Raw genomic sequence first — 576716 nt, forward strand, 5'->3', positions numbered from 1 at the left:
AAACATTTAAGCTATGAGGTTTATCTTAGCTTTTTAAGTGAAATATCAATTAAGTTGTGTACCCACCCTTGTTTATAGCTGCCCTAAGGGTGTGATAAACAAAGATTCTAGCAAACTAAGTTTAAAATTGTTTAAGTGATTTAAAAAAACAGTAAACATTTTATCATGTCAACACATTAGGTATTGACTTTCTATAACATACTGGTATATTTTAATAAAGATCCTTCTAAAATCATATGAAGTAACTCAAGCCAATTCTAACCATTAAACTTTTAACTTGGTACATGTTATTTTCTCTTTTAAGTAAAAAGGTACAACCTGCACATGAAGAACCAACTGCTCATATGGTAAGATTTAAAACTAAACATTTTTCTTTTTTATTTATGGGTGTGTGATGACTCCTAAAGTCACTCATATCTTAAATTTTTTTTTCTTTTTTTACAAGCGTCTTATATTTTAACACTTGACCTGCCATAGTGAGAACACTTTACTGGCTCCTGCTTTGTTTAATTAAGATCCTGCTATTCAGAATTTTAAGACTAATCCCCATTGATAAAAGCCAGTGCTCTCTGGCAGATTGATGTAACTCACCTGCCCATGTTTGGTAAACAAAATATTTTTTTTCTCATTTGGTACTTTTTCTAAATTTATGTGGGCTACAGCTCAAACAAGAAAAACTATAACCCTTAAGCTCAATTAATAAAAAAAGAAGGGGAATGCACCCCCCCAGTATTCAGTTGGCTAAAGTGTCAATGAAGTAACTATACTAAACCTTCTTAATATTTACAGAAATTCGAATTGTCCATTTATTATATCTCATTGACAAAGCCACCCAATTTATAGAGACACATAGTCATAGAGACACATTTTTTTTCTTTTTTCTTTTTTCAATGCTGGAATGTTTGTTTTCCTTTTATTATGGTGGATGACATTACTGCTCTTGGAAAATCCACAGAGTCCCTGTTGGCAAGTCCTTACTATTAAAGGACACCATGCCAGTATATACTCCAGCTAACCTCACCAGCCTACCCAATTCTCTTTCTGCTAACCTACCACCTCTAACTTCAATTCCTCTTTATACAGAATCCATAGGTTCTGACTTCATCCTTACATGTTTATTGACCTCTCACTTTTCTCCCAATGTTCCTCGATGTTCAAGGAACCTCACCTTGACTTCTAATGTGTATGCACCTTCTCTGTTTGTGTTTTGGTGCAACACCACCCTATATTTTCATATCAATTCTTCTCTACCTGGTCCTTGCCTCCTAGTTTCTCTTGTTCCATAGCTGACGATCTACGAAGAAGAAGAATTTCATCAGCTGGCGATGGCTACCCACCGGAGGACCAGACGTGCAGTTTTTCTCCCTCTGATTGTTGGAATCGGATTAACCGCTTCCCTCGGAATTGCTGCTGGACTTTGGGACAATCTCTCTATGCTGCTGGACGCATTGAAAATCAACTTTGACAGTCCATTTGACTTCACCTTGGACAGCTTGGAGCCTCTCCAGAGACAGATGAACTCCCTTGCCAAGGTGGTACTCCAGAACTGCCATGGTTTGGACTTGATTTATGCTAAATAGTGTGATCTTTGTCTAGAAAAATGTTGTTTCTTTTGTAAATGAAATTAGATTTGTAAAACCGAAATGTTAATATCTTGCACAAACTTAGCTGTGATATTAAGAATTCCTTTTCCTCTTTTGGTACTAACTCCTGGTTCTCTTCTCCTTTAACTGCTTGGCTTCTGCCTCTCCTAGGCCCTTTGCTAGCTATGGTAGCTCTATCGCTGATTATTCCTTGCCTCATTCAATTCCTCAAGAAACACATACATGACATAATTAATGTTACAGTACAGAGAGTCTCAGTTCACCCTTACACTTGTATTCCTTTATAGGAAAGAAATGCGCTAACTGACATTGATCCATAAACACTGTTCATTAATTAAAGAAATTAGGAGGAGATGTTGGTAACATGTGTAAGCCTGATAGAGCTTAGGGAGAACTACTCCCATCTTTGGATGGAGGTCTGAGAAGATAACCTCTTGGTAAGTCTCTCTCAACCGAGGTGAGCATAAGGGGGGAAATTCAGACTTGGTTCTTTCTTTCTTGACTCTCAGGCCCACAGATACCCCAGTACTTCCCTCCATTAACCATAGGCCACATGGCCGCAGATTCACTTATTCAAAGTCACCTTCTGATCACAGAAGAACACACATTATCACACATTTCATCACACACCTCAGACCCCAGACAAGAGAAATTCCAAACTATATGGCTTTTGATATTCATCTTCTTTCTGTCTCACCCTAAGGGTTTAATCCCTATGCTTCTCTCAAATACCTTTGGATAATTAAGTTGCTTGTGTCATGGAAAATAACTGTCTTGTATCTCATCAATTCCTGTCATACCAGCCCCCTACCTTAGGGGCATGCTGACTGTTAAGAAACCTGTAATTTCTGTCATAGTTCAACAATAATTACCTCCATTGCTTTTCTATTTAACTCATGTCAATTTTGCTAATAAACGGACTCTAGGATTCTGGGACTCTAAGGACTCAGATTCTAGATTCACGCTAAGAGTCCCCTGGTGTCTTTTACTACGTGTCACCCCTGTCGTGAGCGAGAAAGAACCAGCCCGTTACCTTTCCCCTGGAGGCCACCCTGCCGGAGAAGGAGAGAGACACCCCGAAAGGGCACCAAGGTAAAAAACCTGGGGTTTGGTAGAGGGTGGATACTCAGCTTCCTGTGGTGGTGGGGGGAGGGGTAGTGGGTGGCTGGGATGGGACACAGTCTTTTGGTTGTGGGAATGGTGTTTATGTACACTCCTATTAATTTGTAGTCATATAAATCTCTATTTAGTTAATATGAGAGGGGAAAATTGATTGTATGTCTCAAACTTTTTAAAGCACAGACTGAGACTTTTTAATATGTAGGCTGAGTCTTTGATATGTTGACTCTCTCAAAAGCCTAGACCATGGAGAACAGAAGCAACCGGTGGCACAGCTATATACAAATAATGTCAAATATTTTAATGTCAAATAAATAAAGGTGATGTTGGGTATTATACAACAAATCCTAGCAAAGGGACTTTTCAAAGTTAACCCAATTACCAAATAATGTGATGATAACAATAACTACCTATTGTCTTCTTCAACCCTAAGACAGCAAGAACCTCACATTTCCACTATAAAGCCTATATTTCCCCCAGTCCTGGAACCTTAGGGTGGGGCACACTTTCCTGCATGCTTCTCTTAATTCATACCAAATAATATTGCATCCATCGATCCCAACCTAATCAATGCAATGAGTACCACCTCAGCATGCTTCACTTCAGGACTGTGTCCATAGACTTCAGGTGTGGAATGACAACCCTTCAGCTTCATTACTCTGGTGAAACCTTTTTTCATAGCATTTTCTAATTCCATTCCAGGCAGTTCACTTCCTAACAAAGTCCCAAAACCTATATATAGACCAGTCCTGTGAGATAGAGCATATGTTCACACATATCCATAAACTAGAGCAAAATATATACCTGAAAGCAAAAGTACACAATAGTCTGCAGTAAGTACCCCCCAACACTTCACCTGCACCATTAAAGCTTTTAGATCCATGACTGTTCAACAGTTTGTTTGGCTTTGTATGTTAACTCTCTTTTCAGCCACCAGGTTCCAGATGCCAGCATGATGCCGACCAGACTTCCCTGGACAGATGATCCCACCAGTGTGTCCTGGAGCTCCCCTTCCCCAGAGCCCTACCTTACTAGGGAAAGAGATAGGTAGCCTGGGAGTATAGGTTTACCTGTCAATGCCCATGTTCAGTGGGGAAGCAATTACAGAAACCAGACCTTCCACCTTCTGCATCCCACAATGACCTTGGGTCCATACTCCCAAAGGGGTAAAGAATAGGAAAGCTATCAGGGGAGGGGATGGGATACAGAGATCTGGTGGTGGGAATTGTCTGGAGTTGTATCCCTCTTGTCCCATGGTTTTGTTAATGTCTCCTTTTTAAAATAAATAAAAAAGAAAAATGAAAAAAAAAAGAAAGCTAGAAAGAAAGAAAAAAAAAAGAAAAGAAAGGAGAAATGGCTACCAGGAGCAGTGGTTTCCGAGCCAGCATTGAGCCCCAATAATAATACTGGCAACAATCACACACACACACACACACACACACACACACACACACACACACACACACACACCAGTAAAATAGAATTGAGACTCCATATTAAATAAATAGATTTATTTTTGTGTGATTTTAATAAAATTCTTAAGATTATTCAATGGAACAAAAAGATAATAATACAAGTAAAAAATGGGCAACAGTTTTGATCAAACATTCTCCAAATAATATATAGTATAAATGAAGAAGCACATAACATCATTAGACATTAAAGAAATGCAAGTCAAAGCTTTACTATGATAATTGTTTCACATTTATTAAAAGGTCTTGAATCAAGAAGACCAATGGCACAAATTGCTAAACATGTGTTCAACACTCTCTTTAAGAATGAGACAATTTTTAGCAACTTTGGAAAATATTATAGCTGCAGAGTTCCTCAGAAATTCAAACATGAGGCAACCATAGAATATACCCAAGAGAATTGGAAGCATATGCTCACAAAAATAAAATTTTTTCATATGAATGCATATTATATTATTTATAACCACCGAGAAGTTAAAATCACTAGAATGGGCAAAGAAATATGTGGAATCTCTACATAACAACATATACTCAGTACAAAAAGGAATTAAGAGCAGTCATGCTTTTCTTCATGATGAAGGTAGATTCTAAGAATTGCATCATCATGTAATTTCATCATTGTGCAAACGTCACAGAATCGAAGTTCACTAACCTAGATCTTCAACCTAATACATGTGTAGTGTATATGGTATAACCAGTTGGAGTCACTGTTGTATGTGAAACATTGTTGGCCAACCACTGAATACATGGTTGTGCTGATTTATACTACAATATGGATGAAACTTCAAGACATTATACCAAGTGAAAGAAGGCCAGAAATGACATATTATTTATACGAAATGTCAAGAATGGCTAAAGACAAAAAGTAAAATTGGTGTCACTGGAGTGATATTGGAATTTAGAATGACTGATGTAAAAGAATTTTGGGACTGGTGAACAGTATTCTTTATATTGGTGAGTTTTATGGTATGTGGATTATAATTCAATTCTGTTTATTTGTTTTACAGTTTTAATGAGATACAACTGACGTGACATTATATAAGTTTCAGGTATACACCATAGTGATTTTATACTCTTGTATTTTTTGCCTTTTTTATTTAATCATTATATTGGGGGAGTTAGTGGTTTATAATACTGTTGTTCACAAATGGGTACAATTTGTCATTTCCCTGTGATACGTGTCTGCAAAATATTTTTATCTCTTACTTATGCTATATGTCCTTTTTCACCAGCATGCGCCAGGGCCCTCATACTGCCTTTTATTTCTTCCCTTTCTCTCCTTCCCCAGAGATTACGAGAGCTTTTAAAAATTACTCTTAGCAAGCATCACACTTCCAGACCTCAAAATATGTTATAGGGCTATTGTAATAAAAACTGCCTGGCACTGGAAAAAAGAAACCTCACAGACCAGAGAAATAGAATTGAGAGTTCAGAAATAAGCCCCACATCTATGAACATCTAATTTTTGACAAGCGGTTGGCATAGCATTAAATGTAGTAAGGGGAGTCTCTTTAACAAATGGTATTGGGAAAATTGGATTGGAACATGCAGAAGAATGAAACTGGACCACTATATCTCACCAGGGACAAAGTAAATTCTAAATGAATCGAAGGTTCAGATATCAGATGAGAAACCATCAAATATTTAGAGGAAAACATTGACAGAACTCTTTTTGTTTTTGATGTAAGCTTTTGAAGCATCTTTAATAACTCAGAACCAATCACAAGGAAAACAGAAACCAAAAATAAAGCAATGGGATTACATCAAGCAGGAAAGCTTCTGCACAGCAAAAAGTACCATGATTAAAACAGAGAGAGAGATTATTCTTGGAGTAGGAGAAGATTTTTGCATGCCACACATCAAACAAATAACCAAAGTACTATAGAACTTACCAAATTCAGCAAAAATAAGAAAAAACAAGCCCATCAAAAATTGGGGACAGGATATGAACCAAATATTCACCAAATAAGAGATGCAAAAGACCAACAAATATATGAAAACATGTTCCAAGTCATTGATTGTCAGAGAAATGCAAATAAAAACAACAGTGAGGTACCACCTCACTCCTGTGAGAATGTCATATATCAGAAAGAATAAATGCTGGAGAGGTTCTGGGAACAAAGGAACCCTCCTGCACTAATGGTAGGAATGTAAATTGGTCCAACCCCTGTGGAGATCAGTCTGAAGATCAGTGAGAAGGCTAGAAGTAGACCTACACTATGACCCAGCAACTCCTTTCCTTAGGATATTTCCAGAGGTAACAAACAAACCCATCCAAAGAGATCTATGTATACATATATTCATAGAAGCACAGTTTGCAATGCCTAATCTTGGAAACAACCAAGATGTCCAGTGATAGATGAGTGGCTAGGAAAATGGTGGTATAGATACATAATGGAATTCTACTCAGCTATAAAAAATGAAGTCATCTCCTTTGTTTCGTCTTGGATGGAACTTGAAGGTATTATGTAAGTGGGAAAAGTCAAAAAGAGAACAAATACCAGATAATCTTACATATAAGGGGAACTTAAGAAACAAACCTGAAAGGGAAGACACAAAGTTTCAAGAGAAAATAATGGAAAGTGGGGCCAGGGGATGGTGAACTTGGTTGAGCACACATGTTACAGTGTGCAAGGACCTGGATTCAAGCCTCTGGTCCCCACCCGCAGGGGGAAAGCTTCACGAGTGGTGAAACAGGGCTGCAGGTGTCTTGCTGTCTTTCTCCCTCTTTGCCATTCCCTTCCCTCTCAATTTCTGGCTGTCTCTATCCAATAAATAATTAAAGATAATTAAAAAAAAGAAAATGTTGATAAGTGAGGAAATTAGAATCTCTGGATATACATGTTGGGGGCTTGTTGATGTTGAGCTTTGCTGTAGGAATATCTCACTGGGTCATTTCACTAGGAAACCAGTGATGTCAATATTGTTGGATTCTTAGCAAGGTATATAATGTATGCTGATTTCCTTAGTTTTAGTATAATATTCTTTTTTCTGTTCCAAGATTGTACACCATGTTTATTAACCTTAAGCACTTCTTGACTATAACAATTTAGATACGTTTTTAAGAAATTTTCTATATATGATCAAATTGTCTGTTGGTTCAATATTGATAATGTCTTAAAGCTAAACCAATGGTACGAGTCAAGTGCTGTTAAACCCAGTAGAGCACATATGCTACAATGCACAAGGATCCAGGTTAAAACCCATCGTTCCCACCTGCAGAGAGCAAGCTTCATGAGCAGTGAATCAGTGCTGCAGGTGTCTCTCTTTCCTCTTTCTTTATCTCCCCTCTCCTTCTCAATTTATCTCTGTCTCTATCCAATAAATAAATAAAATATTAAAAAACAAACAAGAATGTTCTGGGTACCTTTAAAGACTGTATGAATTACACAGAAATATTACTTCATAAACATGGCTAATTATCAGAAATGTTAGGAAAGATTCTGAAACAAAAATTCCTGAACTCCACCCAGTCCCAGTAAGTAAATGGATATTGAGTTAGTGTTTCCACATATGAATTTTGGAGAGACACAGTCCATAACAGATATCATAACTAAGCATAACACAGTATTCTAGGTGGGATTCTGGAACATGAAAATAACCCAGGAATCAAGTTTGATTTGTTTATTTAAACTAATTTACCTGGTAACTTATAAAGCTACTCATTCATCACGGGCTGATATACAGACATTTGAGAATCCTCAGCCTGAAATATGGCTTATTCTATAAATTTTTATATAAAAACAGAGTAATCAGAAGAAACATGTCTTTTACTTATATTGATGTCATATACTTGCTGGATAAAAAATGAGTGTACATAAATCTTTCAGCATCTATAAATGGAACTTCCATCAATGTCTTCACAGTGGGGCATCTGTGCACATAACAAAGAAATAACCGAGTCTTCAAGCTAATACTAAATAGATTGACGAATTCAAATCTATGTTGTGATCTACATTCAGAGTTAAATAAGTTTCTCCTGTCATTCAACAGTGGTATGAAAAGGTAGATAAAGCTGTGGGAAAATTTAAGTGATGAGTAGCATGACATAGGATGGGGCCAAGAAAATAGAATACTGTTCAGAATCAACTTAATGCTAGACAATAAATACCCATTGTGGTGTCTACCTTCCCTATTCATCCAGACAAAATAACTATATGTCAAACAGCGTTAGCAAGTGTAAGCATGTAAGACAAGCCCATTTAAATCACAGGCCTCAGGTAACCTGTCATTTAGTCCATCACATTTATTTCCTTTTGGGTGGTAATGTGAACTTATTTTAGGGGATGTTGTAATTGGAGCACTAAAGTAAGTTCCCAAAATACCTAGTCAAAAATCCCAATTCATTTCCTGACATAATACTGAGTATTTTGTCTTCTGTTCCTTGTTTTGATTCTTTTTAAATCAGTTTCTGTTTTCACATAAGCCATTCGGTGTCCAGTTATTGCTACACAATTTTAAGAAGTTACCAATACTGAAATGTCTATGATTGCTGCCTAGGACATATTTTTCTGGTATCAATAATCTCTGAAATCAGATCAGTAAGTAGAATACTAATCTGTATGAATTTAAAACTGGTCAAATTATGGAAAAATATAAAAACTCTATTTCCCATATTTGGGCACGATTGTCTATTAATTGTTGCATTAGCTGTGGTCATTGTGTTGACCAGTTACATGATTTTATTATAATTTATTTATATGTACTAGTCTATACCAAGACAAATTATCTTTCCTAGGTATTTTTGCATGTTCCTTTCTAAGAGGGTTGGATAAATGAGAGGCAAGAGAACACTGAAGAATGTTAGAAACCAAAAAGAACTATTTCTACCCCTCCTCTGCTTACTGTAATATGCTTAACAGTGACTGATTCCCCTGTATAGGCTTACATCTGTCTGCTTGTATTCAATCCTTCTCTCTGGCCCTGTTTATTTATTTTTTGTACTAATTTTTACTGGGGAATTAATGTTTTACATTCAACAGTAAGTACAATAATTTGTACATGCATAACAAGGCCCTGTTTTAACCACTAATTTTAACTCCTACAGTATTCCAGACAATGGATATTTTGTCACTTTTTCACAAGAGCAAGAGCACTATTTCCTATCATTCCTAATCTTTCAGTTGCCTTCATTTCTCTTGTTTGGTTCCTTAGTGTACCTATCTTCTAACTAATAAGTACAGTTTCTAAATTTTCTCTGAAAGACCCAAAGTAGTTCCTTTTTTCCTGGGTGGACCATAAATTATATTGTCATATATCTTGAATATTGGATGATGTTGAAAAACAATGAAACATTCTTGACAAATAATCCCTGGATCCAAGAGATATTTGTCCCTGTAGGAGGCCTATCTTTTTAAATTTTATTTTGTTTATTTATTTATTTATTATTTATTTATTTTAAAAAAGAGACCTTAACAAAACCATAGGATAGGAGGGGTACAACTCCACACAATTCCCACCACCACCAGATCTCCATATCCCATCCCCTCCCCTGATAGCTTTCCCATTCTCTATCCCTCTGGGAGCATGGACCCAGGGTCATTGTGGGTTGCAGAAGTTGGAAGGTCTGGCTTCTGTAATTGCTTCCCTGCTGAACATGAGCGTTGACTGGTCGATCCATACTCCTAGTCTAGGAGGCCTATCTTGCTATGCATGCCATCCAGGTTTTGAGTCCTAGCACCATGTGAGAAAATATGGCACCAATAGAAGCTCACCATCACCATACAAATAAAAGTGAGTTCTGACACTAAAACTATAGTGCCATCTGCAGGAAAATTAAAGAAGCATTAAACAAACAAACAAACAAAAAAAACAGTATAGCCACAGGCCCTTTGGAATATAACTAAAATATGCCTACTAGCTATCTACAAAATGGAGTACCCCCCAACTATTCATCTGCACTATTCCAGCCTTTAGGCTTGTGATTGTTCAGCAATTTGTTTGTCTTCGTATGTTAACTCTTTTTTCAGCCACCAGGTCCCAGATACTAGCATGATACCAACCAGACTTCCCTGGACAGACAACTCCACCAGTGTGTCCTAGAGCTCCACTTCCCCAGAGCTACCCTACTAGGAAAAGAGAGAGGCAGCCTGGGAGTATGGATCTACCTGTCAATACCCATGTTCAGTGGGGAAGCAATTACAGAAACCAGACCTTCCACCTTCTGCATCCCACAATGACCTTGGGTCCATACTCCCAGAAGGTTAAAGAATAGGAAAGCTATCAGGGGAAAGGATGGGATACAGAGATCTGGTGGTGGGAATTGTGTGGAGTTGTACCCCTCTTATCCTATGGTTTTGTCAATGTTTCCTTTTTATAAATAGAAAAAAAACAGTATAAGAAAATGTAAAAAAAACAGCAACAAAGAAATAGCATTGATTTTTATACATTAATTTTGTAACCTAGCACTTTCCTATATTGCCTTATTGCTTCTAATAATTTTATTTGACACTTTAGGGACTATGTTGTCATGCCATCTGACAGTAGTGATTATTTTTCTTTTTTTCTTTTTTTATTTGGATAATTTTATTTCTGTTTCTTGCCTAATTGATATGGACAGGGCTTCCAGAAACATTTTAAGTACAGTGTTGCCTATGGATTTGGTGTACATAGCCTTTACTAAGTTGAGATGTGTTTCTCCTAGTCCCAACTTTTTGTAATTAATTTTTTATTGAGGGGGGTAATGCTTTACAGTGCAATCATTAACATATGCATACAATTTCATTACGTACTAGGCCCCCAAAGTTTTCTTCCTATCCTCCCTCCCACTCCCTCTCCAGAGTCCTTCGGTTTGGTCCAGTATGCCATGTCCAATCTATGTTTCACTTTGTGCTCGCCCCCCATCCCTACTTGACTAAGTGCCGCTAATAAGCGAGATCATTTGGAATTCGTCCTTCTCTTTTTAGCTTATCTCACTCAATATGATGTCCTCAAGTTTCATTCAAGAGGATGCAAAGGAGACAACCTCATTATTTTTAACAGCTGAGTAATATATATCACAATTCTTTTGGCCGCTCATCTGATATTGGACATCTGGGTTGCTTCCAGGTTCTGGCAATTATAAACTGTGCTGCTATGAACATATGTATACACAGATCTTTTCTGATAGGTGTTTCTGTCTCCTTTGGACAAATCCCCAGGACAGGAATTGATGGGTAGTAGGATAGGTCCATTCCTAATGTCCTAATAAATGTACAAATTGCTTTCCACAATTGTTGGACCATTTTGCACTATCACCAGCAGTGAAGAAGTGTCCGTTTTTTTTCTTCCACATCCTCTCCAGCATTTGTCATTTCTATCCTTTCTGCTGTATGATATTCTCACAGGTGTAAAGTTATCTCCAATTTTTAGTCTTCTTTTTTCTACATGAACAAATGTCAAATCTTATTGCAAACTTTGATTGCATGTATTGAAACAATCATGTGATTTTTGGATTTTCTTTTGCTAACATGTTGAATTATATTAATTTATTAACATATGTTGAATTTACTGAGTGTGCCTAGCATGAATCTGACTTGGTCATAATGAACAATCTTTTTATTGCAATGCTATATCTTACTTATGAAAATTTTGTTGCTGACCCACAATGACCCTGGGTCCATGCTCCCAGAGGGATAGAGAATGGGAAAGCTATCAGGGGAGGGGGTGGGAAATGGAGATTGGGTGGTGGGAATTGTATGGAATTGTACCCCTCCTACCCTATGGTTTTGTTAATTAATCCTTTCTTAAATAAAAAAAAAGAAAATTTTGTTGCTGATCTTATCATTTATGTACATAAGGCATATTGGTCTGTTTTTTTTTTTTTTTTTTTTTGGATAAGGATAATTTTGGCCACATAGAAACCATTTTAGAGTATTCCCTTAGCTGCTGCTGCTTCTCCTTCTCCTTCTCCTCCTCCTCCTCCTCCACCTCCTCCTTCTTCTCCTTCTCCTCTTCCTCCTCCTCCTCCTCCTAGTCCTCCTCCTTCTCCTAGTCCTCCTCCTCTTCCTCCTCCTCCTCCCCCTTCTCCTTCTTCTTTCTTCTTCTTCTTTTGAAACACACGAACTATAGGACATCTTTGAAGATTTGGTGAAACTAACTACTAAGACTATCTAATCCTGAACTTTTGTTTTTGGGGAGAATTGAGAGTATACTTTAAATTTCTTTGCTTTTATCTGGTATGTTTGATGTTTCTGTTTCTTCCTGCTTCAGTGTTTGGAGCCTGTATGATTCTAAAAATCTGTTAATTTCTTCTATGTTATCCATCCTAATGATACAATTTTTCTTAGTACTGACTTAAGGTGTTTTGTATTTCTGAGGTACCTGCTGTAATTTCTCTTCTTTCATTCCTCATCCTATTTATTTGGTCTACTTATTTTTTTCTTACTGAACTGGGTAAAAGTTCATCAATTTTGTTTACTCATTTAAAGAATAAACTCTTTACTTCAGGTGTGGAATGACAACCCTTCATCTTCATTACTCTGGTGAGACCTTTCCTTTCATAGTATTCTCTAATTCTATTCTAGGTGGTTCACTTCCTAACAAAGTCCCAAAACCTAGATATAGACCAGTCTCATGAGATAAAGCATATGTTCACACGTATCCATAAACTAGAGCAAAATATATACCTGAAAGCAAAAGTACACAATGGTCTGCAGTGAGTACCCCCCAACACTTCATCTGCACTATTCCAGCCTTTAGATCCATGATTGTTCAACAGTTTGTTTGGCTTTGTATGTTAACTCTCTTTTCAGCCACCAGGTTCCAGATGCCAGCATGATGCCGACCAGACTTCCCTCGACAAACGACTTCACCAGTGTGTCCTGGAGCTCCACTACCACAGAGACCCAGCCTACTAGGGAAAGAGAGAGGCAGCCTCAGACATGGATCGAACAGTCAATGCCCATGTTCAGCGGGGAAGCAATTCCAGAAGCCAGACCTTCCACCTTCTGCATCCCACAATGACCTTGGGTCCATACTCCCAGAGGGATAAAGAATAGGAAAGCTATCAGGGGAGGGCATGGGATACAGAGATATGTCCTATGGTTTTTTTAATGGCTCCTTTTTAGAAAAAAAAAAAAAGAATAAACTCTTAATTTTGGTCCATACTTCCAGAAGGAAAAACAATAGGGAAGTTTCCAATGGAGGGGATGGGACACAGACTCTGGTGGTAGTAACTGAATGGAATTACACTCCTATTATAATTATAGGCCTTACAACCTTGTAAATCAATATTAAATAATAATAAAAACAAAACATTAAAAATAAACTCTTAGTTTCATTGATCTTTTGTACTGTTTTTCTTGTTTGCTTTCAATGTCAGTTACTTCTGCTTGAATTTCTTTCCCTCTTTCTACTAACTTTGAATTTCTTTTTGAAGTTCCTTCAGATTTGAGATTACTGTTTTTATAGGTAATCCTTAGTGACTGAATTCCATTCCTGATAAACAAAATTGCTAATAAAAAAGGAAATATCCTTCACTGGTATTCCAGACATGGCATTTTTCTTTTTCCTTAAATTATGTTTATTTATTTGTTGGATAGAGATAGCCAGAAATCAAGAGGGAACAGGGAGATAGAGAGACGTAGATAGATAGATAGATAGATAGATAGATAGATAGATAGATAGATACCTGCAACACAGCCTCACCACTTGTGAAACTTCCCCCTGCAGGTGGGGACCTGGGCTTGAACTGGGTCCTTAAGCACAATAACATGTATACTCACCCAGGTGCACCACCACCCAGTCCCCTAGGCATAGGGCTTTTCAATCATCTTTAGTTTATTATTAACTTTGCATCATTGATGACTTTTTAAATACTTTTTAAAATGTCTACATAGACATTATTTCATTATGAACTTTATATTGGCTCACTGCAGACTATCCTGTACTTTTGCTTTCAGGTATATATTTTGCCCGAATTTATGGATACATGTGAACGTATGCTCTATCTCATGGGACCTGGTCTATATCTAGGTTTTGGGACTTTGTTAGGTAGTGAACCACCTGAAATTGAATTGGAGAATTCTAAGAAAAGAAAGGTCTTACCCAACTAATAAGGATAAAGGGTTGACATTCCATGCCTGAAGTTTCTGGACAGAGTCTGAAGTGAAGCATGCTGAGGTGGTACTCCTTGCAATTGATTAGGTTGGGACTGGTGAATGAAATATTGTCTGCTTAGATTTAGATACCCTCCTTACCTACTTCCTATTACACTTCCCTCACTCACTACAAAGCTAACCTTATCGAAGCAAGGACTGCAAAAGCTGAATAAGGGCAAGAGACTGGCATACTTTAAGGATGACTCTTTAGTCACTGTCAGGCCACCTCATCAGCTGGGGCCCTAGTCAGGGAGTCCTGAGATTCCCAAACAGACCTGATGGGTGTAGACCTCGAAAAAATCCTTCACTTTATTGTTACCAGTCATCTCTATCAGGAACAACAAAACAGACACCTTTGTGAGTCCCCATAGGACCTTGCCTTCAATGTGGATCAACAACAGTAGAGAATGTTCCATCCTCTGAAGGGAGACTGGACAACAGTCTTTTATCTGAGGAAGATGGGTCCTGCTATTGTGGCAGCTTGGAACGTTCCTACTCATGACCACAGAATGTGAGCTTAGATCTACAGGGATGCAGAGGTCACATAAGCTCCTAAGCTGAATATGGGCCCCACATCAGATCACACTGATGGAGTTTACAGTCAATATTTATACCCCTTTCCCGTATTTGGGAGCTACTCTCTTCCCTGCTCCAGCTTTCTGGTCCTTTGTCCAGTCATGACATCATCTCCCCAGACAAAAACTTGGATCCACCTGTATATCAGATTTCAGGCTCAGGGAAAAAAAAAAAAAAACAACAACTAGTATAGCTACAGGTTCTTTGGAATATAACTAAAATATGCCTACTAGCTATCTACAAAATGGAGATTCCCCCCAACTCTTCATCCGCTCTATTCCAGCCTTTAGGTAAATGATTAATCAACAATTTGTTTTGTTTGGCTTTATATGTTAACTCTCTTTTTAGCCACCATATTCCAGATGCTAGAGTGATGCCAACTGGACTTCCCTGGACAGACAACCCCATCAATGTGTCCTGGAGCTCCAATTCCCCAGAATCCTGCCACAGTAGGGAAAGAGAGAGGCAGGCTGGGTGTATGGATCGACCTGTCAACGCCCATGTTCAACGGGGGAGCAATTACAGAGGCCAGACCTTCCACCTTCTGCATCCCACATGATCTTGGGTCCATACTCCCAGAGGGATAAAGAATAGGAAAGCTATCAAGGGAGGGCATGGGATACAGAGTTCTGGTGGTGGGAACTGTGTGGAGTAGTACCCCTCTTATCCTATGGCTTTGTCAGTGTTTACTTTTTATAAATAAATTTGAACAAAAAGAAAAACAGAGAAAAATGTCTGCTTAACAGTATAATGTATACTGTACTGTAATGAAAATGAGAGGAAATAAATTACATTGTTGGGTGCACAATATATACAAATCCACAGAAGAAAAATGCTGGTGTTGTGTATACAGACTGAATACAGGAATGGCTGAGAGAGATTATGTGAGATAAGACCATGACCAAAGTCTTCATGCATCTATCTTCACACTACCAATTTATCAAGAGCTGCTGACAACTCCTAGCTATTACTAAACAATTAGTTCACTAGGTGAGGCTTAGCTATATTTGACCTCTTTTATTTTCTGGCATAGGCCTGTATTGCTTGAAACTTCTCTTTTAGTATTGTTGTTGCTATGTGCCATTGATTCGGATACTTCATATCTTGATTTTCATTTGTATTCAGGAATTTTCAAAATTCCCCTTTAATTTCAAACTGGACTCAATAGTTATTTAATAGCCTATTGTTAAGTATCCATGTTTGAGTTCCTCCAACCTTGTCATTGTAGTTGATTTCTAGTTTGATTTCTTTGTGATCTGAAAAGATATTTGATATGATTTCAGATTTCCTGAAATTGTTGATATTTGTTTTGTGTCACAGTGTATGGTCTACCTTTGAGAATGTTTCATGTGTACTAAAAGATAAGTTGTTTTTTTCTCTTTTAAGAAAATAATTTATTTTTAATCTTTTTATTTTATATTATTAGTATGTTCCAAGATTGTAAGTTCATAATATATAGTTCCACACCATATGTACCACCAAAGTACCATATCCCCACCAAAAAATAATGTGTTTTCATATTTGGGGGATAAGGGGCTGAAAAGCCAGTAAAGTCTAACCTTTGTACCTCTTCTTTCAGGACTCTTGTTTCATGACTGATTTTCTGTGTGACAGATCTTTCCACTGGGAGAATGGAATGTTAAAATCCCGTGTTATCATGTATCTGGAAATTTGTCTCTTTAGCACTTTTAATAGATGCTTTATATACATATTTAATGATTAATTTGTTTTTTTAAATATTTGATTCATTTTTTTACTTATTGGGTAGACACAGAAATCAAGAGGGAGGGAGTCGGGCAGTAGTGCAGCAGGTTAAGTGCAGGTGGTGCAAACCGATGTAAGGATCCCCATTGAGCCCCTGCTCCCCACCTACAGGGGAGTTGATTCAAGTGGTGAAATAGGTCTGCAGGTGTCTATCTTTCTCTCCCCTCTCTGTCTCCCCCTTCTGTCTCCATTTCTCTCTATCCTAAAAGAAAGGAAGAAAGAAAGAGAAAGAAAGAGAGAAAGAAAGGAAGAAAGGAAGGAAGGAAGGAAGGAAGAAAGAAAGAAAGAAAGAAAGAAAGAAAGAAAGAAAGAAAGAAAGAAAGAAAGGAGAAGTAGGAGATAGAGAAGGAGAAAGATAGGGCCACACTTGCAGCACTGTTTCACCACTTGTGAAGCTTCCCCTTGCAGTGGAGACTGGGTGCTTAAACCTGGGTCTTTGCACATTATAACATATACACTCAACCAGGTGCACCACCACCTGATGCTTTATGTATATCTTAGTGTTTTTCCTTTGCTTTATAATGCTTTCTATAAAATTTCTTTGTTTGGGGTTAATGGTTTACAGTGGACAATAAAATACAGTAGTTTGTACATGCATAACATTTCCCAATCTTCACAACAATTCAACCTCCACTAGGTCCTCCTTTGCCATCGTGTTGCAGGACCCCCACTCCAGAGTCTGTTACTTTAGAGCAATACACCAACTCCAGTCCAAGTTCTGCTTAGTGTTTTCCCTTCTGTTCTTATATTTCAACTTCTATGAGTAAGATCATCCATACAATGCTTATATATATTTTTCCCTTTATTATATAAATGTTAGTAATTGATAAATTATCTTGATTGATTAATACCTTAGTCACTATTTAATGTCCATCACTGTCTTTTATTAGTTTTTTTATTTTGCATACAAAATTTATTTGATATTTTAAAGAACATGGCAGATAATATTCCTTTTCTTTATAGTATCACTATTAACATACTTTATCTCAGACTTATTTTGCTTTAGAAACTTCTGAAGAGCTGAATATTAGCAGCCTAGGAAGCCCCATTCCTCACCTCTAGTTCTTCACATCTTTGAGGTAACTTGAGGGCATGTTGGTAACACTGATGCCAATAAATTACATATGATTGAGCTTGTCAGAAAAAATATATATATATTTACCTCCTCCCAACAGGAAGCAGGATGACATGACCTATTCTTTATGTGAAGTTGTTGCTTCAGCAAATCGTTTATCAAACACAGAATTTAGTGGCATTTACATTGTAGTTAAATTCCAAATTTCGCAATGGATGAACTCAGAAATTAACCGATTAGTTCCTTATGCTACAGATGAAAGAGAGAGAGAGAGATGCTAGCAAGGAATCTCATAGCTTTTATTCATTTGTGGTGTCTGTATAATGTACTCAGTTCCTTCATTAAAATGGGTTGGAAAAGCTATCTGGTGGAGAGCAGTAGTTTCTGACAATGATGGTGCTATAAGAAGAAAATAAAAGCAGCAAACAGAAGGCAGTGTCCTTTATGCATGGATTCAAGTGATTACTGCACTCCTGCCAGCTTTATAGTCCAACCATATTCAACTGGGAGAGCAGATGGTGGGATCTGGGGCAGCTTAATAAGGAGCCCTTCAGAGGGATCTGTGGTCCACTTCAGTTCTTTTTGGATTCCCAACATTGTTATTCTTGTAAGTAAGGTATTTATAGGGGATTCAAGGTATAAGAATCAACTTTCTGGCCATTGCAGGAAAATGGCACAAACAGCTGATTCTTTCATGGTATACCACAGAGATGCTGTGTTTTTTTCCAATTGTACTTTCCATGGCTTATAGACATAGATAGCCTCTCCACTTCTTCTTCCACTGATGCTCAGCCACTTCCCAACAGCAAGAAGCCTCTCTTGGAAGATGGGAGCAATAAGTCCATCTTCAGTAGATCCAGTATTGAGAAGATAGTTGCCTCCCAGACTTACCATCTGGACCAATTCTGAAATGATTTCCGATTCACTTGCAATTTCAGACATGACCATGTTGCCGTGATAGCCCCAGGACAACCGGTCTACTCTGGTGCACATCTCCCACTTGTGATCTGGTAAGTGCTCTGGCTTGAATTTGTCTTTGCAGTTGTAGTATCCTCCATGGTGACAGGAGCAGTTCTGACCCCATCGGTCATTTACTACTACCACATCTTTGACTGGGCTGTCACTGTAGAGCCAAGAAAGAAACTCTGTGGAGTTCCAGTATGTATAAGGGAATTCCCATTCTCCATCAGACCAAATGAAGTCAGGTTTGTACCTGTTGACGAGGTCATATAGCTCTGGCAATGTTTTTGCATGAACAAAAAGTTGTGTTTTGCAGTTATTTTTCTTATAAAGTAGGTAGAGTGGATGGAACCACTCTAAGAGTGAGTGATAGAGTCCATAATGTATGTTCCTCTTGTGGATGGCTGTTCCCAACTCACCAACCAAATCACGATGGGCACCAAGATCCTTAGAGTTCCAGTTCCAAGATGCCAGGATAGCGTGGGGGTGCCTCTTCTCAGGTGCATACTCTCTGGGTTGGAGAGAACGTGACTGGAACCAGCCTGGGCTGCTACTCACTTAGCGATGTGAGGGAGATGATTCATGAACAGAGCTTATGGTGGAGAGGCAATTCAATTCTTTATTGATCAGAGAGCCAAGGCTTTTAAAAAGCAGACCCAGAAGTGGCAAGTCAGAAATGGAAATGGCTTGACGTGGTTTGGAAAGGGGTGGAGAAAGGCAAAAGGGGCCTGGGAAATGTACGAACTTCCTTAGCAACTGTTGTGAGGGTTTTGGGTTTTAACTGGTAGGATTAATAATACTACCCTTCAGGCAGGGAGGGTCTTGAGGGCAGAAAGAAGATAGATCAAAGGAATGGAATGAGTGGAGATCTTTCAGGCAAAACAATGATTATGTAGATAATAAGGGAGTAGGCCATAGTATCAGGAATGCAGGGTGCTTTGTGAGGCAGGGAGTCTGATAAGATGAGAGGATGGATGTCCCCTCAAGTCAAGCCCTGCCAAGCTCAACCATAACCTCACAATTTCCCAACACTAAGACATGGGACTCGGCCAGTTTGTGAAGCCTTCATGATGCTTTGCCTAGAAGAGCTTGGCCCACTGGTTGTGGTGGAAGAACTTGGCCATTAGTGGCTGAGTCAACACTTAGGGCTGCGAAAAGAGTCCACCACCGCTACACCCCAGACAGGCAGAGTCTGGACTCCAGGCTGCAGTGAGGTAGAGAAGTAGCAGCCCCAGCAGCTGCCAGGATCCCAACGCCCAGGACCTCATCACTCCATAAAACACTGGCCTTTTATTAGTTTTTAATGTTAAATTGTACTACTGGTTCTTATAGAGCTATCCCTGCCTCCTTTTGAACCACATTCATCTGTTTGTTTTCTAATATTTTGTGTTGAAGCTGTGTTTGTTATTGAGGCCCAAATGTTTTGCTATAGATTATTGTACTGTGTTTCCTAATTCTTCCTGTTACACCCTGCCTTTTGACTGGTGAGTTCAAGACAATAGTCATGAAATTATGGGATTAAAAGATCTTCCATTATTCTGTGTGGATTCTGGGTGTTCTTATAATTTGTCTCTGTTCCTCTACTCTTCTCTGTCTTCTTTGTAGTTGAATATATAATTTTGTTTTCTTATTGGAAACCATTTGTCTCTTCTTGTTTGGCTTTTATGAGTATTTTTACTTTGATTTCGAGCTTGACTTCTTGGGCATGGAGTTCATTTTAAGTTGATGCTATGTAGAACTCAAATTCATTTTAATAATACCAATCATTACTTTCCTTCTCTTGATCATTTTGTCTTTTCTGGGTATCTTGCTAGGCGTTATTTTCCTCTTATATCAATCTCTTTAGTGTTTATTGCAGTACTGGTTTAGTGGTGATAAATTCCTTTAACTGTTGTTGATCTAAGAATCTCCTTATTTTTCCATCAATTTGAATGATAGGACAGATAAGATATCTCACCTGCAGGGCGGAGGGAAGATAGAATAATGGTTATGCAAACAGACTCTTATACCTGAGGCTCCAAAGTCCCAGGTTCAATCCCTGCACCACCATAAGCCAGAGCTGAACAGTGCTCAGAACCCCAAAGGATATTGCCCTCAATGTGGATCAACAATAGTAAAGAATGTTCCATCCTCCCAAGGGAGGCTGACAACATACTCTATGTTGCACCTGAGGAAGATGGGTCCTGAAATTGGGGCAGCTTAGAACATTCCTACTCATGACCACAGAATGTGAGCTCAGTGTTTGTTTTTTATAAATAATTTTAAAAAACAATATTTATATACTTTTATATACTTTTCCCATATTTGGGAGATACTTTCTTCCCTGATCCATTTTTCTAGTCCTGTTGCCAACTCAGATACTATCTCCCCAGACAGCGCCTTTGGCCCATCTGCATGTTAGCTGTCAGGCTCTGAAAAAAATTTGTAAAGTTATGAGCCCCATACCTAAATTATACCCACCAGTTTTTTCCATAATGGAGACCCCAGATCTCATCAGCTATAACTTACCTTCAGATTCCTGATTATTAAATGATTTGTTCTGCTTTATATTTTAATGCTTTTTTAGTCACCAAGTTGTAGATTCTGCCATGATGCCAACCTAACTTCACTGGACAGATGAACTCACCAATGTGCCCTAGAACTCCACCTCTCCAGAGCCCTGCCCCACTAGGGAAAGACAGAAACAGGCTCGGAGTATGGATCAATTTGCCAATGCCCCTGCCCAGTGTAGAAGCAATTACATAAGCCAGCACTTGCACCTTCTGTACCCCATAATGATCCTGGGTCTATGCTCATAGAGGGATAAAGAACACGAAAGCTTCCAATGGAGGGAATGGGATATGAAACTTTGCTGGTGGGAACTCTACCACTCTTATCTTATGGTCTTGTTGATCAGTATTAAATTAATTTTTTTTAAAAAAAATTTGTCCTGGAGGGACCACTGATCCCTGCACAGATGAAGGAAGCTGGTGGCAGACATCTACTACTTGCTTCTCAAACATTCAAGGGAGTTCAGGTGTAAGACAGGAATTTTCTCGAATCTACCCTCTCCTTGGAAGTGGAATTTTTGAGATGACAACTATGGCCCAGTGTTTGTGTTTTCAGTGTGATGTATCCTGAAGCTTTGTAACTCTAAGATCTTTTGCCTACAGCAAGGATCTTGCACTTGGCAGGAGCTAAGACCTTAACTACAAAAAAAAAAAAAATAAAGTTGTAGATATTCTGAGAAGATCTAACCAGGAAGTCTTGATACAGGTACTTGCCATTGGGATACCCTCCTCCTCAAAACCCTGGTGACTGCAACTGGTTTTTGATCTTCCTAGCCAGTGCAACATCCTGAATGCTACTATATTGAAATGTTTTTGTGACAGTAATGACCTTGCAACTTAACAGGGCGACAAACTCTGCCCAGGAAAAGTTAAGTATTTTTCTGTGTAGGCCTGCTTAACACGTTTATGACCTGGAACTGGCAACCCCCCCCACCCTTGGAAGATCTTTGGCAATCATAGTAGGTCCTGGCAGAAACACTGTCTCTAAACACAGCTGCACTAGTTATCCTGTTAGCAGTTCAAACTCTATGTCTGAGTAGGGCTGTGATAGATCTCCTTCCTATTCCCAAGACAGAATTATCTAACAAGCAAGAAAGGAATGAAAAATCATTAGGAAGGGAGGCTAATTTGCACGTCTACCTTTCTTGATTACACCTCCTTTTGACACCCTACCTGCATTTCCTGGCTGTTGAAATATAGAGGCACACCTGGATGGCATATTCTGTATTAGACTGGCTGAATAATCTGACAACACCTGTTTTTTTCACTATATGACCCTGCAAAAAAAAAAAAAACTTGCAAAACTGCACGTAGTTGGATTAGACAGCAGATATAAAAGGAGAAGAAATGTACAATGTGGGCTGGGGTGTGAGTTGAGAAATATTACCTCATTCGCCCTTTGGTCAATGAGTCATTTTTACATAATTTTATAAGTCTGAGGTTTTGTCTCACTGACGGCAACGTGTGGTAAATGTTTGGAGTCTATTTCAGTTCTGCTCCCCACACACCTCCTCTCCCTAAAATGCTGTTCTTGTTTACAATAGTAGCAAAAAATTTTAGTATTTAGGAATAAGCTCAATGAAGGAGGTAAAAGATTTGTGCACTGAAAACTATGACTTACTGCTAGTAAAGGAGATAGAATAGGGCACAAAGAACTGGAAAGGCATTCTGGGCACATATATTGGAAGAATTAACATAGATAAAATTATCATCCTACCCAGAGTAATATGCATATTAAGTTCAATCTTTATCAAAGTCCTATTGAGTCTATGGCCAGTTTTCATGCTTGAAAGGGATTTTACTAAGCCTCTATATTGAGCTCTGAATTGCTTCACTAATATATATTTTGGAATAGGTATTCTTGCATTTATATAAGCAGGAGTTTGTTCTGTGAATATTGTGTACTTGTATATATAGCACATTCCCTAGAATTGGTATTTTCTTCTATTATTTCTTTGAGCTTTCTTTTTTCTTCTCTTTCTCTTTCTGTCTCTGTCTCTCGTGCTTCTGATATACCAATTATTATTTTTTTCCTAATAGAATCTGATAGAGGTCATAGACTTTTCATTTATTTTTCATCTTATTTTTCTCTCTTCTCACACATGACTCAGTCGTACACTGTTGCCATTGAACTCAATGATTTTTTTCCACCATTCCATCTAGTCTGTTTAAATAGCATTCTTAGGTAGTCTTGATTTCATTTATTGAGCTCTTCACATTCTGAATGATGTTATTTTATTTAAAGCTTAAATTTCTATGTACCTGTTACACTTTTATAAACTTTTTTCATTTTAGACAAGAGAGTTTCTTTTAGCATTTATTATAGGAAAGTTCTAGTGTTGGACTAATTCTATTGTTGATTTTTTATTTCCAAAATACTAATTTTTATTAGTTTTAAATTCAGAACAGAGTTTTTGTATATCTCTCTGAACTTGTCTGAGTTTCTTTTTTTCCCCTACCTCTTACAAATATTTGGGATCAACTTGAATGTCCGACAACAGATAACTGGACAAAGAAGGTAGGGAATATATTGATACATTCAGTGGAATACCACTCTGTGATATAAAAAGATTTTATCATTTGTAACAACATGGATAGAACTGGAGGTGACTATGTTAAATGAAATATGAAAAGAGGCAAAGTTTCTTCATTATAGCAATTTTTAACTTAATAGCTGATACAGATCTATAACCTTCCATCTCCTTGAGTTTGGATTCTGAAGAGATTTTTCTTGCCTTGTGAGGTTACAGTCTTTTCAAGTCTCAAGTAGACATATGTTATATTTGGAGGAGATTATTTTGCCATTTTAAGTTTTTCTGCTATTATTTGTGAGTTAGTAACAATGATTTGAACTTCTTGTGTTTTTCAGCAAGTGGTTTATTTATTTAAAAAAATTATTTATTTTATTTTAATGAGAAATACAAAGAAAAGGACAGAAAGACCAGAGTACTGCTCAGTTCTGGCTTATGGTGGTGCTGGCTTTATTATTTTTATTATTATTATTATTTGCCTCCAGGGTTATTACTGGGGCTCAGTGCCTGCACCATGAATCCACTGCTCCTGGAAGCCATTCCCCTCCCCCTTTTGTTGCCCTTGTTGTTGTAGCCTTGTTGTGGTCATTATTGTTGTTGATGTCGTTCGTTGTTGGACAGGATAGAGAGAAACAGAGAGAGGAGGGGAAGACAGAGAGGGGGAGAGAAAGATAGACACCTGCAGACCTGCTCCACGGCTTGTGAAGTGACTCCCCTGCAGGTGGGGAGCCTGGGCTCCAAACGGGATCCTTATACCTATCCTTGCGCTTTGCACCACGTGCGCTTAACCCGCTGTGCTACCCCCTGACCCCCAGCTTTATTAATTTTTTAGTGACCTCAACTGACTTCCATTAAGACTGAATTTTGCATTTGTAATTGCTGTGTCATCAGGATTCCAAGAAGTGTGGAATGGTCTAGTCACCATGGAAAACTTATTGGCAAGTAGTCTGTGTTTGTGACACAGTCAACTTCCTCTTTTCTGAGGATGGAGATCTAAGAAGAGGCACTCTGTCCAATGCATTGTACTTCAGAAGGTCAGTGCTAGCCCTCAGGAATGAGGGAGGGGACTGCAGTATAGCTTGAGTATTGAAACAAATCCTTTATCAAATATGTGAATTACAAATAGTCTCAGTCAATAGCTTATTTTCGCTCTTTTAAAATTATCTTTCAACCTTAATTTGTGATAAACTTTCATTCTGATGAAGTCTGACTTATTAATTTTTTAAAACTTTTTATAGTTCATGTTTTTGAAATAGTATATAAGAAATATTTTCCTAATGTATGACTGCAAGAGTTTTCTCCGATATTTTCTTTAAAAAAAAACACCTAAATATTTATATAATTTGTTTTGTTTGTGTGAGGGAATTGTTTCCCCCATTGGATTTTTTTTGTTTGTTTTTTATTTCTTTATTGGGGTATTAATGTTTTACAGTCAACAGTAAATACAATAGTTTGTACATGCATAACATTTCTCAGTTTTCCACATAACTATACAACCCCTGCTAGGTCCTTTGCCATCATATTCCAGGATCCAAACCTTCTCTCCTACCCACCCCAGAGTCTTTTACTTAGGTACAATACACTAATCTCTGATATTTTCTTCCACAGGCTTATAAAGCTTTACCTTTTTTAAAACAATAATCGAATATCTGTGAATGTTGTGAATTAAGGTTAACTTTTGCACGTTGCTCCAGCACAATTTGTTGAAACGAGTGTCATTCTCTATTGAACTGTGCTTAATATATATCAAAATCATACACACACACACACACACACACACACACACACACACACACACACACACACGTAGGTTTGTGTGCTTATGGACTTCTTATATTGTTAATTAATCTATTTGTTCATTTTCTTACTACTACCATTATATTGATTGTACCATAAAATGTCTTGAGAACAGGTATTGTTAGATTTCCAACTTTGTTACCCTTAAAGGCTTTTCTTTTTTATTTTGACAATTTAGGTCAATTTCATTCTTTCATTCAATTTCATCAACTTGCTAAATTGCTCAGAAAAGATTATGGGTATCTTATTTTTCATACCATTGGATTTACAGATCAATTAGGAATTCTTTCCATTTCTCTTGCTTGTGTTAATAAATATAAATATTTTTTAAAAGATGTATATGTATTGGTATTTCTTTTTTTCCTTTTTTCTATCTGAATTGTTCCATTTTGATTTCTCAGTAGTAACACTTGAGAATGTGTTTCTACTGCAGCCTTGACAACAGAGTATGTTGTCAAATTTTTGAAATTTTGCCAATCTGATAGTTGAGAAATTACTTCTCAGGAATTTAGATATTTGTTGCAGGTTTGTTCCCCAAGAAACAGACTCTTCAGACTCTTACTTGAGAGAAGTGGAATTAATCACAGGGAAAAGTTAAGCTACAATGCATATGAAAAAAAAGGCTCCAGCAGATCCCAGAGCTTAGAATAACTTTAAACTATGTCCTAATTTGATATAGTCAAGCCTGTCACTTACTGGACCATCGCTGAATGCAGGCCCCCTCAGGAAGGGACTCTAATATTGGATAAAGCAATGTTCTTTCTTTTTAAATTTTTCTTAGGAGATTACATCAGTGTGCTCAGCACCCCTTGTCACACCAAGTTTTAAAAAATATTGTATTAATTAATTAATTAATTAATTATTATAGGACAGAAACTATTTTTTAAAATCCCCACCTGTATGGAGAAAGCTTCACAAGTGGTATAACAAAACTGCAGGTGTCTCCCTTTCTATCTTCTTTCTATCTTCCCCCTCCCCTTTCAATTTCTTTCTGTTTCTACCCAGTAACAAACAAATAAAAATATTTTTGAAAGAAAACAAACTCAAAGAAGGAGGAAATAGAGAGGTAGGGAAAGAGAGAGAGGGGGGTGCTGAAAAACTGCTTCACCACTTGGGAAGCTTTTCCTCTGTAGGTGGGACTGGAGGCTTGAACCCAGGTCCTAGCACACTGTAATATGTGTGTGCTCAAACAGGTGTGCCACTGCCCAGTCCCTGAAGTAATTTTCTTAAACAGAAGGAAATTCCTGGAGAGGAAATCAGCTGAAAGTTTTCAACTATCAGCATTCCCAACAGCTGAAGAAATGGCTACTCCAGTCCTCGAACTGGAAATATGGTTTGATCTGGATGGTTTACTACAAATATATTATAACACTTCTCGTTATGATTTTTGAAGCTGCCTGATAGGTTCATAATAAGACTCTATTTACATGTATTTGAAACATTCTGCAACCAAAAAATTTGATCTTCTATATTAAACAAATTGAGACTTTTTCACATGGTGAGTGGGTAAATTACATTTCTTCTTTGTGAACGTTTTTAATGGAAATAGAGTGAAATTGAAAGGGGAAAAAGAAATAGGGAGGAAAAAATGGACACTAGCATCCCTGCTTCACTTTTTGTGAAGCTTCTACCCTGCAGGTGTGGGCTAGAGGCTTGAAGCCCATTCCTTAAGTTTAGTTATATGTGCCCTTATCAAGGTATGTCACCAACTGACCCCCTTCTGTGAGATTTTCATAGATAAATCTTTGTCTTTATTTCAATGGAATTGTCATTTTTCTCAGGTTTTAGAAGTTATTTAAAAATAAGTTATCACTCTTTTTGGTGATATACATTGAAAACATTACATCCAATTTTAGATTAATCTTTTAATTTGGCATAGGAAATTCACTTACATGTAACTTATCTTTTTCAGTCAAAAGTATTCTTTACTTTATTGCTCACTGATTGTCAGTCAGAATTTGGGAAGATTTCCTTAATATTAGATGATAGCAAAATATTCCTCTGTTTTTGCTTGCATGTGTGTTGTAAGTAATAACAACAATTTTGTTTCATTTTGAAAAATGAGCTACACTCATAACACTTATTAAGAAATATTTCTTCTTGGAAGAATTCCTAGAAAAATATACCCTTCCAAACTGAATCAGGAATAACTACAAAACCTAAATGGACCAACCACAGACAAAGACATGGAAACAGTTATTAAGAACTTTCTCAACAATAAAAGTTCAGGATCAGATGGCTTTACAAATGAATTCTACAAAAATTTCAGGAGACAGTTAATACCTATACTTCTAAACGTCTTCCACAAGATCAAAGGAATATTCCCTTCTACCTTCTATGAAGCCAACATCAATCTGATACCAAAAGCAGATAGGGACACAACAAAAAAGTAGAACTACAGACCAATATCTATGATGAACATAGATGCCGAAATATTAAACAAGATCCTGGCCAACCAGATACAGCAGTATATCAAAAAGATTGTTCATCATAACCAAGGGGGATTTATCCCAGGAATGCAAGGATGGTTCAACATATGTAAGTCAATCAATGTCATTCACCACATCAATAAAAGAAAAACCAAACACCACATGATTATCTCAATAAATGCAAAGAAAGCCTTTGACAAAATCCAACACCCATTCATGCTCAAAACACTTCAAAAATTGGAATAGATGGGGAATTCCTCAAGACAGTGGAGTCCATATATAGTAAACCTACAGTCAACATCATACTCAATGGACAGAAGCTGAAAGCATTCCCCCTCAGATCAGGGACTAGACAGAGCTGTCCACTATCACCATTACTCTTCAACATAGTATTGGAAATTCACGCCATAGCAATCAGGCAAGAGAAATAAATTAAAGGAATACAGATTGGAAGGGAAGAAGTCAAGCTCTCACTATTTGCAGCTGATATGATAGTATACATAGAAAAACCTAAAGAATCCAGCAGAAAACTACTGGAAGTTATTAAGCAATATAGCAAGGTGTCAGACTATAAAATCAATGTACAGAAATCAGTGGAATTTCTTTATGCAAACACTAAATATGAAGAAGAAAAAGACATCCAGAAATCACTCCCATTCACTGTTGCAGCAAAATCAATAAAATACCTAGGAATAATGCTGGCCAAAGAACTGAAAGACTTGTATACTGAAAAACTATGAGTCACTATTTAAGGAAAAAGAAAATGATACTAAGAAATGGAAAGAGATCCCATGTTCATGGATTAGAAGAATAAATATCATCAAAATGAATATTCTCCCCAGAGCAATATACAAATTTAATGCAATACCCATGAAAGTTCCACCAAGTTTCTTTAAGAGAATATAACATAAACTGCAGTCTGGAACCAGAAAACACCTAGAATTGCCAAAACAATCTTGAGGAAAAGAAACAGAAATGTAGGCATCACACTCCCAGATCTCAAACTATATTATAAGGCCATCATCATTAAAACAGCCTGGTACTGCAACAAAAATAGGCACACAGACTAGTGGAACAGAATTGAAAGCCCAGAACTAAACCCCCATACCTATGGACATTCAGTCTTTGATAAGGGGGCCTAAAGTATTATATGGAGGAAGGAGGCTTTCTTCAATAAATGACGCTGGGAAAACTGGGTTGAAACATGCAGAAGAATGAAACTGAACCACCTTATCTCACCAGAAACAAAAATCAACCCCAAATGGATCAAGGACATGGATATTAAACCAGAAAATATCAAATACTTAGAGGAAAACATTGGTGGAACATTTTCCCACCTAAACCTCAAGGACACCTTTGATGATACAAACACAGTTGCAAAGAAGACTAAAGCAGAAACAAATCAATGTGACTATATCAAATTGAAAAGCTTCTGCACAGCCAAAGAAACTATGACACAAACAAGGAGACCCCTCACTGAATGGGAGAAGATCTTCACATGTCATACATCAGACAAGAGACTAATCACCAAAATATACTAAGAGCTCAGCAAACTTAGCAACAAAAAAGCAAATGACCCCATCCAAAAATGGGCACAGGAAATGAACATAACATTGACTACAGAAGAGTTACAAAAGGCTAACAAACACATGAAATATTGCTTCAGGTCTCTGATTATCAGAGAAATACAAATAAAGACAACATTGATATACCACCTCACCCCTGTGAGAATGGTATACATCAAAAAGGACAGCAGCAACAAATGCTGGAGAGGCTGTGGGAACAGAGGAACCCTTTTGTGTGGGGCTATGTGTAAGCTTGATAGAGCTTAGGGAGAACTCCCCCCATCCCTGGATGGAGGTCTGGTAAACACACCCCCTTGTAAGTCTCCCTTGCCGAGGTGAGCCAAGGGGAGAAACCATGTCTCTCTGACTTAGTTCTTTCCTTCCAGACTCGCAAGTCCACAGAAACCTCACTGCCTCTCTCCACTAACTGCAGGCCACATGGGTGCCTGCCTTAAGGTTCACTCAAAGTTCACATAGTCACGCAGAGTTCCCATAACCACCTCACTTTTGATCACTAGTGAAAGTATACTCCATCAAACACCTCCCTGACAACAGTTAGTGAGGCACCAAACCTTATTTCTTTATAGCCTTTTGATATACTAAGCTTGTTTATCCTCTCTCTATCTCACCATGCTGACTTAACCCCTATGCCTCTCTCAGATGTCTTTAGATAATTAACCTTCTTGCATCATGAAGAATAATTGTCTGGACCTTTATGTATCTCATCAATTACTGTCATACTTGCCCCCTACCATAGGGGCAAGCTGACGTTTAAGAAACCTGTAATTCCTGACATGTTTGAAAATTGTTCTTTGTTTGGTTTTCTATTTAAACTCTTGCCCAAATGATAATAAATGAGATTTGAGAACACATCATTTCTCCCTGGTGTCGTCCTTTGAGCAAGCAAGAGAGAGCTGGTCAGATTTGCCTTCCTGCTGGGTGTCACCCCGCGTGAATGCCGACACTTCTGCACTGCTGGTGGGGATATAAATTGGTCCAGCCTCTGTGGAGAGCAGTCTGGAGAACTCTCAGAAGGCTAGACATGGACCTTCCATATGATCCAGTAATTCCTCTCTTGAGGATATACCCCAAGGACTCCATAACACCGAACCAAGAAGTGCTCTTCATAGTGGCACAATTCGTAACAGCTAAAACCTGGAAGCAATCCAGGTGCCCAAAAACAGATGAGTGGCTGAGAAAGCTGTGGTATATATACACAATGGAATACTACACACCTGTTAAGAAGAATGAACCCACCTTCTCTGACCCATCTTGGACAGAGTTAAAAGGAATTATGTTAAGTGAGCTAAGTGAGAAAGGTAAAGATGAATATGGGGTGATCCCACTCATTAGCAGAAGTTGAGAGAAGAACAGAATGGGAAAGTAAAAGTAGGATTTGACTAAGTCTAAAGTAGGGCACCAAAGTAAAATCCCTGAGGTGAGGGTGAGGGTGTATATTCAGCTTTCTGGGGCAGTGGTGGGGTTGCGGTGGGTGGGTTGGATGGGACACAGTCTTCTGGTGGTGGGAATGGTGTGTATGTACACTCCTATTAATTTGTAGTCGTATAAATCACTATTTAATTAATATGAGAGGGGAAAAATTGTATGTCTCAAACTTTTTAAAGCACAGACTGAGTTTTTTTTTAATACATAGACTGAGTCTTTGATATGTTGACTCTCTCAAAAGCCTGGACTAGGGAGAACAGAAGCAATTAGTGGCACAGGTATATACAAGATGTTGGGTATTATACAACAAATCCTAACAAAAGGATTTTTCAAAGTTAACCCAATTACCAAATAATGTGATTATAACAATAACAATCTATTGTCTTCTTGAACCCTAAGACAGTAGGAACCTCACATTTCCACTATAGAGCCTATATTTTCCCCAGTCCTGGAACTTTAGGGTGGGGCGCACTTTCCTGCATGCTTTTCTTAATTCACCAAATAATATTGCATCCCCCGAACACAACCTAATCAATGTAATGAGTGCCACCTCAGCATGCTTCACCTCAGACTGTGTCTAGAGACTTCATGTGTGGAATAACAACCCTTCAGTTTCATTAATCGAGTGACGCTTTTCCTTTCATAGTATTCTCTAGCTACATTCCAGGCGGTTCACTTCCTAACAAAGTCCCAAAAAACTAGATATAGGCTAGGTCCCTTGAGATAGAGCATATGTGCACACGTGTCCATAAACTAGGGCAAAATAAATACCTGAAAAGCAAAAGTACACAATAGTCTGCAGTGAGTACCCCCCCCCCCAACACTTTGTCTGCACTATTCCAGCCTTCAGGTCCATGATGGTTCGGCAGTTTGTTTGACTTTGTATGTTAGCTCTCTTTTCAGCAACCAGGTTCCGGATGCCAGCATGATGCCAACCAGCCTTCCCTGTACAAATGACCCCACCAATGTGTCCTGGAGCCCCGCTTCCCCAGAGACCCACCCTACTAGGGAAAGAGAGGGGCAGACTGGGAGTATGGATTGACTAATCAATGCCCATGTTCAGCAGTGAAGCAATTACAGAAGCCAGACCTTCCACTTTCTGCATCCCACAATGACCTTGGGTTCATACTCCCAGAGGGATAAAGAATGGAAAAGCTATCCAGGAGGAGATGGGATATGGAGACCGGGTGGTGGGAATTGTGTGGAGTTGTACCCCTTTTATCCTATGGTTTTGCTAATGACTTCTTTTTTAAATAAATAAAAAAAGGAAAGATATACCATGCTCATGGGTTGGAAGGTTTAACATTGTCAAAATGACCATCATTCCCAGATCCATATACACATTTAACACCATCTTCATCAAAACACTAATGAACTTATATAAAGAAGTAAAACAAAATCTTCAAAAATTTATTTGAAACAAACAATAAATTCCCAGGATTGCCAAAGCAATCTTAAGAAAAAATAACATGACCAGAGGCATTATACCACCTGGCCTCATGTTATAGTACAGAGCTATGGCAATCAAAACTGCCTGGTACTGGACCCAGAGGAAACACACAAACCAGTGGAAACATACAAACCAGTGGAAATCCAGATCCAGAAATAATACTCCATATCTACAGGCAGTTAATTTTTGACCAGGAGGCCCAAACCTTTAAATGGCAAAAGGAGAATCTCTTTAACAAATGGTATTAGAGAGTTGGATTGAAACATGCTAGCAGATGAAATTAAGCCATCACTTATTACTTTGCACAAAAGTCAATTCCAAGTAGAGAAAGGATTTGCATATTAGGCCAGAAAATATCAAATGCATAGAAGAAAACTTTGGCAGAACACTTCATGAGGATTCAAATCCAACAGCAATGAAACAAAAGTGAAAATAAACCAATGGGACTTCAGCAAACTGAAAAACTTCTGCACAGCAAAGTATACCACCACCCAAACAGAAAGATACCTAATGGTTTGGAAAATTATCTTTTACACAACATACATCAGACGAAGAACTAATAAATTAAATACATAAAGATCCCAATAAACTAAGCACCAAAAAGACAAGCTAATCCATTATAAAATGGAGCCAGGTCATGGACAGAAAATTCACTGAGGATACAAGAGGTCCAGAGGTCCAACAGATATATGAGAAAGTGTTCAAAGTCACTGATCATCAGATAAATGCAAATAAAACAACAATGAAATATCACTTTACACTTGTGAGAATGTCATACATCTGAAAAGACAGACATGATAAAAGTCAATGTGGTACAGGTTGCATTGATTTGGTTGAGGTCAGCAACATTTGTTCCTGCTGTGATTTTTTTGTATGACATTCTCACAAGGATGAGGAAGTAACTAGTTCATTGTTGCCTTTATTTGCATTTTTCTGATAACCAGTGACATGGAGCAATTTTTCATATGTCTGTTGGTCTGCTGTATCTATTCTATGAATATTATGTTCATATCCTCTCCCCACTTTTGGACTGAGTCATTTGTTTTTTTGCTGCTAAGTTTGGGAGCTCTTTATATATTTTGGCTATTAGTCTTTTTTCTGATGTATGGTATGTAAAGATCTCCCATTCTGTGAGGGGGTCTCTTCGTTTGAGTGATGATTTCTTTTGCTGTGAAGAAGCTTTTCAATTTATTATAGTTCCAATGATTTGTTTTTTTATTTAGTTTCCCTTGTAACTGTGGCTCCAAAGTCGCCATCTTGGCTCCGCCCCTATCTTTCCATTTCTTTATATCTCTTTCTATTTCCTTGAAGATTCATAGTTTCAGTGTATAAGTCCTTTACTTCCTTTGTTAACTTGACTCCCAAATATTTTAATGTTTTTGCTGCTATGGTAAAGGGGATTGATTTCTGTACCTTCTTTGCTTCTGATTTGGTGTTTGCATAAAAGAATGCCACTGATTTGTGTGTATAGATTTTGTAGCCTGCCATTTCATATATTTGTCAATGATATATAGCAGTTTTCTACTGGAATTTTTAGGGTCTTGCATATATACAATCATGACATCTGCAGATAGGGATACTTTAACTTCTCTTCTAATCTGTATCCCTTGTATTCCTTTTTCTTATCTGATTTCTATGGCTAGGACTTCCAAGGCAATGTTGAATAGTAGTGGTGATAATGGGCAGCCCTGCCTTGTACCTGACTGGGGAGGAAATGCCTTTAATTTTTCACCATTTAGTATAATGTTGACTGTTGATTTACTGTATATAGACTCAACTAGTTTGAGGCATTTCCCATCTAGTCCCCACTTTTTAATAATATTAAATTATAAGATAAAAGGTTTAAATTCCACACAATTCCATGCCATCCCTCCCCTGTGGAAACTGCATAGTTCTCCCAAAGTCATATATTTGCTCATTTTTATTCATTTCTATGGCCTTTCCTTCAATTCCTTTCTAAGTCATATCTACACTTATTACTACTTCTGATTGTCGTTTCTTTTCCCTCTTCCATCTCAAATAAGCAAAACAGTTCCTGACTTCCTTTGACGTTTTCTCTTCCTTTGACGTTTCTCTTCCTGGTGACAAATGTTCCAAATTCTGATAATTGAGATCAGAGCCCTAAGGTAATCTTATCCTAACATTTTCCCCTCTGTGAGTATAGAACAAAATTTTATTTGTAGTGCATAAGGTGAGAGTTCTGGCTTCTGTAATAGCTTCTCCACCAGAAATGGACATAGGTAGATTGATCCATATCCTCAGCCTGTTCCTGCCTTTCCCTAATAGAGTAGGGCTCTAAGGAGGTGAGGTCCTGGGACATTATAAGTATTAATCTTCCTTGGTTGATTAATCTCCTTTCATTTTGTAAATTCTATTTTTAATTAGAGAAAAGGAAGATCAGAGAAAAAAATATTTTTGTTTCTGTGGATATTCAAGAAGTGACTTCCTCTCAAAATATTGATTATTTAGTAGTGACGTGTTTTGGAGAATCATATTTTAGCCTTTGAGTACTATATATGGTCACTCAGTCTAACATCAAGTCAGATAAATTAGGAAAAGGAAAGCATAGTTATAGTCTATTCACACTCATGAATATGTAACAAAATTTCAGATAAAATATTAATGAGTAGTTTTCTGCTGGATTCTTTAGGTTTTACTACGTATACTATCATATCATCTGCAAATAGTGAGAGCTTGACTTCTTCCCTTCCAATCTGTATTCCTTTGATTCCTTTCTCTTGCCTGATTGCTATGGCAAAAACTTCCAATACTATGTTGAAGAGTAAAGGTGACAGTGGACAGCCCTGTCTAGTCCCCGATCTGAGGGGGAATGCTTTCAGCTTCTGTCCATTGAGTATGATGTTGGCTGTAGGTTTGCTATATATAGACTCCACTATCTTGAGGAATTTCCCATCTATTCCCATTTTTTGTAGAGTTTTGAGCATGAATGGGTGTGGGATTTTGTCAAAGGCTTTCTCTGCATCTATTGAGATAATCATATGTTTTTTGGCTTTGCTTTTATTGATGTGGTAAATGACATTGATTGACTTACGGATGTTGAACCATCCTTGCATTCCTGGGATGAATCCCACTTGGTCGTGATGAACAATCTTTTTCATATGTTGCTGTATCCGGTTGGCCAAGATCTTGTTTAATATTTTGGCATCAATGTTCATCAGAGATATTGGTCTGTAGTTTTGCTTTTTTGTTCTGTCCCTATCAGCTTTTGGTATCAGGGTGATGTTGGCTTCATAGAAGGTGGAAGGGAGTATTCCTGTTTCTTCAATCTTATGGAACAGCTTAAGAAGTATGGGTACTAACTGTTTCCTGGATCAAAGACCTAGATGTCAGACCAGAAACAATCAAATACTTAGAGGAAAACATTGGTAAAACACTTTACCACCTATACCTCAAGGACATCTTTGATGAATCAAATCCAATTGCAAGGAAGACTAAAGCAGAAACAAACCAATGGGACTACATCAAATTGAAAAGCTTCTGCACATCCAAAGAAACTATTAACAAACAAAGAGACCCCTCACAGAATGGGAGAAGATCGAAGATCGTCACATGCCATACATCAGACAAGAAACTAATAACCAAATTATATAGAGAGCTCAGCAAACTTGGCAACAAAAAAGCAAATGACCCCATCCAAAAATGGGCAGAGGATATGAACAAAACATTCACTACAGAGGAGATCCAAAAGGCTAACAAACATATGAAAAACTGCTCTAGGTCACTGATTGTCAGAGAAATGCAAATTAAGACAACACTAAGATACCACCTCACTCCTGTAAGAATGGCATACATCAAAAAGGACAACAGGAACAAATGCTGGAGAGGTTGTGGGGACAGACGAACCCTTTTACATTGCTGGTGGAAATGTAAATTGGTACAGCTTCTGTGGAGAGCAGTCTGGAAAACTCTCAGAAGGCTAGACATGGACCTTCCATATGATCCAGTAATTCCTCTCCTGGGGTTATACCCCAAGGACTCCATAACACTCAACCAAAAAGAGGTGTGTATTCCTATGTTCATAGCAGCACAATTCATAATAGCTAAAACCTGGAAGCAACCCAGGTGCCCAACACCAGATGAGTGGTTGAGAAAGCTGTGGTATATATACACAATGGAGTACTATGCAGCTATCAAGAACAATGAACCCACCTTCTCTGACCCATCTTGGACAGAGCTAGAAGGAATTATGTTAAGTGAGCTAAGTCAGAAAGATAAAGATGAGTATAGGATGATCCCACTCATCAACAGAAGTTGAGTAAGAAGATCTGAAAGGGAAACTAAAAGCAGGACCTGACCAAATTGTAAGTAGGGCACCAAAGTAAAAACCCTGTGGTGAGGGGTAGACATGCAGCTTCCTGGGCCAGTGGGGGGTGGGAGTGGGTGGGAGGGATGGGTCACAGTCTTTTGGTGGTGGGAATGGTGTTTATGTACACTCCTAGCAAAACGTAGACATATAAATCACTAGTTAATTAATATGAGAGAGGGAAAATTAATTGTTTGTCTCGAAGTTTTTCAAAACACAAACTGAATCTTTTTAATGTATAGGCTGTGTATTTGATATGCGGACTCTCTCAAAAGCCTAGACCAAGTAGATCAGAAGCATCTAATAGCACAGCTATATACAAGATACTGGGTACTGTACAGCAAACCATAACAAAAGGACTTTCCAAAGTTAACCCAATTACCAAATAATGTGATGATAACATTAACTATCAATTGTCTTTTTGAACCCTAAGACAGCAGAAACCTCACATCTCCACTATAGAGCCTCTACTTCCCCCAGTCCTGGAACCCTTGGATAGGGCCCACTTTCCCGTATGCCTCTCCCAATCCATATCAAATAATATTGCATCCGCCGATCACAACCTAACCAAAGCAACGATTGCCACCTCAACATGCTTGACCTCAGACTGTGTCCAGAGACTTCACGTGTGGAATGACAACCCTTCAGCTTCATTACTCCGGTGAGACCTTTCCTTTTATAGTACACTCTAATTTCATCTCACTTTCTAACAAAGTCCCAAAACCTAGATATACACCAGTTTCAGGTGTGAGAGAGCATATGTTCACACGTATCCATAAACTACTGCAAAATATATACCTGAAAGCAGAAGTACACTAGAGTTTGCAGTGAGTACCTCCCTAACACTTCCTCTCCACTATTCCAAGCATTGGGTCTATGATTGCTCAACAATTTGTTTGGCTTCGTATGTTAACTCTCTTTTCAGTCACCAGGTTCCAGATGCCATTAGGATGCTGGCCAGACTTCCCTGGATTGAAGACCCCACCAATGTGTCCTGTAGCTCAGCTTCCCCAGGGACACACCTTACTAGGGAAAGAGAGAGGCAGACTGGGAGTATGGACCGACCAGTCAACGCCCATGTTCAGCGGGGAAGCAATAACAGAAGCCAGACCTTCTACCTTCTGCAACCCACAATGACCCTGGGTCCATGCTTCCAGAGGGATAGAGAATGGGAAAGCTGTCAGGGGAGGGGGTGGGAAATGGAGATTGGGTGGTGGGAATCGTGTGGAGTTGTACCCCTCCTACCCTATGGTTTTGTTAATTAATCCTTTCTTAAATATAAATAAATAAATAAATAAAAATTAAAAATTTAAAAAATATTAAGGAGGCTAATCGGTCAGTTTATTTCACTGCTTGTTGCCTTATCCCAGAAAAATAAGGTTGATTTAAGATTCTCCTTTGTTTGACAGATCAAAGGGGAAAAAGTTACAATAATTGAATTAAAAGAAAAGTCATGGGGTAAACTGCAACTTGTAGTAAATTATTCATTGAGAAACCACTTCCTTATCCTGACAAAGCATCATATACCAATAACATGAAGAGACAGAAATCATAGTATCATACCAGAACATGCAACACCAGAGGAAAACAAACCTGAAGTCCCAATAATGTAAATCCTTCCATCCATCAGCTATTTTCCTAAGTCACTACCAAACACCTACAAAATTAACTCTAGACTATCATATAACCAAAGCCCATGCATTGTGCCTTAACCAATTTATCAGATAAAGTTAACTCTTAAAGTTCAAGAAAAGACATTAAGGGGGTGTCAGGCAGTAGTGCAGTGGGTTAAACAGCCATGACACCATCTCCCCAGCCAATAACTGGGATCCACCTGCATATAAGATGACAGGCTCAGAAAAAAAAAAAGCTTTTATAGTCATGGGCTCATTGGAATATAACTAAAATATATATAAAATAGCCTAATAGCTATCTACAAAATGGGGTACCCCCAACTCTTCATCTGCACTTCATTCCAGCCTTCAGGTTCATGATTGGTCAACAGTTTGTTTGGCTTTGTATGTTAACTCTCTTTTCAGCCACCAGGTTCCAGATGCTAGCATGATGCTGGCCAGACTTCCCTGGACAGATAACCCCACCAATGTGTCCTGGAGCTCCACTTCTCCAGAGCCCCACCCTACTAGGGAAAGAGAGTGGCAGGCTTGGAGTATGGATCGACCTGTCAATACCCAGGTTCAGCGGGCAAGCAATTATAGAATTCAGACCTTCAACCTTCTGTATTCCACAATGACCTTGAGTCCATACTCCCAGAGGGTTAAAGAATAGGAAAGCTATCAGGGGAGGGGATGGGATACAGAGATCTGGTGGTGGAAATTTTGTGGAGTTTCACCCCTCTTACCTTATGGTTTAGTCAATGTTTCCTTTTTATAAAGAAAGAAAGAAAGAAAGAAAGAAAGAAAGAAAGAAAGAAAGAAAGAAAGAGAGAAAATACATTAGGGGTTCCTTTCTATTTTGGTTGTTTTAAATAAAATTGCTACGAGAAATCATATACAGGTTTTTTTGTGAACAAAAACTATTGCTGAATCAGATGGTTAATGTTCTTATTTTCCTTCTTTTTTATTGAGGGGGTTAATTCTTTACAGAATTTATATGCATATGTTAATGACTGCATTAACATATGCATACAAATTCATTATGTACCAGTCCCCCCAGAGTTTTCTACCTCTCCACCCTCTCCCTTCCTAACCAGAGTCCTTTGCTTTGGTGCAATCACTATGTCCAGTTCATATTTCAATTTGTGCTCCCCCTCCCTGTCCCTATACTATTTATTCCCACAAATAGGTGAAATCATGTGTACTTATCCTTCTCTTTTTTTTATCTCGCTCAACATGATGTCCTCGAATTTCATCCAAGAGGATGCAAAGGAGAGAACTACATGGTTTTAACAGCTGAGTAGTATTCCATCATGCATATATACCCCAGTTGTTATTTTTTTTTAATTTTTTAAATTTATTTAAGAAAGGTAACATTAACGAAACCATAGAATAAGAGGGGTACAATTCTGCACAATTTCCATAACCCAGTCTCCACATCCCAACCCCTCCCCTGATAGCCTTCCCATTCTCTATCTCTCTGGGAGTATGGATCCAGGGTCATTGTGGGTTGCAGAGGGTGGAAGGTCTGGCTTCTGTAATTGCTTCCCCGCTGAACATGGGCATTGACTGGTCCATCCATACTCCCAGTCTGCGTCTCTCTTTCCCTAGTAGGGTGGGGCTCTGAGGAAGTGGCACTCCAGTACACATTGATGGGGACATCTGTCCAGGGAAGTCTGGTCAGCATCCAGAACCTGGTGGCTGAAAAGAGAGTTAACATACAAAGCCAAACAAATTGTTGAACAATCATGGACCTAAAGACTGGAATAGTGCAGATGAAGTGTTGGTGGGTATTCCCTGCATGCTCTTGTGTACTTCTGCTTTCAGGTATATATTTTTCCCCTAGTTTATGGGCATGGGTGAACCTATGCTCTATCTCAGGGAACCTGGACTATATCTAGGTTTGGGGACTTTATTGGGGAGTGGGCCATTAAACATTTTTATATAAAGGCAACACTCAAAAGTTTTCATATGAATTATATTACATGTTGAGGGGAATAACTTTTTTAAAAGATAGAGTCAGCAAAAGAAATTGAAAAATACCATAACCTTCAGTGCTGTGGGGCTAGGGCTTGAACCTGAGTTGCACACATAGCAAAGCAGAGCACTGACTATTCAAGTTATCTAAGTTGTTTACATTACATAATGTTATATAAATACAGAAAATAAGGTAATTTTTTGAATTCATTTGATATGGCCAATATGAATTCAGGTGGTTTATTTTTGTTGCTTAAATTTTCTAGATTCCTACTATTTTTAAAAAATATTTATTTATTCCCTTTTGCTGCCTTTGTTGTTTTACTGTTGTAGTTGCTATTGTTGTCTTTGTTGTTGGATAGGACAGAGAAAAATGGAGAGAGAAGGGGAAGACAGAGGGGGAGAGAAAGATAGACACCTACAGACCTGCTTCACCGCCTGTGAAGCGACTCCCTTGTAGGTGGGGAGTTAGGGACTAGAACCGGGATCCTTATGCCTGTCTTTGGCGTTTTGCGCCACGTGTGCTTAACCCGCTGTGCTACCACCCGACTCCCGATTCTTACTATTTTTGAAAAAGAACTGCTAAAAGAGCTTTTCGTTTGTTCATCTGTAGAGCTGTTCATTTGTTCACTTAACATTATCTATGTAAAGGAAAAATGGCAGGTGTAGATCTTCACCTGTCAAAATGTATTTCTCTTATCACCCCTAGTTGCATTTTGTCCTTTTTTAAAAATATTTATTTTATTTACTTATTCCCTTTTGTTGCCCTTGTTGTTTTATTGTTGTAGTTATTACTGTTGTCGTTGTTGGATAGGACAGAGAGAAATGGAGAGAGGAGGGGAAGACAGAGAGGAGGAGAGAAAGATAGATACCTGCAGACCTGCTTCACCGCCTGTGAAGGGACTCCCCTGCAGGTGGGGAGCCGGGGTTCGAACCGGGATCCTTATGCCGGTCCTTGTGCTTTGTGCCACCTGCGCTTAACCCGCTGCACTATAGCCCGACTCCCGCATTTTGTCCTTTTTTCTTTCTTTCCTTCATCTTGTCCCTTTCCGTCTTTTCCCAGACTCCTTTGTTTTGGTGAAATAAGCCACACTCAGTCCAAGATACATCTTATTGTCTCTCTTACTATCTTTTATTCTTAAGTTTCACCTTTAAATGAGATCATTCAGTATTGGTCTTTCTCTTTCTGGCATGTTCCACTTAATATGAAGCCTTCAAGTTCTGATCACAAAGATAATCTCATAATTTTAACAGCTGCATAGTATTCCATTGTGTATATGTACCACAACTTTCTTTTTAAAAATTTTTTATGCATTTTAATTTATTTATTAGATAAAGACAGAAAGAAATTAAGAGTGGAGGGGGAGATACAGAGGAAGAGAAATGCAGAGACAAGTGCAGCCCTGCTTCACCAATCATGAAGCTTTCCCCCCAAATGGGGCCAGGAGCTTGAACCCTGTTCCTTGAGCACTATAATGTGAGTGCTCAACCAAGCGCTCCACCTCCTGGCCCCCATATTCTTGATTAACAACTAAGGTTTCACATTTTATATACAGCAACAATTATTTATTATTTTCTTTTTAAAATATTTATTCATTCCTTTTATAGTACACTCTAATTTCATCTCAGGTAGTTCACTTTCTAACAAAGTCCCATAACCTAGATATACACCAGTTTCTGTGAGAGAGAGCTTATGTGCACACGTATCCATAAACTACTGCAAAATATATTCCTGAAAGCAGTAGTACACTAGAGTTTGCAGTGAGTACCTCCCTAACACTTCCTCTCCACTATTCCAAGCTTGGGATCCATGATTGCTCAACAAATTGTTTGGCTTTGTATGTTAACTCTCTTTTCAATCACGAGGTTCCAGATGCCACCAGGATGCTGGCCAGACTTCCCTGGATTGAAGACCCCACCAATGTGTCCTGGAGCTCAGCTTCCCCAGGGACACACCTTACTAGGGAAAGAGAGAGGCAGACTGGGAGTATGGACCAACCAGTCAACGCCCATGTTCAGCGGGGAAGCAATTACAGAAGCCAGACCTTCTACCTTCTGCAACCCTCAACCACCCTGGGTCCATGCTCCCAGAGGGCTAGAGAATGGGAAAGCTATCATGGGAGGGGGTGGGTTATGGAGATTGGGTGGTGGGAATTGTGTGGAGTTGTACCCCTCCTACCTTATGTTTTTGTTCATTAATCCTTTCTTAAATAAAAAATTAAAAAAATATATTTATTCATTTATTCCCTTTTGTTGCCCTTGTTGTTTGATTGTTGTAGTTATTGCTATTGTTATTGATGTCATTGTTGTTGGATAGGACAGAGAGAAATGGAAAGAGTAGGGGAAGACAGAGATGGGGAGAGAAAGATACATAACTGAAACCTGCTTCACCACTTGTGAAGCAAATCCCCTGCAAGTGGTGAGCAGGAGGCTAGAACCAGGACACTTATGCCATCCTTGCGCTTGGTGCCATGTGTGCTTAATCCACTGCGCTACTGCTGACTCCCTTTATTTATTATTATTAATTAATTAATTAATTTATGAAAGGAGACATTAACAAAACCGTAGGATAGGAGGGGTACAACTCTACACAATTCCCACCACCCAGTCTCCATATCCCATCCCATCCCCTGATAGCTTTCCCATTCTCTATCCCTCTGGGAGTATGGATGCAGGGTCATTGTGGGTCGCAGAAGGTGGAAGGTCTGGCTTCTGTAATTGCTTCACTGCTGAACATGGGTGTTGACTGCTCAATCCATACTCCCAGTCTGCCTCTCTCTTTCCTAGTAGGGTGGGTTTCTGGGGAAGCGGAGCTCCAGGAAGCACTGGTGGGGTCCTTTGTCCAGGGAAGGCTGGTTGGCGTCATGTTGGCATCTGGAACCTGATGGCTGTAAAGAGAGTTAACATACAAAGCCAAACAAAGTGTTGAACAGTCATGGACCTATAGGCTGGAATAGTGCAGATGAAGTGTTGGGGATGGTACTTTCTGCATACTTTTGTGTAATTCTGCTTTCAGGTATATATTTTTCCCTGGTTTATGGACACTTGTGAACATATGCTCTCTCACAGAACCTGGTCTATATCTAGGTTTGGGGACTTTATTGGAGAGTGGACCATCTGGAATGGAATTAGAGAATACTATGAAAGGAAAGGTCTCACCTGAGTGATGAAGCTGAAGCCTTGTCATTCCACACCTGAAGTCTCTGGACACAGTCTGAAGTGAAGCGTGCGGGGTGGCACTTGTTGCGTTGATTAGGTTGAGATCTGCGGATGCAATATTACTTGATATGGATTGAGAAAAGCATGCAGGAAAGTGGATCCCACCCTAAGGTTCCAGGACTGGGGGAAATATAGGCTCTATAGTGGAGACGTGAGGTTCCTACTGTCTTAGGGTTCAAGAAGACAATGGATAGTTATTGTATCATCACATTATTTGGTAATTGGGTTAGCCTTGAAAAGTCCCTTTGTTAGGGTTTGCTGTATAATACCCAGCATCTTGTATCTAGTGGTGTCACCGGTTGCTTCTGTTCTCCCTGGTCTAGGCTTTTGAGAGAGTCAACATTTCAAAGACTCAGCCTATGTATTAAAAGGACTCAGTCTGTTTCGGGCTGTGACACGGAGGAGAGAGTATATCCGGAGCAGAGAGGGAACACAATTCTTTATTCACACGGGCTCCTCAGAGTTGGGTGAGAGCACAGCAGTTCGGGCCATGTGGAAAAATGGCCACCTCCCGCTATGTGCAGCACCCTTCTCTGCGTCCATTCACCAAGGTGAAAAGCAGGAGTGATGAGTTGGGACAGGATTGGTTGGGAAAGGCACTCCGAGAATATCATATTAACTCTAGTGGGAACTGGCAATAACCTGAGGGGACAACATAGTGGCAGAGACTGCATCTGCAGAATTCCCCAGCATCTCCCCCTTTCCTTTTATCTAATGGCCACAGTATAGGAAATTTAGAATGGAGCAGGCTTAAATGTTTTTAAGGAATGCTATGCTCAGGTGGGAAGATGTAGGATGTTTTTGTGGGGGAGGGAAGACTTACATGGCCGCCAACCTTGTGTGATTTATGTGTCCCCCCTGTGCTGAACCCCTCTGGAGAGAGAGAGAGAGACTTACCTGGAGGGACTCATCTCATAGGTTAAGCTCTGCCAGGCTCCACCATCTCCTTAATTTTTCTACATCTTTCCCTATCTTTCCATCTAGTCATCGCATTAAGATGGGTCAATGTCTGTAAAAGACTCCATCTGTGACAGAGGAATAGTAGTGTAGGGGTGAGCATAAACCATTTGGGCATAAACCTGAATGCTATAACAAAACAGGAAAGGACAAGTAGGCGAGCAGTAAGAGCTAGTATGATGCCAAGGGAAGGCTGTTGGGCAAGGGGACATTTCCTGTCTCTGGGGGCGTCTCCTGCATCTGGGGCCATCTCCTGCCTCTTGGTCCCCCCTGGAGGGGGAGGGGATGTGCGCACAGGATGGGGCTGGAGAGAGGGCGCATCCAGGAACCTGAAACCTTGCCCCGAACCCCACCCACGCAATGCACTCCCCACACCTTCCCTCTCGCGGGTCTCTGCCCTCTCGTGCGCCCAACGTGGGACCTAACCCGCCCATCCCCCAGATAAGTAAAGCCGTTTGGCTACCTATCCACTATGGGCTGCCTTTATACTTATGAAGAGGTTTCCCAAAGTGTCTACTCTTTCTTCATGAGACAGTTTCTCTGTCTCTGGAACATTTTGCTCTGGGCCACACTTTGGTTCTCTGACCAGGAACTTTGGTTCCCATGACCGTGATTGTAGAGCTTGGGAGATGCACGGAGATTTCTCCTGGGACTTTCTGGACTTCCTCTCCCATGTTTCCCATAAAGAAGGACTACTCTAACTTGAAGAGCATTCTCCAGTACCCTGGCAGTCCCCAAGAATGGAGACACATGATTATTTCTACCCTCCTGATTCAATTCTTTCTTTGATGGGAAGATATTTTCAAAAATGGGTGCCTTCAGCAATCTCACAGGAACCGGTTAAAAGCACCCTAAATGGAATTTTGAGGAGCTTTTTGGACTAGGACTCCCTCTGGGGGATTCATGATACAACATAGTGGAATCTAATAATCTGGTTCAAGTTGCATTTCGTAAGGAAGTGATTTAAATGACTGAATTTTTGTATGACCCATTTTTCTGTGAGTATTCTGAAATTTAATTGACTTAAAAAAATGTTGGACGCAGCCATGATTTCTAGAGACATCCAGAAACAATCCAAAAAATTGTTTTTTTCTCTTGATTTTTTACATCTTGGAAACGTTTAATCCTGAAAACTGTATGAGTATAGGCAGAGTAGAAAGTGCGATGGTTATGCTAATGATTCTCATGCCTGAGGCTTCTAACCATGGTTCTTCTGTTTACCTTTCCACATTTTATTGAGTTTAAACTGTTTAAACAACCTTAAAAATAATACTATAAAGGACTTCCAAGATTATAAAGGTACTTAAACCAATTATAATGGAGTTATCAGTTATAGCAAACTTCTAATCTGCTACAAGTTTTGCTTCACAAGTAAGTGAATTACAGCTGTCAAGTCTTCACATGAAAAAGCATCTGCTCAAATGGAACCCCTGGAAATCCATTTGCTCCCCTGTCCTCTGACAGCACCCACAAGATGGCATGACTACAACACACCCCCCAAAACCAATGATGTGACCTGGCATGACCTGAAGAAACTGATTCACAGACTCCAAAGCTCACTCTCTACAGAAAAGCAGAATTCCAGTGGCTGACCTTCCCCATGGAGGTAGACGTGCAGCGTTTAATCCCCTGGCATTTCTTCCGTGGACATCTGCTTTGGACTGACACTTCTATTGGACTTACTGGCACCCCTCTTGGACACTTTACACAACTTTACAGCAACTTCCCTTTACGCTGCTGGGTTTCTCAAAGACTGACTGCAGCAGCCCATGGACTTTGCAGCCAGAGCCTTGGGACTCTATAGGCAACGTACCCTCACCTGCAGGCCTTGTCCCCAGAGGTAGGAAACCCCCCCTCCTTACTCAGTCATGCCCAGAGAGGCAGGAAATGCCCTTTGAGACAATAGATGCCCCCAGAGGCAAGAAACGCCCTTTCATCTGCTAGACCCTGCCCCTTGAGGCAGGAAACGCCCCTCAGGCCTCCCCTTGGCATCACACTGGTTCTTGCTGCTCTCTTACTTGTTCATCCATGTCTTGTGCCAGTTCTTTTGAAAATGCCTGTACGATATAGGTCTGTTCACCCCACACTCCTGATACTATGGCCACTAGTTAAAAAGGAAGGGGGAAATGCTGGTCTGCTTCTAAGTTCTGCTTCTAAGACCCCTTCTGTTGCATTGCTTGTTGCTGTGGTCTATTTACACAATCATTGTTTTGCCTGCATTGGTTTAATCCCCACTGGTTCACGCTCTTTTTCCTTCTCCACACCCCTTATCCTACGTACATCCTCTTCCAACCTGACACTTCCACCTCAGGAGACATATAAGGACAGGATTGTGATTAGAGATAGATTGAACTGCATCCCCGCTCATCAATAAAGATTGAACTGCATTCCCCGCTCAGCCATGAGTCCCTGGTCATCTCTCTCCCACCCACGAAGCTAGCCTGGCATATGGCACCTGAAACAGGGACTGGCAAGTCTGTGTTTTAAAAAGTTCTAGACATATGATCAATTTTCCCCTCTCATATTAATTGAATAGTGATTTATGTGACTACACTTTAATAGAAGTGTACATAAACACCATTCCCACCACCAAAAGACTGTGTACCACAACTTTCTTAGCCATCGACCAGTCACTAAGCATATGGGTTGCTTCCATGTTTGGACTATAGCAGTACATAAAAAAGTTATACACCATGCACAAGTGAGATTTATCCTAGGGATGCAAGACTGGTCAATATACATATGTCAATAAATGTGATTCACTACATCAGCAAAAGGAAACCCAAAAACCACATGATTATCTTAACAGATGCAGAGAATGTCTTCAACAAGTTCCAACATCCCTTCATGATGAAAACATTAAAAATAATGGGAATAGATGGAAAATCCCTCAAACTACTATAATCGATACACAACAGTCCAATAGTCAACATGATACTCAATGGAGAGAAATTGAAAAATTTCCTTTTCAGTCAGGTACAAGAGAGGGCTGCCCATTGTCTCCACTACTATTCAACATAGTCTTAGAAGTCCTAGCCACAGCAGCTAGACAAAAAGAAAAAGATTAAAGGGATACAGAATTGAAGAGAAGTGAACTGCCAACTGTTTGCACACGATATGACAATACACATATAAAATCCAAAGGAATCCAGTAGGAAACTCCTGGAAATTATCAAGCAATATAATAAGCTGGCAGGCTACAAAATCAACATATAAAAAAATCAGTGGCATTTCTTTATGCAAACACCAAGCCAAAGGAAGAAACCCAGAAATTGATTCCATTCACTAGAGCAGCAAAAACCATCAAATATCTAGGGATAAACCTAACAAAGGAAGTGAAAGACCTAAATACCTACTTGATGGCTTTAAATGCTCCTGGTACGTTAAGTATTAGAAGGCCTATCTGGAGACCAGATACATGTCAGAGCTAAGACCAGATGCTGGTTCCAGTGCAAATCAATGTATTTAAGATTTTCTTCCTAAGAATTTTAAACTGTTCTTGCTCTATTATCTCTCTCTCTCTCTCTCACTCTCTCTCTCCTACTTTCTTTTTAGAAAACAAATTATTTAGAACTGTTTAAATAATCTAAGCCCAAAATCAGAATTCAGTTCCTTTTTCTTTTAATCAATCACTACTCATTTCTTGCTTATGGTGATGACAGTAACCAAACCTGGAATGACTTAGGCATGATATTCTTTTGCATAAGCATTATTCCTGCTCAGTTACATTTTTTGTTTTGCTCAGTAATTCAGAAAAAAATTTCAAAATCTCATATCATGAGTAAAAATGTATGAATTTTTCTCCACAATTTTAATAATTTTGCTTGTATATTGAGTCACTCTCATTACATTCATACAACTTAGGATCAATATTTTTTTTCTGAATCAACTGATATTTTTATTATTTTGAAGTAACTTTTTATCTGGAATAGTTCCTGTCTTTATTTTAAACAGAAGGAGATAGATGATAGATAGATAGATAGATAGATGATAGATAGCAAGAATCTAAGTGTACTTAGATAAAATTATCCATTTTCCACATCTGATTCTCTATATTTTGAAATGGTTTCTCATGCTCCCCTCTCTCCCAGGTGATATCTGACTACCTTGACTTATTTTTAGCAAAAATCTTGTTAGATAAACTTAGCCAGATACACCTTTATAGTTTTTAGTAATTTGTTATCTCCTGATTTCCCACCTGTTTCGCTGCTACTCTGCTATATTCTCACATGGAATCTTGAATCAACCTCTCTCTCCCCTACTACAAGATAACATTTATTTTAAAGTCTTTTTTTTTTTTTTTTTTTACCAGAGCACGGTTCAGTTCTGGCTTATGGTTGTGCAGGAGATTGAACCCAGGTTTCTGGAGTCTGAGGCATGAGAATCTGTTTGCATAACCATTATGTTAGCTACCCACCACCCTTATAAAACCACATTACTATAGTTCTGGTACCTATCACTTCATCTTTAAGAAGTCCCAGTTAGATTTTTTTCTATAACTGTGGATGTACTCGTATAGCTATATATACAAGCATATATTTTTCTATGTGTTTTGCTTTTAAGTGATTTTTTTTCATTTTTATTCATGTTTTCCTACTTGTGCTAGACAATGACATCACTTTCTAATCCCTCATGCAGTTAACCATTTAACACACAAGTCACTAGTATTGCAGTAATGAGAGAATACTGCCAGGGAAGCCATACACCCCAGTTTAACTTAACACTTTGTTTTCCAGCATCTTCTTTGTTTTGGGAACCTGAGGACAGCTTAATATTTGTTGTTAGTGCTGTCATGAATTTGAAACATCTGTTCTTAACTTGGATAATACACTGTGCTGAGCTCATCATGTGCTGAGCTTTTTAAAATAATGAAATACTTATGTCCAGAATCCAGCACAACTAAATCCAGATTTCTGAGGCTGAGATTCAGTTAAGTTTGAGAATTGCATATTTAGAGGAAGAATATTTTTTCCTTCTTGTAGATTCTTTTGCAAAGTGATATAAGTCAGAATAAAAGGAGAAAGAAAGTTTGATTTTTAAGTAATGGAACCTCAAAGATATGAGAACAAAAGAAAATGATCAAAATAGGTACTTTCTTATACCTTTTATACAAAGAAACAATACATGAGTGACAAAGATTGGGCTATGGATAATTATTGAGGAAGTAACAAGACTTGTTCGTATTGTCTTCATGGCTCCAGATTCCCTATTTCTGTTGACAAAATCTTTTTTTTTTCCTGGTAAACAGAGGGTGCTTTTCACATGTGACATTTAATTACTACTTGCAAGGGAGTAAAAGGAGCAGCAGTCCATCCTTCTTGTATTGGCTGCTTTTTGAGATACTTTAGTTTAAAATAATCACTATAGGTTGTGGGGACAGAGGAACCCTTCTACACTGCTGGTGGGAATGTAAATTGGTTTAACCTCTGTGGCGAGCAGTCTGGAGAACTCTCACAAAGCTAGACAAGGACCTTCCATATGACCCAATAATTCCTCTCCTGGGGATATACCCCAATGACTCCATAACACCCAACCAAAAAGATATGTGCACACCTATGTTAATAGCAGCATAATAGATAAAACCTGGACGCAACCCAGGTGCCCAACAACAAATGAGTGGCTGAAAAGCTGTGGTATATATACACATTGGAATACTATGCAGCTATTAATAACAGTGAACCCACTTTCTCTGGCCCATCTTGGATGGAGCTAGAAGGAATTATGTTAAGTGAACTAAGTCAAAAATATAAAGATGAGTAGGAGATAATCCCACACATAAACAGAAGCTGAGAAAGAAGAACAGAAAGGGAAACTAAAAGAAGGAATTGACTGAATTTGGAGTAGGGCACCAAAGTAAAAACCCTGGGGTGAGGGTGAGCATGGATGCTCGGCTTTCTGGGGTGGGGGGTGGGGTGGGATGGGACACAGTCTTTTGGTGGTGGGTAAGGTGTTTATGTACAGTCCTATTAGTTTGTAGTCAAATAAATCACTATTTAATTAATATGGGAGAGGAACAATTGATTGTATGTCTCAAACATTTTAAAGCACAGACTGAGTCTTTTTAATACATAGGATGAGTCTTTGATATGTTGACTCTCTTAAAAGCCTAGACTAGGGAGAATAGAAGAAACAAGTGGCACAGCTATATACAAATAATGTCAAAGGATGTAAATTATGGGGATTTTGGGTATGATACAGCAAACCCTAAGAAAGGGATTTTTCAAAGTTAACCCAATTGCCAAAAAATGTGATTGTAGCAATAACTACCTATTGTCTTCATTTAAAATTTTTTTTTTATTTAAGAAAGGATTAATTAACAAAACCATAGGGTAGGAGGGGTACAACTCCACACAATTCGCACCACCCAATCTCCATAACCCACCCCCTCCCATGATAGCTTTCCCATTCTCTATCTCTCTGGGAGCATGGACCCAGGGTCATTGAGGGTTGCAAAAGGTAGAAGGTCTGGCTTCTGTAATTGCTTCCCCGCTGAACATGGGCGTTGACTGGTTGGTTCATACTCCCAGTCTGCCTCTCTCTTTCCCTAGTAGGGTGGGTCTCTGGGGAGCTCCAGGACACATTGGTGGGGTCTTCAGTCCAGGGAAGCCTGGCCAGCATCCTGATGGCATCTGGAACCTGATGATTGAAAACAGAGTTAACATACGAAGCCAAACAAATTGTTGAGCAATCATGGACCCAAAGCTTGGAATAGTGGAGAGGAAGTGTTAGGGAGGTACTCACTGCAAACTCTAGTGTACTTCTGCTTTCAGGTATATATTTTGCAGTAGTTTATGGATACGTGTGCACATAAGCTCTCTCTCACAGAAACTGGTGTATATCTAGGTTATGGGACTTTGTTAGAAAGTGAACCACCTGCGATGAAATTAGAGTGTACTATAAAAGGAAAGTTCTCACCCGAGTAATGAAGCTGAAGGGTTGTCATTCCACACGTGAAGTCTCTGGACACCGTCTGAGGTCAAGCATGTTGAGGTGGCAATCGTTGCATTGGTTAGGTTGTGATTGGCGGATGCAATATTATTTGGTATGGATTGGGAGAGGCATATGGGAAAGTGAGCCCTATCCAAGGGTTCCAGGACTGGGGGAAGTAGGGGCTCTATAGTGGAGATGTGAGGTTCCTGCTGTCGTAGGGTTCAAAAAGACAATCGATAATTAACGTTATCATCACATTATTTGGTAATTGGGTTAACTATTGTCTTCTTAACTTTAAGACAGCAGGAACCTCCCACTTCCTCTATGGAGCCTATATTTCCCCCTGTCCTGGAATCTCTAGGGTGAGGCTCACTTTCTATTCTCTTAAAGAAGCTTGGTGGGACTTTGATGGGTATTGAATTAAATTTGTATATGTCTCCGGGGAGAATAATCATTTTGATGATATTTATTCTTCCAATCCATGAGCATGGGATATCTTTCCATTTCTTGGTATCAGTTTCTATTTCCTTGAGTAGCGACTCATAGTTTTCAGTATACAAGTCTTTCACTTCTCCCAACCAAGTACTAACCAGGCCTGACCCTGCTTAGCTTCCGAGATCAGACGAGATAGGGCATGTTCAGGGTGGTATGGCCATAGACAAGTCTTTCACTTCTTTAGTCAACTTCATTCCTAGGTATTTGATTGATTTTTTTTTCTTTGTGCCATGTGTGCCTAACCGGCTGCACTACTGCCCAACTCCCAATATTTTATTTTATTTTATTTTATTTTTTATTTATTTATTTATTTTTTATTTAAGAAAGGATTAATTAACAAAACCATAGGGTAGGAGGGGTACAACTCCACACAATTCCCACCGCCCAATCTCCATATCCCACCCCCTCCCTCGATAGCTTTCCCATTCTCTATCCCTCTGGGAGCATGGACCCAGGGTCATTGTGGGTTGCAGAAGGTAGAAGGTCTGGCTTCTGTAATTGCTTCCCCGCTGAACATGGGCGTTGACTGGTCGGTCCATACTCCCAGTCTGCCTCTCTCTTTCCCTAGTAGGGTGGGTCTCTGGGGAAGCTGAGCTCCAGGACATATTGGTGGGGTCTTCAATCCAGGGAAGTCTGGCCGGCATCCTGATGACACCTGGAACCTGGTGACTGAAAAGCCTAGGTATTTGATTGATTTAGCTGAAACAGTAAATAGGAGTGATAAAGAATCCAGCAGAAAACTACTGGAAGTTATTAGGCAATATAGCAAGGTGTTAGGCTACAAAATCAGTGTACAAAAATCAGTGGCATTTCTTTATGCAAACACTAAATCTTAAGATGAAGAAGACATCCAGAAATCACTCCCACTTACTGTTTCAGCAAAATCAATCAAATACCTAGGAATAAAGTTGACCAACGAAGTGAAAGATGTGTATACTGAAAACTATGAGTCTCTACTCAAGGAAATAGAAACTGATACCAAGAAATGGAAAGATATCCCATGCTCATGGATTGGAAGAATAAATATCATCAAAATGAATACTCTCCCCAGAGCCATATACAAATTTAATGCAATACCTATTAAAATTCCACCAAGCTTCTTTAAGAGAATAGAACAAACACTACAATCATTTATCTGGAACCCGAAAACACCTAGAATTGCCAAAACCATCTTGAGGAAAAGAAACAGAAATGGAGGCATCACACTCCCAGATCTCAAACTATATTATAAAGCCATTATGATCAAAACAGTATGGTACTGGAGCAAAAACAGGCACACAGACCAGTGGAACAGAATTGAAAGCCAATAAATAAATCCCAACACCTATGGACATCTAATCTTTGATAAGGGGGCCCAAAGGATTAAATGGAAGAAGGAGGCTCTCTTCAATTAGTGGTGAGGGGAAAATTGGGTTGTAAAATGCAGAAGAATGAAATCGAACCACTTTATCTCACCAGAAACAAAAATCAACTCCAAATGGATCAAAGACATGAATGTTAGACCAGATACAATCAAATACTTAGAGGAAAACATTGGTAAAACACTTTCCCACCTACACATCAAGGATATATTCGATGATATAAAAACAATTGCAAGAAAGACTAAAGCAGAAACAAACCAATGGGACTACATCAAATTGAAAAGCTTCTGCACATCCAAAGAAACTATTAAACAAACAAAGAGACCCCTCACAGAATGGGAGAACATCTTCACATGCCATACATCAGACAAGAAACTATCACCAAAATATACAAAGAGCTCAGCAAACTTAGCACCAGAAAAGCAAACGACCCCATCCAAAAATGGGCAGAGGATATTAACAAAACATTCACTACAGAGGAGATCCAAAAGGCTAACAAACATATGAAAAACTGCTCTAGGTCACTGATTGTCAGAGAAATGCAAATTAAAACAACATTGAGATACCACCTCACTCCTGTAAGAATGGCATACATCAAAACGGACAGCAGCAATGAATGCTGGAGAGGCTGTGGGGACAGAAAACCCTTTTACATTGCTGGTGGGAATGTAAATTGGTCCAGCCTCTATGGAGAGCAGTCTGGAGAACTCTCAGAAGGCTAGACATGGACCTTCCATATGATCCAGTAATTCCTCTCCTGGGGTTATACCCCAAGGACTCCATAACACCCAACCAAAAAGAGGTGTGTACTCCTATGTTCATAGCAGCACAATTCATAATAGCTAAAACCTGGAAGCAACCCAGGTGCCCAACACCAGATGAGTGGCTGAGAAAGCTGTGGTATATATACACAATGGAATACTATGCAGCTATCAAGAACAATGAACCCACCTTCTCTGACCCATCTTGGACAGAGCTAGAAGGAATTATGTTAAGTGAGATAAGTCAGAAAGATAAAGATGAGTATAGGATGATCCCACTCATCAACAGAAGTTGAGAAATAATATCTGAAAGGGAAATTAAAAGCAGGATCTGACTAAATTGAAAGTAGGGCACCAAAGTAAAAACCCTGTGGTGAGGGGTAGACATGCAGCTTCCTGGTCCGGTGGGGGTTGGGGGGTGGTTGGGTAGGATGGGACACAGTCTTTTGGTGGTGGGAATGGTGTTTATGTACATTCCTAGTTAAGTGTAGTCATGTAAATAACTAGTTAATTAATATGAAAAGGGAAAAAATAATTGTATGTCTCAAAGTTTTTAAAACACAGACTGAGATTTCTTAATATATAGGCTGTGTAATTGATATGCAGACTCTCTCAAAAGCCTAGACCAAGTAGATCAGAAGCAACCAATGGCACAGCTACACACAAGATACTGGGTACTATAGAGCAAACCCTAACAAAAGGACTTTTCAAAGTTAACCCAATTACCAAATTATGTGATGATAACATTAACTATCAATTTTCTTTTTGAACCCCAATACAGCAGGAACCTCACATCTCCAATATAGAGCCTACATTTCCCCCAGTCCTGGAACCTTAGGATAGGGCCCACTTTCCCGCATGCCTCTCCCAATCCATATCAAATAATATTGCATCTGCCAATCACAACCTAATCAACGCAACGATTGCCACCTCAACATGCTTCACTTCAGACTGTGTCCAGAGACTTCACGTGTGGAATGACAACCCTTCAGCTTCATGACTCAGGTGAGACCTTTCCTTTCATAGTATTCTCTAATTCCATCCCAGATGGATCACTTTCTAACATAATCCCAAAACCTAGATATAGACCAGTTTCTGTGAGAGTGAGCATATGTTCACACATATCCATAAACTACTGCAAAATATATACCAGGTGGTTCACTTTCTAACAACATCCCAAAACCTAGATATAGACCAGGTTCTGAGAGAGATAGCATATGTTCACACATACCCATAAACTAGTGCAAAATATATACCTGAAAGCAGAAGTATATTAGTGTTTTCAGTGAGTACCCCCCATCACTTTCTCTCCACTATTCCAACCTTTGGGTCCATGATTGCTCAACAATTTGTTTGGCTTTGTATGTTATCTCTCTTTTCAGCCACCAGGTTCCAGATGCCATCAGGATGCTGGCCAGGCTTCCCTGGACTGAAGACCCCACTAATGTGTCCTGGAGCTCCCCAGAGACCCACCCTACTAGGGAAAGAGAGAGGCAGACTGGGAGTATGGACTGACCAGTCAACGTCCATGTTCAGCGGGGAAGTAATTACAGAAGCTAGACCTTCCACCTTCTGCAACCCACAATGACCCTGGGTCCATGCTCCCAGAGGGATAGAGAGTGGGAAAGCTATCAGGGGAGGGGATGGGATATGGAGATTGGGTGGTGGGAATTGTGTGGAGTTGTACCCCTCCTACCCTACGATTTTGTTAATTTATCCTTTCTTAAATAAAAAATAAATTTAAATTAAAAAATAGGTAGCAAGACCATAGCTTCTCACTAAACCACTGAAGTGTGGAGCTACTCTAGTTGTTCATTCTTAAGCACTTGCCTTCTAATGTTCACCCCAATCTTCTTAGTGACCCATAGCAATTATTTTTACTTTTATCAGTATTTGACTTTTTTTAAAGCAATAAATGCAATCAATACTGTGGGGATTAATATAAATTTTTTTTCCTTTGGAGTTTTTAAATAGTTTCACTGAGATATAATCTACATGTGTGAAGATGATCATAAAAGTAAAGATTAGATATGCAGGTGGGTCCAAGTTATTGTCTGGGGAGATAGTGTCATAGTTGGATAAATGATTAGAAAGCTGGATCAGGGAAGACAGTAACTCCCAAATATGGGAAAAGTATAAGAATAGCATTAACTGTAACCCCCCTCGATTTGATCTGGGCCCTATATACAGCACAGGGGCCTATGTGACCTCTGCATCCCTGTAGGTCTGAGTTCGCATTCTGTGGTTACGACTAGGAACATTCCAGGCTGCACTGCATATCAGATGGCAGGCTCAGTCCAAAACTAGTAAAGTCATGGGCCCCTTGGAAAATACCTAAAACAGACCTACTATCTTTTTCCAAAACAAAGACCCCAAATCTTCATCTGCCTTTAGGTTCACGATCAGTCAACAGTCTGTTCTGCTTTATATCTTAACTCTTTTTCAGCCACCAGGTTCCTGAAGATAACATGATGCCAACATGACTTCCCTGGGCAGACGACCCACCAATGTGTCCTAGAACCCCACTTCCCCAGAGCCCTGCCCCACTAGGGAAAGAGAGAGATGGGCTAGGAGTATGGATCGACCTGCCAATGCCCATGTTCAGCGGGGAAGCAATTACAGAAGCCAGACCTTGAACTTACTGCATCCCACAATCACCTTGGGCCCATACTCCCAGAAAGTTAAAGAATAGGAAAGCTATCAGGGGAGGGGTTGGAATACGGAGTTCTGGTGGTGGGAATTGTGTGGCATTATACCCCTCTTACCTATGGTTTTGTCAATGTTTTTTTTTTTTATAAATTAAAAAAAAAGAAACACTTTTTACTTTAGTTTGGTAAAACATCTCATTTCTCCACTAATAGTCAATAAGTGAAACTAGAAAGTAACATGAAAGAGGGCCCGGGGTTGGTGAACTCAATTCAGAGTACATGTGATAGTGCACAAGTACCTGGCTCAAGGCCCTGGGCCCTCCCTGCAGAGGGGAAATTTCATGAGTGAGAAAGCTGTACTGCAAGTGCCTCTTTTCCTCTCCATCTACCCTTTCCACCTCAGTTTCTCTGTCTCCATCCAACAAATCATTAAATACATAAATTTGAAAAAAAAGAGAGAATAGCATATCACTTATGATTTATTTGCCACCAAGGTGCCTGCATCCCACCATTTCTGTCAGGTTTTTTTTTTGTTTTTTTTTTTTTTTTTACAGAAGGTGAGAGGCAAAGAGAGAAAGAAAAAAGAAAGCAAAGTGTATAAAACAAACAAACAAAATAAGACACAAAGAGAGAGGTAGAGTAAGACATGGAGAAGAAGAAACATGTGAGGCACTGTTCTACTGCTCATGAAACTCGCCTTTCTTACAAAATTTCAAAAAAAAAAAAAAAAAACAAACATTGAGGGGCTGGGCATGGTGTATCTGCTTGAGTGTTCACATACACAAGAACCCAGGTCCAAACCACCAGTCCTCACCTACAGAAAGGAAAGTTTCACTAGCAGTGAAACAGTGTTGCAGGTATCCCTCTACCTCCCCTTCCCCCCTCAATTTCTCTCTGTCTTATCAAATAGAAAATAATAAATAAGTTAATTTGCAAAAGCACATGGAGGTTCCATTTCACACATGTAGTAGCCTAGATTAACAAAACAAGAAATGATAAGTGAACTTGGTATGACTGTTGGTGCGAATATAAACAGGTGTAACTAGTTTGGAAGATTATATATGGAGTCCTTAAAAAATAAAAACAGTAATGCCTTATGATCCAGTAGTATTATTCTTAGGCATTTATCCAAAGTATACAAAAGCATTAATTCATAGTAGCTTACACATTCATAACTGCATTATTCACATTAGCCAAAGAGTGGAAGCAAAATAAATACCCACTGACAAATGAGTAGATGAAAAATTTATGGGATTTGTACACCATTCAATTCAATTTAAAACAATGAAATGGCGTCTTTTGGAAGAAAATGGATTTCACTAATAGTTCAGGCAAAACGATATGGCAATATCTTTTTTTAAAAAATTGGGGGATTAATTACAGTAAACAGTAAACACAGCTGTTAGTACATGTGTAAAATTTATCAGTTTTCTTTAAAACACTTTCACCCCCAGCCTAAGTCTTCCTCCACCATCTTGCATCAGGACCTGACCCCACCCCATCTACCAGTGCCCTTTACTTCGGAGCAATACACCAAACAACTGCTTTGTGTTTCCCTTTCTGTTCTTATTTCTCAACTCCTGTCAGTGAGATCATCTCATATTCATCCTCTTCTGGTTTTCTTCAAGCTTCATTCAAGGTGAGGTGAAGAAGGTGAATTCACCATTTTTTTCTTTTGCCTCCAGGGTTATTGCTGGGGCTCAGTGCTTGTACCATGAATCCACTGCTCCTGGAGGTCACATTTCCCCCTTTGTTGCCCTTGTTTTTTTTTTTAATTGTTGTTGTAGTTATTATTATTGTTGTTATTGATGTCATTGTTGTTGGATAGGACAGAGAGGAAGGGGAGACAGAGAGGAGGAAAGAAAGATAGACACATACAGACTGCTTCACCGCTTGTGAAACGACCCCCCTGCAGGTGGGGAGCCAGGGGCTCAAACCGGGACCCTTACTCAGGTGTTTGCATTTTGCTCCAAGTGCATTTAACTTGATGGCTACCACCTGACCCTAAAATCATCATTTTTAATAGCTGAGTAGTATTCCATTGTGTATATAGAAGACAACTTACTCAGTCACTCATTTGTTGTTTGACACCTGGGTTGCTTCCAGGTGTTGGCTATTACAAATTGGGCTGCTATGAACATAGGTATACACAGATCTTTTTAGATGGGTGTGTTTCGTTCCTTGGGTTATATCCCTAGGAGCCTACTGAAAGTTCTACAGACTGCTCTCTACAGGGTTGGACCAATTTACTTTCCCACCAGCAGTGCAGGAGGGTTCCTTCATCCCCACAGTCTCTCCATCATTTATTGCTGCTGCCGTTTTTGATGTATGATATTCTCACATGGGTGAGGTGGTATCTCGTTGTCTTTCTTTGCATTTCTCTGACAGTCAGTGACCTGGAGCAATTTTTTCTTTAGTTATTTCTTTATTGGGAGATTAATGATTTATAGTAGACAGTAAAATACAATAGTTTAAATGTTCGTAACATTTCTTAGTTTTCCACATAACAGTTCCACATCCACTAGGTCCTCCTCTGTCATCATGTTCCAGGACCTGAACCCTCTTCCCCAACCCAGAGTCTTTTACTTTGGTGCAATACACCAACCCCAGTCCAGGTTTTTCTTAGTGTTTTCTGATTTTTCTTTTCAACTTTGTCTGTGAGTAAGATAATCCCATATCTATCCTTTTGTTTTTCACTTATCTCACTTAACATGCATCTTCAAGCTCCATCCAAGATGGGGTCAAGAAGGTGAATTCACCATTTTTAATAGCTGAATAGTACTCCATTGTGTATATATACCACAACTTATTCAGCCACACATCTGTTGCTGGACACCTGAGTTGCTTCCAGGTTTTGGCTATTACAAATTGTGTTGCTATGAACATAGGTATACACAAATCTTTTTTTTTTTTGGATAGGTCTGCTTGGTTCCTTAGGATATATCCCAAGAGAGGACATACTAGTGTTAGGGTACTTTCATTTTTAGCCTTCTAAGAGTTCTTCAGATTTCTCTCCACAAGGGTTTGACCAATTGACATTCCCACCAGCAGTGTAGGAGGGTTCCTTCGTCCCCACAACCTCTCCAGCATTTGTTATTGCTATCCTTTCTGATGGATGATATTCTTACAGGAATGAAGTGGTGTCTCATTGTTGTCTTGGTAATCTGTTTTAAAAAATGCATTGCTATGCAACATATAAACACGTTGTTTGAAATATAGTATGTGAAAGGGGATAAAGTGAGTCATTCAAGCATAGTGATTATTTTTTATTTTATTTATAAAAAGGAAACAGACAAAACCATTGGACAAGAGGGGTATAATGCTACACAATTCCCAACACCAGATCTCCATATACTATCCCTTCCCCTAATAGCTTTTCTATTCTTTAACCCTCTGGGAATATGGAACTGAGGTCACTGTGGGAGGTAGAAGGTTGAAGGTCTGGCTTCTGTAATTGCTTCCCCACAGAACATGGGTGTTGACAGGTCAATCCATACTTCCAGCCTGCCTCTCTCTTTCCCTTGTAGGGTGGGACTATGGATAAGTGGAGCTCCAGGACACATTGGTGGGTTTGTCTGTCCAGGGAATTCTGGTTGGCATCCTGTTAGCATCTGGAACGTGGTAGCTTGTAGGATGATGTGAAAGCATGGTAGAGCATTGGGGAACTCCCCCATCCTTAAGAGGGAGGTCTGAAAAGACATCCCACCTGTCAGTCTCTCCCATTCAGGGATATAGCTTGGAGGGAAAAGCTTTCCTGACTCAGTTCCCCCTTGTCAGTATCCCAGGCTTCACAAAGACCCGCACCCTCTAACACTTAACCCATTCCCCTGCTACAGACCAAATGGTTGCCTGCTTAAAAATTCAATTAAAGTTCACTATAAGTTAACCATCTTTGATCACATACAAACTATACTCCATCACCCTATCTTGTCAGTAACATAACAATAAGACCCCCACACATTATTTCCTCGTTCTTTGATCACTATGTCTTACATCAATATTCTGCTTTTCTCTGCTTTATCTCACTCTGCTGGTTTAACCACCATGTTTTTCTTAATACCTTTAGTTAATTAACATATTTGCCACATGGTAACTAATCATCCTGACCTTAAAGTATGCCAGTCTCTTGCCCTTATTCAGTTTTGCAGTCCTTGCTTTGCTAAGGTTAGCTTTGGAGTGAGAGATCTATAATAGGAAGTAGGTGAGGAGGGTATCTAAGTCTAATTAGATACTATTTCATTAGGAACTTCATAATGAATCACTGCAAACTATTGTATACTTTTGCTTTCAGGTATATATTTTGCCCAAATTTATAGATATATGTGAACATATGCCCTATCTCATGGGACCAGATCTGTATCTAGGTTTTAGGACAATGTTAGGAAGTGAACCACCCGGAAAGGAATTATAGAATAATATGAAAGGAAAGGTCTCACTCTAGCAATTAGGGTGAAGGGTTCACATTCCATACTTGACGTGTCTGGACAGAGTCTGAAGTGAAGTATGCTGATGTGGTACTCATTGAGTTGATTAGGTTGGGATCAGCAGATGCAATATCATTTGTTATGAATTGAGGGAAGTATGCAGGAAAGTGAGCCCCACCGGATGGATCAGAAAACATAACCCAACCATATGCTGCTTGAAAGAATCCCATCTGTCACAACAAGATAAACACAGACTTAAAGTGAAAGGATGGAAAACTATCATACAGGCTAACGGACCACAAAAAAGGGCAGGAACAGCCATTCTCATCTCACACACGATAGATTTTAAATTAAATAAAGTAATAAGAGATAGGCAAGGACATTACATAATGATTAGAGGATCAATCAGCCAAGAAGACTTAACAATTATTAACATCTATGCACCCAACGAGGGACCATCTAAATACATCAAGAACTTACTGAAAGAATTTCAAAAATACATCAATAGTAATACAATAATAGTGGGAGACTTCAATACCCCACTCTCACACTTAGACAGATCAACAAAGCAGAGAACCAACAAAGATACAAGAGAATTGAATGAAGAGATTGACAGACTAGGCCTCTTGGACATTTTCAGAGTCCTTCACCCCAAAAAACTGGAATACACCTTCTTTTCAAATACACATAACACATACTCAAAGATAGACCACATGTTATGCCACAAAGACAGCATCAATAAATTCAAGAGCATCGAAATCATCCCAAGTTTCTTCTCAGAACACAGTGGAGTAAAACTAACATTTAACAACAAACAGAAAATTATTAAAAGTCACAGAATTCGGAAACTAAACAACATACTCCTTAAGAATCACTGTGTCAGAGATTCACTCAAGCAGGAAATTCAAATGTTCCTGGAAACCAATGAAAATGAAGACACAACCTATCAAAATATTTGGGACACAGCTAAAGCAGTACTGAGAGGGAAACTTATAGCCATACAATCACATATTAAACAACAAGAAAAAGCTCAAATGAACAACCTTACTGCACACCACTAGGACTTAGAGGAAGAGGAACAAAGGAACCCTAAAGCAACCAGAAGGACAGAAATAACTAAAATTAGAGCAGAAATAAACAACATCGAAAATAAAAGAACCATACAAAAGATCAGTGAAGCCAAATGTTGGTTCTTTGAAAGATTAAACAAAATTGACAAACCCCAAGCCAGACTCACCAAACAAAAAAGAGAGAAGACTCAAATTAATAGAATTGTAAACGATGGAGGAGATATCACAACTGACACCACAGAAATCCAGAGAATCCTCCGAAACTTCTATAAAGAACTATACGCCACCAAGCTAGAGAATCTGGAAGAAATGGAACAATTCCTAGAAGCATATGCCCTTCCAAAACTGAACCAAGAAGAACTACAAAACCCACATGCACCAATCACAGACAAAGAAATTGAAACCGTTATTAAGAATCTCCCCAACAACAAAAGTCCTGGACCAGATGGCTTCACAAACGAATTCTACAAAACTTTCAGGAAACAGTTAGTACCCATACTTCTTAAGCTTTTCCATAAGATTGAAGAAACAGAAATACTCCCTTCCACCTTCTATGAAGCCAACATCACCCTGATACCAAAAGCTGATAGGGACAGAACAAAAAAGGAAAACTACAGACCAATATCTCTGATGAACATTGATGCCAAAATATTAACAAGATCTTGGCCAAGAGGATACAGCAACATATCAAAGATTGTTCATCACGACCAAGTGGGATTCATCCCAGGAATGCAAGGCTGGTGCAACATAAGTAAGTCAATCAATGTCATTCACCCCATCAATAAAAGCAAAGCCAAAAACCACATGATTATCTCAATAGATGCAGAGAAAGCCTTTGACAAAATCCAACACCCATTCATGATCAAAACTCTACAAAAAATGGGAATAGATGGGAAATTCCTCAAGATAGTGGAGTATATATATATAGCAAAACTACAGTCAACATCATACTCAATGGACAGAAGCTAAAAGCATTGCTGCTCAGATTGGGGACTAGACAGGGCTGTCCAATGTCACCGTTACTCTTCAACATAGTATTAGATGTTCTTGCCATAGCAATCAGGCAAGAGAAAGAAATCAAAGGAATACAGATTGGAAGGGAAGAAGTCAAGCTCTCACTATTTGCAGATGATATGATAGTATACATAGAAAAACCTAAAGAATCCAGCAGAAAACTACTGGAGGTTATTGGGTAATATAGCAAGGTGTCAGACTACAAAGTCAATGTACAAAAATCAGTGGCATTTCTTTATACAAACATAAAATCTGAAGAAGAAGAAGACATCCAGATATCACTCCCATTTACTGTTTTAGCAAAATCAATCAAATACCTAGCAATAAGTTGACCAACGAAGTGAAAGATGTGTATACTGAAAACTATGAGTCTCTACTCAAGGAAATAGAAACTGATACCAAGAAATGGAAAGATATCCCATGCTCATGGATTCGAAGAATAAATATCATCAAAATGAATACTCTCCCCAGAGCCATATTCAAATTTAATGCAATACCTATTAAAATTCCACCAAGCTTCTTTAAGAGAATAGAACAAACACTACAGTCATTTATCTGGAACCAGAAAACACCTAGAATTGCCAAAACCATTTTAAGGAAAAGAAACAGAAATGGAGGCATTATACTCCCAGACCTTAAACAATATTATAAAGCCATGATCATCAAAACAGCATGGTACTGGAACAAAAACAGGCACACAGACCAGTGGAACAGTATTGAAAGCCAGAAATAAATCCCCACACCTATGGACGTCTAATCTTTGATAAGGGGGCTCAAAGGACTAAATGGAAGAAGGAGGCTCTCTTCAATAAGTGGTGCCGGGAAAACTGGGTTGTAAAATGCAAAAGAATGAAATTGAACTACTTTATCTCACCAGAAACAAAAATAAACTCCAAATGGATCAAAGACATGGATGTTAGACCAGATACAATCAAAAACTTAGAGGAAAACATTGGTAAAACGCTTTCCCACCTACACGTCAAGGGTATATTCGATGATATAAAAACAATTGCAAGAAAGACTAAAGCAGAAACAAACCAATGGGACTACATCAAATTGAAAAGCTTCTGCACATCCAAAGAAACTATTAAACAAACAAAGAGACCCATCACAGAATGGGAGAAGATCTTCACTACCATACATCAGACAAGAAACTAATCACCAAAATATATAAAGAGCTCAGAAAACTTAGCACCAAAAAAGCAAATGACCCCTTCCAAAAATGGGTAGAGGATATGAACAAAACATTCACTACAGAGGAAATCGAATAGTCTACCAAACATATGAAAAACTGCTCTAGGTCATTGATTGTCAAAGAAATGCAAATTAAGGCAACATTAAGATACCATCTCACTCATGTAAGAATGGCATACATCAAAAAGGACAGCAGCAACAAATGCTGGAGAGGCTCTGGGGACAGAGGAACCCTTTTACATTGTTGGTGGGAATGTAAATGGGTCCAGCCTCTGTGGAGAGCAGTCTGGAAAACTCTCAGAAGGCTAGACATGGACCTTCCATATGATCCAGTAATTCCTCTTCTGGGGTTATACCCCAAGGACTCCATAACACCCAACCAAAGAGAGGTGTGTACTCCTATGTTCATAGCAGCACAATTCATAATAGCTAAAACCTGGAAGCAACCCAGGTGCCCAACACCAGATGAGTGGCTGAGAAAGCTGTGGTATATATACACAATGGAATACTATACAGCTATCAAGAACAATGAACCCACCTTCTCTGACCCATCTTGGACAGAGCTAGAAGGAATTATGTTAAGTGAGCTAAGTCAGGAAGATAAAGATGAGTATGGAATGATCCCACTCATCAACAGAAGTTGAGTAAGAAGATCTGAAAGGGAAACTAAAAGCAGGACCTGACCAAATTGTAAGTAGGGCACCAAAGTAAAAACCCTATGGTGAGGGGTAGACATGCAGCCTCCTGCGCCAGTGGGGGGTGGGAGTCGGCGGGAAGGATGGGTCACAGTCTTTTATTGGTGGGAATGGTGTTTATGTACAACCCTAGTAAAATGTAGTCATATAAATCACTAGTTAAATAATATGAGAGGGGGAAAATTAATTGTATGTCTTGAAGTTTTTCAAAACACAAACTGAATCTTTGACTATATAGGCTGTGTAATTGATATGCAGACTCTCTCAAAAGCCTAGACCAAGTAGATCAGAAGCAATAATAGCACAGCTGTATACAAGATACTGGGTACTGTACAGCAAACCCAAACAAAAGGACTTTTCAAAGTTAACCGAATTACCAATTAATGTGAAGATAACATTAACTATCGATTGTTTTTTTGAACTCTAAGACAGCAGGAACCTCACATCTCCACTATAGAGACTCTATTTCCCCAGTCCTTGAACCATTGTATTGGGCCCACTTTCCTGTATGCCTCTCCCAATCCATATCAAATAATATTGTATCTGCTGATCACAACCTAACCAACACAACGATTGCCACCTCAACATGCTTCACTTCAGACTGTGTCCAGAGACTTCACGTGTGGAATGACAACCCTTCAGCTTCATTACTCAGGTGAGACCTTTCCTTTCATAGTATACTCTAATTCCATCCCAGGTGGTTCACTTTCTAACAAAGTACCAAAACCTGGATATACTCCAGTTTCTGTGAGAGAGAGCATATGTTCACATGTATCCTTAAACTACTACAAAATATATGCCTGAAAGCAGAAGTACACTAGAGTATGCGGTGAGTATCCCCCTAACACTTCCTCTCCACTATTCCAAGCTTTGGGTCCATGATTGCTCAACAATTTGTTTGGCTTTGTATGTTAACTCTCTTTTCAGTCACCAGGTTCCAGATGTCATCAGGATGCCGGCCAGGCTTCCCTGGACCTAAGACCCCACCAATGTGTCCTGGAGCTCTGCTTCCCCAGAGACCTACCCTAATAGGAAAAGAGAGATGCAGACTGGGAGTATGGACCAACCAGTCAACGCCCATGTTCAGCGGGGAAGCAATTACAGAAGCCAGAGCTTCTACCTTCTGCAACCCACAATGACCCTGGGTCCATGCTCACAGAGGGCTAGAGAATGGGAAAGCTATCAGGGGAGGGGGTGGGATATGGAGATTGGGTGGTGGGAAATGTGTGGAATTGTGCCCCTCCTACCCTATGGTTTTGTTAATTAATCCTTTCTTAAATAAAAAAGAAACAAAAAAAGAAAGGAAAGAGTTATTTATTATTTAATTAGCTATGCGGGGGTTGGGCGAGAATGGGTAGGGGCAGTAGAAAAAGTGAAAACAAGTTATTTTAGCAGTGAATAAGACACCCAGTCCCCTAGCAATGGAAAATACACTAAGAGTTAATTCTGGTCCACCTGAAGGAGAGGGGGAAAGGGGTACGCATTTATCTTGTATTGATAATAAAATAGAACAGAGTAAAAAACCTGTCCTGTCTTCAGCTTGGATGGCTCTAGATTGCCTCAGGCCCCCTGAGCAGAGGCAGCTGATTGGCTACTTAGAAAGGAAAAAGGCCAAACATTTCAGAAGGGAATAGAATTAGAATGAGTGACACTCCCTGGTCGGATAGTAATCTTGGTAAAGAAAGAAGCTCAGCAGGGGAGCCTGCTAGGAGCAGATCTCTGGTCCCCAGTGACCTGTTATGGGGGGGGGTGCACTTAGGGAATAATAATTTAAAAGAAAAAAATTTTTTCCCTTTCTTTTTACTCTGTTTTCTAACCCAAATTGAGTTATAGTCACCTCGTTGGTGTTACCGTTAGGACCCCTTATTGACTGGCCTACTAGAGGCAAAAAATCCTACCTTTTCCAGTAGATGTGGTTGGAGCCCAAGCCACTAGCAGCTTCTCATTCTGCCATCTTCCAGAATCCCTGGCTTGCTACTTATAACAAGTATGCAAATTCTCCTTAAAACAATACAATGAAGATGTCACAACATATTAGTCCAGGAGCAGCTTTTTTTTTTTTTTCTTCCAGGTTTTGGAAAATCATCTCTCCTGCTTTTTCCTTTTCTGAGCCTTTTTTAGATTCTATCTGCCTCTGTTAAATTCTATCACAAAGAAAGATATTCCATTTGGGCAGTTTCTGCATAAGAAGCTTGTAACTAATTTATGAATTGAACACCTAAGTAAGCTTTTAGCCTTTTTAGCTTATAAAATCAAACTAATTTCTATGACCTGAATTTTTTAATCCCTAAAAATTCATCTGTTGAAGTCGTAGGACTTGACAAACTGTGTCTTTGTGAAGTACATAGGTCATGAGAACAGAGCCCCCAATAAGTAGTATTAATGAGTTTATGAAAGAGTCTTCAGAGAGTTCCCTCACATCTCCCACTATGTAAGGACATGTGAAGAAGTTGGTAGTCTACAAACTGAAAGACCTTTACTATGAAATGAGCATACTGATTCATGACTTTGAACTTCTTAGCTTCCGGAACTGTGAGAAATTATTTTATGTTATGAATGACACAGTATATGGCATTGACTCATAGAATAAATCCTCTGCTGAAACAATTATTGTATTTTCTTTGAGGTTAGAGCCTCATTGACATGATCATTAGTATTATAATCATTGTGCCTCAAACATCTCTTTTATTTAAGCATAAGCAAGTCATTTCTGAAAGAGTTGTCGTCGTAACCATGAATCTCATGGTAGTATTGTTTGTTTAACCCATGTCTCTCTTTCCAGTCTCTTTAGGGAAGAGATCACATGATAGGGATTCACAATTACTTGTGAATTATGTATGTGATTTATAAATTGCGAATTATATGCAAAAAAATGTATCTGTTTGTGGGGCTGTGTGTAAGCTTGGTAAGCTTAGGACAAACTCCCCCCAACCTGGGATGGAGGTCTGGGAAAGACACTCCCTTGTTATCCTCTCTCACCGAGATGAGCAACGGGGAAAAACTGTCTCTCAGACTCAGTTCTCCCTTTTCAGACTCTCAAGCCCACAGAGATATCACTGCCTCTCCCCACTAACTGCAGGCCACATGGCTGTCTGCCTTAAGGTTCATTAAAAGTTCACATAGTCACTCAGAGTTCACACAACCACCTCACTTTTGATCACTTAGAGAAAGCATACTCCATCAAACACCTCCCTGACATCAGTCAGTGAAACTCCAAACTTTATTTCCTTATATCTATGAAGCTTGTTTATCTTCTCTCTATCTTACCCTGCTGGCCTAACCCCTACGCTTCTCTCAAATGCCTTTAGATAATTAACCTGCTTGCATCATGGAGAATCATTGTCTTGACCTTTATGTATCTCATCAATTCCTGTCATACCAGCCCCCTACCGTAGGGGCAAGCTGACCTTTAAGAAACCTGTAATTTCTGACATATTTGAAAAATGTTCTTAGTCTGAATTCCTATTTAAACCCATGTCCATATGCCAATAAATGAGAGTGTTCCAAATCTCCCCAGTGTCTCTTGCCTATATTGCAGTGTCTCTTGAATGAACGAGGAAGAACCGGTCGTTTGCCTTCCTTGCTGGTAATCACCCCACGGGAGTGCCAGCATGGGTTTGCTTTTTTCTTCCTTTGCCACCAGGTTCATTGATGAGACTTGGTGCCTGCATGATTAATACACTATTCCCCATAACCAATTTTGATTCCTTTCTCCTCTCCTCTCCTCTCCTCTCCTCTCCTCTCCTCTCCTCTCCTCTCCTCTCCTCTCCTCTCCTCTCCTCTCCCCTCCCCTCCCCTCCCCTCCCCTCCCCTCCCCTCCTCTCCTCTCCTCTCTTTTTCTCTACTTCACTTCACTTTTCTTTTTTCCCCTTTCTTTTTTTGATAGGACAGAGAAAAATTGAGAGGGAAGGGGAAGATAGAGAGGGAGAGAGAAAGAGAGACTGACAGCACTGTGAAGCTTCTCCCCTGAAGGTGGGTCTGAGAGTTTGAACCTGGGTCCTTATTCATAATATGTGTGATCAATTGGGTATGCCACTACCTGGTCCCATTAGGGCATTCTTATTAAATTTAGTGGTAGTGATGTGTGAATTTTAAAAGGTTACTCCTCTTGCCCCTTTTATCTACTTATTTAACTCATTTTGAAAAGATGCACTTTAATATGGGCTAAATTTTGCTGAGGGAGTGCTAATTTTGCCCACAGGACACTAAGGAGTCATATATGGTATCTTGCATACATCACAGGCTTGGGAAATAAACAGCTCTACCTCTACTCTTTCCAGGAATATAACTTAGGTGAAGACTTTTAATTTCTTTGTTCCTCAATTTCTACAATACTAAATTAGAGGGTTTTTTTCCCCATCACCAGGGTTTCACTGGTCTAGGGTAACTTTTTTTAAAATTTTTATCTATAAAAAGGAAACACTAAGGGAGTCGGGCGGTAGTGCAGCGGGTTGAGTGCACGTGGCGCAAATCTCAAGGACCACGGTAAGGGTCCCGGTTCAAGCCCCCAGCTCCCCACCAGCAGGGGAATCACTTCACAAGCAGTGAAGCAGGTCTGCAGGTGTCTATCTTTCTCTCCTCCTCTCTGTCTTCCCCTCCTCTCTCCATTTCTCTCTGTCCTATCCAACAGTGACAACAAGGATAAGTACAACAATAAAACAACAAGGGAAATAAAAGGGAATAAAAAAATAAAAAAGGAAACACTGACAAAACCATAGGATAAGAGGGGTACAACTACACACAATTCCTACCACCAGAACTCGTATCCTAACCTCTCCCATGATAGCTTTCTTTTTCTTTTTTTATTCCCTTTTGTTGCCCTTGTTTTTTTTTTTTTTTATTGTTGTAGTTATTAATGTCATCGTTGTTGGATAGGACAGAGAGAAATGGAGAGAGGAGGGGAAGACAGGGAGGGGAGAGGAAGACAGACACCTGCAGACCTGCTTCACCACCTGTGAAGCGACTCCCCTGCAGGTGGGGAGCTGGGGGCTCAAACTGGGATCCATAAGCCAGTCTTCATGCTTTGCACCACCTGCGCTTAACCCGCTGTGCTACCGCCTGACTTCTGGTGTGAAGTAGTTTTTATATTTACTTATTTATTATTGAGAGAGAGAAAGAGAGAAAGTAAATTATTATCACACATGTGGTGCCATCAATTATATTCAGGACCTCATAGTTGAGAGTCTATAGCTTACCCATTGATGTTTTTTTTAATATTTTCTTTAATTATTGGACAGTGACAGCCAGAAATTAGGAGGGAAGGAGGCGATAGAGAGGGAGAGAGAAAGAGAGACACCTGCAGACCCATTTACCACTTGGGAAGCTTTCTCCAGGTGGTGGTGGGACACTTGGTCCTTGCTGCATTGTAACATGTTCGCTCAATCAGGTGCATTACCACCTGGACCCTCCCATTGATTCACCTCAGGTTGCTTGGTATGAAGTCTTGAGACAGCAATGGGGGGGAGAGAAGAGAGAGAGGCAGAGAGAGAGAGAGAGAGAAAGAGAGATAGATAGATAGAGAGAGAGAGAGAGAGGAGCTTCCTGCCTGTAGGCAGGGACCAGGGGCTTGAACTTAGGTTCTTCTGCATGGTAGTATGTGCTCACTATGTGCACCACTGCGTGGCTCCTTTTGATTTATTTATAATTTATTCTTTTTTCTTTATTGAGGGGATTAATGGTCAATAATAAAATATAATAATTTGTACAGGTGTAACATGTCTAAGCTTTCTACATAACATTATAACCCCTTACCGAAGTCCTCTTCTGACATCATGCACAAGGACCTGGATACTCCCTCCCGCACACCCCAGAGTCCTTTACTTAGGTGCATTACACCAAATTCACTCCAAGTTCTGCTTTGTGTTTTTCTCTTCTCATATTTCAACTTATATGAGTAGGATCATTTTATACTCATCCCTTCTCTTTCTGACTTATCTCACTAACATGATTCCTTTAAGTTCCATCCAAGATGAGGTAATGAAAGTGAATCTGCCATTTTTAATAGCTGAGAAGTATTCCATTATGTATACAGACCACAAGTCACTCACCCACTCATCTGTTGTTGGATATCTAGGTAGCTTCCCGGTGTTGGCTATTACAAATTGTGCTGCTATGAAAATAGGTATACACAAATCTTTTTGGATAGGTGTGTTTGGTTCCTTAGGTTATATCCCCAGGAGAGGAGTTGCAGTGTCACAGGGTAGATCCAATTCTAGTCTTCTAAGCATTCTCCAGACTGTTTTTCCCAGGGGTTGGACCAATTTACTTTCTCACTGGCAGTGCAGGAGTGATTTTTTGCCCCCACAACCTCTCCTTGCTATATATTTTGAGCTTCAGTTTAACCAAAACTTTTCGAATGAACTGAGAAACCTAAAGAATCTTCGTGAATGATTGAATTGAGCACATCTTTAATAAGAAGAAAAACTATGGACAAAACATACTTCTTCCACTTTTGTTTGCTTTTAATTTGACTGAAATGACTGCTACTCAGGTTGCTTGTTGTTAGTTGTGGGTTTTTTTAAAATTTATTTATACTATAGAATGAGAGAAAGAGAGAAGGTAAAATAGAGCATAGCATCGAAACTTCTTTCCATGTAATGAGAGCCAGGCTCAAACCTGGGTCACACAAAGCTACACACTATCCAAGTGAACTATTGGGTTGTTGGAAAAGTCATGACATATTTTTTCTGGGTTTAAAGCAAAAATGCATTGTGACATTTCCAACAACCCAATATTTTGCCAGCCTGCTTGTTGCTATTTAAATAGATGGTGAGTGGTCTATAGAAACAGTAGAATGGTTATGCGAAAGACTTTCATGCCTGTGGCACCAAAGTCTCAGGTTTAATCCCCAGAACCACCATAAGCCAGAGCTGAGCAGTGCACTTATCCCTTTCTGTGTCTTTCTTTTTGCAACTCTCTCATTAAAATAAGTAAAATATTTAAATAGGTGGTGAGCTAGGTAGTGCATTTTTTTTCAACTCAATAACATCCTATTTATTATGGATGCTGTACTATCCTTCTAAGATCCCACATTCAGGACTAAAGTATTTATTCTTTGGGTTATGAAATAACTGGACTTACAGGCTCTTTAAACCCTTTTTGAGGTGCTTCCACTGCAGAGTGGCATGACATAAGTCGTATAAACACTTGGGGGGGGGGGGCAGCAAAGGGGTAAAGATCTGAGACTATCAATTTAACTTGGGACACTTTTGAAAAGGACACGCTAGGTTCAAAGCTCCTTGTGGGGGTCAGCTAAATGTAGTAATGTTTTGCTGTTCACACTTCCAACAGTTTTTTCCCCTCGTATTATACTCATTGTGTAAATGCAGAATAAGTTAGAAAGAATTATACTTTAGAGTCATATTTTTCTTTATAATTTTTTTTAGAAAAAGGCTAACTAACTGATAGAAATTGAGGTGAAGTGGTTTATTTTATCCTTTAAAGCTGCATTGGGAGTAAGTTGTCACAGTAACCACATTATAGATCATCTTCATGATCTCACCTTTTGGCTGGTCCTATTTTGCTCCCTTTCCTTGTGCATATGGATCACAAGATAATTTTCCATTTTAATATCCTGAACACTTATTTTCATCTCAAAATTTACATCCCATGATGGTCAGCCTACCTCGTAGAGTTGCATACATTCCTAAGTGTCCTATAGATCACTTAATATGAGAAAATAACCATGAAGTCACTCCCTTTTGTTGGCATTGCTGATAAAAAAAAATACCTCATTTTAATATAGACAACTCTACGGTGATTTCACCGTTTTCAGCCCATCTTGGATGGAGCTTGAAGAAATCATGTTAAGTGAAATTAGTCAGAAACTGAAGGATGAATATGGATGACCTCACTCTCAGGCAGAAGTTGAAAAACAAGATCAGAAGAGAAAACACAAGTAGAACCTGAACTGGAGTTGGTGTAGTGCACCAAAGTAAAAGACTCTGGGATGGGGCGGGGGAGAGTACAGGTCCAAAAAGGATGACAGAGGACCTAGTGGGGATTGTATTGTTATGTGGAAAACTGAGAAATGTTATTCATATACAAACTATTCTATTTAATGTCAAATGTAAAACATTAAAATAAATAAAGAAAATATAGACAACTCTCTGGATGATGCTACCATGTGTCTGAAGAGATTATACATGGGGAAATACAATAGAAAGTTTCTGCAGTAAGAAGAAACTGTCACTTGATAGCTAGGAACATCTCCCCACCACCTCTCTATTTAGATTCCAGTGATAGTCTAATGTTGTGGATTGAGACATTTTGATCTTTCCCTGCCTACCTTCTTCCCTTTCAGTGGTAGTAACGACCTGAATATTGTGCAGTCAGAAGTTTCAGCCCCTCTCTGTGGCTTTGCTATTGAGAAAGGTAGTAACCCCTAACTTCAGTAGCAGAAAATATTTTTAGTCTTGATCAACAGTTACGCTGCTTTTCAAGTGAAAGTGTAGACTTTACTATTGACCCATTACTAGGAATCAATCTAGACATGGTTGAAAGTATGGAGGCATTCTTGCTTCCTTCCCACCTCCACTGTCACCCCTCACCCCCGCCCATACCCTGGCCCAAGTCTTGCTAGTACTATCTAGGATTACCTAGTATCAAGAAGATGTAAGTGTTGAAAAGGCATGTTGTGCCTAACTCTAGGTATTGAGAACAGAGTGGCTTATTATGGTGGACCTAATGATTATAGAAGTATCCCACATTATTTAGGATAGAAGCAAAGAAGCAAATTAATGTGATCATGCCACACTGCATGAATGAAGAACAGGGAGTTAGTTGTAAGGTCCATTTTGGAGACATGGAAAGATACAGTGCCACACATACTGATGTTTGATCCACTGATGCTGAGTGTGGAATGGTAACTACTGGAGACAAAAAATCATCAAGACAGAAATGGTTCTCTTGGTCCTTGGGGGGAAGTTAGAATCTCATAGGATTAAGATAGTGGTGATACCTGTAGCAAAGAGAACATGTGAGCTACCCCAGAACCTTGTTCAGGTAAGAAAAGTAGGATAACTTAGGAGTGCAATTATTCTGTTCATAAAGATTAAGTGATGCTATTGTTAATATTTTCAGTGCTCACAGTTTATTTTTGTCATATATTTTTAAAATTTAAGAATATTTAACTTAATAGGGAATACAACTTATATTCTGATTTTAAAAGTGTATTCACAAATCATTTTATGATTGATTGAGAGAGACAGTGAAGCACTGCTATACCATTTCTGGGGTTCCACCTATTTCATCTCTGTTGCTCCCACATAGACTGCCAAGATATTGAAACTATGGCCTCATGCTTGTAAGTCAAGTGATCTACTATGGAGTCAGTCACCTCCCTTTCCTCTCCCTGCTCACACCTTTAAAAAAATATTTTATTTGGGGGTTAAGGGTGTAAAGGAGAGCTGTTCAAAATTGGTACAATTTCTCATCTGCCTGTTATAGGTGTCTGTAGAACACTCTCACCCGCAACTTAGGTCTTTTTCTATCCTCATGCACCAGAACCCCAAGGCTCTCTTCACCCCTTCTCTTCCCCTGGTGCAGTGCACCCCCTCAGTCCTCTAATTGTCTTTGTCTAGAGTTTTAGTCTGTCAGTCCCCGTATAATTCATCAGAAACAAGATATTTTCTGGATATTTTTATACTTGTGAACTTATTGTAGAAGGTGCAACTTTAGTTTTCAAGAAAAGTAAAGTGGAGTGGCATGTTTTCCTCTCAAAATACATAAGGGAAAAAAAAGACATAAGACACATTATGTAACATTTAATAAGTTTAATAAATTAATGGGAAATATCACAAAAACATGGAGTGGAGAAGACACAGGAACCAAAAATAAGACAACACTTTGCAACCACTCACAAAAAGTACCATATGACAAAGGAGAGTCACAGGAAATAATATAAGGCAGTTTGTTGCACATGTCTTAAACATATGTATATATATGTATATATATATGTATAATAGTACATCAAAATTATCTGTTTAACAGTAAATTCACCACATTTGCATTTATCATGTGAACTTTGTTTTTAAAACATTTATAAAATTTGTAGATTTAACATCGAACTGTAAGATTTATATCCAAATGAATGTTTGTTTATATTAAACTGCACAGAACTTACGAGTAGCACACAATTTGAGGATCATTACTGCATTGGGTATTATTAAGTACTACAACTTGATGACACAAGAACTATTAACAAATGTGCTATAAGCTATTATCATTCAACTTATGGCTAGCGCATTTGAAAATCCATGGTGTGTATTTTATTTCTGTGTAAAACATGTGCTATGAGCTTGCCCCAATAGAAAACAAATCAGATGTTTCCAATTATCTCTAATACTTACAATACTTCAAATCTTTTAAAGATCTCCTGCAGGGTTTTCTTCAGTCCTTTTAAAAATCACCTACTCTGCCCTACATTAATACAAATCCATGGATTCATGCAACATATGTGGTGTACATGCAGGACACCATCTGTATGTCCAGAACTGATGCTCCATGCATGCTTTGTTTCTTCAGACATGTTCATTTCAGTAAGAATTACATCATCTCATTCAATTTCATATAATTTTTTAACATGCAATTCAACAGAGCTAATGGGCAGGTAGACTTGACTTTCACGTTATAATTGGGCATGCTCAAGCAAGTGCCTGACATTTGGCAGTGTTGCAGATTAAGTAGAGACTGTATTAATTTCCTCAAATACAGTGCCTCCCCAACTGCCTCTGTAGCAGACTGTTGGATTTATCAATAATGTGTGTTGAGAACATACATCAGCGGTTTTAGAAACTCAGGTTCTGCTTTTGCCAATTTCAAGATATTGAGAAGCACACATAAAGGTTTTAAGTAGCTGTCAGGCATAAATAGCATCGTGAATTCTTCAGAAATATATTCACAGTTGTGTGAAATGGACACACATGGAGATACAGTTATTAGAAACACTTGTATACTCTGCACACAGCATAGAGGTAATGGTCTGACGTTAGTAATGCTTGAAAACCTTTCATGGTTTACAAACTAGTAAAATGGTACTGAATTCTTAGAGAGCAGCAGGCCTTCGAATGAAATAATGGCCAACACTTATTGTAACACGACAATATATTTTAACAAGGATTTAAACTTCTAGTACGTATTTGCAGTACAATATAGAGCTTGCCACTTTCACAAATTAGCTGCAGCCTTTCCCTGCACTAGAGAGTTTGGAAGGATCTTAAAATGAAATAATTTTTTGTTTAAAATCTAGAAGAAAACTCTGTTTACTGTTATACCCAGAGTTCAGAAATAGTTTCTTTTTAATTACTTTTTTTTTTCACATTCTAAGGGCCTAGTTCTGTAGTCCCTAATCAAGTAAAGCTTCCAAGATTTTGATTATCTATGCTCTCAACACAAGTTTTACTTAAAAATGGACTGCTAAAACAGGTCCTATAGATAGAGGTACAATAATCAAGAAAATGTTTTTTAATAAGGCTCGAAATGCTAATTTCACTTTGTGTGTAGCACACGAATTTCCAGGATCCTGAGATCAGAGCCCAATTCATGTTGAATCCTGTATTGGGAAATAACTCTGGGACCTCATTTTCCCAGTTAAGTCATGGAATTAGGTATTTACTAAGGACCAGAATGAAAACACTAATTCCAGTTTTCTTGTCATTATAATCAGAATTTGAACATTGTCTTTAAGAAGTGAAAAGCTTTTGGTGTATATATCTCGTATCATCCTTCCACTTCTGTAGTCCTGGTTAACCAGCTGCTATGTTAAAATACCACTATGTTTCGGGACAGACATTGTAGCAAAATACCAACACAACATTCTGACAATGTCAAAGTTTGCCCCTGTATGTGACAACAAGGTTAAGTTCTGCTTTTGACTCACTAACAGGTGTGATAAGAGTTTGATAAGAGTTTCAGAAGGCAGAACTTTGTTTATGTGTGTTTATACTGCGTTTATGTGTGCAAATGAACAGAGCAAGAATTTAAAGTGTATATTTACTGTTAACCTGGAAAAAGACCCAATTAAATTAGTAAAATTTGGTGTGGTTGAAATATAACCACTCTTATGTGCATCATTCTGGTCTCCTGCAAATGCCACCTGAGATAAATATCAATATTTCCTTATGCACAAAAAAGAGAAAGGAGGAGGAAGGAAAATTTTTTTTTTAAAAAATCAACATTTTCATGCATTTAGGAATCAAAATAAGTTATAATCTATTATAAACAGTAAATATAGAACTCTAAATCTCACTAGTATATGCATGACTGTAAAATACAGAGTTGCAAAGCTATATATAAAACACTTTTTTGTAGATAGCGGTATTTACAGAAGTTATGACCGAGAGAATATTGTTAAACATTTTCCTACATTTTTAGCATGATTGTAGGAAAAGGCTGTGCTGCTTTTTCTTACACACTACTTATTCTTTCACTAACCACATTGGCAGGATTAACTGGCAGCTCCAAATTCTCAACTTGCATCTCTATACCAGGTTCATTGTCATTTGCTTTCTTAATCATGGGTTCATTAGTATGCCTGTAAATGTTAACATTAAGCTCCCTCCCTGACAAGGCAGTGGCAGCAACTCTTGGAATCTGTCTGACGGGTACCTTTTTTTCTTGTTTGTAATTACAACGCAAATAGTTGGAGAAAGCCCTTCGGTAAATTTTATTGAAAAGAGTGTAAACCAGAGGATTGATACCTGAACAAACATAGCCAATCCAAACAAACACATTCAGAAGCTTTCCCATGAGCTTTTGATTACAGCTCTTCTCACAAAGAACGGACAGAATATTGGTGATAAAAAATGGGCACCACATGATCAGAAACGCAAAGAAAACAATGCCAAGGACTTTTGATGCTTTCCGCTCATTGTTTATCGCTTGCATGGTGCCCCTAGGACGTTTTTCTTTCTTCTTCCTTCGGCGTGGGTTCACATCTTGATTGGGGTTCGCAGAGTCGTCTTCCTCGGTGGTATTCCTCCAAAAGCACTTCAGGAAATTCCAGCCCATTTTTGACAAGTTCTCTGTGTGGCTGCGCAGTAACACCATAGCTTGTCGGTGAAGAGTGTAAATCGTCAGAAAGTAGGTAAAAACCATGATTGTCAGCGGTATGAAGAAAGCTACAAAGGACCCAATCAGAACGAAATTTGGTTCATTCAGCCCACAGACGGTGCCATTGATGAACACTTTATTTTCGTCTTTCATCCCAAGCACTGGGATTGGAATTGCAACACCTAAGTGACCAAAAAAAGTAAAACATTATTATAGCATACTGAAGGATTGAACCATTTTTTTACGGTGGCACACATTCAATTGCATTTTACTGAAGAAAAATTAAAGCTGTTGAATTTTGCTGAAAGCTATTCACAGCATTGATATAGTCATATAAATGAGCAGGAAATGTAGCTTTGCTTTGCTTTGCTTTGCTTTGCTTTGCTTTGCTTTTCATGTTAGGCCAAAATATCTGTAGAATCCAAAGGATTACCATCATTGAGATAAACTGGTAGATGTGTTGATTACATCTGTTCTGTTTTATTTCTAGTTTCTAGAGCTGTCCTGGTTCATAGATGACACTCAATAAATATTGTTAATGAATCGATCAATCTACATATCTACTCAATGACAATAAAAGCATCAATTCAAGTTTTAGCAGGTTACCTTCCAGAGTTAAAAACATATGTATACCACCTATAAGAGCAATTACAGCATAGCAAGATTAGTTGTGATAGAGATCTGTTTAGGGAAACCAACACTTCACCCCCTGAACCTTGCAAGTAGCTAGGAAGAGGGACCAAAAGCACCAGTATGCCTGCATCCTGTACCAACATCCCCCTCTACCTGACTGCTAAGGCCATAAAATGCAAATGTTGCAGATGTAAGCAGACAAAAGGCTGAAGATAAAGATAAAAGGCTGAAGATAAAAGTCTGGGGTACATCACCTCAGGCTCCCTATATCTGGGAAGCCACTATTGAATTTAGAAGACCAGAAACTCTAGATACTCCTGCACTACATTCCTTCTTTCTTCTACACAGTTATTTTCCTCTTTTCTATCCTTTCTTGGTCTCAATAAATGCTAATCTCCCTAAAACATGACTATTTCTTTTGCAGTTCTTCCATGTGGATGCCAGTCTAGAATCCTGCCAATGGAGCTTAGATGGGACCTCTGTGTCCTTTGCCCTGTTCCTACTCACTCCCCTGCAACAATTGGGCTGAATGTAAGAAGTGATTTTAGCTGACAGATACATTTTCACTCCTTTTTATGGAGGAGTTGGGGGGGGAAGGAAAATTTATATGTGCGTCCTCTGGATATATAGTCTGAGATGTCTGTCTCATTGGAGATGGAGAGGACAGTATGGCAGGGGTTGGGTGGTGACACACCTGGTTGAGCACACATATAACAAAGCAGAAGGACCTGGGTTCAAGTCCCCAGTCCCCACCTGCAGAGAGAAAGCTTCACAAGTGGTGAAGCAGTGCTGCAGGTGCCTCTCTAGCTCTCCCTCTCTATCTCCCCCTTCCTCTCAATTTCTGGCTGTCTCTATCAAATAAATATGGGATAGTAAAAATTAAAAAGAGAAAGAGAGCAAGAGTGAGAATGAAAGACAGGACAGTATAGCTCTCAGTTGGCTACAGGGATTAAATCTTCTTACTACGTAAAAATAATGTACAGCAACAAAGTGAAAGCATTTTTTCTTAGAATTTTAATAAGGCTCTGGGAATAAGGAACATTGTTTCATGGACAAGAGACAGTGATACGTAGAATTGGGAGAGATCTGCTTCTCCTATTGGGAATTTTTATTTTTAAATAACACTGAAAATCTATATGTCAGGAAAATATTTTCTTAGTAAATGAGTAGAAAGCAGCAACAAGAAGGTGTGAGAACTTTTAAATTAGAAGAAGAAGATGAAGAAGGAGAAGGAGAAGAAGAAGAAGAAGAAGAAGAAGAAGAAGAAGAAGAAGAAGAAGAAGAAGAAGAAGAAGAGGAAGAAAGAGGAGAAGGAGAAGAAGGAGGAGAAGGAGAAGGAGGAGAAGAAGAAGAATGATGAGAAGAAGGAGAAGGAGGAGAAGGAGAAGGAGAAGGAGAAGGAGGAGAAGGAGAAGAAGGAGAAGGAGAAGGAGAAGGAGAAGGAGAAGGAGAAGAAGAAGAAGAAGAAGAAGAAGAAGAAGAAGAAGAAGAAGAAGAAGAAGAAGAAGAAGAAGAAGAAGAAGAAGAAGCAGAAGTACCAGAGACTTGACTATGGAGTAGGAGTCTATTCAGATCATGCTCCTGATAAACTAGTAACACACACACACACACACACACACACACACACACACACACACACACACACACACACACACGAAAAATCACATGAAAACTTAACAAAATACAAATAGGATTCCCTCAGAAACTCACTAAAACTCAGCCACCAAGTTGCTGATGCTACTACAATTACATTCTGAACACCATGAGCAGAAGACTTCATCAATGTCCTGAAACCTCACCTCTCTAGAACTCTACCCTACCAGAGAAAGACAGAAGCAGCCTGGGGGAATGGATTAACCTGCCAATGCCTGTGTTCAGCAGAGTAGCAATTACAGAAACTAGACCTTCCATCTACTGAACCCCATAAAGATCTTTGGTCCATACTCCCAGAGAGATAATTATTAGGGGAAAATGACCAAAGGGCTCTGAATTCCAATTCCATCAGGACCTAGGGAGAAAAGAGGGGGAAAAATGGAAGGAAGACCCTCATAAGTAGTAGGTGTAATTTAAAAGACTAGTCAACCCATATTTGTGATCTGGGGAGAACTAATGCAGTTTCCAATGGAAGGAATGGGGACACAGAACTCTGATAGTGGGAAAGGTGTTGAATTATACCCCTGTTATGCTATCTTATAATTTTGTAAATAAATATTAAATCACTAATAATTTTTTAATTTAAAAAAGGTGTGAGGAGAAGGTGATCTTGTGTCCTTTATCAATAGATTAAGAGAGATAGCTACAAAACAGTTTGATTATATTATGATTTTATTTTTTCATGTAAACAATTAAAAAAATTTTACAACAAAGTTAAAATTTGAGTAATGGCTAACTTCTGATGATATTAAATCATTATTGTTCCATTGATGGTAAGACTGACATTGTGGTCATGAAGAAATATAATCTCATTTAATATATATATATATATATATATATCAATGAAATATAAGATTTCTTGAGTTTATTTTAAAATAATTTGGAAAATCGTGAGGCAGATAGATAGAACATCAGAAGAAAAAGGCATACATTGCAGTTAAAAATATAGAACATCTTAAAGAATAAAGGGACAAGGTGATATCCCTGAGAGAAGATCTTGTAAATAACCTAGGCTGGGTCCTTTACAAAGTCATTTTCCAGATAATTAGATTCAGGCATTGCTAAATTCAAAATATTTAAAACACATTGTGTGGGGCATTTAGAAGCAGATTACTTCAAAACTAGTTCTAAGAGTTGTAAACAAGCAAGTAATTACCCCACTTCTTCATATCCACCCATGCCCATAGACAATAATCTTAACCCATTGTGTGCATGTTTATTCCATAGCAACCAAGATGGTGGAACCAGCAGACAGTATGAAGAGACAAGAAGCCAAGACCGGTGACCAAGTATAGTACCAACCAACAACACACTTTAACCTCTGCAAATCACAAAGATTAAGCCAGACTATGTAACATATAAGTTGAAGTGGGCCGTCATGGAAAAGATGAAGTGGACTAAGAACTTTTATAAATCCAGAAGCTATGTGGCTCAAAACAGACTTACTTCCTGCCGATCCTTCCTTTCTGGAGGGTATATTAGCCCTTTAGATTTTCTACTCAAGTTCTAATTCTTTATCTTTTCCTCTCTTCACTAAATATATTTTCTACTCCTTGTAGAAGTAGAGTCAGGCCTTTTCATATTTCCCAAGATCAAGACCATGCTCTACCTTAAGTGAATACCTGTAGTGAACATGTAACCAGAGTAACTATAGTAACCATAGTGCGCCTGCACAGTGTGATAAAGACAGAGACATATGTATACATAGGATAAAATATCAACCCGAACCTGGGTTCGACGGGCCAATGGAGATGTAACTTTGAAACCAGAGGCAAGATAAGTATAAGTAAAGGCTCAGAAACCAGCTGGATGAAGCACCTTCACCGTTACTGACTGGGATGTTGCCAGTGCTGCTTAAAGGCTTAAGCACATGGAGCTAGGCTAAGTAACTGCTTCCCCAGCTTCCAGAGACCTGGTCACTCCAGCAGACGAAGGACCTCCAGTCCGGCAACACAACGGATGTTGACCTCGTTGTGAGCCTTACCTGGCAACAGCTACTAGTAAGGAGAGGCATCAGGTTGACTGCGTGTTGTGTGGATTGTGTGACCCTTCTCTGGCATCTAAAACAAGTAAAGAATTATCGCTTAACCCCGACATGCTCTCTGAGTGAGTCCTTGCTCTAATTCCTTGCTCACAACAATGCCTTTTCTAAGGAAATCATCATTTCTTGGCAAAACAAATTCTGTCTTGTGATTATTCAAACTAGCCAGTTACAGAACAAATAAATGATAGAATGAATGACATAAAACCATTGTCAATATTATAAATTTTGGAGGTAGAGGATTACATAAAATCTTTTGTTATGTGATTTGATCTAATTTTGTAATTTTTCAAAGTCTGTAACCAGAAATTAATAATATTCTGGAAAATGAAAATGAAGACAGAGATACTTTCTAAAATAGTCAATGAAACCACTATTAGATTTAAGATCATAAAAGCTTTCATGACTTTCTGAGGACTGCTAACCTTGGAAATGGTTACTTCTAAAGCAAAAGACCATGACTTCCTGACCTCTATGCTGCCTTGGTCTCCTTCTTTAGTTACATTTGAGCTGTAACACTGGAGAATTGTATTGCAGATTTTATTTCTCCATAACATAGGAACCATGTCTTCTGGTATATAACAACAGACTCTTACCCTTACTCTAAAAGAACAGAAAAATGACAGTAACTGAAGGGACAACAAAAGCCTAGAACCAATAACAGAATAATTCTCCACTGCTGACCATGCCAAGCTAAGAAAGTCTCTATTGCAGTGCAGTTTAGGGAAAGCAGCAGCCCTCACCCTGAACCTTTCAGAAAGCCAAGAGAAGGGCCCAGAGGCAGGGCCTAGAAGAGCATCATCACTCACTCACTCACTCACTCACTCACTCACTCACTCACTCACTCACTCACTCACTATCTGATTGCAAAGGCCATAAAATGCAGATAGAGGCAAATGTGAGCACTTGAAGAACAAAGACTGAGGAACATCCACTGATGGTCCTGCCCTACCTCTGAAGGGACTATAAAGCTTGGAAGACCAGGTGGCTGAGACTTTCATCTCTCTTGTCTTCCGTCTCCTTGCTCCTTTTCCCCGCCCACAGCTGGGGTCTACATGCCTACATGACTTGTACTTTCTTTTTTCAAATACCTAGGAATAAAGTTGACCAAAGAAGTGAAAGACTTGTATACTGAAAACTATGAGTCGCTACTCAAGGAAATAGAAACTGATACCAAGAAATGAAAAGATATCCCATGCTCAAGGAATGGAAAAATAAATATCATAAAAATGAATATTCTCCCAGAGCCATATACAAATTTAATGCAATACCCATCAAAGTTCCACCAACCTTCTTTAAGATAATAGAATAAACACTACAATCATTTATCTGGAACCTGAAAACACCTATAATTGCCAAAACCATCTTGAGGAAAAAAAAAAGAGAAATGGAGGCATCACACTCCCAGACCTTAAACTATATTATAAAGCCATCATCATCAAAACAGCATGGTACTGGAACAAAAACAGGCACACAGACCAGTGGAACAGAATTGAAAGCCCAGAAATAAATCCCCACATCTATGGACATCTAATCTTTGATAAGGGGACCCAAAGCATTAAATGGAAGAAGGAGGCTCTCTTCAATAAATGGTGCTGGGAAAACTGGGTTGTAACATGCCGAAGAATGAAATTGAACCACTTTATCTCACCAGAAACAAAAATCAACTCCAAATGGATCAAAGATCTGGATGTCAGACCAGAAACAATCAAATACTTAGAGGAAAACATTGGTAAAACAGTTTCCTATCTATACCTCAAGGACGTCTTTGATGAATCAAACCCAATTGCAAAGAAGACTAAAGCAGAAACAAATCAATGGGACTACATCAAATTGAAAAGCTTCTGCACATCCAAAGAAACTATTAACAAACAAAGAGACCCCTCACAGAATGGGAGAAGATCTTCACATGCCAGACATCAGACAAGAAACTAATCACCAAAATATAAAGAGCTCAGCAAACTTAGCACCAGAAAAGCAAATGACCCCATCCAAAAATGGGCAGAGGATATGAACAAAACATTCACTACAGGGGAGTCGGGCTATAGCACAGCGGGTTAAGCGCAGGTGGCGCAAAGCACACGGCATAAGGATCCCGGTTCGAGCCCCGGCTCCCCACCTGCAGGGGAGTCGCTTCACAGGTGGTGAAGCAGGTCTGCAGGTGTCTATCTTTCTCTCCTTCTCACTGTCTTCCCCTCTTCTCTCCGTTTCTCTCTGTCCTATCCAACAATGACAACAACAATAATAACTACAACAATTAAAACAACAAGGGCAACAAAGGGAATAAATAAAATAAATTTAAAAAAATTAAAAAAAAAACATTCACTACAGAGGAGATCCAAAAGGCTAACAAACATATGAAAAACTGCTCTAGGTCACTGATTGTCAGAGAAATGCAAATTAAGACAACACTAAGATACCACCTCACTCCTGTAAGAATGGCATACATCAAAAAGGACAGTAGCAACAAATGCTGGAGAGGTTGTGGGGACAGAGGAACCCTTTTACATTGCTTGTGGGAATGTAAATGGGTCCAGCCTCTGTGGAGAGCAGTCTGAAAAACTCTCAGAAGGCTAGACATGGACCTTCCATATGATCCAGTAATTCCTCTCCTGGGGTTATACCCCAAGGACTCCATAACACCCAACCAAAAAGAGATGTGTACTCCTATGTTCATAGCAGCACAATTCATAATAGATAAAACTTGGAAGCAACCCAGGTGCCCAACACCAGATGAGTGGCTGAGAAAGCTGTGGTATATATACACAATGGAGTACTATGCAGCTATCAAGAACAATGAACCCACCTTCTGTGACGCATCTTGGACAGAGCTAGAAGGAATTATGTTAAGTGAGCTAAGTCAGAAAGAAAAGGATGAGTATGGAATGATCCCACTCATCAACAGAAGTTGAGTAAGAAGATCTGAAGGGGAAACTAAAAGCAGGACCTCACCAAATTGTAAGTAGGGCACCAAGGTAAAAACCCTATGGTGAGGGGTAGACATGAAGCTTCCTGGGCCATTGGGGGGCGGGATTGGGTGGGAGGGATGGGTCACAGTCTTTTGGTGGTGGGAATGGTGTTTATGTAAACTCCTAGCAAAACGTAGTCATACAAATCACTAGTTACTTAATATGAGAGGGGGGAAATTAATTGTATGACTCAAAGTTTTTGAAAACACAGACTGAATCTTTTTAATACATAGGCTGTGTAATTGATATGCAGACTCTCTCAAAAGCCTAGACCAAGTAGATCAGAAGCAACCAATAGCACAGCTACACACAAGATACTGGGTACTGTACAGCAAACCCTAACAAAAGGACTTTTCAAAGTTAACCCAATTACCAATTAATGTGATGATAACATTAACTATCGATTGTCTTTTTGAACCCTAAGACAGCAGGAACCTCACATCTCCACTATAGAGCCTCTACTTCCCCCAGTCCTGGAACCTTTGGATAGGGCCCACTTTCCTGTATGCCTCTCCCAATCCATATCAAATAATATTGCATCTGCCGATCACAACCTAATCAACACAATGATTGCCACCTCAACATACTTAACTTCAGACTGTGTCCAGAGACTTCACGTGTGGAATGACAACCCTTCAGCTTCATTACTCGGGTGTGACCTTTCCTTTCTTAGTATACTCTAATTCCATCCCAGGTGGTTCACTTTCTAACAAAGTCCCAAAACCTAGATATAGACCAGGTTCTGAGAGAGAGAGCATACGTTCACACGTATCCATAAACTACTGCAAAATATATGCCTGAAAGCAGAAGTACACTAGAGTATGCGGTGAGTATCCCCCTAACACTTCCTCTCCACTATTCCAAGCTTTGGGTCCATGATTGCTCAACAATTTGTTTGGCTTCGTATGTTAACTCTCTTTTCAATCACCAGGTTCCAGACGTCATCAGGATGCCAGACAGGCTTCCCTGGACTGAAGACCCCACCAATGTGTCCTGGAGCTCAGCTTCCACAGAGACCCACCCTACTAGGGAAAGAGAGGCAGACTGGGAGTATGGACCAACCAGTCAACGCCCATGCTCAGCGGGGAAGCAATTACAGAAGCCAGACCTTCCACCTTCTACAACCCACAATGACCCTGGGTCCATGCTCCCAGAGGCATAGAGAGTGGGAAAGCTATCAGGGGAGGGGGTGGGATATGGATATTGGGTGGTGGGAATTGTGTGGAGTTGTACCCTCCTACCCTATGGTTTTGTTAATTAATCCTTTCTTAAATAAAAGAAAGAAAAAAGAAAAAAAACTTTATTTATAAAATGGAAACTCTGGCAAAACTATAGTATAAGAGGGGTACAACGCCACACAGTTCCCACCACCAGAACTCAGTATCCCACCCGCTCCCCTGATAGCTTTCCTATTCTTTATCACTCTGGGAGTATGGACCCAGGAACATTATGGGGTACAGAAGGTAGTAAGTCTGGCTTCTGTAATTACTTCCCCACTGAACATGGCATTGGTAGGTTGATCCATACTCCCAGCCTGTCTCTTTCTCCAGATCAAATCGATGGGATTCACTGTCTATAATATTTATACACCTTTCCCGTATTTGGGAGCTACTCTCGTCCCTGATCCAGCTTTCTAGCCCCTTTTCCAGCCATGACAGCATCTCCCCAGACAATAACTTGGGCCCACCTGCATATCAGATGTCAGGCTCAGGAAAAAACTAGTATATCCATGAGCCCCTTGGAATACACCTAAAATAGACCTACTATCTTTTTCCAAAATGAAGACCCCAAATCTTCATCTGCAATATTCTTGTCTATAGGTTCATGACCAGTCAACAATCTGTTCTGCATTATATCTTAACTCATATATTTTATTATATTTATATAATACAAAATATTATATAATATATAATAATGTCATATATTAAATAATGTATTATATTATATATTCTATAATATATATTATAGAATACTATATATTAGCTCTTTTTCAACCACCAGGTTCTTGATGCTATCATGATGTCAAATGGACTCCCCTGGGCAGATGACCCCACCAATGTGTCCTCTAGCCCCCGCTTCCCCAGATCCCTGCCCCACTAGGGAAAGAGAAAGACAGACTTGTACTTTCTTCTCCTTTTCTGTCCTTATTTTCTCCTAGTAAATGCTCATTTTCTTCCTAAAACATGACTGGCTCTTTCTTTGACTCTTCTATGTAGAAGTCAGTTTAGAAACACATGGGAGGGAACTGAGGAATGGCCCCAGTTAGCTGCTCCCTCTCTCTCAACACACTGACTGATGAAAAATGACCACCTGAGGACGATGACATTACTTGGAGATCATGGCAACTCTATCTGGCACAGGAACCAACCTATGAAGGCTGACTCAGAGAAACCATCCAATCAGAGTCTAAGGGAGAACATGAGAGGGAATTGGAAGGAAAGCCCCATAAAAGCCCATTGTCTAGAGGGGAGCTCTGCTGTTCAGACTTTGAAACTGCCCATTTCCCAAATTGTAATTACCTTAACTTAATTTTAATTAGTCTCTTTCTTTATAAGATTCCAGGTTGTATTGTTACTTTAAAAGCCTTTGTTGGTGTCTGGAAAAATGGCTCAATTGGTAGAGCATTGAACCTGAGGTTCCCATTGCCCAACAGTGATGCTTTTGTTAATTTCTTTCTCTCTCACTGCCTCACATGCAACTCTCTTTCTATCTCATATGTAATAAATATAATAAATCTTTAAAATGATAATACAATGGGGCAAGGTGATGGCACATCCTGTTGAATGCATGTGCAAAGACCTGGGTTCAAGCCCTTGATCCCCATCTGCAGGAAGGAGGCTTTCATGAGTAACGAAGCATCTCTTTCTCTCTTTCTACCTCCCCTTCCCCTCTCAATTTCTCCCTGTTCTAGCAAATGAAGAGGGAAAAGAAAGAGAAACGCATGCCAGGAGTATTGGGTTTCTTATGCAAGCACTGAGCCCTAGTTATAACCTTGGTGGCAATAAAAAAATAATAAAATAGGGGGGCGGGCAGTAGCTCAGTGGGTTAAGCACACATGATGCAAAGAACAAGGACAGGTTTAAGGATGCAGGTTTGAGCCTCTGGGTCCCCACCTGCAGGCGGGGGGGGGGGGGATCGCCTCCCAAGCGGTGAAGCAGGTTTGCAGGTGTTTATTTTTCTCTCCCCCTCTCTGTCTTCCCCTCTTCTCTCAATTTCTCTCTGTCCCATCCAACAAAAATGACAGCAATAACAACAACAATAATGACAACGATAAACTCTGAGCCCCAGTAATAACCCTGGAGGCAAAAAACAAAACAAAACAAAAATAAAACCTCAGCTTTAAAATATAATAATAATAATAAATAAAAACCTTTCCTGGTCATGTTGTGGGAGTAGAATGGATATTTTGGGACTTTTTCCCAGTTCCTTTGTTGTGGGTTTGACACAAATTCTCTTGAAAGAATTACAAAGAAGCACATGTGATAAGTATGCAATTTCCATATTAAGTTATGAGGTAGAATTCATGCAGAAGTGAAATTAGAAAGAACAGAAAGCTTAGGGACAGACTCCTGAGGGCCCTGGAAGATTTCCAAAAGGCTTCTCCGTGTGAAACCCCTCTCCTCTTAAACGTTACATGTCATACCTGGGCCGGTCTCCTATTAGCCAGCTGGAAACACCACGTGTGGTTACCTGACCCAAACTCCTCCCACAGTGCGCATCTTTCCCGCTCAAGTTCTCAAGTTCCTGCTTACATGTCCTCCTCCAGTATCCTTGTGCTCCAATTCCTATGCGTGCAAATGCAGTGCAACAAAGTGTGCCTGTTTCCAGGATCTCTCTGTATCCCTGTACTATTCCCAAGAGTCACACCAGCAGCTTTTGTTGCTTGTCAACTTGGGGCCTCTATTTTTTTTCTATATTATTTGATGTAAAATGTGTCATGACTTTTCAGACAACCTAATATTTTTACAGTTTCATGTACATTGAGTAAAGAGTGATTTTTAAAGTTGTCATTTATAGTCTATCTTATGTGCCAGACACTGTGTTGTGCACATTACTATCATGCATATGAAGTATATTATCTCAATTTGGTTAAGAACTTCATGATATCAGCAGTTTTGGGTGAGAAAGCCAAATCTTTTTCCATTATAAACTTAATTTTGGTTTTTGTTTTAGAAACCATGAATGCTTTCAACAAAACAAGAAATTCAAGTTCTTTTGTGGCAACTGAAGCATTATTAATAACTACATATACTGTGCAGATTATCTTATTGAATACTTCAGAGAATTAAAAGTATATGTTAGCAGTTCTCAAAATTTGGTTCAAGGACCTTAGTGGTTTCTGAGACTCTATTAGATTTCCAGGCTTCTCTTTTCTAATTATTTTTCTTTAAAATAGTCTTAAGAAAATAAATTTCAAGCAAAACAACATATTACAACATGCTAAAAGTAAATGCATATATGAGAATTCAACTATTTTTCCATAAAATTAAAGAGATTTTAAAACTATGAAACAATGCCTATCTCATCTTTGAATTGCTTCTGAAAGTATAAGTCTTAATAACTAAATATGCTATGTATGTTAACATTAAATAAGTTTGTTATCGTTATTTAAAATTAAATGGCTCATAAATACTTTAAATTTTCTCAGTTTTATGCAAAAATATCAATAACTATAACCTACATAACTCTTTGGAGTCTTTGATTATTTTAAAGAGTGTAAGTGTACAAGGTCCTGATACCAAAGTGCTTGAAAGCTACTAATCTATGTTAGTGAATGAAATTATTTAGGTCCTGTAAAATTAAGTTCAGCATCACACATTAAGTCGAATCTTATAATTATAGTATACTTTTGCATTATTATATTATTCAATCAAGAAAAAGTATATATTAGTATTTTAATTTTCTCAATCATTAGAAATTCAGGTTTACTATATTATTATTAAGGTTACTTAAACTCAAATGAAAAATACCTTCAATAAACTTAAAAGATCTTAACATTTCAGAAACATTAAATTCTATAATGTAGCTATACTAATTTTTGTTAAAACATATGTTGCTACTACTTCAAATGCTGCTATGAAATATAAAAAATCAGTGATAGCAAGAAGCAACTTTATATGTAATATCTCATTCATTCTCATAAAAATACAAAAACACATGCATTATAAAGTTAATTTCAGAAAAATTAAGTATGCTTAGCAACCATAATGGAACAATTTCTGATAAGCTAAAGAAAACTCTCATTTGGGAAAAAAAGAAAAAAAAAAAAAAGAAAAACAAACAAACAAAAAAACTACCTAGAAATGAACTAGCATATTAGGAAATATTAGGTATAAATAACTATGATTACAATAATATTAATCTTTTACTCAGTGTTTTCTGTGCATCACACACTAAGTCGTTTTCTTATATTTGTAATATATGTATATTATCTTTGGCAATCCAGATAAAAAAGACATTGAAAGAAATAATTATTAACTAGAGCCACTTACTATTTCTGAAATTAACTTCTATAAAATTAGATGATCTTTAGAATTTTAAGAACAACAAATAAAATATATAATTCAGATTTTGCTGAGACAAATCAGGTATTATTCCAAATTATAAATAATCAAATACATTTCATGCATTATCTCATTTAGTTCTCAAAAAAGACCTTTGAAAACCAATTATTATTAAGGTTACTTAAACTCAGAGAGGAGAAACATCTTCAATAAACATAGAATTGTAGCATTTAATAAACATGAAATTCAGCAATGTAGCTATAATTATAATATTTATTGAAAACTTGCGGCTACTAGTACCATGGCTACTACTATGACACTACTATTACTACTACTATTATTAGGTACTTCTTAGGGACCCCCCACCTGCTACACATGGATGGTTCTGAAGGGTGCTAGAAGGTCTTGGAAGACAAACCAGAAACTCAGAGCTGGCTAAACTGACCAAGCAAACCCTCCCCATGCTCCTTCTAGGTAGCCTGGAAGAGAGACTAGAAACCAGGATGTCTTGGAATTGCACGGGCATTTCCCCCTTCTATCTAGCTGAAGGCTATAATATGCAAATGTGCACACCAGAAGACAATGGATAATCAGTATAGAATGAGTATGGGGTTCAAGGGTCCGAGAAACTAGCATGCTTCAGTGAACCCCCTTTGAACTAGGAGAACTGGGAAATTTGAGGCTTCACTCACCCTTGAATCAGGCCTACACGTCTGTGCATCTGTCTTTCTCTTCCCTATATGTACTTTACTTCAACAAATTCTCATCTCCCTGAAACATGACAAATTTCCCCTGTGATTCTTCATTGTGGACATTTATCTACAACCTTATTAATGGAGCCCAAAGGAGACCCTTGACCCTTTGCTCTGAGATACCCACAACACTGCTGCTATCACTACTATCACTGTTATTCCTACTGCTACTCCTCTTCCTCCTCCTCCTCCTCCTCCTCCTAGTTCCTATCGTTACTGAGAGTTTAATGTCTACCACTCTATCTGTAAAACATTCTTTCCATGCATTATCTCATTCTAGCTTTACAAGATAAATTAATGTAACTTGGCGTGGTTATTTTACTTTAAAGAAGATAAACCAGTTCAGAGAAATTGTAAAATGCTTACCATCCCTAGTCCCTTGAATTCAAGCAACACAGATCAGTTCTCTTTAAATCATTAGATAATGACTGCATATGCCAATGATCCAGAATACTTTCAAATTTTAGCATCTTTTAAAGTGTAATGTGTATATAGGGGAGTCAATTTTGCTACCTTGAAATATTTCTTATTATTGTCACAGATCCTGACCCCAAAATCTTGGTTCTTGACTTCAAACCAGGTTCACAGTTGAATGGAGAAGGTATCCTTTTAGTTTTTAAATCTAGGCAAGGTTTTTATTGAAAGAATATTATTTGTGATTCTTGGAGTTGTGAGTTTTACTGTCTCCTGTGATTGCAAGTTCATTTGCTATCTCTGAACAGAAGCTCTGAAGAAAAGGCTTTGAATAGGAGCTTTTATTGTTTCATCCAGGAATAGGAATAAGACATGCAGATGGATAAGTAGCCTTTCAGCCATGAATATTCAAAGCTTGGCTATTTCTGTCTTCCATATTCCTAACATCAACTTTTAATCTGTAAAATTTAGGAGCAATTGTATAGTGTTTACCCAACCATTTGGGGCCGGATTCTCTGGAAAATAATAAGACAATAAATTTTTCTCTGGAGCCACCTGGCACACCAAGAGAAGGATAATGGCATCAAAGGCAAAGACTTCAAGAACATTTAGCAGAAGTAGGCCACAGGAATTTCTGAATAGAAACTTTGGAGAACAAAGTTCTCATCCTGACAATCTTCTATTTTGAGCAAGAGTTAATTAGGGTGATTCTTCTCCCTGAGTCAGAGGAACTGGCCTTAGTCACTAAATCTTAACACTAAGGAGTACATTATTGGGAAAACAAAGAAAGGGAATGATTGATTTGTGGGGCAGGAATCAGTAGAAAACGTTTGGCTGTTATTGAGTTGTTCACAAATTTGGAGTTATGAGTTGTATCTTGATAAATGAAGTCTTCTAGACTGTTCCACAAACCTCCAGCCTTTATGTGTGTTTATATGTAGTTTTTTGTGGCACAATTGTCTGAGTTTGGTCACCTGGAAATGGTTCAGTAAGCAATTTAAAATTATAGATGATCCACTGATGAGATTTACATTCTTCCTTCAGTTGCTTTTTCTCCCTATTTTCTTTGGAAACTGTTGCATAGGGAATCATTAGCTCATTGACCTTCATCTACTAAGAAAGATGGCTATAATTTCTATGTAAGGTAGTTAAATTAATAATTACTCATGGTTACACTTTCCTTTTTCACACAGTGGCTATACAATAGCTGTGTAGCTCTGTAATGCATCCTGTATTGTAGTTGAGTAGTGAGGATGGAGACAGTTAAAGGGTTTGAGGACTTCAGATGGCTGTGAGTTTTTCTGTGGTTTATTTTTATATGTATATCTCAGTACACAGATTATTTTACGCTAATGATTTTTAAGAAATAGCAAACAGAAAAAGCTCTGAAGACTCAGTAGAAACTACCTCCTATATGAGCCATTTACATTTATAGGGAAAAATCTCTATTTGTAAAAGTGTTTCTTTCATTATAAAATAAAGAGTAAGATGATGAAATATCTTTATAAATTCATCTTCAGAATAGGCAGCAACTTTAATCAGCATAAAAATCATTCTGTTATTTATGATTCCTTTACTGGTAACCTCCCATTTATGGCTTTCCCATTTCAGTCCAATATTCTTTGTCTTTAACTTAACATGGTAGGTACAAGTCATTTTGACATCTGGAAGGAAAAAAAAAAACAAAAAAAGAAAGAAAGAAGGAAGGAAAGGAGGCTGGGTGGTGGTACACTTGTTTGAATGCACATGTTACAATGCTCAAGGACATGAGTTCTAGCCCTCAAATTCTACCTTCAGTGGGAAAGCTTTGCGAGTGGTGAAGCAGTATTGCAGGTGTCTCTGTTTATCTCCCTCTTCCTTCTCAATTTCTGGATGTCTCTATCTAATAAATAAAAATAAATTTTTAAAATTTAAAAAGAACATTTGTTTAAAAAAAAGATAGAAGAAAGGAAAGAACACATCGAACTTTCTAAAGAAATGCACTTAGTCAAAGATGGATACACATGTTTGTGGTCAGTGGGAGCAGGAGAGGCGACCAGGAGTTCTCTCATAATATCTTGGAAGCTACGTAGAAGAGCACAGTACAGCCCTCAAGATGGTGGAGAGTCTCTGAGTACCTAATCCCTGACCTCAGGGGAATCAAAGAACTAAACTGCTTGCAAGGACTCACCAGGGCGGCAAAGAAGTAACCTGGCTAACCCTGGAAGTAATCCAGATGTCCAGGGGTAGATGAGTGGCTTAAAATCTTAAAATGAGTGATATATATATATGGTGGAATACTTCTCAGCTGTTAAAAATGATGAAATCATCTCCTTTGCATACTCTTGAGTGGAATTTAAGGACATCATGTTCAGTGAGATAAGCCAAAAAGAGGAGGAAAAATACAAAATGATCTCATTTATTAGTGAGACTTAGTAAATAGAGACAGGGAGGGAGAATACAAAGTGAAACATGAACTGGACAAGGTGTATTGTATCAAAGCAAAGGACTCTGGGGAAGGAGGGAGAGAGAGGAGGAAGAAAACTTTAGAGGTCTAGTCAATAAAGCTTTAGCACCCTCAAAAGGAAGGAGGAGGAGGAGGAGGGGGTGGGGGAGGAGGAGGAGGAAGAGGAGAAACTTGGCTGAGGACTGGCAATGAAGGGTTCAGAGTTCTATAGAAGGTATAAATGAAGTCTAAAAGAACACTCTTATCTAGTCAAAATGACAGAAGAATGGAGGAAACTACTCCCTCACTAATGAATTCTATAAGAGAGGAAATAATAAGTGTGGGTAAGGATGTGGAGAAAAATGAATTCTGACACTGTTGATAGTAGAGTGGGACCCGTATCAGATCAAATCGATGGGGTTTACAGTCAATATTTATACACTTTTCCCATATTTGGGAGCTACTCTCTTCCCTGATCCAGCTTTCTGGTACCTTTTCCATCCATCACATAATCTCCCCAGACAATACCCTGGGCCTACCTGCATATCAGATGTCAGGCTCAGAAAAAAAAGAGAGAGAGAGAAAGAAAGAAAGAAAACACTAGTATAGTAACAGGCCCTTTGGAATATAAAATAGGCCTACTAACTATCTACAAAACGGAGACCTCCAAATCTTCATCTGCACTATTCCAGCCTTTAGGTTCATGATTAGCCAACAATTTGTTTGGCTTTATATGTTACCTCTTCTTTCAGCCACCAGGTTCCAGATGTTACCGTGACGCCAACCAGACTTCCCTGGGCAGACGACCCCACCAATATGTCCTGGAGCCCCACTTGCCCAGAGCCCCACTCCACCAGGGAATGAGAGAGACAGGCTGGGAGTATGGATCGACCTTTCAATGCCCATGTTCAGTGGGGAAGCAATTCTAAATGCCAGACCTTCTACCTTCTGAGCCTCATTATGTTCCTTGGTCCATGTTCCCAGAGGGATAAAGAATAGGAAAGCTCTCAGGGGAACAGGTAGGATACGGAGTTCTGGTGGTGGGAATTGTGTGGAGTTGTACCCCTCTTATCCTATGGTTTTTGTCATTTTTTCCTTTTTATAAATAAAAATTATATAGAAAGAAAGAAAGAAAGAAAGAAAGAAAGAAAGAAAGAAAGAAAGAAAGAAAGAAAGAAAGAAAGAGTATGGAAATGGCACAGTGGATAAAGGACTGAACTCTCAGGCATGAGGTCTTGAATTCCATGTCTGGCATTGCATGTGCTAGAGTAAAGCTCTGGTTCTCTTACTTTCTCATGTGAATAAATAAGTAAAACCTAAAAATAAATAAATGAAGGAAAGAGAGAAGGAAGGAAGAGAATGTGGTGTAGAAGGAGGGGTGGTGGAAGGAAGGAAAGAAGGATTGAGAGTAGAGAATCCCTAAATTAAAGCAGAGATACCCTTTAATCCAGCAATATCACTCCTAGGCATACATCCAAAGAAACATGAGAAAACTAATTTGACAGGATATTGGCACCTCTATATCCTGCTAGCAATTTGAATGCCTAACAACAGACTGCTGGATAAAGAAAGTATAGGAATCAAGATTCAACGGAATATTTCTCTGCAATTAAAAAAGATCATGCTGTATCCTTAAAGATAAAATGGGCTGAAAAGTGCTAAGTGAAATAAGTAGAACTGAAAAACAGTTACCAGATGTTTTCAGTGGAATATGAATAACTAAACTGTCTCAGACTTTGTGAGAACTGTGGTGGTTATGAGGACAGGTATGGCACAGAACCTCGGTGGTGGGTGCAGTGACTTATAAACACAATGTAAATGCATGTGGGTGGAGATATATCCCTGAAATATGATAACTTTGAATATCATTGATAAGAAAAATTTGGATAAGTGAATGAATGTTAGTGAAATAAAATATGTGAAAAAAAGAAAATAGAAATACCTTAAGATCCTGCATTTTTACTCCCAAGCATTCATCTGAAAGAGTTAATTTGAAATGGACTACTTGCAATAGCTGAAATATGAAACCAACCCTAAATGCCAATTGACAGATTACTGAATCAAAAAAGCTATGGAACATATTTATTGGAATAGTACTTAGTCTTTATAAAATATAATAGTGTGCCTTCAGGGGAAAATGAAATGAACTCAAGTAATCACTTAAAGTGAAGAAAGTAGAGAAGTGAACGATGGTGGGAAAAAAGCATAATGGTTATGCAAGAGAATCTCATGCCTGAAGTTCCAAGAATTCAGGTTCAATCTCCTACATCATCACAAGGCAGAGCTGATCAGTGCTTTGGTAAAAATAAAATAAATAAAAGCAGTTTTGAAAAAAAAGGATTCTTTAAAAAGGGTGGGTGGGTGGTTGTGCAGCTGGTTGAGAGTACATGTTACAGTGTGCAAGGATCCAGTTCAAGACCCAGGTACAAGTAGTGAAGCCATGCTGCAGGTGTCTCTCTCTCTCTCTCTCTCTCTCTCTCTCTCTCTCCCTCTCTATCTTCTTGTTCCCTCTCAATTTCTGGCTGTTCTTATCCAATAAATAAATAAAGATAATTTTACAAAAAGAAGTGAAAGACAACTACTAGATGGTCTCACTCACTTGTAATATATAAACAACTAAACCAAACAAATTAGAAATAAAAATAGTAAGCAAACAGACTCAAACTGTGAAAGCTTTGGTGGTTATTGAAGAGAATGGGAAGGGGAGATATAGGGTATAGGTAGACAAGTCTTTGACACTGGAACATGGAAAAGTCTGTGGTGAGTTGTATAAACATAAATATAGATGTGAAGCTATACATCTGAAATTTGATAATATTGTAAGCTAATTTTAGATCATTAAAGCGTGTGAAAAAGAAATTGTCCATGCAGAGACATAAGTACTGAAGTTACTAGGTGAAGACTTTAAATGACCAGTTTATGTAAGTTCAGCAAATTAAAGGAAAATAAATGATGTATCCATAGAACTGAACTTTTTCCAGGGGTAAAAAGTATTAGCGAGGATAGCTTCTAGCATGATAATGTAAGAAGCTTCAAAGATCCATTCCTGTAAAACACTTATAACAATAGTAAAAGGAAAACCATTTAAAGTTTCTGATCCTGGGACCTCGTGGCAACACACCTATTTGAGCAAAACTCTGATTTAAGCCCCTAGTCCACATCTGTAGGGGAGAAGTTTCATGAGTGATGAAGCAGGGATGCAGGTGTCTCTCCCTGCCTATCTCCCCTACCCTCTCAATTTTTCTTTGTCTTATCAAAATTGAAGGGAGAAGGAAGGAAAGAAGGAAGGAAGGAAGGAAGGAAGGAAGGAAGGAAAGAAGGATGGAAAGGGGGAGGGAGGGAAGAAAAAAAAAGGAAAAGAAAGGAAAAAGAACAAGAATGAAAAACACTGACCATCAGAAGCAGTGGACTTGTCATGCAGGCACCAAGCCCCAGCAATAAAAAAATTGCAATTAAAGTAAACCATGAATAAGAAACAAAACAGAGATATAATTATCAAGAACAGAATATACATATATGCAAATGCAAATTCTGGGGTTGAAAAGTATATTGCAAATAAAAAAAACTCACTCAAGGGCCTTAATGACAGATTTGAACTGGAAGTAGAATTAGTAGATGTGAAGATAAATTGATAGAGAGTTAAGTGCATAAGATATAGTTTAAGACCAAATTTTCCAAGTATTGGGACTACTGTCCTAGCAGTCTGTTAGATCAATTTCTTTTCTCAAATATAAGTCTGATTATAGTCGGAAAAGTAAAAGAAAACTTTCCCGACATGGATCGTCTGTTAGATGAATTTCTTTTCTCAAATATAAGTCTGATTATAGTCGGAAAAGTAAAAGAAAACTTTCCCGACATGGATCGTCTGTTAGATGAATTTCTTTTCTCAAATATAAGTCTGATTATAGTCGGAAAAGTAAAAGAAAACTTTCCCGACATGGATCCCTTTCAAGAAAACACTAAAAAGGGGGTCAGGCAGTAGCGCAGCAGGCTAAGCACACCTAGCGTGAAAGACAAGGACTGGCATAAGGATGCCGATTTGATGCCCCAGCTCCCCACCTGCAGGGGGGTGTCTTCAAAAGCAGTGAAGCAGATCTGTAGGTGTTTCTCTTTCTCTCCCCTCTTTCTGTCTTCCCCTCTTGATTTCTATCTGTCCTATCCAACAAGAAGGACATCAATGGCAACAATAACGACAACAACAAGGGCAAGAAAATGGAGGCGGGGGGGGGGGACACTAAAAATATATCTGGCAAAAGGAGAGGAGATATTATTGATTATTCAAACAGTTACCCACATTGTATGGGATACAGACAGAGAAACTCATATCTCTCAGCAGCACCTACATTAGTGAACCAGGATCTTCATGACCAGGGTATGAAGAATAGGAAAGAGGAAAAGGGGTAGACAAGGATTGCATGGGGAGATAAGAAACTGTACTCAAGTGGCAACATCTTTCTTGTAAATCATTATTTCCCCCAATAAAATGATATTTAAAATTTTTTAAAAAATCTAAAGGGATTAATGGGACTGGACTCAAAAAGAAATTCCAGAAGCGCCACTCACACCTGGGAATCTTACAGAATACACGAGTACTTTCAATGTACAAATACAGGCTCAATGCCTGCATGACAAGTCCATATTTTCTCCTTATCTCTGGCAGATTTCAAGTATGCAGCGTCATTGTCAAGAAGTGAGCTCAGAAAGCAAAGCTAGTCTGTGGGCTAAAAAGAAACTATAAGATGACCTATAGCGGGTGGTCTGCAAAGAGACTCTCCTGCCTGAGGTTAAAAAATCTGTTTCACTCGCCCAACCACCATAAACCAAAGAAAAGAAGGAAAAATTGACCCACAACGCCACCTTCTGGAAAACAAGAAAAGTTTCCAGTAGTCAGTTTGGGATCTAAAGAACAAAAGAAAAACGTGAGAAGTGCAAGAGAGAGCAAGAAGATCTAGTATACCCAAGAAAGAGAAAAATCTCAGATAATAACAGCACTTAACAGAATACCCCATCTGATGGCAAGCTGTATGTATTTCAGGAAGCATTTGCTATTTCAAATGTGAAATAAGCAATGCCAAATAAGGACCACGAAGATCAAGGAAACATTCTCAGTAATTAAGTTCAAAGGCTTTTTGTTCTAGCTGATACTGAATTCAAAATAAATGTTCTGGGGCCCTGGCGTGGCGCACCTGGTGGCGCACCTGGTGTGTAAGGACCCAGGTTCTAGCCCCTGGTCTCCACAGGCAGGGGGAAAGCTTTGCGAATGGTGAAGCAGGGCTGCAGGTGTCTCTTTGTCTCTCTCCCTCTCTACCACCCCTTTCTCTATCAATTTCTGGCTGTCTCTATCCAATAAATAAATATAATAATTTTTTTAAATGTTCTGAGGAAACTCAGTAACCTACAATAAAACTCATAAAGACAATGAGGGGGGAAAAAAGGACCAGGTGGTGGTGCACCCAGTAGAGTGCACACTTTACCATGAATAAAGAACAGGGTTCAACCTCTACCCCTGTCTACATCAGTGGTGGGGCAGTGCTGGCTTTCGGTGTCTCTATTCTTTTCTCCCTCTCTCTAATTCTCTTGGTCTCTAACAGAAAGGGGGAAAAAAAGGTTTAAATATATAAAATGTAATCATGCGAGTTTTTACCAAAGAGACAGAAACAAGCAGAAATGTTTGAAATAAAGAAGTCAATAAGTAAAATTTAAGAGCACAATACAGAGCATCCATTGCAGAGTGGGACAGATGAAAGACTGAATGAATAAGTGAGCTAGATGATAGAGATTTTGTAATCAACCTGTAAAAGAAAAATAACAAGAAGGGAAAAGAGGAGGAGGAAGAGAGGAAGAAATACTATATTATCTGTAGATGTTCATATGAAAGGCAAAGACTAGAATACTTATGGTTACAGAAAGCAAGAAACAGGGAGAAAAAGTTATATAAAGAAATAATTGTGGGAGTCGGGGGGTAGCGCAGCGGGTTAAGCGCAAATGGCGGAAAGCGCAAGGACCTGTGTAAGGAATCCGGTTCAAGCCCCCGTTACCCACTTGCAGGGGAGTCGCTTCAATAGCCGAAGAGGTCTGTAGGTGTCTATCTTTCTCTACCCCCTCTACCCTCCCCTCCTCTCTTCATTTCACTCTGTCCTATCCAACAACGACGACAACAATAATAACTACAGAAATAAAACAACAAGGACAACAATAGGGAATAAATAAATAAATAAATATTTTTAAAAAGAAAGAAATAATTGTGTGATCCAGGAGGTGCTGCAGTGAGTATGAGTACTGAATCCTCAAGTATGAGGTCCTGGGTTCAGACTCTGGCAATATATATATGACAGAGTAATGTTTTGGTTCTCTCTGCTTTCTTTTTCATAAATAAATAAAAATAAATAAATCTTTGAAAACAATAACTAGGAGCTTTTAAAACTTAGGGAGAAAATTAGCCATCCAAGTTCATAAAGTTAGTAGACCACTTTATGATTTCAATATGAAAATATCTTCTATAAGACACTTTTCAATAAAACTGTGAAAAGTCAAGGATATAAAAAGAATTATGAATGCTACCTGGGAAAAGATTATTTTAACTTATAAAATATTCTCCATTAAGCTGTGGATGGATTTCACAGCAGAAATTATATAAGCCAGGAAATATTAAGATAATAAGATATTAAAATAACATTAAAACTATTGAAATGTAAAACTTGGTATATACTATCTTTCTAAAGTTATACTTCAGGTATAAAACTTTCCTAGACAAACAAAAGCTGATGAAGTTAATAAGTACTGGACCCATCTTGTGAAAAATGCTAAAAGGAGTCTGAGTTCATTAGGCAGAAATGAAAGGACAAATCAGTGTAAGAAAAGATGACATTGTTTATCACATTGGTACGGTTAAACTATACAGCAAAATAAAGAAAACTCTAGATCTATAATGGAATTATGGATTATCCACTTAACTGTAGTGTAAAAATCAAAGAAAAAAAGAGGGTAAAGTAAGTATATTTTTTTCAGGAAATGGGGGTATGTATCCTTGTGACAACAAAAGTCCTGTGAATCAAAATATTTTCAATTAGGTAATATTGAAATTTAAAAAATAAGGAAAGCTAGGAACAAACAGTATATAAATGGGTAAACAATTTCATCTAACATGCAAAAAGGGCAAAGCAAAAATGTGAAACTTAAGATGCTATCACCACTTAACTAACATTTAATACTGGTTTTCCAAGCTGGAAAAATAAGAAACAAAGAAATACGTGGTTCCAGGGTTCAAATCATGAGTTTCAGGCAGTCAAGTCCAGAGTTCTACCAAATGAACTATTTCCTCATCTGCTCTGTTTTAAAGACTCAGACAAAAAAAAAAAAAAAAGGGACAGGATATGGAGTTCCGGTGGAGGGAAATGTGTGGAATTGTACCCCTTTTATCCTATGGCCTTGTCAGTGTTTTCATTTTATAAATAAAAACTTAAAAAAATATATTTAAGCATTTGAAAAAAATAATAATAATTAAAAATTAATTTATTCTGGTATGTAGGAGAGAAAAACAATCTGCTATGGCACACACTGGCACATGAAATATGGGGAACAAAATCCAGGACCTCATGAGTGTTAATTCTGGCTTTTCCATGCCTGCACGCCACTCATGTGCTTGGAAGGTGTGTTGTGTCTTGTTTTTATCAAGATAAGCCCACATTTTTATTTTAACCTAGAGATCGAACGCTTTAGCATTTCTTGCAGAGAAATGAAAACAAATGAGTTAAAACAGACTGTGAATAAGATTGCTCATACTATGAGCCCTCGTGTGGGCTGTCCTGACTTGTATTATTCTCCTTCCTCCTTTCCCAATTGCTGTTTTATTCTTAGGAAATGACTATCCTGTGATCACACTGAAATCAGCAAGCGAGCAGGCACTTTTAAAAGTAAGGTAGGCAATCTTCCAAAATGCCATTCTAGAAAATTACTTTTTACACTCTTTGACCATTCTCTGGAAAATCCCACTTGCAGCCTTTATCATTTGGTCTGACTCAGCATTCTCCCATTCCAAATAGCCTTTCCTTGGAGGTAATTAAAGCCATTCAGCACTAAGCGCTAAGCATTGCAGTTCGCTGAGGCTGTAATAACATTTGAGATAAAACAAAACAACTGAAGAAATCATAAACTGATTTCCCTGGGCAGAAGACCTCATCAATGTGTCCTGGAACCCCACCTATCCAGAGCCTTACCCCACTAGGGAAAGATAGAGACAGGTTGAGGGTATGGCTTGACCTGTCAACACCCATATCCAGAAGCAATTACAGATGTCAGATCTTTTGCCTTCTGCATCCCATAAAGATCTCTGGTCCATACTCACAGAGGGATAAAGAATAGAGAATCTTCTAATGGAGAGGATGGGATATGGAACTCTGGTGTATTCTTTTTCTTTTCTTTTCTTTTCTTTTTGCCTCCAGGGTTATTGTTGGGGTTTAGTAGTTGCACTACAAATCCACTGCTCCTGGAGGCCATTTTTCCCATTTTGTTGCCCTTGTTTTTGTCATTATTGTTGTTGTTGTCATTGCCTTTGGATAGGGCAGAGAGAAATCTAGAGAGGAGGGGAGACAAAGAGCTGGAGAGAAAGATAGAGACCTGCAGACCTGCTTCACTGCCTGTGAAACGACCCCCCCCCCCGCAGGTGGGGAGCCGGGGGCTTGAACCAGGATCTTTACGCTGGTCCTTGCACTTTGCACCATGTGCACTTAACATGCTGTGTTACCACCTGACCCCCCTCAGACAGTATTCTTATCCAACCTCATGCTAGCTACCAAACTCAAGCAAAACTACCATAGTTGTGTGCCCCCAGGAACATGTCAGAAGTGGTTTTCCTAGCTTTCTTCTACCGTAAAATCCCTAACCATTTTGTTTCAGCGTAGGTCATGCCACCTTTTAGACACCAAGTTACAATTGCTACTGTGACTCCATCCCAACTTCTCTGGGCAGAGGACCTCATCAGTGTTGTCCTGGACCCTCACATCTCCAGAGCTCTGGTCCACTAGGAAAAGATAGAAACAGGCTGGGGGTGTGGACTGACCTATCAACACCCATGCTCAGAGGAGAAGCAATTACAGAAGCCAGAACTCCTACAGTCTGCTCCCCATAAACAACCTTGATCCATACTCCCAGTGGGGGAGAAGTGGTAGGATGAAGGTAAGAGGACTCTGAACTCCAGCTCCATCAGCACCCAGAGAGAGAGAGAGAAGGAAAAGGAGAGGGTCAAATGGTAGTAGTTATGTTGTCATGAGTGGCTTGGAGGGGAAGAGAGGATTGAATTAGAAAAAGAAGGGGCAACTGTGTATAAATGTGGACAGATAGTTGTGGAGAGGATGGTTGGCCCATGTCTACAACCTTAGGAGAAATGTGGTGGATTGCAGTGGGGAGAGTGAAGATTCAGAACTCTCATGGTGGGAATGGTGTGGCTTCAACCCCCTGTTGACATGTAATTCGGTAATATAAAAATAAATAAATCTTAAAAAGAGAAAATGAATAAAGAAACAGAAAGAGGATGGATGGTGTTGCACCTGGGTAAGAGCACATATTGTTATGCACAAAGACCCTGGATCACCCCATCCCCACCCCATCCCCACCTCTACCCACAGGGAGACTTCTTCACAAGTGGTGAAGCAGTGCCACAAGTGTTTCGTTTTCACTCTCCCTCTCTTTCAGTTTGATTTCTCTCTGTTCTGTCAAAGAAAATAAAGTTGAAGGGCTGGGGTAGATAGCATAACGGTTATGCAAAGAGACTGTCATGCCTGAGGCTCCAAAGTACCAGCTTCAGCAGCGACAGCTGAGCAGTGCTGTGGTAAACCAACAAATAAAGTTAAAAAAATTTTTTTAAAGATGCAATTAGCAACAATTGCAAGCAACGACATGAAACCTTAGTTAAGAAAAAGAAGCTGATTGGCTATGTTGTTAAATTATACTATTAAAAATATATGTACAGCTGGGGGGTTGTGCAGTGGGTAGCATATTAGACTGTGTGCATAAGCTCCCAAATTCCATCCCCAGTACTTCATACACCAGAGAGCTGCTCTAGTTATCTCTCATAAATAAATAAAAAATAAATAAATAACCCTTTTAAAAATGCGTTGGGCACAGGAACCTCCCGCTTCCTCTATAAAGCCCAAATTTCTCCCAGTCCTGGATCCTCTAGGGTGGGTCTCACTTCCTGAAAACAGGTCTGAACTTTAAGTGGCCCCCTAAGTCCCCCCCCTCCTGATGTGGATAAAAAAAATCTGTCTGTGTCTCTTCTGCGCTCACACGCCACTATTGAGAAGTGCATGTAGCCCAGGCTTAAGCTTGATTCAATAAAGGCTCTTTGCTTTTACATGTGATTCTGGCCTCCACTCTGTGCGAATGGGATCTGAAATCTGGGCATAACAGCTCCAGGACACATTGGTGGGGGTCATCTGACCAGGGAAGTTCGGTTGGCATCATGGTAGCATATGGAACCTGGTGACTGAAAAAGGAGTTAAGACATAAAGCAGAACAGATTGTTGACTGATCATGAACCTAAAGGATGGAATATTGCAGATGAAGATTTGGGGTTTCCGTTTTGGAAAAAGCTACTAGGTCTAATTTAGGTATATTCTAAGGGGCCCATGATTTTGTTAGTTTTTCCCTGAGCCTGACATCTGATATACAGGTGGATCCAAGTTATTGTTTGGGGAGATGATGTCATGGTTGGAAAAAGGGCTAGAAATCTAGACATTTTCTATTTATACATTTGGCCATTTTTTTATTTGAATTTCAGTTGTAGAATAAACACGATGATTCCAATATTTTGAAATTTATGTAAAATCAGTTTATGGTCAAATATATGGTCAATTCTGATGAATATTTTTTAAATGGAATATTTACTTTTTATGTCAGTGATTTCAATTATATTGATTACTCTCATGCACTTACTGAAAAGGCTGTGCTGCAATCTTACATCATGATTATAGACCTATATGTCCTTATTATTGTATCTTTTTTTATTTATAGTCACATACTGCTTAATAATAAAGATAGATTTTGAAGAAAGTGTTCTTGGGCAATTTCATCATTATGCAAGAGTCGTAGATTATAAATACATAAATTTAGGTGCTTTAGCCTATTAACACTCATAGGTTAGATGTTACAGCCTATTGGGACCACAGTCATATATGTGGTCTGCCTTTGACTGAAATGTCACTAAACGATGGCTGATTGTATTCATGTTGAAGCCGCATTATTGTATCCATGCAAGTTCCTTATGCCTTCCATATGAGTTAAATCTTTCATCATTATGAAGTCTCCATTCTCAAAAATAATTTTTTTCTCAAGTGTGCTTTATAGCTGACTATCTACATAGCTACATAATGTTTGTTGGCAAGTGTTTGTGTGGAGAAGCAGTTTAACCTTTACTTTCCTTACGGCTTATATTTGCTGTAATATTTATATTTATATATTTGAAAATTCATAAATTGTTTCCCAATCTGTCTTTTATGGTAGTTTTAAATACTTAGTTCCTTCACTATTATATAATTATGGAAATATATGGAACTATTTCAACCTCCCTAGTTAGTATTTTATATTTTCCACCTGTTCTGTAATCCTTTTTATATCTTGTACTTCCTCCTATTGGGTCTATTATTCTACAACATTTCTCTGTAAATTTGAAATTTAAATATTCCTTTTCTATTAGTGATGGCCTTGAATTTATAGTAAATTATACTTTGTTCACCAAAAAACATATTAAGCATCATTTCTGTATTTTATTTGGACAATAACAAAAGTTTATCTTCAATACTCTTTAGTTACATGCCATTATTTTAGTTTGATAAATATTATGAACTCCAGAAGACATTATAAATTGAAGATATTATAAATCAATATTTACTCTTACTTAACCACATATACCATTCTTACTGCTTTTAATCTCTTCCACTTTATCTCCATCTTCCACTATTTTCCTTTGATTTAAGAACACTACAAGATCTATTATGTAGGAGTCTGTTCTTGTCATATTTGATGTTTTTATTTCATTTTGACTTTTGAGACATGTTTTCAGTGAATACCTGAGTAGAATTTAGTATTCACTTTTAGTACACTAGCACAATCATTCCAACATTTGAATTTCACTGCGGATGTTGAGAAGGCATTAATCTACTATATTGTCACTCTAGTAAAATTGATTTGTTAATATTTTCTTTAAGGCTGATAAGCATGTTGTTTTGGTTCTGTTTGTTAGTTTTGTTTTCAATATTGTTATGATGAGTTTATATGCTTAATGCTTTTTATTTAATTTGTTTGAGACCTGTTGAGATCTTTGAATGTGGAGGTTATCTCTTATCAGTTCTACAAGTCATAATTTCTTCAAATATTACTTTTTATGCCATTTTTTCCTCTCCTTGTGAAATTCTCAGTTTATATGCAAGTTTTTTTTAATCTTCTTCAACCCTCTTCTCTCTTTTCTACTTTTCCAGTTTTTCTTGCTTTATTCATTAGCTTCTTCTGAGAACTAGTAATTCTCTCTAATCTCATAGGGTTTAAAGTCAAGATTTTTCTATTTGTTCCTCAAATTTTAAATGTCACTCTATACTTTTTTTGCTATTTCTTGCAGAAATATTTAAGTTCAGCTTTTAATTTCCATATGAGCACTACAGACAATTATTTATTGTCCGTGTCCAGTAATTCAACTATCCTGAGTGCCTTTGGGTTCATTTGTAGTATCTTTTATCATGTTATATATCATTCATGTTGTTTTGTCTCTTGATGTATCTGTTTATCAATGTGCTATACTTACAGGACTTGAACAGCATTGAAATAATTCAAAGCCTACAATGAGGATTTTCTTTTTCTAATACAAAATTGAAAGCATGAAGAATATGAAATCATCTCAATCCAATTTCCAGGCTAAGATTTTTCTTGATTACAGAGGTGATTTGAATTAGTCTTGAATTATGTCAGAGATCATTTAATCTTGGCCCACCCCTGCTTTTAGTGTACCAGACTTTGGGACAAATAAATCAAGCCAGCAAAGCCCAGTCAGGCTCTGTATTCCTGTTCTTGAGACAGTGAGATGAGCTTCTAAATTTATTGTCACATTTTACAAATGTAATATTGGCAAAAGTGAGTCAATAGTCATACTAATTTTTCCTGGATTTCTACCTTTTACTTTTTTCTTTTAAATAATTTTAAAAATTATCTTCATTTATTTATTGGATAGAAATAGCCAGAAATTGAGAGGAAGGGGGAGAGAGAGTGGGAGACACCTGCTACACTGCTTCACCACTCATGAAGCTTTCCGCCTGCAGGTGGGGACCTTGGGCTTGAACCTGGGTCCTTCCTTATACATTGTAACATGTGAGTTCAACCAGGTGTGCCACTACCTGCCCCCCTTTTTCTTGATTTATCACTATCTTACTAGATTCTTAATGCTTATTATTCAGTTTTTTCTTCTTTTTCCTTTTGTTGCCCTTGTTGTATTATTGTTGCTGCTATTGGTGTTGTTGCTGGACAGGACAGAGAGAAATGGAGAGAGAAGGGGAAGACAGAGACAGGAAGAGAAAGACACCTGCATATCTGCTTCACCGCTTGTGAAGCGGCCGGTTCTTTGCACTTGGTTCCATGTGCACTTAACCTGCTGCATTACTGCCCAATCCCATTTTTTCTTTATTTTTTTTATTGGGAGGTTAATGTTTTATAGTACATTTGTTGGTACATGGGTATGATTTCTAGTCTTACCATGATAGGTGTTTCTGCAAAACATTCTCACCCTCAAATTGGGTCCATTATCTTGTACCAGGACCTAAAAGCTGCTGCCGCTCCTCACTCACACCCAGTCCTTTGATTTGGTGCAATACACCAAGCCAGTTCAAGTTTTACTTTGTTTCCCCTTTCTGTTCTTTTTTCTTAAAAAGTTCTGCCCATGGGTTAGATCATTCAATATTCATCCTTGTCTTTCTGGATTAATTCACTACATATTATTCCTTCAAGCTCCATCCAAGATGTAGTGCAGAAGGTGACTTTATCAATTTTAATAGTTGAGTGGTATTCCAGTGTGTATACATACCACAACTTTCTTGGCCACTTATCTGTTGTTGGACACCTGTTGAGGTTTTTGTTAATTGTCTTTATCTTAAAAGTCATTGCAAGTTATCCATTCTGTAATTATCAGAAATTCTTGCCTATAATATTCCGATTTAATTTTTTTGCATATTTTCTTTATAAACACAAAGCTTGGTCATTTTAGATGAGCTTTAGGATTACCAGTGAACCTCTGACTGTAGGTAAATTTGCATTTGTAGATTCACTTTTTTCTAGGAGACACTTTTAGTGCTTTTTGTTCAAACAAGTGTGTACTTACCAAGAACAGAATATCTTATAAACTTATACAAATGTATTTTTTATCATTAAGTACCAACTCTGCAGATGGTATGAGAGAAGACTGTATTGACTTCATATTGAAAATTTTACCAGAATGTGTTTTTAGAAGCGGTTTGGAGAGGAGCTATTTAATGAGACAATAAATGTAAGATCCAAAAGTAAGAGGAAAAGAAAAAGGTGAAAAAAAGAAGGATTGTAAGAAAAGTTTTTCTATTTTATTTTATTTTCCTTTTGTTGCCCTTGTTTTTTTTCATTGTTGTAGTTATTATTGTTGTTGTTATTGATATCATCATTGTTGGATGGGACAGAGAGAAACTGAGAGAGGAGGGGAGGCAGAAAAGGGGAGAGAAAGACACCTGTAGACCTGCTTCAACGCCTGTGGGAAGCCAGGGTCTGCAACCGGGATACTTTCTGATCCTTGTGCTTGTACTGCCTGCACTTATCCCGCTGCGGTACTTCCCAACCCCCAAAGTTTTTGTATTTTAATTGGTTACATTTTTGTGCTTTGAATGTTAGCATTATTAAAGCAGTTATGAATCTCTCTAGTATACACAAATTAATCCTGTCTCTTCAAAATTTCTCAAATTTTTAAAGAACCTAATTTTTCTTTTTGTTTAACCATAATCAGAGAAGATATTTAAAAATATATATGAAGTAAGGTGTTTCAGGTAAAATCAACAGCATACTTATATTGCACCATTAATTCTGTTCACAGAAGACGTGAAACTGTTAATAACAAGATTAGTATAATGGGATAAATTAATTTTTCTGAAATTTAAATGCTTTATTTTCAAATTTAGATTTTCAGTTTATCTCTCTGTATAGTATACCAAATGTATGCCAGTTTTTTTCATCTTCAAATCTTTTTGAATATTTCAAAAGCTTTGTATCTGTGTTGAAGAATTCAGTGACCTACTGACCTGTAAAATAATTTAGCAGCATAGTGTAAACTTTACATTTATAAACATTTCATTTCGTTCATTATTGTTAACCTAAATATCAGATATATAGGTTAAGAATAATTCCTAAAAACACAATCCCGATTACACGCAAACGTTACCAGTCGACGTCTGTGCGTTGTTCACAGTACATAATCCGAAGGTATTGAGCATAGCCGCTGCAGTTCTTATGGCCGGGGGAGTTATTTACCTAGTGAAATTGCCCAAACGATAGCAATCTTCATGATGGCCTTAGTCCGCGAATTGAAGCGGCTATGCTCAATAGGATTACGTATTGCTACATACCGATCCAGCGAAATAGCGCAAAGGTGCATGATGGACGCCGTAGAGAATAAAACATCTAGAGATATCCAGACGGGGCACAGGTGTCTAGGAAATGGCCAGATATAATCTGAAACAGAAAAAAGAGAAAACAAGAACATTAGTCATGTTATATTGATTGTAGTGTAAAGCTTTACTCTACTTATTATTTTCTATCATAAACTAAAGCTTTTTAAAAAGTGAAATTTGCTATGCACTCTCTATAGTGATTATTGTTATGATAATGATAATGCCATAATTATGATAAATTTGCATGACATAAAATTAATTATTTTTAAAGTGTAAAATCCAGTGAGATTTAGCATGCTCACCAATTGCATAAACATCACTTTGATCTGGCTTCTAAACACTTCATTACTCCAAAAGGAAATCACTATCCATTAAATTATCACAACTTCATTTCCTCTCCCACAGACTCTGACAGTCTCTATGGGTTTATATTATTTCATATGGACACTTCAAATAAACAGGTGACTTTTAATTTTTTTATTTGTGATTAATAGTGGGTTACAAAGTAGTAAGATCTCAGTGTACAGTTCCTCACCATATCTACAACCAAAATTTTGTTCCTGCCCTCCCAGTAACTAAAGATAGCCATCATAGTTCTTTCTTTATTTTCCCTTTCCTTGCCCTTATTGTTTTTCATTGTTGTTGTGGTTATTATTGTTGTCGTTGTTATATAGGGCAGAGAGAAATGGAGAGAGGAGGGGAAGATAGAGAGGGAGAGAGAACGATAGACACCTGTAGACCTGCTTCACCATTTGTGAAGCGACTACCCTGCAGGTGGGGAGCCGGGGATCGAACTGGGATCCTTTTGCCAGTCCTTGCACTTCGCGCCACCTGCGCTTAACCCACTGCGCTACCACCCAACTCCCCCATAATAGTTCTTACAAAGTCTTAAAAATAGTTTCTTTCGGGGAGTCGGGCGGTAGCTCAGTGGGTTAAGCCCATGTCGTGTGAAGCACAAGAACCGGCGTAAGGATCCTGGTTCGAGCCTCCGGCTCCCCTCCTGCAGGGGAGTCACTTCACAGGCGGTGAAGCAGGTCTGCAGGTGTCTGTCTTTCTCTCCCCCTCTCTGTCTTCCCCTCCTCTCTCCATTTCTCTCTGACCTATCCAACAGTGACATCAATAACAACAATAATAACTACAACAACAATAAAAGAAAAAAAAAAAAACAAGGGCAGCAAAAGGGAAAATAAATATTTAAAAAATATATAGTTTCTTGCTTCTATTCTTTTTTTTTGCAAGTTCTCTAGATTCCACATGAGTGAAATCATGCAGTAGTTGTCTTTCACCTTTTTACATATTTTGTTAAACATAATCACTTCTACTTCCATTCATTATGTCCCAAAGGACATAATGATGGCAGAATAGTATTCCATGGAGTATATATCCCATAACTTCTTTATCCAGTCACTTGTCAATGGACATTTAGGGTGCTGTATTATTTTTTTAAATATTTATTTATTTATTTATTCCCTTTCGTTGCCTTTTTTATTCTTGTAATTATTATTGTTGTCATCATTGTTGGATAGGACAGAGAGAAATGGAGAGAGGAAGGGAAAACAGAGAGAAGGAGAGAAAGATAGACACCTGCAGACCTACTTCATCGCTTGTGAAGTGACTCCCCTGCAGGCTGGGAGCCAGGGGTTTAAACTGGGATCCTTATGCTGGTCCTTGTGCTTTGCGCCATGTGAAGTTAACTTACTGCACTACCGCCTGACTCCCTAGGGTGCTGGATTCTTTTGGATTTTCTATGTTTACTATTATATCATCTATGAATAGTGACAGTTTGACATCCTCGTTTCCAGTCAGTATCCCTTTAATCTCTTTTTCTTAACTGATTGCTGTGGCTAGGATTTTCAAGGCTATGTTGAAAATCAGTGAGACCCTAGGTAGCCCTGTCTTGTATGTAACCATAGAGGGCAAACTTTGAAGTTTCTCCATTCAGTATGATGTTGGCTTTTAGACTGCTGTATATAGATTCTACTAGTTAGAGGAATTTTCCATCTATCCCTGTTTTTTTTTCTGTGATTTCTCTCCTTTCATTTGTTATTCGATTAACGAGAGTTCTCTAAATCTCTCTCCCTCCCCCCCCCATTAGTCTGGACAAGGGTTTATCAAATTTTTTAACCCTTTCAAAGAACCAGCTCCTGGATTCATTAATCTTCTGTATCATTTATTTTGTTTTCAATGTCATTTATTTCTTCTCTAATTTTTGTTATTTCACTCTTTCATTTGGCTTTGAGTTTCCTTCGTTCTTCTTTTTCTAACTACTTAAGACATTCAGATTATTTGTTTGAGCTGTTTCTTATTTCTTAATATGTGCCTATATATCTATAAGTTTTCCTCTCAGTACTGCTTTAGTGATCTCCCAAATATTCTAGTAGCTCATATCCTCATGTATACTAATTTCCAGGGACATTTTAATTTTCTCGTTGATCCACTCTTATGCCTCCACATTTTGGAGCTTTCTCTAGTTTTTTTTTTTAATATTTATTTTATTTATTTATTCCCTTTTGTTGCCCTTTATTGTTGTAGTTATTATTGTTGTTGTCGTTGTTGGATAGGACAGAGAGAAATGGAGAGAGGAGGGGAAGACAGAGAGGAGGAGAGAAAGACAGACACCTGCAGACCTGCTTCACTGCCTGTGAAGCGACTCCCCTGCAGGTGGGGAGCCGGGGTTCGAACCGGGATCCTTATGCCGGTCCTTGTGCTTTGCACCACCTGCGCTTAACCTGCTGCGCTACAGCCCGACTCCCTAGTTTTTTGTTTAGTGTTGAATGTCAATTTAACTCCAGTGTGGTCAGAGAGGATGCTTAGAATGATTTTTAGCATATTTTAATTTATTAATACTGTCTTTGTGGCCTAATATGTGGTTGATATATGAGAACATTCCATGTGGATTTGAGAAGAATGTGTACTCTAATTTCTTGGGGGAGAAGAACAATAAAAATATCCAGTAGATATAATCTATCCGAGAATGGGAAAGCTATCAGGGAAGGGGGCAGGAAATGGAGATTGGGTGGTGGGAATTGTGTGGAATTGTACCCCTCCTACCCTATGGTTTTGTGAATTAATCCTTTCTTAAATAAAAAAAAATAAAATTAAAAAAAAATTCTAGTGGTAAAAAAAATTTTTTAAAAATTTTAAAAAATCTAATCTATCCATCTCTTTACTCAGTTCTCTTCTTTATTAATTTTCTATATGGTTGTTCTGTCCATTTTTGTAAGTGGAGTCTTTAATACTTCCAGTATAAGTGTATTGCTATTGATGTACTTTCTCCATTCTTTCAACAAAGACAAAGTTTTTGTACTTTGTTGCTCCTTCATTTGGTTCATAGTGATTAGTGTTATTTCCTCTTGGTTGATCGATCCCTTGAGCATTAGGTGATGTTCATTCTTGTCTTTTACTACACTGTTTGCTTTAACATCTATGTATCCATAATGAGTGCGGTTGCTTCTGACTGTGTGTGTGTGTGTGTGTGTGTGTGTGTTCCACTGGCATGTATGATGGTTTTCCATCCTTTCACTTTGAGCATATTTCTGTCCTGGTGAATCTGATGGATTTCTTATAGACAACACATAGTTGGGCTGTGTTTCCTGATCTGTATTCCTATTCTATGTCGTCTAGTGAGTGAATTTAGACCATTGATATTAAGTGAAATTAACTACTAGAAGAAGAAATTCAGAAATCTATTCTATTCATTATAGCAGCAAAAAAAATCAAATATTTGAGGATAAATCAAACAAAGTGAAAGGTGTCTATACTGAAAACTATGAGATACTTCTCAAGGATATAGAATAAGATGCAGAGAAATGAAGACATTCTACTCTCATGGATTGGGGAATTAACATTGTCAAAATGATTATTCTACCCAGGGGCATATGCATATTTAATGCAATCTTTATCAAGATGGGACACAGTCTTTTGGTGGTGGGAATGGTGTTTATGTACAGTCCTATTAAAGTGTAGTTATATAAACCACTATTTAATTAATATGAGAGGGTAAAATTGACCAAATGTCTCGAACTTTTTAAAACACAGACTGAAGCTTTTAAATACATAGGCTGAGTCTTTGATATGTTGACTCTCTCAAAAGCCTAGACCAGGGAGAACAGAAGCAACCGGTGGCACAGCTATATACAAGATGCTGGTTATTATATAGCAAACCCCAACAAAGGGACTTTTCAAAGTTAACCCAATTACCAAATAATGTGATAATAACAATAACTATCCATTGTATTCTTGAACCCTAAGATAGCAGGAACCTCACATTTCCACTATAGAGCCTATATTGCCCCCAGTCCTGGAACCTTAGGGTGGGGCGCACTTTCCTGCATGCTCCTCTCAGTCCATATCAAATAATAATTGCATCTGCTGATCGCAACCCAATCAACGCAATGAGTGCCACCCCAGCATGCTTCACTTCAGACTGTGTCCAGAGACTTCAGGTGTGGAATGACAACCTTTCACCTTCATCACTCATGCGAGACCTTTCCTTTCATAGTATTCTCTAATTCCTTTCCAGTGTTCCACTCCCCAATAAAGTCCCAAAACCTAGATATAGACCAGGTCCCCTGAGATAGAACATATGTTCACACGTGTCCATAAATCAGGGGAAAATATACACCTGAAAGCAAAAGTACACAAGAGTCTGCAGTGAGTACCCTCCCCAACACTTCATCTGCACTATTCCCGCCTTTAGGTCCATGATTGTTCAACAATTTGTTTGGCTTTGTATGTTAACCCTCTTTTCAGCCACCAGGTTCCAGATGCCAGCATGATGCTGACCAGACTTCCCTGGACAAAAGACCCCACCAATGTGTCCTGGAGCTCCGATTCCCCAGAGACCTACCCTACTAGGGAAAGAGAGAGGCAGAATGGGAGTATGAGTCGACCAGTCAACACCCATGTTCAATAGGGAAGCAATTACAGAAGCAAGACCTTCCACCTTCTGCAACCCACAATGACCCTGGGTCCATACTCCCAGAGGGATAGAGAATGGACAAGCTATCAGGGAAGGGGATGGGATATGGAGATTGGGTGGTGGGAATTGTGTGGAGTTGTACCCCTCCTATCTTACAGTTTTGTTAATATCTCCTTTCTAAAATAAAAAAAAAAAAGTTTGTTGGGGGTGGGGCTAGATATAGACTAGGTCCCATGACATAGGGCATATGTTCACATGTATCCATAATTTAGGGCAAAATATATACCTGAAAGCAAAAATGCACAATAGTCTGCAGTGAGTCAGTATGTACAAGTAGAAAGAACTATAAAAACACTATAAAGTTCCTAATGAATTAGTTTCTACTTAGACCTTGATAACCTCCTTACCTACTTCCTATTACATTTCCCTCACTCACTCCAAAGCTAACCTTATCAAAGTAAGGACTACAGAAGCTGAATAAGGGCAAGAGACTGGCATACTTTAATGATGACTCTTTAGTCACTATAAGGCCACCTCATCATCCGGTGTCCTAGTTGGGGAGTCCTGAGATTCCAAAACAGACAAGATGGGCGTAGACCTTGAATAAATCCCTCTCTCCATTGTTACTGGTCATATTTATCAGGAACAGCATAATAGACTCCTCTGTGGACCCCCATAAGACTTTGCATTCAACATGGATCAACCACAGTAGAGAATGTTCCATCCTCCAAAGTGAGGCTGGACAACATACTCTATCTTCCACCTAAAGAATATGGGTTCTGAAACTGGGGCAGCTTGGAACGTTCCTACACATGACCACAGAATGTGAGCTCAGATCTACAGGGATACAGAGGTCACATAGGCTTCTAAGCTTAATATGGGACCCAGATCAGATCAAATTGATAGGGTTTACAGTCAACAATATTTATACACCTTTCCCATATTTGGGAGCTACTCTTTCCCCTGATCCATCTTTCTGGTCCTTTTTCCAGCCATGACATCGTCTCCCCAGACAATAACTTAGGTTCACCTGCATATCAGATATCAGGCTCAAAAATTAAAATAAAATAAAAAACATAGTCATGGGATCTTTGGAATATACCTAAAATAGCTTAGCATCTATCTACAAAACGGAGACTCCCAAATCTTCATCTGCACTAATCCAGGCTTTAGGTCCATGATTAGTCAACAATTTGTTTGGCTTTATATATTAACTCTTCTTTCAGCCACCAGGTTCCAGATGCTAACATGATGCCTATCTGACTTCCTTTGGCAGATGACCCCACCAATGTGTCCTGGAGTCCTGCTTTCTCAGTGCCCCACCCCACTAGGGAAAGAGAGACAGGCTGGGAGTATGGATCAACCTGTCAATGGCCACATTCAATGGAGAAGCAATTACAGAAGCCAGACCTTCCACCTTCTGCATCCCATAATGATCCTGAATCCATACTCCCAGAGAGATAAAGAATAGGAAATCTCTCAGGGAAGGGGAGGGGATACAGAATTCTCCAGGTGGGAATTGTGTGGAGATGTACCTCCCTTATCCTATGGTTCTAGTTAGTGTTTCCTTTTTATAAAATAAAGATAGAAAGAGTCTTATTTATTTCTTGTCTGAAGACAGAAAATACGCAGGACAGCCAAAGCATTTCTGAGGTAAAAGAGCAAGAATGGAGGCTATATGCCTCCTGACCTCAAAACATAGCACTAATCAAAACAGTCTTGCACTGGAACTAAAATAGACACATAGACCAGTGGAATACAATCGAGAGTCCAGAAATCAACCCTCAGACCTACAGTCAACTACTTTTTGACAAAGGTGCCCAAACATCAAATGGAAAAAGGAGAACCTACTCAAGAAGTGGTATTGGGTAAAATGGGTTGAAACTAGCAGAAGAATTAAAGGGGAGCTCCAAATTTCAAATTTTTGTATACAAAAGTTAACTCCAAATAGATCAAAGATTTAGAAGTTAGACTAGAAGTCATCAATTACTTAGAAGAAAACACAGGCAAAACTCTCTTCTATTTAAGTTTCTGCAACATCTTCACTGATACAAATCCAATATAAGCAAAAATAGAACAGTGGACTATACCAAACTGAAAAGCTTCTGCACAGCAAAGGGAATCACTACTATGACGAAGGGACCACCCACAAAGTAAGAGAAAATATACACTTCAAGGACATCTTTGATGAAATAAACCCAATTGCAAGAAAGACTAAAGCAGAAACAAACCAATGGGACTACATCAAATTGAAAAGCTTCTACACATCCCAAAAAAACTATTAAACAAACAAAGAGACCCCTCACAGAGTGGGAGAAGATCTTCACATGCCATAAATCAGACAAGGAACTAATCACCAAAAAATATAAAGAGCCCAGCAAACTTAGCACCAAAAAAGCAAATGACCCCATCCAAAAAATGGGCAGAGAATATGAACAAAACATCCACTTCAGAGGAGATCTAGAAGGCTAACAAACATATGAAAAACTGCTCCAGGTCACTGATTGTCAGAGAAATGCAAATTAAGACAACATTGAGATACCATACATGGCATACATCAGCACAGCTATATACAAGATACTGGGTACTGTACAGCAAACCCTAACAAAAGGACTTTTCAAAGTTAACCCAATTACCAAATAATGTGATGATAACATTAACTATCAATTGTCTTTTTGAACCCTAAGACAGCAGGAACCTCACATCTCCACTATAGAGGCTCTACTTCCCCCAGTCCTGGAACCATTTGATAGGGCCCACTTTCCAATATTCCTCTCCCAATCCATATCAAATAATATTGCATCTGCCGATCACAACCTAAACAACACAACGATTGCCACCTCAACATGCTTCACTTCAGACTGTGTCCAGAGACTTCACGTGTGGAATGACAACCCTTCAGCTTCATTACTCAGGTGAGACCTTTACTTTCATAGTATACTCTAATTCCATCTCAGGTGGTTCATTTTCTAACAAAGTCCCCAAACCTAGATATATACCAGTTTCTGTGAGAGAAAGCATATGTTCACAAGTATCCGTAAACTACTGCAAAATATATACCTGAAAGCAGAAGTACACTAGAGTTTGCAGTGAGTACCCCCACCCCCAACACTTCCTCTCCACTATTCCAAGCTTTGGGTCCATGATTGCTCAACAATTTGTTTGGCTTCGTATGTCAACGCTCTTTTCAATCACCAGGTTCCAGATGTCATCAGGATGCCGGCCAGGCTTCCCTAGACTGAAGACCCCACCAATGTGTCCTGGAGCTCCCCAGAGACCCACACTACTAGGGAAAGAGAGAGGCAGACTGGGAGTATGGACCGACCAGTCAACGCCCATGTTCAGCAGGGAAGCAATTACAGAAGCCAGACCTTCTACCTTCTGCAACCCACAATGACCCTGGGTCCATGCTCCCAGAGGGATAGAGAATGGGAAAGCTATCAGGGAAGGGGGTGGGATATGGAGATTGGGTGGTGGGAATTGTGTGGAATTGTACCCCTCCTACCCTATGGTTTTGTTAATTAATACTTTCTTAAGTAAAAAAAAAAAAGAATGGCATACATCAAAAAGGACAGCAGCAACTAATGCTGGAGAGGCTGTGGGGACAGAGGAACCCTTCTGCATTGCTGGTGGAAATGTAAATTGGTCCAGCCTCTGTGGAGAGCAGTCTGGAGAACTCTCACAAGGCTAGACATGGACCTTCCATATGATCCAGTAATTCCTCTCCTGGGGTTATACCCCAAGGACTCCATAACACCCAACCAAAAAGAGGTGTGTACTCCTATGTTCATAGCAGCACAATTCATAATAGCTAAAACCTGGAAGCAACCCAGGTGCCCAACACCAGATGAGTGGCTGAGAAAGCTGTGGTATATATACACAATGGAATACTATACAGCTATCAAGAACAATGAACCCACCTTCTGTGACCCATCTTGGACAGAGCTAGAAGGAATTATGTTAAGTGAGCTAAGTCAGAAAGAAAAAGATGAGTATGGGATGATCCCACTCATCAACAGAAGTTGAGAAATAAGATCTGAAAGGGAAACTAAAAGCAGGATCTGACTAAATTGAAAGTAGGGCACCAAAGTAAAAACCCTATGGTGAGGGGGAGGGTGGACATGCGGCTTTCTGGGCCGGTGGGGGGGTGGGAGTGGGTGAGTAAGATGGGACACAGTCTTTTGGTGGTGGGAATGGTGTTTATGTACACTCTTAGTAAAGTGTTGTCATATAAATCACTAGTTAATTAATATAAGAGGGTTAAATTAATTGTATGTCTTGAAGTTTTTAAACACAGACTGAGTCTTTTTAATATATAGGCTGTGTATTTGATATGCGGACTCTCTCAAAAGCCTAGACCAAGTAGATCAGAAGCAACTAGTGACACAACAAAAAACAAGCAACAACAAACAACAGCAAATCCTAACAAAAGGACTTTTCAAAGTTAACCCAATTATCAAATAATGTGATGATAACATTAACTATCCATTGTCTTTTTGAACCCTAAGACAGCAGGAACCTCATATCTCCGCTATTGGGCCTATATTTCCCCAGTCCTGGAACCTTAGGATAGGGCCCAATTTCCCGCATGCCTCTCCCAATCCATATCAACTAATATTGCATCTGCCAATTGCAACCTAATCAATGCAACGATTGCCATCCCAACATGCTTCAGCTCAGACTGGGTCCAGAGACTTCACGTGTGGAATGACAACCCTTCAGCTTCATTACTCGGGTGAGACCTTTCCTTTCATAGTATTCTCTAATTCCATCCCAGGTGGATCACTTTCTAACATAATCCCAAAACCTAGATATAGACCAGGTTCTGTGAGAGAGAGCATATGTTCACATGTATCCATAAACTAGTGCAAAATATATACCTGAAAGCAGAAGTACAGTAGAGTACCCCCCCAACACTTCCTCTACACTATTCCAAGCTTTGGGTCCATGATTGCTCAACAATTTGTTTGGCTTTGTATGTTAACTCTCTTTTCAGCCACCAGGTTCCAGATGTCATCAGATGCCAGCCAGGCATCTTAATATATCTATTAAGATCAGTTGCTTTATATATCTATTAAGATCAATTAAATATATCTATTAAGATCAGTTGCTTTAGAATGTTAAATATATCTATTAAGATCAGTTGCTTTATCTTTTCTATTATTATTGAATAGAATGTTAAATATATCTATTAAGATCAGTTGCTTTATAGTTGCTTTATACTATTGAACATTCAAGTCCTTCATTTTCAGTTTTGTTTTCCTCTAGGGTTACTGCTGGAGCTTAGTGAGTTTATGATGACTCATGGTGACTTGACTGCTCCTAGTGTCCAGTATTTTTTTCTTTTACTTTTTTGTCTGATAGAGATAGAGAGATACAGGAAGGTGTTGGGAACATGTGTGAGCCTGATAGAGCTTAGGGAGAACCACCCCCATCTTCAGATGGAGGTCTGAGAAGATAACCTCTTGGTAAGTCTCTCTCAACCGAGGTGAGCATAAGGGGGGAAATTCAGACTTGGTTCTTTCTTTCTTGACTCTCAGGCCCACAGATACCCCAGTACTTCCCTCCATTAACCATAGGCCACATGGCTGCAGATTCACTTATTCAAAGTCACATTCTGATCACAGAAGAACACACCTTATCACACACTTCATCACACACCTCAGAGCCCAGACAAGAGAAATTCCAAACTATATGGCCTTTTGATATTCATCTTTTCTCTGTCTCACCCTACGGGTTTAACCCCTATGCTTCTCTCAAATACCTTTGGATAATTAAGTTGCTTGTGTTATGGAAAATAACTGTCTTGTATCTCATCAATTCCTGTCTTACCAACCCCCTACCTTAGGGGCATGCTGACTGTTAAGAAACCTGTAATTTCTGTCATATTGCAACAATAATTACCTCCATTGCTTTTCTATTTAACTCATGTCCACTTTGCCAATAAACGGACTCTAGGATTCTGGGACTCAAGGACTCAGATTCTAGATTCACGCTAAGAGTCCCCTGGTGTCTTTTACTTCGTGTCACCCCTGTTGTGAGCGAGAAAGAACCAGCCCGTTACCTTTCCCCTGGAGGACACCCTGCCGGAGAAGGAGAGAGACACCCCGAAAGGAAGGGAGGCAGAGAAAGAGATATATCTGCAGAACCTTTCCGCAGCTTATGAAACTTCTTTCTTGAAGTTGAGGAACAGGAACTTGAACCCTGGTCCTGAAGTATAGTAACAGGTGCACCTTACCACATGCACCACTACCTGACCCCCTTTCATTTTCTTATTCTCTGCCTAAATCTTCTATCCAATATTGAAAATTTTGTACTGATGTCTCAAATTATTATAGATTTGTCTTTTTTCACTTTTTGTTTCTGTCAATTTTATTTCCAATACTTCTTGGACACAAATGTTCATAATTCCTACAACATCTTGATAATTTGATCTTTTGTCAATATATAACATCTCCCCCATGTTATATTTTTTGTCTAAGATATATCTGGGTGTGGGGAGACCTATATAGGTACATGAAGATAGGACTTTTGCTTGCATGTTCAAGAAATATGTTCATATACAGCATAAATTCAGAGAAGTCTAGACAGAAAACAGCCTACATTCAACACAAGGTAACACACACAGAGATGAAGATGCCAACAAATAACCAAGAAAGAAAAAGGAGGAGGAGGAGGAGGAGGAGGAAATACACACAATTCTCAGTTCTCCAGTTGTGAGTTCTCAGTACGGGCTAACAGATGTAATAGCGAAGATCAAGTAGGGGAAAGATTATTTCCTCCCAAAGTAAGGGAGGAAAGGAATTCTTTTTTTTTAAACCAAACTCTGAACCCCAGAAATCTACAGAAGTGTGAGCAGAAGTAGGAACAAGTGATAGGAGATTCTACTAGCACTATATCTCAGTCCCAGAAGAGTTGTAGAAGTGAGCTCCTTTAAACTAATGCCATACTTTGTGAGAAAGTTCTGAGAATCAAAGTTGGATCTCCATCACTGCAACTTTTATAATTCATTACAGAGCTATCTCCCAAGAGTCAGAGAAAATTTAGTGTTTTTACTTACTATAACCTTAACTCTCTGCAAAAGCAAAAGCTATCACGAGTCCATCCTGACTTCTCTGGGCAGATGACTCCACCAATGTGTCGTGGAAACTCACCTCTCCAGAGCTCTACCACACTAGGGAAAGATAGAAACAGGCTGGGGGAGTGGATCGAAATGCCAAAGCACATGTTCACTGATGAAGCAATTACAGAATCCAGAACTACCATTTACCCCCCAAACAATTTTGATCCATACTCCCAGTGGGGGAAAAGTGACAAGAGGAAGAGGATAAGAGGGCTCCGAACTCCAGCTCCATCAGGACCAGCAGAAAGAAGAGGGAAAAGGGAGGTAAGAACATTTCGATACAATACTAGGGTCATGAGTGTGTTGGAGGGGAGAGTGAGGACTGGAGCTGGAAGAAAAAAGGGGCAAATATACACAAATGTAGACATGTAGTTGTAGTTAATCCATGTCTGTAACCACAGAAGAACTACTGTGGCTTGCAGTGGAGGAAATGGGGATTCAGAACTCTGGTGGTGGAAACAGTATGGAATTATACCCGTTAACAAGTACTTCTGTAAATCAATATTAAATCACTAATAAAAATTTTTAAAATGAAGTATGGCCTATATGCACAATGGAATACCACTGAGCTCTAAGAAATGATGACATCCCCTCTTTTGCTACTCCTTTGATGAATCTGATGGGTCCAAGTTAAATGACATAAGCTAAAAGGATTGAATCTGATGACTTCATTCATAGGTGGAACTTAAGAAGCAAAGAAAGAGAAATGACAAGGTGAAACTTAGATGACTTGTAGTCTATTACTGCAAAGCCATGGACTCTAAAGGAGGGAGAGGAAGGAGTTGAGAGAGTGTCAGAACCCAGTTCACAATGGTGGAGGAGGATGTCAACTGGTGGTTGGTGTGGAGTGCAGACTCCTATCATGGGGAGATGAGAAACTGTATTCATGTGGCAACAACTGTTTTGTAAATAATTATTACCCCCAGGTAAAATAATAAATAAAAATATTTTAAAAAGAAAAAGAAATGGGACTCTTTCTACATTAAAGAAGGAACGAAAGGAAGGAAGGAAGGAAGGAAGAAAGAAAAAAGAAAGAAAGAAAGAAAGAAAGAAAGAAAGAAAAAAGAAAGAAAGATAGTGAAATGCACTTGGAAGTAGTAATAGGTTTTAAAGGTGAACTAGAAAGGAAACTAAGGCAGGACCATTGATAAAATGGAGGGAAATATGTGTATACATGGATACAGACAGTTTTCAAATAAGCCCATATGGATGACCTTGGGAGAACTACTGCATTTTCCAAGGGATGGGATGGGATGGGACATAGAACTCTGGTGGTAGGAACACTATGGAATTACACACCTCTTATCTTACAATTTTGTAAATCAATATTAAATCACTAATAAAAGTTGAAAGATAGAAAAAAAAGTAATAAAAATAATAAATTGGTCCTAGGAGGTGGTTCAGCATTAGAGCAAATATCAAACCCGATAAGACTTTATTTGAACCTCAACATCACATTAAATAAAGTTAAAGGCCGCTTCTCCTAGGGAAACAACATGATTCATCAGCCAAGAGCATAAACCCAGCTGGTTCTTGCCTATATCATTAATTGTCCCATGTAAATGCCTTTATGTAACAGCTTCTCAGAATTTGTCCAAACTGTGGTGGTTATCAGAAGGGGCACAGGAATGGTGACAAGTGCTGTGAGTCACAAACACACACACACACACACACACACACACACACACACACACACACACATACAGAAACACATACTAGGGGCTGGGTGGTGGTGCACCTGATTAAGTGCACATGTTACATTGTGCAAAAACTCAGGTTCGAGGCCCCAGTCCCCACCTGTGGGGGGAAAGCTTCACAAGTGGTGAAGCAGGGTTGCAGGTGTCTCTCTGTCTCTCTCCCTCTCTGTCACCCCTTCCCTCTCCATTTCTGACTGTCTATCTAATAAATAAAGATTAAAAAATATTTTAAAGAAACACATACTATACCTCTGAAATCTTACAATTTTTAAAACCAACCTTAAATCACTAATAATGAAAATTTTATTTAAAAGGAAAATAGTGGCAAAAGCTGTATAAATAACATGAAAAATTTTGAGTTCATTTGTGCAAATGAATCAAAATAGAGCTTTATTCCTTTTTAAAGCCATTTTAAAAATTTGTAATTGATAATGGCTTACAAAATCGTAAGATTGCAAGGTATAGTGCCACAGAGAGAGGTTTATTCTTTTTTATTTATAAAAAGGAAACATTGGTGTGGGGGAGATTGCATAATGGTTATGCAAACAGACTCTTATGCCTGAGGCTCCAAAGTCCCCCACACCACCATAAGCCAGAGTTGAGCAGTGCTCTGGTGTTTCTCTCTGTCTTTCTCTCTCTCTGCATCTCTTTCAAAAGTAAAATAAATAAAATATTAAAAAAGGAAACATTGAGAAAACCATAGGAAAAGAATAGAGAGTTTTATTCTTATGAAATATTAGAGATAATAATTTTCATTCAAAAAGTAGGAATTTTGTAAATGTTGGCTAAATATAGAAAGAAACATTCCAATTTGCAGATCATAACCCACCATAAAGAATAATTGTCCATAATTCTTATAACATATTGAAATATGTAAATGTGGAGACAACTGCCAAATAGTCCCAAAGCTAGAATAAAAATAATAAACTGTATTTTTTTATTATTGTTGTAGTTATTATTGATGTCATCGTTGTTGGATAGGACAGAGAGAAATGGAGAGAGGAGGGGAAGACAGAGAGGCAGAGAGAACGATAGACACCTGCAGACCTGCTTCACTGCCGGTGAAATGACTCCCCTGCAGGTGGGGAGCCTAGGACTTGAACTGGGATCCTTACACTGGTCCTTGTGCTTTGCGCCACCTGTGCTTAACTCGCTGCACTACCGCCCTACTCCCATAAACTGTAATTAGTTTATATAAGTTTATATACATGAAAAGAGAAACATGATGAAAAAGTTTAAAATTGCACAATTCAATTAATTAAAAATGATGGTTCCAATATCAAAATGTAAAAAATACAGAACAAAAAAGAGACACAAAGAATTCCTATATCAATGAATACGGATCCAAAGTTACAAACAAATTAATAATCCATCCCAGTGGTCTAAGAAGTAGCACGAAGAGTAGAGTTTATACTCTGTGTGCCTTTAGTCCTATAGTTGCATTGCACATACCAGAACAGAATGGTGCTCTGGTCTTCCTCCCTTCTTTCCTTCCTTCCTTCCTTCCTTCCTTCCTTCCTTCCTTCCTTCCTTCCTTCCTTCCTTCCTTCCTTCCTTTCTTTCATTCATTTTCTTTCTTTTTCTCTTTCTTTCTTTCTTTCTTTCTTTCTTTCTTTCTTTCTTTCTTTCTTTCTTTCTTCCTTCCTTCCTTCCTTCCTTCCTTCCTTCCTTCCTTCATTGATTTCTTTTTCTCCCTCTTTTTCTCTTTCTTTTCTCTTTTCCACTAGGGTTATAGTTATGGCTGAGTGCTGACACTATGATTCTACCACTCTCTGTGGCCTTTCTTCTATTTTTTCTCCCCACCCCCCTTCCTTTTCATTTTATTTGATAGGACAGAGAGAAATCAAGAGAGGAGGGGAAGACAGGTAGAGAGCAAGATAGATACCTGCAGACCTGCTTCACCACTTGTCAAGCTTCCTCCCTGTAGGTGGGGTGCAGGGTCTGGAACCTGAAACCCAGCTACTTGTGCATGATAATATGTGCACTCAGTCTGGTATACCACTGCCAGGCCTCTTCTCTCACAAGTCTCCCAACCTCACCTGCAGGGGGAAAGCTTTGCGAGTGATGAAGCAGGTTTGCAGGTGTCTCTCTGTCTCTCTACCTTTCCATTCTTCATAGTTTCTGGCTGTCTCTAACCAATAAATAATAAAGATAATAAAATATTAAAAAATTTTAAAAAAGAAAATTTCACTGTGAGTTTGAAGATCTTTTCATTAGATACTGATTTCATCTATTTTAAACAGCAGGTAAAGAAATCTAATTTAATAAACACAGAGCACTCACATGACCTTGTCCTTACATTTACATACACTGTGTAATCAAAATGGGAAATTACTGTTTCATAGATAATTTATTGTTTTATTCCAAAAGGGTGTTAAAGGCTGTCAAAAGATTTTGTGGGGGGGGCAGCAAATAGCTCATTTGGATAATGTGCTACTTTCCTATATGTGTGACCCAAGTCCAAGTCTTGTCCTCACAACATTAAAAGAAGCTTTGGTTCTGTGGTTTGTTTCCCACTTTCTGTTTGCTTCTCTGTCTCTATCTAGACAAAAAGCTTTTTTAAAGCTGTTGATATGATTAAGTAGTTTTTTGTTTGTTTGACTAATTTTTTTTGGCCGTCAATGTAATCAGGTAATCTTTTTTTTAATCTTTATTCTATTGATATGGTGTGTTGTATAGCTTGATTTTCATAAATTGAACTAAGTTTATATTATGGGATAATTTTCATCATTTTGTTCTTCAATTCTTTTTATATACTGTTGGATTCAGTTTGTTAAAATTTTCTTAAGAGTATTTTCAGCTATTCCCATGTGAAATTTTGATCTGTATGTGTGTCTTTCAATGTTGATTTTTGATGTTCATGTCAGAATATTATCAGTCTCATAGAAACATCTATATGGTATTATAATACCATTAAAGAAATGTACATTATGTAATATAAACCATTATCAGTTCCTTTTTTTCTGTAATTAAGGTACCTGACTTAAATTGTGATAGGGAGATGTCAATGAAAAGTCAAGTTTGCGGTTAGAGTGTTGTGTGGAAAACAGAAATGTCATACATGTACCAACTACTGTATTTTACTGTTGACTGTAAACCATTAATCCCCCCAAAAAAAAAGAAAAAGGAAAGAGAGAAAAAAAGAAAGAAAGAGAGAAAGAAAGAAAGAAAGAAAGAAAGAGAAAGAAAGAATGAATGAATGAAGAAAAGAAAGGAAAGTCAGGTTGGGGACCAAAGAAATAACTGAGTCTCCTTTGTTTTACTGATCTTGGTTGATTTAGATAACTTTGGTGTCCATTTACATCTCCTCTTTTTCCTTTCCCCCATAATGTTCTCACTACTGTGTTTTAAATTCGCCAATGAAGAGAGTCTCCCCAAATCCTAGAATCCCATCCTTAACCCCAATATAAGCAAGACCTAAGACCCATTCAACAGATCTCTCTTTCTGCAACTTCACTGTGTAATCCCAGATGTGTTGTGTAATTTCTTGGTCTTGTACATAATTTATTTTAGGTTTTCTGAAGGTTATTGGTAAAATGAGTCTTTTAGTCATAATAAGAACCACAAGTACAGGTCCAGCTAAAACACTGGCTGTTGATAAACCAATCTGATGCAAAATACATTACAATAAAGTAACTGCTATGAAAGAAGTAATGTTAATGATGTCCCCCCCCCCCATGGTCCCCTCTTTTTTCTACCAGGATTTTTCCTGGGCTCAGTGCCTGAACAATGAATCTACTGCTCCTGGAAGTCTCTCTCTCTCTCTCTCTCTCTCTCTCTCCTTTTCTATACAGAAAGAAATAGAGAGAGTGAAGGTAGAGAGGGAAAGAGAGAGAGAGAGAGAGAAACTTAGTCTTCACAGTTTTTGAAGCTTCCCTGCTGCTGGTAGGAACCAGGGGCTTAAACGTGTAATTGGTAGCATGTGTGGTCTACTGGAGTGCCATTGTGCTGTTCCCTGATATTCTGGAAATAATAAGTATGAAGTAATAGAACCTTTGCAAAGAAATAATTTGCATATATACAGGAGGAAAGGGTCTGCTAGGAATGTCACACATTTATTTAAAATCATTTAACATATAGTACAAAGTGATTGTACCTTAATGTTTGTAGTATAACAAAATATAATGAATGGCTTCCAATGTTTGTTAATTTTATTTGTTTTTTTTCATGGGGTTCGGTGGTAATGCACATAGTAGAGTGCACATATTAGTGTGCAAGGGCCTGAAGTCAAGTACATGGTCCTCACCTGCAGGGGAGAAATCTTCAAAGGCTTTGAACTAGTACTACACATGTGTCTCTCTTTCTTTTTCCCACCCTCTTCCCTATTGAGATCTTTCTGTCTTTATCCAATACATAAATAAAATACTAAAATATATTTTTTAATTTTTATTTATAAAAAGGAAAAACTGACAGAAACCATAGGATAAGAGGGGTACAACGCCACACAATTCCTACCACCAGAACTCTGTATCCTATCCCCTCCCTTGATAACTTTTTTTTTCTTATCTTTTATTTTTGCTAATTTGTTCTCTCATTGCTGTTAGTTTATTTCCCCTTATTATTTTGACCAATATTAGCCTTTGATGGTGGTGCACAGCATTAACTGCAATTATGCGAATGTTTTCTTTAGAGATCATCTCATGTGTCTCTTTACTCTCTACTGTGGTAGTAGTGGGGTTTATTGTTTCTTTGTATGTTTTCCTTTGATTTTTTTCTTTACTACCTCTTTTTTTTCTTTCCTTCTCATTGATTTGAAAAATTTCACCTTTTGCTCCTGTATTTCCTATATTCACTTGTGCTTATTTGCGATCTATCTTGTGTAAGAAGTATGACATAGAGGGGAAGCAATTACAGAAGCCAGACCTTCTACCTTCTGCAACCCTCAATGACCCTGGGTCCATGCTCCCAGAGGGCTAGAGAATGAGAAAGCTATCATGGGAGGGGGTGGGTTATGGAGATTGGCTGGTGGGAATTGTGTGGAGTTGTACCCCTCCTACCTTATGTTTTTGTTCATTAATCCTTTCTTAAATAAAAAATTTAAATAAAAAAAGAAGTATGACATAGAAATGTTTTTGTTTCCTTAACTCTCTCTATTTTCTCTCCACTCTCTGTCTCCTCTCCTCTCTTGATTTCTCTCTGTCCTATCTAACAAAAACAAGACCAATGGCAACAAAAACAACAGCAACAACAACAACAAGGGTAACAACTAGGGCAACAAAATGAGACAAAATAGCCTCCAGCAGCAGTGGATTAGTGATGTAGGAACCGAACCCCAGCAATAACCCCAGAGGCAAAGAAAAGTAGTCATAACAAATATATATCTTATCTTAATTGTGAGTGAAGAATAATCAGAGAAGATTGGAGAATAATTAAAGGTTGGAAAACTTAGGTGATGCAGAAAGTAATATAGGCAGTGATTTCACTGAACATAATAAATGTGAATGAGGGAATTTAACAACTGAAAGGAATAAATTTATATTGAGGAATAGAAAGCTGTCTGTAGAGAAGGAGTAGTTCCTAATTTCTGATGAATTATAAAAGATGATACAAAAATCATATGGCCCTGTGAATTTCCAATAATTTTGTCTTCTACCGTTTTTTATTGCTACGCTGTCATCTAAAGATAATGCTTCCTTGTCTTTCTGATACAATTTTAGGATAATTCAGATATTCTCATTCTTCAGTTTCTCTAGTAATATTCATTAGGATAGCATCATCACTGACTGTGAGTCAAATCTTCTTTCTATCATTTTCTCATCCTGAGAGCAAGAACTTGGTTTGATCTTTACTGTAGAATCATCACTGACTCTAGTTCCATCATTTAACTTTTTAGAAACACTGGCATACTATCATCTTCCTGAGGTTACAGACTACCACAGAGCTTGGTACCACAGAGCTTTCACAGAGTTCAGTTAACAGCATGCATGTCAGTCCCTCCATGTTCCATGATGTCATAGTTACCCTGATTGTTGACATCCATCGTCCCAACCCAGACTCCAGACCACTGAGAGACAGGCCTAGCAGTCTTAGCAGTCTTGGAACAAGCAACTCTTGCCTTGTGTGACCAAGCAGTTTAGCTGCTGGTCCCACTGCATAGGTTTCTGGGACCCAGATTTCTACATCTTTGCTACTGAAGGGGCTTTCTGACTGGCTAGAGACTTAATTTGCCATTTCATTGGATAGCAGAACTTTTGGACTTCCATAGCTAGCTCAACTATAAAATCTTTTGAGCTAAACACTCTCCTGTTTTGTGTCTTCTCAAGACTGAACATCAAAACTACCAAGAATACCTGATGTGACATCATGATCAGCTCCCTCGGATTACCCTGGTCTTCTACGATTGAACCATGTTTTGGTTTGGTAACCTAGACTTCTGACTTTGGATCATCACTGTACCAGTTCTCAAGATGGAAATAGGATTTCTTGCTATACTATACTATCCTCCCCTGGATGTAATTTATGAAGGTCTCTTTTTGCCTCCTCCACCACCAACAGGCCGGCAAAAACTTCCAGATCCGTATTTCTTGAGTCTGTTTCTTACTTTTTATAAACACCGAGGATGTAGCTTTAAATGCTTGTATGCAATAATAAAGGAGATTGTGAAAGATTTCAGATTTATACAGTGGATTTTTGGGGTAGATCTTTATCTCCAGGGAGCAGCATTTAGATGAAAGTTTAAGTGATTTTTTTACTTCACATATGTAGTATTTTAAGAATAATCATAAAATTTTACATCAAAGTGACTTTACAAGGTAAAATTATACTTTTATACAATTTAAAAATTTAACTTTTATTTAACAAAGTGTTTATAAGCAACATTTATCATAATCACCTTTTGAACTGGTAAAAATTTGGAAAAAATGGGAAATTAGTATCAAGTATTCAATTCTCTGCCTGATTACTAGGGTTTAACACATGGTACTGTCCTCATTCTCTTTAAAAATGTCTGAATCTACCCAAGATGCTGGACAATGTTTTCACAGATTGTTTTGTTTGTAGTAATGTAAGTTATTTAATTACATAAACTACATAAGAAATGGAAAACAAAATTAGAATAATCAAGAAAACATAGGATTTTGGTATCTCCATTTCTACATCATATTCTTTTTCTAGGGAAGGTCAATGTGGGTGAATACTTGTTTTTTAATAATAGGGATAGAAAAGAACATAGTAAGACATAAGATATCTACAAACTTGTGGCTGCCTAACACAGCAGGAACAAGGTTTCCATTAACACATTTAGTCATTCATCTATAAGCATTTATTGCTTTGTCACATATCTATTTTTATTGTTTCATGTTCTATGAATCTATGTATGTTATAAAATATACCAATTGATTTAAGATATCAAAATCTAGAAATTATAGCTGTATTATCAATATCATACAATCTCTTTGAGTTGAAGTATAGGAAATTTCTGGATTATTTAATTTATTTTTATTGCCTGCAAGGTTATTGCTAGGAATCGTGCCCTGCCCTAAGAATCCATGGATCCTATCAGATATATGTGTATATATATATATATATATATTCTTTAATAGGACAGAGAAGTTTGTTGTTAAAATTTCGGACTCTTGCCGGCCGGGTTGGCTTCGCGGGCGGGTAACAGAGACGCGGAGACAACGGCTGGGCAGGGCAGCTGTATTTCTTTATTCAGGAACAACGATTCACAAACTAAGACAAACTAATCACCAAACAGAACTCCGCTGTCTCTTTGCGGCGGCGCAAGCACTCTCCCTTACTCTCGAACTCAGGAACCGTCTCTTACTCTGGAACTCAGGAACCCAGGAACTCTGTCTCTCTGGCACTCTCTCTTACTCTGTAACTCTGAAACTCTCGAACTCAGGAACTCAGGAACTCTATCACTCTGGCACTCTGGAACTCTCGTACTTGAGAGCCCTCTGAAACTCTGGCACTCTCGAACTCAGGAACCCTCTCCCGGGGTTCCTTTGGGGCGGGGCCAAGCGGGCCTCGAAATTAGCAGGCCTGATCCAATTCTCTTGGCGGGGGGAGGGCTAGAACAAGCCAATATAAAGCATACGACAGAAGTTGAAAGGGGAAAGGGAGATAGGGTGGGAAGGAGGGAAACATCCGAAGCCCTAACTCAACTTTTGAAGTTTGCTTCCTGCAGATGGGGAACAGGGGCTTACACCTCTGTACTTGTGAATGTTCGGGTATGCAATCAACCAGGTTTGTGATAAAAATTTACTTCATTGCCCTAGAGGTGGCACCTCTGGTTGAGCACTCATACTATTATGTACAATGACCTCCACCTGCAGAGGGAAAGTGTCACAAGTGGTGAAGCAGTGTTGCAAGTATTATCTATCTGTCTGTCTGTCTATCTATCTATCATTAATCTATCATCTGTTATCTATCTTCAGTTTATCATCTATCAATTATGATTTCTCATATACCATATATAGCTCCCTTTCCTCTCAATTTCTCTCTCTCCTGTCAAATTAAAATTTAAAAAACATTTTAATTCAAAACAGGAACTGCAGACATAAAATTGCAAAGGAGAAGGTTCTATGGTCCAGGAGGTGTCACAGTGGAAAAAGCAGTGGACTCCCTAATTTGAGGTCCTGATTTCGATCCCCAGAAGCACATGTAACAAAATGATGCCTGGCTCTTTCTCTCTCTCCTCTTATCTTTCTTATTAATAAATAAATAAAATCTTTTTTTAAAAAGGGGAGAGGTTCTGAAACCAGAAGAATTTCATCAAAAAAAGAATTACATAACAAAAGGAGATCCTGAACCCTGGTCAAGTGGGGAAAGAAAGATTAATAAAGGAGTGAAGCTGAATGTCTACCATCTGAAGAAAAGATGAATTATAAATCAAATCTTGAGAATCAGGCAGACAAGAACAACAGAAGAGGAAGTCAAAGTGTATAGAATATAAAATAAAACAAGGGAGGTAGTCCATGCAATATATACTACTATGATCACACCTTAAATAGCCTCTCATAACCCATAGATACTTCTAGTGAATCCCAAGTCCTACAGTGTCTGTTTTTCCATAATAAATGAAATATTTGGAGACACAATGAACTTCCAATATTTGTTTATGGTTTTTGTTCTGAATGTGATCTACTTCTTTCCCTTTGGAGTTACTTTTCCATAAATGAATAACTGTCCCTTGTGGCAAAGATAGTCATAAAATCTGTAGAGGATATAGTATAGGAAGAGCTTATAATCAGGATTTGGATGATCATCTGCTGACTAAAAAATGTAGATGGGAGCATTGCCTAGAGAAAGATTGTAAGGAAAGTACAGATCAAGGATTTTGAAGACTTTTAACATACTTTATTATTGTTTTCATTACTACAAGTTTCTAGTGAAAGGAATTAAAAATTCCAAGGACTAGTACCATAATATGACAGGACACAAATAGAGTTGATTATTTGTCACTTAAGATCACTTGGGGGGCAGGGGGAGGGGAGGTGAGAGAGTTGTGAGCCAAGACTACATCACTTACTAAATTTCTCTATGCAATGCAGCTGCTTAAATGCTGGAAATATAGAGTGAGGGGAGGATTTCTAGGCCATTGGTTGAGGAAACATAGAGAAGATGTCAAAGCTGAGCCAAGGAGGCAAGCCACAGATCACATATAAGCTGGAATGCGCTACAGAAAGAACATAGCTCTTACCAGATCCTGAGCTGCAGAGCTGGAGCCATATGAGTGACAACTCCTGCTTTGTAAAGCCCACCCCAACCTCCTTAAGCCAGAGGGTTAAGGGAAAAAGTTAGAGACAAAGGGGTCCTCCTACTGAGAGGACCTCATTCTAAAGATTCCTAGCTCATAAGAGAGTTACCAAAAAGAGATGTTTCTCTTTTGTGGGTTTTTTTTTGTTATATATATCCTCAGGAGAGCAGGAAATCTCTTATTGGTCAACTTCCTTGACCAATCTTCTGCCTCTTCTGGGGCAGTGGGAGTCTACCTCTCTAGCTTTCTTTTTTCTCCTCTCTCTAGATACTTAGTTTATGTTGCCTTTTGTAACTGGTTAGGAAAGGGTAGGGGGGTTGGGGGGAGACTGGGGAGGTTCTGGATAGCATACTACAAAGGGAAGACTCATCTTTAGGGGATATTTTCCCTTTTCTTCAGTTTTCTTTCCTTCTTCTATTTTTTCCCCCACTAGTTTGTTCATTTTGTGAATGCTGTTATTTTATCTCTCCCTTCTTATGACTTTGACTAAAATTAGCCTTTGTTGGTGATGCATTCTATTTACTGGGTATTAGTTTTACTCTCTATTGGAGTAGATGGCATATATATATATATATATATATATATATATATATATATATATATATAGTTTTTTTGTCTGTTTTACTTTTTTTTTTTTAAATTTTTTATTTTATTTTATTTATTCCCTTTTGTTGCCTTTGTTGTCTTATTGTTGTAGTTATTATTGTTGTTGTCGTCGTCATTGTTGGATAGGACAGAGAGAAATGGAGAGAGGAGGGGAAGACAGAGAGGAGGAGAGAGAGACAGACACCTGCAGACCTGCTTCACCGCCTGTGAAGTGACTCCCCTGCAGGTGGGGAGCCGGGGGCACGAACCGGGATCCTTATGCCGGTCCTTGTGCTTTGCGCCACCTGCGCTTAACCCGCTGAGCTACAGCCCAACTCCCGTCTGTTTTACTTTTATCTTCTCTCTTTCTTTTCTCCACTCTGATTTGAAAAATCTTAGATTTTTCCCCCTGTATTGGTTGTAATCACTTGTGCTTATTTGTAATCTATTTTGTGTAAAAAGTATGACATAGAAAGTTTTTTCTTAGATGTGTTTCTCTCCTCTCCTCTCCCGGATCATCTAGGAATACCAAGGAGACCAACTGGGACTGAAACCAGACAGGACTAGAATGACTTCAGGAATCCACCAAATCACTGGTGAGTGCAAACACATGTGGCTGGCAGACAGAGAGGAGAATAGGGAGAGATTAAGTGGCTGGTAACAGTCCAGCAGGTTGAGTCAGTTGAGACACCATCTCCAGTCTGTTTCACTGACAAGGGGACAGCTAAGGGAGGAGAGGACTCCCCTGAAACTCACCAAGTACAACTCTGAGTCTCCATTACTACTGCCCTCAGAATCTGGAGCAGCTACAGGGAGGCCCTGTGCTGACACCAGAGGACAGAGAAGTAACCAGGAAACTCAGGAGAAGATCTATACCTTGGTGGCATAGCAGTGGGGCTGTGAGAGTCTCTTTGCATAACCACTGGATTATCTCTACCACACCCTGCTTAATCTCTTGGTCAGGAGTCAGTGATTAAGCTAAGAAGCCTACTTATAGTTTAAAAGCTCAAAGGCTCCCATAGCCTACAGGAAGAAAAAACATAAAAGAGGCTTTTAAGCCACTGAGTTCCACATCAGGGATTAAAATACTATTGAAACAACTGTTAACTTCCACAACTGTGAACTCTTTAATTACCTTCCTTAGACACAAGTCAATCTAGGCAAGAGTGATCAGTAATTTGAAAAGTACTGAGAGAGGGACCTCATAATATACTATATAAAATGGTTAAACCAACATGAAGAAATATTGGAGAAATGAACCAGGACAAGAGTCTAGCTAAAAGCCCCCCAAAGATTGAAACACAAAGTAATGAGGTCAACATCCAAACACTAGTTAAGTAAATAATCACAGGAGTGAGTAAAGAGTTTGAAAGAATTGTCAACAGAAATGCAGAAACAACAAATGAGACTCTGTAAGAAAACACTAATTTTCTCAAGGTTATTAGAGGGCTGAAAGTTGAAATAGCTGAGCTAAGAACAAAACTAGCTTAACAAGCAAAAACAGTATCAGAACAGGGTAACAAAATAGATGAACTCCAGAAAACAGTAGTGCGGGAAGCCACCCCTCAGGGACCTCAGTTTTGAGGAACAGGATACTCCATCTTGTGTAAAAACTCCATTAACCATAAGCCTGCCTGACACGTACACAGGCAAGACCACCCCTCACCCACCTCCTAGATATGTTTACTTAACCTCTGCAGCTGCATTCCTTCCTGGGATAGCTCCACAATTAGCAGGACAGGTATGACCATAGATGGCAAAGAAAGAACATTGCAAGGTTAGGTGACCATAGCAACCCCACTATGGTCCCTCCCTAACCTTAGAGCCATCCTTAAATACACGTGAAAAATTTTCAATAAACGAGACTTGATCAGATTCCTGTCTTGTCTCCATTTCTCGCATCTCTTGTCCTACCCCATTCCCACTCCCCCTCCTAGGGTCTCCGTTTGATGACCCCACAGGCCGGGGCAGTGTGGCACCCAGATGTGGGGCCCGAGGCACAGGGGATCCAGTAAGAAACGCCGTTCATAAGAAAAGAGGACTGCAGTCATTTCATTAATCAAGAGGTTGCCACGAACATACCTGGTTTGAAGGAGAGACCTGGAAGGTAAGCGGATGGCGATATCATGGGACAAGAAATCAGTGCATAAGAAAAGTTTATTGAGGGTCTTAAAGACTCACTCAAGGCGCGAGGATTAAGGGTTAAGAAAATAGATCTTGCTCATTTTTTCCTTTTCCTTAGAGATGTTTGCCTTTGGCTTCCCCAAGAGAGATCTAGTGATGAAAAAAGGTGGAAAAGAGTAGAAGATGCAATAAAAGAGTACTATGACTTTTTGGGACTGGAAAAAAGTCTCTGTTACTATATTTTCTTATTTGAATCTTATAAATAAAGTAATTAGAGTCAGACCTTGACCCTGAGAGATTACAGAACTTATTAATAAGGGAGCAGTCCTTCTTTCTAAAGATCTTTCAGCTAAAGATAGGGGCTTACTTCCTACTCCTTCACAGAGAGCCATAGGAAGTATCCATAAAAACATCCCAATGACCCCCCCCAGATTTAATTTCCTTGTGAAGATTTTTCAGTTAAATCTAACACAAAACATATTTTAAAAATCCCCTATTACTGAGGAGGCCTAGATTAATTCCAACCTTGATGCTGCCCCCTCCTTCAGCTCCCTCCCCTATTTCTCAACCCACCGATAACAACAAAGATTTATTGGCAAAGATAAATTTATAAAAAGAACAAATAAAATTAGAGACTGAACACCAGGAGTTAGTCACTTAGCTTAAGGTCTTAAAACTAGCCAGCCAAAAAGATCCAGCTTTTTTCCTCTGCAGCCAGAACTCTCAGAAAGCGTTAAACCGATTCTGATTGAGATCTTATCTAGCTAGCAAGCTATTCTTTAAAGAAAGAGTGAAATCTATCAAACAAGACATTCCCTCTAACTTAAAAGCTATTGATCAGAGAACCAGGAGACACTTTTGATACAAATTTAATTATTTGTTTCTTTAAAACTCTAAAATGTACCTTAGGCCAGAAAAAGAACTTCCAAAGATTTTTCTCCGAGCGCGGAAGTAAACTAAGCCCACCTGTTCTGTCCGTGCAGCCAATCACGGCACACAGCTACTGCTCCACAGATTGGCAAAGACTTAAATCAATCATTTCTTAGCCACAAACACGCCTTGTGGGGGGGGTGGAGAGCCTGTGAGTTAGGAATCCAAAAATCAAAGCAGTTTTTCAAAGGGAAATATTTCTTTTCACCAAGAATGTCTGTTTTAAGTCTGTGTGCTAAACTTGTTTTCATTAAGGCGTGTTAACCCCTAAGTAACTAAAGTTTGTTTTAAGTTTTAAATAAGATTTAGTTAAGCTAAATGTGGTTTTAAAGATCACAACTCATAGAGTTGGCACACCTGTACCAGACTAAAATATAAGACAGTTTTGTCCTTCTGATAGATAATATCAGTATCAATTCATTAGTTAAAGATTTTCTGGGGGGGGGTTCCCAGAATATGGCAGACTGAGAAGCTGCTAGTGGCTTGAGCTCTGACCACATCTTCTGGAAACGGTAGGATTTTCTGTCTTTAGTAGGCCAGTCAATAAGGGGTCCTAGCGGTGACACCAAGGAGGTGACTATAAGTTAATTTGGGTTAAAAAAGAGTAGAAAAAAGGGTAAAATTTTTTTCATCTTTTAAATTATTAAGCACACCTCTTCCCCCTCCCCCCTCCATAACCTCCCCTGCTGAGCCTCTTTCTTTACCAAGATTCCTGTCCCAACAGGGAGTATCATTCATTCTAAGTCTATACCCTTCTGAAACGTCTGGCCTTTTTTCTTTATAAGTAGCCAACCCCCCCACCTCACCCCAAATAGCTAATTAAATATTTAAAAATATATAAATTAAAAAACTCTTTCCTTTCACCGCTCTTTAATGACTGTTCTTTTTCTTATCTTTTTCTTTCTCTCTCTCTCTTTTTTTCTCTTTTTCTCATTCTTGTCATCCTTTCTTCCTTAATCCTACAGCTTCCAAAGCCACAGGCCCCATCCCCCACACCACCAGTGTGCTTTTTTGAATTGACTGATACACATTTGGGAATTATCTTGGGGAAGAATTCTGACTCAGAGTTGGATTCTCACTGCTAGTATCTCTGCTCAACTTCCCTACCTCCTTTAGCCACCCCTAGAATATACAGTGGATAGTAGATTTGCATAACTGTCTATTTCAGCTATCCTTGTCTACTCCTGAGGTTTTGTTTTTTTTCTCTTTCTTAACAATCAGCTGCCTCTGATCACGAGGTTTCAGGTAATCTGCGACAGGTTTTTTTTTTTACCCTGCTCTATTTTATTATTAATATTATATAAAGGCATATATCTTACCACCCTTTAGGTTGATCAGAATTAACTCTTAGGGTATCTTTCATTGCTAGGGTAGTGGGCATCTTACCTATTGTGGGAGGAACTTACCTCCTTACTCCTACCTCCTCTACAGACTCTCCCCTCCCTCCTCCTCCTAGCTAATTAAAAAATTAAATTAAATTAAATGAAAATTAAAATAATTAAAAAACCTTTCCTTTCACTGCTCTTTAATTACAGTTCTTTTTCTTCTCTTTTCTCTTTTCTCTCACTTGTCTCTTTTTTCTTTTTTTTTTTCTTTTCTCTTTTTTTTATATCTTGTCATACACTTCTCCTTCCTTCTTCTTTGCCTTTCTGAATTTGTGAATTATTTTGGGGAAGAAATCTGACTCAGAGTGGACTCTATGTGTGTATCTCTGCTCTACTTCCCTTTCCCATCTTATTACCCCTAGAATATACAGTGGATAGTAGATTCGCATAACTGTGTATTCTTGCTATCCCTTCTTTATTTTCTCTTTCTTCTTCACTGGGATTTCGTTACTATTTTTTCATGGACTGAAGACATTGTTTGGCTAACTGGTAGTGATTAAACTGCTTCAATACTTGCTTCAGTTGCTACTGTAATTCCTGAGGTTGGTGAGTGCAATTGTCATAAAGGTATTTAGTACAGTGTTGCTTGTGCTCAAGATACAACAACTGAGGAAAAACAGAGCAAAAAAAGAAACACATAAATCAAAAAAATGGGTAGATCAAAAACAAATAAAACTGCTACTCCAATGAATGAAGACAAGAGCCCAGAAGAAATTACAAATCAGCCAGAAGTAACCATAGATAAGAAAAGTATACAAGCAATAATAAACGGATTAATCACAGAAGTGAAAACAACATTGGAGGAAAGGAATGGCAGTATTAGGGAAACAACAATTGAGACCCCAAAAGGAAAATACTGATTATCTTGAGCCAATCAGAGAACTGAAAGTTGAAATAGCTGTAATGAAGAAAGAAGCTGAGGCAAGGGAAAGCAGACTAACAAAAGGAGAAAACAGAATTAGTCAGACAGAGGATGAGTTAAGAAAACAAAGAAAGAGATGAAAGAGCTTAAAAAGAGATTTAAAGACACTGAAAACAACAACAGAGACATATGGGATGATCTCAAAAGAAGAAACATTCAAATAATTGGCCTGCCAGAGGAAGAAGTAGAGGAAGGGGAAGCAAACATTCTAGAGGAAATAATAGAAGAAAACTTCCAGATCTGAATAAAAGAAAGGACATCAAGATTCAAGAGGCCCAGAGTGTACCAAACAGAATCAACCCAGACCTGAAGACACCAAGACACATCATAGTCACAATGAGAAGAAGTAAGGATAAAGAAAGGATCCTAAAGGCTGCAAGAGAGAAACAAAAAGTCACATACAAGGGAAAACCCATAAGATTATCTGCAGACTTCTCCACTCAAACTCTAAAAGCCAGAAGAGAATGACAAGATACCTATCGAGCCATAAATGAAAAAGGGTTTCAACCAAGGATAATATATCCTGCTAGACTTTCATTCAAACTAGATGGAGGGATCAAAACCTTCTTAGAGAAACAACAGTTAACAGAGGCAACCATCACCAAACAGGACCTGAAAGAGGTTCTAAAAGACCTCTTATAAACAAGAACATCACTATAATACTGGCAATATATCAGAGCAAACAAAAAAATTTTTTTGAACAATGGCACTACAATAAATTAGATCCATAATATCAATAATGTCAATTGCTTAAACTCACCCATCAAAAGGCAAGAGATGGGGATGGATCAGAAAACAATCCAAACATATGCTGCTTGCAAGAATCCCATCTGTCACAACAAGATAAACACAGACTTAAAGTGAAAGGATGGAAAACTATCATACAGGCTAACAGACCACAAAAAAGGGCAGGAACAGCCATTCTCATCTCAGACACGATAGATTTTAAATTAAAAAAGTAATAAAAGGAACCCTTTTACATTGCTTGTGGGAATGTAAATGGGTCCAGCCTCTGTGGAGAGCAGTCTGAAAAACTCTCGGAAGGCTAGACATGGACCTTCCATATGATCCAGTAATTCCTCTCCTGGGGTTATACCCCAAGGACTCCATAACACCCAACCAAAAAGGTGTGTACTCCTATGTTCATAGCAGCACAATTCATAATAGCTAAAACCTGTCAGCAACCCAGGTGCCCAACAACAGATGAGTGACTGAGAAAGCTGTGGTATATATACACAATGGAATACTATACAGCTATCAAGAACAATGAACCCACCTTCTCTGACCCATCTTGGACAGAGCTAGAAGGAATTATGTTAAGTGAGCTAAGTCAGAAAGATAAAGATGAGTATGGGATGATCCCACTCATCAACAAAAGTTGAGGAAGAAGATCTGAAAGGGAAACTAGAGCAGGACCTGACCAAATTGTAAGTATGGCACCAAAGTAAAAACCCTATGGTGAGGGGTAGACATGCAGCCTCCTGCACCAGTGGGGGGTGGGAGTGGGTGGGAGGGATGGGTCACAGTCTTTTAGTGGAGGGAATGGTGTTTATGTACACTCCTAGTAAAATTTAGTCATATAAATTACTAGTTAAATAATATGAGAGGGAGAAAATTAATTGTATGTCTCGAAGTTTTTCAAAACACAAACTGAATCTTTGACTATATAGGCTGTGTAATTGATATGCAGACTCTCTCAAAAGCCTAGACCAAGTAGATCAGAAGCAATAATAGCACAGCTGTATACAAGATACTGGGTACTGTACAGCAAACCCAAACAAAAGGACTTTTCAAAGTTAACCGAATTACCAATTAATGTGATGATAACATTAACTATCGATTGTCTTTTTGAACCCTAAGACAGCAGGAACTTCACATCTCCACTATAGAGCCTCTACTTCCCCCAGTCCTGGAACCTTTGGATAGGGTCCACTTTCCCATATGCCTCTCCCAATCCATATTAAATAACATTGCATCTGCCGATCACAACCTAACCAACACGATTGTCACCTCAACATGCTTCACTTCAGACTGTGTCCAGACTTCACGTGTGGAATGACAACCCTTCAGCTTCATTACTCAGGTGAGACCTTTACTTTCATACTATGCTCTAATTTCATCTCAGGTGGTTCAATTTCTAACAAAGTCCCAAAACCTAGATATAGACCAGGTTCTGTGAGAGAGAGCATATGTTCACATGTATCCATAAACTCCTGCAAAATATATACCTGAAAGCAGAAGTACACTAGAGTTTGCAGTGAGTACCCCCCCCAACACTTCCTCTCCACTATTACAAGCTTTGGGTCCATGATTGCTCAACAATTTGTTTGGCTTCGTATGTTAACTCTCTTTTCAGTCACCAGGTTCCAGATGTCATCAGGATGCCAGCCAGGCTTCCCTAGACTATGTGTCCTGGAGCTCTGCTTCCCCAGAGACCCACCTGACTAGGGAAAGAGAGAGGCAGACTGGGAGTATGGACAGACCAGTCAACGCCCATGTTCAGCAGAGAAGCAATTACTGAAGCCAGACCTTCTACCTTCTGCAACCCACAATGACCCTGGGTCCATGCTCCCAGAGGGATAGAGAATGGGAAAGCTATCAGGGGAGGGGGTGGGATTTGGAGATTGGGTGGTGGGAATTGTGTGGAATTGTACCCCTCCTACCCTATGATTTTGTTAATTAATCCTTTCTTAAATAAAAAAGAAAAAAAAGATTTTCTGATATCTCTAGGCATGGTAAAATGTCTCTACAGTCTCTCTCTTGTGAGAATTCTAAATCTTACCAGCACCCCAATACCAACTGCCACTGTTTGTAACAAATTCCACGTTTGGTCTGGCTTTCTAATAACCCAGTCTGGGTTAAGCAGTGGTCTTACCAGGAAAAAAGGGTTAAATGTGGTATTCCTTGCCTCATAAAAATTTTTAATTTGACAGATGTGATTCAACAAAATTATTTAGTGCAAAATGGTGATCTAAAAGAAATTTTAACAGTAAAAATTTATTTTGAACATTTCAGCTATAAGGTTTATCTTATCCTTTCAATTTACCTATCCAAATCAAAGTAAAAGATAAATTAAGTTGTGTACCCACCCTTGTTCATAGCTTCCCTAGGGGTGTGATAGCTTTGTGATAAGCAAAGATCCTAACAAATAAAGTTTAACATTTCACTTAAAATTGTTTAAGTGACTCAAAAAAAAAAGTTTCCAACACAGTTCTTATGTGGTAACATAAAGATAAAAATTCATTTGCTAAGACAGCTAAAGATTTAAAGTAAAAGTCTTAAGTATTTACTGTGACAATTCTTCATCTCCAAATTGATACGCAAATTATCTATGTATTTAACTGAAAAAGTTCCAGCACAGTTTGGAGGGCCCCCAAAATGTCCTGTGAACTGTTTTGTGGATATTGGTCCACAGCAAATTTGGCATTTGTCTGACACTAGAGATTCTTTTGAGAAGCATTGTCACTAATGTGTGTTAACTCTCTATGTAATTAGAGTTTGTTAAAGTTTAAAGAAAAATTTAGTCAAACTGAATTTGGTTTAGAGATACTGGTTATGAGAATTGCCACAGGAGGTTAAAAAGATAACTTTTAAATTTATGTTCTTTAAAATTCAAACAGAGCCTCTTAAAATTAGGTATCACACACTGAGGATGTGTCTAGATCTTGACTATTATAGATAAAAGTTTTAAAATACTGTCTCAACTAAAGAAGTAAAACTGGCCTGGGTTAATAAAAGATAACACAATGGGTTATGTTAATGATTTACATGCCAGAGGCTTTTGCTCTGATAAATGAGGTTTAATTTAAATAAGATATGTAAACAATTTTTTTCCAAATAAAACGTATCAAATAAATATGGGGCGGCCTAATGTAGAGCTGTATAGATGTTTTAGCTAACCTTTTTACATTTTATTCAAAAAGTATGCCCCTGGTTTCCCTGAGAAACAACTTTAGATATTAAAACATAAGAGAGACTAGATAAAACGTTAAGAAAGTTTTATGTCTGATATAGACAAAAATGCTCTGGTTAAAACTTTTATTTTGAAACTTGGTAAAAGATTTATTTTATCTTACTCAGGGGTTAATTACTTTTGCCTTTATAGTGACTCCTTCTGATAAAGTTGTTACTGAGATAACTCCCCTACTTAGAAAGACTACAAAATTATTATCAAATAATTGGCTTTTGAGAGTACAGATTCTACATGTTAAACTTTAATTAGTTCTTTTAGAGAGTAAAAAATTATCTGGCTTGTTTAAAGACACTGTCAGAGGTTTATTCTTGATAAATTAAGGTAATACATGGTGTTTCTGGTCTGATAGGTTTGTTTTGGCAAATCCTGATTTAACAAAATTATTATTTTGAACATTTAAGCTATGAGGTTTTATTTTAGCCTTTTAAGTTGCCATATTAGAGTTCTAAAGAACAAAATCTATTAATAGTTTTATGTCTACACTTACTCATGATAGCTTTGTGATGAGTAAAGATCTTAGTAAAATAAGTTATAGTAGTGTGCTTAAACTGTCTAATCAGTTTAAAATAATGCTAAAAAACTGTTAAACATTTTATCATGTCAACACATTATGTATTGACTTTCTATAACATATTGGTATATTTTAATAAAGAGCCTTCTAAAATCATATAAAAGCCAATTCTAACCTTTAGATCATCAATTAACTTGGTACAAGTTCTCTCCCTAAGTAAATAATTATAGGTACATCTGCACTTGAAAAACTGACTGCTCATATGGTAAGATTTAAAACTAAACATTTTTATTTTTTATTTATGGGTGTATGATGGCTCCTAAAGTCACTCATATCCTAAAATTTTTCTCATTTCTTTGCAATCCTCTTAAAATTTTAATGCTTGACCTGCCATAATTAGAGCACTTTACTGGCTCCTGCATTGTTTAATTAAGATCCTGCTATTCAGACTTTTAAGTTTAATCTCCACTGATAAAAGCCAATGCTCTCTGACAGATTGATGTAACTCACCTGCCCATGTTCAGTAAACAAAAACATTTTTTTTCTCAGTTGGTATTTTTTCCAAATCTATGTGGGCTACAGCTCAAACAAGAAAAAGCTCAAAAAGCTTATGCGCCATATGCTCTCCTGTTTTGCTTCAATATACATCCAATCCATGTATTTCTGTTTCCTTTAGAACATTACTCTCCCTATACTATAACCCTTAAGCTCAATAAAAAAAATTTTAAAAAAGAAGGTGAATGCTCCCCCCAATATTCAGTTGGCTAAAGTGTCAATGAAGTAACTATACTAAACCTTCTTAATATTTACAAAAATTTGAATTGTACATTTATTATATCTCATTGGCAAAGCCACCCACTCTTCCAGTCATAGAGACATATTCTTTTTTCTCTTTTTATACACTGGATGTCCATGTTTGCTTTCCTTTTATTATGGTGGATGACATTATTGCTCTTGCAAAATCCACAGAGTCCCTGTTGACAAGTCCTTACCACAAAAGACACCATGGCAGCATATATTCTAACTAACCTTACCAGCCTATCCAAGTCTTCTCTTTTTGCTGACCTACCACTGCTGACTTCATCCTTGCATATTTATTGACCGCTCACTTTTCTCCCAATATTCCTCATGTTCAAGGAACCTCACCTAATGTATATGTACCTCCTCTGTGTTTTGGTGCAACACCACCCTATATTTTCATGTCAATTCTTCTATACCTGGTCCTTGCCTCCTAGTTTTACTTGTTCCACAGCTGACCCTCTATAAAGAAGAAAAATTTCATCACTTGGCTCTGACGACCACCAGAGGACCAGACGTGCTGTGTTTCTTCCCCTGGACATCACATCCACTGACTGCTTCCCTTAGACTTGCTGGTGGTGTGCTAGGATACTCTATATATTCCTCCTATAAATTTTCTGACAAATTACGACAAGTTATAGACTCCACCACACATAGTCTTGAGTCACTACAGAGACAGATCACATCCCTAGCAAGACCTGCTTACTGCAGAGGGGTTGAGGACCTGCTTGCCCTAAAAGAAGAATGTTGCTTCTATATGGAACACTCTGGGGTGGTCAAAGACTCTATGGCTAAGGTTAGGGAAGGGCTAGAATGTAGAAAGAAACAAAGAGAGCAAGAGCAGAACTGGTTCCAAAATTGGTTTTCCACCTCTCCCTGGCTAACAACTCTTCTACCCTCCTTGCTAGGACCCCTCATAGGCCTGTTACTCCTCCTTTTTTTCAGACCTTGGGTCCTCAAAAGACTGACCAGTTTAGTAAAACAACAAGTGGAAGCCTTTCAAGCAAAACCTATACAGGTCCACTACCACAGGCTAGACTTAGCTGACAGAGGCCTGGCCGAAAATTAAGAGCCTTCTTCTGGATAACTCCACCTAAGATAGGGACAGGGCTAAGGCTGCTCTGATACCCCATGATGGGTAAGGGGAAATCCACTTATCAGGGGCCCATTTGCCAATGGAGGGATTTAGCATGTCTGTTACTTTCACCTGCCCGGTTACCAACCTAAGATAGGAAACCTCAGCCGATTATAGCTGTTGGGGCTTCAGTGATGGGTAAGTAACCTATGTGAAAGAGACGTGCACGACATATAAGTCAGAAAGTTAAAGATGAGTATGGGATGATCCCACTCATCAACAGAAGCTGACTTAGAAGATCTGAAAGGGAATCTAAAAGCAGGACCTGATCAAATTGTAAGTAGGGCACCAAAGTAAAAACCCAGTGGTGAGGGGTAGACATGTAGCTTCCTGGGCCAGTGGGGGGTGGGAGTGGGCGGGAGGGATGGGTCACGGTCCTTTGGTGATGGGAATGGTGTTTATGTACACTCCTAGCAAAATGTAGACATATAAATCAGTAGTTAATTAATATGAGAGGGGGAAATCAATTGTATGTCTCAAAGGTTCTCAAAAGACAAACTGAATCTTTTTAATAGATAGGCTACGTATTTGATATGTGGACTCTCTCAAAAGCCTAGACCAAGTAGATTAGAAGCTTCCAATAGCACAGCTATATACAAGATACTGGGTACTGTACAGCAAACCATAACAAAGGGACTTTTCAAAGTTAACCCAATTAACAAATAATGTGATGATAATATTAACTATTGATTGTCTTTTTGAACCCTAAGACAGCAGGAACCTCACATCTTCACTATAGAGCCCCTACTTCCCCCAGTCCTGGCACCCTTGGATAGGGCTCACTTTCCCGTATGCATCTCCCAATCCATACCAAATAATATTGCATCCGCCGATCACAACCTAACCAAAGCAACGATTGCCATCTCAACATGCTTCACCTCAGAGTGTATCCAGAGACTTCACGTGTGGAATGACAACCCTTCAGCTTCATTACTTGGGTGAGACCTTTCCTTTTATAGTACACTCTAATTTCATCTCAGGTAGTTCACTTTCTAACAAAGTCCCATAACCTAGACATACAACAGTTTCTGTGAGAGAGAGCGTATGTGCACACGTATCCATAAACTACTGCAAAATATATACCTGAAAGCAAGATTACACTAGAGTTTGCAGTGAGTACCTCCCTAACACTTCCTCTCCACTATTCCAAACTTGGGATCCATGATTGCTCAACAAATTGTTTGGCTTTGTATGTTAACTCTCTTTTCAATCACCAGGTTCCAGATGCCACCAGGATGCTGGCTACCTTCCCTGGATTGAAGACCCCACCAATGTGTCCTGGAGCTCAGATTCCCCAGAGACACACCTTACTGGGGAAAGAGAGAGGCAGACTGGGAATATGGACCGACCAGTCAACGCCCATGTTCAGCGGGGAAGCAATTACAGAAGCCAGACCCTCTACCTTCTGCAACCCTCAACGACCCTGGGTCCATGCTCCCAGAGGGCTAGAGAATGGGAAGGCTATCATGGGAGAGGGTGGGTTATGGGGATTGGGTGGTGGGAATTGTGTGGAGTTGTACCCCTCCTACCTTATGCCTTTGTTCACTAATCCTTTCTTAAATAAAAAATTAAAAAAAAAAAAAAAAAAGAATCACTGTGTCAGAGATTCACTCAAGCAGGAAATTCAAATGTTCCTGGAAACAAATGAAAATGAAGATACAACCTATCAAAATATTTGGGACACAGCTAAAGCAGTACTGAGAGGGAAACTTATAGCCATACAATCACATATTAAACAACAAGAAGAAGCTCAAATGAACGACCTTACTGCACACCTCAAGGACTTAGAGGAAGAGGAACAAAGGAACCCTAAAGCAACCAGAAGGACAGAAATCACTAAAGTTAGAGCAGAAAAAAACAACATCAAAAATAAAAGAACCATACAAAAGATCAATGAAGCCAAAAGTTGGTTCTTTGAAATATTAAACAAAATTGACAAACCCCTAGCCAGACTCACCAAACAAAAAAGAGAGAAGACTCAAATTAATAGAATTGTAAACGATGGAGGAGATATCACAACTGACACCACAGAAATCCAGAGAATCCTGCGAAACTTCTATAAAGAACTATACACCACCAAGCTAGAGAATCTGGAAGAAATGGAACAACTCGTAAAAACATATACCTTTCCAAAACTGAACCAAGAAGAACCACAAAACCTCAATGTACCAATCACAGACAAAGAAATTGAAACCGTTATTAAGAATCTCCCCAACAACAAAAGTCCTGGACCAGATGGCTTCACAAATGAATTCAACAAAACTTCCAGTAAACAGTTATTACCCATACTTCTTAAGCTTTTCCATAAAATTGAAGAAACAGGAATACTCCCTTCCACCTTCTTTGAAGCCAACATCACCCTGATAACAAAAGCTGATAGGGACAAAAAAAAAGGAAAACTACAGACAAATATTTCTGATGAATATAGATGCCAAAATATTAAACAAGATCTTAGCCAACCGGATACAGCAGCACAACAAAAAGATTGTTCATCACAACCAGGTGGGATTCATTCCAGGAATGCAAGGCTGCTTCAACATCCGTAATTCAATCAATGTCATTCACCACATCAATAAAAGCAAAGCAAAAAACCACATGATTATCTCAATAGATGCAGAGAAAGCCTTTGACAAAATCCAACACCCATTCATGCTCAAAACTCTACAAAAAATGGGAATAGATGGGAAATTCCTCAAGAGAGTGGAATCTATATATAGCAAACCTACAGCCAACATCAAACTCAATGGACCTAAGCTGAAAGCAATCCCCCTCAGATCAGGGACTAGACAGGGCTGTCCACTATCACCGTTACTCTTCAACATAATATTGGAAGTTCCTGCTATAGCAATCAGGCAAGAGAAAGATATCAAAGGTATACAGATTGGAAGGGAAGAAGTCAAGCACTCACTATTTGCAGATGATATGGTAGTCTACATAGAAAAACCTAAAGAATCCAGCAGAAAACTACTGGAAGTTATTAGGCAATTCAGCAAGGTATGAGGCTACAAAATCAATGTACAAAAATCAGTGGCATTTCTTTATGCAAACACTAAATCTGAAGAAGACATCCAGAAATCACTCCCATTTACTGTTTCAGCAAAATCAATCAAATACCTAGGAATAAAGTTGACCAAAGAAGTGAAAGACATATTTACTGAAAACTATGAGTTGCTACACAAGGAAATAGAAATTGATATGAAGAAATGGAAAGATATCCCATGCTTACGGATTGGAAGAATAAATATCATCAAAATGAATATTCTCCCCAGAGCCATATACAAATTTAATGCAATACCGATCAAAGTTCCATCAAGCTTCTTTAAGAGAATAGAACAAACACTACAATCATTTATCTGGAACCAGAAAACACCTAGAATTGCCAAAACCATTTTAAGGAAAAGAAACAGAAATGGAGGCATCACACTCCCAGACCTTAAACTATATTATAAAGCCATCATCATCAAAACAGCATGTTACTGGAACAAAAATAGGCACACAGACCAGTGGAACAGAATTGAAAGCCCCGAAATAAATCCCCACACCTATAGATATCTAATCTTTGATAAGGGGGCCCAAAGGATTAAATGGAAGAAGGAGGCTCTCTTCTATAAATGGTTCTGGGAAAACTGGGTTGTAACATGCCGAAGAATGAAATTGAACCACTTTATCTCACCAGAAACAAAAATCAACTCCAAATGGATCAAAGACCTGGATGTCAGATCAGAAACAATCAAATACTTAGAGGAAAACATTGACAAAACTGTTTCCCACCTACACCTTAAGGACATCTTTGATGAATCAAACCCAACTGCAAGGAAGACTAATGCAGAAACAAAGCAATGGGACTACATCAAAATGAAAAGCTTCTGCACATCCAAAGAAACTATTAAACAAAGAGACCCCTCACAGAATGGGAGAAGATCTTCACATGCCAGACATCAGACAAGAAACTAATCACCAAAATATATAAAGAGCTCTGCAAACTTAGCACCAAAAAAGCAAATGACCCCATCCAAAAATGGGCAGATGATATGAACAAAACATTCACCTCAGAGGAGATCCAAAAGGCTAACAAACATATGAAAAACTGCTCTAGGTCACTGATTGTCAGAGAAATGCAAATTAAGACAACACTAAGATACCACCTCATTCCTGTAAGAATGGCATACATCAAAAAGGACAGCAGCAACAAATTCTGGAGAGGCTGTGGGGACAGAGGAACCCTTTTGCACTGCTGGTGGGAATGTAAATTGGTCCAGCCTCTGTGGAGAGCAGTCTGGAAAACTCTCAGATGGCTAGACATGGACCTTCCATATGATCCAGTAATTCCTCTCCTGGGGTTATACCCCAAGGACTCCATAACACCCAACCAAAAAGAGGTGTGTACTCCTATGTTCATAGCAGCACAATTCATAATAGCTAAAACCTGGAAGCAACCCAGGTGCCCAACACCAGATGAGTGGCTGAGAAAGCTGTGGTATATATACACAATGGAATACTATGCAACTATCAAGAACAATGAACCCACCTTCTCTGACCCATCTTGGACAGAGCTAGAAGGAATTATGTTAAGTGAGCTAAGTCAGAAAGAAAAAGATGAGTATGGGATGATCCCACTCATCAACAGAAGCTGAGTAAGAAGATCTGAAGGGGAAACTAAAAGCAAGACCTGACCAAATTGTAAGTAGGTCACCAAAGTAAAAACCCTGTGGTGAGGGGTAGACATGCAGGTTCCTGGGCCAGTGGCAGGTGGGAGTGAGTGAGAGGGATGGATTACAGTCTTCTGGTGGTGGGAATGGTGTTTATCTACACTCCTAGTAAAGTGTAGTCATATAAATCACTAGTTAATTAATATGAGACGGGGAAAATTAATTGTATGTCTCGAAGATTTTAAAACACAGACTGAGTCTTTTTCATATATAGGCTGTGTATTTGATATGAGGACTCTCTCAAAAGCGTAGACCAAGTAGATCAGAAGCAACCAGTAGCACAGCTATATACAAGATACTGTACAGCAAACCCTAACAAAAGGACTTTTCAAGGTTAACCCAATTATCAAATAATGTGATGATAACATTAACTATCGATTGTCTTTTTGAACCCTAAGACAGCAGGAACCTCACATCTCCACTATAGAGCCTCTACTTCCCCCAGCCCTGGAACCTTTGGATAGGGCCCACTTTCCAGTATGCCTCTCCCAATCCATATCAAATAATATCGCATCTGCCGATCGCAACCTAATCAACACAATGATTGCCACCTCAACATGCTTCACTTCAGACTGTGTCCAGAGACTTCAGGTGTGGAAGGACATCCCTCCAGCTTCATTGCTCAGGTGAGACCTTTCCTTTCATAGTATTCTCTAATTCCATCCCAGGTGGTTCACTTTCTAACAAAGTCCCAAAACCTGGATATACTCCAGGTTCTGTGAGAGAGAGCATATGTTCATACATATCCATAAACTACTGCATAATGTATACCTCAAAGCAGAAGTACACTAGAGTTTGCAGTAAGTACCCCCCTAACACTTCCTCTCCACTATTCCAACCTTTGGGTCCATGATTGCTCAACAATTTGTTTGGCTTTGTATGTTCACTCTCTTTTCAGTCACCAGGTTCCAGATGCCCTCAGGATGCAGGCCAGGATTCCCTGGACTGAAGACCCCACCAGTATGTCCTTGAGCTCCGCTTCCCCAGAGACCCACCCTACTAGGGAAAGAGAGAGGCAGACTAGGATTATGGACAGACCAATCAACGCCCATGTTCAGCGGGGAAGCAATTACAGAAGCCAGACCTTCCACCTTCTGCAACCCACAAAGACCTTGGGTCCATGCTCCCAGAGCGATAGAGAATGGGAAAGCTATCAGGGGAGGGGCTGGGATATGGAGATTGGGTGGTGGGAATTGTGCGGAGTTGTACCCCTCCTACCCTATCGATTTGTTAATTTATCCTTTCTTAAATAAAAAAAAATTAATAAATAAATAAATTTAAAACAGAGGAAAAAAATAAAATATTATGAAAAAGGCCCAAAACAACACCATAAATAACCTAGTGAAATAGTTTCTACTTAAACCCATATACCCTCCTCACCTAATTCCTATTACATGACCCTCAGTCACTCCAAAGCAAACCTTGTCAGACAAAGTAAGGACCACAAAAACTGAATGAGGACAAGAGACTGGCATATATTGAGGATAACTCTTTAGTTGCTACCAGGCCACCCCATCACCTGGGGCCTGATTCAGGGAGTACTGGGATTCCCTCACAAACACGATGGGCCTAGCCCTCTAATAGATGTCTCTCACCACTGTCACTGCTCATCTCCATCAGGAACAACGTAATGGACCCCTTTGTGGGCTCCCATAGAACCTTGCACTCAATGTGGACCAACAAGTGTAGGGCCTATTCCATTCTTCGAAGGGAGGTTGGATAACACACTTTACCTGTCACCTGAGAAGATGGGTCTTGAAATTAGTGCAGCCTAGCATGTTCCTAGCCATGATCATAGAATGCAAGCTCAGACCTAAAGGGATGTAGAAGTTACACAGGCTCCTATGCTGAATATGATCCCCAGATCAAATTGATGGGGTTTACAGTTAATAATATTTATATACTTTCCTCATATTTAGGAGGTATTCTTTTCCCTGATCCTGCTTTCTTGTCCTTATTCCAACTATGACATTGTCTCTCTGGACAATAACCTGGGTCCACCTGCATAGAAGAAAGATGTCAGACTAAGGCAAAAACTAGTAAAGTCATGGGCCCCTTGGGGTATAACAAAATAGACCTACCAAATTTTTCCAAAATGGAGAATCAAAATCTTCACCTGAAATATTCTTGCCTTTAGCTTCTTGATTAGTCAACAATTTGTTCTGCATTATATCTTAACTCTTTTTCAAGAACCAGATTACAGATGCTATCATGATGCCAGCCTGACTTCCTTGGCAGATGACCCCACCAATGTGTCCTGGAGCCCACTTCCTCGAGACCCATGCCTCACTAGGGAAAGAGAGAGACAGGCTGGGAGAATGGATAGATCTGCAAATGCCAATGTTCAGTGGGGAAGTAATTACAGAAGCCAGACCTCCCATTCTGCTGTCTATAATGACCCTGGGTTCATAATCCCAGAGAGATAAAGAATAGGAAAGATATCAATAGAGGGGATTGGATACAGAGTTTTAATTGTGGTGGGAATTGTGTGGAACTGTACCCCTCTTTATCCTATGGTCTTGTCAATATTTCCATTTTATAAATAAATAAATAAATACAAATTCCGTATATACCTGAATAAGATGTTTGCATGAATAACTAATTACTATTCTATTTTCATTATTGGTTGATAAATATTAGACACTGAACATGTAACTATTTAATGAATAAAAATATTATTCATTGTAAACTTTATATTTGCATATCACAATTTTTAAAATTTTATTGAGGAGATAAATGGTTTACAGTCAGTAGTATTTACACTTGTTGGTATGTTTGTAAAATTTCTCTGTTTTCTGCATAACTGTATAACATCCAAACCTAGGTCTTCCTCCATCATCATGCTCCAGGACCTAAAACTCCTCTCCCATGTATCATAATTTATGCAATTATTGAAATGTGTGAATATCTGCTTAATATACAATTACATAGAAGTCACCATTTGTGTCATTACAGGATTTTTATTTTCCCAGATTAATGCACTGACACTAATTAAAAAATAAGAACTAATATATATTTAACTCTCATCTTATCTATGAGAAAAGACTTCTCAAAAAATTCTGGAGAACAATTGAAATTTGGAAAATTAAGTGATGCAGTAAATAACAATATCAGCAGTGATGTCACCTAACATCATGATTGTGAATGAGGGAAGTTAAGAGCCGAAAGGAAGACATTTATATTGAGGAACAGAAAGTTTTTTGTAGAGGAGGAGTTGTTACTAATTTCTGATGAATTTTAAAAGTTTCTATAAAAATTATATGGCTCAGTGAATCTCCATGAATTTTGTGTTCTACCACTTTTTATTGCTACACTGTCATATACTCTAAAGATAAGGCGTCCTTGTCTTTCTGATACAATTTTAAGATAATTCAGATATTCTCATTCTTCAATTTCTCTTGTCCTATTCATTAGGATAGGATCATCACTGACTGTGAGTCAAATCTATCATTTTCTCATTCTGAGAGTAAGAACTTGGTTTGATCTTCACTTTAGAATCATTACTGACCTGACAACAATTAAATAAAACAAGAGACCCAACTGAAATCATAATCTACAGCTGAAATTTCTGCAGTCTCAGGTGGGTGGATGCGTGCCCTTGAAGAGAAATGGAAAAAAAGAGACGGGGCTTAAAACCTCTCAGTCTTTGATTCAGGGGGGCTTTAGCCTTCTGAATTCAAGGCAAGGACAGAACATAAAACAGAACATTTGTGACCACAAGACAGCCCAAAGCAACCACTTCCCCAACCCCATCCTACCCACCACAGATCATACAAAAACAGATAAACCAAGAGATCAAAATTGCACCACCTGCAGGCCATCATTAACCAGCACAAAAAAAAAATGTGCAAGCAGAGAAACAAAACTAAACAGCCAACTATACCGAATCAGCCAGACAGAAATGAAACAGAGGAAATCCAAGGAATTACAGATTTAGGAGACTCTAAGAGACAGACGACACAGAACTCATTATGAGGACTCTCCAAGAAATTAAGCAAGAATTAAAAGAGCATGTTACTATGGAAATAAAACAGACAAGAGAGGAACTTATAACAGAGATTACTAAGATTCTTAAAATCTTGAAAGAATTTCAGTAAGAACTCTAGGGAGTAAAGGACACCCTAAATGCAATCCTTGCCCAGGTAGAAGGCTTAGGAAGTAGATCCACACCTTCAGGAGGAATAATCTCCAATCTAGAAGATACAGCCAGCCCACTCTTTCAATTCAAAGATGAGGGAGAAGAATAGTTTAGAAAGACTGAAGAAACTCTGTGAAATTGCAGACACCATCAAAAGATGACATATAAGAGTGATAAGTATATCTGAAGAGAGGGACAAGACCAAATGCCCAGAGTCCATTTTCAGAGCAATTTTAGCTGAGAACTTCTCTCATTTAGGAAACCGTCAGAACATTCTCATTCAAGAGGCAGAATGATCACCCAGATTTATAAATACAAAAAAGATCAATGCCAAGGCATATTATTGTAAAACTACCAAAAGTCAACGACAAGGAAAAAATTTTGCTGGCTGCTAGGGAAAGGAAAGAAGTTACATACACAGACAGAGCTATAAGACTTTCATCAGATTTCTCTTTACAAACTGGAGGCAAGGAGAATGTGGAGTCACATATTTAATGTTCTAAAGGAGAGAGTATTCCAGCTGTGAACATTGTATCCTGTAAAATCATCCTTCAAATATGACGGAGAAATAAAGGTGTTCTCAAATATTCAAGAACTAAAGGAATTTGCCACAATAAAACCCACCTTACAAGAACTACTGAACCGAGTTCCACAAGAAAGGAGGAAGCAAAGAAATGCAGGTTCCAAACACCAAGTTGCAGATGCTACCATGATGTCAACATGACTCACCTGGACAGACGACTTCACCAAGGTACCCTAGAACCTCATCCCTTCAGAGTCCTGTCCCAATAGGGAAGTTAGGGACAGGCAGGGTGTATGGGTCAACCTGTCAATGCCCATGTCCATCAGAGAATCAATTACAGAAACCAGATCGCCCACCTTCTGCACCCCATAATGACCCAGGGTCCATCCTCCCAGAGAGATAAAGAATGGGAAAGCTTCCAATGGAAGGGATGGAATATGGAACTCTGGTGGTAGGAAAGGAGTGGAATTTCACCCCTCTTATCCTATAGTTCTGTCGATATTTTCCATTTTACAAATAAATTAAATTTAAAAAAGAAACACAATAGAGGCAGGACTATAGAAAAAAATTCTGAATACATATAAAAAAGAGATAGATAGCTATAGAAATAATAAACTTATAGGTGTAACCTTGGGACAACTGCGGTAGTTTCCAATGGAAGGAATGCTGGCACAAAATTTTGATGGTGAGAATGGCGTGGAATTATACCCAGGTTATCTCATAATTATGTAAAACAATAATAAATTATTAAATTAAAAAAGAATCATTACTGACCCTTGTGGCATACTATCGTCTTCCTAATACCACCACAGAGCTTGGTAATGTTTCACAGAGTTCAGTTAACAGCATGCATGTCAGTCCCTCCATGTTCCATGATGTCATAGTTACCCTGATTGTTGACATCCATCGTCCCAACCCAGACTCCAGACCACTGAGAGACAGGCCTAGCAGTCTTAGCAGTCTTGGAACAAGCAACTCTTGCCTTGTGTGACCAAGCAGTTTAGCTGCTGGTCCCACTGCATAGGTTTCTGGGACCCAGATTTCTACATCTTTGCTACTGAAGGGGCTTTCTGACTGGCTAGAGACTTAATTTGCCATTTCATTGGATAGCAGAACTTTTGGACTTCCATAGCTAGCTCAACTATAAAATCTTTTGAGCTAAACACTCTCCTGTTTTGTGTCTTCTCAAGACTGAACATCAAAACTACCAAGAATACCTGATGTGACATCATGATCAGCTCCCTCGGATTACCCTGGTCTTCTACGATTGAACCATGTTTTGGTTTGGTAACCTAGACTTCTGACTTTGGATCATCACTGTACCAGTTCTCAAGATGGAAATAGGATTTCTTGCTATACTATACTATCCTCCCCTGGATGTAATTTATGAAGGTCTCTTTTTGCCTCCTCCACCACCAACAGGCCGGCAAAAACTTCCAGATCCGTATTTCTTGAGTCTGTTTCTTACTTTTTATAAACACCGAGGATGTAGCTTTAAATGCTTGTATGCAATAATAAAGGAGATTGTGAAAGATTTCAGATTTATACAGTGGATTTTTGGGTAGATCTTTATCTCCAGGGAGCAGCATTTAGATGAAAGTTTAAGTGATTTTTTACTTCATATATGTAGTATATTAAGAATAATCATAAAATTTTACATCAAAGTGACTTTACAAGGTAAAATTATACTTTTTATACAATTTTAAAATGTAACTTTTGTTTAACAAAATGTTCACAAGCAACATTCATCTTAATTACCTTTTGAACTGGTAATAATCAGGAAGAAAATGGGAAATTAGCATCAACTATTCAATTCTCTGTCAGAGTACTAGGGTTTAGCATATGGTACTGTCCTCATTCTCTTTAAAAATGTCTGAATTTACCCAAGATGTTGGATAATGTCTTCACAGATTATGTTATGTTTGTAGTAATGTAAGTTATTTAATTACATAAGTTACATAAGAAATGAGAAAATTAGAATAATCAAAAAGCGTGGCATTTTGATATCTCCATTTCTACATCATATTCTCTTTCTAAGGGAAATCAGTGTGGGTGAGTACTTATAGCTTAACAATAGGTACAGAAAAGAATAGAGTAAGACAAGATATCTAGAAAATTGTGGTTGCATAACACAGTAGGAACAAGGTTTCCATTAACACAGTCATTCAGTATAAGCATTTATGTCTATGTCATATTTTGTCTATTTTATTGTTTCAATTTTTATGAATCTATGTATATTATAAAATATATCAATTGATTTGAAATATCAAAATCTAGAAATTGTAGCTGGATTGCCAATATCATGCAATCTCTTTGAGATATTAGAACAGACACTACAGAAATCCAAAAAATCATAAGAAGCTTCTATGAACAGCTATATGGCACTAAGCTAGATAATCTGGAAGAAATGAAAGAATTTGAAGAAATATATACCCATCCAAAACTGAACCAGAGAGCTAGGACCGGCTTAAAGATCCCAGTTCAAGCCTATGGCTCTCTACCTGCAGGGGAGTTGCTTCATAGGCAGTGAAGCAGGTCTGCAGCTGTCTCTCTTTCTGTCTCCCTCTCTGTCTTCCCCTCCTCTCTTCATTTCTCTCTGCCCTATCCAACAATGACTACAACAATAAAACAACAAGGCAACAAAAGGGAATAAATAAATAAATAAATAAATATTAAAAAAACTGAACCAGGAAGAGCTAAAGAACCTAAATGCACTAATTATAGATAAAGAAATGGAAACAGTATTTTAAAATCTTCCCAATCAGAAAAGTCCAGGACCAGATGGCTTTACAAATGAATTCAACAAAAACTTCAGTTAACAGTTAATGCATATGCTGTTAAAGCTCTTCCAAAAAATTGAAGAAACAGGAATATGTCCTTAATCCGTCTATGAAGCCAACATCACCCTGATACCAAAAGCAGATAGAGACACAACAAATAAGGAAAACTACAGACCATTATCTCTGGTCAACATAGATGCTAAAATACTGAACAAGACCCTAGCCACATGGATACAACAGTATATCAAAAAGTTTGTTCATCACAACCAAGTGGGATTTATCCCAGGAATGCAAAGCTGGTTCAGTATATGTAAGTCAATCAATGTCATTCACCACATCAATAAAAGCATAACCAAAAACCACATGATTATCTCAATAGATGCAGAAAAAGCCTTTGACAAAATCCAACACTCATTCATGTTCAAAACACTACAAAAACGGGAATAGATGGGAAATTCCTCAAGATAGTGGAGTCCATATACAGCAAACCTACATCCAGCATCATACTCAATGGAGAGAAACTAAAAGCATCCCCCCTCAGATCGGGGACTAGACAGGCTGACCATTATCACCATTACTTTTCAACCTAGTAGTGCAAGTTCTCGCTATAGCAATCAAGCAAAAGCAAGAGCAAGGAATCACAGGAATACAGATTGGAAGGGAAGAAGTCAAACTCTCACTATTTGCAGATGCTATGATAGTATAAAAAGGAAAACCTAAAGATTGGGGGTGTGGTTGTGGGGCGACACAGACTTTTGGTGGTGGAATGGTGTTGATGTACATTCTTAACTTGTAGTCTCATAAATCACTATTTAAATAATATAAGAAGGGTAAAATTGATCGAACATCTCAAACATTTTAAGGCACAGCCTATATCTCTGAGTACATGCTCCTTCAATACAAGCACTTAAGACTTCAAATTGGTAATCAGATTGAATTTTAACAATGGGCTTAAATTGTTAACACAGTTCTACTAATTACTTATTCTTTCAGATATTGACTCTCCTAAAAGTTTAGAATAGGGAGTATAGAAGCAACCGGTGGTATTACTATGTAAGGTGGCATTACTATATATGTAAGTAGCATGAAAGGACATAAATTATGGTGAGGTCATGTATGATACAGCAATTCATTAAAAATGGATTTTCAAAGTCAACTTAATTGCCAAATAATTTTGTTGTAGCATTAACTATGACATTCTTAAACCTTAAGACAGCAGGAACCTCCTACTTCCTCTATAAAGCCTATATTTCTCCCAGTCCTGGAACATCTAGGGTGGGGCTCACTTTGATGCATACTTCTCTCAATTCATTACAACTGATACTGCATCTGCTGATTACAACCCAATCCTTGCAACAAGTTTCACCTCTACATGCTTCACTTTGGACTGTGCCCAGAGACGTCATCTGTGGAAAGTCAAACTTTCAGCCTCATTACTCAGGTGAGACCTCTTTTCTCATAGGACTCCTTAATTCCATTTCAAGTGGTCCACTTCCTAACAAAGCACCAAAACTTAGATATAGAGCAGGCCCCATGAGATAGGGCATATGTACGAATGTATCCATAAATTAGGGCAAAATATATACCTTAAAGCAAAAGTGCACAATAGTGTGCAGTCAGTCAATATACACAGCAAGAAAGTAGAAATACCTAAAAAGATACCATAAAGTACCTAGTGAAATAGTTTCTACTTAGACATAGATACCCTCCTCACCCATTTCCTATTACACTTACCTCAATCACTCCAAAGTTAACCTTGTCAGACAATGTAAGGATTACAAGAGCTGAATAAATAAGTGCAAGAGACCTGCATACTTTAAAGATGACACTTCAGTCACTACCTGGCCACCCGATCACCTGAGTCCCTAGTTGGGGTGTCCCAGGATTCCCATACAGACATGATGGGCCTAGAACTCTAACAGATCACTCTCACCACTGTCACCAGACATCTCCATCATGAACAACATAATGGACCCCTTTGTGGGCCCCTATAGGACCTTGCCCTCAATGTGGATCAACAATGGTAGAGACAGTTCCATTCTCCGAAGGGAGGTTAGATAACATACTCCACCTATCACCTGAGGAGGATGATTCCTGAAAGTGGTACAACCTGGAATGTTCCTTCTAATCACAACAGAATGTGAGTACAGACCTACATGGATGCAAAGGCTACACAGGCTCCTGTGCTGAATATGAGCCCCAGATCAAACAGATAAGGTTTATAGTACACTATGTGTGTGTGTGTGTGTGTTTATATATATATACAATTTCCCCATATTTGGGAGGTGCTCTCTTCCCTGATCCAGCTTTCTAGTCCTCTTTCCAACTATCACATCATTTACCCAGACAATAACTTGGGTCCACCTGCATAATAGATGTCAGGCTCACACATAATGTAGTACAGTCATAGGCCCCTTGGAATATACCTAAAATAGACCTACTAGCTTTTTCCAAAACAGAGACCCCAAATTTTTATCTGCAATATTCCTGCCTTTAGGTTCATGATTAGTTAATAATTTGTTGTGCTTTATATCTTAACTCTTTTTCAGTCACCAGGTTCCAGATGCTGCCATGATGCCAACCTGATTTCTCTGGGTAGACGACCCCACCAATGTGTTGGAGCCCTGCTTCCTAAGACCCCTGCCCCACCAAGGAAAGAGAGAGAAGTCTGGAAGTATGGATTGACCCATCAATGCCCATGTTCAGTGGTGAAGCAATTACAGAAGCTTGACCTTCCACCTTCTTCAACACATAATAATCCTGGGTCTATACTCCCAGAGGGGTAAGGAATAGGAAAGCTTTCAAGGGAGGGGATGGGATGCAGAGTTCTGGTGGTGGGAATTCTATGGAATTGTACCCACCTTATCATATGGTCTTGTTGCTGTTTACATTTTATAAATAAAACCTATGAAAAAAGAAAAAAACAAAAGAATCCAACAGAAAGCTAAAGGAAATCATTAGAAAATATAGCAAGTTGTCAGACTACTAAATCAATGTACAAAAATCAGTGGCATTTCTTTATGCAAACACTAAATCTTAAGAAGAAGATATCCAGAAATCACTCCCATTCACAGTTGCAGAAAAATCAATAAAATATCTAGGAACAGACCTGACCAAAGAAGTGAAAGACTTGTATACTGGAAAATATGAGTTGCTATTCAAATAAATAGAAAATAATACCAAGGGGTCGGCGTTAAAGTTCAAGGATCCCAGTTCAAGATCCCAGCTCCCCACATACAGGGGGGTTACTTCACAAGTGGTGAATAAGATGTGCAGGTGTCTATCTTTCTCTCCACCCTCTGTCTTCCCTTCCTCTCTCCATTTCTCTCTGTCCTATCTGGCAACAGCGACATCAATAACAACAACAATAATAACCACAACAACAATAAAATCAACAAGGGCAAGAAAAATGAAAATAAATAAATAAAATATTTTTTAAAATGATACCAAGAAATGGAAAGATACCCTATGCTCATGGACTGGAAAAATTAATGTAATCAAAAGATATAGTCTCCATAGAGCCATATACAAATTTAAGGTAATATCCATCAAAGTCCCAACAAGTTTCTTTAAGAGAATAGAACAAAAATTATATTTATCTGGAACAAAAAAACATCTAGAATTGACAAAACAATCTTGAGAAAATGAAACAGAAATGGAGGCATCATACTCCCAGATCTCAAACTATATTATAAGGCCATCATCATTAAAACAGTCTAGTACTGAAACAAACATAGGTATATAGACCAGTGGAATAAAATTGAAATCCAAAAATAAACTCCCATACCTATAGACACCTAATCTTTGGTAAAAGGGTACAAAGTATTAAATGTAGGAAGGAGGTTCTCTTCAATAGATGGTGCTGGGAAAACTGGGTTGAAATATGCAGAAGAATGAAACTGAACCACCTTATTTCAGCAGAATCATAAGACAACTCCAAATGGATCAAGGACATGGATGTTAGACCAGAAAGTATAAAATACATAGAGGAAAACATTGGGGGAACACTTTCCTCCTAAATCTCAAGGACATCTTTGATGATACAAACACTAATTGTAAGAAAGACTGAAACAAAAACAAATAAGTGTGTCTACATCAAATTGAAAAGCTTCTGCACAGCAAAAGAAACCATCACCCAGACAAAGAGACCCCCTCACAGAATGGGAGAAGATTGTCACATGCCATACATCAGAAAAGAGTCTAATAACCAAAATATACAAAAAGCTCACCAAACTTAGCAACAAAAAAGCAAATGACTCCAGCCAAAAATGGGCAGAGGATATGAATATAATATTCACTACAGAAGAGATCCAAAAAGGCACATGAAAAATTGCTCCAGGTCATTGATTGTCAGATGAATGCAAATAAGGACAACATTGAGATATCAGCTCACCCCTGTGAGAATGTTATCCATCAAAAATGACTGCAGCAACAAATGCTGGGGAGGTTGGACAGAGGAACTTTCCTATACTGCTGGTGAGAATGTACACTGATTCAACCTTTTTGGAGAAGAGTCTCCAGAACCCTCACAAGGCTAGAGATGGATATGCCAATGACCTGGTAATTCCTCTCCTATGGATATACCCCAAGAACTCTATAACACCCAATCAAAAAGATATGTGTATACCTGTGTTCATAGCAGTACACTTCATAATAGCTAAAACCTGGAAGCAAACAAGGTGCCCCACAACAGATGAATGGCTGAGAAAGCTGTGGTATATTTAAACAATGGAATATTAAATAACTATTAAGAACAATGAACCCACCTTCTCTGATCCATTTTGAATGGAGCTAGAAGGAATTATGTTAAGTGAAATAAGTTAGAATGACAAAGACGAGTAAGGGATGATCCCACTCATAAACAGAAGTTGAGAAAGAAGAAGAGAAAGGGAAACTCAAAGCATAATCTGAGTTTGGAGTATGACACCAATGTAAAAATTTCGGGGTGGAAGTGAGAGTAGATGTTCAGCTTCACTGGGGCCAGGGGGTTGATAGATGGGGAGGAGGAGAGAAACAGACCTTTGGTGGTAGGAATGGTGTTCATGTACACTCCTATTAACTTATAGTCTCACAAATCACTATTTAATTAATATGAGGGGGAAAATGGATCTAATATCTCAAACTTTTTGATGCAAAGACCATAGCTCTGATTATACGTTCCTTCAGTCTAAGCATTTAAAACTTCAAATTGGTAATCAGACTGAGTTCTGATAGTGGGCTCAAATTGTTAATACATTTCAAGTAATGAATTGTCCTTTGAAATATTAAATCTCCTAAAAGCTTAGACCAGGGAGAAAAGAAGGAACTGGTGGTCTTATTATATAAGACAGCTATATGTAAATAGCATAAATTTAAAAATTGAAAAAGGGCATAAATTATGGTGAGGTCTTGTATGATGCAGCAAATCCTAACTATGGGATCTTCAAAGATAATCCATTTGCCAAATAATTTGGTTATAGCAATAACAGTCTATTGTCTTCTTAAATCCTTAGACAGCAGGAACCTTCCCCTTTGTCTATAAAGCCCATTTTTCTCTCTGGCCTGGAACCTCTAGGGTGGGGATCACTTTCCTGCATGCATCTCTCGATTCATACCAACTGATACTGCATCTGCTAATCCCAACCTAAGTGATGCAACCAGTACCACCTGAGCATGCTTCACTTCTGACTGTCCAGAGACATCAGGTGTAGAATGTCAACTCCTCAGCTTCATTACTTGGCTGAGACCTTTCCTAGCTCATAGGACTCCTTAATTCCAGTTTGGGACTCTACCCCTTAACAAACTTCAAAATGCAGATATAGACCAGGGCCCATGAGATAGGGCACATGTACATGTATCCATAAGTTACCTTAAACCAAATGTGCATTATAGTTTGCCATGAGACAATAAATGTAGCAAGAAAGTAGAAAAACCAGAAATGACACCATAAATTACCTAATGAAATAGTTTCTACTTAGACCTATATACCCTCCTCACCTACCTCATATTACACATCCCTCAATCACTCCAAAGCTAACCTTGTCAAAGTAAGGACTACAAAAGCTAGATAAGGGCAAGAGACTAGCATACTTTGATGACTCTTTAGTCACTGTCAGGGCACCCCATCACCTGGGACCTGAGTCAGGGAGTCCTAGGATTCCCACAGAGACATATGGACTTAGACCTCTAACAGCTCCTTCTTGCCACTGCCACTGTTCATCTCCATCAGGAACAACATAATGGACCCTTTTATTGGCCCCCATATGAACTTTCACTCAATGTGGATCAACAATGGTAGAGACACTATGTTGGGTGACATACGCATCACTCGAGGAAGATGGGTCCTGAAATTTGTGCAGCCTGGCATGTTCCTAGCTGTGAACACACAATGTGAGCTCAAACCTGCAGGGATGTAGATGTTACATAGGCTTTTGTGCTGAATATGGGCCCTATATAAAATAGACAGGGTTTACAGTTAACAATATTTATATAGTCTCCCCATATTTGGGAGGTACTATCTTCCTTGATCCAACTTTCTACCCCTTTTTCTGACCATGACACTATCTCCTCAGATAATAACCTGTGTCCACCTCTATATTAGATGTCGGGCACAGGCAAAACCTAGTAAAGTCATGGGCCCCTTGGAATATACCTAAAATAGACCTACTAGCTTTTTCCAAAATGGAGACCCCAAATCTTCATCAGCAATATTCTTGCCTTTAGGTTCATGATTAGTCAACAATTTGTTCTGCTTTATATCTTCACTTTTTTTTTCATCCACCAGGTTCCAGACATTATCATGATGCCAGCCTGACTTCCCTGTTCAGACAATCTGACCAATGTGTCTTGAAGCCACGCTTCCCCAGGACTCTATCCCACTAGGGAAAAAGAGAGGCAGGCTGAGAGTGTGGATCAATCCGCCAGTGTCCATGTTCAGCAGGGAAGCAATTACAGATGCCAGACCTCCCACATTCTGCACTCCATAATGACCCTGGATTCATATTTCCAGAGGGATAAACAATAGGAAAACTATGAAGGGAGGGGATTGGATATGGAGTTCCAATTTTGGTGGGAATTGTGTGGAATTGTACCCCTCTTATCCTATGGTCTTGTCAATATTTCCATTTTATAAATAAATAAATAAATAATAATAATTGCATATATATCCAAATAAGATGTTTGCATTAATTAACAATTACTATTCTATTTTCATTATTGTTTGGTAAATTTTAGACACTGAATTTGCAAAGTTTGAACTAATAAAAATATTTTTCACTATCAATTTATATTTGCATATCAAAAATTTAAATTAATTTATTGGGGAGATTAGTGGTTTACAGTCAATAGTAAATACAATTGTTAGTAAATACTTAAATTTTTCAGTTTTCTGCATAAAAGTCTAACCCCCAACCTAGGTCTTCCTCCACCATCATGCTCCAGGACCTAAACTCCTACCTCCACCCCAATATATCATAATTTAAGCAATTATTGAAATGCATGAATACCTGCTTAATATACAATTACATATAATTCCCAATTTGTGTCATTACAGATTTCTTATTTTCCCAGATTAATGCATTGATACTGATTACAATTTAAAAAATGAAATATATTTAGCTATCATCTTAACTATGAGAGAAAACTTCTCAGAACAGACTGGACATTCTGGTATCATGCCAATCACCCTGGAATACCCCACATTTACCAGTAAAAAAAAACAGACACGGGAGACTACAGACCCATCCAAGACCTATGAGAAGTAAAAAAGAGGGTTGTAGACATACATCCTACAGTACCCAACCCCTACACACTCTTTAGTTCCTTAGATGCTGACCAAGTATGGTACTTAGTCCTGGACCTAAAAGATGCCTTCTTTAGCCTCCCCTTAGCACCAAAGGCCCAGCCAGTATTTGCCTTTGAGTGGCAAGACCCAGAAGCAGGATTCAAAGAACAGCTGACTTGGACCCTGCTACCACAGGGATTCAAAAACTCTCCCACCATCTTTGATGAGGCACTGCTCCAGGACCTGAGTGAGTACTGACAGGCACACCCTGAAATCTCCCTTTTACAGTACGTTGACGATCTCCTGGTGGTGGCCAGAACAATGGAAGAGTGCCATAACACTACTGAAGATCTCCTTCAAGTGTTGGGAGATCTAGGATACTGAGCCTCTGCAAAGAAGGCTCAGCTGTGCCAGGAGAAAGTGACCTACCTGAGATATGTCCTCAGCAATGGGCAAAGATGGTTGTCTGAACCAAGAAAAGAGACTATACTTAAGATGACTACTCCCACGACCCAACAGGCCATAAGAGAATTCTTGGGGTCGGTGAGATTTTGCCAGCTGTAGATTCCCAGTTTTGCTGAAATAGAAAAATCCTTTTATGAGGCGACCCGAGAAGGGCAGCCTTTTAAATGGACTGAGGCTCATGAGAGTGCCTTTAAACAACTAAAGCATGCCCTGTTGTCAGCTCTGGCCTTGGGACTGCCTGATGTGACTAAATCCTTTCACCTTTTCATAGATGAAAAGCAAGGCATAACAAAAGGGGTCCTAACACAAACAGTAGGGCCCTGGACAAGGCTGGTAGCTTATTTCTCAAAAAAGTTAGACTTAGTGGCTGCCAGATGGCCACCGTGCCTCCACATCATAGCTGCTACAGCTATGTTGACAAAATATGCTCAAAAGTTGACTCTCGGTCAAAAATTGACCATACCTACTTTTCATGTTGTAGATGAAATTCTTTGACAACCTCCTGACAGGTGGATCAGCACTGCTCTTTTAACTCATTATCAAAGCTTGTTGCTAAACTCACCTGTCATTCAGTTCTCATCCAGATCATCCTTGAACCCAGCTACCTTGCTCCCTGACCCAGAATTAGACGCTCCCTTACATGACTACTCTGAGATTCTGAGCTGCACACCCAGCCTCTGGGAAGACCTGAAAGACCAGCCTTTAAAAGTAACAGAAGTGAATTGGTATACTGACTGGAGCAGCTTCATCAGAGATGGGGTAAGGCATGCTGGGGCCGCAGTAACTACTGAACATGAGACTGTGTGGGCAGCCACCCTGCCCATAGAGACTTCATCCCAAAAAGCTAAATTAATTGCCCTCACAAAATCCCTCAAACTAGGAAAGTGGAAAAGACTTAACATCTACACTGATAGTCGCTATGCCTTTGCCACAGCTCACATCCATGGGGCTATATATCGAGAAAGGAGACTGCTCACAGCTGAAGGTAAAGCTATCAAAAACCAACAAGAAATATTAGACCTATTAGAGGCTATCTAGATGCCAGATCAGGTGGCCATAATACACTGCCCTGGACACCAAAAAGGAGAAAGTACTGTGGCATGGGGCAACCACTTAGCAGGTACCACAGCCAGACAAGTAGCATTAGAAAGAACTGATAAATTAGCTCTTTGTCTGCCGAACCCTGGAGAGCCCACCCTGCCTGATAAGCCGGAATATACACCAGATGATGAGCTCCAGATAAAAAAGTTACCTCTTGCTGACAAGCACAGTAACTGGTGCGTAACAGCTGATGGTAAACTCATCTTACCCCAAGCCGTGGCCAAACACCTGCTGCAGCATATACACAGAACTACACACGCGGGGAGAAGAAAAATTGCCAAACTTTTGCAAGAAGCAAGCCTGAAAATCCACAATAAGAACCAACTGATTAAGGAAATAGTTGCAGAATGCAAAGCTTGCAGACTTGCAAATGCTAGCAACCAGCCTAGAACTTCCGGGGTGCGTGAGAAAGGAACCAGACCAGGTGCCTACTGGGAGATAGACTTCACTAAGGTAAAATCAGGAAAATACGGGTATAAATATATGTTAGTGTTTATAGATACCTTTTCAGGATGGACTGAAGCATTCTCGACCAAGAGGGAGACTGCCCTGACAGTGGTAAAGAAACTACTCGAAGAGATTTTTCCCAGGTTTGGTATGCCTCTTCAATTAAATTCAGATAATGGTCCAGCCTTTGCTTCCCAGGTAACCCAGAACTTGGTAGGTGTCTTTGGGGCAAAATGGAAATTACATTGCGCCTATAGGCCCCAAAGCTCAAGACAGGTAAAAAAGATGAATAGAACTCTAAAAGAGACCTTAACAAAATTAACTATGGAGACTGGCATAGACTGGGTAACTCTCCTTCCCTTTGCCCTTTATAGAGTAAAAAAAAAAACCCTATACTTAATTTGCCATTTCATTGGATAGCAGAACTTTTGGACTTCCATAGCTAGCTCAACTATAAAATCTTTTGAGCTAAACACTCTCCTGTTTTGTGTCTTCTCAAGACTGAACATCAAAACTACCAAGAATACCTGATGTGACATCATGATCAGCTCCCTCGGATTACCCTGGTCTTCTACGATTGAACCATGTTTTGGTTTGGTAACCTAGACTTCTGACTTTGGATCATCACTGTACCAGTTCTCAAGATGGAAATAGGATTTCTTGCTATACTATACTATCCTCCCCTGGATGTAATTTATGAAGGTCTCTTTTTGCCTCCTCCACCACCAACAGGCCGGCAAAAACTTCCAGATCCGTATTTCTTGAGTCTGTTTCTTACTTTTTATAAACACCGAGGATGTAGCTTTAAATGCTTGTATGCAATAATAAAGGAGATTGTGAAAGATTTCAGATTTATACAGTGGATTTTTGGGTAGATCTTTATCTGCAGGGGGTGACATTTAGATGAAAGTTTAAGTGATTTTTGACTTCATATATGTAGTATATTAAGAATAAACATAAAATTTAACATCAAAGTGACTTTACAAGGTAAAATTAAACTTTTTATGCAATTTAAAATGTTAACTTTTATTTAATAAAATTTTCATTAGCAATATTTATCATAATTACCTTTTGAACTGGTAATAATCAGAATAAAATGGGAAATTAGTTTCAACTATTCAATTCTCTGCCAGATTACTATGGTTTAACATATGGTACTGTCCTCATTCTCTTTAAAAATATCTTAATTTACCCAAGATGTTGGATAATGTCTTCAAAGATCATATTTTGTTTTCAGTAATGTAAGTTGTTTAATTACATAAGCTACATAAGAAGTGAGAAACAAAATTAGAATAAAAAAGAAAACATAGGATTTTGGTATCTCCATTTCTACATTATATTCTCTTTCTAGGGAAAATTGATCTGGATGCATACTTCTAGTTAAATAATAGGGACAGAAAAGAATATAGTAAGACATAAGATATCTAGAAAATTGTGGTTGCATAATATAATAGGAACAAGGTTTCCATTAACAGATTTGGTCATTCATCTATAAGCATTTATTGCTATGTCACATTTTGTCTATTTTATTGGTTCACTTTCTATAAATCCTGTATATTATAAAATATACCAATTGATTTGAGATATCAGAATCTAGAAATTGTAGCTGGATTACCAATATCATACAATCTCTTTGAGTTGAAGTAAAGGAAATTTCTGGATTATTTAATTTATCTTTATTACCTGCAAGGTTATTGCTGGGGATCAGTGCCTACACTAAGAATCCACTGATCGCAGTAGATATATTTTATTCTTTGATAGGAGAGAGAAGTTGAAAATGGAAAGGGAGATAGGAAGGAGGAAGAGAGACATCTGAAGCCCTGCTTCCCCACTTGTGAAACTTGCTTCCTGCAGATAGGGACCAGGGGCATACGCCTCTGTACTTGTGAATGGTCAGGTGTGCAATCAACCAGGTTTGTGATAAAAGTTTACTTAATAAACTGGAGTTGGCACCTGTGGTTACTCTTACTTTCATGCACAATGACCTCCGCCTGCAGGGGGAAAGTGTCACAAGTAGTGAAGCAGTGTTGCTGGTATTATCTATCTACCTATCTATGTATCTATGTATCTATCTATCTATCTATCATCAGTCTATGATCTATCTTTGATCTATCATGTATCCATATATGATCTGTCTACAAAGCTCTCATCTATCATCTCTAGCTCCCTTTCCTCTCAGTTTCTTTCTGTCCTGTCAAATTAAAGTTTTAAAAATGTTTTAATTCAAAACAGGAACTGCAGGCATAAAATTGCAAAGGAGAATGTTCTGTGGCCCAGGTGGTGTCACAAAAGATAAAGCATTAGACTCTCTAATTTGCAGTCCAGAGTTTGATCTCTGGTAGCACATGTAACAAAATGATGCCTGGTTCTTTCTCTCCTCCTATCTTTCTCGTTAATAAATAAAAATAAAAATTTAAAGGGGGGGATGTTCTGAAACCAGAAGAATTACACCAAAAAAAGAATTATATCACAAAAGATCCTTAACCCTGGTCAAGGAGGGAAAGATAGATTAATAAGGGATTGAAGCTGTATGTCTACCACCTGAGGAAAAGATGAAGTATAAATCAAATCTTGAGAATCAGGCAGGCAAGAACAAGAGAAGAGGAATCCAGTGTTTAGAATATAAAATGAAGCAAGGGAGGTAGTCCATGTAATATATATTAGTATAAGCACACCTTAAATAGCCTCTCTTAATCCATAGATACTTCTAGTGAATCCCAGGTTCTACAATGTCTGTTTTTCCAGAATAAATGAAATATTTGGCTACACTATTAACTCCCAATATTTGTTTATTGTTCTGATTGTGATCTACTTCTTTCCCTTTGGATTTACTTTTCTTGTTATTTTTTTAATATATATATTTTTAATTTTAGGGTCCCATTTAGACTGTGAATTCTTTTTCTTTTCCTCCAGGGTTACTGCTGGGGTTCATTGCCTATACTACAGATCCACTGCTACTGGAAGCCATTATTTCCCCTTTTGTTGCCCTTGTTGTTTATCATTGTTGTTACTATTATTCCAGTTATTTCTGTCATTGTTGTTGGATAGGACAGAGAAATCAAGAGAGGAGGAGAAGACAGAGAGGGAGAGAGAAAGATAGACACCTGTAAACCCACTACACTGCTAGTGAAGCAACCTCCCTGCAGATAGGGAACTTGGGGCTCAAACCAGCATCCTTATGCCAGTCCTTGCGCTTTGTGCCACATGAGCATATACCACTGTGGTAGCACCCGGCCCCTTGAATTTACTTTTCCATAGATAAGTAAATGTTCCTTGTGACAAAGATAAAGTCATAAAATCTGTAGAGGATATGGTATAAGAAGAGCTTATAACCAGGACTTGGAGGATCATCTGCTGACTGAAAAATGGAGATGGGAGCATGCCTAGAGAAAGATTGTAAGGAAAGTACAGATCAAGGATTTTGAAGACTTTTAAATTATTTTTTTTTCATTACTGCAATAAGTTTCTGGTGATAGGATCTAAAAATTCCATGGACTACTGCCATAAGTTGGCATGGCACAAATAGAGTTGGTTACTTGTCACTTAAGATCACTTCAGGAGGCAGGCATAGCCAAGATTGCAGCACCTATGGACTTTCTCTCTGCAAAGCAGCTGCTTAAATTCTGGGAATATAGAGTGAGGGGAGGATTTCTAGGCCATTGGTTGAGGAAGCATAGAGAAGATGTCAAAGCTGAGCCAAGGAGGCAAGCCACAGATCACATATAAGCTGGAATGTGCTACAGAAAGAACATAGCACTTAACCACATCCTGAGCTGCAGAGCTGGAACCATGTTAGTGACAACTCCTGCTTTGTAATGTTGTAATGCCCACCCCAACCCCCCTCATGGTAGAGGGCTAAGGGAATAATTTAGAGACAAAGGGGTCCTCCTACTGAGAAGACCTCATTCTAAAGATTTCTAGCTCAGTAGGGAGTCACCAGAAAGAGGCATTTCTCTTTTGACTTTTTTCTTTTTTACTATTTCTCTCCTCCTGAGGGCAAGAACTCTCTCTTATTGGTCAATTTTCTTGACTAATCTTCCTATTCAGGGCCAGTGGGAGTTTACTACTCTAGCTTTCTTTTTTTCTCTCTCTCTCTAGCTACTTAGTTTATTTTAATTTTTTTTTAACTGGTTAGGAAGGGAGTGGTGTGGGGGAGTGGGGAGGTTCTGGATAACACAGTATAAACTGCAGACTGGTCTTTAAGGGTTATTTTCCCTTTTCTTCAGTTTTCTTTCTTTTTTTCCTGCTAAGTTGTATATTTTGTCATTGCTGTTATTTTATCTCCTCTTCTTATTACTTTGACTAAAATTAGCTTATTTTTGGTGGTGCATCCCATTTACTGGTGACTGGTTGTCCTCCCTATTGTGGTAGTAGAGGGTTTTTTGTGTATTTTTTGTCTGTTTTGTTTTTATCTTCTCACCTCTCTTTTTTCTTTCCTCCTCTCTGATTTGAAAAAATATTAGCTTTTTCTCCTGCATTTGTTGTATTCACTTGCACTTACTTGTGATCCTTCTTTTGTAAGAAATATAATGCAGAAAGGTTTTTCTTTTTTAAAACCTCTCTCTCTTCCTTTATTATCTCTTCTTCCCCCCAAATCTCCTAAATTTATGCTTGACAGTGGATTTTTTAAATTGCATGTTCTTGGTTATCCTTTTAGTTTATTTTATCTTTGGTGGGGAGAATTTCTGTAGCTCAAAGGCTATATTTGAACTGCATTAATCATCGCTTTTGTTGCTCTTGTTCTCTTTGTTGAGGCTTATGACCTCAGTTGGAAGAGGCCCTTGGTTTAGTGGGACCTTTCCTCCCTCTACACAACTGAACATAAATACCAAGGCAAAAATTACAAAAAACACCAATAAAAAATATTGTCAAATCAAAAGCAACTGAATCAACTATAGCAATGAATTAGAACAGAAGCCCAGAAAAATTCCAAGTAAGCCAGAAGGAACTATAAATAACGAAGATATACAAACAGTAATTGACTTATTCATCACAGAAATGAGGAAAGATATTGAGGAAAAGTCTATCAGAAATATAGAAATAGCAGATGAGACCCTCAAGGAAAATACTAGCTACCTTGATATATTTAGAGAACTGAAAGCTGAAACAGCTAAGCAACTAGCAGAAGTTAATCCTGTAACTGAAATGAAGAAGGAAGCTGATGGAAGGGAAAGCAGATTAACAGATCAGAAAACAGAATTAGCCAGACAGAGGACGACTTAGAGAAAACTGAGGAGATAAAATAGCTAAAAAAGAGATGAAAACAACAACAACAACAGAAACATATGGGATGATCTCAAAAGAAGTAAAATTTGTATAATTGGCCTACCATAGGAAGAAAGAGATGAACAGAAGTAAACATACTAGAGGAAATAATAGAGGAAAACTTCCCAGCCCTAAACAACAAAAAGGACATTAAGATTCAAGAGGCCCAGAGACTCCCTAACAGAATCAGAACCATCAAGATACATCATAGTTACAATGAAAAGAAGTAAGGATAAAGAAAGGATCCTAAAGGCTGCAAGAGAAAAATAAAATTCATATACAGGGAAAAAAACCAATAAGACTATCAGCAGACTTCTCCACTCAAACTCTAAAAGGCAGAAGAGAATGGCAGGATATTTGTCGAGCCCTCAATGAAAAAAGGTCTCAACAAAGGATTATATGTCCCACTAGACTTTCATTCAGAATAGGTGGATAAAAACCTTCCTAGACAGGCAACAGTTAAAGGAGGCAACCATCACCAAGCTTTCCTGGAAAGAGGTCCTAAAAGACTTTCTATAGGGAGTTGGGCAGTAGCACAGTGGATTCAGTGTACATGGCACAAAGTGCAAGGACCAGCGTAAGGATCCCTGTTTGAGACCCCAGCTCCCCACTTGTAGAGGAGTCGCTTCACAAGCAGTGAAATAGGTCTGCAGGTGTCTATCTTTCTCTCCCCCTCTCTGTCTTTCCCTCCTCTCTCCATTTCTTTCTGTCCTATCCAACAACAATGACATCAATAACAACAACAATAATAACTACAATAATAAAATAACAAGGGCAATAAAAGGGAATAAATAAATATTAAATAATAATAATAAAATAAGAAAGGATTCCTATAAAGAAAACATCACCATAATACTTGCCATATATCAGATCCAATACAAAATTGTGGAATAATGGTACTGCAATACTTTAACTTCCTAATATCAATAAATATCAGTGGCTTAAATTCACCCATTAAAAGGTACATAATGTGAATATGTATTTAAAAAACACAACACAACAATATGCTGCTTGCAAGAATCTTACCTGACCCAACAAAACAAACACATATTTAAAGTGAAAGGATGGATAACTATCATACTGCTTAATGGACCACAAAAATAAAGAAAGAAAGAAAGAAAGAAAGAAAGAAAGAAAGAAAGAAAGAAATACAGGAACAGCTATTCTCATCTCTGATACAATAGACCTTAAATTAAACAAGGTAATAAAAGATAAGAGAGGTTATTTCATGATGATCAGAGAATCAATCAATCAAGAAAATTTAACAAATATTAAAATCTTTGCACCCAATGAGGTTCCATCCCAAATACATCAAACACTTACTGAAGGAGCTACAAAAATACATCAATAGTAGTACAATAATAGTAGGAGACTTAAACACCTCTCTCATACTTAGATCAACTAATGAAAGAGTCAACAAAGAAATGAGAATTAATTGATGAGACAGATAGGCTAGACCTTCTAGATATTTTCAGAGTTCTTCACCTGAAGAAACTAGAATACACATTCTTTTCAAATCCACACAGAACATCCTCAAGGATAGACCAAATGATAGGCCAAAAAGCATTATCAACAAATTCACTGGCATTGAAATCATCCCAAGCATCTTCTCAGACGATAGTAGAGTAAAGCTAACACTTAATAACAGTCAGAAATTTAGTAAAAGTCCAAAAATTTGGAAACTTCACAACATACTGCTTAATAACTTCTGGGTCAAAGAGAGACTCAAGCAAGAAATTCAAATATTCCTAGAAACAAATGAAAAGGGAGGCACAAACTATCAGAATATATGCACCACAGCTAAAGCAGTTCTTAGAGGGTCACTCATAGCCATGCAAGCACATATTAGAGAACAAGAAATAACTCAAGTAAACAATCTTATTTCACACCTTAAAGACATAGAAGAATAGAAACAAAGGAACCCTAAAGCAATCAGAAGTACTGAAATCACCAAAATGAAAGTGGAAATAAACATCAAAAATAAGAGAACCATAAAAAAGATCAATGAATCCAAAAACGGGTTCTTTGAAAAAACTGATCAAAACTGACAAACTCTTAGCCAGACTCACTTATAAAAAGGGGGCTGACTCAAATAAACATAATTTTAAATAATAGAGGAGATATAACAACAGACACCACCGAAATCCAGAAAAATCATGCAAAATTTCTACAAACATCTATATGGCATTAATCTAGAGAATCTGGAAGAAGTGGAAAAACTTCTAGAAACATACACCTTTCCAAAGCTGAACCAGAAAGAAATACAGCACCTAAATGCACCAGTCACAGACAAAGAAATTTAAACAGTTATCAAGAATCTTCCGACAACAACAAGAGTCCAGGACAGATGGCATTATAAATGAATTCTACAAAATCTATGGGAAACAGTAAGTAACATTACTCTCAAAGCTCTTCCAAAAGATTGAAGAAACAGGAACAGGCCCTTAATCCACCTATGAAGCCAACGTCACCCTGATACCAAAAGCAAATAGGGACACAACAGATAAGGAAAACTACAGACCAATATCTCTGATGAACATAGATGCTAAAATATTGAACAAGATCCTAGCCAACTGGATAGAGCAGTACATCAAAAAGTTGTTCAAGACCAAGCGGGTTTTATCCCAGGTATGCAAGGCTGGTTCAATATATTTAAGTCAATCGTGTCATTCACCACATCAGTAAAAGCATGACCAGAAACCACATGATTATCTCAATAGTTGCAGAGAAAGATTTTGACAAAATTCAACACCCATTCATGCTCAAAACATTACAAGAAATGTGAATAGACAGAAAATTCCTCAGGATAGTGGAGTCCATATACAGCAAACCTACAGCCAACATCATAATCAATGGAAAAAAGCTGAAAGCATTCCACCTCAGATCGGGGACTAGACAGGGCTGTCCACAATCACCATTACTCTTCAACAAAGTATTGGAAGTTCTCTCCATAGCAAGCAGGCAAGAGAAAGAAGTCAAAGGAACCCACAATGGAAAAAAAAAAGTCAAACTCTCACTTGCTGCAGATGATATGACACTATACTTAGAAAAACCTAAAGAGGGGAGTCAGGTGGTAGAGCAGCGGGTAAAACGCACATGGTGCAAAGCTCAAGGACTGGCATAAGGATCCTGGTTCCAGCCCCCAGCTCCCAAACTGCAGGGGAGTCACTTCACCTGCAGTTAATCAGATCTGCTGGTGTCTAACTTTCTCTTCCTTTCTCTGTCTTTCCCCTCCTCTCTCCATTTCTCTTTGTCCTATCTAACAATGACAACATAAATTACAACAACAATAACTTCAATAATAATAATAAATACAAGGGCAACAAAAGGGAAAATAAATACATATATATTAAAAAAGAAAAACCTAAAGAGTGGTGGGGGTGGGGGGAGACATAGACTTTTGACAGTGGGAATGGTGCTGATGTACACTCTTGTAGTCTCACAAATTACTACTTAACTGATATGGCAGAGTAAAAATGATTGGTTGCCTCAAACATTTTGATGCCTTGAGCAAAGCTCTGAGTATATCTTCTTTTAATCTAAGTACTTAAAACTGCTAATTGGTAGTCAGATTGAGCTCAAACTGTAAATACATTTCTAATAATGACTTGTTTTTTGAAATATTTTTCCCAAAAGGCTTAGACCAGGGAGAACAGAAGCAACTAGTGGCATTACTTTATAAGATACAGCTTTATCTAAGTAGCATAAAAGGTCATAGATTATGGTGAGATCTTATATGACACAGCAAATCCTAACAATAGGATTTTCAAAGTTAAGACAATTGCCAAATAATTTTGTTATGGCATGAACTATCTGTTTGCTTCTTAAACCCTAATACAGCAGGAACCTCAGGAACCTTCCCTTTTCCTATAAAGCTCATGTTTCTCCCAGTCCTGAAACCTCTAGGGTGAGGCTCAATTTCCTGTATGTTTCTACCAATTCATACCAACTGACACTTCATCTGTGGATCCCAACCTAATCAATGCAGCCAGTACTACCTCGGCATGCTTCACTTCAGACTGTGTCCAAGACATCATTCTTGGAATGTCAACTCTTCAGCTTCATTGCTCTGGTGAGACCTTTCCTAGCTAATAGGACTGCTTAATTCCATTTCTAGTGGACCACTTCTTAACAAAACCTCAAAAACCTAGATATAGACCATGGCCCATGAGATAGGACATATGTACATGTATCCATAAGTTAGGAGAAAATATGTGCCTTAAAGAAAAGTGCACAATAACTTGCAGTGAGTCAAAAAATGAAGCAAGAAAGTAGAAAGAACTAAAGACATCTTATGGTACCAAACGAAAAAGTTTCTATTTAGACCTGCATATCCTGCTCACATACTTCCTATTACACGTCCCTTAATCACTCAAAAGCTAACTGTGTCAGACTAACTAAGGACTACAAAATCTGGAAAGAGACTGGCATACTTTAACAGTGACTCTATAATCACAACCAGGCCACCCAATCACCTGGGTCCCTATTCAGGGTGCCCTGGGGTTCCCACACAGACATGATGAGCCTAGACCTCTAACAGATCCCTTTAGCCACTGTCACTGGTCATCTCCATAAGGAACAACAAAATTAGACTCCTTTATGGGCCCCAATAGGACCTTACCCTCAATGTGGATCATTGGTAGGGAATGTTCCATTCTCCAAAGGGAGGTTGGACAACACACTGTACCTATTACCCAAGAATGATGGGTCCCAAAATTAGTGCAGCCTGGAATGTTCCTATCCATGATCACAAAATGTGAGCTCAGATCTACAGGGATGCAAAGGTTACATAGGCTCCTCTGCTGAATATTTGCCCCCAGATCAATTCCATGGGGTTTATAGTTAACAATATTTATATACTTCCCCATATTTTGGAGGTATTCTCTTCCCTGATCTAGTTATCTAGTCCTTTTTTACAATTATGACACCATTTCCTCTGACAATAACCTGGGTCCACCTGTATATTAGATGTCAGGCAAAGGAAAAAACTAGTAAAATCATGGGCCCTCTGGAATATAGCTAAAACAGACCTACTAGCTTTTATCAAAACAGAGACCCCAGTCTTCATCTGCAATATACATGCCTTTAGGTCCATGATTAGTCAACAATTTGTTCTGCATTATATCTTAACTCTCATTCAGGCACCACGTTCCAGATGATACAATGATGCCAACCAGACTTCCCTGGGTAGAAGACCCCACCAATGTGTCCTGGAGCCCCATCTCCCCCAGATCCCTGCCCCCCTAGAGAAAGGGAGAGACAGGCTGGGAGTATGGATCAAACTGCCAACACCAATGTTCTGCAGAGAAGCAGATAGGAAGCTAGATCTTCCACCCTCTACACCCCAAAATGATCCTAGGTCAATACACCCAGAGAGATAAAGAAAAGGAAGATGGCTGGATATGGAGATCTGGGCCTGGACAATGTGTGGAAATGTACTCCTATTATCCTAGTCTTGTAGTGTTTCCATTTTATAAATAAATTAAAAAAGAAGAAAAAAGGAAAATAAAAACTTCAAATTGGCAATCAAATTGTTGGAGCTCCAGTGGCACAATTGGTTAGTGCGCGGTACTTATATTGTAATCAGATTGCATTTTAACAGTAGGCTGAAATTGTTAACACATTTCTAATAATGACTTGTTCTTTCAAATATCGATTCTTCTAAAAATTTAGAACAGGTAGAGTAGAAGCAGCCGGTTTGTTACTATATAAAAGGCAGCTGTATATAAATAGTATGAAAGGACATGAATTATGGTGAGGTCTTGTATGATACAGCAATTACTAAAAAATCGATTTTCAAAGTTAACCCAATTGCCAAATAATTTTGTTATAGCATTAACTATCTATTGCCTTCTTAAACCTTAAGACAGCAGGAAACTTGTGCTTATAAAGCCCATATTTCTCCCAGTTGTGTAACCTCTAAGATGGGGCTCACTTTCCTGCATACTTCTTTCAATTCATACCAATTGTTACTGCATCTTCTTCTTCTTCTTCTTCTTCTTCTTCTTCTTCTTCTTCTTCTTCTTCTTCTTCTTCTTCTTCTTCTTCTTCTTCTTCTTCCTCTTCCTCTTCTTCTTCTTCTTCTTCTTCTTCTTCTTCTTCTTCTTCTTCTTCTTCTTCTTCTTCTTCTTCTTCTTCTTCTTCTTCTTCTTCTTCTTCTTCTTCTTCTTCTTCTTCTTCTTCTTCTAGCTTTTGCCCTTCTTCCATAGCCAATCAACAGCGTCAGGTTGAGCCTGATGTAAAGTTTCGAGACCTCCTTTGAATCTGGAGAGGTGGCAGTCATTGACTATGTGGGTCATAGTCTGTCTGTAGCCACAGGGGCAGTTCGGGTGTCTCTGGCTCCCCAGCGATGGAACATAGCGGCGCACCGGCCATGGCCTGTTCTATAGCGATTGAGGAGGGCCCAATCATAACGTGCTAGGTCAAAGCCGGGTTGATGCTTGCAGGGGTCTGTGATGAGGTGTTTGTTCTTTACCTCAGCTGACTGCCAACTCTGTTTCCAAGATTCTGGAACAGAGAAGTTCAGTGTAGGCATAGGAGACCAGATTGGATGACGAGACGTCAAGCGTTGGACAGGGTGGGCGAAGATATACGCGTATATTGGCAGGTCCAGTCGAGCGTACCACCTGAGAAAGATGATTTCTGAAAGTGGTGCAACCTGGAACTACTTCTGACCACAGAATATGACCTCAGACCTACACTGATGCACAAGTTACATAGGTTCCTGTGCTGAATATGGGCCCCAGATCAAATCGATGGGGTTTACAGTTAATAATATTTATATACTTTCTCCCTATTTGGGAGCTATTCTCTTCCCTGATCCCGTTTTTCTAGTCCTTTTTCCAACTATGGAACCATCTCCCCAGACAATAACTTGGGTCCACCTGCATATTAGATGTCAGGCAAGACCTAGTAAAATCATGGGCTGCCTGGAATATAGCTAAAACAGACCTACTAGATTTTATCAAAATGTATATCCCAATCTTCATCTGCAATATTAATGCCTTTAGGTCCATCATTAGTCAATAATTCGTTATGCCTTATATCTTAACTCCTTTTTCAGCCACCAGCTCCTAGACGCTATCATGATGCCAACCTGACTTCCTTGGGCAGATGACCCCACCAATGTGTCTTGGAGCCCCACATGCCCAGTGCCCTGCCCTACTATGGAAAGACAGAACTAGGGTAAATTCATACTGGGAATGTGGATCGATCTGCCAATGCACATGTTCAGTGGAGAAGCAAATATAGAAGCCAGACCTCCCACCTTCTGCACTCTATAATGACCCTGGGTTCATACTTCCAGAGGGATAAAGAATAAGGAAGCTATTGAGGGAGGGGACTGGAGTTCTGGTCCTGGGAATTATATGGAGTTGTCCCCCTATTATCCTATGGTCTTGTCAATATTTCCATTTTATAAATAAACAAACACAAATTCCATATATATATATATATATATGAATAAAATATTTGCATGAATAAATAATTACTATTCTCATTATTGGTTGGTAAATTTTAGAAGTTCAACCTGTAAATTTTTTAAATAAAATATTATTCATGCTCAAATTTATATTTCCATATCAAATTTTTTAATTATTGTATTGGTGAGATTAATGATTTATAGTTAATTGTAAATAAAGTTGTTGATACATATGTAAAATTTCTTAGTATCTTCTTTCTAACATTTTCTCATCGTGAGAGCAAGAATTTGGTTTGATCCTTACTTTAGAATCATTACTGACCCTTGTTCCATCATTTAACTTTTTAGAAACACTGGCATATTTTCATCTTCCTAAGGTTACAGACCACCACAGAGCTTGGTAATGTTTCACAGAGTTCAGTTAACAGCATGCATGTCAGTCCCTCCATGTTCCATGATGTCACGGTTACCCTGATTGTTGACATCATCGTCCCAACCCAGACTCCAGACCACTGAGAGACAGGCCTAGCAGTTTTAGCAGTCTTAAAACAAGCAACTCTTGCCCTGTGTGACCAAGCAGCTTAGCTGCTGGTCCCACTGCATAGGTTCCTGGGACCCAGATTTCTACATCTTTGCTACTGAAGGGGCTTTCTGACTGGCTAGAGACTTAATTCGTCATTTCATTGGATAGCAGAACTTTTGGACTTCCATAGCTAGCTCAACTATAAAATCTTTTGAGCTAAACACTCTCCTGTTTTGTGTCTTCTCAAGACTGAACATCAAAACTACCAAGAATACCTGATGTGACATCATGATCAGCTCCCTCGGATTACCCTGGTCTTCTACGATTGAACCATGTTTTGGTTTGGTAACCTAGACTTCTGACTTTGGATCATCACTGTACCAGTTCTCAAGATGGAAATAGGATTTCTTGCTATACTATACTATCCTCCCCTGGATGTAATTTATGAAGGTCTCTTTTTGCCTCCTCCACCACCAACAGGCCGGCAAAAACTTCCAGATCCATATTTCTTGAGTCTGTTTCTTACTTTTTATAAACACCGAGGATGTAGCTTTAAATGCTTGTATGCAATAATAAAGGAGATTGTGAAAGAGTTCAGATTTATACAGTGGATTTTGGGGGTAGATCTTTATCTGCAGGGGGTGGCATTTAGATGAAAGTTTAAGTGATTTTTGACTTCATATATGTAGTATTTTAAGAATAATCATAAAATTTAACATCAAAGTGATTTTACAAGGTAAAATATATTTATACATTTTTAAAATTTAAATTGTATTTAACTAAATGTTCATAAGTAACATTTATCTTAATTACTTTTTGAACTCGTAATAACCAGGAGAAAATGGGAAATTAATTTCAACTATTCAATTCTCTGCCAGATTACTAGGGCTTAACATATGATACTCTCCTCATTCTCTTTAAAAATATCTGAATCTACCCAAGATGTTGGATAATGTCTTCACAGAATATGTTTTGTTTGTAGTAATGTTAGTTATTTAAATAAACTACATAAGAAATGAGAAACAAAATTAGAATAATTAAGAAAACATAGGATTTTGTTATCTCCATTTCTATATCATATTCTCTTTCTAGGGAAAATCAGTGTGGGTGAATACTTGTTTTTTAATAATAGGAACAAAAAATAATATAGTAAAACATAAGATATCTACAAAATTGTGGTTGCATAACACAGTAGGAACAAGGTTTCCATTAAAACATTTAGTCTTTCATCTATAAGCATTTATTGCTGTGTCACGTATTGTGTATTTTATTGGTTTATTTTCTATGAATCTATGTATATTATAAAATATATCAATTCATTTTAGATATCAGAATCTAGAAATTGTAGCTGGATTACTAATATCATGCAATCTCTTTGAGTTTAAGTATAGGAAATTTCTGGATTATTTGTTTTTATTGCCTGCAAGGTTATTGCTGGGTATCAGGGCCTGTACTAAGAATCCACTGATCACAGGAGATATGTTTTTCTTTCTTTCTTTTTTTATTCTTTGATAGGACAGAGGAGTTAAAATGGGAAAAGGAGATAAGAAGGGAGGAAAGGAGAAATCTGAAGCCCTGCTTCTCCACTTTTGAAGTTTGCTTCCTGAAGACGGGGACCAGGGTTTTAAACCAGTGTAGTTGTGAATAGTCAAGTGTGCAATCAATGAGGTTTGTGATAAAAATTTACTTCAGCTCCCTAGAGTTTGCAACTCGGGTTGAGCACTCATATTATCATGTACAGTGACCTCCATTTGCAGGGAGAAATCATCACAAGTGGTGAAGCAGTATCTATAATCTGTATATCTGTGTATCTATGTATCTACGTATTTATGTATCTATCTATGTATCTATCATCTATCCATCCATCATCTAGTGTAAGAGTGTGATGTAGAAGATTTTTCTTTCTTTTAAACTGTCTCTCCTACTTTATTATCTCTCCCTCCCCACAATCTCCTAATTTATACATGACAGTGGATTTTTGTAATTGTTCTTGCTTTGTTTTTTTTTTTCTGCTATTGTTGTTATTTTGTTTTTCATTTTATTTTATCTTAGGTGGGGAGAGTTTCTGTAGCTAACAGGCTTTGGTTGAACTCTAATAATCATCGCTTTTATTGCTTTTGTTGTATTTGTTGAGGTTTGTTACCTCAGTTGCAAGAGGTCCTCAGTTTAATGGGGTCTTTCCTCACTCAACACAACAACTGAAAGTAAATAAACAAGGCACAAAAATACAAACACATCAACAAAAATATATAGTCAAATAGAATGCAACTAAATTAAATAAGCAATGAATCAGGACAGAAGACCAGAAAAAAATTCCAAGTAAGCCAGAAGCAACTCTAAATAAGGAAGATGTACAAAAAATAATTGACCCAGTAATAACAGAAAGGAAGACAGCTATTGAGGAAAAGGCTATCATAAATAAATAAATAGATGAGACCCTCAATGAAAATACTATCTACATTGAGGTAATTAGAAAACTGAAAGTTGACACAGCTGATCTAAAAGGCTATCTATCAGAAGAAGCTAATCCTGTAATTGAACTGAAGAAGGACGCTGATGGAATGGAAAGGAGATTAACAGAAGCAGAAAACAGAATTAGCAAGACAGAGGTTGAGCTAAAGAAACTTAATAGTAGGTAAAAAAAAAAAGAGATTTAGAGACACTGGAAACAAAGACAGAGAAATATGAGGTGATCTCAAAAGAAGTAACATTCACATAGTTGGTCTACAAGAGGAGGAAAGAGAGAAAGGAGAAGAAAACATTCTAGAGGAAATAATAGAGGAAAACTTCGCAGCCCTAAGCAGCAAAAACCACATCAAGATTCACGAAGTCCAGAGAGTCTCAAAACAGAATTAACCCAGACCTACAGACACAAAGACACATCATAGTTAAAATGAAAATAAGTATGGTTAAGGAAAGGATCCTCAAGGCTGCAATAGAAAAGCAAAAAGTAACATACAGGGGAAAAACCAATAATTCTATCAGCAGACTTCTTCACTGAAACTCTAAAAGTCAGAAGAGAATGGCAAGATATCTATCAAACACTCAATGAAAAAGGGTTTCAACCAAGGAGAGTATATCCTGATAGACATTCATTCACAGAAGATCGAGGTATAAAATGTCAGACAACAGTTAAAATAGGCAACTATCACCAAGCCTGTCCTGAGAGCAGTTATTAAAGTCCTCCTATGAACAAGAACACCACCATAATACTTGCCATATATGACTGCAAATAAAAAATTGTTGAATAATGGCAGTGCAGTACCTTAATTGATAATGTCAATAGCTTATATTCACGCATTAAAAGAAACAAAGTAGAAGAATGGATCAGAAAACACAAGCCAACAATATGCTGCTTGCAAGTATCCTACCTGACCCAGCAAAACAAGCACATACTTAAAGTGAAAGGATGGAAAAATGATCCTACAGGCCGGGGTCACCAAAAAAAGGAAAAAAAAAGGCAGGAAGAGTTATTCTTATCTCTGACACAATAAACTTTAAATTAAATAAAGTAATAAAACATAGGCATGGCCATTACATAATGATCAGAGGATCAATCAAGCAAGAAGATTTAACAAATATTAACATCTATGTACCCAATGAGGGCCCATATAAATGCATCAAACACTGAAGGAGCTACAAAAATATATCAATAGTAATACAATAATAGTAGGAGACTTAAGCACCCCACTCTCACACTTAGAAAGATCAACTAATGAGAGAGTCAACGATGACAACAAAAAAACAAGAAAATTAATTGAAGAGACACATAGACTAGACCTCCTAGACATTTTCAGACTTCTTCACCCCAAGAAAGTAGAATACACATAGTTTTCAAATCGACACAAAACATCTTCAAGGATAGACCAAATTATCGGCCACAAATAAAATATCAACAAATTCACGAGCATTGAAATAATGCCAAGCAACTTCTCATATGACATTGGAGTAAAGCTAACATTCAACAGCATACAGAAAATTAGTAAAGGTCACAAAACTTGGAAACTCTACAACATACTTCTTAATAACTACTGGGTCAAAGAAGAACTCAAGCAAAAAATTCAAATATTCCTAGAAACAAATGAAAAGGAAGACACGAGCTATCAGAATATATGGAACACAGTTAAAGCAGAACTTAGAGGGAAACTCATAGCCATATAAGTATACACTAAAGAACAAGAAAAAACCCAAGTAAACAACCTTACTGCACATGTTAAAGACTTAGAAGAAGAGGAACAAAGGAACCTTATAGCAACCAGAAGGACTGAAATCACCTAAATGAGAGTGGAAATAAACATCAAAAATAAGAGAACCATACAAAAGATAGTGAAGCCAAATGCAGGTTCTTTGAAAAATTAAACAAAATTGATAAACCCTTAGGAAGCCTCACAATAAATAAATAAATTAATTAATTAATAGAAGACTAAAACGGAATTGTAAATGATAGTGGAGATATCACAACAGACACCACAGAAATCCAAAAAAAATCATGCAAATCTTCTACGAACAAGTATAGACCACCAAGTTAGAGAATCTCGAAGCAATGGAAAGATTTCTAGAAACATATACCCTTCCAAAACTGAACCAGAAATAGCTACTAAACCTAAATGTACCAATTACAGACAAAGAAATTGAAACAGTTTTCAAAGATCAACCCAACGACCAAAGTGCAGGATCAGATGGCTTTACAAATTCTACAAAACCTTCAGGAAACAGTTAATAACTGCACTTTTAAAGCTCTTCCAAAAGATTGAAGAAACAGGAACACTCCCTTCCACCTTTTGTAAAGCCAACATCCCCCCAGATACCAAAAGCACATAAGGACACAACAAAGAGGGGAAACCACAAACCAATATCTCTGATGAGCATACATGCTAAAATATTGAACAAGATCCTAGCTAACTGGGTACAACAGTATATCAAAAAGTTTGTTAATCATAACCAAGTGGGATTTATCCCAGGAATGCAAGGCTGGTTCAATATATGTAAGTCAATCAATGCCATTCACCACATCAATAAAAGTAAAACCCAAAACCACATGATTACCTCCATAGATGCAGAGAAAGCCTTTGACAAAATCCAACACCCATTCAAGCTCAAAATACTACAAAGAATGGGAATAGATGGAAAATTCTTCAAGATAGTGGAGTCAAATACAACAAACTCACAGACAACAGCAAACTCAATGGCCAGAAACTGAAAGCATTTCCCCTCAAATGGGGGACTAGACAGAGCTGTCCATTATCACCATTACTCTACAAAATAGTATTGGAAGTTCTCCCATAGCAAGCAAGCAAGAGCAAGGAATCAAAGAAATAGAGATTGGAAGGAAAGAATTCAAGCTCTCACTATTTGCAGATGATATGGTGGTATACATAGAAAACCCCAAAGAATTCAGCAAAAAGCTACTGGAAATCATTAGGCAATATTGCAATATTGTAACCTGTTGGGTCACAAAATAAATATACAAAGATCAGTGGCATTTCTTTACGCAAATACTAAGTCCTAAGAAAAGAATATCCAGAAATCACTCCCACTCACAGTTAGAGAAAAATCAATAAAAAAAATCTAAGAATAAATCTTACTAAAGAAGTGAAAGACTTGTATACTGAAAACTATGAGTTGATATTTAAAGAAATAAAATATGGTACGAAAAAATGGAAAAATATCACTTGCTCATGTACTAAAAGAATTAATATCATCAAAATGAATATTCTCAACACAGCCATATTCACATTTAATGGGATACCCATCAAAGTTCCATTAAGTTCCTTTAAGAAAATAATATAAAAATTACAATAATTTATCTGGAACCAGAAAACACTTAGAATCACCAAAAAAATCTTGACAAAAAGAAACAGAAATGTAGGCATCACACGCCCAGATCATAAACTATATTATAAAGCCATCATCATCAAAACAGCCTGGTACTGGAATAACCATAGGTACATAGAACCAGTGACATAGAATTGAAAGCCTAGAATGAAACCCCACACCTATAGACACCTACTTTTTGCTAAAGGTGCCCAAAATATTAAAAGGAGGAAGGAGGATCTCTTCAATAAATGGTGCTGGGATAACAGAGCTAAAACATGCAGAAGAATGTAGCTGAACCTCTTTATCTGACCAGAAACAAACTCTAAGTGGTTCAAGAACCTGAATGTTAGACCAGAAACTATCAAATACATAGAGGGAAACTTTGGTGGAACACTTTCCCTCTTAAACCTCAAGGAGATCTTTGATGATACAAACCCAATTCTAAGAAAGACTAAAACAAAAATATTAATGGGAGTTGGGCGGTGGTGCAGCTGGTTAAGCGCATGTGGTGCAAAGCACAAGGACCGGTGTAAGGATCCCGGTTCGAGCCCCTGGCTCTCCACCTGCAGGGGAGTCGCTTCACAGGCGGTGAAGCAAGTCTTCAGGTGTCTATCTTTCTCTCCCCCTCTCTGTCTTCCCCTCATCTCTCCATTTCTCTCTGTCCTATCCAACAATAAAGACATCAATAACCACAACAAGGGCAGCAAAAGGGAAAATAAATAAATACTAAAAAAAGTTTTTTAAAAAAACAAATCAATGTGTCTACATCAAATTGAAAAGCTCTGCACAGCAAAGGAAACATCCCCCAAACAAAGAGACCTCTCACAGAATGGGAGAAGACCTTCACATGTCACACATCAGAAAAGATACTAATAACCAATAAATATAAAGAGCTGACCAAACTTAGCATCAAAAAAGCAAATGACTCCATACAAAAATGGACAGAGGATATGAACAGAATATTCACTATAGAAGAGATCCAAAAGGGTAACAAACATGAAAAATTGCTCCAGGTCACTGATTGTCAGAGAAAAGCAAATAGAGACAATACTGAGATAACACCTCACTTATATGAGATTGTTATCCATCAAAAATGACAGAACAAACAAATTCTGGAAAGGTTGTGGAGACAGAGGAACCCTTCTACACTGCATTGAGAATGTACATTGAGAATGTACATTGAGTCAACCTTTGTGGAAGGCAGTCAGCAGAAACCTCACAAAACTAGAGATTAACCTCCCATATGACCCAGTAATTCCTCCTTTAGAGGTATACTCCAAAACTCCATAAAACCCAAACAAAAAGATATGTGTACACCTGTGTTCATAGCAGCACACTTCATAATAGCTAAAACCTGGAAGTAAACAAGGTGCCCCACAACAGATGAATGGCTGAGAAAGCTGTGGTATATTTAAACAATGGAATACTACACAGCTATTAAGAACAATGAACCCACCTTCTCTGACCCATATTGAATAGAGCTAGAAGGAACTATGTTAAGTGAGATAAGTCAGAATGACAGACAAGTAAGGGATGATCCCTCTCATAAACAGAAGTTGAGAAAAAAGAACAGCAAAGGAAATTCAAAGCTGAATCTTAGTTCGAAATATGGCACCAAAGTAAAAATCTCTGGGTGGAGGGTGAGAGTATATGTTCAGCTTCACTGGGGCCAGGGGGTCAATAGGTGGGGGGGTAGGGAAACCTTTGGACCTTTGGTTGTGGGAATGGTGTTAATATAGACTCCTATTAACTTATTATCACAAATCACTATTTAATTAACACGAGAGGGGAAAAATGGATCGAACAGCCATTCTCTTCTCTTACACCATAAACATTAAATTAAATAAAGTAATAGAAGATAGGGAAGGCCATTACATAATGATTAGAGGATCAATCAACCAAGAAGATTAAACAATTATTAACATCTATGCACCCAGTGAGGGCCCATCCAAATACATCAAACACCTACTAAAAGAACTACAAAAATACATCAATAGTAATACAATTATAGATACATATAGACTAGGTCTATAGATATATAGACAAGGTCCAGTGAGATAGAGCATGTGTTCACATGTATCCATAAACTAGGGAAAATGTATACTCTAAAGCAAAAGTACACAATAGTCTGCAGTGAGTACCCTCCAACACTTCATCTGCACTATCCCAGCCTTCAGGTCCATGATTGTTCAACAATTCATTTGGCTTTGTAAGTTAACTCTCTTTTCAGCCACCAGGTTCCAGATACCAGCATGATGCCAACTATACTTCCCTGGACAGAAGACTCCACCAACGTGTCCTGGAGCTCTACTTCCCTAGGACCCCACCTTACTAGGGAGATAGAGAGGCAGGCTGGGAGTATGGATCGACCAGTCAATGCCCATGTTCAGCAGAGAAGGACTTAAAAAAAGTCAGATCTTCCACCTTCTGCATCCCACAATGACCTTGGGTTCATATTCCCAGAGGGATAAAGAATAGGAAAGCTATCAGTGGAGGGGATGGGATACGGAGATCTGTCGGTAGAAATTGTGTGGAGTTGTACCTCTCTTATCCTATGTTTTTGTTAACGCCTCCTTTTTTAAATAAATAAATAAATAAGAGAAAAAAATTGTACCCCTCTGTAAATAGTACTAACCCCTTAATAAAATTATTTTTAAAAAGGAAAAAAAAAAAAGAGAGAGTGAGACGGGGCTTAAAACCTCTCAGTCTTTGACTCAGGGGGGTTTTAGCCTTCTGAATTTAAGGCAAGGACACAACATAAAACAGGGTATTTATGACCACAAGACAGCCCAAAGCAACCACTTCCCCCACCCCAACCCACCCACTACAGATCAAATGAAAACAGAGAAACCTAGAGATCACAATAGCACCACCTGCTGGCCATCAATTACCAGCACAAAAAAATGTGCAAGCAGAGAAACAAAACTAAACTGCCAACTATGCCGAATCAGCCAGACAGAAATGAAACAGAGGAAATCTAAGGAATTAAAGATTTAGGAGACTCTCAGAAACAGACAACACAGAACTCATTATGAGGATTCTCCAAGAAATTAAGAAAGAATTAGAAAAGCATGTTACTATGGAAATAAAACAGATGAGAGAGGAACTTATAACAAAGATCACTAAGATTTTTCAAATCTTGAAAGAACTTCAGTAAGAACACCAGGGAGTTAAAGACACCCTAAATGCAATCCTTGCCCAGGTAGAAGGCATAGGAAGAAGAGTCACACCTTCATGAGGAATAATCTCCAGTCTAGAAGATACAGCTGGCCCACTCTTTCAATTCAAAGATGAGGGAGAGGAATAGTTTAGAAAGACTGAAGCAACTCTGTGAAATTGCAGAGACCATCAAAAGATCACATATATAGGGCACCAAAGTAAAAACCCTGTAGTGAGAGGGAGGGTGGACATGTGGCTTCCTGGGCCAGTGGGGGTGGGTGAGTGGGATACAATCTTTTGGTAACGGGAATAGTGTTTATGTACGCACCTATTAAATTGTAGTCATATAAATCACTATTTAATTAATATGAGAGGGGGGAATATTGATTGTATGTCTAACAAAGGGACTTTTCAAAGTTAACCCAATTACCAAATAATGTTATGTTAACAATAACTATCCATTGTCTTCTTGAACCCTAAAACAACAGGAACCTCACATTTCCACTATAGAGACTAAAGTTCCCCCAGTCCTGGGACCCTAGGGTAGGGCCCACTTTCCTGTATGCTTTTCCAAATTCTTATCAAATAATATTGCATCCACTGATTGCAACCTAATCAACTCAATGAGTGCCACCCCAGCATGCTTCACTTCAAACTGTGTCCAGAGACTTCAAGTGTGAAACAACAACCCTTCAGATTCATCACTATGGTGAGACCTTTCCTTTCATAGTATTCTCTAATTCCATCCCAGGTGGTTCACTTCCTAACAAAGTCCCAAAACCTTGATATAGACCAGGTTCCTGGAGATAGAGCATATTTTCACACATATCCATAAACTAGGGCAAATATATACCTGAAAGCAGTAGTACACTAGAGTTTGCAGTGAGTACCCCCCAACACTTCATCTCCACTATTCCAACCTTTGGGACCATGATTCTTCAACAGTTTGTTTGGCTTTGTATGTTAACTCTCTTTTCAGCCACCCAGGTTCCAGATGCCATCAGGATGCCAGCCAGGCTTCCCTGGACTGAAGACCCCACCAATGTGTCCTGGAGCTCTGCTTCCCCAGAGACTCACCCTACTAGGGAAAGAGAGAGGCAAACTGGGAGTATGGATCAACCAGTCAACACCCATGTTCAGCGGGGAAGCAATTACAGAAGCCAGACCTCCCACCTTCTGCAACCCACAATGACCCTGGGTCCATGCTCCCAGAGGGATAGAGAATGGGGAAGCTATTGGGGAGGGGAGGGGATTTGGAGATTGGGTGGCGGGAATTGTGTGGAGTTGTAATCCCCCCATCCTATGATTTTGTTAATGTCTCCTTTCTTAAATAAAATAAATAAATAAATAAAAAATAAAAATAAAGAAATATTTTTTGGATGGCAGAGGACCTAGTGGGGGTTGTATTGTTGTGTGGGAAAACTGAGAAATGTTATGCATGTACAAACTGTTGTACTTACTGTGGACTGTAAAACATTAATCCCCCAATAAAGAAATTGAAAAAAAAAAGATCACATATAAGAGTAATAGGTATATCTGAAGAGGCCAAACGCCCAGAGTCAATTTTCAGAGCAATTTTAGCTGAGAACTTCTCTGATTTAGGAGACCATCAGAACATTCTCATTCGGCAGAATGATCACCCAGATTTATAAATACAAAAAAGATCAATGCCAAGGCATATTATTGTAATACTACCAAAAGTCAACGACAAGGAAAAAAATTTTTCTAGAAGCAGGAAAGAAGTTACATTCACAAGCAGAGCTATAAGACTTTCATCAGATTTCTCTTTACAAACTCTAGAGGCAAGGAGAATGTGGAATCACATATTTAATGTTCTAAAGGAGAGAGAATTCCACCCACAAATATTGTATCCTGCAAAATCATCCTTCAAATATGAGGGAGAAATAAAGGTGTTCTCAAATATTCAAGAACTAAAGGAATTTGCCACAATCAAACCCTTCTTACAAGAACTACTTAACTGAGTCCCACAAGAAAGGAGGAAGCAAAGAAATGCAGGTTCCAAACACCAAGCTGCAGATGTTACCATGATGTAAACATGACTCACCTGAACAGACAACTTCACCAATGTATCCTGGAACCCCACATCTCCAGAGCCCTGCCCAATTAGGGAACCATAGGGACAGGCTGGGGGTATGGATCAACCTGTCAATGTCCATGTCCATCACAGAAGCAATTACAGAAGCCAGATCGCCCATCTTCTGCACCTTATAATGACCCTGGGTCCATGCTTCCAAGAGAGATAAAGAATAGGAAAGCTTCTATTGAAGGGGATGGGATATGGGACTCTGGTGGTAGGAAAGGTGAGGAATTTCACCCCTCTTGTTCTATGGGTCTGTCGATATTTTCTATTTTTTATTTTACAAATAAATTAAATTTAAAAAAGAAAAGGAGAAGAGGCAGGATCATAGAAAAATTTCTAAATATATATAACAAGAGATAGATAGCAATAGAAATAATAGTCAACTTGTGTAACGTGGGAGAACTGCTATAGTTTTCAATGGACAGAATGGTGACAAATTTTTGGTGGTGAGAATGGTGTGGAATTATACCCATGTTATCTCATAGTTTTTTTTAATCAATAAGAAATCACTAATAAAATTATCAAATAAAAAATCATTACTGACCCTAGTTTCATCATTTAGCTTTTTAGAAACACTGGCATATTTTCATCTTCCTAAGGTTACAGACCACCACAGAGCTTGGTAATGTTTCACAGAGTTCAGTTAACAGCATGCATGTCAGTCCCTCCATGTTCCATGATGTCACGGTTACCCTGATTGTTGGCATCATCGTCCCAACCCAGACTCCAGACCACTGAGAGACAGGCCTAGCAGTTTTAGCAGTCTTGGAACAAGCAACCCTTGCCCTGTGTGACCAAGCAGCTTAGCTGCTGGTCCCACTGCATAGGTTCCTGGGACCCAGATTTCTACATCTTTGCTACTGAAGGGGCTTTCTGACTGGCTAGAGACTTAATTCGTCATTTCATTGGATAGCAGAACTTTTGGACTTCCATAGCTAGCTCACCTATAAAATCTTTTGAGCTAAACACTCTCCTGTTTTGTGTCTTCTCAAGACTGAACATCAAAACTACCAAGGATACCTGATGTGACATCATGATCAGCTCCCTCGGATTACCCTGGTCTTCTACGATTGAACCATGTTTTGGTTTGGTAACCTAGACTTCTGACTTTGGATCATCACTGTACCAGTTCTCAAGATGGAAATAGGATTTCTTGCTATACTATACTATCCTCCCCTGGATGTAATTTATGAAGGTCTCTTTTTGCCTCCTCCACCACCAACAGGCCGGCAAAAACTTCCAGATCCGTATTTCTTGAGTCTGTTTCTTACTTTTTATAAACACCGAGGATGTAGCTTTAAATGCTTGTATGCAATAATAAAGGAGATTGTGAAAGATTTCAGATTTATACAGTGGATTTTGGGGGTAGATCTTTATCTGCAGGGGGTGACATTTAGATGAAAGTTTAAGTGATTTTTGACTTCATATATGTAGTATATTAAGAATAATCATAAAATTTTACATCAGTGACTTTACTAGGTAAAATTATACTTTTTATACAATTTTAAAATTTAACTGGACCATGAAATTTGTCTATACATGTCTTCCTATTTTTTTTCCTTTGATTTACTCCTTTGTTTGGATCCATGAGGCCTTTTCCTCACAGTATCCTTTGTTGCAGTTCCCAAGTTTTGAGGTAAGGGGCCTGAAGGTTGTCATTATTTCTTTTATGTGATGTATAATCTTGTCAGTTAATACTACACCTGACACTTTTCCATCTCCGGATGTCTTATGTGTATTCTCTCCACACTTCTTCATTAACTGTTGAAGGTAGCTGAAGTTAAATTCAACCATGAGATTCAATGGATCTCAGGGTTCCAGCATCTGGTGAAGTTTCTGCCATAGCAGCTATTTTTATGTGAACATTACAGTATCAGTTGGAACATTTTTGTCTTTTTACCTACTATTGGCATAATGTATTGTTGCATGCTGGTTTCATAGTGAATAAGAAATACGCCTGTGACTAGCCAAAAAAAAAATGCCAAGCAAGTTAAAGGTATTCTTTAACTCATTTATTTATTATACTTTCACTCTTAAATTATTCACCATTCTGAAATGTGGCTAAGGTTTGCCTGATGCCATGAACTATTAATATTTTCAGGAACAAGAGACATTAAATCCTCCAGATAAAGTGACTTTAAGAATGTTTGAGAACGTAGATAAGGGTTGTGTGCATGTAAAAGATTTGCTTCTAATATTCTTTGAGCTTAATTTACAAAACAATTTCAATTAAATCTCAGCATTTTTAATGGGAGAACAGATAACATTGTATTTATTTTTCTAGCAGTAAAAACTCCACATTCACTTGAATTTCAATTCCAGGTACATTAAATTTGACATTATAGTTTGACATATTTGACCTTTTCAAGCTTCTACCACTGACTCACCCAGTATACTTACCGCAAAGAGCTAATTTACTTCATCTTGTCATGTGTTCCTATATTTCCATGAATGTCTAGAATGTCAAATTCTACTATTCCTAGAATGTCAAATTCTACTATTCCTCTGCCTTTCAAATCCCTATCACACTTTAGGACCCTACTTATCTTTTGGGCATGCTTTTATTTTTTAGAACTAGGCAAATTCTGTGATACAAAGTAAATATTCTACATAGCACTGAACTATTAAATGAATGAGTAGACACTAATACATTCAAATCCATAATATGTATATTTTTTCAAATAGTGAATAATTTATTGTCTATTTTTTCAGAAAGTGAAGAGTTCTTTTATTATCAGTGCTTAAAAAATGGAATATATTCTAAAGTTTAAAAAAATAGCACTTGAGAAAGAAAGCATTGTAATGACAGTAATTTCCTTTAAAAAGAAAAACTACAAATAATGTCAAAGGACATAAATTATGTAATGTTGTGTATGATACAGCAAAAGTTAACCCAATTGCCAAATAATATGATTATAGCTATAACTATGTATTTCCTTCTTAAATCCTAAGACAGCAGGAACCTCCTGCTTCCTCTATAGAGCCTATATTTCAGCCAGTCCTGAAACCTCTAGGATGGGGCTCACTTTCCTGTATGTGTCTCTCAACTCATACCAAATGATATTGCATCTGCCAATCCCAACCAAATTAATACAATGAGTACCACCTCAGCTTGCTTCATTTCAGACTGTCCAGAGATGTAAGGCATGGAATGTCAAGCCTTCAGCCTCATTACTTGGATGAGCCCTTTCCTTTCATAGGATTCTCTAATTCCATTCCATTAAAATTACTTAATCCTGATAAAATAATGTACTGATTCTTCCTTTTTTTTTAAATGAAGAAATTATATATTAAGGAAGCCACAGCCTTTCAGAAATAATGACATAATAATGACATCGGGGTCACCAGTGGAACTAGATTTCTTGCTCAGTGTGATTACTATTTTCACTCAGAATCATGTCACTCTCAATGGAACAAAAAGAAAAATTATCAATTCATTGCAAATGTTGCACTCAGTTCTCTGCTATGCTCTGACAACTCAGAATAATAACATTACTTCCACCATCTACCCTTCTCTCTATTTTTTAACAACATATTAAATTATGCAAAATTCTTTGGTGTCAGCCTGATGTTGACTATAATGAAATCTCTGCCACTCCAGAGCCTGAACAAATTTTAAATCCCTCTTATGTTTAGGCCTTTAAAAGTGGGTTTAAACATAATCATCTATAGGGTTGCAACACTTAGTAAATGCTATAAATAGTCACATATGGATGTGCTAGGGTGTAACAGAATCGGAAAGGAAGAGAAAAATCATTAAAGAGAGAGGTTTTGAATTTGTACTCCTACATTTTAAAATGAAATCGTAGCAGAAAATATTATAACCAAGATGCCTGTGAAAAAGTCCAAAATAATATATTTTAAATCAATATTAATAACACATAACTGTTGATAGGAAAATAAAAAAGCAAAACTTTATTAAAAGGAAAAAAATAGAAAAAACATTTGAAAAGCTGGCCAAACCAGCCAAAGTTGGGGCTGAATATTCATTACATGGGTGACAATATGATTATATTGTTTTAATTCTTATTTTAGAAATTCCTACCTTGAATAAACCACTTATCTGCTTCTGTAAGTCCTGCTTCTTGCTTAAACTTAGGTGGGCGCTATAGATTATTAAGTGACTGTTTGCCCTGCTTGTGCAAGTTATCTTAAAGCGGCATTCCAGAGATTACTACGTGACCCTTTTGTCTTGCTATGTGACTGTTCAACTTACTTGTGCAGGATGTGACTGTTTATATTGCTCACGCAGGTTGCTGCAAGGCGGACATTGCCCTGTTAACCAACGACCCTCATAGATAAGTAACCCATGTTAAAAGTAGTATAAATATCCCTGACTTAGAAAGCCTGGGGTCTCTCTGAGGGAGTGAAGGGTCTCTCTCCTTCCGGCTTGATTGACCTCTCAGCTGAGATCCCTTGTCTGTCTGTCTCTACCAAATTCATGTAAGCCTTTTTCTTCCCCTTGTGTGAATTTTGCTTGCAAAAATAAATTCTTTCATCCTGAATAAATTCAGTGTCTGTTTCAGTCTGTATTGGGATGGTCAGTAGCAACTTAACACACTGACCAAGTTGGAGAGAGGAATATTTCTTAATTCAATGCCCTTCTTGGGGAAGGGTTGGGGTAGGGAACAGAGATTAGTTATTCAAATAATTTCTAAAACCAAATATTCTATTAGTATCATATTATGTGTTAATATAATCTCTTCCGCTTACCTGCTGAACTCCAGGTCTTCAGTGCCAGCCATATATTAAAAAAAAAAAGCCCATTTTGTAAAGCTTGGGCATTCTGTCTTTTTAGTGCAGAATATGCAAAAAGGATTAAACTAGAACTAGATAGAGTTCTCCTTCTTAAATTAGAGTCTCTTTGTTTAAGGCAAGAGTTTTCATGGTTTACTGTCTAAAGTTTTTTCTCTACAGTAAGCTAGAATTCCTTTCTCTCCCCAACTAATAGATATAAATTAAAATCTATTTCTCTTTCTGTCTCTCTCTTAACACCAATACACAATAATAGATTAAAATCAAAGTTTCTGTCTTACCTGTGGAAATTAATTAGAATTTCTTAACAATAATTTTTCATTTTCCCTTGCTCAGTTACAAGCGCAGTACTGAAAATTGAACATTTATGAAACCAATCTAAACCAACCTCCAGATCTGTCCAGCATGTCCTATCTAAATAACAAAAGGAATACCTGACTTTTATCACCATGTGACTGGAGAGGGAGGTCTGACTCACTGGCTGAGTTGAAGGAGATATATAATAGGAAAGAACACAAAATGGGAAGGTTGTGTTTGGCAGAGTTCCTACCTTCACCTACTACCATGGTTTTGCTTGGTTTTAAACTCATCTTTGAATTAATTACTCTTTCTTTACACTAATTTTGTGTTAGACTATTATTGATGGCAGCAAACAAACTAAGCTGTAAAAAATTTTTATATTTTGGGATGGGGTTAGATAGCATAATGGTTATGGAAAGAGACTCTCATGCCTGAACCTCCAAAGTCCTAGGTTCAGCCCCCTGCACCGCCCATAAAGCAGAACTGAACAGTGCTATGGTTACAAAATAAATAAATAAATAAAATTTTAAAAAAGATGCTTCGGAAGACAAAAACAATGTATAAGTACAACAGAATTAAAAGAAAAACACTTAAAAATAAAATAAAAGTATATATTTTTTAACTTTTTAAAATATTTGTTTCCTTTTTGTTGCTTTTATTGTTTTTATTGTTGTAGTTAGTATCGTTGTTGATGTTGTCGTTGTTGGATAGGACAGAAAGAAATGGAGGGAGGAGGGGAAGACAGAGAGGGTGAGAGAAAGAGAGACACCTGCAGACCTGCTTCACTGCCTGTGAAGGGACTCCCCTGCAGGAGGGGAGCCCGGGCTCGAACCGGGATTCTTACACCGGTCCTTGAGCTTTGTGCCACGTGCACTACCGCCCGACTCCCAAAAGTCTTTATATTTTGCAGGTGTTATTTCAAGAACACGTAATTCGTTGCTTGAGGACTCTGAGGCCCTACCTTCAATCCCCTGTAACACTCATAGAGTTGAGTGATGGTTTCGTATTTCTCAATACCCCCTCCCCCAAACACTCTATATATCTGTCTTCTCATATCAAAAGAAATGCATTTTAAAATAAAAAGTAGGGAGCATGGATAGATAGCATAGTGGCTATATAAAAAGATTCTCATGCCTGAGGTTCCAAAGTCCCAGGTTCAGTCCCCATCACCACCATAAACCAGAGTTGAGCCGTGCTCTGGTCTCTCTGTTTATCTTTCACTCTGTACTTCTCTATCATTAAATAAATAAAATAAAAATAAAATGGGAGTCCGGCAGTAGCACAGCGGGTTAAGTGCACATGGCACAATGTGCAAGCCAAGGACCAGCATAAGGATCCCAGTTAGAGCCAGCGGCTCCCCACCTGCAGGGGAATTGCTTCAAAGGCAGTGAAGCAGGTCTGTAGGTGTCTTTCTCTCCTTCTCTCTGTCTTTCCCTCCTCTTTCCATTTCTCTCTGTCCTATCCAACAACTATGACATCAATAACAACAACAATAACTGCAACAACAATAAAAAAAGAAAAAGGGCAACAAAAGGGAAAATAAATAATATATATTAAAAAATCAATTAAAAAATATAAAAAATAAAATAAAAGATATATTTACCAAACAGAAATTAGCCTTTAAAATTAAAAGTATGCAAATGAGATGCCACAAAAGAAACTTAGATTAATTTAGATTAAAAATGAGGAAATTAAACAAGTGTGCGAAGTAACACGCTTATATTACAGGATTTCTAGATTTTATTTACATCATTATTGTTGAGACTATATCTTTCTACTTTTCTATTTTTATTATCCTTTTGTGATAAATGATAGCCCCTTCTGAAATATTTAAGAATGTGGAAGAAGAATTGGGTTAACAGGCATATGATCTCAGGTTTCTCATTCACCCTACTGAAAATTATTTATTTCCTTTTTGCTGAGCCAAGAAGCCTCTTCCAGATGTCAAGTAGCTTTTTTGTTTCTCAATTTGCCTTTCCTCTCACCTGAGGGATAATAGCCTGGTACAAGACCAAACAAATAGTTCTTTATCATTGTAAGTGCCTGACATTCATGCCTTTGCTGAAGGCTCTAGAGATCAGGGCTACATTTGAATACTACTGAAATGTCAGTGTACTGTAAAATCTCTTTTATTGTAATGCAAATTGATTCTCTGTAACCTACTGAGTATATCCCACACTCTCATCCCTAGCCTCCAAAGAGCAGAAGTGGTCAAGACATTGCTGCTTGTTACTCTGTAACCAATAAGCCTGTGCCATGACCAGCTTGAAAGGTAAAATACTGGGTGCTGAGGTAGAAAGTTGTTCAGGAGGCAGGGTGGTGGCGCACCTGGTTGAGCACACATGTTTTCAAGCCCCCAGTTCCCACCTGCAGGGGGAAAGCTTTTCAAATGGTGAAGCAGGGCTGCAGGTGTCTCTCTGTCTTTCTCCCTATCTCTCCCTTCCCTCTTGATTTCTGACTGCCTTTATATGATACATAAAATTAATAAAAAAATTAAAAAAAAAAAAAGAAAGAGAAGAAAGTTGTTCAGGTTTGGTAGGAATCGACATGAAACCCATCAAGGAAAAATAAACATTAACTCCTTGTCCTCCACAAGGCCTCGGTCATGTTCTTTGGCTATATTTGAGTTGTAACACTAGAAAGCTGAAACACATTTTTTTTTTTATCATTCTCCTAGTTATTGAGTTTTATTTTTATCCTTGTGGATGTTTCTTTGATGTGTACCTTTTACTGTATACCTGTCATGATACGTCTTTTTATGCTATACCAATTAACTTGACATTCACTTTATAACCATATATGAATATTGAAGACTTAAGGGAATACATTTAGCAAACTGCAAATCTTGTTTAATTTTAAGATATCATTGTTTCCAATATTATGTTGAACCAGCTTCTGTCTACATTTGAGTATATGTTACACATATGAAAAAAAGAAACTATATTAAGTTGAAATGAAAAAAAAAATTCTGCAGGCAAAGAATGAAAAGAGAGAAAACTATTGCAAGTGGTGTACTCTCACTTCCGCATTCCAGTGCCCCATGTGGAAACTTTGGCAAATTCTCTTTATAACCAATCAGCTTGTGCCATGCCTAGTTGGATAAGGATAAAAGGCTGGGTGCTGAGGCAGAAAGTTGTTCAGTCTCATTCTTGGCTACATTTGAGTTCTAACTCTCCAGAGCTGACACATGAATTTTTCATTAAAAAAAAAAAAAAGCGAGTACTGAACTATTTGCCTAGAAACTTGTAATTTTGGAAACCACTGTTAAATAACTAATACAAAAGATTTAAAACTCATCATTCATAAAAAAGGATCTAATTGTTCTATTTTTTAATAGTTTATTCATTTTTAGTGAAAGAGAAAGAGAAGGAAATAAGACAACAGCACTGCTCAGCTCTAGTTTATGGTGGTGCTGGGGCTTGAATCTGGGACCTTTGGTGCCTCAGGCATGAGCGTTTTGCATAACCATTATGCTGTCTCCCCAGCTCAGTTTTATTTTATGTTGCTACCATCTCATCCATTCATGACTCCATCTTTCCCAGGCTATTTTTTTTCTTTTTGTTTTAGAAAAAAAAGAGAGAATAAGGGAGAAGACAGAAAGAGAATGAAGTCTCTAATTTTCAGTTATTTATGAACTTGAGGATATAAAATGTATGTATACAAAAATTTCACCAGTGGGGGCCGGGCGGTAACACAGAGGGTTAAGCGCACATGGCGCAGAGCACAAGGACCAGGTAAGGATCCTGGTTGGAGCCTCTGGCCCCCCACCTTCAGGGGGGTCCATGCACAAGTGGTAAAGCAGGTCTGCAAGTGTCTTTCTCTCCCCCTCTGTCTTCCCATCCTCTGTAGATTTCTCTCTGTCCTATCCAAGAACAACTACAACAATAATAATGACTACAACAACGATAAACAGCAAGGGCAACAAAAAGGGGGGAAATAGCCTCTAGGAGCAGCAGATTCATAGTGCAGGCACTAAACTGCAGCAAATAACCCTGTAGGCAAAATAAATTTAAAAAAAAAGTAAAGCTGTGGTAAAGCTTTGGACTCTCAAGCATGAGGTCCCGAGTTGGATCTCCAGCAGCACATGTGCCAGAGTGATGTCTGTTTCTTTCTCTATTCCTTTCTCATAAATAAATAAAATCTTTTAAAAAAATCAACATATTCCTTAAATTTTGGGTCCTGTCCTATTCATCTTGAAGAGAAAAACAAAAATTCGGAACTCAGGAACTGGTAAATATTCTTATCTTGTCTCCCAGAGTTGGTGGTCCTGTTTCTTCCTCTGGCCATGTTGCTATTTCTTGAATTACGGATATTTCTTCCCTACCTTACATAACATGGGAAAGATTGATTCTTTGTTGTTGTTTCATCTCTCAGATACAACAGAGAAGCCACTAGAATGCAGTCATTCTGCCAACTTCACCCCAGAAAAGGAAGCAACTCACGTGCATCGTCTGCTATAGTTAGCTTAGTTGGATATAAGTTATTTTGTGTGCTGAAGGTTGATGTTTAATTTGAAACAGGTGCTAATATTTGTGTATTCTTAACCTTTTGTCCCAAAGAAGAAAACTAAATATCAAGTAAGGCTCATATCAGGAATTTTTGTTTTTTAATATGTCTTCCACTTTCAGTCACTATCAAGATCAGCGCAGTTAGGATTGCAGCAGTACATTACAAATATATACTCTTAATTTGAAATAAAGATGCTAAAATTAAGAAAAAATTCTTGTTACTTTGAGGAGAAATTATGTTTCTTATTAGCTAATATAACTTTTTGGTTTCCAAATACAATTTTGATCTGGAATAAGGGAATTTTGGCTCTAATGAATATGACTTACCCTAACTTTTCTGTTGAGGGACAAGGTACAACCCAGAAAATAGGAGTGGTTACAGGTGTAGCTTGGAAACGTAGAGGTGGGGCTTGGGTTTGACCAGCAAGACCCTGGTCTTGCATGCTTTCTTACTCTGCCCAGACCATCATGTAAGTGGTAACTTGATCTTTTTAACTCTCTTTCTGTTTCTCTCTCTTTCTCTTATTCCCTAGCATGTGAATGTTCTCAATTTTCCCAAATAAAGTTTAAAGTATCTGCTAATCATGCTCTCTCCTCAATTCTTTGTTGCGATAATGTGTGACAAACTTTTTAATGTTGAGGGAATGAAGGATGGCCTCCCCTTTACCCCATAACATTCTCATGTTAGGGATACTCTTAAGAACTGCTTCAAAATACTTCTGGTTTCATTCTGATCAGTGACTCTACAGAAAAAAAAATCCTATCCAAGAATCTAGAGTGGTTTGTGCTAACGTGAAATTATACACAATTGAATTTCAGTCACCAACTATTTCTTAACATGTAGTTATAGAACAAAGGTTAGAGATAAGTTGTTTTGTTGTTGAATTTATGTCTACAGGGTTGAGGATATAGTTCATAGAACACAAACTTACATGCCTGAAGTCCCAGGCTTCAAGTTTAATCTCTAGCACAATTATGTGCCCGAGTTGAGCAGTATTCTGATCCTTTCATTTTCCCTCTTTTTGTATTTTCACTCTTGTAGTAGTAATAATAATAATAATAATAATAATATTTTAAGAAAATTCTCTCAGCTATCTATTTTGTTCAGTATTTCTCAATGAGAAAAACTACACTGACAAAAATCTCATTCAACCTTGATAGTCTTGATATTCTGACTTAAAAGAAATAATGACACTGAGTCATGGAAAAAAATTTACTGAGTGTAGTTTTGGGATTGAATGTTATATATCAATAAGGGATGAACAACTTACTTTTGTGTTATTTTCAATGCAGAAAAATCAGAGTGTAAAGATTTTGTATTTTACATATCTTTTGTTAGGAACACACAAAAGTTTTCAGTTCTCAAGGAATATAGAAATTTAACAAAAGAGGAAATGAAAGAAATCAACTTTTAACTATTAATCTAGAGACAGGTTACCACATATTTCAAGCAGCATGTCAGGATTACACAGAGACTAATGAGAACAATTAAGATTCTTAGTTGTGAAACTTTCTATTAACATACAAAATACAATTTTCAAGACTGAATTACTCTCCTTTGAGATTTTCATTCCTCTCACAATATTTAAGACTGATGATTGTACATATGACTCCACTCACACTGCTGATTTTTTATGTCCAATTAGATGGCATTAGAGAGAAAATGTCTTCTGAATCACTCAAATATATATAACTAATGAATAGGTTTATTACAAATGTTCTTACTGGGACTAAATTGATTATGAGCACCACTGGCACAAAAAATGCACATGAAATGTAACCCTATTGTATGAAATAGTAATTATTTTCATTTCCTATCATTCACAAAGGTATTATACTTTTTTATAATTGATAACGATAATTCATATTACAAATAAATTGTTCCACTAGTGCCAGTAGAAAACTTAATTATAGAATCTTAAATCATAGTCTGAGGTATGACCGTGGTGGAATAGTTACTCTGGGACTTTGGAGCCTTAGGCATAAGGAGTATCCTTGCATAACCATAAAGCTGTCTACCCCACCCCCTTCATTTCCTTAATACAGCCAAATAATTCAATAAAAACAGCAACAACAAAGCTTATCAGACTGACCACAGTTGGGATTTATTTTTGGAAGAGACATAATTGACTAACAGTGGGTGTTAGTACATGGACACCAGATAGAGAAAAGGAGAGGGACAGAATGACTTGGTACTTTCCAGCTGCCATGGCTATTCAAGCAAGTCAATCTGTAGGTTTAGTAAATTAGAAAACTATAGCAGGCCTTAAGAACTTGACCGGGTAGGCAATGGCACACCCAGTTCAGTGCACATGCTACCATGTTCAAGTATCTGGGTTCAAACTCCCAGTCCCCACCTACAAGGAAGAAAACTTCACGAATGGTGGAGCAGTCCTTTTTTTTTTTTTAATTTCTATTATCTTTGGTAAGATAGAGAGAAGTTTTGAGGAAGGTAGAGATGGAGAGAGAAAGATAGACACCTGCAGACTTGCTTCATTACTTGTGAAGCATCCTCCCTGCAGGTGTGGAGTTGGGGCTTAAACCCAGGTCTCTTGTGTTCAATCAAGTCTCCTACCACCTATTCCCCTCTTTTCCTCTCTATGCCCTTTCCTTTTTCAATTTCTTTATGTCTCTATAGAAAAAGGGGGGTTGTTGAGAGCTGTGGCTTCATCATGTAGGTACTAAACTCCAGAAACAGTTCTGGTGGCAAAAATAAATAAATAAGCAAATAAATTATTAGCCCCAAGAAACTTCCTAAGGCAATCAAACAGCTGATTTGCTCAGAAGGATGCATATTTCTGTATAGAAAAGAAAGCTGGCCAACTATTAACAACAGAGTCACAAGGAAAGAATTTGGTTAGTTCTGTCTCTCCACAGGGAAAGCCTCTTGAGTGGAAACTGCCACAGGCATACAGGTAGGGAAAGTTTGTTTCTGCCCTGTTGAACAAGCAGAAAAAGACTTTCACTGGGGGTTCACAAGTTAGTGGATATAGACCGGATCTCCAGACACTATATTGTGCATCTCTCCTCTACTACCACAACATACAAAGGAGAAGTTCGACTCTATAGCCACAGCTTCACCTACTGGCTAACAATAAGCCAAGTGTACAAATAGAAGAAATACAAGCATCATCTGTAAAACTATGAGATTTCCTGTAGAAAGTGAGTCCAAAGTAAAAATTCATGAAAACATAGACATGGGAGACTTGCCAGAGAAAGTATTTATAGAATATATCATGAGGATAATTAAAGAAATAACTCAACATATAGAAATAGGTTCAATATTTAAAAAGTGAGTGAGATACAGTAATTTAAGAGGCATTTCACCAAAGAGATGGAATGTATGAATGAAAAAAAAAATCCTAGAGTTATAAACTATGAAGGACATTGTGGGTGGATTTCAGGATCAAATGGAAATAACCTTGATTATGCAAATGAGAGGGTATCAAGACTAGAGGATACAGTGTTCATAATCTCTAAAATGAAAGAAGATGGAGAAAATATTTAGGAAAAATGAAATAACTCTAAGAGAAATGTCAGAATCCATTAGAAAAATAAAGGAGCTGGGCAATGGCACACCTGTTTAAATGCACACATTACAGTGCATAAGGACCCAGGTTCAAGCCCCCCCATCCCTACCTGTGGGGGGGGGCTCATGAGGAGTGAAGTAGTGCTGCAGCTCTCTCTCCTTCTCACCCTCCCTTTTATCTCTCCTTTCCATTTTGACTTTTCTCTGTCTCTATCCAAAATAAATAAATAGATAAATAAAATATAAGAAGAAATAAAAGGGAGAATCCAAGAATAAGAGAGGATGAAGGGAGCAGATACAATACTCAATATTAATAGCTGAATTTTTTTGAAATCTAAGGAATGACCAGAACATAGATGTTTAGAAAGTGGAGAGAATCTGTAACTTCCTGAATTAAAGACAACCCTCACCAAAACACAGCATCATGAAACCATCAGAAATGAGGACACAAGAATAAAAAGCTATTGTAGACTGCTAGAGAAAAAAATTAAGTTATGTATACATGCAACATTATAAGACTCTCATCAAACTACTCAGCAGAAATCCTATAGACACATAGAGAGATTAATAAATCTGAAGTGCTAAAAGAAAATACTTGTAAGCCACAAATAATTTACCCTCCAAAGTTATGATTCAAGTATGAGGGAGGAATAAAGGTCTTCTCAGATGTCCAAAAACTAAGTGAGTTTTCCACTATTAAAGAATTATTGAATATAGATCCACAAGAAAAGAACCAAAGAAACACAAACCACCAGCAGCACTATGTAAGGGCAGGAAGAAATGGATAGATATAGCACAATCAATTGACAGTGATATGAGGCCAGTTTGAAAAATGTTCTTTTAGATAAATAAACTTCATTCAGTACCGTAAATAAATGAAATATGGAGTAAAGACTCATAAAAGGTAAAAATGAAGAAATCAGGACAGTCACTATGGAAAAGCATCCACACAAAATAACAAGTTGAAGCAAATGGGAGAAGAAGCAAAAAATAAAATACAAAGAATAGAATGACAGTAGTAAGCTTATAAGTAAGATTATAAGTAAGATTATATTAATAATCTTCCTAAATGTGAATGGCTTAAACTTGTAATCAACAACAGAGATCTGGATGAATAAAAAATAAATAAAATAAAAAATGTGCCAAGTCAATAATACAGAAAAGAGGTCAAGGAATGCTATTTTTACATCAGATAAAATAGACTTTAATAATAAAAAGATAATAAGAGGCAAAAACATATCATATAGAAGATATAAGAAGATATAGCTATCGTAATGAAAACAATGAGGGTGGGGAAGATAGCATAATGGTTATGTAAATAGACTCTAAAGCCTGAGGCTCCAAAGTGCCAGTTTCAATCTCACATATCATAAGCCAGTATTGAGCAGCATTCTGGGAAAAAAGCTAGATAATAATTCACATTTGTGAGATTGCCATATGTTAGAAACAGCAAGTGCTTGTGATAATGTGGGGGAAAGGAAACTTTCTAGACTACTGTTGGGAACGTAAATGGTTCAACTCTTGTGGAAAACAGTCTGAAGACTCCTCAGACCACTAAAAATAAACTTGCTCTATGATCTGACAATTCCTTTCAAGGAATTTACCCAAATAACACAAAAGCACCTACCCAAAGAGATCTATCCACACCTATGTTTAAAGCAGCACAATTTATAATAGCCTATACTGTGTTGGAAACAACACAGATGCTCATTGACAGTTATATGGCTAAGACAGTTCAATATATTAGAATACCACTCCACTATAGAAATGATGAAATAATCTCCCAGGTATTGAATACAACTTGAAGGAATCTTGTTAATTGAGCTAAGTTAGAAGGAGAAGGATGAATACTAGATGATCTCATTTGTAGGTAGAAGTTAAGAAACAAGGAAAGAAAAGGAAAACACAGGTTGAAACTTCTTCTGGGTGTGGTATAGTGCAGTCAAGCAAATGACTCTGGGAGAGGAGTCCAGCTGAGAGAGTAGAGAGAGTGTGGGGAACCTAGAGCACAACCGTGTAGAGATGGTGTAAGATGGTGGTGAGAGTGGTATGTACACACCTGTCATGGGGAGATAAGATATTGTATCCATGTGTTAAAAACTAACTGTCCATTATTTCTCCAATAAAGTATTTTGAAATTTTTAAATAAAAAGGAGATATCAGTATATACCATATGAATGTGCCCAAATATACAAAACAAATCAAATATTAGCTGACCTGAAGTGATGCATCATTTGCACAATAATAATAGAAGTTCTTAACACACCATGTAGAGATAGAGGCAGATCATCCATCCAGACCAAAAAAAAAAGGATTAACCTTGAATGAAGACATAAATGAGATTCTGTGTTAGTCTTTCAGAAGGAAGTGTTTGTATGGGTGGCTGAGTAACTAAGGCATCAGTAGACAGCTCAGCTCTATGGACAATAAAATCCCTAGGGAAACACCTACACTTTTCAAAGGAAATGAGAAGAGATATTTTACAGGGAGGTTTTTATGAACAGGGCAAGGGAAAGTAACACCTTTTCTATGATTAGATTAAAATGTGCATTAAAATTGTGAAAAACCATAGTCCTAGTATTTTCAAGGAACACTAGTTACAATAAAAATAGAAACAAATGCAACACTATGTGGTAGCTTGAGGGCTTGTAGGTTTGTCAGCACCAGATGATAACAATCAAGACAGGTAAGCAGCATTTTCATGGAAGGCACTGCTGGTGAAATGGCAGAGCATCAGCAGAGACCGCAATGCCTGGTGGGAGATTGTGGATGCCCAACAGACATGGCGGTACTCAACAGATGCCCAGCAAATAATGATGAATGCCCAGTGGCAGATGATAGATGCCCAGTGGGAGATGATGGTGACCAGAAGATAAAGTGAATGGTGGCTGCTAATGATGGATACATAAATATATGCTTGATAAAAACTCAGAACAGCTGCAGCGGTGCATGATGCAAATTGATTTATTCCTGATCAAGCGGGAGATTACTTCTGGGACCTTCTATAAATTCCTGTATGGAAGGCATATATATTCTTTTTAAACATTTTTAATTATCTTTATTTAGTTATTGGATAGAGACAGCCAGAGATTGTGAGGAAGGGGGATATAGGGAGAGAGACAGAGAGACACCTATAGCTCTACTTCACCACTCGCGAAGCTTTCCTTTTGCAGGTGGAGATAGGGGGCTTGAACCTGGGTCCTTGTGCATTGTAGCATATGTGCTCAACCAGGTACACCATTGCCCAGCGCCTAAGACATATATTTTATAAGAGACTAAAGTAACATAGTTATCACATAGGTAATAATTTATGATTCAATGTTATAATAAGTTAGTGAATTTAAATATCAATATCAAGATTTTCTGTTTTCTTCCCACAAGCTGTGAGACCTGTTATAGATACAACTTTTCACTGATTAGGTTAAAGCACAATCTACCTATTGGCAGATGCTAGATAAAGGGATACCTGCTTGTGAATACTAAGTATTGGTGTTCTAATCATATTAAATCAGTTATCTAGGAATATGGTGGTATCGTTACACAAATAAGATTTATAGTAATGTTTACTTGTTTTAGCCTACTAAAATGGTTATATATAAATTGTTTAGTTTTCATTTTATGACTGTATTTCCTCTAAATAAAAATAAAGGTGAATACAATAGATAATACATTTTCTTTTAAAAGGTTTTCAGTATTTTGTTAGTAATTTGAGTATTCTTATTAGCAATTTAACAGTGTTTTTATAAGCCTATAAGATTTTAAGGGTGGGGAGTCGGGCTGTAGTGCAGCGGGCTAAACGCAGGTGGCGCAAAGCACAAGGACCAGCATAAGGATCCCGGTTCGAACCCCGGCACCCCACCTGCAGGGAAGTCACTTCACAGGCGGTGAAGCAGGTCTGCAGGTGTCTATCTTTCTCTCCTCCTCTCTGTCTTCCCCTCCTCTCTCCATTTCTCTCTGTCCTATCCAACAACGACAACAACAATAATAACTACAACAATAAAACAACAAGGGCAACAAAAGGGAATAAATAAATAAAATAAATATTAAAAAAAATTAAAAAAAAGATTTTAAGGGTATAATTTCACATTCACATATCGTGTGCGTAAGTCACAACACCCTTCAGTGAAGTTCTTTACCCAATCACAACTACTATAGTTCTCATGAAATCCAAGAGACTGTTTACTACTTATTTTCAAGTGCTATAGTCATCTATATTCCCCATAAGAGCAAGACCATTTGGTAGTTTTCCTTCAGTTGTTTACTTATTTCACTTAGAATAATTACAAGGTCACTCAACCTTGTTCCAAACAATACAACTGCATCTTTTATGATTGCAGAGTAGTCTTCCATTGAAAATATATTCCATTACTTAATTTAATCATGCCATTGTGCATTTAAGATGATTCCATATTTTTGCTATAGTAAATAGTTCAGCTATGAACACAGGGGTGCATATATCCTTTGAAATTAGTACTATCATATTCCTTGGATATGTGCCTCCCTAAGAGTGGTATTGCTGGATCATTACGTATTTCCATTTGTACTTGCTTAAGTTCTCTCTGAATAGTTTTATATAGCATCTTCTCTACTTTGTATGCTTATCAACAGTGTATTAGGGTTCCATTTTCTCTTCATCTTTGGCAACACATGCCACCTCTCATTTTGCCGATGTGAGACAGTCTTACAGGTGTGAGGTGGTGGTATCTCATTGTAGTCATAATTGATAATACATTTCTTCTTCTTTTATTATTATTTTTTTAGATATGACAGTGAGAAATTGAGAGGGGAGGAAAGATAGATAGAGAGAGAAAGATAGATAGACCTGCTTCACTATTTCTGAAGTGACCCCCCTGCAGGTGGGGAGTCAGGGCCTGGAACTGTGTTTCCTACTATGTGTGCTTAACTTAGTGCACCGCCTTCCAATCCCTGATAAGACATTTCTTTAACGACCTAAAATTTTATTTTGTATATAGATGCTTAATTCTGTGGATATTATATCAGTAATGAAGTGGTAAATTTCTTTTTCCTCAGAATCCCCTGGCTATCTAGTTTTGTTGAGAACTTGCAAATGAATACTATGTTGTCTGAATGGGAACCATAGGCTCAGAAAGAGAATTTGGGTTGGTGTAGTTCCATTGTGGAAGATTCCTTCCCACTCAAAAAGTAGTCTAAGTCTTGTGAATGAGGAAAAATTTCTGAATTAAGTTGTACTTATGTATTTGTTAAACTTCTATCTTTATCTCATGTAATAAATTCCATAATGGTATGTCTATTTTCTTTTCATGCTGTATTCCCAATGCTTAACATCTAATGTATAGTAAGTGCTGAAAATTAATAAATTAGTCAATGAATGGTTCATATCCCTATGAATTTGAATAAATGGTATTGGGATTAAGGGTTAAGGAGAGTTATGTGTGGGGGCTAAGGTAGTGATTCCTTTTTTTAAAAATTTTATTATTTATTTATTTGATAGAGACAGAGAGAACTTGAGAGTGAGGGGGAAATAGGGAGAGAGACAGACACCTGCAGCACTGCTTCACCCCTCCTGAAGCTTTCCTCTTGCAGGTGGGGACTAGGGGTTTGAACCTGGGTCCTGTGTACCACATGAGTGCTGAACCAGGTGTGTCACCACCTGGCTCCTGTGATTTCCAAGACTCAATAATATGTACTGAGAAGTTGTTATTCTATAAAGTATGAGAGAGATGGATCAGACAATTGAAGAAACAAGGCACAAGACAACATAGCTCCATTTTATACAACAATTAGTTTGTACAAAGAATTGAAAGTTCAGAAACAAACCAAGGGTTTCAGATTGATCAAATAGGCACCATTAGTATGAGGGCCTTTATGTAAAGTTAAATATTGCTTAGGTATTTGACAATTTAGAAAATAAAATCAAGGGAAAGTGGATTTCAAATCAAGTTTTCTTTATGTAATATTCTAAAGAATATTCACTATACGTTAAAGCAACTAAATTTTAAACATATAATCTTAATATGTATACATATGTTTAAATTTTTAATAAATAGGGACTATATTTAGTTTAAACATTAAAATGTATTTATAGAAAAAAATTAACAAAATAAGAAATATATGAGATATAACAAATCAGACAACTGAGCCTCTACTCTGGGCACGTTGATGCAGATATATTCACAGTAGTAGCGTATGGAAACTTGTAGAAAGGAAGTTTCTGAAAAAATGAAATAGAGAATATGTTAAATTTTCAAGGGGAGAAAATGGTATCAAACAAGACATCTGATCTGAAAAGCTTGGCATACAACTAATTTAGTCCTAGAAATATAGAACAAGATAGAATTTAATTTGAACTAAAAATACTACAAAGTAGGGAATAGGTTTCATCAAATTTGGAAATGGTACAAATCCACAACCTAGAGTATGAATAATTGTAGTTGAAAATGTAAACTACAATGTTGGGGACCCTGAAAGTGGAGCACCGGGTTAAGTGCACATAGTTCTAAGCACAAGGGCCTGTGCAAGTATCTGGGTTTGAGCCCCCAGCTCCCTAACTGCACGGGGCTGGGGGGGGGGTCAACCCACAAGTGGTGAAGCAGGTGCCAATCTTTCTCTCTCCCTCACCTCTCTCAATTTCTCTCTGCCATATCCAATAAAATGGAATAACTTGGCGTCAGGAACAGTGGCTTCGTAGCCAACACAGAGCCCCAGCAATAACCCTGGAGGCAAAAAAAAAAAAAAAATTAAGAAAGATAGAAAGAAATGACCATGTTGTGAAAAAAAAATCTTGTTTGTGGGAGTTGGGCAGTAACGCAACGTGTTAAACGCACATGGCGCAAAGCTTAAGGATCGCGGTTTGAGTCCATGGCTCCCCACCTGCAGGGAAGTCACTTCACACATGGTGAAGCAGGTCTGCAGGTGTCAATCTTGTTCTCCCCCTTTCTGTCTTCCCCGCCTCTCTCCATTTCTCTCTGTCCTATCCAATAACAACAACATCAATAATAACTACAACAATAAAACAAGGGCAACAAAAGTGAATAAATAAATAAATGACTTAAATTAAAAAAAAGGAAAAGAAAATCTTGTGTGTTAAAGGAAGTGGGCAGCAATTATTATTATTATTACATAAATGTCACAATTTATTTATTATTGTTCTATACATTTCTAGTCACTGTGAAAGAGTCTAGCAATTCAAGGGTAAGAGAGGATGGAGATAGAAGTATTTGACTCTGTTCAGTGAGAAATAGGATGTGTTTGTGACATTAGTGTTATCTATTTAAAAACAACTAATTCCCCTCAGACATTTTGTCAGTTTGTGTGCAGAAATAGAGCTTAAACCATATTGTCAACTACTGTGTGTTTGTAGTGTTGTTAGAAATATTGTATTAACAAATCAATTTTGTACCATGAGCATTAAAATTCTGATGCAGTGGACCAGAGAATGTTTCTTTTGAGGGATTCCAAAGGTAACGGTAAAATGATAGGAGACTTCGAATCTGGACATAGACTAATAAAGAAGTAAATAATGGCCTTCTAAGTAAAACTGTGGTTACTGCATGATAAATATTAAGTCTTTCAAGATCTACATCGTGAATATTCAAATAAATTTTAATATTTTTTATTCCATGGCTCAGATGTACTAAAAGAGACATGTATTATCTAAGATAATGAATCTGAAAAATTCTAATTTATTTCATATCTCTCTCTTTCTACTGCCTCCAGGGTTATTTCTGGGACTCAGTGCCAGCACTACAATTCCACTAATCCTGGTCGCAATTTTTTCCTTTTTCTTTTTCTTTTTCGATAGGACAGTGAGAAATTAATAGGAGATTGGGTAAGAGCTGATCTAATTTGCCACTTGTGAATCATCCTTCCTGTAGGTGAGGAGTTGGGGGGGGGGGCTCAAATTGTGTCCTTGCAAGATTTTTCTGGATTAAGCACGTAAAAATTTAAAGTTATTGCATCAGTAGAAACTGAACATAGAGACTGGACTTTATCAAAGTTATTAATGCACGCTGACTTGTATTATAAATTTGAGGGCTGAAACACCTGCAGCCTCAGACACCAAGTTGCTGACGCTACCACGATTCCAATCTAATATCTTTGGGGGCAGACAACCTCATCAATGTGTTCTGGAACCTCGCCTCTTTACAGCTCTTCCCTACTATGGAAAGATAGAAACAGGCTGGGGGGTATGGATCGAAATGCCACAGCCCAAATCCAGTGGAAAAGTAATTACAGAAGGCAGAACTCCTACATTCTGCACCCCCAAAACAATTTTGATCCATACTTCCAGTGAAAGAAAGGAAGGAAGATAAGAGGGCTTTGAGAAGGAAGATAAGAGGGCTCTGAACTCCGATCCATCAGAACCCGCAGATAGAGGAGGAATAAGGGAGGAACATTTGGATGTAGTAATAGAGTCATGAGTGTGTTGGAGCGTAAAAGAGGACTGGACCTGGATGAAAAAGGGGGCAATTATGTACAAATATAGACAGATTTTTATAGAGATGATAGTTAACCCATGTCTCCAATCTTGGGAGAGCTGAGGTGTTTTACAATGGAGGGAGTGGGGATTCAGAACTCTGGTGGTAGGAACAGTGAAGAATTATACCAGTGTTGACATGTAATCTTGTAAATCAATATTAAATCACTATTTAAAAAATACAATTGGAAAGAGAATCAAGAGATAAAAAATCTTAGAGAACAGTTTCAGAGATCTATTCAGAGATTCAGCTCTACTAGCAAAGGAAACAAAAGTGAAAATAAATAAATAGTCTATGCCTACAACTAAAAAGCTTGAGCACAGCAAAGGAAACTTATATCAAAAAAGAAAGAAATTCTACCAAATGGGAGAAAATATTCACATGACATGCATCTTACGAAGGGATAATGCCAAAGATAAACAAACTTACAAAACCCAACAATAAAAGAATATACAACCCCATCAAAAATGGGGAGAGGTGAACAGACATCTGAAGAGACTATACAGATAGCCAACAGACATGTGAAAAAATGTTTGTCAGCACTTACTAGTGAAATGCAATTCAGGACAACACTGAGATACCATCTTGAACTTGTGAGGATTGCCTACATTAAAATAATCAGAAACAACAAATGCTATTGAGGATATGTGGAAAAGGAGAGCCTTATACACTGTTGGTGAAAACATAGACTGTGCTACTCTTTATTGAAAATAGTATGAAGATTTATCAAAGGATTAAAAAAAAGAACCAAAAAATAGATCTAACATTAGATCCTAGGTTAAATAAATTTATTAATAAAATAGAGAACTAGCTCCAGAATTTCACTCCTAAGGCACCAGAGGTCCCAGGTTCTAACTCTAGATCTTTGTACACAAATATATCATAGAGTTCAGCAGTTGAGTAGAAAAAAAAAACACACACACCCACTGACTAGAAAAGAAATATACACATCTGTGTTCATTGCAGCACTATTCACAAAGGCAAGCTACGGAAACAATGAATAAGTAGATAAGGTAGTTGTGGTATTATGGGATATGTTCAGCTGTAGGAAAAGATGAGATCTTCCTACAACACAGACAAAACTGGAGGGGGTTATGAAACAAAGCAGAAATAGAAAGACAAATACTGGGAGTTGGGTGGTAGTGCAGCCGGTTAAGCACAGGTGGCAGGAAGCACAAGGACCAGCCTAAGATCTGGTTCTATGTTGTTTTCGACGGGTTAGGTTGTTTTCGCCGGGCTGGCTTCACGGGCAGGTAACAGACGACCAGGGACTCATAGTTGAGCTGTAGGCAGTATCTCTTTATTCATGCAGGACGCAGCACAATCTAAGATGAGCTAAGCTAAACTCAAGGTAAAGTACTCTAAAACTCACAATGCTGTCTTTATATATACTTGCCAAGTAGGGTGGAAACAGGGTGTGACATAGAGAGGGTGGAGAGAAAAGTGACTGGTGACAATCAGAGTGTGACAAGGAGAGGATCAGGGTGTGACAAGGAGGGGGGATGGAGCAAAAACATATCATGAAACAGTGGGGATTGAACCAATGCCCTGGAGGGAGGTGCTTGTTAACAGCGGTTATATAAATAGAATGGTTATGTAAATAGAATAGTGTTAAGCAGGGGGGATTTAAACCAAATGAAACAGAAGGGGTCTCATGCATACCAACAGTTCTAGTCCCTGGCTCCCCACCTGCAGGAGAGTCTCTTCACAGGCAGCGAAGCAGATCTGCAGGTGTCTGTATTTCTTTCTCCCTCTTTGTCTTCCCCTCCTCTCTCCATTTCTCTCTGTCCTATCTAACAAAGATGACATCAATAACAACAACAATAATAACTACAACAACAATAAAAAACAGGGGCAACAAAAGGAAAATAAATAAATAAATAATGTTTTAAAAAACTCATTAAAAAAAGACAAATACTGTATGATCTCACGCATATTTGAAATTTGAGAAATAAAGAACAAGTATAATTGGGTGTAAAATAAATAAAACCTTATTCTATTCCTTCAGATCTGTGATTATTAAAGGGGGAAGCAGTCAGGGAGCAAAGAACAAGTAGAGGTTGGGGACATAGCATAATGATTATACAAAAAGATTCTCAAGCCTGGGGCTCTGAGGTCCCAGGTTCTGTCACCCACACCACCCTAAATTAGAGATAAGCTTTGTTAAAAAAAAAAAAGGGGGGGTGGCGGCGTAATAGCTCAGCGGGTTAAGCGTACATGGTGCAAAGCGCAAGGACCGGCACAAGGAACCCAGCTGAAGCCCACTTCGAGTCACGGGCTCCCCACCTGTTGGGGGGGAGGGTAGCTTCACAAGCAGTGAAGCAGGTCTGCAGATGTCTGTCTTTCCTTCTCTCTCTCTCTTTCTTTCTTTCTTCCTTTCTTCCTTTCTTTCTTCCTTCCTTCCTTCCTTCCTTCCTTCCTTCCTTCCTTCCTTCCTTCCTTCCTTCCTTCCTTCCTCCCTCCCTCCCTCCCTCCCTCCCTTCCTTTTTTCCCATTTCTATTGCCCTTGTTGTTATTGTTGCCTTTGATATTGTTGTATAGGACAGAGAGAAATCGATAGAAGAGGGGATACAGAGAGGGGGAGAGAAAGACACCTTCAAACCTGATTTGAAGCTTGTGAAGCTTGTGAAGCTACCCCCTCCAAGTGAGGAGACAGGGGCTAGAACCTGGATCCTCACGCCTGCCATTGCTCTTTGCCATCATGTGCGCTTAACCCGCTGCCGCCCGACCCCCCAGGTATCTATCTTTCTCTCCCCCTCTCTGTCTTCCCCTCCTCTCTCCATTTCTCTCTGTCCTGTCCAACAACAACGACAATAATAACAACAATAATAACAACACCAATGATAAACAACAAGGGCAACAAAAGGGAAAAAATAGCCTCAGGAGTGGATTCATAGTGCAGGCACTGACTCCAGGCAATAACCCTGGAGGCAAAAAAAAAAAGTATGGGTCCCAATGTTCTGTGAAGAGGTGGCACTTTGGTGTTGGACTGAGACTCAAATTTATTTTGTTATTTTATGTTATCTTTATGAGAAAATACCAGATTCCAATTTTAATCTGCAAACTATAGTTCTATGAGTGCAGGCTGGTGAAGGAGGACGTAGACTGGCAGTGTGTTTTGCAGAAAACTGAGAAATCTTACACACATACCAATAACTGTACTTACTGTAAATCGTTTATCCTGAAAATAAAAAAGAACTAAAAAAAGTTTCAGATATGTAAAAATAAAAAATAACAAAAGATAAATTCACATGAACAGAATAAATGTAACTTCTCTTTGTATTTTATTAGTTCCAATTATGTTAACTGATAAAGGCAAACTTTTATAATGTATACAAATTTGCATTAAAGAACTTGATTAGGGGCCAGGCTGTGGCACGCTTGATTAAGTGCACACCTTAGAGTGCAAAAGGACATGAATTCAAGCCCCTGGTCCTCACTTTCAGGGGGAAAGCTTCAGGAGTGATGAAGCAGAGCTGCAGGTGTCGCTCTGTCTCTTTCCCTCTTTCTATCTCCCCTCTCTTCTCAATTTCTGACTATCTCTATTTATTATCTCTATTTATTACCTTCTCAATTTTTGACTATCTATTTATTATGAAAATAGATTTAAGATTAGTAATAATTTATAATTTTTCCTAAAAGAAATATTTGTTATTATTTTATTTGTTAATGAAGGTTGTGACTTTTCCTTTCAACATTTATATAATCTCTCTTTTTTAAAGTAATCTCCTTAGTAAAACACTTGTTCAGAAAACTTGCAGTTTTCTATTAGTTGCTCATTTTTCTCTTATATTTTGAAATTTCTTTTTTTTAAAGTTTAAGTTTTTTATCTTTATTTATTTGATAGAGACAGCCAGAAATTGAGAGGGAAGGGGTGATAGGAAGAGAGACAGAGAGAGATACCTGCAGCCTTGATTCACTACTTGAAAAGCTTTCCCCTTGCAGGTGGGACCGGGCGCTTGAACCCGGGTCCTTGAGCACAGTAACATGTATGCTCAACCAGGTGTGCCACCACCTGGTTCCTGAATTTTTTAAATTCTGTATACAATTCCTGTTCTAAATATGTTATTGATGGCTGTGTTGTCTCTATGCCCTTCTTTTCCATTAATTCAGCACTGCCATTTGAAGAGTAAACATTTATAATTTTTATGTAGTTGAACTTATTCATTCTATTCTGGGTCATGGCTTTTGATGTTGAAGTAAGAACTCTTGCTCTAACCCAATATCACAGAGACATCATAATTCATATATATTCTCTGCTGTTTTCTTCTGGAAGTTTTACAGTTTTGCACTTTACATTTAATTCTATATTATATGGCTAGTCAATAGTGTTCTGCGTGTGAAATATTGAAGTTCATTTTCTGTATTCAGGTGTCCATTATTTCTAGCAACATATGTTGAGAAGACTGTTCTGTTTCCCTTGAAATACCACTGAAACATTGTCAAAATTATTTATCAGAATTGGAAGTAGATAGCATAATGGTCATGTAAAGAGATCCTCATGCCTGAGGTTCCAAAGTCCCAGGTTCAGTCCCCCACACCACTGTAAGCCAGAGCTGAACAGTACTCTGGTATAAATAAATAAATAAATAAATAATCATACTCTTTTTGGCTTTGTTTACTTTTATTTTTTTCTTTTCTTCTTTTTTTAAAATTTTTTTTATCACTCTGACTTCAACACTCCAAGCTGAATTTTTCAGATAGAAAGACAGGAACAGAACAAGAGAAGGAGAGACAAAGGGAAAGACATCACTGTTGGGCAGCCCCCCCTGCTCCATGCTGCATTGCTGATAGTATGGTCTATTTACATAATCATTGTTTTGCCTGAGACCTGCCCTGCATGCAGGGTATTGGTTAATCCCACTGGTTAGAACCTTCACAACAGCTGCTATGGAATCTTTCTACCTTCACACTGCTATGGAATCTTTCTACCTTCACACTCTTTTCTCCACCCCTCCACCCCTTCTCCTAGCCATTTCCTTTTCCTACTTGCCACTTCTGGTTAAAAATATATATAAAGGCATTGTCTCTGATCAATAAAGGCATTGTGTTCCTGGTTCCTCTCCCACGTCACTGAGTAAGAAGAAGCACTCTACCCGGGAAGAAGCACTCTACCCGGGAAGAAGCACTCTCACGGTAGCCTGGCACATCACAGCATGCAAGTTTCTTTCAATGCAGTGGGAGGCCAACTCAAATCTGGGTTGCACACAAGGCAGACCTGGTGTACTAACCATGAAACCTATTTTGCTTACCTTTGTTTCTTCTCTAAAAAAAAAATTTTTTTTCTCCATTAAGAAAAATTCTTGTTTCCATTTATTACCAGAAATATCCCACTGGATAAAACCAGGAAACAATATATCAGTAAATAGTAGGAAAAGTTATTTCATACAGAACACTACATAGACCCTTTTTGTCAGCTATGTAGTTAGAAAGACACTGTTTCTGCAACAGTTTTAGACACTCCTGCATTGCAGCTAAACAACTGGGAAGTACTGGAAGAAAGAGGGGGAAGGGTAAGTGTGAACATCTAACATAAATTGTTTTTCTAAGTTTTTGCTTACTTTCTAATCTGCCTACTTTCGTTCGTTAGTTTTTTTTTTTTTTTAGTCCTTGAGTAATTGCTTTTTGAATTTTTTCAGAGTTATTACATGAACATAGAAAAAGAAATAGTCTTTAGTGGGCTTATTTTGTTTTGTTGGCACCAGAGAATTCTTCATTAATTTTAGTGCTAAAATATTCTTTTATTTGTTGGAGGGGAGTCCCCTTAAGGTAGTTTCTGTATTTTCTGATACACTTTCATAATTAGTTGAGTATTTTCTTACTTTCACCTTGGATGAACTTGAAGGAATCATGTTAAGTGGTATAAGGCAAAATCTCTTTAGATGAATTGATTCTTATTTAACATGTTCTGCATTCCTTTTAATGATGATTTAGTATAGATGGATATTACTTGTATCTTTGGGTTCATATGAACATAGTTGGAATTTCTGGATAGTTGCAAAAGTTCCAAGTTTTAAGAACACTCTCTTCTCTCCTTACAATGTAATACCATTTCTTTCTTGGAGGATTTTGAGTACTGTGGGGAGGAAGAAGTGAAGAGGGAGGATGAATCCCTATATGTTAACATTTTTTTTGTATATGTGTATTTAAGGTAATATATTTTCCCCTCTTGCTTCTGTTTCTTTCTTTTTTCCTTCTCCTTCTCCTTCTCCTTCTCCTCCTCCTCCTTCTTCTTTTTCTTCTTCTTCTTCTTCTTCTTCTTCTTCTTCTTCTTCTTCTTCTTCTTCTTCTTCTTCTTCTTCTTCTTCTCCTCCTCCTTCTCCTTCTCCTTCTTCTTCTCCTCCTCCTCCTCCTTCTTTTTCTTTTTCTCCTTCTCGTTACTCTTCTTCTCCTTCTCCTTCTTTTTTTCTTCTTCTCCTTCTCTTCTTCTTTTTACCTTTTTAGTTGATAGAATAGAGAAATTGAGAGGGGAGAAGGAGGCAAAGAAGGAGAAAAAGGAGAGAGACACCTGCAGTACTACTTTACTGCTCATGAAGTTTCCCTCCTGCAGGTGGGACTAGGGGCTTGCATCTGGGTTCTTAAGGATAATAATGTGTGTGCCCAACCAGATACCCAATTGCCTGGCCCCCATTATGTACCTTTTTTAAAGTCACCTCTCTCTTTATTATCCCTCTGTTTTTAAATAATTCCTTCTCCAAGACTGACTGATTTCTTGAATCTTGTGTAAACTTCTAAGTTTAACTTCCCTTAAGACTGGGTTTTATAGAAAAATTTTCAGAATTTTCATACATGCAGTAGACTTCCTTTTTTGTCATGATGGTAGATCAGTTTTAATCTTTCTCTTAGATTTCCTTCTCTCTGTCACACTGGTTTTTTTATAATTAAAAAAATGTTATCTTTATTTATTGGATAGAGACTGCCAGAAAGGGGTGATAGAGAGGGAGGGTGATAGACACCTGCAGCCCTGCTTCACCACTCGTGAAGCTTTCCCCTTGCAGGTGGGGACTGGGGGTTTGAAACTGAGTCCTTGTGCACTGTAATGTATGCGCTTAACCATGTATGCCACCACCCAGCCCCCCTTTTTTATACATAAAATGATGTGTCATGCTGTTTTTTTTCTGGTATTCCTTTCTTTTACACAACCGCATATAGCAAAAGTATGATTAACCGTAATTGTAAAATCCTGTTTAAAATCCCATTTTCTACTTAAATATAGTTTGAATGTTCTCCAAGTATGAGTATGTACTCTTATTTACTCTTGCTTTCTTTTATTGTTTTGTGCAATTAGAGGGGTGGATATACTAAGAGATTAGGATTTAGGCTGACATGCTCCCCATATGTTCTAATTTTTATAGATTTATATATTTGTTTTATGACATAGAGAGAGAAAGAGAGAGCAAGAAAGAGGCCAGAATACTTTTTAACTCCCATTTATGGTAGAGCTGGGATTGAACTTGGAGCATCTAGGAGCTCAAACATGCACATTTTGTACTTTATATTAAATATTTCCCCATTCCCATACTTAAAAAATATCTATCTGTCTGTCTGTCTGTCTGTCTATCTGTGAGAGAGAACCAGAGCATCACTCTGTTATACTAAGGCTTGGTATCAAAACTGTAGCTAAATATATACAAGTTCTGAGTTCAATAACTAATTCACTACTCTAGCTGCTAGCTTAATCTTATCTAAAGCGGAAAGTGACAGAATAAGACAGGCATCATAAGAAAAAGTACGCCTTCTAAAAAGCATTCATTTTAGTAACCTTTCCTTATTTATGTAACTCTAGATATATAAAATGCTGGTAAGTAGGTAAAATACTTGTGCCTTGAGGACAATGCATGATTGAAACTTGATAAAGACAAGATAAATATATTTTCTGAGAACACTACAAAATTTCAAAGAAGATAAACTATTACCATCACAAATTTAAAACAAAATTATTAACTTTTAAAATTTATGAAAGATTATTTTCTACCTACAGTGATTTTTTAGAATTGAAGAGCTAGGTATGATTTCATAGTAATTTTCTTCCGTTTAATTACTTTATACACTATAAGGAGTATGCAATCTATTTGACCCCTTTGTGAGATAAAGCATATCAGCAATGAAACTCAAAATAGGTTTTCTAACTTTCTAAAAAAAAGGAAATACTATAGCTTTTTTATACATGATTTTGGTTGTTCTTGTATACATTAAACTAGGAACAAACTTTAGGTCAAAATGAATATGGAAGAAAATAAAAGGAAACATTTTCAATATTTATAAAGTCATTATATCAGAAAGTTTGGTACCTAAATACTTGCAAAAATGTGATCTTACACCATTTATTATTATTTCATTTGTATCCCATAATTTATAAAAGCATAATTTATAGATTTACTGAGAAGTAGTTGTTATTTAGCGCTTATTATGTGCTAAGCACTCAGTTTACCAACATTTGAAAATACTAGTTAACATACGTTCATTAGGGACTAGGAAATGGTTTTCCCAGCAGAGTGCACATATTACAATGCATGAGGATCCAGATTCAAGTCCCCAACACCACATAGGAACACCATGCACAGCACTAGCAATGGAATGGTGTTTCCCTTTTCTATCATCAGTCTGTCTGTCTGTCTATCATCTATCTCTCTCACCTTTTCTGTCTCTTTCTATCTGAGATTGAAAAGAGTAAAAAAAAAGCTGTCAGGTTCAGTGAAATCATGCAGGCATGAGTCCCCCATTGGTAATAAAAACTGCATTTATTAAAGATGTGCCCTTTTGCCTTTTTTTATGTAAGAGATTTGTACTTCTAGTGATATTTTCATTCTGTGTATTTTAAGGAATTCTTGTATAAAAGTGATGCTGAATAACAGTACCACTGATGATTTCAATATAGTATAAAAATGTCAATTTCACTTTCTGAAGACTATGCTACTAACTTAAATAAATTATATATACATTCAATTCATCCTGCCACACAATTTGTTTCTTTCCACTTTCCAAATAAAAAGAACAAAATAAGTAACACTATGAATGTTTACAGTGACACCTGGTATGAATTTGATATAATCTGAGATAGAAAAAAAAAACTAATAAAATTGTACTTACCATAAAGAATAACTATCAGAGATATCGGCATGACAAGTAGTCCCACCAACATATCAGCGATGGCTAGGGACATTAAAAAGTAATTGGTGGCATTGTGCAGTTTCTTTTCAAAGGACACTGCCATGATAACAAGAATGTTGCCACATATTGTCAAGATTATTATAATGACAATTGAAAGTGCTGGCCAATTTTGTACCCCGTCTGGGAATCTGAAGCGTCCATCATCAGAGGTGTTGAATATGTCAGTTACTATAGATGCAACTGGGTTCACAGCGATCTCACATTGCCAAACCAATAGGCCAATTAGATGCACACTGAAACATAAGAAAGAAAACAGCTATAAATCATATTGCCTATAATTAATAAATGGTTTATATAAATCAGGTGATCTCAACATTGTTATCATCATCATCATCATCATCATCATCATTTCTCCCCTCTTTCTTAAACCTCAGTATGTCTTCTTTCTATCCAAAGAATACTTTTATTGAGGATATATTATGTGTCAGGTACTATACTTAGTTTACTAAAATATATGTGTGTCAGTGTAATCTCATTTTATCTTACACAACTTAACGAGGTCTATACTGATTTATATTTAATATAAATGACGAGATTGAAGCTTCAAGAAGTAAGTAACTTTTTCAAGGAAACACAAGCAATAAATGACAGACACATGGTTCATACTCAGATCCCACTGTGTTCTAACCTGTGTTCTAAATTTTTACTTTTTGTAAGTAAAAGTTTTACTTTTGCTTTTTGTAAGCAATCTGAAACTATAGCAATGTTTGATTTACTATAATGGCCTACTTTTATAGCTGAAAAATATCAGTTCATTCCAGATATCTTCCAAGATAACAGACAATAGAATGGCAGACTTTTCAAAGTATATAGTACCCTAGCAAGAAAATTTGAAGCTGCCTTTTACTTCAAAGGTAAAATAAATAAATTGCCAATAGAACAATTTCAGACAAGATTTTGGAAAAGACACAGTGAATTTTGTCACTGTTTATATATATATATATATATATATATATATAGATAGATATAGATACATATATATCTATATATATATCTGTCTCAGTTCTAGAATGATTTTGTGTTGCACTACAGTTCCATGTATGTTCCATACGCAGCAATATGTATTTAGTACACTTAAGCAATACATATATATAGTTGCTATTTATCCCTGGTATTATATATAGATGAGAAAATTTCCTTCAACAGTATAGCATGCACTAATATTTTCCCCCATGCAAATAGCTGAAGCAAGATTCTTGTTATATGGAACACACTTTGTGCCATGTGCGCTTAACCCATGGTGGATCCCAGTTTGAGCCCCTGGCTCCCCACCTGCAGGGGAGTTCCTTCACAAGTGGTGAAGCAGGTCTATAGGTGTCTATCTTTCTCTCCCTCTCTCTGTCTTCTCCTCCTCTCTCCATTTTTTTTTGTCCTATCCAACAACAATGACATCAATAACAACAATAAAAAGGGCAACAAAAGGGAATAAATAAATAAATATAATTTTAAAATATATATTTTATGATAGCTACACACCAACTAATGTATTTCAAAAGTTGTCAAGAATCTAAGTTCTGATTTTATTTTATGAAGACACCTATTTATGCAGAAGAGAAACCTGACAATAATTTCAAATCCGTGGTAATTTTGGGCTGGCTAATAAAAATGTCCTTCTGATACTTATCTACTTTAAATTTACAGATGATAATCTCAATTAGCCCCACAAGATTTTATGCTTATATTGCATCTTCTAGCATCATTTGTGGAACCACACCTAAATTCTCTAGTATTTGTCTAAAAATGTTAGAGGAGTGCAATATGATTGCCCATATTAAGAATACACAAGAACTAGGAGTTGGGCGGTAGCACAGCGGGTTAAGCACAAATGGTGATAAGCACAACCACCAGCATAAAGATCCTGGTTAGCGTGTCCAGCTCCCCATCTGCAGAGGAGATAATTCACAAGCCGTGAAGCATGTCTGCAGGTGTCTATCTTTCTCTCCCCATCTCCCCTCCTCTCTCCATTTCTCTCTGTCCTATCCAACAACAATGACATCAGTAACAACAACAATAATAACTACAACAATAAAACAACAAGAGCAACAAAAGGGAATAAGTAAGTAAATAAATAAAAGTTAAAAGAATACACAAGAACTATTACTATTAGAACATTATTATAACTATTATTATTTGAACATTATGAATATTGTAATTTGCATCATTTAAAACTTTGGAGTGGAGAAATACATTTTGTCTATCTAATTGATCATATTTTTAAATTTTTATTTAAATGCTCATGAGACGAATACTGAATTATTGAGGATTATATGATCTAAATATATGTATTATAAATTATGAAATAAAGGAGTGATACTGGGAAAAATTCTGGGCAGGTATTTATCTCAGTGTTCTGGATTTAATTCAACTAAATCTAGTAACTTCTTATTGAGTACTATTATAGGCAAAGCATTATATTTTGTTTTAAATTTATTATTATTATTTCTTATTCAATATAGACAAGCAGAAACTGAGAGGAAATGGGGAGGTAGAGAGGGGGAGAGACACCTGCAGCACTATATCAGCACCTATAAAGCTTCCTTCCTGCAGGTGGGAACTGGGGGCTTGAACCTGGCTTGAACTATGTGCAGTCAACCAGGTGTGTCACCACCAAGCACCAAGCATTTAGTGTTTTAACTATATATTCTACAGTGTTATAATCAAGAATTGGTTGTATAATAAATAAATATTATTATTCATATTTACATGTCCAGTGAAATATATAGTATACACTATATATATAGTGTTATATATATATATAGTGTTACTATATATATATATAGTAACACTATGTATATTTTTTTCTATTGAGATAATGTTGGTTTATAAGACTGTGTTTTAGATAAACCATTTCACTTCACTTCAAATCATGTGTTGCCACAAAATACCCAGTACCAAGGTGTCAATCTCTGCCTTCTAGACTACACTGAGAATATAAATTAGTTCTCACTCTTGAAGTTTCCTTTAACTGTTACTAAGCACACAGCGGTCTCATAAATATGGGCATACAAATCTCAATTTTCCTTGAACAATGCAAAACCTTGCTCAAACCTTGTTCTCTAACTTTGACCCATTCCTTTGTAATATCAATTATTCTTCAGAAAGCTTGAAGCTTATAATGTCACTTAATCTTGTTGGCTGTTCTTACAAGTAGGAAGGCAAAAGAAAAGAACCATTTTCTTTTCTACATTTAACTATGCAGAAGGAAGCCATAAGCATCACACTTATTTTTGCATTGACAATATTACTTCATTATTGCTTGTTTGAGTATATCAGCATCTGTATTTAATTGAAGTTCAAAAATGCTATTCTCATTTCTTGTTTTTTGAATATCAAAACCTGTAATATTAAATCTGTTTGAGTATCAGTCATATGAGCAGATTGAGAGAAAAAAGTTATAAAAGTCTTTCAAAAATATTTTTGGGCAGGGGCAGGGTGGTGGTGCACCTAGTGGAGCGCACATGCTACAGTGCACAAAGACCCTGGTTTGAGCCCCAGTCTGCAGGGGGAAAACTTTGCAAGTGGTGAAGCAATGCTGCAAGTGTCTCTCTGTCCCTCTCTCTCTATCTCCCTATTACCTCAATTTCTGGCTGTCTAGATTCAATAAACATAAACAAATTGACTTACTTTAAAAATAAAACATTTTTGAGGAATCGGGTGGTAGTGCAGCGGGTTAAGCGCAGGTGGCACAAAGCACAAGGACCGGTGTAAGGATCCCGGTTAGACCCCCTGACTCCCCACCTGCAGAGGAGTCGCTTCACAAGTGTGAAGCAGGTCTTCAGGTGTCTTTCTCTTCCCCTCTTTATCTTCCCCTCCTGTCTCCATTTCTCTCTGTCCTATCCAACAGCAACGACATCAGTAACAACAACAATAATAAATAACTACAACAATAAAACAACAAGGGCAACAAAAGGGAATAAATAAATACTTAAAAAAATTAAAAAGTAAACCATTTGGGGGCAAACTACCACAAAAACACAATCTTTAAGAAATAATAAGTAATAACATCCTTACAAGAGTGATTGAACTGGTTGCATCAGGTTCACCATGATTGCGTTAGCATTAAGCAACCAAAGTTTAAATTGATAAGAGGAAGTTAGAAGACTGGATTCATAATGCCTTCTTTCCTGGGGAGAGGAAAAAATAGAAAGATAAAATTAGTTAAAAATCTATATACAAGTTGCACAACAGTCAATAAAATGAGTGTAACTATACTTATTATATGATAGTGCAAAATTAAGGAAAAGGTTAAGCAGATTACATCATATAAGCAATACAATGACAAGGTGAAAAGACGTTTCACTTATTTACCAATATGCAATTATCATGACTCTTTTTTCCCTAAAATGTCTTGTATATACTTTATATTTATGGGTTCCAACTAAATTTCTTCTTGTCAGAGTACACAGAGGTTTAAATCAATGTTGATAAAAAGAATTAGGAGTATATGCTTCTTAATTTGAAAACCACTGAAGAAAATTTTGTGATCAAATGGCAAAATTTCATGTGTAAGTAAAAATTTCCTGTCTCCTAGAAACATGGAAAATAGAACAAACTGCAACAATTTTCATAAAAATATACTCATATACCATATTTAATAATGTATTTCAAAATTTCAAAATTAAGCAATCTGAATTTGCAGACATAGCTTTATTTTTATTTTTTCATTAACCAATAATATTCTTCAGAGCAGGAACAGGTTTATACCTTAATAAATGAGTTGATCAAATTTTGTGTATTAAAAAAAATAACTATTCTATTCAGTGCCTAGCTGGTAAGCAACAGATAATATGTTGTAGTAATTTAAAACACAAATAAGATGTGAGAATGGATCTTTTAAGCTACAAGTAAGGAAACATGAAAAAGCTCAAACATCTAAAGAATTTCAGAGTAGATACTTTTGATTTCTGTAAGCTGTTTTTCAAGGAGTTACTAGTTGTATTACAAACTACCTATACAAAGCGAAGCATAATTCTGGCCAAGACTAGACTAGAATTTTGCTGAGAAATGGCTGTTTTCTTCATGGAAATAGCAACTTTACAAAGTTGGCATTGAACATATTGTATGAATTATAGTGTGTGATTAGCACAGCCAGCCTCAATTAGAATGGCGGATACACATCTTTGAGTGTAAGGGCTTCAGTGCTTAAGGATCCGAGTTCAAAGCATTGACTTGCACCTGTAGGGAGGAAGCTTCATGAGCCATGCTGCAGGTGTTTCTCTTTCTTCCTTTCTACCTACCCCCTTCCTTTTTAATTTCTCTCTGTCCTATCCAACAAATAAATAAAATAAAATGTTTAAAAAGAGAGTCTTAACTAGGAATTAAGTGGGTAGACCTCTTATCTCTATTTTGCCATTTCAATATATTTTGAAAAAGTGTCATTATTTTGTCCATTATTATCTTTTTTGAGAGAGTGTGAGAGGTAGAGCACTACTCATCTTTGCCATTTTTTTTTAGTGAGAAACAGAGAGAAAATACCAAAGTAGCACCCAGATACAGTGGTGCTGGGATTCAATCTATGTCCTCTAAGACCTCACGAGTACAAATTTCTATGTTCTTTTAAAACACACACACACACACACACACACACACACACACACACACACACACACACATTTGTTTGTTTATCATTAGACAGAGACAGCGAGAAATTGAGAGGGAAGGGAGAGATAGAGGAGGAAAAAGACAAAGAGATACCTGCAGTCCTGTTTCACAACATGTGAAACTTTCCCCCTGCGGGCAGGGATCAGGGGCTTGAACCTGGGTCCTTGTGCATTACCATGTGTGTGCTTACCAAGTGCACCACCACCTGGACCCATAGATTTTTATGGTCTAACAGGTTGAGCTATCTCCCTGATCCTCAATACCTTCTGTTTAATAATTTTGATTCTCCTTTTTTTTTTTTTTTTTGCCACACCATACATAAACATATTCTGTTCCGGAATTACAAATTGTTAGGATTGTCATGCAGGATCAGGGATATAGTTTGTATCATATTTTTGAAAATTCCAGAAGCTCGTAATGGTGATGTAGTGAATCATCTTCTCTCATAATGCAGAGACTAAATCTGACAATAAATGCTTTATCTTAAACTAAGGATAGAAAAAATAAAAGCAGTCACCTGAGATCATTATTGCCTGACTTTTAAAAACTATTCTTATTTTATTATGATAGAGACAGAGAGAAAGTAAGAGAGGGAGAGGAAGATGGAAGGACAGAAAAGCATCTGTAGCCTGTTCCACTGCTTGTGAAACTTTCCCTCCTGCAGGTGACTTTTTATAAAGAAGTATTAAAATAATTAAATAGTAATAGTAATAATCATGCAAAGACATGACTTTTATTAGTATTCACTGCTCAGAAGTTTTGGATACCTTTCAGCAGATGACTAAATCAAATGTGGATTAGTTACACATGTTCAAATTAGTCCTGGGAAAATTACATTCATATAACATAATTTACAACATTTGGGGGAAGAATTTTTTATACATTTTTCATTAGTGATTTGACAGCATTTTACAAAATTATAAAGTTCTGGGGGTATAAGCTCATACTCATATGTGGTAAGTCACCACATCCTGTGGGAGGAAATATTTGAATACAAAAATTATCTTTAAGAGTAATGAATATTGCTGAAAATTTCCCATCAATTTCAAATGTACCGTTGAGATTTTTCTTATAAAAATACATTTGTCATACTAAAGTTTACCTTTGCCAAATATAGTAAAATCAGGTAAACATTAAGATTTTAGTAGAAAGTATAAAATTATCCAGTTATGGCAATCAGTGTAAATAAATACTTCTTTTCCACTGGTCAGCATAGCATCTTCGATCAGATTAAACTTATTTAAAAAATAATTTTTGAAACTAAATGGATTCAGATTTATTTGCAATTGTAAGATTTAAATTTAATCTATAATTATGAATTTAATGGACTCAAAGCTATAAAAATTTGAGTGATTATATAATCTGTTCTTTTGCCTTTAGATAATGGTTAAATGTTGGAGAGTGGAGGAGATAGCACACAGATTTACATAACAGTTGTTTGTGCTTGAGGCTCAGAGATTCCAGTTTTAATTCTCACTACTACCAACAAAACTCAGAACTGAGCAGTGGTCTGATCAAAAGCAAAACAAATAAGTATTAGAAAAAGGTGAGAGGTTGTTCTACTTTTAATATTACACATATTACACTGAGTCATATGAAACTATATTTTTTCTAAATAAAACTTGTTTGAATAATGGCCTTTTTTCGTAGGGCTCAGTCTGGGTCAATGTCTCCCACCCTTGTGTATTCATTCTGTAACAGTGCCACATCGCATGTGCTTAATAGCAGACAGACAGTATAAACATTTTTTTTCTCTTAATCTGATTTTGCTTTTGCACAAGTTGGAAAAACAATGCCTTGCAATCTTTTTCTAGGATACTTAGAATTCAGTAGCTGCAAACTAAAATGTATTCTCACTTAAATTTACAATAGTGTCTTCTCCCCCATAAACAATTCTCATATCCACCTCATTAGATTAAGAGATCACAAACTTTTAGGTATGTACTCAGTCGTGGTTGCAGATGGTTCCAGTTGTGTTGTGAAAAGCAAAAAGTTCAATCAGTTGCCCAGATGTATTTATTGCCAAATAACGGGGTACTTGGATACATCTGGACAGCCGAATGAACTCTTAACTCCTCATTTGTTATTTCACAGCTCCAGAATCACCTATATAAATGGAATAAAAACAAACAAACAAAAACTATGTTGGAGGCCATGGATCAGTCCATTCTTGTTTGTTGTCCCATCTAAAAAGAAAGTCCTACTATTGTTTTATAACTTCTTAATACATCTAATATAGTAAAATATGCTAATAAGTATCAATGAATAAATATAAAATTAAATATGGAAAGTTTATTCAGAATTAATTGTATAATAAGTAAAACATCAGTACTCATACAGCTCAAAAATAAAAAACTAAAAGGTGGACAAAAGATCTGAATAGACAGTTTAGTAAAAGGAAGTCATACATATAGCTCACAGACATATGAAAAAATGTTTCATTCCACATATCATGAGAGAAATGCATATTTAAACCACCAGGAGATACCACCTCATGCTTGTGAAGATGGCTCACATCAGCAAATGAAGAGATGACAAGTAACGAAGAAAAATAAGCTCTGTTACATTCTTGGTAGGAATACAAACCGGTATAACACCTAAGGAATACTGTGTGGAGAATTCTCAAACAAATAAAAAATGAAAATACTTAACATATCACAAGAGGTGAAACATCTCTCCCTCTGTCCCTACTCCTTCTCTATTTCTTTGTCTCTTTCAAAAAGGAAATTCAAATAAAAAAGAAAAAACTGACAGCTGGAGAAGTGGATTCTTCATGCAAGAACCAAGACCCAGAGATAACTCTCGAGGCCATAAATAAATAAATGAATAAATAATAAAATAAAGTTTTTAGCATTATGCAAAATTAGGAAATCAGGTTTTCTTTTCTTTTTTTTCTCACATAAATAATTACTTCTGTCTCTTTTTTTCTCTCAGCATGACTCAGCTCTGGCTCTTGGTGGTGCTGGGGACTGAACCTGAGACTTCACAGCCTCAGGCATGAAAGCCTTTTTACATAACCACTATGCTATTTTCCTGGTCCTCCCCAAAATAACTTTTCTACTGGAGAAACTTTTCCACATGGTAACATCTAACTACAAGGAAATCTGGTCTTTACCGTATGCATCACCCTGTCCTTCTCATTTCTACCCCACCCCCAAACTCCTTGTCCTTGTGAATTTCTTACCTCAGGATATGTGCATTATTTTTCTCTCATTTACTTTCTTTTTAAAATTAATTAATTTAATTTATTTATAAAATAGAAAATATCAACAAAATCATAGAATAAGGGAGTGCAAAATTCCACAAATTTCCCAGGACCAGAGTTCCGTATCCCATCTTCTCCATTGGAAGCTTTCCTATTTTTTGTCTTTCTGGTAGCATGGACCCAAGGTCATTATGAGGTGCAGAAGGTGGGAGGTCTGGCTTCTGTAATTGCTTCTCCGATGGACATGGGCATTGACAGGTTGATCCATACTCCTAGCCTGTTCCTATCTTTCCCTAGTGGGGCAGGGCTCTGGAGAGGTGAGGTACTAGGGTACATTCTTGAGGTCGTCTGTCCAGGGGAGTCACATTGAAATCATGGTAGCATCTCCAATTTGGTGTTTGGAAAGTGTATTCATTTGCTTCCTCAAACAGACTATTCTAATAGTCTGTCTAATGTCAATTTTAAAGCTTTATCAGCCTAGAGAAGGGCTTGGAAAGTTTTCTGTATTATTACAATGAAAATTACCACTGAAGAATGATGTAACACTTGCCTCACATGTGATATTTCAGATCTCCTAAATTATACCAAGACATTGGTTCACAGGTGTACTTTTTTTCTGTCATTACAAGTACTAAATATTTCACATCGCAGAAATAATATTTAATTTTAAAAAGTGCATGCACTGCTGTTTATGCATCTAGCAAAAATTGCTATATGCATCAGTATGTACATTTTTAAAGTAGAAATCATAGGTAGTGTTTTTGCTTCTATTGCTTAATTAAGACAAAAATAAACATTCAATGACTATATACTATGTACCAGGCACTTTGAAGATTTATTTCACCTAGTTTAAATTCCATATCTTATTTGAGAAAAAGAAATTTTTAGGTTCAAAGACCTAGTTAAATTGTAAGGTCACAATTCTATTTCTAAGAATACTCAGCTGTTAGGAAAGATGAAGTCATCTCCTTTGCCTCATGAGTGGCTGAGAAAGCTGTGGTATATATACACTATGCATCTATCAAGAACAATGAACCCACCTTCTCTGACCCATCTTGGACAGAGCTAGAAGGAATTATGTTAAGTGAACTAAGTCAGAAAGATAAAGATGAGTATGGGATGATCCCACTCATCAGCAGAAGTTGACTAAGAAGATCTGTAAGGGAAACTAAAATCAGGACCTGATCAAATTGTAAGTAGAGCACCAAAGAAAAAACCCTGTGGTGAGGGGTAGACATGCAGCTTCCTGGGACATTGGGTGGTAGGAATGGTTGGGAGGGATGGGTCACAGTCTTTTGGTGGTGGGAATGGTGTTTATGTACACTCCTAGCAAAATGTAGACATATAAATCAGTAGTTAATCAATATGAGAGGGGGAAAATCAATTGTATGTCTCAAAGTTTTTCAAAAAACAAACTGAATCTTTTTAATATATATGCAGTGTATTTGATATGCGGACTCTCTCAAAAGCCTAGACCAAGTAGATTAGAAGCATCCAATAGCACAGCTATATACAAGATACAGGATACTGTACAGCAAACCATAACAAAGTACTTTTCAAAGTTAACACAATTAACAAATAATGTGATAATAATATTAACTATTGATTGTCTTTTTGAACCCTAAGACAGCAGGAACCTCACATCTTCACTATAGAGCCCCTACTTCCCCCAGTCCTGGAACCCTTGGATAGGGCCCACTTTCCCGTATGCATCTCCCAATCCAAACCAAATAATATTGCATCCGCCGATCACAACCTAACCAAAGCAACGATTGCCATCTCAACATGCTTCACCTCAGACTGTATCCAGAGACTTCACGTATGGAATGACAACCCTTCAGCTTCATTACTCGGGTGAGACCTTTCCTTTAATAGTACACTCTAATTTCATCTCAGGTAGTTCACTTTCTAACAAAGTCCCATAACCTAGATATACACCAGTTTCTGTGAGAGAGAGCTTATGTGCACACGTATCCATAAACTACTGCAAAATATATACCTGAAAGCAGGATTACACTAGAGTTTGCAGTGAGTACCTCCCTAACACTTCCTCTCCACTATTCCAAGCTTGGGATCCATGATTGCTCAACAAATTGTTTGGCTTCATATGTTAACTCTCTTTTCAATCACGAGGTTCCAGATGCCACCAGGATGCTGGCTAGGCTTCCCTGGATTGAAGACCCCACCAATATGTCCTGGAGCTCAGCTTCCCCAGAGACACACCCTACTAGGGAAAGAGAGAGGCAGACTGGGAGTATGGACGGACCAGTCAACGCCCATGTTCAGCGGGGAAGCAATTACAGAAGCCAGACCTTCTACCTTCTGCAACCCTCAACGACCCTGGGTCCATGCTCCCAGAGGGCTAGAGAATGGGAAAGCTACCATGGGAGGGGGTGGGTTATGGGGATTGGGTGGTGGGAATTGTGTGGAGTTGTACCCCTCCTACCTTATGTTTTTGTTTACTAATTCTTTCTTAAATAAAAAAAAAAGAAATATTCTAGACACAAGCTATCACAGTAAGTAAGGCAAAAGCTCTTATGGAGCTTAACATTCTTGTTCTGTCCCTTCATTATTCATTATTTCTATTGCTTTTTTTTTTCAAATGAAGATAGAAAATGAACCCATGACCTAGTGCATGTATAATACTGCTAAGTAGCCTGCTGTCTCATTTTTTAATTAAAAAAATATATTTGGGAAAGATAGAGAGTAGAAAATGCAGGTGTAAGCCACATAAACTGGGGTAAACTGGCTTTGTTATTGAAGAAATACATAAGATAAATATGGTGGACTTGGATTAGCATAAAGTTTTGTGATCTAAAAATAGAAAACAGGTCCAACTTTTACTTCTTACCTTTACAACCTTGGACAATTTATTTAATATTTATGTGTCTTTGATCTAGTGTGTAACCATAGGGAAATTTATCTCTTTGACAAAAGAATTCTTTTAGGTTATTATTAGGCTGTTTTTTGGCTGTTACAGGCTGACTTTTTCAGGTAGAAAAAGAGACAAAGAGTCAGAGAGAGGGAGAGAAAGAATCTGAACTATTTAATCTTCCTTAATTGTAGTAGAGACTGAGCTTGAACCTTTTGGGAGGCATACATAGCAAGCAATCATACAATATATACGTGTGTGTGTTTATATATATATAGTTTGTTTTTGTCACCAGGTTTATAGCTGGCTATAGCGTGCATGCTGATTCCACTAATCTTGGCTTTTTTTTTCATTTTTCTTTTATAAAGGATGAGAGACCAAGATAGATAGGGATAGAGAGACAGAGAGGAGAGACACAGGTAGTATGACTGTACCACTAATAAAGCCTTTCCTGTGCAGATAGGGACCTTGCATGGCTGGGGACAGCTGAGGGGATTAGGGAGACTAGAACTGATCCTTTAAGCTTGGTAATGTGTGCCATGTTCCTGATGAGCCATCACCACACCTCGGGGCTCTTTACTTTTTTAGAGATAGAAAGTATAAGAAAAGCTCTGAATATCCAGGTGAGGTTAACCTTTTGTAATAGTTATTTGCATTCAAAAGGATAATCCCCATATGTAAAGACGAATCCTCTGCAAAAGGAAGAGGATCAGATCTGTAGTAAAAACTCCTATCAAAGAAGCCAGCAATTTAAATCTGAATAACAATTACACCTTTGTTTACTGTGGCTTTCCTGGTAATATCCTATTATTGGCAGCCACTACATCTCTTCCCACCTTTCCCAACATTTTCTTTTTTAATAGCTGGAGATGCTATTTGCGGTGGTGGCTTGAGTTACTTTGGAGTTTGGGTTTTCTTCGGTTTTTCCCATGTTATATTGGTGGCAAATATGTTACTAAACATTTTCCCCTCCTGTTAACCTGTCTTTTATTACAAGGGGTGCCTTAGTTAAAAATCTAGAAGGGTGGGAAAAAAATTATTCTTCTATGTACATCACACAGATAGATGTAAAATTGCTCTGTAAGTATCTAAATGACTGACAGATATAATAATGAAGCCTGCTGACTTGATGAGTAAGTAACGTAATTAGTTGCCAAACTGTTTTAGTTAACACTGATTATTTTTCTAACAACACATTAGTAAAAAAATAATTAACGTTTTAAATTTATCTCACCTGGATTTTTTTCCTTTTAAATTATTTTCAGAAACTGGAGGAAACTCAAGTCAATTAAAATTATTTATAATATATTTGTATAAGTAGTCTTGTCTTGAAAATAAAGGACAATGCTTAATTCAGAATGACCAGACTGGGGGCCAGGCGGTGGTGCACTTGGTTAAGCACACACATTACAGTGCGCAGGGATCTAGATTCAAGCCCCTGGTCCCCACCTGCAGGGGGAAAGCTTCACGAGTGGTGATGTAGGGCTGCAGGTGTCTCTCTGTCTCTCTCCCTCTCTATCTTCCCCTATCAATTTCTCTGTCTCTATACAATAATAAATAAAACACTTTTAAAAAGAATGACCAGACTGACTGTATTTGCACTAAACTTAACTTGAAATTAGCATGGTTCCCGTGGTATTCAAATGAGGCGGTTACCCACACATTGTGAAATTCTGCATATACGGAAAGAAACAAAGTTATGGATTGGCAAAGCTCATTTGGATAGTGTTATGAGGAAGCAGGGCAAATGGTGTTGAGATCCCCTTGAACTCCACTAGTAGGGTTCTAGATGAATATTATCATAGATTTATATTATATGTAGTATATAATATATACCACAATTGTCTATTATATGTGTGTGTGTTTCTAAAAGAAAACAGGAAGACATTAAACTCATACTACTCATGCTTCCTTTATTTTGAAACACTCAAGTATACCAAGAATTCTGACCCTTAAGTCAGAATTTAATTTGGAGACATATCATAGCTGCCACCTAGTGACTGTTACAATAACTGCAGAAATTGGTCATTTATATTGGTTGTCACTATGGTGGATTCTACAGACTAAACATGCCTGCCTAGATGCAGCAGTCAATGTATGTGTTCAATTCCCAGCCTCTTTCTTTGCATTAGAAGTCGTTCAATCTGTACATGGCAACAACATTAATATGGAAAGGAGTGGGATACGTTAATTTAAAAAATAACTTATTGGATCTCAGGAGTGCTGGGTGGTGGTACACCTGGTAAAGTATGCATGTTACAATGCTCAAGGATCCTGGCTGAACCCCCACTACCCACCTGCATTCAGGGGGAAAGGTTCATATGTAGTGAGGCAGTGCTGCACCTGTTTCATTGTCTCTCTCTCCCTATCCCCCTTCCTTCCCTTTCAATTTCTCTGTCTTTATCAAACAAACAAATAAATAACCTTGATCTCCAAAATAATAACATAACTCACTTCAAATGTTATTTCATTCCAGTTTTGGTAATTACATTTTACAGATTGTCAAAATCACAAATGAGTTTCCAGAAAAGAGAAACAAAAGTGACTGGTGAGAAAAGGAGTTTTGCCATCAACCTGCCATCAATCTTATTTTTATTACATAGAAGAGAATAGAAAATAATACCATTTACTATATACCTTAATAATAGTCTTTGATAAAACATTTAGCTTGTGTGTGTGTGTGTGTGTGTGTGTGTGTGTGTGTGTGTGTGCGCGCGCATTCCAAGATGCACAACAGAATTTGCCATCAAGATTTTTGAAAGGGGGACCAGGTGGTGGCACACCTGGTTGAGTGCACATTTTACAATAAACAAGTACCCAAGTTTGTGCCCCTAATCTCACCTGCAGGGGGAAAGCTTCACGAGTGGTGAAGCAGTACTGCAGGTGTCTTTCTGTCTCTCTTCATCTCTGTCTTCCCCTTCTCTCTCAATTTCTGACTGTCTCTAGCCAATAATTAAATAAAGATAATAGAAAAAACTAAAAAAAAATTGAAAGGCATTTTCATGATGAGGCTTTATAATAAGCAGTTCTCTAAGGAGGACCTCAATAACCCTCACCCTCACATAGTCCCCTCCCCTTTGTTTCTGAAAAATGCAAATAAGAGTTATTACTCCTATTAGTACCTTGTTTTATAGGGCACTATAGATTATGCAGGTGGACCTAATCTCATTTTATTAGTCCTTCAAATCTCATTTTATTAGTCCTTCAAATGCAGGTAATTTTCTCTTTTTAAGTGAAGGCAGCTTTAGAGAACAAACATGGAAAGGACTGCATATGCAATTGTTGACTTTGAAGATGGAGGCCATGTAAAAAGAATTGTGGATAAGTTTTAGGAGCAAAAGCAGTTCCCAACTGTCAGCAATAAATATGGATGCCCGTTCTACAAACCTAAAGGCCTGAATTCCACCAACAAGATAAATGAGCATGGAAGCAGGTCCTTTACCAGAAACTCTAGAAAACAAATCTGACACGGAATGCATATTGACTTCAGCCTTGTGCGACTTTGAGCATTGAATCCAGGTAAGGCTCCTGGATTTCTGACCCAGACAACTATGAGTTAGCAAAGTGGTATTTGAGGCCACAAGGCTTTTTAGTAATTTGTTGTTACATAGCCAAAGAAAACTAATAGTCAGTATAGTTCATGTATACTATATATGGAAAATACTGCATTACTACAGTGTCAGAGACATAAGAAAATATGAAAGTATGAGGAATAGAAACTTCTGAGATATTCTGAATGAGAATGATGACACAAGGATGAAGTATATTCAAAAAATGACTGGAGGAGAATAGAAACAGAAAAGACCTGCAGAATACAGTAGGTGAAAACTTAGTCTCTTTGATAAGATGGTCACTTTCCTACCAAAGAAAATGGATTCACATCCATTTAAAGGTTTACATCTTACATCTTTTTTTTTTTTTATTTGACACTCCTCTAGTAATTTAATAGAAATGGGGAAATCTGACTTGATTTTTAAGATTTACTTATTTTATCTGACATAAATTGTTTCTCAAGGGAGAGAAAGACAGAAAATACAGAGAACCATTCCAGTACATGCCATGCCAGAAATTGAACTAGGAGATTCAGGTGTGTGAGTCTTGTGGTTTGCCAGCTAAGGCATTTCTTGAGCTAGCAGATACAAACATTTCTAATTATATATCCCGAAGGACAAAGAAGTTTGTGTAAAAATTAGAAGTTTTACATTGCCACACTCCATCTTTATATATATAAAAAAGCTATATTGGGTTTGAAAAAATACAAGTTAAGAATTGGATTAAATTTATGCTCGCAAAGGAGGAAAAAGTTTATTTGGATTGATGCAGACTAATAAATCAAGTTACCAAGTTAGTATATGTTACATTGGTTAAAAAGAAAATACAAACATTGAAACGCTCTACTTGCTTTATTAAAACAGAATCAGTTAACTCTCTTTTCAGTCACCAGATTCCAGATGTCATCAGGATTCCCTAGACTGAAGACCCCACCAATGTGTCCTGGAGCTCTGCTTCCCCAGAGACACACCCTACTAGGGAAAGAGAGAGGCAGACTGGGAGTATGGACCGACCAGTCAACGCCCATGTTCAGCAGGGAAGCAATTACAGAAGCCAGACCTTCTACCTTCTGCAACCCTCAATGACCCAGGGTCCATGCTCCCAGAGGGATAGAGAATAGGAAAGCTATCAGGGGAGGTGGTGGGATATAGAGATTGGGTGGTGGGAATTGTGTGGAGTTGTACCCCTCCTATCTTACAGTTTTGTTAATGTCTCCTTTCTTAAATTAAAAATAAAAAATATAAATATAAAATAAAATAAAAAGTTCCTGAAAAAACAAAACAAAACAAAAACAGAATCAGGTACAACAGGGAAAGTAAGTAAATGGGAAATTGGTCCCACATTGCAGTTTGAAATTCCTCTGAAACTTTAGATAACAGATATAATCAACATAAGGCAAGTCATTAAAAAAAATCTCAGAGCTATCAGATTATGAAAAGAAGATATCTGAATAGGTTATAATTGATATTGAAACTGAAACAATTTAAATCTTAAATGTGAGGAAATGCAGAGATGTAACTCCTCTTGAGATTGCCATAAAATTTTAAATATTTTCTGTGCTTTAAACTAGTCAGAGAACCAGCAAGGTTACTAAGTTTTAATATTATTTCCCTTAAGTGAAAGCTCACAGGAAACTCTTAATAAACAACTACTATGAACAAGAAATTAGTTTTTTTCCCTTTATGATTTTATATAATAGGAGAGCAATTCCTAGGCATAGAGAGAATTAATGATCAAGGTGAGAAAAGAAAGTTAAACAAGACATATGATCAACATTGTATAGTTTTGTCAATAATTAACAAATCCTGTTTCCTCTTCTTGTGCTGTACATCTTTAACAGAGCCCTAAATAATGAAAACAAATAACTTTGGATTTGAACCTAAGAAAAAATTAAAAATAAAAAGTGTATTTCATTCTATTTTATGCCTATAACTTCTTTACTGCCCATTTTTGGAAAGTTTTTTGGCTGAAGAAAACTATTTCCTTAATTTCTAATTTTATTTGCCACACCAAAATGACATAGGCAAACATTATACTAAATAATGTGATTCTCAGTATCATACATAAAACTTTCCAGTTTTCTTCGACTCATGCTTACTCGTTTCTCAGTAAATTTGAAGTGTCATTTATGTAGATACCATTAGTTGTAACTTTTTTTTCTAAATAAGAGTGGAAGGAAAAGGATAAAATGGAGGCAGGTATAGCCTAGAAGTTTGTATATTGTAAAGGATGATTGCTGACCTGATTGTTGCAGTTAAGAGGCATCAAATTTTGTCTAGTCTTTAGGGAATGAATATAACTTCTTCTTCTTCTTCTTCTTCTTCCTCTTCTCCTTCTTCTTCTTCTTCTTCTTCTTCTTCTTCTTCTTCTTCTTCTTCTTCTTCTCCTCCTCCTCCTCCTCCTCCTCCTCCTCCTCCTCCTCCTCCTCCTCCTCCTCCTCCTCTTCCTCCTCCTCCTTCTCCTCCTCCTCCTCCTCCTTCTCCTCCTCCTCCTCCTCCTTTCTTCTGTTGCTCTTATGTTACAATCTTAATTGAAGTCAGGCAGGACTAACACATATATAATCCTGCCTCATACTGTACAAAGCATTATTATTTATATGACTTTGAAGAGTTGACTCATATAGTGAAAGCATGCTACTTGGACAAAATTGTTTCATTAATGACATCCATTTGTTTCCTAAAGTGAAAATCTGATTCCTGCTGCTAAAGAAAAAGGAAAAAATTTGCTAAATCAAATCTTAAGCTATAATTAAATGGGGAATATGGCATTAAGCTTCACTGCAACTCATTATTACAATTATCATGGTACATTTATATGGCATTTAACTTTTGTAATGTGTGAGATAAATGGCCTCATATTAACCCTCCAACAGAGTACGGGGAGTCAGGGTGAGCACATAATTCTATTGTTCAATTAACCAAATGAAAAGCTTACAAAATCTCATAGGCATGATTTGTTAACTGTGGCTACTACATGCACAAAACTGATGTTTGCCAGCTAGTGAGTACTACTTAATGGAAACAGATTCAAATTAATGTTTACAATTCTGCTATTAAAAATTCTTAGTAGGGGGCCTGGCAGTACCACAGTGGGTTAAGCACACATGGCGCAAAGCACAAGGACTGGCATAAGGATCTGGGTTCCAGCAGCTGGCACCCCACTTGCATTGGGGTCGCTTCACACATGGTGTAGGTCTGCAAGTATCCCTCTCTCTGTCTTCCTCTCCTCTGTTGATTTCTCTCTGTCCTATCCAGCAACAACTACAGCAATAACAACAATAATAATAACAACAATGATAAACAACAAGGGCAACAAAAGGAAAAAATAGCTTTCAGGAGCAGCAGGTTCATAGTGCAGGCACTGAGCCCCAGCAGTAACCCTGGAGGCCCCCCCAAAAAAAATTCTTGGTCTTCAGAATACTTCACTGAATAGGGAACACAGTGATAGGAATTTTATAATGCAACATCTTAAGTAAAGTGTATGTGTTTACTACAATGAATTTGTGAAGGTAAAGGGAGACAAAATGATGAGATTGCACATGATTTTGAGGTAGAGCAATAAGACTGAGCTGCTGTTATTTTTTTTTTCTGTTTATTTTCCATGGAGATGAGAGAGAAGGAGAGAAAGACAGAAACAACTGTAGCACAGCTCTGCCACTCATGAATTTTCCCCCTGCTGGTGGAGACTGAAGGCTTTAACCCACGTCCTTATTACAGAAAAGAGTCAAAGCAGTTTTGGAGAGGAAACTATTCACAAAAAAGTTAATGCCAAAAATATCACTCATTCATTGTTCACTATGTGTCAAGTATGTGATTGCTGGCTACTGTAGTCCATCATACAAATAAAACACAGTATGGGGCTGGCAGTGGTACCTAATTGAGCACACATGTTGTCATGTACAAGGATGGAGTTTGAGCCCCCACTCCCCAGTTGTAAGAAGGATGCTTCAGAAGCAGTGAAGCAGGACTGCAGGAGTCTATCTTTTTCTCTGCCTCTCTATTTTCCCTCTGTCTTGTTGAATAAAAATAGAAAGAAAATACAAGGGAAAAAACACAGATAAAATATAGTCGAATATAGAAGAGGTTCAAAATTTTATATGAAAAAATCATAGTGAGGATCATTATTTATGGATGGACCTAAATTGTTTCATCCACAAATAAATGGATTTTTTAGTATCCTCAGAAAACTGAGAGCTTTGGTAGTAATCTGAGTGCAGTGTGTGACTGGATTCACAACTTAAAAGATGTTTTGAGTTCAAACTGTTATTCATTATTCAAATCAGAATGGAACTGGGTAACCTAAGTTATGGATATAATACATTGATTAAAAATGATAGTGTTGGGGGAGGATAGGATGGGACATGGTCTTTTGGTGGAGGGAATCGTGTTTATGTACACTCCTATTAACTTGTAGTCATATAAATCACTACTTAATTAAGATGAGTGGGGAAAAATTCAATGTCTCAAACTTTTTAATGCAGTTTAGTAAGATTTATGGATTTGATGGTCGTCAATATTTTTTGGGGGGTGAGTCTTTGCTGTTTGCAGTTGGTCCATAGCCATGCCTTCAGAAGTCTGTGGCTATCATTTTATTTTTTAATTTTTATTTATAATAAGGAACCACTGACAAAAACCATAAGATAAGATGCCTACAACACCACACAATTCCCACCACCAGAATTCTGTATCCCACCCCCTACCCTGATAGAATTGCTTTTGCTATTCTCTAATCCTCTGAGAGTATGGACCCAGGATCATTATGGGGTGCAGAAGGTGGAAGGTCTGGCTTCTGTAACTGCTTCCCCGCTGAACATGGGTGTTGGCAGATCGATCCATACTCCCGGCTTGTCTCTCTCTTTCCCTAGTGGGGCAGGGCTCTGGGGAAGCAGGCTCCAGGACACATTGGTGGGGTTATCTGCCCTGGGAAATCCAGTTGGCATCATGTTAGCATCTGGAACCTGTGGCTGAAAAAAGAGTTAACACATAGAGCCAAACAAATTGTTGACTAACCTTGAACCTAAAGGCTGGAATATTTCAGATGAATATCTGGGGGGGGGGGGTCTCTGTTTTGTAGATAGTATGTTTATTTTAGGTATATTCCAAAGGGCCCATGACTATCCTAGTTTTGTTTTTTTCCTGATCCTGACAGCTGATATGCAGGTGGATCCAATTTATTGTCTTGAGAGATGATGTCATGGCTGGAAAAATACCAGAAAGCTGCAACAGGGAAGAGAGTAGCTCCCAAATATGGGGAAGGTGTATAAACATTGTTGACTGTAAGCCCCATCAATTTTATTTGATCTGGGGCCCAATTTCAGCTTAGAAGCCTATGTGACCTCTACATCCCTGTAGATCTGAGCTCACATTTTGTGGTCATGAGTAGGAACATTCCAAGCTGCCCCAATTTCAGAACCCATCTTCCTCAGGTGGAACATTGAGCATGTTATCTAGCCTCCCTTCAGAGGATGAAACATTCTCTACTGTTGTTGATCCACATTGAGGTCAAGGTCCGATGGGGGCCCACTAAAGGGTCTATTGTGTTGTTCCTGATAGAGATGACCGGTAAAATGGAGAGAGGGATTTATTCAAAATCTAGGCCCATCATGTCTGTTTGGCAATCTCGGGACTCCCTGATTAGGGCCCCAGCTGATGGGGTGTCCTGAGAGTGACTAAAGAGTCATGGTTAAAGTATGCCAGTTTCTTGCCCTTGTTCAGCTTCTGTACCTTACTTTGTTCAGCTTCTGTACCTTACTTTCTGTAACCTTACTTTGATAAGGTTAGCTTTGGAGTGACTGAGGGAAGTATGATAGGAAGTAGGTGAGGAGGGAATCTAAGTCTAAGTAGACACTATTTCTCTATGAATTTTATGATGTCTTTCTAAGTCTTTCTATTTGCTTGCTGCAAATAGACTCACTATTTGACTCACTGCAGACTACTGTGCACTTTTGCTTTCAGGTATACATTTTGCCTTAATTTATGGATACATGTGAACATATGTCCTATTTCATGGGACCTGGTCTATCTCTAAGTTTTGGGACTTCATTAGGAAGTGAATCACCGGGAATGGAATTAGAGAATCCTATGAGAAAGGACAGGTCTCACCTGAGTAATGACATTCCAGGTCTGACATTTCTGGACACAGTCTGAAGTGACGCATACTAAGGTGGTACTCATATTAATTAGGTTGGGATCAGTAGATGCAATATCATTTGGTATGAATTGAGAGAAACATGCAGGAAAGTAAGCTCCACCCTGTCGGGAAATTGTGAGGATGTGGTTGAGCCTGGCAGGGCTTGACCTGAGGAGTATCTCTATCCTGTCAGTCTCCCTCTCTATGAGAGGTTGAGCAAGGAGAGACAGGAGTAACCCCAAAGGTTTGCTCCATCTTATAAGACTCCCTGCTTCACAAAGCACCCTGCATTCCTGATAATATGGCCATTAGATTTTTTTAAAAGGGGGAGATGTTGGGAAATTGTGAGGATGTGGTTGAGCTTGGCAGGCCTTGACTTGAGGGGACATCCATCCTCTCGTCTTATCAGACTTATTATCTACGTAATCATTGTTTTGCCTGAAAGATCCCCAGACATTCCATTCCTTTGATCTATCTTCTTTCTACCCTCAAGACCCACCCTGCCTGCAGGGTATTATTAATCCTACCAGCTAAAACCCTCGCAACAGTTGCTAAGGAAGTTCCTACCTTTCCATAGCCCTTTTGCCTTTCTCTGCCCCTTTCCTAGTCATTTCCGTTTCCGACTTACCACTTCCGGGTCTGCCCTTAAAAGCCTTGGCTCTCTGATTAATAAAGAATCAAATTGCCTAGCCACCAGGAGTCTGTTCCTGAGTCATCTCTCTCAAGTCACTGAGTGAGTAGGAGTCCAGGCTAGCTCCAGTCACATTCTCTCCAACCCAGAGAGTACGTGCCCGGGAAGAGGCACCCCCCCATGCTAGCCCGGCACCACCCTAGAGGTTCCAGAACTGGAGGAATTCTAGGCTCTATAGAGGAAGCAGGAGGTTCCTGCTGTCTTAGGGTTTAAGAAGGCAGTAGATAGTTATTACTGTAATCAAATTATTTGGCATTTGGGTTAACATTGAAAATTCCTTTTTTTAGGATTTTCTATATTATACAAAACATAACCATAATTTATGTCCTTTGACAGTATTTGTATATAGCTGTGTCTTACAGAGAAATGCCTCCACCTGCTTCTGTTTTCCCTGATCTAAGCTTTTAGGAGAGTCAACATTTCAAAGACTCAGCCTATGGTCTGTGCATTACTAAACTGCAACTGGGACATTCAAAGTACCAAGGTCTCAGGTGGCTGCTGGTGTGTGTTCATGGGCTGAGAGGGGGAACAGGTTTGAAGCCAAGAACCCAGAGTTTTGGCACTCTGGCAACAGACAGAGCCATTTTGCCTCTAAACAACAGCTGCACATGGTGCTAACTGTGGCATGGGATAACCTCTGAGCTTTGGCCTATTGCCTTACAAGTGAGAGACTTCTGAACTGGTGGTGGTGTCACACTACAGTAGCAGGGATTTGCCTGATTGCTGGAGTTCATGTGGGTGGCCTTACAAGCCGAGGCAGCTGCTTTCCTATCAAGGACTCAAGATGCAGAAGGAAACAACCAGGAGAAATTCAAGTATGAACTTCTAACTTTATTCTGAGAAGGACAAGCTCATATAGCAAGTAGAACAAAGGACATTTTTCACATGAGGTAATAGTGATAGGCTTTGAAGGTCAGAATCTTCATGGCAAAAGTTCTAAAGGAATGAAGAGAATTGATAGTGGTAAAGGGGAGTTCTAGAGTGATTAGCAGCAAGAGAGAAGCAGACAGAAAGAGGCCTTGAAGGCAGAGAGATAAGATAGAGGAGTTAGACCAAGGGTAGAGGAGGTGAAGGGAATAGGAAGAAAGGCCTTTTAGTCAAGGCAGAATGGATTATGTGTGATCAAATGTAGGTGAACTATAGTGAACTTTCAAGCAGGCAGCCATTTGGTCTGCAGCAGGGGAATGAGTTAACTGTGAGAGGTTGCAGGTCTTTGTGAAGCTTGGGAGACCAACAAGAGGAAATTGAGTCAGGAAAGTGTTTCTCTCCTAGCTCTATCTCTGAAAGAGAGAGACTGACAAGTGGGGTATTTTTCCAGACCTCCATCTCAAGGATGGGAGAGTTCCTCTAAGCTCTACCATACTTTCACAATTAACCTTACACCTGATCAGTCTTGTCTGCCCCTCAAACTAAGGCAGATATACAGAAAAGTAATTTGTGGCAGCTAGCAGCTAAAAGTGATAGGCAGCAGCTGACAGCCAAGTGATAAACAGAGTCCTGCTTCTCAGAACATAAGTGCCACCTAGTAGCAAAACTCCAGGCTTGAATTCAGACTGAACTGCTACAGATAAGCCATATATACCCATATATATGCACTACATTGAGTATGAAACAGCTCAGAGGAATAACAAGAAACATAATTCCAAGTCCCGCCCCACTACTACCTAATATCCAAACAAAGTGAATTCCAGCAATTATAATAATAGCACCACCTTTTAGCTCAACAATAAGCAGCACAATAAATGCACAAACGGTGAGAAATAGTGAAAACAAACTTCAGAACATGACAACTCAGAAAGACAGAAATGAAATTGAAGGACTCCATGAAAGTTTAGATATAAAGGGACTATCAGAGGAATACTACAGAAAATTTACTATGTAGTCTCTCCTAGAGTCTAAGCACAATATTGAGAAGTATACTCAAGAGTTGAGACAATATTTCATTAAGGAGTTAGGAAACACAGAAGAAGAATTCCCAACAGAGTTCTATAAAAACTAGATAACACGAAGAAAAAAACTTCTATTACAATACACTAAACAGTTAGGAAACATGAAATAAATGACTTTTCAAATATTCAGATGCTAAAGGAATTTGCCACCATCAAACCCCACCTTTCAGGAATTCCTGAAAAGAGTTCCATGGGAGAAAAAAGAAACAAAGGATTACATATTCCAAGTGAGGTGAATAGCTGTTGAATAGAACTAAGAGCACAATAGAAATAAGAAAGAACAACAAAATAGAAAAGGGGAGAGAATTATAGGACAGAACAGTACTATCAAGTATTAGTTGAAGATTTTAAAAAAGTCTCTTTAAGACTGGCATACTTTAACGATGACTCTTTAATCACTATCAGGTCACCCCATCAGGTGGGGCCCTAATTGGGGAATCCTGAGATTCCCAAACAGACAAGATGGGCCTAGTTCTCAAATAAATCCATCTCTCTATTGTTACCAGCCATTTCTATCAGGAACAACACTATAATAGACCCCTTTATGGGCCCCCATGGGACCTTGCCCTCAACTTGGATGAACAATGGTAGAGAATGTTCCATCCTCCTAAGGGAGGATGGACAGTATACTCTATGCTACACCAGAGGAAGATGGGTCCTGTTATTGGGGCAGCTTGGAACATTCCTACTCGTGACCACAGAATGTGAGCTCAGATCTACAGGGATGCAAAAGTCACATAGGCTCCTAAACTGAATATAGGCCCCAGATCATATGAAATCGATGGGATTTACAATCAATAATATTTATACACCTTGCCCATATTTTAGAGCTACTCTCTTCCCTCATCCAACTTTCTGGTCCTTCTTCCAGCTATGACATCATCTTCCCAGACAATAATTAGGATCCACCTGCATATTAGATTTCAGGCTCAGGCAAAAAACCCCAAAACAAACAAACAAACAAAAAACACTAGTATAGCCACAGGCCATTTGGAATATAACTAAAATATGCCTACCAGCTATCTACAAAACGGAGAACCCCCCCACCAACTCTTCATCTGCACTATTCTAGCCTTAAGGTCCATGATTGGCCAACAATTTGTTTGGCTTTGTATGGTAACTCTCTTTTCAATCACCAAGTTCCAGGTGCTAGCATGATGCCAACCAGACTTCCCTGGACAGACAAACCCACCAATGTGTTCTGAAGCTCTGCTTGCCCAAAGCACTTCCCAACTAGGGACAGAGAGAGACAGGCTGGGAGTATGGATCGACCTGTCAACGCCCATGTTCAGTGGGGAAGCAATTACAGAAGCCAGACCTTCAACCTTCTGCATCCCACAATGGCTTTGGGATCATACTCCCAGAGGGTTAAAGAACAGGAAAACTATCAGGGGATGGGATGGGATACAGAGTTCTGGTGGTGGTAATTGTGTGAAGTTGTACCCCTTTTATCTCATGGTTTTGTCAATGTTTCTTTTTTATAAATATATATTTTTAAAAAGTCTCTTTATGGTACAATATGCTAGTTTTTACACTTGTGGTTACCACAGTACAAAACAAGGAACAGAGAGTAATAGAAAGTATAAACAAAATTAGTGAGGAAATCACCATAGATACCCATCCACACAAAATGACAGATAGAAGCAAATGTGAAGAGTCAACAACCAAAAACAACCTTAAAACAAAAGCCAGAAAGTATGTAAGGAAATTATATATATCAATAATCATCCTAAATGTAAATGGCTTAAATTCACTTGTCAAAAGACTCTGAGCAGCTAAATAGATTAAAGAACACTATCTATTATATATCTCCAAAAAACACACTTTCAAAGAAAAGATAAATAGAGGCTTAATATAGGAAGACGGAACACGATTTTTCTAGCTAATAATGCAGAAAAAAGGGCAGGATCAGCAAGTCTCTTAAATAAAATACACTTTCAGATAAAGAAAGTAAGAAAAGATAGAGAGGTACACTACATAATGGTCAAAGTATCAATCGAACAAGAAGATATAACCATTATAAATATATATACTCCAAATTTAAGTGCGCTCAAATATATAAAACAAGTACTAACTGAAGTTAAGTGAGATATTGACAGTAACATATAACAGTAGTATATCTTAACATGCCACTCACAGTAAGAGACAAATTATCTGGACAAGAAATCAACAGGGAAACAGTGATTTTAAATGAAACCATTGATGAAATGTACCTAACTAATACATATAGAACTTTCCATCCCAACAGAAATAAATACAGATGTACACATAAAACATTCACATTAAATGACCATATGCTGGGGTGAAAAGGCAGCCTTAACAAATATGTAAATTTGGAGGTGGTGCAGTGACTAAAGCATTGGACTCTCAAGCATGAGTCCTGAGTTCGATCCCTGGCAGCACATGTACCTGAGTGATGTCTGGTTCTTTCTTTCTACTATCTTTCTCATGAATAAATAAATTAAATATTTAAAAAATCATAAAATGCATCTTCTCAGACCATGATGGTATGATGCTAGACACCAACGACAAAAACAAAAGAAATTCCACCAAAATCTGGAGACTAAATAGCATGCTCCTGAATAACACATATGTCATTGAAGAAATTACAAAGGAAATAAAGAATTTCCTTCATATCAATGAAAATGAAGAAATCAGCTATCACATACTATGGGATATAGCAAAAAAAGTCTTGAGAGAAAGTTTAGAGCAATACAGCCCCACATTAATAAAGAGGATAATTCACTATTAAATTATCTAGCAACCCAACTGAATCAACTTGAAATGCAGCAACAAAGAGATCCAGGTTCAGCAGGAGACAGGAAATAGTTAAAATCAGAGCATCAACAAAATAGAAAACAAGTAGACCATCTGAAAGATTAATGAAACCAAGAAATGTTTTTTTTTGAAATGATAAATAAAATAGATAAACAACTAGCTATACTCATTAAGAGAAAAAACTATGGTAAAATCACTCAGAAAAAAATGAAGATATTACAACAGACAAGTCAGAGATATAAAAGGATTGTGTGAGATTATTATAGACATCTATATGGAATAAATTCAACAGCTCAGAAGAAATGGACACATTCTAAAAGTCATACCAACTATCAGCCTTCACACAAGAGGAAGTAAAACAACTTAGGAGGCCAATCACTAGTACAGAAATTGAAACAGTAATAAAAAGCCTCCCCAGGAACAAAAGCCCAGGTTCAGATGGCTAAACTAATGAATACTATAAAACATTCAAAGAACTAACACCCATCTTCCTCAAACTCTCCCAGAAAATAAAAGAAGAGGGAGCACTCCCAAGCACATTTTATGAGGTTAATATCAGTCTGATCCCCAAGGCAGAAAAAGAATCAGCCAAAAAATAAAACTATAGACCTATATCTCTGATGAATAGTGATGCAAAAATCCTTAACAAAAATCTTGGCTAATCAAATTCAATAAGATATTAAGAGAATAATCTATCCAGACCAAGTGGGATTCATATCTGGGAAACAGAGATGGTTTAACATCTACAAGTCTATCAGTGTAATCCACCATATCAACAACAACAACAAGAAAAAAATCAAGCACTCTTATCAATTGATACAGAAAAAGCATTTGACAAGGCCCAATATCCATTTCCTCACTCCTCCAGAAATTGGGAGTGAAAGAAATTTTCTCAACATAATAAAGATAATAAATAACAAATCCATGGCTATCATCATACTCAATGGAGAAAAGGTGAAAGCGTTCCTCCTAAAATTATCTCACATTTAAAATTTTAGGTGAAAGACTGAACACTTCATTGATATCAAATATACTTCTTATTTTGTAATAAAATTTTAATGAATCCTCTTTAGTATCAATCAGAATACCATTGAAAACACATCATCACTTGTACAAGAGACATTTGGGGAAAACTTTAAGATTTCATTAACATTGAGATAATTCAAAAGAGCTAAATATAAGCATTGTATGTATCTACCTATGTCTAAAGACATTCATACTTAAATAATTGAAGAACTGCTTATTCAGCATGTCAAATAAAATGTTCCAGCTATACAGAAGTAGTATGTGTGATCCAAATAATTGTGATATTACTTCATGATGGAAATATTGAGAGGATAGATGAACATTGCAAGAGACGAATGTTAAATTGGATAAAACTTCTACCCAAAGGAAACTACATTTGTTGAGAAAATGAATTTTTTCAAGAAGCAGCGAATTGTCACATCTTAAAATTAATCACATTACTGATAATTAATATTCTGCTCAATTTGTGTGTTTCTCATAAATCATCTTGCATTGGCTTAGACTTCCAAAGTGATTAACTTGGGAGATGTCCTAAGTGAGTGAAAAATTGATCAGGATAATTTAAAATGACTAAGGTAAGTTAGGTTTATGTAAGCACAGAATAGATAAAGTAGTTAAGTGTACAAAATTTTGTTTGATGGGAAACAATGTGCCCCTTTGATTTTCATGTATATTTTTGTTTGATTCTACCTTACAGCTGTTGAATGCATCTCTAATTGTGGAATAAAAATGAAGAGGACTTGAAACACTTGTAGTCAAGCAGGTGGTAATTAAGAAGTTCTACATAAGACATAGGGATTTTATTGCCCAAAAATATCTAATTAATAGAAGTCAAGAATAAACAAACAAACAAAAGAATATAGAAGAATTTCTTCTTATGCTTTCATGAGTAAAGGAAAACTATTTTATTAATAATTTTTTATAATTTAGGTGAGTAATATGAACTTCAGGGAAAACGTGGATGAGGCAATTGAAATCTGAGACAAAGAATATAAAGTTATTCCTTACTAAATATTTCAGAAAAGAAGTTTAGAAAAACTTGATTGCTAATTGCATGTTATCCACCCCCCAAAGGGTGAAAAAAAACTTATTTTCTTCTGTTACTTACAGGAAATGATAGATGTCAATTTATTGTGGTTCATTTGATAATGTGAGTAATCAAGTCATTATGCTCTACACCGTAAACTTACATAATGCTATGGATCTCAATTAGAAATAGAAAGTAATAAACATGCCTTGTTAACATATAAAAAAAGGAACTGGAGAAACAGCATAGTGGTTTATAAAGCATTATGGCACCAGAGGTCCCAGAGGTCCTAGGTTCAATCCCCAGCACTAATATAGGCCAGAGAGGAGCTGTCCTTTGATTTAAAAATAACAGCAAATGGGGGCCGGGTGGTGGCACATCTGGTTGAGCACACATGTTAAAATGCAGAAGGACCCAGATTCTTTTTTTTTTTTATTTAAGAAAGTATTAATTAACAAAACCATAGGACCCAGATTCAAGGCCCCTCCCCCTATCCACCTCCAGGAGGAAAGCTTTGAAAGTGGTGAAGCAAGACTGTGGGTGTCTCTCTCTTCCTCTCTATCACTCCTTCCCTCTTGATTTTTGTCTGTCTCTATCCAATAAATAAATAAAGATAATTTAAAAAATAAAAATAACAGCAAACATAAAAAGGAAACCAAGTATAATTTGCTAGTACAAACTTCTCCTGATCTTCAATGTAAATGGTTAGGGAAACTGCGTAAGGCCAGAGACTGTACTTATATAATAATATTGAGAATGGTTCATCTTTCTGCTCTAGAACTTTACCTTTTCCAATATCCTGCATCTTTTTACTCTATAATTTTACTTTTGCCAATATCCTGAACTTAAAAGATATCATTTACTGGAGCAGTGCACTGGTGGCATGCACGGTAGAGCACACATGCTACCAATGCAATCATGTGTTCACAGAGTATTTTCCACCTTCTAAGCATTTTTCTTGATCATACCATTATCTGCATAGTTATTGACGGAAAATGATTAAGTGTCATGCATTAAAAATATGCAAAATAGTAATGTGTTCTCCTTATGACCTTTTTTTCCTTGATATATATATATATACACACACACACACACATTATTGAGACAGCTTCTACTCTCATAATCTCAAACATCTATTATCTCATAGCAAGGGAATATAGCTAATTGAGCACAAAATCTTTTAGTTTGTCAAATTATATTTAAATATTTTATGAATTCATCTAACTAAAGTCAGACTGTCACAAATAAGAGGCTTAAATTGGGCTCCCCCCCACCTTGGCATCATGCTAACATTTTACATATTTCTTAAATCTAGTACTAGAAGGGCTATTGCATTATTTATGTGCAAGTCATAAAAAAATTACTTTCCACTTTTGTGTTTCTTGACAGCAAGATACAATATCTCCTACCTCTGAACTCCTATTTCTCTTGCATGCCTCCTTTCATTTTCTTATATATTCTGCCTCTAGAGATGCAATTCTTTATTTGTAGAGTAGACACTCAAGAAACATTTTTTAAATAGGTCTTCTGTGAGCAAGTTATATATTCTAATACTTTATATTGGAATGACTAACATTTTTGTTGCACTAATGCACAATTCAAATATAATTTCTTGCCAGCATTTCTGTTGATGAACTTTTGTCACAACTCTTAGAACGTTTTAGGGAATACTTAACACTATTTAGCACTGAGAGTGTGCTATCATTGAAAGAAAAACTTAATGAAAAATTCATAGTATATGGAAGCCCTCAAAAATAACAGTTGAAGAAAGCAATGACAAGAGGTTTAAAGAACATATTGAAGGGGGCTGGGGGCAGTGGTGCATCCCATTAAGCGCACATAGCACTATGCTAAAGGATCCAGGTTCAAGCTTCTAGCTCCCCCACTGCAAGAGGGACATTTCACATGCTGTGAAGCAAGTCTTAGGCGTTTTTTTTCTCTCCCTCTCTGTCTCCCCCTCCTTTCTCAATTTCTCAATTTCTCTCTGTCATATCCAATAAAATGGAAAAAAAAATATCCACCAGGAGCAGTGGATTCATAGTGCCTGGCACTGAGCCCTAGTGATAACCCTGGAGATACAATAATAACAATGACAATAACAACAGCAACAACAATAATAATACATTGAGGTACTAATTCAGTTCATGATTCCATGCCACAAGCCTATAGTTAAGAAATATATATAACAAAAACCTCACCCTAAGTTCCTAAGCCTTTTAACTACATATTATATAGTAAAGCTACTTATATCATGCTTGTCATAATCCAGGAAATTTATTAAATAATTCTCAGTTTTCTAGTATTGTGTTAAAATGAAACAAGCTAAACAAAGCATGATTATTTTTATTGGTGTCAACTGATTTCTATTTTTATAATGTTCACTTCAAGCTAGCTATTAAATAGTGTACACAAAAACATCTATTTTATATCTGAATCAATAATCTGCTTTTTAGTTATTTGCTCAGTTTTATGTAAAAGAATTCTTTGACTCTTTTTTTAGATATTTCCTATAATTAAGCCAGTTAGTTACAGTTTAAAAATTGTATTCTATTTTTCATAGATGTTTGGCAAGATTTGAATGAAAATGAGAAAACAAAAACATTTCAAAGGGTATTGATGTAGTTGGAAAGCAGTCAAGCAATTAAATTCCTGTAGTGCTACATTTAATGTCTCTTCTGTATCCTTTAGAAGAAAAAAAATTGCTGTTGAAAATATCAGACTATGGCAGGAGTGTTCACATGTTAAGATATTTCATACTTGTCCTCACTTTGTAGACAAGGGAATGGATGAGCTGCATGTTTAACCAGATCTACAACTGCATTTCACAAGGGTCAAAATGTTTGATGATCATCTTAAAAGGCTGTTTTTTTTATGGTGTTGCAATTATGTGTTGACTAGAATAGTTCCTCACCCAGGAAACAGACTTTTCCTTATAGTGATAGACACAACAGATGGTTGGTTGGAAATTACACAGAAAGTTACAGTATTGGTGTTCCAATTATTTGAATAAAAATATAAAGTATATATCCAGAGCTGTCAAATTTATACCTTTTATAAATGCTGCTATTTTAAAATGAGAGATGAGTTATCTTACAAATGACAGGAAGTATTTATGGCAATAACCACAGACATAATTTTACTTGGAAAGATTTCTGTTAGATATAATAAACTTAATCTGCCATGTTACAGTTCCAATAGAACAATTAAAATAATGATTAGTACTAGTAATAGTATTCTATTAAAATTGCAATGAGTACTAGTTTATTGACTAATACCTTTGGATTGTTTTATTATAACTTTCTTAGTGTATTATAAGTTCTTTTTAAAAATTATTTCTTTCTTTATTTTAATTTTTATTTATAAAAAAGAAACATTGACAAAAACCATAGGATAAGAGGGGTACAACTCCACACAGTTCCCACCACCAGAACTCTGTATCCCATCCCCTCCTCTGATAGCTTTCCTATTCTTTATCCCTCTGGGAGTATGGACCCAGAGTCATTATGGGGTGCAGAAGGTGGAAGGTTTGGTTTCTGTAATTGCCTCCCTGATGAACATGGGTGTTGGCATGTCGATCCATACTCCCAGCCTGTCTCTCTTTTTCCCTAGTGTGGCAGGGGTCTGGGGAAGCGGGACTCCAGGACCTATTGGTAGGGTTGTCTGCCCAGGGAGTTCTGCTTGGCATTATGTTAGCATCTGAACCTAGTGGGTGAAAAAAACAGTTAACATATAGAGCCAACAAAATTGTCGACTAATCATGAACCTAAAGGCTGGAAAAATTCATATGAAGAGTTGGGGGGGGTTGTCTCTGTTTTGTAGATAGCTAGTAGTCCTATTTTAGTTGTATTCCAAATGGCCGGTGGCTATACTAGTTTTTTTTTTTTTTTTCCAATCCTGACATCAGATATGCAGGTGGATGTAAGTTATTGTCTGGGGAGATGATGTCATGGCTGGAAAAAGGACCAGCCATTTATTATAAGTTCTGTGCTCATTCTCGTTTGGGGAAAATAATGTTATCTTTGGAGCCATACAGAATTAGTTATTTAAAACCCAAGTCAAAGGCTGACCAGTAGCTTACTGTGTAGTGGGACAGTAGCACACCTGGTTGAACAAGGACCCAAGTTCAAGCCCTGTTCCCCACCTATAGGGGGAGAGCTTTAGGAATAACACAATGGACCCCTTTGTGGGCCCCATAGGACCTTGCTCTCAATGTGGATCAACAATGGTAGAGAATGTTCTATCCTTAGAAGGGAGGCTAGATAACATACTCTAACTACTACCTGAAGAAGATGGGTCCTGAAATTGGTGCAACTCTAATGTTCCTACTGATGACCACAGAATGTAAGTTCAGACCTGCAGGGATGTAGAGGTTACATTGGCTCCTACGCTGAATATGAGCTTCAGATCAAATCGATGGGGTTTACAACCAACAATACTTATATACCTTTCCCATATTTGGGAGCTACTCTCTTCCCTGATGCAGCTTTCTAGCCCTTTTCCAACCATGACATCATCTTCCCAGACAATAACTTGGGTCCACCTGCATATCAGATGTCAGGCTAAGGAAAAAACTAGTATAGTCATGGGGCCCTTGGAATATACCTAAAATAGACCTACTAGCTTTTTCTAAAACGGAGCACCCAAATCTTCATCACCAATATTCCAGCCTTTAGGTTCAAGGAATTTTTTTTAAAGTTCTTTATTGGGGAATTAATGTTTTACATTTGACAGTAAATACATTAGTTTGTACATGCATAACATTTCCCAGTTTTCCATATAACAATACAACCCCCACTAGGTCCTCTGTCACCCTTTTTGGACCTGTATTCTACCCCCACCCAAACCACCCCAGAGTCTTTTGCTTTGGTGCAATACGCCAATTCCAGTTCAGGTTCTACTAGTGTTTTCTCTTCTGATCTTGTTTTTCAACTTTCTGCCTGAGAGTGAGATCATCCCATATTCATCCTTCTGTTTCTGACTTATTTCACTGAACATGAATTTTTCAGGGTCCATCCAAGAGCGGCTGAAAACCGTAAAGCCACCATTTTTTTTTATAGCTGAGTAGTATTCCATTGTGTATATATACTACAACTTCCTCAACCACTCATCTGTTGTTGGACACCTGGGTTGCTTCCAGGTTTTGGCTATTACAAATTGAGCTGCTAAGAACATATGTGTACACAGATCTTTTTGGATAGGTGTGTTTGGTTCCTTAGGATATATCCCCAGGAAGGGAATAGCAGGATCATAGGGTAGGTCCATTTCTAGCCTTCTGAGAGTTCTCCAAACTGTTCTCCACAGAGGCTGAACCAATTTACATTCCCACCAGCAGTGCAGGAGGGTTCCTTTGATCCCACAACCTCTCCAATATTTGCTGCTATTATCTTTTCTGATATATGACAGGTTCAAGGAAATTTCTGAAAATCAATTTTGTGTAGCATGTTGTATTATACCCTATAATATTTTGCCATTTTTTATTTAAGAAAGGAGACATTAACAAAATTATAGGATGGGGGTACAACTCCACACAATTCCCGCCACCCTATCTCCATATCCCATCCCCTCCCTAATAGCTTTCCCATTCTCTATCCCTCTGGGAGCATGGACCCAGGGTCGTTGTGGGTTGCAGAAGGTGGAAGGTCTGGCTTCTGTAATTGCTTCCCCGCTGAACATGGGCGTTGACTGGTCAATCCATACTCCCAGTCTGCCTCTCTCTTTCCCTAGTAGGGTGAGTCTTTGGGGAAGCACAAAGTGAATGAGGACATGCTGTTACTTTTCAGGTAGTTTTATGTGTTAACTGCTCCACTTTATTTAATTTATTATTATTATTTTTACAAAGCTTAAGGAGAAATTTGGATGAAGCTTATTAAGCACAGGTATATTATAGGGCATCAGAGTCATGAGGGAAAGAGAATCGATGTGAAAGAAGAGGACAGATGGAGAAAAATATACAGATCTTGCCTCCAAAATAATTGCAGACTTCTATTTTGTATTTTTTTTCTGGCTAGGCAAAAAGGGAAGTCTTATTTCTTTTATTTATTTTTAAATATTTATTTTATTTGATAGAGACAGAGAGAACTTGATACAGGACAGAGAGAGAGAGAGAAGGAGAAAGAGAGATACCTATAGCATTGCATCACTGCTCATGAAGGGGACCAGGGGCTTCAACCTGGACCCTTGTTCATGAACAACTAGGTACACCACTGACTAGCTTCCTCTGGAGGTCTTGTTTCAATGAATACTGTTCATAGCCCTTTCTATAAAGTTTAATTAATGTTTATTTATTTTATGTTTTTCATTAAATTTTTATTGGTGCATTTTTTTAATTTGATAGGATAGAGAGAAATTGAGAGGGAAGAGGAGAGAGATGAATAAAGTGAGAGACGCAGCACTGCTTCACTGCTTGTGGTGTTTTGTTTATTTATTTATTTTCCCTTTTGTTGCCCTTGTTTTTTTATTGTTGTAGTTATTATTGCTTTTGTTCTTGTCATCATTGTTAGATAGGACAGAGAGAAATGGAGAGAGCAGGGGAAGACAGAGTGGGGGAGAGAAAGATAGACACCTGCAGACCTGCTTCACCGCCTGTGAAGCGACTCCCCTGCAGGTGGGGAGCCAGGGGCTCAAACCGGGATTCTTCCACGGGTCCTTGCGCTTTGCGCCATGTGTGCTTAACCCACTGTGCTACCACCGGAGTCCCTGCTTATGATGTTTTATACTTGCCGGCAGGGACTGTGGGACTTGAAACTGGGTCCTTTCCATGGTAATGTGTATGCTCAGCCAGGTGTGTCACCACCCAGTGGCATAAAATTTTATTTTAAAAGAAATATACATATTTCTCTTAATATTTGAATATTAAATTAAAATGATTTATCTCTGGGATATATATATTCCCAGAGGAGAGGACCTGATTCATGAGGCTTCGGGTTTGATCCTTAACAACACAAATGCTAGAGCAATACTGTGGTCTTCCACTCAACAGTAGTTTTAAAAAGCTTAACAATTAATAAGTATCCTTTGATGTTCTTTCGTATTTGTTGTCACTGAAATCTATATTGGGGAAATGTGAAAATGAACTCCCGTGACAACAACAATTCTGTAAATCAACATTTCTTTAGTAAAACAATATTGAAGTTAGAAAAAAATCATTTCTGTGGCTACTTTATTTCTCTGAACTTTAAAATTATAAAATAAGCAACATATTAAGTATGAATATGTCATCTAAAAATCTCAATATAGATATGCTATCATTAAGTAGTTATAAATACTTAACTGTATGGTCTCATAAAAGGTTCAGTTTTGACTTAAAATAGTACAACTCATGTAAAATACATCTAAGTATTATTGGAGTGAGAAAATGACAACTTTCAATGTACACCAATTAAATATCAATCATAGTATTTTAAAGGTATTCATTAGTTTTTCTTCCATTATTGCTTTTAACATATGCTTCATATGGTCCTGTGGTATATTGAAATTAGTTTATTATTTGACAAACTTTTTATGAGTGAAAGACTTATAAATTGGGTTTTTATAGATGGTGACATTTGGTTAAAAATAAGTCTTAATTCAAACTATACAGATATTAAAGTTGGAAACATTGCTCTTAAAAATAAGTCAATATGCCTTATCTGTTATTTTTATTGAATACATTTTTAATTTCTTCTTTTATGAAAAGTCTGATGATATAAATACATATTTGAAGCTTTGTGTTTATGAAAAGGGAATTGTGCTTAATAGTAGGAAGTATAGACAGGAGCATATTTTGACAGAAAGAAAGCTAATAAACAGGTCACAAACATGCTACAAGACATTGGGGAGGCCATTTCTTCAACATAGGTTCACATCATAGAAAGAATAATTTACTACTATGATTACCTCTTGGAGTTACATAGTGAAATATCTGAGACTTTGAAAATGTGTGCTTTTCATATTAACTTGAGAACTTTTAAAATACAGACCAGGGGAAGCATGATCAAAGAGGAGCATGAACTTCAATTCCCTTTCTTTCCTTCCTTCCTTCCTTCCTTCCTTCCTTCCTTCCTTCCTTCCTTCCTCTCTTTCTCTCTTTTTCTTTCTTTCTTTCTTTCTTTCTTTCTTTCTTTCTTTCTTTCTTTCTTTCTTTCTTTCTTTCTTTCTTTCCTTCTTTCTTTCTTTCTTTCTCTTCCTTCTTTTCTCCCATGTCTCCTTTTCTCTCTCATTCTTCTTTCTTTCTTTAATTTATTTTTATTTTATTTATTTAATTATTAGAGGCAGAGGGAAATTGAGAGGAGGAGGGGAGCTAGAGAGAGAAACAGAGACACCTGAATCCCTGTTTCACAACTTGTGAGGTTTTCTCCCTCCAGATGGGGACCAGGGTCTTGAACCATGATTCTTGTGTACTATGATATGTGCACTTAACCAGGTGCATGACCGCCTCTCCCTCTCCCTCTCCCTCTCCCTCTCCCTCTCCCTCTCCCTCTCCCTCTTCCCCCCCTCTCTTTCTCTCTTTCTTTTTGTGATATATTAGGTAACTCATCTGCAAATCATAGCTTGTGCTCCTTTTATTTTGTTTTACTTGAAATCAAGACGTTATATATCACTAGCTGATTTAGGTCAAGTCTTATTCTCAAAACAGCAGTTTCTGTCTCATGTGGGATATGAAATAAATAAGCAAAGGCACAGGCAAAGTCAAACAAATCGTTGAACTCTACAATAGGAATTAAGCTATCACAGGGGTGGGAGGAAAGGGGAGATAGAAGGAAGGGTACTCAGTGTATTTGGGGAGAGGAAGATTGGCAACTTGGTGATGGAGACTGCAGAAAAACATAACTTCAAGAGAGACGAAATGATTTATCTCAAACATATAGTCTTGTAAATCAATAGTACTTCAGTAAAAAGTAAATAAAGTAAAGCAACTAGCTTAATGATAAAATGAATATAGTATGGGTTTCACAGACTTTGGGGAAGCGTGAAATCCTGCAAATAGCACCTTGTGAGTGAAGAGGGAAAATTTTCTTCTCCTACCTTTTAGTTATATTGATTTTCCTAATATTTTGTATAAGTACCACGTGCTAACCCGATTGCGCCATTGGAGTTCCAATTTTCCTAATAATATAATGTGAGATATATTAGCAGCAGAAAAAATCTAGTTTAATTTCATATGTATGGAGGTCTCATGATAAAAGAATCAAAGGAATGAGCAACTGTCCTCAATTTCATCAGAGTATAAAATGTGAGAAAAGATAGCTATTTGGAAAAATTCCACCACCCCCCAACTAATTTGGTCATCTAGTTCTGTTTATCTTCTCCATGGTTCAAAATTTAAGTAGAAAAGTTGTTATCAACTATTTTCCATTTATAAGTTGAAGTGGAATAGTTAATGTTTTCTTAGTGTACATCAGCATAATCCAATATAAGAGTTATACATTTGGTGAGAGTATGGCATGGCAAGCACTGAGCTAAAAGAGGAGATGAAGATTCTAGTTAATATGGCATATGGCAAGCACTAATATGGCTAATATGGCATTGCAAGCAAATATGGGCTAATGACATGGCAAGCACTGATCTAAAAGAGGAGATGAAGATCCTAGTTTTGTACATTTAGGCAATCTAAATCTCTTGATAGCCCAATTTCTTCTTCTTTTTTTTTTATCATTTATTATGCATTGTATCCAAGCTATTGCATATAGTAGCACAGATATGTGTGAAGTGGCTTCTACATTTACAGAGCTTTTTTTTTTTTTTTTTTCCTTCCTGGATAATGTCTAAGTCCACATTCACATCTTAAATTCTGTAAAACTTGTATTGCTTGAAGTTGCTAGGGATCAGCCAGCACTCTGTATAGGTAAAGAAGGGGCATATAACAACTACACACTAAATAGGGAATGAGAAGAAGAAAGAACCAATCAAGCCAATGACGAAAGAGGAGCTCAGTTCATAATTGTTCATAATGTATTTCTAATCTGTGTTTTTCAACATTTCATATTTGCATCTTTTATTTTTACTTATTTGTATTGTTTTGTATCAAATTATTTTATTTAGGAAACATAAAAATTTAGGAGGACTTCCTTTATAGGTGAGAATAAAGTATTTTGATGGCCAATTAAGTAGCAAGAACATTTTATTAATTAAGTTTATAGCTCTGCTAATGAATTACATAATAAAACGAACCATCATAAGCCTAACATTTTCAAAGTGATGCGTGGGGGTAACAGAGAAACTAAATCTGAGTTGCAGAGATAAAAATTCTTGTATTTTTTGAAATGTTGTTGCCTAGCCCCAAACGCATAGCATCCCTAAAACACCTGGTACTTGACAGTTGGTAAAGCACCTTCATAATCATTACTACATTTGAGCCTCAAAAGGTAAGAATCAACAGAATTTGAAACAGGAGGTATTCAGAAAAATAGAATCCTTCCAACTACATAAGTAGCATTAAGATTCTAGTCATCTAGCAATTACAGAAGCCAGACCTTCTACCTTCTGCAACCCTCAACGACCCTGGGTCCATGCTCCCAGAGGGCTAAAGAATGGGAAAGCTAACATGGGAGGGATGGGTTATGGGGATTGGGTGGTGGGAATTGTGTGGAGTTGTACCCCTCCTACCTTATGTTTTTGTTCACTAATCCTTTCTTAAATAAAAAATTTAAAAAAAAAGATTCTAGTCATTTCACAAAATGGTCTGCATGCTATCTTCAATACTATTGCGACTTTATTTTCTCTTTTTTGTCCCATCCTCACTATCAAATGAGCACCTGTAGTTTGTGGGTTTTGCCCACTAGCTATTTTCCAGCTTGAGTTAACACAATTTAAGTAAGAATACAGTAGGGAAGGTCAATAAGATATGTGATGGACAAGTTTGAACAGTTTTATTTACTTCTGTTTTGAGTCAGTCTTTATAAGAGAGAGAGAGAGAGAGAGAGAGAGAGAGAGAGAGAGTATGCAACCAGATAAAGCATACAGTCTTTAGCTATCAGGCACACAATGTTTGGTCTACCTTTAGTATTTACTACATGTTCAGAAGAAGAATTGTTATGCCCACACATTATTCACATGGTTCGATTATTTTAATTTATGTAGGGGGTCCCAAAAGTAATTCAAATGCATGAAGGAGAGAAAAGTGGTCAAATACTTATGTTTAGAAATATATTTTTTTGATATTTATTTATTTATTTACTACTTTTTGTTGCCCTTGTTGTCTTATTGTTGTAGTTATTGTTTTTGTTGTTGTTATTGATGTCGTCATTGATGGATAGGACAGAAAGAAATGGAAAGAGGAGGGGATGACAGAGAAGGGGAGAAAAAGATAGACACCTGAAGACCTGTTTCATCGTCTGTGAAGCGACTCCCCTGCATGTGGGGAGCCAGGGGATCAAACCGTGATCCTTATGCTGGTCTTTCACCACAAGAGGGTGTTTCTGATATGGGGCTGATTGAGTGTTGAGTTTTGGTGTCATACAGCCATGATACTAAATTTTGATAAGCAACATACAGAGAGAGTCTTTTTTTTCAGTCTTCCTATCAGATTGGCAGAACACCTCAGTTCAGTGTCAGCCTATCTGTAGCAGCTTTCTAACCCTTGCTGCACGAAGTCTCAACAAAGAGATACACAACTGATTCAACTTCTGGAGATGGGGCTACAGAGAAGCAGCAGATGCATTTCTCTCCTCTCCTCTCCCTGAAAGCTGAACTAGCTGAGTTAAGATCACAACTAGCTGAACAAGCTAATATGGTATCAGGACAGGGTTACATAATAGTCGGGCTATAGAAAACAGCAGAGGGGAGAGAGAATAGAATAAATAAGGTAGAAAATAGAATTAATAAGATCAAGGACGAATTAGAGAAAACTAAGAAAAAGTAAGATATCTGAAAAGGAGATTAAAAGATACTAAAAATAACAACAGAGACCTATGAGATGACTTCAAAAGAAGTAATACATGCACTATAGGCCTATCAGAGGAAGAAAGAGAGGAAGAGGAAGAATGCATTCTTCGGGACTTAATAGCTGAGAGCCTCCCTACTCTAGACAACATAAAATACATAAAAGTTCAAGAAGCTCAGAGGGTACCAAACAGAATTAACCCAAACTTAAAGACACCAAGACATATCATATTTAAAATAAAAAGGAATAAAGATAAAGGATCTTGAAGGCTGCGAGAGTCAATGACAGAGGAAATCCCATAAAATTAATAGCAGATTTCTCCATACAAACACTAAAGGCAAGAAGAGAATGGCAAGTTATCTATTGAGGGCTCAGTGAGAAAGGCTTTCAACTAAGATTATTGCATCCTGATGGACTGTCATCCAGACTAGATGGAAGCATAATAACCTTCCCAGACACGCAACAGTTGAAGAAATCAACTATCACCAAGCCTGTCCTGCAAGAAGTTCTGAAAGGTCTCCTATAAACAATCATAACATTACCATAAATATGCCATATATCAGAAAACTACAAAAACTACACTAATGGCACTAAAATATCTTTAGTCTATAAGATCAATATGTGTGAATGTCCTGAATTTACCTATTCAAAGGCACAGAGTAGGAATGGATCAGAAAACACAACTCACCCGTATGTTATCTGATGGAATCCTACCTAACTCAACAAGAAAAACAGACTCGAAGTGAAAGGATGGAAAACTATCATACAAGCCAACGGAACACAAAAAAAGGGCAGGAATAGCTATTCTCAACCTGACACAGCGGACCTTAAAATAAATAAAATTTAAAAAGTTAGGGATGGACATTACTTAATGCTCATAGAATCAGTCAATCAAAATAACTTAATGGTTATTATCACCCAATGACAGGCCATCTAAATACAAAAATCTACTGAAAGAGCTATAGCAATATATTAACAGCAACACAGTAATAGTAGGGGACTTCCACGCCTCACTCTCTTTCTTCCTATCTCCCTCTCTCCTCTGAATTTCTTTCTGTCACTGTCAAATAAATAAAACAAAATAAAATATTTTAAAAGGCTAAAATAAAATATCATGACTAATGGAAATGGTGGACCCAGGCAGACATTGAGCCCCAGTGAAAACTCTGGTGACCAAAAAAAAAAAAAAAAAAAAGAAAAAAGAAAAAAAAAAGATTAATGATAATGTTTTGTTTTAATTTATTTAATTAATGTTTTGCATTCAACAGTAAATACAATAGTTTGTACATGAATAACACTTCTCAGTTTTCCATATAACAAAACAACCTCCACTAGGTCCTCTGTCGTACTTTTTGGATATTCTACCCACACCCAAACCACCCCAGAGTCTTTTACTTTGGTGCAATACTCCAATTCCAGTTCAGGTTCTTCCTTTTTTTTTTTTCTCTTCTGTGTTGTATGCTTTACATTGGGTTGTTCTAGCTCTCCCCCTGCCAAGAAAATTGGATCAGTCCTGCTTGTTTCGCGGGCCTGCTTGGCTCTGCCCCAAGGAACCCTGAGAGGGTTCCGGAGTTCAAGAGTTCGAGTGTGCTTGGTGCCGCCGCGGGGGAAAGAGGCAGCAGAGTTCTGTTTGGTGATTAGTTTGGTTTAGTTTATGAATTGTTGTTCTTGAATAAAGAAATACAGCTTCCCTGCCCAGCCGTTGTCTCCACGTCTCTGTTACCCGCCCGTGAAGCTAGCCCGGCCAGCTGGAGCCTCCGAATTTTAACAACAAATGGCGCCCACGTGGACCTGACCTGCGCATCTCTCAGATAAGTGAAGACACTTTGGCTACCTATGTACTATGGCCTTCACTTCTGCTTGTGAAGAGATCTCCAAAGGCCTCTGCTCTTTCTTCACGAGACTGTTTTGCTGTTTCTGGAACATTTACCTCTTGACCACTCTGTGGTTTCCACTCACTTGGGTGAACTCAAAATAGCCAGAGGAGTCAGGAAGAGCCAGCAGGCAAGAGGCGAGGCGCGGAGCTGCCTTTTCCACCTGGTGGAACAGCCAGCCAGCCAGCTGCGCCCAGACAACTCCGCGCACCACGCCCGCAGCCCTGCAGCCCCGCAGCCTGCAGGAGGTTGACGCCAGCATGCAGGAGCCCGATGGCACCACACAGGAGCCCGACGCCAACACGCTGGAGCTCGATGCCAACACACAGGAGCCCGATGCCACCACGTAGGAGCCCAATGCCAGCACGCAGGCCAGCCCACAGGAGCCGGCTCTCCACCACATGGCGCAGGGCACTGTGCGCGTGATCCCTCCACGCTGCTCGGCCACTGAGAACAGGGCAGCAGATATGGCAGGGCCATGGGGCAGGGCCGCAGCACTTGCTTACATGTTTCTCCATGTTTGTGCCAGTTTCTTTTTTTAAAAATGCCTGTACGATATAGGTTTCTGTTCACCCCACACCCTTGATACTGTAGTCATTTAGTTAAAAAGAAAAGGGGGAATTGTTGTATGCTTTACACTGGGTTGTTCTAGCTCTCCCCCTGCCAAAAAAATTGGATCAGTCCTGCTAGTTTCGTGGGCCCGCTTGGCCCCGCCCCAAGGAACCCCGAGAGGGTTCCAGAGTTCAAGAGTTCGAGTGTGCTTGGTGCCGCCGCGGGGGAAAGAGGCAGCAGAGTTCTGTCTGGTGATTAGTTTGGTTTATTTTATGAATCGTTGTTCTTGAATAAAGAAATACAGCTTCCCTGCCCAGCTGTTGTCTCCGCGTCTCTGTTACCCGCCCGTGAAGCTAGCCCGGCCAGCTGGAGCCTCCGAATTTTAACAACACTTCTGATCTTGTTTTTCAACTTCTGCCTGAGAGTGAGATCATCCCATATTCATCCTTCTGTTTCTGACTTATTTCACTTAACATGAAGTTTTCAAGGTCCATCCAAGATCGGCTGAAAACTGTAAAGCCACCATTTTTTAAAGTTGAGTAGTATTCATATATATATATATATATATATATATATATATATATATATATATATATATATCACAACTTGCTCAGCCACTAATTTGTTGTTGGACACCTGGGTTGCTTCCAGGTTTTGGCTATTACAAATTGTGCTGTTAAGAACATATGTGTGCACAGACCTTTTTGGATGGGTTTGTTGGGTTCCTTAGGATATATCTCCAGGAGAAAAGTTGCAGGATCATAGGGTAGGTAAATTTCTAGCTTTCTGAGAGTTCTCCAGACTGTTCTCCACAGAGGTTGGACCAATTTACACTCCCACCAGCAGTGCACAAGGGTTCCTTTGACCACACAACCTTTCCAGAATTTGCTGCTGTTACCTTTTCTGATGTATGACATTCTCACAGGAGTGAAGTGGTTTATCATTGTTGTCTTTATTTGCATTTCTCTGACAATCAAAGACTTGGAGCATTTTTTTATGTGTTTTTCATCCTTTTGGATCTCTTCTGTGGTGAATATTCTGTCCATGTCCTTTCCCCATATTCAGAAGGGGTTATTTATTTTCTTGTTGTTAAATTTGGCAAGCTCTTTATATATTTTGGTTATTGGCCTCTTGTCTGATGTGTGGCATGTAAAGATATTCTCCCATTCTGTGAGGGGTCTCTTGGCTTGAGTAGTGGTTTCTTTTACTGTGAATAAGATTTTAATTTGATGTTGTCCCATAGGTTTATGCTTGCCTTAGTCTTCTTTGTAATTGGATTCGTTTCATTGAAGATGTCTTTAAAATTTATGTGGAAAAGAGTTCTGCCAAATTTTTTCCTCTAAGTATCTGATAGTTTCTGGTCTCACATCCAAGTCCTTGATGCACTTGGAATTTACTTTTGTATTTAGTGAAATATAGTGGTTCAGTTTCATTCTTCTACATGTTTCAACCCATTTTTTTCCAACACCATTTGTTGAAGAGACTCTGCTTTCCCCATTTAGTTGTCTGAGCACCATTGTCAAAGATTAGATGTCCATAGGTGTGCAGGATTACTTCTGTGCTCTCAATTCTATTCCACTGGTCAGTGTGTCTATTCATGTTCTAGTACCAAGAAGTTTTGATGACAGTGGCCCTATAATATAATCAGGAAGTGTGATGCCTCCAGTTCTGTTCTTTCTTCTCAAGATTGTTTTGGCAATTCTGGGTCTTTTCTGGCTCCAGATTAACCTTTTTAGCATTTTTTCTATACTCCTAACAGTTGTGGTTGGGATCTTGATGGGGATAGCATTAAATTTGTATATTGCTCTGGGTAGTATATTCATTTTGATGATGTTAATTCTTCCAACCCATGATCATGGAAGTATCTTTCCACTTCTTTGTGTCTTTTTTCAATTTCCTTGAGCAGTGACTCACAATTTTCACTATACAAATCTTTCACTTCTTTGGTTAGGCTTATTGCTAGGTATTTTGTTGTTTTTGTTGTTATAGTAAAAGGAATTGATTTCTGCATTTCAACTTCTACTAAGTTTGTGTTTGAATAGAGGTGTGCCACTGACTTAACATTTTTTTAATATTTATTTTTCTTTTTGTTGTCCCTGTTTATCATTGTTGTTGTAGTTATTATTATTGTTGTTGTTGATGTCGTTGTTGTTAGATAGGAAAGAGAGAAATGGAGAGAGAAAGGAAAGACAGAGAGGGGGAGAGAAAGATAGACACCTGCAGACCTGCTTCACCACCTGTGAAGCGACAACCCTACAAGTGGGGAGCCGGGGTCTTCAACTGGGATCTTTCTGCTGGTCCTTGCACTTTGCACCATGTGCACTTAACCCGCTGTGGTACTGCCCAACTCCCTGCCACTGACTTTTGAAGATTAATTTTGTAACCTGACACCTTACTGTATTGCCTGATGGTTTCCAAAAGCTTATGCTGGATTCCTTAGGTTTTTCTATGTAGACTATTATGTAATCCACAAATAGAGAGAGTTTGACTTCTTCTCTTCCAGTCTATATCCCTTTAATTCCTTGCTCCTGCCTGATTGCTATGGCAATAACTTCCAACACTATGTTGAATAATAATGGTAATACCCAGTCTAGTTCCTGATCTGAGGGGAAATGCTTCCAGTTTTTCACCATTGAGTATGATGTTGGTTGTAAGTTTGCTATATTTAGACTCCACTATCTTCAAGAATTTTCCATCTATTCCTATTTTTGTAGTGTTTTCATCATAAAGGGATGATGTATTTTGTCAAAGGCTTTCTCTGCATCTATTGATATGACCATGTGGTTTTTGGTCTTGCTTTTATTGATGTGGTGGATCCGGTTGATTGATTTAAGTATATGAAACCAACCTTGCATCCCTGGGATAAACCCCACTTGGTCATGATGAACAATCTTTTTGATATACTGCTGTATCCGGTTGGCTAGAATTTTGTTCAATATTTTAGCATCTATGTTCATCAGAGATATTGGTCTGTAGTTTTCTTTTTTGGTTGTGTCCCAGTCTGCTTTTGTTATCAAAGTGATGTTGGCTTCATAGAAGCTGGAAGGGAGTATTCCAGTATCTTTAGTCTTCTGGAAGACTTTTAAAAGTAGAGGTATTAGTTCTTCTTTGAAGGTTTTGTAGAATTCATTTGTAAAACCATCTGGTCCAGGAATTTTATTTTTGGGAAGGTTGTTGATAACTGTTTCAATTTCATTAGCTGTGATGGGCCTGTTCATGTTATCTAGTTCTTCTTTACTTAGTTTTGGAAGTTCTTAGGTATCTAGGAAATCGTCCATATCTTCCAGGTTCTCTACCTTGGTGGCATATAGTTGTTCATAGAAGTCTCCCATGATACGCTGAATTTCTGCAGTGTTTGTTGTGATATTTCCTCTTTCATTTATGATCCGATTTATTTTGGTCTTCTCCCTTTTTTGTTTTGTGAGTCTGGCTAATGGTTTGTCGATTTTGTTCACTCTTTCAAAGAACCAAGGTTTACTTTCATTGATCTTTTGTATGGTTTTGTTATTTTCAATGTTATTTATTTCTGCCCTAACTTTAGTTATTTCTGTCCTTCTGGTTGCTTTAGGTTCCTTTGTTCTTCATTTTCTAGGTCTTTAAGCTCTTTATCTGTGCCTTTTCTTGTTTCCTAATGTGTGCTTGTATGGCTATGAACTTCCCTCTCGGTACTGCCTTAGCTGTGTCCCAAATACTTTGATAGTTTGTGTCTTCATTTTCATTGAACCCTAGAAATATTTTTATTTCTTCCTTTATTTCGTCTTTGACCCAGTAGTTGTTTACTAGTGTATGTGGAACATCCACATTTTGGAACTATTACTAATCTTTTGTTGATTGTTAAGTGTTAGTTTAATTCCACTGTAGTCTGAGAAGATGCTTGGGATGATTTCAATGCTCTTGTATTTGCTGATGTTGTCTTTGTGGCTTAACATATGGTCTATTCTTGAGAATGATCCATGTGGACTTGAGTAGAATGTGTATTCCAGTTTCTTGGGATGAATGACTCTGAAAATGTCCAATAGTTCTAGTTTATCTAGCTCCTCATTTAGCTCTCTCATGTCTTTATTGATTTTCTGCCTGGATGATCTGTTGAGAGAGTGGGGTGTTGAAGTCCTCTACTATTACTGCGTTGTTCTCAATATATTGCTGTAGCTCTTTCAGTGGATTTTTGATCTATTTATATGGCTTCTCATTGGGTGCATAGATATTAATAATTGTTAAGTCCTCTTGATTGACTGATCCTCTGAGCATTAAGTAGTGTCCATTACTATCTTTTTCAATTTTATTTATTTTAAAGTCTACCATGTCAGATATGAGAATAGCTGTTCCTGCCCCTTTTTGTGGGCCATTGCATAGTATGATAGTTTTCCATCCTTTCATTTTGAGTCTGTGTTTGTCTTTCTGAGTTAGGTGAGTTTCCTGTTGAAAGCATATTGTTGGATTGTGTTTTCTGATCCATCTTCCTATTCTTTGCCTTTTAATAGGTGAATTCAGGCCATTGACATTTATTGAAATCAAAGATTGAAGACATTTTAACACCATTCTTAGAGATTTTTAGTCTTCTGATATATGGCATGTTTATGGTGGTCTGACTGTTTGTAGGAGAACTTTCAGATCTTCTTTCAAGGCAGGCTTGGTGATAGTTGATTCTTTCAATTTTTGCTTGTCTGAGAAGATTTTGATGCCTCCATCTAGTCTGAATGACAGTCTAGCAGGATTCAGTAGTCTTGGTTGAAAGCCTTTCTCATTGAGTACTCGATAGATATCTTGCCATTCTCTTCTGGCCTATAGTGTTTGTGTCGAGAAGTCTGCTGCTGAACTTATGGGCTTTCCACTGTAGGTGACTCTGTTTTATTCTTGCAGCCTTCAGTATCCTTTCTTTATCCTAATTACTTTATATTCTAAATATGATGTGTCTTGGTGTCTTTAAGTTTGGGTTTATTCTGTTAGGAACCTTCTGGGCTTCTTGAACCTTTATGTCTTTGATGTTGTTTATTCTAGAGAATTTCTCAGCTATTATGTGCTTAAGAATACTTTCTTCCCTTCCCTCTCTTTCTTCCTCTGCTAAGCCAATAATGAGTATATTATTTCAGTTGAAGTCATCCCATAGGTCTCTGTTGTTGTTTTCAGAATCTCTTAATCTCTTTTTGAGATCTCTTACGTCTTCTTTAGTTGTCTCTAATTCATCCTTGATCTTGCTAATTCTGTCTTTAGCCTAATTTTTTCCATTCTCTCTCCCTTCTACTGTTTTCTGGAGTTCATCTGTTTTGTTACCCTGCTCTGATACTGTTTTAGCTTGTTCAGCTAGTTTTGTTCTTAGCTCAGCTATTTCAACTTTTAGCTCTCTAATAACCTTGAGAAAATTAGTGTTTTCTTCCAGAGTATCATTTTTTGTTTCTGCATTTCTGTTGGCAATTCTTTCAAACTCTTTACTCACTCCTGTGTTTATTTACCTAACTAGTGTTTGGATGTTGACTTCATTATTTTGTGTTTCAACCTTTGGGGGACTTTTAGCTGGACTTTTGTCCTCGTTCATTTCTCCAATATTTTTTCTTGTTGGTTTAACCATTCTATATAGTCTGTTATGAGGTCCCTCTCTCATTACTTTTCAAATTACTGATCACTCTTGCCTGGATTGAATTGTGTCTAAGTAAGGTAATTAAAGAGTTCACAGTTGTGAATATTGACAGTTGTTTCAATAGTATTATAATCCCTGAGTTGGAGCTCAGTGGCTTAAAAGCCTCTTCTGTGCTTTTTCTTCCCTGTACGATATGGGAGCCTGAGGGCTTTTAAACTATAAGTAGGCTTCTTAGCTTAATCACTGACTCCTGACCAAGAGATAAAGCAGGGTAGCTTAGAGATAATCCAGTGGTTATGCAAAAAGACTCTCACAGCCCCACCACTAGTTCACTGAGGTGTAAATTTTCTCCTGAGTTTCCAGGTTAGTTCTCTGTCCCCCGTTGTTAGCATAGTGCCTCCCCCCACACTGCTCCAGATTCTGAGGGCAGCAGCAATATAGACCCACAGTTGCACTTGGTGAGTCCCAAGGGGTTCCTCTCCTCCCTTCAGCCATGTTTTTGTTGGTGAAACAGACTGGAGGTGGTTTCTCAACTGGTAAGCTACTGGACTGTTACCAGCCACTTAATCTCTCCCTAGGTTCCTCTCTTTCCATGAACCACACGTGTTTGCACTCATGGGTGATTTGGTGGGTTCCTGAGGTCATTCTAGTCCTGTCTTGTTGCAGTCCCAGGTGGTCTCTTTTAGTATTCCTCAACCTGATAATATTTTTATGTATCAGTAATTTTCACCCCATAGGATTGAGTTCCCTAATTTTCTGTTTGAGTAAGCATAAAATAATTCTAAAATATTTCGGATGTTTGTGTTATAACTCTTTTTTTTAACTGACAAATACACAATATAGTTTCTAATAATAAAGAATACATTACTCATTATTAATGAGCCACTACCTTTCACAATCTTCCATTTTTAAAATTGTCAGATCTTGTGATCTTTTGTTTTCTTTTTTCTTTTTTTGTTGTCACCAGGATTATTGCTGCAGTTCAGTATCTTTATGAGAAATCTACCATTCCCAGTGGCCACTTCTGCTTTCCATTTTTTCTTTTTTTTTCTATAGAAACTAAGAGAAATTGAGAAAGGAATGGGAGATAGAGAGGGAGGGAGAAAGAAAGTTTCCTGCAATACTACTTCACTGTTCATGAAATTCCTCCCACCCTTGAAGGTAGGATCCAGGGGCTTGATCCTGAGTCATTACACATGCTAATGTGTGTGCACTCAACTTGGTACACCACCACCCAGGCTCTCTATGGTATTTTTAATTATAAGACATTATTTTCTCAATGAATCTAGTGTCTGGAGCCAGAAGATAGCTTACCATATAAGGGCATGTGCGTTCTTGTGCATGGGATCCATGTTGATGACTCAGCACTCTATGAGTGCACCATTACGTTGGTGGGAACTCCAGTGCTGTAGTGTCTCATTCCCAATCTTTGACTCTCTCTAAATACTTGAAATTTAAAAAATGAAAAGTCATCCTGGAAGTGGTGAAAATACGTATGCCTGAGGACATGGCACCAAAAGGAAAAGGAGGAGGAGAATCTGGTGATTACAATATAACTTTTTTTTTCTTTTTACCAGGGCACTGCTCAGCTCTGCCTTATGATGGTGTGGGGGATTGAATCTGGAACTTTGGATCCTCAGGAATGAGAATATCTTTGCATAGTCATTATGCTATCTACCCTTCCCAGTACAATATAACATTAAACTCGGTCTAGTATAATGTTTCATTATGCATTAATTAAAATGTTATTACTTCACTATGCATTAAAGTTGAATATGTTTTGTAGTTAAATAAAATCCAACCCCCAAGGAAAAGACAAAAGAGTGAATACTTCACTAAGATCTTATTTATATACAAAGGATTTCCACAGATGATTCGAGTTTGAGAGTTAGCTCATTGAAATATCTATGACTTCATGCTCTTCTTTCTATCTACATCTTTAACAGTTTTTGTCCAAATGATTTCAATATTCTCCATATAGTTATCCTTGCTTCTACACACTTATTTGCTCCAATTTGTCTCAGCAGTGCCACCATAGCTTAGTTCTTTTTAAGATGTGGCTATATTATATTTCAGCATAAGAAATCTATATTAACCACATAATAATGCCCCCAAACTCTTTAGCCTTTCACAAAATCCTTACAACCTTGCATTGCCCCTTTCACTACTGGTCCTGAAAACATAATAATCACAAATATGCACATACACACAGCACGAATCATAGTATATTTATTGAACATATCTTCTATGGCTCTACATTTTTCTTTCAAATTTTTTAAAATTTTTATTAGTGATGTCATACTGGTAACAGAATTATAAGATAATGCGGGTATAATTCCACACCATTCCTATCACAAGAGTTCTGTGTCCCTACCCACCTCCAATGGAGACTGCAAAAATTCTCTCAAGGTCACAGATGTGGGTTGACTTTATATCTATCTGTCTATACCTATATCTAACTACATATTTTGTTGCACATTTTTTCCTATGGTTCTTCCTTCACTTCCTTTCTAAGTCACATCTACACCTATTACTACTTCAGATTGTCCTTTCCAGAGAAGAAATAACATTTCTTGGTACTTTAATTAAATCAAGAAGTTCAAACACTGAATTGCAAGTAAATCTTACAATTCTTGATTTTCACACATACCCACTCAGGCCAACTGTGATCTGACTAGTTTTAGCTAAAAGTCATATAATTCCATGACAGTATTTTAGTAGTTTTCTAAGGATTTGAAAAAACAACAACAACAACACCTTTGTGTATTGCATAATCTGTTCTTAAGGTAAAAAAAAAAAATCAAGCAATCAAACAAAAACAATCAAATAAAATCCCAAAATATCATAGAACATTTGTAACAAATTTTAACATAATGTTAAAGTCCCTTTAAAATTATGTATTTACTTATCTATTTATTTAAAATAAGATGTTGGGGAAGGAACCAAAAATTAAGAATGTGTATGATACTACTGAGCATTCTCCTAAGTCTGTTTTCATTCTATATTTTTGGAAAGAAGGAGAGAGGAAAGATGGAGGAAGGGGAGGTGGTAGGTCATTATATTTTACATGGAGTTTTCTTACTGCTTTCCATAGTGCTCCCAAGTGATACTGGAATATAAACTCAAGGTGTCATGCATGAGAAGACATATAGTTTATGTGCTAAACCTTTTTCTGTTCCTATATCCTTATTCGGAGATTTGGTTTTCCATATTTCTACTTTAAAACTCTCACAAGTAATTTTTCAGCAATTACCAATACTTATGAAAGAAAAGTATTTAGATGGCAATTCAAAAACTTTTATTACTGCAGATCACAGTAAGTTCTTCCCTTCTAAATGATTTCTTTACTGGTGAATTTTCCAATATGCATACATATGGAAACTATTTGAAGCCTAAATGATCTTCTTATTTTACTTTTCAAAAGCAAGTTTTTTTTCCCCAAAAAATTGAATGGAACTTATTTCTATTTTCAGCATGGAATAAGGAGTATGGACAATCGAAGCTGATTATATAAGACTAGTACAATTTTGAATGATGAGGAGGAAACCTGCTTAGTCATTTTGCTACATTAATCAGTTTTTGTGTTCTCCTCTACATGTATTAGGTTCTCACAAAACTTATGATTGCTGGAGATGACTTTCTGAACTGACATTTATCTACTCAATATTATATATGGTTATCAAATTATCCCTTAAAACTTTTAAAAAAATACTTCAGCATTACAATAATTCTTCACATTTTTGGCAATTATTATTGCTTTTAACTCTGTTCGGCAAATTATCATATCAGGAATTAAACTGTGTCTACACTTAACAGTTTGGGAAGCTACAGCAACTGTTTCAGGGCATCACATATAATTTGATAACATTTTAAAAAATATTTGTTAATTTATTTATTCCCTTTTGTTGCCCTAGTTGTTTTATTGTTGTGGTTATTATTATTGTTGTTATTGATGTCATCGAGGTTGGAGAGGACAGAGAGAAATGAAGAGAGGAGGGAAAGACAGAGAAGGGAAGGGAAAGACAGACACCTACAGACCTGCTTCATTGCCTGTGAAGCCACTCCCCTGTAGGTGGGGAGCTGGGGGCTCCAAATGGGATCCTTAGGACAGTACTTGTGCTTTGTGCCATGTGCGCTTAACCCGCTGCGCTACCGCCCGACTCCCAATTTGATAACATTTTAAACTCTGTCCAGTATAATGCTTCACTATGCATTCACTAAAATATTAGTACATGTTATTTCACTATACTATAACATGCCTCCAAAGAACTAAGAGGAAAGACATAATAAATGCCAACTACACCTAATTCAGAACTGTCAAAGAGAGGATCTAAAATGACTTTACAATAAAATGTTAGACTAAGACTTTTCTATTAAGAAAAGAATTAGGAACTTTCAAGATAGCTCACTTTGCCTTGCATAGCATCCATGCTCAAACCCTGGCCTCCACAGCACTGGGAGGATTTTCAGTGAAGTGCTATCTGTACCCCTGTTTCTCTGACTCTGTCTCTTTCTGTTTGAGAAAGTTGACCTACAGCAATGAAGTCTCAGCAATGCTAATAACTAAACAAACAAACAAACAAACTACAACATGTCTTTTACTCTCAAATCTGAAAATACAGATTGTTTACCTCTTATGTATCACTTGGAATTCTGCTATCAGAGTAAATGCCAAAGTAGATCTTCAGATAAAAATCATAACAGAAGACCTGTAAATTTTAGAAGGCTGTACAACTATAATTGTTGAAGTTAAATGAATAAATGTAATCAGAATTTATATTGCCATACAATTCCAATTAATAAAGTCAAATTGTGCCTTTTGTCTAATATATAAGTACACATTTATGACAGGAAATATGTTCCCACCTATATAATATGTATAAAGCCTTTTTAAAATGCCCAATCACTGATGTATTAAATAATGCAGAAAATTTGCTACTGAATATGCAAACTTTTCTCACAATTATGCAGCTTGATTATTTATAACACCTCTATGTTGAGGAAAACATTAATGTATTATTTACAAAGCCCGTAGTTTGCTTATTTTTTTAAATATTTTATTTTATTTATTTATTCCCTTTTGTTGCCCTTGTTGTTTTATTGTTGTAGTTATTATTGTTGTAGTCGTTGTTGGATAGGACAGAGAGAAACGGAGAGAGGAGGGGAAGACAGAGAGGGGGAGAGAAAGATAGACACCTGCAGACCTGCTTCACCGCCTGTGAAGCGACTCCCCTGCAGGTGGGGAGCCGGGGTTCGAACCGGGATCCTTATGCCGATCCTTATGCTTTGCACCACCTGCGCTTAACCCGCTGCACTACAGCCCGACTCCCAGTTTGCTTATTTTTTTTAGACATTATTTAGGAGCAAGAAACCATGCTAGCATAGTGTCTTCTATAACTCTAGTCAAACTTGGTATAGTCTTATATACGTTGAAGTTTAGAAAAACATGATTTTCCATTTCGTTGTTAACAGAATGTGAAACAAAATCTAAGATTTATCACTTTCTTGGACCACAATTATAAATACAGTATCAGAAAGATTGGTAGTATAAAATTTAAAGACAAAAAACAACTTCTAGAACTACCACTGATTTTAGTACACATTTAAGTTTAGGCAAGATGTGCTCTCAAAACTGAGTGGGAATAGTAACTGTTTACAGCAGACTGATTTTTCTTTATTCTATTTTTATTTTTAATATTTATTTATTCCCTTTTGTTGCCCTTGTTGTTTTATTGTTTTAGTTGTTGTTGTTGTTATTGATGTCATCGTTGTTGGATAGGATAGAGAGAAATGGACAGAGGAGGGAATACAGAGAGAGAGGGGGGGAGAGAAAGATAGACACCTGAAGACCTGCTTCACCATTTGTGAAGCGACTCTCGTGCAGGTGGGGAGCTGGGGGCTCGAACCAGGATCCTTAGACCTGTATTTGCGCTTTGTGCCACCTACGCTTAACCCGCTGAGCTACCACCCAACTCCCTATTCTGTTTTTATTTTATTGTTAGATTGAGGGTGAGAAAAAGAGAGAGATAAAAAAGACATTATAGGACTGCTCCACCACTGGTAAAGATATTCTCATGTGGTAATCATGGACTCAAACCTGGGTTATCATGCTTCATAAAATTTATGCTCTACTGTGTGATTACCTCTTAGAGGGAGTGAAACAGAGCATAATAAACCACTGTATCATGCCTCTTGTCTCAGCAATTATTTGGAAATAAAGTTATTTGAGAAGCAGCTGGTGCAAGAAGAAAATTACTACCTTCACTCTTAGTGTAGCATCAGAAGTTAAATCTCCCACAAAAAAGGTAAGCTTTCTGCCCCTGGAGAGTAGAAGCTGTTCTTAACACCAGAGATAAGGATTTCAGGACTGAGAAGGTTTATAATAAGCTGTTCTATTCGACTTTCTCAGATAAGAGCATCACTTTTGAAAAAATAACAAATTGAAGATCATTTAGACTGCAAATAATTTCCATTTTTTGGCATGTTGAAAAGTTTATTGGTAAAAAAACACTTAGAAAAGAATAATTCACTGTGAAGTGTAGGAATAACAGCTTTTGAATTACAGTTTAGATTTTTTCATAAGGACTTATTAATTGTTGAAAGAGTTTCTCATGAGAGTATTAAAATAGGAATGTAGAAAATCACAATTCCAATTAAGACATGTTTAGGCTCATGAAATGGTTCAATAGGTAAAGTGCTGACTTATTACTACCCAAAATCCAAACTGGTTTGCTGTATCAATTCTTCATGATTTTGTATATGTATTGTCTAAAAGTGTAAAATTTCATGTCCTACCCTCTTTTGTGAGTCCCAGAAGTTCCTTTATGGGAGTTTCTGTATGTATACAATTACATTTATTTCCACTCATAAATATGTTGGTTTAATTATTATATTAAACAAAGATCCTAGAAGGGAAGAAGGAAAATATTTTCTGTCACCACAATAGAAACACTACGAAAAACCTATTTGAAGTGGGAATGTTGATAAAAAAAAAAAAGAGATACTTGGAGACCTCTTTTTCCATTTCTTTTTCCCTTATGCAGATTTAGGGAAAAACAAAAGCACTGCATGTAATGTATCATTATCTTAAAACTATTACTTTGAATACAGCTGTTTCTCTTAAAAAAAAAGTTCATAGTTTAACATGAGAAATTGTAGCCAGAATGTTTCAAAATCTAAGTGTTGCCATAGAAACACAGTTTCAGATGCTACATAGCAAGAACCATATGTTACTTTTTTTTTTTTCCTGACCAAGATTTTTTTGAATAGAGGTATTCTAGGAAGGTAGACTGTGAAATAGGTAGGAAGGCATATTATAAAGTTCTTTTCTAGGCTCTAATTTTCAAAGTCTGGAACTTACTTAACCAACAAACAGATTTATCTATGTGTCAAAAAGTACTCTTTCACTCATTGCCCTGAATCAATGTCTTTGGAAAAATCCAACTGCTGTCAACAGAGCTGTTCTCTCTATGGTTCACAGCTTGGGGCATCAAAGATTCATCAAACATAGCCTAAAGCAGACAGAGGCTTTTGCGTATATTATGTACTTCCTTATTAGAATATATTACTACCTAATAATTTAAATGAAAGTATAAGAGAAAGAAAATTGTAGGTATAGAATTTATGAGATTCCTTTTGGACTTTATGACTGAAAGAAATTTTCAGAGTTTAAATGTAACACTTATGGTTTCTGTTCCTTAGAGATAGTATGCCTGTCATATAAAGTTAAAATAAAAAACCCAAAAGGTAGAAAAATCCCACATTTTAACACTCATATATAGCTATTTTAAATGTATGCATATATTCACATAGATGAAATTAAATATATAATGTATAGCCACTTTTACTTAATATTAAGATTTGTCATTTAAATAAGTCATCATATTGCTATATGATGTTAACTAATCTGTAATAAATAGAGTAGGACTGAGAAATATCAAATACAAAATTATGAATTTTTTTTGTATTGTGGCCTATTTCTGGGTATCTTTCTTCTTTTCTGAATTTATTTACACAATCCTTAGTGAAGATGGAGATCCTCACAAGAAGCAGTGGCCAAATAGTTTTTAAAAAATTATCTTTATTTTTTATTTATTGTATAGACAATCAGAAATCTAGAGGGAAGAGGTGATAAAGAGGGAGTGACACAGAGACACCTGCGACACTGCTTCACCACTTGCAAAGCATTCCCCCTGCAGGTGGGGACCAGGTGGCCAGAAAGCAAGTCCTTGAGCACTGTAACATGTGCACTAACCAGGTGTTCCACCACTTGGCCCCCATTTTTTGGGGGGGCGGGTATATATAAAGGAAAAACTGAATTGTAACAGACTTAGATTACTTTTTGTTTAATTATGTAACTTTGGTTTATAAGACTGTGTTATGTTTTATTTTATTTTATATTAGTGATTTAATATTGATTTACAAAATTACAAGGTAACAGGGGTACAACTCTACACCATTCCTACTACCAGAGTTCTCTCTGTGTGTTTTAAAATATTTATTTATTTATTCCCTTTTGTTGCTCTTGTTGTTTTATTGTTGTAGTTATTATTGTTGTTATTGATGTCATTGTTGTTGGATAGTTGGGTAGGACAGAGAAAAATGGAGAGAAGAGGGGAAGACAGACCTGCTTCACCGCTTGTGAAGCGACTCCCTTGCAGGTGGAGAACTGGGGGCTATAACCAGGATCTTTACGCTACTGCCAGAGTTCTGAACCCCTAATCCCTCCATTGTAAGCTACAGCAGTTCTCCTAAGGTTGCAGGTATAGGTTAACTATTATTTCTACAACTACATATGTATATTTGTATATGCTTGTTCTTTATTTTTTTATATTTATTTATTTCCTTTTTGTTGTCCTTGTTGTTTTTATTGTTGCTGTAGTTATTATTGTTGTTTATGTTGTCGTTGTTGCATAGGAAAGAGAGAAAGGGAGAGAGGAGGGGAAGACAGAGGGGGGAGAGAAAGATAGACACCTGCACACCTGCTTCACCTCCTGTGAAGCGACTCCCCTGCCGGTGGGGACCTCGGGGCTGGAACCGGGATCTTTCTGCCTGTCCTTGTGCTTTGCGCTATGTGCGCTTAACCTGCTGGGCTACCGCCCGACTCCCTCTTTATTTATTGTTTTTCCCTCCAGTGTTATCACTAGGGCACAGTGCTGGCACTACAAATCCACTGTTCCTGGTGGCTATTTTTTCCCATTATATTGTATAGAACAGAGAGAAATTGGGAGAGGAGAGGGAGATAGGGATAAAGACAGATAACTGCTTCATTACTCCTGATGCTTTCCTCCTGCAGGTGGGGAACGAGGGCTCGAACCTAGATTCATGGAAAGTTCTTGTGCTTAGTTCTATGTGTGCTTAACCAGGCGTGCCACCACCCGGCCCCCTTTGGTTATTATTATTATTTTTAATGGTCCTTCTTCTTTTCCTTTCCAAGTCACATGTATACCTATTACTACATCTAAATGTCCCCACCTTTTTCCTCTTCTCTCTCAGGATCCTGATGGAGTTGGACTTTAGATTCCCCTATCATTTCTCCCCAACTGGGAGTATAGGTAAAACTTATTTTGGGGGTACAGACGGTGGGAGTTCTGGCCTCTGTAATTCCTTCTCCACTGGACATGGGCGTTGGCAGGTTGATCCATACCTTTATCCTGTTTCTATCTTTCCCCAGTGGGGTAGGGCTCTGGAGAAGTGAGGTTCCAGGACACATTGATGAGGTTGTCTGCCCAAGAAACTCAGCATAGAATCATAATGTTGCGGGAGAGAAGGTACCACCCAGAAATAATGGTAGTTCCAGGTGTGGCTGGAATGCTGAGGGAGAAGGTACCACCCAGAAATAAGAGTGGTTTCAGGTGTGGCTTAGAATGTGTAAGCAGGGTTTTGAGTTTAAAACTCTAAATCTGAGAGCATTAGAGCTCCTTGGCCCAATCACCATGTAAGTCAGTTAACATCTCTCTCAACCTCTCTCTCTCTCTTCTCTCTCTTTTTCTCTCTCGTATACCCTAACAGGTAATAAGCCTGAAAATCATGCCCTCTCCTCAATTCTTCATTGAGATAATGCATGGCAGACTTTGGGAATGGGGACAAGCAAATGTCAGCCTTCCCAACCCCCTCTTTCCCTATAACGTAAGTTTTGGAATGGGGGAAAGCAAGCATTGGCCTTCCCGTTCCCCCTTCCCCTATAACAATGATAACATCTGCAACTTGGTGGCTGAAAGGCAGCATGTTTTACTCACACAATTTCACCTCTTTTTGTAGTGTGTTACTGTACTATGCTCACTATCAAGGTGCCAGTCTCCTTCCCTAAGAGTTTGTTAAACTTCATTCTCGCCCTCCTTCTTCTGCTTCTGGTAATCTTACTTCTATATCAATCTCTTGGTAAAATCTTGGTTTATTTTTATTTATCCACATTTTTTTTCTATAAAATCCACTGGAGTCACAGAAACATAAAGATAAGATACAAATGATGTTTAAATTAAATTGTTAATATTTAGTGACATGAACTTGATAAAGAAAAAACTGTATTTTATTTTGATGACCTTGGGATCACTATGGTGGTTACCATTGGAGGAGTGTGGTGGCTCAAATTTGGGTCCTTGCAAACTGTAATGTTTTGCTCAATCATGCACAAGATTTTCATGAAATATGTATGTGTATCTTTGTTTTATACAGATAGATAGATAGATAGATAGATAGATAGATAGATAGATAGATAGATACAAATCATATATATGACCTTGGGAGGAGTATGGTGCTTACCTTTGGAAAAGAGTGGAGGGTCATAGAAGTTTGGTGGTATGAGTGGTGTGGAAGTATATACCTATTATCTTATAATTTTGAAAATCACTAATAAAATATATATTTAAAAACAAAACAAAAAATACAAAATAAAACAGCCTGAAAAGGGTTAGAAAAAATAGTTCACTAGCATAGTGCTTTGCTTTACCATGCGTAAGACCCAGATTTGAGTCAGGCCCTTACCACACTGGAGGAAGTTTCAGTGCTGTGATCTCTTTCACTCTGCCTCTCTGTCTTTACCTAAAACAAATAAACAATCAATAACAACAACAACAACAACAAAACAAGGAACACTGAAAAAATATCTTGAATTATACCCTGTATCTGTATATGTCTTGACTTAAGTATAAGTTAAATTTTTGTCTAAAGTGTGTATTAAATGCTAATTGCAAAAGCTGAATGATTTGAAAGTAATATTCTGACCAAGTAATCTCCTTTCATTTTTGTGTTTTAGAGCCACTCATGGAGGGTTATGTCAGAACATCTTTCTTTGTGAAATATTGTAAGCAATGGAAAAATCATTCTAGATACTATTTTTACAGTTATATAGCTGTTTTGCTGTTTATAAGCTATATACATTGCACCTGCACAATAGCATGGCATAGGATTTGGAGTAGTCACAAGATGAACATATAAGAGAATGAAATTAACATTTTGGGTACAGAGTGTAAAGTTCTAGTTTTGTTTTCACTGTCTTAGCTTTTTTAGGTTCTTCAACCCACCTATCTTAAATTTAAATTTAGCCATAAATCCATGACTTTTAAATAATTATAGACATTTGGTCTTTCAAAGGATGGCTTCCCCCATAGCATTTATGAGAGCTAAATGCTAACTTTAAAGCAAAAATATGTGGGTGAAGTATAAAAATAGATAGGTGTACACATCATTTTAAATTATGATGATTAATCCCTAATTTTATTTACTCTTGAAATGTGATCTCAAGGCATATTTTAACCTAGTGTGTAAGGATGTTGCTAAGATAATTTATTTTAATCTAGTGGCACAGAACAGGTATTTATGCTAAGAGGATATACCCATTAATAGAATTGCTAGAAGTACTCACCCATTAATAGATAAGCTCATTTTAGAAATGTAAAGTAATATCATTTACAAAGGAATATAATATCACAGGGCTTGTCACTGAGAATCTACTATGTAAAGCACTTTATTTGTTATGCTTAGAACTTTTTTCATCAGCTCTTTTATGATAATGTAGGGTATTTTCAGCTCTTGTTTATGATAATGTAGGGTATTGAACCTGGGACCTTTGGTGCCTCAGGTTTGACAGTCTTTTTGCTGAATCATTATGCTGTCTCCTGTAACGCAGTATATTGCTTTTCAATAACTGTGAAACAGAAGTTTGTATTATCCTCCTCCAGACAGGACCTCATATAGATAGTAATTTTAGTCATAGAGGAAAGAAAATCTATCATGCTAAAGAAACAAGTACATTCCATGAGTTTTGCCAAAATTATTCTAATGCCAGTAGTAAAAAATTGTGTGGATTTCTAGACATGCTTAATCATCCAGTACTTTTTTTAACTGTCAGTAAAGTTGATGATTTCTAATCAGGATACATATTCAGATTCCTCCTACTGTGGTGGCCTTGGATTGTGATAAATAGTTGGAAGAAGGTCTATGTACAATCTATAGTCAGAACACTGAGAAAAATAAATTGGGTTCAATTCAGTTCCATAATTTTCTAGAAATTAATGTTTCGATTAACTTCAGTGCCATCTAATTCCACAGTGCCAGTTCTACATTTATAACCTCAATATATAATCAATAATATATAAATAAAAACATTTAATATGCTCTCTAAAAGTTTAACATATTAATATTTTTTTCTTTCATTTAGTCACCTCAAAACAAAAATCAGTCTATATTATATAGCTGCACATGTTAAGTGGTTGTGGAAGGAGTAAGCTTTGAGTTCTTAATTGAACAGTAGTAAAAATAAATAATACCCTCTTAGCACAGGTTTTAGATTTTCCTCCTTCTACATTAATTCAACTGTTTGTGTCTGACTATGACTTGCTTTGTAACTAATTATGAAAAATGGAAACAGAAGAACTCTTTGGTCCAAAATTAATATTTAAGACTTTCTTCCAATGTTTCAGGAGAAGAAATAGAAAAAAGAACCTATTCTCTCAACTGAATAGAGTTGACAATATGTAATTATAGATATTATTTTGTGTTGTTCTCTAGGATTTTGTTGTTTAAGATTGCTTGATTCTATAAATGATAATTTTGTTTAAAGATTAGTCCACAACCTAGTATTAGTATTTGCTGCTATATGCTTAAATATATTAAGCTTATTAATCTTAACATTTCCTTTTTCCTATTTGTAGAACTTAAGATTCACTTAAAACTCGGGAAACAAATAGAAAAGCTTTTTATTATTCCATAATAAAATTTTAATTATTGTATTATCTTCACGGTATTATGAAAACATCAAAGTATAATATTTTCATAAAACATTATGAAAGCAAGTAATGACTAAAATAACTAGCAAACGGTTTTCTACAAGCTATTTTAATAATTGAGTTCATTGTATATTTTAGAATGCTTGAAATACTTGTTCAAGACCAAACTAATGGCTCTCATCTTACTTGTTCGCAATAATGTAACATATGCAGTTTTAAGAAGCCATGCGTAATGAAAGGAATGCTTTTCCTTTTTTAAAATATATTTCACCTATTTATTCTGAATGAAAGAAATACACAAGAGATGCCATGCAGTGCTTAGCTCTAGCTTATGGTGGTGCTGGGATTTGAGCCTGACACCTTAAAGCCTCAGGCATTTAAGTCTTGTTTTTTGTAAGTTTTTTTCTTACCATTTTGTTTGGGGAGCAGGGACTAGTGGTTTACAGTATGGTTGTTGATAGAGGAGTATAATGTCTTATCTCCCTGTGATGGGTGTCTGCAGATCACTCTCATTCCCCAACTAAGATCTTCCACCATCTTGCACCAGGATCCACAAATCCTCTTACTTTCACTTTTCCCCTTCCCCAGAATTCTTTTCTGCAGTACACCACATCTATTCTAAATTTTACTTTGTATTTTCCCTTTTTGTCCTTGTTTCTTAAGTCCTACCTATAAGTAAGATCATCTAGCATTTGTCCTTCTCTTTTCTATCTGATCTCACTTAACATGATTTCTTAAATCTCCATCCAAGTCGAGGCAAAATAGATGACCTCATCTTTTAAAAAAATTATTAGTTATTTAATATTGATTTACAAAATTATCAGATAACAGGTGTATAATTCCACACCTTTCCCACCACTAGAGTTCTGTGTCCACATTCCCTCCATTGAAAACTGCAGTAGTTCTCCCAAGATTATAAATATGGATTGACTACTATATATATATAATTTGCCCATTTATGAAAGTCTTTCTGCATAGCCATTATGTTGTCTTCCTACTCCCCACCCCCCACCCCCCACCCCCACCTGAAAGGAACTCTTTTCAGTATAAGGTTTGAAAACATCTTTGAGGACTCAAGTCCAACTGCAAGAAAAATAAAAATAAAACAATAGAATTACATCAAACTGAAATGCTTCTGCACGTCCAAGGAACCATGACCAAAACAGAAAGATGCTTTACAGAGTGAGATATCTTTATGTGCCATACATCAGATAAAGGCTTAATAACTAAAATATATAAAGAAGTCACTAAACATGACAAAAAAAGGTGAACAGCCCCACTAATATAATAGGGAGAGAATATAGACAAAATCCTCACCAAAGAAGAGATCAGAGAGGGTCAATAGACATGAAAAAAAAAAAACCAAAGTCACTGATCAGAGAAATGCAAATAAAGACAACAATGAAATAACACTTTAAACCTGTAAGAATGTTCTACACTATAAAGGATAGAAACAAGTGTTAACAAGGATGTGGAGAAAAAGGAATCACACAATGATGTCGAGAAATTGTGCGGATGTGGTTGAGCTTGGCAGGGCTCACAAAGCACCCTGCATTCCTGATACTATGGCCTATCTACATAATCATTGTTTTGCCTGAAAGATCCCCACCTGTTCCATTCCTTTGATCTATCTTCTTTCTACCCTCAAGACCCTCTCTGCCTCCAGGGCATTATTATTAATCTTACCAGTTGAACCCCTAGCAACAGTTGCTGGGGAGGTCCATACCATTCCCGGCCCTCTTTTGCCTTTTCTCCGCCCCTTTCCTAACCATGTGTGGTATTGTCAAGCCACTTCTGTTTCTGTCTTATCCTTTTTCCATGTCCCGACTTGGAGGAGAGCTGACGGGCAGATGGGCAGACGGAGAGGCTGACGTTGGCCGTTGCAGTTGGCACCACGTGGCTTAACCAGGTGTGCTATCATCTGACTCTGGGGTGTCCAGATGAATAAAGATTTGTATTGCTTTACCTCTACGAGCTTAGTCCCTGGAATAGTACTCAGCTATTAAAAACGGTGTAGTCGTCTCCCTTGCCTCATCTCAAATGGAATTTGAAGGAATTATGCTAACTGCGGTAAAGTGAAGAGAGAAAGATGAATACTGGATGATGTAATTTATAGGTGGAACTTAAGAAAGAAAGACAGAAATGATGTCCACAAAGTGAAATTTGGACTGGGTATGACTTATTATACTACAGCAAATGACTTAGGGAATATGGGGTGGCTGTGGAAAGAGTTTGGCTGTCTTGCTGATTGAGGATGAAAAAAGTTAAATTGGGTGAGTATGTTTTGCAAACATCTATCATGGGAAGATGAGAAATTGTACCAATGTGCAAACAATTACACTGTAAACTATTATCCATGGACTAAAAAATTAAAAAAAAAATAAATGGGAGAGAAAAGAAGAAAGAACCACCTGAAACACTGCACTGCCACCTTGCAGGATGGGATTTGTGGCTGGACTCCAAGTCCTTCCACATATAATGTGAGCTCAACCAAGTGTCCAGTCACTCATCCAATAGGTTCAATAGTCTTAAGCAGGTTCAGGGAATTTCTGTTTTATTTTATTTTATTTATTTTAATAAGTATTTTAATTTAATAATTTGTTTTTATGAGAGAGAGAGAGAGACCGAGACCATAGGATTGTTCAGCACCTCTGGTTTATGATGGTGCTGGGAACTAAACCTGGGACCTTAGAGGAATCTCTATTTTACTTTATTTATTTATTTATTGTTTCCAGGGTTATCACTTGGGCTCAGTACCAGCACTATGAATCCACTGCTCCTAGAGGCTATTTTCCCCATTTTTTGCATTTGTTGTTGCCTTTGTTGTGGTTGTTATTGTTTTTGTAGTTGTAGCTGTTGTTGGATAGGACAGAGAGAAACTGAAAAAGGAGGGGAAGACAGAAAGATAGACACCTGCAGACCTGCTTCACCGCCTGTGAAGTGACCCCCTCCAGGTGGGAAGCTGGGGGCTCGAACCCAGATCCTAATGCCAGTCTTTGTACTTCGATACTAACCTCTAGATATAAGCAAAAAAAAAAAAAAAAAGACTCCTGACCAGTCCAGGAGGTTGCAGATGAATAAATCATTGGAATATCAAACATGAGGTCATTAGTTCATTCCCTGGCATCTTCAGGGTCTCTCCTTCTCTGTCTCATTAATAAAAAAAATAAATATTTTTTAAAACTGACTACTGAACATTTACAATTCATTCTACATTAAATTGCCTAAGGCCTTTATGCTATTCATAAATTTTAAATGTTTCTACTAATACTTGATCAATTCTGCAGCATGACATTTTAACACTTACTAGATGTATAACTCTGAGCCAGTGAATTAACATTCACGAGAGTCAGATTTTCTCAACATAAAATGTGATTAATGAAGGAAGGAAGGAAGGAAGGAGGAAAGGAAGAAAGAAAGAGAAATGGAGGGGAAAAAAAGGAAAAAAGAAACATTTGTGTAGTGGAAGGTGGAGACACCTTCCCGGTGTTTTTCTCTCCCCCTTTTTAAAGATTCTCAGGTTTCAAATACATGCAGTTAGACAAGTCCATTTTGGCCCTCTATGCAAATTACTTCCCATTGTTTTCTAAGTTTAGTGGTGATGTTGAAAGTAGCAATAACTGCCTTCTTAAGCCCTAAGACAGCTAAGATCACTTCCTCTATAAAGCCGGAATTCCCCCACTCCTGGAACCTCTAGGGTGGGTCTCACTTTCCCACATGCTTCTCTCAATTCATAGCGACTGATACTGTATCTGCTGATCCCAAACTTTTCAATGCAATGAATACCACCTCAGCATGCTTCACTTTGGAATGTGTCTAGAGACGTCATCTGTGGAATATCAGCCTTCAGCCTCATTACTAAGGTGAGACCTTTAATTTCTGATAGGACTCCTTAATTCCATTTCAGGTGGTCCAATTCCTAACAAAGCCCCAAAACTTATACATAGACCAGGTCCTATGAGATAGGGCAGATGTACACATGTATCCATAAACTAGGGCAAAATATATACCTGAAAGCCAAAGTGCACAATAGTCTGCAGTGAGTCAATAAATGAAGTAAGCAAGTAGAAAGACCTAAAAAGACACCATAAAGTACATAATTAAATAGTTTCTACTTAGCCCTAGATACTCTCCTCACTTACTTCCTATTACACTTCCCTCAGTCACTCCAAAGTTAACCTTAACAAAGTAAGGACTTACAAAAGCTGAATAAGGCTAAGACACTGGCATACTTTAATGATGAGTCTTTCATCACTATCAGGCCACCCCATCATCTGGGGCCCTAGTTGGGAAGTCCTGGGATTCCCATATTCCCCATATTCCAAAGGGCCAGGACTTTATTAGTTTTTTGCCTGAGCCTGACATTTGATATGCAGGTGGTCCCAAGTTATGCCTAAAATAGACCTACTAGCTATTTCTAAAATGGAGACCCCAAATCTTCATCTGTAATATTCCAGCCTTTAGATTCATGATTAGTAAACAATTTGCTCTGCTTTATATCTTAACTCTTTTTCAGCCACCAGCTTCCAGATGCTACCATGATGCCAACTGTACTTCCCTAGGCAGATGACCCCACCAATGTGTCCTGGAGTCCCGCTTCCCCAGAGCCCTGCTCCCTAGGGAAAGAGAGAGACAGGGTATGGATCAACCTGTCAACACCTATCTTCAGAAGGGAAGCAATCATAGAAGACAGACTTTCCACCTTCACACCCCATAATGATCATGGGTCCATACTTCCAGAGGGTTAAAAAATAGGAAAGCTATCAGGAGAGGGATGGGATACAGAGTACTGGTGGTGGGAATTGTATCCCTCTTGTCCTATGGTCTTGTCAATGTGTCCATCTTATAAATAATTAATAAAAAAGAAAGTACTTGTCCTAGTTTTATAATTTAAATAATATCTAATAATTTAAACTGAAAGTTGTATCTAGGGAATAAAATGATTAACAGAGAAATTGCTGAAATATTTTGGCTATGTTCCATTAGAATTAATCACATATGTAACATATTAAGGGAGAGGAAGTCAAGTGACAAAAAGACTTGCAAGAACCTGGACTGTTTCATATATATATCCATACTAAAAAGCAGGTTTTCTTTTCTTTTCTTTTCTTTCTTTTTTTTTTTTTTTTACCAGAGCACTGCTCAACATGCAGGGGATAGAACCTGGGACTTTAGAACCTCAGACATGAAAGTCTCTTTGTATAACTATAATGTTATTTACCCCCACCCAATAGAATCTTAAGAATAGAAGACCATGAAGTGATTTCTTGGTAAGCCAACATTTTAAAATTTATTGCATGACTTGTAATACTTATTAAATAACTTTTACATATTTATTCAACTTCTAACAAGCTAATTTACTTTTTACCACTTCTGAGATATAAATAGTATTTACTTCCAAAATTCTCTCCAAATAGTAAATGATATGCCCTTCCTTTTAGGACATGTTTATTCTTATTACATGTTAGATGGTAATCATCTGTGTATCCAACTTATATTTCTTCTTGCCTATATCACATCATAAGTTTTTGTTTGAGTTGTAGTTTTTTATCCTCCACATAACAGGTGCTCAAATAAGACTTGTTGGCTCATTTATTCTTTCAACAAATACTTATTGAAGACCTGCTATATGCCAGGCATGAACAAGCATAATGTGTTAAATATATTCAGTCATTTTCTTTGAAGCCATACACAGCAATTTTTTTAGTTTGAAGGTACTACAGAAAATCCCCCAATATTTCTAATCACGATTGTTTTTAAGTTTTCTTTCCTATAATGCCATTTTCATGTTTATTTTACTTATAGCTCTCCTCATATGAACAATTCTTTTCTTTTTGTTCTTACCTTTTTTAATCTAGAACATTTTGTATTTGTTTTTGAACTAACCAATTCTCTTAACTATTTGTATTTATTTTGATATTAGACATCTATTTCAACTCTTATTTTCTTATATGAGCAAGGAGGTGCCAAATAATATTAATAACACAAATTTCTAATTATAAGGAATATAGTTACAATTTTACTAAGTATGTTTTAGGTAGAATTTTATACAAAGACTGAACAGCTTCCAAATGAAACATTTACTGTAAAGCTAGAGGAATTGTTTTTGTTTTCTTAAACTGTAGGACATATAAGGAACTTAAAATCACTGAGGTAACAATTTCTCATTGTAAGAATATTAGAAATAATAGATAAACTTAAATAATTTAGTTAAAGAAACATCTGGTTAGCTTATTACAAAATGATTTGCTGATTCACCCAAATCATCATCATCATTGAGTAAAATCACACCATGATTATTTCAGTTATCAGCTGAAAGCATCTGATGTGTCGGCAAAAGGCATTTCAATAACGGATGAGAGATCATAATAATTATGATCTTCCAAATGTGTTCTACATATTTCACTAAAAAAAGATGATGTTACTGAAAGCTTACTTGGACTATCTATGTGAATTTTTTGTAGATTTTTTTTATTTCGGCACTAGAATTATCACTGTGACTCAATTTCTCCATTCCTGATGGCCATGCCCTTCTCTCCCTCCCTCCTTACCCTTCCTCCACTCACTCTTTCCTCCTCTTCCCTTTCCTCCTCCTCCTCTTATTTTTGATAAAGACAGAGAGAAATGGAGTTGGAAAGTGGGAGATGGAGAGGGTGAGAGAAAGTGAGACACCCGCAGCATTGTTTCACTGCTCCTGAAGCTTTCTGCCCCACAGGTGATGACTTGGGGCTTGAACCCAAGTCCTTGCACACTTTATTGTTTGAACATTATGAGTAGCACCTCCACCTGGCACCTTTGTGGCCTTTTCCCTCCCCATTTTGTTGCCCTTACTGTTTCCCCTATTCTTGTACTTATTGTTATTTTTGCAATTAATGTTGTTGTTGTTGGATAGGACAGAGAAATCAAGATAGAAGGGAAGGCAGAAAGGGGGAGACAAAGATAGACACTTGCAGACTTGCTTCACCTCTTGTGAAGTGACCCCCCCTGCAGATGGAGGGGGGCTTTGTGGACTTTTAATCTAAGTAAAAGAGGAATTAAAAATATATCAAAAAAGATGGAAACAATATTCAAATTTCTGTCTTTTCTTATGGGATAAAGGTGTTGGACCTGTGAGCTTGAAAACATGCATAGCAAAGAACCTAAAATGAAGAAAGAATAAATGCATATGAAGGACATAGTTATTCTTTAAGATTTTATGTGTTTTATCATTTCGGTTGTCTTTCCATCTCTATTATGTTCACACTGCATGCTCTGGGTACTAAATAAAAATATACACAGCCCATGCAATGAGCACATCCTAGAGCCAAGTCCATTTGTAATGTAAAGTTTAAAAGGTAGTATCATTTTAGAAAAATTTGAAATGACTCATTTTGACAGTCAAACATTTGCTTGAGATGCAGCAATGCACAAAACAATTCTGTTCCTGGATGTCATGTAGTTTACATTATAGGGAAACCGTTAATAATGAAATGCAATAATAATAAGACTTTTTTCAGTGAAAATAAAATAAATGAGAGATGGAGCTAAGAAGTTAAAATCATCGTCATCATGATCATCATCTACTGATACTTGAAGTCAATGAAAATAAGTCTTTGTATGTTAACTCTCTTTTCAGCTACCAGGTTCTGCATGCCAGAAAGATGCTGACCAGACTTCCCTGGACAGACGACCCCATCAATATGTACTGGAGCTCTGCTTCCTCAGAGCCCCACCCTACTAGGGAAAGAGAGAGGCAGACTGGGAGTATTGATCAACCAGTCAACATCCATGTTCAGCGGGGAAGCAATTACAGAAGCCAGACCTTCCACCCTCTGCAACCCACAACGACCCTGGATCCATACTCCCAGAGAGATAAGGAATGGGAAGGCTACCAGGGGAGGGGATGGGATATGGAGATCGGGCTATGGGAATTGTGCAGAATTGTACCTCTCTTATTCTATGGTTTTGTTAATCTCTCCTTTCTTAAATAAAAAAAATAAAGAAAATAAGTATGCTTTGGAGTAGGGAACCAAAATAAAAATCTCTGGGTTGAGGGTGAAGGTGGATGTTTGGCTTCACTGTGGCTAGCGAGAGGATGGGATGGGACACAATCTTTTGGTGGTGGGAATGGTGTTTATGTAAACTCCTATTAACTCATAGTCATATAAATCACTATTTAATTAAGATGAGAGGGGAAAATTGATTGAATGTCTCAAACTTTTTAATGCACAGACCATAGGCTGAGTCTTTGCAATGCTGACTCTCTTAAAAGCTTAAAACAGGGAGACCAGAAGCAAACGGTAGCATTCCATTGTGTATATATACACAATGGAATACTACTCAGCTGTAAAAAATGGTGACTTCACCGTTTTCAGCCGATCTTGGATGGACCTTGAAAAAATCATGTTGAGTGAAATAAGTCAGAAACAGAAGGATGAATATGGGATGATCTCACTCTCAGGCCGAAGTTGAAAAACAAGATTAGAAAAGAAAACACAAGTCGAACCTGAAATGGAATTGGAGTATTACACCAAAGTAAAAGACTCTGGGGTGGGTGGGTGGGTGGGGAGAATACAGGTCCATGAAAAATGATGAATGAAATAGTGGGGGTTGTATTGCTAAATGGGAATCTGGGAAATGTTATGCATGTAAAAAAAAAAAAAAAAAGAAGTAGAAACGCAAAGCAGAAATTGACTGAGTTTGGAGTATGGCACCAAAGTAAGAAAGCAGAAGTATACTAGAGTTTGCAGTGAGTACCTCCCTAATACTTCCTTTCCACTTTTCCAAGCTTTGGGTCCATGATTGCTCAACAATTTGTTTGGCTTTGTATGTTAACTCTCTTTTCAGTCACCAGGTTCCAGGTGTCATCAGGATGCCGGCCAGACTTCCCTGGATTGAAGACACCACCAATGTGTCCTGGAGCTCAGCTTCCCCAGAGACCCATCCTACTAGGGAAAGAGAGAGGCAGACTGGGAGTATGGACCGACCAGTCAACGCCCATGTTCAGTGAGGAAGCAATTACAGAAGCCAGACCTTCTACCTTCTGCAACCCTCAATGACCCTGGGTCCATGCTCCCAGAGGGATAGAGAATGGGAAAGCTGTCGGGGGAGGGGGTGGGATATGGAGATTGGGCGGTGGGAAAATAAATAAATAAAATAAAATAAAATAAAATAAATAAAAATATTTAAAAAAAGAGGAAGAATAAACCTTTTTTGCATTATTCTTGAAAAAAAAAGAAGCAAACGGTAGCATTACTCTATAAGACACAGTGATATACAAATAATGTCAAAGGACATAAATTATGGTGATGTTGTGTATGATACAGAAAATCCTAACAAAAGGATTTTCAAAGTTAACCCAATTGCCAAATACTTTGATTACAGCAATAACTGTCTATTGCCTTCTTAAATCCTAAGACAGCAGGAACCTCCTGCTTCCTCTACTGAGCCTATAATTCCCCCAGTCCTGGAACCTCTAGGGTGGGGCTCACCTTCCTGCATGTTTCTCTCAATTCATACCAAATTATACTGCATCTTCTGATCCCAACCTAATTAATACAATGAGTACCATATCAGCATGCTTCACTTCAGACTGTCCAGAGATGTCAGGTGTGGAATGTCAACCCTTTAGCCTCATTACTCGGATGAGACCTTTCTTTTCATAGGAAAATCTAATTTCATTTCAGGTGGTTCACTTCCTAACAAAGTCCCAAAACCTAGAGATAGACCAGGTCCCATGAGATAGGGCATATGTTCACATGTATCCATAAATTAGGGCGAAATATATACTTTTGAAAACAAAAGTGTACAATAGTCTGCAATGAGTCAGTAATGCAGCAAGCAAGTAGAAAGACCTAAAAAGACACCGTAAAGTTCCTAATGAATTATTGTCTACTTAGACCTCGATACTCTCCTCACCTACTTCCTATTATATTTCCCTCACTAACTCCAAAGCTAACCTTATCAAAGTAAGGACTTCAAAAGCTGAATAAGGGCAAAATACTGGCATATTTTAACCATGACTCTTTAGTCACTATCAGGCCACCCCATCAGCTGGGGCCTTTGTGGAGGAGTCCTGAGATTCCCAAACAGATATGACAGGCCTAGACCTTGAATAGATCCCTCCTTCCATTGTTACTGGTCATCTCTATCAGATGACACAATAGACCCGTAGTGGGTCCCCATAGGACCTTGCCCTCAATATGGATCAACAACAGTAGAGAATGTTCCATTGTCCCAAGGGAGGCTGGACAACATAATCTATGTTCTACCTGAGGAAGATGGGTCCTAAAAATAGAGCAGCTTGGAACGTTCCTACTCATGACCACAGAATGTGAGCTCAGATCTACTGGGATGCAGAGGTCCTGAATGTGGGCCCCAGATCAGGTCAAATCAGTGGGTTTTATAGTCAACAATATTTATACACCTTTCCCATATTTGGGAGCTACTGTCTTCCCTGATCCAGCTTTCTGGTCCCTTTTCCAGGCATGACATCATCTCCCCAAGCCAATAACTTGGATCCACCTGTATATCAGATGTCAGGTTCAGAAAAAGAAAAAAACCTTTTATAGTCATGGGCTCATTGCTCATTGGAATATAACTAAAATAAGACTGCAGTGTGTCTACAAAATGGAGACTCCCTCAACTCTTCATATGAACTATTCAGCCTTTAGGTTGATGATTAGTCAACAATTTGTTTGGCTCTATATATTAACTCTTTTTTCAACCACCAGGTTCCAGATGCTAACATGATGCAAAACTTACTTCCCTGGATAGATGACCCCACCAATATGTCTTGGAACCCCACTTCCCCAGATCCCTACCCAACTAGGGAAAGAGAGAGACAGGGCAGGAGTATGGATCAACTTGCCAACACGCATGTTCAGAAGGGAAGCAATTACAGAAGCCAGACTTTCCACCTTCTGCACCCCATAATGATCCTGGGTCCATACTCCCAGAGGACTACAGAATAGCAACACTATCAGGGGATTGGATGGGATATGGAGTCCTGGTGGTTGGAATTGTGTGGAATTGTACCCCTCTTATAAAAAAAATCAACTCCTAATTTTTTGTCATGCATGCACTTAATTTTTTTTTCTTGTCATCCTTCCACAATGGTGTCCCTCAATGAAGCTATTATTCTTCAGCTTTTCCATTACATTGTCCCATGCTCACTAATTCTTTGTAGTGTAATTTCCTTGTTGTTACCCTGAGGTACCTTTTTCTGTATAGGATTCTTACTGTAACTATTTTCTTACATAGTTTCCTATCCTTTCATTATTTGCACATTTTCATTCTACTTCTGCATTTGTATTTCCTTCTTTATTTTGTGACTGCTAAATGTCTTCAGCACTCAGTGGAGCAGAAATTATCGCCATCATTTCAGAAATTCCATTTGCCCTGCCCCCACACACAGAGACTAGAACTAATGCTACCTTGTCTTGTGAGAAGTTTCCATGTGATTTACCTTTCAATTATTCACAGTTCCTTCCTGAAAATTTCTCTAGTATGATTCACTTCACTTCACATGCTTTTCATAGAGAACACATTTGCAGTTTTTCAACTACTGATCTTTGTTGTCTTCTACCTTCTCTCTGTGTATTTAGCCCATACTCAGAAGTCCAAAGCAAAATTTATATCATGATTATAAACTAAACACTATTAAGAAACTCAGCATTGAGAATGTAAGTAATTCAGAATGAACTCCAAAACATGCCAGTTTGGCAAATGAATTAATTTGAGCTTAAGGCAATCGAGATTCACATTCTCAAGACAAACTTTTACTTCCCTGTTAGCTGACTAAAATAGTTTAGGAGAAATACCTGCAATAATAAGAGAACTATTATCAAAGGTAACTGCAAAGAATACAAGCTAAAAGTGGGAGACTTATCAGAATAATGAAACAAGTAAGTGCAGTTAAACTCAAAGTTAACTTAGACCCCACTAAAATTTTAGGTGTATTTCCTCCCTAACTTGAGGCCAGATTCCACAAACCTAATACCAGTTTGGATACAGCAAATGACACTCAACACTTTAACCACAATAGTTGGATTAGGTATGGCTCACTTAATGATGACCTTTTTGGCCAATACCAGGCCACACCATCACCTGGGGCTCTAGTTAGGGGATCCTTGAATATATCCACATAGATATGATGAGCCTAGTTCTCTAATAAATCCCTCTCTCCAGCATAATTGGTCACTTCCCTCAGGAACATCATCATACACCCTCTTGTGGGCCTCTACAGGACCTTGTTCTCACTGTAGAGCAGCAATGGTAGGGACTGTCCCACTCTCCAAAGGAAACTGGTTATTGCTCTGCCACTCAGGAAAACTGATCCTGAAATGAATGTGGCCTAGAATGTTGCCTGTTGTGCCCATAGGCTGTGATCTCAGACTGACAGGGACTAGGAAGTTACATAGGATCCTATTCTAAATATGTATATATATGGACTTTGGGTCAAATCATTGGAGTAAACAGTTAGTTGTATTTATAAACTTTCTTTAAGTTAGGATCTACTCTCTGCCCTGATACAGCTTTATAGCCCTATTCTCAACTCTGACTACATCTTCCCAGACAATATTTTTAGTCTAGCTGCACATTATTAGCATTCAAGCTCAAACAAAAATTACTAAAGCCTTAAGCCCCTAGGAGCATGCCTAAATTAGACTCCTCTGTAACATCTGTATTCTCATCTACTCTATTCTTATCTTTTGATTCCTATTTAATGTTAAATTTATCATCATTATTATTATTATTAATAATATTTGCTTTGTGTCTTGCTGACTTTCAGCTACCAAGTTGCAGGTGCTTCTATAGTTCCATCCTGACTTCCCTGGGCAGATGACCTCACCAATGTGTCCAGGACCCTCACCTCTCCAGAGCCCCACCCTACCATGGAAAGATAGAAACAGGCTGGGGATATAGGTCTACCAGCCAATGCCCATGATCAGTGCAGAAGCAATTACAGTGCCAGAAGCCATTTCTCTGCTTGATAGAAGCTAAGCCTTGAAACAACAGAAGCCCTCGAGATAAGTTTCTAATTCCCGTAGGAAGGATATTTGCCGAAACCAAGTGACATACCATATAGTTATAGTGACATACCATATAGTTATAGTTTAACAGAAATAGTTGCAAGGGACCCTCCACTGCGATCTCAGCCTCCCCCTTCCCCTTATGCTCCCCCTTCCCCAAAGCCTTAAAATGCCTGTGAACACAATAAAATTTTGCAGCTTGATCAGAAACCTGCCTTGCTGTCATTCTTTCGTGTCTCTTGTCCCTGTCATTCCAGGTACTTATGTTCCTAGCCCCTGTTCACCGCCCAGCTGGCCGAGGCATTCTGGCGCCCAAACGTGGGGCGAAGAAGCCTTCTGGACCTAGGAACTCCTCTGATCAAGGGGGTAGGCCTACCCGAATTCACCAAGTCACAGCGGCCAAGGGGGTAACGCAAAGACTTGCATAGATCGCCACGGAACTACCCGACCGTGAGTCGCATCTGGAGGAGTGTCACAGCGGCTGAGGTAAGCAATCCCATGGGACATGAATTTAGCAAACAAGACTTGTTCATTAAAGGACTCAAGGAGTCCCTCAAGACATGAGGAGTAGGTTAAGAAAAAGGATTTCAAGAAGTTTTTTTTATTTTGTGAGTGATGTTTGTCCATGTTTTCCCTTAGAGGGGACTATTGATGAAAAAAGATAGGCTAGAGTAGGAAACTGTTTAAGAGATTTTTATGAGACCTTTGGTCCAGAAAAGATTCCAGTCCAGGCTTTTCTTATTGGAATTTAGTAAATGATATACTCAAAGTCTATAAGCATTGTCCTGATGTACAGTGAGTCATGAGAGAGGGAGAAAAAGTCTTACAGGGACACTCCCGGCCACCTTCTGTTTGTGAGTCTGTCTCTATTCCCATGCCTGATTCAGGATACCCGCCCCTGAGGCCGCCTGCTAAGTGCCCTCTGGTTAAGATTTACCCCTCTTTGACAACCTTAAGACCCCCCCGCAACTAGCACGGAAAACAGCTTCCCTTAGATAATTAATAGAAGAAAAATGAGAACATTTACAATTAGTTAAAGAACTGTGGGCTCTTGATTTGGCATTATCTTAAAATTATCCAGCCAAAAAGATCCAGCTTTTTTCCCTCTACTCTCATAAAGCGTTAAACCAATTCTGAGTGAGATCTTATCTGGCTAGCAAGTTATTCTTTAGAAAAAGAATGAAATCAATCAAGATGTTCTCTTTAACTTAAAAGCTATTAATCAGAGAACTAGTACACACTTTTGATAGAAATTTAATGATTTATTTCTTTAAAACTATAAAATGTACCTTAGCCTAGAAAAAGAACTTTCAAAGATTTTTCTCCGCACTTCTCAGTATGTGGTGGTAAACTAAGCCCACCTGTTCTGTCAGTGCAGCCAATCACGGCACAGAGCTACTGCTCCACAGATTGGCAAAGACTCCAGTCAATCATTCCCTAGCCACTAACGCCCCTCCTGGGGGGGGGGTAGAGAGTCTGTGAGTTATGAATCCAAAAACCAAAGTGGTTTTTCAAAAGGAAATTTTTCTTTTCACCAAAAATGTCTGTTTTAAGTCTGTCTGCTAACCTTGTTTTCATTAATGTGTGTTAACCCCTAAGTAACTAAAGTTGTTTTAAGTTTTAAATAAGATTTAGTTAAGCTAAATGTGGTTTTAAAGATCCCGACTCATAGAGTTGGCACACCTTTACCAAAGTAAAATATAGGACAGTTTTGTCCTTCTGATAGCTAATATCAGCATCAATTCATTAGTTAAAAGATTTTCTGAGATCTCTAGGTGTGGTAAAACACCTCTGCAATCTCTCTCACTCTTGTAAAAATTCTAAATATCACCAGCACCCCAATACCAACTACCACTGTTTGTTAATTTGTTAATTCTATGTTTGAACTGGCTTTCTAATAACCCAGTCAGTGTAGAGCAGTGGCCTTGCCAAGAAAAAAAGGGTTAAACATGATATTCCTGGCCTGATAAAAAATTTTTTATTCAACAGATGTGATTCAACAAAATTATTTAGTGTAAAATGATAAAAAATGTTAATAATAAAAATCTATTTTAACATTTCAGCTATAAGGTTTATTTTAGCTTTTTAAGTTACCTATCCAAATCAAAGTGAAAGATCAATTAAGTTGTGTACCCACCCTTGTTCATAGCTGCCCTAAGGGTGTGATAGCTTTGTGATAAACAAAGATCCTAACAAACAAAGTTTAACATTTTACTTAAAATTGTTTAAGACTGGCTATGATAACATCACCCCAGAATAAATGTACTATAAATCATCAATTCTCCAATAAAATGATAAAAATAGATCATTTTAAAAGAATAGATCATGAATGGAAAATATCTAGCACATTTTAGGTGTTAACATGTGTGCTCAACCAGGTGCATCACCACCCGGCTCCCCAATTTAGGTGCTAAAGAAATAGGTGCTGAATAAACAAGTACATGATAGATTTTCATTTTAATTGTGATTATATTTACTTTATAAATTTACTGTTGTGATACATCAGAATTACTGCAAATCTAAATTTAATAGTCAAAGAGTTTTATGAAATAATCTTACACATTTCATAGTCTAAATTTAATCTGTAATGCCCTTCAAATCCAAGGGCAGGAAGATTATAAAATAAACTTGTAATATGAAACTTATGATATGTACATATGATTGTACAGGGATTTTAAATTATTACTACACAGGTTTCAATATAAAGTCAAAATTTAAAAAAATCATCTTTTAATCATGATTTTCACCTTATGAATAAATAAATATTCAGTATTTCAAAAATATAATCTGTGAAAAACACATGACTTAACCATTATGTTTAGAAGAAATGACACAAGAAAAACATTTTGCTTTCTTAAATATTTAGCCTTTAAAACATTATTGCTTTCTTTCTGCTTTGATGAATTTTAACATAACAGTTTCACAGTTCTGAGACAGTTCAATACACCGATTACAAGCATCTGGTCAATCTTGTATCCCAAAAAAATTAATCCTGGTGACAGTTGCCACTATGGCCTCCTCCCTTATCTAAGCATGGAGGAGGACAAGTGAGCACCTGTCAGCTAGATTTTAGATTGAAAATATTACTTGAAAATGCATAATCCTTTATATTATGTCAGAATACATAAAACCCCCCAAACAAAGAGAAAAAAATCTTCCAATAAATGTGTCCATATTCAGGTCATGATGATGATCGTGGTGGTGGTGGCGGTGGTGGTGGTGTGTGTGTGTGTGTTCAGGGTTATTGCTGGGGCTAGGTGCCTGCACTATGAATCCACTGCTCCTGGAGGCTATTTTTTTCCTTTTGTTGTCCTTGTTGTTTATTGTTGTTGTACTTATGGTTGTTGTTATTGCTGTTGTATAGGACAGAGAGAAATGAAGAAGGGAAGGGAAGGCAGAGAGGAGGAGAAAAAGATAGACACCTGCAGACCTGCTTCACCACAGGTGAAGCGACCCCCTTGCGGGTGGGGAGCCGGGGGCTCGAACCAGGATTCGTATGCTGGTCCTTGCACTTTGCGCCACGTGCACTTAACCCGCTGCGCTACCACCTGGCCCCTGATGATGTCCTTTAAATACCAAAGTTCCCAAAGAATCTTTATATGTAATTTAAAATTACATAAAACTATTTATAATTAATCAACAATAGATGGAATTTTCTATGTTTATTTCACATAACTGTCATATTAACATAAATCAACATAAATGTGATCAAACCATCTACAGAACTACATTATGAAACAATAGAGGTCATTTTCTTTACATAATTGAAATAATGTACCAAATAACTGTTCATTTATGGGATGGTTCAAACAAAAGCAAGACCAGACAAGAGCAAGACCAAAAATCTTATAGAGCGCTATTGGTATTCACTCTTAAATATAACTGAGTTAGTTGACGTAGTATTACATAATGTAATGAGATATTGTGACTACATGGCCAAAATATTTTATCACCTTAAAGAGTATAAAGTGTGGGGCTGGGTGGCGGCTCACCTAGTTGAGTGCACATGTTATAATACACAAGGACCCAGGTTCAAGTCCCAGTCCCCACCTGCGGGAGAAGAGCTTTGCAAGTAATAAAGCAGTGTTTCAGATGTCTCTCTGTTGTCCCTTCTTCCTTTATCTCCCTCTTCCCTCTGGATTTCTGACTATCTATATCCAATAAATGAATAAAAAGATAATGAATCACCAAAATATATAAAGAGCTCAGCAAACTTAGCACCAAAAAAGCAAATGACCCCATCCAAAAATGGGCAGAGGATATGAACAAAACATTCACTTCAGAGGAGATCCAAAAGGCTAACAAACATATGAAAAACTGCTCTAGGTCACTGATTGTCAGAGAAATGCAAATAAAGACAACATTGAGATACCACCTCACTCCTGTAAGAATGGCATACATCAAAAAGGATAGTAGCAACACATGCTGGAGAGGCTGTGGGGACAGAGGAACCCTTTTGCATTACTGGTGGGAATGTAAATTGGTCCAGCCTCTGTGGAGAGCAGTCTGGAAAACTCTCACAAGGCTAGACATGGACCTTCCATATGATCCAGTAATTCCTCTCCTGGGCTTATACCCCAAGGACTCCATAACACCAACCAAAAAGAGGTGTATACTCCTATGTTCATAGCAGCACAATTCATAATAGCTAAAACCTGGAAGCAACCCAGGTGCCCAACACCAGATGAGTGGCTGAGAAAGCTGTGTTATATATACACAATGGAATACTATACAGCTATCAAGAACAATGAACCCACCTTCTCTGACCCATCTTGGACAGAGCTAGAAGGAATTATGTTAAGTGAGCTAAGTCAGAAAGATAAAGATGAGTATGGAATGATCCCACTTATCAACAGAAGTTGAGAAAGATCTGAAAGGGAAACTAAAAGCAGGATCTGACTAAATTGAAAGTAGGGCACCAAAGTAAAAACCCTGTGGTGAGGGGTAGACATGCAGCTTCCTGGGCTGGTGGGGGGTGGGGATGGGTGGCGGGATGGGACACAGTCTTTTGGTGGTGGGAATGGTGTTTATGTATACTCCTAGTAAAGTGTAGTCATATAAATCACTGGTTAATTAATACGAGAGGGGGAAAAGTAATTGTATGTTTTTAAAACACAGGCTGAGTTTTCTTAATATATAGGCTGTGTATTTGATATGCAGACTCTCTCAAAAGCCTAGACCAAGTAGATCAGAGGCAACCAGTGGCACAGCTATTTACAAGATACTGGGTACTATACAGCAAACCCTAACAAAAGGACTTTTCAAAGTTAACCCAATTACCAAATAATGTGATGATAACATTAACTATCCATTGTCTTTTTGAACCCTAAGATAGCGGGAACCTCACATCTTCACTATAGAGCCTGTATTTCTCCCAGTCCTGGAACCTTAGGATAGGGCTCACTTTCCCGCATGCCTCTCCCAATCCATATCAAATAATATTGCATCTGCCAATCACAACCTAATCAACACAACGATTGCTACCTCAACATGCTTCAGCTCAGACTGTGTCCAGAGACTTCAGGAGTGGAATGACAACCCTTCAGCTTCATTACTCGGGTGAGACCTTTTCTTTCATAGCATTCTCTAATTCCATCCCAGGTTGATCATTTTCTAACAAAGTCCCAAAACCTAGATATACACCAGGTTCTGTGAGAGAGAGCATATGTTCACAGGTATCCATAAAGTAGTACAAAATATATACCTGAAATCAGAAGTACACTAGAGTTTGCAGTGAGTACCCCCCCAACACTTTCTCTCCACTCTTCCAACCTTTGGGTCCATGATTGCTCAACAATTTGTTTGGCTTTGTATGTTAACTCTCTTTTCAGTCACCAGGTTCCAGATGTCATCAGGATGCCAGCCCGGCTTCCCTGAAACTGAAGACCCCACCAATATGTCCTAGAGCCCCACTTCCCCAGAGACCCACCCTACTAGGGAAAGAGAGAGGCAGACTGGGAGTACGGATCGACCAGTCAACTTCCATGCTCAGTGGGGAAGCAATTACAGAAGCCAGACCTTCCACCTTCTGCAACCCACAATGACCCTGGGTCCGTGCTCCCAGAGGGATAGAGAATGGGAAAGCTATCAGGGGAGGGGATGGGATATGGAGATTGGGTGGTGGGAATTGTGTGGAATTGTACCCCTCCTACCCTATGGTTTTGTTAATTAATCCTTTCTTAAATAATAATAAAAAAAAGAATCCAGGAAAGTACAGTAAAAAAAAAAATCCTTGCACAGACCTTTTCTCAATGTTTCAGCTTTTTTGGAGTTCCCTGCTACAATTAGACCTCAGTATGATTAGTAGCTTCATTTTCTTTCTCTTGTCCTATGTGGGATTCAATAGAATGGCCCTGTAAGGTGTCAAGAATCTCTAGAATTTTTGAGATGAAGATTAGATTTTGTTTCATTCTCCCATTTTGCCAGAACAATGATCTTTTCCTTTCTCTGTCTATTTCTCTCTGTTACGCTAGACATACACAACGAATAGAAGTTTGAATGGGATTTCATTCTAGACTGAAACAATTGAGCTTTTTCTTTTCTTTTTTTTAACTTTTTTAAATGTTTATTTTATTTATTTCCTTTTGTTGCTCTTGTTGTTCTTGTTATTGATGTCGTCATGTTGGACAGGACAGAGAGAAATGGAGAGAGGAGGGTAATACAGAAAGATAGAACCAGTAGACCTGCTTCATGGCCTGTGAAGTGACCCCCCCTGCAAGTGGGGAGCCTGGGGACTGGAACCGGGATCCTTCTGCAGGTCCTTGTGCTTTGTGCCATGTACACTTAACCTGCTGCACTACCGCCCGAATCCTTTTTTTTCCCCCCAAATAAGTCTAATTTTAATTTCCACCTAGAGATGTCTACAGCCTGGTTCAAGGTGACATTTTTATATATGAACAGGAAGAAAAGAAAACATATCATAATGTCAAAGTTCCCTGGCTCCAAAGTGGGTATTATTATTATTATTGCCACAAAGGTTATATGCTGGGCTTAATTCTGGCACTACAAATCCACTATGCTCAGTGGCCATTTTTTCTGCTTTTTTTTTTTTTTAATTATTATTGTTCGATAGGACCGAGCAAAATTGAGAGAGGACAGGGAGCTAGAGGGAAAGAAAGACCTACTTCCCTGCTTATGAAGTGGACACCCCTGCAGTTGGGTAGTGAGGACTTGAACCTGCGCTCTTGAGCTTGGCAATATGTGCACTTAACCGGGTGCACCACTGCCTGGCCCCACAAAACTGGGTTTTAAATATGGCAAAACAGATACACTATTCATGTGAACTATATTATCTTTGCTTTCTCTCTCTTTATATCCCTCATCTTATTCAGAAATGTTCAAAGTATAAATATTTACAAATTGAGCAAGTAGAATAATCTGATTAGCAAAAGAGAGCAGATTTTTCCAATATATATATTTTTAAATTCATGCCTTAACCACTCTATTTAACATTCATTTATTACTTCTCTGAGTTCTCACAATGCTTACCAGCTATACTACATATTTATAATTTTAATACAAAAATTTTTAGATGGTAGCACACTCAGCTAAGTGCAGGTGTTGACGATGCACAAAGACCCAGGTTCAACACATTGGTCCCCACAGGCATGGAAGAAGCTTCAGGAGTGCTGAAGCAGTGCTGCAAGTCTCTCTCTCTCTCTCTCTCTGTATCTCCTATCTCCATTTCAGTTTCTCTTTGTCTTTATTCAGTAGATGAATGAGTACATGAATACAAAGAATTTTGGATTATTTTTCTATAAGGTGTGTGTGTTTCTTATGTTATTAATAAATTTTCATGGTCTTTTAGCAAATGTATTTTTTTGAGGTTTCCTTCTTATTTATTTAACTTATTGACTTAATTACTTAGCAGAGCAGTGCACAACTCTGGCATGTGGTGTTAAGGGGGATTGAGCCTAGGACTCCAGAATCTCAAGCATGAATGTCTTTTTAAACTCTCTACCTTATTTTAAACATATTTTTATTTTTGTAATTATTGTTTTTATTGATGTCGTCATTGTTGGATAGGACAAAGAGAAATGGAGAGAGGAGGGGAAGACAGAGAGCGGGAGAGAAAGATGGACACCTGCAGACCTGTTTCACCACCTGTGAAGCGACTCCCCTGCAGGTGGGGAGCCTGGGGCTTGAAACGGGATCTTTATGCTGGTCCTTGCTTTGCGCCACCTGCGGTTAACCCGCTGTGCTACAGCCCAACTCCCTTAATCAGATTTAGAAAAAAATTGCTGTTTATAAAAAGAAAACACTGACAAAAACCATAGGATAATAGGGGTACAACTCCACACAATTCCCACTACCAGATCTCTATATCCCATCCTCTCCCCTGATAGCTTTCCTATTCTTTATCCCTCTGGGAGTATGGGCCCAGATCATTATGGGTATCCCTCTGTAATTGCTTCCCTGCTGAACATGGACATTGGCAGGCTGATCCATACTCCCAGCCAGTCTCTCTCTTTCCTTAGTGGGGCAGGGCTCTGGGGAAGCAGGGATCCAGGACATACTGGTATTTTTTTAGTGTTATCATATCAGCACATAAATTTTAGGTCTATTTGAGTATGTAAAAAAATAGAACAAGTATGCAACTTAGCATCCAAACCAGGACACTTTTGAGAGTCAAAAATATTATTGATATATACCAGAGGAGTGTAAGCTGTGACTATCTTTGGCAAACTGAAATGTATGGTCACCCAAATAATAGACAACTAGTTTAAAATTTGTCTAGTTAGACTCATTCTTTTGCTCATTTTAACTGTACAAACATGGGATACTATATTATTTAAAATTCACCTAAACACAAAAAATGGAATTGTTTTTAGAGTAGCAATCACTGAAAAATAAGGTGTTAATTCCTGTTTACTGAATATGCATGTGTTATTTGTTTTAAAGTTATCATGAGTATTTCCACAAAATATTTGTTTGTTGATAATTTTTCCTTTATTGGGGATTATTGGTTATTTTTAAAATAAATAACATTGTGAGATAAAGTCAAATGCAATTTTTTTGTTGGACTGCATTTCAATATTGATTGAAAAAATGACATTCCAATTTTATTCTTTCTGGTGAAATATGAAATCTTAATAGTCTTCTATGTGGTGTGGATGAGATGGGTTGCTATTAAGAACTATAAACAATAGGAAAACTTTGACTGTTTAGAACTACTGTGGTATTATTGCACTAAAGGAAAGGGCTTTGGGGAAGGAAGAGGGAGAAGGTGGAGAGGATGTTTTTTTTTAATTTTTTTTTATTTAAGAAAGGATTAATTAACAAAACCATAGGGTAGGAGGGGTACAACTACACACAATTCCCACCACCCAATCTCCATATCCCACCCCCTCCCCTGATAGCTTTCCCATTCTCTATCCCTCTGGGAGCATGGACCCAGGGTCATTGAGGGTTGCAGAAGGTAGAAGGTCGAGAGGATGTTTAAGGTCAAGGTAAATGATGGTGGGAAGACCTAAGTTGGGGTTAAGAGTGGTCTGAGATGAGAATTGTACCCATGTGACAACTGTATTGTAGACCATTAACCCCTTAATAAAATGATGAAAAGTAAGGGAAACAGACTTGATGGGCCTAGACCTATAATAAATACCTCTCTCCATTGTTACCGGTAATTTCTATCAGGAACAGCAAAATAGACCCCTTGTAGGCCCCCATAGGATCTTGCCCTCAACTTGGATCAACAATGGTAGAGAATGTTCCATCCTCCAAAAGGAGGATGGACAACATACTCTATGCTACACCTGAGGAAGATGGGTCGATATTGGGGCAGCATGGAATGTTCCTACTCATGACCAAAGAATGTGAGCTCAGATCTAGAGGGCTGCAGAGGTCACATAGGCTCCCAAGCTAATTATGGGCCCCAGTTCACATCAAATCGATGGGGTTTGCAGTCAACAATATTTAAACCCCTTCCCATATTAGGGAGCTACTCTCTTCCCTGATCCAGCTTTCTGGTCCTTTTCCCAGCCATGACATCATCTCCCCAGACAATAACTTGGATCCACTGGCATATTGGATTTCAGGCTCAGGGGCAAAAAGAAAAAGGAAAAACAAACAAACACCATTAGTATAGCCACAGGCCCTTTGGAATTTAACTAAAATATACCTACTAGCTATCTACAAAGTGGAGGACCCTCCCAAATCTTCATCTGCACTATTCTAGCCCTTAGGTCCATGATTGTTCAACAATTTGTTTGGCACTGTATCTTAGTCTCTTGTCAACCACCAGGTTCCAGATGCTAGCATGATGCTGACTAGACTTCTCTGGAGAGACGACTCCACCAATGTGTCCTGGAGCTCTGCTTCCCCAGAGCCCCACCCTACTAGGGAAAGAGAGAGACAGGCTGGGAGTATGGATCAACCTGTCAATGCCCATGTTCAGCGGGGAAGCAATTACAGAAGCCATACCTTCAATCTTCTGCATCCCACAATGACCTTGGGACCATACTCCCAGAGGGTTAAAGAGTTGGAAAACTATCAGGGGAGGGGATGTAATACAGAGTTCTGGTGGTGGGAATTGTGCGAAGTTGTACCCCTCTTATCCTATGGTTTTTTCAGTGTTTCCTTTTTATAAATAAAAAATAAATAAAAAAATAGATTTAAGTGTAAACACTCTATTCAAGAAGTATCAAGATAATTATGATTTTAATTACATTTTGAAGAAATTGCATAGAAATAAGTGTAAGAAACAAGTTCATGGTAAATTCAAATATAATTAAGGAATAATTATAATTGTTATGATGTTTCACTATCATACTATATAGCCACTTAATAAAGTAAACTTTTACATAGTGTTTAAGAAATGATAAAATAAATTTTGGCATAATTTTCATGATAATGAGTATAAATATTTTTATGTTGAGCTATGTAGCAATGTTTTAGGCATCTTAGACAAAATGGTTTATAATTTCAATTTGTTAATATTTCTAAATTGGAGATTTTGTGATAGAAATATTCTGTATTAGAATGCATTTTAAGCATTTGAACAATGGCAGTTATACCATCTGCTACAAATAGAAATTTTCTATTTTGACGGTAACAAAGGACAAATAAGCAATATAGATACATCCAATTGGCAAGAAAGTAAATGCAAATAAGAGAACAAGCTTCTCTTAGATAAAATGCTGTGTCTACTGAATGCTAGAACTATACTAAATAACACTCCAACAGCGTTTTTTTTTTTTCTTTTCTCCTGGGTTATTGCTGAAGCTGGGTGCCTGCACTACGAATCCACTGCTCCTGGAGGCTATTTTTCCCTTTTCGTTGCTCTTGTTGTTTATCGTTGTTGTTGTTATTATTGCTGTCGATGTTGCAGGATAGGACATAGAGAAATAGAGAGAGATGGGGAAGACAGAGAGGGGAAGAGAAAGACAGACACCTGCAGATCTGCTTCACAGCCTGTGAAGCGACACCCCTACAAGTGGGAAGCCGGGGGCCCAAACCGGGATCCTTAAGCTGGTTGGTCAGTGCGCTTTCACCACATGGCTTAACCCGCTGCGCTACCTCCGGGCACCCAACAGCCGATGCTTTTAAAAGAAGAATTCATGGTCCTTATCACAAGAATGCTTATATTAATAGACAATCTACATGATCCTACTTTTCCATCCTCAGAGTTCTATATAGAATTAAAATCCAAAAGGGAGAAAATAATTACACGGGGAACAAAGTAGCAAACTGCCCTTAGGAAAAATACTGAGAATAGACATTATGTTGACAAATTGTCACTTACCCATATGGCCTTCTAAGATATGCTTCTAGCCTGCAGTATTTTAAGAAAATATGCTTTAATAGAATCTGTTCAAGATTCTATACCATATCTTTTTTTTTTCTTCTTCAGTATAATGTGTGTGCAGATGAAAGGGGCTAGGGAGTAACTAAGTAATGTCTATCATGCATTAAAATAGTACAATTACCATCATAACTCATTCACAACGTTAGCTGGTCATCCACATTTCTGAGGTAAAATATATCTATTTTCATTTCAAACCCAGGCCAATTTCTGGAATCTGTGGACAAGAACGTATGTATGGCAACATATTTTGTACTTCCATGTCATATCACACACATATTTCATGATCAAATATCTTGTTCAATGGTTTCAGTAAACGTGACAGTAGAAAAAAAAAACATTAATTTTGGGTCCCAGGAGGTGCCATACCTGGATGAGTGCATGTACTACACAGTGCTAACTGACCTGGGTTCAATTCCTTGTTCCCCACCTGCAGTGAGTAAGCTTCATGAGTGGTGAAACAGTACTACAGATAACTCTCTCTCCCTATCTGTCCCTCCCCTCTCAATTTGTCTCTGTCACTATGCAAAAGAAACAAGTCAATTCAAAATATATTTTAGGGAGTTGGGCGTAGCGCAGCGGGTTAAGCGCACGTGGCACAAAGCTCAAGGACCGCCTAAGGATCCTGGTACCAACCCCAGCTCCCCACCTGCAGGGGAGTCGCTTCACATGCGGTGAAGCAGGTCTGCAGGTGTCTTTCTCTCACCTTGTTTTCCCCTCCTCTCTTCACTTCTCTCTGTCCTACCTAACAATAACAACATTAATAACAACAATAACTACAACTACAACAACAACAAACAAGGGCAACAAAAGGGAAAATAAATAAATATAAAAATATTTAAATATATTATAAAGAAACAAAAAGAGAAGAATATATATTAAAACAAAAACATTTATTTCAAAAATAATATTCTATACTTAGAAGTCTAATATGTCCTTGTTAATTGTCAGGGAATATGTAAATTTTCCTCTAGGTTTTTCATATCAGCTACAAGGACTTACTCATTTAGATATGTGTTATGATTATTATTTTTTTACATTACCTTACTACTTTTGAAAATGGTAAGAGAATATGGTGTAAGTTCTCTACTTCCTTTTACATGTTGACTTATTATCGGAACATGGACAGGATATGAGTTTATAAGTGTAATACTCTTTTTGGCAGGAAGCCCTAAATAGTTCCTAGGAAGACAACTTTACCATCCACAAAGTTAATACAAACCGTGAGCTCTTTCTTAAAAATAATTTTTATTTAACTTATTACATATTTATCTATCCCCAAAACTAATCTTTTTAGTCTAAATTAATTTTTCTTTTTTTGCGTCCAAGGTTTTTTCTGGGACTCGGTGCCTGTACCACAGAAACACTGCTCTTGGATGCTGTTTTTTCCTCTTTTGTTGCCTGTTTTTTCCTCTTTTGTTGTTTTATCATTGTTGTGGTTATTATTATTTGTTGTTATTGACGTTGTTGTTGTTGTTGGATAGGACAGAGAGAATTCTAGAGAGGAGGGGAAGACAGAGAGGATGAAAGAAAGAGACACCTACAGACTTGCTTCACTGCCTGTGAAGTGACCCACCCCTGTAGGTAGAGAGCCAGGGGCTTGAACCAGGATCCTTAGGCTGGTCCTTGCCCTTCGAGCCATGTGTGTTTAACCTGCTGCACTACCGCCCAATCCCCTTCTAAATGAATTTTTCAGTCTATATTTTATCAGCAACATAAGGCAGCATATGGTGATACAGCTATAGCATTGAGTTTTCTTTTTTAATATTCATTTAAAATTTAGAATTAAAAGCAATTATTTGTATTTATTTATTGGATAGAGACAGTCAGATATTGAAAGGGATGGGAGAGATAGAGACACCTGCTTCACCACTCACAAAGCTTTCCTTTTACAGGTGGGGGCCAGGGACTCAAACCTGGGTTCTTTTGCACTGGTAACATGTGCACTCAACCAGGTGTACCACCACCCAGGCCCCTAGCATTAAGTTTTCTATTGCCCTTTTGTAGTTCTTACTTTGATTTACCTTTGGAGTGACTGAGGGAAATGTAATGGGAAATAGGTGAGGAGGGTATCAAGGTCTAAGTAGACACTGTTTCGTTAGGAACTTTATGGTGGTTTTTTTTTTTTTTTTTTTTTTTAGGTATTTCTACTTGCTTGCTGCATATAATGACTACCTGCAGACTATTGTGCACTTTTGCTTTCAGGTATATATTTTGCCCTAATTTATGGATAGATATATATATCTCCTATCTCATGGACCTGATTTATATCTAGGTTAGGTTTTGGGACTTTGTTAGGAAGTGAACCACCTGAAATGGAATTAGAGAATCCTATGAAAGGAAAGGTCTCATCTGAGTAATGAGGCTGAAGCAGGTTGACATTCCATGCCTGATGTCTCCGGACACAGTTTTCTAGAGCTTTTTCTAGTTCTAGAGAATTAGTGACTGACTTCATAGATAACTTGTGATATCTATGTTAGTGGGAATTTGACTATTCAAAGATACTATAAAGGAAAGAAAGAACCAGAAATGTGTCTTGAATTTAAATCTAAATTATAGGACTATAACTGGAAAATAAATTCTGTTAGCAGTATTCCAAAGCAGACTTATGTTAAACATAGGAAATGAAGAGTCTGGAGAAGGTAGTTTGTCAAGAAGCTAGCAGGAATGAGGAACAAATAAAGCACACATGGCCCAAAGCCTGCAAGATAATTATAACCTACTTGTCATCACATCAAAAGTAGAAAAAGAAATACTTCTCTCTCCTGTCATTAATTCTTAATGAACAATTTTCTTAGGAATTTAATTGTATCTTGTAATCATCATGACAATTTCATATCACACCAGCAATACTTACCGTACTTTACAGACTAGAGCACATAGTCTATGAGGGGTTAATATAAATTTCCTATAGCTACAGAGCTAGTAATAATGGTGATAGTAACATAATAACTATGAAATTTATTGGGTACCTGCTATTAACCTGGTGAACACAGGTTACGAAGCTGCTTGACTTGTACTTACTGTCCCATTCGTCACTTTTCTTATGCAGGGTCAAAGGACCTAGGAATTATGTACCCTCCTGCATGCAGGAATAGTCCACAGCATGACTTTCCCAGATTTGGGGAGGGATTCACTTTTGCACTGCTCGATGCCCAAGTTGGTCAAGGAGAAGCCCAATGGGTCACTTGCCAGTGCTGTAGGCAGCAGAGCAAGGGTTGGTACCACATGCTCAGTGCCGAAAAAAGCAGCTTGCTGGAAGTAGTGGCTAGTAGATCTAAAACATCTCAGAGTTTACTGCTTCATTTACTTTGCATGGTTACTGTATACATGGGCCAGCTTCAGGGGGAGGAAATGTGAATTTAGACTTAGGCAAACCAGGGTTCAGAATCCCAGCTCTGTCACTAACTATCTGAACTCCTAGAAGCTCACATAAGCCTTCTTGGCTTTTTTCTTACATTAAACGGAATCAGTAACTATTTCATTGATTGCTGACAGCTGTGAGAATCAGAAGACAACTTTCTAAGTTCAGCCCATCGCCTTAAATAAGTAGATGTTCATTCAACAGCTATTGTCACAACTAAACACCTTTCACCTACCTAATGTCAAGCCACTTTCATGTTTTCAAATGACTGTGAGTAACTTGGATTTTTCCTTTTCAGTTAATAATTCTACATTTTTCTATACCATCTTCTAATTTCCCTTTACAAAATTCATGTTGCTTTATATCTGATTATTTATGCTGGCTCAAATGTTGGTTATGTCTATTTAAAACTGCCTAGATTGTCCTGGCTAGAATATGTAGATCATTATCTTTGCATTATGTGAAATTCAAAGCCATCTTCGTGCATCTGAAACAAGCTCACATTCTCTAAATGTACAAGACAGAAAACTATTTATTTGATATGTGTTATTTTTTTCTCTCTTATATTAACTAAAAATCTGCAACCACAAATACCTACTGTTAGTCATCATTACTTGTCATGTTTTGTTTCATTAAGTCATTGATAAAATTATTTTAAGTAGGTATTATGCTAAATGCCTATTGCATCTTTCAGGATAAGCATTTCTAAAATACCTCTTTTAGTTGTATGCTGAATTATTATGCTACTTTATGATGCCACCCTGAAATTCTAAGAGTAATCTTATCTCAAGTGCATATGACTGGATTAATTTTAAATCTTGATATGTAAAATACTATAATGAACTCGTGAAATATGGCTCCACTGATATAGTTAAGTAGCAAATTAAAATTAAAATATACTGTGTGTTTGCTGTGAATATTCAGTTTTAGGGGGGTAATACCAACTTTGTCCCCATGTAGTTGTACATATGTACACTCATGCTGGTAATGCAGAGCTCTAGCTGAATTTCAATGGAATCTGATGCACTTGTTAAAAATGATGAAGTCATCTCCTCTGCCTCATCTTGGGTGGAACTTGCAGGAACTTGCATCTTAAGTTAATTAATACAAAACCAGAAGGATGAATACCAGATCAACTCACCCATAGTTGAAACTTAAGAAAAAAGGACAGAAGGGGTGTTCGCATGGTAAAACTTGGACTGGGAGTGGTATCTTGCATCAAAACAAAAGTCTCTGGGAATAGAAAGGGTGAATTTGGTTGTCCTGGTGAATGGTGGTGGAAAAGGACCTAGGTTGGAGGTGACAGTATCTTGCAAACACCTATTACAGGAAAATGAGAAATTGTACCCATGTATCAGCAACTGTACTGTAATCCACTAACCTCCTAAAAAAGTGATAAAGGAGAGAGAGAAAGAGAGGGGGGTCTAGTTTATTCATATTCCCTGAAATTATTGGGTCATTCAAACTTTGTAAATATTGTAATACACATTAGCAGGTATAAAATACTTCTGTCTTTATTTTTTCCTTTACTCCCCAAATGAAAAAGTTTCATAATCAAAATTGAGCTTAGGACTTTTCTTAGACACTTGGAACAGAATGTATCAAATATTACAAATATTTCAGTAAAACAAGAATTGCAGGTGGTATTCAAATTTCCAGCTGAAGGTTTTAAAATACAAGGAGGAATAAGCCAATTAAAAATTCACATATATCCAATTTGAAATAAGAAACTCTCTTCCAACAAGTTCATATATAATCTTACCCATGACACAAAAACAACAAGTTTTGTTGCTCAATATTTTAGAATGACACAAACGGAATAAGGCAAAATGTGAATTAATTGCAATTTCCAGTGGAGGAAACACAGAACTATGGTGGTGGGAACGGTATGTAATTATACCCTTGTTATCTTATAATTTTGTAAATAAACATTAAATTGCTAATAAAAAGAAAAAATAAACATGAAAAATGAAAAATAATATAAAATAAAATCATTTTAAAGTAAAAAGAAAGTGAATTAACCCTTGTTTCTATTTTTCCAATGAAGTATCATTCTATCTGTAATCATGTTCTATTATTTTAATTAAGTCTGTGTCCTAGTAAAAATGTGTGCTTGTTTAGTATTAATTGCAATATCATTAAATGTCTTTTGTTTGTCAAAGACTAAAATTTGAAGAAAGCTTATCTAAACAGCAAGAAGATATTTAATATAAGTATTAGAAAAGTACTTTGATATAAAGTAGACATCACTTAAACACTATTGTTAACAAGAGATAAAAGTCACATAATTTAAATATTTATATCAATTTTTTAGATATACCAACCCTTAAAATATTTCTGTTGTGGACTGGGAGGTGGCACAATGGATAAAACATTGGACTTTCTAGCATGAGGTCCCAAGTTCAATTCCTGGCAGCACATGTACTAGAGTGATATCTGTTCTTTTTTCTCTCTCTCTCTCTCGTATCTTTCTCACTTTAATAAATAAAAAATATATAAAAAAGATTAAAAAATATTTCTATAGAAAAATTGACTGCTTTTCTGATAAGACCTTTAAATTACATCATAACTAGTTGATTCATAGTTGTGTTTTAAAATATTTTTCATGGATAAAACGAACATCCATAATTTAAGCTTCATTCTTCAATATTGTAAAATAAATGATTGGACACTGCACTCATTTACAAATTGTTCTAGGTAATGATGGTAGAGAAGACCTAGTGGGGGTTGTATTGTTATGTGGAAATCTGGAAAATGTTATGCATGTACAAACGATTGTATTTTACTGTTGACTGTAAAACATTAATCCCACAATAAAGAAATTAAAAAAAAATTGCTCTAGGAGTTTTACTTTCAGATTGGCACTATGATCTAATGATAAGGTACTCTATCCATGGTCAATGTAGTTTTTTTTTTTCACTATAGCTTTACATTTGATAGGGGAAAAAATAGTCTTTGGGGTGTTGCTTTTACTATAGCCTTCTTTTTATTTTTTTTAAAATTGTCTTTATTTATTGATAGAGATAGCCAGATACGGAGAGAGTAAGGGGAGATAGAGAGAGAAAGAAAGACACCGACAGTACTGTTTAACCACTCACAAGTCTCCCCCCCTTTACCCCCCGCCACAGGTGGGAACCAGAGGCTCGGAACCCAGGCCCTTGCACACTGTTACGTGTGCGCTTAACCAGGTGGCTACCACCTGGCCCCTACTATAGCCTTCTAAGAAAATGAATAGATCAACCAGAAAATATTAACAGAGTGACTCCCATGTCCAAAGTACTTGAATGTCAGGGTGTAAAGACACAAACTGCTTTTAAAAGAGATGATATCCAATACTGATATCATTAATTTCTTTAAAAAATATTCATTTGTTTATTTATTTACTTTGGAAAGAGAGAGAAAAGTTGAGAGGAAGGAGTGATAGGGAGACACCTGCATGATTGCATCACCACTCGTAAAGCTTCCCCCCTGCAGGTGGGGGCCAAGGGCTTGATCATGTCCTTGTGTACTACAATACAAAATACAAGTACTCCACTAGGTGCACCAACTCCCAGACCCTATAATTAATTTCTTACTTCACCGCTTTAAAGTTCTCTCTCTGATATAAAAGCTTCATTGATTATTCCATTCTTTATGTTTGTATAACTCTTATTGTTTAGATAATACTATTTAGCAGTCATAATATTCAGTCATTTTTATACAATTTAATCTTATCTTACCAATTATGAACACCCAACAGGTCAGAGATCTTGTCCAGTATTCATCTGAAAACATCACAATTCTTGGGACAGTACTGATTATGTTGTAGTTATACATAATTACATTCATTAGTAAGTCTAATATTCAAGAGTACATTATCAAGATACCTTAGTCCACTCATCATTGTGCACTCTATAGATAGAAATGGAAGGAAAAAAATAAATCCTGTGTACCACTGGCAATTGCTACTCTGGGTTCTTTTATTAGTCAAATGCTTACAACAAATTATGTGAAAACTTCTGAATAATTTACAGCAATCTAACAGCATCAATATTCTATGGTGGGTATTCTGATATGTTGATTGTAGTGTTAAGCTTCTTAAAAACTTTGTTATAGTGTTCTTAGTTCTAATTTACATTTAATGTATTACTAATGGGAAGAGTAAAAAGAAATGATTTTGGAATTTTTTTAATTAAAAAACTATTTTATGCTAAGACATATCATAAAGTATAATGAAGGTTGTTGTACCTTCTGCACCCCCAAAAAATTTTTGTCCATACTCCCAGAGGGATAAATGTTAGGGGAAGAGGACCAAAGGGCTCTGAACTCCAGTTCCATCAGGATCTGGAGAGAGAAGAGGGGAAAACCAAAAAAAAGACAGGGCACTTGAAAGTAGTGTATCCGTGACATAGAAAGGAAGAGAAGGTAGAACCATAGAAAAAATGGGCAAGTATTTATAAATATAAATAGATAGTTATGGAGATAATAGTCAACCCATATCTGTGATCTTGGGTGAACTACTGCAATTTCTAATGGAAGGAATGAGGATACAGAAAGGTGGGAAAGGTATGGGATTATACCCCTGTTGTCTAATAATTTTGTAACTCAACATTAAATCACTAATTAAAAAAGTATACTGAAGGCTGAATGCCTAGATCTGTATTATGCCAAATTCTTGTATCCAAATTGCTACTGATCTTCTTATGAAGGTTTTAGGGAGCTTTTCTAGTCTTTCTTCTTCCTTTAATTCATGAATGTAATTCTGCCCTAGGTAATTTCAGTCACATGTAGCAGAGGAAAAAAAAATGGGAATAATATAATTCAATGCCAGGTAATAATAACATTAAAGAATGATGTCAGAAAACAAACCATGAATTAAGAGTACAGAAACTTGTTAATTCTCTTTATCACATATATTTCATTTCTAGTACTGCCGTCTCTGGAAATCTTACATATAAATCAATTCCATACGTTTATTAATACTGAGAAGAGATTAACTTGATTCAATTTGTCTAGATCAAAGATAGAACAATAGATAGAATATCAAAGTTTTAGAGTTGTGATTTGGAAAATTTTTCACCACACAAGACCCAAACGCAGTAAAGAAACACTCTAGCATGGCAGGACTCTGTAGCCACCCAGTGGTAGTAGTAGCTCCTTACAGGTGTAATAGCAAACATCCAATGTATTTAAGTGTCTATAGGAATTCCTTTTTAGAAGAATTATGGTAAATATTTAAAACCCCTTTAATCAATATGTTGTTCAGACCATATCTATCCCAGCTTATTTTATTACTGATTATAAAGCATGGGAATCACATACCCATCAACTTTACTGTTATCAATGCTTACAAGTTTACAAGTGTCTCATAAAGTTGTTCAGCACTCCCATACATGTTTTCTTCTACCTGTCTTTCCCACATTCTAAATTCATCTCTATCTTCAGTGCTGAGTTGAAAGGTACTTTGTATACATTACAACACAAGCGAACTTACCCTTTCTCTGTTTTGCCTCAGTGAACATATAGCTTTCTCTGATGGATCTTTCTTAATGAAAGAAAAAAAAAAAGATGAAGCAGATCATTTCTCTTCCTCTTTGTCCCCCCCTCCCCTCTGAATTTCTATCTGTTCTATATAATAAAAATAGAAGAAGGAGAAGAAGAGGGAGGAGGAGGAGGAGGAGGAGAAGGAGGAGGAGGAGGAGGAGGAGGAGGAGGAGAAGGAGAAGAAGAAGAAGAAGAAGAAGAAGAAGAAGAAGAAGAAGAAGAAGAAGAAGAAGAAGAAGAAGAAGAAGAAGAAGAAAAAGAAGAAGAAAAATGGCCACCAAGAGCAGTGAATTCATAGTGCCAGCACCAAGCCCCAGATATCACCCTAGCGTCAAATAAGAAAGATAATAATAATAATAAATAGTTTTACTTTATTCATTCTTTTCCCTTTGTCCACCTTTCCTCAATGATAAGTGTTGGTGAAAATGTGAAGCCAAAGGATCTCTGGTACACTCTGTGTAGGAATGCACATTATGCAACCCTATGGAAATCAGTATGAAAAGTTCTTAAATAAAAATGTAAATATCATATGATTCAGCAATACCAGTCCATGGGATATATCCAAAGAATACAAGAAACACTAATTTAAAAAGGATATATGTGTACTCCTGTGTTCATGGTTATACTCAAAATATGGAAGAAACATAAATGTCCAGCAACAGATAAAAGGATGAATAATTTATGGGGTATATATTTAATGTAATATTACTCTGTAATTAAAATATGAAATGAAATAATTTAGAGGAAAATTAATAGAACTGTAGGTGATTTTATTAAATGGAATAAGTAAAGAGATAGAAGGCAACTACTAGATAGTTTCACTCACATGTGAAATATGGTTACCTAAAGCAAATGAACTTGCAAAAATAAAATATTAATCAAACTGCCTCTTAGATTTTGTGAGACCTGTGATGGTTGGGGTGAGGGACAGCAGGCCATGTGTGGAGAGCACAATGAGCCATACACACATGTACATGTGTTAAACTATGCCTCTGAAATCTCATAATTTTTATTATTTTATTTTATTTCTCTTTTTAATTTTTCTTTTTTAAAAATTTTATTTATTTATTAGATAGAGACAGAAAGAAATTGAAAGGGGAAGATAGAGGGGGAGAGAGACAGAGAGACACCTGCAGCCCTACTTCACCACTTGTGAAGCTTTTCACCCTGCAGCTGGGGACCAGGGGCTTGAACCCCAGTCCCTCGCACACTGTAATGTGTGTACTTAACCAGGTGCACCACCACCTGGTCTACTTCTCTTTTTAATCAGAGCACTTCTCATCTCTGATTATGGTAGTGCTAGTGATTGAACTTGAAACATTTGGTGCCTCAAGTATGAAAGCCATTTTACTTAACCATTATGCTATCTCTCTGACCCTCATAACTTTTAATCCACGGTTAAATCACTAATAATAAAAACAATTGAAATAAAAGCAGAAAGTTTTTCTATCCCTACCCTCATTTTGGGGTGGGATTATGGATTACTAGGTCCACATTTGAGCCCCCAGCCACCACATGGGAGCATCATGCAAAGATGAAGCTTCAGAAGTAATAAAGCAATACTATGGTCTCTCTCTCCCTCCTTGTCTTTCACTATTTATCTGAAAAAATAAGAGTAAGCAGGGAGTAGTAGAAACATGCAGGCATGAAACATCAACGAAGCTATGATGGCGTGAAAAAGAAGAAGGAGTAGGAGAAGGGGGGGGAGAAGGAGGAAGAAGAAAAAAGAATTAGAGATTATTGCTAGCCAGTAACATCAAGATCTGTTTGTCCACTGAAAAACTGGGTGACCCCTTAAAAGCATGAGGATTGCCAATACTCATCAAAATGAAAATTAAATTAAGACATCGAGAAACAACAACAATAATAGCGTGTTGTACTAAAACATTAGCACATCAAGTACCAAGATAAATTTTAAAGATAATTAAAATTAAAGTTCAGTAAAGACCAATTCATTTATGCTTTTATATCCGTGGGAACACAATGTGTTTTGATTAAATAATATTTTTAGATAAGTATGCATCAATTTTAAAAGGATTTTTCTTTGCAGAAATCTAGATATAAAATCTTCCAAAATAATAATGGAAGTGGGTCATTCGTCTTACTATTTCATCCAACCCAGTTCTGTCAATATGCAATGTCTTTCAAAGTAGTCAATTTTGGAGTACAATGAATGAGTTATACTATTTTAATAGTAATATAAATAATACTATTATATATATTTATTTATTTATTTTCCCCTTTGTTGCCCTTGTTTGTTTTATTGTTGTTGCAGTTATTATTATTGTTTTGATATCATTGTTGTTATGACAGAGAGAAATGAAGCGAGGAGGGGAAGACAGAGAGGGAGAGAGAAAGATAGACACCTGCAGACCTACTTCACTGCCTGTGAAGCGACTCCCCTCTAGGTGGGGAGTCGGGGACTCGAACCTGGATCCTCACGTCAACCCTTGTGCTTTGTGCCACCTGTGCTTAATCCACTGTGCCACCGCCCGACTCCTAAATAATACTATTTTGTTAAATACACACATATTTCAGAAATACCTGTCCTAGTTCTTAGAAGCAGAAACTGTAAGAAACAGAAGATGTGAAAAAAAATTTAGACTCTTCGAATTATGTGTTGATTTTTTTCCTTTATTTTGGGTTGAATATTACAACCATAAAGTTTTTTTTTCCAGGCTCTCAACTTTAAAACAACTCTGTAGTAAATTAGTCATTTATGAAGATATAAATATCTAATATGTGCTATAAAATAATTGGAAGATCAATATCTACTGTCTCATTTTTGTATTATTTTTAAATAAAAATTCTTCAAGAGAAAAATTCATAGGATTTTGATATTAACTAAGCATCTTCTATATATACTTCCTCTGACAAACATATATTGACATTCAGGTTATTACTGAGTACATATATCTTTGATGAGTTAAGAGTGCAACATTAATAAGAAAATAATAGCTTGGGCCAGGTGGTGGCACACCTGGTTAAGCACACACATTTATAGTGTGCAAGGTCCCAGGTTCAAGCCCCTGATCCCCACCTGAAGGGGGAAAGCTTCATAGGTGATGAAGCATGGCTGCAGATGTCTCTCTGTCTCTTTTCCTCTATATGTCCTCCTCCCCTCTCAATTTCTCTCTGTCGAGTAATAAAGAAAGAAAGAGAGAAAGAAAATAATAGCTTATGTTTAGCATATGCTATATGCTAGTAGTTAATTTTATAGGATTAAATAGCAATTTTTCTGTGGCAAGTCCATAGTAATAGTACATTAGGGACCTTGCATAACTATGTAAACTCTCTAAGACTCATTTACCAACTCATTATCAATGGTATTAATAGCCATTTTCATTAGGATACTTCGTATAATGTCCAGTATATTTCCTGGCACTGAGTAGATGTTTAATAAACGATCATTTATATTACCACTATATATATATATATATGATATCTCTCATTTGATGGGAAACCTTTTCACAGGTCCTTTGAATGTAGGAAAACATGATTTATTTACATGTATTGCTACATTTACATTCCAATGAAGCATCACTCTAGAAAAATTGAAAATAACAACAACAACAAAACATATGGGGAAAGATGCCATCGGAAATGGGAAGAGTATTATTAGAAAATAATACCAAAAAGTATCAAGATTGAGCTTACTTTGAACTTGATAGTCTGTCTTTTATGATGCTCAGTTCTTTTTTTTTTTTTTGGTACTATTCCCTGTTCTCATTCATTGACACTTTCAGAGAAATAATAGAACAGCTATAAAATGTTGGTGCTCATTTTACTTCTCAGCACGTATGGCTTATCAGCAATGTCACTGAGATATTGAGGTTTTTATAGGGACTTTTTTTGAAAAAAATCTTTAACCTTTATTTCTTAGCTTCCCTTTTTAGTCTGCTGAGTGGTTTGTGACAACGAGCAAATGATCTGACCAGTTTTCTCTTCTTGGTTTCATTTTACTTTTCATCAGTGAATTTGCAAAGCCTGATCATTTATAAAAATGCTTCTATAGGGACTTGGTGGTGGTGCATCTGGTTGAGAGCACATGTTACAATGCTCAAGGACCCAGGTTCGAGCCCCCAGTCCCCACTTGCAAGGGGAAAGCTTTGCAAGTGGTGAAGCGGGTTGGAGGTGTCTCTCTGTCTCTTCCCCCTCTCTCTCCCCCTTCTTCTCAACTTCTAGCTGTCTCTATCCAATAAATAAATAAAGGTAATAAAAATTTTTAAAAAATGCTTCTATACCCCTCTTATCCTATGGTTTGTCAGTGTTTCCTTATTATAAATTAAAAAATGCTTCTATAAAGCTTTTATATATAAATAACATATACTTATTTGCAGAGCCCTAACCTTTCAAATGTATTTTTTCCATGCTTTGTCCATTACTTCTAATCATTCTGCCTCCCAGCAGAACAGTTTTTCCTTGAAATATGCAAATGTGCAACTTTATAGCATTCCTTACGTCTGATTCTGTGCTCATCTGGAACAACAACTCACTAGATATACTCATCTCCTTTTAATTTTCACAACACAGAAGAATTTATTGTTTTAATGTCATGTCTTATGTAGAAAACTCTATCATTGCTAATGTCTGCCCATATGCCTTTCACTTCTCCAGACTTCACCATCCAGAAAAGCTTTACATCTTCAAGTACTACCCTAATTCTACTTTTTTTAAAATAGAGCCTATCCTAGCATATATTCCCAGCCTGTGGCATAGTTATTCATTGGTATTTTAAACTACCATGACACCAACCTGACTTCCCTCACCACAGACCTCGCCAGTATGTCCTGGAACCCCACCACCCCAGAGCACTACCCCACTAGGGAAAGAAAGAGACAGGTTGGGGGTATGAATCGACCTGTCAATGCCCATGTCCAGTGGAGAGGCAATTACAGAAGTCAGACCTCCCACCTTCTGCACCCCATAAAGATCTTTGGTCCATACAGGCTGAGGGTGTGGGTTGACCTGTCAATTCCCATGTCCAGCAGAGAAACAATTACAGAAGCCAGACCTCCCACCTTCTGTACCCCATAGAGATCTTTGGTTCATACTCCCAGAGGGATAGAGAATAGGGAATCTTCCAATAGAGGGGATAGGATATGGAACTCTGGTGATGAGAATTGTATGGAATTGTACAATTCTCTTATCCCACAATCTTGTTGGTCATTATTAAGTCACTTATAAAAACAGAGAGAAAGAAAAAAAGATTAAAAAAGGAGCAAAGATATCATGCATAAGGCACACTATATCATGTTGTTTAATACTCAATTCTGTACCCCTTTCATGGATTTTTATTATGTATTATTACTTTAACAAAATGAAAATCAAACTAGTTGTTAATAAAACATATAACTATATGTTAAAACTATAAGTTAAAAAGTAAAATAGTGGAATTGTCTATCGATACACTTAATATTTTACTTTTATTATAGTCTATGTTTTAATTGAATTAATTTAGTAATCTAGAATAAAGAACTCTGTAGTAATTGACACTCAGATATATAACAGAAAACTCATAATGAAATTTTTTTTCTGTTGAGCTGGGGAGTGGTCTCAGCCCCTTAGAGAATAGGACTTAAATGTCTGAGGGCTCAGGTTTGGTTCCCAGCACCATGGTATTCCAGAGATGGACAGTGCTTTGGTCCCTTTCATAAAGTCAATAAATACATCTTTTAAAATTATGTGAAATAGTATTTATTTGTATGACAGTAAGTCTTAAACATAAGTGAAAAGTTTAAATTACTAAATGTTACTAAATAAATTTAAATTATTAAATAGGTGTCAAGAGAATGACAAGTCATGACACTGTAAAGCAACATGTGTATAACATTTCCTCTTTCTAGAAGTTCTTTCTGTGAAGAAACTGTAAATGCTGATATGCCTTACAGAAAAAAAAAAGGTAATAGTTATCTTTAATACTTACTGATATTACAAACCTTATCCAGCTCAGGAGGAGCACAGTTGTCCAAATGATCTTTTTTTTTTTTTTTTGCAGGAGACATTGAATATGTTACTAAAATTAACTTGACTATAATATACTGTAGTAGCATAGGTAGAATAAGTAGAACTTTAGGAAACCAAGTTCAAATAATAGCTAACAAGTCATGCCAAATTACTTTTATCATTTAAGGTCAATACCTCTAAATAGCCACATAAATCACAAGGGACCACTTCTTAAAAACTGTACATATATCGAGTTGTAGATATATATGTTATAAAACTCTTGGTACACTTCTATATAACAGTGAGAATTAAGACACTCAATAGTAACAAATTGCTATATTTTTATATTTATGTGTCTCTAGTTTTCATGTTAAATATGTTGGACCCATATTGTCATGTCACTGACACATTTTCATGATACCAAGTCTTTCAAAGAAATAAAATACTGAACAAATGTACACATCTGTATGATGAGATTTGGGTCTTTTTTCAGGCCATCAAGGCATTAATTTGTTGGAGTCCCATTGTTAATGCTAAAACAAGTGTCCATCTGAGAGGCATAGGACTTGCTGCCAGCTTAATATAATTTTGCATATCAACTCTTTTGTAATTAACTGTTGCATAAGAATAAGGTGTCAGTGGGCCTGTGTACAAAGAGACATACACAGGTCTGGGAGAAGAGCAAAAAGCACTCATGAAGGAGACTACATATTACATCTAGACTAAAGCTGAAAGGGAGATATTAAAGTTCAAAATTTACATCACATTTTACAAAGGTTGTCCTTGGTGTTTACTATCACACAGAACTTGATGATACCATTATATACCTTAGAAGACCTTGTGTGAGCAGTTATCTAAGAGTACACTTACCTGCATGTCCATGTTAACCTTTCACCAACAAAGTGAAATCATTGGTAGACAAACTTGGATCTTCACAAACATTTAGTATATTTTAAATTTTTTAATTAATTAATTTATTTATTAAATAGAGACAGGAATTTAGAGGGGAGGGGAGATAAGGAGGGAAAGAAACAGAGAGAGACACCTGCAACCCTGCTTCACCCACTTGTGAAACTTTGCCCTTGCAGGTGGGGAGCAGGGTCCTTTTGTACTGGAATGTATGTGCTTAACCAGGCACATCATGCCCTGGCCCCTTTTCACAAAAATTTAATAAGTGATTTCCTGTGTATTCTGAGGACAAACTACCGGGACTCATTAAGATTTTCTATTTATTGAACTTTTTTCCCCTATAGAAAGCTTCCTATAATATCAGAGACTATTTCAATATATATTCGATAAAGGAAATGCCACATTTGTCACCATACAAATGGTGCATGGTTAAATAATAATGTAGCACAATTTGCAAGTCAAATTCTAACTAAAAGTACATTTTAATGCAGCTATTTTGATAAAAGACTACTGTTATATTCTATTATAGTTTGCTCATAAGTAATAAGCAGACAGATATTCCTGCACTTCATCCCTGGTTTCCAATTTTGATAGACTTTCATTTATTATATTATACAACTTTATTTATAAAAGTATATTTTAATTTTATAATGTAACCTAAAATTTGATTGTCAAAATGAGATAACATTTTTTATCATATCAGCTCTTTGTATGAAGCTATCATTCAAAAAACGTTTCGTCGTATTAATTTATGTAGAAGACTTTAAGAAATATAAAAATTTAATTTAGAATACTTATGCAGTCTCGAACTTAAAATAAAAAGTCTATTTTAAATCTTTTACTCACCTTACTTAACTTGTAATATTTCCCCTACCATATGTTCAGGTCTAAGAAGCCAATAGAATGCAAAATTGTCTATTTTATAGATTGGCATTTATTTTTTGTTTTCACCAGAGCATTGCTCAATGGCGATGCAGGGGGTTGAGCCTGTGAACTCATAGTGTCAGGAATGAAAGTCATTTATATAACCATCAAGCTGATTAAGCAGCCCCTATATTGGAGTTTTCTACAATGAGTTAACACCCATTTTCCTTCTAAAGTTAGTAATAGGATATAATAGTCTTTATGCTTCATGTTGGATATAAAAACTTATTTCTGAAGGTAAAACTGAATGTTCATATTTTCTTATGACTAACATAATTGTTCCCACTATTATTTTGTTTTATATTAATTTAATATAAAATTGGGAGGTAGTTAATACTCTGGCAAGGATGTCTGTTTAACACATTATTTGATAATAAAATAGGCTGATACTTTTTTAGGTTACATTAAAATGTTATCTGCCAATTAAATTGCATTTTTATTTATATATGGTAGGTCTTAATGCCAAATGTTTTAGTGGGAAAGAGGTTACATTAACTAAATCATAGGAATCACTTAAACATTACAGCCAAAAAAGGTTTTTTAGATATGTTTCTGAACATACTTACAATTATTTTTGAAGGATGTTGATGGTTGGCCTATAGACGCTCATGGATATTGGACGAAATCCTAAAAGCAAACATTTAGAAAAATACCATAAGAACTCTAGAAGTAAGGTGCTATTTATAATAAATATTTATGCTTTTCAGATAAAAAGCACAACTGAAAAGTAATTACATTAATATTCACATGTGCCAAAATAAAGTTACACCTAGATAAATTGAATTAAAATAAAAATATTCCCAGAGAACCTAGTCAAAATTTTTAAATACAGTATTTAAAATATGTAAAGTTGTAGAATCCATTTGTAGCCCCAGAGTTGATATAAATATTAAGTTGAAAATATTTTGAACTTAAACACTTTCTTTGACTTTCCTTTATTTGAATAAAACCAACAACCTTCTGGGAAATGAACAATGATATTGAAGAAGATTGAAAGACCACTAATACACGTATAGACAAAAATTTCTCCTGTTTGTCCTAAAAACTAACTTTTATTTCCTAAAGAAAACTATCATTCCTGGGGCTGAGTGGTTCAGTGCATGCATTACCATGCAAAAGGACCCAGGTTCAAGCCCCAGGCCCCCCACTAGCAGGGAGTAAGCTTCAAGAGTGGTGAAGCAGGTGCAGGTGGACCTATAATAAATAAAAAATAATTTCTTCACAACAGATATGTAAAACTGGCTCTAAGTATTCAATAATAAATAAATATGTATTTTTTAAAAGTAAAAATAATAGCAGTCTTGGAAGAAATGCAGAAACTTTGTGCTTGGTAAAGAAGCTGGTAGTCAAATACTGTACACAGCATTGTATGAAAGCAAGAAGTAATTTTAAAACATAGTAATGAGCTGTTATATTGCTGCAACTTCTACTTAATTTTTATGAACTATACAAGTATCCGGCAGCGAAATAAAACATTTGTGCCCAGAGAACTACTGCAATGGAATTAGAGCCCCCTGGTGTTTGACTATGGTTATTACATCTTGAACAATAGAACTTCCTATGTAGTTAATGTTTATTCCTGGCAACATTTTTCTCCTTCATAAAACAAATGAACAAACAAATAAAACACAGGCAACTTTTAGTTTTAATTTTTTTTCAATCCCTATGCACTAAAAGTATATTTCTGACTTTTCTGTCTTTTTTTCTTTATATTTCTTACTGCTAGGTCTTCACCATTCAATGCCAACTTGTTCAGAGAGAGAAACAAAAATCAGAGGGAAAGGAAACCACAGCATTGAAACTTCCTCCAAAGTTGTGGCTATATCACTATGTGAAAGAATTATGCAAAATCAATAAAAAGGAGATGTGATTATAATGAAGTATTTTCCATATGATAGGCTTAGAAATAAACAGATGGTACTTCAATAAAATGTATTAACAACAAATAAATTGCAAGCTTGAGTTATCTACTTCTCAGTGCATTGAAAATAGAATGCACATAAAAGTTTTCTGAGGTTAATGCCTCATGTCTGTAAAGGATCGTGTTGATTGGATAGTACTGAAAAAATAAAGTAGGCTAGAAATTTATTTCCTAATCTATTTTGAACATGATTAGGTTGATACTGCTTTCCTCTTTAACTGATTTAAATAAGATTTAAATAAAATTTAAATAACCATTTTTTAAAAAATATAGATGTTAGGAGTTCAAATGTAAAATTTTAGTCCATTCAGAAAAGTGAAAAAAGTAAATTTAAGACAAATAAATTAAGATATTACTGATTAAATTTAGCCAATTTTTCCCAGATCTTTTAATATTAAAAAATTATTTCTGGGTCTGGATGTTGGCATACCTGATTAAGTGCACATGTTACAATGGGCAAGAACCCGGGTTTAAGCCCCCTGGTCCCCATTGGCCGGGAAGCTTCAGTAGCGGTGAAATAGTTCTCTCTGTCTCTATCTCCCCTCCCATATCAGTTTCTCTATCTCTATAAGTAAATATTTCAAAAAACTTTTCTGACATTTTTAGGATATACAATGTTAAAAATCTGTGGATTCTCATAATAGATCTATAAAGATAGTCCAGGAGGTAGCACAATGGATATAAGGGTTGGATTCACAAGCACGTTATCTCATCTTCAACTCCCAGCACTGCAGGTGATACTCTGGTTCTGTCATGAAAAAGTAACCATTTTTAAAGAAATTTAAGATATCTATGGAAACAATACATCATAACTAATTTATTTATTTATTTATAACCAGAACACTGTTCAACTCTGGCTTTTGGTGGTATTGGGAACTTAACCTAGGAACCAAAAGCTTCAGGCATGAAAGTCACTTACAGGGAGTCTGACGGTAGTGCAGCAGGTTAAGCACAGGTCGCTCAAAGCTCAAGGACCAGCATAAGGATTCCGGTTCAAGCCCCCGGCTCCCCACCTGCAGGCAGTGAAGCAGGTTTGCAGGTGTCTATCTTTCCCCCCTCTGTCTCCCCTCCTCTCTACATTTCTCTCTGTCCTATCCAACGACATCAACAATAACAACAATAGTAACTACAACAACAATAAAACAACAAGGGCAACAAAAGGGAAAATAAATAATAAAAAAAAATTTAAAAAGTCACTTGCAACTATTAAAGTCATGGACACCTAGGAAGATACCTAAAATAGACTTCCTAGTTTCTCTCCACATTAAAATCCATATTCTCCTCTGCTTTATTCCTACCTTTTGGTTCCTGTTTATTGTTTAATTTTATTATTTTGTTCTACTCTATATCTTACCACCTTTCAGCCAACAAGTTGCAGATTCTACTGAGTTCATCCTGATTCCCCTAGGCAGATGACCTCAGCAATGTGTCCTGGAATCCAATCTCTCCAGAGCCTTATTGATTAATTAATTACTGTTTGGTCTTTTAATATTGTGATACATTCCAGTTTCCTATTTTATTGCCAGTTTCTATTATTGTATAATAATATACACATTTTTTATCTTTATTCTCTCTTAGAAATGAACTGAGATCAGGGTTGAATGGTGCATCTAGTAAAGCACACATGTTACAATGCTCAAGGATCGAAGTTCAGGTTCCTGGTCCTTACCTGTAAGCTTCACAAGTGGTGAAGCAGTGCTGTGGATATCTCTATTTTCCTCTCTACCTCTCCCTTCCCTCTCAATTTTTCTGTCTCTATACTAAATAAATAGCGTATTTAAAAAATGCTGAACTAAGATCTTTGAAGATACACATACTCTTAACTTGTAAAGATATATGACTGATGTCTCCTGTCTTTTCATCAATTTAGTGCTTTGAGAACATTGTCAGTGATTAAATCAATTTTATATTGAGGAATTATTTTGTGCATGAATCTTTAGCATATTTTTAAAAGTTAAGATTGGAATCCAGGAAGTAGCACATCTGGTACACAAAGATTCAGATTCAAGCTCCCAGGCCCCATCTGAGTAGGGAAGCTTGATGAACAGTGAAACAGTATTGTATGTCTCTCTTTCTCTCTCTCTCTACCTCAATAATTCATCTTAATTCCTGTATTTTTTTTTTCCTTTTTAGGAGAGCACTGATCAACTCTGGTTTACAGTGGTGTGGAGGGACTGAACCTAGGGCTTTGGAGCAGTAGGCATGAGAGTCTCTTTGCATAACAATTGTGCTATCTACTCCCACTTAATTCCTGTCTCTATCAACAAAAGAAAGAAAAAGGAAAAAAGAGAAACAAGAAAAAGAAAAAAAAAATAAAAAGGCTGCCAGGTACAGTAGACTCATGAATGCCTAAACCACAGAGATGATCCATGATCCTAGTAACAATAAAAAAGGGGGGGGGTGTGATTAAGATATTTAAAAAAGTTGCCATAACAAAGTACATACAACTTTTGTAGTCAGACCTTGGTTCAATTTCTGGTTCTACCTCATATTAGTTATATGTTTGAACACATGAGTTATCCTCTCTAGGTCTGTATTTCCTGTTTGCCATTGTTATTGAAAAATAAATACAATAATATATGCACTTTTTCAACTGTACAAAAATATGATAGGAGTTGAATATATATGTGTTCAATTTTTACCCTTCTGTTTCTCTTTTTCACTAGAAACACCCATGATTTTTTTCCTGAATTAATTTCTACCTCAGAATTTCTGCTTTGTTTTTACTAGATGTCATAGTAAATGCATATATATTACAGTTTCAAACTTCTGATAAAAGTTGATTTCAAAATTTAGATCATTAATTAAATCAGAGAATTCTCTTGGGCTGTGCATTTTCCTACTGGTTACTGCTTCCTCTAGTGTACATTTAAACAAAAACAACTATAAAACTTGCTTGTAATATAGGTGAGTGTTTCAGTTTGCCTCAAATCAGTCTAATCCCTGTAGGCACACATACCAGTAAATAATGGAAGCATTTTATAGTGAACATATTTCACTATCTAAAATGCCCTTTATTTCTTCTTACATTTAGATCATGTCCCTGAACTAATTTGATTGTTCATATTGTGATTTCTTCATTCATAGTCTATAGTTCACAGATTCATCATCCTTGAAGCAAAGTGAAAGTCACCAGTTTGTTTCCTTGTAAAAATGACATAATAGATTAAAGTTGGAATTTTGTAGTGTGACTCATGCTTGCATTTGTACATTTTAAGAGATGTAATTTATAGAAAGGAAGCATCTAGCCTTGAGTTGTTTCAGACTTCAGCTGCTCCAACAAATTAAGAAATAAATAAGTCTGTCAATTGTTCAGTTACCTAATTTAAACTTAGAAAAAAATACTGTCTTTCACATGATTGTTTTTCTCTTCTTGTGACTATACATAAAATTATATATACACACACAGCTTTTACCTATTCATCAATAAGAATGAAAGTCAATCTTAAAAGTATTCACATACTTGTAGAGGTTTGTAATTATTGGAGCCAAGAATGTAAATGCATTTTCTGTTCATTCTAAATTTATTTAGCATGACATGATTCTCAAGGACACTATGATGTCAAAGTTTTTAAAGCTTTAATTTTATATGGTACATAGTATCAAAGAACCATCATGGAAAATAACCCTATTTCAGAGTTAGTAGACTTGTATTCTTTTTGTAAGCTTTGCCATCAACTAAATGCATAATCTGCAACTAGTCAGGTTTCCTTTGAAGGATTAATTTATTCATCTTTAAAATATAGACAGTATCTAGGTCAGGGAGATTGCAGAGCAGTTTATGCAACGGATTTTCATGTCTAAACCTTATAGGTCCCTGGTTCAATCCCTGGCATCATCATAAGCCAAAGCTTAGTGGTGTTCTGGAAAAAAAAAGGCATCAATATTAACATTATCTTTATTATAAATGTTATCATATTTTAAGTATTGCATTATTAAAATTCTTGACACTCAATGTTTTGTTGAATTCATTATTTCATTCATACAATTAGGAGCCATTAATATTAATTAATATTCACAAAAATCAAGTTCTATGATATTTCTATAATATTAAAAAAATCAAATAAAAATGAATGACTTTTGTTGTTGGAACTAATGGTCCCTGGAATTCAAACAATTGATTTTTATCTGAGAGTGTAATCTAAAGTTCATAATTTAGTCAATGCATAATTCAGATATTGAGCTTGCTAATGAAAGATAAATTACATTGATTCTTGCATTTAGGGAGATTACTATTTCCAGTTGCATTTTTTAACTAACCTAATCCATTACTGAACATATAGAAGGTGTTCAACTCCTGTTTTCTGATCTATATATTTTATTAAAATGTATTTAGTAAAAGAGGGGCTGGGAAGAGAAATATTAGAGCATTTTTCCAGCATTTGCAGTGTCAAGGATCAAACTTAGAGCCTCATACATGCAAGTAATATGTTTACAATTTAATTTAAACATTTTATTGTAACTCTCCTAAGCTTTACTGAGACTTCATGCCATTTAGGCCTTTGTCTTTAATGGCAATTTTTCCTTTACTTTTGTATTGACAGCTAAATTTCTAGATGAAATGTTACATGCCTATTTTGCTAGTTAGTCAAGTGGCATATTAATGATTAATGGGATTTATCATTGATAACATTCTCTTATTCACATATAAATATGTACTATTCAAAATCTCAGGGCATTAAAGAAATAGCAGCTAGTTCCTAAACAGGCAGTAGAGTTTGCTACTTAACAAAATAGCCTCTGGAATCAGAAGTATGTGCTTTCAAGCTTTGTTTTAGTCAGGTACTTTGAGTAGACTATTTGACTACTTTGTAGTGCCTTAGTTTCCCTTTCTGAAAACTAAGGAGAATAGTGGTACTCACTCATGAGCTAATTGTGAGGCATATATGAGTAAGTACATGAAAATATATTAGAAATGTGTAAATCATAGCCATATCAACAGCAATCATTATGGTCTTTATATTTTACACTTTTTTGAGGAATACTTTTTTGATAGAGAAGATGAGAATAGTGACAAAAGTGTGGCGTATGTGACTAGGAATGTAAGACAGAGGGGTTACTTAATAAAGATGACATGATAAATGATTATTGTTAAGCAGTACTGAACACCCATATGAGGTTAAAGTATGAATGTGTGGTTTGTTGTTTTTTTATCCATTAATACTCATCAATCTGTGAAGGACCGAAGATGTAGCTCAGTAGTAGAGAGTGTACCTGGCGTGTGTGACACTCTGGGTTCAACAGCCATCACCAAATAATAAAAAATAGAATGTACTAATTCAAAGTAGTAGAGGCAAAAGGCAGGAGCAGTAGTAAGGTAACCAGAATTGGGAATATTGGATGGTGAAGAAAAATATTGATATAAGTGGCATAAGTATTAGACTATAAAGAAAACAATAAAAGTTAAAAGGGTTCTAACTTGTTAAAAGGTTAAAAGGTTAAAAGTTAAAAGGCTAAAAGTTAAAAGGTTTCTAACTAATAAAAGTTCTAACTTGCTAGAAGTTTAAAAAATTATAACCAAAGGTGTTCCAACCACAACACTAAGCCATTATATGTGCTGTAGTAAGATTTATAAAATAGAAGGAGCAGAGGATAAGAATTCATTTAGCTCAATTTAAGACACCTGTCAGAATACAGGAAAGCTTCTTTTATGAAGAAATTCAGGTTTGGGGTATGGTAGGGAGGTGGAGAAATTGTGTGAAAAAAAAAGAAAGGAAGGAAAGAAGGGACGTTCTTACTTTATAACTTGAAATTACGTAGTTGTTATGTCTGCACTGTTCACTAGGTAGTCACTAATGACATATAAATATTGAGAAGCTGAATTGTGTTATGTGAAACTGAGGTATAGATATTATAATTTTATTTAATTTTAACTCATTTAGGAAGTCACATGTGGTTCGTAGCTGTTGCAATGTAGCTTTGAAGGATTTCTAATTCCTGGCAATAATTGTATGCTTAATTATTAATAGTTCTAAGAGGATGCTAGTATATAAAAAAGACAATGACCAGGATTAAGATTAAGGAAGGGGAGTTCTGAGAGTAGAAATTCAAGTGCCATGGAAACCCATGAAGACTGTCAGTTTCTGTATCGAAAGATCTTTCTAGTGTTTCTCATATTAGACCATGCCAAGTGCTCATTTTTGAATAAACTTAATCTTAATTAATAAGATCGACTTTATAAATGTCAAACATATATATAGATAGATAGATAGATAGATAGATAATTATGTAGTAAGCAACTAACATAGTAAACTACAGGTATCACAGTCTTAGTTGCAGCTGAAATGAGGAATAAATAGGATGCAATAGAGATTTTGGACAGAGGGAGGAAAATATATAAGATTTTAGCTCATGGATATGTAATTTGAAATCGAGACATAACTTCCAGTAAGTTCTTGCACATAGCATTAGTATTAGATCTGTTGCTGATTAAATGGTGTGGGTTAGCAATTTGGTTGATATCAATGCCATTTGTCTAAAATGAGTATTTGTCATCTGCCTTATAATAGTCTCAGTATATAAGGATGCCTCAAGATATTTCGAAGAAGAGGAATGATGACGTTGGTGATTTGTGGTTTCTTTCTGAGATTCAAATTGTAAATAGGGTTGCATCTGAGGTTGTAGAGAAGAATATATGTAATTATGCATGCTGTAATAATGGCAAATTAATAGTAATAATACATATGGCATTGTATAGAGATTTTATTGTTTTAATTCCTAATAATCATATTTCACACCAGTGTGGAGTTCATATATCGTTATTCTAGTATGTGGTACATAAATATATTGAAATGTAATATATCAATATGATGTAATATATCATTAATATGTATGTTCTTAACCCTGATTTATAGTCAATTATTCTTAGTTTTCTCATGACTATTCAGATAGTGGAACATAATTTGCCATTTTTTTCTTTAGCTAACACTAAGTTGCAGTAGATACTTAAAATAATCTCAGTACAAGTCACATACATTCTCACTACAGTAAAATGAGTTTTTTTTTTATCATGCTGGTCAAATGTCTAGAACTTCTGGAGATGTTATAATTGAGGAATTATTTGCCAGAGTGCTCAGTAAAAACTCATCTTCTTCTATCTTATACACTCAACTATTAAGTAAGAGTAGCTGATAATATTTCTGTTGATTACTAACAGACACTTCCTCAGATTTTGTTCCAATTTTTTGTATTTTCCTATAATGGAGAAGAATAATTTTCACTAAAGGAAAATAAATGAAGCTGTAAGATAACTGAGGTTAGATACACGTCTCAGTCTAGTATTTAATTTTAGGTGTTTATCCAATACATATAGAGTTATTTCTAAACAAACTCCAGTTGACTGTGATAGTTCTATAATTCGAGTAGGATTTTATAATTTATTTTCCAGAGAAGAAATCTGCAAACTGTTGTGGGTAAGTAGCTCATGTTGCTAAACCATCAGTGTGTTAGCCCAATAATCATACCAAATATGTAGGATTTTTTTCAATTATGTTTATTGGTATAAAAAAGCAAATATTCTCTTTCCTAGGTAGCCACGAAAGCTCAGAGAAATATTTCTTATTCTATCAGTCCATTTGAGACAAATTACCCAGAGAAATTGGAAAAATTGAATGGCTCTAATAAAATGAGAATTATATCTTTCTCTTCATAGACTTCCTTTAAAGACCATGTAAAACAAAATAATATGAATACCCCAAATTGCATATACATTTTCTGTGTGTGTTCTCAAGAAAACATGGGGCATTTTAATACATGTCCCCATATTATGAAAACAGAAAATATGTTCAGTGTTGGCTCTGGCATCTGGTATCCTACCGTAATACTGTAATCACAAACCTTATCCACCATCCAAATTTCAGGGCTTGCATCAGGCTTGTTGCTGTAGATGATAAAACTATTAGGAAAGAAGTCATGTTGACAAAACAGATACTTTATTGCCTCCTCAGGAGACTTAGAATAACATAATTAGAGAATAAGATATGCTTAAATATTCTATTCTCCTCCCACATAAAAAATGTTGTTTTATCCCTCAACCCCATGTCAGGCATGAAAGATAGGTGACTGCCTAAGTCCAAGGTATTGTGATGCAAAGAAATTGTTGTTTTCTGAAAGGGTGTTCATTATCATTCCTTATTGCAAAAGAACTACATATCTTTATATATAGCTATATCTATATCTGTATCTATATCTATCTATATATATATGTGTGTGTGTGTGTGTGTGTGTTGACCTTCCTTTTTCATTGCATGTCAGTTGACCTTCCTTTTTCACTGCATCCACATATTATATGGGTAGTCATCCCCCCCCACTTTTTTTCCCTTTAAATAGTCAAAATGGCTGGTCTGGTAATTTTTCTACACTGGAACCCAGATTTTTTTTTCCTAATGAAAGATGTCACATATGCCTGCAAACTAGGAAGCCCAAAGGTGAACGAATCACTGTGCATTGTCGCCCCCAAACCCAGTAATTTTAGCACAGTGTTATTAGTCCCTAGAGCAAGGTTCCCTCGGTTAGCTTGCATGAAAGATATGTGGTGAGGGTCATATGTACTTCATGGCTCAGCAGTCAGAGGCTTCTTTGGATGGAACTTGTGATAGTAAATATTAATGACAAAGCTGAGACTTGCTGGCAGCTATTCTCCAGCAAATTAGGTATTCTATAAATGCCTACTGTCGCTGAATTGAGTGAAGGACGCTGCTGGTTCAAATAAAGAGGTTTCAGACACAATGCAAAATGTTAGTCACCTCTGGTCGCATACTACCCAAGTGGAAGCAAAAAGCAAAGCGTACGGCGCATAAAAGAAAAAGACACACACGTTTTTGAAATGACGATCTTTATGTGGCACCGGGAAGGGGGTAACCTGTTCTCATGTTAAGCAGTTAGGAGGTATGCTATTCAAATGAAGCTTGTAGGGTCGAAGTGACTAAAAGAACTGTAATAAGAGATAAGAGGTAGTGCAGATATCGAAATATTTAATATATATATTTTTTATTTTTTAGAAAGACTTGTGGCCAGGTGACCTAGGTAAGCTCATTTTTCAAAGACTTGCTACAAGCCCTTGTACTCTCTTTTTAAACTTATGTGACCAGCAGCAGCGCTGTTAAAATTCAGCAGACAGATGTCAGAGACACATCCGCAGTGTTATGTCCCCAGAGTTACTTGTGTTTACCAAGACCCTCTGCAAATTAGCGTCGATGTTCAAGGAGAACAGAATAGAGAATCTTTCAATCCCCTCTCCTCCCACTGTCCCAAACCTTTGAATCCTTCCCACTTGTCTGTAATCTGGCTTCTTAAAAACAAACAAAATAAAAATGCAATGGATTTCCCCAATTCCTTCACACCGTCGACGTTCAGAACCTTTGCCCAGAGACACTCCCGTCCAGTCCCTCGCCCCCCCCCCCCCCCCCCCCGCCTCCTATGCCTCCACACCTCCAGCTTCTTATTTCTTTAAGGGCTTTTCAGTTGCAGCGCCCTGGAGACCCCATCCTCCGCCCTGAACCTTCATCTTGAGTCCATGCTTCCCTATCTTTTTGAGAATCCACTGCCCCCTCTCGGAAACCCAAGCCCCTGTCTTGTTCCAGAGACCCCACTCTCCCAGCGATGTGAGCATTCAGAGTCCCACCCCCCATCGCCCACTCCCCGCCCCCTGATCTCCTCCACATAACCCTCTCCCAGAAGGTCTTGCCAGCTGCAGCCGTCCAGGACCTCTCCCTGTTCCCCACCCCATCCCCCGTCTTAGCCTTTAGGATCTTGTCTAGGAAAGCTGCTCCAACTCACCACAAGCATCCGGGAGGAAGAGAATGGCTCGGTCGCCGCGGCGGCAGCTAGACGAGAAACGGACCCGGCTGCAATCGGCCAGCGGAGCCCGCGGCAGTCAGAGCGCTGCGCTGTGCTGCGCGCCGCAACCTCCCGCCTAGGCGGAGGGAGGGATGGATGGAGCTCGGCGCGAAGGGAAGCGCCAGCGAGTCGTCGACCTCCTTTGGGCGACCGGGCGCCCCCCGGATAGGTTTGGCTTGTTTTATCCACTGTGCTACTCCAGCTTAGTAACTGATCACCTCCAACATCTCGGCGCTATTCGAGTGTTCTCCGGCGGTCCCTAACTAACTACACTACTCTAAGCGGACGAAGGCCATCACGCGAGCACCACGACGATCTCGATGACTCCGACGACAACGTTGTCCAAGAAGACAGAAGAAAAGTTCATATGCAATCAGAAGGTAAGGGGCAGGCAAGCCAATGGAGCGGCAAAGGCTCAGTCCAGCCGCTCCAAAGGCAGGATGAGGAAGGTTGGTGCGCCAGAGGAGCCCACAGCCCTCGACGCGCACCAGAGCGCCTACCCTGCGCTGGCAAAGCTGCAGGACTCCCTTGGACCAAAACCAGGATGAGGGGTGGGGCCAAATGCAGCCAATCAGGGCTCAGCGTTACACCGCACTCTGCTCCTTCGCTTACCAACCCCCGCTTCCCGCCCCCTGTACAACTAGTTTGGGCTGGTCTTTCAGTGCATCTGCAACCTGCGGGCAGGGGGCGCAAGACCCCATAGGGGTTGTGGAGGTGGTGTTTAACTTGATTCACTAGGCCTAAAGAGTGCAGGGAACTAGAGGGAGTGATATGCCTCAGGAATGCATCCTTAAAGTTTTAAAGGACACATTACACAAACACACACACATACACACACAATACACATACACACACACCTGAAAATCTGAGTTCGACTAACACTTCTCCAGTAGGGTAACTTTCAAGAGTTATGAAAGACCTCGAGGAGGCTCAGATGGCTCTTGCTCCTTTCTCCAACTGGAGTAACAGAGACATCCACCAAGGTCAAACGCATGCATATAAAAGGGCCTTGTTGTAAGGACTGCTTCCCCACTGTTCCCCAGTACCAAACGAAGAGTAGGGGGAAAAGGAGGCTCTTTGCTCTCCCTGCTCCAAGAAATCACTATTTAATTACCTTCTTGATCCCACAAGTTCTGCTGGGGGCTTAGAAATGTACCCTCAGGTAGCCCCTGCAAATTTCTGAAGTGGGCCTACATTGATGTCTCTAGTACAGGGTCTGGAGCCTTCCCTTACATAGTAAGCTGATTACCTAGTCCTTCTGAAGGATACCATGTCAAGGAGGACAAGGCAGCCAGGGAAGCTCCCTTTTTGGCAACTAGCCAGCTGCTGGAGCTGCAACCCAGCATGCAAAGGTCTTCTCTAGCTGGTGTCTGTGGTTTCCCTGCTGCAGCTCAGTTAATTGTAGTGATCACTACCACCTTGAACAAGACCATCCTAGACACTAAAATCAAACTTTAAAGTGTAGGTGCTGCCACTGACAAGGTGATAGGCTTGTTGTTTTTATTTGTTTTTCTTCGAAGAATGAATCAGAAGGCATGTATCTGAGGTTTCTTCAGAAGCTCCCTAGCAGTGTGCATAGGGCCAGGGATACTGGGGTCGTGGCTCCCTCTGGTAAGAGGTAGCTAGACCAATGAAACAGAATCAGTTCCCATTAGGCTGGTTATTTGGTTCCAGACTGCCGAGAGGCTACTGTTGTGAACAGGTTTGAAGGATCCAATACAGTAGAACACAAGGGAAGGGAACTGGCCACCACTCCGGGGACTGAATTTGCTTTAATAGTCCCCAAAGTTTAGGGAAGGGCTGGATAAAATCACAAGGATGTGGTCCTTTGCTTATTCTTTGCTATATTTACCCCTTCTCTCCGTGCACTTTCCAGTTTTGTAAAAGGAACTATTTGCTCTAATACAATGGGGGCAAGTTGACAATCCTCAGATTCCCTCCATCCCCACTAAATCCAGATACCTTGTAGGATTTTGAAATTGAGTCTGGCAGTGAACATATTGTCCATACTCCAGTTATGTTATACAGTGTAAAAATGCATCGCAGTTTCCCTGAAGCATCTGTTGAATGCTACTGTACGATGCTGCACAGGTGGCGGCAACAGCGCTGCCAAGTCTGCGGACTGCTCAACATTAGCGTTTGTAAAAGTGCTTTGTTAGCGAACAGTGTTTTATAAATATCAGAGAGAGAGAGAACGTGTGTCTTCTCTTTAAATCATTACGCAGTCTTTATTATTTTATTTTTAATCCTCAAGTGTTCTTCTTTTTTTTTTTTTTATCTCCATGAGCACAGAATGCTTTGTCCCGGCTTTTTTTTTTTTTTTCTCTTCCTGGCAGGATTTCTATTTATTTTGAGACATTAATTTTCACACTTAAAAAAATATAAAGCCTCGCTCTATACTCGCTAAGGCAAAATGAGCCCAGCTGATAGCAGGGGCCGAAATCAGGCAGGGATCCCTTTGCATCAGCTCCGCGTGGAGCTGGCTTAGCGCCACTGAGCATAGAAACAATGAGGAAGATAAGAGCCAGGGTGAAACGCTGTTGTCATCCTCTTCCTCCTCCTCACAGTCACCACTATCAATATCTTCCTGTCTCCTTAAAGTTATGGTTTTCTCCCTGAGAAAGAGAGAGCATGGAGAGGACCTGGGTTGAAGCTTACTCAAAGGACTGGGAAGGTCACTGGTGTAGCGGAAAGACTTAGCCAGCCCCACCTGAAAGACTGAAAGACTCCCTAGGCTCCCCAATTCTGGGAAACACAAAACAGGCAATTAAATTCCCCTTGAGTGGCGCTCCCTGAGCTACCAGAAAGACCGAGTCTGAACCCAGAAAACAGATAAACTCTGTGCTCAGGGCTGCACTTTCCCTGCACAGGAGGCTCGGATCACCTCTTAGAATTCTATGCTTGGCGGCAGGGAAAAGAATGGGCAGGCTTTGGAGGTTTGACAACGCTATTCCGGAGAGTATAGTGTGAAGATAAATTTAAAACACACTGTAGGGATGAGGAAGTAAAACAAGCAAACGCTTGCTTATCTGTCGTCTCAAGAGTTTTCCCCAACACCTGCCCAAAGTATCCTGGAAGATCAGCTCAGGCTTTTCATGGATTCTCCCTTTCCCTTTTGTAGGTCTATAGAAATTAGCCCAGGAAAAGGGGGTCATTTGTTGCAAAATTCTAGGGTTTCATGAAATGGTTACTTCACCCGGGAAAGTGGTTTCTAAAAAAAAAATTTTTTTTTTTTCATTTGCAACTCCAGTCCCTGATGAATCTCTCCACTCTCCAAGTGTGTACCTTTCCAAAACTACTAACTTAAAAATTCAGGAAGGAATTGATAGATATTATTAAGTATGAAAATGCTCTTTATTTAAAATTTGAGGAGCTGTTTCATAAAAATCTGTGGTATACTGGTAAGATCTCTCCTTGATGCAATTTCTCCATCCTGATCCCTTCTTTGACAAAACTGAAAAATTATAGATTTCGATCAATTTAAAAATGATTGAATCCTAGAAAACATAATTAAAGGTCAATATTTTTGCAGCTAAAAGAAGATACAAACAATTCTACAAGGAGATTCCTCCCCCCTTATTTACCACGGACTACAAATGCAAGGCATTCTGAAAACCCATACACAGTGATATATAGATATATAACGTGATACATATATAATTTTAAATTTTAAATTGAGTCATGATGACCAGATTTTATTTATATACTTATTTTGCTATTATGCAACTGTATCAAATAATATTTTTGGCATGTTATAAGCTTGCTTTAACTGGAACAACCCAGTATTATACCCATGATCTTCATCTTTGAGACATGACATGCCAAAAGAAAAATATTTATATCATTTTATTCAGCAAATTGGGTAGGGGGGAATTTAAATGAAGTTGGACGATAATATACAAACTATATTCAGAGTTGGTATGATTTTTTTTATATAATAGGAAAGCAAAGCGGTTGAACTTAGTGTACTGTGTAAAAAGGTAGGGGGCAGTCTCTGATCATGTCAGAGTTAGAACGCAACTTCTTTTTTGGAAATATCCCCTCTTTAAACAAACAAACAAAAAAAACCACTAGTCACTTCTGCTTGTCTATTCCTTATAGCAATGAGAAGAAAATAATTTGCAAGTATTTTGGGAATATGTGAAAGTTTCTGTAGACTTTTTTTTGGCAACTTCTTTGGGAAAGACAAATAAATCAAGGTTAAAAATCTTTGCCTGTTTTTGAAACAGATAATGAGTGATTTTTACTAATATTTATTTATGACATTCTTGTAGTTGTGACTTCTAGTAATCAAATATAGTTAAAAAAAGAAAATGCACATTTAAGGCTGAGTTGGGAGGTGCTTAGACTCTAGTAGCCTCATCAAAGAGAGGGGGAAACAATCTAGAGGCTACTTTGAATATCATCAAGAAGCACATTCATGCTATGATGAATGCATTTTAGGTTATGAGCATGCATTTCAAGTAGCACGGGTTGACCAAAATGACTATTAGGACACTTTATAAAAATCAAGCTAAGATAAAGACCACAACAATAGTGATTTCTTTCTTAGCTCAAAACTATTCTTTCTAAGCCTCAAAACTTGCAATATTGCTACTTCTATATCTGATTCATACTCAAACCACTTTCATGTCCACTATCTATTTCTGCGGTAGTTACAGCTTTTATGATGTATCTGAATATTTGCCTGTGTGAGAGTCTTGAATTTTCTGGTTTGTATATCAATTTTATTACATTATTTCAAATGAAGTATAGTATCTTGCACTGCTATTTAATTTCTTCTTTCATTTTTGTAAGCATTGTTATTTTCACTGAATTTTAAGTACTTCGGTGGAAGGATTTTTCATTTCATTTTCTTCACCCCCTTTATTCTTCCTATATTAATATTGAGCACAAATAATGTAAAAAGTAATAATGATAACTACTAATTGTTAACATTGAAGAAATTGGATTGAAATGTCAAGAAAGTAAGAACTGCTGGAACCTGAATTTTTTAATTCTCTGAATAAAAATATAGAAAATATTTGACCCAACATGCAGATGATTATTTCAGCTATCATGAAGCAAGATGGAACTTAGTAAGGATATATATGACATGTACTCAGGGAAACATTTTTTTTAATGCACAAATTTGGAAGAAAATATTTTGTACATTTTAGCTGGCACTGGGATCAACAGGTCCTTAGTTTGATATGACTGCTATGAAACCTTTTTTATTTTTATTTTTTAAATTCCTAAACTTTTTACTAAAGCCTTCAATACAACTGTATGAACTATATCAGAAAATATGAAGAGTCAACTTGTATCTTCTATTCTTTCATTTATTTGTTAAGTCCCATCCCCCCATTCATTTACTATAAGGTAGAAGGTGCCAGAGAAATTCATTTAAATGGAAGGCATTTTCCCACACAGTTTCCCCAGCTGCCACAGCACACTTCTCTGAATATTTGCATTTTATACAGTATATGCCTACCATTTATTTCTGTAACTGTTCTTTAATTTTTTAATTTAATTTTTTATTTATAAAAAGGAAACATTGACTAAACCATAGGATAAGAGGGGTACAACTTCACACAATTCTCACCACCAGAACTCTGTATCCCATCCCCTCTCCTGATAGCTTTCCTACTCTTTAACCCTCTGGGAGTATGGTCCTAAGGTCATTGTGGGACTCAGAAGGTGGGAGATCTGGCTTCTGTAATTGCTTCCCTGCTGAACATGGGGGTTGACAGGTCAATCCATACTCCCAGCCTGTCTTTCTCTTTCCCTAGAGGGGAAGGGCTCTGGGGAAGTGGAGCTCCAGGACACATTGGTAGGGCTGTCTGTCCAGAGAAGTCTGGTCAGCATCATGCTAGCATCAAGAACCTGGTGGTTGAAAATAGGGTTAACATACAAAGCCAAATAAATGACTGAAAAATCATCTATCTAAAGGCAGGAATAGTGCAGATGAAGAGTGGGGGGGGGGCTCGGTTTTGTGGATAGCTAGCAGGCATATTTTAGTTAAATTCCAAAGGGCCTGTGGCTATACTAGTGTTTTTTTTGTTGTTGTTGTTGTTGTTGTTTTTTTGCCTGAGCCTGAATATGCAGGTGGATATGCAGGTGGATCCTAATTGTTGTCTGGGGAGGTGATGTGATGGCTGGCAGAAGGACCAGAAAGCTGGATCAGGGAAGAGTTCTCAAATATGCGAAAGGTGTATAAATATTGTTGACTGTAAACCTCATCAATTTGATGTGATCTGGGGCCCATATTCAGCTTAAGAGCCTATGTGACCTCTGCATCCCTGTAGATCTGAGCTCACATTCTGTGGTCATGAGTAGGAACATTCAAAGCTGCCCCAATAACAGGTCTCATCTTCCTCAGGTGTAGCATCGAGTATATTGTCCAACCTTCCTTCTGAGGATGGAACATTCTCTACCATTGTTGATCCAAGTTGAGGGCAAGATGCTATGGGGGCCCACAGAGGGGGCTATTGTGTTGTTCCTGATAGGAATGACCGATAACAATGTAGAAAGGGATTTATTCAAGGTGTAGGCCCATCATGTCTTTTTGGGAATATCAGGATTCCCCTAATAGGTACTCAGCTAAATGAGGTGGCTGAGAGTGACTAAAGAGTCATCATTAAAGTATTCCAGTCTCTTGCCCTTATTCCGCTTTTGCAGTCCTTGCTTTGATAAGGTTAGCTTTGGAGAGAGTGAGAGAACTGTAATAGGAAGTAGATGAGGAGGGTATCTAAGTCTAAGTAGACACTATTTCATTATGAACTTTATACTGGCTCACTACAGACTATTGTGTATTTTTGCTCTCAGGTATATATTTTGCCCTAATTTATGGATACATGTGAACATGCGCTCTTACAGGGTCTGGTCTAAATCTAGGTTTTGGGATTTTGTTAGGAAGTGAACCTCCTGGAATTGAATTTGAGAATACTATGAAAGGAAAGGTCTCACCTGAGTAATGAGGGTGAAAGTTTGGCAATCCATGCCTGATGTCTCTGTACACAGTCTGAAGTGAAGCATGCTGAGGTGGTACTCCTTGCATTGATTAAGTTGGGATCGGCAGATGGAATATCATTTGGTATGAATTGAGAGAAGCATGCAGGAAAGTGAGCACCACCCTAAAGGTTCCAGGACTGGGGGAAATACAAACTCTAAAAAGGAAGCAGGAGAATCCTGCTGTTTAGGGTTTAATAAGACAATAGATAGTCATTACTACAATCACATTATTTGGAGATTGGGTTAACTCTGAAATATCCCTTTGTTAGGATTTGCTGTATCATACACAACATCACCACAATTTATCTCCTTTGACATATTTGAATATAGCTGGCCACCGGTTGCTTCTTTTCCAGCTGGTCTAAGCTTTTAAAAGAGTCAACATTAACAAAGACTCAGTATATGTATTAAAAATACTCAGTCTGTGATTTTAAAAGTTTGAGACATTCAATCAATTTTTCCCCTCTCATATGAATAAAATAGTGACATATATGACTGAAAATTGATAGGAGTGTACATAAACACCATTCCCACTACCAAAAGACTATGTCTCATCCCCCTGCCCCCCGCAGCCCTATGAAGCTGAACATCCACACTCACCCTCAACCCAGAGTTTTTACTTTGGTGCCCTACTCCAAATTCAGTCAAATTCTGCTTTGAGTTTCCCTTTATGTTCTTCTTTCTAAACTTCTGTTTATGAACTGGATCATCCCATATTTATCTTTATCTTTCTGACCTAGCTCACTTAACCCTAACCCTAACCCTTCTAGTTCCATCCGAGATGGGTCAGAGAAGGTGGGTTCATTGTTCTTAATAGCTGCGTAGTATTTCATTGTGCATATATACCACAACTTTCTCAGCAACTCATCTGTAGTTGGACACCTGGATTGCTTCCTGTTATTAGCTATTACAAATTGTGCTGCTATGAAAATAGGTGTACACATTTTGGTTGGGTATTATGGAGTCCTTGGGGTATATCCGTAGGAGAGGGATTACTGGGTCATATGGAAGATACATGTCTAGCCTTGGGAGAGTTCTCCAGCAGTGTAGAAGGGTTCCTAAAAACTAATTTACACTCCCACCAGCAGTATAGAGGGGTGCCTTTGCCCCCACAGCCTCTTCAGCATTTGTTGCTGCTGTCTTTTCTGATGTATGCCATTCTCACAGGGTTGAGGTGGTATCTCAATGTTGACTTTATTTGCATTTCTCTGACAATCAGCAACCTGGAGCTATTTTTCTTGTGTTTGCTAGCCTTTTGGATCCCTTCTGTAGTGAATGTTCTGTTCATATCCGCTGCCTATTTTTGAATAGGGGCATTTGCTTTTTTTGTTACTAAGTTTGCTGAGCTCTTTGTATATTTTGGTGATTAGTGTCTTGTCTGATGTATGGCATGAAGATTTTATCTGATTCTGTGAGAGTTCTTTGTGTGATAGTTTCTTTGGGTGTGCAGAAGCTTTTCAATTTGATGTATTCTCATTGATTTGTTTCTGCTTTAGTCTTCCTTGCAGTTGGGTTTGTTTCATCAAAGATGTACTTGGGCTTTAGGTGGGAAAGTGTTCCACCAATGTTTTCCCCTAAGTATTTGATAGTTTCTGGTCTAGCGTCCACATCCTTGATCCATTTGGAGTTGACTTTTATTTCTGTTGATATAAGGTTGTTCAGTTTCATTCTTCTGCATGTTTCAACCCAGTTTCCTCAGCACCATTTACTGAAGAGAGCCACCTTCCTCCAGTTAATACTTTGGGCTCCCTTATCAAAGATAAGACGTCTATAGGTGTGGGGGTTTAGTTTTGGGCTTTCAGTTTGGTTCTACTGGTCTGTGTGCCTATTTTTGTTTTGGTACCATCTGGGCCCCGCCCCTTTTAATTTTTAACTTTTGCATTTTTCTTAGAAAGAGTTAGTATATAATTGATTATATTTGGCACTCTCAGGTGCATCTTTTAAGAATGAAGTCCGAATTATAAAGTTCATTAGAATAATGCTCAGGTCAGTTGAGGGGATTGAATTATTGCTTTTTTTAAATTGAGAGGTTTCATAAATTACAGGGCAATCATTGATATATAAGTACGATTTTATTATGCACCACATGTCAGCGTTTGTGGGGGGGGCGGGCGGCGAGGCAGGAGAGAGTTTGCTAAAAGGGGTCTTCTAGCGTATTGTGGCAGCAGATGATACACAAACCTCTTTTAGGCTTTTAGGGCACTGTTGCTGGAATCAGAACCTCTTTATTGACACAGTTACAAGTTAATAAAGGGGTAGCTGTGCAGGGGAAGTAGTCATTTGGCCAATGAGGTAAATATCTCCTTACTTTTAAATTTTATTTATTTATTCATTTTTGTTGCCCTTGTTTTTCTTTTATTGTTGTAGTTATCATTATTGATGATGTTGTTGTTGTTGGATAGAACACAGAGAAATGGAAAGAGAAGGGGAAGACAGAGAGGGGGAGAAAAAGACAGACACCTGCAGACCTGCTTCACCGCCTGTGAAGAGACTCCCCTGCAGGTGGGGAGGGGGGCTCCAACCCAGGTCCTTACACTTGTGCTTTGCACCACATGCGCTTAACCCACTGTGCTACTCCGACTCCCTCAATATCTCCTATAAGGGAAAAGAAAGCAAGGCAATGAGAAGGTATGGATGGTGATGCAGGAACAGGGAAATAGAAATATAAGGAAGGCAAAGCCGCCAGAAAGGGAGGAGGGGTAGGTGTTAGGAAGGTTGGAATTCCCCCGTGTACTCTTGCCACATCTCGCTTGATCACAAGGCTGGCATGCCAATCGGAGACTGACAGACGAACTTCTGGGGGGGGGGGAGGGGCGTCAGCCATCCATGCTCTAGTACACATCAGACCCACACCCAAAAATCTCTTCCATTACTCAATCCCTCTCCACCACCACCCCTCCCCCCCAAAGTCCTTTGCTTTGATGCAATGCACCACTGAATCATGTTTTATAATAAACTATGGGTTTGTATACTCTGGAAGACAAAACTTTGGGGATATATGCTAGTTGACTAATTTTTTGAATGACTTTCTTATGGAAAAGGAATCTGAGGGGCCTCTGGTGGCATACTTGGTTTAATGCACATGTTACAATGTACAAGGACCCAGGATCAAGTCCCCTGCCCCCACCTGCAGGAAACCTTCACAAGTGATGAATCAGTGTTGTAGATGTTTCTCTTTCTCTCCCTCTCTGTCTCCTCCTCCTCTCATTTCTGGCAGTTTCTATCCAATAAATAAATAAAGATAATAAAAATATTTTAAAAAGAAGAAAAAGGATTTAACTTGCTTCCCAAGGTCAACATTTATATCTTATTTGTATTTTTTCCTCAGTGCTTAGAACAGTGTCTGACACAAACTCATCACTCAATTAGAACTGGAGGAAACTATATCATAGGAGAATTAGTGGTGGACATTCTGGCTCTGAAGAGGGGTTTTTAACATTCAGAGAAGGTGAAATAGCCAGGTACAGACTGAGCTGTTTTTGAGGATAGTGAGTTCTACGACACTGGAGTGTTCAACTCTACAGAGCTTAATCACTTAATAGGAATGATACAAAGAAGAGATTTATATGAGGAAAAGAGAAAAAAAAGTAGGTAATAAATGACATTTAAATATTTTTTCTCATCTTAAATCTTTCAGAATCTCGAAATGCTATCTCAGTCTACCTTGTAGGGAAAAATAGGACATTGAACCTTCTGAAAAACAAAAACAGAATTGGTTAGGCACTGCAGACCTGCCATAGATTCATCTCTGCTGCAGGAAAGAAACAGCTCCCTACCCAGCTCTTTTGTTGAGCCTCGTGAATTAATCTGTAACTCCCATGTAAAATAAGTTTATTACCATGAACACAACAGTATAATGCTAGGATATCATAATTTTTGTAATTCTATACTGTTATACAAAGCTGATATAATTTAAATATCAGAGTTTTATTAAAACATATAAATCAAATTCAATGTTACTGTGGGAAATTGTTCAACAAAACTGAATGTTCAATTTTAACAATAGGAAAAATAGCTTTTAATTAGTCTGTATTATGTATGTGTACAGACCTCAAAATTCACTATTAACATCTTTGCCTGAGAGTCTTGATATTTGTAGGAAGAATAGTTTCATTAAGAACTGGTATAGAAAAAACAGTGAACCATATTTAGAAGTAATATTTTGGGCATCTCCTATTCCCCCCATTGTAATCATTTTATGTAACTACCAAAAGAGTAAGAATTTAGGCTTAACTATTCCAAAGAGGTCTTTGCATTAAACTTTGATCCTACTCTTGCTTCCTATTAGAAGTGATATCATTTTCCAAGACATATTAAGTGAAATGAAAGATTAATTATAGACTATGCTCAGATCAAGCTTGACACCAAGAGTTAAGGTATTTTTTTCTTTCTTTATTCTTCTTTCTAACTCCAGTGTCATTTTATTGGGGAAATGTTTCTTTACAGGACTTCTACTGTTAAAAACCTCTACATTTCCCCAAGACAGGCATCAGCACATTTCACCCTCAACCAACTCATCGTTCTGTTTTACCATAGGGAATTAGGTTTCCAACCTCCCATATACAACTTACTACTTTATCTTTGGATAACTTAAGTGACCTGCTTTCATTTATTTGATTATACTCTGTTATTCTCCTCCCAACAATTATTATTCACTATTTTTTTAACTGTTGCAGTATTTGTCTTATAGATATATCTTAATGCTTAAAAACATTTCTTGGGGCTCAATAAATAATTTTAATCTTGTAAAGCTATATTACAAGTTTAGCTACTAGGGGTCAGCAAGATAACTCACTTTGGAGGTCACCTGATTTATTATACATGCAATCCAGGATTGAGCACCCAGTAATGGGGGCACTGGGAGAAGCTCTAGTGCTATTGTATCTGTCCCTGTCTCTATTTATGCTCTCTTTCTACCTAAAAGTGTTGGCCTACAGTAGTAAAATACCAATGATGACAACACAAAAAATGTGAAGCTACTTGTCCCATATGATGCCATGTTAAGCTTAGTTTCATGGGTTCTTGTTTCTTGAATTCTCTCTGTATACAAGAGACATATTGCACATTAAATAGACATAGACCATATATAACTTAATTGCACATGTAACCTAGTATACATCTCATAAGTGTAAGGAACACATTAAAGTAGAATTTGTAATTCAGAGTAGGAGGAAATTTGTGTTTATATATTCCCTCTGGAGATTATTAACAGTTGCCCTACAGGTAGAATAAAACACAAGAGGACTTTACGTATAACTAATATTTAAAATGTGATGCCTCGTCCTCCTACCCACGTCTAATCTATTGAAAAGATTCAGTACTTTTTAAAAATAAATTAACTTTTATATTAATACTATTGAATTTTTGGGAGTCGGGTGGTAGCACAGCGGGTTAAGTGCACGTGGTGCAAAGCACAAGGATCCCAGTTTGAGCCCTGGGCTCCCCACCTGCAGGGGAGTTGCTTCACAGGCTGTGAAGCAGGTCTGCAGATGTCTCTCTTTCTCTCCCCCTCTCTGTCTTCCCCATCTCTCTCCATTTCTCTCTGTCCTATCCAACAATGACAACAATAATAACTACAACAACAACAACAAAAGACCAAGGGCAATGAAAGGGAATAAATAATACAATATTAAAAAAAGACTACTGAATTTTTAAAAGTACAAATATTTTCTCTTTATAGATATTCCTTAGAAAAAAAGATGAATGGGAAGTCGGGCAGTAGCACCGCGGGTTAAGCTCAGGTGGTGCAAAGCACAAGGACGTGCATGAGGATCCGGGTTTCAGCCCCCGGCTCCCCACCTACAGGGGAGTCACTTCACAAGCAGTGAAGCAGGTCTGCAGGTGTTTATCTTTCTCTCCCCCTCTCTGTCTTCCCCTCCTCTCTCCATTTCTCTCTGTACTATCCGACAACAATGACAACAATAATAACTACAACAATAAAACAACAAGGGCAACAATAAAACAAGGGCAACAAAAGAGAATAAATAAATAAACTTTAAAAATGAAGAAAAAAGATGAATAGTAAAATCTACAATTCACTCTAAGATGTTAAATGAAAATCTTTAACATAAAATTTTTAAGCAATAGTCAATCTCATTATATAGATCTGACACAACTATGTTGATTTTGTCCTTCTTGATATCCATGTCTTTCCCAGTAAACAACATAGCTACATTTCACTAATAGAATTAAATGATATGGCTTATACATTTCATGCCTCCAGTTCTAATTCATGTATAGAAGCAAATTTTCCAGAGGACTGTTGACATATGCCATCTCCTAAAATAACATTTTAAGAAACATCAAATTTAGCATAGTTTAATCAAACTAGAAATTAAAAACACACTGCCAGTAGTTTCATTGTTTTCTTCATCATCATCATCATAAGGAAGCTTACTCAAATGAGTAGTAAACACTTATCATTTGCTTTGTTGATGAACACTTCTTTTTTATTGTTGTAGTTATTGTTGTTGTTATTGATGTCGTTGTTGGATAGGACAGAGAAAAATGGAGAGAGGAGGGGAAGACAGAGAGGAGGAGAGAAAGATAGACACCTGAAGACCTGCTTCACTGCTTGTGAAGTGACTCCCCTGCAGGTGGAGAGCCGGGGGCTCAAACCCAGATCCTTATGCACGTCCTTGTGCTTTGATAGACACCTGCAGACCTGCTTCACCGCTTGTGAAGTGACTTCCCTGCAGGTGGAGAGCCAGGAGCTTGAACCGGGATCCTTCTGCTAGCCCTTGCATTTTGTGCACTTCATCTTCTTTTTTAAACCTGTACCAAACTTTGCTTCTTTCTCTCTCATGCATAATTACATTGAATTAAGATCTGCAACATTACCATTTCCAAATGACCCTTACCCCCCCTTCTCAAAGAAATTTCATTTGTCAGGTTACCAATTTGTGGTAGATTAGTTAAAATAAAGCAAACTAAGGGAGCCTGGCAGTAGCACAGCCGGTTAGGCACACATGGTGCGAAGCACACTGAGGAGCATCAGGATCCTGGTTCCAGCCCCAGGTTCCCCACCTGCAGGGTAGTCGCTTCACAGGCTGTGAAGTTTACAGGTGTCTGTCTTTCTCTGCCCCTCTCTGTCTTCCTCTACACTGTCTATTTCTCACTGTTCTATCCAACAACAATGACAGGAGTAACAACAACAATAATAACAACGATGAATAACAAGGGCAAGAAAAGGGGGAAAAATAAAGCAAACTAAATGTTGTTTTCCTACATATCTTAATACAAATAAACTATTAACTATGCTAATTTACTAAAACATTTCAAACAGACTGTACTGTTAAATATAAAGCACTTCCTACCAATTACATAAGAGAAATGAGGATTTTCTTCACCCCAACAAATTTGAAGGACTAAGTCTCAACACAGAATAGCAAAAGTTTACTCAAGGTGACACATTGGGAGTATATGACAGCAAATATTTTTCAAGGAAAAAAAAACAAACCAAACCAAAACCTCTTAAACAAAATAATATCTTACTACCAGGTATTTTATGTTTTTACCTATAGACACATAAAAGTACTTTATTCTCTTCAAGCAGAACTTACCTGAAGGAAAATTCAATGTAGCAATAACTACATGTCTATTATGTAATAAGGGAACTAGAGTAGCACTACCTGAGTTAAATTTTAGTTTGGAAGTGACATTATTTCACTCTCTATGTGTCTTCTAATTGTTAGCAGAAAATGAAAATGATTCCTTGATGAAGTAGTAGAGCAAAGCTGTGAGGCAAGACATACCAGAGGACTCAACATAATTAACTTTCATTTCAGTCAACAATCTTCATCTAGCAATACACAACATGAAAATAAACTTCATTTATTAGAATGTTGTATACAATAATCAAAGAAAGTTGCTAAATCAAGAATTCGATGGCTTAGTTTATCATTGTTAACTCAGGTTGTACATTTCTGGTTTCATAATAACACATTGTTTTGTCAATAGAATTTGAGTTAAATTGAACAGTTGCAAAGAACAAAATTAAAGATGTGTGAAGAAATTTAGAAGAAACAAAAGGGTAAGTTGTAAGGAAGTTCTGATCATTATTTCAAGCAAACTGGCACAATAGGAATTAGAAAAAAATTTTTTGGTCTGGGTTAATTACGAAGTGTTTTTGCTAGATTATATCATTTGTACAGAGATTTTTAAAAGTGATCCATTAATAAGCATTACAAAAATATCCTCACTGGAAAGTCCCCATTACTAGCCTACAAAGAAATAAAGACCCCACAGTGTGTGTGTTTCACCTTTCAAACACTACACTTAGTTTTATTAATATAAGTAATATTTTATTAATATGATTTTATTATTCATGAAAGTATTTCTAAATTTTTTTGAAATTGCCTCATTAATCTATGACACATTTTTGAATGTTGGGAAATATTACAAAGTCGTTAGCAGCTATATATAGTGTTTAAAGTTTTATGATCTTAATATTTTGTCAAATCAAGTGTGAACACATGACCCTATAAAACCCACTGGAGGTACAGAAAAAAAGCCTCCCTATTTATGTAATTTATTTAAAATGAAAATTTCTCTTACACTAGGCAAGATTTTTTCCCCTGCTTGTTCTACCTCCATTTTTGTATCCTCTCGTAAAAACCCTGATTTAAGTTTTCCTGGAAACCTATAGGCAAAAGATGATATTTTCGGAAACGTTTCAAAACTGAGCCAAAATAAATATTTCTCTTCAGAAACACCTACCACCATATGACCATTAACTGCATGAGTTTAGTGAAACTGTATCTTCTTTCACTTTTCCTCCAGAAGAATGGACAAGTTAATAACGTGAATTAGAAGGTCTACTCAACATTCACTTGCATGCTGTATAAGCTGAAATATTTATAACTTCAGAGTGTAATCATGGTTAAAAGTTCTTTTAATTAGAGGATCTAATATGATGCTGATGCATATGATTTAGAAATTTGCATTGGAAGTTATAATCTATATGGATAATCTACAATCTTTTACAAACTTAATTAATAGTGAATTAAGAAGGCTTTACTTCAGGGGAAATTAAACACTAGTTGTTGTAGTGAGAAAAATGTAAAATTAATACACAAATTAATTTGAAGTTTTATTCCTTTTAAAACTAATTTTCATTGCCAGGCTTATTTCCTTCTAGATAGGGGGTGGTGGAAGGAGGGAGAGAATGGGGACAAGAGCATCACTACATTACTTGGCATATGGGCTGCCAGTGGTTGAACTTGGGACCTTATGCTTTATAGTCCAACACTTTATTCACTGAACTACCTCTTTGGTCCCTTGCAATTTTAGTCTTTTTAAAATTTGATTAATTTATTTTCCCTTTTATTGTCCTTTTTTATTGTTGTTGTAGTTATTATTGTTGTTATTAATGTCATTGTTGTTAGTTAGGACAGAGAGAAATGGAGAGAGGAGGGGAAGACAGAGATGGGGAGAGAAAGATACACACCTGCAGACCTTCTTCACAGCTTGTGAAGCGACTTTCCTGCAGGTGGGGAACATCTTAAACTGGTTCTTGCACTTCGCGCTCGGTGCGCTTAACCCACTGTGTAACCTCCTGACTCCCTCAGATTTATTCTTAATGATTCTGGTTTCCCATTAGTTTTTAGAATGGAAAAGTACAGTATGAATTTATTAAAAAATATAGTTTTCTATGGAAAAGTAATTTCTGGTAATGAAGATCGTATACCACAATTCAATCTAATCCAGACTTGAATAATTTTTAAATATTTGATTTCGTTGTTATTGTTATAGCTTGAAATATTTATCTAAAGAATGTGGTCCAAAATATATTGAATAAAGATTTCTTGATCAGGTTCCAGACCAAAATGCAAATCAAAAATATACCATGTTTTATTAAACATGAGCTGCAATTTACTACTTTTTATTTTATTTAATAATGAGTGATAAGTCCATTGAGTAAGAGGAGTACAATTCCACACAATTCCCACCACCAGAGTTCTCCATCCCATCCCCTCCATTGGAAGTTTTATTATTCTTTTATCTGAGTATGTACCCAGGGTCACTATGGGGTGCAGAAGGTGGAAGGTTTGGCTTCTGTAATTGCTTCTCCACTGGACATGGATACTGGCAGGTCAGTCCATAGCCCCAGCCTGTTTTTGTCTTTCCATAGTTGGTCAGGGCTCAGGAGAGATGGGGTTCCAGAACTCTTTGGTGAGGTCACCTGCCTAGGGAAGTCATGTTGGTGTCATGGTAGCATCTACAGCTTGGTGGCTGAAAAACATTAAGATATACAAAGTAGAAAGATTGTTTAGTAATAAGGAATCAGGAATCTAAAGGTAAGAATATAGCAGATGAGATTTGGGTTCTCCGTTTTGGGGAAAATTAGAAAGTCTCTTCTAGGTATATTTCAAGAGGCCCATGTCTTTATTAATTCTTGGTTGAGCCCAACAGCTAATATGCAGGTGGGCTAAAGGTATTGTCTGGGGACATGGTACCGGAGTTGGAGTTGGGAATGAGATTAGAAAGCTGGATTAGGGAAGAGAGTAACTCCTCAAAATGGGAAAAGTAGCAATTTAATATTTTTAGTAGACCTATAAAATTTAACACTGGTGATTGGGTGGTGGGAACTGTGTGGAGTTGTACCCCTTCTATCCTATGGTTTTGTTAATTTATCCTTTCTTAAATAAAAAAATAAATTAAAAAAATTTAACACTGGGGAACTAGCTTAACATGCCAGAATATGAACTTACATGCCTGAGGTTCCAGAAGTCACAGGTTCAACCCCAGATACCACCTATGCAAAAGTTGAGCATTAAGATTGTTCCCTTTCTCTCCTCTGTCATTCTTTATCACATAACAAATGAATGAATAAATAAATGTTTAAAAAGAGCCACAAATTTCCAAAGTTGTTGAAATCAAAAAGCTGAATCATTAAAGAAATTTCCTTTGTTTTTTTTCTACACTTGTACTTATGACCGCTGGTATTGATCTTGGCTTTATTGTTTTCATAATATTTAACACTACAGTGAGAATTATATTGTGAAATATTTTATAAATGCAATAATTCTTAGTCATACAAAAGACCTTGATAGAATCTTTTTATCATTTGTATAGCAGACTTCTTTTTAAATCTAATTTTCAAGTTAGTATTGTTAAATTTGGCAATATTCTCCAGAGTAGAAACCATTCATTTATTGAAGTGATTTACTTGATCTTCACTTACAACTAGTTTTAGAACTATGTCTCTTTGTTGTTTGAATACTACACAAGGTTTAGCAGCAATATTTCATTTGCCATCTATTCACTAGTGAATTAGGTGCATATATTTTCACAGTTTTATATTAGAGATTATAAGAAAAGTATTTTTAAGATATTACAGTCAACCGGCCTAACCTTTCATTGGCACTATAGTTCATTTCAAGGAAGCCAATAAAGTCTCTAATATGGAAAACCTTATATAACATAAAGCTTTTCTTAGAAGAGTAGAACACTTATTAAGTTTTTTTTTTTCCCTCCAGGGTTATTGCTGGGCTCAGTGCCTGCACCATGAATCCACCGCTCCTGGAGGCCATTTTTTTCTCCCCTTTTGCTGTCTTTGTTGCCCTAGCCTCGTTGTGGTTATTATTATTACCATTGTTGATGTTGTTCGTTGTTGGATAGGACAGAGAGAAATGGAGAGAGGAGGGGAAGACAGGGGGAGAGAAAGATAGACACCTGCAGACCTGCTTCACCGCCTGTGAAGCGACTCCCCTGCAGGTGGGGAGCCGGGGCTCCAACCGGGATCCTTATGCAGGTCCCTGTACTTTGCGCCACGTGCGCTTAACCCACTGCGCCAGCGCCCAACCCCCACTTATTAAGTTTTTAAAAAGTTTTTATTTATAAAATGGAAACACTGACAAGACCATAGGATAAGAGAGATTTCTTAAGTTTTTTACTTGCCTCAATATGGGTAAGATCTACAGGGCTTACAAAAAATAAGATATAGAATATTTACAGGAAAACAATCATTAAAATGCAAATAACACATTCTCAATAAAAGTCTCTAGAATTTTGACATTATTAATGAACATTCTGTCTTCTAGCCAGGTCAAGTAGCATCTTAAGTTTGTTGGTGGTCTGGGGTCAAGGAAACAGTGAAGAAGTTTCAGATAAATCACCCTGGTATTTAAGGGAAGGCAAGACTAAATTTTGGTAATCTACCTATATATTGCCAATTTAGTTAAATAACTCTAAAGAAGGGTAAGAAAATGTCAATACATTTACCGTTTTCAAGTTAGAAAGTGTGTCTGTTTACATGATATTAATTTGAGATTTATTACAGAAATGGAAATTCCCACCTGAATCAGAAATTCTTCCTATTGATGCAGTCCTCTATTTATTATGTCATTCACTGTTTTCTTTTTTAAAAAGCTGTAGTCCCTTTACTTCTATATTGTCCTTTGAGTGTAATGTATGTACTTTCTATCTTCTTTTCTCTAGTTTCATTTAAACTTAGAAAAAGGGAGGTAAGTAATAAGAACTCTAGAGACTACATATGGCAATATTAATTTATTTGTAGATAATAATATTTAATACTTTAGAGTTCGCCATTTCTCCTTTCCCCCTGCATTCCCCTTGCCCTCAAAATGACAGAAAAAGAAAAACACCTGGACTTAATTTTGTATAATTTAACAGATGTTTTAATTATCCCTGGCTCATTTGAAATTCACTTGGATTTTACTTTAAAAAAATGCCTACATGTAAATGCCTCAGGTGTAGCATAGAGTTATGTTATCCATCCTCTGAAGGGAGGATGGAACATTCTCTACCATTGTTGATGCAGGTTGAGGGCAAGGTCCTATGGGGGCCCACAAAGGGGTCTATTTTGTTGTTCCTGATAGAGATGACCGGAAACAATGGAGAGAGGGATTTATTTGAGGTCTAGGCCCATCAAGTCTGTTTGGGAGACTCAGGACTCCCTGATTAGGGACGCAGTTGGTGGAATGGCCTGATAGTGACTAGCACGTTATGATTGGGCCCTCCTCAATCGCTATCGAACAGGCCATGGCTGGTGCGCCGCTATGTTCCATCGCTGGGGAGCCAGAGACGACCCGAACTGCCCCTGCTGCTACGACAGACTATGACCCACATAGTCAACGACTGCCACATCTCCAGATTCAAAGGAGGTCTCGAAACTTTACATCAGGCTCAACCTGACGCTGTTGACTGGCTGCGGAAGAAGGGCAAACGCTAGAAGAAGAAGAAGTGACTAAAGAGTCATCTTTAAATTAAGCCAGTCTCTTGCCCTTATTCAGCTTTGAAGTGAGTGAGAGAACTATAATAGGAAGTAGGTGAGGAGGGCATCTAAGTCTAAGTGGACACTATTTCATTATGAACTTGATACTGACTCACTGAAGACTATTGTGTATCTTTGATTTCAGGTATATATTTTGCCCTAATTTATAGATACATGTAAGCATACACTCTATCTTATGGCACCTGGCCTATATCTAGGTTTTGGGACTTTGTTAGGAAGTGAACCTCCTGGAATGGAATTAGAGACTACCATGAAAGGAAAGGTTTCACCTGAGTAATGAGGGTGAAGGGTTGGCAATCCATGCCTGATGTCTCTGTACACAGTCTGAGGTGAAGAATGCTAAGATGGTACTTGTTGCATTGATTAGGCTGGAATTAGCAGATGCAGTATCATTTAGCCTGACTTGAGAGAAGCATGCAGGGAAGTGAGCCCCACCCCAGAGGTTCCAGGATTGGGAGAAACATAGGCTCTATAGAGGAAGAGGGAGATTCCTGTTGTCTTAGGGTTTAAGAAAACAATAGATAGTTACTGCAATAATTAGATTGTTTGGCAATTAGGTTAACTTTGAAGAATCCCTTTGTTATAATTTTCTGTATCATGCACACCCTCACAATAGTTTATGTCCTTTGACATTATTTGTATATAGCTATGCCACTGGTTGCTTTTGTTCTCCTTGGGCAAAGCTTTTAAGAGAGTCAACATATCAAAGACCCAGCGCATGTATTAAAAAGACTCAGTCTGTGCTTTAAAAAGTTTGAGGTATTCAGTTTTTCTCCTTTCATATTAATTAAATAATGACTTATATGACTGAAAATTGATAGGAGTGCACATAAACACCATTCCTAGCACCAAAAGACTGTGTCCCATCCCCTCCCCCTGGCTACGCCTTGCCCCTCCTTGAAGCTGAACATTCACCCTCACCCTCCACCCTGGGTTTTTTCTTTAGTGCCCTACTCCAAATTCAGTAAACTCCTGCTTTGAATTTCCCTTTCTGTTCTTCTTTCTCAACTTCTGTTTATGAGTATCATCATCCCATACCTGTCTTTATCTTTATGACTTAGCTCACTTAACATAATTTCTTCTAGCTCCATCCAAGATAGGTCAGAGAAGGTGGGTTCGTTGTTCTTAATAGCTGTGTAGTGTTCCATTGTGTATATATACCACTGCTTTCTCAGCCATTCATCTGTTGTTGGGCACCTGGGTGGCTTCCAGGTTTTAGCTATTATGACTTGTGCTGCTATGAACATAGATGTGTACATATCTTTTTGGTTGGGAGGTAGGGAGTCCTTTGGATATATCCCCAGGAGAGGAATTACTGTGTCATATGGAAGGTCCATGTCTAACCTTGTGAGAGTTCTCCAACTGCTCTCCACAGAGGCTGGACAAATTTACATTTGCACCAGCAGTGCAGAAGGGTTCCTCTGTTCCCACAGCCTTTCCGGCATTTGTTGCTACTGTCCTTTTTGATGTATGCCATTCTCAGAGGAGTGAGATGGTATCTCAATGTCTTAATTTGCATTTCTCTGACAATCAGTGACCTGGAGCAAGTTTTCATATGCTTGTTAGCCTTTTGGAGATCCTCTGTAGTGAATGTTTTGTTCATATCCTCTGCCTATTTTTGAATGGGGTCATTTGCTTTTTTCTTGCTAAGTTTGCTGAGCTCTTTGTATATTTTGGTGATTAGTCTCTTGTCTGATGTATGGCATGTGAAAATCTTCTCCCATTCTGTCAGGGGTTTCTTTGTTTGTGTGACAGTTTCTTTGGCTCTGCAGAAGCTTTTCAATTTGATGTAGTTCCATTGGTTTGTTTCTGCTTTAGTCTTCCTTGCAATTGGGTGTGTTTCATCAAAGATGTCCTTCAGGTTTAGGTGGGAAAGTGTTCCACCAATGTTTTCCTCTAAGTATTTGATAGTTTCTGGTCTAACATCCGGGTCCTTGGTCCATTTGGAGTTGATTTTTGTTCCTGGTGAGACAAGGTGTTTCAATTGCATTCTTCTGCATGTTTCAATCCAGTTTCCCCTCACCATTTATAGAAGAGAGACTCCTTCCTCTGTTTAATAGTTTAATACTTTGTGCCCACTTATCAAAGATTATATGTCCATAGGTGTGGGAGTTTATTTCTGGGCTTTCAATTCTGTTCCACTGGTCTGTGTGCCTATTTATGTTCGGTACCAGGCTGTTCTGATGATGATGATGGTTTTATAAATATAGTTTGAGATCTGGGAATGTAGTTCCTCCATTTCTGTTTCTTTTCCTCAATATTGTTTAGGCAATTCTAGGTGTTTTTTTGTTCCAGATAAATGATCGTAGTTTTTGTTCTATTCTTTTAAAGAAGCTTGGTGGAATATATACCTGAAAGCAGAAGTACACTAGAGTTTGCAGTGAGTACCTCCCTAACACTTCCTCTCCACTATTCCAAGCTTTGGGTCCATGATTGCTCAACAATTTGTTTGGCTTCGCATGTTAACTCTCTTTTCAGTCACCAGGTTCCAGATGCCATCAGGATGCTGGCCAGGCTTCCCTGGATTAAAGACCCCACCAATGTGTCCTGGAGCTCAGCTTCCCCAGAGACACACCCTACTAGGGAGAGAGAGAGGCAGACTGGGAGTATGGACTGACCAGTCAACGCCCATGTTCAGCAGGGAAGCAATTACAGAAGCCAGACCTTCTACCTTCTGCAACCGACAATGACCCTGGGTCCATGCTCCCAGAGGGATAGAGAATGGGAAAGCTATCAGGGGAGGGGGTGGGATATGGAGATTGGGTGGTGGGAATTGTGTGGAGTTGTACCCCTTCTACCCTATGGTTTTGTTAATTAATCCTTTATTAAATAATAATAAAAAGAAGCTTGGTGGAACTTTGATGGGTATTGCCTTAAATTTGTATATGGCCCTGGGGAGAATATTCATTTTGATGATATTTATTCTTCTAATCCATGAGCATGAGATGTCTTTCCATTTCTTGGTATCAGTTTCTATTTCCTTGAATAGTGACTCAAAGTTTTCAGTATACAAGTCTTTCACTTCTTTGGTCAGCTTTATTCCTAGGTATCTTGTTGATTTTGCTGCAACAGTGAATGGGGGTGGTTTCTAGATGTCTTATTCTTCTTCAGATTTAGTGTTTGCATAGAGAAATGCCACTGATTTTTGTACACTGATTTTGTAGCCTGATACCTTGCTATATTGCCTGGTAACTTCCAGTAGTTTTCTGCTGGATTCTTTAGGTTTTTCTATGTAGACTATCATATCATCTGCAAATAGTGAGAGCTTGACTTCTTCCTTTCCAATCTGTATTCCTTTGATTTTTTTCTCTTTCCTGATTGCTATGGCAAGAATTTCCAATACTATGTTGAAGATTAATGGTGATAGTGGACAGCTATTTCTAGGGGGAAATGCTTTCAGGTTCTGTCCATTGAATATGATGCTGGCTGTAGGTTTGCTATATATGGACTCCACTATCTTGAGGAATTTCCCATCTATTTCCATTTTTGAAGTGTTTTGAGCATGAATGGGTGTTGTATTTTGTCAAAGGCTTTCTCTGAATCTATTGAGATAATCATGTGATGTTTGGTTTTGCTTTTATTGATGTGGTGAATGAGATTGATTGACTTACGTATGTTGAACCAGCCTTGCATTCCTGGGATAAATCCCACTTGGTTATGATGAACAATATTTTTATATACTGCTATATTTGGTTGGCCAGGATCTTGTTTAACATTTTGGCATCTATGCTCATCAGAGATATTTGTCTGTAGTTTTCCTTTTTTGTTATGTCCCTATCTGCTTTGGTATCAGGATGATGTTGACTTTGTAGAAGGTGGGAGTATTCCTGTTTATTCCATCTTGAGGAAGAGCTTTAGAAGTATCGGTATTAAGTGTTTTCTGAAAGTTTTTTAGAATTCGTTTGTGAAGCCATCTGGTCCAGGACTTTTGTTGTTGGGGAGATTCCTAATAACAGTTTCGATTTCTTTGTCTGTGATTGGTGCATTTAGGTTTTGTAGTTCTTTTTGGTTCAGTTTTGGAAGGGCATATATTTCTAGGAATTGTTCCATTTCTTCCAGATTCTCTAGTTTGCTGGTGTATAGGTCTTCATAGAAGTTTCACATGATTTTCTGGATTTCTGTGGTGTCAATATGATATCTCCTCTATCATCATTTATAATTTTATTAATTTGAGTCTTCTCCCTTTTTTTTTAAGTGAATCTGGCTAGGTGTTTGCCAATCTTGTTTCAAATTTTTCAATTTGGCTTCATTGATCTTTTCTATGTTTCTCATCTTTTCAATGTTGTTTATTTCTGCTCTAATTTAAATGATTTCTGTCCTTTTCTTTGCTTTAGGGTTCCTTTGTTCCTCTTCCTCTAAGTCCTTAAGGTCTGCAGTATGGCCATTTATTTGGGCTTTTTCTTGTTTTTTAATATGTGACTCTATGGCTATGAGTTTCACTCTCAATGCTGTTTTAGTTGTGTCCCAAATATTTTGATAGCTTGTGTCTTCATTTTTGTTTGTTTCCAGGAACATTTGAATTTCTTGCTTGACTGTCTCTCTGACCCAGTGGCTCTTAAGCAGTATGTTGTTTAGTTTTCCAGTTCTGTGTCTTCTAGTAATTTTCTGTTTGTTGTTAAATGTTAGTTTTACTCCACTGTGGTCTGAAAAGAGATTTGGGATGATTTCAATGCTCTTGAATTTGTTGATGCTGTCTTTGTGGCCTAAAATGAGATCTATTCTTGGGTATGTGTTGTGTGCAATTGAAAAGAATGTGTATTTGAATTTTTTGTGGTGAAGACCTCTGAAGTTGTCTAGGAGGTCTAGTCTGTCCATCTCTTCATTTAATTCTCTTGTTTCTTTCATGATTCTCTGCTTTGTTGATCTGTCTAAATGTGAGAGTAGGGTGTTAAAGTCTCTCACTATTATTGTATTACTATTGATGTATTTTCTTTTATTATTTCCTCTAGAATGTTTACTTCCCCTTCCTCTCTTTCTTCCTCTGGTAGGCCAAGGATAAGAATGTTACTTCTTTTGAGATCATCCCATATACCTCTGCTTTTGTTTTCAGTGTCTCTCAATCTCTTTTTGGACTCTTTTACCTCTTTCTTAGTTTTCTCTAGCTCATCCTCTGTCTGGCTAATTCTGTTTTCTGCTTCTGTTAGCCTGCTTTCCCTTCCCTCAACTTCTTTCTTCATTTCAGTTATTGTATTAGCTTGTTATGCTAATTGACCTTTTAGGTCAGCTATTTCAGCTTTCATTTCTCTGATTACATGGAGATAGCTAGTATTTTTCTTGAGCGTCTCATCTGTTGTTTCCCTAATTCTGATAGCCCTTCATAATTGTTTTCAGTTCTGCTATTATTAAGTTTACTATTGCTTGCATACTTTTCTCATTTATGGTTATTTCTGACTGATTTGAAGTTTCTTCTGGGATACTGTCTTGGCTCATTGTGGTTGCAGTTTTGTATGCTATTGATCTAAACACTTTTTTTAATTGATGTGTTTTTTTATTTTTCTATTCTGTCATTCTTCAGCAGTTGTGTTTTGAGTACAAGCCACGCTATGCTGAACACCTTTATGACAAATGGAGTCACCAGCTCAGAAATTACAACAATAGTAACTGAAGCAAGGATTGATGCAGTTTAACCAGTACCAGTTAGCCAAACAACACCTCTAGTCCAAGAAAAAAATAGCAACCAAATCTAAATGAGTGAGAAAAATGAAGGAAAAAAGGGAAAGCAAGAATAGACAATTATGCAAATCTGTCCACTGTAAATTCTAGGGATAGCAAGAGGATAAAGGGAAGTAGAGAAGAGAGATACTCACAGAGAGTCCACTCTGAGTCCAATTTCTTCCCCAAAACAATTCACGAGTATCAGTGAATTCAGAAAGCAGAAGAAGGAGGAGGAAAGAGAAGACAATAAGAACAACAACAACAAAAAGAGCTGTGAAAGGAAAGTTTTTTTTTTTTTTTTTTTTTTTTTTGTATTAGCTAGGAGGAGGAAAAAAGGGGAGAGTGGATGGAAGAGGTAGAATGAGATAAGTTCCTCTCACAATGGACAGGACAGCCAGTCACCTAGCAATGGAAACAAACCAATAACAGTTAATTTTGGTCAACCTGAAGAAGGAGGTGGGAGAGGGACACGCATATATATAATAGTAATAATAAAATAAAATTGAGTAAAAAACTGTAACAGGCAGTCTGCAGCTTGGCAGGCTCAGGATTAACTCTGGCAGCCTGAGCAAAAAGCCGAAAACTTTTTCTTTATCTATACTCAAAATATTTACTAAAAGGTAGACCCTTGTTTATGTGTGTGTAATACTAAAATTCTGCATTAATAGCTAGGAATTTGTGCATTAGTTAGTGTGAGTTTCCTTCAGATGTTAACAAATATACTCAAGGAAAAGGCCATCATACGAGAAAAATGTAAAATGTATACTAAATAATTAGCAACATTAAACTTAGTAAAATAGGTTTAATAAAATAGTAATGAAGTTATCATACTAATTGTAATGATTTAGCACTATTTGTCAATCATTTTTCAGGCATTATAACATTCTGATATCATATGAACCGACAAGGTAACCATAGTATCCTCATTTTATGAATTTTGTGAATGAAGAGCACGAAGATTAGAGTTTTGTAACACTTTACTAAGATCATCCAGGAAGTACATTGTAAATTCCTGTTTATCTTATCTAGGATCATAATTCTTATACAGTCTAAAATAATGGTCTTTATAGAGGTCATTTGTTAAGTCTTTGATGGGGTCAGGCAGTGGCGCACCTGATTATTAAGTGCACACATTACAGTGCATAAAGATCCACGTTCAAGCCCCTGGTCCCCACCTGCATGGGGAAAGTTTCATGAGTAGTGAAGCAGTGTTGCAGGTCTCTCTCTATCTCCTCTTCCCTTCTCAATTTCTCACTGTCTCTATCCAATAATAAACAACTAAATAAATAAAAAAATCTTTGAATAGTAGAGTCATAGAGGTTTAGTAATATTTGCCATGGCTATATATTTTTATTTTATTATCTTTAATTTATTGTTTGGATAGACAGCGAGAAATCAAGAGAAAGGGGGATATAGAGCAGGAGAGAGACAGAGACACCTGCAGCATTGCTTCACCCTTCGTGAAACTTACTTCCTGCAGGTGGGGGCCAGGAGCTTGAACTCAGGTCCTTGTGTATTGTAACATGAGTACTCAACTAGGTGCACCACCACCTGACCGTCACAGTGGCTACGTATTTCTCTGGTTTTGCTTATGAAGTCATTTTACTTCTTATACATTAATATGCTCATGTAATAAATATCACATTTTTAAAAATATTAGTATATACATTTACCTTCTATGGGGATTTTTTATTTATGTGGCATTTTAAAGAGAAACAGTCTTCCTCTATTCACTATCTGCACAAAAATACATCTGTTTATAATATTGTAAACACTACCACTGAAATAGGTCATCCATAAGATTTATGTTTCCCTATACATTCTCCTTTGGGAGTTTGAGAGGTTGATAGTGGCTAACTTCAACTAAAAATGACCAGGCAACCTGTACTATCTTCCTCTTCCTCTTCTTTCTTCTCCTTCCTCATTTTATCCCTCTTCTCCTCCTTCTCCCTCCTCCTCCTGCTGCTCTTCTTCTTTCTCTTTCTTCTCCTTCTCCCCCTCCTTCTTTTTATTCCTCTCCTCCTCCTCCTGCTGCTGCTCTTTATTGTCTACCTAGAAAGAAACAGTAAGGGGGTGACATCATAGAGCTATTCCACCACCCATGGAATGTTCCCTGATGTTGTGCTTTTACTATATTGTGTCACCCAATCTGGTATCCTATGCCTACACTGAACTTCTCTGTTCCAGACTCTTGGAAACAGAGTTGGCAGTCAGCTGAGGTAAAGAACAAACACCTCATCACAGACCTCTGCAAGCGTCAACCCGGCTTTGACCTAGCACGTTATGATTGCGCCCTCCTCAATCGGTATCGAACAGGCCATGGCCGGTGCGCCGCTATGTTCCATCGCTGGGGAGCCAGAGACGACCCGAACTGCCCCTGAGGCTACAGACAGACTATGACCCACATAGTCAACGACTGCCACCTCTCCAGATTCAAAGGAGGTCTCGAAACTTTACATCAGGCTCAACCTGACGCTGTTGACTGGCTGCGGAAGAAGGGCAAACGCTAGAAGAAGAAGAATTGTGTTGGAATTTGAACCTGGGACTTAGCACATGGTAAAGTGAAGGCAAAACCTGGTGAGCTACTTTCAGGACCAGACGATGGGAAATATTTTCATTAATGATTAGTCAGGGTTAACAATAATAACTGAATTATATTTCATTGATGAAGCAATTTTCTCCTTCATTTCTAACTCCCTTTATTACCAAGTAAGTGGGTACAGTAATGAGCAAGCACAAATGGAAAGAGCCTCTTAGAACTGAAAAACAAATGTTTAGACTTTGGTATTATAAGAAATAATTATGATTTGTTAATATTTTATTTAAGACATAAACCTTCAGTATAAATACACTTTATAGTGTGATATTATTTGGCTTTCCTGAAAATTGTGGATGATTGATATTGTAACTAGTTGTATTAATAGTGATTTGATTTCATTTTTAGGGTTAACCTTTTCATCTGAGGTATACATAGATTAAAATACTTTCATTTGTAGTCATGGGTAGGAACATTCCAAGCTGCCCGAATTTCAGGACTCATCTTCCTCAGGTGGTAGACAGAGTATGTTATCCAGCCTCCCTTCAGAGGATGGAACATTCTCTATCATTGTTGATACACATTGAGGGTAAGGTATTATAGGGACCCCACAAATTGGTCTACACAGGGATGCAGAGATTACACATGCTGCTAGGCTGAATATGGGCCCCAGATCAAATTGATGGGGTCTACATTCAACTATATTTATACACCTTTCCCATACTTGGGAGCCACTCTCTTTCCTGATCCAACTTTCTAGCCCTTTTTACAGCCATGACATCATCTCCTCAGACAATAACTTGGGTCCACCTGGCTATCAGAGGTCAGGCTCAGGAATAAACTAGTATAGTCATGGGCCCTTTGGAATATGACTAAAATATACCTACCAGCTATCTTCAAAACTGAGACCCCAAATCTTCATCTGCAATATTCCAGCCTTTAGGTTCGTGATTAGTCAACACTTTGTTTGGCTTTATAAGTTAACTCTTTTTCTCAGCCACCAAGTTCCAGATGCTACCATGATGCCGATATGACTTCCCTGGGCAGACTACTCAACTAATATATCCTGGAGCCCTCCTTCCCCAGACCCCTGCCCCACTAGGGAAAGAGAGAGAGGCAGGCTGTGAGTATGGATCAACCTGCCAATGGCCATGTTCAGTGGGGAAGTAATTACAGAAGCCAGACCTTCCACCTTCTGCATCCCATAATGACCCTGGGTCCATACTTCCAGAGGGTTAAAGAATAGGAAAGCTATCAGGGGAGGGGATGGGATATGGAGTTCTAGTGGTGGGAATTGTGTGGAGTTGTATCCCTCTTATCCTATGGTTTTGTCAGTGTTTCCTTTTTATAAATAAAAATAATAATAAAAACAAATCAAGTACATTAACCTAAAAAAATACTTTCATTTAAAAAAAACCAATTTAAGAGGCCAGGCGGTGGTGCACCATGTTAAGTGCTCACATTACAGTGCACAAGGACCCAGGTTTAAGCCTCTGGTCCCCACCTACAGGAGGAAAGCTTCACGAGTGGTGAAGCAGGGCTGCAGGTGTCTAGCTCTCTCCCTCTATCTCCCCTCCCCTCTCAATTTCTCTCTGTCTCTATCCAATAATAAATTTAAACAAATCACTTAAAAATAAAGAAAACCTCAATTTAAGATACTCAACCACATTAGGATTCATATACGAACACGCCTTGAGTCTTTAGCGCTGAAAATTCTGAATTATTTTATCACACTACCATGCAGTGAGAAAATATCATGATTTTCTTATTATTAAATTCATAAATACTGCCAAGTTTTTAATTCAGTCAAAATTGAATGTGTATATTCAACAATTTTAAAATTGATGCTATTGTCATTAGCATTAGCAGCTATTCTTTATTTCCTCTAAGGATGAGAAATAGAATGCAGGGACTACACATGTGACATACAGGATATTGATTAGCACTAAGAACATCCCCCTAACAGCTTAGTGAGATGCTAAAACATGTTAAGGGAGTTGTTAGTAACCTATGCCAGAGATTTTAAAGAAATCAGCTGTGTTTCTGGGAGTGCATTATGTGTAGTTTTTAACTCAAAACAAGAACTAATATATTTTCTGAAGTTTCTTTCAACCTAGTAATAATATGAACATTTTATTATAATAAATACCTTGGGGGGTAGATAGCATAATGTTATGCAAACAGACTCTCATGCCCAGTTTCAAGCCCCTGCATCATCATAAGCCAGAGCTGAGTATTGCTTTGGTGAATATATATATGTAATATATATTATGCATCATAATAAATATCTTGTCTAATTACAGCATGTCATCACTAAGAGTGGGAAATATTTACTTCAGATAACAAATGCATTAATCAAGTCAGTTATTTGAATACACTGATACTGAATAATTAAGAAGTCACTTAAAGGGGGGAGCCGGGCAGTGGCACACCAGGTTAAGCACACATATTAGGAAGTACAAGGACATGTACAAGGTTACAACTCAAGGATCCAGGTTTGAGCCCCTGGTTTCCCACTTGTGGGGAGGGGGAGGGGGTCGCTTCACCAGTGTTGAAGCAGGTCTGCAGGTGCCCTTCTCTCCCCCACTCTATATTCCCCTCCCCTCTCAAATTCTCTCTGTCCTATCCAATAAAACGGAAAAAAAATGTTCATTGGAGCAGTGGATCCGTAGTGCAGGCACTGAGCCCCAGCGATAACCATGGAGGCAAAAAAAAAAAAGTCATTTAGAGGAAGGAATGTTAAACTCCAAATATAATCCCAATTACCTAAGTGGACATTTTCACTAGAACATATGATTTTTAATACATACTTTAAAACCTAAAATAGGCTTTCAAAACCAACATTATTTATATAATTCTTAAGCCAGTTGTTTATTTATCTTGAGTTGATGTATCGTCCAACTGATTTAAAGAGATGACAGTATCCCATCATCTCTTGCCCATATATTCATCTTAAATTTTCAATTGTTATGGGCTGGGGAGTGGCACATCTGGTTGAGTGCACACATTACCACATTTTCAATTGTTTTATAAATCCTACTTTAGAAAACCATCATATCAAACCCTCACTATTTATCTTCAGTGCTGTTGATTTACTTCAGTGATACATTCTGGCCCACCTAGAATATGATTGCATTAGTTTTCAAGCATGCCTTCTTCCTTCCAGTCTCTCTTGATTAACTGCCTCTATTGAAGTAGACACTGTATCCTATTGCCATTATCATTATTTGTGGTGGCATAGAGACAGTTATTACAGGGAACAGTTTTGTGTTTCCAGTGCCTTTGAAAGATCTAGCAAGCACATAGTTGAGGCTTACAATGTTTATTAGTATTACCACATAGAGCTGGTCTAAGGTTAAGAGAGGACTTAACTTCATGTATTCTAGGGCTCATATAGTTTCTGGGCTTTCTTTCAGTTTTATCTTAATATTTATCCTTGTACAAATGAATAACTTAAAGACCAAGTTGGCTCAGTTGTAGCAATAATTCTAGAATTAGAACAATAAATCAAACCAGTTTTTCCCATGCAGTGTTTGGCTATAAATACTAGTATATGGTTAGTAAACAAAACATTAAGTTTTCCTCCAAGAATTTGTCAAAAATTCAAAGTTAAAATCATTGTGAAATATTTAAAGGCAAATCAGTAGTTTCTTAGTACTGTGTGGCAGACTATATAATCTACTTCAGAACTCAATTTTGAATTATTTTTTCATTTTATTTTCACCTGTATTTAAATATAATTGAAAAATACTTCTAATATCCTTAAAATTTATAAAGTGATGACTTCATATACCTTGTGAAAGGGTCCCCACCAATGAGTTAATGTTTGAGTGAAATTTGACTTTTAAGAAAATGTAAGCCACTTCCACTCACTGTTTCTATTTGAAGCTCTTTCACATCTTTCAATTTTTGTTCTTAAATCTGAAACTAATTAATTTCCACTGTTGCAAGTTCTGACTGCTTTAATCTGCTTCATAAGCTCACTTTAAAACGCCATATCCTTTTCTGACGAATATTGCACTTCACTAGTGTTGAAGTTATTTTAATACTGTTTTTGCAATTTTCCTGCTGAGTCAGAACCTCCGAAAAAACTTTCCCATTAAGGTAACAACCTGTAAAAGAGTAAGTAAGTAAAGAAGCTTAAATAAGGAAGGACGACTTTAAATGTTCAATAACAGCAAGCAAATAATTGTCACATAAAAAGTATTACTAGGAGCAGCAAATTTTGTTTTCTTAATTAACAATAGAGAGAAAAACAGACTCGTAGGTTGAAAGCTACTATGAGGCAGTTTAATTCCTAAATAGAAACGTTCATGTTTCAATAATTAAATTAAAAATGATGAATATGTTTACATCTATTACAGATAACACTCTATGAATATTGGTGCTTTCTATATTATTTTAATTTTGATAATAAAGTATCTGGAAAATGAGTCTTCATGAAACATTCCCTACTTGTTAAGAGATATTATTTTATATGAAAATCTGAAGTGACTAGAAAAATAAGTAGTCCAATGTTTGACTGTTTTGTTTTCCAAAGCACTTTAATGCATACTCTTTTAACTTTTGTTAATGTGAGAAATGAAAAGGAAAGTTTTGGTGCTTTTAGTGTACATTTTCATGAAGCAAGGAATGCTGAGAGTTCCATTAGTGCAAGAAAAACTTGTTTGTATTGAATATCATTATCTAGACTGAATGAAAATTTCTAAACACTAACAATAGAATGGACAGAAAAGGCAGATTTGGGGAGTTGGGCAGTAGTGCAGTGGGTTAAGCCCACGTGGCCAGAAGCATAAGGACCAGCGTAAGGATCACGGTTAGAGCCCCCAACTCTCCACCTGCAGGGGAGTCTCTTCACAGGTGGTGAAACAAGTCAGCAGGTATCTATCTTTCTCTCCCCCCTCTGTCTTCCTCTCCTCTCTCCATTTATCTCTGTCCTAACAACGACGACAACAATAATAACTACAACAACAATTTAAAAAAGGCAACAAAGGGGAAAATAAATACAATTTTTTTAAAAAAAGATGGATTTGCTTTTAATTGAAAACATAATTGCAAATATTTTGATAATTAAATATTGAAAGAGTAACATCTACTTTTATTGAAGTATGTCACTAAAATGCTTTTCTTTTTTATTATTTTAAATAAATTTTATTTATTTATTTATTTATTCCCCTTTTGTTGCCCTTGTTGTTTTATTGTTGTAGTTATTATCGATGTCATTGTTGTTGGATAGGACAGAGAGAAATGGAGAGAGGAGGGGAAGACAGAGAAGAGGAGAGAAAGACAGACACCTGCAGACCTGCTTCACCGCCTGTGAAGCGACTCCCCTGCAGGTGGGGAGCCGGGGGCTCAAACCTGGATCCTTTTGCCAGTCCTTGAGTTTGGCGCCACCTGCGCTTAACCCGTTGCGCTACCACCCGACTCCCACTAAAATGCTTTTCACTGTTTATATTTGTCTTGTGCCTATTGTAAAATACTTTGGGATATTTCAATTTCACTAGTATGTTAGTGGGAAATTGCATTTAAAGGCCAGGTTTTATACAATGCATTTTTCATCATTATCCTTGAAGTTCTTAAATGAAATGTGGACCAGATTAATACTAAAATATTAAAATATGCTACTTTTTTCTCTATCACATTGTCAGGAAACTTTAAATCTTCATTTTTTCCCTTAACATACATGTAAAAAATCTGTTTATCATATGTATTTTCTTTATTTATTTTATTAAAGTTTATTTTTACTAGCGATTTAATGTTGATTTACAAATTATGAGATAACAGGGGTATAATTCCACATAGTTTCTACCACCAGGCTTCTGTATCCCCATTCCTTCCATTGGAAACTGTAATAGTTCTCCCAAGATCACAGATAGCGGTTGGCTGTTATTTCTATAACTATATATATTTGCCCTTTTTTTTATTTAAGAAAGGAGATATTAACAAAACCATAGAATAAGAGGGGTACAGTTCCGCACAATTCCCACAACCCCCCTGATAGCTGTCCCATTCTGTATCTCTCTGGAGTATGGATCCAGGGTCGTTGTGGGTTGCAGAGAGTGGAAGGTCTGACTTCTGTAATTGCTTCCCCGCTGAACATGGGCATTGACTGGTCGATCCATACTCCCATTCTGTCTCTCTCTTTCCCTAGTAGGGTGGGGCTCTGGGGAAGCGGAGCTCCAGTACACGTTGATGGGGTCGTCTGTCCAGGGAAGTCTGGTCAGCATCTTGCTGTCTTTCGGAACCTGGTGGCTGAAAAGAGAGTTAACATACAAAGCCAAATAAATTGTTGAACAATCACAGACCTAAAGACTGGAATATTGCAGATGAAGTGTAGGGGGGGGCATTCCCTGCATGCTCTTGTATACTTCTGCTTTCAGCTATATATTTTCCCCGAGTTTATGGATACGTGTGAACATATGCTCTATCTCAGGGGACCTGGACTATATCTAGGTTTGGGGACTTTATTGGGGAGTGGACCACCTGGAATGGAATTAGAGAATACTATGAAAGAAAAGATCTCACCTGAGTGATGAAGCTTGTCACATGAAGGTTGTCATTTCACACCTGAAGTGTCTGATCACAGTCTGAAGTGAAGCATGTTGGGGTGGCACTCGTTGCGTTGATTAGGTTGCGATCCACGGATGCAATATTATTTGATTTGAATTGAGAGCAGCATGCAGGAAAGTATACTTGCCCATTTTTTATGGTCCATGCTTCTCTTCTTTTCTAAGTCACACATACACCTACTATTACTTCCTACTGTTCTTCCTTTTTTTCCTCTTCTCTTTCCAGATCCTGATGGAATTGGTCATCTCCCCCTATGATTTCTCCCTCTATGGGAATATGAACCGAAATTCTTTATTGGGTGCAGAAAAGGAAAGGTCTGACTTCTGTAACTGCTTCTCTGTTGAGCATAGGTAGAAACAAGCTGAAAGTATGGATTGACCTGCTAACACCCATGTTCGTCAGAGAAGCAATTACAGAAGCCAGACCTTCCACCTTCTGCACCCCACAATGATCCTGTGTCCATACTCCCAGAGAGATAAAGAATAGGAAAGCTTTCAATGGAGGGGATAGGATATGGAACTCCGTCTTTCACTCCTCTCTCTATTTCTCTCTGTCTTAGCTAACAAAGATGGCATCGACAACGATAACTACAGCAACAATAAAAAACAAGGCAACAAAAATAAATATAATAAAAATTAAAAATATGATAGCTTGTACCATCATTTTTGCTGTTCAAGTGATAATGTTTTATTTCCCTTTTTATTTATTTATTGATCTAAGTATTATTCAGAAAGATTTTCTTCATGTTCTTTATGTAGTTTATTTCAAGCATAACACCATTATGATCAGAAAGGACACTTTTTTTATAATCTCAGTCTTTATCAAATGTGGTGACCTGGGAGGTGGTATAGGGACTAGACTGTTGAGCATTCAAAAATCAGGTTCTGAGTTATATTCCCAGTACCGCATATTGCCAGAATGATGTTCTGGCTCTCTCATAAGCAAACAAACAAATGAATGAATAAATAAATATTTAAAATTTTGACTGTTTCTCTCTCCTAATATATAGTCAACCCTTGTGAATGTGAAAGGGGCAATTTGTCAGAATGTGTGTCCTTTACTTTGCAGATGAAAAATGTAGAAGGATTCTGTATATGACCATTAAGTCCATCCCATCTATGGATTCATTTAAGTTGACAGTTTATATGGGATTTTTGTTTTGCTAGCTCTCCAATTACTTATCTCTTGTTATAAATGGGAACATCTATAATATGTTGCTGTCAGTGTGTCCTTGAGGTTCATTAGTACTTGTTTTGTATATATGGACATACTCATGTTAGGGTGTGTATATATAGATGGTAGTCATATCTTTTTGTTGGATAGACAATTACATACTATGATAATTACATACTATCCATCCTTATACCATTTGAAATTTGTTGACTGAATGTCTATTTTACTTGATACTGCTACTGGGTAGCAGGACTTGCACTTTTTTTCCCCCCTCCTTTATTATTCTCTAGAAATACCCTGCTCCAGTATTTCACTGAGTATGTTTTTCTTTATTTTGAATGTGGGTTTTTTGAAAATATAAAATAAATGAGTTCTTTTTTGAATGCATTCAGCAACTGAGTCATATTTTTTTGTCATTGAGATCTTTCAACTCCAAGCTGATGGTTTCAGATTGAAAGAGACAGAAAGACAGAATGAAAGAGAGGGGAAACACACTACAAAACTGAAATCTCTCCCCAGTGCAGTGGGAGCTGTGCTCAAACGTGGATAGAGCACATGGCAAAGTAGTTGCCCTCAGTATAAGCTTTCTTGCTGGACCAACTTTGTGTCTTTTGAATGATGAGTTAAAAGAATTCACATTTAGGGTGATTATTGATGTATGGAACTTAAATACTGCCATTTTCTTCTCTCTCTATCTCTTCTTCACCTTTTTGGTTGTTTTATATTTTTGTTGTTTCTTTTCCCACTTGCTTCTGTCACTTCAGGTGGATGGTTTTGCCTCCAGGGTTATCGCTGGGGCTCAGTGCCTACACTATGAATCCAATCCACCGCTCCTGAAGGCCATTTTTCACATTTTTGTTGTCCTTGTTGTTGTCATTACTGTTGTTGTTGTTGTTGGATAAGACAGAAAGAAATCAAGAAAGGAGGGGAAGACAGAGAGGGGGAGAGAAAGATAGACACCTGCAGTCCTGCTTCACTGCTTATGAATAGACTCCCCTGCAGGTGGGAGCCAGGGGGGCTCATTCTTATGCCAGTCCCTGAACTTCAGCCATATGTGCTTAACTGCTTCACTGCTGCCTGGCCCCCAGATTTCCTATTCTTTATCCCTCTGGGAACATGAAGCCAGGATCATTATGGGATGCAGAAGGTGGAATGTCTGGCTTCTGTAATTGCTTCTACACTGGATGTGGGTGTTGGCAGGTTGATCCATACTCCCAGCTTGTTTCTATTTTCCCTAGTGGGACAGGCCTTTGTGGAGGTGGGGTTCCAGGATATATTGGTGAGGTTGTCTGTTCAGTGAAGTTAGTTTGACCTCATGGTAGCATCTGCAACATGGTGACTGAAAATGCATTAAGATATAAATCAGAACCGATTGTTTAATAATCAGGAATCTAAAGGTGAGACTGTAGCTGCTGAGATTTGGAGTCTCTATTTTGGAAAATGCTAGTAGGTCTATTTCAGGTATATTCCAAGGGACCCATGACTTTACTAATTTTTGCCTGAGCTGGACAGCTAACATGCAGGTGGGCTAAAGGTATTGTCTGCGAAGATGGTATCATAGTTGGAAATAGGACTAGAAGGCTGGATCAGAGGAGAGTAGCTGCCGTATGGGAAAATTATATAAATATTGTTAACTGTAAATCTCATCAATTTGATAAGAGGCCCATATTCAGCATAGGAACCTGTGTAACCTCTGCATCCCTATAGGTCTGAGCTTGAATTCTGTGATCATAGCTAAGAAAATTCTAGGCTGTACTTATTGCCTAATCTTCCTTGAGTGGCAGTCCCTACCAATGTTGACCCACATTGAGGAAAAGGACCTGCAGAGGCCCACAAGAGGGTCCACTACGTTGTTCCTGATGGAGATGACCAGTGACAGTGGAGAGAGAGATTTGTTAGAGGTCTAGGCCCAACATGTCTATGTGGTAATCACAGGATTCCCTGACTAGGGCCCTGGATGATGGGGTGGCCTGGTAGTGACCAAAATGGCCATCATTGAAGTATGCTGATCCCTTGTTTTTATCTGGCTTTTGTAGTCTTTATTTTGTCTGAGAAGTTTAGCTGTGGAGTGACTGAAGGAATTGAAAAAAAAAAATTGGTGACGAAGGTACCTAGGTCTAAGTAGAAACTATTTGATTAAATACTTTGGTAGTTATTATTATTTTTTTATTTAAGAAAGGAGACATTAACAAAATCATAGGATGGGAGGTACAATTCCACACAATTCCTGCTACCCAATCTCCATATCCCATCTCCTCCCCTGATAGCTTTCCCATTCTCTATTCCTCTGGGAGCATGGACCCAGGGTCGTTGTGGGTTGCAGAAGGTGGAAGGTCTGGCTTCTGTAGTTGCTTCCACGCTGAACATGGGCGTTGACTGGTCGGTCCATACTCCCAGTTTGCCTCTCTCTTTCCCTAGTAGGGTGAGTCTCTGGGGAAGCGGAGCTCCAGGACGCATTGATGGGGTCTTCAGTCCAGGGAAGCCTGGCCGGCATCCTGATGGCATCTGGAACCTGGTGGCTGAAAAGAGAGTTAACATACAAAGCCAAACAAATTGTTGAAGAATTATGGACCCAAAGGTTGGAATAGTGGAGATGAAGTGTTGGGGGGTGCTCACTGCAAACTCTAGTGTACTACTGCTTTCAGGTATATATTTGCCCTAGTTTATGGATACGTGTGAACATATGCTCTAGCTCCTGGAACCTGGTCTATATCTAGGTTTTGGGACTTTGTTAGGAACTGAACCACCTGGGATGGAATTAGAGAATCCTATAAAAGGAAAGGTCTCACCCGAGTGATGAAGCTGAAGGGTTGTCGTTCTACACCTGAAGTCTCTGGACACAGTCTGAAGTGAAGCATGCTGGGGTGGCACTTGTTGCGTTATTAGTTTTTAAAAGTGTCTTTTTCAGGTCTTTCTCCTTGTTTACTGCACATACTGAGCTGCTGCAAACTATTGTGCACTTTTGCATTAAGGTATATATTTCCCTTAACTTATGGATACATGTAAGTCTGTTTCCCTACCCCTTACTACCTATAGTGAAGCTGAAAATCTACCCTCACTCTCCACCCAGAGTTTTTTTTTTTTTTTTTTTTGCTTTGGTGCAATACTCCAAACTCAGTCAAATTCTACTTTGCATTTCCCTTTCTGTTCTTTCCGAACTTCTGTTTATTAATGGGGTCAGCCCATACTCGTCTTTCTCTTTCTGACTTACCTCATTTAATATAAATCCTTCTAGCCCCATCCAAGATGGGTCACAGAAGGTGGGTTCATTACTCCTTTATTTATTTTCCATTTTGTTGCCCTTGCTTTTTATTGTTGTAGTAATTACTGTTGTTTTTATTGATGTCATCATTGTTAGATAGTACAGAGAGAAATGGAGAAAGGAGAGGAAGACAGAGAGGGAGAGAAAAAGACACCTACAGATCTGCTTCACCGCCTGTGAAGCAACTCCCCTGCGGGTGGGGAGCCAGGGGCTCAAACCTGCATCCTTATGCTGGTCCTTGCACTTTGCGCCAGGTGCACTTAACCCTCTGTGTTACCGCTTGGCTTCCAGGTTCATTATTTATAATAGCTGAGTAGTATTCCATTGAATATGTATACCATAATGCTCTCAGCCATTCATTTGTTGTTGGACACCTGGGCTGCTTCCAGGTATTGGCTATTATGAATTATGCTGCTATGAACATAGATATACATATATATGTACATATATATATATATATTTGGATGGGTATGATTGAGTCTTTAGGATATATCCCTAGGAGAGAGAGAAATTATTGAATCATAAGGAAGGTCCATTTCTAAGCTGGTGAAGGTTCTCCAGATTGCTCTCCACCGGGATTGGACCAATTTAAGTTCCCACCAGCAGTGCAGGAGGGTTCTTTTGTCTCCACACCGGGATTGGACCAATTTAAGTTCCCACCAGCAGTGCAGGAGGGTTCTTTTGTCTCCACAACCTCTCCAGCATTTGTTGCTTCTATCTTTTCTTTTTTAATTTTTTAAAATTTTTGTTGTTTATTTTAAAAAGGAGACATTGGGAGTCAGACTGTAGCGCAGCGGGTTAAGCGCAGGTGGCGCAAAGGACAAGGACCGGCATTAAGGATCCCAGTTCGAGCCCCAGCTCCCCACCTGCAGGGGAGTCGCTTCACAGGCGGTGAAGCAGGTCTGCAGGTGTCTGTCTTTCTCTCCTCTTCTCTGTCTTCCCCTCCTCTCTCCATTTCTCTCTGTCCTATGCAACAACGACAACAACAATAATAACTACAACAATAAAACAACAAGGGCAATAAAGGAAATAAATAAATAAAAAATAAATAAAATAAATAAAAATAAAAAAGAGAGAAAAAAAGGAGACATTAACAAATCCATAGGATAAGAGAGGTACAACTCCACACAATTCCCACCACCAGATCTACATATCCCATCCCCTCCCCTGATAAGTTTCTTACTTTTTATCCCTCTGGCTGTATGGACCCACAGTCATTATACGATATAGAAGGTGGAAGGTCTGGCTTCTGTAATTGCTTCCCTACTGAACATGGGTGTTGACTGGTCAATTCATACTCCCAGCCTGCCTCTCTCATTCCCTAGCAGGGTGGGTCTCTGGGGAAGTGGAGCTCCAGGACACATTGGTGGGGTTGTCTGTCCAGGGAAGTCTGATCGGCATCATGCTGGCATCTGGAACCTGGTGGCTGAAAAGAGAGTTAACATACAAATCCAAACAAATTGTTGAAAAATCATGGACCTAAAGGCTGGAATCGTGCAGATGAAGTGTTGGGGGGGTCCTCCATTTTGTAGATAGCTAGTAGGCATATTTTAGTTATATTTCAAAGGTTCTGTAGCTATACTAGTTTTTTTTTCTCTGAGCATGAAATCTGATATGCAGGTAGATCCAAGTTATTGAGTTATTGTCTGAGGAAGTGAGGACATGGCTGGAAAAGGGACACAAAGCTGGATCAGAATAGCTCCCTTATATGGGGAAGGGATATAAATATTGTAGACTGTAAACCCCATGGATTTGATCTGATTCACGGCCTGTATTAAGCTTAGAAACCTATGTTTCCTCTGTATCCCTGTAGATCTGAGCTCACATTCTGTGGCCATGAGTAGGAACATTCCAAGCTGCCCCAATTTCAGGACCTATCTTCCTCAGGTGGTAGGTAGAGTATGTTGCCCAACCTCCCTTCAGAGGATGGAACATTCTTTACTGTTGTTGGTCCACATTGAGGGCAAGGTCCTATGGTGGCCCCCGAAGGGGTTCATTGTGTTGTTCCTAATGGAGATGACTGGTAACAACAGAGAGAGGGATTTATTCGATATCTAGACCTATCATGTCTGTTTGGGAATCTCAGGACTCCCCGAATAGGGACTCAGCTAATGAGGTGGCCCGAGAGTGACTAAAGAGTCATCATTAATGTATGCCAGTCTCTCGCCCTTATTCAGCTTTTGCAGTCCTTTCTTTGATAAGGTTAGCTTTGGACAGAGTGAGAGAACTGTAATAAGAAGTAGGTGAAGAGGGTAAGTCTAATGAGATATTATTTTATTAGGAACTTCATACTGACTCACAGCAGATTATTGTGTACTTTTGCTTTCAGGTATATATTTTGCCTTACTTTATGGATAAGTGTGAAAATGTGCTCTATCTTAAGGGACCTGCTCTATATCTAGGTTTTGGGACTTTGTTAGGAAGTGAAACTCCTGGAATGGAATTTGAGAAACTATGAAAGGAAAGGGCTCACCCGAGTAATGAAGTTGAAAAGTTGTCATTACACACGTGAAGTCTCTAGACACAGTGTGAAGTGAAGCTTGCTGAAGTGGTACTCAATGCATTGATTAGGTTGGGATTGGCAGATGCAATATTATTTGGTATGAATTGAGAGAAGCATGCAGGAAAGTGAGCCCCACCCTAGAGTTTACAGCACCGGGGGAAAATATAGGGTCTATAGTGGAAATATGAGGTTACTGCAGTCTTAGGGTTCAAGAAGTCTGTAGTTATTGTTATAATCACATTATTTGGTAATTGGGTTAACTTTGAAAAATCCCTTTGTTAGGATTTGATGTATAGTACCCAACATCACCATAGTTTATATCCTTTGGCGTTATTTGTATATAGCTGTGCCACCGGTTGCTTCCCTCCTCCCTGGTCTAGGCTTTTGAGAGAGTCAGCATATCAAAGACTCAGTTTATGTATTGAGAAGACTCTGTGCATTAAAAAGTTTAAGATATACAATCCATTTTCCCCTCTCATATTAATTAAATAGTGATTTATATGAGTACAAATTAAAAGGAATGTACATAAATACCATTCCCACCACCAAAATACTGTGTCCCATCCCACCCAGCCCTCCACTCCTGTCGACCCGGGAAGCCAAATATCCACCCTCACCCTCACCCCAGGGGTTTTACTTTGGAGTTCTACTCCAGATTTAGTCAAATTCTGCTTTTAGTTTCCCTTTCTGTTCTTTTTTCTAAACTTCTCCTCATAAGTGGGATCATCCCATACTCATTTTTTATCTTTCTGACTTAGCTCACTTAACATAATTCCTTCTAGCTCCATCCACTATATGTCAGAGAAGGTGGTTTCATTGATCTTAATAGTTGCATACTATTTCATTGTATATATATATACCACAGCTTTCTCAGCCACTCATCTGTTGTTGGACACCTGGGTTGCTTCCAGGTATTAGCTATTAAGAATTGTGCTGCTATGAACATAGATGTACAAATATCTTTTTGCTTGGGTGTTATGGAGTCCTTGGGGTATATCCCCAAGAGAGTAATTAATGGGTCATATGGAAGGTTCAAATCTATCCTTGTGAGAGTTCTCCAGACTGCTCTCTGGACCAGTTTACATTCCCACCAGCAATTCAGAATGGTTCCTCTGTCCCCACAGCCTCTCCAGCATTTGTTGCTGCTGTCCTTTTTGATGTATGCCATTCTTACAGGAGTGAGGTGGTATCTCAATGTTGTCTTTATTAGCATTTCTCTGACAATTAGCCACCTGGAGCAATTTTTCATGTGTTTGTTAGCCTTTTGTATCTCCTATGTAGTGAATGTTCTGTTCATATCCTCTGCCCATTTTTGGATGGAGTCATTCGCTTTTTTGTTACTAAGTTTGCTGAGCTCTTTTATATTTTGGTGATTAGTCTATTGTCTGGTGTATGGCATGTGGAGATCTTCTCCCATTCAGTGAGGGGTCTCCTTGTTTGTGTGATAGTTTCTTTGGATGTGCAGAAGCTTTTCAATTTGATGTAGTCCCACTGATTTGTTTCTGCTTTAGTCTTCCTTGCAATTGGGTTTGTTTCATCAAAAATGTCCTTGAGGCTTAGGTTTTAGGGAAAGTGTTCCACCCATGTTTTCCTCTAATATTTGATTGTTTTTGGTCTAACATCCATGTCCTTGATTCATTTGGATCTGATTTTTGTTTCTGGTGAGAAAAGGTGGTTCAGTTTCATTCTTCTGCATATTTCAACCCAGTTTCCCCAGCACCATTAATTGAAGAGAGCTTCCTTCCTCTATTTAATACTTTGGGCCCCCTTATCAAAGATGAGATGTCCATCCGTGTGGGGGTTTAGCTCTGGGCTTTCAATTCTGTTCCACTAGTCTGTGTGCCTATTTTTGTTGAGTACCAGGCTGTTTTGATGATGATGATGATGGTTTTATAAATACAGTTTGAGATCTGGGAGTGTGGTTCCTCCATTTCTGTTTCTTTTCCTCAAGAATGTTTTGGCAACTCTAGGTGTTTTCTTGTTCCAAGTAAATGACTGCAGTTTATGTTCTATTCTCTTAAAGAAGCTTGGTGGAATTTTGATGGGTATCATGTTAAATTTGTATATGGCTCTGGGGAGAATATTCATTTTGATGATATTTATTCTTCCAATCTATGAGCATGGGATATATTTCCATTTCTTAGTATCAGTTTCTATTTCCTTGAAGAGTGACTCATAGTTTTCAGTGGACAAGTCTTTTACTTCTTTGGCCAGCTTTATTCCTACGTATTTTTTTTTTTTTTTTTTGCTGCAACAGTGAATAGGAATGATTTCTGGATGTCTTCTTCAGATTTAGTGTTTGCATAAAGAACTGCCCCTAATTTTTATACATTGATTTAGTAGCCTGACACCTTGCTATATTGCCTAATAAATTCCAGTAATTTTCTGATGATTCTTTAGGTTTTTCTATGTATACTATCATATCATCTGCAAATAGTGAGCGCTTGACTTCTTCCCTTCCAATCTGTATTCCTTTGATTTTTTTCTCTTCCCTGATTTCTATGGCAAAAACTTGCAATACTATGTTGAAGAGTAATGGTGATAGTGGACAGCCCTGTCTAGTTCCCGATCTGAGGGGGAATTCTTTCAGCTTCTGTCCATTGAGTATGATGTTGGCTGTAGGTCTGTGATATATGGACTCCACTATCTTGAGGAATTTCCCATCTATTCCCATTTTTTGTAGAGTTTTGAGCATGAATGGGTATTGTATTTTGTCAAAGGCTTTCTCTGCATCTATTGAGATAATCACATGGTTTTTGGTTTTGCTTTTATTGATGTGGTGAATGACATTGATTGACTTACGTATGTTGAACCAGACTTACATTTCTGGAATAAATCCCACTTGGTCATAATGAACAATGTTTTTGATATGCTGCTGTATCTGGTTGGCCAAGATCTTGTTTAGTATTTTGGCATCTGTGTTCATCAGAGATATTGGTCTGCAGCTTTTCTCTTTTGTTGTATTCCTATCTGCTTTTGGTATCAGCGTGATGTTGGCTTCATAGAAGGAGGAAGGGAGTGTTCCTTTTTCTTCAGTCTTGTGTAAGAGCTTTAGAAGTATAAGTATTATCTGTTTCCTGAAACTTTTGTAGAATTCCTCTGTGAGGCCATCTGGTCCAGGACTTTTGATGTTGGGAAGATTTTTATTAATTGATTTCTTTATCTGTGTTTGGTGCATTTAGGTTTTGTAGTTCTTCTTGGTTCAATTTTTGAAGGGCATACGTTTCTAAGAATTCCTCCATTTCTTCCAGATTCTCTAGCTTGGTGGCTTATAGTTCTTCATAGATGTTTTGCATGATTTTCAGGATTTCTGTGGTGACAATGTAATATTTCCTCTATTGTTTACAATTCTATTTATTTGGGTCTTCTCATTTTTTTTTTAGTGAATCTGGCTTGGGGTTTGTCAATCTTGTTTAATTTTTCAAAGAACCAACATTTGGCTTCATTGATCTTTTGTATGTTTCTATTCTTTTCGATGCTGTTCATTTCTGCTCTAATTTTAGTGATTTCTGTCCTTCTCGTTGCTTTAGGTTCCCTTTTTTCTTCTTCCTCTAAGTCCTTAAGGCTTGCAGTAAGGTTGTTTATTTGAGCTTTTTCTTGTTCTCTAATCTGTGGTTGTATGGCTATGAGTTTCCTTCTCAATACAGTTTTAGCTGTGTTCCAAATATTTTGATAACTTTTGTCTTCATTTTCATTTGTTTCCAGGAACATTTTAATTTCTTGCTTGAGTGCCTCTCTGACCCAGCAGTTCTTTCACAGCATGTTGCTAAGTTTCCAAATTCTGTGACTTAAAACAGTTTTCTGTCTGTTCTTGAATGTTATCTTTACTCTACTGTGGTCTGAGAAGAAACTTGGTATGATTTCAGTGCTCTTGAATTTGTTGATACTGTCTTTGTGCCATAACATGTGGTCGGTCCATGAGGATGTGCTGTGTGGATTATAAAAGAATGTGTATTTCAGTTTTTTGGAGTGAAAGACTCTGAAAATGTCCAGGAGGTCTAGTCTGTCTTTCTCTTCATTTAATTCTCTTGTTTCTTTGTTGATTCTCTGCTTTGTTGATCTGTGTAAGTGTGAGACTGGGGTGTTGAAGTCTCCCACTATTATTTTATTATATTGATTTATTTTTGTAGTTCTTTCAGTAGGTGTTTGATGTATTTAGATGGTCCCTCATTGGGTGCATAGATGTTAATAATTATGAAATCTTCTTGGTTGACTGATCCTCTAATCATTATGTAATAGGCTTTCCTATCTTTTATTACTTTATTTAACTTAAAGTCGATTGTGTCAAATATGAGAATGGCTGTTCCTGCCTTTTCTTGTGTTCCATTAGCCTGTATAATATTTTTCCATCCTTTCACTTTAAGTCTGTGTTTGTCTTGTTGGGTCAGGTGGTATTTTTGCAAGCAGCATATGGGTGGTTGTGTTTTCAGATCTATTCTCTCATTCTGTGTCTTTTATTGGGTGAATTTAATTGATTGAAATTTATTGATATTATGGATTTAATGTATTGTAGTACCATTATTCAACAATTATTTATTTGCTCTGATATATGACAAGTATTATGGTGGTGTTCTTGTTTATAAGAGGTCTTTTAGTACCTCTTCCAGGGCAGACTTGGTGATGGTTGTCTTCTTTGACTGTTGTCTGAGAAGGCTTTGATCCCTCTATCTAGTTTGAATGAATGTCTAGCAGGATATATTATCCTTGGTTGAAACCCTTTTCATTTAGGGCTCAATAGATATCTTGTCATTCTCTTCTGGATTTTAGAGCTTGAGTGGAGAAGGTTGCTGATAGTCTTATAGGTTTTCCCATGTATGTGACTTTTTTTTTTCTCTTGCAACCTTTAGGATGCTTTCTTTATCTTATTTCTTTTGATTGTAACTGTGATGTGTCTTGGTGTCTTCAAGTCTGTGTTGATTCTGTTTGGGACTTTCTGGTCCTCTTGAATCTTAATGTCCTTTCTGTTGTTTAGGTCTGGGAAGTTTTCTTCCATTATTTCCTCTAAGCTATTTATTTCCCCTTCCTCTCTTTCTTTCTCTGGTAGGCCAATTATACGAATGTTACTTCTTTTGAGATCATCCCAATGGTCTCTATTGTTGTTTTCAGTGTCTCTAAGTCTCTTTTTGAGCTCTTTTACCTCTTTCTTAGTTTTTTCTAGCTCATCCTCTGTCTGGCTAATTCTGTTTTCTGCTTCTGTTCATCTGATTTCCCTTCCCTCAGCTTCTTTCTTCAGTTCTGTTATAATATTGGCTTGTTCTGCTAGTTGGCCTTTTCAGTCAGCTTTCATTTCTCTAATTACCTCAATGTAGCTAGCATTTTTCTTGAAGGTCTCATCTGTTGTTTCCCTAATTCTAATACCCCTTCCTCCATAGTTGTCTTCATTTATGTGATTATTAGGTTTATTATTTCTTGCATACTTTTCTTATCTATGGTTACTTCTGACTGATTTGAAGTTTCTTTTGGGCTCCTTTCTTGATTCATTGTGGTATCAGTTTTATTTGCTCTTGATTTAACCATTTTTTTATTGATGTGGTTATTATTTTTCTGTCCTGTTGTTCTTCAGTTTTTTTTTTTTGAGTACAAGCCAAGCTATACTAAAGACCTTTATGACAAGTGCAGCCACCAACATCAGAAATTACAACAATAGTGACTGAAGCAAAGACTGATGCAGTTCAACCAATATGATTTAGCCAAACAACACCTCCAATCCGAAAAAAAATAGCAACCAAACAAAAGAAAAAGAAAGAGACAGGAAAAAAGGGAAATGAAGAACACACAATTATGCAAATCTACTGTCCATTATAAATCCTAGGGATAGAAAGGTGCGAAAGGGAAATAAAGAAGACTCAGACACATAGAGTCCACTCAGCGTCAGTTTTCTTCCCCCAAATAATTCACAAGCGAGTATCAGTGAATTCAGAAAACAAAAGAAGGAGGAAGGAAGAGAAGAATAAAATAAAATAAAGAAAGGAAGAAAGAAAGAAAGAAAGAAAGAAGAAAAAAGGAAGAGCAGTGAAAGGAAAGCGGTTTTTTTTTTAAATTAGCTATGAGGAGGGAAAAAGGAGAGTAGAGAGAAGAGATAGAGAGAAACAAGTTCCTCTCACAGTGGCTAGGACACCCAGTAACCTAGCAATGGAAATAACAACAATGGTTAATTTTGGTCAACATGAAGAGGGTGGATGGAAAGGGACACTTGTATATAATTATAGTAGTAATAAAATAAAGTAGAAAACCCCCAACAGTCAGTCTGCAGTTTGGACTGCTCAATTGGATGCAGGCAGCCTGAGCAAATACAGCCAATTTGTAGAATTATCAAAACAAACAAAAAAACTCTCCAGGTAGTCTATCCCAGGCAGAGATGAGGCTCTGATTGGTCAGGTATTCTATCACTCAAATAGAGCTCCAGCCACTTAAAAAAATGAAGTTAAAGGAAGAGACTTGGAATGACACTCCTGGTGAGCTAGGAATCTTGGTAAAGAAAATATCTCAGCGGGGAGCCTGCTGGGAGTGGCTTTTTTGCCCCTGGGATATGGTACTGGGGTGGTGGGCATGAGCTTAGAAATAATCAAAGGATTTTCCTTTGTCTCCCTGACCTCCCATTGTCAGCCCAAGAGAGAGTTACGGGACTGTATTTTGGTGTCACTCTGACCAGCCTGTGTTCACCCTCCTACAGACAGCCTGGTATTGGACCCTATCTAGTGGATCTCAGGTTGCAAGCTGCTGCCTCTTGGAGATCATGGCAGCTGCAGTTCCAAATTTACCATCTTGGCTTTGCTGCTATCTTTTCTGTTGTATGGCATTCTCACAGGAGTGAAGTGGCATCTCATTGTTGCCTTTATTTGCATTTCTCTGACAGTCAGTGACCTGGAGCAAATTTTCATATTTCTGTTGGCATTTTGTATCTCTTCTGTAGTGAATGTAAGACAACTTTTTAAAGCTAGTCTTACTGTCATGTGAATGTGCTACTTGTTTCCATTTCTTCTTATTATCTCATTGTTATCTCTTATTATTATTGTCTGGATCTGCTTTATTGTTTATCATACACTTAAGATTTTTTTCCTTTGTTATTTTCTTTTAGAATCCCTTTCATTAATTCTTTCAAGACATGTTTCTTTGTGGAAAATTTCTTTAGCTTTTGTGTGTCTGAGAAGACCTTTATTTCTCCCTTTTAGTTGATAATAATTTTGCAGGGAAAAGTATTAGCGACTAACAAGTGCTATCTTTCAGCACTTCTAATGTCATTTCATTCTCTAGGGCTTCTGCTAACAGGCATGCTGACAGTGCTGCCTTTATATACCATTTCCTGTCAATCAGGAGCAACCTGTAATATTTCTTTTCCTTATCATTGACTTTTGATTGCTTTACAATGGTGTGTCTTGGTACAGAAGATTTTGAATTCAGAAAATTTGGTGTTATTTCTATTTCCTAAACATGTATGTCCTGGTCACTCCTCAAGATAGAAAAAAAACAACATAGTATTTCCTTGAGTTAGAATTTGCTTTCTTTTCTCTCTCTCCTCTCTTTCTGGAACTCTTATTATACTTATAATTTTAAAAATATAATTTAATATTTCAGGTAAAATTGTTTCATTTTTCCTAAAATGTTTATTTCTCCATCTTCTTTCATTTCAAGTGTTGTGGTCAATTTGTATTTCATTTTTATATTATCTCTTCTGTATGATCTAATCTACTCCCAGGGATCTTTTTTTAAACCAGGAATCCATTCATAGTGTTCTTGACACCCAGCAATTCGGTTTGGATTTTTCCCCTGTCAAACTGCACATCTCTTCAGTGAAGAATCCCTTGATTCCATTATTTCTATGTTGGTATTGAACCTATTTCTGTATGTTGAGAGTTTCAAAATTCTTGACTTGCTATCGCAGTTAATTTTCTGAATTCTTTCTCTGCTAAGGCATCCAGTTCTTCTTCCTAGTTTCCCACTATGTAGGCACAAAAAAAGTCATTATTTTTCCCTGACACCAGGGTTAACACTGTGGCTCTCATTTCCCCCAGATCCCTGGCCCCTTAGGGAAAGAGAGAGATAGGCTGGGAGGATGGATTGACCTGCCAATGCCCATGTTCAGCGGAGAAACAATTACAGAAGCCGGGCCTCCTGCACCCCATGATCCTGGGTACATACTCCCAGAAGATTAAAGAATAGGACACCTATCAAGGGAGGGGATTGGATACGGAGTTCTGCTGGTGAGAATTTTGTAGAACTGTACCCCTCTTATGGGAGTGTCAATATTTCCATTTTATAAATAAAAATGATAAAATAGAACACTGGGTCTCTGTGGATGAACTATGTATCCACTACTCTGAATGGCAATTTTTCCATTTTTTTCCTTCTGTCTAATTTCTATTGCACAGGATGGAGAAGATAAGAGGGAGGAGCAGACAGGAATAGAAATGAAAAGATAAAGAGAGAAACCTGCAGACATACTTCACCACTTGTGAACCCTCCCCCCCCTGCAGGTAGGGAGGGGGCGGCTCAAACCCAGGTCCTTGTGCATGGTAACATGTACTCTTAACTTGTTGCACCACCAACCCACCCCTTATTTGTATTTTTTTATTAGCTAAGACAGGGAGAAATAGAGAAATGAAAAAGAAATATAAATAGAAACACCTGCAGACTTGTTTCACTGTTTGTAAATAGATTTAGTTTTTCAAGAACTTTCATGGTTTTCATGTTCGCATATTTAGTTTGGTTTCTATTATCAAGCCTGTAGGTTGTACTATGACTGGAAAAGTCCAGTCGGCATCATGCTGGCATCTGGAACCTGGTGGCTGAAGAGAGTTAACATACAAAGCCAAACAAATTGTTGAACAACAGTCATGGACCTAAAGGCTGGAATAGTGCAGATGAAGTGTTGGGGGGTACTCACTGCAGACTCTTTTGTACTTCTGCTTTCAGGCATATATTTTTCCCTGATTTATGGACACGTGTGAACATATCCTTTATCTCAGGGGAGCTGGTCTATATCGAGGTCTGGGGACTTTCTAAGACAATATTACTCAGCTATTAAAAATGGTGAACTCGATCATAGGGACGGTCCATGTCCAGCCTTCTGAGAGTTTTCCAGACTGCTCTCCACAGAGGCTGTACCAATAAACATTCCCACCAGCAATGTAAAAGTGTTCCTCTGTCCCCACAACCTCTCCAGCATTTGTTGCTGCTGTCCTTTTTGATGTATGCCATTCTTATAGGAGTAAGGTGGTATCTTAGTGTTGTCTTAATTTGCATTTCTCTGACAATCAGTGACCTAGAGCAGTTTTTCATATGTTTGTTAGCCTTTTGGATCTCCTCTGAAGTGAATGTTTTGTTCATATCCTCTGCCCACTTTTGGATGGGGTCATTTGATTTTTTGGTGCTAAGTTTGCTGAGCTCTTTATATATTTTGGTGATTAGTTTCTTGTCTGATGTATGGCATGTGAAGATCTTCTCCCATTCTGTGAAGGGTCTCTTTGTTTGTTTAATAGTTTCTTTGGATGTGCAGAAGATTTTCAATTTGATGTAGTCCCATTGGTTTGTTTCTGCTTTAGCCTCCCTTGCACTTGGGTTTGATTCATCAAAGATGTCCTTGAGGTGTAGGTGGGAAACTGTTTTACCAATGTTTTCCTCTAAGTATTTGATTGTTTCTGGTCTGACATCTAGGTCTTTGATCCATTTGGAGTTGATTTTTGTTTCTGGTGAGATAAAGTGGTTCAATTTCATTCTTCTGCATGTTACAACCCAGTTTTCCCAGCACCATTTATTGAAGAGAGCCTCCTTTTTCCATTTAATCCTTTGGGCCTCCTTATCAAAGATTAGATGTAATTCCTCTCCTGGGGTTATACTCCAAGGACTCCATAACACCCAACCAAAAAGAGGTGTGTACTCCTATGTTCATATCAGCACAATTCATAATAGCTAAAACCTGGAAGCAACCCAGGTGCCCAACAACAGATGAGTGGCTGAGAAAGCTGTGGTATATATACACAATGGAATACTATGCAGCTATCAAGAACAATGAACCCACCTTCTTTGACCCATCTTGGACAGAGCTAGAAGGAATTATGTTAAATGACCTAAGTCAGAAAGATAAAGATGAGTATGGGATGATCCCACTCATCAACAGAAGTTGAGTAAGAAGATCTGAAAGGGAAACTAAAAGCAGGACCTGACCAAATTGTAAGTAGGGCGCCAAAGTAAAAACCCTGTGGTGAGGGGTAGACATGCAGCTTCCTGGGCCAGTGGGGGGTGGGAGTGGGTGGGAGGGATGAGTCACAGTCTTTTGGTGGTGGGAATGGTGTTTATGTACACTCCTAGTAAAATGTAGACATATAAATCACTAGTTAATTAATTTGAGAGGGGGAAAATCAATTGTATGTCTCAAAGTTTTTCAAAACACAAACTGAACCTTTTTAATATATAGGCTGTGTATTTGATATGCGGACTCTCTCAAAAGCCTAGACCAAGTAGATTAGAAGCATCCAATAGCACAGCTATATACAAGATACTGGGTACTGTACAGAAAACCATAACAAAAGGACTTTTCAAAGTTAACTCAATTACCAAGTAAGGTGATGATAACATTAACTATCGATTGTCTTTTTGAACCCTAAGACAGCAGGAATCTCACATCTCCACTATAGAGCCCCTTCTTCCCCCAGTCCTGGAACCCTTGGATAGGGCCCACTTTCCCGTATGCCTCTCCCAATCCATATCAAATAATATTGCATCCGCCGATCACAACCTAACCAACGCAATGATTGCCACCTCAACATGCTTCACTTCAGACTGTGTCCAGAGACTTCACATGTGGAATGACAACCCTTCAGCTTCATTACTCGGGTGAGACCTTTCCTTTCATAGTATACTCTAATTTCATCTCAGGTGTTTCACTTTCTAATAAAGTCCAAAACCTAGATATACACCAGTTTCTGTGAGAGAGAGTATATCTTCACACGTATCCGTAAACTACTGCAAAATATATGCCTGAAAGCACAAGTGCACTAGAGTTTGCAGTGAGTACCTCCCTAACACTTCCTCTCCACTATTCCAAGCTTTGGGTCCATGATTCTTCAACAATTTGTTTGGCTTTGTATGTTAACTCTCTTTTCAGTCACCAGGTTCCAGATACCATCAGGATGCTGGCCAGGCTTCCCTGGATTGAAGACCCCACCAATGTGTCCTGGAGCTCAGCTTCCCCAGAGACACACCCTACTAGGGAGAGAGGCAGACTGGGAGTGTGGACCGACCAGTCAATGCCCATGTTCAGCAGGGAAGCAATAATAGAAGCCAGACCTTCTTCCTTCTGTAACCCACAATGACCCTGGGTCCATGCTCCCAGAGGGATGGAGAATGGGAAAGGTATCAGTGGAGAGGGTGTTGTATGGAGATTGGGTAGTGGGAATTGTATGGAGTTGTTACCCCTCTTACCCTATGGTTTTGTTAATTAATCCTTTCTTAAAAAAATGCTGAACTCACCTTCTTCACCCCATCTTGGATGGAGATTAAAGATATCATGTTAAGTCACCCTACTAAGGAAAGAGAGAGGCAGACTGGGAGTATGGATCCAACAGTCAATGCCCATGTTCAGCAGGGAAGCAATTACAGAAGCCAGACCTTCCATCTTCTGCATCCCATAATGACCCTGGGTCCATATTCCCAGAGGGTTAAAGAATAGGAAAGCTATCAGGGGGAGGGGATGGGGTATGTAGATTGGTGGTGGGAATTGTATGGAGTTGTACCCCTCCTATCCCATGGTTTTGTTAATGTCTCCTTTCTTAAATAAATAAATATAAATAAATAAATAAAAACTAAAAGGAAAGGAAAAAAATTGTCTGATAAAATGGTTTTGGAGTAGAGAAAAGTGCTAGAAAGTTGGATTAAGGCAGTGAGTAGCTCCTATTTTTGAAAAAAAAAATCTGTGGATAAAATTAACTATTTAACTCCATCCATCTGACCCAGGGCATATATATACAAAACAGGGCCTCTGAGTCCCTAGTTTTCTGAGCTCACAGCTCATGGTCACAGCTGGGAACACAGCAGGCTGCACTCATTTCAGGACTAGTCATCCTCAAGTGGCAAGGCAGTTTACCCCAGACTTCCTTCAGAGAATGAGACATTCCTTACTATAGTTGCTTTATGGTTATGACAAGGCCCTGGGACAGCCCACAGTAGGAGTTATGATTATGTTCCAGATGAAAGTGACCAGTGGTGGTGGGGAGAGGGATCCATTAGAGCCCATTATATTTGTGTGGGAGACCAAGGATTACCTGACTAGGGTCCCAGATGATGGGGTGGTGTGATATTGACCAAAAGGGTCATTGCTGAGTGGGCCAGTTTCCTGTCCTTACCCAACTTTTGTAGTCCTCTATCTGCTAACCTTAGACTTTCTCCCAGTTGTTGAAGCATTGAATGCATTTGTTGAACACAGTCATAATTAGGTTTTTGAGATCTGTATTTTTTGGACCTTTCTGATAGGCTGCCCAGCTAATTTGGTCTAAGTCCAGTCGATTTGAGAATTTATGATGCCTTCTTTAGGCATTTCAATATTGTAGAGCACTTTAACTTTGAGTTATATAATTGCCCCTTGCCTACGGATACATGTATACCTTTACCCAGTACCCTAAAACCTAGTATATATCTGGTATCTGTTATTTAGTTAAATGATGCTGCACTCAAGTTCTTATGCATGGTAATGTGTGCATTCAGTTGGCTACACCACTGTTCAGTCCCTTGTTCCCTACTTTCTTTCTTTCTTTTTTTTTTTTGCCTCCAGGGTTATTGCTGGGGCTCAGTGCCTGCACTATGAATCCACTGCTCCTGGAGGCTATTTTTCCCCTTTTGTTGCCCTTGTTGTTTATTGGTATTGTTATTATTATTATTGTTGTTGTTGTTGTCATTGGATACTACAGAGAGAAATGGAGAGAGGAGGGGAAGACAGAGAGGGGGAGAGAAAGATAGATACCTACAGACCTGCTTCACTCCCTGTGAAGCGACCCCCCTGCAGGTGGGTAGCAGGGGGCTCGAACTGGGATTCTTATGCTGGTCCTTGCACTTTGCACCATGTGCGCTTAACCCACTGTGCCCAGCCCCCCTGTTCCCTACTTTTCATGGTTCCATTAATGTAGGTTTTATGGGTCTAAGAATGTATCTATTTCTTCCAGATTCTCAAATTTAATAACAAGGTTGTTCATAGTAACTTCTTAAAATGCTTCATGTACCTATGGTATCATCTGCAATCTCTCCCCTTACACTATTATCCTTTGGTTCCATCTATTAGTGTTAGTTCTCTTTATCTTAGTGAGGCTTGCTAAGGATTTGTCAGTTTTGTTTATCCTTTCAGTGACTCAGTTCTTGACTTCATTGATCATTCTTATCAATTTTGTTTTCTGTTACAGCCATTTCCACTCTAATGTTTATTATTTGTATACTTTTGCTGACTTTAGGGTTCATTTTTTATTTTCCTAGTTACTGTAAGTGTGAAATTGGAATATTCATTTGACATTTTTCTTGCTACCTATTATGAACCAGAATTTCTGTGAACATTACTCTTCATACTGCCTTTCAGTGCCCTATAGGTCCTGATTGTTCATAGTCTCATTTTCATTTATTTCTAATAAATTTCTAGGTTTTTGATCCAGTAGCTATTCCATCATTTTTTTTTAGTCACTAGGAATTTAAACTTTCAACATAAACTTTTTATGTGGTTTAGTTCTAGTTTTATCCCATTGTGATCTGAACAGATGTTCAATATGATTTAAGTCATTTAGAATTTAATGCTATTTGGCTTTTGTCCCAATCTATGGTTTATCTATGAGAATTTCCCATGAGTGCTTGAGAGGAATGTTTATTTAGTATTTGTGAGTAGAGTGCCCTGTAAATTTAATGTGAATCCAACTGGTTTAACTATTCACTTATGGATAGTGAATATGGTCTGACTGGTTTTATCTCTGGCTGATGTGTTTTCAAGTGAAAGTAGGGTGTTAATCTCCCCTAGTATAGACTAAGTAGTGGCACACAATATCAACAGTGCTCATTATTATGCAGTGGACTGGTCTCCTCCTGCTGGAGGGAAGCATTAAAAATTGTTCAATGGTGTTACAGGTGCCTCTTCCTCTATCCCTCTCTCCCCCCTTTTCTTTACCCTCTGTTTCTATCAGGAAAAAAATGTAGCCAGGAGGGTTATCATGCAGGCTCTGAGCCCCAGTGATAATGCTGGTAGAATAAAAAAAACAACTCCCCTATTATCTTTTTTTGTGTCAGCATCTACCATCCAAGCCAGTGAAAAACAATCTACATTTGTGTTTTTTGACTTTTGTCATGACTAATGTTCATACTCTTTTCAATTCATATTAGTGCACCATAAAAGTTCAGGGCAAGTACTCCATGATGTAATGTGGTGAAAACCTTGGACACAACCCCTTGTTGACTGAGCAGTGAAAGAACAGTTTGCCTTTAGGATTCTGAGTTCCAGTATAGTGCTATAAAGACTGAGTTCCAATATAGTGGTTACTTTTCTTTTACTCTTGAGGAAACTGGTTAAAATGGCACCTGCTTGCCATCCTCTCCTAATTTATATCTTATAGTTCCTGACACATTTAGTAATGGGGACCCAGGGATTTGTCACCACCACTGTCTTGTTCCTCAGGGTTAGCAACCTTCACTTTGCAAAAAATAGTTTGCAAATTTTGCTCCACATTGAGGCTTTCTATCTACTAGCCATTGTTCCAATTCCCTCAATCTCCTGAATTCCCTGTCTTATTATTATTGTTGTTGCTGCTTCAGCTGCTGCTGTGGCGACTTTCTACAATAGACTTCAGTTCGATTTCTATTTAATTTAGTGCAATTTTTGCAGCAGAATCCCTACCTCTGTTGGAGCTAAACACCAACTTTCACTACTTGACCATTTTGGGCTCTTCCAGTTAAACTTTTAAAGGTGTTATTAAAACACAAATAATTTCTAGCACATTTTTCTTTTGCAATAGAGAAGTAAGTTTTGGATTAGTAAAACTGTATTACTTCTCTTTATTAAATTAGTTGAGCATATCTTAAATTTTATATTCTTTTCTTGTAAGAAGTCACTTTTTTGCTGAGAATTTTGGGGTCAACTAATTTTCAGCATTATATAATCCTTGTACAATCACAGAACTTTATCATCAATTTAGATGTAGCTTTTCCAAAGTAACAGCAGAAATCCAGGTGAGAGCATAAGACAAATGAGTGCCAGGTATTTGGGATAGGTAATGAGATAATAGTTGTAGGCTGAAATTCTTTATGGAAATAATGAAAATCTTAAAATGTGACCTGAAATATGGGTATTGGTTTCTAGTGGAGAGAGAAGTGGACAGAATTCCAATTCAGGTACAAATGAGCTTACTTACCAAAATGCAAAGACAAAATAGAATTAGACTTAGCTAGAATAAATGTTTCTAATTATTACTGCAAAGTACAGGTGAATAAGCACTTATGTTTTGCTACAGAAAGATTAATCATGTGCTATTTTTGTATGATAAGCTGGGGATAAATAGTTAAAATAAATGCATTAGCCATTTAGAATGCACTGTTTATGTCCTGGAAACATATTACAACACATAGAAACTAGATGTTAAAAAAATAGCCACTTAAAATAGAGCATGAGATTGACTGACTGAAAAGCAACTTTTGGTAGCTGGTTAAATAATTTAGCAGAAATGGTAGGGACTGCTCCACTCTCCAAAGGGAAGTTGCTCCTCTGGAGAGAAAAGACCCTAGGGCTGAAAGACGGGAGTGCAGAAGAAAGAGTATTGGACTTAGTGAACTGCATGTGGTTCTGCTGCTATTGCTATTACCAGCCCAGCTGACCATATGCTGCTTCTGTTCTCAGGCAGCTAAATCAAGGTGAATGTTTTATAAAATAAAAGAGAAAACAAAAAAAAATTCCTTCTTAATCTAAATAAGGCAATAGTGACAAACAAGAAAAGCAAGCCCTAACCACTCTACTTGGAAGGATGGAAAGTGGAGTGAAGGAGACAAGATTCCACATCTGCACTATTACAGCCTTTAAATTCATGATTAGTCAACAATTTGTTTGGTTTTATATGTTAACTCTCTTTTCAGCTACCAGGTTCCAGATGCTACAATAATGCCAAACAGACTTCCCTGGACAGACAGCCCCACCAATGTGTCCTGGAGCCCCGCTTCCCCAGAGCCCCATACCACCAAGGAAAGAGAGAGACAGACTGGGAGTATGGATGGACCAGTCAACATCCATGTTCAGCAGGGAAGCAATTACAGAAGCCAGACCTTCAACCTTCTGTATCCCACAATTACCTTGGGTCCATACTCCCAGAAGCTTAAAGAATAGGAAAGCTATCAGGGGAGGGGATGGGAAACAGAGTTAACTTAAAAAATTTTAAAAGTAATTGATGGTATGATTTTTTAAGTTTTAATTGGCATATTTCTTTACATTAACAGAAAATAACAACAAAAAACCAAAATCTGTATATCCACAAAAACAAATTGGATTTTAATTTATGTGGTACACTCCATGATTGTTTCCATAGATGAAACAAAGTTGAAGACTACTGTGGTCTGAAATTGAAATAATGACATTAACTTGACCTCTCAGGGAGTGCTATACCTTGAGCAATAGTTTCCTGGAATTAATATAAAGGACCAGAATGTCTGTCAGTTGTTAAAAATCCCAAACTTTCTAAGTAGTATATGTATGCTTAAGAGACATAAGAGTATGTGAATTTCCTAAGACGTCACTTTTCTTTTTGTCCAGATAGGGGATGAGAGACAGAGTGATAGAGAAGGAGAGACACAGCATCAGCACTTCACTCCTTACGAGGTTGCCCTTCAGATTGTACTCCTATTTGGTAAGTAGCTTGGGGCTTGAGCCTGAGTCCTTGCATATGATACAGGATATCATCTATCAGGTGAGCTATCTGTTGACCTCCCTCTATAACGTTTTGTTTTTGTTGACCAGAATATTGACCAACAATGATTTATGTTAGTACCAGATATTGAATTGCGAACTCTGAGTCTCGGGCATAAGAATATGTTGTATAAACTTCTAAGCTATCTCTACAACCCTCTAATACATTTTCAATAGACTCTTCTTCATCGTGAATGCTGAAGAATGTTATATAATGTCTTAGTATAAATATATGTATCTATTAGTATATACATCACTATATTATATCTTATTAACTATTACATGAAAATAGTTGAGCTTGTGAAGATTGTGTAATTCAGGAGATATTATTGGTTTCTCTTATATACAACCTTTTTAAAAAAATATTTACTTATTTCCCTTTGTTGCCCTTGTTGTTTTATTGTTGTAGTTATTATTGATGTCGTTGTTGGATAAGACAGAGAGAAATGAAGAGAGGCGGGGAAGACAGACAGGAGGAGAGAAAGATAGACACCTGTAGACTTGCTTCACCGCCTATGAAGCGACTCCCCTACAGGTGGGGAGCCAGGGGCTCTAACCGGAATCCTTCCACTGATCCTTGCCACGTGCGCTTAACCCACTGCGCTACCACCCGACTCCCATATACAACCTTTTTGTTTATATCTCACATTCACATGTAACTCTGTGACTTTATAAAGATACGGATGCTACAATACGGATTGTAGAGAATCATGCTAAGTGAAATAAACTAGGACAAAGACGAATATCATATGATAATACTCAAATGTGATATTTAAAAAAATAAAGCTAGGGAAAACATCAGTTGATACACCTTGGTCTATGTTTGCACATCTGACGATAGTAAAGTGGGAAGGGGAAGGTATGGAAAGGGAGTAACAGATCAAATACTCTGTGGAGATTTCAGTGGTGGATGAGCCCTGTGTTAATATATTTTGGGGAGATTTGAAAGTGCACTTTAAAGACTTGTAAAATCATATTACTTCAATAAAATAAAATTTAACATGATAATTGATAACAATGTTAAATAATGGTATTTTAATGGGAACAATAATTTCTTTTTTTTACCACTGACCAAAGAAAAATTTATTAAAGTAGTTACAGGATACTTGTTTGTCCAAATTTTAATACTGTATGACATACTGTGTGAACAATTCCTATTAGAATGTTTGTAACCAAAATTTCCAACTGATTACAGATTTTTCACTTGTCAAACACATAGCTGATAATCTTGAGGGGAAATACATCAAGGGCATGTATACAATTATAGAAGTTCTTATAGAGGTAGCTGGAAGATACATTTATTTATTACATTCTACATATTCTAGAAGACATTCAAATGAAGATAGATTCAAACTAGTTGATAAAATTCTGATAATTGAGGTCCCTTCATTTTTTTGTAATAAGAAAATTATAAATGTTGAATTTCTCATCATGCATTCATCTAAAACAGTAAAAAAAATTGTAAAGACTATAGGTTGGTTAATTTAGATGTTTTATGAACAATAATTTCTGAAAACATAGTGATGAACTCACTTTAAAAAAGGATCAGAACCTCATCACTTCAAAAAGGTCTTCTAGGGGAAGTAGGGGCTCTATAGTGAAGATGTGAGGTTCCTGCTGTCTTAGGGTTCAAAAAGACAATCAATAGTTAATATTATCATCACATTATTTGTTAATTGGGTTAACTTTGAAAAGTCCCTTTGTTATGGTTTGCTGGACAGTACCCAGTATCTTGTATATAGCTGTGCTATTGGAAGCTTCTAATCTACTTGGTCTAGGCTTTTGAGAGAGTCCGCATATCAAATACATAGCCTATATATTAAAAAGATTCAGTTTGTCTTTTGAGAAACTTTGAGACATACAATTGATTTCCCCCTCTCATATTAATTAACTACTGATTTATATGTCTACATTTTGCTAGGAGTGTACATAAACACCATTCCCACCACCAAAGGACTGTGACCCATCCCTCCCGCCCACTCCCACCCCCCACTGGCCCAGGAAGCTACATGTCTACCCCTCACCACTGGGTTTTTACTTTGGTGCCCTACTTACAATTTGATCAGGTCCTGCTTTTAGTTTCCCTTTCAGATCTTCTTAGTCAGCTTCTGTTGATGAGTGGGATCATCCCATACTTATCTTTATCTTTCTGACTTAGTTCACTTAACATAATTCCTTCTAGCTCTGTCCAAGATGGGTCAGAGAAGGTCTTCTACAGATATCTATCTATGTGTATGAAATGAGGTGATGTGTGAAAGGAGAAAAATCACTAGCAGCTGAAGACATGGCTATTTGGACAGCTTATACTATCCTTCATTAATTTATGTCAACTTCTTTACAAAACCTGGCATATCATGAAAACTCAGTTGGTATACATCTTGTTGGAAGGGTAGGAAAACCCTCACTGGATAAGTGGACTTTTGTTCGCATATATATATAAAACTGACTGAGGAACAAAACTTTATTGAATGACTTTGCATCAAGGAGACTAGATGACATAGAACAGAAAAATTGTGTATTCATGGTCTGTGTCAGTACAAATGAAAGTGTCAAACTTATCTTTTGGCAATGCAGATTTACTCTACAGGCAAATAAATGGCAGTAGTATGAACAGGCCTAACATAAACTGTAGAAAATTGCCTTCACAGTGTCATGTACGCCAAGTGTGATTCAAAATGTAGAACATTACCTTGGAAATTGTTTTTATCTAGCTGTACTTCACACATAAAAGTTAGCTGTGATTATACTTAACAGCTATCCCTTAGTACAATGCAAGGACACTTAATGGTGTACCAGGAAGTATGATTTATGGAGCAAATCAAATAACTTAACATTACTGGAATGAAATGAAAAGAAAGTGCCCCAATTAATTTATTATTTATGCATAATTAAACAAAGCATAGTTTCTGTAGGTCTTGTAATGCGAAACTTTCTAAAATAAGATTATTCTCAATTCCGTTTAGCAGGCACATGGCAAATATATAACTTTTATATTTTTGTCAGTAATTCATTAATTTTTCCTGATCACTTATTTTTAAAATTAATTTATTTTATTTATTTTGTTAGATAGAACAGAGAGGGAGAGATAAAGAGACACCTACAGCACAGCTTCACTGCTTGTGAAACTTTCCCCTCTAGGTGGGGATCAGGGACTTGAACCCAGGTCCTTTCACATAGTAACACATGCATTTAGCCACAGGTGCACCACCACCTGGTTCCCTCTAATAACTTGTTTTATATTAATATTTACTTATAGGAACAGCACACAGTAATTTTGATAACCTTCACAGGAACTTTAAGAAGTTGGCTTTCTCACATACCACATTTTACAGTTGAAGATACTGACATTGAAAAATTTGTACTCTGACACTAAAATGATGTGCCCCATTATTTTTCCTGTTTTTTTTTTAATTTTATTGAATATAACATTGATTTACAATATTGTTTCTATTTTTGGTATGGTTTCTTATTTTTTATAATGTATACTACCATATCATACCCACCACTATAATGCCGATATCCCTTTGTAACAGTTCATATACATTACACCTACAATTGCTACTCTCTCCCTTTTCCTCCACTGGTAACCTTTCTTTTTTTTTTTAATTTCTTTATTGGGGAATTAATGTTTTACATTCCACAGTAAATACAATAGTTTGTCCATGAATAACACTTCTCAGTTTTCCATATAACAATACAACCCCCACTAGGTCCTCTGTCATCCTTCTTGGACCTATATCCCCCCCACCTCCCACCCCCCACCCCCCACCCCCAGAGTCTTTTACTGGTAACCTTTCTTATGCAGTAAGAGCCCATTGGGAAAAATTTTTTTTTTTTCAAATAGGGCTATTACTGGGGCAGTTCAGTGCCTGTAGGATAAATCTACTTCTCTCAGTGACTATTCTTATCTCCCTTTTTAAATGTACAGAGACAAAGAAATTTTGAGAAGATAGAGACAGAGAGAGAGCTGCAGCAGTGTCACTCATTAAGGTTCCCCTATCAGCAGGTGGGGACTACGGCTTGAACCTGGATGCTTGCACATAGAAACATGTGCTCAACAGGGTGTACCACCACCCTGATCCTCAAGGATTTTATTTTTTTTCTGTTCCTTTGTTTTATATCTTATATATAAATGAGGTCATGTAGTATTTGTCTCTTTCTTTCTCATTAATTTTGCTTCGCAAGACACCTATAATTCCACCCAGATTACAAAAAAGTTAAATTTCATATTTTCTTATAGCTTGAATAGTATTCCATTCTGTATATATACCACATCTATACTCACTCATCTCTCGTTATTTTCTTATCATGATAATTTTAAACAGAGCTTCACTGAGCACAGGTGTGAACTTATCTTTTCATACTGATGTTTTTGCATTTTTTTCAGATAAATACTCAGGATTGGAATTGCTGCATTATACAGTAAATAAGTTTATTTTATTTATTTATTTATTTGTTTATTTTGCCTCCAGGGTTATTGTTGGCTTTCGGTGCCTGAATTATGAATCCACTGCTCCTGGAGGCTATTTTTCCCGTTTTGTTGCTCTTGTTGTTACCCTTGTTGTCATTATTATTAATGTTGCCATTGCTGTTGTTGTGGGATAGGACAGAGAGAAATCAAGAGAGGAGAGGAGATAGAAAGACAGACACCTACAGACCTGCTTCACCACCCGTGAAGCAACCCCCCTGCAGGTGGGGAGCTGGAAGCTTGAACTGGGATCCTTATGCCAGTCCTTGCACTTTGAGCCATGTGCGTTTAGCCCACGGCGCTATCGCCCAACCCCCAGTAGATAAGTTTTTAATGTTTTGTGGGGTCTCCATAATACTTCCTAAAGGTACTGAACCAGTCTGTAATCTCACTAAGAATATAAATGAATGAGGATTCCTTTTTTCCACAATCTCATCAACACTTGTTTCCACTCTTTTCTTTATAAATCATTCTAAAAGTTTTTATTCAAATTTTCTTGGCACTTTTAAAATATGCTTGTGAGCCATCTATGTCTTCTTTTGTGAAATATATGTTCAGATCTTCCCCCACCCCCTTTTTGGTGGGATTGTTTAGGTTTGTTTGTTTTAAGAATTCTAGATACATTAGAGGTTAGCCTATTATTGTTGGTTGTATTATACACAAACATTTCCTCCTGTTCATTATAGTCTCTTTTCATTTTTATTATATATTTTTTACTTTTACATAAAATGGTTTTATGTAGTCCCATTAGTTGGGTTTTGCTATTGTTTTTCTTAGTGTTGGTGTTGGGACTCTGTATTATGTAGACGGTGCTATTTTTTCTTCTATGTATTTGATGGTTTAAAAAATAGATGGGCTATTTTTTCTTCTATGTATTTGATGGTTTCATTTCTGACACAAGTCATTAATCAATTTTTAAAACTAAGACACAGACAATTGAATGCAGCTTCTTGGTGATGAGGATTTTTTTATATTTATTTATTTATTCCCTTTTGTTGCCCTAGTTGTTTTATTGTTATAATTATTATTGTTGTCGTCATTGTTGGATAGGACTGAGAGAAATGGAGAGAGGAGGGGAAGACAGATAGAGGGAGAGAAAGATAGACAATAACAGACCTGCTTCACCTCCTGTGAAGCGATGCCCCTGTAGGTGAGGAGCCAGGGGCTTGAACCGGGATCCTCAGCCGGTCCTTGCACTTTGCCCCACGTGCACTTAACCGGTGATGAGGATTATACATGAGACTTCTTGTATTCAAGTCCTCTTTGGACCGGCTGCATTTTCTCCCCAACCCCGTAAATCAATTTTAAGTCAACAATTTGTGCATAATATGATAGTGATCCACACACGGTTTCATTTATTGTATATGGCATTCATGCATGTAGTTATTCAGTTTTACAAAAACTATATATTAGACATAATTTGCTTTCTCCATTTTAGACTTGACAATTTTGTTGTGAATTAAATTTCCATATATATATAAACATTTATTTATGGGTCTATACTATTTTATATATATATATATATATATATATATATAATTCTGATGTCATATTTGATTACTGTAGCTTTGCAGTCCATCTTTAAGTTGGGGAATGTGTGCTTTCTGTCTTCTTTATTCACAGGACTGATTTGGCTGTTCAGTCATTTGTGGTTCCATATGAATTCAGTAAATTCATATTCTTTTTCCCTTAAAGACTGACATTTGCATTTGGTAAATGCATTGGATCTGTACAGTGTTTTGGTAGGTTGGCCACTTTAAATGTTAAATTGTTCAATCCATGGGCAGTGCCTTTTAATTTCTTTGCGTTTTCATTTAACCCTTTTAAAAAAGTTAATTATTTCATACTAAATATGAAATAGATAGATTTACTTCTCATAAATTAGAGAGTGTTCACATTAGGATAAAGGTTCTTATTCTGTAAAAGACCTAGGTCCTCACCTACTCCAAAAACAAACATTCTTACCAGCTATCCTAAGTCTTTCCCACATTCTAGCATAGAATGTAGGTTGGCTTCTTTTTCTTCGGTTCCTGCAAGTTGTTACATCTGTCAAAAATCCCAAAAGTCTTTCTCCTCTTCCTTCTCCATCTAAAATGGTACCTGGATTGTTTTATATCTCCTTGATAGAATTTGCGCACTTTCAGTGGCTTGATTCTCTATAGTGTCCCACGGGTATTGTACCCTGCCACTTAATAAATATGTAATGATAAACAAAATGTAACATTCACATCCTAGTTCTTATTTCTTCCTATTGCTAAAACAGTTCACAAGATATTGGGCTCAAAATGAATGAGCAGTAACTATAGTTCAGAAACCAAAGACCCTTGTAAGGAACTCCGTGAAGGCAAACCTATTTTATGGAATCTCTCCACCCTCATCCACCTCTTAAGTTTCTCCAGCCTACTCATGTCCCAGCATCTTTGCATAGACTCTTCAAGGAGGCCTCTCTCCTGAGATGATGATAGAGAGCTATTTCCATTCAGTGACATCAGACCTACTACCACAATGGTACTTCTAACAATAAGTCAGGAGTTTCAGTCACCAGGTGTGAGGTGAGTTGTTAAAAAAACATTCCTGATGGAGTCGGGGGGCAGCGCAGCAGGTTAAGCGCACGTGGTGCAAAGCACAAGAACTAGCAGAAGGATCCCGGTTCGAGCTCCCGGCTCCCCACCTGCAGGGGCGTCGCTCCACAAGCGGTGAAGCAGGTCTGCATGTGTCTATCTTTCTCCCCCTCTCTGTCTTCCCCTCCTCTCTCCATTTCTCTCTGTCCTATCCAACAACAACAACATCAATAACAACAACAGCAGTCACTACAATAAAATAACAAGGGCAACAAAAGGAAATAAATATTTAAAAAAAAATTTCTGTCCAAGTTACCCTTGTCTGGTACAACTCATCACTAGTAACACACCATCTGTTTAGACCATACAAGCTATTGTGCCAGAAACAGCAGATTCAACACATTCCAGTGTGTGACCTCTCTTCAATATTAACATGGACTATTCATGAGTTGGCTGAGGTGGTTATCTTATATGAGCCTCATTCCTGGGGCATAGCTTAAGAAATTATATGGATATTGGCATATTGCACAAAAGTAAAAGACTCTGGGGTGGTTGGCTGGGGGGCAGGATACAGGTCCAGTAAGGATGACAGAGGACCTAGTGGGGGTTGTATAGTTGTATTAAAAACTGGGAAATGTTATGCATGTGCAAACTATTGTATTTACTGTTGAACGTAAAACTTTAATTCCCCAATAAAGAAATAAAAAAGAAAACTAAGAGAAGAAATTATATGAATATATACATATGTTCAATAAGATGTGTAATATAACTATTAATATGGGGTCTTGCCCAACTTCAGCTCTTTCATCTATCTGTAATGTATGTATGTATGTATGTATGCATGCATGTATGTATCTATCTGTAATCTATCTGTCATATATATATATATAGCCTCCGGGGTTATTGCTGGGACTTGGCGCTGGCACTATGAATCTACTGCTCCTGGAGGCCATTTATTCTATTTTATGGACAGAGAGAAATTGAGAGGAGAGGGTGAGATAGAGGGAGAGAGAAAGATACCTGAAGACCTGCTTCACTACTTGTGAAATGGACACCTGGCAGGTGGGGAGCGGGGCCTCAAACCCAGTTCCTTGCACTTTGTAATATGTGTGCTTAGCCAGATGAGCCACTGCCAAGTCCTCCATATCTGTATACTTTGTAGTAGGGTTAGGATCTTGTTTCAATGAAAAATGCTTTTTAAACAAACAAAATACCCACATACATATTTGATGTTTTTACTTTTTATTTATGAATGCATATTTGATTTCTTACTGGTGCTTTTGAGATTGTTCTTGTGAGAATTTAATGATTTTTCATGTGTTAAACTATTTCTCTCTCTCATAAGATGCCTCTGATAAAGAAGTTTGCCTTTGGAACATAGTCAATTTAGACAAAATACTACAGCAGTAAAGTCAAAATACATTAGAATTCTAAAATGAATTTTTACTACCCAATTTAGTTATTAGTAGGGCACCAATCATGTCATATTTATTCCTAATAAGACAATGAATTTACATTTTATGTTGTTAAGGTTCAACAAACGTTTGTGTATGTGTTAAAAAGTGTTGGTAAGAAAATATATATTGTCAACTCACTATTGCACCAAACTAATTAAAATAACTTAGAAGAGTCTATGAAATACATAGGACGTTTTTTCTGGTTTATATAGAAGAATGAGAATATTAATTTTAGCCTAATTAATAGGATATAAGTGAGAAGGTAGTAGGTATTTGGAAATGAGTTGGAAAAGGAACTAAAGTATCATAGGGCTATTGTTTTCTCAGATTAAAAAATTATGGTTATTTACTAAGAGAGCTTGTTTGGAGGTTCTAGCAGGGGAGCACAGCTACTCATATACCCTCTACCCAAGACTGGTCCATCTCTATTTGGGGAAGGCCTTCCTCTTCAACTGAGTTTCAGCTTCAGGAGAGAAACACATGGAACGGTGAGGGAGGAAAGGGACACCTGCCTAGCCAGCCAGATCAGATGAGTCAACCCTGGCAATCAATGGGGTGACAGATGTTGCAGCCAGATCACTCTCATATCTGGTTATTTACTAAGATGTAATTGATATTTACACACTATAACCTCGATAGACTTGATACATATATCTGACATCTACATTTGACATATTATATATATTTGATATATAACTGCTACATAGATATATTTGCTTTATACTAAGATGTAATCCATATATTAGATAAGTTACCCATTTATGGTATGTAATTCAGCTGTAGTACATTTAGAAAATTTAAGTAACCATCACATAATCAATCAAATGTTCCATCGTTATTGTTTCAGATAAAAAGAGTGAAGAGCTAGGTGTCTTATAAAATTTTGCGTAAGGGGCCTGGGAGGTACTGCACCAGGTTAAGCATATGAAGCACAAGGACCCACAAGGATTCTGGTTGGAGCTCCCTGCTTCCCACCCACAGTGGGGTCGTTTCACAAGTGGTGTAGCAGGTTTCTCTCCCCTGCTCCATCATCCATTACTCTCTTAATTTCTCTTTGTCCTATACAAAAAAAAAGGAAAAAAAAATGTGGCCTGCAGGACCATTGGATTCAGTGTTTGAACCGAGCCTCAGCGATAACCCTGGAGACAAAATATATACATACATACATACATTGAGTAATTAATTCAATTAATAAAACTTTACACCAGAACGTAGTAAATAATGATAAACTACTAACAGCAGAAATAGTGGCAGAAACAAATATTTTGTGACCTGACATCCATACTGTGTGCATATGCTTTTGCTGTAACTATCAGTTACAGTTTTTGCCTATGATGCCTTTGATGAAACAAATGAAAATTTAGGTTTCTTTAAATAAATGCCTATTTCTACTAGTTTCTGAAATCGTAACATAAAATAATAACCCCTTAATTTAATATTCCAGAAAACCTAAATAATAATCTTTGCTAAATCATCATGTGCCAAGTATGATGGTATAAAGGTAGTAATAGTGAAACGGTGAAGAAAATGTATATAGCTGAGAAAAATGTGAATAAGTAATATAATATACAGGTAATGTAGAGGAAATGTATTAGCAATCATACAAATCTATGCCATAGAGCTTATTTGACAGCCATAGAGATCAGAAAGATTTGAATGATTTTGAGGCATTTTACCTTCTACTCATCTTTCTTGCTAGCTTTTATTTATTTGTCTATTTAATCCATTTGTATTTTTTATCCTCTTTGGAAAAAACAGCTTTATTTACACCTAATTCACATACAATTATTCACCATTTTATGATAAACAATTCAATATTAAGCAACCATCATTACAATAAATTTAGAAGATTTTCTAAGTGATTCTCTCTCCTTCAACCATCATACTTAATTTTCCCCATCATCATCTCAAAGCTGCAGCTGATGTAGTATCTGTGTACATTTGTCTATTTCTTATAAATGTAGTGATTATATATTATCTTTTGTTGTTGAATTCTTTAATTTCTCACACTGTTTTCAAGGTTCATTCATGTTGTAGCGTTCCATTTCCTTTGTGGTCAAATAATGTTTTTATTATCTGAATATAATGTACAGAGACATCAGGCGTGGAATGTCAACCCTTTAGCCTCATTATTAGGGTGAGACCTTTCCTTTCATAGGATTCTCTAATTTCATTTCAGGTGCTTCATTTCCTAATAAAGGCCCAGAACCTAGAACTAGACCAGATCCCATGAGATAGGGCATATGTACACATGTATACATAAATTAGGGCAAAATATATACCTGAAAGCAAAAGCGCACAATAGTCTGCAATGAGTCAGTATATGCAGCAAGCAAGTAGAAAGACTAAAAAAAATAATTATAAAATGCCCAATGAAATAGATCACACTTAGAGTTAGATGCCCTCCTCACCTACTTCCTATTACACTTCCCTCAATCACTCCAAAGCTAACCTTATCAAAGAAAGGACTGCAAAAGCTGAATAAGGGCAAGAGACGGGCATACATTAATGATGACTCTTTAGTCATTCTCAGGCCACCTCATTAGCTGAGTCCCTATTCGGGGAGTCCTGAGATTCCCAAACAGACATGATAGGTCTAGATATCGAATAGATCCCTCTCTCTATTGTTACCAGTCATCTCCATTAGGAACAACACAATGAATCCCTTTGGGGGCCACCATAGGACCTTGCCCTCAATGTGGACCAACAACGGTAGAGAATGTTCCATCCTCCGAAGAGAGGCTGAACAGTATACTCTATCCATCACCTGAGGAAGATAGGTCCTGAAATTGGGGCAGCTTGGAATGTTCCTACTCATGGTCACAGAATGTGAACTCAGATCTACAGGTATACAGAGGTCATATAGGCTCCTAAACTGATATGCGCCCTGGATCAGATCAAATCGATGGGGTTTACAGTCAGCAATGCTATACACTTTTCCCATATTTGGGAGCTACTCTCTTCCCTGATCCAGCTTTCTAGCCCTTTTTACAGCCATGACATCTTCTCCCCAGATAATAATTTGGGTCCACCTGCATATCAGATGTTAGGTTAAGAAAAAAAAATACTAGTATAGTCATAGACCCTTTGGAATATAACTAAAATAGGACTACTATTTTATGATATCTACAAAACTGAGACCCCCAAATCTTCATCTGCAATATTCCAACCTTTAGGTTCATGATTAGTCAACAATCATTTGGCTTTATATATTAACTATTTTTTCAGCCACCAGGTTCCAGATGCTACCATGATGCCAACTGGACTTCCCTGGACAGATGACCCCACCAATGTGTCCTGGAGCCCAGCTTCCCCAGAGCACCGCCCTCTAGGGAAAGAGAGAGACTGGGAGTATGGATTGACCTGTCAATGCCCATGTTCAGCGGGGAGAAATTACAGAAGCCAGACCTTCCACCTTCAGTACCCCATAATGATCCTGGGTCCATACTCCCAGAGGGATAAAGTATAGAAAAGCTATCAGGGAAGGGGATGGGATAGAGAATTCTGGTGGTAGGAACTGTCTGGAGTTGTACCCCTCTTATCCTACTTTTTTTTCTCAGTGTTTCCTTTTCATAGATAAAAATTAAAAAAAAATATTTTTGTTTTTTACATTTATTTATTTTTAATGCTTATTCATATCAAGGAAACACTGACAAAACCATAGGGTAAGAGGGGTACAACTCCACACAATTCCCACCACCAGAATTCTCTATCCCATCCCCTTCCCTGATAGCTTTCCTAGTCATTAACCCTCTGGGAGTATGGACCCAGGGTCATTATGGGGTTCACAGCGGGGAAGCAATTACAGAACCCAGACCCTTCACCTTCTGGTACAAATTGAGAGTGAAAGGGAAGGGTAAGAAAGGAGAGAGAGAGAGAGAGAGAGAGAGAGAGAGAGAGAGAGAGACTGCAATACTGCTATACTGCTTTATTGCTCCTGAAATTTTATCCCTGCAGGTAGTGACCAGAGGCTTAAATTCAGGTCCTTGCATGTGCACTTAATGAGGTGTGTCGCCACCAAGACACTGATATAATGTATTTTGTATACAACACTGGCAATTAAACCCAGGGCCAAATATATGTGCATTCTGTGCTTTATCTACTAAGCCAGTTTTCTGTGCATTCATTATATATTTTACAACTATGATGACATTTATTAGTTACAAATATATATATATATATATATATATATATGTATATGAAGTATGTACTAATTTCAGTATGAAACTAAGATCTGGTTCTTTAAAAGTGTAAACAAAATTGATACCCAGACTCAGATAAAAGAGGAAGGATATAGGAATAGATATATAGGAATCTAAAGTATTATGAAAGATTACTTTTAAGCAATTTTTTGCATATTCTAAAATGAGATCATGTGTAACTCAAATTCATTATTTAATTTTTCATACTCCAAAGTGGACTTTAAACCACGCAACACATATATTTTTTCCTGTAAATTAATTTACTTTGTAAGTTATGTTTTAATTTTGTGTGTCAGGATAGGGAACAAAATTTGTTCCTTTAGCACAGGTTCTTAAATATAGTTATGTGAAAAATCCTTTTAACCATGTGATTTATTACATGTCAATAGCTATTTTACTTAGCTTTCTTATCTGTTTAGCTTATTTATCTATTTTATTTAGCTTATAGAGAAGAACTGGATAAATACCTTGCAAATATATTTTTAAGATTAATAAAATTTATTTTATTTTATAAGAAAATTCATCTTGATGTTAAACATTTACATGGAACATATCCTCATTATGCAACTTAAATTTCTAATTGCATGGTTGCATCTATTTCAGTTATACCAAAATTCTTCTGAAGGCAAGTGATATATTTGTTTTTTGTCAAATCCCAGAGTTTTATCAATGACAGCACTACCAACACTGCATATATAACTAATACTTGTATAGAAACATCTCTTCAGCAAGGAGACCCAGGAGAAAGCATTTCAGTCTTATGACTACTAGTCATAGACTGCAATGATCAACCCCCCTACCCTAAATAATATCCAATTTTGAAAAGCTGCAATTGAGAACACTTTGGGAAAGTTGAATTCACTACACTATTTGCCTACCACTGCATGGCAGGGTTCTCTGTCAATTCATGTAATTATTCTTTTAATTGGAATTACCTTTTCTTCCTTAGCCAACAACCCTGTTAAATGCGTTCAATTTGAATAATTTTGGTTATTTCATAGTTATTCAAGCCTGTAGCCTGCATTTTCTGTGACTGGTGACTCTAATTGACTTTCTTAGCTTTTTGTTTTCTCAAAATAAAACAGACAGATTTTTCAGTATTTTAAAACTCAGCATGAGTGATATACAGACTTTTATGAATGAAGCAACATGAACTTGCAATTTAATCTCCAGTAATTTACAAAGCAGAGACAAAATGGAATTCAATAGACTTATGTAAGATTTTAATCTCTTATTTGTATGGATTAATTTTTTTCATGCTTTTGGATTAATCATATTACAAATCTATCCAACTCGGTGGATACAATTTGATTTTTTTATATGTGGTGTGTGAAGTATACATCATCTTTGAAAGAACTGATTATACTACTGTAAAATGGTTCTTATTCTTTATCTGTCAGGTAATATACAGCTGTCATTAACAAAATTTACTCAAGCAAATAGGACATAGTTCAAGGGATTTTGCATCAATATAGGAATGAGATATTTGGAAGTAGAATAGCGAAAACAAAGTAGAGAATGGGGTATCAGAAAAACTGGCCCATCAGTCATGACTCTGACTTATAAATCTCTGTCAGTGGGCTTGATTTACCCAATTATCTAATTCAGAGAGTTATCAATAATAAATACTTTGTTTAATTTTCAAAGTAATCAAACACAGAAAAGATCACTTCATATACTACTATATTGGAATGACTATGGTTTCAGGTCTGTTAATAGAAGCATTGTATCATATTTCATAGAGATATATAAAGGAAGTCAAGCCCATGCATGCATTGGGAATGAAATTATCTTGAGAACTGATCTTGTTTCTTCTTCAGTTTTGCCTGATCTCTTTCTGTATGCTAAGTTAGTCATTGGAACTTGACAAAATATGTAGATAGTTACAAATATAATTCATGAAGGACTAGGAAAATATACCAGTATACGGCATCCAAGTAAAAAAAAAATTGTGATTCATTCAAAGGTGAACTATTTCCAAAGAACCCAAAGTAGTTACTTTAATATAAATTCAATTCCAATTTCTTGAGACACAGTCTCTTTTTGTTTAGACTGTAAATGACTATTTCTAAATGGGTGTCAGAGTAGGATATAATGCTATGAATCTTATAGACTGAAATAAATGAAGAAGAAAGCCGGTGAGATTCCTATTATTTCAAGCCATTAAAATCAAAAGCAAATAAATTGAGATTTAAATGAGAAAAATGGGACAAAATTCTTTTATCTTGTTTTCTCAGTAAACAAATTTACCAGAACTAACCAGGTTTGTAATTTAACATAAAACCACTCTAATAAACTGAAGTTTTCAATTAAGTTCAATGGTAATTTTAAGATCTAAATTCTATTTAGTAGAGTAAAATATTTTAAGGATCTCTAGGGAAGCAATAATCCCCTTTTGAATGCTGCAATAACAGGATTTTTTGCAGACTATATGCTAAAATCTTGAAGGCACAAATTCATTTACTCAAGTGAGTTATGTTAAAATACTTTATGCTTAGTAAAAATTTAACTTTTGTCACAATCTGGGTATCACAATGTTTTAAAAAATTAGAATATCAGTATTAAGCCAACCCAGAGATACTTAAATACTTTTATATCTGAACATAAAAATTTCCCACATCTCTTAAGTTGGTTTTAATATATTGAGTAAACTCAAAAAGTTACTATTCTCTGTCTATGATATAGGATATTTTAAAATAAATGCCATCTATTTTTTATGTGATAAAATTCTCTTAACATAAAATCTAACATCTTGCCATATTTTAAATGCACATACAACGGTATTAAGTATAATACTATACACAAGGTCTCTGGAATTTTTTATCCTGTATGATTGAAACGAAATACCCATTGAAATTTCCTTTTTTCTTTTAAGTTATTTTATTATAAAATATAGTGTCCGATATCTCTTGATATCATGACTTTTGGGGATGCTTGTCACACTGTACCTCTGGCTATTAGTTTCCTTCTCAAGATTTGGAAAATTTTCTTTCACTTTAAATTTTATGTACCTATATCTTTTAAGTTCTACTAGTACTGCCATAAACATACACTGTTATATTTGATGACATCAAATAAGTCACTTGGGCAGTCTTCGTTCTTTTACCTTTTTTATATTTTAAGAATTATTTTTATTAGTGAGTTAGTAATCATATACAAGATGATAAGATTAAAGGGTAGAGGTTCACAACTCACCCACTATCAAAGTTCTGTTTCCCTGAGAGAACTATGGTTCTCACAAAGTATGAGAGATACTTTAAAATTTTTTTTTCTTATTAGTGATTTGATAATGATTGACAAGATTGTAAGATAACAAGAGTACAATTCCACACAATTCCACAACCAGAGTTCCATATCTCATCCCCTCCATTGGTGGGTTCCCTATTCTTTATCCCTCTGTGAGTATGAACCAAAGATCTGTATGGGGTGTCGTAGGTAGAAGCTCCGGCTTTTGTAATTTTTTCTCCACTGAACATGGACGTTGGTAGGTCAGTTCATACCCCATCCTGTTTTTATCTATCCCTAATGGGATAGGGCTCTGGGGAGGTGAGGTTCTGGGAAATATTAGTGGTCATCTGCCCAGGGAGGTCAGGATGGCATTATGGTAGCATCTGCAACTTGGTGGCTGAAAATCAGTAAGGTATAAAGCAAGACGAATTATTTAATAATTGGGAACCTAAAGGTAAGAATAAAGTAGATGAGATTTGGGTGAAACATGTTGCTTTCCCTTTATGATTAAATTTCCACAAAAGTGGCTGAATCAGTGGGGGCTAACTTGAACTGGATTACAGCCACAAAGTTAGAGGGCCAGCTGAATCCAGGCAAGCCTTACAGGATGTGCACTGAGGCAGGCATAAGCTGAAGCATTATGTAGTAGTTATACATCTAGCTGGAAATGGCAATTTTGAAGGCACAGACTGAGCGGGTGTGAGCTGTACAGGTGCCAGGATGAATCTGCTGAAATGGGCCCAGCTGAAAGGTGGTCTGGAGCCCTGCAATGCACACAAAAGGGGGTTATGTAGGATACGCATGAATATTTTGCACTCTTGCATCAGAGGGCCTACCTGAATGCCAGTGGTCTGGGCAGGGGCCAGATTCAGCAGTAACTGCTGAAGACTGGCAGCACAAATTGGCTATAGGTAGCACCTGCTTCTGCTTCTGTAATAGCCACCACCCACATTGTATCTTTGAGAGTTGTAGGGCAGATTGAAGTGGCAACATGATCTTGAACTGGGATAGGAGACTAAAAATGAAGCAAATTTGTTCTTTACTTGTGAGTTCTTCTGTCCTTGCCATTTGGGTTCTGGGGTGCTACATCTGGGCTCCCGAGTCATGTTTATGTGGTTTTATACAGGTATGTTATAGTTTCTACTGCACTGTTGGCTTCAGAAGCAAAGGTGGCTGCTACTGAGTTTTCAGCCACATTGACCTTTAGAAGTCTGCCCTGTAATTTTCATTGTAGAAGTTTTTTTTTCACATTCTTTGTTAGATTGACTCCAAGGTATTTTGTTTTTTGGTTATGTTGTACATGTGCATGTCACCTTCATTGCCTTTTACCCATACTCATTGTGCATAAAAATACCACAAATTTATGCATACTGATTTTGTATCCGGTCACTTTTATTGATGGTTTCTAGTAGGTTTTTTTTTTTTTTTGGTGTAGTCTTTTTTTTTCTTTTTAGTGTTATTTCACCTGAAAATAGTGATAACAACTATTTCTTTTACAGTTTGGATTCCATTACTTTTGTTGTTGTTGTTGACTGATTGCTCTGGCCAGAACTTCTAGGACAATATTCAATAGTAGTGCTAAGAGTAGATATCCTTGTCCTGTTCCAGATTTTAGGGAAAATGATTCCAGTTTTTCTCATTGAATGTGATGCTAGTTATGTGATATATAGATAGGGAAAAAGAGGGAGAAGGGAGAGTTTCTATTTGATAAGACAAAGAGAAAATGAGAGGGGAGGGTGGAGCTAGAAGATAGAGAGAGACACCTGAAGCATCACTACACCATATAAAGCTCCCCCCCACACACACACTGCAGATGGTGATTGGGGATTGAATTTGGGTACTTACGCATAGTCATATGTGTGTTCAACCAGGTGTGCCACTGCCATTAAAATATGCCATTATTGTGCTGAGGGGTTTTCCAGTCTATTCTCGATTCTTTCTTTCTTTCTTTCTTTCTTTCTTTCTTTCTTTCTTTCTTTCTTTCTTTCTTTCTTTCTTTCTTTCTTTTTGCCTCCAGGGTTGTTGCTGGGGCTCGGATCCTGCATTATGAATCTACTGCTCCTGGAGGCCATGTTTCCCATTTTGTTGCCCTTGTTGTTGTCGCTATTATTATTGTTGTCATTGCTAATGTTGTTGCTGGATAGGACAGAGAGAAATCGAGAGAGGAGGGAGACAGAGAGGGGGAGAGAAAGACAGACACCTGTAGACCTGCTTCACCGTCTGTGAAGGGACCCCCCCTGCAGGTGGAGAGCCGGGGGCTCGAACCGGCATCCTTAGGCCGGTCCTTGATTTTCACGTGTGCTTAACCCGCTGCGCTACAGCCGGACCCCCATTCTCGATTTCTTAAACAGCTGTTTAATATTGTCTAATGCTTTTCCAGCATTGGTTGATATAACCTTGTTGTCTTAAATCTCTCTCTCTCTATTTTTTTGTTGATGTGGCTTTTAATATTGATTTCCACACATTAAAACATTCCTGAGGGGACTTGGGCAGTAGCCCAGAGGGTTAAGAGCACATGGCACAAAGGACCCGGTTGAGCCCTCAGTTCCCCACCTGCAGGGATTTACTTCACAGGCGGTGAAGCAGGTCTGCAGGTGTCTATCTGCAGGTGTCTATCAGGAAACTAAAGGTGAAAATATAGCAGGTGAAATTTGGGGGTCTTCATGTTTGAAAGAGCTACTAAGTCTATTCCAGACATATCCCAATGAGTCCATGACTTGAATAATTTTTGATAGAGACCAACAGCTAAAATGCAGGTGGTCTAGGAGATTGTGTCAGAGTTGAAGATAGGACCAGAAAGCTGCATAATGGCAGAAAGAAGCTTCCTAATATCAGGAAGACTTTTGATTACTACATCAATTCTTGCACCAGTAATTAGTTTGGTTATACTATCCACTTATTCTTGGGTCAGGGATGACAGGTGTTATAGCTCTAGGAATGTGTTCAATCTGTATAGCTTTTCCAATTTATTTGCATTTAAAATGGAACTACGTATTTACATATGTTATGAAAAGTCTCACCAAATTATTGGAGTTGGAAGGTTGACATCTCAGACTTGGTGTCTCTGGAGACAATCTGAAGCAGAAAAGGCATTGGTAACATAAGTGACGTGGTGCACTTGTTGTGTTGATTTAGTTGAGCAACATCGCCCTGCCAGATATTCGTCGGGATGGGGCATCATCTAAGTTCATTTCCCACATCTATGCTCGACCGGACCTGCCAATATACACGGATATCTTTGCCCACCCTGTTCAACGCTTGACGTCTCATCATCCAATCTGGTCTCCTACGCCTACACTGAACTTCTCTGTTCCAGACTCTTGGAAACAGAGTTGGCAGTCAACTGAGGTAAAGAACAAACACCTCATCACAGACCCCTGCAAGCGTCAACCCGGCTTTGACCTAGCACGTTATGATTGGGCCCTCCTCAATCGCTGTCAAACAGGCCATGGCCAGTGCGCCGCTATGTTCCATCGCTGGGGAGCCAGAGACGACCCGAACTGCCCCTGCAGCTACAGACAGACTATGACCCACAGAGTCAACGACTGCCACCTCTCCAGATTCAAAGGAGGTCTCAAAAATTTACATCAGGCTCAACCTGACGCTGTTGACTGGCTACGGAAGAAGGGCAAACGCTAGAAGAAGAAGAAGAAGTTGAGTTTGGCAGAGACAGTATAAGAGGGTAGGAATCAAGAGGAGAGGCATCAAGAAATACAAGCAAAGTCCCAAGGTTCCAGGACTGGGAGAAATATATATTTTATAGAGAATGGGGAAAATTCCTTTTGGTCTTAGAATTTAAGAAGACAACAGATAATTATAAAGATAATCAAGTACTAGGGACCTTGGCTTACTTTGGAAATCCCCATGGTTAGGATTTACTGTAATATACTTGATTCACTATGATTTATGTCATTCACCACGATTTATGATATTTGATGTTATCTACGAATAACTATACCTTAGATACTGACAGGACCGTATAATTCTGACCTATCTGGTTTAATGCTGTAGGTGACTTAATATTTGAAAAAAAATAATTTTAGAAATGCTTTAACTAAGTCTGGTTTCAGAATTCAATCAGTTTACAGATTTGAAACATTAAGTGCTTTGACTGAAGGAATATATACTCAGAGCTTAAATCTAATCAGTTAATGAACTTGAGATGTTCAATCAATTTTCCCAACTTATTGAATAGTGATTTATAAGATTATAGGTTAATAGGAGTATAATTTAATGCTATTCACACCACCCAAGATTTGTGTCCCCACTCTTACCCCTGTGGTACACCTAGAAATTCACAATGCCCCAAAGTCTTTTATTTTACTGCCATTGTCATATGCTTTACATTGGTTTGTTCTAGCCCTCCCCCGCCAAGAGAATTGGATCAGTCCAGTTAATTTCACGGGCCCGCTTGGCCCTGCCCCAAGGAACCCCGAGAGAGGGTTCCTGAGTTCGAGAGTGCCAGAGTTGGAGGGTTCCTGAGTTCCAGAGTTCGAGAGTTTCAGGGTTATAGAGTAAGAGAGAGTTCCAGTGTGCCAGAGTTTCAGAGGGTTCCCCAGTACGAGAGTTCCAGAGTTCCAGAGTTCCAGAGTTCCAGAGTTTCAGGGTTACAGAGTAAGAGAGAGTTCCAGTGTGCCAGAGTTTCAGAGGGTTCCCCAGAAAGAGAGTTCCAGAGTTCCAGAGTTGGAGAGTTCCTGAGTTCAAGAGTAAGAGAGAGTGTTTGTGCCGCTGCAAAGAGACAGCAGAGTTCTGTTTGGTGATCAGTTTGTCTTAGTTTATGAATCGTTGTTCCTGAATAAAGAAATACAGCTTCCCTGCCCAGCCGTTGTCTCCGCGTCTCTGTTACCCGCCCGTGAAGCCAACCCGCCCTGCAAGAGCCTCCGAAATTTAACAACATGCCATAATAATCTTTGCTCTTTTTTTTTAATCTTACAGAGCAACTATATAGCACTGACTGATTATTTTTTAAAAAAATTCACAAATACCTATTTCTTGTAGGTCACTAGTATTCTTCTATTTTGTTTCATTGATAACACTATGCTTCATTAATTTTTAAAATTTATTTGTAATTTGTATGAGATATGATTGCATATAACATTATGTTCATTTCCAGTGTAATATATAGTAAATAAATGTTTGTTATTGGATTCTTAATTTTCCTTTAAGTAGTTCTGTGTTGCATCTGTATATTTGAAAATGTTGTTCTCTAATTTTGAGTTTACTATTTTCAGGAGAGAAAGATCATTACTGGTTCGCTCAGCCAGATATTTTGTGGATATTTCAGACACTTTCTATGTGTGTACCTGTACCATTGTTTTTTGTATCTTATGGTAGGAAGAAATATTAAGATTATCAGCCTTTTTTCAGTTCCACAAAAATCACACTGAGAGCTGAAAGCTTATCATCCCTCTCCCATGGAAATACCCTTTTGTGTTCATGGTGTGTGCTTCTTTTCAGTCTTACCTAATTGGACTGATTGCTATGAGCTTCTGTGGGGGATCAAGATTTCCCACTGCAGAGTTTACATTCAACATCATTTTATAGCAGGGAGGGAGGGGGAATCAATGGATTATAGTACAGTTGTTGACATGGGTAAAAATTTCTTATCTCCCAAATAAAGGCACGTGTAGAATATTCTCTCCCCCATTTAGGTCCTCCAACATCATGCACCACAGCCCTAAGGCTTTCTCTACACCCTCCATTATGCTCCATTTCCAGAATTTTTGACTTTGGTGAAATACATCACACCCAGTCCAACTTTTACTTTGTATTTTCCTTCTCTGTTTTTATTTCTTAAATTCCACCTATATGGGAGATCACCTCATATTCATCCTTTTCTTTTTGGCTTACCTCACTAACATGATTCCTTCAAGCTTCATTCAAGATGAGATGAAGGGTTTGACTTTATCAAATTCAACATCTTTAAAGGCTCATTTAAGTTATCTGTGGAAACATGTGTATCATACAACTGTGCAAGCTTTCTCTGGATGCAAGGGAGCAGAGTTTTGTTTGCATCTCAGGGTTAAGAAATAAATTTCATTTTGCCATTAACAGTGAGAGAAAAGAGGGGGGTATGGAGTTCCTGACTCATGATGTACATCTCACAATGAACTTCTGCTGAATTGTCTCTGTGGAACCTGTCCAATAGAATCTCTCTAATTTATCAGCTTAGTCTCTTACATGGGTTCACTGTCCCTCTATTTACTGTGTGTGTATGCATACAGCTATGTCAACAATAAACACCTTAAGGGTATACATAAACATCTTGAGGATATGCATAATTGAATGATCTCCTAGAATGTAGACCAATAGATTTCAGACTTGTTATATACAGTTCTAGGGATTATATTAGACACTATGTTTCCTCTGAAAATACTGACCTTACCCCAAGGATGTAGGCATACTTTAAGGGATATCCAATGAGTTCATGTAGGTCTGAAAGGCCTATTGTCCACTCTCTGTGATTTTCCTGATATGGCCAAAATACCTCTGTGGGATGGAGACAGAACTACAGAGAAAACAAATAGTTTTTGACATATCTTGTATAATACATAGATATCAATAATTAAGAAAAAGAGTTCAGCAGAGAAATAATAAGCATTATAATTCAGGGGTCTATCAAGAAATCAGAGGTTCATCAACACATTTGCATACCAAATGCAGATACCAAGAGGCACTGTCACAGAAAAATATGCAAACTGTTGGAAGAACACATACATCACTTAAAGGAAACAAATGGTGAACTGTCGTATGAGGTTGATGGGAGAGTCACATGGTGAAGTCTGAGAGCCAATTAGTAGTATTTGTGGTTGTTTATTCAGATCTATGTAGTGGTTTCTGTGAGCTTCTGTCCTTATATCAGTGACATTACCTCATAAATTATAGTTTATTAAATATTTGTGGCTTTAGTACATGAATAAATGATATAACTGATAAATGTTTCTATTTAATATGTGACCTAAGGGAAGTCAGATTGTGATCTGTTAATGGAATAAATGTTTCTTAAAAATTTCATGAATTCTAAGTGAGTCAACTGATAAATATACTCCAAGGGAAAACAATGTAATTAAATGTGTCTTAGTTGTTGGTGGTTGGGGGGTGGTAATGCAGTGCAGAAAATTCTGCTTTTCTCTATAATTTTACAAAGATCAGCTGATCTCTTTTAAAATAGGTGCTCAGACTGTAATAATTAAGAACTTTATGAATTGTGTGCTTCATCACATTAATAAGAAAATATTGGTATAACTTAGATGCTCTGCTGATAATAAGTATATAAAAATAAAAATGGATCTTTATTCTTGGAAATGATATGAGTGGTGATATAATGTTTAGCTAACTATAGAGATAAAGTGATTTTATAGTGCAATTCTAACAAAATGAACACTTTTTTCTCAAATGGAAAATTTTATCTTTTAAATTTATTTTTTTATTTGTGACTAGTAAGATCACAGTCTATAGTTACACACCACAACTACCACCAAATTTCTTTATCCCTACTCTCCCATCTCCTACAGTTAACCACCATACTTAAAGCTCTTAGAAACAGTTTGCTTGTTTTATTTATTTTTTTTTAAGTTCAAGTGTAGCAGGTCTCTAGGATTACTTTAGGAACCCACCAAGTTATAAGTGAGTGCAAACATGTGTGGCTCATGGACAGAGATGGGCTTAAGGAGAAATTCCTGGAGTTAACAGCCTGTACTCAAGAGTAGCTGGTACCAGTCTGGCAGTCGATATACCACCTCCAGTCTGAGTTTTATCAACAAAAAGCCTGCTGGAGGGAATAGAAAATCACCTAAAACACACAAATTTACAATAATGAGTCTCCATCGCTGCTGCCCCTCAGAGGCTGGTACAGTAGCAGGGAAACCCTATACTCTCTTGGGGGTGGGGTGGGGGAGAGATGAGGCAGATAACTGGCCTGGGAACTCAGGAGAAAATCTACACTCCCAGTGATCCAGAGGTATGTATATATAGTAAGAGCCCATTCACATTGTTCTCCTGATAAAATAAACATGGTGATTAATTGCCTCAGAACATATCAAATACAAGCAGGATTTATTCAAAAACTCACAGGATAAAGAGAGCATTGGCTGGTGCTGGAGTTGGGGGGGGGGTTGGGCCCATGATTTTGGACCCTTGGGGCTTGGGAGTATCTTTGCATAAACATTGCACTATTTATCCCCTGTCCTGTTTTATCTGATTAGGTTAAAAATCTACTCATAGTCAAAAAGCCCTCAGGGTCCCATAACCTGCAGGGAAGGTAAGTAACATAATAATATAAGTTGGTTTAACAGCCACTGTGCTTTACCTCAGGGATTGAGATAACATTGAAACAACGATTAAAATTCACAACTGAGAACTCTTAAGGGCCTTATTAAGACACAAGTCAATCCAAGCATGATCAGTGGATTGAAAGTAGTGAGGGAGGGACCTCATATCTCAACAAATATAATGGTTAAACCGAAAAGAAACACTGGAGAAATGAAACAGGACAAAAGCACAGATAAAAGCCCTCCCCATTGGTAGAAGCACATAAGAATGAGAAAAACATCCAATAATAGAGGCATTAGTCACAGGAGTAAAGAAAGCTTTTGCAAGTAAGATAATCAGAAGTGGGGGGACAGCATATGAGACTCTGAAAGAAAATACTAATTATCTCAAGGTAATTAGAGAGCTGATAGCTAAAATAGCTGAGCTAAGAGGACAAGTAGCTGAACAAGTTAATACAGTATCAGAACAGGATAACAAAATAGTTGAGCTACATAAAATGAAAGAGGGGAGAGAGAATAGAGTAAGTGAGGCAGAAAACAGAATTAGCAAGATTGAGGATAAATTAGAGAAAACCAAGAAAGAAGTAAGATATCTCAAAAAGAGATTAAGAGATACTGAAAACAACAACAGAGACATATGGGATGTCTTCAAAAGAAATAATATACACATTTCTTACCAGAAGAAGAAATAGAGGAAGGGAAATAACACATTCTACAGGACATAATAGCTGAGAACTTTCCTAATATAGAGAACATAAAAGACATAAGGTTCAAGAAGCCCAGAGAGTCCCACACAAAATTAACACAGACCTAAAGACATCAAGACACATGATATTTAGAATAAAAAGGAATAAGGATAAAGAAAGGATCCTGAAGTTTGCAAGAGAAAAACAAAGGGTCACATACAGAAGAAAACCTATAAGATTAGCAGCAGATTTCTCCACACAAACAGTACAGGCCAGAAAAGAACGCCAAGGTATATGTTTAGTGGTCAATGAGAAAGGCTTTTACTGAAGACTATTGTATCCTGCTAGACTGTCATTCAGACTAGATGCAGGCATAAAAACCTTCTCAGACAAACACAGTTGAAGGAATCAACTATTACCAAGCCTTCCCTGCAAGAAGTTCTGAAAGGTCTTCTATAACCATTTACATCACCATAAGCATGACACATATCAGAACACTCTAAATGTTTAGAATAATGCCATTAAAATATCTTAAATCTATAATGTCAATAAATGACGATGGCCTGAATTCACCTATTAAAAGACACAGAGTAGAAAGACGGATCAGAAAATACAACCCAACATATTTTGCCCACAGGAATCCCGTTTAACTCAACAAGACAAACACAGACTCAAAGTGAAAGGATGGAAAACTATCATACAAGTTAATGGACCACAAAAATGTTCAAGAATTCTCATAGATGACAAGGTTTATCTTAAAATAAAACAAAATTAAATTTAAAAAATATAAGTGTGAATGTTATTTAATGCTCAGAGGATCAGTCAATAAAGAGGATGTATAAGTTATTACTATCTATGCAACCAATGAGCGGTCATCTAAATACATCAAACACCTACTGTTAGAACTACAACATTATATTAATGGCAACACAGTAATATTAGGGGACTTTACCACCCCACTCTCTCAACTTGACAGATCGTCTACACAGAGAATCAACAAAGCTATGAGGGAATTAAATAAAGAGATAGATAAACTAGAACTATTGGGTATTTTCAGAGACATTGACCCGAAAAAACTGGAATATACATTCTATTCAAGTCCACATGGGTCATTCTCAAGGACTGATCATATGTTAGGCCACAAAGACAGTGTCAAAAAGTTCAAGAACATTGAAATCTTCACAAGCATCTTCTCAGACCACAGTAGAATTAAATGAACACTTAAAAAAATAAAAAAATTAAAGTCCCAAAATATGGAAACTCAACAATACATTACTGAATAACTACTGGGTCAAAGTGGAGATTAAAGAAGAAATCAAAATGTTTCGAGAATTACATGAAAATGGTAACACAAGCTATCAAAATATTGGGACACAGCTATGGCAGTACTGAGAAGAAAGTTCATGCCGTACAAGCACATAATAGGAAAGAAGAAAAAAAAAATCTCACTGCACACCTCAAAGATTAGAAGAAGATGAACAAAGTAACCCTAAAGCAACCAGAAGGACTTAAATAACTAAACTTAGGACAAAAATAAATAAAATTGACAATAAGAGAACCAACAAAGCTAAATGTTGGTTCTTTGAAAATATAAACAAAATTAACAAACCCTTGGAGACACTTGCAAAAAAGTTAAAATTTAAAAGGGTGAAGATATCAATAAATAGGATTGTAAATGAAAGGGGAAGAGAGGGAGAGAGACATCTGTAGCCCTGCTTCACCACTCGTAAAGCTTTCCCCCTGCATGTGGGGAAAGGGGGCTTGAACCTGGGCCCTTGTGCATTGTAACATGTGAGCTCAACCAGGTGTGCCACTTGCCTGTTTCCTAAAGGAACCTCTCTAGTTCAATCTTTAAAATAATTTTAAGAGGAAGCAAAAACTGGAAGCATTTCCCCTCAGATCAGGTACTTGACAGGGCTGCCCACTATCATCATTACTATTCAACATAGTGTTCTAAGTTCTTGCCATAGCAATCAGGTAGAAGCAAGAATTAAAGGGAAACAGATCGGAAAAGAAGTCAAACTCTCCTTTTTTGCAGGTGATATGATAGCATACATAGAAAAACCTAAAATCCAGCAGGAAGCTCTTGGAAATGATCAGACAATATGGTAAGTTGTCAGGCTACAACATTAACATACAGAAGTCAGTGGCATTACTATGCAAACACTAAGATAGCAGAAGAAGAAATCCAGAAATCAATTCCTTTTACTATAGAAACAAAACCCATAAAATATCTAGGAAAAAACTTAACAAAAGAAGTGAAAGACTTACATGCTGAAAATTATGAGTCACTATTCAAGGAAATAGGAAAACAAAAAGAATTGGAAGGATAGTCCCTGTTCATGGATTGGAAGAATCAACAACAACAAAATAAATATACTACCCAGAGCCATACACAAATTTAATGCAATTCCCATCAAGATTACAACACAGTCTTTTGGTGGTGGGAGTGGTGTTTATGTACAATCCTATTAAAGTGTAAACATATAAACCACTATTCAATTAATATGAGAGGGAAAAATTGATCATATGTCTAGAACTTCTTAAAACACAGACTGAGTCTTTTTAATACATAGGCTGTCTTTGATATGTTGTCTCTCCCAAAAGCCTAGACCAGGAAGAACAGAAGCAACCGGTAGCAAAGCTATATACAAGATGCTGGGTATTATACCCCAAACCCTAGCAAAGGGACTTTCCAAAGTTAGCCCAATCACCAAATAATGTGATGATAACAATAACTATCCATTGTCTTCTTGAACCCTAAGACAACAGGAACCTCACATTTCTACTATAGAGCCTATATTTCCCCCAGTCCTGATTTCACTTTCTTTACCCCATCTTGGATGAAGCTTTAAGGAACATGTTAAGCGAGATAAGTAAGAAACAGAAGGATAAATATTGAATGATCTCACTCATAGACAGAAGGTGAAAAATAGTACCATGATGCCAGTCTGCTTTCCTTGGGCAGACAACCTCACCCATGTGTCTGGAACCCCACCTTCCTAGAACCCAACAGGTGAACTGTATATCATTAACCCTTCAGTTAAAAAGGGTGGGTGTCCAAGAAGAAAAGCAGTCATTTTTAACTCAATTTTGAAATTACTTTCCACTCATTCTGCTGCCAATAAGTCCAGAAAATATTTAAGTAGAAAGTACTCTATGTGAGTTTGAATACTAGGGTCAATGTAGAGGCATCTATCTCTGTTTCCATATCACCAAAATATTGTTTATTCTTCTATCCAAACTTCTATCTATACTTCTACAAGTTTACTTTATATCTTTTTTCCCTTTGACACTTTACCCAGCGTTATTGTTTGTCACTTCTTCAGAGTTCTAAGAACTTATGCTTAGTACTTACTAGGTACTTAGGATGTACTATGTGTAATTATAGACATTGTTTTTCAATTTCCTGACTGTTTTATAAAATATTGAGTTCCATCTGCTTTTCAGGGTAAGGTAAATCTAACATACTTCGATTTACTACTGTAAAGTTTATACTTTATTTTATTATTTTTTAAACTTATTTTAAAATAAACAATATAAAATATCGACAAAACCCTAGGATAAAAGAGGTAAAAATTCCACACAGTCATGATGGGCATAGACCTCGAATAAATCCCTCTCTTCATTGTTACCAGTCATCTCTATCAAGAACAACACAATAGACCCCTTTGTGGGCTCCCATAGGACCTTTCCCTCAATGTTGATCAACAACGGCAAAGAATGTTCTATTCTCTGATGGGAGGCTGGACAACATAATCTATGTTCCACCTGAGGAAGATGGGTCCTGAAATTCGTGCAGCTTGTAATGTTCCTACTCATAACCGCAGAATAAGAGCTCAGATCTGTAGGAATGCAGAGGTCACATAGGCTTCTAAGATGAATATGGGCCTCAGATCACATCAAATTGATGGGGTTTACAGTCAACAATATTTATACACCTTTCCCATATTTGGGAACTACTCTATTCCCTGATCCAGCTTTCTGGTCCTTTTTCTAACCAATACATCACCTCCCCAGACAGTAACTTAGGTCCACCTGCATATCAGAAGTCAGGCTCAGAAAAAAAAAAAAAATTGTATAGTCATGGGCCCTTTGGAATATAACGAAAATATGCCTACTAGCTATCTACAAAACAGAGACCCCCCAAATCTTCATCTGAACTATTCCAGCATTTAGGTTCATGATTAGTCAATGATTTGTTTGGCTTTATATATCGTAGACTCCTTTTTTAGCCACCAGGTTCCAGGTGCTAACATGATGCTAACCAGACTTCCCTGGGGAGATGACCCCACCAATGTGTCCTGGAGCCCCATTTCCCCAGGGGCCTGCCCCACTAGGGAAAGAGAGAGATAGGCTGGGAGTATGGATAGACCTACCAATGCCCATGTTCAGCGGGGAAGCAATTACAGAAGCCAGACCTTCCACCTTCTGCACCCCATAATGACCCTGGGTCCATACTCCCAGAAGGTTAAAGAATAGGAAGGCTATCAGTGGAGGGGATGGGATATGGAGTTCTGGTGGTGGGAATTCTGTGGAGTTGTACCCCTCTTATCCTATGGTTTTTGTTAGTGTTTCCTTTTTATAAATAAGTATTAAAAATAAATAAATAAATAATTCCATACATTTCCTTACACTACAGTTTCGTATTCCATCCCCTCCACTGAAAACTTTCCTATTCTATCTCTCTGGGAGCATGGACCCAGGATCATTATGGGTGTAGAAGTTGGAAGTTCTGCTTCTGTTATTGCTTCTCTCCTGAACATGGGCATTGGCAGGTTTATCCATACTCCCAGCCTGTTTCTATCTTTCCTTAGTGGAGCAGGGCTCTGAGGAGCTGTGGTTCTAGGACACATTGGTGAGGTTTTCTGCCCAGGGAAGTCAGGTTGGAGTCACGGTAGCATCTGCAACTTGATGTCTGAAAAAGCTTTGAGATATAAAGAAGAATAAGTTGTTTAGTAATCTGGAACCTAGAGGCAAGAATATAGCAGATGAGATTTGGGTTCTCCATTTTAGAAAAAGATAGTAAGTTTATTCTGGGTATATTCCAAGGGGCCCATGACTTTGCCAATTTTTGCCTGAGCCTGATTGCTAACATGCAGGTGGGCCAAATGTCTTATCTGGAGAGATGGTGTCAGGATTGGAAGTAGGACTAGAAAACTGGATCAAGGAAGAGAGCAGCTTCCAAAATAGGCATTCTTTTAAATATTTTGTCTTGTTATGTAATTCATAATACCAGTTCCTGTAGATAATACTCATCTCAAATTAACCCCTTAATTCTGTACCTAAGTGTTTAGGTAAATTATTTTCACTTAGCAAATACTCAATAAATTCTAAGACCTTTAAAAACTGCCACAGGCAGACTGGGAGTATGGACCGACCAGTCAATGCCCATGTTCAGCGGGGAAGCAATTACAGAAGCCAGACCTTCCACCTTCTGCAACCCATAATGACCCTGAATCCATGCTCCCAGAGGGATAGAGAATGGGAAAGCTATCAGGGGAGGGTGTGGGATATATGGAGATTGGGTGGTGGGAATTGTGTGGAGTTGTACCCCTCCTACCCTATGGTTTTGTTCATTTATCCTTTCTTTTTTTTTTTTTTTTTTTTGGACTGAAGTTGTTAAATACATTGTATATATTTTTTAATTTTTTATTTAAGAAAGGATTAATGAACAAAAACATAAGGTAGGAGGGGTACAACTCCACACAATTCCCACCACCCAATCTCCATAACCCACCCCCTCCCATGATAGCTTTCCCATTCTCTAGCCCTCTGGGAGCATGGACCCAGGGTCGTTGAGGGTTGCAGAAGGTAGAAGGTCTGGCTTCTGTAATTGCTTCCCCGCTGAACATGGGCGTTGACTGGTCAGTCCATACTCCCAGTCTGCCTCTATCTTTCCCTAGTAAGGTGTGTCTCTGGGGAAGCTGAGCTCCAGGACACATTGGTGGGGTCTTCAATCCAGGGAAGCCTGGCCAGCATCCTGGTGGCATCTGGAACCTGGTGATTGAAAAGAGAGTTAACATACGAAGCCAAACAAATTGTTGAGCAATCATGGATCCCAAGCTTGGAATAGTGGAGAGGAAGTGTTAGGGAGGTACTCACTGCAAACTCTAGTGTACTTCTGCTTTCAGGTATATATTTTGCGGTAGTTTATGGGTACATGTGAACATAAGCTCTCTCTCACAGAAACTGGTGTATATCTAGGTTATGGGACTGTTAGAAAGTGAACTACCTGAGATGAAATTAGAGTGTACTATAAAAGGAAAGGTCTCACCCGAGTAATGAAGCTGAAGGGTTGTCATTCCACACGTGAAGTCTCTGTGTTTCTAATTTCTTCCTTTTTTTACAGCTTTTTTTTTTGCTTTATAACTTTTTAAATTATCTTTATTGAATAGAGACATCCAGAAATTGAGAGGGAAGGAGAAGATAGAGAAGGAGAGAGACAGAGATACATCTGCAGCACTGCTTCACCACTTGCAAAGCTTTCACTTTGCAGGTGGAGACTGAGGGCTGAACCTGAGTCTTTGCGCACTGTAACATGTGCGCTCAACCAGGCCAACATGTGCTCAACCATGTGCGCTACCACCCGCCCCCCCCCAATTTCTTACTTTTATAACGGTTTTACACACTAAATGGAAATATTTGCTGTACTCCATGAAGTCTCCATATTACTAACTTTCTTCAATTTACCTAGATTTCTGTGTTTTCATCTTTATTTTTGTTAGATGTAAAATCTTGTAAGGAACAGCTCAAATACCACTTTTTTCCATGAAAGCCTTAATGATTTTATTAGCTGAAAGGAACATCTTCCTTCTGTTAATATATATATAACATTTTATTTTTACTTATTATTATTTATTTATTATGCTTTATACATAAATTAGGAATATTTACTTATTAATAATTTATTATAGATATATAATTTATTATATACACTATTTTATGTTGTTCTGCACCAGATACACATCCCTAAGGGGAGGAACTTTGTTTCAGGCATTTTTGTTGTTCTTTCTAATAATTGCAATCATACAGCCAACTGTATAGTAGACTCAGTAAGTGATTTCCACTGAGACTGTTCTAACAAATATCTTAAACCTAAAGAATATAGTAATTGAACTAAGATATAGAGTATAGTGATTCAATAGCAGAATAACAGAAAGTAAAGGTCAAACCATGACCATAAGAATAAGGGGGAGAAAACCACAGAGCACATCAGGAAAAAAAAAAAAAAGAAAGATTATAGTAGAGTTATAGGGCTACGTCAAGAACAACATTTGCATTATGTGGGGCTCAGATAGTCTCTTTTTACTTCAGACAATCTGCATTCAAATATTGACTTCCCTTAACACTCCCCTCTAAAAACTCTGGCTAGGTCTATATCCTTCAGAATATGAAATATTTGAAGGATGTCATTTATTATTGTATCACAATGTCAAGAATTTTCAGATATTTCTCTATGGAAATAATGACTAGAGTGACATAAAATCTTCAAAACAGGGGATGGGCTATGGCACACCTGGTTGAGCTCACATGTTACCATGCACATGTTGTTGTTAATCATATCTTGTTATGTTTGAAACTATAGTGGTTATAAGGTCAATTCCTCATTCCAAGATCTGTGACCAAAATTCCAGGAAAGGTCAGGAATTGTGAAAGTAACTTCCCTATTCTGAGATCTCATAATTAATAAAACTGTCAAAACTGTTAAAATTAAAACAATTCTAGTACCACCTATGAGCAAGGGTGTGAAGAAGGTGGGTCAGTCTCATGTGAGGTGATGTCTCACTTCTTAATAAATGACAATAAACACTTTTCCCCATTGTGTTAATGAGGCTTTTTGCTATGTTGTTTCTGAGAGACTTGCGAGTTACATATACATCATGACTTGAGCACTTTGTCAGATGTATGTTGTGTGAACATTTTTTTCTTACTAATAAAGGTGTCTTTTCATATTAACGATGGTTTCTTGCACTGTGCAAAAGTTTTCCAGTTTGATGTAATCCCATTTGTTTATTTTTGCTTCTCTGTTCCTTCTTGTTGTATTTGAGTACTCTAAAACATACTTGAATCCAATATGGAATATTTTACTATGCTTTCTTTGATGAACATAGACCACTGTAGGACCATTTCCAATGTTCTGAATAATATCCAGGCTATTTTTCATAGTGGTTAAAATGACATATATTCTCATAAATATTGGAGAAGTGTTTATTTTCTCCCATGTCCTTCCCACCATTTGTTGTGTCTGTCTTTTTTAATGCATGGTATTCTCAATGATGTAAGGTGATATCTCATTTATATTTTGATTTGAATTTCTCTGATTAGTGACTGAATATTTTTTCATATGCCTATTGGCAATCTGAATATCTTTATTAGTGTAGAGTCTATGTCCTCTTCTTGTTTTTCAGTGAGGTTGTATATTTTCTGTTGTTGAGTTTTATGAACACTTTATATATTTTGTTTACTAGATCTCATTAGAGTTCTATTAGTTTTTGTAATGGTTCCTTATTTATTTAATATATGCATTTTAAAATATTTTATTTATTTGTTTATTTAATACTATAATATGTTTTAGTTGTAAATAAATTTGTCTTATGCAAAATCAAGTACATAATAGACAAAATTATTTTAGGATAATTAGAAAGAATATTCTAGTGCCTATATACATCATGTGTTATGTGAGATTCAATTTTACCTGAATTTTCCCCCACGTCCTGCTCACCAAATTTTAATTATCCAAGTTCTTGCCAATCTTCTACATTAATCTAAACAGAATACAAGTAAAATGTCTATTGATAATATTAATATTGATATAATTTCTATTGATAATATTAATAACCAGTTTAGTATTAAATTATTAATATATGACTAAATAATAAAGCAGCATAAAAGCACAGTCTTCATGTTGCTGGAGTTATATATGAATACATAATTAACTCATTCTTAATCATCCAGACTATAGTCTATTTGGAGACACAGGAAAGCTGTGTTAAGTGTATCATGCTGAGAGCCTTAGCTAATAATTCTAAGAATATATTCCTACAAATAATGTATGTGTGTAGGGGGGATTAGAAAATAAAAGGTAGCTTGTGATAAAATGCCAAGGTGGCATTTTCATTACAAAGTCAAATTCCACTAACTCACATTTAAAAATTTACATAAGAGAAATGACAAACAATATGCTAATAGAACTTGCATATTTGACCAAGAACATTTATCAAGATGACCCCACTGTCTTAATTCACCAAGTAAGAATTCTAATATAGATATAATGAATAAACCAACAGTATTACTGTATTTGGGACTGATGATATCTCTAGAATTAGAGGTTTGGGAAATTTATTTTACATTTTATTTATTCATTAGATAGAGACATAGAGAAATTGAGGGGCAAGGGCGAGATAGAGAAGGCGACAAAGAGACCTGCAGCTTTGCTTCACTACTCATGGAACTTAATTCTCTCAGGTGGGGACTGGGAGGTTTGAACCTTGATTCTTGTGCATGGTTACATGTGAGCTCAACCAGGTGTGCCACAGCCCATCCCCTGTTTTGGAGATTTTATGTCAGTCTAATCATTATTTCCATAGAGAAATATCTAAAAATTCTTTTTAAAAAATATTTATTTATTTATTCCCTTTTGTTGCCCTTGTTGCTCTATTGTTGTATTTATTATTACTGTTATTGATGTCATCATTGTTGGACAAGACAGAGCTAAATGGAGAGAGGAGGGGAAGACAGAGAGGGGGAGAGAAAGACAGACACCTGCAGACCTGCTTCACCACCTGTGAAGCGACTCCCCTGCAGGTGGGGAGCCGGGGACTCGAACTGGGGATCCTTAGTCCGGTCCTTGCGCTTCTTACCACTTGCGCTTAACCCGCTGCGCTACCACCGAACTCCCATATCTGAAAATTCTTAGCATTGTGATACAATAATAAATGACATCCTTCAAATATGTTATATTCTGAAGGATATAGACCTAGCCAGAGTTTTTAGAGGGGAGTATTAAGGGAAGTCAATATTTGAATGCAGATTTTCTGAAGTAAAAAAAGACTATCTGAGCCCCACATAATGCAAATGTTGTTCTTGATGTAGCCCTATAACTCCGTACTATAATCTTTTTTTTTTCCTGATATGCTCTATGGTTTTCTCCCCCTTATTCTATTTATTTATTTATTTATTTATTTATTTAAGAAAGGAGACATTAACAAAATCATAGGATGGGGGGTGGTACAGCTCCACACAATTCCAGCCACCCAATCTCCATATCCCATCCCCTCCCCACTAGCTTTCCCATTCTCTATCCCTCTGGGAGCATGGACCCAGGGTCCTTGTGGGTTGCAGAAGATGGGAGGTATGGCTTCTGTAATTGCTTCCCCGCTGAACATGGGCATTGACTGGGCGATCCATACTCCCAGTCTGCCTCTCTCTTTCCCGAATAGGGTGAGTCTCTGGGGAAGCAGAGCTCCAGGACGCATTGGTGGGGTCTTCAGTCCAGGGAAGCCTGGCTGGCATCCTGATGGCATCTGGAACCTGGTGGCTGAAAAGAGAGTTAACATACAAAGCTGAACAAATTGTTGAGCAATCATGGACCCAAAGGTTGGAATAGTGGAGAGGAAGTGTTGGGGTGGTACTCACTGCAAACTCTAGTGTACTTCTGCTTTCAGGTATAGCTCCCCCCTTATTCTTAAGGTCATGGTTTGACCTTTACTTTCTGTTATTCTGCTATTGAATCACTAAACTCTATATCTTAGTTCAATTATTATATTCTTTAGGTTTAAGATATTTGTTAGAACAATCTAAGTGGAAATCACTTACTGAGTCTACTATACAGTTGGCTGTATGATTGCAATTATTAGAAAGAACAACAAAAATGCCTGAAACAAAGTTCCTCCCCTTAGGAATGCTTATCTGGTGTAGAACAACATAAAAATAGTGTATATAATAAATTAAATATCTATAATAAATTATTAATAAGTAAATTCCTTCCTTCCTTCATCTCTCTTCTTTCTTTCAGCTGTTCTCTCTTTATTTTATTTTTTGATATAGGATATGAAATAGTAAAAGACAGAAGACAGAGAGAAGGAGACACACTTCTGCTGCACTCCTTCATTGCTCATGAAGTTTTCCTTCTATGATGAGGACCAAGGACATGAAATTGGGTCTTCATTGAAAGTAATGTGCATACTCTACCAGATAAACCACACTCTGTCCCCAGTGTTTGCATTTATCTTTGCTAAACTTCTAGCATTTTAAGATCATTTCCATTTTATTAATATATAATTTTTATAGTATTAGAGATATGACTTACACACTATACTATTCATCCTTTTAAAGTGACAAAATTATAGTTTATCATATATTGAAAAAAATCATTCAATAATTACCAAAATCCATTCCCAAATGGTTTGAACTTTACATAAAACAGGCCGAGGGCCATTAGAGGTCATCTTTTCTTATTAATGCACTGTAAAGCATTAACTCTCTCAATAAAAAATATTTTCATTAGTGATTTAATAATGGGTTGAAAGATCATAAATTTATAAGGATATAGTCCCACTCCACACCAACCACCATAATTCTTTGCCCCATCATCCTACTCACCTCATAAGCAACACGATTTTCACAAAGTCTTAGCAAAAGTTTCAATAGTTCCTTTTTTAAAAAGTCCATGTATTTCAATACTTTACATTGTGCATATTTGTGAAACCATCTAGTAGTTATTTTTCAGAGAAATGTAGGTCATTTTATAACAGACACAAATTATGAAGATAAGAACACAAACTGAAGAATAAAACTTCTTGAATTTGCATCTTCCCACATCCCTCACATATTTTTAATGCAGAACCAGTGAGTAGGAGCTAGCACAATAATTATGTAAAATACTTTAATGTCTGAAGCTCCATGGTTTCAGGTAAAATCTCAGGAACACTATAAATCAGAACTCAAAGTGCTCCAGTGAAATAAGGAAAAAACTATAGGAAAAGAAAGAAAGAAAACAGAATTAGAGTATAAATACAAGTTGTCTTGAATGAAAACTGGTACAGTCATTATGAAGAACAATATGGCTAATCCTTAAACAAAATACAAAAAGAAATATCTTACTATCCAGCAATACAACTCCTAGGCATTTATTCATAAGACATTAAAACACTAATTCAAAGGACATTTGCAAACCCATGCTTATAGCTGCATTGTTCACAATAGGCAAAATATAGAAGCAACATAAATGTCCATTGACAGGTGACTGGATAAAAGTTATGGGACATATACTCAATGGACTACCACTTAGCAACTTAACATGATACTTTCAAATTGCATCCACAATGAGGTAAAGGAGATGGTTTTATCAGTTCAAAGTAGTATTTCATTGTGTATATGTACCACAAATTTCTTAGCCACTCATCTGTTGTTGGGTATCTGGGGTACTTCCAAGGTTGGGCTATTACAAGTTGTGCTGATCTTTCTCGCAAAATTACAGAACCTAGATATAGACCAGGGTCCATGAGATAGGGCACATGTGCACATGTATCCATAAGTTGGGGGAAAATACATACCTTAAAGTAAAAGTGTGCAGTAGTCTACAGTGACTCAATAAGTGCAGCAAGCAAGCAGAATGACCTAAAAAAAAAAGACACCATAAGATAGTTAATAAAATATTTTCTACTTAGAACTAGATACCATCTTCAGCTACTTCTTATCTCACTTCCCTCAATCTCTCTAAGTACAACTGTGTCACATAAAGTAAGGACTATAAAAGCTAGATAAGGGTAAGAGACCTGAACACTTTAATGATGGCCCTTTTGGTTACTACTGGGCCACTCCATTATCTAGGGCCTTAGGGAATCGTTGTATTTCCATATAGATATTATGGGCCTAGACCTCTAACAGATCTCTCTCTCCACCATCATTAGTCATCTCCATCAGGAACAACATCATAAAGCCTATTATAGGTCTCTGAAGGACATTACTCTCAATGTAGAACAACAGTGGTATACATTGCTCGACTCTCTGAAGGAAGTTCAACATACTCTGTCACTCGAGGAACACGTCCTGGAATGGGTGCAGAATAGTGTTCATTGCTAACTTGATGGAATGCAAGCTCAGACTAGCAGGGATGCAAAGGTTACACAGCCTTCTGTGCTAAATATGAATATACATAGGCCCGAGGTCAAATCAGTGGGATTTACAGTCAACTATACGTATATACTTTTCCCACATTTGGGAGCTTCTCTCTGCTATTATGCAGCTTTCTAGTCCTATCCTCAATTCTGACACCATCTTCCCAGACAATACTCCTAGACCACCCACATGCTATCTGTAGGGCTCAGTCAAAATTAGTAAAGTCATGGGCCCCATGGAGTATACCTGAAATAGACTTCCTAGCTCCTTCCAACACAAAGACCCCAAATTTTACCTGCAATGCTTTTTACCTTTAGTTTCCTGATTATTAAACAAATTGCTTTGTTTTGTATCTTAATGCTTATCGGTCACCAAGTTGCAGATGCTACCATGATGCCAACCTGACTTCCCTAGGTAGACAGCCTCACCAATGCCTCCCCAGAGCTCTACCCCACTAGGGAAAGATAGAAACAGGCTGTGGGTATGGATCAGCCTATCAATGCCCATGTCCACTGGAAAAACAATTACAGAAGCTAGTCCTTCTGCTTTCTCCCCCCCATAAAGACATTTGATCCATTCTCCATGAGGGATAAAAAATAGGGAAACTTTAGGGGGCCAGGCGGTAGCGCAGCTGGTTAAACGCACATGCCATGAAGCACAGGGATGGCACAAGGATCTGAGTTTGAGCCCCAGGCCCCCCAACTGCAGGAGGGTCACTTCATAAGCAATGAAGCAGGTTTACAGGTGTCTGTCTTTCTCTCCCTTTCTCTGTCTTCCCTGCCTCTCTCAATTGTTCTCTGTCCTATCCAACAACAATGACAAACAACAAGGACAACAATGGGGGGGGGGAAGCATCCGGGAGCAGTGGATTCATACTGCAGGCTCCGAGCCCCAGCAATAACCCTGGAGGCAAAAAAAAGAAAAAGAAAAAAAGAAAAAAAAAGAAAAAGAATAGGGAAACTTTCAATGGATAGGAGGGGATATGAAACTCTGGTGGTGGGAATTGCATGGAATTGTACCCCTCTTATATTACAGTCTTTTCAATCCCTATTAAATCACCAATAAAATTATTTCAAAAATGTGTTGTTATGAGTGTAGTTATACATAAATCTCTTCAGGTGGAAGAGGAATTGCCAGGTCATACAATAGGACTATTCATAGAGTGTTGAGATGTTTCTAGACTTTTTTCCACAAGAGCAGGACTAATTTTTACTTCCTCCACCAGTGTAGAAATGTTTCCTTTTCCCACATCCTCACTGAAGTTTCTTGCTTCTGTCCTTTCTAATGCCTGACATTCTCACAGGTGTAACGTAGTATCTCATTGTTGTCTTTATTTGTATTTCTCTGAGAATCAGTGACTTGGAGCATTTTTTTCATATGTTTGTTGGCCTTTTGTATCTCTTCTTTGACAAAGATTCTGTCTATGTCCTCTCCCCATTTTTAATGGGGTTGCTTTTTTTGTTTCATTGTTGCTAGTGAGTCGCTTATAAATAAATTATTTCATACTGCAGTAGAATATTGTGGTTTCTTGTTTAAATATATTTTTCAACAATTATTTTTAAAATTTTGTATAAAGACAGTGAGAAATTTAGAGAGAACTGGGAGACAGAGAGAGAGAGAGAGAGAGAACCACTTGTGATACTTTTCCCCTCCGGGTGGGGACCCAGGGGCTTGAACATGGGTCTTTGTGATTGCTAACGTGTGCTTCTACTGGGTGGTCACCAATAAATCCACTTAAATAATCTATATTTTAAATTAATTAATGTTAAAATGTTTACTGAAAATGTGTGTACATATATCATACCATGTTTCTAGATTCATGTGACACATGGTTTTGCCTGGTTATGATACCATAATAAATCAGATGCATAAATTTCAATGGTTTTTGAAAGTTTGCTAAAGCTAAATTTAAAAATATCTTGCTAAAATTGTTAGTAGAGCAATTACTTTTTCTCTGTGGACTAAATAAATAAGCAGTAAACATCTAATACAATAACTTCTGAAGGAGTATAAACCCAAATATTTGATGAGTAAAAGTGAGGAAAAAACCATGATCACATACATAGTGAATCTACATCTCTTTTACTACAAGTAGCAAAAAGTCACTTTCTACATTAAGTTAATAATGATAGATACTTAATTATAATGTGAAGCCAAGTACATTTTTTAAATTTTATTTATTTTCCCTTTTGTTGCCTTTTTTTGTTGTTGTAGTAGTTATTGTTATTGATGTCGTTGTTGTTAGGACAGAGAGAAATGGAGAGAGGTGGGGAAGACAGAGGGGGAGAAAAAGATAGACACCTGCAGACCTGCTTCACCAACTGTGTAGGGACTCCCCTGCAGGTGGGGAGTCGGGGGAGCTGGGGGCTCAAACTGGGATCCTTACACTGGCCCTTGGGCTTCACACCATGTGCGCTTAACCTGCTGTGCTACCGCCCAAGTCCCCAACCAAGAACAATTTATCAGACAAAGAACACCTATAGTTTTAGTAGTCAAAAGTCTTCTGTCGATAACAGATAAAACCTGTCAGTGCTTCAGAGATTCAATCAGGTATCTAGGAGTAGAACTATATCATATAATTCAGTATTAAATTAAGATGACTTCTTTTCAGCCACCAGGTTCTTGATGCCAGCATGGTGCGGGCCAGGCTTCCTTGGACTGGGGACCCAACCTGCTGGGGAGGGGGGAGGCGGACTGGGAGTGTGGATCAGCTAGTTGATGCCCATGTTCAGGGGGGAAGCAATTGCAGGGGCCAGACCTTCCACCTTCTGCTGCCCACGGAGACCCTGGGTCCCTGCTCCCAGAGGGATGGAGAGTGGGAGGGCTATTGGGGGAGGGGAGGGGATGTGGAGACCAGGTGGTGGAAATTGTGTGGAGTTGTACCCCTCCTATCCTACAGTTTTGTTGATGTCTCCTTTCTTAAATAAATAAGTAGAGAAAATAAAATAAAATTAAGTTAAGATGACTTCTATAACTTATAAATAGAGCCACACTGTAGTTGTGATTGTGTCATTAAAACTTTTTGGAAGTATTAACTAACACTTTTGTATATGTTTGTTTTTCTTTTATTAACAGTTAACCCTCATCTATCATTTGAGCAAATAAACATATTTGAGTAACCTACAGAAAAAACAGAGTAGATTCTTCTGGGGAACAAGGAATTACTTCTTTTTAATTCTAAGTCTTCCATGTGTGACACATGCATTAAATATTTGAGAAAAACATTTAAAATAAAATAATCAAATTAAATCTTAATATATATACACACACTCTAATATATAATTATTAATGTTTTATTTGTTATACTTGAGTCAATATAGCTCTTTTTCAATGTAAAACTAATACATTTCTAGGAACATATGATATAATGTCTGATTCAGTAATCTCAAATTAATTTGGAACTTTCTGTTGAAACCATATGATCACTGCCACCCACATGCCATCTGGTGGTACATCTCCAGATGGTACATAGGAAGTAATAAGCCTCTAAAATATTGCCCTACAAATCCAAACCCTGAAAATACTTATAAGCGGATTCATTTTCCTCACCAAAGGTTTGGAATTTTCTGTCTTTAGGAGGTAGTTTTACTTTTATTAGTTAAGCATGACTAATAACAAAAGCATTAATGTCTACTCAGTATTATTTGTTTTAAATTTGGGGAGTTTTAGGAAAGCAACAATTCAACCCTCACAATTTCACTTCCTGTATTTGCTGGGTTCCTGAAACCCAGTAGCTAGTAAGATAATTTTTTAAAATATCTTGTTAGTTATGATATTACTGCAGAAATTTACCTTTGGAGGTGTGGTCTTGGAATAGCAACAATCATATTGGTACTTTCCCCAAAACAACAAATAAACACAACAAAAGACCTAATTGGACCCATAATCTACAGATCTACCATGTAGGTGGGAGCTCACATGTGGTTGGGGTAAAGAGAGGCACAGTTTGAAAGATCAACAGTTAAGCCAGACTGCAAGGCAGCACAGTGCCATTTTGGCCAGTAAGTGTAATTCCCAGTGCCTTAAGAAGAGAATGGATCTTAAAACCTCTCAGGGTTTGTTTGTTTGCTTTTTGAATTTAAGGCAAGGACACAAAACAAAACAGAGAGACTTTTTATAATTTTTCAAAAATGTTATTTATAGGTTTTGGGGCTTTCTTAGGAGGTGAACAACCTGAAATGGAATTAAGGAGTCCTATGAGAAAGGAAAGGTCTCACCTAAGTAATGAGGTTGAAGGGCTGACATTTCACAGATGATGTCTCTGGGCACAGTCCGAAGTGAAGCATTCTGAGGTGGTTCTCATTGCATTGATTAGGCTGGGATCAGCAGATGCAGTATCAGTTGGTATCAATTGAGAGAAGCCTGCAGGAAAGTGAACCCCAACTTAGAGGTTCCAGGGCTGGGAGAAATATGTTACAGTTTAAGAAAGCAGTAGATAGTTATTGCTATAACCAAATCATTTGGCAATTGGGTTAAATTTGAAAATCCCATTGTTAGAATTTATCACACGACCTCACCATAATTTATGTCCTTTGAAATTATTTATGTATAGTTGTATCTTATAAAGTAACGTCACCAGTTGCTACAGGCAACATTTATGACCACCGGACAGCCCAATCCAACCCCCAACCCAACCAGCTGCCGCAGCAGAACTTATAAGCAAGAGAAGCCTAGCGATCACAGTAGCAGCATCTAATAGCCAGCAATAACCATCAAAATAAATGCATAAGCAGAGAATCATAACTAAACAGCTAACCATGCCATATCAATCAGATAGAAATGAAATAAAGGAACACCAAAGAATTACTGATTTAGAGAGACTTTCAAAGACAAACCACAGAAAGCTCATTATGAAGAGTCTCCAAGAATCTAAGCAAGACTTGAAAGAGAATTTTACTATGGAATTAAGACACACAAATGAGGAACTCTGATCAGAGTTCACAAAGAAACTACAATGCTTGAAAGAATGACTTCCAGCAGAATTCATTAAGGAGTTATGAACCATGCAAGAAAAACTTCAAACAGAACTGCAGGGAATGAAAGACATTCTGAGTTCAGTAGAAGTTCAGGTAGAAGGTTTAGGAAGTAGACTCACACACAGAGAAGAAAGAATTTCCAACCTAGAAGATTAGTACAGTTAGTATACACTTTCAAGTCAAAGATGAGGAAGAGGAAAAGTTTAGAAAGAATGAAATGACTCTGTGAAATTACATACTCCATCAAAAGCTTGAACATAAGAGTGATAGGAATATCTGAGGATGAAGACTTGGTTAAAGGACCAGAGATCATATTTCAGAGAAATTTTTGCTGAGAATTTCCCTCACATGGGTAATCCACAGAACATACTTTTTCAAGAGTCAAACCAATCACCCAGGTTAATAAATTCAAAATGACCAACACCAAGACATATTATTGTAGTACTATCAAAACTCAATGACAAAAAAAATTGCAGGCTGCTAGGGAGAGGAAAGAAGTTACATACAAAGGCATAACTATCAGGCTTTCGTTAGATTTCTCTTCACAAACTCTGGAGGTGAGGAGAAAGTGAAATGATATGATTTAAGTTCTAAGGAAGAGGGAATTCCAGCCACAAATCTTGTATCATGCAAAATAATCTTTCAAATATCAGAAATTTACCTTTGTTTTACATAAACTCCAGTTGTTTTATGCCTTCATTGTACATTAGAGTAACCTGGGTGTTATGAAAAAAATCTGATCACCCAACCACACACTGCATGAAATATATATTATAATATTATATATATTATATAGTGAGTAACTTAAATTATAAAGTTTTCAGATATTGACATTAGACAGCCTTGTTAAGAAATATGATGCCAAGCAGACTTCCCTGGATAGACAACCTCACCAATGTATCCTGGAGCTCCAATTTCCCAGAACCCCACCCCACTAGGGAAAGAGAGATGCAGGCTGGGAGTATAGATCAACCTGCCAAAGCCCTGTTCAGCGGGAAAACAATTACAGAAGCCAGACCTTCCATTTTCTGCATCCCACAATGACCTTGGGTCCATACTCCCAGAGGGATAAAGAATAGGAAAGCTATCAAGGGAGGGGATGACATACGGAGTTCTGGTGGTGGGAACTGTGTGGAGTTGTATTCCTCTTATCTAATGGTTTTGTCAGTGTTTCCTTTTTATAAATAAAATTAAAGAAAAGAAATAATTTTCAATATTATGCCTATTTAACCTAAAACTGTATAGTTGTTAGATAAGTACTTTGAAGAATGTTTTAATTTATTTTACTAGTGATTTACTAATGATTGACCAGACTGTGGTGTGAGAGGTGTCCAACTCCACACAATTCCCACCACCAGAATTCTGTATCCAGTCCCTTCCATTGGAAGTTTTTCTATTCTTCCATTGGAAGTTATGGCAAAGATCTTTATGAGGTGCAGAAGGTGGGATGTCTGCATTCTGTAGTTGCTTCTCTGCTGGACATGGGCATTTACAGGTTTATCTATACCCCCAGCCTGTTTCTATCTTTTCCTAATGGGGTAGGACTCTGGGGAGGGGTGGTTCCAGGACACACTGGTGAGGTCGTCTACCTAGGGAAATCAATTTGGCATCATGGTAGCATCTGAAACTTGGTGTCTGAAAAGCATTAAGATATAAAGCAGAATATTTTTTTAATAATCAGAAACATAAAGGTGAAAGGATAGGAGATGAAATTTGGGGTCTTCATGTTGGAAGAAGCCAGGAAGTGTAGTTTAGCTATATTCCGATAGGTCCGTGAATTTACTAATCTTTGCCTGGGCTGGACAGCTAACATGGTGGTTGGCTAAAATCACTGTCTGAGAGAACTGTGTCAGAGTTAGGAATAGCACCAAAAAGATGGATCAGGGCAGAAAGAAGCTCCCAAATATGGGAAATGTGTATAGATATTATGGCTGTAAACCCCATCAGTCTGACCCTGGGCCCATGTCTATTCATATTTAGCACAGGAGCCTGTGTAATCTCTGCATCCTTGTTGGTCTGAACTCACATTCCATGGTTTTAGTTAGGAACATTCTAGGCTCATTTCTTTTATATTATATAAATTCATTTCAGGACCAGTCTTCCTTGAGTGGCAGAATATTTTGAGCCAGGCTCCCTTTGGAGAGTGGGGCAATTTCTACCACTGTTGATCTACTATGAGGGCAAGGTCCTGTAGAGACCCACAAGAGGGTTTATGATGTTTCTGTTGGAGATGACCAGTGTGAAAAGTAATTGAAACTGAATCAATAAACTCACCTGGGAGTGTGGGGTGCTGGGGTAGAAAAAAATTAAGAAATGTAAACTTTGGTAGAGCATTAAAATTTAGGGGCCAGGTGGTAACACTCCTGTTTAAGCACACACATTACAATGTACAAGGTCCCAGGTCGAAGCCCTTGGTCCCTGTGTGTGGTGGGAAAGATTCAAGAGTGGTGAAATAGGTATACAGGTGTCTCTCTGTTTCTTTTCCTCTCTGTATCCCCCTCTACTCTCAATTTCTATCTGACTCTACCCAATAATAAGTAAATAAATAAATTATACATGTTAAAAAATAGAACATTAAATTTTAAAGCAAAGTAAACATAATGTATTTATGTGGGTTACAACTAATGTTTTTTAAACATGTTATCATTTTGGTTCTACAAAACATTACATAGTCAAAGAAAGGTCAATGATAACAATTATTTAACACAAATAGGAGAAATGAGCTTTTTCACAGGAAGAATAAGTTCCTTAATACAAGTTTTTAAATCAAGTGTGACATTTTTTAAAAATTTATTTATTTATAAAATGAAAACACTGACAAGACCATAGGATAAGAAGGGTACAATTCCCACCATCATAGCTCCATATCCCATCCTCTCCCCTGATAGCTATACTATTCTTTAACCCCATGGGAGTATGGATCCAGGTTCATTATGGAGTGCTGAATGTGAAAGATCTGGCTTCTGTAATTGCTTCCCCACTGAACATGGGAGTTGGCAGTTTGATCCATACTCTCAGCCTGTCTCTCTCTTTCCCTAGTGGGGCTGGGATCTGGGAAAGCAGGGCTCCAGGACACATTAGTGGGGTCATCTGCCCTGGGAAGTCCGGTTGGCATTATATTAACATCTGGACCATGGTGGCTTAAAAAAGAGTTAACATAGGGAGTGGTAACATAGGTGGTAGCACAGTGGGTTAAGTGCATGTGGTGCAAAGCGCAAGGACTGGCGGAAGGATCCTGTTTGGAGCCCCAGGCTCCCCACCTGCATGGGGAGTCACTTCACAGGTGGTGAAGCAGGTCTGCAGTTGTCTATCTTTCTCTCTACCTCTTTGTCTTCCCCTCTTCTCTCTATTTATCTCTGTGCTATCCAACAATGACTACAACAATAAAACAACAAGGGCAACAAAAGGGAATAAGTAAATAAAATAAATAAATATAAAAAAGAGTTAACATATAAAGGCATACAAATTGTTGATTAATCATGAACCTAGGGGTTGGAATATTGCAGCTGAAGATTTGGGGTCTCCATTTTGGAAATAGCTAGTAGGTCTATTTCAGGTATATTCCAAAGGGGCTATGATTTTATTAGTTTTTTCCTGAGCCTGATATCTGATATGCAGGTGGACCCAAATTATTATCTGGGGAGATGATTTCCTGGCAGGAAAAAGAGCTAGAAAGCTGGATCAGGGAAGAGAGTGGCTCCCAAATACGGGAAAAGTGTATAAATATTGTTGACTGTAAACCCCATCAACTTGATCTGACCCACATTCAGCATAGGAGCCTATGTAACCTCTACATCCCTGTAGGTCTGAACTTGCTTTCTGTGGTCATGAGTAGGAACATTCTGAGTTGCACCAATTTCAGGACCCATCTTGAGATGGTAAATAGAGTATGTTATCCAACATCCCTTTAGAGGGTGGAACTCTGTCTACCATTGTTGATCCACATTGAGGGCAAGGTCCTAACACACAAGAAAAGAAAAACAACATCATAGGATAAACAGATAATTCACCGATTGTTTTATCTTAAATTATTTTGTTAATTTATTCATTTAAAACTTTTAAATTAATTTTTTAATTTGTAAAATTGAAATATTGACAAGACCATAGGATAAGAGGGGTGCAATTCCATACAATTCCCACCACCAGAACTCCATATCCCATTCCCTCCTTTGATAGCATTCCTATTCTTTATCCCTGTGGGAGTATGGACCCAGGGCCATTATGAGGTACAGAAGGTGGAAGGTCCAATATTCCTTTGTGTATAATATTTGACTTAAATTTTACATAATCCAATAATTTTATTTGAAAGTTTTCCCTATTATATAGAGTCCTTATTAGCTTTTCAAACTATCATTTTTTAATCATGTCTAATGTTTGGTATAAAGTGAGTGTGGGTGTTAATTGCAACAGCAGCATCCTCCCCCAACACACACACTACTCCTTTATTTTAAACTTATCTTGCATGTTCTTATTGTCTCTTTTTAAATCTCTAAAGTGTAAGGGCCAGGTGGTGGCATACCTGGTTGATCGTACATGTTACAATGAGCGAGGACCCCGGCTGGGGCCCCTGGTCCCCCTCTGCAAAGGGAAAGCTTCACAAGTGGTGAAGCAGTGCTGCAGATGTCTCTCTGTCTCTCACTCTCTCTATCCTTACTTTCCCTCTCAATTTCTGACTGTCCCTATCCAATAAAGATAATTTAAAAAAATTAAAAAACCCTCTAAAGTCTAAGCAAAGATGACTGCACTTATCTTTAATTTATTCTGCAAGTTTTGTTCCTGTTATATATTTATACAAAATTTTATTTTGATTCAGATGAGCTGAATCAGTGATGTAGGTGTCTCTCTCCCTACACCCACCTTCCGTCTCAAATTTTCTCTGTACTAGCAAATAGAATAAATAAAGTTTAAAAAGGAGACACAGAAAGTTAATTTTTATTTGAAATTAAAGTTATTAACTAAATAAAGATTATGAGATGTCACATATGACACTAAGATCTAGGACAAATTTTACTTAAAATGAAGTTTAATATCAGTCAAGTGAAAAATTTACTTTCCAGGAAACTCAAAGCAGGACTTGATGGAGTTTGGAGTAGGGTAACAAAGTAAAAATCTCTGAGTTGAGGGTGAGGGTGGATGTTGGGCTTCACTGGGGTGAGAGGGGATGAAATGGGACACAGCCTTTTCATGGTGGGAATGGTATTTATGTACACTCCTACTAACTTGTAATCATATAAATCACTACTTAATTAATATGAGAGGAAAAACTAGTTGAATATCTCAGACTTTTTAATGCACAGACCATAGGCTGAGTCTTTGAAATGTTGACTCTCTTAAAAGCTTAGACCAGGGAGAATCTAAGCATCCGGTGGCATTACTCTATAAAACAAAGCTATATATAAATAATGTCAAATGACATAAATTGTATTGATGTTGTTTATTATGCAGCAAATTCTAACAATGGGATTTTCAAAGTTAACCCAATTTCCAAATAATTTGATTACAGCATTAACTATTTATTGGCTTCTTAAACCCTAAGATAACAGGAACCTCCCGCTTCTTCTATAGAGCCTATATTTCCCCCAGTCCTAGAACCTATAGGGTGGGGCTCACTTTCTTGCATGCCTCCTTCAATTCGTACCAAATGATATTGCATCTGATGATCCCAACCTAATCAAAGCAGCGAGTACCTACTCAGCATGCTTCACTTCAGACTGTGTCCAGAGACATCAGGCATGGAATGTCAACCCTTCAGCCTCATTACTTAAGTGGAACCTTTCCATTCTCATAGGATTCTCTAATTCCATTTCAGATGGTTCACTTCCTAACAAAGTCCCCAAACTTAGGGATAGACCAGGTCCTGTGAGATAGAACATATGTTGACGTGTATCCATAAATTAGGGCAAAATGTATACCTGAAAGCAAAAGTGCACAATAGTCTGAAGTGAGTCAGTATATACAGCAAGCAAGTAGAAAGACCTAAAAAGACAGCATAAAGTTCATAATGAAATAGTATCTACTTAGACCTAGACACCCTCCTCACCTACTTCCTATTATACTTCCCTCACTCACTCCAAAACTAACCTTATCAAAGTAAGGACTATAAAAGCTGAATAAGGGCAAGAGACTGGCATAGTTTAAAGCTTAGCACTGCTTTAGCTGTGCCCCAAATATTTTTATAGCTGGTGTCTTCATTTTCGTTTGATTCTAGGAACATTTGAATTTCTTCCTTGAGTTCCTTTTTGATCCAGTAGCTGTTAAGCAGTGTATTGTTGAGTCTCCATATTTTGGGACATTCACTGGTTTTCTGTTTGTTGTTAAGTGTTAATTTAATTTGACTGTGACCTGAGAAGATGTTTGGGATGATTTAAAAGCTCTGAATTTCTTGATACTCTCTTTGTGGCCTAACGTGATCTATCCTTGAGAATGTTCCATATTGATTCAAAAAGAATGTGTATTCCAGTTTCTTGGGGGGGGGGGTGGAAATCTGAAAATGTCCGGAAGTTCTATTCTATTTCTTCCACTAATTCTCTTATTTCTCTATTGTCTCTGGCTAAATGATATGTCTTAGAGTGATAGTGTGGAGTTGAAGTTTCCTGCTATTACTGTTACTATTGATGTATTTTTGTAGCTACTTCAGTCTTTGTCATAGTTACATGGGCCCTCATTTGGTGCATATATGTTAATAATTTGGTGTATATACATTAATAATTGTTGCCTTTTTGGTTGATTGATCTTCTGATCATTATGTAATGTCCATGACTATCTTTTATTACTTTATTGTGTCAGAGATGAGAATATCTGTTCCTGACTTTTTTTTGCATTAGCTTGTATGATAGTTTCCCATCCTTTCACTCTGAGTCTGTGTTTGTCTTGTTGATGTAGGTGGGATTCCTGCAGACAGAATATGGTTGAGTTATATTTGCTGATCCATATTCCTACTCTGTTTCTTTTATTGGGTGAATTTAAGCCACTATCATTTATTGATATTATATATTTAAGGTTTTTTCAATGCCATTATTTAGTACTTTATTGTGTTTTCAGATATTTTTTTCTGATGTTGTTGTTAATGTTTATAGGAGGCCTTTTAGAACCTCTTTCAGGGTGGGCTTGGTGATAGTTGACTCTAACTATTGCTTATTTGAGAAGGTTTTTAATCCTCCATCTAGTATGAATGACAATCTAGCAGGATCTACTATTATTGGTTGGAAACTTCTCTCATTCAGTGCCTGATATATATCACACTATTCTCTTCTGGCTTTAAGAATTTGGAGAATTTTGCTTATAACCTTATGGATTTTCTTCTGTATATAACTTTGTTTTTCTCTTTCAGCCTTCAGGATCCTTTCTTTTATTTTAAGGTTAATTTTTTAAATCTTTATTTATTTATTGGACAGAAATGGCAAGAAATTGAGAGGGAAGGTGGTGATAGGAAGAGAAACAGAGAGAGACACCTGCGACCCTGCTTCATTACTAGTAAAGCTTTACCCCTGCAGGTGGGGACTGGACGTTCGAACATGAGTTCTTGAACACTGTAACATGTATGCTCAACCATATGCACCACCACCCGGCTCCCAGGATCCTTTCTTTATCTTTAGTTTTTTCCATTGTAACTATGATGTGTTTTAATGTCTTCAGGTCTGGGTTGATTCTGTTTGGAACTCTCTGGGCCTCTTCAATATTAATGTCCTTTCTCTTGTTTAGGGTGGGAAATATTTTCTTCTATTATCCTCTAGGGTGCTTTCTTCCCTTTCCTCTCTTTCTTTCTCTAGGAGGCCAATTATGCATTTGTTACTTCTTTTGAGGTTATCCCATATGTCTCTGTTTTTGTTTTCAGTATCATTCAGTATCTCTCTCTCTCTCTCAAAGCTCCTTTATTTTTTTCTTAGTTTTCTCTAATTCTTCTTTTGTCTGGCTAATTCTATTGTCTACTTTTATAATTCTGCTCTCCCTCCCCTTCACTTTCTTCTTTATTTTATTTTTTTCTTCCCCTTTTTCAGTTACAGTATTAGCTTTTCTGCTAAATGGCCTTTAAGCTCAGCTATTTCAGCTTTCAGTTCTTTAATTACCTTGAGATAGTTTGTGTTTTCTTTCAGGATCTCATTTGTTATTTCCCTATTTCTGACAGTATTTTCCTCAAATGCTTTATTCAGTCCAACCAAAGTTCAAGCTTGGAGTCTTGTTTGATTCTACTCCACAGGGTGGCCTCCCAGACTCTGGATACCCATCTCTTCTAGCAAGCCACTGCTGGCCTGGGAGATAGGTCTGAGTGGGTGTGGAGAGAGAACTCACCACCTGCTCTGCCTTTTCTTCTCAGCACCATCTTGCCAATTTATATTTGAGCTACAATATTCCGTTATGACTCCTCTTTGTCCCTTCTTCCACACTTTCCCTCCTACTTGTATGGAAATCTTGTTTTCATCTGGAATTCCCAGTTATAAATTGGCCTTTTCATGGAGAGATGGCCAGGTGTTTCATTCAAGCTGTCATCTTGACCCCACCTTATCTTCATCAGATTATCTTCTAAACTTGCTTTACTATTTCATATAAACCCCCTCATTTTTTTTCAGCCACCCAACATTGACATTTCAGTTACTTTTTTGATTTTCACATTGAATTGCAGACTTAGTTAAAAGAGAATGTACAGAGCCTAAAAAGGTCACATGGAAGTATAACTTATTTTCTCCTGTGTTTCAGTTTTTTTCATATATGTATATTAATTTTTAGAAGTGATAAACATTCTTGATGATAAAGTGAGAGGCATTCAAATTTATCTTTTTGTTACTTGTTATTTAGTATTCTGCATATGAGTGACATGCAGAAGTCCACATCAACCAGTGACTTAGGGGATGCAACAGTGTTAACAAAAGTTTTCTTAGAGCAGGGAAGACAGCATAGTGGTTATGCAAAAGGTATTTATGACTACGGATACCAAAATACCATGTTCAATCCTCCCCACCATCATAAAGCAGACCTCTGGTCTTTCTCCTCTCTCTTCTATCTCTCATTACAAAAAAAAAAAAGTGTCTGAAGATACACTTCCTGCTCAGGAAGAAGAATAATAAGAGAAGGTAAATGAATCTTGATCCAAATCCATAACATTCAATATAGCTTTCAAGTAGTCAGTGAAAAATAAAATAAAATAAATTTTTATCTACAAGAAGAAAACAATCAACTATTTGACAGTTAATGTAAGATTACTTTTAGAAAGGGAGCTTCAACTATTGATATTCATTAAATGATCCCACATTAAGAAAAGGGGGGATGAGGTACAACTCAGTATGGTATAGCTTAAAACGTTCATGCCTAGGTAGTCAGGTGATAGCACAGTGGGTTAAGCGCACATAACGCAAAGAGCAAGAACCAGTGGAAGGATCCAGGTTTGAGCCCCTGGCTCCTCACCTGCAGAGGAGTCGCTTCACTGGAGGTGAATCAGGTGTGCAGATGTCTATCTTTCTCTCCCCCTCTCTGTCTTCCCCTCTTCTCTCCATTTCACTCTATCCTATCCAACAACGACATCAATAATAACTACAACAATAAAACAACAAAGGCAACAAAAGAAAAGAATAAAAAAAAACTTGCATGTCTGAGATCCCAGAGGCTAGAGTAGGTCTAATTTCTAATACCATCTTTTTTAAAGATTTTTTTAAAATATATTTATTTATTCCCTTTTGTTGCCCTTGTTTTATTGTTGTAGTTATTATTGTTGTTGTTATTGATGCTGTTGTTGGATAGGACAGAGAGAAATGGAGAGAGGAAGGGAAGACAGAGAGGAGGAGAGAAAGGTAGACACCTGCAGACTTGCTTCACCGCTTGTGAACTGACTCCCCTGCAGGTGGGGAGCCAGGGCTTGAACTGGGATACTTACTCTGGTCCCTGTACTTTGCGCCATGTGCTCTTGACCCGTTGCACTACTGTCTGACTCCCTCTATAATACGATCTTATGTCAGAATTAATCAATGTTCTGATCCCCTTTCCTTCTCCCTTTCCTTCCCTCTCCTTAACTTCCATCATCTCTCATTCATTCTGTCTGTCATAGCAAATAGACATATTATTAAAATAAATAAATTAATATTTAAAAATAAACTTCATAAAAGAAATAATGCTTATATATATGCCAAATGATTCATATTCTTATCTAACTTTCCCTGGTTAGCATTGGGTAGCAGCCAATGCATACAGAATACTCAAATTGTGAGTCATTAAAATTTCAATGTGATGTCAACATAAGGCATCACTTTAGCCATCAAAAAATTCTTTTATCTTTTTCAGAAACAGCAATTCTGAAAGTTAGTTTATTGACGTAGAAAGTACAACCATACAGAACAGATTATAGTTTTTTTTTTAACTTTTAGCTCCATTTACCATTTTATAATGATAGTAGTATGTATTCTTCAGTCCTCCTCTAGACTTGTGAGCTTATTTGGCTGCTAAATGACAGTGACATTTACTGTAATACAAATAAGCAATGTAAAATATGACAAACATTTATTATTTTGGAAGATGGTTATCAGAGACTTTAATGAAGTACTTGCTCATCAGCATCATCATCTAGTGGCAAGAATTTTGAAAAAGAATAGAAATTTTAAAGTGCTCTTAAAGTTAATAGAATGACTACAAGTGATTATACTGTGTTTCTCACTGACATTAATACCAGCATTTATTTAAATACGCACATGCACACGCACACACACACACACACACACACACACATATACACATTTCCATACCAAATTATCTAACAGTAATATTTTATATGGAGAGAATTTACCATCCAATTACAGGTTGAGTTGTATGAATATTTTTTTATTTAAAGACATGATTATTGTCTGTATATATTTGCATGCATGAAAGTCATTTCAATGGTTTAGTCAATACTATTAACTTAATGCTTTAAACAAGTCTCAGTATAACTATAGCCAGTTCTGGTAAGCATGCATCATAGACCGTAGTTAACGTGAATGTTTCCCTTTCCCACCAGGAATAAGACAAGAGTGTCCATTCTTCCAAATTCTGTTCAGTATACTACGAGGAGGCCATCCAGAAAAATTAGGAAGTGAAAATTATCCAAATGAGAAAAAGAAGTAAAATATTTATTATTTTCTGATGACATGTTCTTATATATAGGAAATTCAGGACTGCGTTGATCCTTTTGATCTCTTCACTGTGTCCACAGTTACAAATAGTGATTCTACATTCTAAGAGCAGATGCAGGTAGCAGTGCTTGCTGATCCCAATGGTGTCCACATAGACTTATAGGAAGCAGAAACAGGAAAGAGTTAAAGATTTAAATCCAGCTGTGGGAATTAGAATGAGCAACAAAATCCACAACTGTAAGTGTACTGGCAGCTTCAACAGTTTTAGCTATTGGAATATAACTCTGTGGTTGATTGGATAATGCAAAGCAGTGAAGGCCAATGATGAGAGTTGAGTCTGTGGCATACTCTAAATTGTACTCTAAATTAAGGAAATGTGCTGCAGGCAAATCCAGTAGTTCAGTACAGTCATAAGAGCAAAATTGAAACTGAAAAGCACTATGTAGCTGATATTGAGTGCCTCTGCTGTTCTTTGTAGTGTCATTCATTCTACCTTTCCCAGTCTCTGGGTGGGATGAAACTGAAGCAGATTCTTCTTTCGCTGAGCTACCTTTGCAGGAGAGAGAGATGAGGAACTCTTGGCAGCGTGGTAATACAATTCTTTATTGATGTGGATGCTCCAGGGTAGGGTGTGAGCACAGCAGGTTTAGGCCATGTGGAGCTAGCAAAATGGTTGCCTCCCGCTATGCAAGCCAGCCCTTCTCCAGGTCTTCTCCAGGTTGGGATACAGAAGAGAAAAAGAGGCGAAACCAGGAACAGCAGAGCGCTTTATAGGGTAAAATCAGAAGTGACAAGTCGGGAATGGGATTGGCTAGGAAAGGGGGTGGAGAAAACAAGGCACTCTGGGAAGGTAGAAAGCTTCCATAGCAGCTGTTGCGAAGGTTCTAACAAATGGGATTAACCAATACCCTGCAGACAGGGCAGGTCTCAGGCAAAACAATGATTATGTAAACTGACCACAGCATCAAGCAATGCAGGGGAACTGGCATAATGCCCAACATTCTTTCAGTTTTTCAAAACCTTGGGAAAGACTGTCCCTCACCCTGCTTTGAAGAAAATTTCTTAATTGAGGATGTTCTTAGGAATGAATAGTTCTGACTAGGGGGATCAGATGGTATAGGCAAAATTAATCTGTTCTATCTTCTTATTCTCTGTGACAATCCTTATGATTTTTTTCTTCTACTATGTTGCTGAAGTTTCTTAAGCAGATTTTTGAGTTCTAACAAAGTGTTTTTTTTTTAAATGAATAGATAGCTGTTCATTTTGTTGGAGGATATATCTTGAATTCTTCTACTTAGCTGCTTTGGTGACGTCACTTTGTCTTTAGTTTAACTATGATGACATTTTTCTTTTCTTTTTACTTTGCTTAGATTATTGATGTCTGCTCTTTACCCTCAAGTTCTAGAGAGACTAAAGTTATGCGGAGGACATTGATATGACAGAGCAGATTAGGAGACTGTCTACAAGGAAGATAAATATAACAATTTTATTTTATATTTTATCTTGAACCAACATTGGGTTTTGCAAATCACTAATTTATACCATTTCTGTTTTATTAGTTTCTGCTCTACATTACTTTATCTTTGGGTTTGTTTAGCTTTTTGTGTTTAACTTCTATTAATTCAATTATACTTGCCATTCTCTTCCCTTTTTAAAATTTTCTAATACATTACATTTCTCAGTTTTCCACATAACAATACAACCATCACTAGGTCCTCTGTCATCCTTTTCCAGTACCCATACTCTCCCCCCAACCCACCTCAGAGTTTTTTACTTTGGTGCAATATGCCAAGTCATTTTCTTCTTTTAATGTAAGTATTGAAAGTTACATATGTCTGGCATCTATATTATGTTGTGCCCATTGAAATTTATTTTTCATTGAATATCAGATGTAAGTTTTATGATTTAAAAACAAAAAAATTATCATGGGAGCTATGAGGACATACACCCAGTCAAGCACACATAGTACTAACAACAAGGATGGATCAGGATCTGAGTTCAAGCCCTGCTGCTACTCACTTGCATAGGGGACACTTAAGGAATGGGGAAGTTGGTCTATAGGTGTCTCCCTTACTCTTTCTCCACCTCTACCTCCCCTCTCAATTTCTCTCTGTCCTACTCAATAATAATATTTTTTAAAAATGGGAAAAATGGTCACGAGAAGCAGTGTACTTATAGTGCTGCCGCTGGGCCCCAGCAACAATCCTGGAGGGAAAAAACCCATTATCATTTGTCTCACGCAAGAAGTAGATAGAAATGAGTTTTTGCTGGTTGTTATTATTATCAAGGTTTCATAATGTGTTGGATTACTTGATCATGTTCATATTGCATTGAACTTAGTAAAATAGCAATACATATGTCATATAATACTAAGATATATGACTATGAAGATAATACTGACTGCTTACATATTGAAGTCCTCTTTTTGATTTCTTTATTCAGGAATTAATGTTATACATTCAACAGTAAATACAATAGTTTCTACATGCATAACATTTCTCAGTTTTTCTTATAACAATACACCCCCCACTAGGTCATCTATCATCCTTCTTGGAGTTGTATTCTCCCCTTCAACCCACCCCAGAGTCTTTTGCTTTGGTGCAATACGTCTATTCCAGTTCAGGTTCTACTTCTGTTTTCTTTTCTGATCTTGTTTTTCAACTTCTGCCTGAGAGTGAGATCATCCCATATTCATCCTTCTTTTTCTGACTTATTTCACTTAACATGAATTTTTCGAGGTCCATCCAAGATCAGCTGAAAATGGTGAAGTCACCATTTTTTATAGCTGAGTAGTATTCCATTGTGTAGATATACTACAACTTGCTCAGCCGCTCAACTGGGACGCCTAGGTTGCTTCCAGGTTTTGGCTATTACAAATTGTGCTGCTAAGAACATCTGTGTACACAGATCTTTTTGGATGGGTGTATTGGCATCCTTAAGCTATATCCCCAGGAAAGGAATTGTAGGATAATAGGCTAAGTCCATTTCTAGCCTTCTGAGAGTTCTGCAGACTGTTCTCCACAGAGGTTGGACCAATTTACATTCCCACCAGCAGGAGGAGGGGTTTTTTTACCCTACAACCTCGCCAGCATTTGCTGCTGCTACATTTTCTGATGTCTGACATTCTCACAGGAGTGAAGTGGTATATAATTGTTGTCTTTATTTGCATTTTTCTGACAATCAAAGACTTGGAGCATTTTTTTCATGTGTTTCTTGGACTTTTGGCTCTCTTCTGTGGTGAATATTCTGTCCATGTCCCCACTCCATTTTTGGATGGGGTTATTTGTTTTCTGGTTGCTGAGTTTAGCAAGCTCTTTATATATTCTGGTTATTAGCCTCTTGTTTGATGTATGGCATGTAAAGATCTTCTCCCACTCTGTGAGGGGTCTCTTCGTTTGGGTAATGGTTTCTTTGCTGTGCAGAAGCTTTTTAATTTGATGTAGTCCCATAGGTTTATAGCTTGCCTTTGTCTTCTTTGTAATTGGATTCATTTTGTTGAAGACATCTTTAAATTTTTTGCAGAAAAGAGTTCTGCCAATATTTTCCTCTAAATATCTGATAGTTTCTGGTCTAACATCCAAGTCCTTGATATAATTGGAATTTACTTTTGTATTTGGTAAAATATAATGGTTCAGTTTCATTCTTCTGCATGTTTCAACCCATTTTTTTTCCAACACCATTTGTTGAAGAGACTCTGCTTTCCCCATTTAATAGTCTGGGCACCTTTACTAAAGATTAGTTGTCCATAGGTGTGGGGGTTTACTTCTGGACTCTCAATTCTGTTCCACTGGTCAGTGTGTCTATTCATGTTCCAGTACCAAGCCATTTTGATGGCAACAGTCCTATAATATAATTTGAGATCTGGGAGTGTGATGTCTCCAGTTCTGTTCTTTCTTCTCAAGATTATTTTGGCAATTCTGGGTCTTTCCTGGTTCCAGATAAACATTTGTAGCATTTGTTCTATTATCTTAAAAAAAGTGGTTGAGATCTTGATGGGGTTAGCATTAAAATTGTATATGACTCTGGGTAGTATACTCATTTTGATTATGTTAATTCTTACAACCCACGAGCATGGAATATCTTTCCACTTCTTTGTGTCTTTTTCAATTTTCTTTTGTAGTGACTCATAATTTTCAGTATACAAGTCTTTCACTTCTTCAGCTAGGTTTACTCCTAGATATTTAATTGTTTAATTGTTATAGTAAAAGGACTTGATTTCTGGATTTCAACTTCTTCTAACTTAGTGTTTGCATAGAGGAATGCTACTGACTTTTGTATGTTAATTTTATAGCCTGACACCTCACTGTACTTAGTAACCGCATTATTTTATGCTTCAACATTTGGGGGCTTTTAGCTGGACTCTTGTCCTGGTTCATTTTTCCAATATTTCTTTTTGTTGGTTTAACCATTTTATTTTATTATTTTTATTTAATGACTACAAATTGATAGGAGTATACACAAACACCATTCTACCACCAGAAGACAGTTCCCCATTCCCCGCCTCCTGTCCCCATGAAGCTGAACATCCTCTCAACCTCCAGAAAAGGAACAGAAATGGAAACTCAAAGCAGGATCTGACTAAATTTGTAGTAGGGTACCACAGTAAAAACCCTGGTTGGAGGCTTTATCGATTTTAAATAGTATGTTATAAGGTCCCTCTCTCAGTACTTTTCATATTACTGATCACTCTTGCCTGGATTGACTTGTGTCTAAGTAAGGTAATTAAAGGGTCACAGTTGTGGGAGTTGACAGTTGTTTCAATAGTATTGTAATCCCTGAGTTGGAGCTCAGTGGCTTAAAAGCATATTGTGTTCTTTTTCTTCCCTGTAGGCTATGGGAGCCTGAGGGATTTTAAACTGTAAGTAGGCTTCTTAGCTTAATCACTGACTCCTGACCAAGAGATAAAGCAGGGTGGGGCAGAGATAATCCAGTGATTATGCAAAGAGATTTTCAAAGCACCACCACTAGGCCACCAAGGTATAGATCTTCTCCTGAGTTTCCTAGTTAGTTCTCTGTCCCCTGGTGTCAGCACAGGGCCTCCTCCCCTGCTGCTCCAGATTCTGAGGGCAGCAGCAATGGAGACCCACAGTTGCACTTGGTGAATCCCAGAGGAGTCCTCTCTTCCCTTTAGCTGTCTTTTTGTTGGAGAAACAGACTGGAGGTGGTGTCTGAACTGGTAAACTACTGGACTGTTACCAGCCACTTAATCTCTCCCTAGGCTCCTCTCTGTCCATGAGCCACATGTGTTTGTACTCACTGGTGATTTGATGGGTTCCTGAAGTCCTGCCTTGTTGTGGTCCCAGGAGGTCTCCTTTTCACTTATTGAAGTCTTACCTTTTTCCAACCTATGTTCTAAATGCTTTTACATATTAATTCAATGTATTCTCTTAATAACATTATGAATTAGAAACTTTCATTATTGGAACTTCATAGATAAGTATACTTTGGCACTCAAAAATTAATTACATTATTTCCTTTGATTTAGTATACTTCTCGTCTGTGTCTTCCTATTATGTTTTTAAGATTTATTTACTTATATGTTAATGAGAGAGATGAATAGATAAAGAGAAGGAAAACATCTTTCTGAGATATGCAATTCCGGGGATCAAATTCAGGACTTCATGCTTACAAATCAAGTGTTCTGTCAGATGGGACATATCTCAGGCTGTGTGTCTTCTCATTATTTATCACCAGTAAATTCTGTCTCCTTATGTTTTAGATACTACCCTTTTAAAAAGTACATTAGTTTTACTTTGGAATATGTAGTGTTGATTGTATGTTTAAAAGAGCTCTTTTATTTGTTTAAATTATATTTGTTGTGATTGGTTTCATAAGTGGTTTTGTTGACTGAGAAATTTTGTTTTCTATTTAGTATAATATTTTTATGTTTATTTTGGTCTCTTTCAGTGTCTTAATCAGCTATTTGTTTTCTCACTTAATTTTTCCCTTTTATAAGTTTGGCATTTATATAGCTTATTTATTTTTAATGGATTTCATTAAAATTTTAACATAAACATTTTATCAAAATGTAGTGTTTCTTTCTTTCTCTTGAATTATAAAAACACCTCAGGAAATTTTAAAGAATCTCACCCTTCACATCTCATATGCTATTTTCCGAGCCTTTAAAAGTTCTGTCTTGTTTTATTATCCACAAAAGCTAGCATAATTATCAATATTTTATAACATTTCTTTCTATTTATTTCTTCTTCTTATCTGTGATAATTTCTGCATGATTAATAATTTCTTTGCACACTATTCCTTCTGTATCTCAAACAATATTAGAAGTGTTCACATTTTCTACAAGTTCATTTATTGGAAATACCTTAGTAGGAATCAGTAGCATGGATGAGTTTATGTAAATTTTCCCTTTTCATAGAACACCAGTCATATTATATTAGAGTTGATAAGCTTACAGTGTTACCTCATTTTAACAGATTCCATTTGCAACTGAAATCATACAAAAGATGAGCTTCAGTATGGCTCCTGGGACCAAACTCCATCATACCAGGTTTTGAATAAAGGAAAATTTGTGAAGACTAGGGTCTTTTAAAAAATTTTTCTTTATTGGAGAATCAGTGCTTTACAGTCAACAGTAAATGTAACAAATTGTACAAGCATGGCATTTCCCAGGTTTCCACATAACAATACAATGCCCACTAGGTCCTCTGCTATCATGTTCCAGGACCTGGCCCTCCCCCCCAACTCACCCAGAGTCTTTTACGTTGGTGCAAAACACCAACTCTAGGAAGACAGGAGCATTTTAACTCAAATCAAGTTCCTTTCTTCCTAGGAGTGTCAAAAACTTTATACAGTATAGATGGTTGAAAGTGCAGATGTCTCAAGCTATATTTGGGGTTCAATCAGGAAGGAATTGAAGACACCCTAAAATTCAAACCTCCCACAAATTTTGCTCTTAGTAAAATGTCCATCAGGTAGTTGGGCGGAAAGGCAGCGGGTTAAACACAAGTGGCACAAAGCGCAAGGATCGGAGTAAACCGGTTCGAGAACCTGGCTCCCCACCTGCAAGGGAATAGTTTCACAAGCGGTGAAGCAGGTCTGCAGGTGTCTTTTTCTCCCTCTCTCTGTCTTCCCCACTTTTCTCCATTTCTCTCTGTCCTATCCAACAACAACGACATCAATAACAACAACAATAATAACTACAACAATAAAAAACAACAAGGACAACAAAAAGGAATAAATAAATAAAAATTTAAAAGTCCATCAAACAAAAACAAGGGTGATAGGAAGAGAATGTTGAGATGCTATCCCTATGCATTATTGTGAAACAGGGCAGTGTGCATATCTCAGAAACTAGAGGTCAGAGATTGAATCCCTGGTATCATTGTATTCAGATATGAAAATGTCCCCCCCATAATAAATAAATAAATCTTCAGAAAAAGAAAAAAGAGAATAGTAAATAATCCATTTGCAGGGCCAGGTGTTGACTCACACAGTAGTGTGCACATGTACCATGCACAAAGACCCAAATTCCCACCTGTGGTGGGAAGTTTCTTGAGTTGTGGATTGGTGCTGTAATTGTCTCTCCTCTCTGTTTCTTTTCATTTGTATTCAATTATCATTTTTATTAGTGATTTAATTTGATTTACAAAATTATAAGATAATAGGGGTATAATTCCATAATATTCCCAGCGCCAGTTATGTGTCTTCATACCTTCCATTGGAAACTGCAGTAGTTCTCCCATGGTCACCTACATCTATATATTTTTGTTCATTTTTCCTGTTTCTACCTTCATTTCCTTCCTAAACCACACCTATATCTATTACTACTTCTATGTGTCCTTCCTTTGTTCCTCTTTTCTCTGATAAGGGAAACAATGCCTGGCTTCCTCTGATGTTTTCCAGATTCACTTTCCTTTCCTTGCTGATACAAAAACAAGATATTATACCAAACAAAAAAAATTAAAACAACAACATCAGGAGCCTGGTGCTGGTGCACTTGGTTGAGCACATGTGTTACAGTGTTCAAGGACCTGGGTTCCAGCCCCCAGTCCCCACCTGCATAGGGAAAACTTCAGGATTGGTAAAGCAGGCCTGCAAGTGTCTCTATGTCTCTATTCCTCTCTATGTACCCATTCCTTTCAATTTCTGGCTGTTTCTATCCAATAAAAATAAATATAATAAAAAATTAGAACACACACACACAAGATACCTGGTGATAAATTCTTTGGGTCCTGGTGGAATTGGGATTCAGAGCCCTCTGGTCTTCTTCCCCTATCCTTTGCCCCTTTGGGAGTATGGACCAAAGTTCTATTTTGAGGTGGGAGTTCTTTCTTCTGTAATTGCTTCTCAGCTGGACATCAGCAGGTTGATCCATACCCCCAGCCTGTTTCTGAATTTCCCTAGTAGGGTAGGGCTCTGAAGAGCTGAGGTTGTAAGACACATTGGTGAAGTCATCTGCCCAGGGATGTCAAAATAGAATCACAGTGGTATCTGCAACTTGGTGGCTGAAAGGCAGTAAGGTATAAAGCAGGACAAAGTATTTAATAAACAGGAGCCAAAAAAATAGGAATAAGATAAGTAAAGGGAATTTAAGGTGGAAAGAAAGAAGTTATGAAGTATACTTTAGGTATGTTCTTAGGGCACCATGTTTTGAGTACTTATTGATTGAGCTTGATAGTAAACATGGAGGTGAACTAAAATGGACTAGAAGTTCTGTTTGGGAAGATGATGTTTGAGTTCAGAATAGAGCTAGAAAGCCAGGTTAATGCAGAAAATAGCTCCCAAAGTTGAAGAAAATATATTAATACAATTAACTGTTTACCACATCATTCTGGCCCAGAGTCAATACATATTCAAATTTAGCACAGGAGCCTGTATAATCTCCAAATCTCTGTCAGACTGAGCTCACAGTCTCTGGTCACAGCTGGGAACATCCCTTTCTGTGTTTCTTTTTCTCTCTCTTGCTCCTCCATCTCTGCCTATTTATCAGCCTCTATCAAAAAGAAAGAAAAAAGGGTCGGGGGTAAATAGCATAATGGTTATGCAAAGAAACTATCATGCTCAAGGCTCTAAGTTCCCAGGTTCAGTCCCCAGCACCTCCATAAGCCAGAGCTAAGCAATGCTCTAGTTAAAAGAAAAAGAAAGAAAGGAAGAAAGAAAGAAAGAAAGAAAGGAAGGAAGGAAGGAAGGAAGAAAGAAAGAAAGAAAGGAAGGAAGAAAGAAAGAAAGGAAGAAAGGAAGAAAGACACTGGAAAATGAAACCATACATACATTAAGCCCCAGAGACAGCTTTGCTGGAAAAAAACATCCACCTGAGAACTGAACTAGACTATATATATATTCCCAAGAGTATTTTACAAAACTTTTATCTCTAAATCCTGATAGTTCTAAAGACTATTATAAAGCATATGAAAATAAATAAAGTTTGGAATTATTTTACTGTGCTAAGTATAGAATTTATATCTAAGTGAAAACAATGTTCTGGTATCATTTATAAATATTTAATACAAAAATCTTACATAAAACATAAGCAAACAGAATACAGCAACACATTTTAAAACTACATATTATTTGAGATTATATAACTCATAGGTATGTATTTGAGAATGCCACGATTGTTCAACATAGAGAGCAAATGAACACAATCATCATATTAATACAACTAAGAAAAAACACATTATCATCTTTATAAGATGCCTAAAATGCACCCACTAAATTCAGGAACCATTACTTTTTAAACAGATTACATTAAACTAGAAATTGTGAAAACTTGACAAGTGAAGTTACTTTAAAATAAACACAGGGTAATGAGTACAGAGAAACTGTATTAACTATCTTTTAAAAACCTTTTTATTATTTTTATTTATTTATTATAAAACAGATAGAAACAGCCAGAAATTGAGAAGAAGGGGGAAAGAGGGAAAGAGTCAGAGAAACACCTGCAGTTCTGTTTCACCACTTGTGAAACATTCCCCTTGCAGGTGGGGACCGGGGATTTGAACAGAGATCCTTGAGCATTGTAACATGTGCATTCAACCAGGTGTACCACCACCCAAACCCTGTATTATCTATCTTATTCGAAATGAACCTAACCTTTTATGCTGAACCAAAAATAACTGTTCTGAGAAACCATAAAAGAAGTAATTTGATCATGAGGAGCCATGGCTATGAATTTATTGTCAGAAGATAGGACCAGAAACCTATTATGTATTGTCCAGAATAAATTAAACTTGTTTCTGCCAATTAACTTTTTTATTTGTTTTTCTACTAACTTACCTTATTTTCTTATTTAAAAAATTTATTTATTTAAAAAAGGAGATATTAACAAAACCATAGGATAGGAAGAGTACAACTGCACACAATTCCCACCACCAGATCTATTTATCCCATCCCCTCCCCTGATAGCTTTCCCATTATATATCCCTCTGGGAGTATGGACCCAAGGTCATTGTGGGTTGCAGAAGGTGGAAGGTCTGGCTTCTGTAATTGCTTCCCCGCTGAACATGGGTGTTGACTGGTCGATCCATACTCCCAGTCTGCCTCTCTTTTTCCCTAGTAGGGTGGGTCTCTGGGGAAGCAGAGCTCTAGGACACATTGGTGGAGTCGTCTGTACAGGGAAGTCTGGTCGGCATCATGCTGGCATCTGGAACCTGGTGGCTGAAAAGAGAGTTAACATACAAAGCCAAACAAATTGTTGAACAATTATGGACCTAAAGGCTGGAATAGTGCAGATGAAGTGTTGGGGGGTACTCACTGCAGACTTTTGTGTAGTTTTGCTTTCAGGTATATATTTTGCTCTAGTTTATGGTTACATGTGAACATATGCTCTATCTCAGGGGACCTGGTCTATATCTAGGTTTTGGGACTTTGTTAGGAAGTGAACCACCTGGAATGGAATTAGAGAATACTATTAAAGGGAAGGTCTCACCCGAATAATGAAGCTGAAGGGCTGTCATTCCACACCTGTAGTCTCCGGACACATTCTAAAGTGAAGCATGCTGAGGTGGCACTAGTTGCGTTGATTAGGTTGGGATCAGCAGATGCAATATTAGTTGATTTGCATTGAGAGAAGCATACAGGAAAGTGTGCCCCACCCTAAGGTTCAAGGACTGGGGGAAATATAGGCTCTATAGTGGAAATTTGAGGTTACTGCTGTCTTAGGGTTCAAGAAGAGAGTAGATAGTTATTATAGTTATTGTTACCATCACATTATTTGGTAATTGGGTTAACTTTGAAAAGTCCCTTTGTTAGGATTTGCCGTATAATTGTTGGTATGCTTTAAAAACCCCTTATGTTTCATTTGGTTTAATCCCCCCTGCATTCTGTTTACATAACACTGTATTCTATTTACATAACCTCTGTTAACAAGCACCACCTTCCCTCCAGGGCATTGGTGGTTTAGTGGTAGAATTCTCACCTGCTCCGCCCCCTCTCCTTGTCATACCCTGATTTTCATCAGTCACTTTTCTCTCCACCCTCCCTGCGTCGCATCCTATTTCCACCCTACTGGGCTAGTATATTTATAAGGACAAGATTGTTTGTAGTTTTTAGTTTAGCTTAGCTTGGTATAGATTGCGCTGTGTCCTGCATGAATAAAGAGATACTGTGTACAACCCAGCGATGAGTCCCGGGTTGTCTGTTACCCTCCCGTGAAGCCAGCCCGCCGAAAACAACATATAATACCCAAAAAGATGTGTGTACACCTATGTTCATAGCAGCATAAGTCATAATAGCTAAAACCTGGAAGCAACCCAGGTGCCCAACAACGGATGAGTAGCTGAGAAAGCTGTGGTATATATACAAAATGGAATACTATGCAGCTATTAAGAACAATGAACCCACGTTCTATGACCCATCTTGGATGGAGCTAGAAGGAAGTATGTTAAATGAGCTAAGTCATAAAGATAAAGATGAGTATGGGATGATCCCACTCATCAACAGAAGTTGAGAAAGGGGAGTTGGGTGGTGGCACAGCAGCTTAAGAGCACATGGCACAAAGCACAAGGACCTACAAAAAGATCCCGTTTCAAGCCCCCGGCTCCCCACCTGCAGGGGAGTCACTTCACAAGTGGTGAAGCAGGTCTGCAGGTGTCTCTCTTTCTCTTCCCCTCTCTATTTTCCCCTCTTCTCTTCATATCTCTCTGTCCTATCCAACAACAAGGGCAACAAAATGGAAAATAAATAAATATAAAAAAATAAAAAAGAAGTTGAGAAAGAAGAACAGAAAGGGAAACTAAAAGTAGGATTTGAGTAAATCTGGAGTAGGGCACCAAAGTAAAATCCGTGGGGTGAAGGTAAGGGTGGACATTCGGCTTTCCAGGGCGGTGGGGGGCTGGAGTGGTTGGGTGGGATGGGACACAGTCTTTTGGTGGTGGGAATGGTGTTTATGTACACTCCTATTAATTTGTAGTCATATAAATCACTATTTAATTAATATGAGAGGGGAAGAATTAATTGCATGTCTCAAACTTTTTAATGCAAAGACTGAATCTTTTTAATACATAGGCTGAGTCTTTGATATGTTGACTCTCTCAAAAGCCTAGACCAGAATAGAACTTACCTTATTTTCTTCTCTTCCTGTAAAAATTAATTTTTCCCAAAATCCTAGGGGAATTAGTTGAATTCCTCACTAAACCTCTGGTCATTGAATTCAGTTTTGTTTTTATGTCAAAGAAATTTAGTGTGTGTGTGTGTGTTTGTATGTATTTTATAGAATGTAGAATCAGCGCCTCACACATTTGCAGTCTCACTGCTCCAGGTCACCTATTTCATTCAGATATAGGAACAAAAATAGAATTAAACACCAAAATACCAAAGCTTCTTCCTTTGCCATAGCACTTTTCAGATAATGCTGAGGCTAAACCTGTTTTGAACAAAGGACTATGCAGGCACCCTATAGATAAGGAGCCTGAAGAACCTGAGAGAAATATATGTTAATAACATAACATTATTGAACTTTCACTTCTGGGAGGCATGGCCATGAAGTGGCTGAGATAGGGTCATCTCTCCTCCTAAAACAACGAATAATTACGACAAGAGACTCAACTGAAATCACGGTCTGAGTTTCCCCCCTTTTGCTCACCTCGGGTGAGAGAGACTTACCAAGAGGTTATCTTCTCAGACCTCCATCCAAGGACGGGGGTGGTTCTCCCTAAGCTCTATCAGGCTTACACATAGTCCCAACAAGAAAGAGATAATGGTTGAAGAGAAACAGTTGAATCAGGGCTCTGGGCAGCACTGTGCTGAGCTGCACCATTTTGGAGATTTCACTTTAAGAACAGCAAGCAATGAAGGTTGTTCCATGTGATGGAAGAAAGAGAATGGGACTTAAGACCTATCAATCTTTGACTCGAGGTATTTAGCCTTCTGAATTTAAGGCAAGGAACAACATAAAACAGAATATTTGTGACCACAAGACAGACCAAAGCAATGACGCCCCCCCCCCCCACCAACATCAGACGTGCTGTGGATCACACAAACAAGAGAAGCCTAGAGATCACAATAGCACCACCTGATGTCAACAGTAACCATCACAGAACAACAGCAGTTGCATCTCTTTCCTCTCCCTGGTCAAACAAAGGTCAATCCAGATAAGTGTGATTAGTGGATTGAATGACTGATAGAGGGACCTCATAATATACCATATACAGTGGTAAAACCAAGAAGAAATATTGGAGAAAGGAACCAGGTCAAAAGCCCATATAAAACCCCCAAAGGGTATTCAGGACAAGATTCAAACACTAATTGAGTTATTAGTCACAAGAGTGAGGAAAACGTTTTAAAATAATATCATCAGAAATGGGGAAACAGCAAATGAGACTCTGAAAGAAAACACTATCTGGAGTTAATTGCAGAGCTGAAAGCTGAAATAGCTGAGCTAAAAGCACAATTAGCCAAAGAATCTAATACAGTATCAGAAGAGGGTAACAAAATAGCTGAGCTACAAAAAACAACAGAGGGGATACAGAATAGAATAAGTGAGGCAGAAAACAGAATAATCAAGATTAATGATGAGTTAAAGAAAACTAAGATTGAAGTAGCAGGTATCAAAAAGAGATTAAGAGATACTGAAAACAACAACAGACATACAGGATGACTTCAAAAGAAATAATACACACATTATTGGCTTGCCAGAGGAAGAAAGACAGGGAGGGGAAGAAAGCATTATATAGGACATAATAGCTAAGAACTTCTCTACTCTAGCCAAAATAAAAAACATAAAGGTTCAAGAAGCCCAGAGGGTCCCAAACAGAATTAACCCAGACTTAAAGACACCAAGACACATCATATTTAGAATGAAAAGGAATAAGGATAGGGAAAGACCTTGAATATTGCAAGAGAAAAACAGTCACCTACAGAGGAAAACCTATAAGATTAACAGCAGATTTCTTCACATAAACACTAAAGGCCAGAGTGAATGGCAAGACATATATCAAGCACTCAATGAGAAAGGCTTTTGACCAAGTCTACTGTATCCTGCTAGACTGTCATTCAAACTAGATGGAGGCATAAAAACCTTCTCAGCCTACACCTATGGACATCTATTTTTTGATAAGGGGGCCCAAAGTATTAACTGGAGGAAGAAGGATCTCTTCAATAAATGGTGCTGGGAAAACTGGGTTGAAACATGCAGAAGAATGAAACTGAACCACCTTATATCAATAGAAATAAAAATCAACTCCAAATGGATCAAGGATATGGATGTTAGACCAGAAACTATCAAATATTTAGAGTAAGACATTGGTGGAACACTTTCCCACCTAAAGCTCAAGGACATCTTTGATGATACAAACCCAAGTGCAAGGAAGACTAAAGCAGAAAGAAACAATTGGGACTACATCAAATTGAAAAGATTCTGCATAGCCAAAGATATTATCACACAATGAGACCCCTCACAGAATGGGACAAGATTTTCACATGCTATTCATCAGACAAGAGAATAATCACTAAAATATACAAAGAGCTCATCAAACTTAGCAACAAAAAAGCAAATGACCCCATCCAAAAAATGAGCAGAGGATATGAACAGAACATTCACAACAGAAGAGATCCAAAAGTCTAACAAACACATGAAAAATTGCGCCAGGTCACTGATTGTCAGAGAAATGCTAATAAAGACAACATTGAGATACCACCTCACCCCTGTGAGAATGACATACATCAAAAAGGACAGCAGCAACAAATGCTGTAGAGTCTGTGGGGACAAAGGCACCCTTCTGTACTGCTGGTGGGAGTGTAAATTAGTTTAACCTCGGTGGAGAGCAGTCTGGAGAACTCTCACAAGACTACACATGAACTTTTCATATGACCCAGTAATGCCTCTCCTAGGGATATACCCCAAGGACCCCATAACACCCAAACAAAAAGATATGTGTACACCTATGCTCATAGCAGCACAATTTGTAATAGTTAACACCTGGAAGCAACCCAGGTGGCCAACACCAGATGACTGGCTGAGAAAGCTGTGGTATACTGGCACAGTAGAACACTACACAACTATTAAGAACAATGAACCCACCTTCTCTAATTAGATGAAGCTAGAGGGAATTATGCTAAGTGAGCTTAGTCAGAAAGATAAAGATGAACATGGGATGATCCCATGCATAAACAGCAGTTGAGAAAGAAGAACAGAAAGGGAAACTCAAAGCAGGATTTGACTGAATTTGGAGTAGGGCAACAAAGTAAAAACCCTGGGTTGATGGTGAGGGTGGATGTCTGTCTTCATGGGGTGGGGGTGGGGGTGAGGGGAGGGATGAGACACATTCTTTTGGTGGTGGGAATGGTGTTTATATACACTCCTATTAATTTGCAGTCATATAAATCACTATTTAATTAATACGAGAGGAGAAAAGTTGATTGAATGTCTCAAACTTTATAATGCACAGACCATAGGCTGTCTTTGATATGCTGACCCTCTTAAAAGCTTACACAAGGGAGAACAAAGGCAACCAGTGGCACAGCTATATACAAATAATGTCAAAGAACATAAATTATGGTGATGTTTTGTATCATACAGCAAATCCTAACAATGGGATTTTTCAAATTTAACCCAATTACCAAATAATGTGATTATAGCAATAACTATCTGTTGCCTTCTTAAACCCTAAGAAAGCAGGAACCTTCAGCTTCCTCTATAGAGCCTGTATTTTCCCAGTCCCAGAACCTCTAGGGTGGGGGTTAGTATCCTACCTGCTTCCCTCAATTCATAACAAACGATATTGCATCTGCTGATCTCAACCTAATCAATGTAGTGAGTATCACCTATGCATGCTTTACTTCAAACTGTCCAGAGATGTGGGTCCTGGAATGTCAGCTCTTCATCCTCATTACTAGGGTGAGATAGTTCCTTTCATAGTATTCTCTAATTCCATTCAGGTGGTTCACTTCCTAATAAAGTCCCAAAACCTAGATATAGACCAGGTCCTGTGAGATAGATAATATGATCACATGTATCCATAAATTAGGGCAAAGTATATACCTAAAAGCAAAAGTACACAATAGTCTACAGTGAGTCAGTATCAAGTTCATAATGAAATAGTGTCTACTTAGACTTGGATACCCTCCTCATCTACTTCCTATTACACTTCTCTCACTCATTCCAAAGCTAACCTGATTAAAACAAGGACCACAAAAGCTGAATAAGGGCAAAATACTGGTGTCATTTAACCATGACTCTTTAGTCACTATCATGCCACCTCATCAGCTGGGGCCCTATTCAGGGAGTCTTGAGACTCCCAAACAGATATAATGGGCCTAGACCTTGATTAAATCCCTCTTTCCATTGTTACTGGTCATCTCTATCAGGAACAACACAATAGAACCCTTTGTGGGCCCCATAGCACCTTGCCCTCAATATGGATAAAAAATGGTAGAGAATGTTCCATCCTCCAGAGGGAGGCTGGACAACATACTCTATGCTACACCTGATGAAGATGGGTCCAGATATAAGCTTGGAATGTTTCTACTCCTGACCACGGAATGTGAGCTCAGATCTACAGGGATGCAGAGGACACATAGGTTCCTAAGCTGAATATGAGCCGCAGACCACATCAAATCGATGGGGTATATAGTCAACATATTTATATACTTTTCCCATATTTTGGAGCTACTCTTTGCCCTGAAAGCTCTCTTATAAATAATCACAGCATCATAAACATGCCATATGTCAGAACACTATAAAATATTAGAATAATGGCATTAAAATATCTTTATTCTATAATATCAATAAATGTCAATGGCCTGAATTCACCTATTAAAAGACAGAGTAGGGAGGTGGATCAATAAGCACAACCCAACCATATGTTGTCTGCAGGAATCCCACCTAATTCAATAAGAGAAATATAAACTCAAATTGAAATGATGGAAAACTATCATATAATCCAATGGACCACAAAAAAGATCAGCAACAGCTATCTGCAATCTGACAGGATAGACCTTAAAACAAATAAAATTTTAAAAAATTGGGTATGGACATTACTTAATGCTCAGAGATCAGTCAATCAAGAGGTCTGAACAATTATTCACATCTATGTACCCAATGAGAGGCCATCTAAATACACTGAGTATCTGTTGAAAGTGGTACAGTAATAAATTACACAGTAAGTTATTAGTAGCACAGTAATAATAAAGTATTTCAACATCCCTTGGATGTTAGACCAGAAACTGTCAAATACCTATAGGAAAATATTGACAGAACGTTCTTCCATTCAGATTCTAAAGGCACCTTCAATGAAACTAATCTAATTACAAAAAATGTTGGGTTGTGTTTTCTTTTTATTTAATATATTTTAATATCTTTATTTATTGAATAGAGAGAGCCAGAAATCAAGAGAGAAGGGGTGATAGGGAGAGAGACAGAGAGACACCTGCAACTCTGCTTCACTACTCGTAAAGCTTTCCCCCTGCAGGTGAGGACCGGGGGCTCAAACCCTGGGTCCTTGTGCATTGTAATACGTGGGCTTACCCAGGTGCACCACCACCCAGCCCCTAAACCACAGTTCTTTTCCATACAGTAAGGTAGAATTCTTTTCCCTTGCAATCCCTGATATTCAAACTACAGTTCCTTTCTCAATTTGAATGCAATTTAAACTAAAGTTTCTCTCCCTCTCCAGTTAATAGTATAAACTAAAATATCTTTCTTAACACTAGTAGACAATAATAGATACAAACCAAAGGCTCTGTCTTAACAATATGGTTGTTAACTATAATTCTTAATTTTCTCTTGCTCTGTAACATACCTAGGTGAGCTATTTTTCTGACCCCGAAATAAACTTTAAAAATTGCCTCTCTGTGAGGGACAGCACAGGCATAGGAGGCCTGCAGCTCCAAAATAGCTGAGGTAGGGATACTTTGCTCTGTGTCATCAATTGTTCTCTCATGTGAGTGAAGGCCAACATAAACGTAGTACCAACTTAAAGGTAGCTCTAGGGACAGGGAGAAAAAGGACACCTGGTAGTTCTAATACATATGGGTGTGCCTTAGAAGGGAAGTAAAGTCAGGGCCATAGAAATTTATAAAATTCAGTTTAGGTAGCCAGGCAGTGGTAAAACTGGTTAAGCGAACATAGTACTAAGCACAAGGACACCACCCATACGGATCCTAGCTCAAGACCCCTGCTCCCCATCTGCAGGGGGTATGTTTAACGAGTTGTGAAGTAGGTCTAAAATTAAAAAAGGCCTCCAGAAGCAGTGGATTTGTAGTGTGGGCACCAAACCCCAGTGATAACCCTAAAGACAAACAAACAAACAAACAAAATATTCAGTATTCACTGTAAGTAGGCTTTCTTACTGCTCTGTGTCCTCTAATACGTATATTTTTACTTTTCTTGAATAAAGCTTAACATTCCCAAAATCATGCTTTACTCCCCAATTCCTTGTTAAGTTAAAGTATGATGGATCTATAATTATGGAAACAGCCGTTTTGGCCTTGCTTCCTCTCATATATCCTGAATTTTTCAGGTCAACAAAGTCAATGGATATTTTCATACATATGATTACTAGTCCCTGAGCCAGGTTATTTCTCAATTGGTAAATGTCTTTCACTTACCCATTAGAAAATACTCATTGTTGGGAGTAGGGTGATAGAGTAGCGGGTTAAGCAAAACGTAAGGAAGGACCAGAGCAAGGATCCTGGTTCAAGCTCCCCACCTGCAGGGGAGTCCCTTCATAAGAGGTGAAACAGGTCTGCAGATGCCCATCTTTTTTTCTCCCCTTTCTGTCTTCCCCTCCTCTCTCCATTTCTCTCTGTCCTATCTAACAATGACAACATCAATTACAACAATAATAATAACTACAATAATAATAATAAACAAGGGCAATAAAAGGGAATATAAATAAATATATAAAAAAGAAAATGCTCATCATTTCTGCTATTTTTCATACTGTGTTAAATATTAAATGTCAGTACAATTGGATAAGATAAAGTACTTGAAAGTTTAGGGGAGGAAAATAAATTTCTTTCTACCCTTTTAATTTTTTGGCTGAGTCAATTCTAGCAACAAAACCTGATTAATAAGAGTAAAAGCATAAATGTATTAAAAAGTATACTATCTTGAGTATAATTCCACAAGGATGCTTGAGTCTTATACTTGTATTTTTGTCTTTTCACAATGTCAAACTTCTGTTTACTTAACATCATACAAAAGAACTGAATTCATATACTCTGGTTTCTCTTCAGATTACACAAATCTTTTGCCTTTTATAAGATAAGTGAATTCATTAATTTAAATTAACACAAGCAAGACATACAGGTATAGGATATGTGTCTGGCTTTCAGTTGTATTATCAGTTGAACTTCTTGAAAGAATCTCATTCTTTTTTAAATCTATTTTTATTTTCTTTTATTTATTTTTTTTCATATTAATTAAGTAGTGATATATATGATTACAAATTAATAGAAGTGTACATAAACACCATTGCCACCACCAAAAGACTGTGTCCTATCCCATCCCCACCCCCCTGCCCCGTGAAGACTCTCAGTCTTCAAGGTGACCTCCACTGGATTTCAGTTGTCAGCCTCCACATAGAAGATTCAGAGACTGGTTTACTATCAAATTGGACAGAGTGAACCCTGTGTTGTTTATGACTCCTAGCAGTGAGTAATGTGGTGCTAAGGCAGTCTGGTTTTTATGTTTTAGTGGGCCAAAGTTTAAGTAGGTGTTATTGGCAAGTGATAAATAATTTAAGTCTGGTAGAAGATTGTTGCAGTTCAATGTAGTATTTACATAAAGGCAAACCCTTTGGATATTTACCAATTTTTGTTTATTTTTTTGCACATTAACTTTCAATTATTCATAATTTAACGTTCAAGTATTCATAAAAGCGAAAATTTCAAAATAGCTTAGCTTATGCTTTCAACATATACTATAGGTAAGCTGAATAAATCTCAAAAAAGGGGGGGGGGGCAAGTCATCTCTTACAAATAAGATCTTCAGATAAGGACAAAGGACAGTGGGATGAAAGGGAAAGAGTGAAAGAGTTATGGGGGTAAGTTATGGGGGGAATCTGAATAAATCTCAAAAAGGGGGGGTCAAGTAATCTCTTACAAATAAGATCTTCAGATAAGGATAAAGGGCAGTGGGGATGAAAGGGAAAGAGTTATGGGGGTTAAGTTTCCTGGAAAAGCAAACAACGCCATGGTTGTTATGCAGATTTACCTTACTGCCTTTCTCAAGAATGCTTTCTTTTTTGTTGACACCAAGGTTAGTGTTGGGGGGGCTTGGTGATGGCACTACAAATCCACTGCTCCGAGCCGCCATTTTTGTGCTTTCTACTTTACTTGACAGGTCAAGGAGAAATTGAGAGAGGAGGGGAAGATAAGAAGAGAGAAACCTGCAGACCTGCTTCACTACTCCTGAACAAGAATCACCCCTGCAGGTGGAAAGCAGGGGCTGGAATCCAATTACTTGCTTATGGTGATATGTATACTGAACCAATGTATGTCACCTCCCAGCCCCAAGAATAAATTTTTCTATGGATTTGGCTATTCCTATCTGATGCAGGGGTGGGGGAGACACCCCGTATAACTGTTAACTTCCCCTTATATGGCAGGCTAGCGTGAGGGTGTTTCTTCCCAGGCACGAGCTCTCTGGGTTGGAAAGAACTTGACCGGAGCCAACCTGGGCTGCTGCTTACTCAGAGACATGGGAGAGAGACCAGGAACTCGTGGTGGAGTGGGAACACAATGTGTCTTTATTCATCAGAGACAACACTTTTATATATTTTGAACCAGAAGTGACAAGTCGGAAAAGGAAATGGCTAGGAAAGGGGGTGGAGAAAAGGAAAGAGTGGGAAGGTAGAAAGCTTCCATGCCAACTGTTGTGAAGGTTTTAACCTGTGGGATTAATTAATACCCTGTAGGCAGGGCAGGTCTCAGGCAAAACAATGATTATGTAAATAGACCGTAGTGTCAGCAATGGAGGATAGAGCAGAGCAGGGAGGGGGCTGGCTTAAGGCCTGACACTTATACATGTAAATGTTTCTTACCAAAAAATTGCCCCTTTGTTGCTCAATACATTAACTACAAAGTTCATTTGGAAAACTAAACATGCAAACATCCAGAAAAAACGGTGAAAAGAAAAGGTTTTGAGATTGTGGGGAGAAGATTCGGAAAGAGTATAAAAAGTATAAAAATATTGTCTTAAAACAATATTGTATGCAACTTGTAAGGAAACAAAATCTTAAAAGTTTATTAAAAAGGTCCATTGTTCAATGGTGGTGGGGGGGTAAATCTCTCAAATTATTGTCCTCCCAATTATTGTCCTTTTCCACTTATTTAACCTATGTGTCATCCTTGTACTTGCAGTACTCCATATTTTCAGAGTCATGTGCTGAAAGTACATCTTGGAAACCATTGTGTTTCTTTTCAGTAAAGGATATACAGAAAGAGTCAAACCAGATTTCTTTCTTAACACTAATAGATACAAACTGTTTCCTTTCTTAAAGGTAAGTGTTTAAAGGTTGAATTAGAATTCCTTGCTTAACGTTAAAGTTCCATTCTTATAGACAATAATATAAGTAAGGAAGAATTCCTTTCTTAACAACAGAGGCAAACTAGAATTCTATAACAATAATTTTTAGAGCCTTCTTGCTCTGTTACAAGGTGGCCTACAATCAATATGTGAAAATATTATAAACCCTCTTTACCAAAACACAATTTTTTCTTTAATTGCCACCAGGGTTATATCAGGGGGCTTGGTGCCAACGTGATGAACCTACCAATCCGAGTGGACATTTTTCTTTATATGTATGTACTTGTTTATTTGATAGGACAGAGAGAAATTTTCAGTGGAGAGGAAGCTAGAGATGCAGAAATAAAGATAAGACACCTGCAGACATACTTCACAGCTCCTGAAGCATTCCCCCCACAGGTGAGAAAAGTTGCAGAAAGAAAAGGACACTTATTATTAATATCTTCCTTTTAAAATATTTTATTAACTTACTGAATAAAGACAGAGACAAATTGAGTGGAAAGGAGGAGATAGAGGGAGAGGGAAAGAGAGCTATTTGTGGCACTGTTTCAACTCTTATGAAGTTTCCCCCTTTCAAGTAGGGACCAGGGTCTTGAACCCAGATCTTTGCACATTAAATTAGTTGCACTCTACCCAGTGTGCCATCACCTGACCACAACATTCATTGTAATTTTCATGTGCTATTTTAAAAGAGTGAAATACATAATGAGGGTTTGTTTCTCTTTTTAAAAGTATTCTAGCCAGTAAATTGAAAGAAAATAATGCAACTAGGGAAAAAAATCACATTTTTCAATTGCTATTAAAAAGAAATGGTCATTGTATGGTTATCATTTATGGGTACAAGAAAAGGAAACCATCCTGTAACCCTATGAATTCTTCAGAGACTATAAAAATAGTAAAAAACAAAAAAATACCAAGTAGATTGATAAAATAAAAAATTAATGAAGAGGTTTCTTTTCTCTTTTTGCAGAACTAGTATCTCACTATGTATGTATGATTTTACCACTCTTGGCTTGCATTTTCATTCTTTTTAAAAAATAATTTTTATTATCTTTATTTATTTATTGGGTGGAGACAGTCTGAAATTGAGAGGGAAGGGGTGATAGAAAGGGAGACAGACAGAGAGAGAGAGAAAGAGAGAGAGAGACCTGCAACCTGCTTCACCACTCAAAAAGCTTTCCCACTACAGGTGAGGACTGGGTCTCAAACCTGGGTCCTTGCACATTGTAACCTGTGTGCTCAACCAGTTGCACTACCATCTGGCTTGCAGAGACCACAGTGCCCAGAGCTTCCCACATGTGGTGTGATGGCTTCAAAAATATTAAATTAATAGCATATCTACTCTTGTATACATAAGAGAAACCTGAAAAAATGAATAATTCACCCACATGTTTTCAGAGGTTATCTTTAAATAAATAGCTAGTGGACAGGGAGGTGCCTCAGTGGTAGTATGCAAGATTTTCATGAGTTAAGTCCCAGTTTCAGTATCTAGAACCATATGATGCTCTGATTTTCCCTCACCATTGAACATATAAGCAGACTGTGTGCTGTTTTTTTTTTTTGTGTGTGTGTGTGTGTAGCATCTGTAACTTCACTAACTCTTTGCACTTATTCATTCAGCCAGAAACACATATAGAGGGTGAGACACCACAGTATCCATTTTCTTAAGTGCCATAGTACTTCTCAAGGGTGTATGAGGCTTAAACTTCAGTTGAGTGCATGTGCAATGCAGTAAGCTATCTCTCCAGTCTTACATAAACAAGTATATATTTGAAATAAATAAATAGGCATAGCTAGATAAGTGGGCATTAGGAAAATGAAGAGAAACATTAGAAAAGAATCATTTGGCAGGCAGACCATCAAAGAAAGCCCTTTAAAGCATTGTTACACAGATTTAAACACTAGTTTCTCTGGTGAAAAGAGATAAGGATTATAGATTTTCCAGGTAGATGCCATTAAAAGAAATGTTAACACATTTAAGTATTTCTTTCAAAAGTGGCCTTTGTCCTGTCTTCAAGGACCCTTCCCATTAAATTAACCTTTTGTTAAAGACAGATTTTGGAGTAGTATATTTTTGTTCTCTGATACCACCAAAGTCTTCCAACATGATGAATGGAAATGTTAATAGACATTTTAAATTGATGTAATGGGATGATTTGTATCACTGCAAAATTCACATCATCAAGTCATATTTTGTAGTACCTAAGAATATGAATTTATTTGAAAATAAGGGACCTAGTATACTACTCACTGACCTCAGTGATACCAGGGATTTAACCTGTGACCTCTGGGGCATCAGGTTTGCAAATTGTTACTCTAACAGGCTTAACTATCATCACAGAAGCATGTTTTGTTTTTTCTATGGGAAACTATTTAGTTTTTTAATGGAGACTGAGAGTTTTGACTTCAAATGGATTTTATAAGTTATATCCCCTAGAAAATTATTATACTAAATATTAAAAATGTAGCAAAACCTAGATATAGACCAGGGCCCATGAAATAGAGCATATGTACATGTATCCATAAAGTAGGGCAAATTGGGAGTCAGGCCATAGCGCAGTGGGTTAGGTGCATGTGACATGAAGCACAAGGACTGGTGTAAGGATCCCGGTTTGAGCCCCGGCTCTCCATCTGCAGGGGAGTCACTTCACAGGTGGTGAAGCAGGTCTGCAGGTATCTTTCCCTCCCCCTCTCTGTCTTCCCCTCCTCTCTCCATTTCTCTCTGTCCTATCTAACAATGACAACATCAATAACAACAGCAATAATTACAACAACTAAAAAAAAGGGCAACAAAAAGGAAAATGAATAAATATATAAAAAAATTAGGGCAAGTTATATATCTGAAAGCAAAAGGGCACAGTAGTTTGTAGTGAGTCAATAAATGAAGAAAGCAAATAGACCTCAAAGACACCTTAAAGGACCTAATGAAAGTTTCTACTTAGACCTAGATACCCTCCTCACTTACATGTCCCTCAATCATTCCAAAGCTAATCTTGTCAGACAAAGTAAGGACTGCAAAAGCTGAATAAGGGCAAGAGACTGGCATACTTTAATGATGACTCTTTAGTCACTACCAGGCCACCCCATCATCTGGGTCCCTAGTCAGGAAGTCCTGGGATTCCCACACAGGCATGATGGGCTTAGACCTCTAACATATTCCTTTCTCCACTGTCACTGATCATCTCCATAAGGAACAACATAATGGACTCCTTTGTGGATACCTATAGGACCTCCCCCTCAATGTGGATCAATAATGGTAGGGAATGCTCCATTATCTGAAGGGAGGTTGGACAATATACTCTACCTACTATCTGAGTAAGATGAGTCCTGAAATTGGCACAGCCTGATATGTTCCTAGCTGTGATCACAAAATGTGAGCTCAGACCTACAAGAATGCAGAGGTTACATAGGCTCCTGTGTTGACCATGGGTCCCAGATCAAATCGATGGGGGTTACAGCTAACAATATTTATATACTTTCCCCATATTTGGGAGCTACCTTCTTCCCTGAACCAGCTTTCTAGTCCTTTTTCTAACCATGACAACATCTCCCCAGACAATAACCTGGGTCCACCAGCATATTAGCTGTCAATCTCAGGCAAAGACTAGTAAAGTCATGGGCCATTTGGAATATATCTAAAATAGAACTACTAGCTTTTTCTAAAACAGAGATCCCAAATCTTCATCTGCAATATTCTTGCCTTTAGGTTCATGATTAGGCAACATTTTGTTTTCCTCTATATCTTAGCTGTTTTCCTGCCACAAGGTTCCAGGTGATACTATGATGCCAATCTGACTTCCCTGGGCAGATGACCCCACCAATATGTCCTGGAGCCCCACCTCCCCAGATCCCTGCCCCACTAAGGAAAGAGAGAAACAAGAGTATGGATTGACCTGCCAACACCCATGTTCAGTGGAGAAGCAATTACAGAAGCCAGACCTTCTACCTTCTACACCCCATAATGACCTTAGGTCCATACTCCCAGAGGGATAAAGTTTAGGGAAGCCATCAAAGAAGATCAGATACAGAATTCTGGGGGTGGGAATTGTGTGGAATTGTACCCTTCCTATTCTATAGTCTTGCTAATAAATCCATTCTTTAAAACTATTTATTTATTTATGTATTTATTCCCTTTTGTGCCCTTGTTGTTTTATTGTTGTAGTTATTACTGTTGTCATTGGATAGGACAGAAAGAAACAGAGAGAGGAGGCGAAGACAAAGAGAAGGAGGGAAAGACAGACACCTGCAGATCTGCTTCACTGCCTGTGAAGCGATTCCCCTGCAGGTAGGGAGCTGGGGCCTTGAACCGGGATCCTTAAGCCGGTCCTTGCGCTTGGCTCCATGTCACTTAACCACTTAATCAATCTATTTTATAAATAAAAATTTAAAAAAATTAATGATAGTAAATATAAGAATCCATGTTGATATAATGACTATTTTTGGTAATCAGGAACCTGAAGGTAAGAATATAGCAGGTGAAATTTGTGGTCTTCATATTGGAAAAAGTTAGGGAGTCTATTTTAGGTATATTCCAAGGGGCCCATGGCTTTACTAATTTTTGCCTGAGCCTGATAACTAACATGCAGGTGGGCTGAAAGTATTGTGTAGGAATATGGTATCAGAGTTAGGAACAGGATTAGAAAGCTGTATCAGGGCAGAGAGTAGGTCACAAATATGGGTAAAGTAAATAAATATGGCTAACTGTAAACCCTATAGATCTGACCTAGGGCACATGTCTATCCATACTTAGCATATGAGCCTGTGCAATCTCTGCATTCTCCTACTGGTCTGAACTCACATTCCAACTATCCAAGTTTCTAATCCATTTTCCTTTTTCCATTTTATGCTCTTGGGTTATTCATCATAACATAACTTTCCATGATTAAATGTTAGTTTTTACTTCTCGGCTCTCAATTCTGTCCTACTAATCTATATGTTTATGTTTATTTCCATATCACCTTTTTCCAATTGTATTGGGAAGAACAGAAAATAGTTGAGGGGGAGGGGCAGATAAAGAAGGAGAGAGAAGGATAGACACCTGCAGACCTGCTTCACTGCTTGTGAAGCTACTCCAGGCAGTGGGTAACTGGGATCCTTGATCAGTTCCTTGCACTTCTTCATTTGTTTATTTATTTATTCATTTATTTTCCATTTTGTTGCCGTTGTTATTTTTTATTGTTATTATAGTTATTATTGTTGTAGTTATTATTATTGTTGTTACTGATGTTGTCATTGTTAACACAGAGAGAAATCGAGAGAGGAGGGGAAGACAGAGAGGGGGAGAGAAAGACACCTGCAGACCTGCTTCACTGCCTGTGAAGCGACTCCCCTGCAGGTGGAGAGCCTGGGGCTCGAACCATGATCCTTACATGGGTCCTTGCGCTTCACACCATGTGTGTTTAACCCAGTGTGCTACCACCTGTCTCCCTGCACTTCTTACTATATGGCTTTACCCGGTGCACCACCAACCGGCTCCATCTCAATATCACATGGTGTTGGGCAGCCCCCCTGCTCTGCTCCATCACTGATACTACAGTTTATTTACATAATCATTGATTTGCCTGAGACCCACCCTGCCTGCAGGGTATTAATTAGTCCCACCGGTTAAAACCTTCACAACAGTTGCTATGGAAGCTTTCTACCTTCACACTCTTTCCTTTTCTCCACCCCCTCTCCTAGCCATTTCCTTTTCCCACTTGGCACTTCTGGTTAAAGATATATATAAAGGCATTGTATCTGATCAATAAAGGCATTGTGTTCCCGCTCCACCACAAGTTCCTGGTTCCTCTCCTGTATGGCTGAGTAAGCAGCAGCCCAGGATGGCTCCGGTCGAGTTCTTCCCAACCCAGAGAGTATGTGCCCGGGAAGAAACACCCTCATACTAGCCCTGCAACATGGTTTTGATTACTGTGACTTTGTGGTATAGTTTGACATTGTGGAACATGATATCTCCATTCTTTTTTTTTTAAGCTTCTTCTTCTCCTTCCCCTTCTTCTTCTTCTTCTTCTTCTTCTTCTTCTTCTTCTTCTTCTTCTTCTTCTTCTTCCTCTTCTTCTTCTCCTCCTCCTCCTCCTCCTCCTCCGCCTCCTCCTCCTTCTTCTTCTTCTTCTGAAAATTGCTTTGACAATTCACTTCTTCTGTGGTTCCATTAAGATTTCATTCATGTGTGTTCTTTTTTCATTGAAGGCAAATGGAATTTTTGTAGGCATTTGTTTCTATTACATCCCCTTTGTATGATTCTCAGTTTCCATATATTGATCATCATGTTTGATTTTTGTTAGTGTATTCACTTTAAAGTTTTATAGGTTTTTGTTGAATTTATTTATTTTCCCTTTTGTTGCCCTTGTTGTTTTTTATTGTTGTTGTATTATTATTGTTGTTGTTATTGATGTCGTCATTGTTAGATAGGACAGAGAGAAATGGAGAGAGGAGGGGAAGACAGAGAGGAGGAAAGAAAGAGAGACACCTGCAGACCTGCTTCACCACCTGTGAAGTGACTCTCCCACAGATGGGGAGCCAGGGGTTTGAAATAGGATCCTTACACTGGTCCTCGAATTTTATAGGTTTTATGGGTTGTAAGTTTTATAGGTTCTAGGTTACTGTAAAGATTATACATTATAGGGGGTCCGGCGGTAGTGCATCTGGTTAAACGCACTTGGACCCACGTAAGGATTCTGGTTCCAGCCCCCTGGCTCCCCCCTGCAGGGGGATCGCCTCACAAGTGGTGAAGCAGGTCTGCAAATGCTTATCTTTCTTTCCCCCTCTCTGTTTTCCCCTACTCTCTCAGTTTGTCTCTGTCCTATCCAACAACAACAACAACAATAATAACAACAACAAGGGCAACAAAAAAGGGGGAAGCTATAGCCTCCAGGAGCAGTGGATTCATAGTGCAGGCACCGAGTACCAGCAGTAACCCTGGAGGAAAAAATAAGGACTATAGATTATATAAACTCGATTAAGCTGTAGCTTATTATAAATTAAAATTAATTAAAATTCAAATATTAAATATTAAAATTCAAATATTCTAAGAACCCTATTGATATAACTGTTTATTAATCTTTATTTTGCTGTGTGGTATATGACAATTTATTTGCAAATATTGAACTATTTACACATTCATGGTATGAATCTCACTTAATCTTTATAGAGTATTATTAGTGTTATTGTTATTTTTATTTTGCCTCTATGGTTATCTCTGGGGCTCTGTGCCTGCACCATAAATCCACTGCTCCTGGAAGCCATTTTTCCCATTGCTGTTTTCCTTGTTGTTATTCTTATTGATGTTGTTGTTGAATAAGACAGAGAGAAATCAAGAGAGGAAAGGATGGCAGATTTGGGGAGAGAAAGACACCTGCACACCTGCTTCACCTCTTGTGAAGTGACTCCCCTGCAAGTGGGGAGTCAAGGACTACAACTGGGATCCTTGAGCCAGTCCCTGCTACTCGTGCCATGTGCACTTAACCTGCTGCAGCCTCTGGATTATGTTTTCATATTGTGTTGCATTTGATTTGGCAAAATTTTGTTGAGGATCTCTGTGTCAATGTTCATCAGAGATATAAGGATATAGGGCTACAGTTGCTTTTTTTCCCCCCCGTTACCTTGCTTTTCAAGCTTTGGGGATCAAAGTACTATTGACCTGGTATTACTCATTTTGAATTTCAAGCAATTGGAAAAAAGATGACAGAGGACCTAGTGGGGGTTGTATTGTTATGTGGAAAACTGAGTTATGTTATGCATGTACAAATCATTGCATTTAATAGTGACTGTAAAACATTAATCCCCCAATAAAGGAAAAAAACTGTTTAAAAAAAGAATTTCAAGCAATAGATTCTGTGCATATTCTAAGTAGCTAATATATTCAGACAATGACAACAAAGCATCAGTAGCTCCTTTTTGACAGGCAAAGCAAACCTCATCAGATTTGCAGGAATCTGACATTAAGGCCTATTGTTAAGTTTATTGAATCCCAATATGAGAGATCATCAATATTGTCTTTGCCAGTTTGTTTTATACCATGCAGCTATTTGTGTTTCATCCAAGTCTTGCAAGTATGGGATCAAAGGCCTGAAGTCTCTCAAAATCTCCTCTCTTGCTACCCAGTATAAAGTTCCAAACCTTAGTGACACCCTCTCTTTCCTCTCTCTCTCTCCTCTCTCTCTCTCTTTCTTTTTCCACCTCCCTCTCTCTTTCTCCTCCTCTCCTTCCCCCTCCCCCTCTCCCTCTCTCTCCCTCTGTCTCCTCTCTCTGTCTCTTCTTTTGTAGAGAATGTACCTTCACATGTGTCATTTTACTGTTCCCTGGCTCTTTTTTCATTCAGATAGAGAAACGAAGAGTGAAAGAGAGACAGAAAGAGCAAAAGAAATATAAAGGCAACATTATTACACTTATCAGCCCTTTGCTGTGGCACTTCCACATGGTGCTGTAGCTTGAACTAGTATCATATTCATGGCAAGGCATACACCCCATCCAAGGTTCTATTTATTTGGCCCATAAAACCTTTTATGATTAAAACTAATTTAACTATATTAAGATTTCTTAATTGGGAAGGGGTAAATCTTTGTGTTTTTCTGTGCTTGGATGCTGTCATCATACTTTGTCCTTCCTTCCTTTTTTTTTTTTTTTTTTGCCTCCAGGATTATCGCTGGGGCTTGGTGCCTGCACTACAAATCCACTGCTCCTGGAGGCTGTTTTTTCCCCATCTTTGTTGCCTTTGTTGTTGTTGCTGCTGCTGTTGTTGAATAGGACAGAATGAAATCAAGAGAGGAAAGGGAAAGAAAGATAAGACACCTGCCAACCTGCTTCACTTTTTGTGAAGCGACACCCCCCCCCCCAGGTGGGATTGAACCAGGATCCTTAAGCTGGTAGTGCACTTGGCTCCATGTGCACTTAACCCTCTGTGCTACCAACTGGCCACCATCATGTTTCTTTCTATGAGACCAATTTTCAGTGAGGCTTCAGTGAATATAATATTGCCCTTATTTTGTGTACAGTTTGCTGTGATCTCTGGGAAAGGTAAACACAGGTTCTTCCTATCTATCTGAATTGTCACTCTATATCTTTTACTCTTTTGTCACTGCTTTTATAAATGTGTTGCTTTCTTTCTCAGTTTTAATAATAATATAGGCCTCTCTAATTTGCTCAGAATAAGATTTTCTTATATGTAACACATTGACATTTGGAGTCTAGTGAATCAAGACCCAGCAGTATTATAAAAGAAACAGTTATTTTAATCTTTATTACCTAAAAATAGTAAGATTATTAAGATTTAGGGTCATCTCATAAATATATAACTTTTTCTGTTAAAGAAACCTACCTTGTAGCAAGGACATTGTCCAGAGCATCTGGTTTTGTCATGAGTCAGTCCCTCCTCAAAATTAATTACCCTTCCTCCATCCCTGACATCCCAGGCCCTTAGCCTATTCTTTATTCTAAGAACAAAATCCTTTGTTCCCATTTAAGCCATGCATAAATTCTCAGTAATTATGTAATTGAATTTGTTCTTCTTCTTCTTTTTTTTTTTTAACCTCTACTCATCTGTGTGATGTGAATTTGTTCACAAGGTCAGTCACAAAAAAAACCCCAACAGGGTAGGGGCAAATTTCTTGCATCCCTATACTTATACTTCATCTTATTTATTTCCCCTTTAGAATTTTAAATACATTCACTGATGTTGCGTACTTTCTGGTTTTTTCTTTATCATAGTTTTTCCTGTTGTTACTCCTTATCTGGAGTTATTAGTTACAGATACTAAGCTACTTCATTTATTAACCTTTCTAATTCAGACTTATTGTTCTGCCATGAGCTATGATTGCTTTCCATAACTGCATATAATTTGATTTTAAATTATAGGTAAAGATTTTCACTGACTTTTGGAAAATATCTGTACAAATTTTCAGATATGCCATAATTTTCTTAAGTATTTCATTTGAATTATATTTCATTTGAATTATTCTTTCTTTTTGGGGGGATTTATCAATCATTCCTATGAAGATACAAAAAAAAAAAAGCTTTCTGATCTTATGTCTCTCTACCCATCTCACAAGGCACAGAATAATTCTAGGTATAGGTCTTCACCTTTTTTTGTTTGTTTGTTTTGTTTTATTAGTTTTTATTCTATTCTCTCTCCCCTCTACTATTTTCTGGATTTCATCTATTTTGTTACCCTGTTCTGATAATGTTTTAGCTTGTTCAGCTCGTTGTGTTCTTAGCTCAGCTATTTCAACTTTCAGCTCTCTAAAAACCTTGAGATAATTATTGTTTTCTTTCAGGGTCTCATTTGTGATTTCTGCGTTTCTGATGACAATTCTTTCAAACTCTTTACTCATTCCTGTGATTATTTCCTTAACCAGTGTTTGCATGTTGACTTCATTATTTTGTGCTTCACCCTTTGGGGGGCTTTAAGCTGGACTATTGTCTTGGTTCATTTCTCCAATATTTCTTCTTGTTGGTTTAACCATTTAATATAGTATGTTAGGAGGTCCCTCTGTCAGTACTTTTCAGATTACTGATCACTCTTGCCTGGATTGACTTGTGTCTAAGTAAGGTAAGTAGAGGGTTCACAGTTGTGGAAATTGACAGTTGTTTCAATATTATTTTAATCCCTGAGTTGGAACTCAGTGGCTTAAAAGTATTTTTTGTTCTTTTTCTTCCCTGTAGGCTATGGGAGCCTGAGGTATTTTAAACTGTAAGTAGGCTTCTTAGCTTAATCACTGACTCCTGACCAAGAGATGAAACAGGGTGGGGTAGAGATAATCCAGTGGTTATAAAAAGAAACTCTCATAGCCCCACCACTAGGCCACCAAGGTATAGATCTTCTCCTGAGTTTCCTAGTTAGTTCTCTGTCCCCTGGTGTCAGCACAGGGCTTTCCCCATACTGCTCCAGATTCTGAGGGCAGCAGCAATGGAGACCCACAGTTGCACTTGGTGAGTCCCAGAGGAGTCCTCTCTTCCCTTCAGCCGTCTTTTTGTTGGTGAAACAGACTGGAGGTGGTGTCTCTACTGGTAAACTGCTAGACTGTTTCCAGCCACTTAATCTCTCCCTAGGTTCCTCTCTGTCTATGAGCTACATGTGTTTGCACTCACTTGTGATTTGGTGGGTTCCTGATGTCATTCTAGTCCTGTCTTGTTGCGGTCCCAGGTGGTCTCTTTTGGTATTGCTAGTTGACCCAGGAGAAGAGAGGAGAGAAACACAGCTGCTGTTGCTCCGTAGCCCCGCCTCCCTTGTTTTGTTAGTTTTTAAATATAATAAACATTTCATGGTGAAAATAAAGAGCCCCTTGCTTCCTGAGTTCCATAAAATATGGTGCCCTACATTTAAAATCTCACTAAGAATTATATGCTGTTGCAGGTAATTTTAAGTGTTCGTACTTATGGCAATGCTATCTTATCTTTTTCTTTTCTTTTTTTTCTTCATTGGGGAGACTAATGGTTTATAGTTGACAATAAAATACAATAATTAGTTGAGGTCTTCCTCCACATCATGTTCCAGGACCCCTGCCCCAGAGTCCTTTATTTTGATGAAAGACTCCAAGTACAATCCAAGTTCTGATTTTGTTTTTCCTTTTGTTATTATTTTTCACCTCATTTTTAAAGCTTATTCCTAGATTGATTGTTTTTGCTGCTATTATAAATTGAATTGACTTCTGAATTTCTTCTTCTGGTCTGGATAGAGACATATCACTTATATTTGTGTATTAATTTTTATTATTTATTTATTATTTTTTATTTATAAAAAGGAAACATTGACTAAACCATAGAATAAGAGGGGTACAACTTCCACAATTCCCACCACCAGACCTCTGTATCCCATCCCCTCCCCTGATAGCTTTCCTATTCTTTAACCCTCTGGGAGTATGGACACAAGGCCATTGTGGGATGCAGAAGGTGGAAGGGCTAACTTCTATAATTGCTTCCCCTCTGAACATGGGTGTTGACAGCTTGATCCATACACCCAGCCTGTCTCTCTCTTTCCCTAGTGGGGAAGGGATCTGGGGAAGCAGAGCTCCAAGGCACATTGGTGGGGTTGCCTGTCCAGGGAAGTCTGGTTGGCATACTGCTAGCATCTGGAATCCGGTGGCTGAAAAAAAACAAACAAATTATTGAACAATCATGGACTTAAAGGCTGGAATCGTGCAGATGAAGTGGTGGTGGGGGCTCCATTTTATATATGGCTAGTAGGCATATTTTAGTTATATTTCAAAGGGCCTGTGGCTATACAAGTGTCTTTTTTTTTTTTGCCTGAGTCTGAAATCTGATATGCAGGTGGATCCTAATTATTGTCTGGGGAGATGGTGTCAACACTGGAAAAAGGACCAGAAAGTTGGATCAGGGAAGAGAGTAGCTCCTTAATATGGGAAATGGGTATAAATATTGTTGACTGTAAACCCCATCAATTTGATGTGATCTGTCGCCCATATTCAGCTTAGAAGTCTATGTGACCTCTGCATCCCTGTAGATATGAGCTCATATTCTGTGGTCATGAGTAGGAACATTCCATGCTGCCCCAGTATCAACCCATCTTCCTTAGGTTTAGCATAGAGTATGTTGTCCATCCTCCCTTTGGAGGATGGAACTTTCTCTACTATTATTGATCCATGTTGAGGGCAAGGTACTATGGGGGCCCACAAAGGGGTCTATTTTGTTGTTCCTGATAGAAATGACCAGTAACATGGAGAGAGGGATATATTCTAGTTCTAGGCACATCAAGTCTGTTTGGGAATCTCACAACTCCCCAATTAGGGCCACAGCTAGTGGAATGGGCTGATAGTGACTAAAGAGTCATTGTTAAAGTATGCCAGTCTCTTGCCTTTATTCAGCTGTTGCAGTCCTTGCTTTAATAAGGTTAACTTTGGAGTGAGTGAGAGAGCTGTAATAGGAAGTAGATGAGGAGGGTGTCTAAGTCTAAGTGGACACTATTTCATTATTTTTTAAATTTATTTTATTTTTATTTGTTTCTTTTCTCTTTTGTTGCTCTTGTTTTGTTATTGTTGTAGTTATTATTGTTGTTGTAGCTATTGATGTCGTCATTGTTAGATAGGACAGAGAGAAATGGAGTGAGGAGGGGAAGACAGAGGGGGGAGAGAAAGAGAGACACCTGCAGACCTGCTTCACCACCTGTGAAGGGACTCCCCTGCAGGAGGGGAGCCAGGGCCTCTTCATACCATATGTGCTTAACCCACTGAGCTACTGCCCGACTCCCTTGTGTTAATTTTGTAGCCTTCCACAGCACTATATTGTTAGAAAATGCCCCAAAGCTTTTCTTTTTTATGATTTTTTCTAAATTTTTAATCCTTTTTTATTATCTTTACTTATTTATTGGATAGAGACAGCCAGAAATTGTGAGCGAAGATGATGATAGAGAGGAAACAGAGAGACATCTGCAATACTGCTTCACTAATTTCAAAACTTTACTTTTGCAAGTGGGCACTGGGGTCTATAATCTGGTCATCTGTACATAGCAATATGTGCACTCAACCACCAGGCATGGCCACGTTCAGAAGTTTTCTACTGCGTTCTTCTAAGGACTTTATGTTAATTTCAGAATTAGTGTTACATTTTGTCTGGGAGGCCAAAACAGGATGCATTAAGGTCTTTCTTAACCAGGTTCCTGGGAGAGATGTATTTACATATTAAAGAGGAAAAATCTGCATGATAGAAGTTTACATCATATCTGAATTAAGAAGATACATGTCTGTGAGGCATATGCTAACACCATTGTGATATGATATAAGAATGTTTTTCGGGGTCGGGTGGTAGCACAGGAGGTTAAGTGCATGTGGTGCAAAGCACAAGGACCAGAATAAGGATCCGGGCTCGAGCTCCCCCTGGATCCCCACCTGCACGGGAGTCTCTTCACATTCTGTGAAGCAGGTCTACATGTGTCTATCTCTCTCTCCTCCTGTCCGTCTTCTCCTCCTCTCTCCATTTCTCTCTCTGTCCTATCCAACAACGATGACATCAATAATAACTACTACAACAATAAAAAAAAAATAAAGGGCAACAAGGGACTCTGGCAGTAGCACAGCAGGTTAAGTGCAGGTGGCACAATGTGCAAAGACTGGTGTAAGGATCCCAGTTCAAGCCCCTGGCTCCTCACCTGCAGGGGAGTTGCTTCACAGGTGGTGAAGCAGGTCTGCATCTGTCTCTCTTTCTCTCCCCCTCTCAGTCTTCCCCATCTGTTTCCATTTCTCTCTGCCCTATCCAACAATGATGACATCATTAACAACAGTAACTACAACAATAAAACAACAAGGGCAACAAAAAAGGAATAAATAAAATATTAAAAAATATTTTTAAAAGTGGGGAAAAAAGTGTTTTCTACATGACATATATAAACTTTTAGGGCTTAAGACTTGTTTTAGATATTAGGAAATACGACACAAATGGCTCAGCCAGTAATTTATGTTTAGGTGAGAGCTTCCTTCTGAACAATCACTGGGAATTGGGGACAGAGGGAAGCATCTCTGCAGGTTGTGTTGGTGAAAATAAAGGGAATTCAACTATTCTTATGATTGAACCAAATACCTGCAAAGCCACCCTACATTTTTTTCAATTTAATTCCATAATATTCTGGACTATATGTGGTACTTATCACTTAGATTTGTAGTCTATGGGTTACTAATGTTAGCATATGCTATATTTTTCTTTTTGTATGTATGTGTACTTAGGAAGAGGCAAAAATCTTACTGCCACTATAGGTATCATTATTTATTGCTGCCCCTCTCTATGAAAGTTTAATGGATTTTCCAGGACAATTAGATAATCATTTTCCTTCTAATAAATTGGCAACTTCTTTACCTCTTTTGCCTCTCCTAGTACCTAAGCTTTTCTCTAGAGATTCCATCCCCTCTTCTCCTACAATCTTCACTGATGGTGGAAAAAAAGGGAGCTGCTGCCTTTATATATTATCCAGACAAGCAGTATCCCAAATCTCTCTTTACTGAGCTTCCTGATAACTCCCCTCAGTACAAAGAACTCTGCTGTTCTCCTAGCCTTAAAAGCTGTACCAGAACCCTTTAAACTTTTTTCTGACAGTGTGTATACTGTTAACCTACTTCCATGGCTTCCTCATTCTTTTTTTAAAATTTATTTAATTTATTTATTCTCTTTGTTGCCCTTGTTGTTTTATTGTTGTAGTTATTATTGTCGTTGTCATTGTTGGATAGGACAGAGAGAAATGGAGAAAGGAGGGGAAGACAGAGAGGAGGAGAGAAAGATAGACACCTGCAGACCTGCTTCACCGCCTGTGAAGTGACTCCCCTGCAGGTGGGGAGCCGGGGCTCGAACCGGGATCCTTGTGCCGGTCCTTGTGCTTTGCGCCACCTGCGCTTAACCTGCTGCTCTACAACCCAACTCCTGGCTTCCTCATTCTAATGTGAGAATTGATGAAAACCTACTTTCTCCTCTCTTAATTCAAATTGCCTCTATGCTCTGTTCTCAAACTCAACCACTGTATGTTCAACACCTACGTTCCCACAGCCATCTTCCTGGTCCCCTGTCCAAAGTGAATGCTGCAGCTGACCACTTTGCCTCCACAGGAATTCTCCTAGCCTCTGTCTCTAATCCTGATGACTTTCATTCCTTAACCCATGTTAATCTTAAAGGCCTTTGAGCTTGATTTCCTGATATTCCTGTGGCACAGTTGAAACTTATTCTTGCTACATGCTCCTCCTGTGCAGGTCTAATCAAGACATCTGCTATTCAAACCCTTGGTATTAACCCCAGAGGCTTAAAAACCAACACTCTTTGGCAAATTGATTTCACTCACTTACCCAACTTTGGCAAACAAAAATATGTGTTTGACTCAATTGATACCTTTTCTAAATTTATGTGGCCAACAGCTCAGACGGGACAAATCTCAAAAAAAAACTTTTAAGCCATATGCTCTCCTGTTTTGTTGTAATGGGCATTTCCCTTCAACATAAAACGTACAATGTGACTGCTTTTACCAGAAAACAATTTCAAGACTTTTGTTCCCTCTGGAACACTACTCATACTACAGGAATGCCCTATAATTCACAGGGACAAGGCACTGTCGACAGGGCCCATCAAACCATTAAGGTTCAATTAAATAAAGAAAAAGGGGGAATATACCCCCCCAATATCCAAATGGCGAAAGCATTAACCACATTAAACCTCTTTAATATTTACAAAAAATCAAACCAACTTCCCATTATTCTTCATTGGCAAACACCATCTACCCTCCCAGCTATTAAGGTCAAATGGAAAGACACATTCTATAAAATTTAGAACGGGCTTGACCCCCTATTGACCATGGGGAGGAGTTTTTCATGTGTGTTTCCGCAGGATTACTCAAAACCTGTCTGGCTTCCTGCCCACCATGTCTGGTAATACCCGCATGGTGGTGCTGCTATCTCTGAGGAACAAGAATCACTGCAAAAGGACTGGTTTCAGGATGCACCCCAGGACCCATAATATGACATGGAGGGATCTGAAAAATCTGGTTCACAGAGCCCTCTCCCCCCCCCCCGAATATCTTATGCTATGACTGGCCAGTTGTGTTTTGTGAGTGAGTGAGTTGAATGACTAAAAAATAAAATTTGAGTGAGTTGAATGACCAAAATTTTTGTACGACCCATTTTGCTCAGAGTACTCTGAAACTTATTTGGCTTTATATAAAAACCATAGTTTCTGGAGACATCCAGAAACAGTCCAAAATTTTGTTTTTTCCTCTTTTGATTTTTTAAAGCCTTGGTATAAATGTGAAACGTTTAGTCTTAAATTGTATTAGTAGAAATGGTTCAACTAGGACAGTACAAATCTAAATTCGTGTTTAAAATGATATGTCTTCATAACAAAAGTTTTTCTCCTCCTGTGTGTTGTAAACTCCATGTTTATGTATGTGTTTCAAGTTTGGTAAACATTAACGGTTAAAAGTGTAACTTTGACACTAAATTCTCACCAGGCAAGGTAAAATTAATTTGCTAAAGTAACTGAGTATTTAAGGTAAAAATCTAAATATTCAATGTGACAATTCATCATCTCCAAAATTAAAATACAAATTCTCTATACAGGTCGTTTTTGGAGGGTCCCCCCAAATGCCCTGTAAACTAATCTTGTGAAAATTAATCCACAACAAATCTAGCATCAATCTGACATTGCAAATGTTCTAAAAAAACCCAAAATATTGTCACTAACATGTGTTAAGTCTCTAAGTAACCTGAGTTTGTTTAAAGTCCAAAGTAAAAATTAGTTAAAAATCAATATATTTTAACTAAATTTGGTCTGAAAATCATACTTTACAGGGACTGCTACACTAGGTCACATAAGATGACCTTTAAACAAGATTATAAAGATACTTAAACCATTATAATCATTGAGTTATCAATTATAGTAAACTAACTTGTTACAAGTTTTTTTTCACAAGTAAGTGAATTACAGCTGTCAAGTCTTCACATGAAAAAGCATCTGATGAAGAGTAATGGTGACAGTGGACAGCCCTGTCTAGTCCCTGATCTGAGGGGGAATGCTTTCAGCTTCTGTCCATTGAGTATGATGTTGGCTGTAGGTTTGCTATATATAGATTCCACTATCTTGAGGAATTTCCCATCTATTCCCATTTTTTGTAGAGTTTTGAGCATGAATGGGTGTCGGATTTTGTCAAAGGCTTTCTCGGCATTGGGTGAGACCTTTCCTTTCATAGTATTCTATGAAAGGTGGTTCACTTTCTAACAAAGTCCCAAAACCTAGATATACACTAGTTTCGGTGAGAGAGAGCATATGTTCACACGTATCCATAAACTACTGCAAAATATATACCTGAAAGCAGAAGTACACTAGAGTTTGTAGTGAGTACCCCCCTAACACTTCCTGTCCACTATTCCAAGCTTTGGGTCCATGATTGCTCAACAATTTGTTTGGCTTCGTATGTTAACTCTCTTTTCAGTCACCAGGTTCCAGATGTCATCAGGATGCTGGCCAGGCTTCCCTGGACTGAAGACCCCACCAATGTGTCCTGGAGCTCTATTTCCCCAGAGACCCACCCTAAGGGAAAGAGAGAGGCAGACTGGGAGTATGGACCGACCAGTCAACTCCCATGTTCAGTGGGGAAGCAATTACAGAAGCCAAACCTCCCACCTTCTGCAACCCACAATGATCCTGGGTCCATGCTCCCAGAGGGATAGAGAACGGGAAAGCTATCAGGGGAGGTGGTGGACTATATGGAGATTGGGTGGTGGGAATTTTGTGGAGTTGTACCCCTCCTATCCTATGGTTTTTGTTAATTTATCCTTTCTTAAATAAAAAAGGAAAATAAAATAAAATAAAATAAAATTTTTAAAAATCTCCCCCCCAAAAAAAGCATCTGCCCATATGGTAAGGTATTAAACTATATAAGAAGTTCCCCCATATACAACTTATGTAAATTAGCAACAACATTCACATATTTTTCTACACTTAACTGGTGTATCTCATTTTGCCACTATAGGCCTGCCTTTGTCAGCCAACGATTTAAAGATTTTTCCCTTTATAAATCACCTATACCATATACATCCCTTACAACCCGCAAAGACAAATGGTTGTTGAGAAGACCTGCCAAACACCTAGGCCTAATTAAGTAAAGAGAAAGGGGGGACACATGCCCCCAATATTCAGTTGGCTAAGGCACCAACTTCATTACACCTCCTTTAATATTTATAAAAATTTGAACCAGATGCCCTGCTAACCATGGGAAGCAAATTTGTGTTTCCTTCACAGGAATCCCGGGAAAACCATCTGGACACCTGCACACTCTGACATCGTCCACTAGATGGCAGGACTACAGCATCCCCCGCCCCCCCCCTGAAACCCATGATGACCTGACACCATCTGAAGAACCTGATTCATAGACTTCAAGGACAGAATTTTCTTACTGCCTTTCTCTTGCCCATTGCTGTTTTCCCTTCTTGCTTCTGTTTCACCTGTCACGTTTTGGCGGTTCCAGCTCACTCTCTACAGAGAAGCAAAATTCCGGTGGCTGACCTCCCCCCCCATCAAGATAGATGTGCAGCATTTCATCCCCTGGCATTTCTTCCCCTGGTCGTTGGCATTGGACTGACACTACTATCGGACTTGCTGGTACACCTTTGGACACTCCCTTTACACTGCTAGACTTCTCAGAGACTGACTGTAGCAGTCCATGGACTTTGCAGCCAGCTGTCTCGGGACTCTGTAATGCCTGATTACCCCTCTTACCCCTCAGCCTATTAGGCCCCCAATCCTCCACCTATCAGGCAGTGCTCCCTTTCTGCCAATCCGGCAGTCCCTCTCTGCCTACCAGGCCTCTTTTTCAATCTCACGCTGTCCCTTGCTACTCTTACTTATCCCTTCCTGTCTTGTGCCAGTTCTTTTTGAAAACGCATACATAATATCATTTTGGTTTCTTCCCAATAGATTTCTGTTCACCCCTACACTACTATTCTTCTGTCAGAGATGGAGTCTTTTACAGACATTGACCCATTTAAATGTGACAATTAGATAAGAAGACAAGGGAAAGATGCAGGAATATTGTGAGGAGATGGTGAAACCTGGCAGAGGTTAACCTATGAGACGAATCCTTCCAGGTAAGTCTCTCTCTCTCTACAGAGGGGTTGAGCAAAAGGGGGGACACATAAATCTCACAACATTGGTGGCTATGTAAGTCTTCCCTCCCCCACAAAAACATCCTGCATCTTCCCACTGGAGCCCTGCATTTCTTAAAAAACATTTAAGCCTGCCCCACTCTAAATTTCCTGATACTATGGCCATTAGATAAAAAGAAAGGGGGAGATGTTGGGATATTGTACAGATGTGGTTGAGTTAGGCAGGATCCACAAACCACCATATTTTCATGTGAGTATTATTATTTACATACCAGTCTTCTGCCTTTTTTTAAAAATGACTCCTCCACCACCACATTACCCCCCTCAGGGTATCGCCCATTCCCACAAGCTAAAAACTATAACAACCATTGCAATGGAAGCTTGCTACCTTCCCAGAGTGCCTTGTTTGCTCTACCCTCTTTCCTAGCCAATTACATCCCTACTTGCCACTTCTGGAATTCTCCCATAAGTCACTCCTGTTTACACTCTCTCTCTTTCTCTTCCATGTCCCTTCCTGGAGAAGACCTGGAGAAGGGCTGGCATGCATAGTGGGAGGAGACCATTTTGTTAGCTCCATGTGGCCTGAACTCGCTGTCCTCACAGCCAACTCTGGGACATCCGCATCAATAAAGAATTGTATTACCAAACCGCCAAGAGTTCCTCGTCTCTCTCCGGCGAAACTAGCCTGGCATCCCTGCAGTTGGGGAGCCAGGGCGTCAAACCAGCATCCTTACGCTGGTCCTTGCTTTGTGACACCTGCGCTTAACCCGTTGCACTACCTCTGGACTCCCTGAAAATTTTATCTTCTTATAGCTTTGCATTTTATTGTTTTTCATTGCCAACAGGTATACTTTTTTCTCCAGTATAACTATTAATTGCTTACTTAGCTATTTTAGGATTTGGATGGATGAATAAAGAGAATCTCTTCCAACTGTTTAACTTGTATTTTTCCATGGCTATTAAATTATGCTTAGTTAGTAGATGATTAAAATTCAAACATCTTACTTGAGCAGGTTGGTAAATACTTCCTGAACTCTAATAGGCTTTGCTTCAAAGTACCATTTTGATTTGCAGCTCCCTCTTCAGTTTTGATCTCTGCGAATTTTCCTTACTTTTCTTTGAGATCAAGATTTGTATTGATTTTAAAATTAGTATATTTTATTCATAATTTCTACATTTGAGGTCATTGGTATTATGTATTATATTATTTATATTATTATGTTTATACTGTTAGAGAAGGAAATCTTGATACATAGTTCTACCAGATTAATTTGCACCCTGATAGTTCTTACATAGAAAATTATTACACACTGACCTCCCCTATTTCAGCCTCTAGCTTTTTGTTGTTGTTGTTTGTTTGTTTCTTCAAGTTGCTAAATGACTGTTTAGACTTTTCTATTTTTTATGTCCTAAGATATATATATTATTATTATTGTTTAACAATGATTGACAAGACCATAGGGTAAGAAGGATACAGTTCCACAAAATTCCCACCACCATAGTTCTGCATCCCATCTCCTCCCTTGGGAACTTTCCTATTCTTTATCCCTCTGGGAATATGGACTCAGGATCTTTATGGGGTACAGAAGGTGGAAGCTCTGACTTCTGTAATTGCTTCTCGGCTGGACATGGGCTTTATCAGGTGATCCATTCTCCCAGCCTGTCTCTATCTTTCCCTAGTGGAGCAAGGCTCTGGAGAAGTGGGATTTCAGGACACATTGGTGAGGTTGTCTGCCCAGGAAGTCAGGTTGGAGTCATGGAAGCATCTGCAACTTGCTCAGCCCCTAGTTTCTTGAATGCTACATTTCAATCTTATAAACTGATGCATTACTTTTTATAAATGTCTGCAGTAATCATGTATTTCTAAAAATTTTAACAGATGCCTATTGTTATAGGTACTCCCATCTAATATTGAAATTTATGTAGTTTCTGTTCCCCACTAAATTTTGCTCTCTCGTCTAATTTTTAAAAAAAAATTTGCAATCTAACCAAGCTGAATTTCTTGTAATCTCTAAGGCAAGCACCCTATATTCCACTGTGATTTCATTCATATTGCTTTCTATGCCTGAAATTCCTGTGTTTCTAAATCTCTCAGATGATGCCAGTAGGATATAATCAATTAATAGGATTGAAATGAAATTTACTTGAGATTATTTTCCCTCTCTGCTGCTTTCTTACTGTGTGACCCAACTTTAATTATTTTGTGTAGAATATGGAAAACATTTCTCTTGTGACATAAAAGAATACTGAGAAAACTTCCATGGACCCTATATAATACAGGGATTTCCAAGACATACGCTTATTAAAATTGCCGCTTCTTGAAGGAAGACCTAGGTGGGGGCTTAAAGTGTTATGTGGAAAATGGAGAAATTCGGGTCAGGCTGTGGTGCACCTGGTTAAGTGCACACATTACAGTGCAAAAAGGCTCCAGTTCAAGCCCTTGGTTCCCACCAGTAGGGGGAAAGCTTTATAAGTCGTGAAGCAGGGCTTCAGGTGTCTCTCTGACTCCTTCCTTATCTCCTCTTCTCCTCTAAATTTCTCTATGTCTCTAGCCAATCATAAATAAATAATTTCTTAAAAAAAACATTAAATTACAGAAAACTGACAGATGTTACACATGTACAAACGACTGTATTTTACTGTCAACTGTAAACCCCCGATACAGAAAGAAAAAAAATTCCACTTATTGATTGGAGTGACCTACCTCTTTTGCTTGTTTATTTCTGTTTTGGGGTAAAATTTTAAATTTCACCTGAAGAATTTCAAAATAGTAGACCAACAACTTTACATTGCTAGTTATACACAGTCCTTATATGCAGAATCTTCTGGGAGAGGGATAATATATGATTGCCATTATGCAATTTCTTGTGCACTAGAGATACTCAGTAGTTAATACTGAAATAATATGTTATAAAATACAGTAACTTCAGTAACTATGAAATATACCAGTAATGGATTTTTAAAATATTTATTTATTCATTTTCCATTTTTGTTGCCTTTGTTATTTTATTATTATGGTTATTATTGTTGTTGTTATTGATGTCTTCTTTGTTTGATAGGACAAACAGAAATGGATAGAAGAGGAGGAGACAGAGGGGGAGAGAAAGATAGACACCTGCAGACCTGCTTCAACACTTGTGAAGTGACTCCTCTGCAGGTGGGTAGCCAGGGGCTTGAACTGGGATTCTTACGCAGGTCCTTGTGCTTTGCACCACCTACGCTTAACCACTGTCCTACAGCCCGACTCCCCCAGTAATGGATTTTTGTTAAATAATTGATTTTAGCATAAAACTGGAGGTGGTTATACTAAACAATATAATAGGTGAAGGACAAATACTGGATAGTTTCATACATATATGTAGATTATAGAAGAGTAAATCAAACAAACTTGAAAAAAATATGGTAACCAAACTATGTCATGGACTTCCTGAGATCTTTTGGTTATGAATGCATGTGTGGGGACCATGTGGAGGGTTGGGGGCACAGATCATTGGTATTGGGTGCGGTGATATACACAATCACTTTGGGTTTTAAATAATAACTCAAAAATCATATAATTTTGCAAAACACAGTTAAATCACTAATAAAAAATTGAAAATCATTGATTTTAACTTTAAATTTATAGTATAAATTTTCTTTTTTAAAATCTCAGTTTATCTCACATTGTCAGTTATTTATGTAAAGTAGTGGGATACTCATAATATGTAGTGCCAGGAGCCAAACTTGGCATCTTGAATCATGTAAAATTGTGCTTGATCTGTTAAGCAACCTTTTCATCAGTGATACTTTTTGAAAATATTATCTCTTCCAAATATTTGGGTGTAGCTAATACGGAATACTGATCTACTCAATATCTGTTATAACCCTTAAAATATTAGACAAGTACTAGAAAAATAAAAGATAAAATATTTAAATCCGACTATCAGGTCATGTGGTGTCTTATCTGGTTGAATGTGCATGTTACAATGTACCAGAACCCCTATTCCAGTCCCCAGTTCCTACCCCCAGAAGGAAAACTTTGAGAGCAATGAAGCAGGGATGCAGATATCTCTCTCTGTCTATCTCACACTCCTCTTGCAATTTCTATTCTATTATACACACACACACACACACACACACACACACACACACACACACACACACACACACACACATATATATATATATCAGAGACATTCATTCTGTATTTGCATTATAACTACTTGTTGGGAAGTATACTAGCATAAAAAACATCTATTATACTGCTATTGAAATCCTGCTGTGGACTGTAATCTGACATACCAGCCTGAGAAGTCAACCATACAACTCTTCAAATCTGGTGCTCCACTCTGACACCATTGTCTCAGACAACATTCTCATCTAACCTCAGGTCATGCCACCTTCCAGATACTAGGCTACAGATGCTACCATGACTCCACCCCAACTTCTCTGTGCAGATGATTTCATCAATGTGTCCTGGACCCTTGTATCTCCAGTGCTCTGGTCCACTAGGGAAAAATAGAAACAGGCTGGGGGTATGGATTGACCTGTCCATGTCCATGCTCAGTGGAGAAGCAGCTACAGAAGCCAGAACTCCTACCTTCTGCTCCCCATAAACAACCTTGATCCATACTCACAGTGGGGGAGAAGTGATAGGATGAAGGTAAGAGGACTCTGAACTCAGCTCCATCAACACCCAGAGAGAGAGAGAAGGAAAAGGAGAGGGGCATATGGAGGTAGTTTTGATGTTATGTGTGGTTTAGAGGGAAATAGCGGATTGAATCAGGAAAAGAAGGGGTAATTCTCTATAAAAGTGGTCAGATAGTTGTAGAGAAGATGGCTGGCCCATGTCTACAACTTTAGGGGAACTGTGGTGGATTGCAGTAGGGAGAGTGAAGATTCAGAACTCTAGTGGTGGGGATGGTGTGGATTCAAACCCCTGTCAACATGTAATTTTATAATTTAAAAATACAAAAAATGATAAAAAAGAAAAGAAACCATCTATTTTCTTGTACAGATAAGGGAATTATATTATGGGTCTATATTCAACAGTTCTGTCTGTGACATTTTGATTTCCAGATTATAGCTTCAGTTTTATGGTATATTTTTTGCCCAGCACTTTATAATGAATTCTTAATTTTCTCCATTGCCAAGTGGATCATTTCTAACCCTAACCCAAAAGTGGACGGATGGAGTTTGTGCTCTTCTGGCAGTTATTTCTAATTTACAATTTCAATCTTGTTCACTCATCTTCTCTAATGATTTTATAAACACAAAATTTCCTGTATCAAAATATGTTTGAGGGAGTCAGGTGGTAGCGCAACGGGTTAAGCACAGGTGGCACCAAGCGGAAGAACCAGCATAAGGATCCAGTTCAAGCCCCTGGCTCCCCACCTGCAGGGGAGTCGCTTCACAGGCGGTGAAGCAGGTCTGTAGGTGTCTGTCTTTCTCTCCTCCCTGTCTTCCCTTCCTCTCTCTATTTCTCTCTGTCCTATCCTACAATGACGACATCAGTAAAAACAGCAATAACTACAACAATAAAACAACAAGAGCAACAAAAAGGGAATAAATAAATATTAAAAAAATGTTTGTTAGGGCCAGGTGGTGACATACCTTGTAGAGCACATATATTACAGTGTGCAAGGTCCGTGGTTGTTGTGACAAAGCATGCAGGCTCACAACAGGAATTTGGACACAATAGCATACAGAAGACTCCAGCCTTACTAGGGAGCATACCTACATGTGATTGTGGGTACTAGAGACTGACTATATAAGCATGGACCTGGAGCAGCTTACTCTCTCTTTGGAAAATATCCTTTGTGCCAATCTTGCTGGTGTTGCTCCTGATTGATTTCCCTCCTTCCCTCTTCACATTTGGTGTCTTGGGTAGCTTAGTTGAAGGACTTTTGACTTCCACCATTTCTCTTAGCTAGACTTTTCCCCTCACTTATGTTCACTGTGATTTTTATGAATAAGCCTTTAATTTGTTTAATCCTAAACAAAGCCGTACGTTGAGTTTATAATACTGGATCAAGTCCCTGGTCCCTACTTGTGGGGGGAAGTTTCATGAGTGGTGAAGCAGTTATGCTGTTCTTTCTTCCTCTCTATCTATCCCTTCTCTCTCAATTGTTCCTGATTCTACCCAAAGTAGTAAAATAAATAAACAAAAGAAGAAAAATATAAAAATAATGAAATTTAATGTTTCTGTTCAAAACAGTGTAGTGATTTGTTCTATAGATGGACATAGTACAACTATGTTTTAAACATCATATCGTTAACTATGTCACACTGATAAAAAATGTCCTAATTTTAGGATACTATTAAGATCTGAGCTTTGCTCTGATTTCAAATTCCTTGAACTCCATTAAAAAAAAAAATCCTGTAACACCCATTAGTGAGGATGGCTTCAATAGAACTGATAAATGTAAATTGCTATTTTACTTAAGCTATATTTTCTTGCTCAGTTGTTACTCTTCTATTATTGTCAATGTAATAAAATCATGCTGCAGGGAATTAAAAAACAGAAAGCATGGGAAAGCTATCAAGGGAGGTGATGGGATATGGAGATCGGATGGTGGGAATTGTGTGGAGTTGTACCCCTCTTATCCTACAGTTTTGTTAATGTCTCCTTTCTTAAATAAAAAACAAAAACAAACAAACAAACAAACAAAAAACCAGAAAGCAGCTACAAAAAGCAGATGACAGCATACAGTGATGGAGACAGAGCTAGAAAGATGAAATATAAAATATTTGTTGATTATCATCATTTGATTCTTACTAGTTTGTCAGGTAGCTGAGTTTTTTTTATTAGGCAATGCTTAAATGTTGCTACAACAAGGTATATACCAAAAGCGATATATCTACTGTTTAAGTCATTTATATGATTGATAAGATAGGCAGCTGTTTAATTTTTTAACTTTATATATTTTACTTAATAGAGCAGAAAAAAATTGAGAGGGGGAGATAGAGAGGGACAGAGTGACAGAGACACCTGCATCACTGCTTTGCTGTTTGTAAAACTTTCCCCTGCTGGTTAGGACTAGGGACTTGAAGCTGTGTCCTTGTGCATACATGCACTTAACTGAGTCCGCAACTACCTGCCCCCCTGTGGTTTTTGAGAGAGACTAGACCGCTCATCTCTTGCTTGTTTTAGTGTTGTTCAGAGCCTCAGGTATGAAAGTGTATTTGCATAACCATTATGCTATTTTCCCAGCTGCAGTGATTAGAATGTCTGCCTGTACAAAATATTTTTTTACAATCTATGTCTTTTGCATATGCAACGTTGTGCTTAATTGGGTATACAACATTGTACACAGAATTTCCTTGCAAACCTCACTAAACTTTTTAAAATAATTTATTTGAAAACTATTTCTATTTGTTTTTATATCCAGCGTCAACTTTTACTATGCCCAAAGGCATTCTTAGAGAAAAAAAATCAACAAAAGTGCCAGTTTTTCTGGGCAAGGGGAATATATATCAATATTCTTTGAGAAGATGATGAAATGATTACTAGTGTTCAGTTTCAGCAGAACAGCACTTAGTGGGTTAAGTTCTTTTTCAAGAGAACTTACTTTTTATGCTTTTGCAAGAGCCTTAGTAGTCACAGGCAAATCAATCCATTCAAATTCCTTGAATGAATGAATGAATGAATGGCACAATAGCTCAGAATGGATTGATGAAATGTTTGAAAGACTTGTTAGAATCGTGCAAATTGGAAACACTTTGTAAGCAAACCTTCCAAAGTAGAATTTTTTCATTTGATTTAGAAAAGTAAGCACACCAGTTATTAGCCTCTCTCTGTGTATGGACACAGAGATAACTTCTGATAATTAGGAAGTTTTAGTAGCTTTGCATATTTCATCTCTAATTTGTTTAGTTCTGATTTGGTCTTGTTTTAATGTATTCTACTTAGTTAACTAGATTGAAAACTATTACTACATTATCTAGCTGTCCTATCTACCAGTCACATCTGTTACTTTTAACTTTTATTTTGCCCTCAAGCAGATCACCACTCATAAATCTGACAGACCATCATAAAAAAATCCAGCTTCTGCCACTTAGCTGTACAGTTTGGGCACTTTTTAAAAATGCACTTTGAGCTTCAGCTACTCCTACTACAAGATGGGAATAGTAAAATAATCTATTCCACTCTCATGTTTTATGGATTAAATTAGGATACATATCTATAAAACACTTCGGGCAATTTTATTAGTGCAAATTTATTAGAAGATGAAAGGACAGTGTATCTCCTAAAGTGGGGAATATTTCTGAAAAGAAAAAAAAAGTGGATGGTCAAACACTATTTGTGTTGTCATGGTATTCTCAGTTCCAGCCTATATATACATATATATACATATATATGCATATAATCTATTTATTTGCTTAGTTTTCCACCAAGACTGTCACTACTTACATTATCTGTACAACTCTACAGCTTCTGGTGGTAATTGTTTTCTCTTTTTTAAAAATTAGTGATTTAATAATGATTAACAACATTGTAGGATAAGAGGGCTAAAATTCTATACAGTTTCCATCACTAGAGTTTCATACCCCACTCCCTTCATTGGGAGGGTCCTTAATCCTTATCCCTCTGGGAGTATGGACCAAAGATCTTTATGGAGTGCAGAAGATGGGAGGTCTGGCTTCTGTAATTGCTTCTCTGCTGAACATGGATGTTGGCATGTGGATTCATATCCCCAGCCTGTTTCCTTGCCCTCCCTTCCTTCCTTCTTTCCTTCCTTCCTTCCTTCCTTCCTTCCTTCCTTCCTTCCTTCCTTCCTTCATTTCTCTATCTTTTTCTTTTTTTATAATTTTTATTTATAAAATGGAAACACTGACAAGACCATAGAATAAGAGGGCTACAATTCCACACAATTCTCACCACCAGAACTCCGTACCCCATCCCCTCCCCTGATAACTTTTCTATTCTTTAACCCTCTTGGAGTATGGACCCATAGTAATTATGGGGTGCAGAAGGTGGAAGGTCTGGCTTCTGTAATTGCTTCCCCACTGAACATGGGCATTGGCAGGTCAATCCATACTCCAAACCTGTCTCTTTCTCTCCCCAGTGGGGCAGAACTCTGGGGAAGCTGGGCTCCAAGACATACTGGTGGGGTCATCTGCCCAGGGAAGTTCAGTTGGCATCATGGCAGTATCTGGAACCTGGTGTCTGAAAAAAAGATATAAAGTAGAACAAATTGTTGACTAATCATGAAACTAAAGACTGGAGTATTGCAGATGAAGATTTGGGGTCTCTGTTTTGGAAAAAGCTAGTAGGTCTATTTTAGGTATATTCCAAGGGTCCCATAACTATACTAGTTTTTTTTTTCCTTATCCTGACATCTGATATGCAGGTGGACCCAAGTTATTGTCTGGGGAGATTATGTCATGCCTGGATCTTTCTTTCTTTCTTTCTTTCTTTCTTTCTTTCTTTCTTTCTTTCTTTCTTTCTTTCTGTCTGTCTGTCTGTCTGTCTGTCTTTCTTTCTTTCTTTCTTTCTTTCTTTCTTTCTTTCTTTCATCTATCTTTCTTCCTTCCTTCCTTCCTTCCTTCCTTCCCTCCTTTCTTCCATTCTTTCTCCTCCCCCTTCCTTCTTCTCCTCCTCCTTCTTCTTCTTCAACCAGAGCACAGCTCAGCTCCGACTTATGGTGGTGCAGGAGATTGAATGTGGGACTTTAGAACCTCAGGCATGAGAAGTCAATTTGTGTAAATATTACTCTATTCACCCTCCGTCTCCCAAGCCTGTTTCTATCTTACCCTACTGAGGAAGGGCTCTAGGGAGGTGAGGTTCCAGGACATATTGATGAGGTTGCAAACACTAAATCAGAAGAAGAAGATACCCAGAAATCTCTCCCATACATTATAGCAACAAAATCAACAAAATATCTAGGATTAAACTTAATTCTGACCCTGTTGTTTATGACTGGCCAAATCACATTTGTTTAGGCTAAGGTTAGTCCTTGTGATCTGTTGATTTCTGTAGATAAAGATGAGTGGTGCTTTTCTGTTTATATATGGTATAGGTCACAATCATTCAGTGATTGGTAACCGATTCTTTGGTTTTCTTTCTTTCATATGCCTGCTATATGAGATGCCTTTATGCATAATTACCTTTATATTTCTATGCTAATTTATGGATTAAATTAGGAAACATTTCTATAAAGCACTTAGTACAGTGATTGACATTTTGGTAAACGCTAATTAATGTTAGTTTTCTACCACTTTATTTACCTTTATTCATAGGTATGACCTTCATTCTGTGATGTTTGATGAGTTACAAGTCTTTGGAGGGTGTTAACTGAAAGCATTTTTATTATATAAATTGGTATGATGACATATTGTTAATCATAATCAGGTGATTGATTTGAATCCCTGAGTAAAGTGAGTCAATTATCGGAATGATATGTGTCATATACAGACTTCAGTACATGAGGTGAAGTTTTATAAGAATGTCATTGCTTTCACTAGTTTTCAAATGAAGACAAAGAATTTCCATGAATATGAATCTATTAGCTGTCATGACACCAAATAATTTCAATCTTTAAATACATGTAATGCTCATAAAATTTTAATAAGGTGGGTGCAGAAGTAATTTCAAGGAGTACTTTGCTTTAAATAACATTTTTTTGTTCACATTCTCTTCTAATAAAATTTCTAGCACAGTTGCTAAAGAGTATTTACTAAAAGCAGGTCAAAGTCTAAAATCACCATAAAAGGTATTGTAACTTAAAACTTCAGTGGTAATAAAAGAGAGATTTGGTAACAAATAAATAATTAGAAAGTAATAAAGGAGAGATTTTCTAACAAATCACTTCTCTGGAACACATATTTATGGATTCTAAACTAATAATGGCAGAAAGTCTCAACATCACCCAAGACCCATAGAAGAGAGAAATACTTCTTCAAAGATAAAGCAGTTATTACATTCAAGATCAAGTTATAAAATCTCCCAAGTTTACCATATTAGTGACTTGAAGTACCTGTTTTTAAAAAAGGACTGAAGAGTTAAAAAGTCTAGGTTTTTGCCATAAGGATGCCGGCCAGGCTTCCCTGGACTGAACACCCCACCAATGCGTCCTGGAGCTCCGCTTCCCCAGAGACCCACCCTACTAGGGAGAGAGAGAGGCAGACTGGGAGTATGGGTTGACCAGTTAACGCCCATGTTCAGCGGGGAAGCAATTACAGAAGCCAGACCTTCTACCTTCTGCAACCCACAAGGACCCTGGGTCCATGCTCCCAGAGGGATAGAGAATGGGAAAGCTATTGGGGAGGGGATGAGATATGGAGATTGGGTGGCGGGAATTGTGTGGAGTTATAACCCCCATCCTATGATTTTGTTAATGTCTCCTTTCTTAAATAAATAATAATAATAATAAAATAAAACAAAACAAAAAAAGTCTAGGTTTTAGGTCTTGGAGTAAACCCATGTGCCTAAAGGGACTAAATGAACTATGTCAAATGTTGTGTCATAGAACTGAGAGCATTCCTCTAAGCAACTTTAGTATGTGAGAATTTGGTACAGAATTTTAGTATGTGCCAATTTCCCAGAATTTCTAAATATCTAGATTCTTATATGAATTCTTCCAATCTTTGAATAAAGATAATCTTAATTGCTTTATAACTTTATGTGGATCTCTTAGAAGGTGAGAGTTTATGAAGACTTTCTTTGAGTCTTCCAATTTCTTTCCCATGAAATGGCAAGATTTTCCATGTACAGACACCATTAGTGTGTCAAGAGAAAATTTATTAGAAGTTATAAGGACTAAGTGGGAAATATTTCTGAAAAGAAAAAAAAGTGGATGGACAAGCACCGTCTGTGTTGTTACAGTCTTCTTAGTTCTAGCCCCTATTGTATATAATTGGCCAAATCACATTCGTTTAGGCTGAGGTCAGTCCTTGTGACTTGTGGATGATCTGTAGACAAAGGTGAGTGGTGCCTTTCTGTCTACACACGGTACAGGTCATGATTCTTCAGTGATTGTCAATGGGTTCTCAAGTGATCTTTCATATGTCTGCTATATGAGATGTCTTTATCCATGATTACCTTTTCTATTCTTTAACAGGCAAAAAATCAGGTATCTGTTAGGTTGGCCTCTATAACTCTCATACCTATTTAATCATAAATAATTTTTGTGACCCTGAATGGGTGAAATCATCAAAATCTTTTGTACCACAGTTTCCGGTTTTCCAAAGACAGCAGATTAGGGACAAATTATTGCCTTTTCTGTGAATAAATTTTTACTAGAACATGTCCATACTCTACTGTTCATATTGTCTGTGACATTTTCTATTCCAACAAGAGATTTGAATAGTTGCAATAATGATCATATGGCCCACAAACTAAAATATTTACTATCCAACCCTCTATATAAAAACATTACTGACATGTGGTATTTGGTTCTTTCATATTTATTTCTTTATTTATTATGGGGAAGAGTGCTAATGGTTTTCCACTATGGTCTTTAATACAAAGGCACTTCCTTAATCTCCCCTTGGTAGGTGTCTGCAAGGCACAATAGGACTTCAATGTCCTTTATCCCTTCCTCTGCTTTCCTAGAGTTCTTTCCTTTGGTGAAAATTGACTCACCCACTCTGAGTTTTCTCTTACCTTTTCTCTTACTGTCCTTTATTCATATGTTCACTAAGTGAGATTGTTCAGTATTGATTGCTCTCTTTCTAGCTTGTCTTACTCAACATAATACCTTCAAGTTCTGATCAAGATATTGCAAAGGAGATGACCTCATAATTTTTAACAGCTGCATAGTACCCTTTTGTGTGTAGGTACAATGAATTTCTTATTCATTCATCTGTCCTTGGGCTTCTTGGTTGCTTCCACATTTGGGCTATTACAAACTGTGGTTCTATAAACATTGGTGTGCATTGATCTTTTTGGATAGGTATGTTTGTTATTCCTGGGTATATTTTTAGGAGAGAGTTTTCTGGGTTATGTAATATAATAGCTCCATTTCTAGTGTTTTGATGAATCTTCAGACTATTTTCAGTAGAGATTGGTCCAATTTACATAACCAATAACAATGTAGGAGAGTCCCTTTCCCCCATAACCTCTCTAACAGTTGGTGTTTCTGTCTTTTCTAATATATGCCATTTTCGTAGATGTATAATGTTATCTCATTTTTATTTGTATTTTCCTTATCATCAGTGACTTTGAGCTTTTTTCATGTCTGTTGGTGCTTTGGATTTTTTTTTTTTTTGTCAGAGCATTGTTCAGCTCTGGGGATATGGTGGCGTGGGGAATTGAACCTAGGACTTTGGAGCCTCAGGCATGAGAGTCCCTTTGCATAACCATTATGCTATCTACCCCCTGTCTGTCTTGGTTCTATTTTTTGAAGATTCTGCTCATGTCTTCCTCCCACTTTTCAATTAGGTTGTTTGTCATTTTATTGTTAAGTTTCGTGAGTTATTTGTGTATTTTGGTTATCAGCCTCTGTCCAATATATGATACATGAAGATTTTCTCCTCCTCCACAGGAGGTCTCTCTACGGTGATTCCTTCTGCCTTGTAAAAGCTTTTAAGTTCGATGTAGTCCCACTGATTATTTATTTATTTAGTTTCCTTTGTGATTAGATCTGAATCAGTTAAGATGTTCCTCCCAATAAAAAAATAAGAAAAATATGAAATAAATTAAAGCAATTGAGAGAGAGACAGAGAGAAAGAAAGAGAGAAAATATATGAAAGAGAATTCTGTCTGTGTTTTCCTCTAAGTAATTGATGGTTTCTAGAAAAACATCTAAATTTTTATGCATTTTGAGCTTAATTTTTTATATGTTGAAATAAGGTGGTCCAGTTTAATTCTCTATGTTACAACTTATTTTTCCTAATACCACTTGTTGAATAGACTCTCATTTGTTCTGTTTAGGTTGTGAAGAGATGGTGGAAAAGAGGGTTATTCTTAGAGCAGGCTCTCACTTGGCTGTGCCTGTGTTTGATAACTCACTGATAGCTGCACTGATTATGAATGTAAAGGGTTCAGGGCTGTGTAGGGTTGCTTATGTGTAGCCAGAGAGTTTTTTTTCTTGCAGGCAAGGAGGTGGCAAATGATTTTGGTAGGGTGCGATATAATCACTGGAAGTTACCCTTCTAAGGGCTTCTGTTAGAATATCTAATTTGAAAGGAAAGTCCTCACCTGAGTAATGAGGTTGACATTCCATGTCTGACATCTCTGATATAGTCTGAAGTGAAGCATGCTGAGGTGATGCTCCTTGAGTTGATTACATTAGGACTGGCAGATGCAACATCATTTGATATGAATTGAGAGAAGCATGCAGGAAAGTAGCTCTACCCTAGAGGTTCCAGGAATGGGGAAAATATAGGCTCTATAGAGGAAGCAGGAGGTTCCTGCTGTCTTAGGGTTTAAGAAGACAATAGATAGTTATTGCTATAATCACATTATTTGGCAAATGGGTTAACTTTGAAAAATCCCGTTAAGATTTTAGGATTTGCTGTATCAAAGTCCCAAAACTTAGAGATAGACCAGGTCCCATGAGATAGAGCATATGTTTACATGTATCCATAAATTAAGGCAAACTATATACCTGAAAGCAAAAATACACAATAGTCTTTAGTGAGTCAGTATAAACGTCATAATGAAATATTGTCTACTTAGACTTAGATACCTCCTCACCTACTTCCTATTACAGTTCTCTGACTCACTCCAAAGCTAACCTTATGAAAGCAAGGACTGAAAAAGCTATTCTGAATAAGGACAAGAGACTGGCATACTTTAACAATAACTCCTTAGTTGACATCAGTCCACCTCATTAGCTGGGGCCCTAATTGGGGAGTCCTGAGATTCCCAAACAGACATGATGGGCCTAGACCTCAACTAAATCCCTCTCTCCATTGTTATAGGTCATTTCTATCAGTAACAACACAATGGACCGCTTTGTGGGCCCCCATAGGACCTTGCCATCAACTTGGATCAACAATAGTAGATAATGTTCCATCTTCCCTTTGGGAGGATAGACAACATACTCTATGCTACAGCTGAGGAAGATGGGTCGTTATTGGGGCAACTTGAAATGTTCCTACTCATTACCACAGAATGTGAGCTCAGATCTAGAGGGATGCAAAGGTCATATAGGCTTCTAACCTGAATATGGGCCCCATATAAGATCAAATCGATGGGGTTTACAGTCAACAATATTTATACACATTTCCCATATTAGGGAGCTACTCTCTTCCCTGATCCAGCTTTCTGGTCCTTTTTCCAGTGTTGACACCATCTCCCCAGACAATAATTAGGATCCACCTGCATATCAGATTTCAGGCTCAGGGGAAAAAAAGAAAAAGAAAAAAACCTAGTATAGCCACAGGCTCTTTGGAATATAACTAAAATACACCTACTAGCTATCTACAAAATGGAGGGCCTTCCAACTCTTCATCTGCACTATTCCAGCCTTTAGGTCCATGACTGGTCAACAATTGGCTTTGTATGTTAACTCTCTTTTCAACCACCAGGTTCCATGATGTCGACCAGACTTCTTTGCACAGACAATCCCACCAATATGTCCTGGAGCTCTGCTTCCCCAGAGTCCCACCCTACTAGGGAAAGAGAGAGACAGGCTGGGAGTATGGATCGACCTATCAATGCCCATGTTCAGCTGGGAAGCAACTACAGAAGCCAGACCTTCCACCTTATGCATCCCACAATGACTTTGGGTCCATACTCCCAGAGGGTTAACGAATAGGGAAGCTATCAGGGGATGGGATGGGATATAGATTTCTGGTGGTGTGAATTGTGTGCAGTTGTACCCCTCTTATCCTCTGGTTTAGTCAGTGTTTCCTTTTTATAAATAAAAAATTTTAAAAATAAAAAAGAATATCTAGTATGATTGATGGTGTTTACTGATAATGGTATTTACGTACTTTCCCCATATTTGGGAGTTACTCTCTTTTTGGATCCAGTTTTCCAGTCCTATTCCCAACTCTGACACCATCTTCCCAGACAACACTTTTAGCTCACCTGCATGTTAGCTGTTGGGCTCAGGCAAAAATTAGTCATGGGCTCTTTGGTATACATCTAAAACAGACTTCCTAGGTTCTTCAAATATAAATATCCCAAATCTCATCTGCTATACTCAAACCTTTGGATTCCTGATTATTAAATAATTTATTCTGCTTTATGTCTTAATGCTTTTTCAGCCACCAAGTTTCAGATACTATCATAATGCCAACCTGACTATCCTGGGCAGAATACCTCATCAATGTGTGCTGGAACTCCATCTCCCCAGAGCCCTGCCCAACTAGGGAAATATAGAAACAGGCTGGGGGTGTGGATTGACCTATCAGTGCCTATGTCCAGCAGAGAAGCAATCAAAGAAGCCAGAATTCCCACCTTCTGCTTCCCATAAACATCTTTGATCCATACTCTTAGAGGGATAAAGAATAGGAAAGCCTCTAATGGAGGGGATGGGATACAGAACTTGGTGGTGAGAATTGTATGGAACCATACCCCTCTTATCCCACAATCTTGTTGATCGTTATTAAATCACTAATAATAAAAAAGAACATCTAGTACTATTTTCTTCATGTTGATCATGGGTGGGTAAACTTTAGTTCTCTAGTTTTCTGTGTGATGAAGTGTGACTTCAGCATATTTAGATTTCAAAGTCAAAGAGTGAGGTTGTCCAGAGACTTATCTATAGTCTTTTCTGTGAGAACAGCACTGAGAACTCAAGCAGTAGAACAGGGTGGGAAGGCTGAGTACAGCAAGGAGTGCAGCACTAGCATGGCTGCTAGTTCGTCCTAGATGTTCCTGTCCAGAACTCTCTACCTGTGACACAGGATGGGCTCCAAATTATGCTGACTGCTGCAGCATGCCTTAGAGACATGGAAGCAGGAGACAAATGGTGCAGTTGTAACAGAATTTCCATCTCTTATACTTTTAAAGACTATTTAAAAGTTTTCTTTTTATATTTATTTATTTATTAGATACAGACAGCCATAAATTGAAAGGGGGAGGGGGTGGTATAAAGGAAGAGAGACACCTGAAGCCCTGCTTCACCACTCACAAAGCTTTCCACTTGCAGGTGGGGACTAGGGTCTTGAACCTGGGTCCTTGGACAGTGTAATATATATGCTCAACCAGGTACACCAACACCTGACCCCAAGATTTACTTATTTATTTATTTTTATGGAGTCAAAATTTTCCAATTTCTTTTTTTTAATTTTTATTTATAAAAAGGAAACACTGACAAAAACCATAGGATAAGAGGGGTACAACTCCACACAATTCCCACCACCAGAACTCCGTATCCCATCCCCTCCCCTGATAGCTTTCTTATTCTTTATCCCTCTGGGATAAAGGTGGAAGGTCTGGCTTCTGTAATTGCTTCCCCACTGAACATGGGCATTGACAGGTCAACCCATACTCCCAACCTGTCTTTCTCTTTCCCTAGCAGGACAGGGCTCTAGAGAAGCAAGGCTCCACGACACTTTGGTGGGGCCATCTGCCCAGGGAAGCCTGAAGGCCAGTTGGCCTCATGATAGCTTCTGGAACCTGGTGGCTGAAAAAGTACTTAGCATACAGAGCCAAAAATTGTTGACTTATTTATTATGAACCTAAAGGCTGGAATAGTTCATATGAAGAGTTGGGGGGCTCTGTTTTGTAGATAGTTAGTAGTCCTATTTTAGTTATATTTCATAGAGCCCATGACTATACTAGTTTTTTTTCTTTTATTTCCTTTCTTTTTTTCTTTTTCCTGTTCCTGACATCTGATATGCAGATGGATCCAGGTTATTGTCTGAGGAGATGGTACCATGGCTGGAAAAAGGACCAGAAATCTATATCAGGGAAGAGAGTAGCTCCCAAATATGGGAAAGGTATATAAATGTTGTTGACTGTAAAGCCCATTGATTTGATATGATCTGGGGCTCATATTCAGCTTAGGAGCCTATGTGACTTCTGCATCCCTCTAGATCTGAGCTCACATTCTGTGGTCATCAGTAGGAACATTTCAATCTGCCTCAATTTCAGGACCCATCTTCCTCAGGTGGAACATAAGGTATGTTGCCAGCCTCCCTTCAGAGGATGGAGCATTCTCTTTGGTTGTTGATCCCCACTGAGGACAAGATCCTATGGGGGCCCACAAAGGGTTCTATTGTGTTGTTCCTGATAGAGATGACCAGTAACAATGGAGAGAGGGATCTATTCAAGATCTAGGCCTGTCATGTCTATTTGGGAATCTCAGGACTCCCCGAGCGCCCCAGCTGATGGGGTGGACTGATAGTGACTAAGGAGTCATCATTAAAATATGACAGTCTCTTGCCCTTATTCAACTTTTGTAGTCCTTACTTTGATGAGGTTAGCTTTGGAGTGAGTGAGCGAAGTTTAATAGGATGTAGGTGAGGGTATCTAGGTATAAGTAGACATTATTTCATTAGGTACTTTATGGTATCTTTTTAGGTCTTTCTACTTGTTTGCTGCATATAATGATTCACTGCAGACTATTGTGCACTTTTGCTTTCAGGTATATATTTTGCCCTAATTTATGGCTACATATGTACATATACCCTATTTCATGGGACCTGGTCTATATCTAGGTTTTGGGACTTTGTTAGGAAGTGAATCATCTGAAATGGAATTAGAGAATCCTATGAAAGGAAAGGTCTCACCTGGGTAGAGTAATGAGGCTGAAAGGTTGACATTCTATGCCTGACATCTCCTGGACACAGTCTGAAGTGAAGCATGCTGAGGTAGTACTCATTGCTTTGATTAGGCTGGGATCAGCAGATGCAATATCATTTGGTGTCAAAATTTCCAATTTCTTTTTTTTTTAATTTTTATTTATAAAAAGGAAACACTGACAAAACCCATAGGATAAGAGTGATACAAGTCTACACAATTCCCACCACCAGAACTCTGTATCCCATCCCCTCCCCTGATAGCTTTCCCATTCTTTATCCCTCTAGGAGTATGAACCCAGGGTCATTATGTGGTGCAGAAGGTGGACAATCTGATATCTTTAATTGCTTCTCCGCTGAACATGGTCGTTGTCAGGTCAGTCCATATTCCCTACCTGTCTCTCTCTTTCTCTATGGAATACAATTAAAATAGCCCTACTAGCTATCTCCAAAGCAGAGACCTCGAATCTTCATCTGCAGTATTTCAGCCTTTAGGTTCATGATTAGTCAACAGTTTGTTTGGCTCTATATGTTAACTCTTCTTTCAGCCACCAGGTTCCAGATGCTAACATGATGCCAACTAGACTTCCCTGGGAAGATGACCCCACCAATGTGTCCTGGAGCTCTGATTCCCCAGACCCCTGCTCCACTAGGGAAAGAGAGAGACAGGCTAGGATTATGGATCGACCTGTCAATTCCCATGTTCAGTGGGGAAGCAACTACAGAAGCCAGACCATCCACCTTCTGCACCCCATCAGGACCCTGGGTCCATACTCCCAGAGGGTTAAAGAATAGTAAAGCTATCAGGGAATGGGATGGGATACAGAGATCTGGTGGTGGGAATTGTGTAGAGCTGTACTCCTCTTATCCTATGGTTTTTGTCAGTGTTCCTTTTATAAACAAAAATTTAAAAAAATAAGTAAACCATGATAATAGTAAAGTGAAAACAATAATAAAGAAATGAAATACAAAAAAAAAAGCTTCCAGACTAATTTTATCTATATTGGAGTAAACGGGACACTAGGGACAGAATGGTGTTACCTTAATCATAGCATGACCTCTAGATAAATTAGCCTTATGAACAAATTCAAACAAGATAAGCAGAACTGCCTCTCCTAAGCTCAGGTGTTGTGTAATAAAAGTGTTTATGGTGAGTCCAGCGTTAGTACAATAGGTTAAGCGCATGTGGCTCAAAGCATAAGGACCGCCATAAGGATCCAGGTTCGAGTCCCCAGCTTCCTACCTGCAGGGGAGTCACTTTACAGGCGGTGAAGCAGATCTGCAGGTGTCTAACTTTCTCTCCCCCTCTCTGTCTTCCTCTCCTCTCTCCATTTCTCTCTGTCCTATCCAACAATGACAACATCAATGAGAACATCAATAACAATAACAATAATAAAAGCTCAACAAAAAGGAAATAAATAAAGATTAAAAAAACCTGCAAAAAATGAATTAAAAAAACGCTTAAAGAAGTGCTTATGGTAGTTTGTCATGGGAATCATGAAGCTACATGGTTTAAAGCAAACACAGATTTACTGTTTAATTTAAAGTAGATGAAAGACTATAAATTGTTTAACAAAGCTTAGACACACACAGTAGAAATAAATAATATTTGCAGACCCTTTATACCTATACTAATAAAAATAGCTACACTTTACATATTGCTTATTGTCATGGGTATATCACTATGATGAACTCCAGTCCTTGATAATTATTTGTCTTTCAGACTGATTTGCATTGTAGATTCTAAATATTCTCATATGAGGCATCTGAGGCTTTGTCTATTCTACTAAGTAGAACTAATTTGGTCAGGTTTGTAGGTACATGAAGTATTAAGAACTGCATCTTGCCTTTCGGCCGGAGCATCCATCTTCCAGTAAATCGCCAAAATGACTAACACAAAGGGAAAGAGGAGAGGAACACGCTATATGTTCTCTAGGCCTTTTAGAAAACATGGAGTTGTTCCTTTGGCCACATATATGCGGATCTATAAGAAAGGTGCTATTGTAGATATAAAGGGAATGGGCACTATTCAAAAAGGAATGCCCCACAAATGTTACCATGGCAAAACTGGAAGAGTCTACAATGTTACCCAGCATGCGGTTGGTATAGTTGTAAACAAACAAGTAAAGGGCAAGATTCTTGTCAAGAGAATTAATGTTCGTATTGAGCATATTAAGCACTCTAAAAGCAGAGACAGCTTCTTGAAACGTGTGAAGGAAAATGATCAGAAAAAAAAGGAAGCCAAAGAGAAGGGGACTTGGGTTCAACTGAAGCGCCAGCCTGCTCTACTCAGAGAAGCACACTTTGTGAGAACCAATGGAAAGGAACCAGAGCTGCTGGAACCCATTCCCTATGAATTCATGGCATGATCAATATAAAAACTTAATAAAATATCAGAACTATAAAAAAAAAGAACTGCATCTACCCCCAGATTTCTTAGCATTCAATTTATTGGGCACACTATAGATGTCTGAAAACTCAAATGATGTTTTTCAATTAAATATAATTACTGGTGTTATCTGTTACTAGTATTTTTAAAAATTTTTTATTGTTGTTGTAGTTATTATTATTGTTGTTGTCATCATTGTTAGGACAAAGAGAAATGGAGAGAGGAGGGGAAGACAGAGAGGGGGAGAGAAAGATAAACACCTGCAGACTTGTTTCACCGCTTGTGAAGCAACTCCCCTGCAGTTGGGGAGCTGGAGGCTCAAACCAGGATCCTTACGGTCCTTGCACTTTGCTCCACCTGTGCTTAACCCACTGCGCTACTGCCCAACTCCCATTACTAGTATTTTTGTCACCATGGTTTCATTGGGGTTCTGTTTCTGTACTACTCCATTATTGCTGTCAGTCATTTTTTTTCCTTTTCTCTACTTTTGATAAAGGAGAGAAACAGAGATACAGAAAGAAAGAAAGATATGTGTAGCACTTTCCACCACTTGCAATACCACCCCTATTCAGGTGGGGACTGGGGACTTGACTCTAGGCCATAGTGCATGGTAGACTGTGCAATCTAACAGGCAAGCCACTGCCAGTCCTTTCATGATTGTATTTTTTAAATTGTCTTTTAAGTAAGTAAGGTGTTTAACAACACTTTACAAACACTGATCCAAACAATCAAAAATATTTTTTACCTTCCAGAATGAATTGCAGACATAAGTTAAAATTGAATAGATTTTCACTAGGAGTCCAGAATCCTGTTATCAACAGAAGAGTCAGTGAGTAATGTGTGCAAACTGATTGTGTCTTCTACTGTAAGTAAAATGATTGGCTAATTTTTAGTTTGCACTTGTGAATTCAGTGCATTTTCTCTAGTGTACTTAAAAATACATGAGAATGTTGCTATTTAAATGCATAGCATTTGTACATGTGTATATTTTCTCTCCCAGTAAGTATAAAATTCATCAACTCTTTCCTAGTTAGTCTGGTCACCTTGAATTCAGGAAATAAAACTAGTGAACAAAACTCTGATGCAATTAAGAAGAACAAATTAAAGTATAATTAACTGTTAAGCCCTTAAGAGGGCTTAAGTAAAATTTAAATAGCAGCATAATTGTGTCTAAAATTCCAGCAAATAACATTAGGGTGTCCAATCTAGCTTTATAATCTTTCCTTAATTAACAACTTAACCATAACTCAAATCTGATATGAAAACTGCTATTTTTGAAATATATATTTTCCATATGTCTAAATGATTTTACTAAATTTTGTTTTGATGCTATAATTTAGTTGTTTGACCTTGAACAAATCACTTAACATCTCTCAGTCTGAATCTCCTAATCTGCAAAGTAGTGAAGATAACAGTATCTACTACTTAGAATTGTTATGGTAATTAAAATGCTGTGAGATGCAAAGTACCAGGTAGCAGTAAGTGGCTGGAACATATTTGCTTATTAGTTGTTGAATCTCATTCTGTTGCTGAAAACAATGGAAGAGAGTATAGTTTTTTAATCTTTATTGAAAACATATTAAAAAGTACCTTGAGGGACTGGGTGGTTGTACACATGGTTGAGCACACATGTTACCATGTACAAAGACCTGGGTTTGAGCTCCCAGTCTCCACTTGCAAGGGGAAAGCTTTGCGGGCAGTGAAGCAGTGCTGTAGGTGTCTTTCTGTCTCTCTTCCTCTCTATCTCACCCTTCCCCCTCGATTTCTGACTGTCTCTATCCAGTAGTGATGAACATCTCTACCTATTAATCCAATACATGAATAAAAATAAAGATAATAATAATAATAAAACACCTTAAAAAATACACTGAGTGAAACGACAAGTGACTGTATGATTTACTGAATCTCAATCAAATAGTGCATTGATTTTCCCTCACATAGAGTATAATAAGACATATAGTACTATTTCATAAACATCATATATATATGATACTCATGCAAAATTAAATAATAGTTAAACATATTTTGGCCTAATATCAACCCTGGAACAACAACAGTTTTGAACATTTCCTCAATAGATATCAATTTAAAATAAAATAAATGACAGTTAAGAAATAAATATTTTAGGGAGTCGGGCTGTAGCACAGCGGGTTAAGCACATGCCGCGCAAAGCGTGAGGGCCGGCTTAAGGATCCTGGTTCTAGCCTCTGGCTCCCCATCTACAGGGGAGTCACTTCACAGGCGGTGAAGCAGGTCTGCAGGTGTCTTTCTCTCCTCCTCTCTGTCTTCCCCTCCTATCTCCATTTCTCTCTATCCTAGCAACGACGACATCAATAACAACAAGAACTACAACAATGAAAAACAACAAGGGCAACAAAAGGGAAAATAAATAAATATTAAAAAATAAATATTTTAGTATAAAATATTCATGTATGTTTCTGTTGTTTTTCATGTATTGTTCTAATACTAAATTCATCATTTCTTATATTTTTTCTATTTTAGTAAAAATTATCTACTGGTTCCACAGTTTCTGCCTCTATCTTTTCCTTCTAGTCTTTGTTCCTTCTTGAATTACAAAATAATCTTTGGTTTTTTTGTGACTCAGTGATCACTTCTTTTTAAAGACTCTTATTTGTTGAATGGACTACATAAAGTTTTATCACTTATATACCTACTTATTTTTACAATATGTGAATTCTTTTTTTTTATTATTATTTTTTTTTCTTTTTTATTTAAGAAAGGATTAATTAACAAAACCATAGGGTAGGAGGGGTACAACCCCACACAATTCCCACCGCCCAATCTCCATATCCCACCCCCTCCCCGGATAGCTTTCCCATTCTCTATCCCTCTGGGAGCATGGACCCAGTGTCATTGTGGGTTGCAGAAGGTAGAAGGTCTGGCTTCTGTAATTGCTTCCCCGCTGAACATGGGCGTTGACTGGTCGGTCCATACTCCCAGTCTGCCTCTCTCTTTCCCTAGTAGGGTGGGTCTCTGGGGAAGCTGAGCTCCAGGACACATTGGTGGGGTCTTCAATCCAGGGAAGTCTGGCCGGCATCCTGATGACACCTGGAATCTGGTGACTGAAAAGAGAGTTAACATACAAAGCCAAACAAATTGTTGAGCAATCATGGACCCAAAGCTTGGAAAAGTGGAGAGGAAGTATTAGGGAGGTACTCACTGCAAACTCTAGTGTACTTCTGCTTTCTTACTTTGGTGCCATACTCCAAACTCAGTCAATTTCTGCTTTGCGTTTCTACTTCTTTTTTTTTTTTTTTTACATGCATAACATTCCCCAGATACCCATTTAACAATATTTCATTCATCATTTTTCATGGACCTGTATTCTCCCCACCCACCCACCCACCCACCCCAGAGTCTTTTACTTTGGTGTAATACTCCAATTCCATTTCAGGTTCGACTTGTGTTTTCTTTTCTAGTCTTGTTTTTCAGCTTCGGCCTGAGAGTGAGATCATCCCGTATTCATCCTACTGTTTCTGACTTATTTCACTCAACATGATTTTTTCAAGGTCCATCCAAGATCGGCTGAAAACGGTGAAGTCACCATTTTTTACAGCTGAGTAGTATTCCATTGTGTATATATACCACAACTTGCTCAGCCACTCATCTGTTGTTGGACACCTGGATTGCTTCCAGGTTTTGGCTATTCTTTTTTTATAAATGAATTCTTTTTTTATAAAATACTTTTTTATATGAGATAGTTTAAACAGCCTTAGATATGAAAGTCCTGCACTCTGTCATTTAAAGTATTCCCCTAGACACTATATAAAACTTTAGAGATAGCTCCACTATCTTTCCAGTGTCAGTTATCCCACAAAAATCAGTTTACAGATAACATGTGAAGATATTCTCTGATCTCATCAAACCAATTTTCTAGCACTTTGGCCCTTAAATTTGATGGGGAACTTGCCATTTATCCTGCTGGACCAAAGAAATTGTTTCTTTGCCTCTAAATTTTCTGAAGCCTTCCTTTATAGACATATGGTATCACTATTATTTTTTTTCAAATCACTTTATTGGGAGAAACTATGATTTGCAAGACAACTTCTGCCAACTTTCTGATAATCTGACCCTATGTCCTTACGTTAGAATCTATTATATTTCCTGTTCTTGTTACTTTAAAACACATAGCACTTTATTTGAAAAAAGAAACCCAGTAAACATTCTAGTTTTTCAAAGAGCAAAGAAACACTGACAATATGAAAATAAGAAACATCATCTATATTCTTGTCATTTTAATTTCTTGCCAAACTTGCAATATTTTAAAAGAAAGATCTGAAACTTATTTTGAAGGTGTTTAGAAATAAAACGTCTGCTTTTGAATGAATTCTGAAAAAGAACAAAATAGCTACAAGTATCTTAAAGTTAATATTGAAAAAGTTTGGCAATGTTTTAAAAGACCATTAAAAGAAGTCTCCTGCAGTGTTGATTTACAGAAATATGTGACAGAATTTGAAGCAGCTTAGCAGGACTAATATATTCATATTAAACTCTTCAAGTAGAATTTTTTTTTTTTTGCAAATCAGCTTAACTTTCCTAGAAAAGGGAAAAAATGCCATGACTCATGTATAAAAGTATTTAGTTCACATGGTCCCCCAAGCAAAGCATTTGTGTAATTGTTCTTTTCTCATAAAGCTAGAATATTTCCATCTAAATTCACCATGAATTCAGCAAGGTAACATACCCATTTTTCTTCATTAATCTTTTTTTAAGAGGCCGCAAATAATGAATCAGCAATTTTGAAATAGAACACACAGTATTAAAAATTCTTAGGGGAGGGCCATACAGTAGCAGGTCTAGTATAATATACTCATTACAATGTTAGGAGCCAGGTTCACACCTTTGATCCCCACCTCAAGGAGGAAGCTTCACAAGCCATGAAACAATGCTGCCCATGCCTCATTCTTTCCCTCACTGTCTTCTGCTTCTATTTCAATTTCTCTTTGTTTCTATCCAAAATAAATAGATAAAATTAGAAAATAAAATAACAAAAATTTAGGGGAAATGCCAGAGACTCCTGGAAGAACATACTTAGAGAAGTATCAGATTGAGGATTTTCCACTCAGAATAGAAGCCAAACTCTTTAATGAAGCACTTCCTAAGCACTTGAAAAGCAACCGTCTTCTGCACCCCATAATGACCTGGGTCTATACTCCCAGAGGGATAAAGAATAGGGACGCTAACAGGGGATGGGATGGGATACGGAGTTCTGGTGGTAGGACTTGTGTGGAGTTTTACCCTTCTCTTTTATCCTATGGTTTTGCTAGTGTTTCCTTTCTATAAATTTATTTTTATTTTTATTATTTATTTATAAAAAGGAAACACTGACAAAACCATAGGATAAGAGGGGTACAACTCCACACAATTCACACCACCAGAACTCCGTATACCATGCCCTCCCTTAATAGCTTTCCTACTCTTTAACCCTCTGGGAGTATGGTCCCAAGGTCATTGTGGGATGCAGAAGGTGAAAGGTCTGGCTTCTGTAATTACTTCCCCGCTGAACATGGTCATTAACAGGTTGATCCATACTCCCAGCCTGCCTCTCTTTCCCTAGTGGGGCGGGGTTCTGGGGAATCAGAGCTCCAGGACACATTGGTGGGGTTGTCTGTCCAGGGAAGTCTGGTTGACATCATGCTAGCATCTGGAACCTGGTGGCTGAATAGAGAGTTAGCATATAAAGCCAAACAAGTTGTTGACTAATCATGAACCTAAAGACGGGAGTAGTACAGATGAAGAGTTGGGAGGGATCTCTATTCTGTAGATAGCTAGTAGGCATATTTTAGTTATATTCCAAAGGGCCTGTGGTTATACTAATTTTTTTCCCTGAGCCTGAAATCTGATATGCAGGTGGATCCTAGTTATTGTCTGGGGAGATGGTGTCATGGTGGAAAAAGGACCAGAACGCTGGATCTGGGAAGAAAGTAGCTCCCAAATATGGGAAAGGTGTATAAATATTGTTCACTGTAAACCCCATTGCTTTGATGTCATCTGGGACCCATGTTCAGCTTAGGAGCCTATGTGACCTCTGCATCCCTGTAGATACTCACGTTATGTGGTCATGAGTAGGAACATTTCAAACTGCCCCAATATTGACCCATCTATCTCAGGTGTAGCATAGAGTATGTTGTCCAGCCTCCCTTCAGAGGATGGGACGTTCTCTACCGTTGTTGATCCAAGTTGAAGGCAAGGACCTATGGGGGTCCACAAAGGGGTCTGTTTTGTTATTCCTGATATAGATGAACAGTAACAATGGAAAGAGAGATTTATTCAAGGTCTAGGTCCATCATGTCTGTTTGGGAATCTCAGAATTCCCCGACTAGGGCCCTGGACTGTATTAATTCCCAACCAAATAGATATGTGTACTCCTATGTTCATAGTAGCACAATTTGTAATAGCTAAAACCTGGAAGCAACCCAGGTGCTCAACAACAGATGTGTGGCTGAGTATTTCCTTTTTATAAATAAAAATTTTAAAAAAAACCATAGTACTGGAAGTGATTATGCTTAGTAAAGTACATAAGGAGGTAAAAGATAACTACGTGATGATTTTGCTTATATGTGGAATTATAGCTAATTGATATACATGAACTTGCAAAAAAGGAAGAAGGAGAAGGAGAAAGAGAAGGAGAAGAGGAATGGAGGAAGGGAAGGAGAAGGACAAATTTAAGGAGGAGAAGCAACAATCTGTCTTTGTGAGGTATATGGTGGTTATGGGGGATGATGCACATAATTTTGATGGTGGGTACAGTTTATAATTATATCCTTGCAGTATTATAATCTTGTAAACAATTATTAAATCATTAAAATCATATTAAATTAAAAGAGTAAATCTAACCATTTCCAGATTAAAAAATGTGTACACAAAATGAAAAGTCACCATAGTTTAGGGGATGATTTGAGAGGCACAGACTTATATGTCCCATGTAGTATGATACTGTTGTAATGCAGTATACTAGCCAACTATAGGAAGTTGGACACAGCACTCCACTGACATCAGCCTGGTTGCAGAGCATTCTATGATTTGCTTAAAGGCACAATAGTTTTGGGGTGAACCAAACATAATCACTTCCAGTACTATGTTTTTTTTTAATTGTTGTTTTGCTTGTGTTTGATAGCTAGCCTGAAGTTGGATAAAAATATTGTCTGATAATCACACCAAAGTGTCCTGGAACCCCACCTCCCCAGAGCCCTGTTCAACTAGGGAAAGAGACAAGCTGGAAGTATGGATCGACCTGTCAATGCCCACGTTCAGTGGAGAAGCAATTATAGAAGTCAGATCTTCCACATTCTACACGCCATAATGACCCTGAGTCCATACTCCGAGAAGGATAAAGAACAGGAAAGCTATCAAGGGAGGGGATGGGATACAGAGTTCTGGTAATAGGAATTGTGTAGAAATGTGCCCCTCTTATCCTATGGTCTTGTCAATATTTCCATTTTATAAATAAATAAATAAATAATTAAAAATATATATATGAAATACAAACCTTGGAGGAATAAAAGAAAACTTAAGCCTAAAAATAAATATTGCCTGAGAAAATGGTGTCAGCGTAGAGAAAAGGCTAGAAAGTTGGGTTAGGGCAGTGAGAACCTCCTGTTCTTGAAAACCTGACCCAAGGCCCATATATATTTTATATTTAGCACCAGAGCCTGTGTAACCTCCAACTTCCTGTTGGTCTGAGATCACAGCTCATGGTCACAGCTGGAACATTGCAGGCTACACTCATTTCAAGACCAGTTTTCCTTGAGTGGCAGGGCAGGATACTCCCTCCAACCTCCCTTTGGAGACTGGGGCATTCCCTATCATCTCTGCTTTATGATGTGGGTAAGGTCATGAGAGGGCCCACAAAATGGCTTATGGTGGCGTTCCTGATGACAGTGACCAGTAGTGGTGCAGAGAAGGGCCCATTAGAGATGACCTACTTTTAAGGAGCTGGGAAAAATAAAAGCAATGGTGACAATCTTGCTTTTGCTGTTTTCTCAAACTCTTTTAACTTAAAATGTTCAATAATACCGTTTGCCATAATTTAGGTAGCATGCTATGATCCCCATTGCTTGCTTATTAATATTCAGCTTTCCAAATAATCTGAGAACCAGTTTGCTATCTTAATGGTTTCTATATCTATGAATATATATTTACTATATCAATATATAAAGTATATAATGTTATATTTTATGAATTATGGTTTTCTGTTTTGTCGGAAATAATAAGGGAAAAATATATTGCTTCAAAGAGCTACTCCATCAAATTATTTTGTTAGGGATCTTTATTTGTTTTATTTATTTTATTTTTTTATTTTTTATTTTTTATTTTTTTATTTAAGAAAGGATTAGTGAACAAAAGCATAAGGTAGGAGGGGTACAACTCCACACAATTCCCAACACCCAATCCCCATAACCCACCCCCTCCCATGGTAGCCTTCCCATTCTCTATCCCTCTGGGAGCATGGACCCAGGGTCGTTGAGGGTTGCAGAAGGTAGAAGGTCTGGCTTCTGTAATTGCTTCCCCGCTGAACATGGGCGTTGACTGGTCGGTCCATACCCCCAGTCTGCCTCTCTCTTTCCCTAGTAGGGTGTGACTCTGGGGAAGCTGAGCTCCAGGACACATTGGTGGGGTCTTCAATCCAGGGAAGCCTAGCCAGCATCCTGGTGGCATCTGGCACCTGGTGATTGAAAAGAGAGTTAACATATGAAGCCAAACAATTTGTTGAGCAATCATGGATCCCAAGCTTGGAATAGTGGAGAGGAAGTGTTAGGGAGGTACTCACTGCAAACTCTAGTGTAGTCCTGCTTTCAGGTATATATTTTGCAGTAGTTTATGGATACGTGTGCACATAAGCTCTCTCTCATAGAAACTGGTGTATATCTAGGTTATGGGACTTTGTTAGAAAGTGAACTACCTGAGATGAAATTAGAGTGTACTATTAAAGGAAAGGTCTCACCCGAGTAATGAAGCTGAAGGGTTGTCATTCCACACGTGAAGTCTCTGGATACATTCTGAGGTGAAGCATGTTGAGGTAGCAATCGTTGCTTTGGTTAGGTTGTGATCGGCAGATGCAATGTTATTTGGTTTGGATTGGGAGATGCATACGGGAAAGTGGGCCCTATCCAAGGGTTCCAGGACTGGGGGAAGTAGGGGCTCTATAGTGAAGATGTGAGGTTCCTGCTGTCTTAGGGTTCAAAAAGACACTCAATAGTTAATATTATCATCACATTATTTGTTAATTGGGTTAACTTTGAAAAGTCCCTTTGTTATGGTTTGCTGGACAGTACCCAGTATCTTGTATATAGCTGTGCTATTGGAAGCTTCTAATCTACTTGGTCTAGGCTTTTGAGAGAGTCCGCATATCAAATACATAGCCTATATATAAAAAAGATTCAGTTTGTCTTTTGAGAAACTTTGAGACATACAGTTGATTTCCCCCTCATATTAATTAGCTACTGATTTATATGTCTACATTTTGCTAGGAGTGTACATAAACACCATTCCCACCACCAAAGGACTGTGACCCATCCCTCCCGCCCACTCCCACCCCCCACTGGCCCAGGAAGCTACATGCCTACCCCTCACCACTGGGTTTTTACTTTGGTGCCCTACTTACAATTTGATCAGGTCCTGCTTTTAGTTTCCCTTTCAGATCTTCTTAGTCAGCTTCTGTTGATGAGTGGGATCTATCAAGAACAATGAACCCACCTTCTCTGACCCATCTTGGACAGAGCTAGAAGGAATTATGTTAAGTGAACTAAGTCAGAAAGATAAAGATGAGTATGGGATGATCCCACTCATCAACAGGGATCTTTATTTGTTCTAGAATGTGGCCACTGTTAATTTTTTATATTCATGTCTGAAGAATGAACTTTCCGCCCTGCTTTTCATGATAAAATATGATTAAACAGGTGTTGTAAACAAAAACACTTAGGAAAAAGAGATTCATTTTCACCATGCTGATGTCAAGAAAAGTGAAGAACATTTTCACCAGAGTATACGAGTCACTTTGCTCTATATGTAATTAAGTTTAGGTAGTATGGCATAATAAAATCTTAGAACCAGATTTCTATGATTTTAATAAAGATATAAGCAATCTATGTAAAGGTAAACATATTCCATAACATCAAATGAAACTCACAGTGATAATAAGAAAAAATGAAATGTTTAAAATATTGGTACATTATGAGTACTCAATTTTTTTATGTCTACACTGATAGGAAAATAACACTTTTTAATATAATTTTTTAAAATATTTATTCCCTTTTGCCATTGTTTTTATTGTTGTAATTATTATTGTTGTTATTGATGTTGTCATTGTTGGACAGGACAAAGAGAAATGAAGAGAGGAGGGGAAGACAGAGAGGAAGAGAGAAAGATAGACACCTGCAGACCTACTTCACCACTTGTAAAGTGACTCCCCTGCAGGTGGGGAGCTGGGGGCTTGAACCAGGATCTTTATGTCAGTCCCTGAGCTTTGCACCACCTGTGCTTAACCCGCTGTGCTACCATCGACTCCCAGGAAAATAGTATTTTGTAATTATTGAAAATAAACAAAAATGTTGCCTTAAATGCTTAATAGCTTTGTTTTAGAAGATACAAGCTAATTAGTTATTCTATTTTAATAAAATAATAAGGTGATATCAAGTCTGTTATATTAAAAGGTTGATACTTAGTGTGAACATTGAACTACTCTATTTCTTGAGATAAACCACTTTTTCTTTTAATTAAGAAGAGCTGAATGCTTAACTGTTGAGTAACAGCTTGACACCAACACAGGTATCTCCAGACTGTTAAAATTTTACCTATTTGTCAAGAGAATAGTGATTAACACTTATAAAACAGGAAAGGAATCCAAACTGAAAAGGAAAATCACTGTAATTTACTCAATATTTGTGTAAAGATAAAATATGTAATTAAAAACAAATATACAATATCTGCTCCAACTATGCAATAAAAATAGAATTGTAATAATTTCTAAGATCCAAATTAAGGAATTTTCAAAATACAGAAAAATCATTCTCAACATCTTGTCAGATTCTTCAGAAAATGATATATTGAATAATAATAGGAGAAAATATAATTTATTAATAACATATATACCTCCTCTACTTTTGAGGACAACCTGGAAATTCCAAGTTGCTATGTAGCCTTAGACACCAATTAGTTTAGCAAAAGCAGGGTAATTTGGGAAGAAGAAAGGGAGAGAGAGTTAGTTAGGAAAGATGCAAAAAAAAAAAAAAAGCACAATGAGACAAAAGTATTTGGATTTATGTTTGTCTTTATTATTTTTTCATTTTATTTTAACTATTCTATTGAGGTTTTAGTAATTTAGAGTATAATTATTTGCACATGGGTACAGTTTTTGATCTCACTGTTATAGGTGTCTGCAAAACATTCTTATATCCAACTTGGGTTTATTTCTACTGTAATACACCAGGATCCCTAAGGCCCTCCACCCCACTCCTATCTTTCTCTTTTTGTGTTAGTTTGTGTTCTGCATTGATTAGTTCTTCCAAAGGAGGGTTCTTTGTCTTTCAAAGATAATAATTTTGCTTCCAGGTGTTTGCTTATATAATCAACCTTTTGACAAAGATATATTTTTGGAGTGATATGATTTTATCTCCAACTCCTTCAGAGGTAGAATTTTTCTGTAAGTAAACACAAAATCTATTTATACAATGTTCTGTCTGTTATTAGAATGAGACTTGGTGATATCCTTATTAAAGTGAAGTATTTAATTAAAACTATTAATAAAAATAGCAAGAGATAGAAATAGCTCAGCATTTTTTAGGCAATAAAAATGAACGATGTCAGTTTTTTGTTCCATTCTCTTATTTCAAAAATAATCCATGGTAGTATTGGATCAGCTGTTCAAAAGCTCAAATAAGCTTTTCTCATATGCTCAGAGTAGGCTCTTGCAGTAATCGTCACTTGGTGTGGGGAACTAATTCTATGGAGACCTTCCGGATCTCAGGAGGTCTGTTAATGTTACTTAAATATTGCAGTTTTGAGGATAACGAAGGTCATAGAACTTGAGAATCTCTTGTCCTTGCCTTATTTTTTTCCTTAGTAAGGGAGCAATCCCTGTTCTTTCCTCCTCCTTCTCCTTCTCCTTCTCCTTCTCCTTCTCCTTCTCCTTCTCCTTCTCCTTCTCCTTCTCCTTCTCCTTCTCCTTCTCCTTCTCCTTCTCCTTCTTCTTCTTCTTTCCTAGAAGAGTAAAGTTGATAAGGGGAGCGTAGTGTCATTCAGGTATTTTTTTTGTCCTCCCTATCTTCACATTTTTATTCCAAGAGTAAAGATGAAGTCAATTCTTACATCTCGTTCAAAATCTTCTTTGCTCCCAGGTTCCCAAGGTTCTTTGACACTGGATTTATATCCCTAGTTCACCCTATTTTTCTTTGGAATTTATAGTCATAAAAACCCTCCATGTATATATATATATCTATGTGTTTGTTTCATCATCATGTGGCCTCACATATATATAGCAAACTTTCCTATATCTACATTTTTTTTATTCTTTAAAGAATAAAGAGTTGGGAGGTAGCGCACCGGGTTAAGCGCAGGTGGTACAAAGTGCAAGGACCTGCGTAAGGATCCCGGTTCGAGGCCCCGGCTCCCCACATACAGGGGAGTCACTTCATTGTCAGTGAAGCAGGTCTGCAGGGGTCTATCTTTCTCTCCCCCTCTCTGTTTTCCCCTACTATCTCCATTTCTCTCTGTCCTATCCAACAACAAAGACATCAATAACAACAACAACAATAAAACAGCAAGGGCAACTAAAGGGAATAAATAAATAAATATTAAACAAAAGAAATAACCTCTTTCTCATTTTTTATTATTTATTTGCAGTTAATAGTGGGTCACAAGACTATAAGATTACAGTGTACAGTTCCATAATACATTCACCATTAGAGTTCTGTGCCCCAACTTCCATTGAATATCCCATAACTTTTTTCTTTCTTTATAAGATAAAAATATTGATAAGACCATAGGATAAGAGGGGTACAATTCCACATAATTCCCACCATCAGAACTCTATAGCCCATCCCCTTCCTTGATATCTTTCCTATTTTTTATCCCTTTGGTAGTATGGACTCAGGGTCATTATGGGGTGCAGAAGGTGGAAGGTCTGGATTCTGTAATTGCTTCTCCATTGGATATGGGTATCCATACACACAGCCTGTCTCTATCTTTCTCTAGTGGGGCAAGGCTCTGGAGAAGTGGGGCCCCAAGACACACTGGTGAGGTTGTATGCACAGGGAAGTTAGGTTGGTGTCAAAGCAGCATTTGCAATGCTGGTGAGACCTTTTCTTTCTTGTTTTATTTTTTGACACCTGTAGACCTGCTTTACCACTTGTGAAGCGACCCTCTGTCGGTGGAGAGCCAGGGGTTCGAACTGGGATCCTTATGCCTATCCTTGTGCTTTGCATGAAGAGCACTTAACCTGCTGCGCTACTGCCTGGCCTCTGTGAGACCTTTTCTAGTTCATGGGTCTCCTTAATTCCATTTCGGTGGTGCACTTCTTTTTCAAATTTTTTTATAGGGGATTAATTTTTTACATTCCACAGTTTGTACATGCATAACATTTCTCAGTTTTCCACGTAACAATACAACCCCCACTAGGTCCTCTGTAATCCTTTTGGGACCTGTACTCCGCCCCCCCCCCCCCGCCCCGAGTCTTTTACTTTGGTGCAGTACACCAACTCCAGTTCCAGTTCTATTTGTGTTTTCTCTTCTGTTCTTGTTTTTCAACTTCTGCCTGAGAGTGACATCATCCCATATTTAGCCTTCTGTTTCTGACCTATTTCGCTTAAAATAATTTCTTCAATCTCCATCCAAGATGGGCTGAAAATGGCAAAACCACTATTTTTAATAGCTGAATAGTATTCCATTGTGTACATATACACCACAACTTGCTCAGCCACTCATCTGTTGTTGGACACTTGGGTTGCTTCCAGGTTTTGGCTATTAAAAATTGTGCTGCTAAGAACATATGTATACACAGATCTTTTTGGATGGGTGCATTGGCCTCCTTAAGATACATCCCCAGGAGAGGAATTGCAGGATCATAGGGTAGGTCCATTTCTAGCCTTCTGAGAGTTCTCTAGACTGCTCTCCACAGAGGTTGGACCAATTTATATTCCCACCATCAGTGAAGGAGGGTTCCTTTGACCCCACAACCTCTCTAGCATATGTTGCTGCTACTTTTTCTGATGTCTGACATTCTCACAGGAGTGAAGTGGTATCTCACTGTTGTCTTTATTTGCGTTTCTCTGACAATCAAAGACTTGGAGCATTTTTTCATGTGTTTCTTTTGGATCTCTTCTGTGGTGAATATTCTGTCCAAGTCCTCCCCCCATTTTTGGATGGGGTTATTTGTTGTCTTGTTGTTGAGTCTGGCAAGCTCTTTATATATGTTGGTTATTAAACTCTTATCTGATGTATGACATGTAAAGATCTTTTCCCATTCTGTAAGGGGTCTCTTTGTTTGGGTATTGGTTTGTTTTGCTGTGCAGAAGCTTTTTAATTTTATGTAGTCCTATAGGTTTATACTTGCCTTAGTCTTCTTTGTAATTGGATTCATTTCATTCAAGATGTCTTTAAAATTTATGAAGAAGAGTTCTGCCAATATTTTCTTCTAAGTATCTGACATTTTCTGGTCTAATATCCAAGTTCTTGATACACTTTGAATTTACTTTTGTGTTGGTGGTGCACTTCTTAACAAAGCCACAGAACCCAGATATAGATCAGGACCATATGATAGAGCACATATGCACATATATCCATAAGTTATGGGAAAATGTATACCTTAAAGCAAAAGTGCACAGTAGTTTGCAGTGACTCAATAAGTGTACCAAGCAAGTAGAAAGACCTAAAAAAAGATGCCATGAAGTACTTAATAAAATAGTTTCTACTTAGACCTAGATACCCTCATCACCTACTTTATATTACACTTTCTTAAGTCACTATAAGGCTAACCTTGTCAGACAAAATAAGGACTACAAAAGCTGGATACGGTCAAGAGACTGTCATAATTTAATGATGACTCTTTTGGTCACTACCATACCAGGGCACCCCATCATCCAGGGCCCTAGTCAGGGAATCTTGGGATACCCACACAGACATGATCTACCAGACCCCTTTCTTCACTCTCACTAGTCATCTCCAACAGAAAAAACATAATGGAGCCCTTTTTGGGCCCCCATAGGACTTGCCCTCAATGTATAACAACAATTGTCATGACTGTCTCATTTTCAGAAGGGAGGTTGTGTCAACATACTCTACCACTGGAGGGAGATGGTTCCTGCAATAAGTGCAGCCTAGAATGTTCCTAGCTATGACCACAGAATGTGAGTTCAGATCTACAAGGATATAGAGATTTCATAGGCTCCTGGACTGAATATGGGCCCATAACTTTTTTTATCCTGTCATCTATTGATGGGTATTTAGGCCAGAGCCTGGACAAAATGCAGATATCCAAAATCAAATAAGTGAATAAAAACAAAAACAAAAACAAACTTAAAACCAGGCTGTTTTAAGTAACCAGGATACATTTTTATTTGATTGCAGCGTTTAGTGTTAGGTGGTGGTCTCATTTCACTTTTCTGCATGTGGCTATCCAATTTTCCCAGCACCATTTGTTGAAGAGACCTTTACTCCATTGAATTGTTTTGGCCCCTTTGTCAAATATGAGATGACTGTATATGTGTGTGAGTTCATTTTGAGCTCTTCATTCTGTTCCATTGATCCAAGTGTCCATTTTTACTCTAGTACAATGTTGTTTTAACTATTATTGTTTTGTAGTATAACTGAAAGTTAAGGAGCATGATACCTCTCTATATACTTTTCTCTTTTTCTCATATGTGCATTGGCTATTTGTGGTTCCACACAATTTTTTTAACAAGTTGTTCAATTTCTTGAAAAGTGCCATTTTGGTTGTTTGTTTGAGTCCTTTGTTTGAGATGTTTTGTGTCAAGTTATTCTCCCACACTGTTGGGTGTTTTTCTGCTTGGGTGGTGATATCCTATGCTGTGCAGAAGATTTTTAGTTTGATATAGTCCCATTGGCTTATTTTTGCTTTTGTTTTCTTTGCTGTTGGATTTTAATCCTTGTAGGTTTTCTTGAAACATAGGTCATGGAGTGTCCTGCCAATATTTTCTTCTTTGTCTTTCATAGTTTCTGACCTTATATCCATGTCTTTAATCCACTTAGAGTTGATTTCAGTGCTTGTTGATAAGTAATGGTTAAATTTCTTCCTTCTGCATGTCCCAATCTGATCCCCCCCCCCAATATAGCGTAGTATTGCTTGAGGTCCAGTAATGTATTGCCTCCAGTTTTGTTCCTTTTTTTTTCCTTTAAATGATGATTTCACCTTTTAAAAAATATTTATTTATTCCCTTTTGTTGCCTTTGTTGTTTTGTTAATTGTTGTAGTTATTACTGTTGTTGTTATTGATGCGGTCATTGTTAGATAGGAAAGAAAGAAATGGAGAGAGGAAAGGAAGACAGAGAGGGGGAGAGAAAGACAGATACCTGCATACCTGCTTCAACATCTGTGAAGTGATTCCTTTGCAGGTGGTGAGCCGGGGGCTCATACTGGGATCTTTAAGCTGGTCCTTGTGCTTTGTGCCACGTGCGCTTAACGGGCTACACTACCGCCAGACTCCCTTGTTCCTTTGTTTTTTGCAAAATTGCTTGGCAATCCTGGGGACTTTTTGGTTCCAGATAAATTTTTGTTTTATTCCTTTAAATAAATTTGATGGGATTGCATTGAATCTATATATGGTTCTGGGTACTGACTGAATTCTACCATTTCATATTTATCTTATTTCTTAAAACATTTTATTATACAGTTTATTTAATTTGGATGTACACAGAGAGAACTGAGAAGGAAGTGGGGGATAGAGAAGGGAAGAGGCAGAGATACCTATAGCATGGTTCATAGATTATGAACTTCCTTGCTGGAGGTGTGGACTGGGAGCTTGAACCCAGGTTCTTGTTTCTTGGTCAGAAACCCACATTCATTTAGTAGCAAGATAATATTGAAATATCTTCCTTTCTTATATTTATATATTTTATAAGCCTTTTCAATGCTTCTTTAAAGTAGAAATTTTCACTCTGTCCTTAGCCTTTTTAAATGATGCCATATTTCAATTTATTTTATAAACAATGAGTAAATTAATTTTAGATACTATATTAAAATAGAATTTACTAAAAATTCTGTATTACCATTCATAGCTAGCATAGCACTGATGGAATTCAAGTTGTAAATATCAGTATAATTTGTTCCTCAAAATTTACATCAACTTTTTTTCCTGTTTCAACTGCAGTTATTTTTGTACATATAGTATTTATGACTAGAAAAAATATTTGTGGGTTAAATGATTCCTTTTACTTCATTAACATTCCATACATATGCCATCAGACAAGATTGAATTTTTAAATATATTCAAAGCTAATGATATCTTTTTCTGACAACACTTAGAGTACATTGAGTATCTTACAGTTTGCATATCATCAAGAAGAAAAGCAGCAAAAAATACCACTAGAAAATAAAACTCTTTTACATCCTTGAAGAAATGAAACTATAATACCACAGAAAAAATAGTTAATTATTAACATGCTAGTTATGAGGGGCAGAGCCAATAAGATGGACCAGCAGTATCTGTTTTCACTCTCCACAACAGCAAAATATTACAACATACGTGGAAAATACAGCAAAGAATCTGACTTTGATTTTAGAGGTTACAACTAAGGAGGACAAAAGTCCAGTGTCCAGGTAGAAAGGACATAAAGACAATTGTACAGTAACAGCCAGTTCCTTAGCAACTTGCCACCTGACTTGGCTTCTTTCCTCTCTTGTGGCTTCCTGAGCTCCCAAACTACTAAACTGCCCTATCTCTACATGGATCCCCTGTATCTGGTGTCATACAGTTAACTGACCCAAGATCCACATGGTCAGCTGCTGTCTACCACACATCAGCACCCAGAAAGCACCTGCCACCCACTGCTGCAACCCTTCCCTGCCACCTATCCATCCCATGCTACACCAGCTATTCCAATCAAATTATCCATTCATGCCTACAGATTTGTGGCAGAAACTTTACAGGAGAGAAAGGGTAAGTAGAGGATATGAATCAATTAGGCTTAGAGGCAGCAGCTGCTTTACTTAGGATCAATGCAGTTTGAAAGTAGTCATACCAGGAACAGCCATTTTCACCTCTGACACAATAGACTTTAAATTGAAGTAATGAAAGATGGATGAGGTCATTACATAATGATCAGAGGATTATTCAATCAAGATGATTTAACCATTATTAAAATCTACGCACCCAATGAGGGTCCATCTAAATAAATCAAACACTTACTGAAAGAGCTACAAAAATACATCAATACTAAAATAGTAATAGTAGGAGACTTCCACACCACACTAGCACACTTAGAAAGATCAACTAAGCAGAGAAACAACAAAGAAACAAGGGAATTAATTGAAAAAATGGATAGACTAGACCTCCTGGACATTTTCAGATTTATTCACCCCCAAGAAACTGGAATACATATTCTTTTAAAATCCACATAGCACATCTTCAAGGATAGACCACATGTTAGGCCACAGAGATTGTATCAGCAAATTCAAGAGGACTGAAATCATCAAAAGCATCTTCTCAGACCACAGTAAAGCTAACACTCAACAACAAACAGAAAATTACTAAAAGTCACAAAATTTGGAAACTCCACAACATACTGCTTAATAACTGCTGGGTCAAAGAGGAACTCAAGCAAGAAATTTAAATGTTTCTAGAAACAAATGAAAATAAAGACACAAGCAATCTGTATATATGGGACACAGGTAAAGTAATACTTAGAGGGAAACTCATAGCTATACATCCACACATTAGAGAAAAAGAAAAGATGAAGTAAATGACCTTACTGCATGCCTTAAAGACTTAAAAGATGAGGAACAAAGAAACCCTAAAGCAACCAAAAGGATTAAAATTACGAAGATTAGAGCAGAAATAAACAAAATCAAAACAAAGAAAACCATACAAAAGATCAATGAAGCCAAATGTTGGTTCTTTGAAAAATTAAACAAAATAAATTTTAAAAAACCCTAGCCAGACTCACACACACACAAAAAAAAACCTCAATTAAATAGATTTGCAAATGATAGAGGAGATATCACAACAGACACCAGAGAAATTCAAAAAATCATGTGGAACATACGAACAACTGTATGCCACTAAGCTAGATAATCTGGAAGAAACGGAAGAGTTTCTAGAAACATACTCTTCCAAAACGGAACCTGGAAAAACCACAGAAATTGGTATTAAATGTACCAATCACAAACAAAAAAATTGAAACAGTATTCCGAACCTTCCCAACAGTAAAAATCCAGGACCAGATGGCTTTACAAATAAATTCTACAAAACCTTCAGGAAACAGTTAATACCCATATTTTTAAAGTTCTTCCAAAAGATCGAAAAAACAGGAACACTTCCTTCTACCTTCTACGAAGCCAACATCAGCTAGATATCACAAACAGATAGGGACACAACAAAAAAGGAAAGCAAGAGACCAATATCTCTGATGAACATTGATTCTAAAATATTGAACAAGGTCCTATCCAACAGTGCATCAAAAAAATTGTTCATCAAAACCAAGTGAGATTTATTCTAGAAATGCAAGGCTGGTTCAATATACATAAGTCAATCAATGTCATTCACCACATCAGTAAAAGTAAAACAAAAAACCACGGTTATTTCAATAGATGCAGAGAAAGCCTTTGATAAAATCCAATAAACATTCATGCCCAAAACACTACAAAAATGGGAACAGATGGAAAATTCCTCAAGATAGTGGAGTCCATGTATAGATAATCTATAGCCAAAATCATACTCAATGGATAGAATTTGAAAGCATTCTACCTCAGATTGGGGACTAGACAGTGATGTCCATTATCAACATTACTCTTCAACATAGAATTGGAAGTTCTCGCCATAGCAATTAGGCAAGAGAAAGAAATCAAAGAAATACATATTGGAAAGAAAGAAGTCAAACTCTTACTATTTGCAGATGATATGATAGTATACGTAGAGAGACCTAAAGAATCCAGCAGAAAGCTACGGGAAATCATTAGGCAACATAGCAAGGTGTCAGGCTACAAAATCAGTGTACAAAAATCGGTGGCATTTCTTTATGCAAACACTAATTCTGAAGAAGAGTACATCCATAAATCACTCCCATTCACAGTCATAGCAAAATCAATAAACTATCTAGGAATAAACCTGACCAAAGAAGTTAAATACTTGTATATGGAAAACTATGAGTCGCTATTCAAAGAAATAGAAACTGATACCAAGAAATGTAAAGACATGATCATGGATTGGAATAATTAATATCATCAAAATGAATATTCTCCCCAGAGCCATATACAAATTTAACAAATACCCATCAAAGTTCCACCAAGCTTCTTTAAGAGAATAGAACAAAAATTAAAATCACTTATCTAGAACCAGAAAATACCCAGAATCGCCAAAACAGTCTCGAGGAAAAGATACAGAAATGGAGGCATCACACTCCCAGATCTTAAACTGTATTATAAAGCCATCATAATCAAAGCAGCCTGGTACTGAACAAAAATAGGTACACAAACCAGTGGAACAGAAACTGTTTCATCCTCTGAAGGGAGGTTGGATAACATACCTGCCACCTGAAGAAAATGGGTCCAGAAATTGGTGCAACTTGGAATGTTCCAACTCATGACCACAGAGTGCAAGCTCGGACCAACAGAGATGTAAAGGCTCTTGTGCTGAATATGGGACCCAGATAAAAAAGATGGAGTTTACAGTCAACAATATTTATACACTTTCCCCATATTTGGAAGCAACTCTTTGCCCTGATCCAGTTTTCTAGCCTTTTTTCCAGCCATGACATCATCTCACCACACAATAATTTGGGTCCATCAGCTGTCAGGTTCAGGCAAAAACTGGTAAAATCATGGGCCTTTTACAATATACCTAAAATACACTCACTAGCTATTTCCAAAACAGATACCCCAAATCTTCATCTGCAATATTCCAGCCTTTAAGTTTATAATTAGTCAACAATTTGTTCAGCTTTATATGTTAACTCTTTTTCAGCCACCATGTTTCAGATGCTACCATGATGCCAACCTGACTTCCCTGGACAGACAACCCCACCAATGAGTCCTGGAGCTCCACTTCTCCAGAGCTCTGCCCCACTAGGAAAATATAGAGACAGACCGCGAGTTTGGATAGACTTGTCAATGCCCATGCTCAGTGGGGAAGCAATTATAGAAGCCAGACCTTCCACCTTCTGCACCCCATAATGATCCTGGGTCCATGCTCCCCAAGGGTTAAAGAATAGGAAAGCTATCAGGGGAGGGGATGGGATACGGAGTTCTGGTGGTGGGAACTGTGTGGAATTGTACCCTTCTTGTCCTATGGTTTGTCAGTGTTTCCATTTTATAAATAAACATAAAAATAAAAAAGTAAGTAGACATACTAGAACCCAGATTCCACAGTGAAATAACCTGGTAGATACACAGAAGCACTTAATTAACTGCTCACTGCCTGAGAGTCTTTTCTCCCATCACTCTAGTACACCTAACCAATCTCAAACTTCTGGTGGAAAGAACAACACATATTTCTGATCCTGCTACACATAGAGAATCAATCATAACAAGAACAAAGATGAAATCACCGACACTGATGGACCAAGTCAGCAACTTGGAAAAGACTCCTAATTCAACAGAACAACATAAATATCATAAGGAAAATTTGAAAGTTGTTGTCCTAAGCATGCACACTAAAATGAGTTCACTGGAAGAAAAAGTTAACAAAGCCAGAGAGGTATAAACAAACTGATATCTGGAATTAAAGTGATGGAGAATTCAGTGACTAAAATAGAATGAAAAACAAAACGCAGCAACCCTCCCCCCCAAAAAAAACCAGAAGAGCCCACCAGTAGAAAAACAGAGGTCAGAGGTCAAAGTGGTAAGTAGAAAGAATCATAGGAATTCATCCTTTCCCTAAAAAAAAAAAAAAAAAAGAAAAACTCACAAAAGTCATCAAAAAGGGAAAAGAGTTATAGCAAATTAAGGCAATGTAAGAGAATTATAGAACAATACAAGAAAGAAGAATATTCATGTCATAAGGGTGCCAGAAAAAGTGAGGAAAGGATAGAATTATTATTAAAGAAGCATTTGCTGGGGCCAGGTGCTGATTCACTTGGCTGAGTGCACTTGATACAATGCTCAAGGACCCAGGTTCGAATCCCCGGTCCCCACTTGAAGGGGGAAAGCTTTGCAAGTGGTAAAGCAGTGCTGCAGGTGTCTCTCTGTCTCTCTTCCTCTCTATATTCCCCTTACCTCTCGGTTTCTAGCTGTCTCTATCCAGTAAATAAGTAAAGATTAAAAATAAATAAAAGTTTTTAAAAAATAATTATAAAATAGAAACATTTGCCAAGTATTGTCCCAAACTAATGCAATGTTTAATTTTAGTGGTGAGAGTAGTTGTCCTTGCTTCCTTCTTGATCACAAAGAAAGACTTTCAGTATTTGTTATCAAATCTGATGTTACTGTGGTTTTCTTTCTTTCTTTTTTTTTTTTTTTTTTGCCTCCAGGATTATTACTTGGGCTCGGTGCCTGCACCATGAATCCACTACTCCTGAAAGCTATTTTTTCCTCTTTTGTTGCCCTTGTTTAACACTGCTGTGGTTATTATTGTTGTTGCTGTTATTGCCGTTGTTGTTATTGGATAGGACAGAGAGAAATGGAGAGAGGAGGGAAAGAGAGGAGGAGAGAAAGATAGACACCTGCAGACCTGCTTCACTGCCTGGGAAACGACCCCTCCTGCTGGTAGGGAGCCTGGTCCTGGATCCTTAGGCCTGTCCTTGAGATTGGCGCCATGTGCACTTAACTGGTTGCGTTACTGCCCGACCTCCTTGAACTGTGGTTTTCTTGTGTATATACTTTACTAGATTGGAGTATATTCCTTCTATCTTTACTTTACTAAGAGTCTGTGTCATAAATGTTTATTTTTTTTTCTTTTAAATTTTTTCTCATCTTTGGAGATGATCATTATTTTTTTTAATTTATCTTCTTATCTGATTAGTTGCATTAACTAATTTACATATGTTGAACAGTCCTTGCTTCCCTGGAATGAATCCATTCTAGTCATGACACATGATCTTTTAATGTATTGCTTTAGTTTGGCTTGCTAGCATTTTAATAACAATTTAGTATATGTATTTATTGGGAATATTTTTTTATTTGTGAACTATAGAAAATATTGAGATAAAAATTGGTTAATGGAAAAAAAATCTCCCTGAAGAATCATGTGCTCTTCAAATAGTGAGAAGTAGACTATATCTTAGTATAAGAATCAGTGACATAATAATAAAACTTACACAAAAGATGGCATGCCAGATTAAATCAGGAAAAGTTCACAATAAAAAATCTATCTTAATATTCTGAGTTCTGCATCATTAACTTGGTAGATAAATGTGAGGAAAAGCTCTTAGTGCATTCAGGCTGACAAACTGAATAAATCCACTTTTGGAATAAGAAGTAGAAATGAATAACTATGTAGAAACTTGATGATGGTGTAAATTGCTTTCTATTATTTGCAAGTCATAATATATTTTAGTTCTAGCCGATAAAGCAAAGTACTATAAGGGCACTGAACCCATTCATGATGGTTCCACTCTTATGAGTTAATCACCTCTGAAAAGCTCTGAACATCATCACTTTTTCATTATGGTTTTAGTATATAAACTTGAAAAAAAATTTCATTCATTTCATTGCAGTTCAACATTTGGCAATGAATTTTGTAATCAGAAAAAACATTGTAATTATCTCTGGTCAACTTGACTATGAGAATGAGAATAACCCAAAGGTGAAAGCAGCTTTTACTTGCCTTCATGTTTACAAGATTCCTTTCTTTTGCTATTGGAAACAAACTAAATTTCTTTTTTTATTATTTATTTATAAAAAGGAAACACTGAAAAAAGCATAGGATAAGAAGGGTACACACAATTCCTACCACCAGAGCTCTGTATCACATGCCCTCCCTTGAAAGCTTCCCTATTCTTTAACCCTCTGAAAGTATGGACCCAAGGCCATTATGGGATGCAGAAGGTGGAAGGTCTGGCTTCTGTAATTACTTCCCCACTGAACATGGGCGTTGACAGGTCGATCCATACTCCCAGCCTGCCTCTCTCTTTGCCTAGTGGGGTAGGTTTCTGGGGAATAAGAGTTCCAGGACACATTTGTGGGATTGTCTGTCCAGGGAAGAATGGTTGGCATCATGGTAGCATCTGGAACCTGGTGGCCGAAAAGAGTTAACATACAAAGCCAAACAAATTGTTGATTAATCATGAACCTAAAGGCTGGAATAGTGCAGATTAATGTCCCAATAAGTCTCCAAATTGCTTTACACAACAGTTGGACCATTTTACACTACCAGGGCAGTTAATAAGTGTCCCCTTTTCTCACATTCTCTCCAACACTTGTCACCAGTTGTTTCTATCTTTTCTGAGGTCTGACATTCTCACAGGTATAAAGTGTTATCTCACTGTTGTCCTTATTTGCATTTCTTTGATGATCAATGACTTTGAACACCTCATATATCTGTTGGCCCTCTGTTACTCTTCCTCAGTAAAATGTTTGACTATGTCTTGGCCACATTCTTTTAAAAAAATTTTTATTAGTGATTTAATAATGATTGACAAGATTGTGGAATAAGAGGGGTATAATTCCCACCACCAGAGTTCTGTATTCCATCCCCTCCATTGGATGCTTCCATTCCTATTCTTTAGCCCTCAAGAAGTATGGACCAGAGATCTTTATGGGATGCAGAAGGTGGGAGGTCTGGCTTCTGTGATTGCTTCTCCACTGGACATGGGCATCAACAGGTCTATCCATACTCCCAAGTTGTTTCTATCTTTCACTTTGGTGAGTTGGGGTTCCAGGACACATTGGTGAGGTCATCTATCTAGGGAGGTCAGAATGGCATCAGGCAGCATCTGCAACTTGGTGGCTAAAAATCATTGAAATATGGGAGTCGGGCTTTAGTGCAGCGAGTTAAGGGCACTGGGCGCAAAGCACAAGGACCGGTTAGGATCCTGGTTCGAGTGTCACTTCACAGGCAGTAAAGCAGGTCTTCAGGTGTCTCTCTTTCTCTCTACCCCCACCTCCTTTTTCAATTTCTCTCTGTATCCAATAACTAATAAAAAGTAGATATAAAGAAGAACAACTTGTTTAATAATTAACTTAAAGGTAAGAGTATAACAGATGAGATTTGGGGTTTTCCTGTTGGAAGAAGCTCGAAAATCTATTGTAGCTATCTCGATGGGCCCGTGACTTTACTAATTTTTTTCCTGGGCTGGAAATGTAGGTGGGCTAAAGTATTGTCTGGGAGGATTGTGTCAGAGTTGGGAATAGGATCAGAAAGCTGGGTCAGGGCAGAGAGTAGCTCCCAAATATTGGAAAAGTAAATACTGTTAACTGTGAACCCCATCAATCTGACACAGAGCCCATGTCTATTTGTTTTTACCGTAGTAGCCTGTGTATCTTTACATCACTGCCATGGCCCCATTTTCTTTTTTTAATTATTTATTTTATTAGTGATTTAATAATGATCAACAAGATTGTGGGATAATATGGTTCAATTCTACACAATTCCCACCATCAGAGTTCTGTATCCTGTCCCCTCCATTGGAAGCTTCAGTCCCTATTCTTTATCCTTTTGGAAATATGGACCAAAGATCTTTGTGGCGTGCAGAAGGTGAGAGGTCTGCCTTATGTAATTACTTCTCTGCCGGACATGGGCTTAACAGGTCAATCCATACCTCCAGCTTATTTTTATCGTTCCCTTGTGGGACAAGGCTCTGGGGACTTTGGGTTCCAGGACATATTGGTGAGGTTGTCAAACCCAGTGAAGTCAGATTTGAGTTACGGTAGTATCTACAACTTGGTGGCTGAAAAGCATTAAGATACAAAGCAGAACAATGATTTTAAATAACAAGGAACCTAAAAGTACAAATATAACAGATGATATTTGGGATGTTGTTGTTGAAAGAAGCTAGGTATTCTTTTTTAGATATTTTCAGTTTGATGTAGTCCCATTGGTTCATTTTGTTTGTTTGTTTTCTTTGCTGTTGGATTTGAATCCTTGAAAGATATTTTGAAGAATAGGTCATGAAGTGTCCTGCCAAACTTTTCTTCTATGTATTTGACAGTTTCTGGCCTAATTCCCATGTCCTTGATCCACTTGGAACTGACCTTTGTGCATGGTGGTAAGTGATGGTTCAATTAAAGCTGCTTGCATGTTTCAGTTCAATTTTCCTAGCACCAGTTGTGGAAGAGAACCTCCCCTCACCATTTAATGTTTTGAGAGCCCTTGTCAAAAATTAGCTGACTTTGGAGGTGGGGGCCTATTTTCTAGAACTCTGTTTTATTCCACTGGTCTGTATGTCTATTTTGGTTCCAGTACCAGGAAGTTTTGATTACGATATCTCTGTAGGATAGCTTAAGGTCTTGCAGTGTAATGCCTCTAGTCTTGTTCTTTTTTAAAATTTCTTTATTGGGGAGTTAATGTTTTACATTCAACAGTAAATACAATAGTTTGTACATGCATAACATTTCCCACTATCTTCAGGAATTTTCCATCTATTCCCATTTTTGTAGTGTTTTGATCATAAAGGATGTTGGATTTTTTCAAAGGCTTTCTCTGCATCTACTGAGTGGTTTTTGGTCTTGCTTCTATTAATGTGGTGTATCACATTGATTGATTTACATATATTAAACCTACCTTAAATTCCTGGGATAAACCCTACTTGGTTGCGATGAACAGTCTTTTTAATATACTGTTGTAACCAGTTGGTTAGAATTTTGTTCAATATTTTAGCATCTATGTTCATCAGAGATATTGGTCTGTAGTTTTCTTTTTTGGTTGTGTCCCTGTCTGCTTTTGGTATCAAAGTGGTGTTGGCTTCATAGAAGCTGGAGGGGAGTATTCCAGTGTCTTCAATCTTCTGGAAGACTTTTAAAAGTAGAGGTATTAGTTTTTCCTTGAATGTTTTGTAGAAATCTTTTGTAAAACTATCTGGTCCACGACTTTTATTTTTGGGAAGATTTTTGATAACTGTTTCAATTTCATTAGCTGTGATGGGCCTGTTCATGTTATCTACTTCCTCTTTACTTAACTTTGGAAGTTCGTAGGTACCTAGGAAATCGTCCACTTCTTTCTGGTTCTCTAGCTTGGTGGCATATAGTTGTTCATAGAAGCCTCACATGATATGTTGAATTTCTGCAGTGTCTGTTGTGATATCTTCTCTTTCAGTTATGATCTTATTTATTTAGGTATTATCTCTTTTTTGTTCTGTGAATCTGGCTAACGGTTTGTCAATTTTGTTCACTCTTTCAAAGAACCAACATTTACTTTGGTTGATCTTTTGTATGGTTTTCTTGTTTTCAATGCTATTTATCTCTGCCCTAACTTTAGTGATATCTGTCCTTCTTATTGCTTTAGGGTTCCTTTGTTCTTCTTCTTCTAGGTCTTTAAAATGTTCATTAGACTGTTTATTTGTGTTTTTTCTTGTTTCCTAATGTGTGCTTGTATGGCTATGAACTTGCCTCTCACTACTGTGTTTGCTGTGTCCCAAATATTTTCATAGCTTGTGTCTTCATTTTCATTGAACTCTCAAAACATTTTGATTTCTTCCTTTAGTTCCTCTTTGACCCAATAGTTGTTAAGGAGTATACTGTTGAACTTCCACATTTTGGGACTCTTACTAATCTTTTGTTGATTGTTAAGTGTGGTCTGAGAAGATGCTTGGGATGATTTCAGTGTACTTGAATTTGCTGATGCTGTTTATGTGGCCTAACATATGGTCTGTCCTTGAGAATGACTCATGTGGACTTGAGTAAAATGTGTATTCCAGTTTCTTGGGATGAATGACTCTGAAAATATCCAATAGTTCTAGTTTATCTATCTCCTCATTTAGCTCCTGTATGTCTTTATTGATTTTCTGCCTGGGTGATCTGTCAAGTTGAGAGAGTGGGGTGTTGAAGTCCCCTGTTATGACTGTGTTGCTGTTAATGTATTGTTGTACCTCCTTCAGTAGATGTTTTATATATTTATATGGCTTCTCATTGAGTGCATAGATGTTAATAATTGTTAAGTCCTCTTGATTGACTGATCCTCTGAGCATTAAGTAGTGTCCATCCCTATCTTTTTTAATTTTATTGATTTTAAAGTTCATCATGTCAGTTGTGAGAATAGCTATTCCTGCCCTTTTTTAGTGGGACATTGGCTTGTATGAGAGTTTTCCATCCTTTCACTTTGAGTCTTTGTCTTGTTGAGTTAGGTGGGTTTCCTGTACACACCATATTAGTAGGTGAATTCAGGCCATTGACATTTATTGATATCAAAGACTGAAGATATTTTAATGCCATTTCTGTAGATTTTTAGAGTGTTCTGACATACGCCAAATTTATGGTGGTCTGAGTGTTTATGGGCAACCTTTCACAACTTCTTTGAGGGCAGGCTTGGTGACAGTTTATTTCAATTGCTGCTTGTCTGAGAAGGTTTTTATGTCTCCATCTAGTCTGAATAACAGTCTATAAGGATACAGTAGTTTTGGTTGAAAGCCTTTCTCATTGAGCATTTGATAGATATCTTGCCATTCTCTTCTGGCCTGTAGTGTTTGTGTGGAGAAGTCTGCTGCTAATCTTATGGGTTTTCCTCTGTTGGTGACTCTTTTTTTCTTCTCTTGTAGCCTTCAGGATCTTTTCTTTATCCTTATTCCTTTCCATTCTAAATAGGATTGTCCTGGTGCCTTTAATTCTGGGTTAATTCTGTTTGGGACCCTCTGGGCTTCTTGAATCTTTACGTCTTTGATGTTGTCTAGACTAGAGATGCTCTCAGCTATTATGTCCTGAAGAATGCTTTCTTCCCCTCCCTCTCTTTCTTCTTTTGGTAAGCCAATAATGCGTATATTGTTTCTTTTGAAGTCATGCCATAGGTCTCTGTTGTTGTTTTCAGTATCTCTAAATCTCTTTGAGATCTCTTACTTCTTTTTTCTTTGTCTCTAATTCGTCCTCGATCTTGCTAATTCTGTCTTCAGCCTCATTTATTCTATTCTCTCTGCCCTCTACTGCTTTCTGGAGTTCATCTATTTTGTTACCCTGTTCTGATACTGTTGTAGCTTGTTCAGCTAGTTGAGTTCTTAGCTCAGCTATTTCAACTTTCAGCTCTCTAATAACCTTGATATAATTAGTGTTTTCTTCTAGGGTCTCATTTGTGATTTCTGCATTTCTGCTAACAATTCTTTCAAACTCTTTACTCACTCCTATGATTATTTCCTTAACTAGTGTTTGGATGTTGACCTCATTATTTTGTGCTTCACCCTTTGGGGGGATTTTAGCTGGACTCTTGTCCTGGTTCATTTCTCCAATATTTCTTCTTTTTGGTTGAACCATTCTATATAGTCTGTTATGAGGTCCCTCTCTCAGTACTTTTCAAATTACTGATCACTTTTGCCTGGATTGACTTGTGTCTAAGTAAGATAAGTAGAAGGTTCACAATTGTGGAAATTGACAGTTGTTTCAACATTATTTTAATGCCTGTGTTGGAGCACAGTGGCTTAAAAACCTCTTTTGTTCTTTTTCTTCCCTGTAAGCTATGGGAACCTCAGAGCTTTTTTCAATAAAAGAGTACAGTCAAGTCCATAATTTGTATGGAACTGCAAGAGACTGTAAGAAGTCAAAACAATAACAAGCAAAATGATGGGAAATAGAGGAACCAGTCTCCCAGATAGTAACAAACTTAGTTTGATTAAAGAGCAGAAACAGACACACACATCAATGGAATAGAATTTAAAGTCCATGTGTAAAATCACATACATAACAACAAAATGTGAAAGTGGTGAATAAAATGATATATGTTCCTATTTTTAATAGGAATGTTATTCACAATAGATAAGACATAGAATCTAGCTAAGTACTCATTCACAGATGACTAGATAAAGAAGTCATGATATATATACTTATTAGAGTAATCATTTATTTAAGAGATACAATACTGCCATTTGTAAAAGAGACATGAAATTACAGTGATTATGGTAATCAAAATAAGTCAGAAATTGAAAGACAATCACTAGTTTTTTTTAAAATGTGTAATATCGAGAACCAAAACAAATACACTAACAGATTTTAAGTAAAATAATTCTTAGTCTTATGGAAATCATGGTGGTTACCAGAGGGAAAAGGAATCAAAATGAGAAAGTAGAGGGAGTAATTTTTATGTTGTGAATGACAATAAACTTTGCTGATGGGTATGGTAGAACATGTATCTGTACAGAGATGAAGTTATACTAACAAAATTTACATAGTTTAGTTAATGACATCATCATAGTTATATTTACTGGTATTCAATTCTTCCCCTTATTTCACCATTGCAGTCAATTCATTATGTCGTAAAACATCTGTATATCTGTATTTCTTTTTTTGCCCAGGAGTACTGAAATAACTTTTTTTTTTCCTTACTGCTGTAAATTTTCCATCTAGTGGCTAAACCGGGAAAATAAGATATACACCATCTTTCCAATTGGGGGAAAACATTTGGAGCTTATTTTTCACAAGAAATTCACAATCATTGAAAGTACAAACCATCGCTACTAGTAGGAATGGTTAGTGTTGCTATACACTATCCATAAGAGTAGGGATATGTAGGATTGCTATGCATTATTATTTACAATAGGTGAGGCTCATAGAAACCCATACTTTCTTTCTTCATTCCTTTTTTTTTTTAAAGAAAATATAATATCATCTCTTGTTAGGAACACTGTTCAGTTACAGTGAGCAAAAAAATTATGGGAGATGAACATATTTAGCATACAGCTGACCTCAAGAGCATAAGACAGACCTATGCACACTCACAGGGATTCTGGATATAGGAAGTTACTTATACAAGTGTCTGGTGGAAGTTGCCCTTTTCTCTTTTCCTCCTGTTTTATTTTTTTTAATTTTTTATTTAAGAAAGGATTAATTAACAAAACCATAGGTTGGGTGGTGGGAATTGTGTGGAATTATACTCCTCCTGTTTTCTGTCTGCTCATCTCTGCTTTCTCCTCAGATCCATGATGCCACTTCCCCTGGTACCTGTATGCTGGTAAACTGCATTAAAAAGACTCATGGCTTCATACCACATGGATGGATAGCCAGTCTTTATTTTGCTGCCATGGTTTTTATGTACTGAAATAAGCTGCAATGTAATAAACCTCCCATTTGATATACCCTAAAAATAAGCCACCAGAAGTTTTTTGTTAATTACTATAATCTCTGTCCCCAAACAGTTTGCTCAGTGAAATCACATCAGAAAAAGTTATATCAGATACAAATTTGATATATGCAACAAATCATAAAGGGTACCATGATGTCTAGGAGAGATGTGTATTATCATTTAATTAGGATACTGGCATTTACTAAATTATTATTTTCTCATTCATCTCTTTGTAGCCCATTTGAATTAATTTCTTGTCAGATAGCATCTGTGTCTAGAAAAGTACATTTCCCCACATTTGCTGTGTCTTTGAACTAGGTATATGAGATAACCATCGCTCACTTTTAGAACCTTTGGCATGTAGTCTTAATCTAGTTAAATAATGTAATTGTGAGAAGGCAGGTCACACAAATTATATACTCTCCCTAAAGACACAAAATAAAAATTATCATATTTGCAGGATTAAAAAAAGAAGCAAGTAGGGGTCTGGCGGTAGCGTAGTGGGTTAAGCGCATATGCTGAGGAGCACAAGGACTGGCTCAAGGATCCAGGTTGAGCCCTCGGCTCCCCACCTGTAGGTGGATCATTTCACAAGAGGTGAAGCAGGTCTTCAGGTGTCTTTTCTCCCCGTCTCTGTCTCCTGTTGTTTTCGACGGGTTATGTTGTTTTCGCCGGGCTGGCTTCACGGGCGGGTAACAGATGACCAGGGACTCATGGTTGAGCTGTAGGCAGTATCTCTTTATTCATGCAGGACGCAGCACAATCTAAGACGAGCTAAGCTAAACTCAAGTACTCTAAAACTCACAATGCTGTCTTTATATATACTTGCCAAGTAGGGTGGAAACAGGATGTGACATAGAGAGGGTGGAGAGAAAAGTGACTGGTGAAAATCAGAGTGTGACAAGGAGGGGGCAGAGCAGGCGAGAATCCTATCACTGAACTACCAATGCCCTGGAGTGCTTTATGTAAATGTAAGTGATTTATGTAAATAGACCAAAGCTTTGAATGGGATTAAATCTATCCCTATATAGGCATATGGTTAAGCAGAAGCCAGGGGGAGCTGGCATACTATCCATCATCTCCCCCTTTCTTTTTAACTAATGGCCATTGTGGGGTGAACAGAAACCTATATCGTACAGGCGTTTTCAAAAGAACTGGCATAAGACATGGAAAACAAAATAGGCGAGCAGCAATAACCAGTGTGATGCCAAGGGGAGCTTTTCTTGCCTCAAAGGGCAAGGCCTAGCAGGCAAAAGGGCATTTCTTGCCTCTGGGAGTGCTTCATGCCTCTGGGGGCATCTCTTGCCTCAAAGGGCATTTCCTGCCTCTGTGGGCATCTCTTGCCTCTTGGGGCGCTTCATGCCTCTGTGGGCATAACCTAATAAGGAGGGGGGAGTTTTCTGCCTCTGGGACAGAGCCTGCAGGCGAGGGGACATGGTCTATAAAGTCTCAAGGCAATTGGCTGAAGTTAGTCTTTGAGAAACACAGCAGCATGTACCGGTAAATCCGATGGAGGTGTCAGTCCAAAGTAGCTGACCACAGAAGAAAATGCCAGAGGATGAAATGCTGCACGTCTGTCTCGATGGGGAATGTCGGCCACCAGAATTCTGCTTTTCTGTAGAGAGTGAGCTTTGGAGTCTGTGAATTTGTTTCTTCAGGTCGTGCCAGGTCTCATCATTGGTTTCCGGGGGTGTGTTGTAATCATTCCATCTTGTGGGCGATGTCAGAGAACAGGGGTCCCCTCCATTTCTCTCTATCCTATCCAACAGCAACAATGACAACAAAAATAATAACAACAACAACAATGATAAACAGCAAGAGCAACAAAAGGGAAAAAATAGGCCTCCAGTAGCAGTGGATTCATAGTGTTCATAGTGCAGGCCCGAGCAATAACCCTGGAGGCATAAAAAAAAAAAGCAAACTGTTTCCAAAACTTGTAGAATTATAGGGGTTATCTTTGGGAGGTGGGTCAGTAAGGAAAAAAATTTGGTGATGGGTGCAGTGTGGAACTGTACACTGTAATCTTACACTATTGTAACCTACTATTAATCAAATAAAATAAGTAATTAAAGGGGTTAAGTAGTGGTAAATTAAGTAAAAGGATAGCATGTGTAAGGATAGAACAACCTTATTATTAATTTTTAATTTTCACCAGGGTTATCACTGGTGCTTGGTTCCTACAGGACAAATCCTAGTGCCTTCTTTTTTTCTGTCTTTTTGACAGTGATGGAAACATTGAGCAGGGACAAAAGAGAAAGAGGGAGAAAGAGAGACACCTGCAGCACTGCTTTACCACTCATGAAGCTCCTTGCAGTTGGGAGCCAGGGGCTTGAACCTGAAAACTTGTGCATGAATGGAGCTTTATTAATAAAAATAAATAAATTTGTAAGGGCCAGAGAGTGTCTCACCTAATAGAGCACACATTACCATATACAAAGATTGGTGTTCCAATCTGGATAAATCATATCTGGAAGTAAATAGAAGGAATTTGAAGGATGATGATGACTAGAGTTCTATAACCTATTTAAAATATAGAAAAATGAGCTTCTTTTAAAATCTTCTATCATTATTTATTTATTTATTTATTTATTTATTTGATACTTGCAGCCCTGCTTCACCACCTGTGAAATTTTCTCCCTGCAGGTGGGGATCAGGGGCTCAAATCTTGGTCCTTCCACACTGTAACATTTTCACTCAACAAGTTGCACCACCACCTGGCCCTGAAAAATAAGCTTCTACTCAGCACCCCCCTTTTTTTAAGAAAAATGTTTATTTATTTATTCCCTTTTGTTGCCCTTGTTATTTTATTGTTATAGTTATTGTTTTCAGCATTGTTGGTTAGGACAGAAAGAAATGGAGAGAGGAGGGGAAGACAGAGAGGGGGAGAGAAAGACACCTGCAGACCTGCTTCACCACTTGTGAAGGGACTCCCCTGCAGGTGGGGAGCCGGGGGTTCGAACCGGGATCCTTAAGCCGGTCCTTGGGGTTTGCACCACCTATGCTTAACCCACTGTGCTACCGCCCGACTCCCAGCACCCCCCTTTGAGCTTTTGCTTTATTTGTGCCTAATTCCACTTTTATTCCTTCACTTAATAACAATTGAAGGAGTGGTCTGGGAGGTGGCCCAGTGGATAAAGCATTGGACTCTCAGGCATGAGGTCCTGAGTTCAATCCCTGACAACACATGTACCAGAGTGATGTCTGGTTCTTTCTCTTCTCCTGTCTTTCTCAAGAATAAACACATTTTTTTTTAAAAAAGTCCTGTGGCTATACTAGTCTTTTTTCCCCCTGAGCTTGAAATCTGATATGCAGATAGCCACAGGCCCTTTGGAATATAACTAAAATGTGTCTACTAGCTATTTACAAAATGGAGACCCTCCTAATGCTTCAGCTGCATTATTCCAACCTTTAGGTTCATGATTAATCAACAATTTGTTTGATTTTGTATGTTAACTCTCTTTTCAGCCACCAGGTTCCAGACCCTAGCATGTTGCCAACCAGATTTCCTGGACAGACAACCCCACCAATGTGTCCTGGAGCTCTGATTCCCCAGAACCCCACTAGGGAAAGAGAGGCAGGCTGGGAGTATGGATCTACCTGTCAATGCCTATGTTCAGCGGGGAAGCAACTACAGAAGCCAGACCTTCCACCTTCTGCATCCCACAATGACCCTGGGTCCATACTCCCAGAGGGTTTAAGAACAGGAAAGCTATCACGGGATGGGATGGGATACAGAGTTCTGGTGGTAGCAATTATGTGGAGTTGTACCCCTCTTACCCTATGGTTTAGTCAATGTTTCCTTTTTATAAATACAAAAATTTTAAAAATAAATAAAATAAAAAATAAAAAGTGCATCTTTAAAAAATAGTAATTGAAGGAATTGAATGTGTAGTACTTACTGCTTAGTTAGTCATATGCAATGTGCTATGTACTCAGTAATCTGCACAATGATCCTAATCGATGAGTACTAGTATCATCCACACTTTACAAATGAGAAAACACTTTGGTGCCATACTTGAGTGATCTCTTAAGCTCATCTGTGACTTGTACTCAAACATCTATTCTCATTACTTTACTAAAATGTTCTTGTTTCATATATGATTTCTTCAGGAGCCTACAACTTTTCAAAGATGATATATTAATAATTATACTTGTTATTTGAGGTAACAAGTCCTGTTTCTTTGATATTTGCTTTTTGGACAGATTTCTGTAGATACATCACATATTCTCGTATTCATCAGTTGACAACTTTATATAATAGACACCTGAGACCTTTATTCTCTTGAAAGGTGCAATTTTATACATAGTAATTTAAAAATATATTAACATATTTATTTGTTGCCATCATGGTTATTGCTGGGGCTCCATGACAGCACTATGAATCCACCACTCCTGGCAGACATTTTTTTCTTTATATTTTATTTGATAAGACAAAGATTAATTGAGAGAGTAGGGGAAATAGAGAGGGAGAACAATACTTGCAAATCTATTTCATTGCTCCTGAAATATTCCCCCTGCAGATGGGTCTTTCATGCAGGTGGGGAGCTAGGCCTCCAATCCTGAGTCCTCCTATCTGGTAATGTGTGGCCTCAACAGGATGCACCACTGCCTGGGCCCTTTGTACAGTTATTATTCAAATAATCCACAGAGGCATACAATTTAACTAAGAGAAACTCTTTGAAAACAAAATAAAGTGTTCAATCAGCTTTCCTGATTAAACAGGACTTTTCAGAAGAAGTATCTCAATAGATGAACACAGATAGATATTGCAGACATTACACAGGAAGAAGGACTGCTTGGTGGATTATTCTGAAGGAATGGTAAAGAAAGATTCAAAAGTCCTAATTGGGAAACTTAAAGTGCCATTCACTATACTATGGTGAAGAAGGGGACAAAATAGGCAGCAAACGTTGAAATAGCTTAATTTGGGACATGTTAAGTTTCACCTAATAAGGAACAACCCTGTGAATGTGTCCAATTGAAAGAATGTATTTGTCTAAAATAACTGAAGACACATATGCATGAGAGAACTAAATAGTAGGACATCATCAGTACATTGAAGGTTTGGAGTGAAAGTATGGTTGAATAATTATAAAAATATGTGGGTAGAATAAACCTTTGTAAGCAATAACATTTAAGAGAGAAGAAGGAAATGAAGAGTCCCTGAATAAAGCGATTAAGCAACTAAAGAAGAAAAAGTAGAAAATTGAAATTTCATCGAATCCAAGGAAGTGTGTGTGCATGTGTGTGTGTGTGTGTGTGTGTGTGTGTGTGTGTGTGTGTGTGTTTGTGTGTCTGTGTGTGTGTGTGTGTGTGTGTGAGTGTAGATCATTAACACCAGCAAGGCAACAGAGAAATCAAGATAAATACAGAAGTATACATTGGGTACACAACAAAGAATTTTTATTTATAGAAAGGAAACACTGACTAAACCATAGGATAAGAGGGGTACAAATCCACACAATTCCCACCACCAGAACTCCATATCCCATCCCCTCCTCCTGATAGCTTTCCTATTCTTTAACCCTCTGGGAGTATAGACCCAAGGTCACTGTGGGATGCAGAAGGTGGGAAGGTCTGGCTTCCTTAGTTGCTTCCCCGCTGAATATGGGCATTGACTGGTCTATCCATACTCCCAACCTGTCTCTTTCTTTCCCTAGTGGGGAAGGGCTTTGAGGAAGCAGAGAACAAAGAATTTCTTTTTTTTTTTTTAATTTTTTATTTAAGAAAAGATTAGTGAACAAAAGCATAAGGTAGGAGGGGTACAACTCCACACAATTCCCACCACCCGATCCCCATAACCCACTCCCTCCCATGGTAGCTTTCCCATTCTCTATCCCTCTGGGAGCATGGACCCAGGGTCGTTGAGGGTTGCAGAAGGTAGAAGGTCTGGCTTCTGTAGTTGCTTCCCCGCTGAACATGGGCGTTGACTGGTCGGTCCATACCCCCAGTCTGCCTCTCTCTTTCCCTAGTAGGGTGTGTCTCTGGGGAAGCTGAGCTCCAGGACACATTGGTGGGGTCTTCAATCCAGGGAAGCCTAGCCAGCATCCTGGTGGCATCTGGCACCTGGTGATTGAAAAGAGAGTTAACATATGAAGCCAAACAATTTGTTGAGCAATCATGGATCCCAAGCTTGGAATAGTGGAGAGGAAGTGTTAGGGAGGTACTCACTGCAAACTCTAGTGTAATCCTGCTTTCAGGTATATATTTTGCAGTAGTTTATGGATACGTGTGCACATAAGCTCTCTCTCACAGAAACTGGTGTATATCTAGGTTATGGGACTTTGTTAGAAAGTGAACTACCTGAGATGAAATTAGAGTGTACTATTAAAGGAAAGGTCTCACCCGAGTAATGAAGCTGAAGGGTTGTCATTCCACACGTGAAGTCTCTGGATACAGTCTGAGGTGAAGCATGTTGAGATGGCAATCGTTGCTTTGGTTAGGTTGTGATCGGCGGATGCAATATTATTTGGTTTGGATTGGGAGATGTATACGGGAAAGTGGGCCCTATCCAAGGGTTCCAGGACTGGGGGAAGTAGGGGCTCTATAGTGAAGATGTGAGGTTCCTGCTGTCTTAGGGTTCAAAAAGACAATCAATAGTTAATATTATCATCACATTATTTGTTAATTGGGTTAACTTTGAAAAGTCCCTTTAGAACAAAGAATTTCTATGCCTAAGCTATTTTATAGATGTAGCTAAAGACCGAGGTCAATAATAGTATTGGAAATAAGTAGGAGATAAAGAAGTTGAGACAGTGAAGAATAAATCCTTCACTTATAAAGATTACTTGTAAGAGACTCGGGGTATAAAAAGTGGGTAGATTTTATTTTACTTAAAATGTGGGAAAAAACCTTTGGACTATCTGAACTATATGCTAATATAGAATAAAGAGTTTGAAAGTTTAGGAAAATAGATAATAAATAAGATGGCTTGTTGAAAGTGATGGAGTGAATATAAGACAAACTATAATTGTACAAATTATCACAAAGTATGTAAGATGGTTTTCTTATTCTGAAATGTGGGGAGAAGAAATTATGCAAATTATATTATAGATCTGCTGGTAATGCCTTAATGAAATACTTTTTAAATATTTTTTCAATGGGGAATAATTTATATTTTTCTGTTCAAATAAAGGATAATAGGTAATAAAGAAGACATCAGAGAAGAATAGAATCTAGATGCTGTGAATAATGCAGAGTAGATAAGAAAAATGAAAAAAAGTACAGTAGCATTTATAGCTCAGTTTAGATTGAAATCTATAAATCTGTATTGTACACAGTTTGTATTTTAGTGGGAGTCTTATTTCATATTCAGCAGATAATACAGAAAATATTAAGTTGACTCTAGGTATGGTTATTACAAAAACAAAATTATACAGATATAACTAGATAAAAAAATTAAGCTTCTGCATATAAAAAAACATCAGGGGGTCGGGCATTAGAGCAGCGGTTTAAGTGCACATGGTGCGAGGTGCAAGGACCCTCTCAAGGACCCCCTCCCCACCTGCAGGGGCGTCTCTTCACAAGTGGTGAAACAGGTATGCAGGTGTCTATCTTTTTATCCCCCTCTATGTCTTTCCCTCTCTCCATTTCTCTCTGTCCTATCCAACAATGATGACATCAATAACAACAACAATAATAATAACTACAACAACAATAAAGCAACAAGGGCAACAAAATGGGAGAAAAGCAAATTAAAAAAACCTATCAACAAAAGGTAAAAAATTCATCTTGCCAGAGACACACCTTACTAGGGAAAGAGAGAGGCAGACTGGGAGTATGGACTGGCCAGTCAACGCCCATGTTCAGCGGGGAAGCAATTACAGAAGCCATACCTTCTACCTTCTGCAACCCTCAACGACCCTGGGTCCATGCTCCCAGAGGGCTAGAGAATGGGAAAATTATCATGGGAGGGGGTGGGTTATGGAGATTGGGTGGTGGGAATTGTGTGGAGTTGTACCCCTCCTTCCTTATGTTTTTGTTCATTAATCCTTTCTTAAAGAAAAAATTTAAAAAAATTCATCCTGCAAAATTGGTTAAAAATTGCTATATATATATGTGTGTGTGTTCAATATTAAGAATATACAAATTATAGTTATACTTCAGTGGCAAGACTACAATCAGATTTTAAGAAATATGCAGATCCTATGAAAATTTTTCCCAAAGAAATAATATATATATAGTTAGAAGATACATGAAAAGATACTCTACATCACTAATCCTCAAGGAAATGCAAACTAAAACCATAGTGAGGTATAATCTCACATTTATTAAAATGGTAAATGGTTTCTTTTTTTAAATCTTCTTTACAATATTTTTTCATTTGTGACTAGTAATGGTTTACAAGATTGTTAGCTTAGAAGGCATAGTTCCACAGTGCACCTGCCACTAAAATTCTTTGCCCCAACTTTCCCAGAGATAACCACCACAATTCTCACAAGTCTTAGAGACAGTTATTTATTTATCTATCTGTCTTTGCAAGTTCATGTACTTCAGTTCTCTAGATTCCACACCAGAACGACTATTTTTAAAAGGTAAGAAACAAATATTGGTGAGGATAAGGGTAGGGGAAGAATCCCTTGTTCACTATTGCACTATCGGTGGGAATGTAAACTGTAAGTTGGTGTAGCCAATTCAGATAACAGAAAGGTCCACAATAGGGCTGATAGACATACCCAATAGAAGTGACCAGTGACGGCAGACAGTGGGATCTCTTGCTGGCCTATGCCTATGGTATTCAGGGGGTAATTAAAACATTCTATGACTAGAATTCCAGGTGATGAGGTTGCCTGATATTGTCCAAAATAGCTATCATTAAGTACATCCATCTCCTGTCACCATCTACTTTCTGTAGTCCATCCTCTATCTAATAAGCTTTAACTTTCTGCCAGTTGTTAAGGTCTTTAGGCCATTTGTTACACAATAACAAAATAACCATTACATATTCTGCTGGACTTAAGTCTAAGCCAGTGTATTTATGGAGTCCAGCTTTGAGTTAAGAAAGAAATATACCTAAGTTTTCAGGAGTCTAAGTTAACCTAAAAGTTTTTTAGCTAGTGTAATAGTTACAATAAAGGGTGTTTTAGGGACCACAATTGTCCTTTGCTTGGTGTAGATTAGTCAGAATACTTTTAGACTACTGTTAATGTATACATAACAGGAGATTTAAAAAATGGAATAGTAGACTTACTACTTGTTATCTAACTAGTTCAATAACTAGAGAATAGGATGAGAGATGTAGAGGTAGATATAGAAAGTGTTTGACTAAGTAACAAATACTTAGGTGAATAATTTATGTTGCCATCATTAGGCAGTTCTATTAGGCTGCTAAGATTATGAGGTCTGAGTCTAGTTAGAGGGCTAATAAGCACTCTCAAAGCATAGAATTGTCCATAGGTTATAGAAACAAGGGTAATACCAATCCATGAAAATATTACTGGAAAGCACACAAATCAAAATTGGATGGAATAAAGAGTCTCTTATGAAAGATCTCACTGGGCAAAAGGTTGGCATCTCAGGTATCTCAGCAATAGCAGTAGCAGCATGGCTTGGCATGGCAGTACAGATAGCAGTCATTCAGTTTTAATCAACAAGAAATGTAAGTAAATTCCCAACAAAACAAGGGATAGGAAAAGTAAAAACTTTAAGAGGGGTAAAGGTTCCTTATAGTCTTATAAGGAGCTTAAATGACAACAGTTAGTTATTACTATAAACAAATTACATTACTTACGTTTGATAATGCAGTGGCAATAATTGACATATTTTTGTTTTGACATGTTTTTTTAAAATGTATATTTATAAAAAGTAAACATTGACAAGAACCATAGGATAAGAGGGATACAACTACACATAATTCCCATCCCATTCCCTGATATCTTTCCTATTTTTTAGCCCTCTGGGAGTATGAACCCAGAGTCATTATCTGGTGCAGAAGGTGGAAGGTCTGGCTTCTGTAATTGTTTCCCTGATGAACATGGGTGTTGACAGGTCGATTCATACTCCCAGCCTGTCTCTTTCCCTAGTGGGGCAGCGCTCTGGGGAAGCTGGGCTCCAGGACATATTGGTGAGGTCATCTGCCCAGGAAAGTCTGGTTGGCATCACAGTAGCATCCAGAACCTGGTGGCTGAAAGAAGAATTAATATATAAAGCCAAACAAATTGTTGACTAATCATGAGCCTAAAGGCTGGATTAGTGCAGATGAATTATTTGGTGATCTCCATTTTGTAGATAGTTAGTAGGCCTATTTTAGGTATATTCCAAAGGGCCCATGACTAGTATTAGTGTTTTTGTTTGTTTGATTGATTGCTTGGTTTTGAGCCTGACATCTGATATGCAGGTGAACTTAAGTTATTGCCTGGGGAGATGATGTTATGGCTGAAAAAAAGGACCAGAAAGCTGGATCAGGGAAGAGAGTAGCTCCCAAATATGGGAAAGGTGTATAAATCTGATTGACTGAAAATCCCATCTATTTGATGTGATCTGGGGCCCATATTCAGCTTAGGAGCCTATGTGACTTCTGCATCCCTGTAGATCTGAGCTCACATTATCTTTATTAATAAACAGGTGTGTCGATCTTGTAGCTTCAAATCAATATTTAAGACACTAAAAGGATGAAATTATTATACTCTAGTGAGTATTATAATTTTAGCATGCTTAAGAAATTTAAGCCCAAATGTTAAAACTTGATAGTATACATATTTGAAATATCAAATAATTAGACTAAATAATTTATATTTAATGCAAAGTTAACTGAGAACAACACATTATTTTACCAAAGAGGAGAACCAGAAATTGGTTTGACATGACTTAATATTATCTTTGAAAACTTCTAGAAATTGATAACTTACTGCTAGAATTATCTTTTAACAGCTCACTATAAACTTTCTATCATGTTTTATTCATTTTATTCATCTATTCACATTCTTTCTTTATTCAGCTATATTCTATCTCTCTCTCTCACATACTTAAATTCTTTTCCTTAGCCAGAAAGCATGTTCTGTTTCTTTTCTATTATATATATTTCCCTATACAACACTCATGACTAAGTCAGGGCATATTCTCAAGTACATTGTATTAAAAATTACATTTTAAACCTCTGATCTGATTAGCTGAAGAGGCAAAAGTTTATACTCACAAAAATAGTTACAGTAAATTTTATATAAATTTTAAAGTGTTAAAAATTAATTCTTTAATTTTATACCACTTTAAAACATATCTCAGACTACATGGCCCAATATATATGTAATATATATATGTATATATATATAATTTTGGCCCAATATATATGTAAGAAATTTTAATTCTTCTATCAGAACATAAATAAATGTACCCTTAGATTTTTTTTACCTCTAAATTCTAACTCAATCTTAATTTATCAAGAATAAACTTTTGATCATGTCTTTTTTTTTTTGCTGGAACACTACTCAACTATTGCTTATGGTGGTTCAGGGGACTGAACCTGAGACCTGGGAGCCTCAGGCATGAGAGTCTGTTTGCATAGTAGTTATGTTGTCTCCCCTGGCCACAATGATCATATCTTAAACAAACACACTGATTTATGAAAGAAGGATAACCTATAGGGCCAGACAGTTGCACACCTGGTTAAACATACATAGTACTATGCATAAGGACCCATGTGAGAATTAGAGTTTGAGCCGGGGCTCCCCACCTGATGGAGAGAAGCTTTGCAAGTGGTGAAGGGGTCTGCAGGTATCTATCTCTATTCCTCGTTCCCCCTCCTCTCTCAACTTCTATCTGTTCTATTCAGTAAATTGGAAAAAATTGCCACCAGGAGCAGTGAATTTGTAGAGCCCCAGTGATAACACTGGAGGCAAATCATCATCATCATCATCATCATCATCATTATCATCATCTATGTAACACATGTAAACACATGGACATCAATTTCATAACATAAAAGTTTAGTTAAATTGATATTTAAACAGCTTTAAGTCTTAGTGAAAGGATTATTAAAATCATTTTAATTATTTACTTTTAATGGGAGATGCAGAGAGAAAGATACAGAGAGAGAAACCATAGCACTGCTCAGCTATGGTGGTGCTAAGGACTGAACTGCGGATTACAGAGCCTCGGGCATGACATTCATTTGCATAAAACTGTTATCTCCACAGCCCTATTATAATTAAATGACAATCTCAATTTTTCTGGATAAATTCTAGTATGTCCCCAGTAGCACTACATTTAAAAAGTATTTAAGAGGTTTTGCATATTAATCATATTCTGACTGTCCTTAGCCTCACTCACATCTTTAGCTTTAAAAGGCTTTGCTTAATAATCTTATCTTTATTGTTTTAAGCTCCACAAATGTCTTGGTTTAGTAAGATTCAGACACACCCTAGGTGGAGGCTTTTAATTAAAAAAATAATAATAAACAAATTTTAACATTGTTTACTTAACCTTGTGTAGCAGCAGCATCCTACACAAATGTCTCTATTGAAACCCAAATCTAGGTTAGGAAGTTACCATATGGAATTAAAGAGCATTGACCTAATAATAACTTTTGAGAGATTAGATTGACATTTAATTTACCTTTTTGCTTAATATTAGAGTTGGAGCTTATAGAATTACTTAGCCACATAAAATTATTCAACTATGGTAGTAAACATTTTAGACTTTAAAGCTTTCAATAAACTCAAATTACACTTAAGAGTTAGACACATTTTATATGACAATGATTATCAGAAATTTTATGGTGCCAAATAAAGCCAAATTTGTTGTGCATTACTTTTCTACAAAGAGAGTTCATAGAATATGTTGAGGACCTTAGAATATCCTGGAATATCTATGATCTAGTTACACACACACACACACACACACACACACACACACACACACACACACACACAATTTTGATTTTAGAGTTTTGAGGGTGAAGAATTGTCAATTAATTGATAAACATTTTAAAGAATTTGACACCCATTGTAAACATTGTTCTTGTCTACATTAACAGATAAATTTTCACATTGATATTACCAGGAAGAAAGTATGTTGAAATTGTTTGTACACTCTTTTTGTTATAGCTGGCAGAAACTAACATTCTGCTCCCTATAGAGATAGGCAAGTTAGTGACAAAGCAGTTAGTTAAAAGCTTACCTCTTAAGGATAACAAACATTTTTAAAGTGTTTACTAAAAAAAGTGTTGTCTTAAAGTAAAGCCCAGTTGTACTTTAGTATGACAATCACTATTTTAGCCCTTCCCCTTCTCTGCCAGAATAAATCTAATTCAAGAATCAAACCATAATCTTTAAAACAACTATGGGAGTATATTAAAGCTTTAGTTAGCTTATACTCAGGCCAAACATACCATTTCATGAGGATGATTCCCAATGGAATTAAGCAGAATTCTTGGATGCAAGGAAGTAGAGTAGATTCCCATGTAGAAATCTGAACATGGTAGGTTTTAAAATGTCCTGGGCCAAGCCCAAGTTATCTTTGCATTTACCTGCGAGACATCTCTCAAGAGGAAGTAGAAGGAACAGGAACTCCTTACAGGAATCCTCATTTCTTTGAACTCCTTGGAAAATGTGCTTCCACTCCTGGCAGCCTTAGACTGGCCTATCAGTTTTTGTGCATTTCTCAAAACTACCAGCTGAAATTGGGCAACCTCATCTTCTTATTAAATCAAATTCACAATCAATTCCAAAGTTGGGAACAGATCAACACATTTACCAAGATGGTTAACTAGTTCTAGCATAAAGTAGAAAAAGAAAGATTTTTGACCAGAGGAAAAAAGGTACAAGAAAAAGTATTAACATTCTTCATGAATTCAAAATTTCCAATGGATATAAGATGGCGAACAATATGGTAAGTGGTCATGTGTCAATCAAAGATGGAAACAACCCCCCCATGTAGCAATTCAATATGGCACCTGAATGTATAGTACAGGAAAATGGCACACTTGTAAGGGCTAAAGTGAAGGTAACAGATAAAACACTAGACTGAGGGAAGAAAAATGTTAGAACCAGTGATGTAGAGGAATTTTCAGTACAGATCTGTAACAATGAAGTAACCATATAGTGGTGCTATTTTTAGTGCAAAGCCATGATATCAAAAGGTAGACTAGAGACCATAGGAAGAAAAAGTAATCTGGAAGAAATACAACATCAAGGTTAGAGAACTGAATAAAGACCATAATCTTGAAAGTGGAAAGAACCCAAATGTACTGAAGAGGGTACAAAGAATTTACCAGGGAAAGAACCCAAATGTACTCAAGAAGGTACAAAGAGTTTACCACATGGAGAGACTCATAAGAGTTTTAGCAAAGGAGCCTATTAAGGGAAAGTTTACAAAAGTTCCAGGCAGGAGAAGGCCCAGCCAGGAAACCAAAAGGCATGGAAAGGCAGGCTAGCAGAAAACCAGACTACAAAGAAAGATCTGGGCTTTGCTTCTCTGCTGGGAAGTATCCACACCAAGCTAAATTTGTTAAGTGCCCCCAAGAGAGGAAAGACACACTCTAGAGAGAGAAGAAAGCAAACGGCCTTTATGAACAGGTGAAGGTCTAGGAAAGAAGTTGCTTGTGCCTGAAAATTGGTGTGAGGCAGGTTTAAAAAACCTGGGACCACAAACACACAATAAATCCAGTAGGTGGGATAATTTAGGCATAGGGAAGTTGTAGATAGGAAAGCCTTATATGCTGCTGGCAGTGTAATAAACATGAGGTCACAATGGAGACAGATGTAAAGAGAGAAAGAGCATGCATTCAAAAAGAACTGGTTAGTGCAAAAATAAAAGTTTAAAATACCTGAATTTATCTTCTGGCTTGGCTTGCCAAATGTATTGGGAGAAGGATGACGGCTGAGTTCATTCCTCACATGTTTAAAGATTCATCACACATCAACTCAACAAAGAATTGAGGAGAAAGCATGATTTTCAGGAGTTTTATACTTTATTCAGGAAAGTTGAGAATGCTCACATGCTGGAGTGCAGTGTGTGTGTGTGTGTGTGTGTGTGTGTGTAAGAGAGAGAGAGAGAGAGAGAGAGAGAGAGAGAGAACCATTTACTCACTTGTTGAATGTCTTTCTAGGCAGAGAAACAGAGAACCTGTGTCCACAATACTAATTTATACTTCCAAGCCCCTGCCTTCACTTCTTTTCTTTCTTTCTCTTTTTCTTTTTCTTTCTTTCTTTCTTTCTTTCTTTCTTTCTTTCTTTCTTTCTTTCTTTCTTTTTCTTCCTTCTTTCTCTTCTTCTTCTCCTTCTCCTTCTCCTTCTCCTTCTTCTTTTGCTGAACTTTATTATTATTATTTTGCTGCAACCAAGCTGTCAAATTAAGAACACCTGAATATTTCACATAATAAGCAAAAACATTTTTTCGTGAAATCTGTTTCAGTGTATGTACATGTGCAGTACTTCTGTTTACAAACCAACTGTCCTTTTTAAATTTCTTTATTGGGGATTAATGGTTTACAGTTGACAGTAAGATAAAGTAGTTTGTACATGTGTAACATTTCCATTTTCCACATAACAATTCAACCCCCACTAGGTCATGTTCTGCCACCATGTTCCAGGATCTGAACCCTCTCCCCAACCCCAGAGTCTTACTTTGGTGCAATACACCAACTCCAGTCCAAGTTCTGCTTTGTGTATTCTCTTCTGTTCTTATTTTTCAACTGCTGTATATGAGTAAATCATGCTAAGTGAGATAAGCCAGAAAGAGAAGGATGAGTATGGGATGACCTCACTTCTTTTCTAAGCCACACCAACACCTGTTTCCACTCCCATTTCCTTAATGCAACATTTTCCTTCCTCAATGGTATGAGAAACATGTGTGCCTGGGGAACATGTATTCTGGCATGGTATATCAGTGTCTGTGTTCCCTTAAGTTCTTCCTATTCATTCATTCACTTTTTTTAAGTGTTGGCTATTTTTTATATTAATTTATTTATTTTCCCTTTTGTTGCCCTTGTAGTTATTATTGTTGTTGTATTGATGTTATCATTGTTAGATAGGACAGAGAGAAATGGAGAGAAGAGGGAAAGACAGAGAGGAGGAGAGAAAGAGACAATTGCAGACATGCTTCACCACTTGTGAAGAAGCCCCCTTGCCGGTGGAGAGTCAGGGGTTCTAACAGGGATCCTTGGGCTGGTCCTTGCACTTTGTGCCACATGTGCTTAACCCGATGAGCTACAACCTGACTCCCCTTCCTACTCATTCTTTGACCTAAACAGAACATCTTCATTACATTGTTTATTGTAGTCCAGTTAATAAAACAAACTAAATATTAGTTAATGGCCAGTTGGATAAAGATGTGATATATATATATATATATATACATATATATGTATTAATTAGCTATAAAATAGTGTGATATTAGCATTGTAACATGGGTGATCTTAAGGATACTACACTAAGGGAAATAAATTAGGGAAAGATAATTACCATATGGTCTCACTTATAAGTGGAAACTGAAAACCAAAACAAGTACATAGATATAAAGAACAGATTGGTGTTTCACAGAAATGGGAGCAGCTGAAAGGGTAAAGGACATCAAAAGGTATAAATTTCTTATTAAAATAATTGATTCACGGTGGTGTAATGTAACAAAGCAGAGTGTCTAAGCACTGTACTCTCAAACATGAGGTTCTGAGTTCACTACTGGGTAGCACACATGCCAGAGTGATGTTCTGACTCTCTTACTCTCTTTCCTCCTATCTTTAATTAATAAATAAAAATTTAAAAAATAATAATACTGTAATGTATATTTGAAAATTTCTAAGAGAATATATCCTAAAGATTCTTATCACAAGAATTACATATTGACATCTACAATTATGGTTATAACAATGCATACATTATGTTATGTACCTCAAATTAATACTATGTTATTTACTAATTATGCCTTTAAAAAGTGTCTCCCAGGTAAAATTTTAACTCCAAAAGATCCATACTGAAGTTAGTAAAAATAATAAATAAAAACAAGCAAATCAGAATTGATTTGTCTAGAAGACTACAGAATAAAGTCAATCAAGTACATAAATAAGGTGTTATTGTTATCCAAACAAGAGAAATTATGTTCTTGCACCATTGGAGTTGATAAGTTAATTTAATTTGATAATTTGTTTCCATATGTTATGATAGGTAGAAGCTATAGTAGCTATTGGGAATAAATAATTTAGCATGTGTTGCCTAACTTATTTCTGTTTTTTTTTTTTTTTTTTTTAACCAGAGCACTCTTCAGCTCTGGTTTATGGTGGTGCAGGGGATTGAACCTGTGATTTTGAAGCCTCAGGCATGAAAGTCTATTTTCATAATCATTATGCTATCTACCCTCTTACCTCCCAACTTATTTCTGTACTTTGTGATATTCTGGTGTGCTTTTCTTCTGTAGACTATTATCTATGACTACTCCTATGAAATATTTTCTTTTTTTCTGTAGATTACTTTTCTTGTTCTATAACTTTACCACTCTCTTTTCCTCTCTTTCTCAGAGAAGAGGCCTCAAATATGCACAAATCTACTAGTATGGACAGCTTTTTTACTCAGAAAGAGATAGAAAAATAGAAAGAGGTAATGACATTCACAGCATTGAAGTTTCATCTGGTGGCATAACATCCCCTCTCTGTTGCTGGGACTTGAACCTGGGCACAGTGTGTGGCAAAGCACAGTGATCTGTGTCTTAGGACCTGAACTTTTTCTTTTAAACTTTGTTGTTTTATTTTAGCAACAACAACAATGTTTACTACCTGAACATCATTACTTTTCTAGATTAAAAAAAAAAAGCCTTCCTCTACTTTAGTTATCAGCATTAGGAGTCAATTTTTCTTTGAAAAGAAAACTTTTTTTTTTGTCTCCAGGGTTATGCTGGGACTCAGTGCTATCATTGTTGTATAGGACAGAGAGAAATTGAGAGAGGAGGGGAAGATAGGAGGAGAGAAAGATGTACACCTGCAGACCTGCTTCACCATTTGTGAAGTGATGTGCCTGCAGGTGGGAATCCGAGGGGCTTGAAAGGGGATCCTTAAGCCAATCTTTGTGCTTCATGCCATGTGCTCTTAACCTGTTGCACTACCGCCTGACCCCTAAAAGAAAACATTTTATTTTTATTATAATTTTTAAAATTTATTTTATTTTTGAGAGACATGCAAAGAGAGAGAAAAACACCAGAACACTGCCCAGCTCTGGTTTATGGTGGTACAGGGGATTGAACCTGGGACTTCAGAGCATGGGACTCTCTTTGAATAACCAACATACTCTCTACTCCCACGCTAGAAAACATTTTATACAAAGAAAATAAATCACTAGTTTCTAGACAAACCCCCACCCTGCAAAAAGAAAAGGATATAAGTTTATTTGATTATGAAAATATTAGTCCCCCCCCACCAGTTTCATCTGCTGTATTCTTGTCTTTGGTTTCCTGTTTATTAAACAATTTATCCTGCTTTATATCTTACTACCTTTCAGCTACCAAGTTACAGGGTACTAGGATTCCATCTTGACTTCCCTGAGTGGACAAACTCAACAATGTATCCAGAAGCCTCACCTCTCCAGAACCCTACCCCACTAGGGAAAGATAGAAACAGATTGAGGGTATGGATTGACCTGTCAATTTCCTTGTTCAGTGGAGAAGCAATTACAGAAGCCAGACCTAGCATCTTCTGCCTCCCATAAAGAGTTTTGGTCCATATTCCTAGAGGGATAAAAAAATAGGGAAGTTAAAAAAAAAAAAAAAGAAAAAAGAATAGTGAAGCTTCCAATGGAGGAGATGGGGCACAGAACTCCAGTGATGAGGACTGTATGGAATTGTATCCCTGTTATTTTACAATCGTGTTAATCCTTATTAAATCGCATATTGATTAAATTAGAAAATAAATAAAAATATTATGATTTAATTATGGCTTGCAAGATTACAAAGGTATAAGTTTCTTTTTTTTTTTTAACCAGAGCACTGCTAAGCTCTGGTTTTTAGTAGTGGAGGGATTGAACCTGATGTTTAAGAGCCTCAGGCATGAGAGTCCCTTTGCATAACCATTATGCACTAGCCCAAGAGGTATAGTTCCAAAGCACACTCACCACCAGTTCTAGATCCTCTCTGGCCTCTTCCCTCTGCACCACCATACCCCAAGGATAACAAACAGAGCTTTCAACCTTAGACACAGTGTAGCTACTTCTGCCCCTGCTTCCACAAGTTCATGTATTTGTACACATGAACAAACCATTTAGTAGTTATCTTTCAAAAGACTGCAGGTCATTTGGTAGTAAAGGTAAACTATAGCAGTAAGAGTCCTTGAACACAAAATAATGAAGGATAAAACTCCTTAATTTTAGCTTTTCTCCCTCCCCTATTTCTTTTTTAAATACAGAGCCAGTTGATGGGCTATGCAAAAGTTGATTGCTATGCAAAATACTTTAATGCCTGAGGCTCCAATTCTAAAGCACCACAGTAAACCAGAGCAGAAAATTGCTTTGGTTAAGACAAAAAAGAGAAAAGAAGCAAATAGGAAAGGAGGGGAGGACAAGGGAGTTAGGATAAACACTGAGTCCATGAGATATCTCACTGGTATCCTGTATGCAAGAGGTCTTAGTTCACTTCCTGTCTATATTTTATTTTTTATTATTGGTTTAATACTGATTTACAAAATTATAAGATAACAGAGGTACAACTCCACATGATTCCCACTACCAGAGTTCTGGATCCCCAATACCTCCATTGTAAGCTACAGTAGGATGGGATATGGAGATTGGGTAGTGTGAATTGTGTGGAGTTGTACCCCTCCTTTTTTAAAATTTATTTTATTATTTATTTATTTTATTTATTTAAGAAAGGATTAATTAACAAAACCATAGGCTAGGAGGGGTACTATACAAATACTATACAAATAGCCAAGAGTTATCCTGGCAAAAACTATATATCAAGTGATGGACAATTATTGTCTCTATGACAAACTTTGTTAGAATCATCAAACAAGTAAATGCATAAAAACTGGAGACTAAGACCCTACTAAAATCCTAGGTCTCTTTTCTCCTTGGCTTGATGTCAGATCCCATAAACCTAATATTGCTTTGGATACAATAAGGGATATTCAACGCTTTAAAAACTGGGAGAAAACCTGAGCTCATCACATAAAGAAGTAACTACAGAAGGCGAACGAGGGCAAAAGACTGTCTCACATAACAATGGTCTTTTTGGCCACTACCAGGCCACCCTATTATCCAGGGACCCAGACAGGTAATCATTAGATTCCCCCATAGATTACCCTCTACCGTCACTGGTCACACACATTGGGAATATCATTGTAAGCCTTTTTTTAGGTTTCTCCAGGACCATACCCTCACTATGAAATAGCAATGGTAAATATTGTTCCACTCTCTAAAGGGATACTGGATCACCCTATTCTGCAACTTGAGGAAGGCTGCTTCTGAAATGAGCATATTACAGAATGTTCCTGGCTGTGGATATGGACTATGAGTTCAGTTTGACAGGGACTCAGAGGTTGTACAGATTCCTGTGCTAAATATGAATAGATATGAGCCCAGGTTAGATAATTGAGGTAAACAGTTAATTGCATTTATATATTTTCTTTTTAAATATTTATTTATTCCCTTTTGTTGCCCTTATTTTTTTTAATTTAAGAAAGAAGACATTAACAAAACCATAGAATAAGAGGGTTACAATTCCGCACAATTCCCATAACCCAATCTACATATCCCATCTGCTCCCCTGATAGCCTTCCCATTCTCTTATCTCTCTGGAAGTATGGATCCAGGGTCATTGTGTTGCAGAGGGTGGAAGGTCTGGCTTCTGTAATTGCTTCCCCGCTGAACATGGACGTTGACTACTTGATCCATACTCCCAGTCTACCTCTTTCTTTCCCTAGTAGGGTGGGGCTCTGAGGAAGTGGAGCTCCAGTAGACATTGATGGGGTCATCTGTCCAGGGAAGTCTGGCCAGCATCTTGCTGGTATTCGGAACCTGGTGGCTGAAAAGAGAGTTAACATACAAAGCCAAACAAATTGTTGAACAACAACAGACCTAAAGACTGGAATAGTGCAGATGAAGTGTTGGGGGGTATTCCCTGCATGCTCTTGTGTACTTCTGCTTTCAGGTATATAGTTTTCCCCTAGTTTATGGGTGCAGGTGAACCCATGCTCTATCTCAGGGGACCTGGACTATATCTACGTTTGGGGACTTTATTGGGGAGTGGACCACCTGGAATGGAATTAGAGAATACTATGAAAGGAAAGGTCTCACACGAGTGATGAAGCTGAAGGGTTGTCATTCCACATCTGAAGTCTCTGGTCACAGTCTGAAGTGAAGTATGCTGGGGTGGCACTCATTGCGTTGACTAGGTTGCTATCCGCAGATGCAATATTATTTGATTTCAATTGAGAGCAGCATGCAGAAAATTGGGCCCCTCCCTAAAGTTCCAGGACTGGGGGAACCAGTCTAGGATCTATAGTGGAAATGTGAGGTTCCTGTTGTCTTAGGGTTCAAGAAGACAATGGATAGTTATTGTTATCGTCACATTATTTGGTGATAGGGTTAACTTTGGAAAGTCCCTTTGATAGAGTTTGGGGTATAATACCCAGCATATTGTATATAGCTGTGCTACTGGTTGCTTCTGTTCTCCCTGGTCTAGGCTTTTGGGAAAGACAACATATCAAGGACAGCTTATGTATTAAAAAGTCTTAGTCTGTGTTTTAAGAAGTTCTAGACATATCAGTTTTTTTGCCTCTCATATCAATTAAATAGTGGTTTATATGTTTACACTTTAACAGTATTGTACATAAACACCACTCCCACCACCAAAAGACTGTGTCCCATCCCCACCACCCCCCGCCATACTGGGAAGCCCAATGGCCACCTTCCCCTTCAACAAAGGGTTTTTACATTGGTGCCCTGCTTTCGATTTAATTGGATCCTGCTTTTAGTTTCCCTTTCTGTTCTTCTTTCTCAACTTCTGTTGGTGAGTGGGGACATCCTGTACTCATCTTTATTTTTCTGACTTAGCTGAATTAACATAATTCCTTCTAGCTCTGTTCAAGATCGGTCAGATAAGGTGGGCCCATTATTCTTAATAGCTGCATAGTATTCCATTGTGTATATGTACCACAGCTTTCTCAGCCACTCATCTTCTGTAGGGCACCTGGGTTCCTTCCAGGTTTTAGCTATTATGAATTGTGCTGCTATGAACATAGATGTACACATATCTTTTTGGTTGGGCATTATGTAATCCTTGTGGTATACCCCCAGGAGAGGAATTACTGGGTCATATGGAAGGTCCATGTCTATACTTGTGAGAGTTTTCCAGACAGCTATCCAGAGAGGCTGGTCCAGTTTACATTGCCACCAGCAGTTCAGAAGGGTTCTTCTGTCCCCACAGCCTCTCCAGCATTTGTTGCTGCTGTCCTTTTCGATGTATGCCATTCTGTTTGCATAGAGAAATGCCACTGATTTTTGTACATTGATTTTGTAGCCTGACACCTTGCTATATTGCCTAATAACTTCCAGTAGTTTTCTACTGGATTCTTTAGGTTTTTCTATGTATAATATCATGTAGTCTGCAAATAGTGAGGGTTTGACTTCTTACCTTCCAATCTGTATTGCTTTGATTTCTTTCTATTGCCTGATTGCTATGGCAAGAACTTCCAATACTATCTTGAAGAGTAATGGTGATAGTGGGCAGCCCTGTCTAGTCCCTGATCTGAGGGGAAATGTTTTCAACTTCTGTCCATTGAGTATGATGTTGGCTGTTGGTTTGCTATATATGGATTCCACTATCTTGAGGAATTTCCCATCTATTCCCATTTTTTGTAGAGTTTTGAGCATGAATGGGTGTTGGATTTTGTCAAAGGCTTTCTCTGCATCTATTGAGATAATCATGTGGTTTTTGGTTTTGCTTTTATTGATTTGGTGAATGACATTGATAGACATACGTATGTTGAACCAGCCTTGCATTCCTGGGATGAACCCCACTTGGTCATGATGAACAATCTTTTTGATGTGTTGCTGTATCTGGTTGGCCAATATCTTGTTTAATATTTTGGCATCTATGTTCACCAGAGATATAGGTCTGTAGTTTTCCTTTTTTGTTGTGTCTCTATCTGCTTTTGGTATCAGAGTGATGTTGGCTTCATAGAAGGTCGAAGGGAGTGTCACTGTTTCTTTGATCTTATGGAAAATCTTTAGGAGTATGGGTATTAACTGTTTCCTGAAGGTTTTGTAGAATTTGTTTGTGAAGCCATCTGGTCGAGGACTTTTGTTGTTGGGTAGATTCTTAATAACAGTTTCAATTTCTTTGTCTGTGATTGGTGCATTTAGGTTTTGTTGTTCTTCTTGGTTCAGTTTTGGAAGGGCATATGCTTCTAGGAATTCTTCCATTTCTTCCAGATTCTCTAGCTTGGTGGCGTATAGTTCTTCATTGAAGTCTCGCATGATTTTTTTTTATTTCTGTGGTGTCAGGATATCTCCTCTATCGTTTACAATTATATGAGTTTGAGTCTTCTCCCTTTTTTGTTTAGTGAGTCTGGCTAGGGGCTTGTCAATCTTGTTTAAGTTTTCAAAGAACCAACATTTGGCTTCATTGATCTTCTGTATGGTTCTCTTATTTTCGATGTTGTTTATTTTTGCTCTAATTTTAGTCATTTCTGTCCTTCTGGTTGCTTTAGGGTTCCTTTGTTCTTCTTCCTCTAAGTCCTTAAGGTGTGCCATAAGGTTTTTTATTTGGGTTTTTTCTTGTTGTTTAATATGTGATTTTATGGCTATGAGTTTCCCTTTCAGTACTGCTTTAGCTGTGTAACAAATATTTTGATAGCTTGTGTCTTCATTTTCATTTGTTTCCAGGAACATTTGTATTTCCTGCTTGAGTGTTTCTCTGACCCAGTGTTTCTTAAGCAGTATGTTGTTTAGTTTCCAAATTCTGTGATTTTTAATAATTTTCTGTTTGTTGTAAAATGTTAGTTTTACTCCACTGTGGTCTGAGAAGATATTTGGGATGATTTCAATGCTCTTGAATTTATTGATGCTGTCTGTGTGGCCTAACATGTGTTCTATCCTTGAGGATGTGTTGTGTGGATTTTCAAAAGAATGTGTATTCCAATTTTTTGGGGTGAAGAGCTCTGAAAATGTCCAAGAGGTCCAATCTGTCCATCTCTTCATTTAAGTCTCTTGTTTCTTTGTTGATTCTGTGTTTTGTTGATCTGTCTAATGTGAGAGTGGGGTGTTAAAGTCTCCCACTATTATTGTATTACTATTGATGTATTTTTTAATTTCTTTGAGAAGGTGTTTGATGTTTTTAGATGGTCCCTCATTGGGTACATAGATGTTAATAATTGTTATATCTTCTTGGCTGACTGATCCTTTAATCATTATGTAATGTCCTTGCCTATCTTTTATTACTTTATTTAATTTAAAATCTATTGTGTCAGAGATGAGAATGGCTGTTCCTGCCTTTTTTTGTGGCTCATTAGCCTGCAGGATAGTTTTCCATCCTTTCACTTTAATTCGGTGTTTATCTTTTTGGGTCAAGTGGGATTCTTGCAGGCAGCATATGGTAGGGTTATGATTTCTGATCCATCCTCCCACTCTGTGCCTTTTGATAGGTGAGTTTAAGCCATTGACATTTACTGATATTATGGATTTAATGTGTTGTAGTGCCATTGTTCAACAAGTTTTTATTTGATATGTTGTAAGTATTATAGTGATGTTCTTGTTTATAAGAGGTCTTTTAGAACCTCTTTCAGGGCCGGTTTGGTGATAGTTGCTTCCTTTAACTGTTGTTTGTCTGAGAAGGTTTTGATGACTCCATCTAGTTTGAATGAAAGTCTAGTGGGATATATTATCCTTGGTTAAAACCCTTTTTCATGCATTGCTCAATAGATATCTTGCCATTCTCTTCTGACCTTTAGAGTTTGGGTAGAGAAGTGTGCTGATAGTCTTATAGGTTTTCCCCTGTATGTGATTTTTTGTTTTTCTCTTGCAGCCTTTATGATACTTTCCTCATCCTTACTTATTTTCCTTGTGAATATGATGTGTCTTGGTGTCTTTAGGTCTGGGTTGATTCTGTTTGGGACTCTCTGAGCCTCTTGAATCTTAATGTCCTTTCTATTGTTCAGGTCTGGGACGTTTTCTTCTATAATTTCCTCTTGAATGCTTGCTTCATCTTCCTCTCTTTCTTCCTCTATCAGGCCAATTATACGAATTTTACTTCTTTTGAGATCATCCCATATGTCTCTGTTGTTGTTTTCAGTGTCTCTCAATCTCTTTTTGAACTCTTTCACCTCTTTCTTAGTTTTCTCTAGCTCATCCTCTGGGTAATTATGTTTTCTGCTTCTGCAAGTCTGCTTTCCCTTCCCTGGCTTCTTTCTTCATTACAGCTATTTCAGCTTTCAGTTCTCTAATTGCCTCCAGATAATCAGTATTTTCCTTGGGGGTCTCAGCTGTTGTTTCCCTAATACTGCTATTCCTTTCCTCCAAAGTTGTTTTCATTTCTGTGATTAATAAATTTATTATTGCTTGCATGATTTTCTTATCTATGGTTACTTCTGGCTGATTTGTAGTTTCTTCTAGGCTCTTGTCTTCATTAATTGTATTAGCAGTTTTATTTGCTCTTGATCTACCCATTTTTTATGTTTTTTTATTTTTATGTTCTGTTGTTGCTCAGTTGCTTTGTTTTATGTACAAGCCACACTATACTAATTACTTTTATGACAAATGCAATCACCACCCTCAGAAATTACAATAGTAACTAAAGCAATGACTGAAGCAGTTTAACCTATACCAGTTAGTCCCACAATGTCTCCAGTTCAAGAAAAAATAGCAACCGAATCTAAATGAAAAAGAAAGAGAAAGGAAAAAAGGGATAGCAGGAATAGACAATTATGCAAATCTACTGTACACTGTAGATTCTAGGGGTAGCAAGAGGGGAAGGGGAAGTAGAGCAGAGACACACACAAGGAGAGTCTGCTCTGAGTAAGATTTCTTCCCTGAAATAGTTCACAAATAAGTATCAGTGAATTCAAAATGCAGAGGGATGAGGAAGTGAGAAAGGAAGACAGGGAAAAAAAGAGAGAAAAGAAAAAAGAAAAGAAGGAAGCAGAAAGAAAAAAAAGCAGCGAAAGGAGAGTTGTATATATATATTTTAAATTGTCTTGGAGGTGGGAGAAGGGTGATAGTGTATAGAGGTGGTATGAAAAGTGAGACAAGTTTCTCTCACAGTGGGATGTATATATAATAGTATTTGTAAAAGAGAGCAGAGTAAAAAGCCCAAGCAGTGGGTCTACAGCTTGGACATCTCCCGGTTAGCTTATGTACATTGAGTCTAGACAAGTGATTGAGAAAGAAAACGCAATACAAAACAAAAGGGGAAAAAAGAAAAAAAAAGAAAAAAGAAAAAAAAAACTTTCAAGCAGTCTTTCCTAGGCTGGGTGAGGCTTGCTTGATTAGCTAATTGTCACTTGAATGGGTCTAAGTCCCTTACTCAGAGGAACAACAGAAATAGCCTTGAAATTTGGAAGAAGGGTTTAATGGCACCCAGGTGGGCCAGGAATTTGGTAAAGAAAGGAGCTCCATGGGGAGCCTGCTAGCAGCAGCTCCCTACCCCTGGGGTCTGGTTATGGGGACAGGGGGGTTGAGAGAAACAATCAAGAAATTTCCTTTCTTTTTGCTCTAATTTTTAACCCAAATTGAATTATAATCACCTCCCTGGTCTTCCTTTAGGATGCCTCCTTGCTTGTCCCAGGATTTCAAGATTTTCTTGCAGTTGATGTCAGAGCCCATGGTGCTGCTACTTTCCAGTCACCACCGTGGCTCCGCCTTGACCAAAAACTATTGTTTTTTATTGTTGTAGTTATTACTGTTGTTATTGATGTTGTTGTTGTTGGATAGGAGAGAGAGAAATAGAGAGAGGAGGGGAAGACAGAGACTGGGAGAGAAAGATAGACACCTACAGACTTGCTTCACTACCTGTAAAGCAATTTCCCTGCAGGTGGGGAGCTAGGGGCTCGAACCAGAACCCTTACACTGGTCCTTGAGCTTTGGGCCACCTGCACTTCACCCGCTGTGCTACCACTTGACTCCCCGCATTTATATATTTTCTTCAGGTTTCTGAGCGAGTTTCTGCCTTAATCCTGCTTCCTAGATCTACTCTCAACTCTGACACCATCTCCCCAGACAATATTTCTAGTCTATCCCCAGATTAGATATCAAGCTTCAGCAAATATTACTAAGACATAGACTCCTAGGGTTATTTCTCAAATAGACCTCCTAGTTTCCTTTTACCCTAACACCCCTACTTTCATCTGCTCTATTCCTACTTTATGATTTCTGTTTATTAAATATTTTTTCCTGCTTTCCATCTTAGTGCATTTCAGCCACCAAGTTGCAGATGTTACTATGATACCATCTTGACATTTCTAAGCAGACAACCTCACCAATGCTTCATGGAACTTCACCTCTCCAGAGCTTTAACTTATTAGGGAAAGACAGAAACAGGATGGGGATATGTATCAACCTGTCAATGCCCATGTGTAGCTGAGAAGCAATTACAGAAGTCAGAATATTCTAAATCCAATAAAGAATTTTGTTCTATAATCCCAGAGGGATAATTCCCTATGCAGGACATGTGACATAGAACTCTGGTGATGGTAACTGTATAAAATATACCTTTACTACAATTATACTCCTTACAATCTTGTAAATCAATATTAAATCACTAATAATAATCAAAATATTAAAAAACTTTAAATACATCATAAATATGAATTTTTCTTAATTTAATAAAAAAATTAAAGATAATTTACAATGCCAGGCAAAATCTGATAAAACACATTGTTGATAGAAATGACATGCTAACAAAAAAAAAAACACCCTATTTACTTTGGAAATAATATGCACTGATACAACTTCATTGGAGAACAATTTTGCAGATGCATATACAATTTGACTCAGGATATTAATGTCTAGAAATGTATTCTATGGAAACATAATACATGAAGAACCATATCTATGCAATAATATCCTGTGAAGAATTGTTTGCAAGAACAAGCATTAGAAGAAACTGTACTTGTAGCAAAAGAACATTACATTAGATAAAATAACATAAATGCTTGGGATAAACTTAATCTTATTTTCTCAGTGTAAAAAATATTATTAAACTCAGCTTTTCAGAGTATAAATTTTAGCTCTGTGAGATGTATTGTTTGAAATTACTATATGTTATGGAATTTTACTAAGTAAATGTAATGAAAATGGTAAATCATTCACAGATACATTTGAATTAGGCAAAGAAATGGAAATTACTTTAAAATATTTTATTGTTCATTGGATAGAGGCAGAGAGAAATTGAGAGGGAAGTTGGAGATGGTAAGAGGAAAATATATGATAGATATATCATAGATGGATAGATAGATAAATAGATAGATAGATAGATAGATAGATAGATAGATAGATAGACAAAGAAATACCCATAGCACTGCTTCACCACTCATAAAGCTTCCCCCAGCAGGTAGGGAGCCCAGGTCCTTGTACATTGTAACATGTGTACTCAACCTAGTGCACCACTGCATGGTCCCCAGTTTCTAGTGACAGAAAATATAGTTATAGTTCATGAAAAATATTTTGTAGTTATTTTAATATTTTTATCAATTCCTTGCAATGTGATAACAATGTTATATCAATGACTTTTGAAAAAATGTTTACATATAAGTTATATTTTATTTATTATTAATTTACTGGATAGAGACAGAGGAATTGAATAAGAAAAGGAAGGTAGAAAGGGAGAAAGAGAAACACTTTCCCCACTCCTGAACATTTCCTCCTGTGAGTGGAGACAGAAGGCTTGAACTGTGTCCTTGCTCAACCAGGTTTGCTACTGCCTGGTCCCATTTTTATATCACTTTATTGAGAGTTTAATACTTTACAGTACAATTGTTGATACATGGTAAAATTTCCCATATCATCATGTCTAAAACACTCTCATCTCCAACTTAGGTCACTTTCCACAATAATGCACTGGAACCCCAAAGCCCCCTCCTTGGCCTCCTTCCCCCAAAATATATAAATATAAGTATAAATATAAATGTAAGTATACATTTTAGAGCTGGAGAGATAGTGCCAACAATAACCTACCAGACTGCATTCTTGATGTTCTACAATTCCCAGCCACTGGTATCCATTAGCAGGGGATACTTCACAAACAATCAAGCAGTGCTGCAGATGTCTCCTTCTGTCTTTCTCACTGTCTCTCTATCTTTCACTCTCTACTAAAAGAAAAAAATTGCCACAGGGAGTGGTGGAGTCATCCTGCAGGCACTGAGTCCCAGTAATAACCCTTGTATATAAGAAGAAAGAGGGGCTGGGTGGTAGTGCAGCCGGTTAAGCACACAATGAGTAGCTGACCGGTGTAAGGTCCTGGTTTGAACCCCTGGTTCCCCACCTCCAGGGTGGGTCCCTTCACAGGTGGTGAAGCAGGTCTGCAGGTGTATATCTTTCTCCTCCCCTCTCTGTCTTCCCCTCCTCTCTTGATTTCTCTCTGTCTTATCCAATAATAATAAACAACAAGGGAAAAATAGCTTCCAGGAGCAGTGGATTTGTAGTGCAGGCACCGAGCCCCAGCAACAACCGCAAGGACCCCCGCAAGGATCCCGGTTTGAACACCCCCCAGCCCCCCTACCTACTGCAAGGCAGTCACTTCACAGGCAGTGAAGCAGGTCTGCAGGTGTCTGTCTTTCCCCCTCTCTGTCTTCCCCTCCTCTTTCCATTTCTCTCTGTCCTGTCCAACAATGACGACATCAGTAACAACAACAATAATAACTACAACAATAAAACAACAAGGGCAACAAAATGGAATAAATAAATAAATATTAATGAAAAATCTTTAAAAAAGAAAAGAAAAGAATAAAGAAAGGGAAATAAGACAATTATAATACCGAAAAGAAAATTTATATACAGTGGGGAATTTTTTATGATCACCAAGCAAACCATAGTTGTTATGGTGTTGTGTGATTTTGAAATGACATTAACTTTCACTTTTGTTTTATTTTTATTGGATTGAAGGAAAGTTTATTTTCTAGTAATGACACCTATGTCCCTTACATGATATAAAGGAATTAACTCTTCTCTGCTGTGTTCAGTAGATGCTAGGGAAACTGCTTCATGATGTAATGGTTTAAAATGCACTGAATTGCACCAAAGTAAAACATTCTGGGGTGGGTGGGGGGGAGACTTCAGGCCCTGGGACAGCATGGCCGAGGACCTAGTAGGGGGTGTATTGTTATATGGAAAACTGGTAAATGTTATGCATGTACAAACTATTGTATTTACTGCTGACTGTAAAATATTAATCCCCTAATAAAGAATTAAAAAAAGAAAGGAAGTGAAGGCAGGACCATGGAAAATGAACAAAGAAAAATAATAGATAGATATAAATAGAGATATAGATAGATAGTTGAAATCAGTCCATATTGGTGACCTATTGTAATTTCCAGTGGAGGGGGACGGAGACACAGAATTCTGGTGGTGGGAACAGTATGAAATTATACTCTTATTATTTTGTAAGTGTGTAAATCAATATTCAATCACTAATAAAAATTAATAACAAAAATAAAGTACTAAATTAATGAAATCATGCTTATTGGTAAAAAATAAAATAAAATAAAATTCACTGAAGATGGTGTATGGCACTAAAGTAATGAACCATAGATGGGGGAGTGCCCAGGCCCTGGCCCAAGATGGTGGAATAGAACCTAGCTGGGGCGCCAGAATGTCATGTGGAAAACTGAGATGCCACACATGTAGCAAGCACTGTATTTTTAGTATTGACTGCAAACCATCAATCCCCCTAATAAAGAAAAAAAATCAGTGAAGAGACTGTGAACAACTGGTACAGTGAAAATATGGATACTTTGGAGAAGAGCACGGACTTTTCTCAATTTTAGAAAAAAGATGTTCAATACTTCTATATCCCTTCTTTTCATGTTATACAACTACTGCATTGAAAAGCAGACCTTTGATGTTCCTTCCAGCTAAAGCAATTTGTCTCTTTGTGTTACCAACCTCACCACAAATACAGAAAAACAGAATTTTTAGAAGGGGTTGACAGTCTGTCAGTGTTTTAACCAAACAGACACTACAGTCAGTATGATCTTAATGAGTGCCAAACAGAAACCAATTCCTTTCTGGGACCTTTGGGTTCACACTTCTTAAATAGAAATCAAGTGGAGAGCAAAAGGGAGTGGTCAAAACATTTCTCTTTATTCAGGCCATCATGGGTGCTGTCTTGAGAAAGCAACAAGTCTCCTGCTCCTAGCATCTAACCACTTCCATCATGCTCCTAGCCTCTCACATTTGTTCTTTATTATTATTATTACTATTATTATTATTATTCTCTTTTTGCTTCCAGGGTTATCCATGGGGCTCAGTGCCTGCACTGTGAATCCACTGCTCCTGTGGCCACCCCCCTGAGTTTTTGGTTAGGATAGGACAGAGAGAAATTTAGAGAGGAGGGGGAAGATAGTGAGAGAGCAAGATAGACACCTGCAGACCTGTTTCGCTGCTTGTGAAACAACTCGCCTGCAGGTGGGGAGCCAGAGGCTCAGAACAAAGATCCTTGCACTTCATACTATATGCGATTAACTCAGTGCTCTACCGCCTGGCCCCTCACATTTGTTTTTATACATCTTTACTGTCTTTGTATTCGTTTGATCTTGATTTTTCATAGGATTATATATCAGTATAGATGTGTTTATATCTTCTTTATTAACTATTTTTAATTTATTCATTTTTGTGACTTTACTAACTTGGGCATCCAGAACATTGTTGAATGTCAGTTGTGTGAGTGAGTCTTTTTCTCCTGTTCCTAAACTCTAGGGGATAAAAAACAACTATACTCCTTCTTTTTTTAAAAAAAA

General features: G+C 37.7%; 2 protein-coding genes, 1 non-coding gene and 1 pseudogene across 3 annotated transcripts; 1 reads left to right on the plus strand and 3 right to left on the minus strand.

The window, feature by feature from the left end:
• Nucleotides 1–18065: 18065 nt before the first annotated feature.
• On the minus strand, nt 18066–21984 carry LOC103122657 (tissue alpha-L-fucosidase-like; annotated as a pseudogene).
• Nucleotides 21985–74857: 52873 nt separating this feature from the next.
• On the minus strand, nt 74858–338589 carry HTR2C (5-hydroxytryptamine receptor 2C). The gene is made up of 6 exons (XM_007533263.3): nt 338041–338589; nt 326909–326969; nt 226955–227067; nt 222863–223176; nt 110065–110265; nt 74858–78330 (listed from the first exon to the last, which is right to left on the minus strand). The coding sequence occupies exons 3-6, from the start codon at nt 226987–226989 to the stop codon at nt 77504–77506; spliced, it is 1377 nt and encodes a 458-aa protein (XP_007533325.1). The 5' UTR covers nt 226990–227067; nt 326909–326969; nt 338041–338589; the 3' UTR covers nt 74858–77503.
• On the minus strand, nt 312747–312876 carry LOC132536077 (small nucleolar RNA SNORA35). Its single transcript, XR_009547758.1, has one exon. It is a non-coding gene; the product is annotated as a small nucleolar RNA SNORA35 (small nucleolar RNA).
• A 174406-nt stretch (nt 338590–512995) lies between the features above and the next one.
• On the plus strand, nt 512996–513554 carry LOC103122653 (large ribosomal subunit protein eL21-like). The gene has a single exon (XM_060183212.1). It carries the CDS (start codon nt 513035–513037, stop codon nt 513515–513517), a length of 483 nt encoding a protein of 160 aa, XP_060039195.1. The 5' UTR covers nt 512996–513034; the 3' UTR covers nt 513518–513554.
• Nucleotides 513555–576716: the final 63162 nt, after the last annotated feature.

Source organism: Erinaceus europaeus, chromosome X (assembly GCF_950295315.1).
Source record: "Erinaceus europaeus chromosome X, mEriEur2.1, whole genome shotgun sequence".
Classification (NCBI taxonomy): domain Eukaryota; kingdom Metazoa; phylum Chordata; class Mammalia; order Eulipotyphla; family Erinaceidae; genus Erinaceus; species Erinaceus europaeus.

What these genes read in the sequence shown, in the direction of transcription:
- HTR2C (XM_007533263.3), bottom strand. Translation starts at nt 226,989, where the DNA reads ATGGTGAACCTGATGCAACCAGTTCAATCACTCTT. An exon ending in CAACCAGTTCAATCACTCTT is followed by an intron (nt 223,177 to 226,954) that starts GTAAGGATGTTA and finishes CTTATGTTTCAG; the next exon opens with TGTGCATCTAATTGGCCTAT. An exon ending in CGTTTGGGCAATTTCACTAG is followed by an intron (nt 78,331 to 110,064) that starts GTAAATAACTCC and finishes TTGGTCACTTAG; the next exon opens with GTGTTGCAATTCCAATCCCA.
- LOC103122653 (XM_060183212.1), top strand. Translation starts at nt 513,035, where the DNA reads ATGACTAACACAAAGGGAAAGAGGAGAGGAACACGCTATATGTTCTCT.